Source organism: Zootoca vivipara, chromosome 6 (assembly GCF_963506605.1).
Source record: "Zootoca vivipara chromosome 6, rZooViv1.1, whole genome shotgun sequence".
In the NCBI taxonomy this organism is placed as follows: domain Eukaryota; kingdom Metazoa; phylum Chordata; class Lepidosauria; order Squamata; family Lacertidae; genus Zootoca; species Zootoca vivipara.
This window is the reverse complement of record NC_083281.1, coordinates 91,940,302-92,514,706: the sequence shown is the minus strand read 5'-3', so window position 1 is coordinate 92,514,706 and position 574,405 is coordinate 91,940,302. Positions and strand designations below refer to the sequence as shown.

The 574,405-nt window shown below is 46.3% G+C and overlaps 11 protein-coding genes across 31 annotated transcripts; 5 read left to right on the top strand and 6 right to left on the bottom strand.

The window, feature by feature from the left end:
• Positions 1-59,801: 59,801 nt before the first annotated feature.
• TGFA (transforming growth factor alpha) lies at positions 59,802-108,411 on the bottom strand. Its single transcript, XM_035119954.2, has 6 exons — positions 108,056-108,411; positions 90,338-90,391; positions 72,438-72,555; positions 71,298-71,447; positions 66,571-66,680; positions 59,802-63,702 (listed from the first exon to the last, which is right to left on the bottom strand). The coding sequence occupies exons 1-6, from the start codon at positions 108,096-108,098 to the stop codon at positions 63,695-63,697; spliced, it is 483 nt and encodes a 160-aa protein (XP_034975845.2). The 5' UTR covers positions 108,099-108,411; the 3' UTR covers positions 59,802-63,694.
• Positions 108,412-139,447: 31,036 nt separating this feature from the next.
• GMCL1 (germ cell-less 1, spermatogenesis associated) lies at positions 139,448-156,083 on the bottom strand. The gene is made up of 14 exons (XM_035119937.2): positions 155,734-156,083; positions 154,155-154,278; positions 152,530-152,626; positions 151,756-151,853; positions 150,235-150,347; positions 149,470-149,535; positions 149,261-149,345; positions 147,765-147,855; positions 147,049-147,189; positions 146,014-146,083; positions 141,734-141,809; positions 141,235-141,380; positions 140,270-140,357; positions 139,448-140,054 (listed from the first exon to the last, which is right to left on the bottom strand). The coding sequence occupies exons 1-14, from the start codon at positions 155,961-155,963 to the stop codon at positions 139,926-139,928; spliced, it is 1,554 nt and encodes a 517-aa protein (XP_034975828.2). The 5' UTR covers positions 155,964-156,083; the 3' UTR covers positions 139,448-139,925.
• Positions 156,084-156,336: 253 nt separating this feature from the next.
• Positions 156,337-171,391, top strand: TSR1 (TSR1 ribosome maturation factor). Its single transcript, XM_035118214.2, has 15 exons — positions 156,337-156,468; positions 157,370-157,473; positions 157,775-157,991; positions 158,078-158,212; positions 159,482-159,903; positions 160,045-160,204; positions 160,748-160,902; positions 161,833-162,041; positions 162,313-162,475; positions 164,360-164,470; positions 164,960-165,092; positions 166,247-166,363; positions 167,293-167,433; positions 168,059-168,133; positions 169,625-171,391. The coding sequence occupies exons 1-15, from the start codon at positions 156,357-156,359 to the stop codon at positions 169,801-169,803; spliced, it is 2,433 nt and encodes an 810-aa protein (XP_034974105.1). The 5' UTR covers positions 156,337-156,356; the 3' UTR covers positions 169,804-171,391.
• A 26-nt stretch (positions 171,392-171,417) lies between these two features.
• ANXA4 (annexin A4) lies at positions 171,418-197,183 on the bottom strand. 5 transcript variants are annotated; one of them, XM_035118217.2, is made up of 14 exons: positions 197,074-197,183; positions 188,586-188,735; positions 187,055-187,097; positions 185,235-185,322; positions 183,727-183,821; positions 182,175-182,288; positions 181,127-181,217; positions 180,815-180,894; positions 179,615-179,671; positions 179,178-179,271; positions 176,597-176,692; positions 175,216-175,274; positions 174,970-175,092; positions 171,418-174,248 (listed from the first exon to the last, which is right to left on the bottom strand). In XM_035118217.2, the coding sequence occupies exons 3-14, from the start codon at positions 187,055-187,057 to the stop codon at positions 174,189-174,191; spliced, it is 960 nt and encodes a 319-aa protein (XP_034974108.1). In that variant the 5' UTR covers positions 187,058-187,097; positions 188,586-188,735; positions 197,074-197,183; the 3' UTR covers positions 171,418-174,188. The 5 variants fall into 5 exon arrangements, with proteins under 5 accessions (XP_034974108.1, XP_034974110.1, XP_034974107.1 ...); XM_035118219.2 differs by having other exon boundaries at positions 188,604-188,735; XM_035118216.2 differs by having other exon boundaries at positions 188,613-188,735.
• A 131-nt stretch (positions 197,184-197,314) lies between these two features.
• On the top strand, positions 197,315-299,106 carry AAK1 (AP2 associated kinase 1). 14 transcript variants are annotated; one of them, XM_035118200.2, is made up of 22 exons: positions 197,315-197,497; positions 204,989-205,412; positions 237,770-237,888; positions 238,352-238,460; positions 240,191-240,333; positions 241,819-241,940; positions 242,721-242,802; positions 247,781-247,913; positions 248,815-248,918; positions 250,080-250,159; positions 253,917-254,053; positions 255,083-255,390; positions 256,830-257,072; positions 262,143-262,366; positions 263,286-263,443; positions 264,978-265,094; positions 267,585-267,674; positions 273,061-273,162; positions 276,252-276,353; positions 277,014-277,124; positions 281,053-281,157; positions 295,035-299,106. In XM_035118200.2, exons 2-22 carry the CDS (start codon positions 205,250-205,252, stop codon positions 296,144-296,146), a joined length of 3,864 nt encoding a protein of 1,287 aa, XP_034974091.1. In that variant the 5' UTR covers positions 197,315-197,497; positions 204,989-205,249; the 3' UTR covers positions 296,147-299,106. The 14 variants fall into 14 exon arrangements, with proteins under 14 accessions (XP_034974091.1, XP_034974090.1, XP_060132372.1 ...); XM_035118199.2 differs by lacking the exon at positions 197,315-197,497 and adding an exon at positions 204,309-204,546; XM_035118211.2 differs by lacking the exons at positions 197,315-197,497; positions 295,035-299,106 and adding exons at positions 204,310-204,546; positions 283,286-295,028.
• A 7,719-nt stretch (positions 299,107-306,825) lies between these two features.
• NFU1 (NFU1 iron-sulfur cluster scaffold) lies at positions 306,826-317,699 on the top strand. Its single transcript, XM_035118222.2, has 8 exons — positions 306,826-306,918; positions 309,030-309,136; positions 310,198-310,333; positions 312,186-312,252; positions 313,278-313,392; positions 314,786-314,849; positions 316,019-316,193; positions 317,308-317,699. The coding sequence occupies exons 1-8, from the start codon at positions 306,872-306,874 to the stop codon at positions 317,377-317,379; spliced, it is 783 nt and encodes a 260-aa protein (XP_034974113.1). The 5' UTR covers positions 306,826-306,871; the 3' UTR covers positions 317,380-317,699.
• Positions 317,700-320,799: 3,100 nt separating this feature from the next.
• On the top strand, positions 320,800-363,635 carry GFPT1 (glutamine--fructose-6-phosphate transaminase 1). 4 transcript variants are annotated; one of them, XM_035118080.2, is made up of 21 exons: positions 320,800-320,963; positions 329,959-330,066; positions 330,679-330,786; positions 335,793-335,918; positions 337,281-337,339; positions 338,634-338,768; positions 339,441-339,502; positions 340,594-340,673; positions 342,292-342,345; positions 344,260-344,365; positions 346,161-346,324; positions 347,230-347,325; positions 348,160-348,257; positions 349,464-349,584; positions 349,841-349,897; positions 352,461-352,618; positions 355,611-355,725; positions 357,133-357,260; positions 358,162-358,329; positions 360,541-360,702; positions 361,000-363,635. In XM_035118080.2, the coding sequence occupies exons 1-21, from the start codon at positions 320,957-320,959 to the stop codon at positions 361,042-361,044; spliced, it is 2,157 nt and encodes a 718-aa protein (XP_034973971.1). In that variant the 5' UTR covers positions 320,800-320,956; the 3' UTR covers positions 361,045-363,635. The 4 variants fall into 4 exon arrangements, with proteins under 4 accessions (XP_034973971.1, XP_034973973.1, XP_034973974.1 ...); XM_035118082.2 differs by lacking the exon at positions 342,292-342,345 and having other exon boundaries at positions 320,801-320,963; XM_035118083.2 differs by lacking the exon at positions 349,841-349,897 and having other exon boundaries at positions 320,801-320,963.
• A 771-nt stretch (positions 363,636-364,406) lies between these two features.
• On the bottom strand, positions 364,407-496,121 carry ANTXR1 (ANTXR cell adhesion molecule 1). Its single transcript, XM_035118587.2, has 18 exons — positions 495,650-496,121; positions 481,739-481,810; positions 478,895-478,966; positions 476,076-476,157; positions 475,882-475,915; positions 471,231-471,310; positions 465,844-465,912; positions 464,250-464,330; positions 453,722-453,782; positions 449,922-450,020; positions 432,896-432,965; positions 431,950-432,028; positions 416,428-416,523; positions 407,023-407,064; positions 394,058-394,153; positions 393,098-393,265; positions 390,699-390,779; positions 364,407-370,003 (listed from the first exon to the last, which is right to left on the bottom strand). Exons 1-18 carry the CDS (start codon positions 495,799-495,801, stop codon positions 369,764-369,766), a joined length of 1,674 nt encoding a protein of 557 aa, XP_034974478.2. The 5' UTR covers positions 495,802-496,121; the 3' UTR covers positions 364,407-369,763.
• Positions 496,122-538,274: 42,153 nt separating this feature from the next.
• GKN1 (gastrokine 1) lies at positions 538,275-543,475 on the bottom strand. Its single transcript, XM_035119661.2, has 6 exons — positions 543,358-543,475; positions 542,360-542,410; positions 541,680-541,817; positions 540,734-540,844; positions 540,354-540,495; positions 538,275-538,522 (listed from the first exon to the last, which is right to left on the bottom strand). Exons 1-6 carry the CDS (start codon positions 543,367-543,369, stop codon positions 538,440-538,442), a joined length of 537 nt encoding a protein of 178 aa, XP_034975552.1. The 5' UTR covers positions 543,370-543,475; the 3' UTR covers positions 538,275-538,439.
• A 3,995-nt stretch (positions 543,476-547,470) lies between these two features.
• Positions 547,471-556,663, top strand: GKN2 (gastrokine 2). Its single transcript, XM_035119634.2, has 6 exons — positions 547,471-547,619; positions 550,087-550,143; positions 551,440-551,571; positions 552,602-552,712; positions 554,950-555,103; positions 556,416-556,663. The coding sequence occupies exons 1-6, from the start codon at positions 547,608-547,610 to the stop codon at positions 556,496-556,498; spliced, it is 549 nt and encodes a 182-aa protein (XP_034975525.1). The 5' UTR covers positions 547,471-547,607; the 3' UTR covers positions 556,499-556,663.
• Positions 556,664-560,224: 3,561 nt separating this feature from the next.
• Positions 560,225-565,741, bottom strand: LOC118086023 (gastrokine-3-like). Its single transcript, XM_035117229.2, has 4 exons — positions 565,276-565,741; positions 565,056-565,163; positions 561,576-561,714; positions 560,225-560,441 (listed from the first exon to the last, which is right to left on the bottom strand). The coding sequence occupies exons 2-4, from the start codon at positions 565,110-565,112 to the stop codon at positions 560,344-560,346; spliced, it is 294 nt and encodes a 97-aa protein (XP_034973120.1). The 5' UTR covers positions 565,113-565,163; positions 565,276-565,741; the 3' UTR covers positions 560,225-560,343.
• Positions 565,742-574,405: the final 8,664 nt, after the last annotated feature.

The following is a 574,405-nucleotide window of genomic DNA, read 5'->3' as shown; positions in this document are numbered from 1 at the left end:
CCCCTGGAAAAGACCCTGATGTTGGGAAAGATTGAGGGCACTAGGAGAAGGGGACGACAGAGGACGAGATGGTTGGACAGTGTTCTCGAAGCTGCGAACATGAGTTTGACCAAACTGCGGGAGGCAGTGGAAGACAGGAGTGCCTGGCGTGCTATGGTCCATGGGGTCACGAAGAGTCAGACATGACTAAACAACAACAACAACAAAAGATCACAGACCTCATGCTCTTAACCTCCCTGCGGCACCAGCTCTGTTGCTCAATGAAGTAAATAATCCCCACTGAGAAAAGTACCAAGACAGGGTCCTCGCAGAAGGAAAGGGGAAGGAAGAGCCATCGTGCTGCAATGACTGAAGCAACAGCAAATGTCTCAGTGACACTGGCCCACACAAGAGAAATCCCATCACAAGATCGTAAGAGGATCCCCGCAAGCTCAGACCAAAGGCTGACCTCAGGTGTCTTCTTCTTCTTTGGCGATCACTCATAGCCGAGTAAGATTGCATTCCATAAACACGGTTTTAACAGTGAGTCGGTAAGTGACTGTGGAGGCCAATTTTGGATCCGCACGTCCTTCCACAGTGGGGACATTGGTTTCCAGGCAGGAGTTGATCACAGTGTGGATTTGCCAAGCGTGCCTTCCTCTTAGCACGTTTCTCCCTTGCGTCCTGAGTTCGACTGTCTTCAAAGTGTACAGCTATTAACCAAATGAAAAACAACAAAGCCAGTGGACATGATGGATACCTGCCGAAATCTTCAAAGTGGGCGGAATTAAACACAACAACTTCACAAGCTCATCGAAAAAATCTGGGAAAGAGAAGAGATCCCAGCAGACCTTAGGGGTGCCAAAATTATCAATTTCTTTTTTTTTTTTAGAAAGGGTGACAGAACTGATTGTGGAAACTATCAAGGCATCTTTCTATTCGCTGCGGCTGGCAAAATTCTTGCAAAGATCTTAGCAAAACGTCTCTTAACAATATCCGAGGTGACCCTGAATCCCAGAATGGTTTTGGGGACAGTGGACATGATTTTCACTGCTTGACAGCTTCAAGAAAAATGCAGAGAGCAAAACCAACTCCTGTATATGGCGTTTATTGACCTGACTAAGGCTTTCTACACTGTAAATAATAATGCCCTGTGGACTGTCCTTCTGAAAATTGGCTGCCCAGATAAATTTGTAAACATCATTCGGCTCCTCCATGACAATATGACAGCCACAATCACAGATAACAATGGCTCTCAAAGTGAACCATTCACAGTGGGATCAGGTGTTAAACAGGGTTGTGTCATTGCCCCAACTCTATTCATTATTTTCATTGCCATGACCTCAGGTGTAGGGAACTGCTGGTCCTCCAGCAGTTGTTGGACTACAACTCCCATCAGCTTCAGCAAGCTGAGGCCAAGAGATGTAGTTGCATCCTAGCAATTTCTGTAGGGGCAAAGATGGCCCACCTAGCCCAGCATCCTGTTCTCATCCCAGTCAGCCAGATGCTACTGTGGGGTAACGCTCAGAGGGCCTGAGCACAACAGCAGCCCCTTCCCCAGTTGGGATCCCGAGCAACTGGGATTCAGAAGCACCTTGATCCTGATGGAAGCCCCCAGCAGGCAGCCATCACAACTAGTAGCCACTGATAGATTTATCATCCATGAATTTGCCCACCCCCACAGCCCCCACTTTGAAGGAATCTAAGCCATCAGCACATCCTGCAGCTGCAAATTTTGTGGATTAATGGTGGGATGTGTGAGAGGAAGAGCTTTGGCGTCCAAAAGGAGCCGACAGACTCTGAGTGGCTTCCAGCACCTCTCCATTTCCAGCAGGGGGAACCACATCATAAAGCTATTCTGTGGAAATAACGGTTAAGAAAAGATTATATATATATATATATAGCAGCAGAACTCTTACTTGATTTGTCCTGATGTTTTATTTCCGTCATGCTTTACACTGAAGAATTTAGGGCTGCAAGTTCTTTTTGTGGCTGGGCAAATCTTGCCTCCAAATTGCTCGACGGGAGCTATATTGGATTCAGTGTTTTAATTTCCTAGAAATGAAGTCAATTATTCTGCTGAAAGAGCCCGGAACCTCAGAAGACTCATTCATCACCCAGCACACTGTTTCTCACAGTGGCCGATCAGATCCCTCCGAGAAGCTGCATTGAAATTATTTATTTGCTGCTTCTCTCTGCCACCCTTTTCTCTAAGGAGCTCAAGTTGGCACACATAGTTCTCTCTCCCTCCTCATTTAATCCCCACAACAACAACCCTGCAAGGTGGGTTTGAGTGACTGGCCCATGGCTGAGCGGGGATTTGAACCCTGGTCTCCCAACCACTGGCATATATGCAGAAAGGAAAGGGCTCTGCTCCCCTGATAAACCGCCATTTTGCATCAGCATCTACCTCCTAAGTCACCATTTCCCACCTAATCTCAGTTGCTGGGCCTCAGGATTCTAACAAAAATAGAAGCCCAAAGTAGATCCCACAGCCTTGAAGTCTGTCCTCCTTTGGCAGAGGTGAGAAGCAGACAGTCCGCGATCCAAGGCTCACCATTGCTGTCGATTCAGTAGGTGGTCTTGTGTAGGTCTCCTCTTTAAAGATCACCTCTCTTGTCCAGCAGCAGATGCCTGGTGGAAAACAGTATGTGTGGTGCTGCTGAGAAGCAGCCAGTGGGAGGAAGAACAGAGCCCAGCAGGACAGACGCCAAAACCACACATTTGTTTGTTTGTTTGTTTGTTTGTTGCATTTATATCTTTGCTGGCTTGGCCATGTCCACAGAATGGGAGAAGGCAGGATCCCCAAGGATGTGCTCTACATGGAGCTGGCTTCAGGCACCAGGCCTGTTGCCAGACCAAGTCTATGTTACAAAGATGTCTGCAAAGGCTGTATGTAGGCTGGCAACATCAACCCTTCCGCCATGTGGGAATCCCTTGCAGTGCCTGGAGTCAGGCTGTCAGGTTGTGCATCCACGGTGGAATGACCGCTGGGAGGAGCGCAGAGAGAAGACACAGCACAGTGCAGCAGACACCTTCATCTGCCCCAGCTGCAACAAAACATGTCTCGTCCTTGTCGGTCTCTACAGCCACAGAAGGGGCTGCAACCTTCCAATGGTTTGTTTTTGTTTTTGTTTTTTTAAAAAACATTTCTTTATTATTTTAATGTTTTAAAATACAAAAACAAGGTTAGGAAAAAGAAAAAGTACCAACAAAAGGTATACGAAATATAAAAATTAACACAAAAATTACAAAATGAAAGAAACATAACAAAAAGGATGGGGGGGGGAGAGAATGACCATAAAAGCAACGCTTCCAATTATTCTCTCTGTAGTTTGTATTTTTCTTATTTTATCGCACATTTATGAATGTGCTTATCGTTTCATTTCTACTTTCATTTATGAATCTACTTATCGTTTCATCTCTTCCTATTTGTACCAGGTTCAGCCTATATCTGCTATTAGGGTCTCAGGTATACCATTGTTCAATAAATATTCTTTGCACATCCTCCATTCCTTCTGTGTTTTTTGTCTCGTTTGCTCTCTTATCCTTCCTGTTGTTTTTGCCAGCTGTATGTGCTGTAGCATTAAAGTTTGCCAATCTGTTATGCTGTGTAAGCTTTTGCATTTCCAGTTCCTGGCCACTAGGACTCTTGCTGAAACTATCCCATACATTAGCAATGTCCTTTTAGTTGTTTTGATATCCTCTGGTATTATATTTAATAGAAATATTTCTGGGTTTTTTTCTAAATGTATGCTTTAGTAGTTTTTTTTTAAGTTCTTCATAGATTATATTCCAATATTTGCAAATGATGGGACAGCTCCGCCGCATATGTATGAAAGATCCTTTTTCTCCATTATACCTCCAGGACACAGAAAATTTGTTTTTATACATTTTGGCAAGTAACCTTCCAATGGTTTGACTTCACCTCCTTCGTTGTCTCCCAGGACAGATGGATGCCAACCGACAAGCATTTATAGCCCACCTTTCCTCCAAGGAGCTCAATACAGCATGCAAGGTTTTCTTCCTCTCCATTTTATCTTTGCAACAACCCTGTGAGGGAGTTTCAGCTGAGAAGCAGTGGCTGGCCCCCAAGGCCACCCAGTAAGCTTCCTGGCCAAGGGGAGGATTCAAACCCTGGTCTCTACCAGGTCCTGGTTTGACACCATAACCCCTACACCATACTGTCACCACCTCCCCCCCCTCAAGTCAAGACTCAAGAAACGAGAGCCGCTGAATCTCTCTTGCGGGATTGCTCGTGATATTTGGATTTTGCAAACTATTATTTGAACCAGAATTATTCCTTTGGCGGCCAGAAAACCAAAACCAAAACCTTTTGGGTGCCAATTTAGCAAACATGCAATTAAATCTGGGCATGCGGTGCTGTTCCCTGTTCTTGAGCATCCCTTTAATGCTCCGTCTCTGGGCCACATCTGACTTGAAGCAGACTGCAGCCTTCTATTTCTGAGCCGTATTTTCAGGCCTGGAAAAAAAACACCCCTTGCCTCAAAGGTCCAGGGAAGATTCCAGGAACGGGGCTTATAAAACTGCAGAAAGAGAAAGCACACACACACCCTCCCCGTTGGTTCAAGTGCTGCGGTTTGCTTTAATTCAGTGCAGGGCATTTGAGAGAGATGAAGTTCCACCACCTGCTTGTGGGATTATCACCCAGCTCTTCTGGGGACCCAAACAATGCCAGATCTACACATTTTGCCACAGGGGCAGAACTCCGTAACACCCCCCACCCCTCTCTGATGGTGAGCAAACTCCCACATAAACTTTTTACAACTGCAGGCAATCACAAAGGATTTCTGACTCAGAATGGTTCCCAAACTTTTTCAGGACACCCCCCCCCCCGGGTTCCATGAACTCATCCCAAGTGCCTCTAGCCTATTAAAAACATTATTCAGAATAGTGGTTTGCATGACCCACTAAGGAAGATGATAAAATTCAAAACGGTCACAATTTATTCAAACGGTTGCACATTTATTCCACACCCAGTTAAAACTACCGTATGTTAATTCAACAAAACTCGTTAACGTGGTCCAGTGAGACCATCTTTTCAAAGTCTGATAGTCTTTTGCAGTGCTTTTCCCCCCTTAAAAAAACACGTTTAGGGGTACTCTCATTTTGACTCAAGAAAATCTCCATTTTATAGTTCAAATTGGGGAAAATAAATACAGTAAATGGACAAAAGTACAAAGGTTCACAAAATGTTTAGGGGTATGTGTACCCCTGCGTACCCCCAGAACAAAAGCACTGGTCTTTTGCATCTCCAGCACCCCCTACCATTCACTTGCCTCTTACCAACTTCTCCTAGGTAATCCCACTGTCCACTTTGGAAACCACTGATTTACCAAATTAATACGTTCAGTTCAATGAGGCCATCACCCACCAAGGGCTTCTGAAAAGGGCCATCAGATTTGGACAGGCTTAGGGTGGGGAGGAGGCAGTTGCCAAGCTCTTCAAGGCTTCCAAGAGCCACTTGGAATTGCGGCTGGAAATGGTCTTCGACTCCAAGGCTGGCCCAAGACATTTGGCTGCCTGAGGTCACATAGTAAATGGTCTCCCCTGTCCTCCGGCCAAGATTGCATTTTATTGCATTTATTATCTACATGGTCCTCCTCCTCCTTCTTAATGTTCTCTTCACAACAACCCTGTGAGGTGGGTTAGGCTGAGAAGCTGTGACTGGTCCAAGGTCACTCAGGGAGTGACAGAACTGAATGGGGATTCGAACCTTGGTTTCCCAGGTCTTAGTCCAGCAGCCTAACCACTACACCATCGTGGCTGTCCTGGATTTGGTGCAATATGCCTTCTTGCACCCAAGACTGGCTCAGTTAGTCTGGCATCTGAAGCAGAAAATCCCATGAGTCGTTCTCCCTGGGAGGAGTAAGAATAAGAATAAGAAACTAAAAGCACTCAAAACCAGCTGTCTGAGGCGGCTGCCTCACCCCATCTAATGGCAGAGCCGACCCTGAAACTTCTCCCTGCTGAGAGGGTCCCAGCCTTTTAAACGTGGCAGGTTCTTCTGTTCGGTTTCTGTTAATTGGTTCTCATGGGAAACTTACAGATTCTTGCTTCACACAATTAACTCAAGGCAGTGTCAATTTACTCTTGGCAGAAAGCCAAGGTCTGCCTGACCTGGAAACTACTCTCTGATTGGTTAATGACCAGCACTGAACTCTGTTATCTAGGAATGCTAGCACAGTTGTTTCTTGTTAGGTGTTAGGAGTAGGAGTGCTGCGTATGGTTGGAGAGAGAGAGAGAGTAAGAATTAATTTTGCTTTGCTTTGTATGCAGAAACTCTGCTGGTTTTCTTTTCTTTTAATAAATCCTGTAAATAGTTATTCTGCGTCTAGCCGACTAGTCATTTCCACCTCAACTAGCTTCTGCGTTGTGCAGGAAAACTCTGCTACGTTTGGGCTAAAGCCACTAGAGCTAGGCCTGACACTTCAAAATTCTGAGATCTTCTCTGTGCTTCTGGCGGTTGGGTTGATTCTGTACTGCAGCCATTTTCTATTTTGCACAATTTCGGGTGCTTCCAGACAGGTCTTCATTGTGACAACTGTTCTTCTCATGCAGGCACGTTGTGATTTTAAAATGCTGCATTCCACCCTGCCCCCACATTTAATCCAGATTTACCCTTTCCAAGGGAAATCTGATGAGTAAAAACAAACAAACCCTGTTGCCCCATATCCATTTGTAACCTCTCAACAACCTGTTTGCAAATTAATCCCTTGCTTGGAAGCCCCCCTTATTCTGCTGCTCCCTTTCATTGTGGAGATGGAAAAGGGCCTCACACAGAGCGGCGATGGAGGCCTGGTCCTGTGAAATTTTATTCAGCACCTCTTATATCCTCCGAGACCTTGCCAGGCATTATAGCAGTACAAATCCAGTGTGGTGTAGTGGTGGAAGTGGTGGACTAGGACCTGGGAGACCAGGGTTCAAATCCCCACTCAGCCATTAAGTACACTCGGGAACCCTGGGCCAGCCACTAAATCTCTCAGTCTATTCTATTTCAAAGGGTTGTTGTTAGATGAGGGGAGAAACCATGCATACCACCTTGAGTTCTTTGCAGAAAAAGGTGGGATAAAAATGCAAGAAATAATAAATATTTTATTCAAAACAAAACATAAGGGCTAGAAACTTGTTTTCAAAGCAAACATGAATGTGAAAATGCTCAGGAAACTGAATTCTGCATCCCTGCCCCAGAAAAACACCCTGTGCCCTTTCTGCTTTTTGCTGTCTCGTGGTGTGCACTGAATTCTGTTCCTCGCTGTCCACAGGAATACATGGCAGTCAGCCATAACTGGAGGAAGAACAGCTGTGAAACCACAATGGGAGAAGGGAAAAGGCCAGATCTGTCCATAGACAGCCTAGCATAACTGCAAGAGACTGGCGGTGGCGAAGCGGGGCTGGATCCTTATCCGAAGGAAAGAGGGGCAACCCTCTGGTTACTCGCCACCACCTTCTCCTGACAGCTACTGGTCATTAGCCAGGGTGAGGAGTGGTCTAAATTAAGGACCGTGAAGTCATTGCACCAGCATCCTGGGCATTTACTCTGTCTGGGGAGACGCAGGCTTCCAGGGCTCCCTCTGGCATCGATTCACTAACTGCCTGGCCTTATATGGCAAGAAGCTGGAACGAGTCCATCCCAAGTGTGTACAACATCCCATCCTTTAGGGCTGCAGAAAGCAACGCTGAGCTGAACCTGGAGGCCTGCTGTTTGGTTCCCCCCCCCCCCAAGGCAGGATGCTTGTGCAACTGGAGCCGGGCTCTCACATATAGTGTCTGGTGTTGAGACCCCAAGGCAAGGTGTGTGACAGGTGCCAGGGGCCAGCTTCTGAAGGCCATTATAAGCAGCTATTCAGACCTAAGGTTAGGCAGCATTGCTGCAGCTTCTGGTTTCCTGCAACATCTCATGAGAGCTCCACAAGATCTTGCCCGAACCTGGAAGCTGCAGTCGCTTCTCCTCTTTGGCGGCAGCAGCACCCCTTGCCACAGAAGAAGGGAGAAGTTGCAGCAGCTGTGGCAGCAGGGGGGGGGGTTGTGCCACCCGAGGGGGCTGCCTCCATCCTCCCTCCTCCTGGGTGCTCCAGCCCAGAGTATTATTTGCCAGGTCAAATGCATGCACAGATGTTAAATCTTGTATGCAGTCATCCGCATGGCATCACAACAGGCTAGGAAAATCCTTCAGATTGAAGATTAATCTCACAGCCTAGAGAGTTGAGCTAATTTCTCTATAGTGGCTGCTGCAACTGAGGTGGAAGGGAGATTACTAGGCAACCCAATCAGATAGGTGGGCTACAAATAATAAAATAGTCATTATTGTTACCGTGCTGTACTCTGCTAAATGTTACTCTGCTAAATCATATAACTTGTTAATGTTACTCTGCTAAATCATAGAACTTGTTAATACAAGTTGGGAAGGATATCATTAAACAATATATCCTCTCCTGCCTTCCTGAACATTCCCACGAGAAGAACCTGCAGGACCAGGCCAATGGCCCCATTAGCCCAGCATCCTGTTCTCACAATGGCTGGCCAGGTGTCTTTGAGGAGCCCGCAAGCAGCGCTCAAGAGCACCTCTCCCCTCCTGTGGTTTCCAGCCACTGGTATCTAGAAGCAGTGTTTTTTTTTCCTATTAAAAAAAATGTTTAGGGGTATGCGTACCCCTGCATCCCCCCAGGGGAAAAAAGCACTGTCTAGAAGCATTGCTGGCTCCAACTGTGAAGGCAGAGCATAGCTTTCATGGCTGGTAGCCATCAATAGCCAGGGCTTCCCAAGGAATTTCAGCCATGAATTCTCCATTCCAGGGCCCAAATTCAAAGCACCCCCCACCCCCAGTGCATGTTACGTTTGGGCTGACGCTGATTCAGGGGTGAATAGAGGCTCATACCTTTGAGATGAGCTATTTGCTTCGTGTCACCCAGAAGCATTCTGGTGTGGATGGGGGTGTGTGTGTCCAACCATGTGCCTTTCTCATGAGTTCAGTCTCCACAATTAGCAGGGTCACATTCCTGACCCCCGCGAACAAGATGACGACAGGCCACTTGCATTTACCCCGGGACACGCGACTGAGGCAGCCCAGATGTCAATACAGCCAGCCGAAAGCTGACTCCTTGGATGGCAGTCATAACTTTGGCACGGCTGCAAAGGCTCATCAGCTGCCTGCAGGGAATTATTTTCCGCCGTTTATTATTCCCCCCCCCCCTGTACCTCTGCAAACAGGTTCCTAGAGCCAAGCAAGTCAGAAAAACACGGCTTGCCCCACTTAAAAGGCCAGTTCATGCCCTGCCTAACTGGGTCGCGCATGAACCATGTGGGGAAATGCTGGAGAATGGATTGTGCAGCAGGCAGCGATGCTGGAGGAGAGAAATGGCATTTTGTTTGTATTTTAGGTGGCACCCACACCATACATTTAAAACACACTTATACCACTTTAACTGCCATGGCTTGCCCCAAGGTTTCCTGGGAACTGTAGTTTGACTAAGGATGCTGAGAGGGGTTAGGAGACCACTGACGCAACAACAATTCCCAGCAAGTACAGTTCCTAGGAATCTTCAGGGGAAGCCATGACAGTGAAAGTGATATAAGAGTGATTCAAATGCATAGCACAATGAGAAACAGCCTATTTGTATTAAATAGTGGGTAGACAACACAGCGGTTCTTCAAGAAGCTCTTTATTCGGAAGCCAGAACAGAACTGAAATGCATTGCCGAGCCGGCCTACTTTTATAGAGGCTGACTCAAACAATGTATCAAACATAATTCAAAGTTCCCTCCTAAAGTTCCCTCCTAAAACAACTGTCAAGGACCTGAGGGAAAAATATATACACTAATACATAACAAATTGTCCCTTTTTGAACCAATGTCCTGGGAAATTTGCGCTTCTCTGAATTTCGCGATGACGTTTTCCAGCCGAACAATGTGCACAGTAAGGTATACTTTAGGGGAAAGCGGGCATAAAAACAAATTAGTGCAAATAACATTCCAAAGTGACTTTTATTAGGTAAAGCTGCTTGCAAAGATGTGTACATTTTATATTACCAAAAAACCATACACAAAAGGTATACAGAAGAAAAACAAATTTACTTAAAATGCAGACGAATGAGGATTTGAATGTTTGTTTGTTTGTTTGTTGCAAATTGCTGTTGATATTTGAAGAGCTTAATTTCTGATGGGGTGAAAATGAGAAGTGGAGAGAATGGAAATTGACAGATTCATACTGGAAGCTGCCACCACAGCCACATAATCCCAGAAAGCAAGGAGTTGGCAGGAGCTGCTGAGAGGAGATATTATTATTATTATTATTATTATTATTATTATTATTAGCTGTACCCGGCCATACGTTGCTGTGGCTCAGTCTGTTAAATGGAAAAGAAAGAAAACAGAAAGCATACGTTTCTAATATGTTTACGTAATTTCACAATGGTTGTGGGTATACAATATTTTTTGTTGTTCCATTGTCTGTGGAGATACAGTGGTACCTCTACTTACGAATTTAATGCGTCCTGAACGCACATTCGTAAGTCAAATAAAATTGTAAGTCGAATCCCATAGGAATGCATTGGGAGAAAAAATTCGTAAGTAGAAGCAACCCTATCTAAAATTCATAAGTAGAAAAAAACCGCATCCAAGATGGCGGACGGAGCTCCATTCGTAAGTAGAAACATTCGTAAGTAAAGTTATTCGTAAGTAGAGGTACCACTGTATAGAGATTGTCTGGTTTGCCAACTCTAGAACACGCAACATAGAATTGTCCATGTGAGAAGTAATCCGTGTCTAGATGTAAACTGTACAATTTCAAAGATTGGGCCTGAGCTTTGTTGATAGATAAGACACACACACCAGGCTTCAATTGAAAGCAGAGAGCGCCCCCCTCCCCCCGGCGTCAGATTCCCCCTTCATTTTGCAGACTCATCCACCCACGCGTGTTCTGGAAAATCCCCCCACCCCCCAAAATAAACTGTGGGCAAACCCCGCCCCGCCCCATTCATCCTCCCCAAAGCCAAGCCCCTCCTCCACTCAGCGCCCCCATCCCCCACCCCAGCTGCATTACTTCACGACACCCCTCTCTCTGGTTCCCCCGCCACGTGGCGTCATCTTCCTCGTGCGTGACGTCACCCGCCACCCCGACCCCCCGACCCCCCTCACATACCCCATGCACATCTTGGGGAGGGCCTGGCGGGCAAGGGGGCAGGCGGCCCAGCTGCAGCTGCTTCTCCAAGGCGGACATGGCGAGGGCGGCGGGGAGAGGCAAGGTGGCGGCGGTGGGGCAGGATCTGGCCCCTGCCCTCCCAGAAGGAGCCGCCGGCCAGCCGCTCCCAGCAGCCACTGCGCACTCGTGCCGGAAGGATGCCGCCCTGCACCCCAAGGCGTCCTGGGAGTAAAATACCGGTATTTTGTATAGCGTGTGTTGCTTTGACGTCCAACAGATGGCGCTGTTTTTCAAAAAAGCATGTTTTTACCTGTCACAGGTGTGACATCTATATAATATAGGTACTGTATATTCCTGCATATAAGACTACTTTTTAACCCAGGAAAATGTTCTCAAAAGTCGGGGGTTGTCTTATACGCCGGGTCGTATTTCTTATACAGCGAGTATGTCCCAAACTCTATATTTTAACTGGAAAAGTTGGGGGTCGTCTTATGCGCCCAGTCGTCTTATACGCTGGAATATATGGTATATAAAAACACACGCGTATTCGAATGCAACATTGTGTCAAAATTTCGAAACAATCGGTGAAGAACTTTCAGAGATTTAAGATTTTGAAGAAACGAACATTTAAATTTTTATTTATATAGATTATTTTGTTTGGCCCCAGGAGCCAAACAATTTGTGCCTCACAATTTGTGCTCACTTTCATCTGAGCCTCTCTGTGCACCTGCATTTCCCCTTTCCAGATAATCCCATGGCCTGTTGGACACTGCAATTCAACCACTGATAAGACAAATCTTGATTCTGCAGAGAAGGGAATGTTCAGGGCCTTCGAACAGCAGAATGCTGAACAAGAGAGATCGTTCCATAATGCAGCCAGCGACTAGCATTCTGTTACACAGAACAGAAGCCAGAGACAGACAGCTGCCACTGAGCCTTACGGGTCAAAGTAAACAGATATTGCTGTCTGCGACATAGTTGGGGTTGACGGATAGGGAGTGCTCTATATTTCAGGCTTGGGGATCACCAGCAGGAGGGGTGCAGGACTGGACATTTTCCATGCTCTGTCTAACTCTGAGGACGCTTGCCCATTCAACAAACAGCAAGGAAATCTTCAGGCATTTTACCCACCACATTCTTGGCTGTAAATAAATAGGGGTCCTAAATAGGATACAAAGCAAATGCATAGTCTAAAAACAAGCAAAAACAACATAGAGTCTTGTGGCACCTTAAAGACCGAGCATAAACTTTGGTGGGTTACAGTCCACTTCTGTAGATGCATGAAGGGTTAAAGCTTATGCCACAGTCGAGTTTATTTATTTATGTACTGCATTTCTAGGCCTTCCACTTCCTCAATGAATTCCCACAACCACCCCGTGAGGTAGGTTAGGCTGAGAGAGTGACTGACTCGAGGTCACCCAGAGGCCTTTGGGGCTGAGTGGAGATTTGAACCCGGGTCTCCCATGTCCTACTCTGACATTCTATGTACCACACCACCCTGGTTCAGTTGTGTCTTGTTTTGGCTGCACAGAGAGGTAACACACTCGGGCACCAAGCGGTTTGCTATATATTGTTTATAAATCCAGATTTTATTTCTGTGAATGTGTTGTTGGAGCTGGTTTACAACCGTAATAAACAATTTCAATTTTCACTCTGGAAATAAAAACAAGCAGTAAACCAACAGGCAACATGTCATGAACCAATGCAGGTTGCTTCTATACCCGCCAACATTTCTCCGCTGAAAAGAGGAATGTCCTATTCAAGAATAATAGCTATTATTATTATTATTATTATTATTATTATTATTATTCTCTCCACTCATCTGAGCTCCCAGAATGTATGGCGCATAAGGAAAAGGGACGGTTGTATATTATTGAAATTATGGTTCTTTGGTCCAGAAGAGGGCAACCAAAATGGTCAAAGGCCTGGAAACGATGCCTTATGAGGAACGGCTTAGGGAGCTGGGTACGTTTAGCCTGGAGAAGAGAAGGTTAAGGGGTGATATGATAGCCATGTTCAAATATATGAAAGGATGTCATATGGAGGAGGGAGAAAGATTGTTTTCTGCTGCTCCAGAGAAGCAGACACGGAGCAATGGATTCAAACTTCAAGAAAGAAGATTCCACCTAAACGTTAGGAAGAACTTCCTGACAGTAAGAGCTGTTTGGCAGTGGAATTTGCTACCAAGGAGTGTGGTGGAGTCTCCTTCTTTGGAGGTCTTTAAGCAGAGGCTTGACAGGCATATGTCAAGAATGCTTTGATGGTGTTTCCTGCTTGGCAGGGGGTGGGACTGGATGGCCCTTGTGGTCTCTTCCAACTCTATGATTCTATGATTCTATGGTTCATATTTTTGCAAGATGCCATGGGACGAGGCTTCTTCCTGACGGGTGACCCAAACAGATATGAAATGGAAAAATAAATGAAACAAGTCAACCAAAGAATGGTGATCAGCTGCACTGCCAATTGGGGGCTAATTCAGAGTTTGTTTAAGAGATGAAACACCCCTTAATCTGTGACCTCTGAAACCATCTCCCAGCATCATCCATCAAGAAGAATTGCTACACTCTCACGATCTTATCCAGTTTGGTCTCCATTCAAAGCAGGTCACTTTTCTTCTTCCTTTCCTACGTTGCAAGCAAAAGGGGGAGCTGCGGCCCTTGTGAGGAATCACTGCCTGTCTGTGGCCACCTCCCACCATCACATGGTGCAGTGTGACACAACACACACTCCTGCATCTTGCATCATTGTGCCCTGTGTCTCCACATGCATGGTGTTGATGGCTCATGAGCCTGTTGCAAAAGAAAAGGCTGCCTATGGAAAAGACCCCAAAATGACTCACACCCCAATGCAAGAGCAGGAAATCGAGCTTTCAGTGTTGTAAGTGAAGAAAGTGGCAACAGGCAGGTGGCAAACTCCCTCGCTTCCTCCCAAAAGATTTCCTTTTGTGTTGCAGTACAGGGGTAACAATCTCATTCACCGTTATGCAAGATGCTAAGTTAGTGAGACCTGCAGCGGCTGCATCCAGGCCTGTTCTGCGGGGCTCTTTTGATTTTTGGCAACATAGAACAATACAGTATATTGTACAAGCATTTGAGAGATACAAAAATGGGCAATGGCTTGCCTGTTTTGACTTCATTTGGTCTACAACTTAAGAGAGCGAGAAAAGGATGAAATCCAAATGTCAGTTCTTTGCCAAGTGACAAATGAAATAGTGAACAATCAATTTGCTGCCATTTGTGGCCACTGGAATTGGGCCCTAATGGGCGGGTGGGCCCTGGAAAACCCCAAAAGGCCATCCTGCTTACCGGTAGTCCATTCTGCTTCCAGCACATCACAGAGCTAGCTTTCCAGTCACAAAATGGGAAGTGGGACCTACCTCACAGGACTGTTGTGACACCAAGCAAGGCTGGAAAACATTTTACAGGCCAAAGTACCTAAATAATAGCAGCAGCAGCAGCAGCAGCAGCAGCAGCAGCAGCAACAACAACAACAACAGTAACTGTTTTGGATAACTTAGGCTTCCTAAGATAGGAGGTGGCAATAAATAGCCATGAGGTTCCAATGCCCACAGAAATGCAGAAGCAGTTGAAGCATCCAGGGAATGTGTGACATGGCAAAAAATATCTGCCCCCATCAGCTCAGTGGGATCGCTGTGTCCACGCAGACGGTCGAGGGCCTTTTCTGAGCACAGAAGCTCATTAAGTGTCGGGATAAGGTTTCTGCAGCACAGCTGCCCCTGTTTTCAGGCCCAGCCCCTTCTTCCCACCACCTCACAGCACAGCTTTTCTTGGCATCGCCTCCCTCATCAGCATCAACATGATGACTACGGTATTATAGTTTTCTTGCTGAAGCCATAGGGGCTAGAAACTTGCTTTTAATAGCTGCTGAGATTTAGGTGTGCTGAATTCTGCACCTACAAAGAATTCCCAGGCGCCTGTCATGCAGGGAGAACAAGTGGCAGCTGGGCTTGGACTGGAAGGCGTTATTGTGTAGGGAGAGCCTTTCAATGCAGCATTGTGAAACTGTTGGCTACAGGCAGCAAGATCCACAGGGACAGATCGCCTGCTATGCTGCCACCTCCAGAGAGGAAGCTTCTGGGTTCCAGGCTTCCAGCTAGAGGGCGAGAGGGGCTGTTGCAGGAGCAAGGATGCCCCAAAGGTCATGTGCATTGAGTGAAAATATCCCCACCCACTCTCTAAGGTGAACAACTCCATGCAAATGTGGCTTGAAACTCAGTTGCCTTTTAAGCCACAAATTGGAACGTACCCAAAGTTGAAGAAGGAAATTGAAGTGGTGCAGAGAGAGGGAGCTGCAAGTGTGGTGGGGGCTATTTGGAAATGCCATTGTCTGGCCCAGAAGCGCCCCTCCCCCACCAGGATCCCATCAGTCAGGCAGGAAAAGTTTCTATTTAAATTCTCAAAATAAATGTTATACTTTCCTGAAATTATACTTGTCTAAAGGTAAAGGGACCCCTGACCATTAGGTCCAGTCGTGACCGACTCTGGGGTTGCATGCTCATCTCGCATTATTGGCCGAGGGAGCCGGCGTATAGCTTCCAGGTCATGTGGCCAGCATGACAAAGCCGCTTCTGGCAAACCAGAGCAGCACATGGAAATGCCGTTTACCTTCCCGCTGTAGCGGTTCCTATTTATCTACTTGCATTTTGACGTGCTTTCGAACTGCTAGGTTGGCAGGAGCTGGGACCAAGCAACAGGAGCTCACCCCGTCACAGGGATTCGAACCGCCGACCTTCTGATCAGCAAGCCCTAGGCTCAGTGGTTTAACCCACAGCACCACCTGGGTCTACCATGCCCCCAAACCCTACCATGTCCCAAAACCCTAACTCCCGTTTTTCATTTTTGCTACGTTTGTTTAACATATCCTCCAACTTAAAGACAGGTTCCACAAAATCGCCAACTATTTTGTAATTTTCTTTTCTTGCTCTTAATAAAGGTATTATCCTGTTGATGCTTTGATTTTTTTGCGTTCTTATGTGCCGATGCAGCTGCAAGCATTTTAGAAATAAATTGATTCACTTTAAAGCTCTGTTTCCCCACTCCCAGACTTTTTTGCATTACAAAATCCTGATTTATTCTCCCAAAGTCAGTTTTCTCTTGTCAAGCTGCACTTGACAGACAAAACAGCCCGGTGGCTGCAACCATTCTTGCCCCCAGGAATTTTTGATGAGGGCTAGTTGACTGAAGCTTCTTTCAGCTTTTGGCAGAATTACTGACAGCACATTTCACTGAAAATTCATTAAAAATTAGTAGCAGTTTGTGGGGGTTTGTTGCTGCTGTTAAATTTTACTTAATAAGATAAGTTGGGGTAGATCATACTCTTCCCCCAAAATAAACTTCAAGTTCCCCACCACCACCACATAAGAGCATAAGATAGATGTGGACTTTGGGCTTTAAAATTTCAGCGGTGCCCTGTGTGATGCCAAAATTTGGTCTTCAAAAGCACTGTTGCCTCCCGTTGTGGAGGCTGTCATGGCTAGTAGACAAGGACAGTCCTCTCCTCCTCCGTGAATATGTCCAATCTTCTTGTCCAGTTTGTCCATCGCTTCCTCCTGCAGGGGGGAGTTCCGCATGAAGATGGGCTTTCTTTCTGCTGATGGACTCTCTTCACAAAGAAAATGTCTGTAGTTTTTTTTGTGAAGTAAAAGCTTCTTCTGGTTTTTCAGGCTCTAGAATCACATGTATTGGGGCTGAGCAGAATATTATTATTATTATTAAATATAGGACTATTTAATTGCTCATCTTCTAACATTGTGTATGCCATCAAATGCCAACAGTGCCCTTCAGCTCTCTATATTGGACAAACAGGCCAAACCCTACGCCAAAGGATAAATGGACATAAATCTGACATCAGGAACCACAAGAGAGAGAAACCAGTAGGAGAACACTTCAATCTCCCAGGACATTCTATACAAGATCTCAAAGCAGCTGTTTTATTACAGAAAAATTTCAGAAACAGACTGGAAAGAGAAATTGCTGAATTGGAAATCATTTGTTGTTGTTGTTTAGTCGTTTAGTCGTGTCCAACTCTTCGTGACCCCATGGACCATAGCACGCCAGGCACTCCTGTCTTGCACTGCCTCCCGCAGTTTGGTCAAACTCATGTCCGTAGCTTCGAGAACACTGTCCAACCATCTTGTCCTCTGTCGTCCCCTTCTCCTAGTGCCCTCCATCTTTCCCAACATCAGGGTCTTTTCTAAGGATTCTTCTCTTCTCATGAGGTGGCCAAAGTATTGGAGCCTCAGCTTCACGAACTGTCCTTCCAGGGAGCACTCAGGGCTGATTTCCTTAAGAATGGATAGGTTTGATCTTCTTGCAGTCCATGGGACTCTCAAGAGTCTCCTCCAGCACCATAATTCAAAAGCATCAATTCTTCGGCGATCAGCCTTCTTTATGGTCCAGCTCTCACTTCCATACATCACTACTGGGAAAACCATAGTTTTAACTATACGGACCTTTGTCGGCAAGGTGATGTCTCTGCTTTTTAAGATGCTGTCTAGGTTTGTCATTGCTTTTCTCCCAAGAAGCAGGCGTCTTTTAATTTCGTGACTGCTGTCACCATCTGCAGTGATCAACGAGCCCAAGAAAGTAAAATCTCTCACTACCTCCATTTCTTCCCCTTCTATTTGCCAGGAGGTGATGGGACCAGTGGCCATGATCTTGGTTTTTTTGATGTTGAGCTTCAGACCATATTTTGCGCTCTCCTCTTTCACCCTCATTAAAAGGTTCTTGGTAATGGAAATCATTACCAAGCTTAAAACCACGGAGCCACCTGGGATGAATAAAGACATAGGATTCTTATCTCATTATGCATGATCAAGCTTTCTTTAGCCTCAGCCCTTGTTTTTCCCCCGCAGGACCTATTGCAGTCGTTAACAACCATCTACAGGTTTACCACTCTTACAGCCCATCACCCATTCCCATCACCCCCCACCCTCTGAATATATATAAGGGTCTGGTTGCTTCTGTTTCAAGTGTATTTGAAGAAGTGTGCATGCACACGAAAGCTCATACCAAAATAAAAACTTAGTTGGTCTTTAAGGTGCTACTGAAGGAATTTTTTTTTATTTTGCTTCGACTCAGACCAACACGGCTACCTACCTGTAACTATTATTATTATTATTATTTATTTATACTCCGCCCATCTGGCTGGGTTTCCCTAGCCACTCTGGGCAGCTTCCAACAAATACCAAAATACATTAAAATATCACAGATTAAAAACTTCCCTAAACAGGGCTGCCTTTAGGTGTTTTCTAAATGTCAGGTAGTTGTTTATCTCCTTGACCTCCGATGGGAGGGCATTCCACAGGGCAGGCGCCACTACCGAGAAAGCCCTCTGCCTTGTTCCCTGTAGCTTTGCTTCTCGCAGTGAGGGAACCGCCAGAAGGCCCTCGGCGCTGGACCTCAGTGTCCAGGCTGAACAATGGGGGTGGAGACGCTCCTTCAGGTATATAGGACCGAGGCCGTTTAGGGCTTTAAAGGTCAGCACCAACACTTTGAATTGTGCTTGGAAACGTACTGGGAGCCAATGTAGGTCTCTTAGGACCGGTGTTAATGTGGTCTCGGCGGCTGCTCCCAGTCACCAGTCTAGCTGCCGCACACTGGATTAATTGCAGTTTCCGGGTCACCTTCAAAGGTAGCCCCACGTAGAGCACATTGCAGTAGTCCAAGCGGGAGATAACTCGAGCATGCACCACTCAGGTGAGACAGTCTGCAGGCAGGTAGGGTCTCAGCCTGCGTACCAGATGGAGCTGGTAGACAGCCGCCCTGGACACAGAATTGACCTGCGCCTCCATGGACAGCTGTGAGTCCAAAATGACTCCCAGGCTGCGCACCTGGTCCTTCAAGGGCACAGTTATCCCATTGAGGACCAGGGAGTCCCCCACACCCACCCACCCCCTGTCCCCCCAAAAGAGTACTTCTGTCTTGTCAGGATTCAACCTCAATCTGTTAGCCGCCATCTATCCTCCAACCAACAAATGTTATGAGTTGCTTTGATCTCCAGGTTAGATTTGCTTGCTTTCCCAACCTCTTACTGCCCCCTTGCCCAGGATCTGGGGCCCCACACCTGCACCCCTTGCCTCCAGCAGGCTTATTCCCCCAGCATCTGGCAGAGACAACGTTTCGGGACAAGACAGGTTTACGGGAGCCTCCTTTGTTCAGTCCCTTAGCTGAGCTGTTGGGAGAGATACCAGTGCCTGTGGCCCACATTTCTTCCTCCCATCCCAGGGACACTCATGCATGCATCACTGGGGAAGCGAGAGAAGGACTCAAGCCAGAACAAAACACAGCAGCACCGAGTCTTTATCAGCTGGTCTCCCATGGGAAAAGCATTTTTGTCTCCTTGCCAAGATTCCTGGCGAATAAATGTGCTGTCTTGTGAGGCTGGTGAGCAATCCATGAAAGAGCAGGAGGCAGACGGAGGGGGCAAGGAAATGAGGGCTGGAAAGCATTGGCTCCCAAGAAGAAATGTCTTCTTCAGACTTTGACTTGCCAAATGTTGCTGTTTTTGTTGGCACCCCTGTGTCTCGAGAGACAATGGAGTGTGCCTCCAGGCGTGAAGTCAAACTGCCTTGTTAACAGCACCAAAGTGACCTCCCTGGGCAGTGGGTCTGGAGGTCCTCCTGGGCTGCCTAGGCGACAAGACTCCCCTCTCGGCTTTACTACCGGTAGTGTGGTCCAAAGCAAAGCAGAGCAAGACATTTGGCACCAGCTTGGCTGCAGGAGTTGACGGAAGGAGGCGTACAAGACGCCATCCAACCGTCTTAGGCACTCCACTCCAGACTTGGGCAGGGTTCACTCCTTAGCCCTTTCCTGTCCCAAAAATACCCCACAAGACAGTGGAGGTTTGGGACCAGAGTTTTCTTTCTAGAAGGGCTACCTTCCCAGGTTGGTGAGCCCCACCTGCCCCTTGCTTCCCTCTACAGCAGAGGTCAGCAACCTTTTCAAGCTGTGGGCTGGTCCACCATCCCTCAGACCATGTGGTGGGCCGGACTATATTTTTTTGGGGGGGTGGGAATGACCCACAAATAGCCCAGAGATGCATTTTAAATAAAAGGACACATTCTACTCATGTGAAAACATGCTTATTCCTGGACTGTCCGTGGGCCGGATTGAGAAGGCGATTGGGCCGCATCCGGCCCACGGGCCTGAGGTTGCCTACCCCTGCTCTACAGCAACACAGTGACATCTAATGGCCTCTGATCCTTGATTTTGGAGTTTGTTAGTTGTTGCTACAGTTGTTAATACATGCAATTTATTTGTGTCTGTCTGTCTGTCTGTCTGTCTGTCTGTCTGTCTCTATTTAATAAGCTGTATATCTGCTTTGGCGGGACCCAGGTGGCGCTGTGGGTTAAACCACTGAGCTTAGGGCTTGCTGATCAGAAGGTCAGCGGTTCGAATCCCTGTGACGGGGTGAGCTCCCGTTGCTTGGTCCCAGCTCCTGCCAACCTAGCAGTCTGAAAGCACATCAAAGTGCAAGTAGATAAATAGGAACCGCTACAGCGGGAAGGTAAACGGCATTTCCATGTGCTGCTCTGGTTTGCCAGAAATGGCTTTGTCATGCTGGCCACATGACCTGGAAGCTATACGCCGGCTCCCTCGGCCAATAATGCGAGATGAGCATGCAGCCCCAGAGTCGGTCACGACTGGACCTAATGGTCAGGGGTCCCTTTTCCTTTACCTTATATGCTGCTTTATTGGGGGGGCACCTCAAAGCATTTTACAAAAGAAGGATAAATATCAATAAGAAAAAATGAGCAACAATAATTTAAGACTACTGAAAATTTAAAATAACAAAAGACTGAAAACAGATGAAAACTAGCATCAGCTTTCTCAACATTTGTTTAGGCTTGTTGAAACCAAAAATGTTCTTAGCCAACACCCAAAAGAGTACAGTGAAGTTACCTGCTTGGTATCAATAGGCAGCGAGTTCTAAAGTCCAGGTACCGCCATGCTGAAAGATTGATTTCTTACCATTGCTGAACGGCTATTATGTGGCACTTGTAACAGTTCTGCAGACTGAAGCCATCAAGGGGGCAGCTATGGGGTTGCGTAGGTGAACTGCTCCCAAGCTGTTAAGGGCTTTGTATAATAATAATACAAATAATTTTTGTATAATAATACAAATAATAATACAACCTTGATGGCAGAAAGTGAGGAGGAATTAAAGAACCTTTTAATGAGGGTGAAAGAGGAGAGCGCAAAATATGGTCTGAAGCTCAACATCAAAAAAACCAAGATCATGGCCACTGGTCCCATCACCTCCTGGCAAATAGAAGGGGAAGAAATGGAGGCAGTGGGAGATTTTACTTTCTTGGGCTCCTTGATTACTACAGATGGTGACAGCAGTCACGAAATTAAAAGACGCTTGCTTCTCGGGAGAAAAGCAATGACAAACCTAGACAGCATCTTAAAAAGCAGAGACATCACCTTTCCGACAAAGGTCCGTATAGTTAAAGCTATGGTTTTCCCAGTAGTGATGTATGAAAGTGAGAGCTGGACCATAAAGAAGGCTGATCGCCGAAGAATTGATGCTTTTGAATTATGGTGCTGGAGGAGACTCTTGAGAGTCCCATGGACTGCAAGAAGATCAAACCTATCCATTCTGAAGGAAATCAGCCCTGAGTGCTCACTGGAAGGACAGATCGTGAAGCTGAGGCTCCAATACTTTGGCCACCTCATGAGAAGAGAAGACTCCCTGGAAAAGACCCTGATGTTGGGAAAGATTGAGGGCACTAGGAGAAGGGGACGACAGAGGACGAGATGGTTGGACAGTGTTCTCGAAGCTACGAACATGAGTTTGACCAAACTGCGGGAGACAGTGGAAGACAGGAGTGCCTGGCGTGCTCTGGTCCATGGGGTCATGAAGAGTCGGACACGACTAAACGACTAATCAACAAATAATAATAATAACACCTAGAACCTGACCAGAGGAGATCTCTGCACAAGCTGCAGCTTTGGGATCAAGTGCAAGAGAAGCCCTATATAGAGTACAATGCAATAAACCTTTACTGAAACTGGTACATAAACTACAGGCATTTAAGGCTGCCATATCTCAAGAAGTGAAAATCTGGACACAGAAAGAATGGTCATAGCTTTCAAACCAATTGCAGTATTAGCACTTGTTCAGCTCCGTGCCATGGGATTTGAGAGCAGGCAGCTGATGAGATCTCATAGCTGGCGCTTGCTTAAACAACTATTTCAAACGCTCGCATTTAAAAAGGGGGAATCTGAATTCCGAATTCCAGCACCCACAGTTTGTGTGATGAAATTGGGATTATTATTTTTTGCAGGTGGCAAATACCGTAGTTTGATTCTCCACATAAAGTAATGGTGGAGTTCTGCTGTTTCTCTTCCCACCACAGATCAAGTCACGTCCTGAGCCCCCCGGAGACCTCTTGGCAGGGCTGGTGAGGGGAGGAATGAGGAATGAGAGGAGAGAGCAGAACTGGATCCTAGGAAGGGACCCAGCAGTTTGGGAGGCATTGATCTAGTTTCTGGGAAGGGCAGAAGCAGGTTGTCAGGGGAGAGTTCTGCTCCAAGTGGAGATGATTGACTTGATTCCAGCAGCACCTCCTATCTCCACCCCTAAGATCAGACAAGACAGTGAGTTCCTATCTGCTTCTTCTCATCAGTCATTTTTGCCATTTCAGCTCATTGTCAGGTTTTTACCAGGCTGGTTTGGGTACAACGTTAAACCTTAGCTTAATGTGAAGACAAGCCTAGGCAAGCCTTGGGCTTGCATGCTCTCCCTCCCGCTCTGGTGGGCTGCGAGGAGATATTGGGAAGCTTCTGCTTCGATTTTAGATTAACCACATCTTGCTGTGTCATCCGAACCCAATAAACTGTGCTTATTCGCCACTGCAGTCTGTTGAGAGAAGCCGATTTCAAACCATAGTTTATGAAGCTAGCAAAGTAAGGTGACCACATACCAAAATAAAAACTTAGTTGGTCTTTAAGGTGCTACTGAAGGAATTTTTTTATTTTGTTTCGACTCAGACCAACACGGCTACCTACCTGTAAGTTGACCACAGTTTAAGGTATAGATGCAACACTAAACCGTGGTTGATCTAAGTGGAAACTTCCAATCCCCTTCAGGCACTACACTGGAGGAGGGAGGATTGCTTGAGTCCTACAATTCCTGATGGGTGGAAAATTAGATCAGAGTTTGCTATATAGCAGCCCTTTCCCAAGAAGGCCTTGTGACAAGTCCCTCCTCAGCCATGAACTCCCTAGCCAAGCCTCTGTACTTACAGGCCCATTGCAAATATTCATAAGAACTCACGTGGAAGTGCTCTGAGCCCTCAAAAAACAAAAACAAAACCCAAGCAGATATATCAGCATCATCCATTTCGTTTTGCTAGCTGGACTCAGAGAATTAAAAGAACTGGTGGTGCAGCTGAAAAGGAGGAGGCAGGACCGAACTCAGCGCCCTCCCTCCTCCCTACCATTTGCTTGTGACTCCTTCAACAGATGCCAAAATTATAACATCTCCTGCTCTAGAGGCCTTTGGAACAAACCTTCAACGGAAACAACTGCGGCAGCCTGTTTTTCCTTTACTGCTTGGGATCCCCGCCAGAGTTCACCCCATTTATCTTCCTTGCCAAATTAGCCTGGCACCTTAGATGTGAACGTACCTTTTAAGTCGCTCCCTGATCTCTATGAATGATGGCTTTCTGCCAAAAAGGATTAGCAGGACACACTTTGAAGATCCTAAGAGGCAGGAGGAGGAGGCATTGGGTCAAACACACCACCCTAGGCATCCTGCCTTCAAAATTCAGCCTGTAGCTTGCCAGCCTGCGTTTTTAGCAATTCAGAATTAGGAGCAAGTTAGCTGTGTGTCCTTGTTTTGCACAGGGCAGGGCCCGATTTTAAGGACTGCCCAGTCCAAGCAAAGTTTAATGATCAAGAACCCTGCAAAAGGAGATCGGGGTGTGTGCTTATTGGGTTGTAGTCCAGCACCAGAGCATGCTCCTTGCATGCCAGGTTCAATCCCTGGAATCACCAGGTAGGACAGTGAGATCCCCTGCCCCAAATCCGGGAGAGATGCTGCCAGTCAGTGTAGAGACTACTAGGCTAGATAGGAATAATAGCTCTGGGAGGTGGTCCTCAGGATTCTTTGGGGAAAGGGGAAATATGCTTTCAGTGTGTGGCGCACACACAGCCTTCCTCTTGGCTTCCTCCATCCCCCATTCTGCAATATAGGGCTCATTAGGCAGGGCTACCTGACAGGTGGGGACCCAGGTGGCGCTGTGGGGTAAACCACTGAGCCTAGGGCTTGCTGATCAGAAAGTCGGCGGTTCAAATCCCTGTGACGGGGTGAGCTCCCGTTGCTTGGTCCCAGCTCCTGCCAACCTAGCAGTTCGAAAGCACGTCAAAGTGCAAGTAGATAAATAGGGAAGGTAAACGGCGTTTCCGTGTGCTGCTCTGGTTCGCCAGAAGCAGCTTTGTCATGCTGGCCACATGACCTGGAAGCTGTACGCTGGCTCCCTCGGCCAATAATGCGAGATGAGCGCGCAACCCCAGTGTCGGTCACGACTGGACCTAATGGTCAGGGGTCCCTTTACCTTTACCTTTACCTGACAGGTGGTGAAGTGGAGGGGAGGAGCACAGCTCCAGGAGTGATGACATCATAACCTGGAGCATCAAGGCGACAGTCAGGATCCTTGCAGCTAGTGCATGATGTTTAAATAAAGCTTTCATATTTTCCCATTTTTTTGTGGCACACTTCAGTGCAGAGGAAGTCAGAGAATCCAAGAATCATAGAGTTGCAAGGCACCCCAGGGTCTTCTAGTCTAACCCCCTGCATTGCAGGAATCACAGTAATGATGCCGGCTCATGATTCTGTGATGGTCAGATGATCCTGATGAACTGGATCTTATAGTATAGACTCCTCCTGTTACACACACACACACACGGAAGCCATGTGACATACAGTGGACACTCGGGTTGCGAACGTGATCCGTGCGGGAGGTACGTTCGTAACCCGCAGCGTTCGCAACCCGCAGCGGCACATCTGCGCACGTGTGGGGTCGCGATTTGGCACTTCTGCGCATGCGCGAAGCACGATTTAGTGTTTCTGTGCATGGGCGAGCGCCAAAACCCATAAGTAACCCGTTCTGGGACTTCCGGGTTTGGTGCAGTGCACAACCCGAAAACACGCAACCTGAAGCGGCCGTAACCCGAGGTATGATTGTATTTTACAGAGGTCAGCCCTCTGTCTGAAGGTGTCATCTATTTGAAGATTTTTCTGGTTTAAAGGTAGAATGGGAGATCAAGAGCCTACAAGTTGCTCATCCACAAGTCACAGCACCTGGTCAAAAGCTCTATGAAAAGAGTGGAGGTGAGCCAGGATCTGGCCCAACTGGTTTCAACCTATCCAAGCCCCAGTGATGAAAATATCCTTGTGTTTTGACTCTGCAAGATCACCTAAACATTGCTTCCAGCCCACCCACAACCTCTTATTAATGGATGGATGGATGAATTGCATTTATATCCCACCTTTTCCTCCAAGGACCTCAAAGAGGTATGCATTACTCTCCTGGCTCCATTTAATCCTCACAGCAACCTGGCGAGGTAGGTTAGGCCAAGTGTCAGTGACTGGCCTAGGGCCTAGTCATGTCCTGAGCCCCCTGGAGCCTCCAGGGAGCTCAGAACATGACTGGCCTAGGTGACTGGCCAGTGACAGCATCATGGCTGAGCAGGGATTCGAACCCTGATCTCTCCCAGGTCTTAGTCCAACACTCTAACCCAGGCATAGGCAAACTCTGGCACTCCAGATGTTTTGGGACTACAATTCCCATCATCCTTGACCACTGGTCCTGTTAGCTAGGGATGATGGGAATTGTAGTCCCAAACATCTACCGGTAGAGGGCCACAGTTTGCTTATGCCTGCTCTAACCGCTACACCACGCTGGCTCTATTGACAATCCTGAGGCTGCAATTTCCTTATCTGGGTCTGTTTCCTCTTGTGTGGCCGGGGGGGGGGGTGGAGGAGGAGGAGGAGAGGCCTTTGAGCAGGTCTTGCACATGACTCTTGCGCCCATGGAGCCTCCTCAAACCAGTTTGACCAGACGGGCTTTGCTGAATGGTGGCAGGAATGTTTGCACAGGGATCGCTAGGCAACACACCTGTTTGCTTGTGCAGGGGCACCCCGCCTTGGGGCTTGGCACCCATTGGCAGGTGCTGCGTGTGTGATGCAGAGCGGTTATCTGACAAACCCGCCGCCGTGCGCTTGGCACTGCCAGGTGTTTTTGTGCCAGGGTGGGAGGGGAAGATTCCAGCGGCTTCCTTCATGTCGGCTGCAATTGTACTTATTGCAGGAGCCGCTCGCTCTGTTTGTTTTCCTTGCATTATCCCTCTAGTGTAACAAGACTTACCAGTTCCAGAATCAACCGAGAGCGCTGAAACAATGTCAAAGGTAGTTGGGGCAGAAGATCCTGCTCAAGAGAGAGAAATTTGCCTCCCCTGACGTAGAGACTAGCGTGAAACTTTTGATTGTCAAATTGCCTGGCTGGGTCAGCTCACAAACACGTTATTTGTTCTCAGTCCCTGGAGATATACTGCCACTGGAAATGGAGGTTCACTCACACATTCATCTATCATGACATAGCACCATCAACAGACCTTTCATCTGTGAATTTGCCAAATGTTTTGTTTCATTTGTCCACAAATAAGATAAAACACTAAGGGACCCAGGTGGCACTGTGGTTAAACCACTGAGCCTAGGGCTTGCTGATCAGAAGGTCGGCGGTTCGAATCCCTGTGACGGGGTGAGCTCCCGTTGCTTGGTCCCAGCTCCTGCCAACCTAGCAGTTCGAAAGCACGTCAAAATGCAAGTAGATAAATAGGAACCGCTACAGCGGGAAGGTAAACGGCGTTTCCATGTGCTGCTCTGGTTTGCCAGAAGCGGCTTTGTCATACTGGCCACATGACCTGGAAGCTATACGCCGGCTCCCTCGGCCAAAATGCGAGATGAGCGCGCAACCCCGGAGTCGGTCACGACTGGACCTAATGGTCAGGGGTCCCTTTACCTTTACCTTTATATATATATATATATATATATATATATATATATATATATATATATATATAATTCATAAAACATGTACATGAATGTACAGAAACATGTCTGAAGCAGCACAGGAAGACAGGCCTGACTGACACCATTTTGACTCTCTCTCTCTCTCTGACCAGGTGTTCCTCTGCAAGGAAGAAGGGGGGTGGGGGGAACCTTCTCATTGTCTCAGGAATTAAAGTGATAATCCCTGGCATCCTGATACCTGGGTGCCAGACAAAAGGGTGTGATTAACTTGGCTGGGAAACAGGGAAATGTAAATATCTCTCTCTTTTGTTGATTAGGTTTGGGGGGCAGGGGGCAGGGTCCAGGATGCTCAGATTACTGCCACCAGACCTCCCCGTTCATGATGTACCTATGATGAATCTAGGGAGGGCGGTCTTGGGCTACACCCCTTCTGTGACATATGGATGATGCTTCTGGGGGGTGGGCTGAAACCAATTTCAAATTTCTTTTTAAGGGCAGGACACCTTTGTTTGGGGTTCCTTCCTTGTTCTCCTGCGTGAGAGGAAGGACCCTGTTGCAACAGTTTTTTATTCTTTAATAAACTGTACTTTGCTTTTGACAGCCTTAGTTTGGTCTCTGTCATTCTACGGCCAGCGGCAACATCGTGCCTGCTTGCCTGGATCCCTGGGCTCTCCCTAGGTCAGGATCCATTTCTCTGGGTTCATAGGAACCAGCTTAAATTTTACTTCACCGCTGTAGCGGTTCCTATTTATCTACTTGCATTTTGACGTGCTTTCGAACTGCTAGGTTGGCAGGAGCTGGGACCAAGCAACGGGAGCTCACGCCGTCACAGGGATTCGAACCGCCGACCTTCTGATCAGCAAGCCCTAGGCTCAGTGGTTTAACCCACAGCGACACCTGGGTCCCTTTGTGAAAACAGCATACAAACAAAAGAAGATGCTTGCGGAAAGTAGGTAGAGGAACGTTTCCCCCCAACTCTCATAACGCTAGAACTCATGGAAAGTCTGCTATATAAGAGAAGTTAACATTAGAAGAGAAGCTGAATGCCGGAAGATTTGGGACAGCACATACGGTAGTTAAACTATGGCACTCACTCCCACAGGAGGCAGTGGGAGCCGCCAATTTGAATGGTTTTAAAAGAGGATTGGACAAATTCATGGAGGAGAAGGCTGTTGATGGCTACTAGCCAGGATGGCTCTGCTCTGCCTCCACAGGGACAGGCCGCAATGCTTCTGAATACCCGTTTCTGGAGACCATAGGAGGGGAGGGGGCTCTTGTGCTTGGATCCTGCTTGCTGGTTTCCCATGGGCATCTGGTTGGCCTCTGTGAGAACAGGATGCTGGACTAGCTGGGCCATTGGCCCGATCCAGCAGGCACTTAATATGTTATTAAATGTGTATACTGATCAAACTGCAGGCAAAGATGTATCTTTAGGAGAAATCCATGCAGAAATGCTGAATAATTTTTATGGATTTTTAAAATTAAAAAATACTGTAGCAACTTGCTTCAGAAATGTGGAGAGCTGAATTTAATATTGGAAAAATGAGAAGCTTAGAAGAATGACATAGACAGTTCCTTTCATCCTCAGCCACGACCTTCCCTGCTACAGTGAGAGGTATTGCAGTTCTATTTAAATTAAAGCAACAACTTCTAAATTAACATATCCACATAGGAATTAGCATATGCTATTTTTGTGTGAGGCTCTTCTCTGGACCATCCTGTCGCATGAGGCTGGCAGGAATTGTGCTCCAAAACATCTGGAGGACACAGGTTTGGGGGAGGCTGCTTGCTGACGCGCCCCTAATACCAGAAGGCCCCTTTGCAGCGATTCTGGTCTCGAAGCACAGCTGCACCAGATGTGTTTTCCATATGGCTTCTGCTAAAATGTCCTTTCTGGAGCAAAATGCGGACGTTTCCACAAACTGGAATACTTTCCTTCTGCTTCATCTTGCAGCTCTCAGAGCTCAGTGCGACCACATTTGACATCTCCCCAGGATCGCAGGAGGACTCTGGTGCACAACCCTCTTGATGAGCAGATGTTTACTCATTCTCATGACTATTTATTATTTATTAAATAATAATAATAATAATAATAATAATAATAATAATAATAATATTTATTATTTATACCCCGCCCATCTGGCCGGGTTCCCCCAGCCACTCTGGGCGGCTTCCAACAAAACATTAAAATACATTAAAATTTGTATAGCGCCCTTTGCCAGAAGACCACAGGTTAGTTCACAGCATATTAATACAGGATGAGACCACAAAATACACAATGAAATGAAAACCAATAACTGCCCTCCAAAAACACATACAATTTGATTGATTGATTAATTAGTTTAACTAAGTAATTAAATATATTAATCAGATAGAAAAGGGGGTTCCTTTCACCCCCTAAGGAAGTCATTCCTGCATAATGTGCCCTGGCCAGCAAGGGTTGGATGAGATCTACTCTGCCCACCAAATGCCCTGGGAGCACTTGAGAGAGCAAGCTGAACAAAGAAGATCATTAGCAGGTTTTTTGCAGAGGACCTCTGAACCAAGTGAAAGGATTTTCTTCAGAGGACCTCTGAACCAAGTGAAAGGATTTTCTTCAAACTTCCCCCAGGATCAGTGGGAGTTGGTGCTCAGTGGCCCTGGTGGGGTTGCTAGCAGGTCAGGGTGTGTGTGTGTGTGTGTGTGTGTGTGTGTGTGTGTGACCTCAAAATGGATTGCAACACAGTAAGCCTGCACCATATGCAGGAATTACGTTCTGGAGATCCTGCATAAGACAAAATTGCATACAGTAAAAACACATTGGGTGCAATGGTGGGTGGGATCACCAAAGTCTCTCCCCCCCCCCAGACGCCTCTGCCCCCTTTTAAACAAATTCACCCCTCCAAGTGCATGAAGTTGAATGTGTACAAATTAAATTTGTGTGAATTGCAGGTTTACTGTATATAAACACTCTCATATATAAAGAGAGCCAGTGGTGGTTCAGAGGTTATAGTGTCAGATCAGGAATTGGGAGAGACCAGGGTTAAAATCCCCACTTGTCATGAAGTTCACTGGGTGATTTTGGGCCACCGGTTGGTGCCTCTCAGCCTAACCTACCTCGCAGGGTTCTTGTAGATTTTACATGAAGAGGAAGAGAACCATGTACACCACTTTGAGCTCTTTAAAGGAAATGGTGGGGGATAAATGCAAATAAATAAATGAAATAAGTGCACAAAATTACATTCATAGCAGAAATGTGCTATATATATATATATATATATATATATATATATATATATATATATATATATATTGCAAATACATTTTTCTGCTGTGTTGCAAAAAAGGTTGTGAACTGAATTTAAGTCCAGAAAACGGAAAACCTGAGAGAATCTGAGATTAGGTGCAGATTAGTGCATTTTGTTGGACATCAGCCTGTTTGCAACACCCCTGCCAATAGTGGCCACTTTGTGGAGCCTAGCAGGCCTCTTCCCTTCCCTGCAGAGAAAATTAGCATCCCAGGGAACTAAGGTCTTTTGTTCCAATGGGCTGGAGCTGTAATTTGCTTTTAAGCTTCAAGGCTTTCCTCGACCTCTTTCCTGTCCCAGAGGGGTAGTGGGGAATAAGCAGGCCCATTCTTGATAAAGGGTTTGTCTTGGCAGGTCCCCATTTCCAAGGTGCAAGATCCTGTCCGATTACTAAGCACACGTCAAATGGAGAAGAACGAGCTCGATTGTCGGAAGAGCCCACAGCACTTTCCACTGGGAAGTGAAGAGGCAGGGAGAACGAACCACTCCAACCATATCCAAGGTGGCGCTCTCTGGATGCTGTTAGGTTTTTAAACCAAAAAAATTAGGTTTAAAATTGGGGCTTGTCTTATACACGGGTAGTGCTGAGGGGTGTTTTCTTAATCTGGAGTCCCCCAAAATAGGGGGCGTCTTATACATAGGGGCATCTTATACACGGAAAAATACGGTAACAAGTTCCTATGCCCCACAAATAACCCAGAGATGTATTTTAAATACAGTGGTACCTCTGGATACGTACCTGATCCGTTCCAGGGTGCTGTTCTCACCCCAAAAAGTACGTATCCGGAGTGGCGCTTTTGAGCATGCGCGAAACGCCGATATGTTTCTGCGCATGCACACGCGGCGGAACCCGGAAGTAAAACACGTCCGGGTCCGCCACATACTTAACCTGAAAATACGCAAGCTGAGGTTCCGGTTTCCGCCTGCAGGAATGGCGGACCTGTTTTCCATCCCTCTGACCTTCGTAAGGAATTTGGTGGTTGCTAGGGGAGTAAATGGCAACCCCCTACCCTCTCCGGGGGTTACGGAGAGGGGCCGCTGGCCCACGATGCCCCCAGACCCACTCCGACTGTTTATGGAGTGGGGGGAGCTTGGGCTGAAGCACTTACGAGGGCCAGGACTCCCGGACGCTAATCTGCATGGCGGGGATTTCCATGATTAAAGAAGATAATTAGGCTTAAATCTATGGACATACTTCAGAAGGAGGGGCAGAAGCGCTGTTTACTGCCGAGAAATCTATGCTGCTGAGGGTGAGGAGTTAAAGGCTGTATTTCATCTGGAAGAAGGATTGATGGGGACGGAGCGATAAGGGAAGCGAGTCTTTCTTTTTTATTTTTTTTCATATGAGTTACTTCGTACCTTCCCAGACGTGATGTCCTGGCTTGTTTGGAGTGAAAGAGAAGCAAAAGACTGTGTGAGTTGAACTTTATAAACTGTTGTTATTGAGTATATTTTTTGAAGATGAGGAGTTGCTGACGAGAAAAGCCCCCCTCTAGTTGGATGGGAGGAGTGCCTGGACGCGTTCGGAGGATTTATGAGTTGTGACGCACTTTGAATTGGAGCAGCGACCTGAAGCTAAGTTCAGCTATAGGGCAAGGAGATCCATTAATTTACCAAGAGTCTATGCATGGTGTGAGGTCTGGTTCTTCTGCCTGGAAAAGCTGTAAATTTTATAAAGATCGTTAATCTATGAGAGAAAACGAAAGTGATTTGAGTTTTTTTAAGATGGCGCTGCTTCGTGTTGAGAGTCGACGCAATAGGGACGCTCCAGACCAAGAAGATTTATGGGGAGGCTGGACTGATTAACTCACACAGGAGAAAGAACATTTGTGAAACTTTGTTTGACATTTATCTCAGCAGCTGGGAAATAATCGGTTGAAAGAGGAAAACATCTATGTGACTGTAAGGGAAAGATCTGGATTATTATGAACTCGGAGAGACGATTTGAACTTTAGAAAAAAGACGGCAGTGGACGGTTGCGAGGAATCCCCAATTTCTTGAAGCATGAGAACCCAAAAAACTTTTCTAGATGATTTGGCATAACATTCGGTTTGATTGATATATATGTGTATAATTTGAAATAATGAATGTGATATAATTGGTTTTAATTGGAAAATTAATAAAAATATATTTTTTTTAAAAAAAAGAAAATACGCAAGCTGAAGCAGACGCAACCAGAGGTATGACTGTAAAAGGACACATTCTACTCATGTAAAAACACCAGGTAGCCCCACAACTAACCCAGAGATGCATTTTAAATAAAAGGACACATTCTACTCATGTAAAAACACGAGGGCCAGATTTAGAAGGCAATTGGGCCGCATCTGGCCCCCGGGCCTTAGTTTGCCTACCCATGTTTTAGAGCATGCATAGACTGCTTGGTTTTTTTTTAAAAATCCACCTGGTGTGCAAATAAAATTAAAGATAGAATGCAGCTGAAATTCAAATTCCACTAGAAACAAATATAGTGTTGCACGACACCCCAATCTCCAAGCAGTGCAAGATTCCAGGGCTTCCAGGCTCTTGAACTCAGGGTTCAAGTTTCCTTTGGAATGAGGGAGAGCAGAGATTGTGGTTTCTCTATGATGTATGGTTTATTTACACATATATACAACCTGAGTCTACTGTGGAGGGGAACAGAGTATTAGCACCTCAAGAGGGTCTTGCTTCTCTCGTATTCACAGCCTTGGATACCAACAGAAATCAGGCATAGTTCTGCAGCCTGCCAGCTTCTAGTTTCCAGCTCCTATAACTCAACTCTTAACTCTGGCCATTGTCTTTCTAACTACCAGCCAATTGAGGGAGGGCCCCCCACTCATTTGTTTTCTAGCACAAAGCCACTTCCTTTGTTACCTTAATGGCCTATAGTTAGAGGGCCATTAGCTCACCAGGAAACTAGTCTGGCTATTCCAGAAATTTAATCTGTGCTGGATCCAGGATTTAGAAGTGAGCTCAGGAATACAGTCTATGTCCTGTAAACGCATCCCACTACCTCCCCCCTCTGCAAGAACAAGATGTACAAACATCTGCCCCCAGTTGTACAAACGAATAATGTATTCTTTTTAATGCTTTGTGTGTCCATGTGTGCGGTTTTCTTTTTTTGTAAATCTGCCCCCTATTTTCTTCTGAGGAATGTTGGAGGGTACCGGTATGTTTCCATGTATATGCAGAGCCCCTGGACACGTAAGGCAGTGTTTCCCAACCAGTGTGCCTCCAGATGTTTTGGGACTACAACTCCCATCATTCCTGACCACTGGTCTTGCTAGCTAGGGATGATGGGAGTTGTAGTCCCAAAACATCTGGAGGCACACTGGTTGGGAAACACCGACGTAAGGTGTGATCGTACTTATACATACAACCATCATGGTTAAAAACTAACGGGATAAAAGATAAGATCTATCTTAGAGAGAAGACTTAAAAACAAACATTAATCATGTAGATCAGGCATCCCCAAACTGCGGCCCTCCAGATGTTTTGGCCTACAACTCCCATGATCCCTAGCTAAGAGGACCAGTGGTCAGGGATGATGGGAATTGTAGTTCAAAACATCTGGAGGGCCAAAGTTTGGGGATGCCTGGTCTAGGTTCTGAGTTTTATGGATATCAGTTCACTTTGATATTTACCTCCCCTATTGAACTCCAACTATCTCCTCTCCCCGCAAGCAGCCATCCTGGGACACAGAGAGAGGTCCCCTGGCCTGGGCTGCGCCACCAGATTATCTGGTTTGCACCTCACACAAGGAGAGCCCTGAACCTAAGTGTGGGGAAATGTCAGGGTTTCCCCATCCCCATCCCTGCCAGTCCTTGGGGGGGGAGGGGCACATTTCTTTTATTTGGTCAGCATCTTGTTCACCATGGCAGAAGGACCACTCTCGAGTCTAGCCGTTTGTCCTGCTTCTGCACTGAGGGTCTTTTGGGCCCTGTGGATTGAGCCATGACTCCATGGACACCAGCCCCTTGGATTTAGCAAAGAAAGAAAAATGTCCTGAATTATTTCAAATTGCAGAATTTTTATAATTCAAAATTCTGAGCATGTGGCAGACTATTGTATGCATTCAGAATTCAATTTCAGGGTGCCTAAAAATGTGCAGAATCCTTTCTTGGGCACCCCAGAAATAATAATAATAATAATAATAATAATAATAATAATAATAATAATATATTTATACCCCACCCATCTGGCAGGCTTTCCCCAGTCACTCTGGGTGGCCCCCAACAGAAATAATAATAATAATAATAATAATAATAATAATAATAATAATCATGTGATTAAAACATCAGACATTACAAGCTTTCTTAAACAGAGCTGCCTTTAGATGTCTTCTAAACGTCAGAAGCGCTGGGGAGACTCAGCCAGATGGGCGGGGTACAAATAATATATTATTATTATTATTATTATTATTTTATTTTATTATATTTCTTTGACATCTGACAGGAGGGCATTCTACAGGGTGGGCACCACAACTGAGAAGGCCCTGTAACCTCACTTCTCTCAGCGAGGGAACTGCCAGAAGGCCCTCAGAGCTGAACCTCAGTGCCCAGGCTGAACGATGGGGGTGGAGACTGTCTTTAAAAACAATGACGACTTGATCTCAGTTGGGTGTGTGAGGATGCTAGAGGTTACTTCTGCTTGGTGTTTGCTCTTGACATTCTGAAGATTAGCTGTGATTCCTGCATTGTGGAGGTCGGATTATCTCACCCTTTGGGTCCCTTCCATCTCTACAATTCCATGAGACGCACAGAACGTCTCCAGGTCTAGGAAGGAGAGAGCTGCCGCTGGCACAACTAAGAAGTCAAGGCATTGTGTCGGATGATTCTCCCGTGTCTGGCATTTAAAAGTGAATGGGCTTCCTTCCTTCCTGAGGGATGTGACCCATCTGCCACCCAAAGGGGGGGTCTGAGAGCCCTCAATTGGTTTAGGGGGGGGAAGATGCCTTGTAAGCAGATGAAAAGAATCTGTAGCCACTGGGTAAGCTGCCAGCATTGCATTCGGCCCATTAATTTGGCACATTGTCTCCAAGATCCTGGCTAAGATGGCCAGGCAAAGACTCCTTATATCCGCTTAGTCACCCACATGCCATCTGTCACAAGTGGCTGTGGGCTGAAAGAGCAAAGGCGGCGGGGGGGGGGGGGAATATGCACTCGCCCCATCCTCCAACATGGTCTCCAAGTGGCTCTTGGAACACTTTCTCCGTTCTGTTATTTGAATGAAGCGCCTACCCCAGTTAGAACAGTGGGTCCCTAACTTTTTTGAGCCACTGCCCACTGGGTTCCATGAACTCATCCCCAGTGCCCCCTCCCCTCCCCTATTCAGAATAGAGCGGGTCCCGCCCGCAAAGTCCCCCCCTCCCTGAAGAGGAGGGAACTTGCACAACCCACGAAGGAAGATAATAGCATAATACCTTTCAAAACAGCATCAATTGATTGCACGTTTATTCAGCATCTGATTTAAACTACTTAGCTTAATTGGAGATGGTTGGACAGTGTTCTCGAAGCTACGAACATGAGTTTGACCAAACTGCGGGAGGCAGTGGAAGACAGGAGTGCCTGGCGTGCTCTGGTCCATGGGGTCACGAAGAGTCGGACACGACTAAACAACAACAACAACAACAGCTTAATTCAACAAAATTGAGGAACATGATATTCCAGTGACGCTAGCTTTATTATTGTTATTGGTGTTCTGTTGCAAGCCACCTGAGTGGCTGGGGATACCCAGCCAGATAGGCGGGATATAAATAATGTTATTATTATTATTATTATTATTATTATTATTATTATTATTATTATTGTCTGATATCCATTGAGACTTCCAGCACCCTCCTGCTGCCGCCTGGGGGGTGGGGGTGGGGTGCTCCTGCCTCCTTTGGGAAGCATTAGACTAGAACCATTAGACTATGGAACTCACTCCCACAGGAGGCAGGGGTGGCCACCAAGTTGGATGGTGTTATGAGAAATGTACCCCAAAATGCGTTGCCTTTTAAGAAGGACAGACGCGGGTCGGAAGCTCCAAAATTTGCACTAAGTTCAGCTCCGCCGGGAAAATGACAGAGACCACACGATGCTGTCAGGAAAAACAAACTGATCCCTTTATTGCAGAATGCAAAGCTACAGCTGTAGGGTCCCTGCCTCTGGAAAGAAGGAAGGAACCCCGGGAAATGGTGAAGTCCCCCTATATACCCTCCTGTTCATGCATGGAAATCTCTGGACTAGGAGGGAGGGGGAGACAAGGGCGACGGGGTGCGGAGATGACTCTTCCTTTCAGATGGAGAGATGTCAATCTCTCTTCTCCTGTCGTTGATGGTGCTCCCTGTTGTTTGGCAGGAAGGGCAATCAGTCGAGATGGGTGCAGAGGTGGGGCAGTTCCTGGCGATTTCCATGGGGTGGAAGTCCGCCCGGCAGTGTTTTCCTCCAGGCCATGGAAGGGTGGGCTACGTTGAGGATGGCAATTTATTTGAATAAAGTTGTTCCAGCTAATCCCTCTATTGTCCGTGTGTCCTTGAATGGGTATAGGGTGGTAGTAGGGCAAGGTTCAGGTGGGTTGGGATCATACAGGGTTCATACAGAAAATATACCTGGAAAACATACCTAATGCAGGGATTTCTAATTAAAAGGTAGCAGTCCTGACATATACAGTTCTAAGATATAAAACAGCAATTCTAATACAGAGGCAGCGGATAGAGATTTCATGGTAAGAGAACATATAATAGGCTGTATTATTAACTTGAGTAGAAAAGTTTAACTTTGGATTTGGGCGGTTCCCCCCCCCTTCTTCTGGAAACATTGTTTTGTTCTGGGCGGAGGGGAGGTGGAGAGGGGAAATGTGTGAGTTTATGCTAACTGTTGTGCATATGCAGATCCTTAAGCCTTCCTTCAGGCAGGGTCGCGTCCTAGCTGGAGGGGTGGGGAGACAGGGAAGATGGCATTGAACAGGATTCTGGGTATTGCAGCTGTCAAATTCTGTCACCCCTCTCTGTTCATTAATAATGGTGTCCTGCAAACCGCCCCCCCCCAATATGATTTTATAACAGCCCCCTCTCTGAGGCAATATTGTTGTGTAACAACCAATCATTGCCTCACATAATATTCTCCATTTCCCAGGTGGTACATTGGCACAACCTAGGGGTATGTGGTGGCGGCTCAAAGGGGGGCTTGGGAGAAGCATTTTATAAGAAATGGTATATGCCTTACATTACCGGGAAGGTCCACCAATGACTGAAAAATGCAGTTTCCTTGGAGTTTGCCTTTTGTGTGTTCTCAGGTGTCAAAGTTAGCTTTCTGGTCCCACACCTCCATCATGGCACAGCAGCAACAATCCCTGGTGAATCCCCTTAGGGCTTTCATATTGACCATGTCACCTGGTACTCACCATAGCTGCCACAGGTTTGGACATGTCATGAGAGAGATGCCCTTGCCTTGGGCTTTCTATGGGATTTTATTATTATAGGCTCTGGTCTTGCACTGTAGTAGGGCTCAGTTGCTCTTAAAGGGAGAAAGCTACTTGCACCTTGGATACACTTGCCCAATTAGAACTGACCCAATTAGAATTTATACAGCCCCATAAAAACCATTCTGAAAAGGGCACATGTCCAAATTGGTCAATTTAATTCTATAAGGAATCATTCCTGGTAAATCAAGGCATATACACCTTCTTGTATCTGCTGTTTTCATGGATCCTGAAACTGCTTCTTGGTAAAAAGAAGGCTGGCACACTACAAAGTGCCAGGTGAGATAAGGAAATGTGGTCATAAATTGATCTAAATCTCAATAATGGACTATGCAATAGCCTGATCTATTAGAAAACATGAGTCCTCCATTGGGCGTATAAGGAATAATACCACCATACAATAACTTACTATACATTAAACATGAAAACAATTACACACAAAAATGCCCCCCCCTTTGTGGAAATAACATATACTTGTCAGGCATAGGTATATATCAGTTGCATATCCTGAGGCCAACTCTTAACAGGGCACAGAGTCCTGAAGTCAAAAGAGAGCATATGTCCTTGCAATTCACTTTCCCCCCTTTATCAGCCCATATCCTTTTGGAATGAGATAGTTGTGGCCAGTTTGAAAACTCTGGTGTCTGTTGTTGCAGGTAAAAGTCTTGTGGTCCGGAGGATTTGGGTTCAAGGTTTTTTTTCCATCATTGCGTCTGTAGTAACATCTGTAGAAGGAGTATGCTGTAAGGGGCAGTGTTTGGGGTACTTAAGGGCACAGTTAGAAGAAGGAAAGGGCAAAGGCCAAAGGGAAGAAGAGGGGAAAAGGGGAAAAAACATCTCCTGGAGTTTTCTTGGGAAGCTGCAAACAATAAAATCTTGATGCATTAAGTATTTTTTCTATATAATTACTACTGTTGTTAGCTGCTAAGTCTGTTTTCCTTTACCTAGGGGTTTATTATTATCATTATTATTATTATTATTATTACTACTACTACTACGGAAAGAATGACTTAGATGTTACATTCACATGTACAGAAATAAAGAGTAGAAATACAAAAAAGTAGAAATGCAAAATAAATCAAAAATAAGAACAAAATAATATTTAGATTACCACTCAACAATTTTTTCAGATGGACTTGACACAAAAATCTCAGATTAAAAAAAGAATTATTATCAAATAATATGAAGACATTATAAAGACCATACAGGTTAATATTGGACTGTAACCTAAAGATTTGAAGGTGAATGGTAAAATAATGGAAAAAATCCTTAAAAGTCATCATGTGCTATCTGATAAAAGAGAACTCTATGGGGAAAAACACAGATGGTACCTGAATAAACATCAGTAATAAGTTTTGGAGACGCAGTGAATGAAAGACCTCATTCCACGTGATGGACTGATGGACATGCCCCAAAATATAACAAAACAAAACACTGACATATGAGGAACCAAAATAAATAAATAAATGCTAAAACACACAATTTCTAATAATGAGCATCTCAAATGAAAATAAAGAGCAGCAATCTAAAGTTGTGCAAGTATGGTTAGATTAATTTCATAGACATAATGGAAAAACTGATTTAATAAATGAAAGCAGATTATTTGTAACCTAAAGAGAAGCGTCAAAGTAAAGGAAATATATAAAACTATAGCGGGAAGTAAACTAATACAGCAGGGATTTAAGCTCGTTTTGCAGACTGTAAGGAAAGAAATTACTGTTTGTATCTCTTCACTACCCCCCCCCCCCTTTTTTTTTTTTGCTGTGGGAGAAAGGAAAAAATAAACACTTGTTACTGGGGTTTAGTCTTCTTAAAGGTTCACATATCCTTTAGAAATGTTCTTCCTGGGAAAGCTGTGAGAATAATTTTTGCATGTTAGGTTGGAACTTTGCAAGGGGGGAGGTTATGCAGGAGTTAATGCTTGGGGTGAAATGCAATGCGAGATAAGTATCTGAAGGTGCTTCCTGAATACCCATTGGAAAGGGGGAGCAGACCCTTGGTTTGCATAGTCTGGAGTTTTTTTCTAAGCCCTTGACTAAAATCACAATCAGTATCCTGTTGAAAGGGGAAACAAACAACAACAAAAAGTACTCAAGCGATGAACTCAAAGTGGGAGTGCTGAGATATTTACCTCTGGAAAGAATTTTGCATATTAGATTTGGAATGATGGTCCAACACTTGACCCTTTTGTTTTCTCAAGTGACCCCTGGAGTCAAAGACACATAAGGAAATTTAAACAAATTTCCCCCTGCAGGGCACAGGCCCTTCAGCATTTGGTTGCTGTTTTTGTTTTGTTTTTTTAACCTCCTTTTTCTCTCTCTATTTTTATCTTCAAGCTGGCATAGCCTCTGTGCATGTACAGAGTTTGTGATTCAGAAATCCATTGTACCATTTGAAAGTGTTGCTGGTGTTGGCTAAATTACCATTTGAATAGAGGAAGGGAAGGGTGAATAGGTTAGATTTTACACAGAAACCCAACAATTTACACTTCCACCAAACCAGCAACAAAAAGTGGTCAAATTAAATTATTTTTGGTCAGTTTAAATCCATTTCTATAGCTTTTGTGTCCTGAGATATTTCTGACACCTCTTACTTCCTCTTCCTTGCTGCTTAGGAAGCAGGCTTATAAATCTTAAACTTTAAATATATAAAACTTCAACATCCAGACAACCCAATATTTTCACAAGAAAGCTGCAATAAAAGTTTGGTCAAATTAAACTCCTTAATGAAGTCATGGCACTAATTAGCCATGTTTACTGTACTATATAAACATCTCATACCCCAGGCAAAAGAAATCTAGATTTGCCCCCTTTATCTACAGGGTTTTTGGGGTGCAGACTTTTATTCAAAATATTTCACAAATGTGGATTATTATTATTAGTGTGCTTTCCCTCTAGTCATTAGCGGAACAATGACCCGCCCCCTTATGTACGGGTAAATGACCAGTCAGAATTCATAAATTGCAAATGTTTGGTTTTTTTTTTAAAATAATTTCAGCCATGGCAGACTAAATTCCCTGCCCCCTTATCTATGGGTAATATGGCCAGAGCAGACTTAATGATATTCAACATTCTCACTCATCTCAGCCTCACCATCTTCCAGACTAATTCTTCTGGCCTTTATGTACAGGGATGGTCATGGCTCATTCTGCTTGATTATGAATTTGTATGTGCTTGAACTGTTGGCTGGAGTTTTGCAGTTAAAAAATAGCCGACAATATGGTGGGGGAAAAAACACCAGACATTTTCAATGCATGATATACCATCTCTACCTCTTTCTAAGTGGCACCTCAAACTCTTCATGCCAAACTTTAAAAATCTATCTTTCCATCCTTCTCCACCAAAGAGTAAAGCTTGACTGAATTCAGGCCATTTCACTAAGCCACCAGAGTTTAAAGTCACTTTTCAGTGCTTGAGTAATCTAGTCCACCCCTTCTGAAATATGGGGATCTCAACACTATCACCGCCCTTAGGATACACATACATTTGAGTACAGATGCCTGACTGGGAAGGAAACACGGGCTATGCCCTATCACGGAAGCACACGTGTGTACTAAGGGAAAAATAAGGAAGGGGAAGATTAAAAGTACCAACGTTATATAGAAGCCTTTAGCAAACCTTAAGATTGGATAAAGATTGGGAAATGTTCAAGACTTTCATATGTGCTTAAACTTTAAACCTTAATAGACAAAGTGATAAAAACTTATATAATCGCTCCATAAAAACAACAATGACACTCTTGTTCCAACTCTGAAAACCAATAATCTTTCCTTGCCAGAAAGCAGAGCTGGGCTGAATTTCAACCCATCACCACATCAGACACATTGCCTTTCACATAGCTCTAAAATGGAAGTTAGAAGGGACCCTGAGGTCATTTAGTCTAACCCTCTAAGATACAGGATTCACAAGATTTGAATGAAAATACCAACTTTATACAGAACCCTTTAGCAGATGAGTTTTTTCCTTAAGAGACTGATATGGGGAGCCCAACAATAACCCTTCTGTCCAACACAATTGAAGTTAAAACTAGACTCAGATAGACAATTCCTGGCTATGGAAGCTCTACTCTTGGCAAACAAATCACCTTTATTGGAATAGCTGTTCAATTTTCCTTTAGTCAATATTCATCTAGTCACTTGGAGAAAGACTCCCCTTTGGAGCCTCTCTCAATACCAAACATTTGCACACCTCATGAAGTGAACATTTTCAAGTTTCAAAATTTTTTCAAAGCATTGAGCAAGCATTTTCAAACTTACTACTCTTTATTTTCCTTCATCCTGCCCCCTCTTTTTACTTTTGGAGAGGAAAAAATGGCCTTCTACAGCCTCTTTAAAACAAACCTTTACACACTACCTCCACTCTTTTAAATATTTGCCATTGTTTTTGGGTTGATCAAGCCCTTACATAAGATTATTTAAGCAAGCTTGCATTTTGTTTTGGTTTTTTCTTTTGTTTTTTTAGACCCTGAAACATTTCTTAAATACAATTGGAGGCGTTTATCAGAGTTCAGACGGGAAGTAAGCTCTCCTTGGGCTTATTTCTCCCCTGAAGCCTGCAGAGTTGTCTCTTGGACAGGGGTGCACCCATTTTTGCCCTGGTCAGTCTCCGAAGGGGCACTTGCGCAAGTTCTAGCCCTGGGCAGTCTCCGACGGGGCTGTGGGGTCTCTCGGGGTTCTGGGGACTCCTTGGGAACCTGGGGCACGTCTAAGGAAAGTGGACAGACTCCGATAGGAAAGTGGACCGACTCCGATAGGAAAGTGGGCTTGGGAAGGTTTGCTAAAGGGCTCTCTAAGGGAAAAATGGGGTTTGGAAAGTCTCCTTAGGAAAACGTTCTAGGAAAGTGGGCACACTCCGAGGAGGACTCTTATTCCCACCCACAATTTAATAGTGCCACAGCAATCTCCCTGCCTCTTGCTCTCTAGACTCAGGTCCTACTGAACGCTTGCCTACGCAATGCCAGATCGGACCTGAGGAATGCAAAGTAGGAAAAGGGAACGGGCGCACTTGCAATCTCTGGTCATGGGTCATACCTAACAAAAGGTCGCCATGGCAGAGGGGCGTCTTCACCCGGGATAGCTAAGCGAGAGAAGGAAGAGTTGCCAAGGCTCGCTATCTGGGCAAAACTCCGACGGACAACAAGCCTTGGGGAGGAAAAGGGCAGCCGCAAAACCTTCCAGCCTGGGCTGACTCCGACGGGCTTTGGGTTTTTTGGCTATGAAAAATAGGAAAGAGTTTGATTGCTGTGACAATTCCCACCCCGAAAAGCCAATTTCCCTATTGATACTCACGTCGCAGCGCGCTGCCTTCTTTTCCTGAAGCTTGATCACCTCGCGACAACAGGAGAAGAAAATCTTGGAAAACAACCCCCACGGCCGTCTGGATCCTGTTTGTTTTCCCTGTGTGGTCCCGCTAAGGATCCCAGTTAGGCCAGAACTCCAGGGACAGTCGGGGAAGGGGATCCCCCCTGCAAATGGCTGGGTGCGCTTGGGCTCCCCAACCACGGCGCCCCAAGAGTACGGCTAAACGGAGTCTCCTGCCCTGGCTCGCCATATTGTTATGAGAAATGTACCCCAAAATGCGTTGCCTTTTAAGAAGGACAGACGCAGGTCGGAAGCTCCAAAATTTGCACTAAGTTCAGCTCCGCCGGGAAAATGACAGAGACCACACGATGCTGTCAGGAAAAACAAACTGATCCCTTTATTGCAGAATGCAAAGCTACAGCTGTAGGGTCCCTGCCTCTGGAAAGAAGGAAGGAACCCCGGGAAATGGTGAAGTCCCCCTATATACCCTCCTGTTCATGCATGGAAATCTCTGGACTAGGAGGGAGGGGGAGACAAGGGCGACGGGGTGCGGAGATGACTCTTCCTTTCAGATGGAGAGATGTCAATCTCTCTTCTCCTGTCGTTGATGGTGCTCCCTGTTGTTTGGCAGGAAGGGCAATCAGTCGAGATGGGTGCAGAGGTGGGGCAGTTCCTGGCGATTTCCATGGGGTGGAAGTCCGCCCGGCAGTGTTTTCCTCCAGGCCATGGAAGGGTGGGCTACGTTGAGGATGGCAATTTATTTGAATAAAGTTGTTCCAGCTAATCCCTCTATTGTCCGTGTGTCCTTGAATGGGTATAGGGTGGTAGTAGGGCAAGGTTCAGGTGGGTTGGGATCATACAGGGTTCATACAGAAAATATACCTGGAAAACATACCTAATGCAGGGATTTCTAATTAAAAGGTAGCAGTCCTGACATATACAGTTCTAAGATATAAAACAGCAATTCTAATACAGAGGCAGCGGATAGAGATTTCATGGTAAGAGAACATATAATAGGCTGTATTATTAACTTGAGTAGAAAAGTTTAACTTTGGATTTGGGCGGTTCCCCCCCCCCTTCTTCTGGAAACATTGTTTTGTTCTGGGCGGAGGGGAGGTGGAGAGGGGAAATGTGTGAGTTTATGCTAACTGTTGTGCATATGCAGATCCTTAAGCCTTCCTTCAGGCAGGGTCGCGTCCTAGCTGGAGGGGTGGGGAGACAGGGAAGATGGCATTGAACAGGATTCTGGGTATTGCAGCTGTCAAATTCTGTCACCCCTCTCTGTTCATTAATAATGGTGTCCTGCAAACCGCCCCCCCCCCAATATGATTTTATAACAGCGGCTTTAAAAGAGGATTGGACAAATTCATGGAGGAGGAGAGGGCTGTCAATGGCTACAAGCCAGAATGGCTAAGTTCTGCCTCCACAGTTAGAGGCAGCATAGGGGTATCAGTTGCTGGAAACAACAGGAGGGGAGAGGGTTCTTGTGCTTGGATCCTGCTTGTGGGTTTCCCATGGGTATCTGGTTGGCCACTGTGAGAACAGGATGACGCGCACCATAGCTGTCAAGTTTTCCCTTTTCTCGCGAGGAAGCCTATTCAGCATAAGGGCATTTCCCTTTAAAAAAAAAAAAGGAGAACTTGACAGCTATGATGTCGCACTAGCTGGGCCACTGGCCTGATCCAGCAAACTCTTCTCATATACTTAGTGTTGGGCAAAGACCTGGGAGTCCAGTGCTCGAATCTCCACTCAGTCATGAAGCTCAGAAGGTCCTCTTGGGCCAGTAACTCATTCTCAGCCTAACCGACCTCCCAGGGGTGTTGCGGGGATTAAATGAGGAAGGGGAGATCCTTGAGCTCCTTGGAGGAAAAGGTGGGGTTGAAATACATAAATAAAATTCCCTCCCCCCAACTCCCCTCCCGGCCCGTCTACTTGTAAAAATGGTGGTTGTTTAGAGCAAAGCATCGGCTGGCCCCTGACAACAAGGTCATTCGGGGCCTGGCGGTTGCAAAGACAAGGCTGTTATTCTGTCCGTCAAAGTGCGCCTGGATTAATTTCAGGAGATTAACGTCACACACACACACAGGGCTTGTTAACTTTCATCTGACACTGTTTGGACTGGGGTGGGGGGCAAGGACAGGAGGTCCTTTGAAGGGGATTCCAGGCACCAGTTTCGTTTAGTGCTTCTTGCTCCCTTTGCTACCCTTCCCTCTGGGTTGTTTTTGCAAAATACAGGTTTGCCAGTGTCAACACAGGGGGCAAGGTTCGTGTGCCAGGTCCTCCTCGTGGAGACACTTCCCAAGCCTGGAGCCCTGCAGATGTTTTGGACTACAACTCCCATCAGCTCCAGCCAGGACCATTTTCAAGGCTATGCTCACTGCCATAAGTACTGTAACCCTCTTTTCAAAACAATCTCTGTCCCAGTCAAAGCGGACACGGAGCAATGGATTCAAACTTCAAGAAAGAAGATTCCACCTAAACATTAGGAAGAACTTCCTGACAGTAAGAGCTGTTCGGCAGTGGAATTTGCTACCAAGGAGTGTGGTGGAGTCTCCTTCTTTGGAGGTCTTTAAGCAGAGGCTTGACAGGCATATGTCAAGAATGCTTTGATGGTGTTTCCTGCTTGGCAGGGGGTTGGACTGGATGGCCCTTGTGGTCTCTTCCAACTCTATGATTCTATGATTCTATGATTCAAATGCTCAGCCCACAAAAGCATTACAGTATTAAGTACTGACTGTCCATTACTATTATCTTCCATTTATAGCCCACTGCTCCGCAAAGGGGTGTGCATGTTTTTCCCCAATCCCAGCTTTATCCTCCTCACAACAACCCTTTGAGGTAGGCTAGGCTGAGAGAGAGAGTAATTGGCCCCAAGGCTTCACAGCGGAGTCCTTCAATCTGGAGCTGTGTTTCCCTGACAATTAAGAGACGAAGCAGAAATGTCCCTCGGTTCATTTGTCACCTTCCACATTTGTATCCCACCCTTCCTCTTAAAAGCTCAGGGCACCCAGGAAATGACTAATCCGAGGGCCAGGGGCAAGAGCGGGAAAGGAGGAATCAAGTAATTAATGGGCTGGTAGCTGGAAGAACCTTGATGGCAGAAAGCGAGGAGGAATTAAAGAACCTTTTAATGAGGGTGAAAGAGGAGAGCGCAAAATATGGTCTGAAGCTCAACATCAAAAAAACCAAGATCATGGCCACTGGTCCCATCACCTCCTGGCAGTAAGAGATTTTACTTTCTTGGGCTCCTTGATCACTGCAGATGGCGACAGCAGTCACAAAATTAAAAGACGCCTGCTTCTTGGGAGAAAAGCAATGACAAACCTAGACAGCATCTTAAAAAGCAGAGACATCACCTTGCCGACAAAGGTCCGTATAGTTAAAGCTATGGTTTTCCCAGTAGCGATGTATGGAAGTGAGAGCTGGACCATAAAGAAGGCTGATCGCCGAAGAATTGATGCTTTTGAATTATGGTGCTGGAGGAGACTCTTGAGAGTCCCATGGACTGCAAGAAGATCAAACCTATCCATTCTTAAGGAAATCAGCCCTGAGTGCTCCCTGGAAGGACAGATCGTGAAGCTGAGGCTCCAATACTTTGGTCACCTCATGAGAAGAGAAGAATCCTTGGAAAAGACCCTGATGTTGGGAAAGATTGAGGGCACTAGGAGAAGGGGACGACAGAGGACAAGATGGTTGGACAGTGTTCTCGAAGCTACGAACATGAGTTTGACCAAACTGCGGGAGGCAGTGCAAGACAGGAGTGCCTGGCGTGCTCTGGTCCATGGGGTCACAAAGAGTCGGACACGACTAAACGACTAAACAACAACAGCTGGAAGAAGCAGGCCTTTTCTGCCTCCAGCTTTTTGGAGAAAAGGCCTGTCACAAATCTCACAGCAAGATTTCTTGCATGATCTATATTACGAACGCAGAGCACGTGGCTCTGAGCCTCTAAGAACCAGACCAGGAGCGGGGAGGGACTCAGTCTGCTCCCACACATCTCTTTGGCATTAGCAACCCTCCTTTTGGCTTTCATGGACCACTTTGTCTAGGCAGGGCCAGTCCAAGGGGCTTTGCTGCCTGAAGCAAAAGGCAAGAAATTGCCTCGTCCCCTTCCATGTACATACAAAAACTCAGCTGAATGTTATTTCAACACCCTCCATTGCACCCCAAGGGCATAGCACCCGCACAGAGCTTTCTCCATACACTGCCGCTCAATATTTGCCGCCTGAGGGAGCTGCCTCACTCTGCCTCATGGCAGGGCCGGCTCAGAGTCTGTTCCTTCCACTAATCACCACCTAAATGGCCACTTTAAAGTAGAATCTAGTGATGGACTTCGGTGTGGGCCACTTTGATGCAGCCCCCATCCATTGAGGCCTCCCTGCATATCTTTTTTTGAGGGTTTAAGCCTGTGGCATTTGATTTATAATCAGCGTTCCCTAACAGTGGCCCATAGACCAGCATGGCCCCATGAGAATCATTGTGGTGGCCCACAGTATGCTCACTGTGATACTTATATTTATATTTATAGTACTTAGATTTATTGTTTCACTCTTTGAGTTTGATTAGAATGCAAATGGAAATACAATGAAATACAACATAAGAAATAAAAGAAGCAATATGAATGCAATTAAAAATCATCCAACATCCAACAAAGGGCATTTGGGAACCACAGATTTATAGCATCAAGTTGCTGAAGCACATTGATTTTATTATTGTTGTTGTTGTTATTAGGCTGAGAGGCCGTGACTGGCTCAAGTTCACTCAGTGAATTTTATGGCTGAGCGAGGATTTGAACCCTGGTCTCCCAGGTTCGAGTCCAAAATTCTTCCCACTACACCTATAAATCCTGGATGGTGTGGTGTCAGGTGTGGCCCTCCAGGCCTCTCTGCCTGGCCCTTGGGATTTACCCCCAGCCCAGCCATACTCCCTTCCCGGCCACGCCCCTTGCCTCCAGGCCACACCCCTCACTGGCCTGCATTGCTCCTCCCACTGGCAGAGGAACGGGAGTGCAGAGGGAGCAGACTGCCCCCCCCGACACCATTATTCAGGTAGGGTGCCATCACGGCACCCCCCGACACATGCCGAGCCACCCCCCGGCATGCCACGCCCCAGAATGTGCGCGACACCCCCGCCCCTGGTAGCGGAGCATGCAGCTTGGCCTCTGCCCCCTCCTTGGGTATTTTCGCTTGTCCTTGAACTCTGGCCACGCCTCTTGCTTGCCTGGATGGTGGATAGAGAGGGGTGAGTGAATTTGCGTAGAAACTAGAATACTGTCCAAAGGTAACATGAATCTCAGCTGCCCTGCCCACCTTTACTCCCAAAGGGAACGCAGCCTTTGGATTGGAAAAGGTAGCCTTGCCTCACTCTGGCTATAAATCTTTCACTTGTTCTAGCGCCTTCAGGAAGCCTTAGCCCTCTGTGCAAACAACGCTGCGTTGTTTGAGCTGAATGAATGCTCCTGGTGAGAGAAGGTGAATGAGTCCTGGGAACTGCCTCAGCCCTGCCATTGAGTAGCTTTCATTCCCAAGACTTCCCTTCCCACTAGGCAAACACAGATAACACCTGCAAACTGCAGAAGCGCCATCCATTGATAGGAATGGCCACGGCAAGCATCGTAAGCATGCCAGAGAGGTTGGCTTGGCTTATTTCCAGTGGTCAGAAAGCTATTCCTCTCCTTTCTTGTCATTTGAGTCCATTGGTTCGGATCTTTGCCTCTGGAGCAGCAGAAAACAAGCTCGCTCTGTCAGAAACTAACCCTTATGAGGGAGATGGGTATGTTTAGCCTGGAAAAAGAGGAGATATGATAGCTATCTTCAAATATGTTAAGGGCTGTCACATGGAAGAGGAGACATGCTTGTTTTCTCCTGCTTTGGAGGGTAGGACTCGAACCAATGGCTTCAAGTTACAATAAAGGAGATTCTGACTAAACATTCAAAATAACTTTCTGACAGTAAGAGCTGTTCGGCAGTGGAACAGACTCCCATGAGAGGTGGTGGACTCTCCTTCCTTGGAGGTTTTTAAGCAGAGGTTGGATGGCTACCTGTCATGGATGCTTTAGCTGAGATTCCTGCATTGCAGGGGGTTGGAATAGATGACCCTAGAGGTCCCTTCCAGCTCTAAGATTCTATGATTTGAAGGTGGCTCTCATATCACCCCATAGTCTTCTCTTCTCCAACCTAAACACCCCCAGCTCCCTCTTCAACCGATCCTCCTCTTAAGGCTTTTCCTGGGAGTGGAATATCCAAGCTCTTGATATGATGTGATATCATCCAGCAGCAGCCTTCCCCTTGGCCAGTAAATCTTATTCAGTAAAAATCCCGACTCCCCAGCAATATCAAGTGAAGCAGGCTTTGTGCTTTATTTCTTGCAGGTTGATTCCAGTTACTGTTGTTGTTTCCTTATGAGTGGAACTAGGCAATTAAGGAGGAACAGCCAAATTACCCCAAAATTGTTTCTTTAAATAGCCCGCCCCATTGTAGATTTCTGTTCCAGTGATGGGGAGGCACTGGGCTCCTTTGGAAGGAAGGGTGGAATATAAATTGGGGGGGGGGTGGAGAGAAAAATCCATGACTGAAGAATTCCCTCCTTAAAATATGAAAAACTCAAAAGCTCTCTACCTGCTAGGGTTCCAGTTGCATTTGTGGTTTCATCACCACAAATCCATACCCTCCAACATTTTGTGTGGGATGGGGGTGGGGGACCCCTCCCTGCCATTGCTCCCTCCCTCGCCCATCAGCTCTCTACAGCAACCAACTTGCCCCCTCCTCCCCGCCCCTCTCTTCCCTTTGCTGTCTTCTAGCTCCTGCAGCAGCCTATGGGGAGGTGGCCCCAGCACGTGCTGCTTCTGGAAAATTGGGGCATCCTGGATTGGGATCAGAAGCTGGGACAGCTTCTGTCAATTCAGGATGTCCCAATTAAATAGGGACACTTGAGGGGCATGCAAATAAGTGCAGAACTCAGACAGATAGTGTGGTGTAATGGTTAGAGCAGGGGGGGTAATCAACCTTTTTATACCTACCGCCCACTAATGCAGCTTTCTTGATGGTAAAATTTCCTTACCGTCCACCAGTGCTCAATAGAAGGAGGATTCAGCCTGTGCCGTAGAACCCCTTACCGCCCCCCTAGAATCCTGAAATGCCCACTAGTGGGCGGGAGGGACCATGTTGACAACCCCTGGGTTAGACTGTTGGACTGTGACCTTGGAGACCTGGGTTTGAATCTCCACACCGCCATGAAGCTCCCTGGGTGACCTTGGGCCAGTCCCTGTCTCTCAGCCTAACCTACCTCGCAGGATAGTCGCGAGGATGAAATGCGGAGAGGAGAACAAGGTGCATCGCCTTGAACTCCTTGGAGGAAAAGGTGGCATATACAGGAAATATAATAAGTAAAGCAGGCAGCTAGGTTCTAGGGAGGCAAGCTTCAAACCAAGGGCAAAAGGCGGATCGCTGCTCTTTTTCAGGGCCGAGACAAACATCTCTGTTATGCGTGCTATCAAGTGGGTAGGAAAGAGTCAACGATTAAAGGGAGAGCAGAATTTTAATGGCTTCAGCCGGCTGCAGCCCCACCCTGGCTGCTTCTGCTGATCACCTGGCATTCTGCTTGTAAAACCCAATCTGGGAGCCTCCCAGGGCTGCAGCTGGTCTTACCCGAAAGTCTGGAACCTGAAAGTGCTTCTCAGAAGGCTGGACCTGATCTCTTGCCTTCCGTCACCACCACCCAGCAGGGTGTTTGCAACGGGGCTGTCCCTCGCCTTTGCCTCCGGACCTCTATCCTCTCTTAGGGATTTCGGGGTTTCAATCAGCCGTTCCAAAAATTTGCCCCCAGTGCCCCCTGCCTTATAAAAAGCATTATTCAGAACAGCGGCTTGCACAGCCGCTAAGGAAGATAAGAATGTGATGACATTTAAAACATTAACAATCAACTGCACATTTCTTTGGAAACTCAATTCAAACCGCTTCGTTTAATTAGTTCAGCAGTATTGAGGAACTTGATCTAGACTAGGGCTGCCAGCGTTTCAAGGTCTGGTGGACATTTGTTCCTCCGGCACCAGGGCTGGCCCATCATTGAACAGCTGCCTCATGTGCCACAGTCCAAGGGGCATCCCTGGCCAGTGCCAGAGAAGCGAGGAGAAGGGGCTATAGGGGCTTCTGGGTTCCAGAGAGATCTCACAGGGTTCTGATGAGATCCCGGTGTGCTCACAGGGTGGCCCCTCAGGTGGTATAGAGCAGTGTTTCTCAACCTTTTTTGGGCCACGGCACACTTGTTCTGTGAAAAAAATCACGCGGCACACCACCATTAAAAAAGTTAAAAAATTTAACTCTGTGCCGCCCTATATTGACTATATAATTATGACTGTAAGAAACACTTGCCAATTGCTGTGTTGGTTGCAATCTCCTGTAATAAGGCTTCACAAGCCGCTGATTTCTCAGCCAGCACGTGCTCCTCGCCGAAGAGGCCGCTCACTCCCTGACAGAGTGACAGTTTGGATGCTGGCTGGACAAAAGAGGCAGATCTTCTCTTTGCACCTATGGAGTCCCTGTGCGATTTTTATGCGTTACAAAATGCATCGTTTCATTTCCACGTGGCTCCGCTCCTCCCGTCGAACCCGGCTGGGCCGTCCCGAGGTTGCGGTGCATGTTGGGATACTGGGGGTTCTGCTGCTTTTTCCTCTCTGGGGGGTCTGGGCTGAGGTTGCGGCTGCAGAGATGGTGAGTAGGGGAGGGGGAGCGCTCGGCGGCTTTCGATTGGGTGCGGAAGACCATAGACAACTAAGTCAAAGGGACGCTCGAGGAGGAACCATAGAGATAAAAGAGAGAGCGGAGAGTGGTGGTGGTGCGGGCGGGGCAGGCAGGCGGGTTATGACAGGAATCGCCGCCATCTTGTGAAGGGCGCGCTCAAACGCAGCCATGCTGAGAAGGTTCTCCGCACATAGGTACGGTAGTTCTGCAAATCGCCCTTCTCGTCGCCGCACGTCGCGGCACACCAGGCAGCGTCTCGCGACACAGTAGTGTGCCGCGGAACAGCGGTTGAGAAACGCTGGTATAGAGGGACGGGTTGGCCCTGTCCAGCGACCCCCTGCTACTGCCCCCTTGCCTCTTAGCACACCCACACAGGTAACCCCAACACCCGCTTTGGGAGGCACTGATTTAAATCAATACCTTCATTTGACACCTCTCAAAGGTTTGGAGTGAATCAACAAGGACATAAACTGAGCCCTGAAGCAGGATCAGGGCCAAAGACCTATTGAGCCTGGCATCCAGTGTCCCGTGAGGGTCTAACCTGATGCTCCACCAGGAAGCCCATAAAGGGGGAGAGAGAGCAAGAGCCCTCCCCAGCTGCTGTCACCACCACAACCACCACCACCACCACAGAAACTGGCACTCCTTTGCGGCCAAAGAATGGCCATAAAATGCCTCCTGGCCATTTCCAGAGAGCCGCAGCCATATAAAGCCTCTTTAAAAGGCATCCCTAACCCCACCCTCAACTCTTAAGCTCTCTTTCGGGTGTGTGTGTGTGTCTTTCTGCTGCCTTGGAGCAGTCAAGCCTATGCCTGCCTCCACTTAGAAGCATAGGATTGTAGAGCTGGAAGGGACCCCGAGGGTCATCTAGTCCAACCCCCTGAAATACAATAATTGCAGCTACCGGTAATTCTCCCCAGACACCTTCCCTTCCTGTGGCCGTCAGGCATCCATGGAGCAGGGACAGTTTGGGGGCAAAGGGAGACGGGGACTAGCCATTTGGAAATGGTCAGGGCTCCATCCCCTTTCTCGGAATTGCTCTGCTCTTTAATTTCTTTGCCAGGATTTTCCCAAATGGAACCCCAAATGGAACCAGCGTGGAGTATGTCCCACAAGCCTGGGCAAAGGAGAAAGGCTTGATTTTAGTTAGGGCTCCCCCAGGACGCCATTCCAGAAATTGTCATCACTGCTAAGCTGAGAAAATGTGATGCAATTATAGGGGGTGGGGAGATTGCGGGGAGAAGAAGAAGAGTTTGGATTTGATATCCCGCTTTATCACTACCCAAAGGAGTCTCAAAGCGGCTAACATTCTCCTTTCCCTTCCTCCCCCACAACAGACACCCTGTGAGGTGGGTGGGGCTGAGAGACTTCAAAGAAGTGTGATGAGCCCAAGGTCACCCAGCAGCTACATGTGGAGGAGCGGAGATGCGAACCCGGTTCCCCAGATTACGAGTCTACCGCTCTTAACCACTACACCACACGGGCTCCCTGGAGGGCGCTGGCTGACTCCAGAGCTGCTTTCAGATTAGGTTTGCCAACTGACCAGACAAAAACACAAATCCTGCTCTTCTTCTCCCGTGCCTTTTAGCAGTTCCTTGATGCGCAGAAAACAGTGCGTGGCGCTTTTCATGACAGATCGCCCGGAGGTCAACAGGCTCACCTGCCAATATCTGCGCATCCAGCAGCTGTGAAATGCACAGGCCAGTTGGAAATTTGCCAACCCTGATCCAGATTAATTTTCCAGACATCCAAGTTGTATGCCCCAGATTTTGTGTGTGTCTTGGGTAGGCTTAGAATCTACCAGCTGCACTATAATGGGCATTGCCTGCCTATAATATATTGTGGCTGCATTTATCTTTGAGAGGGATAAACTCAGTAACCCCTCTGATGAGATTATATATATATTGTATACACGCACATATATAATGCAGCCGTCTATCTCTTGTGCTTGTGCTTCTGCCCACCCACCCTAACGCTCTAGAAAGAGAAGATTTCGTTTTGTACAATTGGACTTTGAATTGACAACTGCAGCCTGTACTAGAACAGCAGTCTTCTGCAGGCACTGCTGTTCTAGTACATCTGTATCTCTTGGGATTAACAGAACGCCATGTGAAGACTGGGGAAGGCACAAAGGGCATCTGTGCCAGACAGAATGTCCGTCCCAAGAGCTTTGATGGTGCCGAGCTCTCCGGTCCTTGGCAGAGACCCCCTCACACAGAAGTTTATTTCCAGAAAAAAAGAACGCCTGCTGCGTCTCCCTCCTACTGTGCTGGAAACAAGACCACCAACCAGATAAGGAGGCTGCAATGCTAATCTCTTGGCTCTTTTGCATAATATGCAGAGTGAATTTGACTGTGTGAAAAGGAATCGAGCTCTGCACGTGCTCAGGGGCACTTTCAGATATCTCCTGCAGGGTTTACACAGAGTGGAGCCATGACTTGGTGCCACCTATCATGAAGAGAAGGTTAAGGGGTGATATGATAGCCATGTTCAAATATATGAAAGGATGTCATATGGAGGAGGGAGAAAGATTGTTTTCTGCTGCTCCAGAGAAGCAGACACGGAGCAATGGATTCAAACTTCAAGAAAGAAGATTCCACCTCAACATTAGGAAGAACTTCCTGACAGTAAGAGCTGTTTGGCAGTGGAATTTGCTACCAAGGAGTGTGGTGGAGTCTCCTTCTTTGGAGGTCTTTAAGCAGAGGCTTGACAGGCATATGTCAAGAATGCTTTGATGGTGTTTCCTGCTTGGCAGGGGGTTGGACTGGATGGCCCTTGTGGTCTCTTCCAACTCTATGATTCTATGATTCTATGAATTAAGCCCTGTGCTCACATCTTGCCCATTGGCTGGTGCTGCCTACCAGTTGCAAAGGATCTTTTGTCTGATCCAGCTGGGCTTTTCTGATGTTCTTTTCATCTTATGAAGACTTTGTAGGATTTCCCTTTTAGAAGGCCAGGGGCTCCCTCTCTTCTGCTCTGTTTCCTTGGACTCTGCAGAGTAGTGGGGTGTGTTTTATGCAACAAATGTCTCCGGGTGTCTTGGGCTGGGGCATGTTTTGGGGCTAGGACACAACCAGGTGGAATGAGGAGGCCAGCAGACCAAACAGCTGCTGTTGGTTTAAATTGTGTTATTCAATGTCTATTTTGGTGCATATTTTATTTTCTATTTTTAAAATGTTTAATCTGCTTTTAATATGGAGTTTTTGCATTCCAAGCCAGGCTTTAATTCTTGTTTTTCACAATACACAGATCTGGAATGAATGGCAACAATTTTTATTTCTCCTGACCTTTATAAAGAGCATTCTGCAGTGGCTTTGCGGAAAGGCTGGCTATAGCTAAATGAAAACAAGCCTAGTGAAGTTCCTCTTTATTGAACCAAGTGGAGAATATTATTATTATTTTGACACAAACAACGTAATCTGATTGGGATCCTTTAGCCAGGAGGACCCTGGTAATGCACCCATCTTGAGAGTAGCCAAGTCACCAGGGGGGGAAATGGCCCTGCATGCGGCTGTCCCTTGAAGAGCTGATTAATGGTCAGAACTCAACAGACCAATTTTTTCACAGCATGGTAGTCACCTGCTAATAATGTCTGCAGACCACACTGCTGCTGTAAAGAGTACAGGAGCAGTTGGCCTAAAAACATTGGCAATCTTAAATTTGGTGGGCCTGCTTTGCTTAACTTCAGTGACCCTTGTCAAATTAAATGGGGATCTGGAAAAGTTGAGGACTGAAGCTTTTTATCCTTGTCCCTTCTCCTTTTCCTGAGAAGAGAATAAATAATAATTCCTATTGCTTTTATTGACCTTTCATCCAAAACTGCCCGGAGGAGAATTTCTGCAATGCTTGCAGATTTGTTGCCACCCTCTCAATGCAGCTGGTACGCAGGATGAGACCCTACCTGCCCGCGGACTGTCTCGCCAGAGTGGTGCATGCTCTAGTTATCTCCCACCTGGACTACTGCAACGCGCTCTACGTGGGGCTACCTTTGAAGGTGACCTGGAAACTGCAACTAATCCAGAATGCAGCAGCTAGAGTGGTGACTGGGAGCGGCCGCCGAGACCATATAACACAGGTCTTGAAAGACCTACATTGGCTCCCAGTACGTTTCCGAGCACAATTCAAAGTGTTGGTGCTGACCTTCAAAGCCCTAAACAGCCTCGGCCCAGTATTCCTGAAGGAGCACCTCCACCCTCATTGTTCAGCCCGGACACTGAGGTCCAGCTCCGAGGGCCTTCTGGCAGTTCCCTCGCTCGCTGTGAGAAACCAAGTTACAGGGAACCAGGCAGAGGGCCTTCCTGGTAGTGGCGCCTGCCCTGTGGAATGCCCTCCCATCAGATGTCAAAGAGATAAATAATTACTGGTACCTGACATTTAGAAGACATCTGAAGGCAGCCCTGTTTAGGGAAGTTTTTAGTGACTGATGTTTTAATGTATTTTTAATCTTTGTTGGAAGCTGCCCAGAGTGGCTAGGGAAAACTAGCCATATGGGCAGCAAATAAATAAATAAAATCCCTTCACGGGCATTGGGCCTTACAAGAATGAACAAATGATCTGAGTCCCATGAACTTGGTGCAGAGGATGGATAGGGCCGGATGTTTCAGAAACAGCAGCAGGTAGGAAACAGGGCAATTACAATGTGGTCCATCCCTTGTTATTCATTCTCATCTTCCCACAATCCGCACTTTGGAGAACACCTTGAGGAATGAGGTTGCATGCCGGAACTATCTTGATGAATAATGACTGATGGGCTTCTGTTTCTCAAGGACATGTTTTGACAAGAATTGTACTGTACTTTGTTTCCTGTGATGGAGCCTAAGAGGGAGAATTCTTGGTGCATGTCATTAGTGACAGTTCCAAAAGCTGGTTGCGAGAAACCACAACAGTAAAACAGGCACATAGCACCGTTTCAGTGGTAGAGATCAACAATCTATGCTGACATTCTGTGTGTTCACGGACACCTGGAAGGACAGATAATCTCTGAGACTACAGGAATATAATTATTGTTTATATACTGCTGCAATGAAGCCAGGCCATTAGGAGTGAGGTGACCTCCCGACCTCATGTTGTGCTCGTCTACTTACAAGTAAGTCTGCCATCTCCAACAGTGGCAGCTTTTGTTTCCTTGCATCAACATGATATAGGGATGAAGTGAGGTTGCAGTGAACCAGGCAGAGGGCCTTATCGGTAGTGGCTCCCGCCATGTGGAACGCCCTTCCATCAGATGTCAAGGAAATAAAAAACTATCCGACTTTTAGAAGACATCTGAAGGCATCCCTGTTTAGGGAAGTTTTTAATGTTTGAAGTTTTTGTTCTGTTTTTAACGTTCTGTTGAAAGCTGCCCAGAGTGGCTGGGTTTAAATGTGGTGGGGTATGTATGTATGTATGTATGTATGTATGTATGTATGTATGTATGTATAAATAAAATTATTTATTGAAGTTTACTGCTTGCCCCATCTTGAGGACTCTGGCGAGACAGCAAGATCACAAAATTCCATAGAAACAAAATAAAATTTAGTCAGAATAAATGCTGTTGTTTTTTCCTAAGCTCTCTACATAATTTGTATTTACAACATTTTTATGCTACCCTGGATTGTGGTAGCTCAAGTGTCCTTTAAGACCAGATTCCTGAGTCAAATTCCACCAGTACCAAGACTTGTGGGCCAGGAGAGGGGAAGAGAGAGAGACTGAGAATTGAATTAGTAAATCTGATTTGACATTCTATTTTTCTCACTGAGAAATACTATATTTTGCGTAAAATATTTCTGGCTCAGATGCAGAACAGCCTTCTGTTGTAAACTTACCCAGCAAAAATGTCCAAGAAAAAGGTAGTAGGCAGGTTTGCCAGGCAGCCACAGCAGACACCGTTCATGTAGGATAATATCCTGCCTGCTGGAGTTCATGGTGGGATTCATATAAGATTATACAAGAAAAAGGAGCCACTTTGATAATATACACCAGAATAATTATTCCTTTGATTTTAGGAGGGTGCAGCTGTTTGTGGTCAGTGAATCACAACCCTCATGAACTCCTTACTACTTAATTACTAGCTTTTGTTCTTTAATTTAAACAAAGAAATTGACATATGTTAATGAGTTGGATGAACATCCCCCACCCCCTGTTCGTACAGATACTCTGTACATCCTGGGGGAAAGAATACACAATCCTAGAAACTGGGCTTTTAGTGTTGTAGCTCCAGACTTCTGGAATGAGTGAAATTAGACTAATGCCTAGCGTCTTGATATTTAGGTGGCCACTGAAGATGTTTTTGTTGGTTTCCCCTGATCCATCCATCTTATAGAATTTTAATTGTAGAAAACGTTTTATCGTTTAACAGTAGAAATAGTTTTGTTGTTTTTAGAGCTTAATCTTCACGTCATTTTATTTTATTCTGCGCCTTTGATAGCTTCAGGCAGTGTAGTGGTTTATAAATCTGCAAAATAAATGAATAAGCAGCAGCTAAAGGAACTACCTTATGTCATTGATCGCCGATAAGCAGTCGTTAACAGCCATCAACAGGTTTACCACTCCTATCAGCCCATCACCCATTCCCACCCTCCCCCACCCTCTGAATATACATAAGGGTCTGGTGGATTCTGTTTCAGTGTATCTGACGAAGTGTGCATGTACACGAAAGCTCATACCAAAATAAAAACTTAGTTGGTCTTTAAGGTGCTACTGAAGGAATTTTTTTATTTTATGTCATTGATGAAATAACTCGGCAGATGCCAGGCTGATCTCTTTTATGCTGGTGGCAGCTGTCATGATAGTGCGGCTGCTGACTTGCGACAGACACAGCACCTCTGCAAACAGGCAGCATCCTTGCATACCTCACTGCCACTCACCAGTCACAACACCCTGCATTGAGGTGCCCACATCACCCATGCACAGAGGCACAAAAATCAATGCAGAGGGGGCCAAGCAACACCATGACGTCCCCCAACCCAGCCCACACTGTCTCCATGCATGATGAAGCTGCCTGAGTCCTCTGGGACCCCACCCCCCAGCACCAGGCGATACACCCAGACAGTTCTGTGTTGGGCTGAAAAAAGTGCAAGAGCACAAACTTATTCATCACCTTCCCTGCTCTCAGTGCTACCTTTGGCCTTTACACAAGCAGCTGCTGGGAGCTTTTGTCTTAGTGGATTCTTAATCATGACCTAGATTCCCCTCCTAAGTCCAGGTTCTCCCCACCACCTTAGGCCAGAGCCAGCTGAACTGGGCTCATTAAGGCCAACCTTTTCCAGAGGTGTGTGTGTTTGTAGACCAGTGATGGGCAACCTTTTGAGCTTGGTGGGTCAAAATTCGCCAAAAAACCGAGCGTAACTCGGATGGTGTGTCACTTCGAGAAAAAACACCATTATTTTGCAATATTTATAGTTTAAATAACAAAAATGTATAATTGTAATATATAATTGTATTTAATAAACCAAAAACTAATTATTTAACCAAACCAAACCAAAAACCCCTTATTTATCACAAAGTGCGCAGAGTTGTTGAGCTTTTTGGGGGGGAGCTGCTGGCCAAAGTTTTGGAGGTTTTTTTGGGGGGTGCAAAAGTTGCTTTGCTTTTGGGGGGATGCCCCAAAGCTGCTGCGCTTTTTTTGGGGGGGGGGGGAAGAGAACAGAAATAAATGATGAATAATATACTCACTGGAACTAACACACAGCACTGACATAGTCTGCCAAAGCGCAAAAAAAACCCCCAGCACAGAACGGGTTAAAAACGAACGCTGTTACACCCAATCATAGTCTGCCAAAACAGCACAGAAAGGGTTTAAAAACCAATCTCTGGCTACCAGCAACAACAACAACAGCGGAGACAAGCTGTAGCGTGAGGAGGAGCGGGAGAACAAATGGGGGGGGGAGAAACAACAGCGTGAATGGACCAATGGGGCGCGTGCCAGCAGTGAGGGCTCTGCGTGTCACGTTTGACACACGTGTCAAAGGTTCACCATCACTGGTGTAGACCTTTGGCCACTAGGAGGTTGGGGTTGCCTGGCATTTCGTCACTGTAACCAAAGACCATTAGGACCTGGGGATGATGGAGGCCTTGCACTGTTTTCATGTTCACAGAACCCTTTCCTTCGGTAAATAATGAATGTGAGAATTTGTCCGTGCTGCAGGGGGCGAGGGTGGGCACTGCTCTCAATGACACCAAGATGGAGAGAATGGGCACAGGAAGACAACCCCCCTCCCGTCTCATAATACCGTACTACGAGCCAGGAACACTCAAGGAAGCAGACTGCAGTAGATGGCTTCAGGGTGGACTAGATGGACTTCTTAAGTGGAGCCTGCCGGGTCGAGGCAAGGAGTGCTCGTCTAGTCCAGCATCCTGTTCTCACAGATGCCTCAACAGGTAACCTGCAAGCAGGCCTCCAGCATCCAAGAGCGCTCTCTCCTCCTGCAGTTTCCAGAAACTGGGATTCAGAAGCACTGTGGAGGCAGAGCCGAGCCATGGCTAGCTGCCACCAGGAGCCCTCTTCTCCACACAGTGCTGCTTCACTTATTAACTTTGGATATTGTGAGAGAGGTGGCAGACCCCAGCTTTTGTAAAGGCGGTGTGTGCGTTTTAAGGGCTAGACAAGTCTATGCAGGAGGTGAGGAACGCAGGAATCTGCATTGTACCTCAGTATTGCCCCCACTGGCTGGCAGAGGCTTCCTGGCAGTGGCTCCACGTGAAAGGCAGGTCGGCCACATAACGTAGCACCAGACATTAAAATCTGTGCGCAGACGGCCCTTATTTAAAGTATCCCCTTCAACCCATTAAAAACAGACAACAGCGAAGTATTATGAAAAAAGTGTACTTCACTCATTTAAATAACTATAATTCAGCGTATTAAGGAAGAAATAACTGGCAATCAAATATAAACACTTTACGCAAATCAAATTAATTTAACCACACAATAAATTAATACATTAAATATTAACTTTCAGTGCAACATATACAGAAGGAACAAGTGTACCGCTGACTAAAAATAATCTTCAGGTTGGTTATAACAGTAAACGTATTTACAAAAACAGAGAGGGGGAGTGTTAACAATATAACCAGAAGTCAACACACAATCAGGAAGGGGGGTGTCTAGTTCATTTATCAAATGTGTGTCTAATGTGAAAAATTGGCACAGTTCGTCCATTTTTATTTTTTAAGAAACATACATACTGATCCTGCTTCCGGCCAAGTATCCAAATTGAAACAGAAACTCAGGTGGGATCAGGTCACAACAGCTCAGGTTAAAAGGCCATCTCTAATTTCAGAAAAGCATTGCAGGGTACAATTGCAGAGAAACGTACAAGCCAGCTCGTTTATTCAGACTGCAAGTCACTTTTCTGCCTATTCCTTCTTTCAGTGAAAAAAAAGGAGCACAGGGTCACATTCTGCAAAAGGTATTTAAAAACGCTGCTTTCACAGGGTTGACAAGCCACAAATTGCAGCACAAATAAGAGCAAAGTCCTGGGACTGGGACTCCGAGGGTTTTTTAGGCCCAAAGGGGGACTTGGGGTAAAGGTATCCCTTGAAGAAGGTCTAAGATACCGGGAGTCCTTACGGCAGCCATTTGCAAGCTGGTACCCTCCAGATGTTTGGGTCTGCACCTTCCCTAGCTGTACGGTGCTGGGAAGGAGGAGGGGAGATGTGGTCCAAACATCTGGAGGGCGCCAGCTTGGGAAAGACTGCCTTTCGATGGGGAAAAGCCCACCCAAGTGAATTGCTTTTCCTTAATTCTGTGGCAATCGAGTGACCCTGACTCAAACAGGCTGGAATAATGCCCAGTTTAATAAATCAGCACTGGGGAGGAAAGGAGTTTAGGGACAATATTTTAAAAAAACCTCATTTTTCCTTGAAGAGATCAGTTCTTCTCCTCAGGACAGTCAAAGAAATATTTGTGCTGAATGACAAATAAAAAGAGATCGGACCCTTTAAAAGTAGCACAGAATGTCGTAAACTTTGGAACTAAAACTAACCTGCCTATAACTATTTCTTGGAAGGTACCTATCAGATTGGCTCTGGCAGCGATCAGGGTCAACAGGGATTTTAGACAACATGCTCAAGGATAGGGAATGGAATGGAAATAATGGAAACCATTAGCATTTTCACAGAAGAGGTTTCAACTTGCATCTTAAATTTCAATTATTCTGCCTACGCAGAAAGAACAGAATGGCTTTTGAGTGATTTTTAAAAAAGAATTTCCATATACAGTATATTCCTGCCCCCTCATTAGGAGCTCTGCATTAGAAGCTGTCCTCTGAGGGTCCCAATTCTTGCTTTTATCAATTCAGCTTACAGAAGAGACGTTTCGGCAGAATGCGGACCTCCCAAATGGTGAACATCAACTTTGAGCCAAACCGCCCTCTTCCCAACACACCTTCGGCTGCACACTCGCTCAGCAACAAGCTACACCCCTCACACTCAAGAGGCCAGCCCTCTTCCTGCAGAACAAGTATTGGGACATGGAAGCCCTTCCACAAATCGCCTGTCTTGGGAAACATGCATTAGAATTGTCAGATAAAAGATGCACAACAAGCCCAGCTGATCCCATGGAATGTTTCCAGACACACAAGCATCTGTTGAAACACTCCAGTCTCTCCTTACACTGTCCTGTTAAGGCAGCCTAAAAATCCCTTCCCATTTAGAACCACAATGGGATGACTTTTAAGAATCCATCCAAAAGTGATTTAAGTAGGATTCTTATCTATTTCAGTGAGCTGGGCTTTTTTCAATTAGGTGCTAAAAACAATAACCGAAGAAGCATCCTCCCCAATATCTCTTGCCTTGGAATCCACACATTTTTTTAGGGTCTCTGCTTTTTATTCTTTGGGGATATGCGGCAGAGCAGTTGGCTGTTGTTGTTTTGATCCAGTTACACAGAACAGGGTGGGGGATGAAAAAGAACTTTCTAATTTGGAGGCACAATGATCATGAAAGCTGGAAATGTGAGCTATTTTGCTGTCCTTCGGCTCAAAGATGTTGCTGCTCAGTCCTTACTTTTCTAAATCCAGATATTCAAAATACAGAAAACGCTGAGGGCTGGTAGAGACAAGTGATCACTTTGGAAAATTCATCTGGATGTTTCTGGATACAAAAAGATATTTGTTTTCAAGGAGTGGGACTTGCAGTTGAACCCAGCGGACCTTCTTCTCAATTGGAGAATTTAGCTATCTCAAAATCACGAATGTAGCTCATCACTTCTTTGGAGTCAGATTCTGTATTGAGTGCAGGATCCTAAGACTGGAGTCCATGTTCCATGAAGTCTCAAGCAAGGAGGAAGATTTTTGGGAAACAAAGTTACCCCCACCTGAACTGTACACAATTCTTTCCTGGTATTAGACACCCATTCCATGTGCATTTCTCATAGCAACGTAAACATGAAGCCGTCCAATGTGCACTGTTTTAAAAAATGACTAGCCTGTAATTTTCCTACTCTTTATTTTACTATGCGAAGTCTTTTGAGATTCCTTGGTTATCCATAAGCTTCCATGTATGGATTGACCTGGTGTGTGGCGTCACGTGTCTCCACATAGCAAGTTCTGGAAGCACAATGCATGAATGGAGGATGCAGACAAGAAGCCAAATGTTGCAGGGAGTCTGCTTGCCAATACTGTTCTGTCCCCAGGAAGCACCTGTGTCCATCTTAAGTGTCCCTCTGGAATATTGTAGGCCTCCTGTAGGATGCTTAAGTGGTCCCTTCTACACACAGCAGTCAGAATCCCAGCAGACCCCCGTCTCCATCAGACAACTGTGAAAACAGGCATCAAAATAGTTTAAGGATAAAGGCTTCACTCTGACCAGGCTGCAGCAAAGCTACGGTATAATACAATTGCATCTTGCATGCAACTAGCTTGCATGAATGAGCCTCACACAATTGAAATTGGGCAAATTAACAGCATGCAAGGCAGACACCTTAAAAGCTCTTTCGTGCTAGATTTTCCAGGGGTGGAAAGAGCTTTTAAGCTCTCCACCCTGCTTAATGGGTTCTGGGATGCTCACACAAGATATCGCAGGAACTTGGACAGCCCTTGCGGGAGCGTCTCAAAACCCGCATGCTGAGTGGGACTTATCTGATAAGAAGGCAGAGAGCTTTTAAACTGTCTACCTTGCTTGGGGGGGGGTGTGGCAAGGCTCACTTGACACACCAGCTGCAGAAGGTAAGGGTGCTCATATGGGGCAGTTCTGAGTGTGTGTGTGTGTGTCCAGCATACAGTGGAACCTCGGTTCCCTAATGCCTCTGTTGTCATACGTTTCAGTTCTCGAACGCCGAAAGCCCCGAAGGAAATGCTTCTGTTTTCGAACATTTTTTGGAACCCAAATGTGCGATGCAACTTCTGCTGAGTGCAAGAAGCTCTTGCAACCAATGGGAAGCCACACCTGGGTTTTCGAGTGTTTTTTTTGAAGCTGAATGGGCTTCCAGAATGGATTTCATTCGAGAACCGAAGTACCAGTGTACGTGTTTTTGCATATACACATCATGCCCAGAACACAACCCCCATGTAAGGTGTGATTGTGCTGTACAATACAATGAGCTATGCAACACCGCATGGAATTAAAGGTTGCCTTATAGGATATGTGCTCATGCAACAGGATTTCACTGTCCTCTTTGCACCTCCAACCTCCCAATTCCGAGGGCGTGACGAGAAGGGGAGGGTGGTGATCCTGTTATGCAATCGGAGGTCTATTCCGCTCACGCACACAGCAATGGATACGACCCTAAGTCACAAGCTGTGGGGATGATCACTAAGATGGTAATAGGCAAACCCACAGAGGATGGACCACCAAAAATGATGGCAAAATGGTACCCCATGCCTAGCGGCAGTCTACCTCGGAATACCAATGTGGGGTTGGTGGGGGGGGGAGAAGACAGGGGAAGGCCACCCATTTCCCATATCCTTCCTTCAAGAAGGATACTGACAAGCTGGAACGTGTCCAGAGGAGGGCAACCAAAATGGTCAAAGGCCTGGAAACGATGCCTTATGAGGAACGGCTTAGGGAGCTGGGTATGTTTAGCCTGGAGAAGAGAAGGTTAAGGGGTAATATGATGGCCATGTTCAAATATATTAAAGGATGCCATATAGAGGAGGGAGAAAGGTTGTCTTCTGCTGCTCCAGAGAAGCGGACACAGAGCAATGGATTCAAACTACAAGAAAGAAGATTCCACCTAAACATTAGGAAGAACTTCCTGACAGTAAGAGCTGTTCGGCAGTGGAATTTGCTACCAAGGAGTGTGGTGGAGCCTCCTTCTTTGGAGGTCTTTAAGCAGAGGCTTGACAGGCATATGTCAAGAATGCTTTGATGGTGTTTCCTGCTTGGCAGGGGGTTGGACTGGATGGCCCTTGTGGTCTCTTCCAACTCTATGATTCTATGATTCTGCATAGGAGGTTTCAGGTGTACCTGACTTCCCAGTGCTTTGGCCTCATCGCACAAGACAGTGCCGGTATCATTAAAAGGCAAGAACCTCCAGGCTAAACTGAGCAGAGCTAGATGGGCACATGGTGCATTTGATGCAAACTCTGCACACCTTCCTGAAGTAGCAAAGCAGCTCATAGATTATTATATAGCTTGTAAGCAGCAGAAGCAGCATCGAAGCTCCTTTCAATGCAGGAAGGGGCTTAAGTTAGTTTGCACAGAGCTCCAAACGAGGACACTTAGGACTGTAAGTCTAAATCAGGAGAAATATAAGTCCTCCCATCTGACCAAGTTAGAGACTGGGCTGTAAAATCTATTTTGAATGAGCAGAATTTGGCCCATGCCTCAGAAGAATCTAATTTAAACAGTTGAGAATTCCTGCTGTCTTCTAAGTTGTAAGACTGAGAAAGTGTCCTCTCACAGAGGACAGCAGAGTCAAAGGATGGCTCCTTTTTGCTTGGTACGCAGCTGATGGAGGACAAGGCTGTCAATGGCTGCAAACCATCCCCAGGATCAGAGCTAGTCTCCCTCGGGATACGATCCAGTGGGGGGACAAATGGAGAGTGCAATAATAGCACTGCAAATCTCACTTCCAGGTTCTGCTTGTGGGTCTCCCAGGGGCCTCTAGCTGGCCACCATGGAAAACAGGATGATGGATTAGATCGACCTTTGGCCTGATCCAGCTGCCAACCACTACCTGGCAGCCCTGCTGACCTCAAGGCCTGCATTTCAGTACACTGTACTGGGAATACTTATTTACGGTGCAATTTTGCTTGTTTACCTTCTGTTAGAATTGGTTGTTTATTGGTCCCGTTTAGGTGATTTTGTCATTTTTGTGGATTGTTTTTTGTCTGTTTATTTGTGTTACTCTGGGACTGAAACATTCTGCAAAGAGCGGGTTGCAAATGCTGCAAATAAATAACAAATTCTCACGTTCTTAACTCTCCAAGGTCTCAGTCAGAGGCCTCTCCAATTCCTACTTCCGCAAATCCTTTGGGCTGGAAATTGAATCTGGGAACTTTTAACATGTGAAGAGAGTGCTCTGCCACTGAACTGGAAACTCACTGCAGATCAGGGCTGTATGAACTATTGCAGGAGGCCCCCCTGACCCTCAGCCCAGGGAAGTAACTACTGTAGTTTTCACCTTACTACCCATCAGGTTAAACGCACCCCTCTAAGCTGCTTCTGTAGCACCTTTATTTACCTGTCTCTGAATGGCAGCAAGACGTTCCTCCTTTCAGGAGCCCGTTGGGCTTCTCCTGTCTGCAGACAACAGTTCTGCACCACTCACAATGTTTTCGTATCCTACAGCAGCTGCAAAACATAAGCAAGAGGTTTAAGGCAGGGAAGGCCAGGAATGACATCAGAATGCAGAGTGTCAGTGGTGGCGTAGTGGTTAGAGTGTTAGATTAAGAGCTCAAATCCCTGCTCAGTCTTGAAGTTCACTGGGTGACCTTGGGCCAGCCATTGTTTCTCAGCCCAACCTGCTTCACAGGGTTGTTGTGAGGATAAAATGAGGAAGGGGAGAACCATGTACACCACCTCCAGCTATTTGGAGGGAAAGGTGGGGTGTAAGTGAGATAAATAAATGCGAAAGGGTGGGAGATCAGAATGTCGTCCACCCCTACAGTATAGAGGGCGGCTGGCACAGGTGGGGCCCCCTTTGTGATCACCTTCAGAATGTGCTGGCATGGATGGGCCCTTGAGTTTGTGAACCTGTAAACCCGGGTTCACACATGTGGTAGCCCCAAGCTAGCCCCTTGCATTCTCAAAGCTGATCAGCCTCAAGTCTTACATTTGCCAAGTTTATCACAATTCAGCACCGCTGGAATCCCGTTTTATAAGCACCTCAGGCCCTGTGATTAGGCACTATAAAGTTTGTTGCTGGGTTCCATGTTTCCTGCTGAAATTCAGAACTCCTAAATCAGAGTAGGAAACTTAACAGCTGGAAAAATAAATCAAAATGGGGTGTGTTGCCTATTAAAATAAAAGGACTGTTCGATTTGATTTTAATCAGTTTTAAAGGTACTTCACTAATTTAAGATGAAATCTTTTGCACCAGCCTTATAAGAGACCAACAGCCTAGGGAGCAAAGACCCAAAGACAAGAACAATCAGGTGGAACAATCCAGGTGGTAGCTCTAAAAAAATGGGTTTCAGTCTCTCCCTCTCCAAGGAGCACTCAAGCCCTTAGATCCCAGCACAACCACTGGAAACACAGAATCTGGGAGTTTGAAAAGACCCAAAGGGTCACCCAGTCTGCAATGCACTAAATCACCCAGAAGAATCCTACTACTGGTCCCCTGCGTCTCAGGACCAGCCTCAGCTAGAAGCGAGCCATTCACTGTTGCTGGCCCCATTATGTGGAATACTTTTCCAGCGGAGATTCAGCAGTCATCCTCCCTGTTCACCTTCAGACAAGCCTATTCAGCTGCTTAAACTCCATTTTAGATAAGCTAGTCATCCCTATGGTTGCCTTGTACTGATTTATGGCATTTTATGTTTCATTGTATGGGATGCAGGTGGTGCTGTGGTCTAAACCACAGAGCCTAGGGCTTGCCGATCGGAAGGTTGGCGGTTCGAATCCCTGCGACGGGGTGAGCTCCCATTGTTCGGTCCCAGCTCCTGACCACCTAGCAGTTCGAAAGCACGCCAAAAAGTGCAAGTAGATAAATAGGTACCACTCCGGCAGGAAGGTAAACGGCGTTTCTGTGCGCTGCTCTGGCTCGTCAGAAGCGGCTTAGTCATGGTGGCCACATGACCTGGAAGCTATCTGCGGACAAACGCTGGCTCCCTCGGCTTATGGAGTGAGATGAGCGCCGCAACCCCAGAGTCATCTGCAACTGGACCTAACGGTGAGGGGTACCTTTACCTTTACGTTTCATTGTATTTGTATATATTGTTATGCACCAGCTTGATATTTGTTGCAAGTGGGTGGTATAGAAATACTTTCAGAAGTAAACAAAAGGTGAGTCAGGCTCTCTGCTGACTATACTTTGGAACTCCCTGCCTAATGATATCAGGCAGACACCTTCACTGTACTCTTTTTGGCACCTGCTAGGAACATTTCTGTTCAGACAAGCCTACCCAGATGCTTACAAAGTTGATGTGAGTTTTTAGATTATTGTTGTTTTAACTTTTCAGAAGTCATAAGTTATTAATGTTCATTTTTCTTAAGAGATAATTTTATTGGCTTCCCTTTTTTTGTAAACCGCTTTGAGGTTTGTTTGTTTCTTTTACAATCAATCTTAGGAAAAAGAAAAAAAATGCAGACTAGACTACTGCAATGCACTTTACATGGGGCTGCCTTTAAGAACAAATAAAGAATGGTCTGAAATTTTCAGCTAGTGCAAAATGCAGCTGCCCTCATGACCCAATTTGTGAGCAAGGATGTTATTAAAACATTACAGAATTTACTACCAACACACTCCTGCATAAATACTTCTCAGCACCAAGAAAAGCGGCAGGGCCTGGAGAAACCCGCTGTTGTCGGTGACTGTCCTAACTGGTTTGTTCGTTTTGGTCTCGCTGCTGGCAGAGAATGTTCCCCGAGCAAAGGTGAGAGGAGGGCTGGGGACTTGCTTGAGAAAAGGGATTAGGCAAGGCGAGCCATGCAGATTGGGAAACCAACCGCAACGACACTGCAGCCCGTCCTCTAAATTACACAGCAAAGACTTTAATTTTAGCTTAATGGGTGGCGTTCCAGTTGCAACATGCAGGCCACCATCTCCTGTCCTCAGAACAAAAACACACCGGAACACATGACCTCATTGCATGAAAGAGCCATTCTAGGACATCCAGGACGCGGATGGAGAAATTGCCAGGCAGAAGGGGGGGGCAGAGGCAGCGCAGGGCATTTTTTTTGCAGCAGGCAACAGCTGAAAACAAAACGCATGTCCAGTTCTCTCCAAAGTGTCTTTCTAAATTAAGGGAATCCTTAATTAAATTGCATTTTTACAAAACGGAATTAAATGCTGAAATACATGAGGAATGGGAAGATGAGCGGGTTGGTGTGTGTGTGTGTGTGTGTGTGTGTGTGTGTGTGTGTGTGTGTGTAGAGGAAGAGACATAGTTTCATGCTCTTCTCATCCACAAAGTTAATAAAGTGGTTCAATTTACAACTAAAAATAAATTACATGATATATTTTAATGAAGAGACACTTTCAGAAAAAGTTCCCAATACTTCCAAAACAGCTGTTCCGGACACTGGGTAAAACTAAGACTTCTGTCTATATCTTAAGCCAGGGTTTGTGGCAAAAAGAGATGGTGCAGATAACAGAACTGTGGAGCTGGAAGAGACCCCAAACAGCCATCTAGTCCAGCCCCCTGCAATGCAGTGAAACATGGAGGATTACACGGGTAACTTGCACTGAGTACTCTTTACAGATTTGCAGGTCTACCTTGTTAAAGGAAAGTTTTCAACGTTCTGCAATTAACCACTATTGGTCAATGGCAGCTCATCTGTTTTTAAGCTAGAGGCAGAATTAGGCTGAGAGAAGGTCTTCCCTTTCCATGCAATCAATTGCCTTCAGCATCCAAGAGCCCAAGTCCATATTAAATTTCATCCAGGTGTTACACTTCCCTCTCACTGCTCTCCTTCCATGAGGTTCGGGATGGCATTCCAAGGTGGTTTCCCATCCAAGCAGTTACCAGACTTTGGCCTGCTCAGATTCAGGGAGGTGGCTCCACCACATGGACCACGCTGAGACGTGACAAGCTAAGTGACCAGCCATAGCTCAGTGGCAGAGCATCTCTGCCTTGCATTCAGTGGGTCCCAGGTTCAATCCCCATCAGCTGCCAGTCAGTGTAGGAAACATTGAGCTAGATGGACCAGGGCAGGACTCAGCACAAGGCAACTTTCCATGCTTCTAAGATCATGCACACTCTTTTAAATGAATTCCACCTGCCTTGCCCCACCCCCTGGCCCTGGGACTCCTCATAAGGAAGCTGTGCCTGGAGGAAGAACTGTGAAGGGAGAGACTTCATTAGGCAAGGCTTTCTTCCACCTGCCTTGCTCCACCCTCTAGTCTCTGCTTCTCAATTTCTATTGTATTATTTTATGTACTGTGGCTTGCTGTTGTTTTATGATTATAGTTTGGAAATTATTTATCATAACTGTTAAGGGTGAATTTCTGTTTAACTTTTATATGCTGATATTATTATTTTATACTATTCTAATGATTACTGAATGTTACTTTTTTGATGTAGGTTGCTTATTTTAAAGTTATGTTTCATTATCACATTTTTGTATTGCTTTAGATTGTTATAAAATGTACATTTTTTGTTTCTTCAGCTCGTAAACCGCCTTGAGTGTTGTAAGATAGAAAGACGGTATACAAATTAAAAATGATAATGATGATGAATTTCTACCCTACTTTTCGAGGGTGGGGAAGGCTTCCAGAGAGAGACTTGTACATCGCTACAACCAACAGGCTTGCAATCTAAAAAGGCAGGGCACAAAAGGAAAACTGGTTGGGAGGGAGGAGGAAATAAGCAAACTCAGCTGCATATTCTTCGTTGGAAGTTCTTCTAATGATCAGCTAGGGTGAAAAAGTCCAAGGTGACCTCGCACCCCTTCTCCAACCTCCTTTGCTGCAGCTTGATGCCGCGGCTACTGCCTTGTGACAGCTGTTGGAGGGAGGAGTCTGCTGCCTAGTATGCAAAGCAGCCTTTGCCACATGTCAGGGTGAGGTCTGGCTCCAGCCTTCCAAACTGGGAAGCAGGCTGGACCTGCAAAAGGAGACCCTTCTCTCCATGAACTGCTGCTGCCCACCCGGGCCTATTCAGTAGGCTGGCCACCTTTTAAGACACGCATTTTACATAAAACACATGCCTTGGTGCACACACACACACACACACACACACACACACACATTTCATGCTTGCAGAGATGTCAATGCAGAACATCGGTTCAAATGGAAGTTTCACTTACTGTATTAGGACGCAGATCATGATAAGGGCGACAGAGGCTACAACGGAAACCACCACCAGGGCAGTGATGGTTTGCTTTGTCTGGCTGGCGGCCACCACTGCAAGCAGGTCTGCGTGTTCGCATCGCGCCCCAACATACCCGGAATGGCAGCTGTGACGAGGCAAAAGAAAACCAAGAGCAGTGAGTGCACAGAGGAAAAGACACAAGCTTATATATATACATATATATGCAGAATTTGAGGCAGATGCCATTTTCTCACATCTAGAATTAAAATGGGATTTTATCTAAAGCAAAGGGCTGGAAGGTGCCTAGAGGCAGGGTGGGAAGCAGCTACTGAAGGCCTGGTTTGCATTTCCCCTTTCGAGTGAAGCGCAAAAGTCCTGCTCTCCCTGCCTCACTCCAGAATTTGCGGTGCTCCTTTTGAGCCGCATATTCCCCATGGGAAAGACTGCACAGTGTTCCCAATCAGGGCATTAGCCAGGCATGATCCAAACAAACCAATGAATCCTACGTATTTATACTTCTGCTGTGTAATGTGAAATTTGAGCTGCTTAGGAACCATTTCGGCATATAAGTGGCATATACGTTAGTTTTAAAATATTAATAAAATTATTAGTATTTTACTCTTCCCCATCTGAACACAGCATGTGCTCTGGATCACGTTGGCATGTTTATTATCTTCGCACCAACTCTCAGCATTCCAACAAGGCAAATCTTGCAGATGAAGGGAGATTCCCCGTATGTTCCACAAGGGCCCAAGAGCCACCCCCATCCCCTTAGGGCTTAGGCAGTCTTCTTCTATTGGACTTCAATTCCCACCATCCTCAGCCAACTTAGCCGATTGTCAGGGATGACAAGAGCTGTAGTCCAACAACATCTGGTGACCCAAGAGTCTAATGCAGGCATTAGGCAAACTCGGCCCTCCAGATGTTTTGGGACTACAACTCCCATGATCCCTAGCTAACAGGACCAGTGGTCAGGGATGATGGGAATTGTAGTCCCAAAACATCTGGAGGGCCGAGTTTGCCTATGCCTGGTCTAATGCATGGAGGCAGGGACACTCTTTCGTGACATGCCTACTGCACGGTTACTGCTGAATGCAACGAGGTGGGTATTGCAAGATGCAAGAGGGAGACTTACACGCAAGCTGGTTTTTCCTCTTGCACCAAGAACCTGCAAGTACCATGGAAGCAAAACTCACTATGAGCATCTGGACAGCTGTTAAAGTGAGATCTCACAGCAGCAGCCACTGGAGGACCTAAGCAAGGATGGACACGAGAGAGAGAGAGAGAGAGGGAGGGAGAGAGAGAGGGAGAGAGGAGGCTGGTTAATCTTTGGTCCCATGGCCAATATAACTCACACTACATACAACCCAGGTGGCGCTGTGGTTAAACCACTGAGCCTAGGGCTTGCTGATCAGAAGGTCTGCGGTTCGAATCCCTGTGACGGGGTGAGCTCCCGTTGCTTGGTCCCAGCTTCTGCCAACCTAGCAGTTCGAAAGCACGTCAAAATGCAAGTAGATAAATAGGAACCGCTACAGCGGGAAGGTAAACGGCGTTTCCATGTGCTGCTCTGGTTTGCCAGAAGTGGCTTTGTCATGCTGGCCACATGACCTGGAAGCTATACGCCGGCTCCCTCGGCCAATAATGCGAGATGAGCGCGCAACCCCAGAGTCGGTCACGACTGGACCTAATGGTCAGGGGTCCCTTTACCTTACATACATAGAAACATACTTCAATCAGGTGCTGTGCATCTTTATACAGTGGTACCTTGACTTACGAAGGTGATCCGTTCTGCAGCGCTCTTCGTAAGTCGAATCCTTTGTAAGTCGATGCATCCATTTTGCGCTTTGCACATGCGCAGACCACGAGCGCTGCTTCTGCGCATGCGCAGAATGCGCACGCGGCGAAAATACTTCTGGGTTTGCGGACTTCGTAAGTCGAAACCTTCAGAAGTCAAGGCATTCATAAGTCGAGGTATCACTGTATACATTTCTATATGAGATTGTACATGATATGAATATTTTGGCAAGCAATTTTCCTTAATATGGGGCTTTTTGTAAAAACAAAAAACTTCCACAAATATATGCATTTTTAGGCATGCTTCCCCCTAGTACAAGTGTTTATCTACATATTCCTTGGTTAGAGAGGTGCACTGTAAAATATGAAGTGGAGCAAAATTGGAAGGGTAACTTCGTTTCAGTTTCTTCAGTAGCACCTTAAAGACCAACTAAGTTTTTATTTTGGTATGAGCTTTCGTGTGCATGCACACTTCGTCAGATACACTTGAAACAGAAGAGCCAGACCCTTATGTATATTCAGAGGGTGGGTGGGTGGGTGGGAATGGGTGATGGGCTGATAGGAGTGGTAAACCTGTTGATGGCTGTTAACGACTGCTGATGACTGCAATTGGTCCTGCGGGGGGGGGGGGAGCAAGGGCTGAGGCGCTAAAGAAAGCTTGATCATGCATAATGAGATAAGAATCCAATGTTCATCCCAGGTGGTTCCATGGTTTTAAGCTTGGTAATGAGTTCCAATTCAGCAACTTCTCTTTCATTTCAGTTTGTGAATTGTTTCAGAAAGAAATTATTAGGTAGCCAAGCATTAAAATATAACCTACACCAAATTGCCTCCCCCCCCCCAAATATGGCCAAACGAAGGACACGAATAGAGCCTGCTGGATCAGGCCAATTGCCCATCTGCTCCGGCAACCTGGTTCTCACTGTGGCCAATCAGATGCCCCAATGGGAAACTGGCAAGCAGGACTGAAGCACCAGAGGTCAACACTCCCCCCTCCTGTGCAAGCGGAATTCAGAAGCATCGCTGCCTCCAACTGCAGAGGCAGAGGGATCCATCCTGGCTAGTAGCCATCAATAGCCCTCTCCTCCAAGGGTGTTCTCTAATCCTCTTTTAAAGCCATCCGTTGGTGGCCATCACTGCCTCCTGCAGGCACTTCCATAGGATTGCGAATATGTTTGGGGTGCACAGAAGAGGCTGCACAGAGAAGCAGAGGCCATGCTTAGTCAGTGTGTGTTTTTACCCAAGAGTTGTACCTCACCTACCACCGAGGCTCAACTAGAATGATATACCTAGAGTGCATGAACCAAGACAAGGTTTGGCGTTACTGTAAGGCAAGCAGAAGGGAGAAAGGCAGCAGTAACAGCTGTCAATATAAGGATACTTGTCACACATACTTTTGTGGGGTAGTGGGCTGAGAATGTGCACTGCTAAGAACACATCCATTTACAGGAAGAAGGTAACTGGCCATGACATCATTCAACCTTTTTAGAAGCCATGTGTCTTACAACTGAAATAGTCATAATAATAAAGGAAGATATATTTATGTATTTATGCAAGACATTCCTGGGCTGCCTTTCTGGACACCGTCCTCTCAAAGCGGCTCACGGAATATCACATGCCATAAAGCAATCTTCCCAAGGCTGCAATTTTTGCAACATATTTTTGTGAACCACTCAGAGACTATTGTAGTTGAGTCGCATATCAACTGCAGGAGAGCCAATGTGGTACAGTGGATTGAGCTCTAGGATCTGGGTTCGCATCTCCACTCTTGCCATGAAGCTCAGCGGGTGACACACTCGCTGCCTCGACTAACCTACTTCACAAGGCTGTTGTTGTGGGGGTTGAATTAAAAGAGGAAGAAGAACCATATATCCCACCTTGAGCTCCTTGGAGAAAATGTAATAAATAAGAAATAATGATTTAAATCATCTTAAAAAGCAGAGACATCACCTTGCCTACAAAGGTCCGTATAGTTAAAACTATGGTTTTCCCAGTAGTGATGTATGGAAGTGAGAGCTGGACCATAAAGAAGGCTGATCGCCAAAGAATTGATGCTTTTGAATTACAGTATGGTGCTGGAGGAGACTCTTGAGAGTCCCATGGACTGCAAGAAGATCAAACCTATCCATTCTAAAGGAAATCAGCCCTGAGTGCTCCCTGGAAGGACAGATCCTGAAGCTGAGGCTCCAATACTTTGGCCACCTCATGAGAAGAGAAGAATCCTTGGAAAAGACCCTGATGTTGGGAAAGATTGAGGGCACTAGGAGAAGGGGACGACAGAGGATGAGATGGTTGGACAGTGTTATTGTAGCTACCAACATGAGTTTGACCAAACTGCGGGAGGCAGTGCAAGACAGGAGTGCCTGGCGTGCTATGGTCCATGGGGTCACGAAGAGTCGGACACGACTAAACAACAACAACGATTTAAATAAAAAACGTAACATTTCAGAGTTTCATGAGAACTACCTTTAAAAACAGGACATAGGTTAAAAGCCTCTAAGGTTACTGAGATAAAGAAAGTATCCCTGGTTTGTGAAAAACTAGAGAGGCTAACAGATCCTTTGAAAGTCACACTTTGACTGGTCATGTGAGTACCGTACTTTTCCGTGTATAAGACGTCCCCATGTATAAGACACCCCCTATTTTGGGGGACTCAAATTTAAGAAAATGGGGGGAGATGGAACAGAGTTGTTGACCTTTCTTGGGGTGGGATTACCCAGCGCTGTTGAGACTTTTTAAAGGGGGGGGGTTGCTGAAAATCGCTCACCCCAACACGTCGTAAAACTCCGCCGACTCTTCTGTCCCCTCGCTGGCAGAAGCTGCCAATCACCCGCGTCAGCCAATCAACACCAGCCATTGATGCAGCAACCATTAATTTTTTTAAAAAAACCCCAAAACAGTCTTATACACAGAAAAATATGGTATTTTCTTAGAGTGCTTTAAGCTGGACATTGTTACCACTGGTTAAAGATGCTGGCCAACATCTGAAAAATCTCACCAGGGGAAGATGGAGGCTGCAAGATACTTTTCTGGAGCAAGCAACTTCCTTCAGACTAGTCTGCCTGCACTGGTGTGTGGATGGCTTGACTTTGCTCAAGTAAACCATATGTTGCAGCAGGCAGACAAAAGCCGATGCCACATTCCACAATAAACCTGCTTGTCTCAGTTGTTAGTGGAGTGCAGAGTGGTACCCTGGCTCCATTTCCCAAAGGCTTCCAGGTCCCCTCCCACAATGTCAATGACAGAGTGAAATCGACGCAGCCGGACTGCAGTCTGCACACAGTCTTACAACATGACCCTGCGTGTGTTTACTCACCAGATCCAATGTGCCCCCACCCAGACATCCACGCTTCCCCTCAACTCATAGCAGAAGAGGTAAACAGACTAAGAAGGCAGGCCTTGTGTGAGAAGGTTTGAAGAACACAGCGATCTTTCAGATTTCGTACGAAGCAGTATGCAGAACCTAAGAGGTGTGCGTGTCTAGTAGGGTTTGGAAGACTTAATTTCATTACATTAAGCTACATATGTCTGAGCAGAACGGGATCAGCAGTCTGCCCCTCAGGACTGGACTGCCTCCTGTCGTCACTTGGCCCAAACACTGCCACGTAAGACCTGCCCCACATTTGTAAGAGCTCAATATTTTAGTGTGGCAGCACGTACCCTCTGGAACTCCCTGCCTCTTGACATCAAGCAGGAGCCTTCACTGTGCATGTTTCGGTCCCCGCTAAAAACATTTTTGTTTAGACAGTCCTGTCCAGGTGTTTAGAAAATTGATGCAAGTTTTAATCCATTTTTAGCTTTTGGAAAAACCTACATTGTTATCAATTCTTCTTATTGATCATTTTATCTTTTTTGTAAACTGCTTCGAAGGTTGGTTGGTTTTTTTACAATCAAGCAATGTATAAATTATATGAAATAAAGAAAGAAAGAAATGCGTCAGACTTCAACATCTCTCCTGCTTCACCTCCACGAAGGCTTGGCCTTAACCCCCTAAGCCCACACTTCCAAATGGATAGAAATTTACTTATAAAAATATTTATATATCACTGCATTATAAAAAAGTCAAAAGCTGTTTACATACGTGTGTGTGAGAAATAAAAAAAAAATTAAGACCAGAGACCATCAACTAACCAATTTGGAAAGATGTTCTCTTAATTGCCCGCACAAGCCTGGCGGCATTGAAAAAGTTTTCAGCAGGTGTCTAAATCTTTTTTGCATTTGCCCACTCACAGCTTCCTAACCTTGCTTCTCTGGCCACTGCCACCCCCGCACCTCAAAATTTACACCACAGGGACACCAATTCCTCTCCCTTCCAAAAATGTAATCAACCCAACACCACAAACAGCAAGACGCCAAAGAGAACACAAAAGCGGAAGAGCCCTAACAGCTCAGTCCATCTAGTCCAGCATCCTTTTCACACAGTGGCTGACCAAGTCCCTGGGGGGAAACCAACAAGCAGGACCTGAGCACAAGAGCATCTCTTCCCTCCTGTGGCTCCCAGAAACTGGCATCCAGAAACATTGCTCCCTGGGACTGGGACAACTAGAGGCAGCCTACAGGAAGTTCACAAGCAGTTAAGGGGCATCCTGTAACATGGGTCTGCCAGCCAACTTTTCACTTTGCAAAAAGGGATGGGGAAAACTGTGGTCCTCCGACATCTGGAAGTCCAACAGCATCTCCAGCCCTGCCTTAGAAAATCTGCTTGCTTTCCAAAGAGATGTTAAAAAAATAAAATAAATCTATAAGCACAAGGAACAATCATAGACCAAACATACATACAAGAGAACTTCTATCTCTCTCTCTCTCGGTGTGTGTGTGTGTGTGTGTGTGTGTGTGTGTGTGTGAGAGAGAGAGAGAGAGAGAGAGAGAGAGAGAGAGAGAGAGAGAAGCGGACATGGAGCAATGGATTCAAACTACAAGAAAGAAGATTCCACCTAAACATTAGGAAGAACTTCCTGACAGTAAGAGCTGTTCGGCAGTGGAATTTGCTGCCAAGGAGTGTGGTGGAGTCTCCTTCTTTGGAGGTCTTTAAGCAGAGGCTTGACAGCCATCTGTCAGGAATGCTTTGGTGGTGTTTCCTGCTTGGCAGGGGATTGGACTGGATGGCCCTTGTGGTCTCTTCCAACTTATGATTCTATTCTATTCTATGAGAAGTTCTCTTGTATGTAAGTTTGGTCTATAATTATGAAAGTTCTCTCTCTCTCTCTCTCTCTCTCTCTCTCTCTCTGTGTGTGTGTGTGTGTGTGTGTGTGTGTGTGTGTGTGTGTGAGAGAGAGAGAGAGAGAGAGAGAGAGAGAGAGAGAGAGAGAGAGAGAGAGAGAGAGAGAGAGAACTTTGCAAAATGCAGAAACTGTGGCAAAACCTTTGTGCTGGTTATTCCATATAATGAACCATTATTAAGAAGAGGAGTGTTTGGTATTAAAGAGATTACCAATAAGTATGGTTCAGGAAACGTTCAGGGAATCCTTATCCTCCCGCATTTTTACGCAATTATTCAACACATCCTGGGCTGTTTTAAATTGTTCGCCAACAGTTGACATGGAAAACAACATCCTGCTCAGCAGATCGCCCCTTATATAAAAAGCCCACCCATTCACCATTTCAAAGCCCCATCAAGTTCCTGTTGCAGAAAGTTAATGGCAAACCAGGCAGCAGAGCTAATTAAAACCACAACTTCGAAATGCTTCAAATGAGACCCTGGAAGAAATTAAACATCGTCAAAAACTTTTCCTGCATTAAGTTAATATTTTCTCTGAGGAAAAAGGTAACTTTGTTCCAGTTCTTTAGAAAAACAACTGGAAAATGGAAATGAAATACAGTCGTTCTTAATTGTAGTCAAAGCACAACAAGAAAAAGCATGTCACAAGGAAGGCCCAAAGTTGACAAAGAAAGGGAATCCCACTCACAAGTCACTTATCTTTAGCGAGACCCCCGCTTTTTGTGTGCTCTTGAGTGTTTTGCTAGCTTAGAAAAGAAAAAAGGTTGCCAACTTTGACACACACACACACACACACACACACACACACACACACACACACACACACACAGTTCATTCCATTAACTCTTTTGTGGCCACATGCCCTTCACCACCCAAATGTTGCATTTGGACCGAGGACGAGGAGACCCAGTTTAACTCTCTGCTCAGCCATGAAATTCACTGTGGGGGGGCCAGCTTAGCCTAGTGGTTACTTCAAATCCATCTTTGCAGAATCACCAGTTGCTTAACAGCAGTTCGATACTCTACAGGCGCTGTCTGGCTTTTAAAAATAAAATAAAATTCACTGTGGCGTCTGCCTTGAACAAATCAGTCCCAGTCCCAGGAGTCCTGGTAGACCACAAACTTGACATGAGTCACTGTTGTGTGATGCAGCAGCTAAAAAAGCCAACGCAATTCTGGGCTGCATCAATAGGAGTATAGCGTCTAGATCAAGGGAAGCAATAGTACCACTGTATTCTGCTCTGGTCAGACCTCACCTGGAGTACTGTGTCCAGTTCTGGGCACCACAGTTCAAGAAGGATACTGACAAGCTGGAATGTGTCCAGAAGAGGGCAACCAAAATGGTCAAAGGCCTGGAAACGATGCCTTATGAGGAACGGCTTAGGGAGCTGGCTATGTTTAGCCTGGAGAAGAGAAGGTTAAGGGGTGATATGATAGCCATGTTCAAATATATAAAAGGCTGTCATATAGAGGAGGGAGAAAGGTTGTTTTCTGCTGCTCCAGAGAAGCGGACACTGAGCAATGGATTCAAACTACAAGAAAGAAGATTCCACCTAAACATTAGGAAGAACTTCCTGACAGTAAGAGCTGTTCGACAGTGGAATTTGCTGCCAAGAAGTGTGGTGGAGTCTCCTTCTTTGGAGGTCTTTAAGCAGAGGCTTGACCGCCAAATGTCAAGAATGCTTTGATTTGTGTTTCCTGCTTGCCAGGGGGTTGGACTGGATGGTCCTTGTGGTCTCTTCCAACTCTATGATTCACACAGGGTTGTTGTGAGGAATAAATGGGGGAGAGGGGATGAGCAGGTGCTCACCAAGTACTTCTATGAAAGAGTTGGATATAAATAAATAAAATACCCCAAACCACCACCACCTGACATTTTAAAATTCATTGTTTATTGTACTTGTGATTTCAAACCGAACAAAACACAGCTGTAAACAGTGGGAGAAGATAAGCTCACTAATGTTATTTTTAAAGGAACATGAGCTTAAGGCAAGGGAAAGAGGGATGTATTGCTGTCTAAGTGTTCCTGCTCTTAACTGTAGTGCTCGCTTTGCACAGATCAGTGACATAATATCATCTGCCAACAAGCGACTCCAGTTGTGGGGAAGAAGTATCACTGGATTGGAGGCTTCTAAAGCAGAGATTTCCATAGACAAGGCTCCAGTTTCTAGGAAAATCCAGGATTCTCTGCCACACATTCTGTAAGGACCAGCAGGATAATCTATTGACTCCAATTCCAATATTGGTATATGTGCTGCTTCTTTGTATATATTTTAAATTTTTACATCTGGATGTTTTATGATGACCTATACTTGTAACGAGGGACGCGGGTGGCGCTGTGGGTTAAACCACAGAGCCTAGGGCTTGCCGATCAGAAGGTCAGCGGTTGCTCGGTCCCAGCTCCTGCCCACCTAGCAGTTCCAAAGCACGAAGTGCAAGTAGATAAATAGGTACCAATCTGGCGGGAAGGTAAATGGCGTTTCCGGGTTCTGCTCTGGTTCGCCAGAAGCGGCTTAGTCGTGCTGGACACATGACCTGGAAACTGTACGCTGGCTCCCTTGGCCTATACAGCAAGATGAGCACTGCAACCCCAGAGTCGTCCGTGACTGGACCTAACGGTCAGGGGTCCCTTTACCTTTACCTATACTTGTAATGCCTAATAAAGGTTTGGTGAAGTACAGTAAGTAAGTAAGTCTGTTGACTCACTAGCATAGGTGGGCATTGTTTAAGTTCATGCAATCCTGGGAACTGGATCAGGGCTCATTGTGTACCTGGAAAGCAATTAATGAGCCATAACTAGACAGCTGTGATTTACAAGCTGATGAAACAGCCCCTTTGATTGTCCCAGGCTTCCACATAAAAAAGGACTCAGTTGCTCCTTTGGTTCTCCTCCTACACCTCTAGTCTGATTAATTAATTTAGTTAATTAGTTAGTTAGTTAGTATGCTGCCCTTCATCTAAAAATCACAGGGTAGTTCCCAACATAAAAATACAAAATGAAAACACAAAATACATAATGAATCAAAAGCCAGAGAATGTTAATAAGCCAAAGAAACATTTTTGCCTGCTGTCCCAAGGTATGTAATGAAGGCACTAGGCAATTCTCCTTGGGGAGAGCATGCCACAAACGGGGAGCCACAACAGAAAAGGCCCATTCTCGTATTGACACCCTACGGACATCTCACGGAGAAGGCATACAAAGAAGGGCCTTGGATGATGATCACAGGGTCCAGCAGATCGGTTCATATGGAAAGAGGTGGTCTTTGAGGTCTTGCTGTCCTAAGCCATTTAAGGCTTTATAGGTCAAAACCTATAAAAGACCCAGGTGGCGCTGTGGGTTAAACCACAGAGCCTAGGGCTTGCCGATCAGAAGGACCCCTGACCATTAGGTCCAGTCGTGACCGACTCTGGGGTTGCGCGCTCATCTCGCATTATTGGCCGAGGGGGCTGGCGTATAGCTTCCAGGTCATGCGGCCAGCATGACAAAGCTGCTTCTGGCAAACCAGAGCAGCACATGGAAACGCCGTCTACCTTCCCGCTGTAGCGGTTCCTATTTATCTACTTGCATTTTGACGTGCTTTCGAACTGCTAGGTTGGCAGGAGCTGGGACCAAGCAACGGGAGCTCACCCAGTCACAGGGATTCGAACCGCCGACCTTCTGATCAGCAAGCCCTAGGCTCAGTGGTTTAGCCCACAGCACCACCTGGGTCCCTTGTGCATTAGTTAAGAAGGTGCAAATTTTGGCAAGAGCCACCTGTACATCTGCAAGCATCAATAGCTTACAGCTGAGCTACTGGGCCCCAGCAGAGAGGGGCTGGATGAGGGTTCAGAAGCTTCATAATGTCTTAGAATTGCCTTTTTCTACAAGGCGGGGGGGATGGGGACGGGACAGCAACAGAGCAACACAGCTCAGTCTACTGGAGCGTCGCTTCGCTAATGTCTGTCCCGACATGAGGAACCGGCCTTGAGCCTCTTCCAAGAAGGCGGAAATCTTCCCCTCCAAGCTTGGAGATTTGCGGAGCCTCCTATAATTTTGCGCCTGCCATTCTGAAGTCAAATTGAACACCAGCCTAGAAAGGAGGCTTTATCCGGCTGCCAGGAGCGATATTTATAAGTTCACCTTCCAAGTGATTCACAAAATGCCTTTCAACAGGCTGCCGTGTAAATAACCAGGGGATGCATGAATTGGCCCCATACAAACCTCCAGAGCCGTTTTGCTTTGAACCTGGGCAAAAGCGTGAAGAAAAAACACACACAGAGAGAGACCCTAAGACATCCGGCTTTTTATGGTCCCACCATTCCAAGTAATGGATCATGTGAGACAGGTTCCCCCCGCCACACACTTCCACAAACACAGGTATTCTGCACAAGCCATATTTCTTAGATTTCAGTGCTTTCCAGAAAGGCAAGTGTTGACATGTAATCTCTTTCAATTCAATCCATTCATAAAATCTACTGACCATCCTATGAGGTGGGAGGGACAGACACAAGACAAGGAATAAAGAATAAAAATAATTCAGTGTCTTTAGATTTATTGGGCTATTGCACAAATTATGGAAGAAACAGCTGATCCAGCATATTCCACATAGCACTGTACCAGTGACGCCAGAATATTAGTGCAGGAATAGGGAGACCTGGGTTGGGGAAATCTCTGTATCTGCCTCGCCTAACCTGGTGCCCTTCAGAGGATTTGGCCCAGCCAGCACAGCCATATGATGCTGGGGTTGATGGGAGTCATACTCCAAATCCTCATTGGGCAACAACTTGGGGAAAGTCCCTAGGTGACCTTTTGGAGGCTCATCCTGGGATGTAGTTCAAGGTGGAAGCCCCAAGCCCTCTCAACCAGCAATGCTGAGGCCATCAGAGACATACCTGAAAGGGAGTTTCCATTCAAATTCCAAAAGCTTCCCAAAGGCTTCATAGCCTAAGACATAGATAGACCATGCAGTGTGAGAGGCGGAAGCCAGCGGGTGGCGGAAGAGAAGGGAAGAGAAGAGAGCCTGGAGCAACTATGCTGGAGATGTATGGCTGGGTGGGTCACTGGATCTTCACTGGATGCCTGAACTGGAAGCACTGCAAAGGCCAACCATTTGAAAGCTTGGGGTGCTACTCAGAGTTGACCCACTGAAATGAATGACTATGACTAAGGTCCATTTTACTAATGTTCCTGTAATATATATGAAGCTGGTTATCCTTGCATGCTGCCTTTCTGGGCAAAGCATTCAAATACATTAGCACATTGGATAAGTGAATGAATGAACGAACGAATGAAATAGTACACAAGGCTCGTCTAGGATTCTCAAGTCTGACAAGGAGGACAAGGGTTTGTCAAAGTAATTAGCTTCTGTCAAAGTAATTAGCAGCTGTTTTAAAGATGTAACATTCTGAATTGTTACAATTCCAGTCACAATTCAAGAATGGTAAAAAACAAAGCTATATCTATATATCCAAGTTACTTAACTGTTACGAAATCACAACACCCAAGTCTATTATTTATAGCCAAGCATGTTAGCAAGAGATTGAGTTGTTCTCTTGGCGAAAAGCCAAGAACCCAGACAGTTATAAATGCCATTGAAAAACCACACACCCCTCTATTAAAAGACAGGAGTCAGTTTAAGTGTGTTCATTTCAAAGGGCAGATTGAGCTGGATCCAAAACTGAGCATGTACACACCACTGCGAGACGAGGAAGCAAGCGCTTGCCGTTTGAACAGAGGAATGGCAGATGAATACCTGGAATATTTAACTAAGGCAAAATACAGCCAACTGATAATATTTAACCAGACACCTGACCAGCAGCTCCATCCCAAGAGACAGGGAGTACCCAGGTACTTTGTCAATAGCAGCTGAAACTATTCAGGATTTAGGCATCCTCTGTATGCACAGTTTTACTTCACCTTCTCAACTTGTAGGCACTTTGGAATTGTCCAAATCACTTTGTACATACAGTGGTGCCTCGCTAGACGAATGCCCTGTAAGACGAATTTTTCGCTTAACGAAGAGATTTTTCGAGTGGAGGTTGCCTCGCTAGACTAATTCGTTTTACGAAAAATTCGTCTAGCGAATCGCGGTTTCCCATAGGAATGCATTGGAATTCAATTAATGTGTTCCTATGGGCAAATTTTTCCCCCAATGCATTCCTATAGGATTCACTAGACGAATTTTTCGTTATACGAATTGACCCATGGAACGAATTAAATTCGTCTAGCGAGGCACCACTGTACTCAGAATTCAAGACCTGAATCACAGGACTCTGTTTGCTTATGAAAGGACTATGGAAAAACACCAGCAAGAGATCTTCAGATCACAACAGTTATTTGCCTTTGAATTCATTGAAAGTGATGCTAAGAACAGGCCAGAATCACACATTTGAATCGCAGAAAGTCTCTGTGGCACAGAGTGCCTTCCATCAGCTTCAGCTGGTGGACCAGCTGTGCTCCTATCTATAGTCTAAGATTTGTTGTCTATGCTCTGGTACCCTCTAGGTTAGATTACAACAACACACTATATGTAGGTCTGCCTCTGAAGATGGTTCAGAAACTTCAGGTGGTGCAGAATTTGGCAGCCAGGTTGCTTACTGGGGCAATACTTGGCGTTAACAAAGGATATTCAGTCACCGGATGTGCAACCATGTGCTTTTCATTAGAAACACAAACCACCTTCCAAAGCAGTGTGACTGTGCAAAACTGCTAGTGTAAAAGTAAAGAGAAGTTTGATTTTTTCCCCTCATCCTTGGATTTCCTCAGTGCTCCTCTGCCACAAACAACAGTTAAACCCGAAAGCCACATTCTCACTTGCCAGAGCAAGGGGAATCTGAATTTTGGAAGGTTCAGGGCAGACAAAAGAAGAAAGGACTCGTTCTCTCACAGTGTGTAGTTAGGAAAGTTGCTCCCACTTTATGTAGGGATGCCCACCAACTTGGGTGGCTTTAAAAGATAATTCGATTAAACCATGAAGGGGGATAAGGCCACCCATGGCTATGTTCTACCTCCAATGTAATGGGCAGCATGCCTCTGATTAATATACCTGTTGCTAGTAATTGCAGGTGAGAACCCTAACCCTAACCCTTCTAGGCTTCCCACTGAGACACCAGGATGCTCAACTAGATGGGCCATCTTGCTCCAGCTTCAGGGCTCTTCTGATGTGCCCAGTCTGCCAATTATCCTAAAGCTGAAAACTGGGTAAAGTCCAGAATAAAGGACCAACCCAAAGTGTAGCAAGCTAAAGAACTATCCGGCGATTCATCAGGTGAGCGCTCGAATGATGCAAGGAAAAGAAGCTCAATCGCTGTATAGGGTGAAGTTACTACTCCGTTGGCTTGCTATAGCAGACACAGCAGCACTCAACAGTCCAACACATAGAATGTGTGAATGTTAAGAGAACACAGGTGTAGTGACTATGTAATATTTTTTTTACTCTTTCTGGGAAGAGTCAGGTCCAAACTGATTTGAATTAGGCATGCTTAGGACAGTGAACTGTCAAAATGTCTTCCAGGTATGGTACCTCCGCAGGAAGTGTGGCAAATATCTAAATGGCCAAGAGTTTATGGGGAAACACGCACATGTTCAGAAGCACTTGCAGCTCAAAAGGGTCAAGAGGCATTGTTAGTGCCAAGGACAGACAGGTCTGCGATAAAGTATTTCACCCAGGGTAAAACAGAGTCACCCATTTTTACTACACAGCAAGACAGCTGCAGGCTGGGCTGTAAAGTCGCCTTTGGATTTTATAGCTTCACATAAAAAGAACAACTGGTCTGCATTCATCCAGCAGCAGATCTCTTGATCTTCTGCAAAGTGACACCTGGGGTGGTGTCTCTCCAAGGGCCACAAAGTTTGATACAGAGGGCAAGGCTAATGATCCTAAAGAAGCAGAACACGCCACACACCAGGACACTGCAACATAGTGGGAGTGCAAAAAAAAACACAGAATGTGGCACCACATTGAGAAGTCCACTTCCTTAGGGCCTAAGTTTTCATTTAAAAAGGAAAAACATGTTTCTAGTCCTTAGGGTTGCAAGGATGAAAGGGCGCTGAAAAAGATCACAGAGACGGGCACACAATCCTAAGCTATGGCTTGTTCTAACTATGGTTTGTTCAGTCCTAATTTGTGTCACAGATAAGGAAAACAAAACCACGGCTTGTTTCTCCCAAACTTGGTTCGTTTTCCAGCTGCTTTTGCTTCATGATTCTGCAGCTTGCTGAGCATTTGGTGTGTGGACAAACAAACTATGGTTAAGCAGGGCTGTTGGGTTCGGAAAACTCACAGCCCACTGGAACGGGTCCAGACAGACATAGAGACCATCCATGGCTTAGTGTTTGTTGCAACCAGAGCTCTGGGTGACATTATCTCCAAAAGGATATTGTAGAGCTGGACAATGTTCAGAAGAACCAAAATATTCAAGGGGGGTGGAGCAGCTCCCCCATGAGGAAAAGTTGCAGAATTTGGGACTATTCAGTTCAGAGAAAAGGTGAGCAAGAGGCAACATGATAGAAGTTTATAAAATTATGCATGGCATGGAGAAAGTGGATTGAGGAACATTTTCCTCCCTCTCTCATAACACTAGAATTCATGAACACCTAAAGAACCTGAATGTTGGAAGATTCAGGACAGACAAGAGAAAGGACTTCTTCACACAGCACATAATTTATGGAATTTGCTCCCACAGGAGGCAGTGATGGCCACCAACTTGGATGGCTGTAAAGGAGGGTTAGACAAATTCATGGAGGAGGAGAGGGTTAATGGTGGCTATGAGCCACAACGCCTATGGTCTGCCTCCATGGTCGGAGGCAGTAATGTTTCTGAACATTACCATCGGAGAGGAGAGAGGGCTCTTGGGCTCAGATCCTGCTTCTGGGCTTCCCAGAAGAGGCATCTGGTTGGCCACTGTGAGATCAGGATGCTTGGCTAGATGGGCCATTAGCCTGATCCAGCAAGTTCCTCTTATGCTCTTAGCTTTGGCCGAATTATACCGCATTACTGGCTCCAACGTATTTTTATTCTGCCAGCGCCCAGGAGAGGTTTGAGGAACTGTCTAGCCTACAGTGGCAAACTTCCCTCTCCAGCAGCATCACTTCAAAGACCCCAGGATTGCCCCCCCCCCGGTTGTGGTTTCAAGGGAGCAAGAAACCCATGTGCAGGATTCCCATACGTCTCATGCTTGTCTGCACGGAAGGAAAGAAGGGAGGAAGGAAGGAAAGATCCGCATAACGTGTGAAGCAGCCACATATGACACACCACACAGTGCTGGAAGCCCGTACATCCAGGACAGCAACGAGTAGACTTCCTCGTAAAGCACTGAAGTTATTATCACGCCAAACTCCTCTCTCTCTGCCTCCACAGCTGCAGAACATCCTCCTCTTCTCCCACAACTGCAAAGCATCATTAGCGAAGGCTGCCACCTGATTAGTAACAGACAGAAGCATTTCAGCAGAGATCCTGCCTCCTGTAAAGCTAAGCTGCCCTTTGATCTCAGGACCCGCTCACGCTCTGCATATCCCTCCATGGAAGCCACCCTAACAGCCCAGAGCCAATTTAATTCACTCCAGGAAGCATCTCATTGGAACAAGGCTGGCCATGTACACAGGTTTAATCTATAGAGGAAGGGCGATTTCTGTACACCACAAAAGCTCGGGGTTAATAGCCCAGTGGATTAGAGGATTGCAGAAGCAGATCCCGCTCTTAACCCCAGGGCACTGCAAGTTAAAAGGGAATCAGGCCAAGGGCTGAGGCTCCAGAGACAGAATAGCTGGTTCTGCGTCCAGCCTATAGCTGCTTAGTGATCTCTACATTCCTCCAGCACTAAGCAGCTTTCTCCAACCTGGTGCCCTCCAGATGATTTGGGCTTCCACTCTCATCAGCTCTAGCATCATACAGCTGTGCTGACGGGGGCTGATGGGGAAAGGCTGGCGCCGAGATCTCCCTTTGCAAAAAGCCTAGGAAGTTTTAAAAACCTACAGACAGAAACACCCAAAACCTACACCAAAGAAAAGAAAATGCAACTGCTTGAATATAGGCTAATAGAGAAAATACGTATCTAGGCAGAAGAGCAAAAGGAAGGCGATTTTTCCAAAGACAGTTTTGACAACAGCACATTTGGCAAAACTGGGGAGCAGGAACAAGAGGCTGAGCACCCCAAAAAGGAGGCTGCTGCTTCCTTTCCATTCTCAGTCAGCCATACTTAAAAAAACGACAGCTATGGGATGAAATCCACCACTGCCATGGTCCTCAGAGGTATGCATCAACCCTTTTGGGTTGATGCAGCAAGGAAATTATTAAGTTCTTCGTATTCTAAACTGGCGAAAGGCCTGAGAGCTCAATCTATCTACTGGAGAGAGATTGATGGGAGTCAGGTGGGGGTGGGCGGGGCGGGGGAGAACAAAAATACCTCCCCTTGGCACACACCCCTTCTCTCTCCCCTTTTCCTGCTGAAAATGAGGAGGGAGGTCCCGTCCCTTTCGACCCAGTATTACGATTCCTGCTGCAAAAGGAACAAAATGTTGCAAGGCTGGACCAGCTCTGCGTCATTACCTGTCCTCGAGACCAGAAAAACGAAGCTTAAACAGAAGAGTATAATTTTATAACAAGGCAGCTGTGTGGTCCATTCTTATCATGCCTTCCTGGAATGAGGAAAGGTTTTTGTTTTTTAAAATGAGCTGCCACCAGATACCACCTCCTTCCATTTTTGCCAGCAGTAAACCAGGTTAGCAATGCTGGGAGATAAGAGAATCCTTCTCCTTGGTTACATCAGCTGAAAATGGGAGCAGCTGGACAAGAGGTGACCTAAAAGTGGTTTAAATGAGAAACCCCAATCACAGAGACCCCTGGCAGCCACACCTCCTGCAGCCTCAGAAATTAATCAAAAGAAAGTTCCAATGTTAACTGCTGGGGAGGGGGAGACCGCCAAACGGCTGTACAGTATTTGTATTTATTTGTTTGCAAGGATTAGGGGAATTAAGAGTGAGCCTGCAGACAAGCTGGAGGAATCTGTGCCAGCAGGCAGCCACCACAGGGCAGAGGCAATGCAGTGCAGTGGTTAGTGTTGAGCTGGGAGAGGACCCTGCAGGAGTGAACAGCTGGCCAAATCCAAGCTTTCACACACAAGGCAGATTGCAGCCTTGGACCAAGAGGGACTCGTAAAGGTAAAGGTAAAGGGACCCCTGACTGTTAGGTCCAGTTGCGGACAACTCTGGGGTTGCGGCGCTCATCTTGCTTTACTGGCCGAGAGAGCCAGTGTACAGCTTCCGGGTCATGTGGCCAGTATGACTAAGCCGCTTCTGGCGAACCAGAGCAGCACACAGAAAACGCCATTTACCTTCCCGCTGGAGCGGCACCTATTTATCTACTTGCACTTTTTGGCGTGCTTTCAAACTGCTAGGTTGGCAGGAGCTGGGACCGAGCAATGGGAGCTCACCCCGTCGTGGCGATTCGAACTGCCAACCTTCTGATCGGCAAGCCCAGGGGTCAGCAACCTTTTTCAGCCGTGGGCCGGTCCACCGTCCCTCAGACCATGTGGTGGGCCGGACTATATATTTTTGGGGGTGGGGTGGGGGTGGGAATGAACGAATTCCTATGCCCCACAGATAACCCAGAGATGCATTTTAAATAAAAGCACACATTTGACTCATGTAAAACACCAGGCAGGCCCCACAAATAACCCAGAGGTGCATTTTAAATAAAAGGACACATTCTACTCATGTAAAAACACGCTGATTCCCGGACCGTCCACGGGCCGGATTGAGAAGGCGATTGGGCCACATGCAGCCCACGGGCTTTAGGTTGCCTACCCCTTGGCAAGCCCTAGACTCAGTGGTTTAGACCACAGCGCCACCCGCGTCCCATAGAGGGACTCTTACTGGTTTGTTATTTATTGCATTTATTGCCCAAGAGGAGCTCAAGAAGCCAAAGAGCCAAGACCACAGAGAAGCGTTTGACACGTGCTTTTTGACTGACACCCAGCCACACGGGAAGGCAAAGAGTGGCAGGTGGCATCGAGCACATTTACATTTTACAACTTAATGAACTCACCATTCAAGGCGGACGTTGTGTTCTCCACGGCCTGGCACACAGCTAATACAATACCTAGAGAAGGAAAGATAGCCAGGTTTGAAAACAGGGATCATTTGAGAGAGTCAAGAGTTTACTTTAAAAGCTTTGGCTACTGAAAATCCCACCATGACAAGCATTTTCATATTGTGTCAAAAAACAACAACACAACCCCACCCTTATTATTCAGGTATATCTGCAACCCAAAGTCAACACCCAAAACACTCTGATGCAACCCAGCAATGGTGAAAATTTAGGGTTGTGATTCAAGGCCTGCATACCATGCTGAATTCCAATATATTTACCTCCAAGTAAACGTACAGAAGACTGGGCTGCATGGCTCAAATTATGTTCCCCCTTCAAATATTATGTGCAAGTCCTGCACATGATCAAAGGCCAAAGAGTGGATCCTGCAATCCGCTACTTCGTAATCAAATTAACAAAAATGAATGGATTTCTTGGCAAGAGCACATGGCGGGGTGACTAAAGTCAGAGCTACTCAAGGTCTTCAACCTTCTCAGATTCAGGAGTCACTTTTTAAAACACAACTAATAAAATGGGACCTGATTTTAATTGCCCTTTGCAGCAGTTGAAGATTATTACATACAGGAAATAAAAGGGTTTTTTTTAAAAAAAAGAGAGTAACTTGATGTGTTTCAGGAGCAAAGAAACCTCATCTGATAGCATCCCCGATTAGGACGACTGCATGGGATGGAAGTAGGACCGGGGGAGAAATTTGTTCTGTTTGCATTTTAATATGCACCAAATTTGCAAATGCAACTGAAATGCAGCTGTCTTTCAAAATTCATACATCCGATATTTGCAGTGCAATTAAAAATGCATTAAAAATATGTATAGTAAGGGAAAGGCATACAAAATTGGGCATCAGTGGAAATAACATGCTGGACCAACTACATTACATTACGGAAAAGTGCTTGCCTAAAAGCGTATGCCAGGCAACAAAATCCATCTGTTAGGTGGGCAGGGCCACAGGCAGAAGTGGACACAGGAACTTTCACTAGCAAGTGGGATGGGGAACAGCATTTGCTTCACATTGTTCCTTTGATTTTGCTGGAGGTGCCAGCTGGGAAGGAAGAGGAGTTGGGGGCTGACCCGATCCCTGGAATGGCTCAGAACGGCACCAGCGAAGATACTGGCCCAGATCCCGACCACGACAAGGCAGCGCTTGGGCGAGCCAAACAGCAATCCATAAATATGCCAACAGCATCACCGGGCGTGATGGGAAAAAGCTTTGGAAGTGCTTTCGCTGACCTCATCCTTGGGATCGGTGCCCACCATGATTCAAGCTGGGGCAGAGATCATGGCATCCCCCCGCCCCACAGAAGAGGCACCTCTCCAGCTCAGCCGGGGTTCAGCACCCGCAGAAAACACACAGAGAGAACTCATTGGCTCAGCTGGGAATTCTGAGTTATTAAAAGACCAATGGACCCACGCGGTTCAAAGGAAGAGTCCTTGGGGGCGTCAGAGGGCACAAGAATGCCTGGCAAGCGCTTCCAACACTGAACTTCCAATGGATTCTCAAAACACTGAACTACAAAAACTGGCTTTCACACACAGCTGGTCTTAGTGAACCCCTCCCGGGGGAGGGGGCAGGGAAGGGAATCTTTATTTTAATGCACGTATATCTAAGGAGCTGCCTTACCCCAAATCAGAGCGCTGGACCAGAATTCGGGAGTGACAGCTGCTTGCCGAGGTCTCAGAAACAGATCGCTCTTGGCCCAGCTGCCAACCATGAGTCCCCGCAGTCTTCCCCAGCTTGCTTGCCTTGCAGCTGGTTTAGACTACACTGCCCACCAGTCCCAGCCAATGCCCAGGGATGATGGGATTTGTAGTATGAATGTACATAGTATGTGTGCCTGGCGCCTTCATTACATATCTTTAGGCGCCAGGTGGCGCTGTGGGTTAACCCACAGAGCCTAGGGCTTGCTGATCAGAAGGTTGGCGGTTCGAATCCCTGTGACGGGGTGAGCTCCCGTTGCTTGGTCCCAGCTCCTGCCAACCTAGCAGTTCGAAAGCACGTCAAAGTGCAAGTAGATAAATAGGCACCACTACAGCGGGAAGGTAAATGGCATTTCCGTGTGCTGCTCTGGTTTGCCAGAAGCGACTTTGTCATGCTGGCCACATGACCTGGAAGCTATACGCCGGCTCCCTCGTCCAATAACGCAAGATGAGCGCTGCAACCCCAGAGTCGGTCACGACTGGACCTAATGGTCAGGGGTCCCTTTACCTTTTTTACTATTTGCCTAATTAAACAATCCATGGCCTTTTAAACTGTGGCGGGCAGGGGGTTGTTGTTTTTGTTTGTTATTATGGTATGCATTTTTATGTTTTTATATTATAAACTGCACTGGGATCTTTGGATGAAGGGCGGAATAGTAATTCAATAAATAAAATAATAAATCAATAAATTACACAAACATACATAAACGGTGAAGGACGCAAAGGTTGAATTACTGGTTTTGTTTTGTTTTAACTGGAGAGGCCATTGTGGTCCCAGTCCCCGGAGCGATCACTCCAAAGTGCCCTTCCTTTTTTTATGCAGGGTTGGGGATATTGGAAGCTACCACTGCAGTCACCTCAGTACTGTCAACTCTGACCAGCAGCGTCTCTCCTGAGTTTCAGGGTCTCTCTCCCAGCCATCCTTGGATGAACCCGAGATTTCCTGCAAAGCCAGCTCTGCTCCTGAGCTAAGGGCTCAAGGCCTTTCCCTACTGACAGAAAACCCTACGGCACCCCATATTTCCAAGGGGGCTCTTGTTCAAACACTAACCAGGCCTGCCCCTCTGCTTAACTTGCAGCTGCTTTCAAGCTGGTGTGCCTTTGCGGGCGGGGGGGGGGGGAGAGAGGGGTGCTGAGGCAGGGCTGGGAATTCCAGAGCAGGGGGAGGAAGAGAAAATGTTTCTCATGCCCCAAGACCGAATGATCAGGTCCACCCAGATGCATGGCAAAGCCCACATGAGTCACCCTGGTTCGGTTAATCCAGAATAAAGGCCCCTCCTTAATTCTGCTCTTGAAAGAGACACAAGGGTGGTTTTGAGGAAATTCTTCTGACAATCTTCTTGGGACATGGGAGTCCATGCAGGAAGCAAAGGCAAGCCGTCTCATTGCAGTCTGGATTCCCCTCCCTACCCCCCACCCCACCATGAGTTCACACTCCAACTTCTCTTAATCATCAAATAGTCTCAGTGCAGGAAGACTCCCCAAGCTGACAGGACACACTCTCAACCAGAGACAGGCTATGTCCGCTTCCACAAAACAAACACAAGTGCCTTATATTCATGGAGCAGAACTGCTTAGGTCGTGGTGCTAGGTGACCACTCCTTTGGCCTTCTGCTCTTCACCCGGGGTCTCAGACAGATGAGCCAATGGGCCGACTCTAGGTTGCTTTCTACATTCCCTTCAAAATCCTGGCCCCCTCAGAGTTCAGAAGCTGCCAGGTTCCACAAGAAGGCGTGTGTGTGACACCGGCTCTCTGACCAGCTTGCAGTCACTTTGTCAAGAATGCAGGATTGGGTCTTCGGAACTGAGCAGCAGTAGAGAAGGCAGCATTTTGGCCTGTTAGTCAAGCCTCTTGCAGAAGATTCCACAGTGAAGTACAGTAAGATCACAATCTATGCCCATTTAACTGTCGCGAATTCGACCACATAGAATTGTAAGGGGTCCCAAGGGCCATTTAGTCCAACCCCCTGCAATGGAGGGATTAAATCCAAGCAAGGGCAAGAGGTTAAAAGCTCTTGTTGTGTTGCGTCTGCTTGGGTACACCGGACATAGAAAGAGTTTCTAAGCACTTCTTCTTACTGGGAGGGTGGGGGCAAGGCTTGCTCTGGGATGCTCTCCTGAGATCTTGAGGGGGGCACCTGAGTTCTTATGAGATCTTGCAGGAGCATCCCTCCAGGGATGAGGGCCCAGCACACCTTGCCCACCAAGCAGACCTGGCGCGGAAAGAGCTTTCAAATTCTCTGCCTTGCTGGGCAAAGTCCGCTCAGCACTCAATCCCTGGGAGTCCTGGGGATTCTCTCTCCCTCCCCTTCACCCACTAAGCAGCTCCAAGGGTTTGGTATACCGTACATGGTTTTCGTGCCAACGTGGAACCCTTGGACCCAGACCCCCACGTAAGATGCAGTTGAACTGTACCCAGATGGGGGTGATGGAGGGAGTGGAAAGAAGAGACGGGTTGGCGATCCAAGGCAGTTATTCCTTTTTTTTGTTAAATAATTTTTATTAGTTTTCAGTTATAAAAATCCAATACTGTATATGCCACATTGTATCAATACCATATTACCCTGTACATTTCTTGTTAACATTAAAAAATAACCGAAATACCCCCCCCCTCAAAATAAATATCCCCAGACTTCCCTCCATCCCCTCTTCTGGTTCTTTAAATAAACGAAAACATCTTACATTCCAAATCCCTTTCCCCCAATTTTCCAACTACAGTACTAAACAAATTTCTAATATACTGCACAGCTATTTTAAATATTCAAACTGCTTTATGCACTACACATCTATGCTTACAGACTATATCCCCTTTTAAAATTATCCTTATTGTTGCTTTTTGCGAGTGTTTAATCCATGTCTGCTGATGTCCTGATTTATTTACAACCGCTGGCCCCTAAATAAAAAACCATTTCCCATTTCATTTTCCATGAGAAATCTGCATCATCTGCTCCAGCAAGTAACGTTCGCAGGGCATCAAACCCAACAAGAAGGGCATCTTGTGCTGCCTCTATTGGTTGCACAAAGTCACTTTGCACTCATTCTATTTTCTTACTTTGGCATATTTAAATCTCCTCCGGAAGAGGCTTCCCATTAGGAAAATTCCCAATTTCAGCCCCCCCCCCTTCCTTCCAAATTTCTCTCTGTCTCCACGACTGTGATTTCACCAAAATTTCTCTAACTCACGGCAGTTATTCCTACAGCGTATTGAGAACTGTGCAAACGCAAACACACACACACACACACACACACACACACAAACTGTTCTACTGAATTACATGGGGCTTCCGAGACAAAACAAGCAACTAGTGTGTCAGCACAGGCAACAGCAGCACAACAAAGCATTGAGCACCAGGGAAGATGTTTGCACACCAACTCCCCAGTCACAGCCACATACAAGGGGACATAATTGGAAGCAGGAGCAAGGGAAGTGAAACCACAACAGAAGGAGACACGGCAGGACCACAAAGGAGGAGGAGCGCTCCTGGAAGGAGAGAAAACTTCGTTTCCCAGCTTAATTCAGAGGAAGTTCGCGGCAGCTGTTCCAAAAATGTAAATGGTACGAAGCAAGCCAGCAAAGGTGATCCCACCAACGTTTCTGTCCCAGAGAACAGCAGCCCGAACAGAAAAACCATCCCTTACCATTCAGGATTCTTTAAGAGCAGGAAAAGAATCTTTTGCAAAAGCTGCACTGTGCTACACTGTTAGGCTACCTCTCACAAACCGGGCTGTGCGCACACCACGTTGATAAGATTTCAATTCTAAACCACGCCAAAGTCTCTGGCGAGAAAAGAGGTATCTCACAATCACAGCGAGCAAATTGCCCCCGGTGTAATGAAATGTGCAGCGTGGTACAGCATTTAGAGTGTCGGACTACCGTAGGACCTGGGAGAGGACAGGGTTCCTGACCCCGCTCAGTCATAAAGCTCACTTAGGATAGTTTCTGCCTCTCAGCCTAACCTGCCCTACAGGGTTGTTGTGCAGAATAAATGAGGAGGGTGGGAACCAACCTTGAGCTCCTTGGGGGGAAAAGATGGGAAATAAATGCAATAAATAAATAAACCAAATTTATTGTCATGCAACTCTACCATATGTATGTAGCATGATGGAGGCAGTGGGACCCTGGAAGGAACACCCCCTCCCACTCACATGGACCACTGCTCTGCCTCTAGCAGGCCACATTCAAGCCTATCGCTGCCACAAACACTTGAGGGCTGGAAGCATTTACTTTATCTGAAAGGGTTCTGATCTTCTAGCTGCAGATTTCAGGTCCATGAGAAAATTCTGCCCTCCCTTAGAATTTCACAAGATGAGCAGAACTATGCAACTATTACAGTAATGTACGTCAGTGTGCTAATACCATGTCCCAGTTGTCTTGTAATGCTGGCATAACAGCACAGATTGTGACTTCATGCCTTGGCAAAAGGAGCCTCTTGAAGACCGTCTGCGGAGAGGACCAAAGAGGGCTGGTGGGACGGGACAGGGGAATGAACATAAGAACATACAAAGAGCCTGCTGTATCAGGCCAGGGCCCCATCTAGTCCAGCATCCTTTTCTCACCGTGGCTGACCAGATGCTTGTGGGAAATCCACAAGCAGGATTCGAGCACAAGAGCCCTCTCCCCTCCTGGAGTTCCCACCAGCCAGTCTTCATGGCTGGAAACCATCACTATTCCTCTCCTACATGACTTTGTCCAATCCTCTTTTAAAGCCATCCAGGTTGGCGACCATGACTACCTCCCGTGGGAGAGAGCTCCACAGTTAAGTATAGGAATGGGACCAAACCCTGAGGATTCTGCCCAAAGGGGAAAGGGCACCAACACACCTTCCTCTCTCTCAAAAAATTCAAGGATCCATCTTTTTAGTCGAGGACCCAGGTGACTGTGCACAGTGCCATACGACCACGATTCTACAAAACAAACACAGCACTGAGCAATTGTTCAAGCAATTTGCAAAGTCAAATAAGGAAAAGCACAATGAGTAGGCACAGACCAAGTCAATGCAAAGCGATTCTGTGGGGTGTAAAGGCAAAACATTTGCAGCTGAAAGAAAAGAGGCCTTCCTAAGTTCTTCGGAAGAGGGTGTGTGTATGTGTATATGCCCCCTCCCAGAGCCCTTGCCCTGGGAAAAAAACCACTGGGCTTTGCTTAAGCAATTTTGGGAGGCAAAGAATGAGTGAGGAACAATACAGTGTGTTCCTCTTTTTCCTCAGTCAACTGGGGAATGGCAGCACAATTTTCTGCTTCAGGAGCAGTATACGGTCATTCTTGGTTTCATTGATGCAAGTGGCAGAGAGAAGCTGAACTATGAAGTCCAGAATGTTCTGAAGCCACTGTGTGACCTACAGTGTGAACCTTCTGCATGAATATACGAGAGCAGTCCTGGCCAACCAGGTGCCCTCCAGATGTTTTGGACTACAACTCCCAACAGCCTCAGTTGGGCTCCTACCAGTGTGAGCACTGCATGGTCATGGTGGAAGTTGAAGTCCAAAACATCTGGAAGACATCTAGTGGGAGAAGAGGGCTCTACAAGGCCATGGCCTGATCAGAGATGGTCTGCAACAGCAATGCGATCACCATACCAAGCTAAGAACAAAAAAAAGAGAGCCTTTTCAGGTAGTTCAGCCTCCTACTAAAATGAGGAGCAGACTAGCAAGCAAATTGGTGATAGAAGGGAGGTGTCAATTGGGGGAGAGGGGTCTTCTCCAGTTCATCCTCTTTCTACAAAACTATACCAGCTGCCTTTCTGAACATTACCTGGGGCTCCCATAGGGATGGAAAGATGGACAGTCTGATAGCATTTCCCAAAAGTATGCCACAGCCAAGGCGAGCTTCTCAAAGTCACCTCCATCCCCTCCCCCCAAAGACTCTGGCCTTCCAGAGGGAAACAAAAGCCTAACGTCGCTAGATGGTTTGTTTTTCCCACCGCGAGGTCTCCATGGGTGGCCATGGGACCCAAATCCTGGTTAGACTATTCAGAAGACCAAGATGCACCCAAATATCCCATGAGACCACCACCAAGAAGGCAGAGGGTTCAACAAGATGTATATTATATTCTCAAGTCAGATGGCTAGACAGACAGCAGAGGAATGATGAAGGGAAGCGCCAGAGGTTTAACCTTGGGAGGCAAAGTCACTGCAAAAGTTTAAGAATGGCTAAACCAGTGGTTCCCAAACTTATGGTTCCATAAACTCATCCCCTGTGCCGCCTAGCCTAGCCTAGCCTGGCCTGGATTGCATGATCCACTAAGGAATATAATAACACAATAAAATTCAAGATAGCAACAATTAATCACACATCTATTCAAAACACAATTAAACCTGTTTATTCTAATTAGTGCAACAAAGCTGATGAACTTGATCCAGCGATATCAACTTTTCAAAGTCTGATAGTCATTTACACCCTCAGTGCCCCCTCCATCCCCTTGCCTCTCAGTGCCCCCACTGGCTCCCAGTGGGAGGGATCACTCATTTTGGGAACCCCTGGGCTACATCCCAGTCACATGCAGATGGAGGGGCTCACAATCTCTCGCACCAACTGGGTGCTCGCAGGGTGTTTTGGACTGCAGCCCCCGTCAGCCGTTGTGGCTGAGGTTGATGGGAGGGCTTGCTGATCAGAAGGTCACCGGTTCAAATCCCTGTGACGGGGTGAGCTCCCGTTGCTTGGTCCCAGCTCCTGCCAACCTAGCAGTTCGAAAGCACATCAAAATGCAAGTAGATAAATAGGAACCGCTATAGCGGGAAGGGAAACGGCGTTTCCATGCGCTGCTCTGGTTTGCCAGAAGCGGCTTTGTCATGCTGGCCACATGACCTGGAAGCTATACGTCAGCTCCCTCGGCCAATAATGCGAGATGAGCACGCAACCCCAGCGTCGGTCACGACTGGACCTAATGGTCAGGGGTCCCTTTACCTTTACCTTTAGGTGTCTTCAGCTACATGTAAAGGGAAGTTGCCCTGTATATATACTAAACAGATATAACAGATGGTTTTATATTATAATAATGCTGCCTACCAAGGGAGAAATGCAGTTCAAGAGGAGCTGCAATCTGTAAGGAACTGGCTGTGCCTTCCCACTTCACACATGGCCAGTTGGCATCTTAAGCGCCCAAATGCACCTGAAAGTCTCTTTACTCAACTAGCAAAACTGACAAGTTTCGGTGGCCTGAGCGAGGAGCATTGTGTGCCAGGAGAAACCCAGCAGTGAAGGGTGGAGCTGCTCCTGGGAACAGAAAAGCGAGCAAGAGGAAAATGGAGCAACGCAACAGGATTTCAGCCTCCTTTTCCTTGGAAATTCGCACACAAACATGTCACAACCCTTCCATGCGGCAAAGCAGGCCACGGTTTGGAAACCCACAATAACCAGCCCTGATTTCAGCTAGCAAGCTGTTCTGTGTACTTGGGTAAATGGCAGCGGTGGGTATAAATTCAAGAAGGGAAATGTAAATTAAAAGAGACTCGCCACTTGTTCTTCAAAATACAGTCGTCCCTTGGTTATCAAACGCTGCAAAAGTGAGTGTTCCAAACGTTTTTTGGAACGTGAACGTCCGACGTGGCTTCCACAGCTTCCGACTGAGTGCAGAAAGCTCACACCGCCAATCGGAAACTGCACCTTGGTTTTTGAACCGTTCCGGGAGTCAAACAGACTCCTGGAACGGATTTAAGTTTGAAAACCAAGGTGCCGCTGTATACAAAATCTCAGTTGCAAGCAAACACTGCTATAGAAACCTTAAAAAAGGAATCTAACAACAATTTTCAATTGCTCCATTTCCCTCCTTGCCCATTTTGCTGTTCTCAGAACATTCACATGGACATTTCAAACAAACAATGAAATCTGGCGACTTTGGGGTAACTTGCTGCCCCAGGTATATGCTGTAAATACAGCAGGAAATTCTGGGACATGTCTCCTAGGGCTATGTGTTACTTCATGTGGGGAAGGGCTGTAGCTCAGTGCACTTGCTTGGCATGCAGACGGTTCAATCCTTGGCATCTCCAGGTGGGCTGACAGAGACTCCAGCCAGAAACCCTGCTGAGCCACTGCCAGTCAGTTTGGACAATAGTGAGGTGGATAAGGCAGCTTGCTATGATCAGTGGCACCCCCTAAAAATACCAGTGGGGTTCCTCGTGCAGTTAGGCTGGCCTAATTAAAAGCCAAAGTACGTTTCTGAGCACAATTCAAAGTGTTGGTGTTGACCTTTAAAGCCCTAAACAGCCTCGGTCCCATATACCTGAAGGAGCGTCTCCACCCCCATCATTCAGCCCGGACACTGAGATCCAGTGCCAAGGGCCTTCTGGCGTTCCCTCATTGTGAGAAGTGAGGTTACAGGGAACCAGACAGAGGGCTTTCTTGGTAGTGGCACCCGCCCTTCCAACAGATGTCAAGGAAATAAGCAGCTATTCTATTTTTAAAAGACATCTGAAGGCAGCCCTGTTTAGGGAAGTTTTTAATATTTAATGCTGTATTGTTTTAATATTCAATTGGGAGCCGCCCAGAGTGGCTGGGGAGACTTAGCCAGATGGGCGGGGTATAAATATATTATTATTATTATTATTATTATTATTATTATTATTAGCAGCACACACCGACAATTAGAGACACCGTCCGTAAAAAACAAACCCGACACTCTGTTAATGCTTACAGGAATTGTTCCATGTTCATCTAAGCATCTCTCAAGGCAACACTATAGGAGCTTTTGCAGAACAAGCTCTGCTTCAACCTCTCATTCTGCTCTGCTATAACAAAAGCTTGTCAGCTCCCCAAAGTGAATCAATATTGCCAGGGTAAAACACACAAGCCTGCAACAGACCAAGGTCAAGATTAACTGGTGGGCTCAATGTACTACAGGGGACAGCCTTTGCAGGCTTCAGGATTCCTAGCCAGGAGAGCAGCTTGAAAAGGAAGAGGTGTGCCAAAGTGCCACAGGGCACTCTCTTACCTCCAATGCCAGTCAATATCCACAAGAAGCTGCTGGGGGCGGCCATTGGGCGTTTTGTGTGTGTATGGGGGGGTAACATCTGAGCTGGGAAAGGCCGTGACAAGCAGAGTTTGAATCCTGGCAACACAGAGGCCACTGTGGGTGAGTGGTTCCCACGTCAGAAAAACTGGTCAAGTGCCTATCCTGGAAAGAGCAGGTGTGCATTCTGGAGATCCTTCTGGATGCAGCTCTGTCTCTGGAAACCAAGGAAGCCTCAGTGGTTAGAGCTTAGAAGCATCTTCTACCAGCAGAAACTGGTACAGCAGCTATGACTCTCCCTCGATTGGGAGTGTTTGGCCACAGTCGTTCATGCCATGGTTGCTTCAAGACTGGACTACTGCAATGCACTCTATGTGGGGCTTCCCTTGAGCCTGATCTGGAAGCTGCAGTTAGTGCAGGATGTTGCAGCACAATTGGCGACAGGAGTGAGACCCTGACAGTATATTAACAGGTGTATTGTTCGTACCTTACCCCATATATGCCCACTTGTCCAGTTTGATCCATGGAAGTGGCACTACTACAGGTGCCCCACAATACCTGTTCTGCAGTTGTAAGAACTCGATCTTTTAGTGTAGCAGCACCTACACCAGGCTTCCTCAAACTCAGCCCCCCAGATGTTTTGAGACTACAGTTCCCATCAGGGATCGCTTGCTAGCTAGCTAGCTAGGGATCATGGGAGTTGTAGGCCAAAAACATCTGGAGGGCCGAGTTTGAGGAAGCCTGACCTACACTCTGGAACTCCCTGGAATGAGGCAAATATATTCACTATACTCTTTTTCGCACCTGTCCCAAACATATATTTTTTTAGGTATCCGGACATATAGAAGGTTGATGTGTGTTTTAATCCATTTTTTAGCTTGTCATTGATTTTTTTAAAAATCAATAAACACCAGTGCTTTAAATAGTTGTTTTTAATTGTTTTTTACTGATAGTTTTATTGCTTTTGTAAACCGCTTTAAGGTTGTATTACAATAAAGCAGCATACAAAGCTTGTAAAATAAATAATCCAGTTTATAAGGCAGTAAAGGTAAAGGTAAAGGGACCCCTGACCATTAGGTCCAGTCGTAACCGAGTGCAGCCTTTTCCAGCATGGTGCTTACAGCTGTTTTGGAATGCAACCCCCATCAGGCCTAGGCAGTGGCTGGGAGTACGATACTGCAGCTCTCACTCCCCACCTCTCTTCTTCCCCAGCCTTAAATGATGTGTAACATTATACAGTCGTACCTCGGAAGTCAAACAGAATCCATTCCGAAAGTCCGTTTGACTTCCAAAAAGTTCAGAAACCAAGACGCGGCCTCCGATTGGCTGCAGGAAGTTGGAACCCGCTGTTGGAACCCGCTGACCCGCGGAACCCGCGTCAGATGTTCAGGTTCCAAAGAACGTTTTGGAAATGCTCACTTCCGGGTTTGCGACTTTCGGGAGCAAAAATGTTCGAGTCACAAGGCCTTTGACAACCAAGGTATGACTGTATTGTCTCACACCGAATATAACTGATGTGTAGAAAGGATTCTATGAACAGAAAACAGAGACTTTTGCAACCCAAGAAAATATTCAATAAAAACAATCTGAACAAGAAGAGAAAAGGGGGGAGCAGTTCAGCAGCAAAACAGGGTTTAGGACATATGAAATCCAGACTACGCCAGCTTCTGCTTCCCAAAAATTTAGTCAACAATGCCCAAGCCTTGCCTGCTACACTCAAGTTCGCTGAATAGCGCAGCTGATTCAGCCTCCTGGTCTCTCAAGATGTTCATTAAAATGTGGCGGTTCCGCTTCCCATGCAGGAACGCTCAGCAGAAACTTCTGGGCGCTTTGATCCATCGCTCGCTTTCAGCCAACATTTTATCCAGATGTTACTTGCCAACCATTGTGCCTCTTTAAGCTTTTAAAGAAAATAAACAATCCTCTTGTGAAACTTATACCAAATTGCTATTTCTGGTCTCATTAGTATGATGCTAATTTTGACTCCCTCCTCTCATTTTCGCCAGGAAAAAAAAAAGGAATAGGATGTCCTTGTGGCCTGGCCTCAGCTACTGTTTTCCTGGGGAACTTCCAGCCCCCCCCCCAAGTTAGGGAAGCCCTTTCCGTGCAAATCCTTTGATTTAAATTCACTCTGACCTCTTGGCCCTTGAACCTGCACAGGTACTGTATGTCTGGGAGCGATTCACAGCTTTCAACACAGAGCAGTGACAGGGCAGGGCAAATCAACTGAATAAGGCCATTGCAACAGTCTAATCTACAAATCAACTGATAATGCTTGCCTGGGGCTGGTGTACCCAGTGTTTTGCCTTGGGCTACAACTGCCTGCAGAGATTATGTGACGCTTCTCTGGATTCCCTGCTTTTGTTTTATTAAAGTTGAAAGAACACAACCCAAATGTGGCATCAAGCGACCTTAATCACACTCACTTCGGAAGACAGCTAAAGCCACAGGGGCCCCTGAAGGACACTACATACCGTTTCGTATCCTGGTCAGAGAGTTAGAAGCTGCAGCACAATTTCAGTTTTCTTCCCAGAAAACATTGACACCTAGAACTGTAAAGAGTAGGTACGGTACACCTCGAGGGTGCATCTCAGTTAGCTACTGTGCTAGTGTACCAAACAGCCTTTAAAGGTAAAGGTAAAGGTAAAGGACTCCTGGACGGTTAAGTCCAGCCAAAGGAAACTCTGGGACTGTGGTGCTCATCTTGCTTTTAGGCTGAGGGAGCCGGCGTTTGCCCACAGACAGCTTTCCGGGTCATGTGGCCAGCAGGACTAAACCGCTTCTGGTGCAACGGAACACCATGATGGAAACCAGAGCACATGGAAATGCCGTTTTCCTTCCCATCACAGTGGTACCTCTTTATCTACTACTTGCACTGGTGTGCTTTTGAACTGCTAGGTTGGCAGAAGCTGGGACAGAGCAACAGGAGTTCACCCCGTTGCGGGGATTTGAACCGCTGACCTTCTTATCGGCAAGCCCTAGGCTCAGTGGTTTAGACCACAGCGCCACCCGCGTCCTATCAAACAGCCTTTAGTTCCATCTGACTATTCCAGCACTGCAAGATAGATCCCTCTTAAGCAGGCAGGAAATGGCCGAAGGTGAGCAGGAATCCTCACTCCAGAACTGGCTTTCAGAAGCAGCCTTGCTCTCACCAAACCTAAATGTTAGGGTACATGTGGCAATTCCAGTTATCATAAAAAAACATGCACTTGAGACACATCATGCTGAAATTGGAACCAAGCAAAGAAGTGGCTGAAGATGAAGATTCTCCCTTCAGATTCTTGTGTTGAATATGCAAAAGTTGGAAGCGTGTTCCATGAGAACATGGGAATGAATTGCCAGCGTAGTTTACACCTTTGGCTTTCACCCAAGTTAAAGACATGCTATTTATCCTATAGACTTCTCCAACCTGACACCTTCCAGATGTTTTGGACTACAACCCCCATCAGCCCCAGCCAGCACAGCACAGCACAGAGGACTTGTAGTCCACAACATCTGGAGAGCACCAGGCAGGATATGTCCAACTGCTGAAACAAAAACAAAGCTGCAACAAAATGTACGCCTCTTGCATTCTTTGCGGCTGGAAGGGCAACCTCCACTGGTCCCCTCAGCTCCCTCATAAGGCAGGTTCATCGAGCAAGCCTGCAACATCAATTGACCAGGAGGAGCATTTGTGAATGGACCATTTCTGATACAATGCCCAGGGATGAGTTTCCGCATCACTTCAAATACATTTCGGTTGCATCTCTTTACACATTCTGCTTCCAGCCATCAAAACACAGAGAATAAACCAGCACGATTTGGGTAGGGGGTCATATGCAAAGATTCTTGATTCAAGATCTGGTCCTGTTCCAACCCGTGTCAATTTCGCTTTAATCAAGTACAGCTTTTCTTTTTTAGTTTTCCCTCAAACATATGGAACCAGGACACAGCCCCTCTGCCTTTTCCGAGACCACCCAAACAAATGAGGGAGGCAATATGCAAGTGGGGTATAGAAAGGATAGAAACATTTCCTAGTGGATAGGGCCCATATTTTTTACATGAGGAATCATGCAAGACTCAATGTTTGAACTGACTCTTTTGAAAATGGTGTGGTTGACAATACTATTGCAAGGCACTATTAAAGTTCCACATTCAGCATCTGTCCATGACTACACATTCACACCTGCAAGTAACCACCTGATGGTACAGGAATCAAACAGGGCATGCATGTATGAACTGCAAGAGAAACTGACCAGTTTCATGAACCATTTGGAACCCTGCCCCTGAATTTGCTCTGTCTATACCCACCAGGCCACAGATAAACAAGACAAACAACCCCCCCCCCCCGACACACACCCTGAAGCCTATTAATCACAGCTTAAATTTTGCAACCTGATCCTAAACATGTTTACTCTGCAGCAATTTCCACTTAATTCAACCGCACTTAGGAAATGAGCAATCTGGATAGTTTTGTATTGTGGAAGCATGCACTATGATTTTAAGGAAGCTCTTTGGGGCAAGGACCAGTCATTTTTGACATATTAATCTAGAGCACCATGTACAAGGATGACACCACCTCAAGCACTCAGCTCTTGGTGTATTTGTGTTGCAAGAGCCTTAAGGCAATTTTCAAGTTCTTCACTGGGGAAATCCTGCGATTCCTTGATGAGAAGATCTGCAACAGCAGGTCAAGGGTTCCTGAAAGGCAGAGCAATCCAACATGTAGCTGCAAGGGGAGCACTGGGTGCAATGTGGGGATACCCTCTCCATAGCTTGTTGGCAAGTGCCAAGACTTATTCCACATGGGCCAAGTATACACCCTAGAAAAGCCTTCCCCAACCTAGTACCCCCTTGATGTTTTGGACCACAACTCCTATCAGCTCCAAGCAGCACGAGGACTGATAGGAACTGCAGTCCAAAACATCTGGAGGGCACCAGGTTGGGGAAGGTTGACCTAGAACATGACCCAGGTTCTCCCATAGGGTTTAGGGATTCCCTGATAGTCAGGCTGCCATGGAAAGATTTGAGAGCCAGTGTTTTAAGAACGGTGGTCTCAAATCTTTCCATGGGTGAAAAACTGGCTGATGAAAAGGAGAGATTATTTAAGCATATGCCTGATTAAACAATCTTCATTCATAACACGGAGCTATTAAGATTTCAAAAAAACCAGGAACTGGGAGCAAGGGAGATGTCTTGAACCCGGGAAAGAATTACGATAAAGCCACAGAGTTAAGTGTCTTGCCTTTTGATCCAGAAGGTATCTCCTGCTTCTGGTGTCTCATAACTGAAAGCTATCCAAGCGCCTGGTAACTGGAAGCCAGAGAGGACGTCTAGATATACCAACCGAATACTAACGCTACTATGCCTCTAACCTGAGAAGATAATAGCTGAACTTTTAATCCTTTGCTAAAACCCACTTGCGCTTTTATAGGGCAAGTGGCTCCTTCTTTCCGGATACTTCACCCATGGCTCTCAGGGCCCCCTTCCAAACCCAACAGGTCAGTGTCACACATGAAGCCAGAACCCAAGGGGCCGTTCTCCTCCCCCACACAACTGCCTGGCTTTTATCAGTCTCATTTTAACCTATTATTTCCACAGCTGATCCGTAGCAGGATTCAGTCCAAAGAACAAACTTCTTAACTGCAACACTTGCTAGTTTTTCAGAGAGTGCGCAGAGAGGAAAAACTGCTGCTTGCTGATCTGAGCTGCTGGAGGGAGAAGCTGGAATATTGTTTATTCGGTTTAATTTATTACACGTTACATAACCTTAATGCCCATACAGGAGTTTGGACCCAAGTCAGCCTTCTTTACACCACAGCAAATCCCCCAACAGCACAAGCTCACACCTAGCAGCAAACACCCATCAGTGTTTTTTAAAAAAGTGCCATTTGTTAAATTCTCCTAAACAGCATCTCTGTAATTATCCGGCTATTTCACATTTCAAAAAGATTGCTAATCACTCGGAACAAAAACAGCCCCAGTCCATATCGTGTGTTCAGGCTGCTTTTGCTGTGTAATTAAAAGGAGGACATTCACAGGTAAGCAAAGTCACCCTAAAAGGCATTTATTTGCCACCCCCTTTTTAAAAAACTGTTTACAAAGAGACAGAAAATACCATGGAGGGTCTGGTAAATAAATGCCTTCCCATTTCTATTGTTCAGTCACCAAAGCAAATCTAGTAAAGAAACAGGAGGAGGAGGAACAACAGGCAGCAGAGAGAAGAAAATACCCCCAAAATGGGGGGGGGAGGTGGCAGGGAAGCAGAGAAGGAAGAGAGAGGGGACAGATAATCCGATTGCTTCGCTTTATCAGTTAGTGATGAAGTCTGAGCAGAGATGGATTACTTCGAAAGCCTTGTATGTATTCTAAAGCAGGTAGCTCTCAGCAGCCGCTATGTCCTTTCAAGCAGGTAGTCCTCTGTGAGGCAGATTGCTGCCTTCCCGTCCTTTCACTGTTTTCCTCTTGGTTAAATAAAATTTCATTTATTGCATTTCTATCCCACCCTTTTCCTCCAAGGAGCTCAAAGGGGTGTTCGTGGTCCTCCCCTACAGTACCTCATTTGATGACCACAACAGCCCTGTGAGGTAGGTTAGGCTGAGAGGCAGTCAGTGACTGGCCCAAGGTCACCCAGAGAGCTTCACGGCCAAGTGGGGGAGATTTGAACCCTGGTCTCTCCCAGCTTCTAGTCAGCCACTCTCTAACCACTACACTGCACAGCCTCCCATGTATTCTGGCCTCGTTAGCTTCTTCTCCTCCGCCTCCGGAGCTTGGAGGGGGGAAACGCGGGTCTGGTAAGGAGGGGAGCATTTTCGGAAGGGGCCAGAGACCAAGGCAAGAGGCGCTGCGACTCCGCGCACCAGCTCGACGGGAGGGTTGGGCTGCCGAGGAGACGCGCGACACTTGCAGCTTCTTCGGCCCCATCCCAGCGAAGTTTACTCGCTCCGGGTTCCAGGGTGGTTTTCCTCGCGAGTAAATAAAGGCTCAGTTGGAAAGGGGAGTCCGAGCCGCGCCCGGACGGGAGGGGGCCACTTACCGAAGGTGAGGAGGGCCACCTCGGCGCCCGCCACGCCGACCATGTTGCCCGGCCAGCCGTGGGGGGGGGGAGCGGCGGCAGCAGCAGCAGCGGCGTCGGTAGACTCAGCTGGCCAGCCCTCGGCCTCCAGCAACGGCGGCGGCGTCGAGCATTCCCGGTGGGTTCGGCGTGGAGCCCCTTCGGGGGTCGAGTAGGAGGATTGGAACGGGCGGCGCGTCCCGAGGCCAGTCGGCAGCGATGCACCTGCGACGGGCGGAGCAGCAGCGAGCGCGTTCTCCGGCAGGCAGGCGGGCGGGCAGGCGAGCGAGCAAGGGCGTCGGTGCGCTCCTCTCCGCGAGGCTCCTTCCAGGTGCGCTGCGCGGCCCCGAGTGGCCGAGGCGGAGAGCAGCGTCCGCCCCTCCTCCTGGCGCTGCGCCGGCCTCCCTCCCACGCCCCCCGGGCGGGGTAGTGGCTCCGGCCCCTAGGACGCCCTGCAGAAGCGCCCGACGGGCGCTAGGCGGCGCCGACCCGCACGTCGGAACAGCTGGAAGTCCGTCCCCGCGAGCCGGTCCTGGATCCTCGAGGAGGTGGTCGCGCTGCGGTAATAAGCATCACTTGAATGCCTCTGTTTCGTTTTGTTGATTTTGGGCAGGGCGCGGGGGACAGCTTATTTTCTCTCGTCCGAATGAAAACCAGGGGAAAGTTTCGAATTGCAACTTTTTAAAAGTAGGCTACAGTACTTCCACTCTTGTATGTACAGTATTAATGATAAAAAGTGCCTTTTATATTTGCAACACAATAAAAAAAGTTTGGTTTAGAATTATTGCTCCCGAAGAAAGAATGAGGCTCAAACTGTACATGTATTTTCCCCTAATGATTTAAAAAACAAAACAAAACAAAACTTTAAACTGCTTTTAGATGATTTTCATGGTAATTGTTTTCGGAATGTTTGAAACAGTTTCAGAATGTTCCTATACTTTCTCTCCCCCCCCTTTTTTTAAATTTTCCCACCCCTTGCCCAGGCTGCTTGGCTTGGATGGACAGGACTGGAAATTCAATAAATAAATCAAGAAGGAGCCTGTAGGGTTGCCTAAGATTTTGTTGCTCTGCTGTGTCTTCAGGTGTTGCCATTACTCAAACAAGAGGCCCTGATCCATCCCAGGTATCTGCAAAACCTCGCCATTCCCAAATTGCATCATGAGAAACAAGGCAGACCTTTTCTCTCCCCACTCACCAGCTGGGGCAACCCAACAGACAACTTTTTTCCTCTTAGTCATTCAGGTGACTTGCACATATTTTACTTGGGGATGGCCACATTATGTAGTTTTTGTAGCAGAAACCAAAAGCCAGAAAGTGTGTTATGATGAGCAACTGGCTAAGAATGATCTGAAATATCTGCACATTTGTATCCAAACTGGATGGCAGCCATGGGGACAAGTGGGAGAGTGGCAGATGAGAGACGCTGGACTAGATGACCCTTGTGGCATCCCTTCCAACTTTCCAATTCTATGACTCTGTGTTAAAGTGCAGGGCCACAAGCTTAAAACATCTTCTTTTGGCTTGAAAGACTAACAGATTTCTTATTTCTAGTTACACGTAAGTAGCCGTGTTGGTCTGACGTAGTCGAAACAAAATAAAAAAAAAATCCTTCCAGTAGCACCTTAGAGACCAACTAAATTTGTCATTGGTATGAGCTTTCATGTGCATGCACACTTCTTCAGATACCTATGACATTAATTTTCACAGCTTGCTGCAGACCAGAACAGCTTCTGCCACAATAAATTTGTTGGCCATCAAGGTGCCACAAGACTCTTTATTCTTTGTACTACGACACTTCTGAAAAGCCTCGATTAATTTTCTCTGTATGTTCACAAACTAAAATTTTAGCTGAGGCCAGTTTTAATGAGCAAGTGTCAAAAAATGTTCACCCGTGAGGCTGTAAATAGGGAACCACTATTGGAGAGGGGGGCGGGAAAAGGGTGGGTTTTTTTGTTTCTCGTGGGTGACTATAAGCCAGAAAGAAAAGATATTAACACAAAGGCCTTTCCTGCTTAAAAATATTTAGTGAGCTTCACCAGTTTTTTGGGGTGGGGTGGGGTAAGTCTTTTGTGGACCTCACCATGGTAAGGAAATAGTAGTGCTACAACAATGATACTAAAAGGCATGGTGCCCCCTGGTGGTGTGGCAGTGGAACAGAAAAGAGCCCTGCAGGGATGGGGGGGGGGAGTCAGGGATTGGGGGGGGAGTCAACCTGTAGTCTTAAAAACATCTGGAGGGCACCATGTTGGGAAAGACAGTGTGAGTGCTTCTGCTGGTGGCCTACTGGCCGAAGGCCAATTGAAGAAATTTTTGCAACACCCGGACAGGCGAATTTGACTCATTCCTTTCCAAACGAAGGTTGCTACGTTTTCAAACTGGCCCCTGTGTCTGCGCCTCTGATGTCTGGCGTCCAAACAGCAAGAAGTTTTGACCTCTGCAGATCAAGCTGCTCCATTAAGGGCACAAGGGGGACGGGGGGGGGGCATTTTATTCCCTGTCACCTGACAACCCCACTCAACTCCCCTCTGTGCTATTTCTCATCTCTTTGGGCAAGCTTGGTGACCACAATATTTATTTATGTAAATAGAAGGCCGCTCCATTGTAATCAGCTTCCCACTCCTTGCTTGAGTCATTCATAAGCACAGTTGCTACATCTCTGGAGGAAGAAAAAACAGCGATCTCCGTGATTATCAGAGCGGTTTGAACGGGGGGGGGGGGGAGAGCAGGAGAGATTTCTTCAACAGCTGGGTGGGTTTAGTGAAGAAAAAAAACTAGGCCCATCCTAATCCAGATTATTCAGCGTTAAACAGTTTTTGAGAGAATAAAACTGCTGTAGGCATGTTTGCAGGTCAGCCCCTTTGTGCCATTCAGATGAGCAGGTGGGAGGGAGGGAAGGCGGCAGGGGATGGGGGGGGAGGGAGAGAGAGACGCACAGCAGGTGCTGCTTTCACCCACTTTTGCATCACAAACTGCGTCTGACAGCATTTCCTTATTTATTCCCATTGGAGCCCCCGCTCCTGCATTGCATCGGGTCAACTTTACAGTATCTCCATTGCAGCAAATGTAACAGGAGTGTATATTTTCCCTGATGTGTAGGGGCTGGGGCTTTGCTTTGCTTTGTTTTTCTACAGTACTGGAGCAGAACCATACCAAGGAATCATGATGCCTGACGAGAGGACCCTGCTGGAGCAAGGGTCTTGCATCCTGTTGTTCTCCCAGTGACTGGCCATCAGGTGCCCCAATGGGAGGCCCACAAGCAGAGGCTTCCAGTTCCAGCAACTGCCATTCATAGGAATTGCTGTCTCTTACTGTGGAGATAGAGCTAAGCCATTCACGCCTAGTAGCCCATGAAAGCCCTCTCCTTCATTTGCGGTTCGAGGACCCGCCCCCCGCGATAAATGAAGACACAGTGACACATGGTATTAGAGTTAATGGGTAGAATAAGGCCACAGCTTTATTGGTTAAAGCAAGTGAGAGTATTGGCTTAGGCATTGGACTCGCTAGCAAGAGTGACTCTACCCCGCTCGGCGGGGGGGGGGGGGTCATATCAGGTTAACACCCCAAGGAAGGAGCCTGTTGATGCAAATACAACTGAAAGCTCCCCCTGGTGTCACCGGGGGTCGTGCCATGGCCCCAGCCACCAGCAGGGCGTAGGACGGGATCCACGACCGCCGGATCCCTTAAGGGGATACCCCTATAAGAGGAGGGTTGGATGATGGCCACAGCCAGTCCTCAAACACACCAGACAACTCCATATTCCAATGCCTACCACCACCCGAGCCAAAAGGGCTCGCCGCCAATACCCTCACCGCTGTAACCAAGCCCTAATGCTTCGTGTGATATCAGCTAGCCAGATGTCGTTTCCTTGGCTTGAAAGATGCACGCCATCATCACGGAAGAGAGCCGCCTCACTGAACTTGATTTCAGGGGGCTCCACAACATGGCCCTCCATGCTACGCAGTTTGCGTGCCAAAACACGATTCAGCAGTTTCCTGGATTTTTCCAAGGCCCGTGGGTTATGACTGTCGCGCCACACTCTCCTCTTGAGGGGCGATCTGGAGCCTGCCGCGCTTTTTTAAAGACCTGGTAGCCCCGCCCCCCAGCTGGCCCTATTGGCCAGCCCTGAGCGCGGCAGGTAAAGGTGGAGCAGGGGGCCGGACCCGCCCCCTGCTCGGAGCGTAGAGCGGGTCCTGCCCGCAAATTCCCCCCTCTCTGAAGAGGAGGGATCTAATTGGTCTAATCCTCTTTTGAAGCCATCTAGGTTGGAGGCCACCACTGCCTCCTGCTCCTGCAGGAGCGGGTTCCAGCGTTCAACTCTGTGTTGTGCGAAGAAGTCCTTTCTTCCGTCTGTCCTGAATCTTCCAACATTCAGCTTCATTAGAAGCCCACGACTTCAAATATTATGAGAGAAGAAGCAAAACTTTTCTCTATCCACTTTCTCTGTGCCAGGCATCACTTTATTAACTTATATCATGTCACCTCTTACTCGCCTTTTCTCTAAACTGAGCTCAAATGCTGCAACCTTCCTCCTCCCCCTGGATTATTGCTCCTTCCCCTTGATCATGAAGACCTCCTCCAGCCTCTAAAGCAGCCTTGCCCAAACTGGTGCCCTCCAGATGTTTGGGACCACAACTCCTCATCAGCCTCAGCAAGGGCCATAGCATCTGCTTCCCATGCAGAAGGTTCCCAGTTTGAATCCTGACATCTCCAAGTAGGCCTCGGAATGTCCCCCATTGAAACCCTGGACAGCTGCTGCCAGTCAGTGCTGACGATACTCAGAGAGATGGAACAGTGCTCTGACTTGGCACATAAGGCAGCTTCTTATGTGCCCAGGCATCACAGTGATACGGTGTTGGCTGGGGCTGATGGGAGTTGTAGTCCAAATAAGGGTGGGTGGAGGAGCATCAGCTTGGGCACCGGGCTGTGCTAGACTTTAATTTAATTTAATTTAATTTGCAGTCACACCTTTCTCCAAATGGCCCCAGGGCAGGTTCCAGAATAAAAACATTAATGTGAAGTATGAAACATTTGACAAAATCCAGGTAACCTCCTTCACACAAAAGCCAAGCATTAAAGACAAGGCAACAGTCAATAGCTAAAGCACAACCAAGTACAAATAAGCAGAACACGTGCCCTGCAGATATTTCGAGTCCTACCAAGGCCCTGGGCAAAGTTGCAGTCAGCCTTAAGCTGTAAGGGAAGTGCCCACCAGAGGTGTTTCCCCCCACCTATTTTATTAGGCCAAACTGGGGCAGCTGACCTTGGCTGAAGAGGGCTGATCCTGATCATTGGTGCCTTGTCTATCTCTTTCCACTTCTTTCATGGAGAGGAGACAGCGAAGAAAGCAAAAAATGTAACCAGCATAAACGTGACTCTATTTTATTCCCGTGGCTGTTTCCAAGAGATCGGAAGACAGAGTCCAGGGCAGGCCTACAACCTCTTGATAACCAAGAATATAAATGAGATGCACCCGGGAGGAAGTTCTCCTGCAAAAGCCTCATGAGAACATATAGGAATTGAGGTTGTAGTCAACTAAGTTCCACTCAGAGAAGATCCATTGAAAGGTAGCCATGCCCATTAACTACAGTAAGACTAGCATTGACTGCAGTGCAACCCATAGGCAGGAAGAAATCTAGGTGGATCAGCTCCCATCCATCACAACTTTTTGTATTGAACTACTTGCACTCCTGGGACCTCAGCCCTGCAACTATATGGACAATTAATGCCATTTTAAAAAATCCTAAATTTTTCAGAATTAATCTAGATTCTGTACCAGAACTAATTTCTTGTAGGGACACTTCCTTGGGAGAAACACTGGCAGGGTTGCCATATTTCAAACAGTGAAAATCTGGCCAGAAAAGTTGTTAAGGATTTTGGGGGCAAATTTGTTGAGTTTTTTGTTTTTGGCCAAAGTTGTTATTTGGCAAATTTGCGTGCGTGCGAGAGAGAGAGATTTTGAGCTGCTTTTAAAGAAAACCACCCAAAACAACACTGCCAACATGGGTTGCCATGCAGCCGGATTTTCCCGGACTTTTTAGCTTCCGACAGTGTCCAGGAAATTCCAGACATATGGGAACCCTAGACATTGGACTCCATGAGACTGACATCCGCATAAACATCCCTAAGATCAGGCTTCTAGTCATTGGCCCTAGAAGTTCTTACAGACCACATCAAGACAGAAACCCTAAAAAGTCCTTACTGGGAAAAGTTATTCCATACTTCTAAGGAAACTTGGTTAGGAACATTTTGGTATTTATTTATTGCAGTTGATGGAGATGGAACTTTAAAGAGTATTGTACGGAAGACCGCTGATAAAAATTTCTTGCAATTTTTGCCGGGCCACACATGGATATTGTAAGCAGACAAAATCCAGCATTCATTTGAACCAAAGGCACTTAGAGATTCCAAGTGCATCCTTTAGCTTCAAACGTGACTTCAAGACCTGACAAGCATTGGCCGAGCTCTTTGGTTCTCTTTGGAAGAGAGTCGGCAAGTCTCCACCACAAGACGCAGCCCACTTTAATCTCCAATAAGTATAAATTTCTAATGCGGCAGTAAAAGAGTCCACCTTATATCCTGAAGGAAAGTACTCCGACAAGGGAACTCTGTGTCTGTTTCCAGCATAAAAGGGTTCAGCCTCAGGTTTACTTTGGATGAGAAATTCAGGAGATGCAAAAATGCGGCTTTGACATCTCATACCTCCCTACTCCATTTCTCTTGCAAAAAATAAATAGGAACTTGCCAGGATCTTTTCGGTTGATTCCTCTTGCTAGCAGAAGTGCCCCTACCTTGAAGCAAGGGGTGGGTGTGTGACCACATTCATGCGTATATAGAGTTGCCAATTGCTCATTTGGTTAGCGGCACTCTTGATAGCAACTTATTAGGTGGATATTTGTCAGACGGGTGTATTAGGTAGATCGGGGGTAGGGAACTTGTATGGTCGGAGATTATAGGAATTGTGGTCCGGTGGATGTGCAAGATAACAAAAGCATTCTGGGAAATGATTCATAATGAGCTGAAAAAAATGTTTAAAATAACGTTTGTAAAAAAAAATCCAGAGGCTTTTCTACTAGGAATTTTAGGTGCGGAGAAACCAAAGGAGCAGAAACGACTGTTTATGTACCCGACCACAGCAGCGTGGATACAACTGGCTCAGAGATGGAAAGAAGACAAAGTCCTGACCGGAGACGAATGGCTGATGAAGATGACGGACTACGAAATGGCGAAACTGACTGGGAAAATCAGAAACCAGGAAGAGAAAAACTTCAAGTAGGAATGGGAAAAATTTATAATGTATTTAAGAGAACACTGCAAACAACTAAAAACTTTGGCAGGATTTGAGTAATGCTTGTAATGTACTAAAAAATATGGTTAAAATGGACTATTTAAAAGAAATAAGAGAGAAGCAGTTAAAAAAAATGTTAACGGTTACCATGGAAGGGAGTTGAAGGATTCAGGGAATGCTAAATGATGATGTTGATGTTTAATGTTTGAATTTTAATTTGCAATGTAAAACTTAATAAAAAAAGATTTTTTTTTGGGGGGGGGGAGATTGGAATTGTAGTCCACCAACACCTGGAGGGCCACAAGTTCTCCCCTCTCCTGGCCTACAGCAACCCAGGAAGATGCAGGTTCAGATCCCTGTTCAGTCCATTCATTCTATCTCACCCTGACCTACTTTGCCGGGTTGTTGTGGAGATACAGGGTGGATGACCACGGCACGCTGATTTCCTTGGAGAAAGATAACATCATCATCATCATCATCATCATCATCATTTCACATATTGCCCTTCCAAAATAAAGATTGAGCTTGTCATATGTATGAGAGTTCATAGTTGTGTGTGATTGCGTTTTGCAAACACGTTGAGGCTGGCTGTGGCTCTGTGGCGAAGGTTTGCCTGGATTTGCCACCACTTTCTGTGCAAAATGTCCCCGTGATTGGGAAAAGCAAAACACTGCCTCCCATCTCTGTCTCCCCTTCCCCTCCTTCAAAGGTTAAAGGCAGCGACCTAGCAATTTCCTGAAGGAATGAATCACCTTCTGCCAGCCTCCCGATAAAAAGTTTAAAACCGGGACTGCAGACTAGCAAGCCCTGGGAAATCCTGGAGGGCCACCCCTCAAGGATCAGGTGTGACTCAGCTCAGCAGGAATGCCAAGTATTTGGCCTGCCAACTGTACCTGTGTCCTACTTCCTGCATGGGAGGGAGTTCCCGTTCTTTGGTGTGCTGTGCCAGGTATCTGGGTTTGTTCTCAGAACTGGCTCAGCAACAAAGGACGCCACAGTCCCCAAGTGCTACAGAGAGTAAGAGAGCAGAGATCTGCTAGGAGGTTTCCTTCACCAGAAGGGCTCGCAAGGTGTGGTGCTGTCAACATGTTGAAGGGTCCCCACTTCACAGAACCATGGAACTGTAGAGCTGGAAGGGACCCAAAGGGCCATGGAATGCAATGCAATGAATCAATTGCAGCTTCAACCAGCTTTCACTGCCAGGTTGTGGCTGTCTTATTGTTTCTGTTGTTCTGTTGCTATAAATAATCATTCTCTGGTCTGTTGCACTTGGGCATTGCACACACACACACACACACACACACCCTCAGCATTCAATGTCAATTAGATAGACACACATAATAAAAAAACACACAAATAAATGTGCATTATCCAGAATGTGATTATCCAGAACTTCCCTCCCTACATACCGGTATGTACCTGATTGTGGCATTTGAATTGTGCTTGAGAATAAGAAAGCGAGATCTTGTTACAGTGCTGTCCTATGCATGTTTTTGGGAAGTACCATAAATTCTATGTTCAGTGGAGTTTGCTCACAGATAAGTGCAGATAGGGTTGCAGCCTAGAAGAACTGCCTGTATTATTATTATTATTTTTACTAGTGGGACCCGGCCACGCGTTGCTGTGGTCCAGTCAGAGCCCCCATACCCCAGTGGAGGATGGTAGGATACCTCTCCCTCTGTTGTCCCCGGGGAGTGTTGGCCCCTCCCCACTGTATCTCCATTCCTTGGCCCCCACCCTTGGAAAAGGAACTGTCTGAGTCATGTTTTATAGTCATTGGGCAGTAGATGGCGCTGTGTTGAGTTCCTTAAAATTGGCTTTTACCGTACCTGCCTCAGGTGTGACATCTGTCTAAGCAAACTTATAAGATCCTTCACGTATTCGCATGTGATGTTGTGTCAAAATTTCAACACAATCGGTCAAGCGGTTTCGGTGAAAAGTGGAGACACGCAAACATGGTCGGTTCACATTTATATATGTATTTATTATTATTATTATTAATTAAAGTTATTTATAACCCACCTTTCCCCCTGATGAGACTCAAGGCAGGTTACAGCTAAAAATAAGAACTGCTAAAAACATAGAAGAACAATAATCAGGAAACAATTAAACATGGATAGAATTAAAACTACATACATATATAAAATCTATTAAAGTCATACAAATAATTACAATAAAAACAGCACGGCACCAGCCCTTTCATTAAAAGCAGTCAATTCCCCAAAAGCCTGTTGGAACAAAAAAAAAATTCATCTGCCTATGGAAGGACAACAATGAGGCAGCCCGTCTAGCTTCTCTAGGGAGGGAGTTCCAAAGTCTGGGAGCAGACACCAAGAACTATGAAAACCAGTGCAGACTTTAGTCTCTTTGTTTTTCCAGAACTTGATGTGAGTTTAGATTTCATGCACCAAATAAAGTATCTGGATGCCCCCATAAAAGTCTGCAGGGAGAGCAATCAATACATGCAATTTGACCTGCTATAAAACTACTTAATTTGGTGCAACATAACTGAAATTAATGAAATCGGGAATTCCACCAGTGGCAGAGAAAGTATAATCTCCTGGAGTACTGTTGCTCTGTATCCCTCTTCCTTTAGCATTCACCGCATGCCCTGTTTAAAAATAAATCAATAGGAATAAACATGAGCATCTCTGAGCATGCACTGAGTGCCTTCCCTCCCTACTGGGCAACTGAATATCTCTCTCCCCCCGCAGAGCAGTGCTCACTGAATTTTCCATCACTGAATGTTCAGTGTCCCAAGACTGCTGTTCTGCTGCTCAGTTAAATAATAAGATATTTAGTCACTTATTAGCTCAGCTCGAAGCAAACAGGATAAGGAGTGTTGCGGCTTGCAAAGTAATGGGGCATGCACTGTAGAGACCTCAGGGGAGGACTTAGCTTGGAGATGGGAAAACTCCAGAACGAATTGTGGAGCCAGGGGTGCACCAAACAGTCAGATCCTCTCCTGATCAAGAAATGTGACCCGGGCAGGGGGAGCGGGGGACACCCATGGCCGGAAAAGCAATGTTGCTGCGTATTTGCAAGTTGACAGGTATATCCAACACCCTGCAGCAATTCAGCTCAAGGGCAGCCCAACAACATTTCTTTAGGGACTGCATTTGCCCATGGAAATCCCCACTCTCAGATCACTTCTGCCTCCGGGGTTAAAGCGGATGTTTCTTTCCACACCTCTGAGTTCAGGATCATAGCTTTGAAGTCAAATCCAGCCAGCAAAAGAAGTGGTCACGGTGGGAGATGACCAACACAAACAGCCCACAGGCGCTCTTGGAGAAGAGGCTCAAGGTCCAAGACGCCACCTTTGCCAACCTACATGGGCCCCACATTCTGCCTGCGGCATGAATTCCTAGTGGACTGGAGCACATTAGTGTGCCCTAATACAACTGCCAGTGTGGCTCTGGAAATAAAAGGCTGAGTCCAAGGCAGGGCTGGATTTATGTATAGGCTAAGTAGACGGGACTTAGGTGGCGGGTGTGGTCTAAACCACAGAGCCTAGGGCTTGCCGATCAGAAGGTTGGTGGTTCGAATCCTCACAACGGGGTGAGCTCCCGTTGCTCGGATCCAGCTCCTGCCAACCTAACAGTTCGAAAGCACGCCCAAAAGGGCAAGTAGATAAAATAGGTACCGCTCCAGCAGGAAGGTAAACGGCGTTTCTGTGTGCTGCTCTGGTTCGCCAGAAGTGGCTTAGTCATGCTGGCCACATGACCTGGAAGCTGTACGCTGGCTCCCTTGGCCAATAAAGCGAGATGAGCGGCGCAACCCCAGAGTCGTCCACGACTGGACCTGGTCAGGTGTAGGCTGAAGCCTAGGGCCTCTAGCTCTAGGGGGCTTTGCCAGCCTGCCCGCTCCCCAGTGCTGCAGACAGTCTTATCTCTTCCAAAACTGCAAACCCAAGACTTCATGCGAGGGCAGGGCAACTTGGGCCTCTAAATCTCGGGGGCCTTACCAGCCTGTCCGCTCCCCAGCACTGCAGTCTCTCCTCTCCCAAAATTGCAAACCCAAGACTTCATGCGAGGGCATTTCTCCCCCATTTCAATGACATTTTGCTTCAAAAGAAAGGCGGACTTGGACATCACCTTCCTCCATCATCCTCTAAGGGAGAGGTCACGTACTCAACTTGGATACCGGTACCACCCTCCCCCATAATCCTTGGGATATGCAGTCAAGTACACAGCACTCCTCCCTTGAGGGGAACAATGAACATCCATTGATGGGTTTCCTGAGGCCAGGTGTCCCCATAGCCCATCCTTGGGAAGGCCAGAAGCCAACACACCATGCACAGAGGAGATTGCCCATTGTGTCTCCTTTATTGCCCATTGTGAGCCACTGCTCTGAGAGGGATGCCTTGCAGTCTAAATGTGCTAGGATGTAGTAAACTTTGACATATGACCAGCAGACCAGGCCCTCTCGGAGGTCCAGAATGGCCTTGCCACCTCCAGCTGTTGAAGCTCCTAACTACACAGAAAAAGGGTGGCCATGCACCCTACTTTGCACAGGGCAACCCTCAGAGAAAAAATATCAAAGCAACTTAAAGCTCTTAAAAAACCAACCAACCACGAGAGCCAAATATGATTCTGCATTATATTAGGGGGAATTGCTTGCAAAAATGTGTATATTAGGCAAAAATGCATACATATATTAGGAGACCTGCACAAAGTAATGCATGGGGGGGTCCTGTGTGTGTGCTTTTTTAAAAAACAAATGCAAAGTGATGTGGAGATGGGATGAGCTGATTTTAAGATCAGGAGGAAGAAGAAGAAGAAGAAGAAGAAGAAGAAGAAGAAGAAGAAGAAGAAGAAGAAGAAGAAGAAGAAGAAGAAGAAGAGGAAGAAGAATTTGGATTTGATATCCTGCTTTATCACTACCCGAAGGAATCTCAAAGCAGCTAACAATCTCCTTTTCCCTCCTCCCCCACAACAGACACCCTATGAGGTGAGTGGGGCTGAGAGACTTCAGAGAAGTGTGACTAGCCCAAGGTCACCCAGCAGCTGCATGTGGAGGAGCGGAGACACGAACCCAGTCCCCCAGATTACAAGTCTACCGCTCTTAACCACTACACCACACTGGAGGAGAAACTGGGATTAATCAGCTTAGAGCAGGCATCCCCAAACTGCGGCCCTCCAGATGTTTTGGCCTACAACTCCCATGATCCCTAGCTAACAAGACCAGTGGTCGGGGAAGATGGGAATTGTAGTCCAAAACATCTGGAGGGCCGAAGTTTGGGGATGCCTGGATTAGAGAGACCCATTCATTCCTGCTGTGAGGGCCGGGCTGAGAACCTGAGCTTCCTTTCCCAGTGCTTGACAATCATGGGATGATGGCAGACAATGGCTGTGCTCGTTTGCCCTTCCGGAAACCCTGCCCAGCTGCTCTCCCAAGCAGTCACTGCAAGGCACCAAGCAGAGGGCACAGCGGAGGAGCTCCCTGCCTGCCCCAGCCTCAATCTGCAGGAGCTGAAAGCCCCTGCCCAAGAGAAGTGAGACTTGTGTTTGGAAAATGACAATTTTCTGTCTAGGAAAAGGCAGCTCCTGAAAGGAGGCCTTCTTTTGGGGGTTTCCAGGAGCCAGAGGGCAGAACAAGAAAAGCCTTTGAATGGCTATGTAAACGACCCAGCAGGCTGCCAGCGAGGAGGAGACAGTCAGCAGCGGCAGCAGCGGCCGGCAGCCCAGCGGAAAAACCATCAACATGCTCAATTGCCAAGCACAAACACATCCTAAAAGCGGCTGGATTTCTCAAGGGGGTGACCTCATGGAGCAGCACACATAGCTAACTTGGCTTCACCCTGCAGCTGTGGGTAGGCATATCACCAGAGCAGTTTATATTCTGTGCGTGTTTTTAAAAAAATATTCTGCACCAGATGCTCCAAATTCCACACTAAGAAAAGTAGAATTCTCCAACCTGCATTTCTTCTGCAACCTCAATAAATAATGTGCATTGTGCAAGTTCTTCTGGAACTTTTGTAGTCTTGTCATTTCACATTCTGGTTTTTAACTACTGGTTCTGGTTTTAGTGGTCACACACGGGTCAAGGATTACCCTTACCAAAACCAGCCACTTTTCAGAAAACGTTACCCACCAAATCTTTCTGCATCCGTAACAGATACAATCCGGCTCCTTTTCAAAGGGGCTGAGATTCTTAGGAAGTCGAAGTCGGTCTGTACGCATCCTGTGTATTTTGTGCACACCTGCAACGCGGGCACCACTCCCTGCATCCTTAGCAACATCAGCGTAGCTGTGCTGCTGAGCCTTCCACACACAGCCTTCCTGCCTTCCTCAGCCGCCCTGGCGTGGAATACAGTGAAGCAGCAACATAAAAAGTGCCTGTTGGATCTGTCCAATGACCCATCTAGTCCAACATCCTGTTCTCACAGTGGCTGAAAGAGTTGCCTGCGGGAAACCAGCAAGTCAGATTTGAGCACAAAAGCCGTCTCCTCGCCTCCTGCGGTTTCCAGCAACTGGTATTCAGAAGCAGTACTTTTGTGCCGCATGCTCATTACAGTGGTACCTTGGTACTCAAACGCCTTGGTACTCAAACGCCAAAGACTGTAAGTGTTCTGGTTTTCAAACGTTTTCGGAAGCCAAACGTCTGACACGGCTGTGGGCTATTGTTTCTGGAGCGCCTGCACCAATCAGAAACTGCACCTTGGTTTTCGAACATTTCAGAAGTCAAACGGACTTCCAGAACAGATTAAGTTTTGTGCATTTGTTTTTGCTATTTATTTCTGGTTTTGAGAACCCCAATCTCTGAACAGTGCAAGATTCTGGGGGTTCTAGGCGCCTAAGCTAGCATGGCTTTGGGAATGAGGCACAGTGAAGATGGTGGTGTCTTTAGGATATAAGATTCACACACACACACACACACACACACACACACACACACACACACACAACCTTAGCCTACAATGGAGGGGTACACAGCAGTAACAGCCCCAAAAGGTATTGTTTCTCCCATAGCCGCAGCCTAGGATTCAAGCAGAAATCAAACATTGCTCTCAAGCGTTGCTGACTCTCTCCAGCTTTCTGCTTTCCTTCCAGGTCACCTCACTGCAGCTGAACTCTAAACTCTGGTTTTGTCCTTCTAACTCAGGCGTCGACAATGTTTTCCGGCCGTGGGCCGGAGCATTCGCACGGACTCTCGTCTGTGGGCCGGACATGGGGCGCACATGTACAGAAGCGATTTCCAGTGCCACGCTGCCCATGTCCGGAACACCAGAAATGGCTTTTGCGCATGTCCGCAGCTTCTGCGGCTGCACAGACACGATTTCCAGCATTTGTGCAGCCGCAGCCACAATTTCCAGCGCCGCTCAGCGAGTCCCCGCGCCGCACTGGTTTAGCGCCGAGCGGGCAGCTTGGTTCACGGGCGGCCTGTGGGCCAGATAAATGGCCTTCATGGGCCGCATCCAGCCCATGGGCCAGACATTGCCGACCTATGTTCTAACTAACCCTGAGCTGGGGGAGAGGCCCCACCCATTTGTTTCCCCTCATGGCCCATCACCTCAGCACAGGAAATTGGCCTAGCTTATATTTTAAAACTTGCTGGGTTCAGAGGGTAGAAGGGTCTTGAATTAGGGATGCCATATTTCAAAAAGTGAAAATCCAGCCACAAGTGTTATTGCACTTTTTGAGCTTTTTTGGGGGGGGGAGGAGAAGAAGAAGAAGAAGAAGAAGAAGAAGAAGAAGAAGAAGAAGAAGAAGAAGAAGAAGAAGAAGAAGAAGAAGAAGAAGAAGAAGAAGAAGAAGAAGTTGTTGTTTTTGGGCTACAGTGGTACCTTGGTTCTGGGACATAATCCATTCCGAAAGACCATTTGACTTCTGAAACGTTAGACAACCGAGGCGCAATGGGCGGTTGGCAAATTCCACTGAGAAAATGGAGAAACGCACCTTGGAAGCTGTTCGACTTCCGAGGCGCGTTCGAAAACGAAAGCTTTCACCTCCGGGTTTTCGGCGTTTGAAAGCCGAAACGCTCAACTTCCAAAGCATTTGACAACCAAGGTTCCACTGTATTTTTAAGGAAATTCTACCCGGGAGCTGTTTCTGATGGGGGGTTCCCAGCAATGTCTGGGAAATTCCAGACGTATGGCAACCCTGTCTTGCATACAACCCAGTCCACCGCCACCTCATACCAATACTATGACTAATATAATGCTAATACTAATTACAACAAGACTGACAAATTAGTAGTACAATTAGTGGTGTTCAAGGGACCAGGTCATTCACTTACACACATCTTTCCTGTTTTACAGTGGGAACCAGCGTGGAAAATGTGGCTATATCTCCCCCCCTGCACTCTTTTGCTATTCCTAGAATCCTTGAATTGTAGCATTGAAAGGGACTGCGAGGGTCACGTAGTAGTCCAGCTCCCTGCAATGCAAGGATCTTTTTGCCCAAGGTGGGGCTTCAATCCATGACCCCAAGATTAAAAATCTCATGTTCCGCTGACAAGCAAGAATACAGCAAAATCTGAGATGCCACAGAGACTCTGCCTTGCTCCTTTTCCCTAAAAGTGAGACTGAGATAGATTAATCGGCTTGAGATTAAAACGTGGGCTGGTCACTGCAGAGAAAGAGACTTGGCCTGGACAGACCCAGGGGCAGATCTACTATGAAACTAATAAAGCTTAAGCTTCAGGACCCCTAATTGCAGGAGGGTCCCAAAAGTGACTTCAGTCCACATTGCTATTTTTTATTTTTTATTTCAGCATCTTAAAAAGCAGAGACATCACCTTGCCGACAAAGGTCCGTATAGTTAAAGCTATGGTTTTCCCAGTAGTGATGTATGGAAGTGAGAGCTGGACCATAAAGAAGGCTGATCGCCGAAGAATTGATGCTTTTGAATTATGGTGCTGGAGGAGACTCTTGAGAGTCCCATGGACTGCAAGAAGATCAAACCTATCCATTCTGAAGGAAATCAGCCCTGAGTGCTGACTGGAAGGACAGATCGTGAAGCTGAGGCTCCAATACTTTGGCCACCTCATGAGAAGAGAAGACTCCCTGGAAAAGACCCTGATGCTGGGAAAGATGGAGGGCACAAGGAGAAGGGGACAACAGAGGACAAGATGGTTGGACAGTGTTCTCAAAGCCACCAACATGAGTCTGACCAAACTGCGGGAGGCAGTGGAAGACAGGAGGGCCTGGCGTGCTATGGTCCATGGGGTCACGAAAAGTCGGACACGACTAAACGACTAAACAACAACAACAACAACAACATTTTTTTATTTAGGTCTAGTTGACTTCAATTTGAGCCGCACAACTCAAAAACTATAAGGTGTAGGAAATTTGTGACTTTGACATGTGAGATAATCCAGTACCGCTATTTTAATCAAAATCTGAGGTGTACTAGTTATTAAGAAAATAAATGAATTGTGGTGATCTGTCACAGAACAGTCCCACTTAAGAAGGTAACAGTGGTTCCCCAAGACCTCGTTGCTGGTTGTGAAGGGGCCACCATAACAGTTGAAGCTTCAGGGCCCCCAAAATTTAGGTCCCCCACTGGCCAGGCCAGCCCACTGACCTTTTGCTCTTGCCAACTCTCAGCTTCACTGCCAGCCATCCGAGAAATTGTCCTGTGCGCCCCCGCCTCCTGCCAGCACGTCTAGCCAAACCACGCATGTTTAGGCCTTTTGGAAGATCCTCGTCAAAGAGCCTCTTAATTTTCTTAAGCAGCTGTGTGTGCACTGTTGTGTATTGAGTCAAAGGATTTTATATCTGTATTATTATTGTCTGTATTTGCATTAGGATAAAGTAACTGCCTTTTGGTTCCAGAGGGTACAGCTACTATTGGTTCATTTAAGCTGCTGTATTTGGATCCTCTGTCTTATTGGTTTCCTCCAAAAGGCAGCACTGTGATTGCTTGATATTGTTCCCTCCAAAATGTATCCCTTCCTAGCTAGTCCCCTGTCCCTATAAATGTAGCTTTCCTCTCCTCAGTCTTCAGTCTTGTTCACTTTAATAAAGAGCTGTTACTAGAGAACTGTCTCCAGCATGTTTTGTCAAGAGAGCTGAAATCACAAACCCCACGTCACAACAACTGGCGACGAAGGTGGGATCCGGAATGCTGAGGAGCGGTTAAACACAACCCTGCCTCAGAGTCCGGATTGCAGCTGAGAACAAGACTCACTGGCCAGCTGAGAAGACGACCCTGCCCGCTAGGACAATGGAGAGTCCAAGGGTATTGGAGCCCTTCCAGCCATCAGAGCCCCACACCTGGGAAGACTACGTCGAACGCTTCGAGTTCTTTGCAGTGGCTCAAGGGATCACCGATGCCAGCAAAAGAAGGGCCACATTCCTGAGCTACTGTGGGCCCGAGACCTTCAAGCTGGCCAAGGCATTACTTGCTCCAGCGAAGCTGAGTGAGACATCTCTCAAAGATATTCTTGCCTGCCTAACAAGCCACTTGGCGCCTACTGAGACCAAGATGGCCCGGCGGATGGAGTTCCATAAGAGGCAGCAGCATGCTGGGGAGTCTGTATCCACATTTCTGGCTGAACTCCGGAAGCTCGCTCAGCACTGCGGCTTCCAAAATCTGGAAGAGACTCTCCTGGATCGGTTTATTGGTGGTCTGAGCAGCAAGAAAGCCAGAAGACGCATCGTGGCTAAAGAAGAGGTTACCCTTGCTTCAGCCTTGAAAGAGGCCACCGCCACGGAGAATTATGAAAGAGAGGAGCTTGATGCCAGTCGCAAGGCCACTAAGCCACAGATAGAAGTTGTGCATGCCATGGACGAGCTAGAGGCTACTCCGAGCCAGAGCCCAGTCCGTGGGGTTGAGTCGGTGCGTCAGGCCTGCACAGTGCACAGAGATCGCCGAGGCAGTTGCCCAGGTTGTGGCGGAAACCATGAAAGGAAGAGTTGTCGTTTCAGGGATGCTATCTGCCGGACGTGCGGAAAGACGGGTCACATCGCCAGGGTCTGTAGATCGGCGGCGTCGGGAGCGACAGGAGCACCTAGACTGGAGCATCGCAGACCGCCCACAGCAACTCGTTTTCTAAAGGACTGCCACTACGTAACGGAGATCAACGGGAGGGCCGTGCAGTTTCCAGCGCAAGGCAAGGCACACGTCAAGGTGAAGATTGAGGGTCAGCAGTGCGACATGGAGGTGGACTCCGGATCCGCATTCACCATCGTGTCGGACCAGACCGCGAAGACATTCTTCCCCAGGGGTAAGTTGCCCCCTCTGGAGCCCTTTCCGGCAACCTTGCAGTCGTACTCAGCAGGCCGCATCCATGTTATGGGAATGTGTGCCGTGAGAGTACAGTTCCGGGACAAACAGGCTGTACTCAAACTGGTGATTGCGAAGGGCAGTCGCCCCAGTCTCCTGGGCACTGACTGGTTCCCTGCCCTGGGACTGAGTATCTCAGGGCTTAATTCAATCCAAACCTGCCCTGAGATGAGTGAGGTCTTATGCAAGGAATTTGCTGGTCTCTTTAATGGAAAACTGGGTTGTTATAAAGGGCCCCCAGTTGACTTCGAGTTGGACCCCGGGGTGGCTCCAATCCGACTCAAACCAAGGCAAGTGCCATTTGCACTGCAACCCAAGATCGAGGCAGAGCTGGATAAATTGGTCAAGCAGGGAGTTCTCTCACCCGTGGACTCTGCTAAGTGGGAGACTCTAATCGTCACACCCCTTAAAGCAAATGGGGAAGTCAGGATATGTGCAGATTACAAATGTACTATCAATAAGGCACTCAGGGAAACTCATACCCCATTCCAGTCGTATCACATCTGTTGGCTAAACTGGCTGGGGGCAAGGTGTTCGCCAAAATTGACCTGGCACAAGCTTACCAACAGCTGCCAGTAACCCCACAATCAGCGGAAGCACAGACTATTGTCACACATAAAGGGGCGTTCAGAGTTAACAGATTACAGTTCGGAGTTTGTGTGGCCCCAGGGATTTTTCAAGGGCTCATGGAACGCCTGTTAAGAGGTCTGCCGGGGGTCTTGCCATTTTTTGATGACGTTTTGATTGCTGGAAAAGACCCACAGGAACTGGTTGCGCGTGTCCGTGCAGTGTTGCTCAAGTTCAAGGAGGTGGGGTTGCAACTGAAAAAAGAAAAATGCAGTTTTGGGGTGCCAACTGTGGATTTCTTGGGGTTTAAAATTGATGCATCAGGCATCCACCCCACAGATGCTAAGATTAAGGCCATCATCGAGGCACCACGACCACAGAACAAGACGGAGTTGCAGTCATTCCTGGGACTTATTAACTTTTATCATTCGTTCTTACCCCAGAAAGCTTCGGTAGCTGAACCATTACATAGACTATTGCAGAAAAAGAATGTGTGGCGATGGGGGCGGGAGCAGCAGAAGGCTTTTGACTCCTTGCGAGGAATGCTGAGTAGCAGGAGCGTCCTTGCTCATTATGATGAGTCAAAGCCGCTGGTCCTGGCATGTGATGCCTCTCAATACGGTCTGGGGGCTGTGCTGAGTCATAGGGAACCGGATGGGTCGGAAAAGCCCATCTCTTTCTATTCCCGTACGTTGTCGCCCACGGAGCGCAACTATGCTCAAATTGATAAAGAGGCACTGGCTATTGTGTCCGGAATCAAAAGGTTCTATGATTATTTGTACGGTCGCCATTTCTCCATTGAAACGGACCACAAACCACTGTTAGGGTTGTTCAACCCAAACAAACAAACGCCACAAATTCTCTCCCCCAGAATGTTGCGTTGGTCAATATTCCTGAATGGGTTCCAGTACACCTTGACCCATGTGCCGGGGAAACAGTTGTGCCATGCTGATGCGCTGAGTCGATTGCCCCTTCCTGGCGGGAGCAATGAGGATCCTGCTCCGGCGGAGCACATTATGATGCTAGAAACACTTCCGGGGGCTCCTGTAACAGCTACGGATATAGCTGAGAAAACTAGGAAAGATGCTGTTCTCTCCCGTGTGCTCACTTGGGTGGGGAGGGGGTGGCCAGGTGGTCCGCATGAAGAAAAATTCAGGCCTTATGCGACAAGGCAGCACGAATTGTCCATGCATAAGGGTTGTCTCCTATGGGGAGATAGGGTGATAATCCCAGCACCACTGAGAAACAGGGTTCTTGAGACGCTTCACATGGGACACCCGGGAATGGTCAGGATGAAGTCGCTAGCCCGATGTTATGTGTGGTGGCCTGGAATGGACCAGAACATAGAACAATGGGTACGAACATGCAAGGCATGCCAAGAGGTGCGGCCAGAAGTGGCCAGAGCACCAGTCCACTGGTGGGAGCAGTCCAGGACTCCCTGGAGCCGGCTGCACATAGATTTTGCTGGGCCATTCCAAGGGAAGGTCTTTTTGGTTATCGTTGATGCATATTCCAAATGGTTAGAAGTGGCGATGGTCCCTAGCATGGCATCAGCTGCCGTAATCAAGGTGTTGAGGCAGCTGTTTGCTACCCACGGGTTACCTGAGACCATTGTATCAGATAATGGGGCAGCTTTTGTATCCCAAGAATTCAGGGCATTCTTGGCTGATAACTTTATAAGAGGGGTCACATCCGCGCCTTTCACCCATCCTCCAATGGGCAGGCTGAGCGCATGGTACGAACAGCCAAAGAATCCATTGCGCGCTTAATGGAGGGTAACTGGTCGGCTCGCATTGCGCGAATGTTATTTTTGCAGCATGCGACGCCGTGTACTGCGACGGGCAAGTCGCCAGCCGAGCTGCTCTTAGGTAGAAGACTGGTAACGGTGCTGGATTATGTCCACCCAGATAAAATGCCAAACCGTAATTCAAGAGCAACCCCCCAGACTGAGACTGACACAACAAGGTATCTCGCCCCTGAAGATCTGGTCTGGGTGAGGAACTATTCACGAGGTCCGCGGTGGGTGGCCGGTGTGATCACCCGGGCTAGTGGACCTGTGTCCTATTATGTGACCTTGGAAAATGGGCAAGTTTGGAAGAGACATATAGATCAGCTGAGGCGCCGGGCGCTCAGCAGGGAGGAGTCAGATAATTCATCCCTGGCTAATGACGCACAGCTGCAAGACCAGAGTGAAAATGGTCCAGAGGTACAGTCACCAGGGGCTTCAGCAAATGAACCAGGGTCTGCTAGTCCTCATGATGACGAGGTACAGGTCGGGGACCCTGAGATGTCTGGGACTCCATCTGTTCCTGATGAAACCCCTATAGCAGCCCCTCCACCACAGGTAACACCCAATCCAGAACCTGCAACACCTGTTGTCAGGAGATCAGGTAGAAGTTGTAGGACCCCACAGTACCTGAGGGATTACGTCTGCTGTGCTCACTAGGGGGGGAGGGGTGTTGTGTATTGAGTCAAAGGATTTTATATCTGTATTATTATTGTCTGTATTTGCATTAGGATAAAGTAACTGCCTTTTGGTTCCAGAGGGTACAGCTACTATTGGTTCATTTAAGCTGCTGTATTTGGATCCTCTGTCTTATTGGTTTCCTCCAAAAGGCAGCACTGTGATTGCTTGATATTGTTCCCTCCAAAATGTATCCCTTCCTAGCTAGTCCCCTGTCCCTATAAATGTAGCTTTCCTCTCCTCAGTCTTCAGTCTTGTTCACTTTAATAAAGAGCTGTTACTAGAGAACTGTCTCCAGCATGTTTTGTCAAGAGAGCTGAAATCACAAACCCCACGTCACAACATGCACAAGGCAGAGGGGGCTCTGGGTGGGCTCAGTTGCCTTGAGACCGTTAAGTGTGGCCCCGAAGCAGCCACCAATTCATGCACTGCGGAAATTCAATACTTAGCCCACTTCAGATCTCACTGCATAAAGGCCTCTTCAGCAAAGAGTGTTTAATGGGCTTCTGTCTAGTGATGGGCTCAGCGCCATGGGACTGGAGGCAAAACACACTTAGCAGCTGCAAAACATAATCTGCCACCATGTTCTGAGCGTCTCGTTTGAGTTCATTTGCTCCAAAATGTGAAGGCTAAGCACAGAATAGACAAAGCTCTGCTGGAAACAAGTCACCTCCCTGTAATTTAGACTCTGTGAATATTTGGGGGTGGGGGTGGTTTGGTCCTGACTCCTGTTTGGTGCTGTGCCATCATTTCCTTCCTTCCTTCTTCTTCCTGGATTAGTCTCAAGAGGAATCTCTTCCAATCAGGGATCAATGAAACGATGTCACAGTGCTACAAAGCCGATCAGCTTAGGCCATAGCTGCCAAGTCTCCCGTATTCCCTGGGAAATCCCCATTTTTCCAGCTGTTCCTAGCTGAAAAAACGGATTTTTTTGTTTTTCCCCGGTTTATTCTGGTGCGCCGGCCATTTTGGAACTGGGCAAAGCAGCATCAAAAGTCACTTCTGAGCATGTTCCCCCCAGTTCCAAAATGGCGGCAGCGCTACTTCCGGTCTGCTACTTCCGGCCCAGTCCCTTATTTCTCCGACAGCAACTTGGCAGGTATGGCTTAGGCTGTGTGATGACACCGCTGAAGACAAGGGAAGGCAACTGGGTGAAGGACAATGGAGGGCAATGTAAACAAAAAAAGAAAAAGGAAAGCCTTTTTGAAAGGAATATCAAAAATTGCTGAAAGGAGTTTACCAAAATTCACCAAAAACTCCGAATAATTTGAGATTAGCCCAAATCCTTATTGCAGATACCTGGGCTGCTTCCAGACCAATGGCTCCTAGGAATACCCAGTCCATTGTAAGCTGCAAGCAGAATTGCACTTGATTTCCCACGCTGTACAGTTAGAAGGTTTGGGTCCCATTTTTGTCATGTTCCGTCCACACCAAGTAGATTTGACACAGGCAATCTGGGTGGGGAACAGGAAGGAAGCTAAACTAAGCAAACATTTATTGTAACCTTTGCAGTGAATTCCATGTTATTGCTTGATTCTTTTTCAAACAATATTTTAATTACCACTAAAATGCTTTTCTAGCTGTCTTTCTCCCCGGTTAAGAAGACTTTTAAAATGTTGTAGTGCTGTGACACTGTAATACTGTTGTTGTTTTTTAAATAAAGAAAACCTCACACAGCCTTTCTTTACATTGTAGAGGTGACCGTAAAGGGTTCTTCCCACATTTGTTTCAGAACACTGAAATGCTATAGCAGTATAATGCCATATTTCAACCAGGGTAAAAAGGTAAAGGGGCCCCTGACCATCAGGTCCAGTCGTGTGCGACTCTGGGGTTGCAGCGCTCATCTCGCTCTATAGGCCGAGGGAGCCGGCATTTGTCCGCAGACAGCTTCCGGGTCATGTGGCCAGCATGACAAAGCTGCTTCTGGCGAACCAGAGCAGCACACGGAAACGCCGTTTACCTTCCCGCTGGAGCGGTCCCTATTTATCTACTTGCACTTGACGTGCTTTCGAACTGCTAGGTGGGCAGGAGCTGGGACCGAGCAACGGGAGCTCACCCTGTCGCAGGGATTCGAACTGCTGACCTTCTGATCAGCAAGCCCTAGACTCTGTGGTTTAACCCACAGTGCCACCTGGGTCCCAGGGAACCACCCCTAATTATATTTTTTAGAAAAAATATTTAGAAGTGGTTTGGTCACGGAGGCTCCCAGCTTCTCTGTTTTCATGCCCACCTCTTCCTCCATCCATCCACCCCTGCAGATGTTCCTGATGGAAAATCCTTGGCGTGAAGGAGACTCCCCTCACATTTCCAGAGTTCACACAACCCCATACCGCCCCCAGACATTAATCACCATCTGCTACAACTCAAGACAGATGTTCTCTGCCGATAACAGCACATTCCCCAGACCGTGGGTTGCCCAATTAACCCACAAATACTGATTAGCAACTGTTAACGATAAGTTCTGAGATGGTGTTCAAAGTCACGGGGAGGAAAGAGCAGGAGACCTCAAATGGATGGGTGTCAAGCGATGACTAACACCCTGGAGGCTTTGCTGCACACTTTGCTTTGGCTGAGAGGACAAGCCTCTCATGCATGTTGGCAAAGAGGGATGGGTAGAGTAAGGAGCAAGGCTCCACTGGGTCCTTCTCAGTCAAAGGCAAGGTCCCTCAGATGCCACCAGCCTCCTTGCGCAGAGGGCCAACTCTGAAGAACAACTCCCATCATGCTGTGCTGTCTGCAGCCTGCACCCCACAGGATTGAACCCTTGGTCAGAAAAGGGAGAAGACACAGTAGAAGAAGAAGAAGAAGAGTTTGGATTTGATATCCCGCTTTATCACTACCCGAAGGAGTCTCAAAGCGGCTAACATTCTCCTTTTCCTTCCTCCCCCACAACAAACACTCTGTGAGGTGGGTGGGGCTGAGAGACTTCACAGAAGTGTGACTAGCCCAAGCTCAACCAGCAGCTGCTGCATGTGGAGGAGCAGAGACACGAACCTGGTTCCCCAGATTACGAGTCTACCGCTCTTAACCACTACACCACACTGGCTCCTTATAAGTACCTCCTTATTCCCCAACTCTCCAACTGATGGAATTTCTAATTAGAAATTACCCCCACCCATGGATTCGAGGTAGTGTGGGTGGTTCCCAGGTTAGCTTGGGTCTGAGGGACGTTGGGGCACAGCCCCATATGCCTTTTCTTCTTCTGTATATAGCAACCCCGTAGTTTGTTTCACAGATGTTTGCGTATAAAAAAGGCTTTTCTTTGAGCACACCTATTATGTGGCTCAGGGGTTATTCGATATGGTGCCTTCTGAATGTTGCTGGACTCCAACTCCCAGCAGCCCCAGAGGCCCAGGATGAAGGGAGTTGTAGTCCAATAACTCACTACCACGAAGGTAGATGTGGTATTAGTGGCACCAAAGATGTTTGTGGAATAATGTGTATATTTTGGCCTGCTCAATGTTGTTATGAATTTGTGGGACGCCAGGGGCGGAGACCTTCCTAAATTCTTAGATTCGGTAAATGTCAGAAATAAACCAATGCTTGGGGTATTAAGGGAAGCTGCCAGATGCTGAATCTAGTAGTGTCAAAAAAGACAGGCCAAACCAGTTTTGAAGCAATCAACAAAGAGAGCAGAGTTCTGGGCCATTAAGAATGATTGGCAAGGCAAATATGGCCAGTTGGCAGAGGTTGGAGCCCTCTCTCCCCAGTGAGTAGCAGAGGCAAAGGCCCAATGGTAGCAGACAAAGGGCAGGTTTAGGATTTCAACTTAGGCTTGGAGTCTGTTAGCAGCAAGAAGAAGCAGGGGCAGGACTCCATGTGAGCTGTGGTTGACAGGCTGGAAACAAAGAATGACAGAGGATGGCTATTTGCTGTCCTTGGAGTCCCCCTTAAAGGGGGAAGCCAGACCCTCTTGGAGTCCCCTTAAAGGGGGAAGCCAGACCCGCTTGGGTCTCCATCTAGACACAGTGTCTCTCCATCTAGACACAGTTGTAAATATGTGTAAATAAACCATACTTCATAAAGACACTGCAGTTTCCACCGTGCCTGATTTCTGAAGGAAACACAACCTGGATAAGTACCAGGAACCCCTGAAGTCTCACCCCGCTCGGAGATAGAGGTGGCTTGTAACAATATGATCGCTGTGAGGATTGAAAGCCAATCTCCTCTCACCTGCTCTGCAGATAGAAGGCCTCTGCCAGATCAGGAGCAAGAGAGGGGCTGGGGCACTCCTGTCCCACAGGTGGAGGAAGAGTGTGGGGGGAGCACCTCGCCCCCAGCAGTGCAATCCCAGTGGGGTGCTATCGTGGCTGCCCCCCCGGGCGCCTAGCCCCCACAAGCAGTGCACCTTGCCCCTGCCTGCTCTCCGCCCCCCAGTGCCGGAGCATGAAGCTCCGCCACTGTCCTGTCCTGCTTGCGAGCTCTTCAGAGATTTCTTGTGTATGAATGGAATCCTTCCTGGATGGGCCTGGAATCAAGCAAGGATCTTTTTAGGTTCTATTAAAAGTACTTAAGAGGGTGCAGAAATTCTGAGGCAAACATTCACATTCAAAATGTGGATTCAATCTTTTAAATGGAAATGTTACACTTGCTACCGGAATGGAGGAATTGGAGGCGCTGGTGAGCTTTGAAACTTGGGTGAATCTTTGCAAATATTCATTTTTGGTCTTTGCTTTAGGAAATGCCAGCGGGACGAATAATAAAAGAAAATAATTTTAAATGGCCTGCTGAGCTTTCAAAGGCCACAGTTTTGCACAACTTGAGAGCTTCCTGTGACAGCCGTCGGGGCCCCCTCAGCAGAAAGCACAGAAGGGCCCCCAAATACAGCAGAGCTGTCTTATTGCCACAAGTTGAAATGAAGACACCTTACCATTGAAATAAGCTTCCTTCCCCATCAAGTCTATTAAATCTGGAGTGTCCAGTTACCTACATGCAGCAATGCCTGTCTGTAGCTCATGAGTAAGATACTGTATAAAGTTCCCTCTCTATCTTAGAAAACTCGTGGCAGAGCAGATTATGGGATTAGGCTGCCGCCTTCTGGCTGCCATGTGTATTCCTGTTAATATAGCATATGAACATTGCCTGCTACAGTCAAAGCTGGAAGCAAAAGAAACAAGAGTGGTTTTCATTCATAAAAATGATCAAAAACAGAGTACAGTGGTACCTCGGGTTACAGACGCGTCAGCTTGCAAACTCCGCTAACCAGGAAGTGGTTGCTCCAGTTTAATAACTTTGTCCCAGGATAAGAACAGAAATCGTTTGTTCTTAACTGTTTCAGGTTAAGAACGGACCTCTGGAACGAGTTAAGTTCTTAACCCGAGGTACCACTGTAGTGTTGAAGTCCACAAAATAAAGCAGAGTTTTGCCATGATATGCACGTTTTCTTTTTGATGTTTGCTTCCAGGGACACTGCAATTATTTAAAGCATATTGAAATGGATTCTTTCTGTCACCAGTTCTGATCCCGATGCTGAAAATGCGACCCAGCGACTCACCAAGGCCACCTGTAATTGATAATGAGGAGCATGTAATTGATCGATGGGAGAAACATGTATTGAGTTGTGCACACAAACTTTAGGCTTCTCTCCCTTCAAGGAACTTGGCAGTGTCCACGCCCCCACCCCCCGGAAGGAAAGTGAAGGAGGAGACATTTGGTGGTAAAAGGGAAGCCTCCCTCCCTCCCCAGGGCTAAGCTCCTGACCACCTCTGGCTATTCCTCCGGCCCTCCTATGTCTCTGGTTCTTATGGAGCAGGCTTCCTCAACCTCAGCCCTCCAGATGCTTTGAGACTACAAAGCATCCTGCTAGCTATGGATCATGGGAGTTGTAGGCCAAAAACATCTGGAGGGCCGAGGTCGAAGAAGCCCGTTATGGAGGTTGAGAAAAGGGTGGAACAATCAATGCACTTCTTGGGTGGGTGGGTGTTATTTTTTTTTAATGTATCAGGCTGCTCAACCTTGCTGTGAACCTGGCCCCTGGGACATATACACTGATATATGATTGTTCTTCTCTGACTCTTAGCACTGAAAGCTGAACTGCCACCCCGTGGACTTAAAGTGCGTTGTGCTTCCACTCTGCCCTCTCTCCACAATCCCCAAACCTTCATCAGATGCACCGGACTGCCATCTGTGAAAGCCGGTGCCACAAACCTCTTTGTTGTTTCAGCATCTCTGAGGAGCTTCCCATAAGAATAGCTAACGGAATTGCTCCAGGCATTTCTAAAAAGCAGAAATCGCAGAAGTTAACCGCAGGCCTCACCACATCAAATAGGGGAGGCAAAATTAATCCCTGGGAGAATCCCATTAAGAGCCACCTCCAGCAAATGCTTTCCTTTGCATAGCTGCAACCAGAAAAAAAAACTGGCAACTTTTTGAAATGAATTTCATGTTCAGAATCAATTGATGGTTCACTGTGAGCCAGCTGATAAGCCTGTTGCTTAGCCTGCAGATAAAATCATTCTGGTTTCATGAATCTGCCCAGGACCCCCCTCACACACGCAAATAAATCTCACTGCAGCCAACTAAAGACAACCAACCCTACCCTGTCCCCCAGCCTCTCTCGCTAGCAAGGAAATATAATAAAGCAGTGGTTTTCAACCAGTGTGCTGTGGCACCTTGGGGTGCCATGAATGTCAGGGGTGCCATGGGCAACACTGGCCTCTGTCCCTCTTTCCTTCCCTCCCTCCTCTGTGTCTCTGCCTCCCAAAGATTTGCACAGCTGTTTTGTTACAGCAGCCCTGGCTACAAGCTCCCCAGGTGAATGTTGCCTCTGGGGGTGCTTCCCAGGGGGTGCTTCCCAGGCCCCTGTGGGGCAGTGTGAGGACGCACCTCTCTTTGGGGAAGGGGGCACAGCTCAGAGATGAAGGGTGGCAGCAACCTCTCATGGAAAGGGGAGAGGAGGCTGAGGGAACACTCCCCAAGGGAGGGTGTTCAAAAAAGGGTGAGGGGCTGCCAGCTCCGCAGGCAAGGGGCGGGTCCCATAGGGATGCTGCAGAAAGAAGGCAGTTGGTTAAGGGAGCCATGGATCCAAAAAGGTTGAAAACCTCTAATAAAGGAATAGAAAGAGAATCTACCCAAAGGACACTGACATAAAAACCCCCACATATACACAAAGTATTACTACCACCCCTCTCCCGCTGCTTCTTCTTCCCGAACCTCATTCTGTACACGCTCCACAACCTGAAAAAGAGACAATGCCCATACTTTTGTAAACCAAGAAAATCTTTAATAAAATTAAACAAACAAAACCAAATCTGCTCAAGACTCATTCCCATTAAAAGCCTTTCCTCTCTGGCTTTGCAAATGCTGGGAGAGATCAACTCATTTCAATCTCACATTCTAACACTTTGTTTTCTGACTCTTCCTGCATGTTTACATCTCTGGGTCACCAAATGGCATCCAGCAGCCGTTACCTCACTAGCAGCAAGCACAAGGCTGTGGTGAGACCAAGACTAGGGTCACATCCAGACCATACATTTAAAGCACATTAAAAACACTTGGTTTCCCCCCCAAAGCCTATTGGGAAGTGCAGTTTCCACCTCTCAGCATCACTGAGGAGCAAATGGCAGGAGAGGGGTGGAAGATGATGTTGGAAGGGACACAGGAAGTGTCTTCACCTCAACTAGCTCAGTATTGTATTTCTTGGTGGCAAGGAAAAAGACTACTTGTGTAGCAAATTGTGAACAGCAAATGTGAATTTTTGCTATAATCCCCCAGGTTCTTAATAAGTAGACCCTAGGTCAGATTTGAAGATCCATGAAGATTAAGCTGGGGGAATATCTATTCCCAAACAAGATCTACAGGCAATGTTCTCTCCATAATCATGTTTTCTTAAATTAACACATGGAATGGAGAATTATCTATGAGATTTAACATTTAGTTCAAATAGAAAAACTTCTCTGACTTTGCATTTCCAGACTACGCCTTCTCAATATTTAGAGGGACGTTACAGCAAAATACCTGCAGAACAGTGCCTTTGTATATGCAGTGCTCAAGCAGGAGGTCTTTATCATTATTCACTATACAGTACGGCTCTTTGTATTCTGGACTGAGGGCAAAGTTTATTCTGAATTTGTTAAGATACCTGCTGGTGATGACCAAATGAAAACCACGTATTTCTTGTGTGATTCTGACCACAAACTGATTCTGATTAAGGCAGGCTGGACTGAGGAGTCTCCAGTATGAAAGGAACTTCTGCTCCGTGGTGGTAACTGAGTCGAACTCTGAAGCAGAGAGCATTGGATTGGGCAGCCTTAAAACTTCAGCACCGTGGCAATGCATTCTTGAGGCGTGTGGACTCCTGAACAAACCACACCACATGCAGTCATTCAGCACCACTGAGAGCTCCATAATCATGGCAACCCTTTGAATGCAGAACCCAGACCACCTTATCTCATTGACTGTCTCTGGATTCACCATCCTGGACATGGGAATTTGTTCCTCAGACCACCTTCCTAATGCTGGAAGGGAGGAAGTTCAACACAAAGCCTCTCTGGGTAATATTCCACAGCTCTGGGGCAGTCATCAAGGTTTTGTTCTCCCAAAGCAGCAACTGTCCAAAAAACTAGAGGCTGACAGCCAGCCAGGGAAGGGCCAGAGGGAAGCAATAGCTGGGGCTTTTTAATTAAGCATGGTGTGGTGAAAGCAGATAGGAAGACCTTTTTCCTCCTTCTCTCATCGTACCAGGACTCGGTGGGGTTGAAGCTGAATCTTGGAAGACTGAGGACAACCCAAAGGAAATGCTTCTTCATGCAGCACATAGTTAAAAATCATGTTTACAAGGCATTCTGATCCTTATTTTTCGGACCCAGACCTAGACCCCTAACGCAGACCCCTAGAGAGAAACCAGTACCAGGCAATCTAAACTGTGAATGGTTTATTCACAATTTGCTAATATATTATAGCATACAAAGGGCATATGACAAAAATTTGGCTACAGACAAAAACTGAAAGGCATAAATTCCACAGCAACCCCTACCCTCCAATATGTACAGACTAAATCCACTTACATCTCACCTTTAATAGATCACTTAAAAAAAAGGTAAACACTAACTCAAAACATGAATGCTTTGACCTCAGTTCCTAATTTGGATTCTGCAATGTAGCTATAAAAAAAGGTTCCAACACACTCAAGTTCCTGAGCATAAATAGGATGTAAACTCCCAATATTTGAGTAAAGAAACTGAAATCACTTTAAAAAAAATCTGTACATGGTACCCCATTAGCTCTAACAGAATGCTAGTGTAAACCTGTGGTAAGGTATGCCATGCAGAATTCTCCATAAGCCAAGCACTTTGAATACATATGCATTTTAACTATGGCACACCAGTTTCTGCTCCAACCCCTACAGCCTTCCCAAGTGAGCTGGAAGGCAATCTATCCCAAGAAGCCTCCTGCACCCTTTAAGAGCTGCATAAGGTTCAGAGTTTCATAAAAATGGCTCTTCAAAGAACAAAGAAACCCCGGCCTGCCCAATGCAGCTATTCAATACTATTTACAGTTCTTAAAGGCAGGAGCCTTTGGGTCTGGAGTTTGCTACCCCACAAGCGGAGACGTGTCCAGTCCTCAGCATTGGGAGATAGTCTTGTGTTTAACCATGCAAGAAAGCATCTCCCCAATACTGGCATGACAGTCTGCAGAGAGACCTGTGCCTGGACTTTAGTACAATGAGACCCATGTACCAGACCCACCTCTACTTCTATGTAATCCAAAAAATGAATTTAAAAAATACATCCAATGTTTAAAAAATATAATCTTGAAAACAAAATAGGATATACATGTAAATATATATTATACTCCTCATTAGGAAATATTTACAAGTCCCAAATGCTAAAAAACACAAATAAAGTGGTAAAGGTGAGCCCTGGTGCACAACCACTGAAGGCAGTGGAGTTTTATCAGGGCTATAACTGACCCTTAACATTTGCAGGTTCAGCCTGAAGAACAAAACCTAGAGGCGTTACCCTACATGTTATCCTACATGTAACCATCTTGGATTTTACAGATGTGCTATTCACATTTAAGGAACATGTCCAGTTTAGTTAGCTGCATTTCCATCTTGTCTGTAACTGGCAAGAAACTGGTAATGATTCTCAAGCGTAGCTTTCCCTTTGGCTCTTTTAAAAGCCACCGGAAAAATGCCAACATTATGTTGGAAACCTTTCAGATATGCATAGGAATGTACACATAAGGGGTGGAAGCTGCATTTCTTCTGCTACAGTGTGTAAGGCCATTTTATTACTTTTCTCTCTGTGCATCAAGGGCACTTGAAATAAAAAAAGTCATGAGAACAAGATCCAAAGGTATCTCTCAGCTTTCTAGGTTATCCAGCTGTCCATCAGTCTCTGTCTTTTTCTCTGGGGACGTATAGAGGAAATTGCAGCAAATATACAGAGGGAAAACCAGCAGTCGGCTGTCCAAATTCATCACTACCTGTTCCTGAAAAAAAAGAAAAACCGTATTTTTGGCAACAAAGGAAACAAGATTTCCCCCTTATAATTCAGACTGCATGCAGGAAAACCTAGAACTCATTCTGTCCCATTCTCTGCTCTTATTCCTGCTGCTGCTCCCTGGAAACACTTTTCAAGGGAAGACGAGCCGGTGCTTCCTTGCAGGAGCATCTGAAATGAGCTCAAGGTGATGAAAACACATACCTGATCTTTTTCAAGGGTTAATATCTGATATCCTGCTGTTCTGCTACAAATGAGCTTCCCACTGCTATCAAAAGAAGCCAGGCGCAACCTAAGGGCAGATAAAAAGTTACACTAAGCAAGCTGAAACCGATTTGGGAGAGAGGGGGAATCAAAAGAACTGTTTGTATGGGTTTTTTTGTGTGGGGGTGGGGCCTTAGGAATGGCAGGTAGAGAAAAAAATGCCAACCGGAATCTTTTACTCAGCATTACAGTTGACAGAAGCTATATAGCCTCTTCCAGTATATAGGGTGGTATGAGGGAGGGAGGGAGGAGAACAGAATCTATAAAGCTGCCAGCAGACACTGGCAACCCTTACAATGGTAAACATTGTGCCAGTGTTATTACGTTGGTATAAATTTTGCCCCTAAACACAGGCTTCCATGGACAGGAACGGTCTGTATGACTTGGCAAGTGCCGTAATATTGTATCTACAAACCACCTAGCAAATTCCCCAATAGCTATATACAAACCGGAACCCAGGAGGAATTTGGGCAGAGGGGAGAAAAGGTGCCTTAATCCATTGCTCTTCCTCCATCTTTCTTTGCACGCTTGATCCCTCCTGCCTTTTCTCTGAAAAAACTGTGGGGTGGGGACAGCTTGGATACATACTACCAAAGGAAGCTAAATGGATATATTCCCCCCTCACTTCCCTAGCACCCATATTTTGGGATGGAGAGAGGCTAACCCTATAGTCAAGGAGCAGCAGCAAAGGGACTCCAATAAATCACACTAAAGAGCAATTTCTCAAAAGTTGATTCCCTAAACTCCTGCCAACAGCTAGGACATGCAACACTGTCCTCTACAGCCAGACTATTTCTCAGTGGCGTCATTGAAAAAGTACCCCCTCACTGCAGCAACACAGTATAGTGTGACCCTGAAACAGAGCCCAGGGTGGAGATAAGCAGGCAGAACCACAGTGCACTCACCTGAAAGCAATGTTCCTCCGGGGCTGCAAGCTGACTGAGCCACTACACGGCTGATTCAAAGTGTTGCGCTTGAAGATGATGTAGCGGTTGGTGTAAGTCACCAGCAGATCAAAGCCAAAGTTGAAACCTGTCCATCGCCAACAATACTTGAAGAAATAAAGGAGGTCATTGCCCCACATATAGTTACATACTAAACATATGCTTTAGTTTTACACCTGAATAGTTTGCCACAGATCTATTTTGATCTCAGTACAGGAAAACTGTAATATTCTATCAATAGGTTTATTGCTAAAAAACCTCTAAGGTGGTTGTTATCAATAGCGATGGCATGTATATCTACCACCTGTATATCTAGATGTCAATTAAGGTACTTAAGACCCATAAGAATTAGTTTATAAAAACACGATTTGCATTATAACCCAATTTTCAGCAAACCACTCACAAAAATTGTTAATGAATTACCCACTTTGAAAGGGCATGGAAAAACACTTGTGCTTACGTCGCCATCCTTTGCAAGCTTCCTGCCACACCGCATGCTATTTGCTTCCAGCTCGTCCTTATTAATTTCTTGAGGCCTTTGGACATACAAAAGAGTCTTTTATAAAATGTCATTTTTTTCAGATGAAAGAGCAAGAAATGTAGCCTGTTAAATCGGGTACATAAACAAACATCCAAGACAAACTGCAAAGGTGTTGAAAACATTTCAGGAGGTTCTCCCTTCTGATAGCATCAAAATTCCTTGCTAATCCTTCAAAGCAGTTGTGGGGAATGAGTGTTCGGACCCCTGGGCAGTCACCTGTGGGGTACCTCAAGGCTTTGTCCTTCCCCCCTGTGCTTTTTAACATCTATATGAAGCTGCTGGGAGAGATGATCAGGGGGTTTGGGCCTAGTGTTCACCAGTATGCGGATTGTACCCAGCTCTACCTCTCATTTAAAGTGGAATCAATGAAAGTGGTGAACATTTGGTGTGACTGGAGGTGATGATGGATGGTGGTAAATGGATTGAGGCTGAACCCTGACAAGACAGAAGTACTATTTCTGGGGTACCGGGGGCAAGCAGGTGGGGGGCTCCCTGGTCCTGAATGGGGTAACTGTTCCCCTGAAGGACAGGTGTGGAGCCTGGGGTCATTTTGAACTCAGCTGTCCATGAAAGTGCATGTTAATTCTGCATCCAGGTGGCTGTCTTGTTCCATCTGGTATACCGGTTGAGACCCCACCTGCCTGCGCGCTGTCTTACTTTTTAATGGTTGATGTTTTATTATGTTTTTAATATTTTGTTGGGAGCCACCCAAAGTGGCTGAGGCAACTGAGTCAGATGGGTGGCATATAAATAATAAAATGATTATTAAATTATTATCAGTCTGATCCATTCTTTGGGTTATATACAATAGACCATGATAAGACTGCTACTGAGCTTTCTTGTGCTGGCAGAGGCCAAAGATTATGCAGGTAGATCAGCTTCTTGCAGGATACTGCCAGCACAAGGGAGAAAACTAATTGGGTGGCAGTGATGTTGTGGTAGGAAGGTTTTCAGCCTAGCCTGATCTTGCTCAGTACTCACTTTCGACCCTTTCATTTGTATAACATTACACAAGTGTAAGACTAAGTAAAAACACTCTTGCTAACCAATGCAGAATGATTATGACCCTCCAGGCTGGCCTAGTTCCAGTGGAGGGGAGTCTAACAAAGCAAGTAGATGAGTACAGCACACACACCAGGAGCAGAAACACCCCAAGAAACAAACACACTTCTCACATTTACATATTTTACAATATTATATCCTACCTATTTGGACTCAACAATGAGCCTTACCATTAAAATTGCGAGTTATGCAACCATTACAACAAAACTAAAAATTGGAGTGTGTCAAGATCAGTTAAGAACAGGAGTGAGAACCATCACAACAAGGGGAGACATGGAGCTACATCACTAACCCCGAATCTGCAGAACCACAATTTCACAAGCAGGAACTTGGCAATGGGGAACATTGGTGAAATGGTGCTTGATACAAACAGAAGAACTGCCAGTCAAGGCCAATAAAGTAGGAAGGACAGATGACCAACACCTGTGTTATCAGAACCCGTACAGCTACTCTGCCTATCATGCACTTTGAGGAGTCACAATTCCATCCTTACCACTGGAGGTTGAACGACAAAGAACTCCAGAGTTAAGCAGATGGGGTGGGGGCTAATAGCTCAAAATACCTTCCCTTCTTTGAGGGATCCCATAGTGTACTTCCCTCCCTTTACTCCTAACCTCTGGTTCCTGCTCTGTAACAAGTCATTGATCCATAAAAGGTCCCCCTCCCTTTTATCCCATGCCTACTAAATTTATTCAGTCTTTGGAGAAGGACTCTTCAAAAGCTTTTCGGAAGTCTTAGCATAGAGGCTTGTTCTTCTTTGACGATCCCTCGTAGCTGAGTAAGATTGTCTTCCATGAACACGGTCTTAACAGTGAGTCTAAGTGACTGTGGAGGGTTGTATCCAATTAACCACTACTCGGAGCAGACCCAATGAAATTAAATGGACCCAAGTTAGGCACACCTATTCATTTCAATGGGCCTACTATAAGCATGACTAGCACTGAATACAACACATTCCAGGTGATGGTTGGGTTCCCTTCTGGGCACTGCATGCCAGTGAGTGAAGTGAAAGCAACACACACACACACACACAATTATTCGCACAAACCACACATATACACGTCCTACTTGTGCATTCCCTCCATCCTTGTCTGATAAGTTTCATAATAAACCAACTTCAAACAATAGGTTACAGAACTGGCTGATTAAATTAAACTTTGCTTTACACCAGGAACCTGGTTTGTACATACTGCTAAGCTGAGACTCTTTAAAAAGTTAAATTACACTTGGCAGAAGTCCTTTTGGCTGTGTGAGGAGGAACAGGAGGAACACACAAGCCCAACAGCAACCACAGTCTAAAATCTATAAAACAAATGTACAGTCATACCTCGGGTTACGACCACCTCAGTTTGCGAACAGTTCGGGTTACGAACTGCGCAAACCCGGAAGTGTTTTCGCCACGTGCGCGTGCGCAGAAGTGGCGCGCGCACGATCGCGCGATCTGCGCATGCGCAAAATGGCGGCGCCCATCGCGTTCGGGTTACGAACTATTCGGGTTACGAACTGCGATCCGGAACGGATCGCGTTCGTAACCCGAGGTATTACTGTATACATACACACACACACACACACACACACACACACACATCTTGGGCAGCATAAAAGCTTAGTCAGGAAACCTTTCATAGGTAGAAAGCAAATAACTTAAAACTGTAAATGACATATTGCAGAAGTTACTACTGAAAAGTTGGAATTCTGGATATTATCTTCTCTGACCATGTATTTAGAAAACTTTATCCTGCTGCTCTCAAACTGAAATAATTCAGTTTAATGATTAATGTTTTTAATACACTGTGCATCAGTACTGAGTATCTTTGTAATAGACTGAAGCTGCCTTCTACATGTTCAGGCCATTGGTTAACCCAGAGCAGTTAGAGTGTAAACACCATTAGGACTCAGACTAACTTCTGGGTGAATGTGCACAGAGGACTGGACTGCAAAGGGCATTTGATTTTGGAATCTGTATACTGTACAGTCATACCTCATGTTGCGTCCGCTGCGGATTGCATTTTTTCATGATATGCACACGGCAGCCCCGGAAGTGTTTACTTCTGGGTTTCGCCACACGCGCATGGGCAGAAGCGCGCTTTCGCGCATGCGCGAAAGTGCTGCTTGGGTTGCAGACTTTTCAGGGTGCGAATGGCACCCCAGAACGGATCAGGTCCGCAACCCGAGGTACCACTGTACTGCCTCATTCACAAATAATGTGAATCAGTGCAATTCTTTATGGGGAAGGTTTGGGAATTGTTTTTTAAATAAAAGAAAAACAAAGCTATATATGTGAAGGGCAAGTTTCAAATTCATAAGCATCAAGATTTAAGGACAGAGAGAAATTAAAGTTATTTCCCAAAGAAAACTTTGATTACAGGATCAACTTGAGTGGCCAAACATTTGATGCTCATGAAGTTTACCATACATTTGTACTATGAAAGCTGCTCTCTACAACGTAAAAGCACAACCAACTCCTAACATCACAACCAGTTATGTAACATCTTCAGCAAAGTGTGTGAAAAGGCATTTATACATATCATAATGTAAAAGCCAACTTAATGTATTAATTTCATTAGATAAAGCTCAACTGCACTAAAAATAAGAGTCACAGAATCAGGCCTCCAGAAATCCACTCATTAAGGTGCAAATAGCAACAAAATTTCTCCCAGGTACGCTGCAAATTGCAGAAGCATTGCATTTTCGCTGTTCTGGCTTTGCAGAGGGAAGACACAGTGCAAGCAATGCTGAAAAGGCCCTGGGCTACTGGAAACCAATACCAAGCTTGTTCCCTAAATCTCTAGGATATACAGACGCCTTAGGGAGAGGGGCAGGGTCCTTTCATCCTTTGCACCAGGCTTTGGAGAATGAAAAAAGCAGACACTTCTCTCTTTTCCAACACTGCCATAGGCATGATCAGATGACTCTGGGAATGATGGAAACGCCAAGCATCTGTTGAACACTGAAAGCCAAAATTTCTGGGCTGCTGCAGATAGCCACCCCGAAAAGACTGGAACTCTTAAATTTAAAATGTTAAATTAGCCACACTTTGTTTTTCCCCTTTCATTATGAGAGCCACATTCTGAGATGCCTGTACCAGAGAAGAGTGCACTAACAAACTTATAGGGAAAGGGGTGTGCTATACATACCCAATGTCATTGTCTTGTTCTGCTCTGAGCATGGCAAACCACTGCTGTTTATAAACAGAGGACAGCCATTCTAAAAAAAAAAAAATCAAAGTGGGTCTTTTACAGATGGGGAATATAAGTTAAGCAGCACTTTAAATGGTCTTATAACTTAGACAAATCTATGCACGTTGCTAACTATAGGACCCCACCACCCTGCACCAAACCATTCAGCTAGTGTGATGGAAGTAAAGAAAAAAAGGGGGGTGCATTCTCATGTTTGAAAGGACATGCACACACACCTATGGTTAAAATGAAAAATGGTCAGTCATTAATTTGCACCTAGGTAATTCAGTTTCAGCTAAGATCTTACCTGGAATGGTTTCTATAAAATTTGGTGCTCAGTGTATTTAATTCATCCATCCTTTTTGCCAATTCAGTCCAACTTAAACAGGCCTCAGTTCCGAATCACTAATTTCCTCTCATCTCAACATTTGCCAGTTCACCTCATTCTCATGCCCATTCAGCTTTCCTTTCTACCATTAAATCTCACTCAGTTTAGTTCAGCATTTTTCTGGAAAACCTTCCACTTTGTCATGCTGACACAAAACCCCAGTTCCTCCCAACAACTTCCAGAGAGTGCCAAAACATTCTTGTTTACTAAACTAGAATAAACTCTATGATGACAATCGTATGGCGGCATTCCCAAGACATGCAGAAAACACAAGCCTAGAACATACTGCAACCAAATAAGCCTTTCACTTATGACATACACCACATATGGAACCTGATCCCAGGACAGCACTATAGCTATGGAAGCGTTTTCACCAGTCCCTGCATTTTGAGGGGGCAGGGGAATGGTATTCCTAATCCTCCCATTAGAGATCCTGCAATCCTGCATTAAGCTGTAGGAATCATTTGCACCCAAACCCCACTTGATCCACAACCACTTTCACATTAGTAAATTGGATCTGAACCCCCTCAGCATGCCCATATATTCAGTCCTGAACCCACCTTGTCTGCGGCCAAGGGGGAAAGAGAGAGCTGCTCCAATCTTACCTGCAGGTATCAGACCATCTCGCTCAACAATTCTTGCTGATGCCAGATCACTGACTATGTACTGCAGCCGTAAGTGTCTGAACACTGCCAAAAATGCACTTCCTGGTTCTGATTCCAAGAATGAGATGCCATCCCCAAAATCTGCAATGTGATAATAAGCAAGCCATTATGAGTTCAAATACTTTTTTGTTATGCTTGCACAGTTGAACTGGCCCTGCCCCTCCTCCCAAATCTGCTCTTGGGGGGGGGGAATCACTCAACCCTCTGTAGCCAATTTCGGGGGCTGTGGGAACACACATCAAGAGAAGTGCTGTTGCACTCACAGAAGTCATTCTGTTAACAATGACTTCTGTGGATTCCACCCAAACTATTTATGGTCAATTCTACAGCAACAAAAAGTAGGAAATGCATTCTGCAGGCAAAGCTGAAAAATATCAGATTTTCCTTTAAATTGGAACAATTTTATTTTCATTCACTTACTTTAATTTTGTCTGTTTTAATACAACTAGATCCTGCTTTTTGTAAGTGCTCAGGATCACACATAGAACTATGGATTATGAAGCTAAGTAAAGGATAAATGCTTTCCAGCCCACATTAAATAGGCCAATTGCATATTATCAGCGTCAAGGTACAAAGGTACAAAATCTTGCACAAAGAGAAGATTTGATATTTTCAAACCGCACAGTCACTCACAAACTCTAGAGCTGCACAAATACCTTTTTTACGCTTGGAAAACCAAACATCCGCTTCATTTAAAAGGTGCTTTAGAGATCCATTCCAAGAAGGCACCAGTTGAAGGAACATCCACTGGATAAAAATAAACTGGTGTAAGTTTAAAATTTTCCATTGGAACATTTTTCATTCAGTGTGAAAACACACACACACACCCCTTTTACAAGCAGCCCCATTTACGCGCATTCAATACAAGTGTGACGATGTTTACGCGCATTGTGCCAAACCTTGAAGTAACCCAGAAACATCATAATGACATCTCTGAAACGTCATTAAAAGAGTGGAAGAGGGGCAGGGCAGAGGCAGAATGGGGGGTTTGCAGGCTTTTTCAATGGGTTTAAATTGGTACCTTGGTTCTCAAACACCTTGGTTCCCAAATGCTGAAAACCCGGAAGTAAGTAATCCAGTTTTCGAATGTTTTTCAGAAGCTGAATGTCCGATGCAGCTGTTGGCTATTATTTCCAGGGTGCACCAATCAGAAGCTGTGCCTTGGTTTTCGAACATTTCGGCAGTCAAATGGACTTCCGGAATGGATTAAGTTTGATGCTTTTGTTTTTGCTATTTGCGTTTTTGTGGCTTTTTTTGTTAATTTGTTTTTGTGACTGTGTGGAACCTAGTTCAGCTACTGATTGATTGTGTGACTGCGGAAATGGATAAAAGTCCCCCATCCAAACAGTGACTATCATCAGTGCAGGCAAGAAAAAATAATTTAAATTTTTATTTTATAGTAAAGCTTATGGTAAAGGGAACCCTGACCGTTAAGTCCAGTCATGGACGACTCTGGGGTTGCGGCGTTCATCTTGCTTTACTGGCCGAGAGACTGGCGTTTGTCCGCAGACAGCTTCCAGGTCATGTGGCCAGCATGACTAAGCCGCTTCTGGCGAGCCAGAGCAGGACACGGAAACGTTATTTACCTTCTACTTGCACTTCAATGTGCTTTCGAACTGCTAAGTTGGCAGGAGCTGGGACCGAACAACGGGTGCTCACCCTGTAGCGGGGATTCGAACCGCTGACCTTCTGATCAGCAAGCCCAAGGCTCAGTGGTTTAGACCACAGTGCCACCCGCGTTTATAGTACAGTACATTGATTACTGCTTTCATTTTATGGATCAATTCATGTTAAATTGCTGTTTTAGTGGTTGTTTTTAAAAGTCTGGAACAGATTAATCTGTTTTGCATTACTGTCTATGGGAAAGTGTGCGTTGGTTTTGGAACGTTTTGGTTTTGGAATGGAATTCCGGAACGGATTAAGTTTGAGAACCAAGGTACCACTGTATACATGATTTCACTGATGCACACGGTGCCTTTGAAACTAACCGCCTCCTAAACAGGGGCAGCCTGTACTGGAAATAAGCATGTTTTATGACACAGCAGCACCTGGACCAGAGTACGGTAATTGTGGATTAAGCCTGGTTTGGTGCGAATCCACCATCAGGGCACCTGTTTCACACACACAGGACTATCGGGGACTTGGTTACTACCTTTTTAAGAGCAGTGTACACATCCATCTCCACTTGCATGACAAACAGGTTAGAGGAACTGATCAGCTGTTTCATGAGGTTTATACTGGAACAGAAGACATGGCACATGAAATGTCAAGGTAATGAACAGATTCATTTAAATTTGTGTAATTTTAGGCTAAACATCTCTCAATATCTCAGTTAATCCAAGATAGCTGAAATCTCAATACCTGAGTTCTTTGATGAGTTCTACACACTGGTGTGTCATCAGGTTGTTTAAGAGCCATTCAAGGCACCTAGATTTAACATATATCAGTCTTATCCGAGTGCACAGAAAGATGATTTCCCCAAACAATTAAACATCTAGGAAGAACATTTTAAACAGCTTGCAGAGTAGATATTTGCTCTGTATTACCAAATATCACCATATCCCATGAAGTCCCCACATGCAATGCCCGTCCACCCTGCTATAATTCCCTTCACTCTCACCATGGATTTTACATTCCCATTGCATCCAACAATATAAAGCAGGCTTCCTCAAACTTGGCCCTCTAGATGTTTTTGGCCTACAACTCCCATGATCCCTAGGCTAGCAGGACCAGTGGTCAGGGATGATGGGAATTGTAGTCTCAAAACATCTGGAGGGCCGAGTTTGAGGAAGCCTGATATAAAGTATCACTCTGAGCCTGTGTCATCCTTCCAATTTTCTGATGCCCGGATACCACAGCCCACAATACGCAGAAGTCCCAACTGCACTGTATAGGGCAGAAATGTCTTCAGAATGTCAAGCCTACTTTTACTTACCTAAAACGAATCCCTTATTTTCTATAGGAACATGCATATCCCAAAGAACATGTACAAACAGGAAGATGAAAGAATGCCCATGGAGGAGCCACATTAGCTGCTTCCCACAGCGATTCCAAGGGGAATCACACTACTTTTAGAAATGCCATCTCATTAGATAAAGCTCATTTCAATGCAAAGAAGATACTTGCTTTTTTTTCAGGGAATCTAATCCATATGTTCCTGCAGAATTATAATAGCTGCACACAGTTTTTGCATTAATTGTTTCCTTCATTGTCTCACCACATTGCTGTATTAAGCCATCCTGAAAATACACAATGACAGAAAAAAATCTCCAATGCCTAAATAGTATGTGTAATCTATTCCCCAGAATAGCCTAGGAAGAAGGTGAACTCAATAGATAAAGTATTGATAATACCTAAAAGCCTGGAGGAAACCTATATATACCTCCAGTTTAATCATCGTTCAGTTGCCCCCATTTTGGAACATAAGTATTTATGCCAAGTCAAACTAGTTATTGTGTGCGTGAACTGCTAACAGCAGTCCAAAAAGACACTTTTCTAGCTTTCCTACGTGAGAGCCCTTGGAGCAGGAGCAGGAAACTTGCAGCCCTCCAGGTGCTGTTGGACCACTATTCTCAAATCCCTAGACCTTGGCCATGCTGGCTGGGGCTGAAGGAAAGCTGGGAGTCCAACACCAACTGAAGGGCCCCAGGTTCCCCACTGCTGCCTTAGAGCAGGCGTCGGTAACGTTTTCCGGCCGTGGGCCGGATCATTGCCACTGACGCTGGTCCGTGGGCCGGACCCGTTCTGCAATTGCGCAAAAGCATTTTCTAGCTTCTGGGCATGGGCAGCGCGGCACCAGAAATTGCTTGTGCGCATGCCTGGACATGCGCAGAAACGATTTCCGGCACCACTCAGCGAGTCCCTGCTCCGCCGGTTTAGCACAGTGCGGGGAGTTGCCGAGCAGGGGGCTCAGTGACCGGGTGACTCATGGGCCGGATAAACGGCCTCCATGGGCCGCATCCGGCCCATGGGCCGGAAGTTGCCAATGCCTGCCTTAGAAGGATTGAACATACAACCTTAGAGCACATGTATTGCATATATAATACAGAGAAGCAGCAGAAGGTGGAGATTGTTAAAATGAAAAGTTACAGGGCATTCATAAAATGTTCAGCTTTGCATTAAGAAATGAGTTTTCTTACATATTATCATCATTTATATTTGGATCCCTTTTGTCAGGAAAATGACTAATGAAGCAACTTACAAAAATAGTGTGAACACAAATCTGTTATAACATACACAATCAACAAAGGCCTAAAAACACATCTATACAAATTAAAGACAGGCCTTACAGATCCTGCCCCACTAAAAGGGCCACAGATCTCAGAAAACCCTCAAAATTAAAGGCCACCAGCCCAGGTAAAAAGAAAAGGTTTTACCCAGGTGTCTAAAAACATATACAGAAGGTGCTAGCATGCCTTCCTGGGGAGAGAATTCCACAAGCATAGAACCACCACTGAAAAGGTCCCTTCTCATGTTGCCAGCCTCTAGACCACCTGTGGAGGGGGCTCACAGAAAAGGGCATCAGATGATGACTCTGGGGCCCAGGTGAATTCATGTCTTTTGCCAAGTAAAATATTTTACAAATGCCCCATAGCTTATAAACTGAAGGGGGAAGGGTGCCAAATAAAGGTAGCCATTTCTACTTACCAACTGCAGCATGCTGGCTGCTGCTAGGAGTGCAATGACTCTGCTGGGATTTATTAACACTTCATCTCGATAAAGTGACCCAAATGCTACCTGTAAGGCTGGGAAACAAGCATCCCATTAAAGCAGTCAAATGTAGAGGATGGGTATATTACACCCAGTTAAATTATTAGTGGTTTTAGTTAATTAATTCCTTTCCATTCAACATAAGTGTTCAAAGTGATGTTTAAAATGTTAATGTCCAGAAACCCCCTAAGAACTTCAAACACATCAACAACACTTAAGAAAGGAAAACAAACTACAAAACTAGCAACTGAGAAACCTGGAGGAGCAAGTCCTGTGTAGGAAAAGCAGTCAAACACATCAAGAAGTATTAAGCAGCAGGGAGAAGCTGTTGAGAAGCCAAACCACTCAACAGAAACAGAAACAGAAACAAATAAAATCTGTTATTTTCAAATGCTCTACCCCTTTGTAACTAAAATTCTGGTGGGAATGCGACTGTTCATCTTGTGTTTTTTACATTGACAACATAAAAAGTTTTAAAGAAGTCCCAAGGTGCCTGCCTACTTTCTTTAACACTGCTCCCAAATGGAGAAACCCATTTTCTAATGAGTTCTCTACAATGTTCTCCCAACACATTCCCCAGATTTCCAACTCTAAATGTGATCCAAATAATGTTTTAATATACAACTTCTTTTGATAATTAAAAAAACATCTTAGCTGACTTGAGAAGTACTCATGTCTTCTGTAAAAAAAGGAACATCATCCTTTGCTTACCTTCTACATCAATATTCTGATCAGGAATTTCCAATTCTATTGTATCCATTTCCGATTCCCTCCAAGAACCGCTGAACATACTCGAAAAATAGCCAGACTACAAAAAAGACCCTGAATTTAATTCAAATGCTTAAAATTTAAGAATATATGCAATTAAAATATACAATAAGCAAATTAATATGGTACAAAGAAAGTGTGCTGTACGTCCATATCATGAGGCATTATGACAGATCTCTTCCATTCCTAATAAATTTCAAGCAAACTCTTTATTAGCCTTTATACCAAGCATGGTTGATCTCTAAAGTATCAGTTTGAACACCCTCAACTTTATTTGCCCTCGTTTATGACACTAGAAACGAGTGTTCAGACCATGTAGTAGTGCCTACTCTAGTGTTTGATTCTAGTTAAAGAAAGCTATGGTTTCCCATTATCTCTGAAACGGATTCAGGAACAGAAATCAGGATCAAACAAGGTTTTCATTCCTGGTTAGTACATCACCATTAAGTCACAATTTCCTGTTTCAGGAGTAATGGGACACTGGTTTTAACCAGGTTTAGACAACACACAAGGGGAGGTATATGTAGGCCCAACACTTGCTTGCCTTCTTAACCAAGATTATGAATCTTTTTATCCAAACAGAGGAGGCAGAAGAAATTACAAGAATATTGAATACTGCCTGAAATTTGAACAAAACCTCCCATGGGCAGCAATTTAGAAGGGTACTGGAAAAGGAACCACATGCAAGACGTACAAATAGATGTACAAGGGTGGTCTCATGCTACAGACATACATTCATTGCTATATGCATACTAAGTTAGGTGTAGGTAAATTAACACACACATACTGTACACACACCATGTAAGTATACCTTTTCATTAAAATGCAATTCATATAAAACTAGAAATAGCTAGTTTTCCATCCAAGGAAGTGAAAATTACTGCTCTACTAGAACTTTCCATCACAGCAGGAGGTGACCCCATTATGAGATGCTATCACTCACAGAAGTTTACCTGAGAGATCAAAAGAATAAAGTCTATTTGTACAGTAGTATATTCCCTTTGACAATCTTATTTTTTCCAAGGGAAACAATCAATATGTTATGGTTAATTTATTCAAGTAACCTAAAGTATGCTTTGTTCGCCATTAATGTACACCTCACTGCTGCTCTTAAGAATTCTGGACATAGTGGCAGGCAAGGGATAAAGAGAGAGTGTCTAACAGCACTATCCTCTGCATGTTTACTCAGAAACAAGTCCCACAGAGTTCAGTGGGACTTGCTCCCTAGTAAAGGTAAAGGGATGATCAAATTACTACAGCCGTAGCTGAATTTTTGAGTGCTGTCCATGCAGAAAGGGTGGGCCATTACAAAGAGAGTTAGTGCTCCTTAATTGGTAGGTGATGTGGCAGTGTTCGGTTGTAGTATTTATATATATCTATACTCTTCCTGGAGTTAAGGAACTGACTGGGATAAGCCTTGCTCAACTGAGTTTGTATTTTATATAATCTGTATATAAATTTTATGTGATAATGTGTGGTTTGATATGCCTAATAAAGGATATTTGTTTGTTTGTTTGTATTTAGAATTGGAGCCCAAGATCTGCCTGGGAAAATTGTTTTATTCTTACCTGACATAAGTATATCTTGTGCAAGTTCCATTCTTCTCCCAGAGCACAAATCTTAATATCACTGTTTTCACCTTTTAGAAATAAAGTCTGATATATATACTTGGAAGTGCTTTTCAATTTTTTCCTGGATTAAGGGAAAAAAAACAAGTATTGAATTCCAGCACATAACACTAAACATAACCTTTTGAAAGCTTGTTGGACAGATGAACCTTCCTTGCAAGCATCCCATTGAACCAATTTGATCCATTTCCCAAGGTTTTTACCGAAGTCAATGGTTACAAGGTTGGTTTCAAGTTACATTTTGTTTAAGGAAGCCCACAGTTATCCCAACATCATGCTTCTTAATGAGCTGAAGCAATCATGAGTAATTCTAAAAGCAATCATGAGCCTTCTAAAAAAGCCTTTAAAAAGTGGATACTGCAGAGCATATCCTGGCTCTGGCAATGCCATTCACTGATCCTTTACCTGCCTGGAGGCTCTCATAAGGGACATACCGTAAATTTTTTGCATTATCAGCTCCATCCTGCTGCTGATGATCATATCTAGTTTAGCTTTAAAACACAGACTAACCTAAGGCTTCAGGAATGTATGTCATTTACCTACTTTTAAGATATTGCCAGGCATGTGCACGTTCTGCTGGAACTTCTGCTTCTGCTATAATAGTGCTTGAATTTGCAAAATGGGAAGGCCAGTAGCTCAATAGGAAAGCATCTGCTTTGCCTGAAGAAGGGCCTGGGTCCAATCCCTGCTGGGATCTCCAGGTACAGCTTGTGAGAGACTCCCTGTCTGAAACCTTGGAAAGCTCCTCCCAGTCACTGTAGGCCAGTGGTTCCCAGAGGGGGCAGAGAAATTGCTAGTGGCAGGCACTAAGCGGCATGGCGGGTAAATGACTAACAGATTTTGACAAGTTGATGCCACTGGGTCACATTTGGTTGAATTAATTCATCCTCTCTCAATCTTGGCTCCCCAGATGTTGTTGGAATACAAATCCCATCATCCCTCATCACCAGTCCTGGTAGTGAGGTGTGATGGGAGTTGTATTTCAACCTTGGGACCCAACTTTGAGAAAGGCCTAATTAATTAAACTAAACAGTTTTAAATTAATCTGCAATCAGTTGTTAGTGTTTTAAATTTTGTGGCGTTATCATCTTTCTCAGTGAGGCGTGCAAACCGCTACTCTGAATAATGGGGGACGGGGACGAGTTTATGGTGGTGGCGGCCCCCAAATGTTTGAGAACCACTGGCCCTGTGGAAAGCACTGAGCAAGATGGGCCGATCATAGAATGGTAGGAGTTGACAAAGTCCCGAGGATCATTCTAGTCCAACCTCCTGCAGCTGCCTCGGTTTCCCGGAGGGGGCTGCAGGAGGCTGATGACCCACCTGCAGCCCAGCGCGGTTCCCCGCAGCGGCGAGCCAGAGGCCCCCGCTTGCTCCGCAGCACCTGCCCCATGGAGGCTGGCTGCCTCGGACGCTGGAGGCCTCAGGCGGGTCCTCCAGGAACCTGCTCAGTCCCCGCAGGGCGGCATCCTGAGGCAGCGAGTTCCGCAGGTTAACGCGCCGCTGCCCTGAGATGAAGTACCTCCTCGGGGTGTTGAGCAGCCGCTCCTCGCGCTCGCTCTCGTCGTCGCTGTCCGTGTCGCTCGGGTACGCGCCCAGGTCACCCCGCTTCCTCTTGGCGGCGACGGCAGCCCCCCCTCGGCCCCCGCCGCCCGCCCCCGCCGCCACAGCCCCCGCCGGACCTTCGCCGCACGGGGTAGCGGGGGCCTCCGCCGGCCGGCCCCGCCACGCCCTGCTGCTCAGCAAGCCCATGGCCGCTCGCTTGCCTCCTCCTCATGGGGTCCACGCGAATGCCGCGGGCGCCGGCGACTTAGCGACCCGCGGCAGCAACGGCCGCCGCCATTATCGCCACGGCGCCCGGCCGACGCACAGCGCATGCGCTGCAACGGCACACGCCATAGTCCCGGCTGGCCCCCACAACAACACAATGCGCCTGCGCGGAGCGGCGCCTTTCGCAGCCGTAGGACTGGCAAGGCGGAGAGGGAGGGAACCTTCGAGAGGAAGGCTAGAGCGGCCCACAGCCCTGGAGGAGGTCAGAAGCAGAGAGCGGCCATTCTAGGCTCGGAGGCGGGTCTTGGTTTGTGTTATCGGAAGAGTACGTACGTCACTTCCTGCCTGGCACCCAGGCAAGGGGAGCGCGTGGCCATGGCTAGGAAGAGCGGAGGCGGCGGGGCCCACCGGGCCGGGTCCCTGAAGCAGCAGAACAAGCCGCACAAGAGCGGGAGGCACAGCGGGAGCAACGCGAAGAAGCAGGGAGGTGAGGAGGCCCGTCTGTACATATATGTGCAGTCCTGTCCTGCGTGAGAGTCGATGGCATCCTTCAGCTCAGGTACAGTATAGGCAAACTCTGCCCTCCAGATGGTTTGAGACTACAACTCCCATCATCCCTGATCACTGGTCCTGTTAGCTAGGGATGATGGGAGTTGTAGTCCCAAAAATCTGGAGGGCAGAGTTTGCCTATGTCTGCTTCAACTGGTCCGGGGGCGGGGGGGGGGGCGGGCCCGAGACAGGCCGAGCCTGGATGCTGCCGATGGCTGTGCCAGAAAACTTGGGACCAGTTTAGCCAGCCCTTTTTACCACAGCTGCGAGACCCCCCTTTACCCCATGTACGCCCTCTTGAAACCGCTTCGATCAGCGGAACTGGCAGGATTACAGGTGCCGCCTAATGCTCCTTTCTGCAGCTGTAAGAAATTGATCTTCCCCTGTGGCAGCGCCTGCACTTGGGAACTCCCCGCCTATTGATACCGGGCAGGCACCTTCACTGCACTCTTTTCAGCACCTGCTAAAAACATTTTTTGCTTAGATACCCAGGTATCTAGAATGCTGGTGGGTTTTTAGTTTATTGCTGTTTTTAATTTTTGGAACGTTTTGATTGTTTTTACAGGGGAAAAAATCTCATTTTATTCATATTGTAAACTGCTTTGAGGTTTAATTCAATCAAGTGATATATGAGTTTGATTAAATAAACAAATAAATAAAATGATTGGTGGGCAATGAGTAATAATGATAAGCTTGGCTCAGCAGTGTGGGTGCATATGCTCAAGAGCAGTATTTAAACAGTTTCCCTATCTCCATGTCTTCCTCTGAATTGTGTTATGTATAGCATAGCACTGTGTGCATTGAGAGCTTTTTCTCTTCTCTCTCCACCCTTTCCTTAGGCCGGGTCCCTGCTAAGACACTCAGCCAGCAGCGTCACCGCAATTTGGCCAAATTGGACCGCAAGCATCGGGCCTGGCAGCTCCGCCAGCACTGCAGGGAGATGGTGAGTCAGTGAGAAGCTGGTGGGGTGGAGGGAAAGCCTCTTCCTGCTTCTACAGGGGAGGGAGAAAAACATAAGAAGGGCATCTGCCGGATCAGGCCAAAGAGGGCCATCTATTCCAGATGCCTGTGGGAAACCTGCAAGCGGGATTCAAATAAAAGTGTCATTTCCCCTCCTGCAGTTTCCACAGCTGGCATTCAGCAGCATTGCTGCCTCTGACGGCAGAGCATAGTCATTGTGCTTAGTGGCCATCAATAGTCCTCTCCTCTGTGCAAGGATTGTATTTGCTTTTTCTTGTTCACAGGTGTTGGAAGAAAAGCGGAACTTGGGTCACAAGGCTGGGCCACCCCACTTGGTGGTGGTAGTCCCGCTGCATGCTGGCGTCGCTGTCCCCAGAGCCTTGAGCCTGTTTCAGAGCAGTGCAGCTTCTACTGTGTGCCAAACCAAGATGGGCCCACCAGGTTTTGGCCTGCTGTGCCACCGATCCAGACGCCGGTGGCGCTTTGTGGTGGCTGACACAGGTAAGGGCACCTTAGCGTACTGAGACCACTGTTGTTGCAACATGCCAGCCTCCACCTTCTTCACCTGTGCCTTTCTTGTCACCCAGGGAACCTCCATGCTGTGCTGGACCTTGCCAAGGTCGCGGACACCCTCCTTTTTGTGCTGGATCCTCACGAGGGCTGGGATGCCGCTGGAGACTACTGCCTTTCCTGCATCTTTGCACAGGGCCTCCCCAGCTATGGTGAGAACAGTGTCAAAAGCTGCTGTGCTAGCAGGAGGGGACTCTTCCTTTACCAAGTTCCTCCTAGCAAAACAGAACAGTGTTTGGATACCAGGGTTTGAAGTGGGGAAGCCAAGCTGGATAACCAGGAAGAACATCTGAATTATAGACTGTGAGGGAGCTAGGTAACCTCCAGTTAAGACACAGTTAAGATTTACTGTTCTTTTTATCCTGATTTTCATACAAATTCGTTCAAGTTAGAGGCAGGCAGGCTTTGCCAACAGGCATATACGGGTAAACTAAAAAGGCAACATGTAAAAGTGGGGAGTGGCAGGAAAAGGGAGAGGAAAGAGTCCTTCAAGGTCAGAATGAAGTGCTGAGTTACAAGCATTTACATTCAGTTCAGGCAATGCTGATTATCCCTTGCTGATGTTCTTGTTTGAACAGTGGATTGTGGCTTTCTTCTCTTTGGCCAAAGGGTGGGGCCAGAAGGTTCTTTCCTCTCCTTTGGGGCAAATGACAGCTGGATACAAGTGTTATTTCTGGCCAGGAAGGCGGGTGTAAGCTTGCAGCTCATGTTCCTTTGGCTGATGGATGGGGCTGCGTTGATCTCCTTGTCATGATGTTCTTCCTGGGAGGCAGGGGAGGGGGCCCTTGATCCTCTGGCTGGTGGCAGAGGCCAGAGAGAGCTGCCCTTCAGGTCTGCAGCCCCAGGGAAAGTTCATATTAAAAGGGATTAGACCAATTCACAAAGAGGGACGGATCTTTTGCAACTGCTGCCCATGAGTGCTAAATTGAGCAACTGTGTTCATTGACAGTCTATCCCCAAGCCACAGATATAACAGGGCAGGGCTGTTGTGTCTGCTTCTCAAGAGACATTTGGCTGGTCTGAATTTGAAATGGGATGGCGGATGAGAATTTTTTTTGGATCTGATCCACTGCTTCACCCTGTGTTGTTGAACTTATACCAACTTATGGAAGGGATGGGCAGTGGGCTTCCGGTCAGTGCTGCAAAGCTGCTTACATTTGTAGAATTGTAGAGTTGGAAAGGAGCCCAACGGTCATCAAGTCTAACCCCCTGCAATGCAGGAATCTTTTTGCTGAATGTGGGGCTTGAACCCACAACCCTGAGATGAAGAGTCTCATGCTCTACCGACTGAGCTATCCCAGGGATAGCTTGCTGGCACCTAGAGGATATGGTCCACCCTGCCTTGTGAGGTCCCCTGAGCTTTGCAGCTGCCTGCAAGCCTACCCAGCCGCTGATGCTTCTCTCCTGTTTGTCACCTGCAGGCCTTGCTGTTCAAGGTCTTTCTGACCAACCGCTAAAGAAGCAGGCTGACTGTCGCAAGAAGCTGAACAAAGCCATTGAGAAGAGGTTCCCTGAAGCCAGGCTCTTTCCCCTTGACACAGAGCAGGAGTCCGCCCTGCTGCTGCAGCACCTGGCCAGCCAGAAGCAGAGGCATCTGGCCTTCCGAGACCGGCGGGCTCACCTGCTGGCCATTGCCGCCACTTTCGTGCCCAGCACAGACAGTGTCTTGGTGGGGACCCTGAAGGTGTCTGGCTACGTCAGGGGACGGAGCCTGAACGTGAACAGCTTGGTGCATATTGTGGGACACGGGGACTTCCAGATGAGTCAGGTGGATGCCTCCCCAGAGCCCTTTGCTCTGAACCCCAGAACTGCAAAAATACACCCAAGGAGCATGGGGGACCAGGTAGGTTCTGTTGCCTGGCTGGTAGGGTGGGGGGCAGGAACTGGAAGCTAGGAGAAGGCAGCAAATGCTTGTGTGTGGGGGGGGGAGCAGTTCCTTTGCCCCCAGGTGGCCGTGCTTGAACTTCTCTCTCCTGATTCCTAGGATGACCTTGTCAGGAGAGAAGAGGAGATGGAGGAAGACGTGAAGGTGCTCAGCAAGGCTGATGCCAGCAAGCAAGAGTCTCTGCAGTCAGAAGTGGCCCCTGACCCCATGGATGGAGAGCAGACCTGGCCCACCGAGGAGGAGCTGAAGGAGGCTGAGGGTCAGTCTGAGCCTTGTCCATCCTGCCTGCCTCCTCCTTTAGACCAGCCATCTTGAAGGATGCCACTTTGCATGTGGGCCAGGCTGAGGCTGATTTTGGTCTGGGTTGGGCTTCAAACGCTGCTTCCCTGTTTATTTCATTAACTTTATACCCTGCTTGATTGTAAAAAGAAAAACCCTCAAAGTGATTTTTTTTGTAAACCCAATAGAATTATCACTAAGAAAAATAATCAAGAATTATTTGAGATGTTCAGAAATTCTAAATAACAATATACAAAAAACAGATTGCCGCTTGAGCCAGCTTTTTAAATGTCTGGGTAGGTTTATAGTTTTTGGTATTGAAAATCATTTTATCGCTTCTTAACGGTAGTGTGTAAAAGCACCAGCAGTGTGTGCTTTTAAGTAGTTCAGCTTCACTTTCCTGGTGCTGTAAAACAGCCTTTGCTGTAACTGCTTCAGTTTGGCCAGATGAAGAGCAGTCAGTTCTCTCTCTCTTTCTCTCTTTCTCTCTCTTGACGCTGCCTAACTGCACTTGCATTTCCAGAGTCCCTGGCACAGAGGAAGAAGATGGCCAAGAGGGTCCCCAAAGGCACATCTGCCTACCAGGCTGCCTGGATCCTGGACAACAATGATGAATTGGAGAGTGGCAGTGAGGAGGAGGATGAAGAAGAGAATATGGTGGAAGAGCCCATCTCCCAGGTAATGGGATTGGGGTTAGTGCACAGCAGGAAGGTGTAGCCGGACATCTGATGGGCAAGTGGGGAAGGAGGCGAGCTGGCTGGGGAGAATGGATTCATTGTAGGTATTCTGGACTGTTCAGGAACAGCTGGGTGCAAGAAGGGGGGCCTTGGATGTGCAGGAACCCTAAAATGTTGGCTTGGCTTACTAGCTGGACTCTGTGCATGCTGCCAGTACTGTCAAAGTCTTTTGACATATGTTCAAAGGGTAGGGTAGAGAGGCAAAGGGTACCTCTTACTTGATTTGTGTTGGGAAGAAAGTAAGAAACTGCTGGAGAGAGGCTTGAACCTTGGAGCTAGCGGTACCCAGCAGAAGGAGTCATCTTCTGCTTGGCATCCTCTCTTGAGAGCCAGGAACATGTTTTGGTGAGATACCGGTAGATTAGTGGACCCCTGTTGATGGTGGAATGAAGAGCAGCATTGTGGGTGCATAGCACTGAAAGGTCAGAATTCGGGCAGAGGGATAGGAAGCCGCCATATGCAGAATCAGAGTCTGTCTAGCTTGATACTGACTGTACTGACTGGCAGAGGCTCTCCTAGCCCTACCTGGAGATGCCAGCAGGGATTGAATCTGGGACCTTTTGCTTGCAAGGCAGATCCTCTTCCACTCAGCTGTGGATCTTCTCTGATCCATAAAGAAGAACATGGTTGTAAGAGCATAGCAAAGGGAAATGGCAAGCCATGTGTGTCTGTCTTGACTGCCAGCCTAGTATTTTATTTTAGTTTTAATTTCATTCTCCAAGGAGTAGTATACCAATTAGACATTGTGTCTTACATTTTCCTTTAAAAGGTTTCTTTCTTCAAACACCCGTGGCTCTTGAAGATCCACTGCAGCTGCTCACTTTCTCTCTGTCCCTCACAACCCCACGTGGGTTGCTTTTTTGTATGCTAGGATGGGAGTGGCAGTGAAGAGGAGGAGGAGGAGGAGGAGGAGGAGGATGAAGTGGCCACAGAGGAAGAGGAGGGTGCAGCCATGACCCTCCTGGACGATGAGAAGATGGAGGACAACGAGGCAATTCTGGAGAAGTACAGGGAGGAGCGGCAGGAGGAGATGTTTCCAGATGAGGTGGACACACCACGAGATGTGGCGGCCCGGATCCGGTAAGAGCCTCATACGTGCAGGGTGAAAAGGTAGGAGTGCCTGCAATGGGATGGCAAGGTCTGCTCCAGTTTGCTACATTTATCACGGCCAATTGCCAAAGCGAGGCCGGGTCTTGATGCCCAGGTCCATGTTAGGCTGGGCTTTGGGAACAGAGGAGCCTTGTACCTCCCCCTGCAGCTGGTTCACAGGCAGTTCCTCCGCTGGGTGTGGGATAGGCAAAGGCAGGAGGCCGGGACTCTTGGACCGCTGACTCCCTCTGGTTGTCTCCAGGTTCCAAAAGTACCGAGGCCTGAAAAGTTTCCGGACCTCTCCATGGGACCCCAAAGAGAACCTGCCCAGGGACTATGCCCGGATCTTCCAGTTCCAGGATTTCTCCCGGACGAGGAAACACGTCTTCCGGCAGCTGGAGAAGGAGGAGAGCAGTGGAGCTGAGGTAGGCCTTTCCTCCAGGCCCCAGATCAGTTGCTGAAGGCTCCTTGGTCCCATCAGTCCTGTTAAAAAATTGCAAAGCTGGAGGGCAGAGGAGTGGGACTCAGCCTGACTGTGGGCATGGGATCATTTGCACCCAGCCTCCCCTGAAGCAAGCTAAGGGCGCAAAACAGGAGTGAGCCAAAAGTGCCTGCAGGGGCAAAAGCTCCATGTGGCTTGAGCTAGTCCATGGCAAGTTGGAGGGCAAAAGCCATGTCAGCTGGGGTTGCCCGTGGCCTGCGATTCCTTGGTTGTGCAGAACTTGCAACAACTCAGCACGGAGCTGAGAGGCTTGAGCACCTTGTGAGTTTTCCTTCAAACCTGAGAGCAAGTTTCTACCTCTTGTGGTTGCAAAGAGAAGCTGGAAAGTGCAAGGTGCCTGGTCTTCTGAAATCTTGGAAGCCAGAGACGGGCCTGAATAAAGTTTCCTCTGACTGGGGGCAGAGCCTCAGTCCCCCTTCCTTGCTCCTGGCTTCCCTCCAGAGCAGCCTCCCCCATCTGATGCCTGCCAGGTGTTTCGGACTGCAATTCCCTTTAGCCCTAGCCTCCTGCATAAGCTGACGGGGTCTGATAGCCGTAGTGCAAAACCTCTGGGGGGCATTAGGGTGAGGAAGTTTAATCCACAATAATGGGCTAGGTTTTTTTTACTATTGGTTTTATTGAAATGATTTCATGGATAACAAAGGTACATATAAGGTCTATTTCTTTTTTTTAGTTCATAAACTCCTATCTGCAGGTCTGAGATATTTGGTGTGAGATATTTCTATCATAGACATTGTGAGTGGGGGAGAGAGGTATGGGGAGAGAGAGAGAGAGGTGGGAGAAGGAAGGGGGTAATGATTTGTCCTTTTGCATAGTGCATACATTGGGTTTTGTGTCAGCATCACATGAGTAGGTTTTTCATCAGTTGTTAGTTTTTGGTTGGCGGTGAGAGAAATTGGGGAGCCCAGAATGCAATGCTGGTTGCATTCAGCTGCTTGTAGTGAGTTTTGTTTGTGTGTGAGAGGGGGGGTGGGGTTGCTGGATCAAATTAGCCATATCAATTTGTATGCTGTCCGGGGTGTGTGTGCGTTATGTTGTTGTCTTGTAATAAAGGGGAGCCACACTGGGGTGAAGGCATCTTGTTTGTCCCCCTACTAATTTCAGTTTGCTTAGTATAGGGCTAGTTGAACCAATGGTTTGATTCTGTATAAGGCAGTAGGGCTGTTCATAACCTCAGCTGGATAATCAGTTGGAACTTGGAGCTTCATTTGGCAGCCCTTGACATGTGACCTCAGCTTATTATTGAGATTTCTCAGTTTGGGTGAAATTGCACCAGAGCTTGCAAACCAGGCCCGGGGTGGGGAGCCCGTGCCCCCCCCCCCGATGCTGCTGGGCTGTAGCTTCTGTCAGCCGCAGCTAGAATGGCCAGTAGGCAGGGCGAATGGGAGCTATTGGCCAGCCACGGTTCGAGGACCTTAGGCTACCCACCCCTGCTTTAGAGAAAGTGGGGCCTTGCCCATCCTGATCCATCGCTTGGGGTTTCACACGCAATGAGTCTGTGCACATATCAACCAGCTCTTGGCATTTGGTTTCCTGGGGCAACCTTTGCCAACCTGGTGCTCTTCAAGTCTTTTGAAGGACAACTCGCATCAGCATTGTATGGCCATGTTGGTTGACCAGCTTGGTAAAGGCTGGTCTGGTAAGTGACCGTTTCCAAATTGCTTACAGTCCTTTTTCTGGCCTCCAGTACATGTTTGCTGATGGGCAGAGTTTCTGCTCCTTCCTGCTTTCTGTACCCAACATTTCCTGCTTTGCTCCATGCGCTGCCAGGTTCGCTCTTTCACCCCTCTGTCTTCCCTTTCTGCAGGTCGGCTGTTATGTCACGCTGCACATCTGCAGTGTCCCCGTCTCGGTCATGGAGAGTTTCCAGCAGCAGGTGCCTCTGTTGCTCTTCACGCTGCTTCCTTACGAACAGAAGGTGAATGGGGAGGGGAGCAATTTAGGCGTTCTGGCCACACCCTGCTGTGCCTCCTTCACTTAAGCTGCTAGCTTTTCATCACAACGTCTGAACCTGTCTAACTTTGGAAGGGCAACCAAAGTGATCAAGGGGAAATGAAGCAGAGGGTTATCGATAGCTACCAGCCACAATGGTTCTGCTCTGCCTCCACGGTTGTAGGCAGCAGTGCTTCTGAATACCACTTTCTGAAAACCACAGGAGGGGAAAGTGCTCTTGTGCTCAGGTCTTGCATGCAGGTTTCCTAGGGCCATGTGACCACTGTGAGAACAGAATGCTGGACTAGATGGGCCCCCTTTGGCCTGATCCTGCAGCCAGGATCTTGTTCTGTTCTTATGACACCTGACAATCATTAGGTGATCAGAGGCTTCTCTTGCCTGTCGTGGGTGTGAGTTTGGGCTATTCCTAAGGCTCCCTCTTTTCCTCCCCTTTTCTTCTCCGCACTCTCTGCAGATGTCTGTGCTCAACCTCCTGGTGAGACGCCAGCCGGGTGACAGTGAGCCCATCCGTTCTAAGGAGGAGGTGATTGTCCATTGTGGCTTCCGCCGCTTCCGAGCCTCCCCGCTCTACTCCCAGCACAGTTCAGGTGAATGAGCATTTCCCCCCCCCTCCTGTGCCCCGGGCTTCTAGTTTGGGCCCCTGCAGTTGGTTCTGTGAATGTGTGTGTCCAGAGAAGTCTTGGTGAATGTCCTATGCTGAACACGCTGAACAGGGTAGCGGGTCTTCAGATGCAGCCCTTGGGCCCCTGTCCATGCCCCACAGCCCCGTATTGTGCCGTCGTTGAATACTTTGGGTGGTCTGGAATGTATAGTGCAAATGCATCTCACATGAGGCTTCTGTTCCAGGAGCAGCACATGTATGCAAAATTGCACATAGCCAAAAGCTGCTGGCTGGCAGTGAGGGGAACCCCATGTGGAGGGCCTCCCTGTGTCTCCACTTGTCAGGTGAATAAATCCTGCTCCCTTGTCTGCAGAAGGGAACAAAGAGGCAGGCAGGCAGGGAGAGAGGCAGTAAAGAGGCAGGCAGATCCATTCCAGCCTTTTATCTTCTGCTTGCTGCACCTCCATCTATCTGCCAAGAATAGAAAAATATTTCTTCTTCCTCTGCCTGCCTCCCTCCTCTGTTCTGTATTAGTCTCCTTCCTCCACTGCAGCGGTTGCCACCAGAGCAGAGTGCATGTAATTCAATTTTTACAAGTAAGGGGTGGGTGTGAGATGCAATTGCACTACATTGTTTGCCTGGACAAAGAAGTGTGTTTGTGTGTGCCTGATGTTTGCATGGTTGGAATACTATATAGCCTGCTAGCCAGTGATAAGCCAAAGGTAAGACTCACATCTGTTGCGCCACCTACCATTGGAAGGTAGATCAGGTGTACCTTCAGGCTGGGGGGGGGGAATCCCCATTTGGGGTGCAGAAGGCCCCTGCTGCCTTTCTGGCTGCTTCATCCTGGGCTTCAGTGCTGCCTGGGACATTACACAGCTACTTGCCCTGAGCCAGACAGACACACTTGCTTGACCGGTCTAAGTACCAGGCAGCTCCTTCCTGATGCTCCCAGGAAAAGGGGGGCAAGGTGAGGTTGGCCCTTCAGTGGCAGAGGCTGCAGCCACAGCTTTCCATTCTCCTGTCCCTGGGAGTTTTCCTGGACAGAGCTCTGTAGCCTTGTAATTCCACAAAGGGGCTGTGGATTGGTGAAAGATTGGCTCCAGGGCAGGGGCTGATGGTGTGCTTTCCTTCCCTCAGCTGACAAGCACAAGCTGGAGCAGTTTCTGCGGGCAGACACCACCATGGTTGCCACCATCTATGGCCCCATCACTTTCCCACCTGCTTCTGTGCTGCTGTTCAGACAGAGGAGCAATGGTGAGTTTGGCATTAGGGGGAGGGCCTTTGGGGCAGGTGGGTTGTCAGCCCTGGGCCTTTTCTTGCTGCTGCCTCAGTTCCTGCTCAGTTCCAGCCTGCCGCCCTCCCAGTGCTTTGGACTACAGTTGTCCTGACTGGGGCCGATGGGAGGCGTAGTCAGAAGCAGCAAGCGGGTGATGGGTTGAGGAAGGTCGTCTACAGCAGTGGTGTCCAAAGTGGACAGTATTGCCCCCTGGGGGTGGGGGGTGGGATTACCTGGGGGCACAAAGAGGCAGAGAGGGGGCAGCAGAGGTGTCAGACTTTGAAAAGCTGGTATCACTGCATCAGTTCCCTTGGTTTTGTTGAGTTCATTGAACCAAATATTTTGAATTGGGTTTTTGAATAAATGTGTTTTGAATTTTATTGTGTTACTATCTTCCTTACTGGGTCATGCAATGATGATTTCTGTAGAGTTGGGGACACTGGGGGTGAGTTTATGGAACAGATGGGCAGTGGCCCTGAAAAAGTTTAGGAATTGCTGTTTTTACAGCAGCTTGGAATCTACTTGGCTCATTGGCTGTCTGTTTGAATCACCCTGCCTTATTTATTGGTGGCACTGCAGCAGTTTTAAAATATTTGTGTTGGTGCTGTTTAATGGTCACTGTGATGTGTGTGTGTGGGTGTTTCTTTCCTTTCCTTTTTTTAGCATGGGTAGCAGAAAAGGATTGACGACCTTGGCTTTGAGCCAAGAGCATTTCCAGCCCCTCGCCATAGATGCCAGTTGGTTACTATTGATCTCTTTTCCCACTTGAAAAGTGGTGCAAGGCTACTACTGTTTTGTTGGCTGGGTGAAGCCTGCATTTATTGCACAGACTGTGGTGAGCTGGCTCCCTAGAACTGAGCGCTGTTGCCCATCCAGCAGCACGCTTGATAATTGCGTTTCTCTGCAGGAGCTCACAGCCTCCTGGCCACAGGCTCCCTGCTCAGTGTCAACCCTGACCGGCTGGTGATCAAGCGGGTGGTGCTGAGTGGCCACCCTTTCAAGATCCTCAGCAAGATGGCAGTTGTGCGCTACATGTTCTTCAACAGAGGTACGTACGTTGGGATCCAGAGGGAAGACTATCTGACAAAGCTGCTGCTTGTTAGGGAGGAGTTGGGGAAATGCCCCAAGGCAGCACAGGCCTTGCCTGTTCATATGCTGCCAGTCTGGTGGGTTTGTCTATGGGATGGCAAATTAGCTACTGTGGAATAACCCAGATTCAGATCTTCGGGGAAGGCCCTTTTCTAAGGCTGCTCCGAGACTCTGGGGGGCCCTAGAGAAGCTAGACTGGCTCCCTCTTTCTTGTCCTTCTGCTGGCAAGTGAAGACTGTTTTATTCCAACAGGTCTTAGGGAACTGACTGCTTTTTAAGGAAGTTTTAATTCTAATAAAGCTTAATTGCTTTTTAGCTTTTTGTGTTTTACCTGTGTTGTTTTAATTTGTGTCAGCTGCCTAGAGTCCCAATCCAGGGAAAAGGTGGGATGTAAATAAATAGAATAATCTACACTAATTTCTCCCTGGAAATGCAGCGCCTGAATATTGAGCCAGAGGGAGGTTCTGCTAGTTTAGTGCTATCCTATGGACACCCTCCACCCCACTGTGAATGAAAGCAAGACCTGGAGAATTCCATTTTAGAATGTGCATCACTTACTCTTTGTTTTCTCTCATATCCTACAGAGGATGTATTGTGGTTCAAGCCAGTGGAGCTCCGGACCAAGTGGGGGCGCCGGGGGCACATCAAGGAGCCTCTCGGTAAGTATGCAGGCCCCCATTTTAAATCGATCCCTAGCCCAGGCTACTGTCCCATCTTGCCTGAAGTCTTCTATTATTGTTCCAGTACCAAAAAAAATCCAATCCGGAGAATCTGAATGACTTTTGTCCAGTAGCACTCACACCCATAATTATGAAGTGCTTTGAAAAGCTGGTACGAAATTATGTTATTACCTGCCTACCTGAGGGATTGGACACATTCCAATTTGCCTACAAAACAAAAAGATCAACAGAGGATGCTGTGGCAATTGCCCTCCAAGCTGTTCTGGCACATTTGGAGCAGCGGGGGAGCTATTGCCTGACTGTTTTTTGTAGATTTCAGCTTGGCATTTAATACCATTCTACCGCGACATCTGATGACTAAATTGGGAAACTGGGGTTCCCGCTATCACTCTGTGGGTGGATACTGGACTTTCTTTTAGATCGCTCCCAGAGGGTCCGGTTGGGCCCTTATACCTCTAATATGCTTAGAACTAACACAGGAACACCACGGGGATGTGTGCTTAGTCGGCTCCTTTATACTCTTTATACGTATGATTGCATCGCTGCCCACCCTAGTAATAGGGTTGTCAAATTTGCAGATGGCACAACCGTGATCAGGCTCATCTCTGATAAGGAGGGTGAAACTGAGTATAGAGATGAGGTGGAGCGACTGACAGAGTGGTGCAGAGTTAATAACTTGCTCATAAATACAAAGAAAACAAAGGAGCTTGTGGTGGACTTTAGGAGACGAAGGAACGAGGTCCAGCCACCTTTGATTGACAGAATCTGTGTGGAGAGGGTAACGACGTTTAGATTTCTAGGCATTGAGTTACAGGAGGATCTGTCCTGGAGTGTTAATACAAGGGGGCTTGTGAAGAAGGCGCAGCAGAGACTACTTTTTGAGAATTTTAAGGAAGAACCATCTTCCACAAAAGCTGCTGCTTGCCTTCTATCACTGCGCCATACAGAGCGTGCTCACGTACGGTTTATGTGTGTGGTACAGAAGCTGTACTTCTCAGGATAGAGCAGGGCTGTGCAGAATTATTAAAACAGCAGAGAGCATTACTGGCTGCTCAATCTCCACCTTAGAACAAATCTACACCACCAGGTGCCATAGAAAAGTGCTAGACATATCAAGATATCCAATGCACCCTGGTCACCATTTATTTGTGCTCCTGTCATCGGGACGGAGAGATAGAACAATGCAGGCAAGAACGAGCTGTCTCAGGAACAGTTTCTTCTCTAGAGCAATTTTGGCCCGAAATGGAAAGTCTGGACTTTTGTATCGTATTTACTGTTTTTAATTAGGTTTTGTAGCAATTTTGGATTCTGCGGAATGCTTTATCTGAGTGGATGTAGCAACCGAGTAGTTTCGTTGTTCCCGCAAGGGGACAATGACAATAAAGAGATCTTATCTTATGAACATCCCAGCAGATATCTCTCTGAACTGTGTTTTAAACTGCTGCCTCCCCATCTCTTCTCTGCTGGCAGGTACCCATGGCCACATGAAATGTCAGTTCGATGGGCAGCTGAAGTCCCAGGACACGGTGCTGATGACCCTCTACAAGCGGGTCTTTCCCAGATGGACATATGATCCCCACGTGCCGGAGCCACCGCGGGAGAGTTTGAGCAGCCTCCTGCCTGGCCAGGAGGAAGAGGAAATGGACTAGCAACTGCAGGGGACCCAGTTTTGTCTAAATTTGCACTTGGCCTCTGTTCATTTGTATCCTATTTATTTTTGGAGGAAAATACTATTTCCAAGACAAGCCTTGGCCTCTTTGTTTATTTACGTGTGTCTTTAGTGGCCTGACAGTCTTGGGCATCATTGCCCCAGAGAGAAAGTGAACTGTCAGTGGCTAATTCCTCCACAGAAGGGGTAGTTTGGGTTTATTTATTAAATGTATTTGCAGCTTGACCTTCATCCTAGGGCATGACACAAACAGTTAAGACTTGGAAGAGTTTTCATGTCTTAAAAATTCAAAACATTGTTAAAATTGCCACCCAAGGGAAGAAACACCAGTTGCAACAGCACACTAAAGACCTAGTAGCCAACAGAAACCCAGGCGAGGAGGGGTGACTTTTCCTATTCTGCATCTGTACTTCTCGTACTCTCGAGGGGGAGGGCATTCTATAAGCAACAGAGAGGACCCTATCCTTTGCCATGATGCAAAGGCACTCCTTTGGATGTTGGAGAATGAGAATTGCTTATCTGTGGCCTTGCAAGGAGAGGGATAGGGAGTCTTTGTTCCTTCAGAACAATCTTAAACTCAACTCTCAACCTTGGCAGAGCGGGGAATTCTTAGCGCCATGTCCTCTTGGGGGCCTGAGTCGCTGCTTCTCTAAAATGAGTACCTTTATCAAGGGCTCTGAACAAACAATATGGTTGCAGATGATAAAATTCCCATAAGCTCCTCCCCAGAACCTTACAGACCTGCATCTTTCTCTGCCGTTTTAATGCTCCCAACTTTATTGTTGACTTTTATAGTTTCTTGGACGTTGTGACTGCTACTCTCCAGCTGACTCTAGAGCAGAGGTGTCCAAACTTTTTTCAAAGGGTCAGACTTGATGAAGTGTTGACCTTTTTTTAGGATTGAAGTTGTTGAGCTGGGTGTTGGTTTTTTAAAAAGATTTTACCCCATGAAATAAACTGCCACAGGGGCCAGATTAAACTGACCGGTGGGCTGGATTAGGCCCCAAAACGGACTTTGGACATGCCTGCTCTAGAGTCCGTTCTCTCTTTTGGGATCAAAGAAAGATGCTGCTATCCCCAGGCACTCGTAAGACTTCCAGGAAACAGACGTTCCTTGATTCTAAAACTGCCAATTTGTCAATCACCAGCCGTGGCACAGGCGGCTGTAGGGATGTTTTTGGGAAACTTAAATTTGCTACCCTCATTTACTACAATACCTATGGCTTTAAAAGATTAGACACATTCATGGAGGAGAGGGCTATTGATTGCTACTAGCCATGATGGCTATGCTCGGCCAGAGGCAGCAATGTTTCTGAATGCTAGTTGCAGGAAATCACAGGTGGAGAGATTGCTCTTGTGTTGCAGTCTTGCTTTAGGCTTCCCGTTGGGGCATCTGGTTGGCTACTCTGAGAACAGGATGCTGGACAAGATGGGCTGATACTCTTATGTTCTTAGCAGGATTCCTTGGGTGGGTAAAGGGACACTAACAGAGTATTTCTTTCCTAGGGTGCTTGTCGAGAGCCTCTTGTTAGTCTTCTCTTGTCCCATCTTATCAGGAGACTCCCCCCCCCTTTTTTTTTTAAAAAAAGCAAAGTTTACAGCAAACACATCTTTGGTTTATTAGAGTGGAAAGCAAGCAGCATGATGGCATTTCAACCTCCTGTTGCACTGCCACATTTGTTGCACACATAGTTGTTTCTCATTTAGCCAGAAGCCTGGGTTGTCTTCTAAAGGAGAACTAGTTTTAGAAGACTCAAACCTGACTCAAACCTCAGGTTCAATTCCCACTCTGTTAGAAGCAAAATAGAATTCACACAAACATGAAACAAAAGTAAATCACAACCTGACAGGTTTTTGGTTTTTTTCAAAGCACAGATGAGAGGGCTTTCTGAGCAGTGACACTAGGACCAGCTGCTGTACATAAATTGTTTCCTAGATCAGAATCTCTCTCTAGTGGAGGAAAGAGTGAAGGAGACGATTTCTCTTCATGCTTCTGCTCCAATCAAAGGCAGAGCTTCCTGCACTCATATCTGTATGACATTCAGAAGAGTCAGCCTTTATCACTTATGCTCCTGGTGCTGAGACTTGGTATCAGACTGTTGCTTAACTTTTTGCTTTTCACAGGAAAGGCACAAACAGGTATTACATTTTTGGCCGCAGAATATATAGAGATACAGCAATTTACAACTTGTGATTCTAAAGGCACTACAGAAGACGGCAGGGGAGGATTGTCTTGTTTTAAATAAGTGCTCTAGCATTCTGAGTAGGACCCAAATTGCATTCATTTGCTGTTTACATGTTTTGTTCTGGACACCGATTTTCTATTCAGAGCATGTGTGAAATTCTTTGCTTTACATTTCCCCCCCCCCCCCAAAAAAAATGCACAATGGCTAAAGGGCAAGTACTTGTGAGGAAGGCAGAAGCATTGTAGGGAGGTGACCTCCCTACAACCTCAGTCTAGCTGAAACTGCCCCTCTCATTTTTCCTCCAGACAGAAGCACTTGATTTTCTTAAAAAGGGTAAAATCCCTGAAATCAACTACACGTAAATGGGAATGAGGCCCAACCCACTTTGGGAACTAAACAGGAGCCTGGACTTGGCAATATCCAGATTTACTAAAAAGAGCAATTTTTAAAATGATTCATGCAAACAGCAGTTCCCATATACATTGATCGAGAAGCAAGTCTCCCTTGCCATGCGTACGACGGGTACTGTGTAAAGGTGGTATGACAGCCCCAGTGGCGAAACCATGGCTGGGTCACTACAGGGAGCCCTGAACCAATAAGGCGCGCAGCTGCTGCCGTTGCCATTTGCCCAGAATGCCTTGGGGCCTTATTTGTTGAGGCCCCAAAAGAATTCTGGGGGAATCAAGACAACAGGAGTACAAGTCACCCGGCTCTGGGGCTCCTCTTCAAAACACCAGACCCTAAGAATGTTAAGAAATTAATAAAACAAAATGTGTGGTTGGCCTCTAGGGGATTAGGGTAATAAATACAATGTACAGGGCATTCTGCTAGCAGTTATAGTGAGGGCCAAGGGTTGAAATCCAGCACTGCCCCTTCATTATGCAATATTTGTTCCTGATTTTGGTGGGCATGGGAATTTAAGTAACAATGCTTACGTAGCCTACTGTATATGAGGGTGTAGTTATGTGGGTGGATGTACTTTGGAGAAGGGCCACAGAGCACCTGCTTTGTCCCAGATCCTGGTATTGCCAGGAGACTCTTCTCTGGAATCTTTGGGAATTGCTGCCAGTCAGTGTAGACACTGCTGAGCTAGATGGACCAGTGGTCTAACTCAATATAAGGCAGTTTCCTCTGTTTCTCTTCAGACTGCAAAGAAGGTGTATACAGTGGTACCTCGGGTTACAAACGCTTCAGGTTACAAACTCTGCTAACACAGAAATAGTACCTCAGGTTAAGAACTTTGCTTCAGGATGAGAACAGAAATCGTGCTCTGGCGGCGTGGCGGCAGCAGGAGGCCCCATTAGCTAAAGTGGTGCTTCAGGTTAAGAACAGTTTCAGGTTAAGAATGGACCTCCGGAACAAATTAAGTTCTTAACCAGAGGTACCACTGTATTTCATTTATAAATCTACAGCAGGCATGTCCAACAGGTCAATCGTAATCTACCAGTCGATCGCGGGGGCATTCCCAGTCGATTGCAGGATCAAAGTAAGAGATCTTCGTGGTCCTCCTGATCGATCCCTGAACAAAGCTCAACAACTCTGAGCAACCCTCCCCCCAAAAAAGCTCAACAACTCTTGGCAATGGGTAGATCACTGCCAGTATTTTTATAGTGGGAGTAGATTGCAGTCTCTTGGGAGTTGGATGTGCCTGATCTACAGAATGCTAAAGCTAGCCTTCCCTAGCCGGATACTCTCCAGATGTTTTGGGCTGTTAACTCCAACCAGTCTGTAGTCAATGTCCAAGGATGGAGGGGGTTGTGGTTTGGCAACAGCTGGAGGTCACCAGGTGAGAAAGGCTGACTTAGGTGGTCAGCAGTCCCTTCTGTGCAACCCCTTCAAGAGTGAGGAGTATAGACAAATGAAACCTAGTCAAGAGGACCTGCAGGAAATTTGAGAGTTGCCAGGGTTTTTGTTTTTGTTTTGGTTTAAATCACAAACACGTTTGCAGGTCCAATTTTAGAAGCCAGGGCACAAAAAAGATTCAGAGCTCCCCACACGTATATTATCTGCCAATGATTCCAAGGAGAAATGATTTTCAAACCTATTATAGGACACAAAATCTAGGTTAGCATGATGCAAAACTGGCATAAAAGGATTACTGCAAGAGATTGAGACTGCAGGCAGCATGGGCAAGACGTGCTGCCTGGTTGTAGGAAAAGGCAAAAGGCCATTTGGGCTGTTAGTCTTCCCCACCACAAAGGAGGAGCAGGACTTTCCTGTAGTCTCCTGAGGTGTCGCCCTGAAAGAGAAATTTGAAGCCACTGTCAAGTCATGCTTTTGATTAATGGTTTAAAGCAGTTTAAAGCACTCTTCCCCAACCGGGTGCTCACCAGAGGTTTTGGACGACAGTTCTCATCAGCCCCAGCACCATAAGGCCATACTGACAGACTGATGGGAGATTTATCTTATTTATTTCATAAAACTGATACACTACTTGACGGTAAAAAAAAAAGCAAACCTCAAAGCAGTTTATAAGGAGACTAAAACAAAGTTATGAGTAAAAGCAACACTTATATCTTAAACTAAAAGCAGATTAAAACATACACCCACATTCTACTTGTCTAAACAAAAACCATTTTAGCAGGCACCGAAAAGAGTGCAGTCAGGGTGCCTGCCTGATTTCAAGAGGCTGGGAGTTCTAGAGTACAGGTGCTGCCACACTAGATGTAGTTCAACATATCTGGAGAGCAACATTGTGGGTGGCGGTGGTTTGTATCTGGCTTTGCTATGGCCATTAAACACTGCTCCAGGCTGCCCACGAGTGTGAGCCTCTTTGGGGAAATTGTTCCTGCAGGGAATTCTCCTGCCCAAGCCTCACAGCAATGAGTGAGAGCAGCTCAAGGCTGCGGTGGAGACCACAAGGCAAAGCATCTTTAGCCACTTAGGCCTGAGGCCTACATGGGAATTTAAAGGCTCTGGAATTGGGTGGGGAAACAAATGAACAAAAAATGCAAGCTCACCTTAATGAAGGAGTAGAGGGATTTTCCATACATCCGCTTGAACTCTGCCTTGATATCTATCATGTCTATCTCACAGCGGGAGACCATCACTCGAATGAGGGTGTTGTCATTTGTCCCTAAACCCTTAATTGGGGGGGAAGGAGAGTAAACAAGCAACTGGTCACTCGGTTTTTGCATAAAACAAAACAAAAACAAACAAACAAACAAGTCACATTCAAATCTTTCTCTCTCCCCTGCCCCATTTACCTTCATGGATTTGTACAGCCTTTCAGCAAAGTAGGCATTCCTATTTCTTATACAGTTTACTGCAAGGAGAAAAACAAAGGAAGAAAGATTAGCAGACGAAGAAGAGAGCTGGAACCAGACAAGCTCATGATCAAGGAATATAGTTTTTCAAGCAAACAGAGGGCCTACATTTTTTAATAAAGAAAGTGTGGAGTCAATTATACTTGGCCAAGAAGCAGCTGCCCAACATGGGAATCCCTTCATCAGCAGCCATTATCCAGTGAGAAAGCCTGAAGGACTCTCTGAATAAGGGTGGGGGAAACCTGTTGCCCTCCAGAGGTTGCTGGACTGCAACTCCCAAAATGGCACAAAAGACAATCATGGGAATATGTAATCAGCGCAAAAACAAAACTATACCGTGATAAATCCCTGAAACGAGATATTGATAAAGTGAATGATATTAAAACTAAACTAATAATTGTTCCAAAAAACAAAATTAGCTTAAATCTCCCAAAAGAAACCTTGATATAGAAAAAAACATAAATTTCTCAAAGAAACCTCTAAATAAAGTAAACCTTGACGAGGTGCTGGCTGAGTGACTCGTTTCACTGGAAAATCTCTATTTCCTCAGAAGGAAAATATTTAGGGGCTGAGGTTTTCTTATCAAAAACTAGACAGGAACTGTAGATTCTGAAAAGAACTGAAAGCTACACCGCAGCCGGGGGTAAAATTCCCCAAAATAACTCTAATTTTGTTTAAACCAAAGGTTAGCTAATCTTATGAGACAGTTCAAATAATGAATATCATAGCTGTTTGAAAAAGATTAGGTAGAGGGCTGTAAAAGCTCTCCTGGTTGTGATGTTATAACGCCATTGCTAAGACTGCTGAAGGGTGTTTCTGATTGCTGGCTTATATACTGAGTGGTGCTCCATTTCTTAAAGGGCCAGAAGCGACTTAAGGCGTGTCAAAAGACACTTTCAGTAGTAAAGTACAACAAACTTGCATGGTACTTGTTCTAAAATACTCAACATAGAAAGCTTCTAAAGGAAATATTAATAATGAATATGGTTATGTTACCATATGAATATGTTACCAGAATGTGGGGGAAAGTCTCCCCTGCAGATATTAAAGAGCTTTGAAGGCTCACATGGAAGGAGGCAGTGCATTAGCTATCCTGGACATAAACCATGAAATTCACCAGGTGACCTGAGCCAACCTATTTCAATCAAGCTTACCTCACAGGGCTGCTAGATAATCTTCATGCAGAGTTTATTGGACTTCTTGAGAGAAGGGTGCAGAAACCAAGATCATCATTGCAAGGCACCTCCAAAGCTCTTTCAAGTTGCCCCACAAGACCATCCCATCCCCCTGTTTCATTTCAGCAGCTCAGTAGATGACTCACCTATCGCTAACAAGGCATCCTCAAGATCTCCTGACATTTCAGATTTAATGCTCTCTGTAATGTCTTTGTTAGCAATCTTCCTGTAGTCATCGAACACTGGAAAGCAAAAGGAGGGTTTTACTAGCAAATTAAAAGTAAAAAGGTGCCAAATCTAGAAGCCCACATATTTAGGAATTTATTCAACTAACTTCTACTAAGAGTAGACTCACTGAAATTAATTGACAGAAGTTAGCCATGTCAAATTTCAATGGCTTTACTCTGAGTAGGAAGAACACTGGTTACAACACTTTAAATTGCCCTCAGTTTTGCTGCTTAGATGAGACAGAACATTGGGGAGTTCCCAGGTTTCTGATATTTGACTTATGATTATTTTAAAGTAAGAAAATGGCAGTTTATTAGAAATATTTTTCTGTACTCCTCCACAGTGCAGGTTTAAACAAACTCTGTGACGTTATTTACGCAACCGCAGTCACTCCCAAGGAATTTGTAGAAATTTCAACGCAATGAATATAGAATGCCTTGGTTGCTGTGGTATCAAATTGGAAATTTTATACACCAAACCGCAATACATCAATTCCGCCTTTGGATTATAGTTGAACTCTGCTAAAGAGATAGAATAGACTCTATTGTCTAGACTGTATAACATGTCGATCCAAATAAACATGGGTACAACAGATGGTTTAAAGAAGATATGGGAAGCTGATTGGCAGATTAGCATCAGTAAAAAGGTGTGGATTTCAATATGGAGAAAAATTCATTTTAAATTGGTCTTGGCCTCAATAACAGAGGTGGCATTTAATTTGTGCAAAAATGACATGTCACTCAGTGGCTCAGTTCTGGGATGAAGTATTTGTTCAAATAAAGCCACTTACTGGATAAAATGTCTCAAAACGCCCAGAACTGGCTCTTCTCAATCCATTTATGGGAGACAGTATGCAGTTTTAACTTTTAGTAAATTCTCTTCTTCTAGCACCCAGGTGCATAACAACAAGATTCTGGAGGAACTTAGAGGGTGTTTCTCTGACAAATTGGTAGAACAAAGTGGCAAGTAGCACTTGCAGAAAAATAAAATAATAAAATTGGCACAAAGCTCGAAACATAGTCTCTTTTGTAAATGAATAGCAGAGTTTCATTATGTACATAGCTAAAAACAAAAACAGACGACTCCCCTCACATTATAAAACTTTTGGGTTAACAAACTATTTACAGTGGTACCTCAGGTTAAGAACTTTGCTTCAGGATGAGAACAGAAATCGTGCTCCGGCGACGCAGCAGCAGGAGGCCCCATTAGCTAAAGTGGCGCTTCAGGTTAAGAACAGTTTCAGTTTAAGAACGGACCTCCAGAACAAATTAAGTTCTTAACCAGAGGTACCACTGTATTGCCTTCTATTCAAAAAGTAGTCTGGGATAAATACTTTTATTCTGCATGTATTGCCTAAACACCAGCTTCTGATGATATATTACTTTATTTATCTGTGTGCTGTTGTATATGTTGAAAGAATTAAAGAAAAAGGAATAAAGAAAGTTTGTGCAGATTTCTGCACAATGGTGGCAAGTTGGATTGAACAGACATGGGGGTTTCTAAAACCGTGTGTGTGAGGACCTAAGGGTGTTTAAAAAAAAGATTTCTATATATATTTCTATATATCCGAGCTACAGTGCTCTATATACATCTTGCTGGCCCACAAATTTTCATTTATCTGGAAGGAGGAGGAGGAATAAAAACCCACAGAGTGAATGAAAGACAAGCACCAACAGGTGGTAGCAAAGCAAATGCAGCAGACTTGTCTTGAAGCCAACTCTTACTGTAAGAACTGGTGGAGCAAAAAACAGGAAGATACAGGATCTCCTTGCCAGGAAATCTGTGGGGTTCATGTCCATGCAAGTTTCCATGGGCATGAAAGAAAGACACTATGGCAGCATATAAATGCTGAATGAATTTTGCAATCCGGCAGAGCATCTCATGTTTCTCCACAGGAGAAAGAAATTAAGTTGGAAAGAGTCCCAAAAGGAAACTGTAGTAAGAGTATCTATCAGGGCTGGTTGCACATCCTTAGAAGTCACGCCAGGGCTGGCTCCACCCATAAGAGTCATGTTATTGCCTTTTCTTGAACCACAAACGTCCAACTGTCATATGGAAAATCACATGCTTGCTTTTAAGCTTCCCTTTTCCCATTGCTAAGAAATGGCCTCTGCCGATAAGATGTCCTGTTGCTGCTGCTATGTGAATGTTCTGTATTTCATTGTTAGCCATTGTTTCGGTGTTTATTAACATGAGATGTTTGTTTGCCTGATTGATATTAATGTGATTTTTTTTAATGCTGTTATGTTTTGTCATTGTTGATGCATTACCTTGCGCTTGGTTTTACCATGGAAAAGCAGCATACAAATAAACTCAGCTTGATCATGATGTAATTTCCTACACTTCAGTGTGGTAAAGAGACACTTTGAATTCCTACCTCTTGGCATATGTACGAAGCTGGAGAAAGGGCTTCCTCCCCTTTGCACATATTCCGAAAGCATCACAGATGCCCAAGGGGAGTCTCTGTACAACAACCATCCAAAATGTTCAGCCTCTTACCCCTCAACAGGTGGTTTCTGCTTCTTGAGCACAGGATACTCATGAACTGGGCCTCATCAGTGCCCCACCTTTTCTCCCCAGCTTCGTACAGACACTGAAAATGAGAAGTGCAGATAAAAAGGCATCGATTTTTAAAAGGTCAGTGCAGAAGGACAAGGAAACCCAGGAGGGAAGCAGAGCCTGTGAGGGGAGAAGGGAGGTCTGGACCCAGCAGCCAAACAAGAGCTTGGCTGTGGCATCCAACAGCCCAGACAAGTTCCAAGTAGGTAAAAAGGTAGAGCTTATGTCACGCATTGTTTAAAATCACAGCAGAGAGAAATAGCTCTGGGTCAGAAGAACTGGCTCCCCTGAAGGGGGCAACTGTGATATAAGCTGCTGCCCCAATGTGGTATTTTTCCGCAGTAAGATCTGTTCCCCGAGTGCAAAGAGCTACAGACCTGGGCATCTTGCACAGCCAGGCCCTCATCAACGTAGCTGCTCTCATCTCTGTTGCCCTGGAAACAAGAGGCATAGGTTAAATTCAGTCTAATGCAGGGGGTGGGAATTTCCAATGGGGCACTGTAGGTGTCAGTGACTATCAGACTTTGAAAAACTGGTACCATTGGATCAAGTTCATCAATTGTGCTGAATTAATTAAACTAAACAGTTTTAATTGGATTTTGAATAAGTGTGCAATTAATTGTTACTGTTTTGAATTTCATTTTGTTATTATCATCCTTTGGTCATGTAAAACACTATTCTGAATAATGCTTTTTTATAGGGTAGGATGGGGGCACTGAAGATGAGTTTATGGAACTCATCCCCAAAAAGTGTGTCCCCAAGAAAGTTCAGCAGATTTTACCTCTGAGAAGTCACAGCTTTAATGAGGGGAGATTCCAAGGCAGCAGAAATGCCCTTGGATGTAAAGAGGCCATACCAAAGGGTTCCGAACCAATGGACAAGCATCATGCAAGTGGTTCATAGCACGCCTGCCTTAAATATTCACACTTACATAGCACTGTGTTTCTATTGCTTCTTTTATTTCTCACATTGTATTTTGCTGTACAGTCGTACCTCGGGTTACGACCACCTCGGTTTGCGAACAGTTCGGGTTACGAACTGCGCAAACCCGGAAGTGTTTTCGCCGCGCGCACGCGATTTGCGCATGCGCAAAATGGCGGCGCCCATAGCGCTCGGTTTGCGAACTATTCGGGTTACGAACTGCGATCCGGAACGGATCGCGTTCGTAACCCGAGGTATTACTGTATTGGAATTTGGATTCTGTTGCATTCCAAGTCCAATACAATGAAATACAGTATAACAAAAAAGCAATAAAAACACAATTAAAAATCATATAGCATCTGACACAGCGAATAGAATTGCTAAAGCAAGCTGGGGGGTGGGGGGGTGGAATCAAGGGTCTGCCAAAACTCTCAGCAATTTTCAAGAGGTCTGTGTGGGGCAATGTTTGGGGTCCACTGGTCCAGACAAGTATCAAGGTGGCAAACCCATCAACAGGATGCAGGGAGAGAAATAGTGGAATACCAGCCTGGCGCTGTGGGGTGTCAGTTGAAAGAAATATTTACAAAGAAAGAAATGGGGGTGAGGTGTTTGTGAAAGGTTGCCATAAGGCAGCCTTTGCCAACCTGATTACTTACAGTGGAAAGAGACACCAGCACTCTCCGGAGGATGGAGGAGGTGTCCGAGACGATGTCGTCCTCAAGGCTAACCCCATACTCTGCCAAGAAAGCCAAGACACAATGGCTATAACGGGCTAGGGTTACTTAAATACTCCAGAGAGTACTGAGAAATTAGAGTCACATTCATTTCCACCACGCCAAGGTAACTACCTCAGGCAGCCGATTCAGGAAGGAAGATTTCTAGACAGATCTGGGCGCAACCTAACACCACGTTCTCCCACACAAGCAAACACCATAGAAAGAAACTCAGAAACATCTCTTTATACTCACGATGTTTGTAGGTTTCATTAATCAGTCTGATTTCTGGGTTGGTACGAGAAGCCAATATTTCTATGAGGCAGCCCTCATCTGTCCCAGCCCCCTGAGAGAGAGACAAACAGACAGACAGACAGAAAGAAAGAAAGACAGAGAACATGAAAAGAATGACCACCAGGGAGAAGGGGAGAGTTCTCATCCCAATGTAGGCAGGATTTAAATGCTGAACTTCCCCGAGTTCTTTCTTGGGGGGGGAGGGCTTAGAGAAACACCAAGATGGGGGTGGGGGTGGGAAAGTGCCCACTGGCCTCAAATCAGATGAGAATGCAGCAGTGCTCATTCTACAGTGGTTTTCATTCTGCTCAGAGGGTTCTGCCCTTTTTATTGCACATTAATGATGGCGTGTGCCTGCAAATGTTTTGGGGTGGTCACTCTGCTTCACTTCCAGTCAGTGCATATCCTGCAACAACCTGCTGAAATCAGGTTACTTTTTATACCACAAACATTCTGGTTTATTCTCCTCCTATTTCTGTTGTGCCATAGTCCAGATGCACGGGGAAGCATCCCAGCACAGACGAAAGAGGAATAAATCCTGCACCAGGGCACTATTATTGTGTCAAGAGCACATTGCAGAATGCACCCACTATCAAACACAGGTGGGGCCCTGTAGCCAGAATTCATCACACCCAAAGCAGATCCACTCAGGTTGCTCCCGGGCAACTTTTCTTTGGCTGCAACATGGTTTTATCTGAACCCTCTGGAAGTTCTGTTTCCCTTCCCCATCGCTCCTTCCTGGCTGTGATACCTGCATCACACAGAACTGGACTATTTGACCAGTTGGGTCTCTTTTCCAAGGCTACCATTCTATGATTCCGTGATCCTAGTACCACATACTCTGGAAACCAGGCCCTGTCCAGCAAAATGTGCATACGATTCCAGTTACATGATCTGTGTGCAGACCCCAGTTATGTCCCACCCAATTTTACATGACAATATGGTAGGAATTATGCTTATTGGGCAGAGTCCACTCATACTTGGGCTTCTGTTACAAGCCTTTGCAAACCTTGACAGCTTTTTTCAGCTCCTGCACGTCATACAGAGTGATGGGTGTCATCAGTCCAATGATAACCCTTTCAAAATTCCCACTCAACTCAGACTTCAAGTCGTCAATCAAATCCTGTTGGGGGAAAGACATGTTTTGGATGAATATCACAGAGAAGCAACTGTAAAAATATGTTTTTAAGCACATCAGAGGTAAGAAAAGTCAGTGAGAGTGGAGCTCCTCCACTTGGCTTAACAGGAATGCAATAAGGTGACCCCCCCCCGGGAGGGGGGGGGAGGAAGAATCCAACCTTTTCTTTCTTTAAACAAAAAAACAATAGCTTGTTTCATACTGCTTTGAGGTCATTAGCCAAACAAGGAAAAAAGTTTTACTTCAAATAATTTTATAGTCTGGATTCACAGAGGTTTACTTAAGACAAACATTTGTACTACAGGCTGAGAACATCTACCAATTATTAACATCACTACCAACTGAGGGAACCTGTAAATTCATTTTTATTGATGGTAACCGATATATGCATATTAATCATTTGTAAGCATCACTGGAATATTCCTTTATTACCCCCAAAGCCCTCAGAACTACGAGCACTCACTGCTACCTTTGCTACTTACGTTTATTAAACATAGTTCACCATACTCATAATCTGATAAGTGCTTTACAGGCCTCTGAAGTTAACGTCCCCTTGAGGTTTCTAATAGTCCCATTTTCCAAATGGGCAAACAAAACTGCACTTGTGTGACTTGCCAAAGGCCAAAGGCCCCAGAGCAAATGCACGGCTGATGAGGCACTTAACCCCTGCTCTGCTGCTCAACATTCAGCCCAGCCTTGCAAACAAATTCCCCCAAATTAGAAACGTTTTTAACTAGCCTGCCTACTGACTTACAACTGCACTAGGCTTATGTGGCCGTATAAGCCTGCTGTTTCCCCTGCACCCCAAGCAGAGGAGAAGGCCTTTTAAGTGTTCACGCTCAGACTGTGGAACTCCCTACCAAGGGGAGGTCTGTTTGACCACCCCCCCACTTGATTTGTAGTCAGCTAAAGAACAAAAATGGCCTTTCCGCTCCTTCACATTTTTGGACTGCCAGCCTGAAGACCCATTAGCAGGCTGCTCTTCTGTATATGCTTTCAACTGCAGAACCTGTTTCTCTTCAGTACTGGAGCAGTTTATTGTGTCTTTGATTTTAATGACTTTTTTTCGTAATATTGGGATTTAAGATTATCTTAAATACAATAAGAAGTGTGCAGAGAATTGAGGAAGAGAAAGAAATCATGCTTTTTCTGGTTGCCTGAAAAGTATTCCTACTCATCACAGATGACAAAGTGGGTGGCTATTTAAAAGCTGGGGAAACCGCAGGTGAGGGGGAAACACACTCAAGGGAGGACACAGATGTGTCATTTGGGCAGGTGAAGTATCGTAGGCTGATCAGTACAAAAAAAATACTTGCCATGATAGATTTTAAACTATAAACTTCTAAAATATCAAAAACTAGAGGTGGGGAGCAGGGAGAAGAGAGAATCAAGGAACTACACAGTTCCTATTCAATGCACCTACCCGCCCAATAGTGGATTTGTAGGCTATCTTAATCTCCTGCCGTTGGGCCAAATTCCTGTTAACCAAAACCTCAATAATGGCATCTTCATCTGTACCTGAGGCAAGAAAAGCAACCAACTTATTTGAAATTCAAGCAAGAAAACCCACGTGGGGGTGGGGAGACAATGACAACAATTTACCATAGCAACTACTGACAAGCTGGGAAGCAGCAATTATCTCTAGAACTGTAAATATGCTCACAGACACACATCTACTAGATTACACCTTGATGCATATGCAGCCTAAGAAGGTGGATGTGAATGAAGGGGACTGAGCATGGGTCAATATAGACTAGTGAGGTGAGGTTGTGGGAGACCACCAGGGGAGCTATTGGGAACCCCAGCTCTGCACTCTTCCAATGGGAAAACACTAGGGAAGATATACTGTTGCCAGGTTATTATGGTATTTGACAATTAAAAGTTCCTCTCTTCTTTTTTTCTATACCAAGTCGCATCTGCCATGTCCTATACCCATTAGGAAACAGATTTCTATGAAAGCACACTTATCTTTTGTGGAGCTATGAATAAGCTACTCTCTAGTCCTCCTTGAACCCATGTGGTTCAGTTTATTTTTTAAAAAAGGGACACTTTCGGTTTTGAGAGCCTCAATGATATGTAAGACTCTTCTTTAATAGTGTGGCTAGGCTACCTTCTTGGAAGTCACCTGCAAGTCCACTATGTCTTTGGTGTGATGCACCTTGACTACTTCTAGACTCTGCTTATGGCACAATGGGGTCCAAAATTCTGCTGAGCAGATTGGTGGAGGGAACACAGCTTGGCAGGCAATTCCTGCCTTTCTACCACCACAACTCTAATATGTAGAACTGTTGTTGAAAGGACTGAACATCAAAGAAAGGACCTCTGCCCAACACCATGGAGAGCCAATGGCAAGCAGAGTAGACAGCAGCCATGCTAGATGGACCATTCTCTATGGATAATATCTTTTTATGTATATATAGATGCGAGATAACCAAGGCTGTTTTGACAGCCCTTGATGCAGAACTAATGGCTTGCTCTGTTAAAACTGTTTAAATCCCATGGCTATTAGCCCAAAGCCTGCAGAACCACTGACCTGAGACAGAAGAAAAATAATGAGTGTTACATGAGAGGCACAGAACACTTTCCAGCTCAAGGGCTGCATTCCCTTGTGGAGGCTGTTTCTCTGAGAAAAAGCGGGCAAAGCAACTCTTAACTTTTGTACAGCAAGTACATTCAAGACACAAGGTAAAAGTGAGAGACTTACCTCCATCCACATAAGCAAGAGGCAATTGTCACAAGCCAAGGACACACTCCAGGCAGGCAAAAGCATCAGGAAGAGTACAGAGCAAAGCTGGCAAGAGTTGTGGCCTGCGGAGAGCCCCAAGGGCCAGACAGAGAGATCTGGAGGGCCACTGGTTTTTAGTGCCTAGCCTTGAAGTTCCCCACCCCATCAGAGAAAGAGAGGCAGAGGCAGAGGGGGCAGAGACTCACCTAGTCCCTTCATGGCCTTACGAAGCTTCTGGGCATCCTCTTCCGCCCTGAAGTTGGAAGCTCCTTTGATAGTTCCCCGGTTTCCTGCCTAAACCAAAGAATATCAGCTGTTAAATGCCATCACAAACAGGGATATACCAGTGGTTGTGGCTCCAAATAACTCATCTGGGCTCCAAATAGCTCCTTGAAAGCCATACAGTCGTACCTCGGGTTACGAACCGCTCGGGTTGCGAACAGTTCGGGTTACGAACTCCGCAAACCCGGAAGTGTTTTCGTCACATGCGCGTTCCGCGCATGCGCAGAAGCGGCGTGCGCGCTTTGCGCATGTGCAGAAATGGCGCTCGGTTTGCGACCTTTTCGGGTTACGAACTGCGACCCGGAACGGATCGTGTTCGTAACCCGAGGTACTTTCTGAGGTACTACTGTAGTAGCAAAAGCACAGAGATTGTGAGGTGTGCTATATTTCTTCAGAATGGTGGCTGTTGCTTACCTGTTGGCAACACCAAATTCCAGTAGAGATTAGGAAAGCTGCAGCTCAATGCTAGAGCACACACAGGGGATGTGGAAGATCGACCTAAGGATCTCAGGTGGTGGGAAAGATCCCTGCCTGAAAGCTTAAGTACACTATCACAATTCAAAGTAAGGCATGCTGGACTCTATGAACCAATAATCTTAACTTGGTATAACAGAGCCAGTGTGCTGAAGTGGTTAGTGTGTTGGCTTAGGACCTAGTCAGGACCTCCTCAGCCATGAAGCTCTATGGGTGATTTTGAGCCATTCACAATCTCTCAGCTATCCTACCTCACAGGGTTGAAGTGAGGATAAAATGAGGAAGAAGAGAACTATGTATACCACCTTGAGCTCCTTGGAGGATAGGTGGGATGAAAATGCAATAAATACTCTTTTTTTTCCAAATAATTTTTATTCAATTTTCCAAATAAACAGACCACACATAAACAAAAAACACAATTACAAATCCTCTTATCCCCTCCTCTCAATTCAATTCGCTCTGCCGAGCTGTGACTTCCCTCCCTCCTGCCATTCAGCTTTATTGCTCACTCTCGTCTCGCAGTTTCTTTTTACCCACATTGTAAACCAGTTCTTAGGATTTATTTCAGTCCTGCAAGTGTCTTTAAACTTCTACAGTTCTTCTCCATATAATCAATGAATTTACTCCATTCCCTTTGGTACTTTGTCTCTCCCTGATCACGGATCCTGCAGGTCAACTTTGCTAACTCTGCATAGTCTATCATTTTCGTCTGCCACTCCTCAATCGTCGGTATGTCTTGTAATTTCCATTTTTGGGCTAATAAAGTCCTAGCCGCGGTTGTGGCATACATAAATAGTCTCTGATCTCTCTTTACTATTTCCTCTCCTATTAATCCCAAAAATGCAATAAATATTCTCTTGTTTTGTTTAGCTAACAAAAAGGGTGTGAGGTCTGACTCCTCGCCCTACAAAAGTATATATAGGTTAAGTTCCCACAGGACAGAAGTGGGAAATTATCATACGTAGAAAAACAGCCTTTGCCAACCTGGTGCCCTCCCAGCACACTGGCTGGGACTGATGGGAGGGCACTAGGTTGGCAAAGGTTGCAGAAGAGGATGTATGAGGACCCAGAAGCCCTGACCTTTGTGTTGCCAACTTTCAGCTCTGTTGAAACCTTCCCATGGCATTATCATATAAATCTTGCTCCGATAGGAGTCTTCCGTCTGTTTTATTTGCCCAACTCAATATCACAGAACAATGGCCCTGTTTATTGGGCTCTTGAGCGTACCGGGCACAGCTTGGTACATGCTGGGGAAACAGGAATCACTCACCATGACAGCCACCTGGTCTGGAATTTCCCAAGCCAATGATTAACTGCAATAAAACAAGGAGATGATTTAGATAATATTTGACTTCAAACACAGTGCTTTCCTGGCATGGGAGAGAGGGGCTTCTAAGCCACCTGGTACCACCCAGTACTGGAGAGGAACAGCCCTGCCTACTTTGGGGGCAAACATCTAGACACATCCTTTCCCCAAGGAGTTGCAACACCCCCACCACATACACCTCAAAACTAAACTACAAAAAAATCCTAAGATTTTCAAGCATGCACAGCCTGTTCTCAGTTAAAACTACTCAAATGACATCTAGTTTATAGAAAAGGCATGAGAGGTGACATGACAGAAATTTATAAAATTATGCATGAGATGCGGAAAGCAGATAGAGACATGTCCGTCCCCTCTTCTTTCATAACACTAGAACTCATGGACGTCCAATGAAGCTGAATGTTGGAAGGTTCAGGTTACATAAAAGTAAGTACTTCTTCATCCAACGTATGGTTATTCTATGGAACTCACTCCCGCAGGAGGCAGTGGTGGTCACCAATGTGGATGGCTTTAAAAGTTCATGAAGGAGAGGGCTATTGAAGGCTACGGTACTAGCCACTATGCTCTGCCTCCATAGTCAGAGGCAACACTGCTTCTGAGTAACAGTTGCTGAAAAACACAGGAGGGGAGAGTTGCTCTTGTGCTTGGGTCTTGCTTGTAGGCTTCCCATTGAGGCATCTGGTTGGCCACTGTGACAACAGGATGCTGGACTAGATCAAGCAGGCTCTTCTCAACTGCTATGAACCAGAGATTCTGCAATCAGTGGAAATCCTCTTTTACTGTGCTAGCATCTTTATCATCAGCCCCCCCCCCCCCGGAATGGTCTTGAACCTGGGCTGTGTCCGAAGAGATGGCCACCACACACAGCCCCACATGCCCCTATTACAGTTGAAAGTTTGTGGGCATTTTAATTGTAAGCTGTGTTGGGAGACAAACTTGGTTGAAGCAGCAAACAATGACAAAACTAGATTCAGGTATGTAGCTGTGTTTGTTTGACCCAGTCGAAATAATTTAAAATTAATTTTTTTTTAAAAAATAGTCTTAGCTCATACCTAGAACAAACTTAGTTGCTCTCTAAGGTGCTACTAGACTATTTTTTAATTTTTTAAAAGAATTGAATGACAAAACTCATCTTGATGTGAAGCAGAGATCTGGCATCACAGAGCAACCTCTGGACTTGGACTTTTTCTACCAGCCTTGCCTGTCCCAGAACAGCACACACAACAGCAGAAAGCACAAAATAAGAAGAGTCTGGCTGCTGGGGCTCCATCTAGTCTAGCTAGCATCTTGTTCTCACAGTGGCCACCAAGATTCCAGTGAGAAACCCGCAAGCAGGGTTCCAGAAACAAGTGGTTTGTGCCAGGTCAAATGAAGGAACAAATCACTCCAGTGGTGGCCAGCCATGTGTGATGTCAGATATAGGGCCACTCTAATGATTGAGGGAGTGGGCAGAAGCCAAATTCTGGATAATAAGTACAAATTTCTGGTGGAGCACCAAACTGACTGCAGGGATTCTACTGATTCAAGAGTTCCCCAGAAGACACAGCCCCAGCCAGCCAGCAGCATCCACAGCAACAGCATCACTCATGTTGTCTGAAGAGGCTTGGTCTGAGCAGGCTTCACAAATCTAGGAAAATACAAAATGCAAATATACACATGTGTGGTATTGCACCTTCTACAAACATGAGGCAAATCTAATACTGTATTTAAATTTGTTATACGCAAAAGATGAACCTTTTAAGCAGATACTTTTTAGCCTAATTCCCAGGTTTGTGTCTTAGTCATGTCAAGCTGCCAAGGAAACATGGTTTTTTAGTCTGGAAGAACTAGGCAAAGCCTGCTCCAAAACTCAGCTCTTCAAACAAAGCTTTGAGTCAGACTGTTTTAAGTCTTCCTCCCCAGTAAAAGCAAAACCAGAGTAATGTGGAACTGACATGGTTTCCAAGCACATCATTTTCCAGTCTCCCTTCTCCAAACCCAAGCTATGTAGGGTTTTTTTGTTACAGCTCATGTTTAAGGAGAGTGTTTAACCACAAGCCCAGGTTCAAGTAACACAGACATAAGAACAGACTCTGGATCAGGCCAATGGCCCAGCTAGTCCAGCATCCTCTTCACACAGGGGCCAATCAGGAAAACCGCAAACAGGATCCAAGCATAAGAGCACTCGTCGCTCTTGTGGTTTCCAGGACCTGGTATTTAGGAGCATTGCTGCCTCCAAATGTGGAGGCAGAAGGAGCTGCTAGGTACCAAGTTCTTGGGTACTGTCAATTGGCCTATTGCCAAACTTCAAGCTCACTTAAATTTTGTTGCTGTTGTTTAGTCGTTTAGTCGTGTCCGACTCTTCGTGACCCCATGGACTATAGCACGCCAGGCACTCTTTTAATGTACGTTAAATGAGTTGTCACTCGTTGCTTCTCTTAAGTGTTATGTTACAGTGAGATTATTATTTAATTAAGTATAGTTCTTATGCAACTTTACTTGCACTCTTTCATGTATTTTGGTGTAATGCTGTATACAAATAAGTCGACTACTATGTCTAACCAACAGCAGAGCTCTTCTTATGAACATGCAAGAAATGTTTGCACTGAACTGCCAGGCACATCTCCTGATGTAAATAAGGACTCACATCGGAGAAGCAGCTTCCTGGGAAACCAAACTCTCTTTCACAATACTGTACATGGATTTAATTTTTAGTAAAGATGTGGTGGATTCTAAGAGGGAACTAACCAGATGACACATTTTGCAACTGTGGCAAAGCCACGATTCTAAGGGCTTGTTTCTGAGTAGACGTGGGTTGTATTGCGCTGTACATCTTGCAACATAACATTCAGATTCCAGTTTCTGTACCCAAACCCACAGCTAAAAGAAAAAAGAAAAAAGTTCCAGAGACAAACCACAGGCCGGTGATTAAGCCTTGTAAACTGCCTGGTTTTCAGACAACTTCAGAACCCAGCTCTCCTCAAGAGTTCTTCAGTAAAAGGGTGTGGTAATAAATTAGTAGCTGGGGCCCAAACTATCTACCACTTTTATGGTGTAATTAGAAATCACTAGGTAATACTAGGCCAAAGAGGTAGAAATTAGGAGAGGAGCCTTATTCCCTCCCTTCTCCAGCTATGATCCTTATGAAAATCTCTCCACTTCCAAAGCTGCAAACAGCATTGGCGGAAAAAAGCTTTCACTTGTTTCAGCAGGAGCTTCCACCCACCCACCTCCTGCTAACATTAACTGCAATGCATTGTAGGAGAGGTAATTTGACCTCATGGAATCATAGAAAATGCAACAAGCTTGTTTTCTGCTGCTCTAGAGGGGAGGAGCCAAACCAATGGATTCAAATTACAAGGAAGGAGATTCCAATTAAACATTAGGAAGAACTCTCTGACAGCAAGAGATGCTTGACAGTGCAACGGACTTCGATGGAAGGTGATGGACTCTTCTTCATTAGAGGTTTGTTAACTGAGGTTGGGTGGCCATCTGTCAGGGATTCTTTAGTTGTGATCCCTGCATTGCAGGGGGTTGGACTAGATGACCCTTGCATCCCTTCCAACTCTATAGTTCTGATACTATATCATTGCTGGCAGAACTCAAGTACAGGATTTCCCCCTTCAATTTCTCTTAGTAGTCTTAGTAATTAGTTGCACCGCCCACCCCACCCCCCAGCTCATTTATTTCCCTCAAGGAAATAAAAAAGCTAGAAAACCAAGTATCCCAAAGAGCTCTACAGATGTGTAAATGTAATGATTTACTCTTGGCTTATTTGCCATGAGGCATAGTCAAATAAGCAGCATGGGATATCATATTCATTTAGAATCATTTTCATCCGTTTTGCATGCCCCATGCACAGCAGTGGGAAATACAACATCAAAGTCGCATTGACTGCTCTGCCGCTCTGCTACATTTCATTAGGAAAAACAAGGTCAGCAACTTTCCTTAAGCGGATGGTTTTCATTTGCCAGCTACAAGCATAACAAGGTTTATGCATTCAAATCTCCACTTCCTGCTTTTACCGTAGTTCTGTAGGAGACACTGATGTTGAGATTCACTTTGCAAAGCTACCGTAATTGGCACTGACAGGGTTGCCTAATCTTTTTTTTTTTTAAAAAAAAGTTTGAATCTAAGTCAGTGGCGTCACAACATCAAATAATGGCAAAGGTTACCAACTGACCAGAAAAGGCCCGTCCTGGTTTCCTAATACCATTTCACACCCTAGCAGTGCTTTCAACATCAGCTGGACCTTGAAAATGAGATCACCCCCTGCAAAAGTCAGTGCACATCAAATTGTTGTTAAAGGCACAGCTACAGAGGCTGGCTTAGAAGTTGGCACTCCCATGTGGCAGTGATTTCCATAAATCCATTATATGTTGAGTGAAGAACTTGCTGTCTTTGCCAATGATTCTGAATCCTGAACTTGTGGACATCCATAAGCCGAATGATGGAAGGTTCAGGACTGACAAAAGAAAGTACTTATTCATGCAGGGTAGAATCGATGGAACTCATTCCCACAAGAAGCAGTGATGGCCACAAACCTCCATGGCTTTAAAAGAGGATTAACAAGTTCATGGAGGAGAGGGCTATCAACGGCTACTAGCCATGATGGCTATGCTCTCGGGAGAGAGCTCTTGAGGAAAGGAAGGCCTTTCAGATCTGGCAAAGAGATAGAAACTATGCCAACGCTAAGGCTGAGGTTCAAAGAAGAACCAGAGAACTAAAAAACACCTGGTGGATAAAAAAAAGCTCAAGAGATCCAGCACTTAGCCGGCACTCATGATGGAGGAAGGAGCCTGTTGATGCAAATACAACTGAAAGCTCCCCCTGGTGTCACCGGGGGTCATGCCATGGCCCTAGCCACCAGCAGGGCGTAGGACAGGACCCACAACCGCAGGATCCCTTAAGGGGATACCCCTATAAGAGGAGGGTTGGATGATGGCCACAACCAGTCCTCGAACACACCAGACAACTCCATATTCCAATGCCTACCGCCACCCGAGCCAAGAGGCTCTCGACTTTATACTGTGGTAGCACCTACACTTTGAAACTCTTAAGCACCTACCGTGTTTCCCACATTTTAAGACACCGTCTTATATTAATTTTACTCAAGAAAATAAGCCTATGGCTTATTTTCAGGGGGTGTCTTTTTAAAAAAATATTATTACTGTAAGTACCCCTCCTTACCGCGGCCAGCACTGCTGCTGTTGGGTCCCGCTGGCTCAGGCCGCACAGCAAGGAGGACGCCTCTGGCCAAAGGTTTAAGGGTGTGTGTGTGTCGGGAAGTTTCATTTGGCGGGGGGGGGGGGAGTTGGAGGCACAATTTTCCTCCATTGCAGGGCCTTCGTGGTCCCTTCCAATTCCACAATTCTGTGAAACCGGAGGACATCATAGTCAATGTTGGCATATGACAAAGGTGACCCTAAGCAAACCAAGCCGAGAACGGATGGCACAGGCAGAAAAGTCCCTCCTCCCCTCCTCCCCTGACGCTGCGGTAGACCTGCTGGTGGTGCTGAGCGGGGGCCCGAGGCCGTAGAGCATGGCTCGCACAGGTGGCTGTAGCGGGAGCGCAGGGGCTGCCGTGGGGCTGAGCTGCAGCATGTGGGCGTCGCTGCTGTTGTTGCTGCTGCTACTGCTGAGGCTGGCGCCGGCGGGGGACATGCCCCCGTGCCTGTGCCCATGGCGAGGGCGCTGGCCGGCTCGGCGCGCTGCGCTCGGCTGCTGCGCCGCACAGAGCACCGGATCAAGGAGCCGGTCCGCAGAGTTAGCGTCCAGCAGCGCTGCACGGAGCATCGCCTCCTCAATCCAGCATGGCGCTGCTGGGCGCTGACTCTGCAGACCGGCTCCTCGATCTGGTCCTCCGCGCAGCGCTGATCAGCGCCGACCCGACAGGCCGCCAGATCAAGGAAGCAGCCTGCTGGGTCGGTGCCCAGCACCAGATCGAGGAAGCTTCCCAGGGTTGGGGGGGGGGGAGAAAGAGGGAAAAGGTGTCGGCGGGGAGAGAAAATGTGCGAGTCCTCTCCCCTTTCTTTCCTGCTTAGCCGGCTTGCAGGCAAGCTGAAGCAATCAAGCCGACGTCTCTAATGACAGAACAGCCGCTTTCTCTCCCTGCCGACACCTTTTCCCTCTTTCTTTCCCCCCTCCCACCACCCTGGAAAGCGAAGGAGGCGAGGATCAATTGCTTTGGCCCGGGGGTTGCCATTTTACAGGAACAAACGTGAAAAGAAAAAAGAGGCAACAAGCCCGGTCAGCGGCGTCTCCCTCCCTCACCCAAATGGAACTTCCCGACACCCCCCCTTAAACTTTGGCCAGAGGCGTCCTCGGGCCCCGTTCACACCTTCACTGCTGGGCACCGACCCTGCAGGTAGACCTATGTCTTATTTTCGGGGTATGTCTTATATTTTAAAAATCTTAAAAATCCTGCCATGGCTTACTTCATGACTACGGCTTAAAAAGGGGGAAACACGGTATTTACATCAGGCAGGCACCTTCATTGTATTATTTTGGGTGCCTGCTGAAAACATTTTTGTTTAGACAGATGCTTAGAAAGCTGGTGTGAGTTTTAAATTTTTTTTAGTCTATCGTTATTTTAGCTTTTTGAAGGTCTTACATCATTGTTAAATCTTGATTTTTTTTCCAAACCACTTTGAGAGTAGTTCTGTTTACAGTACAGCTCTGTTTACAGTACAAATTTTATGAAATAAATACAATGTTTTAACTGTTCACATTCTTCGTTTGCTATACCAAGTAAAGTGCCTATTTTAGAGGGTATTTTTATACGGCTGTTTTATTTGATTGCCAATGCCTGCATTTCTGCCCTGGGCAAGTGCAGGATGCAAGGGGGAGAGAAGCACAATAAATGAATAAGTAATAAGACAAGACGCTCAAAATTCAAGCAGAACAATCCCAAGTTAATCAGAGCTTTGTTCTCAATTCTTTTCTTTAAGTCTTCTCAAACAGACTCCCCTTGGCAAAGGCCTCCCTACAAGTTCTGGACATCCTTCCTAATCCACCCAACCATGAAAAACTAACTATAACATAATCTTAGAGTGGAACAAAACCTGATTTGTATTGTGACTCTTTCATCTATTTAGCCCCATGCAAAGAAAACTGGATACCAATTCTGGGGTAGGGATGGAAAAAAGTTTCCAAATCCTAAGAGCAAGCATCACCTTTTAAAGACTAGGAACTTAAAAGTTTTCCCAACTCCTGTCCCAGTAGGACACTGCTTGACGGAAGTCATCCCATACTTAAATGCACCAAACAGACCAAAACAGCACTAGCTGAAGCAAAGACCTTTGGCAACGATCAGACAAGCACCCATACTATTGAATGTACAGTACAATTAAAAAAAATCCTCTGGAAAGGCTTTTAGAAACCAGAGCAGCAAAGAATGCTGCAAATCTGCCAAAATGCCTAAATCTGCCCCTCCTTTTCAAAGGGCAGTTTATGGTTGTAAGGTGTCTGTGCACCACACCTGGTGAAATCTCAGAAGCCACAGAAACTGTGGAATACAGTACATGTACAGTATGTTTTTCATTAGTAAGGATGAAGAAGGGAGCTTTCAATGCCTAGTATCAACCTTCCTCAACCTGGTATCCACCAGCTGCTTTGGACTAAAACTTCTATAGCTCTCAACAGCAGCACTCACTTGAAAGAGCTGATGGGAGTTGTAGTTCAGGTTGGGACAGGCTACTCAGTATGGCTCTTTTCTACAAATCCCAGAAGCAGAATAAATTATGCAAATAAGAAAAGTCACAGCATAGGGAATTGTGCACATCTGCTTAATTTTCATAGTTCACTCAAATGAGAGAAATCAGCTTCTCTTGTGACAGAGTTTTTAGCATGGAATCTGCACAGGTGATAAGCAGGTCGAAAATGCTACTTTAGCCCAAGCAATTCCCAAAGTACAAGCTAGAACTGCTTAGTAGGAAACGCCAACTTCAACTCCTGGCTCTTAATACAGAAATTGATAGACTTGTTTAACTGGTTCTTGTTGCAGCACCAATTTGAATATTCAGCTTTATTATCCTGCAATTATAAAACTAGCATGTTAAATGAGGCACCTTTAACCTTCAAACAAGAACACTTAATCAAGCTGGTGTGGCCTGTTCATACGAAGAACAAGAAGAGGCACAAACCACCTGTGGCTGGAGGAGCGGATCTCTGCTCTCAGGACCAAACCAGTGTGTCTCATAGTAACCAAACACAGACATGTGTACCTGTGATTTTTAAAAACTGAACGGAGCAGGAAGATATGAGTGAAACTCACCTCGCCATCATGCATGCACCCACCCCCAATCCAGACATAAAAACTTCTCTCCTACCGGTACCTGCACACCACTGTTGGAAGCAATTCCCAGTCCAAACCTGCTGCCCTACAGATGTTTTGAATTACAATTCTGATCAGCCTGCTTCAGGAGCAAATGTCAGGAGAGTGGTGCTGGATCTTGGCCCTGAGGCTGCTTTTCCTTTAGAGTAGGACTGCCCTCCACCCACTCTTAGGTGAGGGATGCTAGTCAGCAGATCCTGAGGTGAGGCACAGCACACTGGCATCATATGTCCACATGCACCAGAGTAAAAACATATCTGCTTCCTACGGTAGTCAGGTTTTGTTTCATGAGACTGGGGGAGGAGGCTGAGAGCTAACTGCTTTTTAAAAAAGAAATCCCTTAAATTCCCCGTAAAGGCAAAACAGGGAGTGGATACCAGCACATGTAGATTGTCTAGGGTAAATGGGGCTTCTATATCTTTCTATTATCCAAAAACTGCTTCCCCCCCCCCTGGAAACCATATTAGGTCAGGGTGTGGGGAGCAAGCTACCTCCTCACTCTATTATTACAGGTTGGTTTATATCTCAGCTTTCCACAAGTTACTCTGTTTGCTTATTTCATAAAAATGGTATGTCACTTATCTGCACAACAGGTCAAACTGCAGCTCAGTCAGAAAACAAAACATCCCTGAACCCCAAAAATAAGTCTTGGTCTACACCATATCCTATCTCCGTGACCTTCAAGACCTACAATATTTTTCTCCCATCAAAACTGTCATGTTCATGGAAATGCAATTTGGCCCTAAATGACAACTGCAAACAAGGCTATGGGGGGGGGTAGCCTTGCACCCCACAGTACGCTTTAGAGCAGGGTTTCCCAAACCTGGTTCTCCAGCTGTTTTTGGACTGCAAGTCCCATCATCCCTATCTAGCAGGAACAGTGGTCCGGGATGATGCACATTTTAATCCAACAACAGCTGATATGGGAGCATGGAACAGATCGTTCTTTTTCAAGTTTTCAAAATGAGCTGTGGTGGGGAGGAGGGGGGCATGGGCCTAGCCAGGTTTTTTGTTACCAGGGGTAGGCCTTTTGTTGGGGCGGCGGCAGAACCTAATTTTGCAGGGTATTTTTTTTAATTAAATTTCATTGATTGGGGTGGCAACTGCCCCTCCCTGCCCCCCTTAGCTATGTCCATGGTATTGGTATGCTTTTCTCTTGTCCTTAATATGTATTAGTTTTTATCCTGTATTTTTATTCTGTGAACCGGCCTCAGATCTACGGATGAAGGGCGATAAGCAGGTTTCAGTAGTAGTAGTAGTAGTAGTAGTAGTAGTAGTAGTAGTAGTAGTAGTAACAACTTGCGAGGCCTAGTAGGCAGCAGCCCATTTCAGCACCGCAGCGGAAAAGTTCTCCAAGACTGTGCCCGGACGCGACCCAAGTGGAAGGCAAGCGGCGCTTTGCCCGCGCTCAGAGGCACTCTGCCCCCGCCAGGCGGGGGAAACGGAGGCGAGCCCTCGCTCGGGTCCCCAGGGTGGCAGCGCCCGCTCCCCGCTGGCCCAGCAACCGGCCCGCGGGCGAAGGGAAGGAGGCCGACGCCCAGGCACCGCCAGACTGGCTGGTGAGGGCCCGCTCTCTTCGGAACACGCCGCGCCCTCGCGGCCTCTGCAGCCCCAGAAGTGGCACAGACCCGCCCGCCTCACCTCACCTCACCTGCCCGCCTGCTGAGTCCGCGCCGCTGCCGAAGCCGAGCGCCGCCTCGCCTTTTCATAGGCGCGGAAAACCCGCCCTTGGAAGGGGCGGACGCCGCCCTGGAGGCGGCTGAGGCGAGCGGCTCGGGTTTCACCTCGACGGGGAAGCCGGAGCCCTCCGTGAGGCGAACGAGCGAGCGAGCTTCTCCTCAGGGAAGTTCTTTCCGCCCTCCCGAGACGGCCGCGTGAGAGCGGCGGCGGCGCCGAGCTTCTTCCCCGATGCCCGCCGAGATGAGCCCGGTCTGATGCGGCGGGAGCCTCGGACGGCGGAAACGGCCTGAGGAGGACGCCGTGGCTGAGCCTGAGGCGGGATTTGAACCCGGGGCCTCCTCCTCTCTGCACTACTAACCACGGCTGCATCACCGCTGGCGGGACATCGGGCATGAGTAAGGAAAGCTGGCAGCTGTTTTATTATATTAAATTTGGGTATGTTCGCAAAATAAAAGCACAAGATGAAAACACAAAATACGTAACGAAAACCAAAGGAAAACAAATGTATACCATCCAAAATGTATGCCATCCCAAAAGCAGGCAACCCTCCCAAATTGCAAAGCAGATAAATGCGCCATATGGTGTGCCATCCGCACTATGCATTTAAAGCACTATGGTGCCACTTTAAACAGGCACAGCTTCCCTCAAAGTCTCCCCGGAACTGTAGTTTCTCAAGGGGCGATAAGAGCTGTTAGGAGACCTCCTAGTCCTCTCACAGAGGATTCCCCTGGATGTTTTAGCCACCAGTCCCTCTTCTTGAGGAACTTCTTTGTGGGTCGACCTTTGCTGAATTTGAGATAGCATGCTGTCTAGGGTCAGAGTCTCTGGCCCTCTTCACATCATACGTTGAAAAACTCTAGTAGCTGCAGTTTCTTAAGGGCGCTGCAAGTTGTTATCCCCACCCCCAAGCTGCTCTTCCTAGAGTTCCTTGGGAAAGAGGGGGTGGGTTGTTAAATCGCTCTGCAAATTGGGGAATCTGTGACTGTGAAGGTAATTGTAGTTCAACAAACTACAATTCCCAGGATGCTTTTGGGAAAGCATTGCAGGGGGTTGACCTAGATCAGTGGTTCCCAACAGGTGGTCCGGGGACCCCCAGGGGTCCGCGAGCTATGCCAGAGGGGTCCGCAAGATGCTATTAGAATAAAAAATATATTAAATAAATTTCGTATGATAACAGATTTTTTGTTTTGGCCGCTTCCTGCATGAGCAGAGTCTAGCGCAAAACTAGAATTAGATAGAGGCAGTAGTTCTGCTGTATGCTGTTAGGTGGCGCTTTACAAACACTACTGTTTTGCAAAGAGGCAGCGCCCGCATTCTACTATCGCTCACCTCCCCAAGATGCTTTGCGCGCGTCAGCTTCATTTGTGCGCTACTGCGCAGGTACCCTGTCTTCTCCATTCCCCTCCCTCCTCCCTGGCGCGCGCTGCCTCTTTGCAAAACAGTAGTGTTTGTAAACAAAGCGTTGTTTTTCGCGGAAGCTACAGTTCGCGTAGTTAAAAATGGACCGTTGGTTAAAAAGTGGTTCGTTAAAACGACAAAGGCCTACAGATGAAGAGGAAGAACTGTAAAAAACGTATAAATATAAAATATAAAAAGACTCTTAATTTGGCTCTCACTTTTTAATTTTAGGATTAGGAATTAATGGGGGTCCTTGTCACAATAGCGGCTCGATGAGGGGTCCTCGAGAAAATTTTGTTGGGAACCCCTGACCTAGATGACCTGCAGGGTCCCTTCCAGCTCTGTAATTCTGTGATTCTAAGCCATGATCATTTAAAGTGGTATGCTGCTGCTTTCAACAATATAGAGGGCAGAGCAGATGGGGCCTTGGGCACAGCAAAACCACGGTAATGGGAGCACCATATGAATTTAAAGCCTGACTCCTGCCTGAGCCAACCTCAGTATAGAGCAGTATATAAATTCAATCAATCAATCAATCAATCAATCAATCACCTGCTCCTCTGGCAACCCACGTGACCAATACATCCACTTTGCACTATCCATCCCACTGCTTCAGCCAATGTTGCTTAGTAGAACGGGTACAGTGAAAAGGGTGGAACATTGGGAAAACCCCAGAAGATAGGGGTTCAAATCAGTAGCGGCTTTTTTTTTTTTAAGGCATTCTCTTTTGTAATTTTCATATGACCTTCCAAATTATGATAAATTTAAACTTATAAGTAAAGCAAAGTGTAGGAGACAACGACGGGCTGGTGATGGTGGAATGAAGCAGAACATGAGTTGCTCTGCTATTTTTTCTTTACTAGGGTGTGACTCACAACCATTCCTTCCACTTTAAGAAGCCAAAGCAGGTTAAGAACTGGGGGTGGGGGAGAGAGCAGTATTGCAAGGATAAGATTTAAGGAGGAAATGCAGGAGACTAGTTTTCATTCTGCTGCTCACAAGAGGTCACTATTGCTCCACAGGTGGGGCTGACCAGCAGTTCTGGATAATCTCGGCATTTACGAAATTTCTCCAAGTCTGGCAGATTTCCAGTTACAAAACGCTGAACTGTCTGGAAAGTTTGGTCAATAAGGGAGTAAAAGCGGGTATTGTATGAAGCTGCTGGCGCCCTGATTCTCAAAATAGGGGCCTCCCAAACAAAATGCAGGCTGCCACTAGGATAGGCTCAGAAGCTTTATTCCTTAGGCTTCCTCAGGCTCATGGAGTTTTATGAGCTAGGAAGTGAGCTAGATGTTTTTCTCCACCCAAGTTTGCTTCCCCAAAATTGTACAGTATTTCCAATTTACATGTCAAGCATCCTCTGAGTACTGTACTCAAGCACTGTACAGTATTTACTTTCACTTGGCATCTATGAAAGACACTCTACCAACAGGGGGTGCCAGAGCACCCCCACCCAGGTAGGCAAGGGATGTGGGGAACAGGTGCTATTTAGTCCAGCATCCTGTTCTCACAGTGGCCAGCCAGGTGCCTTTGGGAACCCACAAGCAGAATCCGAGCACAAGAGCCTCGTATGGTCTCCAGCAATTGGTATTCAGAAATTGCTGCCTAAAGATGTGGAGGCAGAGAATACAGATACTCTTCCCCGCTCATTAATTTGTATAATCCTGTTTTAAAGTCTTATAGGGAAAGAACGTGTTTTCCCCACATGCCCTGCAATAAAGACTTCACTCTTGCAATGTGTGTGTTAGATATTTTTTATTAGGAAGGGACCTCACTGCTCTGTATCCATCTGCCTTCAGGGTGAGATTCTGACAGGTGGGTGGGGAGTTTGATGGGTTCAGAAACATGATGGGCCCTCATCTGTTGCTCATGCAGGTTATCTGGATTGTGGGGAGGCAAACCTCTCCAGCTGCACAGGTAGGATGGATGCCAATGCCAAAGTGTATAAGATACCCAGGTGGGAGGATGACAGCCAGGAGAAGCAATAAGGCCTCCTGGTTCAATGTGCCACATAAGACACCAAGTGGCCTATTGGACAATATATATAGTTTGCCAGAGCATGTCATATAAAAACACCCTACACATTGATTGATTTTTTATTTATAACATTTAAATGCCACTTTTTCCAATGAACTCAATGTGGTGTACATGGTTCTCCCATCCCAATTTTGTCCTCACAACAACCCTGTGAGGTAGATTAGACTGACAGGCAGTGACTGGCCCAATGTCCGTGAGCTCCATGTAACTGAGTAGGGATTTGAACCCTGGTCTTCCAACGCTCTAACCATTACACCACACTGGCTCTCCTGCCTCAATTCGTTTTTTAATCAATTAATAATTCATCATAAGAACCACTCCCCAATCCTTTTTCAAAAGACATATGGGGGTAGAAAAGGCTTCCTTATAGAGAGCCAGACCAATGGCCCACCCTCTGACAAGCAACAGTTGTCCATGATTACCTCTTACCTGGAGATGCATCTACTGGTCAATACAGCACTCATTCCAATTGGTTCAGCTATGGCTGGATGGGCTTTGCCTCTCCTAGCATGGGATTTGACCCTGCATTTGACCCTCTGAAGCTTGCATGTTAAATGCAAAGTATCTTGCCTCCCAAGCTTCCTCTTGCACACCCTTTGCTGCTGCTGTCTTGTGACAGGGCAGGTAAGAAAAATGCCTTGTGATGTGGTTGACTCCTGACTGCTGCTGTGGCTGAATAGCTGAGGAACCGCTCTTCAACATTCGTTAAATGGGAAATATTAATGTATGTTGTTGTATTTTTTCTTGTTTACCTTATGATAGGATTGTTTAATTGCTTATTAGCCCTGTTTATATGATTCTGTAATTTTTGTGTATTATTTTTCTCTATTTATTTTTATTACTTTGTTCTCTGCTCTGGAATTTAAACATTTTGCTATATGCACTGTAAATAAATAAATGTTTGCAGTTTAGATATGAGTCAAAGGATATGACACTCAGTGTTTAATGTTAATTACAGGTGAGTCTTAATTGTTTGAGGTTTTTTCTTCTTCTTAATTGCCATATGAAATGATGCCTCTAGAGTCCTTCAACCCATATCATTCTGTTCAATATGAAACCAGGAACAAGTTGATGGTATACCTACAGCCCATACTAATAAGGTGTTAACCAATCAGCTATATAATAAAAGTTCTTGATGTGGAATAGTTGGTCCTTTCTCAAGTATCATACTTTATTTTATATGCAAGCATTGGAAAAGACATTGGAAACAATGTTTGTGCAATGTTTTTGTTTCAATATGGAAAATGTTTTGTTTGACCAGAAAAATCCATCTTTTCACTGCAGAAAATCTCCATATTATAGTAGCCTGTATTTCTGGAATATCAGTTGGCTGGTGTTTTTCTTTTAAAAACAGGAAAATGAAAGGTTGTAGTAAATGCTAGTGCTACTCAGAGTAGACCCTTTGAAGTTAATGGACATACCTGATTTAAAATTCATTAATTTCAATAGGTCTGCTCTGAGTTTGGACTTAGCTGGATACAAGCCCAATGTCTCCATTTAAGGCACAATCCTGTGCCACAGTTACACCAGCAGAGTAATAGTAATAAAAATAATAATTTGTACCCCGCCCATCTGGCTGAGTCTCCCCAGCCACTCTGGGTGACTCCCAATTGAGTGTTAAAACAATATAGCATTAAATATTAAAAACTTCCCTAAACAGGGTTGCCTTCAGATGTCTTTTAAAAATAGGATAGCTGCTTATTTCCTTTACATCTGATGGAAGGGTGTTCCACAGTGCGGGTGCCACTACCGAGAAGGCCCTCTGTCTGGTTCCCTGTAACCTCACTTCTCACAATGAGTAGCATTTGGAGGTGGCACCAATGTAAACCAGTTGGTGGAAACAAGTATTCCAGAGTAATGACAATTGCACACTAGCAAATTCTCTCCTCTCTGCCTGTCAGGTTCCAAAAATGGAGTATAGCTCTTCCCGTCCTCTATTGTTCTCTAGAACAATAGACTGTAGAGTTGGAAGGGGCCCAAAGGGTTATCTAGTCCAACCCCTGGCAATGCTTTCTCCCATTTCATCTCTCTCTCCTTCCTTCCACCTTCCAGACTCTCACACCTTCTATCTAGAGTGCTTTTGTAAAATAAATAAAAATATTTTTTTAAAAAAGAGTGCTTTTGTGTGGATGTCTCTTGCTTGCCTCCTGCCACAGCAATGGCAGCTTGCTGCAAGCAGTGAGGTTTCAAGGGGTGTGGCACTTAGCCTGGGATGTGGTTTATTTGGAATGAGGTCAAAGGTGGATTTAGGGGAGTTTGACCGGTTCTCCCGCACTGAGTTGAGAGGATGCCGCAACATTGACTTAGAATGGAAGGTGAGAGGTGAGGTGGGGTGGGGGTGGCAGTGCATTGCACAGGTTGCCACTGAAATTTGATAGCCCAAAGTCCACTACAGAATAAGGTTGCACGTGCAACTTAACTCCAGCAGATAGGAACATGGGAAGCTGCCATATACAGTGTTAGACCATTGGTTCCCCTAGCTCAGTACAGTATACAATACTGGAGATGTTCTCAAATGTAGACAACAATGTTGTTAAAATCCCACAAACCGACTCATCAGTCTCTGGCTAATCCACACTGATGGTCCTATTTATAGAAATGTTAAGAGTTGAGGATCCCAGCATTGGAAGTGATCCCTAGGGTGGGTGGTGTTCAAATAGGAAATGATTTTAGAGGCATACAACAGTCTTGCTCAGATGGGCATCTAAGATAATGGTTAAATTTCTCCTAGAATTGGTTTAATATCAATATAACTTCGTCAACACCAACAATGTTCTTCCTCGGGCATGGATATCATACCTTTAACCATCTTTAATTTTACTACTACTACCGGTATTATTATTAATCAAATCTATTCACAGTCCTGATCGACAATGAATTTTGGGCAATTTGCTAATACCAATCAATCATGAGTTTGGGGTAAACTGATCCCTGCCTGAACGAATTTCTATCTAAAAACTGTTGATATACCAGGTGCTGTACAAGGATGTACAGTGTGTGTGTGTGTGTGTGTGTGATAACAGTGTGTGTTTTGTAACATGCAACAATTATATAAAATAAAAAAATAAAACAACAATAAACAGATAAACGGTTCTGAATATATTAACAAAGCTGTGTCAAAGTGTATATAATAAATATATTACACTTATTACAGCATATGATTTCATATGCATATGTATTGCTTAGATTGGTGGCCATAAGTAAAAAGTATTTTGTATCAATAACAATTAGAATTTATAGGAAAGGAACAGGAAGGAAGGATTTTTTTTTTAAAAAAACTGTACTTCATGCACTCCTCTGAGTGTGACAGAGCGCGATAAATTAATAAATCCATTACTCACAGCTCCCACCCAACAACCCTCCTCCAGGCGTCATCTGGGACTTGTAGTCCTGCGAATCGACGAGGTTCCAGAGATCCCGCAGGCAGGGAGGAGAAACTACCCTTCCCAGAATGCAACGCGGCCAGAACGTCTACTGTTGCAATTTAAAAGGGGGGAAAGAGGAGGAGGAAGGGAGGAAGTAAATGTGAAGTCCCCTTAAAAAAACACCCACACACCCACAGTAGTTTTGTTTGTGGAATTATTTCACGGATCCGTCGCTTCTGTTTGAGGAGAGGGGGGGAGGCTGCGTGCTTGCCTGGCTTCACTGGCTGGGAAGGGGTTAATAGGGAGGGGCGGCGCGTTGAGGATTCCTCCTCCCTCTTCCGCCCTCCTTCCTCTCGCCCGCCGACTCCCTCCCTTTTTCCTCCCCCCCCCTCCCTGCCCAGCTTTGCTGGAACTGGGACTTCCTGTGGCAGTTCATTTCCTGGTCGGCGGGGGCCGCGAGCGGAGGAAGGCTCGGCATGGTCTCCCCCCGGCCAGCCCCAGCCTTCCTTGACGCTCTTCCACCTCCTCCTCCTTCTCCGCAGCGGCTCCCCCTCCTGCTCTGCCCGGCCGGCGGCGCTCCTCCGGCTGCCACTTTGTAGCGATGCTGCAGGGCCGGAGCGGCGCCCGCAGCGGAAGCGGACATGGTAACAGTGTGGCCAGGCCGGGTCTCTCTCTCTCTCTCTCTCTCTCTCTCTCTCTCTCTCTCTCTCTCTCTCTCTCATGCAGCCATAGCAGCAGGGACAGCAGCTGGGCACCCCCTCTCCTGCCTTGCTGTGGGGGGGGGGGTCCCAAAAGTAGGCTTTCCCCTCCCCACCACTCTTGGCGGGCGGGAAGAGGGGGCCGTCATAATAACGACGCGTACCCTTTCCCCGGGCAAAAGGACCCCCCTATTTTCGTTACTGGCACCTCAAGAGTAGAAAGAAGGGATGCTCTTTTTGGGAGGGTGCGAGTAAGGGATTCCTCCTCCCTCCGCCCCGCCTGAGGGATATATTTCTCTCCAGAGAGGGTGATGGTGCTGTTTTTAATATTATTAGATAGTTGGAGCAAATGGCAAAAGCCTCTAATTCTGTCTCTTACTCCCAACAGGTCTGAATAATACCCAAGCTCTGCCTTCCTGGACTAGGCGAGAGGAAACAAAGCATATGACCTCTAAGGAAAAAGAAGATATTTTGCCGCAAAGGGATTAATTTTTGTCTGTCTTCAAGACATCAAGAGCTGTGTACATAGACACACACACAAAAAAAAAATTACACACAAACACACAGTTAAATATATATATTTGGGGTGTTTGTGTGTCATACTGGACTTGCTAAGCTAAAAGTGTTTAGGCTGCGCACTCTTGGAGCCATGAAGAAGTTTTTTGACTCTCGGCGAGAGCAGGGTGGCTCTGGGGCCGGTTCTGGGACCCTCGGAGGGAGTGGCAGTAGCACTGGGCCTGGGAGTGGATACATAGGCCGGGTGTTCAACATTGGGAGGTGTCAGGTGACTGTGGATGAAGTTCTGGCGGAAGGTAAGATGCAGCTGATGGGAGTTTTGCCTCTCCTTCCCCTACCCCCTCCTCCTCTCTTAACATCTCCACAAATGAATGGAAGCAGATTCTTAACCCTTCTTTGAATGTTCACACACACAATTTCCATTCTTTCAGGAAAACGTGCCACTTTACATGGGTGCCACCTTTGCTTATTAAAAGGACTAGAATGTTGTGTCAAGGCAAATTAATAAATGGTAGCATTGGTGGCTACTGTCTATTCTGCGTTTTAATTAATAAAAAAATGGTTTGGAACTCCAGTTTCTACAAATGCAAATAAATAGAAGCAGCTAACAGGGTTAACAGTACTGTATATAAGTTGGAAAACTCCCCTCTCCTCCCCTCCCATTGGCAACAATATTATGTAATATGGCAGGCTGCATTGGTGCTTATATTAAGGGGTGAATTGTTTCCTTTCATACTCCCCCCTTCCCCCCCTCGTTTGAGTGCTATTAAGTAAAGGGATAATTGGACGCATAGGGGTAAATTTGTCATTTATTCATCGTGCCTTTGTGTAGCAAGTGCAAAGCACACATGTAAGATGCATGCTTACCTTGGGGGTTGTGGACCACAGAAATCTGGGTGACATTTTAATGACTAAAGGAGATTCCTACAGGGGTCCATAAAGCCCACCCATAAAGTTTTCAGTGCAGAAAGCCCTTGGCTTTTTACTTCAACTTGATTTGGTGCAGTCTAGCTAGAATGTTGAGATACTTCAGGGAATCTCAACCCACCACTCCCCAGCGTAGAAAAAAACCAAATTATATATGGAACTTTAGCTATGACCTTCACAATTGTAGTATTATGTAGGCCTTGCATGGAGCCAGTATTTGGACAGCATCTCTTTAAAAAGAGGGGGAAATGTACAGTTTAGAATTTATAATACATTGCATAAGGCCTGAGTTACTAAGAAAGAAAGACCCCTGTTAGCAGAACTGGATAAGGTATTTGAGAGGGTGGGGGTTGTTTTTACTCTGTATCCCTGTGCCAAGGTAAATTTTATTGAGCTGGCTTTCCCAAAGGGACAGTGTGGCTGCATTTAGAACAGTGTTTTTCATGAAGCGTTTGGGTTTTTTTTAAAAAAAGATGTTTGAGTGTGTTGAATCCAAGGCTGATGCTCACCTAGAGCAAGCCAAAGGCTGCTGGTCATGGTGAATTGCCGCAGGCATTTTTCTGAGTAGAGATAGGGAGTGGGCAAAAAGCCAGCCCTCGACATCTCTGTGTCTCTCTCTCCAAAAATAACAAAGCCAATAAAAAATGGCGAGGCACTATTTTGACTGAATTGTGTATTGTGTACCTGCCTCTACTGGCTTCTGACAAGGCCCCGGCTATGAGGTGCTCTCAGGACTAAGCTACAGATACATTCTGCCTTCCTCTTGCTTACTACGTAAGTGTTCCGCAGGAAACGGAGGACCTCATTTGAAGATGATTAAATAACTTGCCGGCAGATCCTCCATGTGATGTTGACACGAGCAGGAAATGATCTGAACCTCTGTCCTCGAGAATTTGTTGAACTGCTCCTCTTCCTCTCCTTGGTGTTGTTTGTGCCTTCCTCCCTGGAGCTCTCCTGTTCTCAGGGTGGTGCTTTAAGAGGAAGATAAACGTTGTGACTGAGATTTCTGGTGCATGTTTGATTTGGAAAGAGGAATGTCTGGTGCATGCGCATGGATAGATATAGATAGTAGTTTGTGTATTTTCAAGGCATGCTCAGGGGCTCCTAAAATGGTCCCAAAATAATGGAGATTAGGGGTGAAGAACATAAATGAATAGCACAAAGGCCCAGGACAGCTTCAGGTGGCTTGGTAGCCATGGTTTTTGGGGATGTGTCTTAAACTGTGGCCTGAGCCTGCAGGATTAACTAAGCTCCAGTGGAGAGAGCAAAATCACCTGAAAGTTTTTGTTCACTCACCCCAGGTTTGGACAACCAAAGCATTTCTCAGGAAATGTGCACACTCTTCTAAGAGGCCACCCATAAAGTAGATGCTGTGTGAAAGGTAGGAGGGGTGACTGTAAAAAGTATGTGTTTAAATGTAACTTTTAATGCATGGTGTCTAACCATATCATTAGGAAAATATATGTATATATTCTACAGTGTCCTCTGGTGACCTCTTTTGATGGAGAAACTCAACACACAAACTGGTCCGTGTGGGATCAATTGGTGTATTGGTTAGAATGTTGAATTTGGGGCCAGGAATGCCCAGGGGCTCCCATTTGGCCATGAGATTCTCCATGCGAACTCTTGGTCTAACCTACATTGAAAGGGTTGCCGTGATAAATGAAGGTGGGGAAGATATCTGTGTGTATCATCTTGAGCTCTTTGGATGAAAAGTAGGATTAAAAAACGAACCCTTCCATGATCAGCTCTGAATGTTCTGTGTGAGCCTGGAGGAGGAAACACTGTCCTGCATTTGCCTCTTACCTGTAATGGGCTTCTTGGATCAGTGCATGTTATAAAATGGGGGGAAATAATTAAAATTTTAAGTTCACATATTTTATTACAGATAATGACAATTAGCATTGTATGGTGTACAGTGGTGCCTCGCTAGACGAAATTAATTCGTTCCACGGGTCTTTTCTTATAGCGAAAAATTCGTCTAGCGAATCCCATAGGAATGCATTGAATTTTTTTGAATTTTTTTTTGCCCATAGGAACGCATTAATTGAATTTCAATGCATTCCTATGGGAAACCACGATTCGTTAGACGAATTTTTCGTAAAACGCATTCGTCTAGCGAGGCAAGCTCCGCTCGAAAAATCCTTTCATTACGCGGAAATTTTGTTAAGCAGGGCATTCGTTAAGCGAGGCACCACTGTATTTCAAATGTTGATCAGAGCCCATGCCCGTCATTTTACGTAATCCTCAGAGCAGCCTCTTAAGGCAAGCCAGTTCTATTTGTTAAATTTCTATTTACAAGTAGGTAGCCGTGTTGGTCTGACGTAGTTGAAACAAAATTTTAAAAAAATCCTTCCAGTAGCACCTTAGAGACCAACTAAGTTTGTCATTGGTATGAGCTTTCGTGTGCATGGTATCTGAAGAAGGCAGTGGGAGGCAGTGGAAGACAGGAGTGCCTGGCGTGCTCTGGTCCATGGGGTCACGAAGAGTCGGACACGACTAAACGACTAAACAACAACCACAAGGTGCTACTGGAAGGAATTTTTTAAAATTAAATTTCTATGTCCATCTTCAATTGTAGATAGAGGGCTGAGACCAGGAAAGTAATGCCTTACTGAGGCCACCACCTGAGGATAGGGTGGGAGATGAGATTTGAAACTGGGACGTTACAACTTGACCTCTAATCTATTGCATTACAACCAGCTTGACCCAGTTAAAAGCTTAACCTGACTTCCAATATCCGGGCTGGGGAACTTGTGGCCCTCCAGATGTTGGTGGACTCCATCAGCTACAGCCAGCAGGGCCCAATGATCAGGAATGGTGGGAATTGTGATTCAGCAGTATCTGGAGGGCCAGAGGCTCCCCAAACCTGACCTATATAAACTATCTCATGTGAAAGACTCTTGCACAAAGGATTGCTCTAGAGCAGCCTTCCTGATAGGCTGGGACAACAACTCCCATCAGCCCTAGCCAGCATTAGCTATGTTGGCTGGGATGAAAGTTGTAGTCCAACACATCTGGAAGGCACCAGATCAGGGAAGGCTGCATCTGATTTTAGCACGCCTTCAAGGTTAAGGTTTTCTGATAAGTGTCTCCCAATGTTGAATGATGTTTATGTTCTGAAGAAACCTGATTCAGCAATAGGAAGTTCTCATGGACAGAGGTGAGGGCCTTTTATGGTCCAATGGCTGCATTGGCTCATGAGCAACCTCTGGGCGGGGACACATGCCAGTGGTGAGTGGGACCTCCAGAGGCAAAAGTTGGTGGACCTACAGAGCTAACTCTTAGGATTGTGTGGTAGACTACATTCCAGCCATGCAAAAACCCAGCTCCATGTATGCAAGCAAGAGACATTATTGCAGTTCAAGGACACACTTCAAGGCAAGCAAAAGCCCTGGAGGAGAGCAATGGAACAGGGATGCATGCATGCATGCATGTATGTATGTATGTATGTATGTATGCATTTAACATGCCACCGATATATGCCCCAGCCATTCTGGGTGGCTCCCAACAAAATATTAAAAACACAATAAAACATCAACCATTAAAACTTCCCTGAACTGCCTTCAGATGTCTTCTGAAAGTCAAATAGTTGTTTATCTGTTTGACATCTGATGGGAGGGCATTCTATAGGGAAAGTGCCACTACAGAGAACGCCCTTTGCCTGTAAGGTGTGGGAGCAGGAAGGGGTATGTGCCTTGGAGGTGGGCAAGGCCAGATTAAGAACTTTAGAGGCCCCTAAGCACTGAAAAGATTATGGTACTCCCCTTCTGTAATTTGAAACAAAAACAATGCTAAACTTTAAAATAAATAAATGACTGGATCTGATTGCGTCACATTATTTTGATCTACGTTTGTAGGACGTCCCCTGGTTTAGGCGGGGATTAAGTACCGGTAGTAACCCAAGAACATAAAATGAACATAAGGGACATAAAAAGGAACATAAAAATGGAGGAAGAGTGTGGAGTGGAGGGTAAGGAAGTCTAACAAGCTCTGATTTCTCCTACTGTGACTACTTGGATGTTTTTCTTGAAATACCAAATGTCAAAACCTGATCGTGTGCATGCCCTTGCTTTGCTGGTGCCTTAAGCAGGTGCTTAGTTTTCCTATTGGATAATCCAGCATTGGAGAAGGAGCTGTGTACAGAGGTCTGGAGGTGAGGGTTCCCCACCCCATCTACCTTATGGGAAAGGCAGACAAAATGGTCAGTCACACATGCTCCTGTGAGAGTTTTGCTCTCTTGCTGTGCTCTCCTTTGTGTGTGTGTGTGTGTGTGTGAACTGTGTTGGCTAAACAGGATAAAGTGCCTGCTTGGGAACAAACTACTGCTGAGAACTCATTATGTGTTCATTATTGCCTTGTTTTTCTCTTCAAACAGTAGTGAAATTAAGGCCATACTTGAGTTGGGTGGCAGAGAGGCAGGCCCTGGGCCTCATTCTAGCCAACCGTTGGGGAGCTGGACCGTTTGTCTCTTTGCCTCCAGGCTGAAGGTGTTGGTGTCATCACCATGCAGAGGGCTGCTTCTTGGGAATCAAGGTGATGGGGAGGGAGGTTTCAGGTTAGCCTTTTTACTGACATGCAGGCTTCCTATCGGTAATAATTTTATTGCCATTATACAAATTATGCCGCAAGTGCATTTGGAATACCATGTACAGCTCTCACCTCAAAAAGGATATTGCAGTGTTGGAAAAGGTTCAGAAAAGGGCAGCCTTAATGACCAAGGGGGTGGAGCGACTACCCTATGAAGAAAGGTTGCAGCATTCAAGACTTTTTAGCCTACGGAAAAGGCGAGGAAGAGGCAACATAATAAAAGTTTATAAAAATTATTCATGTAATGGAGAGAGTAGATGAACATTTTCCTTCCTCAAAACACAAGAATTTGTGGACATCCAATGAAGCTGAATGTTGGAAGATTCAGGACACACAAAAGGAAGTCCTCCTTCATACACTCTGTAGTTTAACTATGGAACTAGCTTCCACAGAAGTCAGTGATGACCACCAACCTAGATGAATTTAAAAGAGAACTCGACAAATTCATGCAGGAGGCGAGGGCTATCAAAGGCTATGGAAGCTATGCTCTACCTCCACAGTACAGGCAACAATGCTTCTAAATACCAGTTGCTGGAAGCCACAGGAAGAGAGAGTGCTGGGTCCTGCTTGCTGGGTTCCCACAGGTTGGCCATTATGAGAACAGAATGCTGGAGTAGATGGGCCACTGGCCTGATCCATCAGGCTTTTCTGAGGTTCTTATTTAATGAAGGAACATTTCATTATCATGCAAGTACCAGCACACTGTCTGAAGTGTTGAGGTGCTGGGTTACCTGATCTTCAGTTTGTGAGAACTAGGTCTGACATAACGGGAGTATGACTGCTGGATCAATCCAAAGGCCCATCTAGTCCATGTTCTCACAGAACCCTGAGTGCAATAGTGCTCTCTCCACATGAGGTTTCCAGGAACCGGTATTTGGAGACATGCTTCCTCTGACATGGAAGTAGAAGATAGTAATTGCAGCTAGTACCCTTCAGTAGCTCTCTCCTCCATGAATTTGTCTTCTTTTGCAGCCATCAAAGTTGGTGTCCATCACTGTCTCCTGTGGCAGTGAGTTCCATAGTGTAACTGTGTGCTGCACAAAGAGGGACTTTCTTTTCTCTGTCCTGAATCTTCCAACAAAGGGTGCTCATCAATGGCTCCTCTTCATCATGGAGAGAAGTGACTAGTGGGGTGCCACAGGGTTCTGTCTTGGGCCCAGTCTTATTCAACATCTTTATAAATGACTTGGATGATGGGCTTGAGGGCATCCTGATCAAGTTTGCAGATGACACCAAATTGGGAGGGGTGGCTAATACCCCAGAGGACAGGGTCACACTTCAAAATGACCTTAACAGATTAGACAACTGGACCAAAGCAAACAAGATGAATTTTAACAGGGGAAATGTAAAGTACTACACTTTGGCAAAAAAAAAAATTAAAGGCACAAATACAGGATGGGTGACACCTGGCTTGAGAGCAGTACTTGTGAAATGGATCTAGGAGTCTTGGAAGACCACAAATGTGACATGAGTCAACAGTGTGATATAGCAGCTACAAAAGCCAATGCAATTCTGGGCTGCATCAATAGGAGTATAGCATCTAGATCAGGCATCCCCAAACTTCAGCCCTCCAGATGTTTTGGACTACAATTCCCATCATCCCTAACCACTGGTCCTGTTAGCTAGGGATCATGGGAGTTGTAGGCCAAAACATCTGGAGAGCCGCAGTTTGGGGATGCCTGATCTAGATCAAGGGAAGTAATAGTACCACTGTATTCTGCTCTGGTCAGACCTCACCTGGAGTACTGTGTCCAGTTCTGGGCACCACAGTTCAAGAAGGATACTGACAAGCTGGAACATGTCCAGAGGAGGGCAACCAAAATGGTCAAAGGCCTGGAAACAATGCCTTATGAGGAACGGCTTAGGGAGCTGAGCATGTTTAGCCTGGAGAAGAGAAGGTTAAGGGGTGATATGATAGCCATGTTCAAATATATAAAAGGATGTCATATAGAGGAGGGAGAAAGGTTGTTTCCTGCTGCTCCAGAGAAGCGGACACGGAGCAATGGATTCAAACTACAAGAAAGAAGATTCTACCTAAACATTAGGAAGAACTTCTTGACAGTAAGAGCTGTTCGACAGCTGAATTTGCTGCCAGGTAGTGTGGTGGAGTCTCTTTCTTTGGAGGTCTTTAAGCAGAGGCTTGACAGCCATCTGTCAGGAATGCTTTGATGGTGTTTCCTGCTTGGCAGGGGGGTTGGACTGGATGGCCCTTGTGGTCTCTTCCAGCTCTATGGTTCTATGATTCATTCAACTTAATTGGATGGCCCTGAGTATTATGAGAAAGGGAGAAAAACCTTTCTCTATCCACTTTCTCCTGACCACAAATAATATTACACATCTCTATCATTTCTAAACTAAAAAAACCCAAGTGCTGTAACCTTTCGTCACAGGGGAGTCGCCCCAACCCCTTGATCATTTTGGTTGCCATTTGCTGTACCTTTTCCAGTGCTATAATATTTTTTTGAGGTGAGGTGACTAGAACTGTACACTGTATTTACCCTTCCCATGCCTTCTGCTTCTGGTGAAACTTAAGCCTGGATTGCCTGTGTAGGGTTCCCACATGCATGTCCCATCAGTTGTACCTGGTTCTCACATGCATGCCTGTGGCTTGAATTCTTAACATAACACAACCTCGTAGAGCGTTTGTGGTTGCAAAATTCAGTGTTCTATCAATGGTGTTAATCTAGGACAGGGAGATTTTTGAGAATTCCATTTCAGTATTGATTGTGCCCATGTAAAGTATGGAGTCCCTAAGACTTTATATGTATTGTGTGGCTTGCATTCTGATTTGGGACTTTGCCATGTTAAGCTGTGATGTTTAGTTTGTTTAGCAGTACTATATTTTTCATGAGATCCTTGCTGGTGCCTGCAGCCCAAGCTCCTGGATAAGATTGGTTATGCATTGTTTTATCTGGCAAGGTCCCATATCTTACTGAGCACATGACTAACTTTTAAAAACTGCTGTGCACCTAAGAGTTCAGCTGACTGGCTACATTAGTTAAACTGGACAAACTGGATGTCTCTTATTCCTTGTTAATTTAGCTCTGCATTTTAACCTGTACAGGTCATATGACTGTAAACAAAACTGGCTCACTGGCACTTGATTTCTGTAGGAGTGAGTGTTGTGACTGCAGAGTTCTCTTTGCATTGATTTACCTGTAACCTCTTACACATGTGCAAGTTGCTGAATGCAACATTCAAATGTGTGTGTGAACCTCTCCCTCATCATGACTATTTGTTGTTGTTTAGTCGTTTAGTCGTGTCCGACTCTTCGTGACCCCATGGACCAGAGCACGCCAGGCACTCCTGTCTTCCACTGCCTCCTGCAGTTTGGTCAGACTCATGTTGGTCACTTCGAGAACACTGTCCAACCATCTCGTCCTCTGTCGTCCCCTTCTCCTTGTGCCCTCCATCTTTCCCAACATCAGGGTCTTTTCCAAGGAGTCTTCTCTTCTCATGAGGTGGCCAAAGTATTGGAGCCTCAGCTTCAGGATCTGTCCTTCCAGTGAGCACTCAGGGCTGATTTCCTTCAGAATGGATAGGTTTGATCTTCTTGCAGTCCATGGGACCCTCAAGAGTCTCCTCCAGCACCATAATTCAAAAGCATCAATTCTTCGGCGACCAGCCTTCTTTGTGGTCCAGCTCTCACTTCCATACATCACTACTGGGAAAACCATAGCTTTAACTATATGGACCTTTGTTGGCAAGGTGATGTCTCTGCTTTTTAAGATGACTATCATGACTATAGCATTGGGTAATAGCTTAGTTTGTATGTGAATGAGCCATTGCAGATGAAACACCACAGAAAGAGCCTTTCTTTCTCCCAATGTCCTTTCATATAAGGCAGTGGTGTCCAAACTTTTTTCAAAGAGGGCCAGATTTGATGAAGTAAAGGGCTGTGAGGGCCAACCAAAGTTGTTGAGCATTTTTTTGGATTGAAGCTGAGGGTTTTTTAGGATTTTACCCCAGGAAATAAACTGCCAAAGGGGCCAGATTAAACCGACCAGCAGGCCGGATTAGGCCCCCGAAACAGACTTTGGACATGCCTGATATAAGGTAAAGGACCCCTGGACGCTTAAGTCCAGTCAAACTTGACTATGGGGTGCTCATCTCGCTTCAGGCCAAGGGAGCCAGCATTTGTCCACAGACAGATTTCCATGTCATACGGCCAGCATAACTAAACTGCTTCTGGCGCAACGGGACACCGTGATGAGTTCTAGAGCTCACAGAAATGCCATTTACCTTCCCACCACAGCGGTAACTATCTGCTCATGCTGGTATGCTTTCAAACTGCTAGGTTGGCAGGAGCTGGGACAGAGCAACTGTAGCTCACCCCGTCCCACGGACTCAAACCGCTGACCTTCTGATTGGCAAGCCCAAGGGGCTCAGTGGTTTAGATCACAGCACCACCCGCTCCCTTCCCTTCATATACGTTGCAATGAAGCCCATTTGCACACTGACCTGTCAGTCATCACATGAAGAGAAAACAAGCAGTGCATATTCATGGGTCAACAAATCTTGGCTTTCTTGCTGATATTTGCAGCTGGATAGGGTTGCATATTAAAGCAACTCTTCTAGGCCCCCTCCCTACGAGGAACTAGGCTCCATAAATCAGAGGTGGAATACCTGCTTTGCATATAGATTCCAGGTTTGCTCCATGGAAAATTCAGCTTCAAGATCTTGTGTAACAGGGCTGTGAACGAACTTCCATCTGAGACCTTGAGGAGCCACTGACAGCCAAAGTTGTCAGGGGGTGTGGTCTGGGAAGAGCACCGACAGCCTGGCAGTTGCTAGAGGGTCACATTCAACCCACAGAGCAGAGGCTCTCCACCTCTAGTTTGGAGGGTGAAGCAAAGAATGCATGATAGCATGGGCACATCTTATGCAGGGGTAGAGATGTAAAATTTCTGGAAATTTTGAAGCTCTGGAAAAAAACGGACAGGAGGTTTTTCCAGAAAAAAATGGAAAAAAATTTAAAAGTTGAAAAAAATGCTACATTAGCACTTCTTTTTTCTTGATTCAAAGTCCTTCTGTTAGTTTAGAAACATAAAATATAACTATGGACAATTTTAATGGGCATAAAATTATCACAACTTGCATATTAAAAATATAGTGTATCCAAACAATTATTACAAACAGAATTTACTTTTAAAATAATATTTATTTGTATTTGTAACAAATGGAGCAACAATCTCCTGAACTGTTTACCGGTACTAGTTTATGTGGAACAAAAAAAAAAACTCCACAAAACAATTTTAAAAAATCCAGAAGTAACAATTATTCATATTTCCTTTCCACAGAATTTTTTTTTTCAATTTTTTCAATTTTTTGGAAAAACAAAAAAGGCTTCAGGAATTTTTCAGGGTTTTTTTCCGGGCCTTCACATCTCTATGCAGGGGTTCTGTTCTTAGGGTTCTGGGTTATACATGAAAATCACATATACCCAAACCCTTGGAGCTGTTGTAGGCTAGTGGGTGGGTGGGGGTACAGAGAGAATCCATAGTATTCCCAGAGCTCTTGTGCCAAATGGACCTTTTCCAGCAAGCAGGCAGAGAAGTTAAAGCTCTTTTTGCACTGGGTAACCTCTCTCAGTGCGCCGCCTTCAGAAAGCTAGGGTTGCTCATATGAGATCACACAGGAACCTGGATCTCCCCATGTGATCTTGCAAAAGCATCCCAGAGCTGGAAAGCTGAATGGGCCTTGCCCCCACAAGCAAGTCAGAGAGCATAACAACTCTTTTTGCAGTAGATAACCCCAAATGGACTCAGTGCAAAAAGAACTTGCAAGTTCTCTGACTTGCTTTAATTTATGTTGCACAATTTCAGCAAGCCTGCCTCCAACCACATATGGTTGAAATCAGGCAAGTTAAATGCACATACGATGCAATTATTCTCTCTCTCTCTCTCTCTCTCTCTCTCTCTCTCTCTCTCTCTCTCTCTCTCTGTGTGTGTGTGTGTGTGTGTGTGTTTGTAATCAAAGGAGATAAAGCTCACTGTCAAGGGACTCTTTCTGGGAATGGGAGAACAAGCAGTCAACCAGACTCCTATATGTCTGACAAGATATTTCAGGCTTGTCAACAACCATTTAACTAATTCTTACCGTGCTTTGCTGCAGGTAACCAGGAAGGAGTTTTTACAGGGCCGTCTCAACCATGCCGGGCGCCCTGGCGCGGAGATCGCTCCTGCGCCCCCGCTTCGCCCCATTTCTTGTTGTGGCTGGTGGGCGGGCGCAGGGTGCAGCATGGCTTCCACGCGGCTCTGCTGCGCGATGCCCCCCTGCCGGGCCAGTGCCCTGGCACCCCGCGCCACCCAGCCTACCCCTAGAGCCGGCCCTGAGTTTTTCCACAAGTTATGTTTCTGTTCAGTGTATCTGAAGTTATGTTTCTGTTTCAGTGTATCTGAAGAAGTGTGCATGCACACGAAAGCTCATACTAATGACAAACTTAATTGTTCTCTAAGGTGCTACTGGAAGGAATTTTTTTATTTTGTTTCGACTACGTCAGACCAACACGGCTACCTACTTGTAACAAACATGACCTGCATATTGGGGTTGTTCAGACAGACAGTCTAGAAAAAGATTTGTGGGCCAGCAGTCTGTTGACTGGTTTATTCTTAATAAGTAAATAACCCAGGGTAGTTGAGTCTCAGTCCTCTTAAGTAACTACAGTGGTTTAAGAACAGCCCTGTTTATGAACTATTCGGTTTAAGAACTCTGCAAAACCGGGAGTAGTGTCCCGGTTTACAAACTTTACCTCGGTCTAAGAACGGAAGCCGAATGGTGGAAGGGCACCGGCGGCAGGAGGCCTAATTAGGGAAAGTGTGCCTCGGTTTAAGAACGGATTCGGTTTAAGAACGGACTTTTAGAACAGATTAAGTTCATAAACCGAGGCACCACTGTGCTGAGTTAGGAGAGGTAAGGACTTTTTCAATTGCTCTTAATGCAGACAGAAAGCTTTGGTGGGGTCCTTAAAAACAAAAACTCTGGGTTTCATAGGTAGTGATTGTTATGATCCCCCCCATTTTTTTATTTTTTACTGTTGCTATATTTTCCCCATGGAAATGCACCCTTTTAGAAATGCACCCTTTCATAAAATTAATTACATAATGACTGAATCCATTGCAAGTGAAATTAGGCAAGTGGAGCAGCCACAATACCAGCCCGATCTAAATTTGTAACGTTTTCCCCGCCCAGGGTGACTTTCCCTAGGAAGCACATAACGTATATACCCAGATTTTTAGACATCGCTAAAATTTGTAGGTTAACAGCTTTCAGTGTTCCCATTTCTTAATATCTAATGTAGTGGAAGTATGTACTACTGAGTATTCCAGTAAAAATAATTTTAAAGTAACCTTTGATTTTGAATATAACATTTAAAGTACACTTAAGTGCACTCTACTGATCCTCCCCGCATTCTTAAGACATGCTTTAGCTCAACTATTTCCAGATATAGGAAAAAAATTACCATATTTTAAAGTGTAGAAAATGAACATGACCGACTCATTAAAAAGTTTTGGTTACTAGTTTTGCTTACTAAATAGAAATTGTACACACTAAAATAATATATTGATTTCCTGCAGTGGAAAATGCTTAAATCAAAATATTCCAGAACCTACCCACCCCCATCACTGGTCATAGTCTCAGGTTTCCCCTGACTGCCTGTTCTAGAATAGTGCCTCTCTCTGTTCTCACCCCTCCCCAAATTCACATAGATATACATCATACTTTTGCGCCTGGGCTATATGTAGAATTTTCAAGATCTGTGTAAAACTGCAGAATTTTCTCTAACTTTATATTCCTCTCTGAAAATGCCATTTCTCAGAGAAGACCCTAAACTGTAAAATGGATTAATCCTTATTAGTCTTAACCACAGAGGATAAAGTAGCCCTCTCACCAGGAAGAGGGGAGTATGTGATCTCATGGTCTTCTCATGTTTGCTAATCAAGGAGGTTTAGGGGTGTCTAGAAAGGAAATGGTTCAGATAATGAGGAGCAGCAAAACTTTTCAGGCACGTCTGTGAAGCTAGGCTTTCTCTTGACTTGATGCTCTAGGCTAGGCATGTCCAACAGGTAGATCGTGATTTACTGGTAGATCGCGGGGGTTTCCCATCATCCCTGACCACTGGTCCTGTTAGCTAGGGATGATGGGAGTTGTCGTCCCAAAACAGCTGGAGGGCCGAGTTTGCCTATGCCCGGCCAGGCTGGCCTAACATCTGTTCTTGGAAAACTGGTGGAAAGCATTCTTAAAGGTATAATTACCAAGCGTGTAGAAAAACAAGGTTTTGCTGAAGATCCAATAGACTTCTGCAAAGGTAAGTCCTCTCTCACTAGCATTTTAGTTATTTTAGCAAGCAGGTGGAGAGATGTGACTTGGATGTTCAAAAACTTTTGATAAGGTACTCCTTACCAAGACAACTGAGCAAACATAGCTACTGGGGAGAGAAGAGAAGGTCTGGGCTAAAGAGAGGTGAAGGTAACTGGCCAAAAACTGAAAGCAGAGAGTTAGAATAAACAATGGAGAGAAGGTGGAGGGGGGATATGTATTGGGACTGGGGTGTGTGTGCTTTAACTTGTTCATAAGTGGTCCAGAGTTATGGGTGAGCAGTGACATGGCCAAACTTTCTGATGATGCCAAATTAAATCATCCAGAATGGTGAAAACCCGTACTATTTGAGACTGTGAAGAGCTCCAAAAGGACTTTTCCAAGGTAGGAGGTGAATGGACAGCAAAAGGTGGAATTCAATGCAGCACTAAGGAGATTGTTTTGTCAGCATGAACATTTCTGCTTGTTAGAGTGTTGTGTATTGAGTCAAAGGATTTTATATCTGTATTATTATTGTCTGTATTTGCATTAGGATAAAGTAACTGCCTTTTGGTTCCAGAGGGTACAGCTACTATTGGTTCATTTAAGCTGCTGTATTTGGATCCTCTGTCTTATTGGTTTCCTCCAAAAGGCAGCACTGTGATTGCTTGATATTGTTCCCTCCAAAATGTATCCCTTCCTAGCTAGTCCCCTGTCCCTATAAATGTAGCTTTCCTCTCCTCAGTCTTCAGTCTTGTTCACTTTAATAAAGAGCTGTTACTAGAGAACTGTCTCCAGCATGTTTTGTCAAGACAGCTGAAATCACAAACCCCACGTCACAACAACTGGCGACGAAGGTGGGATCCGGAATGCTGAGGAGCGGTTAAACACAACCCTGCCTCAGAGTCCGGATTGCAGCTGAGAACAAGACTCACTGGCCAGCTGAGAAGACGACCCTGCCCGCTAGGACAATGGAGAGTCCAAGGGTATTGGAGCCCTTCCAGCCATCAGAGCCCCACACCTGGGAAGACTACGTCGAACGCTTCGAGTTCTTTGCAGTGGCTCAAGGGATCACCGATGCCAGCAAAAGAAGGGCCACATTCCTGAGCTACTGTGGGCCCGAGACCTTCAAGCTGGCCAAGGCATTACTTGCTCCAGCGAAGCTGAGTGAGACATCTCTCAAAGATATTCTTGCCTGCCTAACAAGCCACTTGGCGCCTACTGAGACCAAGATGGCCCGGCGGATGGAGTTCCATAAGAGGCAGCAGCATGCTGGGGAGTCTGTATCCACATTTCTGGCTGAACTCCGGAAGCTCGCTCAGCACTGCGGCTTCCAAAATCTGGAAGAGACTCTCCTGGATCGGTTTATTGGTGGTCTGAGCAGCAAGAAAGCCAGAAGACGCATTGTGGCTAAAGAAGAGGTTACCCTTGCTTCAGCCTTGAAAGAGGCCACCGCCACGGAGAATTATGAAAGAGAGGAGCTTGATGCCAGTCGCAAGGCCACTAAGCCACAGATAGAAGTTGCGCATGCCATGGACGAGCTAGAGGCTACTCCGAGCCAGAGCCCAGTCCGTGGGGTCGAGTCGGTGCGTCAGGCCTGCACAGTGCACAGAGATCGCCGAGGCAGTTGCCCAGGTTGTGGCGGAAACCATGAAAGGAAGAGTTGTCATTTCAGGGATGCTATCTGCCGGACGTGCGGAAAGACGGGTCACATCGCCAGGGTCTGTAGATCGGCGGCGTCGGGAGCGACAGGAGCACCTAGACTGGAGCATCGCAGACCGCCCACAGCAACTCGTTTTCTAAAGGACTGCCACTACGTAACGGAGATCAACGGGAGGGCCGTGCAGTTTCCAGCGCAAGGCAAGGCACACGTCAAGGTGAAGATTGAGGGTCAGCAGTGCGACATGGAGGTGGACTCCGGATCCGCATTCACCATCGTGTCGGACCAGACCGCGAAGACATTCTTCCCCAGGGGTAAGTTGCCCCCTCTGGAGCCCTTTCCGGCAACCTTGCAGTCGTACTCAGCAGGCCGCATCCATGTTATGGGAATGTGTGCCGTGAGAGTACAGTTCCGGGACAAACAGGCTGTACTCAAACTGGTGATTGCGAAGGGCAGTCGCCCCAGTCTCCTGGGCACTGACTGGTTCCCTGCCCTGGGACTGAGTATCTCAGGGCTTAATTCAATCCAAACCTGCCCTGAGATGAGTGAGGTATTATGCAAGGAATTTGCTGGTCTCTTTAATGGAAAACTGGGTTGTTATAAAGGGCCCCCAGTTGACTTCGAGTTGGACCCCGGGGTGGCTCCAATCCGACTCAAACCAAGGCGAGTGCCATTTGCACTGCAACCCAAGATCGAGGCAGAGCTGGATAAATTGGTCAAGCAGGGAGTTCTCTCACCCGTGGACTCTGCTAAGTGGGAGACTCCAATCGTCACACCCCTTAAAGCAAATGGGGAAGTCAGGATATGTGCAGATTACAAATGTACTATCAATAAGGCACTCAGGGGAAACTCATACCCCATTCCAGTCGTATCACATCTGTTGGCTAAACTGGCTGGGGGCAAGGTGTTCGCCAAAATTGACCTGGCACAAGCTTACCAACAGCTGCCAGTAACCCCACAATCAGCGGAAGCACAGACTATTGTCACACATAAAGGGGCGTTCAGAGTTAACAGATTACAGTTCGGAGTTTGTGTGGCCCCAGGGATTTTTCAAGGGCTCATGGAACGCCTGTTAAGAGGTCTGCCGGGGGTCTTGCCATTTTTTGATGATGTTTTGATTGCTGGAAAAGACCCACAGGAACTGGTTGCGCGTGTCCGTGCAGTGTTGCTCAAGTTCAAGGAGGTGGGGTTGCAACTGAAAAAAGAAAAATGCAGTTTTGGGGTGCCAACTGTGGATTTCTTGGGGTTTAAAATTGATGCATCAGGCATCCACCCCACAGATGCTAAGATTAAGGCCATCATCGAGGCACCACGACCACAGAACAAGACGGAGTTGCAGTCATTCCTGGGACTTATTAACTTTTATCATTCGTTCTTACCCCAGAAAGCTTCGGTAGCTGAACCATTACATAGACTATTGCAGAAAAAGAATGTGTGGCGATGGGGGCGGGAGCAGCAGAAGGCTTTTGACTCCTTGCGAGGAATGCTGAGTAGCAGGAGCGTCCTTGCTCATTATGATGAGTCAAAGCCGCTGGTCCTGGCATGTGATGCCTCTCAATACGGTCTGGGGGCTGTGCTGAGTCATAGGGAACCGGATGGGTCGGAAAAGCCCATCTCTTTCTATTCCCGTACGTTGTCGCCCACAGAGCGCAACTATGCTCAAATTGATAAAGAGGCACTGGCTATTGTGTCCGGAATCAAAAGGTTCTATGATTATTTGTACAGTCGCCATTTCTCCATTGAAACGGACCACAAACCACTGTTAGGGTTGTTCAACCCAAACAAACAAACGCCACAAATTCTCTCCCCCAGAATGTTGCGTTGGTCAATATTCCTGAATGGGTTCCAGTACACCTTGACCCATGTGCCGGGGAAACAGTTGTGCCATGCTGATGCGCTGAGTCGATTGCCCCTTCCTGGCGGGAGCAATGAGGATCCTGCTCCGGCGGAGCACATTATGATGCTAGAAACACTTCCGGGGGCTCCTGTAACAGCTACGGATATAGCTGAGAAAACTAGGAAAGATGCTGTTCTCTCCCGTGTGCTCACTTGGGTGGGGAGGGGGTGGCCAGGTGGTCCGCATGAAGAAAAATTCAGGCCTTATGCGACAAGGCAGCACGAATTGTCCATGCATAAGGGTTGTCTCCTATGGGGAGATAGGGTGATCATCCCAGCACCACTGAGAAACAGGGTTCTTGAGACGCTTCACATGGGACACCCGGGAATGGTCAGGATGAAGTCGCTAGCCCGATGTTATGTGTGGTGGCCTGGAATGGACCAGAACATAGAACAATGGGTACGAACATGCAAGGCATGCCAAGAGGTGCGGCCAGAAGTGGCCAGAGCACCAGTCCACTGGTGGGAGCAGTCCAGGACTCCCTGGAGCCGGCTGCACATAGATTTTGCTGGGCCATTCCAAGGGAAGGTCTTTTTGGTTATCGTTGATGCATATTCCAAATGGTTAGAAGTGGCGATGGTCCCTAGCATGGCATCAGCTGCCGTAATCAAGGTGTTGAGGCAGCTGTTTGCTACCCACGGGTTACCTGAGACCATTGTATCAGATAATGGGGCAGCTTTTGTATCCCAAGAATTCAGGGCATTCTTGGCTGATAACTTTATAAGAGGGGTCACATCCGCGCCCTTTCACCCATCCTCCAATGGGCAGGCTGAGCGCATGGTAAGAACAGCCAAAGAATCCATTGCGCGCTTAATGGAGGGTAACTGGTCGGCTCGCATTGCGCGAATGTTATTTTTGCAGCATGCGACGCCGTGTACTGCGACGGGCAAGTCGCCAGCCGAGCTGCTCTTAGGTAGAAGACTGGTAACGGTGCTGGATTATGTCCACCCAGATAAAATGCCAAACCGTAATTCAAGAGCAACCCCCCAGACTGAGACTGACACAACAAGGTATCTCGCCCCTGAAGATCTGGTCTGGGTGAGGAACTATTCACGAGGTCCGCGGTGGGTGGCCGGTGTGATCACCCGGGCTAGTGGACCTGTGTCCTATTATGTGACCTTGGAAAATGGGCAAGTTTGGAAGAGACATATAGATCAGCTGAGGCGCCGGGCGCTCAGCAGGGAGGAGTCAGATAATTCATCCCTGGCTAATGACGCACAGCTGCGAGACCAGAGTGAAGATGGCCCAGAGGTGCAGTCACCAGGGGCTTCAGCAAATGAACCAGGGTCTGCTAGTCCTCATGATGACGAGGTACAGGTCGGGGACCCTGAGATGTCTGGGACTCCATCTGTTCCTGATGAAACCCCTATAGCAGCCCCTCCACCACAGGTAACACCCAATCCAGAACCTGCAACACCTGTTGTCAGGAGATCGGGTAGAAGTTGTAGGACCCCACAGTACCTGAGGGATTACGTCTGCTGTGCTCACTAGGGGGGGAGGGGTGTTGTGTATTGAGTCAAAGGATTTTATATCTGTATTATTATTGTCTGTATTTGCATTAGGATAAAGTAACTGCCTTTTGGTTCCAGAGGGTACAGCTACTATTGGTTCATTTAAGCTGCTGTATTTGGATCCTCTGTCTTATTGGTTTCCTCCAAAAGGCAGCACTGTGATTGCTTGATATTGTTCCCTCCAAAATGTATCCCTTCCTAGCTAGTCCCCTGTCCCTATAAATGTAGCTTTCCTCTCCTCAGTCTTCAGTCTTGTTCACTTTAATAAAGAGCTGTTACTAGAGAACTGTCTCCAGCATGTTTTGTCAAGACAGCTGAAATCACAAACCCCACGTCACAACATAGAGAGAAGAATCTCTCCTCCTGTTCTGGGAGCTCTTGTAACAATCCAAGGTGGATTGGGATGGTGTCAAGGGCAGGAAGCCCCATTGCAGCCACAGGAGTTCTTGTGTTGGCTTCTGCTAGGGCACCAGGGTTGCCTTATGAGGCCTTTGACCATTTTGGTTGTAATGAACAATGATATATATATATATTTGTCTAAAACAGGGATCAGCAAACCTTTTCAGCAGGGGGCCGGTCCACTGTCCCTCAGACCTTGTGGGGGGCCGGACTATATTTTGAAAAAAAATATGAACGAATTCCTATGCCCCACAAATAACCCAGAGGTGCATTTTAAATAAAAGGACACATTCTACTCATGTAAAAACATGCTGATTCTCGGACCATCCACGGGCCGGATTGAAAAGGCTATTGGGCTGTATCCGGCCCCCGGGCCTTAGTTTGGAGACCCCTGGTCTAAAACAAGGGTCGAGCATCTTTCCAATAGATCAAGTGTTCACATGAAAAATGCATAGCACAATAGGCTTGGGATGCTTGTGTAGAAGGCGATTAACAAATTGAGAACAAATCATTAAATGACAGTCCTCATGGCCAAGTACTCGCTCAACAGGAAGCCCCAGCATATGTTCTTAAAGAGGCAGCTTTCCCCAAATGGGTGCCCTCCAAATCTTTAGGATTACATCTCCCATCTGTCCTAGCCAGCATGACTTTCTGGAGGACAGCAGATTAACAAAGGCTGGATTAGAGTATTGGGCTAGTCTCTAGAACTGGGGAGATGTGGGTTCAAATCCCTTCTCATCCCCTGAGGGTGCCAGTCACTCTCTCAGCCCAGCCTGCCTCTGTAGGGTGGTTGTGACTTGTGACAGTAAAACAGGAGAACATGTACCTTTGGAAAGGTGGGATAAACTGTAATAAATAATATGAAAATAAGTAGAATATTATTATAGATTCATGTCTTTGCTAGGTTCACAATTTACAGAACTTGAGATGTATGCTCGAGGAAAGATATTGGTGGAAAAACATTTAAGAAAGCAAAGAGTGTGCTGCACTAATTGATATTATGGAGATAATCAAAACTACACTTCTAATTGAAGCTGGTTGCGCAATGGTCTAATGCTGCACCCAGCAGGTTTTCAGGTGTGGTGCAAAAGTGGTGGTAGACTGGAAGCGGCCCCTCCCCTTAGCCAGGCTCTGATTTAGCACTTAGTTTTCACTTGAGCGGAACAGGCCAGCTTTGGTTACAGGTAGGTAGCCGTGTTGGTCTGAGTCGAAGCAAAATAAAAAAATTCCTTCAGTAGCACCTTAAAGACCAACTAAGTTTATATTTTGGTATGAGCTTTCGTGTGCATGCACACTTCTTCAGATACACTAGAAACAGAAGTGTCAGACCCTATATATATACAGAGGGTGGTGGGGGTGGGTGGGAATGGGAGATGGGCTGATGGGAGTGGTCAGTTTTTATTTTATTTTGCTTCGACTCAGACCAACACGGCTACCTACCTGTAACTAGAACTATGGAAGGCACCACATTGAGCCGCATGAAATGGAAGTCCATCAACCTCACGAAGAAACTGGCACAGGTACAAACTGACCACTCCCATCAGCCCATCTCCCATTCCCACCCACCCCCACCACCCTCTGTATATATATAGGGTCTGACACTTCTGTTTCTAGTGTATCTGAAGAAGTGTGCATGCACACGAAAGCTCATACCAAAATATAAACTTAGTTGGTCTTTAAGGTGCTACTGAAGGAATTTTTTTATTTTGCTTCAGGCCAGCTTTGAGAGCTGCTCTTTGAGCATGCAGAGATAAAATCTATTCATGATTCAAGACTCTACTTCAGACCTCTCAGGCAGCTGGCAAAGGCCTCTCTGTTCTGAAGACTAGTTGGGGCTGAATTTTTGTGTCTTCCTATGCGGTAGTCAACAATCCCAGTGATAAGTGGCCCTATTAATTCAGTGTTGCAGACTGCTGAGGGATGTCCTTTGATTGCATAAGGCACCTCTGGCTTGGGGGTTGATTATGGCCCTCCAGGCTTTACCAACTGGCCCTCCATGGGGGGCTCTCCCCAAGCCACACCCCTCACTGACCCAGGACTGCATCCTTTGCTGTGCTTGGAATGCCTTTGAACTGTGATAAAAAGCTTCTTGCTTGTCTTGGTGTGTTTATGTAAACACACTAGCATATGACTCTTGCATGGCTGGAGTAACCTATACAGTAGTCACATCATCCATTGCATTGCTCACTTTTCTTCTGCAATAATAATAATAATAATAATAATAATAATAATAATATATTATTTATACCCCACCTATCTGGCTGGGTTTCCCCAGCCACTCTGGGCAGCTTCCAACAAAATATTAAAATACAGTAGTCTGTCAAACATTAAAAGCTCCCCTAAACAGGGCTGCCTTCAGATGTCTTCGAAAAGTCTGGTAGTTGTTCTCTTTGACATCTGGTGGGAGGGCGTTCTACAGGGCAGGTGCCACTACCGAGAAGGCCCTCTGCCTGGTTCCCTGTAACTTGGCTTCTTGCAGCGAGGGAACCACCAGAAGGCCCTCGGTGCTGGACCTCAGTGTCCGGGCAGAATGATGGGGTGGAGACGCTCCTTCAAGTATACTGGACCAAAGCCGTTTAGGGCTTTAAAGGTCAGCACCAACACTTTGAATTGTGCTCGGAAATGTACTGGGAGCCAATGAAGGTCTTTCAAGACCGGTGTTATGTGGTCTCGGCGGCCGCTCCCAGTCACCAGTCTAGCTGCCGCATTCTGTTCCTTATGCAGCTCTTAGTTTGAAAAAGCTTCCCTCACTCAGACCTCAAGGGTAGAATCTTCCAAGTTTTGCTACTGGAGACTGTTTTAACTGATGGCACTACCGATTCATATTGGGTCCCTTGCATGTCAGGTGTATGTGCATGCAGGGGACCCAACTAGGACCCCTTCCCATTCTGTAGGCCTGCCTTGCCTCCGGCACTAACTTGGCCTCGTCGGACAGCCAACAGAAATGAGTGGCTTCCAGCTGCACTCGAAATCGTGGTGGTCAGCTTTGGCTTATTCAGTTAAATTTGTTGTTGGTGTAGGTAATTCCAGGATCGCCTGTGAATTCTTCCTCAGGTGCTTTGCTGGATGTGAGAGAGAGAGTCTGGAGAATCATGTGATTGCTGAGAATGGCAAACTGCTTTCAGTGTTCCCTGGGTGAGGTGACTTGTTTTCTCCAAAAGAAGTGGCAATGTGGGTCAAGGCCCATATTTCCTTGATTCTTACGTTGTGCCAGCGTTTATTTTTTATCTTTGACTCTTTCTCGAAACGAATGAGCCTGAAGGAATTGTCATCTCGGCATTGCTGAGCATGTAAACAAGCCCTCTGCATTCTGCTTGAGTAGCAGTCTGAACGGATTGGGGCTTATTCATGGGCTTTATATTTGCTGCTTCCAAACTATTGTGACAGCAGAGGCCTCTCTCTGTGTTGCACTGGATTTTGAAAGCTGAAAAGGTTATTGCTGGCTTAAGGGGGTATTTACATAGATCTACGCTAGCATTTTAATACAGGCCTTGGAGTTTTGTGCCTTCATTCAGTTCTGCCTTTTCATCGTGGCCATGGCAGATGCAGGCATTGTTGTAGTGCTTGTTTACCTGCCACTCACCCCAATCAAAGAGAACTGAGTAGTTCAAATATCTCCTCTGATAAGAATTTACCAGGTGGATGAAGGTGCTCTCTCTACTAGATTGGTTTTCCTTTCTGGTGGTGTGTAGATGAGCTGATAGTAAAGATCACTGAGGAAATGTATGTAAAATGCTTGAAACACTAAAAAAGAAAAGAAAAGGAAGGAAGGAAGAACTACATTTTTGCTCAGTTCACACGTCACAGTAAACCGTGGTCTTTGATAAGCTACAGTTTACTGTGAAGGAACATCATGATGGTGCATGCTGCTCAGTTATGCCCTTTTCCAACCTGAGTAGCTTAGAGTTGCATGTAAATCAGTACTTGTGGTCAGTGGCGTCGCAACGGGGGGGGTAGTGGAGGCGGTGTGCTCCCAGTGCCACGTCTCCGGGGGTGACAAGGTGGCACCCCACCATGGCAGTGCGAGCAGCCGCTGCAGCCGCATGTAGAGGATCCTCCGTTCACGGCTGCAGCTGTGAGCAGAGGATCCCACCCCTCCCAGCCTCCCTCCCTCCCCAACTCGCCATAAGTGGCACCTGCTTTGCCGCTTTACAGCGAGCCAGGGAGGGGTGGACGGAAGCCATGGCTCCCCCTCCCTCCCTCCCCGGTTTTCTGTAAAGCGGCAAAGCAGGAGCCGCTTATGGCAAGCTGCCCCCCTCCCAGCCTCCCTCCCACCCTGGCTCGCTGGGCTCCCGCTTTGCCGCTTTACAGTGAGCCGGGGAGGGAGGGGAGGGAGGGAGGGGAGCTGTGGCTCCCAAGAGGACGCAGCTTTGCCAGTGCCACGGCATAGCGGCATATCTCCCCCCTTCTCCCGACTCCCAAACCTGACCCGAGCTGTTGATGTGGGGGGGGGGGGGTTGTGTGAAAAAAATTCTGCACCTGGTACCACCTGGGCTTGCTACGCCTCTGCTTGTGGTCACCAGGGTTTGTTCTTTGCATATGGTTTGTTTGGGAGAATTTCACATAATGGAAAGCCAGCTGCTCTTTGGTTTATTTCTGAGCTTGGGACTTGGGAGAAGCAAAGAGGGTGTGACTGCATGCTGCCTGTTCCATGTAAGCCATAGTTTATTTCAGACCATGGCTTACTGTGATGTGTGAATGAGACCAAATTACTACTGTTTAGTTACCGCCTCCCTGACAACAGTGAGCATGTGGAATGCAGTTTTCTCATTCTGATGATGCAATTCCTTTCTGAGATTTCCATCTTCTCTGCTTTGCCTTGTAGCAAAGGTTGCCTTCCTTACATTGGCCTCTGCTGTTTCTTGCTGGCTTGACATCCATGCTCAGGACCACTCTGCAGCCCTGTGGTCTCTGGTGCTTATGCAATTGCCTCGCTTCTCCTCCTATGGGCTTCTGATGCTGTTAAGCTGCCATTAAGAACGGCAGCAGCTGAAAAGGGCTTCTAACAAGCTGGCTGTGTGTTTGGGTCGTAGGGAGTTTTATTTACTACGCATTAGAATTTTCTTCTTCTCACACTGAGACTTAAAGAGCTGAAGTTGTCGTAGGGTGGACAATGTTTGGAATTGCCTTTTTCACCCTGAAGTAATTGAGGAGGCAGCATAGAGAGCAGTAAAAATGGTTCTGTGACATTCTCTAGTTGTGTAACCTTCTGAAACAAGGGGCGGTTCAGATGCCTCTTGCTCAAAACTGTAAGATAGGGGCCCATGTTGGTGTACTGTATCTGATTTCTGCTGTGATCTTGCTATGCAGCAATACAGGGGCGGGGCGGGGGGTTTCTGAAGAACTTCTGCTTTTCAGAGACCCCAGTTAGCATGACCCCAGGGGTCATGTTTTCAACAAGGACAACCACTGACTCTGCTTGCCGACCTATATGCATTTAAATACACCCTCCTCTCTGGTATAAGCAGTGGTGGGGCCATCCCCTTATACTGCTTGGATTTCTTCCCAAAACGACTGCCAGCTTCAGACAGATTTTTCACAGGACCCCATCAGAGGTAGAAATATTTAAATTCCTTCTCCACACATTCCCACTGGTTTTTATTAACATTTTAAAAGATAAAGGACCCCTGACAGTTAAGTCCAGTCGCAAACGACTCTGTGGTTGCGGCGCTCATCTCACTTGACTAGCCGAGGGAGCCGGCATTTGTCTGCAGACGGTTTTTTCTGGGTCATGTGGCCAGCATGACTAAGCCGCTTCTGGCGAAACCAGAGCAGAGCACAGAAACACCGTTTACCTTTCCGCCGGAGCAGTACCTATTTATCTACTTGCACTTTGACGTGCTTTCGAATTGCTAGGTTGGCAGGAGCTGGGACCAAGCAACAGGAGCTCACCCCGTCGCGGGGATTTGAACTGCCGACCTTTCAATCGGCAAGTCCTAGGCTCAGTGGTTTAGACCACAGCGCCACCCGCGTCCCTATGAAGATTACACAATATTAATATTAATATTACACAATAGTAAACACACACACAGAGGGGGCGGGGTTAAATGGAACTTTGCATCTAACATGTAGTTGCATTAAACATCACTGTAGTTTGGCCCTGACTTCTAATTCTCCAGAAATGTGTTAACTTTATACATGATGTTTCTAGTGGTGGTGTTAATTATCCTACTTTTCCTCTAAGGAGCTCAAGGTAGCATACACGGTTCTCTTCCCATTTTATCCCCACAACAATCCTGTGATATAGGTTGGGCTGAGAGTAAGTGACTCGCTCAAGGTCACTCAGTGAGCTTCATGACATAAGTGGGGATTTGAACCCTGATCTCCCAGCCCTAGTACTTAGAACTGCACCATTTTGACTCTCTTAAATTATTCTGTCTTCTGTTGTCACCCAAAGATTTATTTCTTCTTAAAGCTTTATCCTACAAATTTATTGGTGAATCAAATACAGGTTATAGGTCTGTATGACTACGTACTTAAAAACAAAACACAACACCTCCAAGTCTCCAAAACCAGTGCTCTCCACAATATCACAAGCTATTTTACCTCCTGATAATAAAACCAAAGTGAGTTTTTTAGCAGCTGCTGTCTCTTGAAACAGTTAGTATGTGTTAAAGCACTCTGGGTATGTGATGTTGTGATCTTGGTACTGGAGTGAGAAGACGGGATGTCATTCTGAACTCCTTGTACCTGAAGGGACATTACGTCTCTCTAACACAAGGATGGATTCTCTGTAATTGGTTTTGAAGTGGTCTGCCTGTCCCCCCCCCCCCCCGAGCTGCTTGCCACAGTCATCATGGTGACCCTTCCCTACTCCTGCTGAGTGTGAAGGGGAGAAAGCTTCTGCTCCAAGTTGGAGCTGGGAAGGTGGAGTTACCTTCAACAAAGTCCCCCATGATATTCTTGCAGAGAAGCTGGTAAAATGTGGACTGGATGAGGTATCTGTTAGGTGAATTTGTAGGTGGTTGACTGACAGAACCCAAAGAGTGCTTGTTATCCTGGGAAAAAGTGACAAGTGGGGTGCCACAGGGGCCTGTTGTTGTTCAACATCTTATAGACTAATTGGACAAAGGAATTGAGGGGATGTTGTATTCTGCCTTGGTACTGCAGTACTGTGTCCAGTTCTGGGTGCTACAATTTAAGAAGGATTTTGACAAGCTGCATTGTGTGCAGAGGAGGGCAACCAAGGTGATCAAGGGTCTGGAAAGTAAGCCTCATGAGCTACAGTTGAGGGAACTGGGTTTGTTTAGCCTTCATAAAGGACTGTCACATGGAAGATGGAACAGACTTGTTTTCTCTCCTGCTCCAGCGGCTAGGACTTGAATCAATGGCTTCAAGTTACAGGAAAGGAGATTCTGACTAAACATCAGGAAGAACTTTCTGAAAGTTAGAGCTGTTCAACAGTGGAAAAGATTCCCACAAGAGGGGGTGAACTTCTTTGGAGTTTTAAAGGCAGAGGTTGGGTGGTCATCCGTTACTTATGATCTAGTTGAGATTTCTGCATTGTGGGAAGGTTGAACTAGATAAGCCTCAGGGTCCCAATGCTACAGTTCTATGATTCTATTATTGTGGTCAGATGTGTCACAAGAACTGATGGTTGTTGTCTGGGTTTGCTTAAAGGCTGGGCACGGAAGGACAAATGGCAAGTGGCTTGGAGTAAATGCCACTTGGAGTCTGCAATGCCTAGTGCCTGCTTCTCACTCTACCTTGGTTGCCTAGTTCTATTTTCAGGTGATATACAGGAAGACTTGTGTGAATCTTTATGGTTTAGAAACGTATGCTGGGATGGTGCAATAGAATTTTCCATGCCAGATCAGTTGACCCTAGTGGGGAGGGCACAAGTGCCACATTGTGTTGGCTGTGAAGTATTGATGAGGCAGGGGCAATGCATAGAGAAACAATAAAAGGGAGGAGCTTTTCTCTCCCATGACGACAGCTGAGCCTTCTTAGAGTTCTTCCTCCGCCAATGTTTTGGGCTACAACTCCCATTAGACCATGACAGTATGTCTGAATGAGAGAGTAGTTCAAAATTTCCAGGGGAAGACTGATCTACTGTAGTTTAAGTCTCTTGCCTTGGTACCTAAGAAGTAGTCATCGTTTCGTCTGCTAAGGAAGATTAATTTGGAGGTGCTATTTATTTCCTCCTTTCGGTTGACTTGTTTGGCTGCCTGGATGCCTCTGAACAGTTTATGCTTGTAAGCTGTTATTTTCATGTGGAAAAAACTGTCTGTTCAGCATACATCCAGCCAAGGAAGGACTGTTATTGTGTGGGTGTCTTTAAAATCGACCCAGAGGAAAATGGAAGCTGGGTGTCATGTTTTGAAGTGCTGACAACTGATGTATATTTTAGAAAGCGATGTTTTGTATGGGCTTTTTCTGCTTCTGGAAAATGTAATAATAAAATGAAGTATTAATAAAATAAAATGAACATGTTGACAATAGATTTGTGGAGTCATTTTCCAGCTGCAGAAACACCAGTTTTGGGAGAGGCATAAAGATAGACTTGGAATGGAAGAAAGTTTAATTGGCTTCCCACACAGTGTTTATCTGGAGCCCCATGAAAATGGGTGAGTGCATTCTCTTTGTAGCCAGGCTGACAGGGCTGAGGAACCGACTTGCCTCTTACATGTGGCTCCCAGAATGTTGCCCACCAGGAAATGTGGCCCTCTGGCCCAAAAAGTCCCCCCCACCCCGCCCTGATTTAAACTGATGTATTCTGAAGGTGCCCCCAAAGAAGGTGACTGTATGAATCATAACAAATTCTTAAGCATATGAGCCAATAAAATTACAGTTAAACCCACCACATTGCAACATTTGGCAGCAGACAGAGGGGCAGATCCCCCTGTCCAACCAACCTTCGGGCATAAAGATCCAAATACACCTCCCAAAAATAGATGCATTCTTAAACCGTGGCAACCTCAAAAATCCTCACTGCCACTAAGAGAGCACCAAATTGATCACGCAGCTGGAGGCATGGCCACAGTGAAGGTGCTCTTCTATGTTCTCACCAAAGGTGTCTCTGGCATTGTTGAAACATGCGGGAGAGCCTCCCTGGCTGATCTCGAAGGATGAGCTGACTCAAGGAGGAGATGGTGGGCCTGCATGTATCCTGGCTCTAAGCCAGGCATGTCCAAAGTCCGTATCGGGGGCCCGCCAGTTGGTTTAATCCGGCCCCTGTGGCAGTTTATTTCCTGGGGTAAAACCCTAAAAACCCCTCATCAACAACTTCAATCCTAAAATAAATCTCAACAACTTTGGGGTAAAATAATGAAAAAAGCTCAACAACCTTGGTTGGCCCTTTGGTTGGCCCTCACAGCCCTTCACTTCATCAAATCTTGCCCTCTTTGAAAAAAGTTTGGACACCACTAAGCCCTATAGCATCATGGGGGGGGGCAGTTACAGCTACCCCACCTACTACCTCTGGAAGCCTTCCTGGCAATGCCAAAGGAGGCAGTGATCTTTGGGGATGGTGAACACTAGAAATTTATTCAGACTAACTTGATCCTTGGCTAATTTGTCATGGATTTGATATCAGTAGCTGGAGCAGCTGGAGCAGCATCTGAAGAAGTGTGCAAGCCCACGAAACAAACTTAGTTGGTCTCTTAAGGTGCTATTGGTCTATTTTTTTTATATATTTCACCTGAATCTGGAGCATCTGGGACAAGGATTAAACTCTTCAAACCTCCTTGTGCTTTTTGCTACTGCCAGGAGCTGACGTGTTGCTACGCTTGATTCTACTGAAATGCTGTTCTTTTGTGTGCTGTTACCTTTGCTATTAAGTCGCTTGTTTTGTTGTTGCCATTATTTTTATTTATTTAATTTCTATACCGCCCTTCATCTGAGGATCACAGGGCAGTTTACAATATAAAAACACAAAAATGCACGACATAGTAACAAACAACCCTTCCCCTGCCACGGTATTAAGAAATGGTTCTTGCAGTTGCTGATTTTGTGATGCAGTGCTATTCTCCTTGTCGTAAGCAGCTTAGAGCGCAGGTGCTTTTCTGTGTGCGGAAAGGCAGCATACAAAAATAAAGTGATGAGTAATGATGACAAAGGCAACAATTGGGGGCTGCAACGCATCATATGGAGCGCTGCTCCCTGCTTTATGCCAGTGGGGCAGGAGCTGCCTGAGACAGGGGTTGGGGGAAGAGAGATTATTTCTTGTTTTAATTTGTTTATCAAGATGTATATACCACTTGATTGTAATAAACCTTGTTGTTGTTTCTTAAGGCTCCGCCTCATTGTATATTTGTACAGGTTGCCACATCCCTTCCTGGCAACTTTTGCCAAATCTGCCTTCCTTTCCTCCATGCTACGGCAGTTGCTCCCTCCTTCCCTGAACTGTGTATATTGTTGAGCCTGTAGATAGGCCTGACCTGAAGTTGGGGATTGGGGTAATGGTGGCTGACGTCAGAGAGGCGTTGCAGTTCTTAGCAGAGTTTGGGGGGTCCTCCTTTCTCATGAATTGTTGCAGGTTTCCCAAATGCCTGTCCCCTTCCTCCTTTCAGCTTTCCAATGGTTCCTGGGAGGTTGTGCTTGATGCCAAAAAATCTTAATTGAAATGTAGGCTGGGGTTATGCCGTGAGCTAGATTTCGTTAGCGTATCGTGCCTCTTTCCCCTCAAAATATGTATGTCTTGACCACTCAGTTTCTGCGTTTGATCTGAATAATGTCTAACTAACGCTCCGAGGTGGCCTTGACACTGAATGTAGATGACATTAGCATCTGGGTGTTTTTTCTTTGTAGTTGAGTGTAGTAAGCCCTGCTGCTTACTTGGCAGGATTGAGAGTGGGCAAGGATTATGAGCAGTGAGATTATGTAGGCTGCTGGGGCCCTCTTCTGAAGTGTTGTGTTCACCTCTGGTACAGCCACCTCTGAAACAGCTGCGGTGCAATGGTGCATCTCTTGTGGTGAGTCTGTGGCTGGCTGTGGTGATTTGGTTTCTATTAGTCTACACATGACAACAGCTTTTCAGTAAGTAGTTTTTATTTCAGTTAGAGGAGATGTGTAGGGGGTGCTGTAAGGCAAGTGTGGGCGTTCCTGCCTGTTGGCGCTTTGAGAAGTTAGCTTCCATCCAGGATAGGCTGTAGGTCCCTTAAGAGTACCGTACATAGGAAGCAACCTCCTTACAGAGCCTAACCATTTATCTGTCTAGCTCAATAATATCTAGCAGCCCCTCCGCCAGGTTTTAGCGCTACCTGGAGATATCAGGGATTGAACCTGGGATTTTCTGTGTGCAAGGTAGATGCTCTGCCACTGAACTATGGTCCTTCCCTTAGCTGTAGAACCTCCATGTTGTGAGCTATAGATGACAGTGGAAGTGGTACCATTGTGTTGCCCTTGGGAGGTTGATACACATGGAAATTCTCCATAGATTTGGAAAACTGTAGAGTTGGAAGGGGCCTCAAACAACAACAACAACAACAACAACAACAACAACAACAACAACAACAACAACAACAACATAATAAATTTTATTTATACCCCGCCCTCCCCAGTCAAAAACCGGGCTCAGGGCGGCTGACACCAACAGAATTACAATAAAACATCTAGCCCAACCACCTGCAATGCAGGAATTACAGCTAAAGAATCCCTAGCAGACGACCACCCAACCAGTGTTTATAAACCTCCAAGGAAGGAGAGTCCACCACCTTCCAAGGGAGCCAATTTCATTGTCAAGCAGCTCTTAACACCAGAAATTTCTTCCTAATGTTTTGTTGAAATCTTCTTTCTTGTAATTTGAATCCATTGGTTCAGACCTATAATCTGGAGCACCATGGATTGAGTCATCTGCTAACCTGGATAAAAGGCTGGTGTTGGCAGAATTGAGGGTGTCCAGTTTTGGTTTTCATTATTGCTGGTCAAAGCAATGGAAAAAGCAATGGGAAGATACTCAATAAAATCTCCCGGGTGGCTCATCAGGGGGAAAGAGAACCCTGGCAGAGGTTGCGAGTTACCAACTTAACGGCATATGGACCTCATTTGGTGCCCTTCAGATATAGTCCCACCACCTCTCACCATTGGTCTCCCCTTTCCTGGGGCTGATGGGAGGTGCAATTCAAACATTTGGAGGGCACCAGGTTGGGGAAGGCTGGTATAAACAAGACCACTGTACTGCATTCCTGGTTCTTGCTGAGAGATGATGCTTCCATCACACCTCTTTTTGTGCAGCAGATTGTTATAAACATGGTGCACTGTAGGAATGTTGATTGATTGTGGTTTGGCTGTAAAAGTTGTGGCTTGTGGAGTGAAATTAATCAGCGTCCTTTCACTGTGTTGTTGTCTGAGTTTTGTTCCGAGGTAATATCAACCAGAGAAGTGCTAGAGGTTATTCTGCTGTGGAAGACCAAGCTTCTCCTCTATGTGTAGAAATCAGTTGCTGTCTGCTCCTTTCATAGATTATCAGCAATGAAGCTGAGAAAGGAGGGATGCTTGTTCAAGACCACCCAGTGAGTCCCTGGCAGAACCTTCCAAGTCCATGATGCCTGAGGTCCTGTCCATCTGTCCTTTACCATACGCCAGCCTCCCCTAACCTGGTGCCCTCCAGATGTTTTGTTTTTTTTAATATATCTTTATTAATTTTCCAATTAAACCCAATTATATCACATTCAAATTATACACATATATATCAATCAAACCGAATATTATGCCAAATCATCTAAAAAAATTTTTTGGGTTCCCATGCTTCAAGAAATTGGGGATTCCTCGCAACCGTCCACTGCCGTCTTTTTTCTAAAGTTCAAATCGTCGCCCTCCAGATGTTTTGATTAAAAACTTTGCCCTTCAGATCCTTCCTTCCTTCCTTCCTTCCTTCCTTCCTTCCTTCCTTCCTTCCTTCCTTCCTTCCTTCCTTCCTTCCTTCCTTCCTTCCTCTCTCTCTCCCTCCCTCCCTCCCTCCCTCCCTCCCTCCCTCCCTCCCTCCCTCTTTCCTGGCATGGCTTTGTATTGGGCTTGTGGTTCAATTGCAAGGGCTCAGCAGAATTGCCCACCTTCAGAGGATGCTACCCATTGGATCACTGCATGAGTCATTGTTTTAGATTGCTGGGACTTCCAGGAGGCACACCCAGAACAGTGACTCATGCAGAAACAATATAGGGAAAACTACACTGAGCAGAGGTGATTCTTTTGCTCACATGCTCTAAAAACAATTCCTTTCCAGCGTGAGAGTTCCTCCAGTTTTAATTCAAGGATGTGAAAGTACCTTGGGTGCCTAGTTAGCCATATCTCCTTCCAGAGAGCTTGGATTGATTTTCTGCATGGCTCTCCAAGGTCAGGCCTGCTTAGTTTCAACAGCAAAATTGCTTGCCTCAAATTTCAGACAATCTTCTAAAATTGCTAGCTGAACTTTTGCACATCTTCTGTCCGCAGGTGGGTTTGCTATTGTTTTTCTGGTGAGAACCAGCAATGGGATGAAATGCGCCCTGAAACGAATGTATGTCAACAATGAACACGACCTACAAGTCTGCAAACGGGAAATTCAGATCATGGTAAGCCAATGCAGGACTCAAAACTCTGGAAGTTCTTGCAGAATGTTTTGGATAGATACTATTGCATGGATTGGAAAGTTGGGCCTTCCTGTTTGACAGATCTAGGAGGGAAAGAAAACCACTCCTGTTAGCACTGCTACAAAGCCAGCTGTTGTTTTAAAAACATAACTGCTTCTTTAAACTGAATAACTTGAGTGATGGTGGGAAGTTCAGGTGTCAGAGCTGGGCCAGGATATTCTAGAAATACAGAACAACCAAAAATCATGTAGCAGAAGTGAATTTGAATTTGAAAAGTTATTGGATACTCAGAGAATGAGGAGAAGCAAAGTAAAAGGAAGAGAATGATGTCACTGGCATAATATGTGCAGGTAGCTTAATTCTGTTTTGAAGTTTGTTTACTTAGATGTAGATTTTTCTGGTTGTGACTTCCAGTGAACAGTACCTCTTCTTTTACTTTTTCCAGAGGGACCTTGTGGGACACAAGAACATTGTTGGATTTATTGACTCCAGTATAAACTCTGTGAGCAGTGGGGATGTCTGGGAAGTCTTGATCCTCATGGATTTTTGCCGAGGTGTGTACTAGTTCAATGGAGCCATGTTTACAAACCTGTATGGTATGACTCCTGTTCTCAGAAGGCCTACACGATGTCCAGATATTCAAAGGTTTGTCTAAGTTGGAGTGCTGTTCAAATGCAAGAAGGTACAATGGAAAAAGATCCAGGCCTTAAAAATAAGTTCATAAACAATACTAGTCCACAAGATTTACCCCACCTCTGGCAACTAGGCAAGCAGTCATTACCAAGCCATGTTTAGAAGAGAACTTTGAAGGCTCATCACAACTCACCTCAAAGGAATAAGCAAGCTCTGTAAAGTCACTGGATTTTTTTCCAGCCCAGATTGAAATAGGGATTTGGAAAATAATTTTTAGCCTTTCCCTATGTGTTAGAGCAGCCATGTCCAACACATCGCTCGCTCCCTGGGCGATTGTTGTCTATCATGGGATCCTTATTGATCACAGGATTAAATGAAGTGAGCAAAAAGCTGGACAATTCTGTGCAAATCCTCCCCCCAGAAAGCTCAACAACTCTGGGCAATCCTCCCCTTCCACCCATCCACCCTATGCACGCTCTTCCTCCCTCCAGAGACAATGGGTAGGGAAATTCAAAACAGCACATTTATTCAAAATCCAGTTGAAACCATTTCATTTAGTTAATTCAAAGTAGATGAATCTGATCCGGTGATACTGGGTATTGCCTGAAAAATATTTTTATGCATAAAACATTTATATATAACTACTTACCAAGCATGCACAAACCTTCACCTACCACAGATGTGTGGCAACTAATTTATAAGGCAATTGATAGCTGCTAGCTAGTTGTTAGGGATGTGGGTGGCGCTCTGGTGTAAACTACTGAGCCTTGGGCTTGCCGATCAGAAGGTTGGCGGTTCGAATCCCTGCAACGGGGTGAACTCCCGTTGTTCGGTCCCAGCTCCTGCCAACCTGGCAGTTCAAAAGCACGTCAAAGTGCAAGTAGATAAATAGGTACCGCTCTGGCGGGAAGGTAAACGGCGTTTCTGTGCGCTGCTCTGGTTCACCAAAAGTGGCTTAGTCATGCTGGCCACATGACCCGGAAAAACTGTCTGCAGACAAACGCCGGCTCCCTCGGCCAGTAAAGCGAGATGAGCCTCGCAACCCCAGAGTTGTTTGCGACTGGACTTAACTGTCAGGGGTCCTTTACCTTTTTTTAGCCAGGTATTGGTATATTGTAGGCATCCCCAGACTTCGGCCCTCCAGATTTTTGGACTACAATTCCCATCATCCCTGACCACTGGTCCTGTTAGCTAGGGATCATGAGAGTTGTAGGCCAAAACATCTGGAGGGCCGCAGTTTGGGGATGCCTGGTATATTGTGACAACTCACAATTGTAAATACAAGCAAGCGTGACCAAAGGAAATAGCTTTGAAAAATAGAAGAGTAGTATAACTTTAAATACGAAATGAATGTGTTTTGCTCTAGGCTCCGGCATTGTCAGTTGTACATAAGTGAGCAACATGTTTGGAGGAGCTCATCTCCAGTGCCCCTTGCTTCTTAGGCCACCCCCCAGTAGTCCCACTGCTCCTCAAGGGGGTGGTACCACCCAGTTTGGGAACGACTGGCACAGAGCACCTTCTGATACCCTGTGCCAACATGCTGCCATGTTTCCTTGAGTGCCTTGTGGTTAGTAAAGCCTCTTAGAAAGCTCAGTGTCTCACCACTGGTCTTGGCTCTCCCTCTCTCTTACTCTGCCTTTCCTCTTTCCAGGAGGCCAGGTGGTGAACCTCATGAATCAGCGCTTGCAGACAGGCTTCACGGAAAGCGAAGTTCTGCAGATCTTCTGTGACACCTGCGAAGCCGTGGCCAGGCTGCACCAGTGCAAATCGCCCATCATCCACAGGGATTTGAAGGTAACTTACGGTGTCCTTGTAGAGATGCTTGCCATGTGGATAGTATTCTGGTGCCCAGAGACTCTCCTCGATATTAAAGCAGTGATAGGTCCTCATGACTGGGTGTGTTACAGGCATTTCTTTTTTACTACCTTGGCTGGTATTGACAAACAGCAGTCTTGTGCACATGCATCACTCACATTTGGGCTGTTGGGTTTTTTGCGCCACCAGTTTCTGACTAACCTTGAACTGTCGTCAGTGGGCAGTTGGTGGAACCCCACTTGGTAGGTATTGTCTTGCCTCTTCCTGACTGCTTATAGCAGCCTTCCCCAACCTGGTGCCCTCCAGATGTTTTGGGGGCGGGTGTTTGACTTTATCACATTTATTAGACAGTGTTTGAGGCTCTCTTCCAAGTTGTGTGAGCACTCAAAGTAATGTAATCAACACTACGATTACAGAAAAGTGGTGTGCATGGATTTGTGCCCTTAGAAATCTTTATAGTGGGGGCTGACCCTGTGTCCCCAGCCTCCCAAATCAGGAGATCATAATCTCAGGGCATTTAAGTGATGCCAAAGGTTCTGCTTATCTGAGTTTCTCAGTGAAATATATTTGTTCTTCTTTAGGCAAGGCCAGGGGATCTGGTGCTATTCCAGATGTTGCTGGACTATAATTCCCATCATCCTGATCATTCACCTTGTTGGCTGGGTCTGATGTGATTGTTAATCCAAAACATATGGAAGGACACATGTTTCCTGCCTTTGCTCTGGGGAAATGATTTCTCGCAGAATTTCTCAAAATCAGAAAAAGAATTTCTCAAAATTCCCTCCAAGCAAATGAGGAGTACCCAAGATGAATGTAGACACAATCATTTATTACTATGAATGTGTTGAATAGTTGCTGTTGTGTGCCTTGGCATCAGTGCCATTCATTGTTTTTAGGAAGAGGGGATTTGTATCTTTGTGAGAACATAAAAGTAAATGCTGAAACATCTGTAGAACATTACAGTGGTAATCCTTTGTGTGCAGTGGGATATGTAGGGGGTGACAGTTGCAATGCTCTGCCAGAATCTTACACCCACTGTAAAATTCCTAAATAGTCCACAGCAGTCTTTCCCAACCTGGGGCCATCCAGATGTTTTGGATTACCGCTCCCACCAGACCCAGCCAGCAGCACTGTATGATGGAAGCATGGGGGAGAGGGCTGATGGAAGCTGTATTTCAAAACCTTTGAAGGGCCCCAGGTTGGGGAAGGCTGGTCCATGAAGTATCAGCTGACCTTCTCCATGGGTGATATCTCAGTCACCACATGAAAAGTCTTCCGGGAGGAAAACCAAGTAGGACTTGGTGGCTAGGGGATTGTGGCTTTCAGAAGCCAGGGGCACTTTCCACAACTGCCGCCACTGTTCCCAAGTTCACGTTTCCTGTTCCTGCTGGTGGGAAGAGAAATGCTTATGCAAAGGAATTATGTTTCTCCTTTATCCTGGATATGTACACCTTTTCTTTCCAGGTGGAAAATATCCTCCTGCACGATCGTGGCCATTATGTGCTGTGTGACTTTGGAAGTGCCACCAACAAATTCCAGAACCCTCAGCTCGAAGGAGTGAATGCAGTGGAGGAAGAAATCAAGAAGTGAGTGTGAGGGATGGTTTAGTGGGCCTCTCCTGTGTCTGGCTTGGGGCTGCTTCTGCATGAAAAGCATCATAGCAGAGAGGAAAAAGAGCAGCCTGTTTCTGGGCTTTTAGAACATTTGTTTAAATCTTAATTGTTGTGGTTTCAAAACTAGAAGAGGGTTGTTAATTAGCTGGGCTGCTTCTAACCTTTACCCTGACACTTGAGGTGGTATGTTTTTAGGACCCACCTTATTTTTATGATTGTAAGTTGTTTTCAATTATTTTAACTATCGTTTTTAATGCTATAACCCACCCTAGGACCTTAGGGTAAAGGGCAGAAAACAAACAAACAAATAATAAATACAGTGGTACCTCTACTTACGAATTTAATGCGTTCCAAACACACATTTGTAAGTCGAATCCCATAGGAATGCATTGGGAGAAAAAATTCGTAAGTCGAAGCAACCCTATCTAAAAATTCGTAAGTAGAAAAAATCCTATCTTAACCGCATCCAAGATGGCGGACGGAGCTCCATTCGTGAGTAGAAACATTCGTAAGTAGAGTTATTCGTAAGTAGAGGTACCACTGTATATTGGCTTTCAACAGCAGCCTCTTTTTGTGGCGGTCTTGGGATGTGATCTTGAAATCTCTTATCTCTGAGTGCCCTGAGCTGCTGTCAGTTCTAGAAATCATTCAAGGCAGAGTAAATGTTTATGTGAGTTGTAGAGGAAACACCACATAGTTTACAAAACCATTTTGACTATTCCGGCTACCCTGTGAGTTTTTGTTTCGTTGTAGGTACACCACACTATCCTACAGAGCACCAGAAATGGTCAACCTCTATAGCGGCAAGCTGATTACTACAAGAGCAGACATCTGGGTATGTAGAAGGTTCTGCGAAGTTACTTGCCTGCATGTGGCTTGCTAGAAATTGTACTGGCAAATCTCCTGCCCTGGTTGCCTGTCCTTCCCTGTGGTCTTCTGTCTGCCGTGATTCCCAGTCCCTTAGACCTGCCCCTTCACTCGGTGGTGATCCTGCACGTTTTGCCACTGAGGCAAAGCAAGAAAGTGCCACCCCTTCCCCTCCAATGCTGCCTTCTTCTCCCTCACCCACAACAATGACAGTCAGAAAAAGGGGAGTAAAAGGAGGCCATTGGAGGGGGGGGGGAGAGAGGTGGAGGCGTTGGCAGGAAGAGATGGCAGTGGCGGTGGGCCAGCGGCATTAGTGGTGTCAGCAAAGGCAGCCGGTGGCATGCTCTTTATGGGTTGAGATTGGCCACCACTCCCAACTGTCCTGTGCCTGCCGTGCTGAGGCAATTGCTTCACCTTTCCTCATGGCCAGGCCGGCCTTGCTTCCACTACTGCATGGCCTGCTGGGAGCTTGCAGGTCAGTCACTCTTTTGCCTTCCTCAAGGATAGAAATGAAATCAAAGTGTGATGGGTGGCATGTAACTAAAATTGGATCTCTGACTAAGGTCTTGCAACCTAAATGGTTTGAATGGCGCACCTGTGCCCATGTGCCTGATGGCAGCTTTATGCAGCACCTCAGTAATGATTCCTGGGACGGAGAACTGAATTTCTCCAGCAGCTGGTGATGTCACCCTTTTATCACCCAAATTCCCTCCCTCTTTTGATCTGCACAAGCCTTTGACATCTCAGGGCAGCAAATTTTCCATTTTGGGCAACCCTTTGGTTATGTGCAGGGCCGGCCCCATGACCAGGCTGGGTGGCGCAGGGCGCCAGGGCGGCCGCCCGCCGCAGAGTTGCGCCCGCCCACCCGCCGCGGAGCTGTGCCCCTGGCAGCCACACTGTGCCCTGCGCCCGCCGGCCCGGCTGCGCAGCTCCGGCTGCGCAGCTCTGCCCGCCCCCCACGCTGTGGGGCGGGGCGGGGGCGCCGGAGGGATCTGTCGCACCACGGCGCCAGGGCGCGGAATATACTTAAGAAGGCCCTGGTTACATGGGGTATATTTAGCAGTGCAATGAGGCATACTTAGCAGTATGTTTTATTAATGTGGTTTTATATATACATTTGTTTTTAAATATTTAATTAGCAGTGAAATTACATTAGAATTTGGATTTGTTCTTGTGCCTCGGTTTCCCCCCTTTTCATCTATAGAAGTGGTAACCTGCCCCAGAGCCCTTGTGAATAGTGTGGGGCTTAATAAATAAAAATGAACAATTGGAGATTATTCCAAGAGGCTGCTTCCTGAGGTGCATTTCAGAAGAAAGGACTAGATGCACTAAGGGCCTGATCAGCCACTGTGCTCAGAGGCGTCTTTCCCATAGGGCCTAGTGGCTCGTTGCGCCAGGGTGCCAGCCTCTCAGGGGCGCTGGCGGGGCGCAACCAGCTACTAAGCCCTACGGCTCCTCTGCCACAACCTCCTCTTCTCCCTCGGCTGCAGGAATCCCTTCAGCCGCTGCCTGTCGAGCCGTTGCCCTCCGAGCCGCTGCCCTGCTCCTCGGGCCGCTAGGCAGCAGCGAGAGCACCGGCAGAGGAGGAGGCGGCTCCCCAGAGCCTCGCAAGCTCCGTAGCCCTGGGACTCCTGCTGCTCATGGCCGCTCAGCCCACCAGCAACCAGCGTTAAAACAAGCGCACTAACAGCGGGAATGAGGTGCCAGGCATCAGAGAGGGCATTGCGATACTGGAGGGGGCAAGAGTGATGGGGATCAGGTTGGCTCGCCACCGGAGGGAGCCCACACCACTGGGGGGGACAGGTGGGTGGGGGCAAGAGTTACTGTCAGGGGTGTAACAGGCTTGCAGCCGAATCGCAACCGTGTTTACTCGGTAGTAAGTACTACTGGCCCATCTAGCTGCACGCACGCAGGACTTCTAAGTCTGCTCTTTAATTCGGAGTAGTTAAAAGAGATGGTATGTCTCTTCCTTGTTGTTGTTGTTGTTTAGTTGTTTAGTCGTGTCCGACTCTTCGTGACCCCATGGACCATAGCACGCCAGGCACTCCTGTCTTCCACTGCCTCCCGCAGTTTGGTCAAACTCATGTTGGTAGCTTCGAGAACACTGTCCAACCATCTCGTCCTCTGTCGTCCCCCTTCTCCTTGTGCCCTCCATCTTTCCCAACATCAGGGTCTTTTCCAGGGAGTCTTCTCTTCTCATGAGGTGGCCAAAGTATTGGAGCCTCAGCTTCACGATCTGTCCTTCCAGTGAGCACTCAGGGCTGATTTCCTGAAGAATGGATAGGTTTGATCTTCTTGCAGTCCATGGGACTCTCAAGAGTCTCCTCCAGCACCATAATTCAAAAGCATCAATTCTTTGGCGATCAGCCTTCTTTATGGTCCAGCTCTCACTTCCATACATCACTACTGGGAAAACCATAGCTTTAACTATACTGACCTTTGTCTCTTCCTTAACTGCGCTTTTCCTCCTGAATGCTTCATGTCTGCTGATATGAAACGCCCTCCAGCTGCTGCCTGCCTGGAGAGAAGGGTGGGGGTGGGGGGGTGCCCGAGGGATCCCTGCACCATGGCGCCAGATAGGCTTAAGACAGAACTCTCAGCCCCAGTACAGAGCTCAGGCCCACCACCCTGGTCTCCTCCCCACACCCCATCCAATCTATTCTTGCAGAGAAAACTAATGAGTGAACTGGACCATATTGCATTTATTTGAGTGACTTGTTTGCCTGGAAAGACTAGAGTAGGCGGAGGGCTGCCTCAGTGAGAATTGCATACTTTATCCTGTGAAACAGCTGGATTTCCCTTTTTATTTTATTTTTTGGTTTCATTCATGAGGATTGCTTCATCATCTGCTCCGGTAGTTAATATTTCCAAAACATGTATATTCCCTGCAATAGCATGCTTATCTGATTTAACTGCTTCCCACACCACAATAATATTTGCATTTTATATTGGTGGGTGGGACAGACCCTGCCTTTTCTAAATCTCTGGGTTTCATAAACGATGACTGGGGCTGATGGGAGTTGTAGTCCAAAACATCTGAAGAGCACTTGGTTGGAGATGGCTGCACTATATTTTTTTTCTTTCTGTATTCACTTCCCCGTAACTAGGATGTGATCAGCATAAATTCTACTTCTGAGCTCTTTTTACATCACTAGTGACTTTGGAAACAAAAAAATTAATCAATTCTCATAACGTAAAAACTACAGCCTTTTTGCATGGGCGTAGGTAGGTGGAAGTGGCATAAAATGTTATTCCTTTGTTTTCTAATTGTGCTAGAACATCCTTTTGTCAGGGTGCAAAAATAGCACTTAATTTTTTTAAAATAATTGATTGTTCTTTGCTCTGTTGCTGTCTCTTGCCAAAAATATTTTCTTCTGTTACTAATTTCTCCAGTTATTTGATAACTCATAGATAACTAATTATTGATTTTTTTCTTTTTATCAATAAAAAACAAATAACATATAAATCTACACAAGTTAGAGAAACTGCATTCAGAAAGCAGACTTTTGAGCATAAACAAGCCACAGCCTTCAAATAAGCAGATGGAAGGAGGGGGGCATTTGGATGCATGGATGTAATACTCGTGTCTTGTAGCCATGCATTTAAAATTCCAAGACGTACTGTGCTGAGAGTTTCACCCCCGTTCTTTAATCTCAAACCAAATATGTAGAGGAGGCGTGGCCATACTTGGCCCTCCAGATGTTTTGGGACTACAATTCCCGTCATCCCTGACCACCGGTCCTTTTAGCTAGGGATCATGGGAGTTACAGTCCCAAAACATCTGGAGGGCCAAGTTTGGTCATGTCTGATGTAGACGTTCCTTGAAGCCAATCACTTGACTGAGAACCCCCCCCCGGTGAAAGGACTTTGATATTATTCTTTACCCGCCATCATGTTTTTCTTTCAGAGACAACTTGTGTCCTACTTCTATGTTCTATTTTTGCACAACTTGAATACGCTTTTCACTTCTTTAAAAATTGACACAGAATTTAAGACCCATATCTTATGTGCAAATGCTGCTTTTGAAGAACTAGACTAAATGCCTTACTCCAAAGTAGGTAACAGTGATCATTACCTGCAGATAGTAGAAAATGATGGTTCTTGGTATTAGACCTGCTCTCCTCATCTAGGGTTCGTGGGCTGCTAGCTTCCCATATATTTCTTCTTGCAAAACAACACACACACACACACACACACACACACACACACACACAGGCAGGCAGGCAGGGACTGTTTGAAACACACCAAGCAACAGTCTCTGTGTGCGGAGGAATTGGTTGCCCTTCCTTCCCACCATCTGCTTAAGCCAGTATTCCCCAACCTGGTGCCCTCCAGATGTTTTGGATTATAACTCCATCCACCCCAGCAAGCATGGTCATTCATAGTTGTAGTCTAAAACATCTGCAGGGCGCCAGGTTAGTAAACACTGGCCTAGAGAAATGCATTGTGTAGACACTTCACACTGAGGCCTTTTTTGTGATGCTTTCTTATTTGAAAAGGAATCATACCAATGAGATGTATGTGTTTGGCCTCCATGTGGATGGTGTGAGCTGCATAAGGGTCAGAACTTGGCCTGCAGTGTCTGGTGATTAGTTTAATTCAGAGTGCTCTGTTTTGGAGAATTGAGGCAGCTGGGTCTTAAAAAATTCTGCCAGTTTTTTTTAAATAAGCTTTGAATTGCAAATTTCTCTTCCAGTTCAGAAACAGCAATCTTGGTTCACCAGAGGCAAACTTGGAGCAATTGCTAGCAGAGCCAGCAATCCCTACATTCCTAGCTTCAAATCAGGCTGGTTTTTGCTGACCTGAAATCTGATGCAGGTCATGTCAGCAAGAGAGGTTTGTTTTCTGTTGTTGCAACTAGAATCCAGCAAGGCCTTACATGACAACGGAGGTAATCAGGTCTCCGTTCCCTACAGCACACTAAAGAATTCTTTGTCTTCTTTCAGGCCATGGGCTGTTTGCTGTACAAACTCTGTTATTTTACTTTGCCATTTGGTGAGAGCCAAGTAGCAATTTGCGACGGAAACTTCACCATTCCTGACAACTCGCGCTACTCTCAAGACATGCACTGCCTCATACGTGAGTATCTATTTCGGAATACAGCTCAACTCTGGTTTTGAAAAGCAAACTAACATGAAACTGATCCTACCTCCTGCCAGGTGTTTGGGTATGGAACCCAGAATACCTCTGTTTAAAAGGACAAAGGTTTTGGGCACAAGTCTAGGAGATTTATTTTGGTGCCCACTTCTGTGAAGTTCATCAGATGCTCTTATATTGATGCAGCTCTCCCCACACTGTTGCCTCTACCACAACTGCCATCAGTTGTACCGGTAGTTGTAGATGGAAGTTGTAGCCCAAATCATTTGGAGGACACCAGTTTGGGAAATGCTAAAGGGGCAGGGGTTAACTGAATAAACAGTTTTGAGGGTCTTTGGGGGGAGTAAGTTCTGCTCCATATGCGTCAAACTCAAGTCTTTTGCACCCCTGCTCTGTGATGGGAAGGTAAAGGAGGGCCACTAGCAAAGTAATTATCCAATTAGAAGCCGGAGCTATCAAGATGTGAAACTGTACCTGCTCCTGCCACCTTCCCCCTCTTCTCTGCCAGGTGTTTTCCCTTTATGGAGAGCTTGGAGGAGATTATAGCAATGTACCAAACAGTTCCCACCTTAGAAGCTCTTCCAAGACTCCAAAGCCATTAAGTAAGACCACTTTGAATCTCTTAGAGAGGAAAAGCAGGCAAGCCCACAGGTCACTAAGGCTCCTTATAGTAGCAGTAGACTACGGTTTACTGTGGTGTCTGAACCAGGCTAATAAGCAATGTGGGATGTCCTTGGGTTTTGGAAGCCATGCAAGTCCTTGTGGGCTGAGTTTTCCAGCATCCATATCCTGAAAGTGATATTGAGTAAGACTTGTCCCTGTCCCTCCTATGCCATACCTAAATGCCACACCACCGAAGCCTAATAGGTCTTCTGTTTCTTAGGGTATATGCTGGAACCAGACCCTGACAAGAGACCTGAAATTTACCAGGTCTCCTATTTTGCATTCAAGCTCGCTAAGAGGGAATGTCCGGTCCAGAATGTACAGGTAAGTGATGACTGATCCCTCTTTGCTGAAGGGGCAAAATACCATACAAGAGTCTGTAAAATAATCCCGCCAGTTCTTTAGTCCTCCTCTTCCTCCAGGACTATTTTTGGGCCTGCAGAAGTCATGGAGTAATTTATTGAGAGGTTGCAAGGAAGCAACAAAAGACAACACAAAAGGGAGGGAAACCACCGGAATTTAGCTTAGTGTATGGGGAGGTGTGCTTTCTCTGTACAGTATGATTGCATCTTACGTAGGGAGTTCAGTTCCAAAGGTTCTGTGTATACACAAAAGTCACATATACCCAAAGCCTTGGTATTTCCGCATGGCTAGTGGGTGAGGGGGAGAGAGTGAGTATGCCTCACACTCCCAAAACCCACACGCCGAGCAGGCCTTGCCCAGCAAACAAGGTGGGAATTTAAAAGCTTTTTTGTGCCAGGTCCACTTGGGTTACCTAGCACAAAAGAGCTTTTAAGCTCTCTGCCCTGTTTGCTGGGTAGGACCCTGTCAGCGCACTGGCTCTGGAAGGCTAGGAATGCTCAGGTGAGATCTTGCAAGGACTCTGACAGCCCTGCAAGATCTTGCAAGGGCATCCCAGAACTAGTGTGCTGAGTGGGCCATGCCTGGTAAGCGAGGCAGAGAGCTTTTAAAGCTCTTTCTGTACTGGGGAACCCCAAGTGGGCCTGGTGCAAAAATGGCTTTTATGCTCTCTGCCGTGCTTGGATTTAAGCTGCAGAGTTTTAGCCAGCCCTTCTTCAACCATGTATGGTTGAAATCATACAGATTAAATGCCTTCTGTACAGCCAAAACACACTTTTCTCATGAACTGTAGTGAATTTAAATTAAAAAATTCCTTCCAGCAGCACCTTAAAGACCAACTAAGTTTTTTATTTTGGTATGAGCTTTCGTGTGCATGCACACTTCTTCATTCAGGGTTTTGTATCTTAATTCTGTCTGGCTTGGGATTGTTAAGTGGAAAAGTCCCCGGTGCTGTTTCTCCTCTTTCATCCCAAGCATTTCTTAAGTATCGTAATAAATTTTACCTACCCATGAAGTGAAGCCTAGGAGAGCTCTAGGTTTCCCCATTCAGTTTTCCTCTTGCTCCCTGTTGCCTCTGACAACCGTCCATCATTTTCTGCTCTGTGTGTGGGTTTCCATTTGCAGAACTCTCCGATCCCTGCCAAACTCCCAGAACCAGTGAAAGCTAGTGAAGCTGCTGCTAAGAAGAGCCAGCCAAAAGCCAGGTGAGGGTTCCTGACTCTTCCATGGACCATGTCAAAAGACGGGGAAATGCTAGCGGTGCTGCTAAAGAGAGTTAAGCATTCTGGAGAGCTGGGGCCATTTCATTTTGCAGCGCTGGAACTTAAGGTCAAAAATCAGTCAGTCATAATCACTGATAGGTATATAGCACTTAATAGGCAAAATCCCTGCACAGTTTACATGAACTTGGTAAGATAATTTTATAAAGGAAAAAGGATAATGTATATACAACCTTTAGAACCAAAACTTCAAAGAAACACGTCACTGAAAACAGAAGCCACCCGTAAAACTTTGGGTTGAAATAAATGATAGACCAAAATGAAGGAGACCATTATGTCATATGTGTTTAAACATGTTTTTAAATCATGAAATGCATAGTTAAATAGGCATTTTATCTCAACGAACATATTTTGAAACAATAACTTAATCAGAAGGTTAGTTATGTTCCAGTTTGTATGTTCATCCAGGATGTGTGAATTAAGCCAGTTAAAAATGTGAATGAAATCTTTCTCCATTCCTAATTAGTAGTAATGACATTTTGTCTACGGGGAAGCTTCCAGAATCTTGGAATGAAACAAATAAAAGACCACACCTGAGTTCATATACACCTGCTTCAATGTTAAAAATATTTATTCTTTTCCAAGTTTAGTAAAATACAAATATGAGAAAAGAGTAAAGTGTAGAAATAGAAATGCAAGAACATCCACATGTTCCATTTATCCTGTATAAAAAAGAGGAATGGGGCATACATTAACATGCATTTAAATAACAATTTATTGTTTTGTGTCTGTTTTTTCTCAGCGTGGTGTAGTTAATAAATTTTACCTACCCATGAAGTGGTTAGAATGTCTGACTAGGACCTGGGAGACCAGGGTTCAAATCCCCACTTGGCCACAAAGCTCTTTGGGTGGGTGACCTTAGGCCAGCCACTGCCTCTTGGCCTAACCTACCTCACAGGGTTGTTGTGGGGATTAAACAAAGAGGGGGAGAACAATATAAACCACCTTGAGAGTTTTCTTTAACTATTTTAAAAATTGATAACTTAAAAAAACAAGCAATTTTTTCTATATGTGAAGTGGAATTGGGGCCATTTCATCATAGCCTCCCTTCCCCCCAAGTTTTTCAGTCCAGCTTCCTGTGGACAATCTTGTAATTGTTTTGAGATCTCATGAAAACTCCCCCCCCTTCCGATCTAATCTCCTTCTAATTAATCTAATTAATCTCCTTCTTCCTTCTCCCACTTGGCGTGCGCTCTAGACCCTCCTGTCCCTGCCACCCTTTCTCATGTTTTTATAGGGACACAGAAAGCTGTCTTCTATTGAGTCTTTGGCCCACCTAGCTCAGTAGTGTCTAAACCAGGCATCCCCAAACTTCGGCCCTCCAGATGTTTTGGACTACAATTCCCATCCTCCTTGACCACTGGTCCTGTTAGCTAGGGATCATGGGAGTTGTAGGCCAAAACATCTGGAGGGCCGCAGTTTGGGGGTGCCTGGTCTAAACTGACTGGCAGTAGTTCTCATGGGCTTTAAGAGGGGAAATTCCCAGCCCTACCTAGAGATGCTGCTAGGGATCTTCTGGATGCAGATCAGATGCTATACCACTGAGCTACAGTCCTTGCCTATCAAAACCATCCTTGAACTCTAGTGCTTATCACAGAATACAGCCCTCTGTTTCATTCCTTTCCTTGAGAAGCTGCTTCCTTCTGCCTGCTACAGGGTTTGTCTCATTTTTTTTAAAGTACCTGGGCCAGTGGCTTGTTGTTTTGGTTTCCCCCCCTGTGGTGCACCTGCTCCTTATTTTAGTTTTGTATTGTCTTTGCTGGGGATGAAGGTACCGGAAGGGGCGGACTGCTTAAGTGTTGCCTGAAAGATGCTCCCCACAGCTATAGTTGTAGAATCGTGGTAATGGAAGTGAACCAAAGTGATTTAGAACCAGACCACAGTTCTTTTTATTGACTCTGGCATAAACAGTTGCACTTGAGGCTGCCAGCTACTGCCAGGCAATCTCAGGGCCCTTTGGTCTGCTTGTCTGCAAACCTATTAAAAGTGCAGATTTAAATGGTGTGTTGTTTCCAACATTTCTGCGCACAAATTGATTTTAGCATGTGCCAGCCGGCCTTTATTTCATGCCGAGTGGGGCGGTCGTGACGGCAGATGGGAGTGATGCAACAGGCAAGACTTTATAAAATGTGCCAGGTGGATTTTGCAAGCCCGGCTTGCTTTTGGAGTTCTGCCTGAAGGGTATCCGATGGTGGGACCGTCTGATATGTTGCTCCTGAACCTTCTGCCTTGATGATGTAGTTCTTATTGTGGGCTTTGGATGTCTGCTGAGTAGACAAAACAGTATAGCAGTTTTCTGAAATACTCCTAGTTTCACCTTCCCTGCTCCCAGGCTCTGCTCCTCTTCCTCCTCTGGCCTCACTCTCCCCTCTACACGCATCAAGCTACTACCTCTTCCTTTCTGCCCTCCCCACCACCTGCTTCTTTTGCAAAGTATTTATTGAGCCACCCTACCTCTGTGTTTAGTGTGTGTGTGTGTGTGTGTGTGTGTGTGTGTGTGTTTCATTTCTCTATAGTATATAAAAATATTTACTGCATTTCTGTCCCAAGGAGCTCAAAGGTGTTATACATGGTTCTCCCCCACCGGATTTAACCTCCCCAAGGTAAGGTAGCTTAGGCTGAGAGGCAGTCACTGGCCTCCAGGTCACCCCCAGTGAACTTAATGGCCAAGTGGGGATTGAAATCCTGGTCTCCCAAACCCTAGTCCAGCCATCCCCAAACTTCGGCCCTCCAGATGTTTTGGACTACAATTCCCATCATCCCTGACCACTGGTCCTGTTAGCTAGGGGTCATGGGAGTTGTAGGCCAAAACATCTGGAGGGCCGCAGTTTGGGGATGCCTGCCCTAGTCTGACACTCTAACCCAGGGGTCAGTAACCTAAGGCCCATGGGGGTTGTTTAACCAGCCCACGAGCCGCCCCCTCGACGAGTCCCTGCGCACTGCACTAAACCGGTGCTGCGCGGGGACTTGCTTCCGCAGCACCAGTAATCGCGTCTGAACAGACGCAGGTGCCGGAAATCGCAAGCGTGATCTGGCTGGAGTGAACCGGCACAGGCAAGGTAAACCTTGCCAACCCCTGCTCTAACCACTACACCACACTGGCTTTCAGTGTCTGCTCTTCAACTGCTACCCGTATCTCCTCTGCACTAGTGCCAACTCACATGACTTAGCTCAGGCATGTCAAACCTGCAGCCCTCCAGATGTTTTGGACTACAATTCCCATCTTCCCCAACCACTGGTCCTGCTAGCTAGGGATCATGGGAGTTGTAGGCCAAAACATCTGGAGGGCCGCAGGTTTGACATGCCTGACTTAGCTGCTCTAAGAGCCTAAATTGTATACCTGGGGATTCTGCAGTTAAACTTCTAGGGCTGCAAAACCCCAGTTCCACAGCTGGAACGAATTATGCAGTTTAGGAGAAAATATGCATAGAGTTGCTTAAAATTACATGCTTTGTGTAATTTGTGCCATTGTCATGTATAACATGGATCTTGTGGTCGCCTCTTTCTGTGTGTGATTTTTTCCGGGGGTGGGGAGGTTGGCTGTTTCAGGGGCCATTTGCCAACTGGAAGGTTGCGGGGTGGGGGTGCTCCAATGAAAGGGTGGGTCATGGAAAGAGGCTGGTCACTATGCTGTCTTCCTCTAAAACGTTAGTTTTGTGTCAATGTTTCCTTCTCCTTGCAGGCTGACAGATCCTATCCCCACAACTGAAACATCCATCACCCCACGCCAAAGACCCAAAGCTGGGCAGACACAACCAAACCCCGGGATGCTGCCCATCCAGCCTGCTCTGACTCCCAGAAAGAGGCCCACAGCACAAGGTGAGAGGCCGCCCCACTACAGGCTACTTCCTAACCTACTTTTCGTTCTCTGCATGGGTAAACTTGCACTCCTAAATGCACAGGCAGGCTTCCTTCTGAGTGCTCTGCTGCTCATGTGGACCAGAGGTTCCCAAACCGTTTTGGGACCCCACCCCTTGATTCCGTAGACTCATCCCCAGTACCCCTTACTCTACCCTATAAAAAGATTTATTTCAGAATAGTGGCTTGTACAACCCACTAAAGAAGACAGTAGCACAATAGAATTCAAAACAGTAATGATTTATTCAGCACATTTTTTAAAACCCCAGTTAAAGCTATTTAGTTTAATTAGTTCAACAAAATGGATGAGCTTGATCCACTGATGCCAGCTTTTCAAAGTCTCATAGTCATTTATGCGGTGGTTCAGTTACAAGGGTTCCACGTATACACAAAAACCACACATACCCAAACCCTTGGAGCCACTCTGCAGCCAGCGGGTGGAGGGAGAAAGAGTCCTCTGTGCTCCCAGAGCCCATGCAGCAAAGCGGGCCTTACCCAGTAAGCAAGATGGAGAGCTTAAAAGCTGCTTTTGCGCCCGGTAACCTCAAGCATACCCGGCGTGAAAGTACCTTTTAACCTCTCCCACTTGCTTGGGTTTAACCTTTGCAATTTCAACCAACCCTCCTTCAACCGCATATGGATGAAATTCTGCAAGTTAAATGCATGCACCATAATCTTCTTGAAGATTAGGTTGCAAACTATTGAAAAACAAGGCACCCGCTTTTCTTCCCCTTTCTTCCATTTGCTGGCTATTGTGCCTTCCTTGCACCTTCTTTTGTATTCCAGCCCCTTGATCTATCCTCATTTCATAGAATCACAGAATTGTAGAGTTGGAAGAGAACCCCAAGGGCCGTCTAACCCAACTCCTGCAGTGCAAGAATCACAGCTAAATATTTATGCATTTAAGTGTTTAAATAAAAAGTACACAATGGGGGGGGGGACAGGAGTAAAGGAAACGGATGCATTCTGACCTCTCCTCTTGCTCTGCAGTTGCTGCTCCAGCGCCTTTGGCCGGGGGTCAGGCCCCCCTCCCCACCAGCGTCCCACAGCCGAAAGCCCTGCCTCAGCCGACTCCGCCTCTCCCGCAAGCTCAGCCTAAGCAGCCGCCCCCTGTACAACCGCCTGTTGCCTCCCAACCACAAGCCCCTCCAGCTCAGCCCCAGGCCGCCACCCCACAGCACCAGCTGTTCCTAAAGCAGCAGCAGCAACAGCCACCACCGCAGCCGCCAGCCACATTTTATCAGCCCCAAGGACCTCAGCCGCAGCCGCAGCCACAGCCTCCCCTGCAAGTTCAACAGGTGAGGCTGTTTTGGGGGGTGGCTGTTTTTCTTTTCTCTTCCCAGGAATTTTAAGGCAGTTGGGACTTGGCAGCAGAGAGGAGTTTGAGTCCAAGGACCCGAGGGCGGATCTCTGAGTCTCCACTTTAGGAGTCAAAGGCAGCTTTCAGGAATCTTTCAAACGAGTTTGTGTGGTCATAGAGAAAATATATGAGACAAGGAGTGGGCGCAGAAGGTCTTAACAAAATGAAAGCCCCACCACCCCATATCTTGCAAATTTGAGCCTCTGTTTGAGCACATAGAATCAAATATAATGCACTAAGAATAATTAAATATACAGATGAAACTCAGAAAATTAGAATATCTTCAAAAAGTGCATTTATTTCAGTAATGCAACTTATTATTATTATTATTTTACAAATGCTTTCTTTTGGAAATAACACAGTAATAAAAAATAGTTACAATAACACAAAAATAAACATTGCTATTCCATTTCATTCATTCCATTCCATTTATAATTGATCCGCCTAATGACAAATAATTACAATTAAAACAAATAAAGGCTTGACATATATTGCTTTGCATGTCATGCATCTATCTCATATATTGGTTTCACCTTTTAAGCTGCGTTGCTGAAATAAATGCACTTTTCGACGATATTCGAATTTTCCGAGTTTCACCTGTATAGTACTTTGTGAGCCCTGCATTTGGGCCGCTTTGAGATGGCTTGTTTGTTTGTTTGTTTGTTTGCTTGATTTATTATTTCCAACTCTCCACCCTAAGATTCCAGGGCAGGTTAAAGCATTAAAACACAATATTAAAAACAGTTTGAAACAACTTAGAACTATGAAAATAAGCTGAGTCCTAAAAACATACACCTCAAATGTCTAAAGCCAGGGTAAAGAGGTGTGTCCTCGGCATTCTCCGGAAGCTGTGGAATGGAGGTGCCAGGCGCACCTTTGCAAGGAGGGAGTTCCACAGTTTTGGGGCTGCCACAGAGGAGGTCTTCTCCCCCTGGGCCACTACCACATCAAGCCTCTGAAGTCAGAAGAGCTACCCAGGGGTCCCCCTCTGCCGATCTCAGCACCCAGGAGGTTCTGTAAGAAAGGAGATGGTCTTTCAGGTGTTTGGGCTCTGAGTCGTTCAGGGCTTTAATCACCAATGTGAGCACCTTGAATTAGGTCCGGAAATAAACTGGCAACCAGTGCAGCTGTTTCAAAATGAGTTATACGAGACCCAGATGGAACTCCAGCCAGAAATCTGGCTGCTGCATTTTTGGACCAACTGAAGTTTCCAAGTCATCTTCAAAGGCAGCCCAACACATAGCACGTTGCAACAATCCAGAAACAAGGGGAGGTCAATTTGGGGAGACGCTCTCACTCCATTGCATGTGTTGGAATGAAAAAGATGGCAGCTGATTGTAAGGAAGGGTTCCTTAATGTTTGCTTGCTATGTTGTAGATCCAAGTGGCGCCCCAGGCACCGCAGCCGCCAGTGAAGCCACAGTTTCCAGTGGCGCCACAAGGAGTGCAACCGCAGCCTGTGCAGAATTACATGCAGCAGCAGCAGCAGCAACTGCTGGCACAACAGGGATCCATCCCACAGAAAGCAGCTGCAGGGCAACAGAAGCCGTCGGCTCAGATCCTGCCCCAAGCCCAGGTGCAGCAGGTGGCAGCACAGCCAGTCCCTGTGCAGGATCATCCGGTAAGGATTGGGAGGAGCCTTTGGGTAATAACTCTGTCCTTGCTTTGCAGTGTTGCTTGCGTACTTCTTCCAGATCCTCTGCCACTGGGCTCACGGCCCCTCCCCACTTCTCTTGTTGGTGGGCAGCAGGGAAGGAGCAAATGTGGCCATGTCCAGAAGACCCTGATTTGATTTCTATTCCACTTTTCATTCAAATGAATCTCAAAGCAGCTGACAAACAATAAATAACAGTAACTTGATAGGACATAATGGAACATTGCAAGCAGAGCATAAATCAAATACAGTGGTACTTCGCTTAACGAATGCCCTGCTTAACGAAATTTTCGCTTAACGAAAGGATTTTTCGAGTGGAGGTTGCCTCGCTAGACAAATTCATTTTATGAAAAATTCGTCTAGCGAATCGCGGTTTCCCATAGGAATACATTGAAATTCAATTAATGCATTCCTATGGGCAAAAAAAAAAATTCAATGCATTCCTATGGGATTCGCTAGACGAATTTTTCGTTATAAGAAAAGACCCGTGGAACGAATTAAATTCGTCTAGCGAGGCACCACTGTAGAGTAATTAACAAATAATCAGTGAAATAATTACAGTCTATAAAACATTGTTAACAAGCAGCAACTAAAAATGATGAATGGTATCAGATGAACAATGATATTCAAGTCTCAGAGGTAATTTGTGAAAACAGATAAAGAACCCCAGCATTGTCCTCAGTTTCTCCTCCTTTGCAGATGCTCATATTTACCCCCCCCCCCTTTTCTCTCTCTGTGAGCACAAACAGAAGCACGCATTTTTATTCAACTCCTCCAATGCCTGCTTAAGACTGGAGGGAAATTTGCATTAGTGCTGATCCAACTAAGGTTATTGTCCCCTTTTCTGGCCGTGCTTTTGTGTTTCATACAACAGTGTTCCAGAGATGGGGAATCTGTGGTCTTCCACATGTTGTTGAACTACAGTTCCCATCATCCCCTGACTACTGGCTGGGCCCGCTGGGAGCTATAATCCATCAAGAATTGCAGGACCATAATTCTGCAGTTTAAAACTCAACGTGAACAAAGGTGCTGGAACTGAGTTCAAGCAAGTTCCGACTGAAAAAAACCCTGATTAATCATTAGATAAAGGATGGAAATTCAACACTTTGCTGCAGAGAAGGGGGGCACGACAAATGTGATGGGGCAGTGCAGATGCAGGAGAGGCTGTGAGCAGACGAGAGAGAGTGAGAGTTAGGGTGCCAGAATGAAATCCTTGCTCAGACACTGGTAACCGGGGGCCAGGTCTGACCCAGTGGTTCCTTTTTTTCTTTTCTTTTTGCCTGCACATCACTTTACAAATTTCTGGAGATTCTTAATGAATTCTGAACAGAAAACTGTGATTCATCCTGTCGAAAGTGAACATGGAAAAACTGTCTGGTTTGGCACCAAAAGGCTGCATGTGGGTGCAATAGCATTTCTTTTTCCTTTAAAAAACCCAAAAAACATTTATTCAAAAGTTACAATACATTTACAGTACAATACATTTTTAATCAATATATCCCTTCCACAGACACCTCTATGATGATGGTGGCATTAAAATATCCTGTTCTTCAGTAAAAGAGAAAAAGGGAGACCAGATTGTGTTAAAGGTATCTTTTTCAGGGCCATCTTAAGCACCTCTGGCACCTTGGTGCGACGGATCCCTCCGCCGCGCCCCCCCCCGCCGCCCCGTTTTCCAGCGCGGCGGGCGGGTGGCCGGGCTCAGCGCAGCTGCTGAGGGCGCTGGTGCGCGATGGGCTGGCGGGCGGGCTTAGCGCGCAGCGCTGCTGCCAAGGGAGCGGCGGGCGGGCGCATCTGCGTGGCGCCCCCCCGGCGGGCCAGCGCCATGGCGCCCTGCGCCACCCAGCCTGGCCGTAGGGCCGGCCCTGATCTTTTTTGAAGATGCCTTTCATTAGCTGCTGATGGTATGTGAGGCGTTCTGATAGAGCAATGCTTCAGATGTTATTAACCCAAGCCTCTACGTATTGGTATTTTAGAAGTTTCCTTCCATCATTGGGCAATAACTAGTCTAGCTCCTGTGAACAGGAAGGAAAATAATTCTTGCGTTTAAGGGTAGAATTTGGGGTCAAATCTAATGATAATAAGGCAAGTGCTGAATTAAAAGGGATCCAATAAATTGTTTAATGATTTTGGAGGTCAGGTTAAAAACTTTTTCTCAAATGCATGAACTATGGTACACTCCCACCAAACATGAAAATAGGAACCTCATTCTCTACAGCCTTTCCAACATAATGGTGAGCTTAAAGGATTTATCTTTGCATGTGTGTGTGTGTGGGGGGGGGTCCAATGCCACTGAAAGATAATTTTAAAGGAAATTTCCTGGAGGCGAGCCAAAATTGTTTTTAAAGATGGATTTTGCCGTATTGATTCCCATGCTTTTTCACTTATTGAAATTCATATGTCAGTCTCCCATCTCATCTTCCGCAAAGCTTTCTAATATAATAACATAAATCATTGAGAATGCCCCTTTTGTGGCAGGTCCGTTACACAGTGATTCAAAAGGTGTCAAGGGTCTCAAGCCCTCGCCCCTGCAAAAGGACTGTATCTGTTGATACAAATGTAGCCAGAACCGTTTTATGCCTTTCGCCTTTGCTTTATTTTTTACAAACACATCTCTAATTCTTTAGAAATCATTTGTTTCAAGATCTAGGAGTTGGTTATATTTGTCTGCATGTTTAAATGAGGGGTGATCTAGCAGAGGCATCTGTAGTGAAGTCCTAGGAGCCAATACTAAGTTCCAATTCCGCCACGCCATTAATTATACTTTTAAAAAATGGGTTTGCGCACCTTTTCTTGTTCCTTCATGAAGGGCAGAGCGTGTACTGATAGTCTTGTGTGGCCACTTTCTATCTTTATCCATGGAATATCTACTTCGCTGTTAATGAGAGGTATCAATGATTTAATTTGGAAAGCTGCGTAGTATAGTTCAAGATTGGGTATTCCTAACCCCCTTTATTTCTATCCTATATAATAATGTGCAAGTGTCTCTGCGTCCAGTCCCTGTGTCCGCGCTACTGCGCATGTGCCCCATGGACACAGGGATTGGACGAAGAGGCACTTCGGAGAGGGGAGTTTGGTGCCCGCTCGGCCCGGCAGGGAGACGAGCCAGGCTGAGGCGGCGAGGCGGGAAGAGGACCGCCCCCCCCCCCCGGCCGGCCGCTCCCCTTCAATCCCCTCACAGCCGGGGATGCCGCCTCGAGCTCCGGGCTCCTTCCTCCTCCTCCTCCTCCTCCTCCTCCTCCTCCTCCTCCTCCTCCTCCAGCAGGAGCGCAACACCTCTGGCCGGGAGGAGGAGGAGGAAGGAGCCCGGAGCTCGAGGCGGCCTCCCCGGCGACCCACCCGGCTCGATGCCCGTCGCCTCGGCCCGGGCCGCCTTCCTCAGCTTGCCGCCTCCCCTACAGGGAGTAGGCTCGCCGGCCCCGGGATCCACCCACCGCCGCCTCCTTTCCGCCCCTTGGCTGCCTGAGCCCCGACACCTCTTCTTCTTCCAGCGGCGCCCATGGTGGCAGGCAACCAAGGGGCGGAAGGAGGCGACTGTGGGTGGATCCCAGGGACGGTAAGCCTACTCTACTCCCTGTAGGCCGGGCCAGGCCTGGCCGAGGAGGCGGCGCCGCGGCCCCAGCTTCTCTTATAGCCAAGCGCCGGGGTTGCGATCCGGCCTTGCCGCTGCCATGACACGTGCTCTAGCACCCGTTATTTTAATGGGCTTCAAGATACTAGTGTCTAAATAAGATTTTTTGATTGAGTCTGGCTCTTTTTCCTAATGAAGTAAAAGAAAGTAATTTGTTTTGCCATTTTTAAGCATAGCAGGAGAGATGTATGTTGGTAAAACCTGAAACAGTAAAGATAATTTTAGTAGAATTGGCATTTTTTATAGCTGTGATACGACCTAGCCAGCTAAAGCTTGTGCACTTCCATTTGTAGAGTTTTTTATATCTCGTTTTGAGCAGGGGCTTATAATTTCTTTGATTTAATTGTTTGAGATCAGCTGTTAAGGTTATCCTCAGGTATTTAAACCCCCCATGGGTGACCCAGCGGTTCCTTTCTCCTGCTCTGGATTTTTGTCGGGCAAACAAGTTGGAGAAGAGTTTGCAGCTTAATCGCAATCCTTGTTTCCAATGTACTCATGACCAAACATTACAGATCCTCCATTTGATGACTATAATGTATGCATTCATCCCAAATAAGTGCTTTTTTACTTAATGAGAACCAGGGTTTTCCCTGTGGTGAGTGGAGCAGCTGCCTGAAGTATAAAGGAGTGGAAATTTGCCAGGGATCTCCCATCACTGCAGATACTTGAGAATTAAATTTCACATCCGCCTTCTCCTGCTACATGCGTACACACACACACACACACACACACAACACACACACACAACACACTTCATTACTATTCAAGTGTAATCATTCTTCATTGTTTCTTTTTTTACTGAAATGCAGCTGCTTTGACTGTTGGAGGGGGGGTTGTTTAAATGAAAAGGATGCTCAGCATATGAATAAATTACGGTAAATGCCTTCCAGCTGAAACTGTATTTATACTAGGTTAATCTTGCCACATTTCCCCCCCTGTAATTCCCAAATTTATTGGTAACCAACTGGTTTCGGGAGCAGATTTGGAGAGAACACCCCAGGATGAAGAATTTAAGGGGAGGGGACTCCCCCCTCCATTATTCATGTTAACAAAATGGGTGTGGGTAAACATAAAAGGGGTGGTTATTTCTGTCACAAATATATTCACAACAACATTTCAAACTAATATTTGTTGTGGTATTTGAGGGGGAAAGCTGAAATGTGATGGAAAAAATAATCCAAGCCTCCAAAAGATGTAAACATCCCATTCTGTTTGCTCCTCTTTGTATTATAGATGATGTTGATGTTGATGATGTTAATAATAATAATAATAATAATAATAATAATAATACCTTTATTGTCATCCAGAATGCAGAGTTTGTGTTGTCCCTTCTGCTTCTAAGAAACAGCTTTGCAACTCCTGTGGTTAAGGAAATAAACTTGGTAACTTTCTCCCCCCCCCCAAAGCAAGCGCCTCCACGACATCAAAGGATCCCCACCACCCCGTCGTCAGCTGTCCAGGCGCAGAAGGTGGGCTCCCTCACTCCCCCGTCCTCCCCCAAGACTCAGCGAGCGGGACACCGGAGGATCCTGAGTGACGTGACACACAGCACTGTCTTCGGGGTCCCAGCCAGCAAATCAACACAGCTTCTGCAGGCAGCGGCTGCTGAGGCCAGCCTCAACAAGTCCAAGTGTGTGCTTTTTTTTGGGGGGGGGGTGTCTCTTCTTCCTGCTAAATGACCCTTTGTGCATTTTGATTCTCTTTGTTTTGTTCTGATGTGGGGGCAGCCTGCCTCTGCCTGCTTTTCTCGCGCCATGTCCTAATAGCCTTCCTGCTGTTGCTCTTGGAATGAATAGAGGAGTATGCTTCAGTTGCAAGAGGAGAATTTATAACCCTGGGCTAGCAACTAAGCTTAACCTAAGAACACCAGAAGAGCCTGCTGAATCAGGCCAATCGCCCATCTAGTCCTGTTCTCACAGTGGCAAACCAGAGGCCTGTGGGAAACCTGCAAGGAGGATTCGAGCACAAGCCCTTTCTGTGGTTTCCAGAAACTGGCATTCAGAAGCATGGCTGCCTCTGACTGTGGAGGCAGAGCATAGCCATCATTGCTATGCTCCTCTCCACCATGAATTTGTAAAATCCTCTTTTAAAGCATATGTTATTATGACCGAAGAGGCTTTTGTCTGGGCCTCTGTTTGGGGAAGAGACACTAAAGGGTGGGTGGGTGGGTGTGCGCACGTACACACACACACACACACGGGTTGTCTTTGAGATACGGACCTATCCTGTGGACTAACTTCACTGCTGTGGTGTGTATTGTGACGTTCTAAGGCACCACACGTTTAAGTGAAATTGTGTATATTTGAAACACAATTGGAAAAGCTTGCAAACACCTTGTTCTGTCCCCTTTTGTTTTGCCCGTGTGCGCGTAAATGGGGGGGGGGAGAGTTACCTGTATGGATCTGTGTGGACAATTTTCAGGCTCGCAGAGCTGAACAGAACTTCAAAGTCTACCCAGTTGCATATTCTGCACACATTAGGAAGTTAGGAAGCAAAGATGGCAACTGAATTTCTTGTTTTTGTTCCCCTTTTGGCGTGGCTTCCTCCAGGTCTGCCTCGACGACGCCTTCTGGATCCCCCAGGACATCACAGCAAAATGTCTACAATCCACCAGATGTCTCTACCTGGAACCCTTTTGATGATGACAACTTCTCCAAGCTCACAGCAGAGGAGCTGCTGAACAAGGATTTTGCAAAACTGAGTGATGGTTAGTGCAATCCAGTAGTGGCTAAAGTGCCCTCAGAGTGGAAGCTGTGGCAGCCTAGGCTGTTGAAGATGAAGGGCCTCCCAAAACTTTCTAGGCTGTTCCTTGGGAACAGACAAGCTGACTTTTTTTTAAGGCTCTCTTGGTCCAGTGGCCTAAATCAAGACCACTGGAGTTCTCATAATCGGTCCCCTGCACTTCATATTTCAAGGTTATAGACTTCATATTTCAAGGTTAATTTGGCACAACATTTGCTGATTTTAATATTAGGTTCCAGTTTCACCTTCCAGGGTTCTGAGGCTACAGAGGGAAACAGCCGTGGTGGCAGTATATGACCATTGCTGGCTGACTTCCCCTGAAATAGTCTTGAAATAGACTTACCCTGAAATCATTCACAGGGTGATCAGCAGATGTGGGAGTCCACAGCCAGAGTTCACTATCCTCAATGCTTTGTCAGAGCCATCAGGGGCATAAGATTTTTTAAATGCAATTGTTCCATTTCTTGGTATCCTAGTTGCAACTAAAAGGCATACCACATGTTGTTTCTCTCACAGTACAAACTGGTGCATGTTTGCTTGGAAGTATTCTCACTCTATTCAGTGTGGACTATTCCTTAGCACATCTTTATGATTGTAGCCTAAACCAAAGTGACTGGTTCTGGTTTCCTCCCCCCAAAAGCATCAGGAACAACCCTAGTAAGAGTGAAGGAGCAACATGTGGAGTTTCTGTTTGGCTTAGTTGCTTATCCTTAAAACTGAGAAACCAGGTCTAGCTCTGGCTTGCAATATGTATTGCAAACCCAGGGGGTTTGGAATATTTCCAAGATATGCTTAGCAACTCATGATGCATAAGAGCACTTAATAACCAGGTCCTTGATTAATTTGTAATATAAAGATAAATCCAATTCCTTTGTTGGCTTCCTAGGAATAATAGATGAATCAAACCAATTTTTATCTCATCGGGAGATGTTGACATTTTTGCTGGTAGCTGCTTGTTTAGAAATAGCTAAATGTTGGCGCTGCGCAATAGGTCTGTCAAGAGACTCCTGGTGTGCTCAGGTATGGTCTGTTACTCTGGCCAACAAATTGACCTGCCAGGTCAGGGTGGCCAGAAACAAAATGAATCCTTTCACCACAGGTGGCATCCAGGGCAGTCTCGAGCAGGTCGGCTGCCCTGGCGCTGAGGGGCAGAGATCGCTCCGGCGCCCCCACCCTTGCAGGGTGCAGCATGGTTTCTGCGCAGCTTTGCCACGTGGCGCCCCACGCCCTGGCACCCTGCACCACCGGGGGTCTACCTAGAGCAGGCCCTGGTGGCATCCATTCATCTCCTATATGAGACATGGCAATCAAGAGACCTCCCCAGACACATGGAAACATCTGGAGAGACCTATTGGATGGAGACTTTAATATGCATTATAATCCGGTTCAAGCTGCTGTTAATGCCTTTCCCCAAGAAATGGCAGAATGTTGTTGTTGTTGTTTATTGTATTTTAAATTATATAAAATATATAAAAGTAACCAGGTCCTTGGAATTTCAGGTAAACTTCCAGAGAAGCTGGGTAGCTCAGCAGAGAATCTGATTCCAGGCTTCCAGCCAGCTCCTTCCACAACACAGGCAGATGCTTTTGGCCCATCTTCTCTTGCACCTGTGTCAGGTATGGCCGGATGGGATGCTATTTGCAGCTCTGACCAATTCAATGCAGAAGGTCTTTCCAATGGAAGCAGGCAGCGCTTGTCAGGCTGATTCTGGACTCTGGTTGTGTGTCTTTCAGTTGTCATCAGGGGAGATGGAAGGCAGGCTACAAGTGGGCATTGTGAGGCCGGCCAAGCTGAGGATAGGGGAGCACAGGGCCTCAGCTGCAAGTCGGTCAGCTATGTTTTGGCTAGGTGACCCCCATATCCAGATCTCCAGCCCAGGTTCCCTGAGGGGGCAGGACCTGTAGTGTGAAGTGTTTCAGGCAGAAGCTGCTGCCCTGTTGGCTAAGCAGGAGGACCAGGTTCTTGGCATTTATACCAAGCCTGGTCCATTGGGAGGCTTATTACTGCCTGCCATTCACGGGTTGGCACTGCACACTCCAGTCTATCCTGTGCCTAGAGAGGACCCGTGAGGCCAGAGCTCTTGCGGTCCTGGGTACTTGTTAGGCCAGGATCCAGCCTCAGACTGTGAGGCTCTTCATTCCCTTAGCCGAGTGCGGGCAGCACCTGCTTCAGAGATGTGAGCAGGGTTACCCAACAAGTGGAAAAAGTGGGGACCTGGGAAGGGCTGTACTTGATTCCATCTGGAGTGGACAGTTCATTAGTTTCCTTCTAAAACCTGGGTGCCTTCTGCAGGCTTAGATCTGCTGACCAGCCTAGATCCAGTCCAGCCTCTAATCTCATGGAGTATGATCAGGTTTTTATTGAGTCTGGCTGGTTTCTGGAGCTGCTGGAAGCCCCGATGTGTGCTTGAGACCACCTTGGAGAAGAGCATAGGGCTTTAAGAATAGTTGGCAAGTAGCCTGAATGTGTGCTTCACCTGCTATATTTTCGTGTTAAATGCTAAATGCGATGAGGCAGCAACTGTGGCCCAGAATGATGGTTGTTTTTTTTTAGAGCTTTAGTGGATACTCCATAAAACACATAAAACCTGGTAGTTGTCATAAATTCTGGAGTGACTTCAAGATTATGCTACTTAAGCCTTTCCCAATCTACTGCCCTCTAGACATTTTTGGACTCCAGCTCCCATCATCCCTGAACATGGCAATTAGGGCTGATGGGATTTCCAGGAGCCACCAGTTTGGGGAAGGCTGTCCATGTGGCTGACCTGGAAGATAGTTTGGGAACTTCCTTTATTTATTTATTAAAAACATATCCTGCTTTTTGCTATGTAGGTCTCACAGCAAATATATATATATATATATATACTGTACAGTGCACACATTTTAAAACATGAATTGAAGCTCCAAAGTCTAAAACTTCAGGAATTTAAAATCTTGAGAAAAGAAAAAAGGGAAACATCTGAGCATCATTCAGGGTGCAAAAGTCTACTTGAATAAAACAGTTTTGACCAGGCACCTGAAACTCAGTTGCGAGTGGTGCCAGTCTAACTTCTTGTGGGTAGGCCTTCCATAGAGTTGGGCCCACAACATTGAAATATGAGTCGTGCTTCCAGCTTTCAGGTAGTGCAGAACTCAGAGGTCTGCCTGTGGACAGTTGTGGGCTGATCTTCTCATCTCACATCTCCTGAAGCTGGCTGCCATTTGATCATGGGACAATTCAAAGTGCTGGTTTTGACACTTAGAACCATAAACTGCTTGAGTTCTGATTATCTCAGGGGATGTCTCCTTGCATTTAAGATCATCTGTAGAAATCCTGCTGCAAGTTCCAGATAAACCATTGCAAGGAGCAGGGAATATGAGGTTGTTTTATATCGGTTTATTTGTTTTAATGTTTTGTATTTTTTTTTAAGGAGCAGGGTCTTCTGTGCAGCAGCCCCATTGCTCTGGAACTTATTCCAAAGGGAGGTTCATTCAGCCTCAGCCTTCTTGGAGAAGTTCAGTGTTTTTCAGAGGGCCTTTGATTTCTGGCGCTGCTTGCCTCTGCTCTGCTTTTTGAGGGTTCTTATTTTATTTTTATTGGATGGTTTTATAAACCATTATGAAATTTAATGAATAGTGGTATAAAGCTGTTGGTCAGAGTAATATAGTACTGTATAGCCATGCATCTTGACTTCGAGACTTCACTCAGTTGCAACACTCTCAAAGAAACACAGCAACCCTCCCCCAAGGCTAGCAGAACATATGAATAATGAATTAATCCTCGTCATGTTGAGTTTGGAAAAGGTGGGATGACCTGATGCCCTTGGAAGAAGAGTTGTTACTTTGGTTCTGTGGGTGGTCTACTGTGACCTTGGATCAACTCACCAATAATTCACTGATAAACTTTTTGGTTCAGTGGTTCATGGGGGTGGGTGGGTAATACTGCCGTACCCCCAGATGCATGTGGCAATTAAATGACTTTTCAATGCATTTTGGTCTGTTTGGCATCTCCCTGTGCTCTGCTTGACATCTCTCTCCCTCTCTCCCTCCCTCCCTCTCTCCCTCCCTCTCTCTCTCTCCCTCTCCCCATTCCTTCCTTTCCTAACTTCCCCCTTGCTGCTCACCCAGCTGAAAAAACAAAAGATATCTTGGACTCTAGCCCTCCACTTCTGGCTGTTCCTGACCCTTTCATTCCTCTTCCACTATCAGATACGCCAGGTAACTGTGACTTGCATAAACAAGATGTGATTTAGCAGGAGGGATCCCACCCAAAGGCGCTGGGTGACTTTTTGGGTGGCCTTGTATGCAAATGTCAGTAAGTGAATTCAGGTGGTGTGTTATGTTGAACCATTCACAGTACGACTTGAGAGTCACCTGTTTGCTTCAGTGTGCTTCCTGGAGGTACCTGGATGCCAGCAGCTACCAAGGGGGGCTCCTCTGAGCACCCTTCTGGTTCTAACTTGGTTCTCAGGTGGGTTGGGTTCAAGGTATTTACATTTGGCCTTGATCTTTTAAGATCATGGTAAAAAACGTATTAGTGGATGTTGTCTCTTAGGTCACTGATAAATTATTGGCCTGGCAGGCTGTCAGGGACTCGTGAGCTTCTATCTCATTTTTCAGAAGTTACTGGGGTGGGGAGTGTTGCAATAAGGGAATGTTGGATAAATCCATATGTACCAGCTGAACATTTTAAAATCTATTAATTCCATGAAAGGTCCCTGTTCTGCTTCTCCTTTCATATCAGTGGGTTTTCATGGCATATGTTCCCAGTAAATTATGTGCTTTGGTGTTACCTGGCTTTTATTTTCATTTTTTAAATAGTGCTTTATTTGCTGCTCATGGGCTGCAACTGCTAATGGAAATGTAACTGCTGCAAGAAGGACAGAGGTGACAGAAAAGCATCTGTTCAAATACTGAGAAATGAGAAGTTCAGGCTCAAGGCTTTCATCTTCTCCTGCCTTGGAATGGAAGGGAGCCAAGTCTCCTTAAAATAAGCTCATGGCAGGCTGTCTTGCTTGATTAGTCATTACAGAGTGTGGTAATGCTTTTAATTCTGTGCACTAGGCACTAGTCCCCCCCTTTTTTTCTCATGAAGATGAGCCCTCCCAGCCACAAGGCAATGTAAGGGTGGTAACTGGCTGGCATGTCCTGTCCAGCATAGTTTCACTATCAATGGTTAAATTCACAGCCATCGAGAGGATTCTCTCTCTCTCTGGCTGCTGTTTTAACAACATATGCTGCAGTCAAATGAAAGCATAGCAGAACCGCAAGCCCTTCTCGCTGATGCCTGTTATTTCATAAATAAAAGGAGGTACTGGTGGTGAGAATGATGATCAGGCCAATAGCTGCTACATGCAAAATTGGTTTCTAGAAAATCTCTTTTCATCTCCCCACCTACACCGAGCCCTGCAAAGCAATTTTTTTTAAATGGTCCTTATAGCTGTATAGATACGCTTGAAAGGGTAGTGGGAGGACCTGCTTGCTGAAATCTTAGTAGCCACATGGGTAGATTTCCAAAGTCCCACAACATAACTACTTCTCTGCTCTTCCTCCAAGACTAGCAAAACCCAAAATAATTTCTGCAGTGCAAAAGAAGCATTGTGTGTTTTCTGGATACCAGATTCAGTTTTTCCTTGAGCTGTGTTTGGATTTCGCAGACAAAAGGCATGAAATATGGGCTTTCTTTTCTCCTCCTTCAGTTTTAGCCACCCTTTGTAATGAGCTCCTAAAATGGGATTGACTTGTTTTGGAGAACAACACGTGCCCTTTGGTTTGTTGACACCTCAAAGGTTAAAAACATGGCAGCCGCCTAGAGCAGCTGCTTGGAAAGGTCCCATGGTCTTTAGCCAGCCTTTGCCAAATTGGTGCCCTCCAGATGTTTTGGACTGCAACTCCCATTAGCCCCAGCCAGCATGGTCATTCTCCTATCAGCTGCAGTGCTATACAGCTGTGCTAGCTAGGGCTGATGGGCGTCATAGTCCCAAAACATTTGGAGGGCACTAGGCTGGCAAAAGCTGCTCTTAATCCTGGTATTCTGAATGTGCTGTTTGACGGGATTCTTACTAGATAGTTTTTCTTCCCCAGCTGATGTCCAAGGAAAAGGACTCTGCTGCTGTGTGCTTTATTGAAATAGCTGTCCTTTTCTTTCCTTCCATGGTTGAAGAGTGAGTAATATGCTCAAAAAGACTATGGGGTGGTTTTTGGTTTTGTGCATCTTGATTATTCAAAGTGATAATTAATAATGGTTGAATTGCATTTTGAGAGAGTTTCTTTTTTTCCACCCTAATTAAGGATGCCTGCTATAATGTGTGCACTGTTTGTTTATTTTTGGATGTTTAGCCAGGACATGCAGACAGCATGGGGTGGTTTTAAAAGAGAAGTCCAGGTGGCAAAAGCAAATATTTTTATCCCCAAGGTCATTTGCTGAAACAGCTCCACCTGACTCAACCGTGCCCACTGCAACATTGCATAAGGGTAAAGTAATACTCACATCCACCTTCCACCTGCTTTGCAAAGCTGACAAAGAGCAGCGGCCCCTGCAAGCCAATGGGAATGGGGGTGGGGTTTGGAGCTTGCAACAACTTTCTTCTGTTGCCTTTCCTTCTCCTCTCCGTGTGGAAGAGGAAGCCCCTGTTCTCAGCAGGAGCCTTGTGTTGTTGTTGTTTTAAATCTTGGAGCTGTTGGTATTCATCTACCTTGAGAGACAATGGAGTGCACCTCCAGGGGTGACGTCAAACAACACTGTTAACAGCACTGATGGCCTCCTTGGGGCTCAAGCCTGGGCAGTGTTTATGGAGGTCCTGGATTGCCCAGATGGCCTTGGTCTTACTAGTGTGGTCCAAAGAAAAGCAGAGCAATCAGTTTGGCACCAGGATGACTATAGGAGTTGCTGGAAGGAGGCATGCAAGGCACCATCCTTAGGAACTCCACCCTGGATTTGTGTAGGGCTTTCTCCTTAGTCTTTTCTTCTCCTGAATCCCAGAAGGCAGCAGAGGTTTAGGATAAGAGTTTTCATTCTCATAATGGGCCACCTTCCCATGTTGATGAGCCCCATCTGCCCCTCACTTCCCTCTACTGCACATTGAGTGGGTCCACATTCTTGACCATTGGACCCACTCAATTTGCCAGACTCTGTCTTCACATGTAGGTGAAGTCCCTAACTCACTGAGGGTTTGAGGCCCCTTGGCTACCCTCACCTGGTTTAGCCATTTCCCCCATCACTTATTTTATTATTATTTATTTATTGCATTTATATTTCACCTTGTTCTCCATGGAGCCCAAGGTGGAGTACATGGTCCTTCCCCTTTACTCTCATTTTATCTCCATAAACAACCCTGTGAGATAGGTTAGACTGACAGCCAAGCCCACTGCCCCAAATAAATGAGCTTCATGGCCCAGGTCCTACTCTTGACCACAGCACCACACTGACACTGATAGGATATCACTGTGTGAATTTGTTCAGAAGCATAGCACATTAAGGTCAGTGTGACACACTCCCAGATAAGTTGTACATTAAGGCTGCTGTCGTATTCACCCGGGGGTGGGGAACTGAATCTGGTCAGCAGGCTGGATCCAAAAGAAGTCTCCCACCCCACAGGCCGCTTTGGCAAGTGAGTGGGACATCCGTGCGCATGAGGTCAGGTGCTTCAACTTCAAAGGGAGAATTAGCACATTCTAAAATGTGCTCCCAATTCTTCCTTTCCAGATGGAATTCTGCACGTTTTTGAATCTGTTGCTGCAGGTCTAGTGCTGAATTACACCAGTGGCTGGAAAAGAAGAATCAGTATGGTTTTTTATTCCCATGTCCATTTTAAGATCCACCCCCCCTTTCGTGCAGATCCTGGTTACTTAAATGTGGGTGCGCACAGCAAATCAGCCAGAGAAAAATTTGCACACAGCTGTTGAGAGATTCAAAGCCCTCTTCATGCAAATCTACTAATTGCAGTCCTCCAGGAATGTAATTTGCATAATGCATAATTCATTTTGTCTTTGGGGGACAAAAGGCCAAAAGAGAGAGAAAGAAATCATGTTGGCTTCTGGGATGTGAGAGTCCCAAATAGAGATGTCAAGCCACTTTTCACTGTGTGACAATGGCAGATATTCAAGAGATCTTGGAGACAATAATTGCACCTGCTTCTGCTTGAGTGTAAATGAAGGGAGGTTCTGGCTTTACTTTACTGAATCAACTTTGGGAGCTTCTGTGCACATTATGGGGATGGTGCAAAACACTGAAATTAAACAAGAAGCTCTGAAATGCTGCACCCAAACCCTGTGGTTGCCATGCTGGCATGAGGTCCCAGGTCACAACCAAACATCTGCCATAAAACTGCTGCAGCAGAACATGCAGGTTGCTGAAAACATCCCTGCTAGATTTGGAGGGAGAAGGGACATCTATAGGACTTTCCCCAATACGTTCCAGGGAGTGGGGTCACAGAAAGTGCACAGTCCAGAATCCCACTGGACAATTTACTCCTGGCCTTAGGTATTAACTAGGATCATTTCTTTTCTTTTGGCAACATGCAATAAAAAGGGGGGTGGGCAACGATTTGTAGGATTTGTGACTCATCTTTCTATGATGTAGCCAACACCATGCATGGTTGTTTTGCAAAGTTTTTGTGAACTAACCACAGCACTTGCACAGAAACAAGAGCATGCAGTTTACAGGTCTCTGTGTTTCATGAATGCCTTTGGGATTCTGCAGCTCTCCTTGCACATAGAAGTACATTTGAGCCGTGGCCTGACTAATGCCAGTGATGTACTTTTACTGGGACTGTTTTGTCTCTCCATGTTGATAAGCTGTGTGTGATTTTGTGTGTGTGTGTGTGTGTGTGTGTGTGTGTGTGTGTACGCCTGACGGTGGGGCAGCTTCAGATGAAATGTGGCCATTTGAGATTTTTGCAGTCCTAACACCTCCTTTTATTCCTTTACTGATTTTCTCCTTCTATCAGTTATGTTAAATGCCCACTTCCAGACATATTCCAAACATCATCAAGTATGACTAAGCCTAGAAAACTGAGCACTCTTAAGAGGTTAATTGAAATCCTCCGGTTTTAAAAATCCAATGTGTCTCCAAAAAACAACAACACTCAAACTAAAAGGAACAGGCAATGCAGATTGATTAATTTGTATAGTTTAGCTTGGCACTTTGGGTTTTGTGAGAGTGTGTGTGTTTGAAAAGGAGTCAGCAGCAATTCTGGGCCAATTCTCTACTGGCTAACAAGATGTTTTAGTGCAAGGATGCTAGAATATTCACTGTGATGAGCCAATTAAATGGGACACCTTGGGGAGGCTACAACAAGTAAAAAAAGGTGTCTGCGGTCTTGTTTCTGTTTATGTGATTCAGTTATTAAAGGACCAGCTGAAAAAATCCAGGGCCCTGGCTTTTCAGGTTGTTGCATGCTTAACCAAAGGATCCATATCTGCAATTAAATGCATATATTGGTGAAAATAACCCTGACAGAAATCCTTTAAATGTTAGGTGAGTTGTTGACCTTGTTGAACAACTGCTGTTCTGCTTTAACCAATTTATTTTGTGTGATTTTTGCTTTATTTCTTTCTGCTTCTCTCCTTCCTCATTTCCTGCTCTCTCCCCCTCCCCTGCTAGAAAAACTGATTGAGGGCCTCAAATCTCCTGAGCCTGCACTTCTCCTCCCTGATCTCCTGCCTCTCGCTGATCCCTTCGGTAGCACCCCTGATGCTGTGAATGGTAAAATCCTGAAAAGCCTCTCTGGCGTGTTCTGTCCTGCATGTTGACCCACCAACATTGCATGTTTTGAACCGTAGCAAGCAGGTGCCCAGAGGTCAAGCCAGCCAGAGCCCACAAAAAGTGACTTTGGGAGACAGAGGGTCATAGGATGTTCAGTGTTTGGAATTCACTAGCCTATCGCCGAGTCTGCGAATCAGACGTGTGAAGTTCCTGCACCCTGGGCATCACCGCCAAACCATCCCCTTCCCTTGTTCCACTAATTCTCCACTTTCTGTAATCTATCACCTCTTCCTCTCATTTTTATCCTCCCCAAGTGGGAAACTCAGGCCAGATCTACATGTGCAGCAAAAATGGGGTGGTAGAGTCCTGACGTGAATGGACTGAACCACTTCAGATTATACAGAAGGGCAGAAAAGGCTCATTCACTGGGCAAATGTGGGGAATCTTTGGCCCTTCAGATGTTACTGAACTTGCAACTCCAGTCAGCCCTAGCAAACCTGGTTGATGGCCAGGGATGATGGGAGTTGTAGTTCAGCAGCATCTGGAGAGCCAAAGGTCCCCCACCTTAGGGGAGGGGGAAACCTAATTACTGGCTGAGCTCAGATAAACAGAAGTAGTATAACTATGAGATCACTTTACTCCATATACAGTGGTACCTCTGGTTACGAACTTAATTCGTTCCAGAGGTTTGTTCTTAACCTGAAACTGTTCTTAACCTGAGATACCACTTTAGCTAGTGGGGCCTCCCACTGCTGCCGCTGCACGATTTCTGTTCTCATCCTGGGTCAAAGTTTTTAACCCAAGTTACTTCTTCCGGGTTAGCGGAGTCTGTAACCTGAAGTTTTTGTAACCCGAGGTACCACTGTATGCCCACTTGACCTCTTTGGTCGGCAAAACTGGCATTGTTACAGGTGCCACATAATACCTGTTCAGTGTTCGTAAGAATTTGAAATTTTAGTGTGGCAACACTTACACTCTGGATCTCCCTGCCTGTGGATATTAGACAGGTGCCTTCGCTGTATTCTTATCAGCACTTGCTAAAAACATATTAGTTTAGACAAGTCTGTCCAAGTATCTAGAATGCCAATGCAAATTGTATTCTGTTTCTCTATACCATGCATAATTTTATATGCTTCTAGCATCTTGTCTCTTACTCACCTTTTCCCTAAGTGGAATAGTCCCAAATGTCGTAAGGGAGTCTCTCCACCCCCTTGATCATTTTGGTTGCCCTTTTCTGAACCTTTTCCAACTCTGCAATATCCTTTTCAAGGTGAGGCAACCAGAACTGTACTGGGTGTTCCAAATGCAGTTGCACCATAGATTTATTTAATTGCATTATGATACCTGGCAGTTTTATCTTCCGCTCCTTTCCTGGTGATCCCTAGTATGGAGTTTGCCTTTTTCACAGCTGCCGTACACGGGGTTGACATCTTCATTGAGCTGTCTACTCATGACCCCAAGGTCTCGTTCCCGGTCAGTCACCTACCGTTCAGTCCCTATGAGCGTATATGTGAAATTAATATTCTTTTCGCCCTGACATGCATCACTTTGCACTTGTTTACGTTGAATTGCATTTGCCATTTTGCTGCCTATTTCTTCAGTTTGGAGAGGTTCCTTTCGCAGCTCTTCGCAATCTCTTATTGTTTTAAAGACCCTGAGCAATTTAGCACTGTCAGCAAACTTGGCTACCTCACAGTTCACCCCTAACTCTAGATGGTTATGAGCAAGTTAAAAAGCTCAGGTCCCAATACTGATCCTTGGGGGGACTCCACTTTCTACTTCTTTCCATCTGGAGAGCTGTCCATTTTACCCCTCCTCTCTGCGATCTACTAACTTAACCTGATCCACCACTTCACCTCCCCCCTTTTCCTGCTCTTCAGTCTGAAATTACGTGCCCACCTATTTCTGCTGTGTTTCTTCTTGCATCCTTAGAAATGGTTTGGCATGCCCTGGGTCCCTCTTGCTCTTGATGAGCCTCAGTGCTTTTCTCCTCAGATTTTTGTTTCTCTCTGCTGCATTCTTTCCCTTGCTCAAAGGCTTAAAAGTCTGGGATACAAGACACCCACTGGCCCTTGCAAGCTTAAGCTCCCCGAGCATCCTGAATGGGCCCAGACAGGACTGGCTGGTTGGCCTAGTCCATCCTCTGGTCTCCCTTGTGTCACATCTTCCCTTCACAAAGCTGAGAATTAAATTGGGGTTTTTTAAAGCCGTTGCATGTATGGAATGGCCATAAATATATACCTGATGTTCCTTTTCCAAAAATGTATCTTGAAAGGTACACTTAAGTGTTGCAAGCACATCTTTTTTCAGTTCAGTGCATGCCATAATCCTGGACACTTTTTGAAAGCTAAAGAGACCCTTCCTAAGCATTTTAAGTAGCAAGTTATTTCCAGCTGCCTATTTCCCGGAAGAAGAAATGGAACCAGCTACCAAAGTTTCATGGCATGTTAAAGCCAAGCCTTATAATGAAACGGATTCACAGGAGTCTGGGCTGCATGCTTCCATTTTTGAGACTTGCCTACATGTGTTAGAAAGCGCATGGGGGCAATAAGGACCGTGAGCCTGACCAGGCTCCATCTGCTCATCCCTGCTGTGCAGAATACATCCGAATACCACAGCTCAGTGGGCAGGGCCAGTTGCCCAGGGCGTTTCCAGGGACCTGCTGCTTGTGCCATCTTTGCCTGGCCAAAGGGTCAGGTTGAGAGAACTCCTGCAATTGTCCCTGCCCACATGATTGTGCATCCTGGAGGGGCATGGCTGTGGCATTGATGCTGTCAGAGGTACGTCTGGAAAGGAACCTGACTGACACTCAGAAGTTTTGGGCTTGCACAGGCCTGCCAGTGTGCTGGGTCTTTCTTGATTTGTGCTTTCCTGGGTGCCCAGGAATGCACAGTTGTGCCAATGGGAATATCCCTTTGAAAATCACCCTCAGACTAAACTGACATTTAGTAGTGCAATCCGGGTGTTGGAATGTCTCTGTAGGATGTCCAGGGATTAGTGTTTCAGGCTACGGCCTTCTCTTCCTTTCATCCTCTGCTGAACCTCACCTAACTTTGGCTTCTGCTCTGTTCCTTTGTGCCTTCGGAAAGGAAAAGCTGAACTAACAGTTGAGAGTCTCATCCCAGGCCTTGAGGCTCCTGTGTCGCAGCATATATCATCGCAGACAGACTCTGTGGCTTCAAACAGAGCAGGTTGGTGGGGGTGGGGGGGGTGGGGTCTTGAGCTCAGGTGGGCCATGATGTCAAGCTGGTGAAGAAATGGGTGGGCTTCTGTGTCTTCCATTCTCAGCATTGGGGCATTGTCTGCAAGCTGAACTTTTATTTAGAGTGCTAATTTGAAATTTTTTTAAAAAATCCATACACCTTTCCTGGGGTGCATATATATATGCACAACCTCTCTCCAAATGCTACAGATTTAAATAAGGCAAAGTATTAAACAGCATAACATTCTGCAGCCTGCAGCCTTGGCATTATCAACACCACACTAACAGATTAGAATCAGGCTCATCTACAGTACAACCCAGAGTGCTGTATCTGTAATCCTCCTATCACATTGAATTTCAACTCCTTAAAATCCAGTGCTGTTAAATAAGCAGCAAGGCATTCCCCAAAGCCCTTTAAGCTGCTATTTTAAAGAACACCACCACCACCTGAAATCAATTTATTGGTTCAGAGGCAGCTTGTATCTGCCGAGTCCTTTCAAAGCGACTAATTTTGGCCCCACTTCAGCCCAGGATTTTAAAAACTGATTTCAAGCTCAGGATGAGTTGGAAGCAGAGAGCTTGCCACGTGTGACTGCTAACCTCCTCTTCTCTGTGCTGTTTTCTTGCTTGCTAACCGGGGGATGATCAGATTCTGTCACTGGGGAGGACTCCCTGCTTGACTGCTCTCTGCTTTCTAATCCTGCTGCTGACCTTCTGGATGAGTTTGCTCCTTTATCCGTTTCAACCCAAGCTCACAAAGGTAAAGTACCTTTAAGTGTTCTGTACAAATGGGAGAGAAGGTTGGGGAATGGGAGGAATGTGCAACATGAAAGGGGTGGAAGCATCTGTGTTAAAAGCTGTGGTGGCCCCTGTGTGCCAAGGCAGGATGGTGGTCCTCCTTCCATGAACATTTTTGTCATAGCTCTTTCACAGTTGATGTAGCTTGGTGGCCAAGTGCTTGAGCTGCAAGTTGGGCTCATAGGAAGTGAGCAACGCACTATTTCAACCACTCCCAACTTGGTGCCCTCCAGATGTTTTGGACTGCAACTTCCATCAGCCCGGGACAGCCTGGCCATATGATTCTCAAGCTGACAGGAGCTCAGCTGTGCTGCCTGGAACTGGTGGGAATTGCAGCTCAGACAGGTTGAGGCGCCAAGTTGGGAATGGCCACGTAATTTGCACAGCCTTGTCTGAAATATGGGGATCAAAATTGCTGACCTTCCTTCAGTGCTTGCTTGTGGAGTTCTTGCTCTTCCTCTGGTCTCTCCATCCTCACTCTCTAAATGTAAGCTGCTTGTGGGGCAGACTCACCAACAGAGGCGAGCAGCTGTAAACCTCTGGCAACTGAATCCTTTGGGTGGAATCTGATATCGGGGGCTGTGTGCCTGTGCTCCACTTGGTTGTGTCAGATGTTGCTTCTCAGCATCTTTTGCGTGTGTTACCCTGTAAAGAGCAGGGCCTTTTCATTGGTGGCTCCCTGCTTGCGGAATGCTCTCCCTGGGGAGGCTCGCCTGGCACCATTGTTTCATATATTCAGGCGCCAGGGGAAAAGATTCCTTTTTAACCAGGCCTTTTGCTTTTAACTACTTATGACCTTTTAGAGAGGGTGAGATATTTTAATGTATCTCCTCCCTCCCTAGTCTTAATGTGTGTGGGTTTGCTCTGGGTCGCCAGGACATAAAAGCAACTAATACATTTAATAAATAATAATGATGGACGCACATGGCTAGCACTAGATAACTTAATTGTCCTTTTGGCACACATGCAGTGCTTTAGGAATGGCTGACCACTGCCTTTTGTGTTTCTCAGTGTAGCTTCAGGCCTTTGGGGAAGAGCTTTCCCAATCTGGCCTGTCCCCACCTCCCCAGCCCAGGCTGACCATTGGCTCTGTGTTGGGCAGGAAGGGATATAAGGACTTCTCTCCAGGCTGAGCCTTGCTTGAACATAAGAGGAAGTGAACATAGTAAGCTGCCTTATACAGAGTCAGACCATTAGCCTGTCCAGAATTGCCTATGCTGACTCGCAGCAGCTCCCAGCCCTATATGGCGGATGCTGAGGCTCAGAGGCACCAAGTTCCGCGCAACAATGGGGGGGCCTTATCGCATGCTCGTGACATCACACGTGCAATCCCCCCTGTGATGTCACAAGTGTTGGGAGGAGGCCACGAGGCCCAGTGAGGCCCCCCATCACTGCAGGGAGGCCTGGCAAAGCCCAGTCCCTTAATATTTTTTGGGAGGGTCCAGCCCCATTGCTGCATACTTTGGGGAGGGGGGGATGCCCTGCGACTGAGCTACGCCCCTCCTCTTGAGCAACCAGATCTACTGGAGCTCCAGCTTGTGTTTCTGGCTTGGCTTTTTTTTACTCCTGGCTTGTTCTCTGCTCTTGCCTCCTGGTGGGGCTCTTTGCCCTCGCAGCTCTCAGTTCCTGGCTCACTCCACACTGCCCGCATGTGGCCCAGGTGAGCTTTACCCACCAAGCGGCAATAAAATACTCCTCTTGGTATGGGCTACATCTGCCTGGAGTTCGGTTATATCAGCATCTTTTCCTGGGCATAATAAAGCATGAGCGACAAAGAAAATTGTTAACGAGCAAGAGCACCCATTTTATGTTTTATCAGTTAGCTGGATTTGCAGTGAGCAAGTGCAATGGGAACGGATCCATTTTGCTTCCACTGGAGTAAGAAACGAAGAGGGATTTCCAGTTCTAGCTTGTTCTAAACATTAGGATGAGGTTTCTGAGGATAGGAGCTGTTTGCTAGTATAACAGCTAACCTCAGAAGGTGGTGGGCTCTCTTTCATTGGAGGTTTTTAAACAAGGGTTAGATGGCCATCTGTCAGGGATTCTTGCATTGCAGGGGGTTGGACAATGGTCTATATATGGTATATAACAAAAATTGGAGACCATCAACTAGCCATTATGGAAAGACGTGTTGTTCATTACCAGCATTATCCTGGCAGAATAGAAGAGTTTTTAGCATGTGTTTAAAGACTGAATCAGAAGGCACCTGCTCAATCTCTAGTGGCAGGGTGTCTCACAGGACAAGGCATAGCTGCCAAGTTATCCCTTTTTTAAGGGAAATTCCCTTATGCTGAATAGGCTTCCTCACGAGAAAAGGGAAAACTTGGCAGCTATGGGACAAGGTTCTGCTTTAAATTGCTGTCAGATGAGCCTTGTCAACTTGCAGGGTGACCAACAGTGCTACTGCAGATGATCTCGATGATCAAGATGGGATATAAGGGTTTAAGTGCCCCTCAGGGCACCCTGGACCTAAGTTGTTCAGGGCTTTGTAAACTAATACAGGGACCTCAGACCTAGCTTGGCAGCAGATGAGCTTAGTTAGGGTCAGTTAGGATTCTGTTGTTGGAATCTGGGTGTGGGAAGAACCGAAAGTGTAAGACATGAGTGGGAAAGGTGATCTGCTTAATTTCATTACCTAAAAAGCAAAATAAGGCAGGGAAGGGGTCTATCTGTGGTCCTCCAGATGTTGTTGGATTCCAACTCACTCACCCCAGCTAGCATGGTCCATAGATGGGGGTGCTGAGAGCTGTAGAATATCTGGAGCTTCCCTATCTGTAAAAGAACTTCTTGGCATGCTCTTGGTGGAGGTAGAAATTAACAATCTTTGTTTAAAAGGTTTTTCTTTTGGAGGGGGGATGTTACAGACATTGCATTTCTTGCAGTCAGTAGCACTTTGATTCCTTAGAGAAGTTGCCTTTCTCTTGGGGTGTGTGCAAACTGTCTGAAGCCGGTATGCCGAGTTTCTTCTAGCATCACTGGGGCACCTTATGCCACCAGGAAGATCTCCCGTTGCAGGACCACTAAGTGGCAGCTGCTTTTGCTGGGGGTTTGCCACTTTTCAAAAGTGACTCGAAGGGATCTCTTGTCAAAATCTGTGCCAGAACTGAAACCACACCTGACAGCTCTGGGCCAGCCTGAAAAAAACAAACCCTTGCCCTCCACTCTGAGTGTCTTGGGAGCATGTGGGAATGTCACTGAGCTCGTGGCTTGGAGGAGGAGCCCTGTTTTCCACAACTGTGGCATCTCAAAGGGGGTGGTAGACGATGTCTGCCTTCACAAACGGTGTTCCCACCATGAGTCTGCGTTCTGTGAACCGCCCTGAGACCTCTGGGTATAGGGCGGTATATAAATTCTATTATTATTATTATTATTATTATTATTATTATTATTATTATTATTATTACCGTATTAAGTTTGCCAGAGGCCCACATCCTCCTGGTGGAGCAGAGCATCGCCTCATCTGAATCAGGGCTCGGGCTTGTCTCTCTCTTCACTGCCTTTTCTCACCCCTTTTGAGATCAGGTCCCTGGGAACGTTACTAACTCTCTAACGCAGCCTGGCTACTTTCTTTCTCACTATACAGCCTCTGCTGCTGCTGCTTCTGTTTATTTTTCACATTTATACCTTGCTCTCCCTTATAACTTGTAACAATTTAAAGCTCCAGCTTCTGACCTTGCCTTTGCTCGCCTGGTGTGTCCTCCAGCTGTTTGGGACTGTGACCCACACAACTGGAAGACATGGCAGGTTGGGGAAGACTCTCCGTCCGCTAATCCTTCTTTGCAACAAAACACATGCAGCTAATGTTGTTTTGGTGGTTTCTAACCAGCTTTCTCTGCTCTATCTTTTTGCTCCTTTTTAAAACTTCCACCCCTCTCCCCCTCGTGCTGCAGAAGATACTAACCTGATCTCGGGCTTCGGTGTCCCTGAGGGCTCTGAAAAGGTGGCAGGAGACGAGTTTGACCCCATCCCTGTGTTGATATCCAAAAATTCACAAGGTAAGCAGGCAGGCTGGGGGTGACTTGAGATTTTAAGGCAGTGTCTTTCTTTGTGGTAGCATGTATGGCCTGAAACTAAATCTGAGGCTGAAGGGTTGCAGGGTCGCCATGCCTGAGCCCAGTCTTCTTCAGCTTCCATAGTCTTGGCAGCGCTGAGCTCCTTTCAGTTCCCACTTGTTGTGACAAGGACACATTGAGGAGAGGTGAGCATCCCAACATCTTTAGCAATAAGAAAATTCTTAATAATGTTACTGCCTCAAATCTCCTGATCGTAAGCGGGTGGGCGGAACTACCTCTAATCATCTCCAAAGGACCCTTGTGATTTAGAACCAAATTCCAGTATTCACGATTTGGTTAGGCTCCCACCAGGGGCCTATACTAACCCAATGAGATTAACAGTTGATTTCCACCACTACTCCATGGCTCCTTCCAATGCCATGCCCTCTTGGTTTAAAAAGCAGCTTGCAATGTAGCATGATTAGGAGACAACCACCCACCTTGTGCCCATGGAACTAATCCTGAGGGTCTTTGAATCCTGACCCAGAGTTCACTGCTGGGAATAGCTATAGTACAAGCTGGGTGGTTTATGGTGGAAGGAATCAAGAGTAGGGCCTCTTGGCCAGGTGACCCATTGGATTCACAGCCCCTCTCTCCCATGCACTGTCATCCTGATTTTTGACTGGGCATTTCATATAGACCCAACAGCGCAGAGTTATGTTCTAAAACACAACACACCTTAAAGCTAGAGATTGTATCGGGGTGCTGGGCTGCAGTTGAACATTCTGTCATAAAGTACCAAAGCGGCTGTGCAGAGAAAACACAGGATGTAGACCATGAGCAGCTGAAAAGGGGCAAGGCCATCTTTTGATAAGACATGCGTAACATTGAGGCCTCTATTGGAAGACATAGAAGCGCCCTGTTGAATAACAATTTGGTGCTCTGCAACTATGGAAATTACCTTTCCCCCTTTGTCCCATGGTCAATGCGCACAGGACTCCCCCTTTCTATTTTTGTCACGGAGCTCTGCCCGGTAACAGATTCCTGCTCTAATATTTCATTAACACTGTTGTAAAATCATCCTAGGGAAGAGGAGACCGCATGAGGTTGCTTAGAGAGGGAGGAGCTCTAGATCTAAGCCCCTGACCCTCCAGTTATTCTGTTTACTTATTTCATGTAATCTATACACAGGTGGCGCTGTGGTTAAACCACTGAGCCTAGGGCTTGCTGATCAGAAGGTTGGCGGTTCGAATCCCTGTGACGGGGTGAGCTCCCGTTGCTTGGTCCCAGCTCCTGCCAACCTACCGTAGCAGTTCGAAAGCACGTCAAAATACAAGTAGATAAATAGGAACCGCTACAGTGGGAAGGTAAACGGCGTTTCCATGTGCTGCTCTGGTTTGCCAGAAGCGGCTTTGTCATGCTGGCCACATGACCTGGAAGCTGTACGCCGGCTCCCTCGGCCAATAATGCGAGATGAGCGCGCAACCCCAGAGTCGGTCACTTCTGGACCTAATGGTCAGGGGTCCCTTTACCCTTTACCTTTATACACTGCTTGACTGTAAAAGCAAACAAACCTCAATAAAATTATCAATAAGAAAAACCAACAATAATTTAAAACTTTGAAAAAGTTAAAACAAAAGTAGACTAAATACAGATTAAAACTCGCATCGACTTTCTGGACAGGCGTGTCTAAACAAAAACGTTTTTAGCAGACACTTGCCTGACTTCCATAGGCAGAGAGTTCTGAAGTGTAGGTGCTGCCACACTTAAAGATAAAGTTAGTTCTCCTGTTGACCTCTGTATCAGGAGTGCAATGCCACAGGCAGAGCCGCTGTTGGCCGACTTAACTTTTCAGAAGCTGAGACCTTTGGTTGTTGGAATCTCTCTTCAAAAACCACATTGAAGACTGTGTCTGCAAAACTTTCTGCATTGATCTACTGTTAACTCCAAGAGCCACGCTTGTGTAGATTCCAGACTGCTGCTGCTGCTTTCTCTAGCTTGTAGCTTGCTCTTCCTTTTTGTTTGCTTGTGAACGCCTTTTTCATTTTATTTATCGAAATAAAAAAAGCTAACTTTTAATTCCCTTTAATTCTCTTGCTCGATACTGAATTGCTATCTCTCACACTTTCAGGTGGGCATTCTAGAAACAGCAGTGGAAGCTCTGAATCCAGTCTTCCCAACCTAGCCAGGTCTCTTCTGCTAGTGGATCAGCTCATAGACCTGTAGCAGCCACTCAGTAACCAAGGCGGTTTCTGTAACGTACCTTAAATCCAATGTGGTTTTTTTTTGTTTTTTGTTTGTTTTGTTTTCCCAACGGAGCTGAATCTTTAGTTGTCAGGTGATTTTGTGTTCCTGTTGTTGTTTTGTTTAAAAAATAACCCTGCAGATGGAAGGAGCCCACACCCTGAACCCCAAATCATGGCCCCTCTCTTGGGACTCCCCTGCCCTCCGTCTCAGCACGTCCTTGATGCAACTTGCTGCCTTGTGCACTTCTTTCTACTAGCCTATCTCTGATGGGAGCAACGCTGTTTATTAACCTCTTTGCTATGATTTCACCTCCTCCCCCCCCCCCGCCAGCTCCACTGGAACCATAACTGTACATGAAATTACGTGTAACCTGTGTATGATCCTTACTAGAAATGCATACAACTAATATGTCTGGGCCCCCATCCCACCTTAGTCTAGAGAATGCTAACCAAATGGTATGTTAACTTCTTTTCGTAATCTAAAAGCCAGAAGGGGAAGGACCATGAAAATAAGTCGCCATTGCCCCTCTCTGATGTGCAAGGGGCCAGGGGCTCTCTTAGGAAGGCTTTGGGGCCGGACTCTGGGCAATGCCTCCTCCTCCACAGCTAAAACTGTGCTTGAGATCTGCTGAGTAGATACATTTCCAGCTTGGAAAGTGGACACTTTGCTCCCTAACCAGCATTCTGCAGTGTGCTTAGGAATGGGCTGTGCTTAATAAGATAAGATTTTTAAAAACAACAAGACCCAAGCTATGGAAATTATCCATCGCAAAATAGTTAAATGTAAAAACATCATAATGTCTAAAAAGCATGGCTAAGATTATTATTTTCCTGTTGGATGAATCCTCAGTTGAAGAGGGCATTTGTAGCAACAGATGTGTACTCTGGTGGAGGGCTTGGCCTGTAGAGGAATTCTGTAAAATTAATGAACATGTCAGACATTCCTGCGGGTGAGGTTGTTTTTGGTTTTTTTCTTTTGGCTGTCTCCCTATGTTGCAAATAGGTATAGTGTTAACACAGTACTATGGAGCCATCCCCCCCCCTTTCCCAGTAGGCAAAGGACTGTAATCTTTATTTAGATCCTTCAGTCTTTGTAGAGCTCGCATGCACACCTTGTCAGCCAGTTGAGAGTAAGTGCTTTCCAGCTTAGGTGTACCTGAATGGGTTTTACCTTTTCTTTCCACCTTGATATGCTCAGTTTTGTCAAACTACTGGATAGAGTAAACTTGTTTTCATCGGCTTCTGATCTTCAAGTCCAAAGTTAACTTGCCACTCTGAAGATGTTCTTCTGTACGGAAGGACCTACCCTGACTCCATAGTGGAATAATTATTAGCTTAATGCTAACTCTGTGTATGTGTATGTAGTTGTATTGGTAAAAAGTGCAGTTTTTCCATGCGTGAAAGTATGAATGACTAAATTTATAGATGTATCAGCCTCTCCTACATGAAGAAAAGACACCTTGATGACGTCCCTGAGTATTCCCCCTTCCAGCTCCCCCCCCATCTAAATCTCCCCCTCAGAAATTAGCTTAACAAATTCTGTAAATAGGATTTAACCGTCATGTCCGTTCTCTCTGAATCTTTCTAAGATCTACATGCACACTTCATGATAAAAAGTATTGCTTATGTGTGATGTGTCCATTTCCGTGTTTCTGCTGCACTTTCCTGATGATTTACATGACAGAACTATGGAAATTATCTTAGTAAAATTGTTGATAGATCTTTATATTTTTTTGGGGAGGGGGGGTGGGGTTGTTTTGACTTCTGAATCCCGAAGCACAGGCGACCGGGTCTGGATTATGTGGACAAAGCTTTAGATAGAACGTTATTGTATAGTCAGATACTGAAAAATATATGGGGGGAAAAAGAATGGATTTTTTTAAAACAAAGTAACCATCTGCTGTGTATAAGAAACCAAAAAAAAAAGAACATTTCTGTGAATTAAAGTACTTTTAAAAAAGAATGTTTAACATTTTAAGTCTACTTGAACTTGTTGAAGAGTTCTGGACACAGAATAATGGGAGTACCTGGTTGTTTGAGGACAGTGCTGTGAGCAAAACAACTGTGAGTGTTGGGGCTTTTTACATTTTTGCTTTGTTTTTCCAAAACTGAATCATGCATCTGGATTGGCAAATCTAACATGGTGGAAATAATTTATCCTGTACTAAGGTTTATGAATTGACCAAAAGTCATGGAAATGACGTGTAGCAGATTCTTTAATAAACAGCGCAAGACTGAAATTCTGGGAATGATTATTAGCCTGTTGCAATATATTGCTGGAGGTTGCAGTTCCTTCTTTCAAAGGGGTGATCAAGTATAGGGGGTGTGCGTTTGGGGGTGTTGCAAGGCTGCCGTTAGGCAGAATCAGACAGTCTGCAGCCCATTTTGGAATACCAGTAAAAAAGGGCAGGGAGCAAATATTTTGATTATGATCATGGGAGGCATCACCTGGATTTTCTGCCTCCAGGACCAAAATGTCTTTGACTGCCTGAGGCAGTGGGTGGAGGTGCTGAAATTTCATGTCCGGGGGAATGACTTGATTTCTCATATCCTTAAAGACGGGGATGAAGGTGTGTCTTCTGCTCATGCCATGAGCCCCAATCTCTGTCCCTGTGTCTTCACTGGGGGAACTATTTTTTCCCCAATGAGTTGCTTAAGCAGCTGCAATTGATGCAGACCAGCAGCTGGGAAATGCAATGGTCCAGGTTGACAACCTTAGTTGTGATAGACCTAGGCTGGCCAACACCCGGTGCCCTCCAGATGTTGTTGGCCTCAAGCTCCCATCAGCCCCAGATGGCATGGTGAATGAACAGGGTTGATGGAATCTGTAGTTCAACAACGTCTGTAGAGCACCCCATAGACTTCCCCAGCAGTCTGCTGGAAATTCACTGGGGAGAAATTCAGCACCAGAAGTGGCACTTCTGTTGTTGAATTTCTTGCTGTCTGAGCTAGTTATTTAATATTTCTGGTGTGTGTGTACTTTTGTTTTGTAAATTGTGTGGGCTGACTTCTGTCTTGCACACCACCACCAACAACAACAACAACAAAATGGGAGACACCCCACTGGGTGTATATTAAATTTGCAAAGTAGGAGTGCATACAATTCCTGTATTGTGGGGTGTGGACTCGATGACCCTTTGGGTCCCTTCCAACTCTACAATTCTATGATTCTATGCTCGGCACCTCTTCACAATTAAGGCATTATTTTGAAGCTGTGCCAATGAACTGCTTATTCGGAACCACTTCAAGCAGGATCAGGCCAACCCAGCATTCTCAGAAAGAATCTCAGCAAGTAGTTAGCTTCCCTGATATTGCTTGGATCACCCCTGACCTTTGGCCTTGCTCCCTGGGGTTGGTAGGCATGGTGGTGCATCAAGATCTAGTTAGCCACACCTGTTCTAGGTAGCCCAGTGAACCGCAGTCTACCTTCAGGTTGCCCCTGTAGAAATGTTTCACTGCAAGTAGTGCCAAGCTCAGCCTGTCACGCACTGTGCTTGGATAGTGTTTGTCATGCTCTCTTAGATGATAATTGGCAGTAGACAATGTAGTTAAAAAGTTCACAGTAAATTCTGTAGCCCATTGATCGTAACACAGCCCTGTGATGCTGATCCATGTCCTGCGACAGCCTTCATCAAGCTGATGCACTCCAGCAGAGCTAGTATGATGCTGCAAAGCTTTTATGGAATGTGGAGCTGCTCTTATCTTGTCAAAGGGTTGCCGTGGCCTGTTGCTTTTCTGACATGAGTGGAGAGCTGTGCTGAGCGAGCAGAAACTGCTGCCTGACCTCTGCAACAAACTGCCATGTAAGGACATTGAAGAAAAAGCACTCATCCTGATGGAGAACCCACAAGCCATACAGCACCCCTTTCCTATGGCTCTGCCTTCCTCTTTACTCTGGGAGTGATGCTGATGATCCTTTCATCTGCAACCAGATTAGAATCTCACTCTTTAGGGCTGGGGTTTTGAAAACACAAGTGGAAACTGGTGTCAAGTAGCCATTAACTTGGTGATGGAGACGGAGGTTCAAGCAGACCTTTGTATGGAAGATGCCCAAAGTAATTTGGTGGCTTGTTGGCTTTTAATTGTGCTCCAAATATGCACCAGCATATTTGGTGCTGTATGGAAAGCAAATGGAAGCATTCCCTGCTCAGAGGAGCATTCAGGATTAGTCAGAAAGGTGGGATTCATCCTGATATCACAGTTGCCATCTTAATGGCAGGCAGTTCTGTGGAAGTGAGAGTACAATGATCCAGGAAAGCTTTGTTTATGGAAGAAAATTTTTGAGGGAAGGGACCTCAAGGCAGGTTTCCTGATGCGTAAAGAAGGTAAAAATTTGATACCAAGCACCAAAACCCAGTTTACAAGATTTCAGATAGCTGCGCAAAACACAGCCAGATGAGAACCACCACCCCAACCTGATTCCCCTCCAGATGTTTTGAACTACAGCTCCCATAACCCCCAGCATCATACAGCCATGCTGGCTGGGACTGTGAGTTGTTGCTGCTGTTTATTGGTATCGCGCTTCCAAAAAATGAAACACTAAGCAACTTACAAAAATGTACAAGAATAAAACAGCTTAAAATACACAAATTATATATATAGATCCAGCTCCACATCACCCTGCTAAAATTAAAGAATCAAAGGCCTGGGTGAATAAAGATGTCTTTGCCTGTTGCCTATAAGAGAGCTAGTGATGGCAGCAAGCATGCCTCCCTGGGGAGAGCATTCCCTAAACGGGGCCACCACTGAAAAGGCCCCTTCTTGTGTTGCCACCCTTCACACCTCCTTCAAAGGGGGCACCTCAGATGAAGAATGTAGTGTCTGGGTTAGCTTACTTGGTGGTGAGAAGCAGTTCTTGAGGATACTGAGGTTTGTAGTCAGAAACATCTGGAGAGCACCAGGTTGAAGAAGATGGTGCAGGGAAAGGACAGGCCAATGATCTAACCCAGTAGAAGGCAGCTTTATATTCATCCCCGAGCCCTTCCAACAGTGAAGCTTGTTGGTGACTTTATGTATCCAAACAAGAAGATATTCACTTGGACCTTTTCAGGTCTCCCAGGCCCAGTTCCTGAACTCTTACAGAATCTACCATTTTCATTTATTTAAATAAGTGGTTTGCAAAATTGAAATGAAATTATCAATAATAAAAACTAATGGCAATAATTTAAACTTTTGAAAAGTTTGAATAACAACAGACTGAAAACAGGTTGAAACTCACACCAGCTTTCTAAATATCTGAGTAGCCTTGCACTAAACAAGGAAGGATGCTTTTTTGAAGGTGCCCAAAAAATGCAATGATGGTGCCTGATATCGAGGCAGAGGGTTCCAGAGTGTAGGTGTGGCCACACCATCACGTGAAGACCTAATTCTGTCTGTGCTCCTGTAATTGTGGAGTGCCACAGTTTCCCTACTCTCACTGCTTTGTTGTCTCAAAAAGAGGAGGTGGGAAGCATGTTTATGAAAAGAGAAGGTGCCACTTGGTCCAAGATGAGAGCGCATAAGTGCTTTCTTTGATGTCTTCGCGACACAGTCCCCACACCATCCTCATCCGATTAGTCCCCTGCAATAGAGCCCTCCTGTGTGTCCCTCCAGGTCTTGTCGACCTCCGAAAAGGTTCAGTTTGCTGTAGGTACCCTGCAGAGACAACATTGCCCTGCTGCAGCTGCCTTAGGAGGAGAATGTTTCAGTGGAGCTGTCCATTGTGCTGTTCTTGCCTGGCCTGTTTTGCCTTTGCCAGTCACTGCCTGCTTCCCTTGGGAGTCTCAAGCTCCTACAGTGTAGGTGGAAGGAGGGCTGTAGCTCAGCAGCAGATCATCTGTTTTTCTTTCAGAGGGTTCCAGAGTCACTCCCTGGCATCGGCATGTAGTGCTTGGAAATACTGAGTGGATGGACTGATTGTCTGATTTGGTGTAAGGCAGTTCCCTGGGTTACAAAATATGCAGGCTCAGAGCAGGGGGAAGCAACGCCAGCTTAAGCTCTGGCATCCCGAGAGAGTGCGTACAAAAAATACCCCGATACTTTTAGCATTCCAGAGCCCATTCTCAAATGGGAGGGTTTTTTGTCTCTCTGTCCTCAAATCTGCTTTTATTCTATTAGCACACACAGATCTTGTTTATATCTTGTTATAGCAAACCACCTTCACCCACAGCCGGATTAGTTTCTCCTGTTCAGAACAGTCAAGGAAAATCCAGCTGTTTCTTGACTGGTGAGCGAATATCCACTGACCATTCTGAGTCATTAGTCAATAATTTGCTAGGTCATAGTTATGGCTAGGCCAGCCTCCCTAACCAATGTATTTGGGTTATGTAATTGAGTGTTTGGAATTAAAAACAAGTGTAAGGGTCTCTACACTGCTGTCCCCCTTTATTGTAGTGAAGGCAAACCCACTATCCTTTTTGTGTTATTTAATGCCTGTATGGGAAGGAATTACAGTTTTTTGTTAATATTAAATTTAGTATATTCTAATAATAGGATCTTCCTGCCAACCTAGCAGTTTGAAAGCACGTCAAAGTGCAAGTAGATAAATAGGAACTGCTACAGCGGGAAGGTAAACGGCGTTTCCGTGTTCTGCTCTGGTTTGCCAGAAGCGGCTTTGTCATGCTGGTCACATGACCTGGAAGCTATACGCCGGCTCCCTCGGCCAATAATGCGAGATGAGCGCGCGACCCCAGAGTCGGTCACGACTGGACCTAATGGTCAGGGGTCCCTTTACCTTTTAATAATAGGATTTAGTAATTGCAGCAGGGGTGGGGCCCTCATAGCCCTTCTACCTGGCCCTTGGGACTAGACCAGGCCCCCCTCTTCTTCAGCCATGCATTGTGCTGTTGCCTGGCTCAAACACACCCTTGAGCTAGGGTAATGCCTCTTGCTTGCCTGGATGGAGGGTTGTGAGTGTGCAGAAACTTCTGTGCATGTGTTGCACAAAGTCAAAAGCCACTTCTGTTTCCCTGCCCTTTCTTGTTTATGTATCTCCACACCCACCCACCCCAGAAAACTGCCCACAAGGCAACTTGGTCCTTGGGCTGAAAATGGTTCTGTGCCTCTGAATTACAGGGCGGACTCAGACATATTCTCAGATTGCTCACCAGTACTGTAAGTGTCTGCAGCAGCTTTCTCCAACCTAGTGCCTTCCAGATGTTTTGAGCTACAACTCCCACCATTCCCATCCCACACAGCTGTATGTTGCAGCTGTACTCCAAAACATCTGGTGAGTGCTATGTTAGGGGAAGCTGCTGTATAGGATTGCAGCCTGAGTCCCATAACTTTTTCTTATCAATCATACCTGCTGTCTAGGAATGCTGTGCTGGAACCATCACAAAAATTTGAGTTGGAAATCACAGAAATGGGTCAGAATTCTAGACAGACCTTTAAACCATCTCTTAGCTTTCTGGCGTTTCTCTTCTTGTCTCTCTTGGTTTCTGGATCCTCCTTTCAGCACACTGGGCCTCATTGCTGATTCCGGTGTCTTGGTCCTGCCCTTCCAGAGGGTCTCATCTATGCAAGAGGCGGGTGGCAAACATCTCAGTGGCCCATCCATCAGTCTTGTGCATCCTGCAGTACCAAATGTATTCAGGACACGTTATTGTTTTGATTATCTTACAATTAACTGGACAGTGCTCTTTATTCTCCCATGGACTATAGGCAGATGTGTAGGATGTTTTTATGTTGTTACTGAGCTATGCAAACTGGATTGGATGAAGACCATGGGGAATCCGTTCCTCAGAATGCATTGTGTTCCTGCACAATTCCCATTAATTCCCATGAACTTGTGTGGGAGGCATTTGCAGGGAATTTAGAAAGCCTTGGCCCGTCACATATTTACCCAGCCTTTCTGCCAAGGAACACAAAGCAGCGTGAACTTGGGTTCCCAGGCAATGAGGTTCATAATATGCAATTTTGCAAGATGTTCCGCATCCTCATTGGGATTCTCCTTCTGGTTTCAAAGTCTCAAGATGCAACTGACTAGTTGCATGGCTGCCACTGTCAGTTTGAAACCTACCCAGGTCTCTGAAGTGCAGTAAAGCAAAATCCTTTCTGCAATTGCTGAAGAAGAAGAAAATTTATTGCCAAGTTCTTCAAACACCTGATCCCAGCACTGAGCAGGTTGCCATTCCAATTTGTATGGTGAAGATTTCTCTCCCTGGTCCTCATAATATGGTTGCTGTATGTGCAAGAGGGCCTAGGTATGCTGTAGACTGATTTGTGCCCTCTTTCCTTTTTGAACTGCATTTTGTGTTTGTTTAATCCTTCTGCCATTGCATAGTTGAAAAACAATAGATTATGGATATATATGCAAGTACATATCTCATTGTAGAGTCTAATTGTATAGAACAGATGAAATGCAATTGTGTAAGTACCGAACTGAACCAAAATGGGGCCTGTTGAACTAGGCAGTGGGTGGGCAATGGGGATTTTCTGAGGGGGAATTGTGCAGATCAGATCTTCGTACGGGGCTTGTTTCAACTGCTGCTTTAGATGGTTGTCTGCCAAGCATGCGGGAGAGCTGTATGGCACAGTGGTGGGAGGTGAGGGGAAGTAGCCTTGGCCCAAGGTGTTTTCCCTTCTGCAATATAGGGTAATAAAGGGTAAGAAGGACTGAGCTGACATATGCCAAGCAATTGATAATGCTCTTAAAGCACTATATAAATGCCAATGTTAATTTTTTTTATGAGGCTGGTGAAAATGTAGTTTGATTTCTGTTTTAGAGCTCCTTGCTCCGGAATATGAGAGAGAGAGAGAGAACCCAGACATATTTCTCTTCCCACCCCACTCACTCACTTATACCCCTTTCATAGCTTTAGAGCAGGCATGTCAAACTTGCGGCCCTCCAGATGTTTTGGCCTACAACTCCCATGATCCCTAGCTAGCAGGACCAGTGGTTGGGGAAGATGGGAATTGTAGTCCAAAACATCTGGAGGGCCGCAGGTTTGACATGCCTGCTTTAGAGTGACTTTCCTAGTTAGCACATCCACTAGGCTTGGAAGCAATGCCTGCTGCTCACCTGGAGCACCTGTGCATGTCTTTCCAGTGGAATTAGTGAGCCTGAAAGTCAAAGGAAGCCTGCCGCTTGCTGCCTTGAATCCAAGCACAGCAAGACAGGCTGGCTTCATTTGTATCATGGCAAATATGACAAGCTAGTGTTTAAGGCAGATACACACACACAGCCCCTCCAAAAGAGAGAATTTTAAAGGACCCGTTTTTGCTAAGGGAGCCCTTAGTTCGTAGCTGAGCCTGCAAGGGTGATAAGGGATGCATCTCAATTGGTTATAGCCAGGGTAACTGCTGATGATACTGCAGCCAGCTGAAGCCATGACCCAATCCACTAGTTTTCATATGCTCTCTTCTTCCTTACCCCTTTAGCCTTTTTTTGTAGTGCAGGGGACAGTTGCAAAGCTCATAGCTCTCTTTGGGGGAGGGGGATACCTGAACCTCTTGGGGGAAAAATGCATATTACACACCCGGCGTTCAGAGTGGTTGTTTTTTTGAGATTGGGGTTTTTCCCCTAGGTTGCTTTTTTGTTACTGCCGTGGGAATGATTAAAAATATAAAAGAGGAAGTCCTGTTAACGGAACGCTGCATATTGGCTTCAATAGGCTTTCTGTACAGTATGTTACATTGCCTCCCATTTCTTGCCTACAGTGGCCATGCACTTACAGTGTAATGTATCAAAGCCGATGGTCTCTCAATAAACAATCATTTTGATGCTTATCTTTGAAGTACTGTCTTTGATTATTGGGGGGGGGGAGAGGGGGAGAGTAGTTCCAGTGCCCTGAAAAGCAGGTGACCTCTATTGGAATTCCCCCCTCCAAAGAATGAACTACTTTCTCCCTCTTTTTATTTATTTATTTTAAAAAAAACAGCAGCACAAGAAGGACAGCCCTAGTCAATCTAAGTTAGGTTTGCAAAGCAAGAATTGATGCTCCAGGATCTCTTCAAACTGGAAGCATCATCCACCTATGCTCAGTGGTCTTGAGGACACAGCCTTGCTTAAGGATGTGTGACGGGCCTGGCTAAATAAGAACAGGGTCTGCTAGTCCAGAACCCCCAAAACTGGCAGAGTGTAGCCAAAGATAAGCCTGTGTCCCCAGGTGGGCTGTGATCTGTGCTTTGCCCTACAGACCACATGAGATTTGGTCCGTCCCCCATGTCCCCCCCTTCTAAAAGAGTGTGATGCCCAAAATCCTGTTCCGTTATTTTTAAATGGATGATAGCAAATGCGAAGGCTTTGGGATCTGGTTTTCAACCGTTTAGTTTTCATGTGCCTTTTTCCTGTCCTCTTGCTAACATGAGTCCTATGCCATGATAACCTGCTACTATTTCTTGGAAGGTAAGCTACCTTGTGTTCTGATAACTGTCTGTGTGATCCATCTGGCCTAGAAAAATAAATATGGATTCCTCCAGTGAGGTAATAAGAGAAAGTCCTTCCATTTTCCCCTTCATTCTTCTGCTAATCAGGCATTAAACTTCTAGTAGTTAATATGGCTTTGGACTGGATTGACCCAACATTGCAGTGGTTCATGCCCCATTCCAGCCTTCCCCAGCCAGATGTTTTGGACCACAACCCCCATCAGCCATCATGCAGCCATGTTGGCTGTGGAGTTGATAGGAAATGAATATCTGGAGGGTAGCAGGTTCAGGAAGGCTGCCATAATCTTTGCATCTACCGGGCTAAGATATAAATAGAATGACTACCACCTGCGATTAGCTGCCATTGCTCTTTGAGCAAGTGGGCAAGCAGAAATCCCCAGCCTGGTTTATCCTCCTTCGCCAGCAAAAGATTAGCAGAGCATTTGAGTAGCTGGAGAACTGGCCTCTCAGGAGTGTCGTCATGTCCTGGAATCCACTAGGATTGGTGGCCATTCTTTAGGGTGGCTTGCAAAGTTAAAAATCTAAAACTCTTGTCCTGAGACCTCCCTGCTAAAAACTAAAACTCAGAGGAAAAAACACCTCAGATTGGATTCACTCCAAAGGCAGCACATAGAAATGTTTTCTTTTGTTCGTATGGTTTGGATTCCCACCTCCCCACCACCACTCTCAGCAACAAGAAGTTGTTGCTGCATGATGTGGGAGAGAACCACTGGGGATTGTTTGCCATGGGGGGGGGCAACAGGCAGGTAGACAGGGTGCTGAAAACTCTCTCTCCAGCTAATTGTGCACCCTGTTTAACCCCACACTTAGTTTTTCAACACTTAGCAGAATCTGACCACACTATCCTAGTTCCTTCACTGCCACCTTGTCTCAAATTAAAAAACACAAAACCAAAAGCAATGGTTGTGTTCTAGTGACCCTCAGCTGTGCAGATTTCTGTGGCTGCCATCCCACTCGCCACCCACTCCAGTCATATCCCGAGGTTTGAATGTCTGTGTATTTATAACATCTTCCATCTTTTTCCAACACACATTTTTGTGGAGTCCTGAAATGTGAGAGGACATAGAGTCTATGTGCTGTAATTTACCCGGCTTCATCTTTGCATATTTTTTTTTATTATTTTAAATGTATTCCTCCCTCCCTCCATTCCCCACCCCCACATTTGTGCTGCTGATTTTGGATCAACATCATAACACATCTGTGCTTTAGTTCTGTCAAGAGAATCCTAAGATCGGCAGGTTAACACTCTTGTCTTGTGCATTGTAGGTCTACCGGGGGAGCCAACCATATATTTTGTGGTCAGCGCTGAGCACGGTCCTGGAGTGTCTGCCGCTGGCTGCTTCCCAGTGAAGAAACGGCAGCCTGAGATGCTGGATGGAAGAACCCGGAGCGCTGAACATGGAGAAGAGTCGGAGTACTTATCGAGGGACGGTCCTTCCAGCAACAGCTCTTTCCACAGCAGTGAAGGGGAAGGGACGGACCATGAGGGGGACATCTTGGACTGCAGTGGATCCAGGCCTCTGCTGATGGATTCCGAAGAGGAAGAGGAAGCTTATAAACCGAACCCTCAGCATCTGGAAAGGGGTAGCATTTCCCAAGAAGACAATCTTCAAGTTCCCCAGAGCATGGGGGTGCAGCTTGATGCTTTCCAACAACTCCCCGGAGGAACTTCAGACGAGAGAGATGTCTTTGCCACAGCTCCATTCCGAAGCTCCACGGCTCTTCACGACGACCTGGACATCTTCGCCAAAGCGCCATTTGTCTCCAAGAGCCATGGGGTGGTGAAGCAGCAGGATGAGGGCGACGTGTTCCTCCAGGCTCCGTTCACGAAAAGGAAGAGCCAGGAAGAGTTTATGCCGCACAGTGGGGCAAAGGAATCTCCTGTCCTGGCGGGGATCTTGGGCTCTGCTGGAGCTCCCCAGTACACCTTTAACGCTTCCTTCCAGAACCTAGATACAGGGCTGCATGGCTCTCCTCTCTCGCAAGGTCAGTATTCTGTGGCCTCGCTGCCCCAGCCATCCAGTGCTCTCGAAGGCCCAGATCCTCCCAAAGGCGCATCTCAAGAGCTGGGCAGCATCCCCAACGACACGCTCCAAGCGCATACACTCCCCCAAGACGTCCTCTTGGGTTTGAAGGCCAACCAGCCTTTCCGTCCACAGTCATTGGCAAAGTATTCCCGTCACTACAGCCCAGAAGGGAACCAGGGCGTCGGCGCCCAGCCCATCGCAGCTTACAAAGTGGTGTCTCAGACCAACAAGCAAGCCATAGCAGGGTCCATTTCTATCGCCTCTCTTTCTTCCAGGACTAAAGAGCTGCCCAGCTCTGACCCATTCTCATCAGCCCCTTTTCCTTCCAAACTGGGAAAGCAGAAACCCTAAATGGTTTCCATTGTGACAGAAGGAGGAGGCAAGGCTTTGAATACGTTACCAAGAGCCTACAAGCCCTTTGGGCAAAATGCACTCCGTACGTACCTAGAATGTCAAAACTACAGTTGCTGTGATACTCACCTGAATCATATGAAGTTGGTTTCAGGCTGTGAACAACTTCCAGGCTGTAAGGTTTATCACTTGCTTTTTAGATGCTCTTTCTCTCCCCACACTCCAAGTTTCCTCCCCGTGGGTCTTTTGTTTGGTTTGGGTGATTATTTAAGCCAGGGAATATATGGGACAGAACTGATTACCTCTTGATAGTAGCACTCACTAAGGATTACGTAACATATCAACAGCACACCAAGAATGTTTCAGAAATGCTAGCCAGATGGGACATTATTTAATTTTTCTAAGCTAGAGAGAAGGATAAGCACACTTTGATTTTAGTTGCTACTAATGAATCTTCCCTTGAAACCCGTAACTGACAGTTTGCAACAGAAGTCTTGTCCTGCAGTGTGTGTTTAAGCACCCCCCCAAAAGGCAATTAATGTCTGGGGGTCTTAAACCCTATTTGTTCTAAGTGACAGCTGAGGGTTTTGAATAACTCCGTTCTGACTGTTGCAGACCTAGTTACACCCTCTGTGGAAATGGTAAGTGAAATGCAGAAAGCGTGGGAAACCGAGTGGCTTTTGCATGTTCCCAAAGGGAGGGCTTGACTTTCCCACCTGCGATGGATGCCTAATTTGCAAAGCCAGTTTTCTGCCAGTGAAACAGATCTAAACCCAGATGCCACCCCTGAGGAGCATCCCCAGAGCCCTCCCCCCCAAGCTCCTCTTCTGCGCATAGAGAGGAAAGCAGCTCCCTAGTCTGGCCCTCAGCACTTCCACATACAGCATATAGCAAGCGCTCCCTCTTCAGAGGTTGCGCCAATTGTGCACCCATGTTGCAGATGGCCCCCGTGGGTTTGCTGACAATGAGGAAGGGGGGCAGCCACCAGGAATGACAATAGAGTGAGCAGGACTCCAGATCATTGATGGGTTGGGTTCTAAACACACACGAGCTAATCAACAAGAACTTCTAGTGCAGTTACTTTTCTGGCACATCTGGAGCTTGACAGTGCTCAAACATCCTTTACTTTTGTTTCCTGTATCTTGGGGAGGGGCAGTGCGCAATGCTCTGAATCTCCACAGGTTTAAAAAAAATAAAGAAAGGATGTTGCATACTGTGACAAAGATGGTCGTAGAGTGGTGTGGAAAGTGTTAGTGTTAATTCTGCTGACCTCAGTGATGCTGTGACAGTTCTTGATGGCTTAAAATTCTGATTCCAGTCAAGGCCCAACGACTGAATGGCAACTTTTGCAAGTCTTCCCTACCTGCTGTTTTATGAAGGACAATCTTGTGGTTTTTAACAGACAATCCAAGAAGCTGATGCATCGCTTGTGAGAGAAATCCTTGTGAACTGTTGAAATGTAATGGCAAGTTGACTTAACGCTAGTCAATTTTGTTGAATTGTGCCTTTTACGGAAAGGTGTCCTCACACCCTATGGCCAGACCCCAGCGTTCAGAAATGTCCTGCCAGCTCTTTTACCTCACGTTCGTACAAAGGAATCTTGTGAGTGCCCCCTGGGTGAAAGGGCCTTGTCTGCCAGTTGTCAGAGGCAGCCCTGCCCTAAAGTCAAGTGATGACAATTTGGGGGGTGTTTTTAAGGGTCCAGCGCAGGGGGCACAATTCACTGGGCAACCTTTCCATTGAAATGCATGGGGACCTTCTTGTACAGCTTCCATCGCTTTGAATGGGGCTGGCACAGGAGAGCTTTCTGGCAGATGGTGCTTTGTGTCCGTTGGAGAAGAGGGTGGCTTTTGAATTTCCTGTCTCAGGCACCTAAATATATTGGACAAATCCCAGCTATGAATCATGAGCATGGCTAGCTGGCTGGTCTCCCCCACTCCAAAGATTTTATCCTCTGCTTATGTGTTAACTGTTTGGTGAGGATGGGTGGGGGTGGGGAAACCTTAGCTGCTCTTGATGGGACTGTATTTTATGGTTGAAAGTCCTCGGACTCCGAAAGGGTCCTTAATGACTCAATATCTTTCCTATTCTTTTGGTACTTTCAAATGAATTCTGTAGCACTTTGTTACTCCAAATGGGGGCATTTGGTAGGGTGGTGGCTTGAAGCAGGCTTTGCTGAAGCATTTTTAAAAGTTTAGGAGACAGATGTGAAGGCCTTAACTGTTTTTTGACATGCAACTTGTGAATCTGTTTCCTTGCTCCTTACTGCCAGCTGGGAGTCCTTGCACTTTTGAGGACGGTCCAGTCTGATAATGATCACGAAAAGCTTCTTTCAGTCAAGAGTCCAACTACCTGGCAGAGGAAGTGATGGAGACTGTTAAAGCAGAAGATCTGCCCCAAGGGAACCTCATGTTTGCTCAGCACTTCACAAGAGCAGCATGCTCCTGTTTTGCCTGTGTGGCCCTGCATCTTGAATACATTCACTTGGACTATCCCAGCATCTTTAGGCTAGTTTGGATGCACCTCTGTCGATGTGCAAAAAGCCCTTCCTGCAAGTTTTCATGGCCCATCCGTCTTGCTGTAGAGCCAGGACTCAGTTTACCAAAAAGCTTGGACTCTGGATACGCTTCTTGTGAACTCAAGCACTGTATTTGCTATGAGTCCTTGCTAATACATCAATCTTCATCCTGTACCTACCTCTACTCTTTAAGCAGATGCTGGTGTGCCTGTGTTTCTTTTTGTCTGGTTGGTTTTTGACATCTTTTGCTGTAGAACTTGTGCAATTGATAATGGCTTGTAGGGAGAAGCAAAGAGGAATTTGATGCCGCTTAATACCCTGCAGTGGGGTGGGGGAAATACCGGTAATTCTTGGAAAATGTGCTCACACAGACTTTTGTGCCTCCATTGTTCAAAACACAGGCAACTGAGCAAACATCATTTTGAGCTTGCCTTTTTTTTAACACAACAACCACCCCGATGACTGCTTACCTGTTGTGTCTTCGCAGATATATATATAAATTAAATCAAGAAGACATCTTTAGGAAGCCATGTTCTGTTTCTCTGTGAAGTGTTTGCTAATCCATACATTGGAAGTTTAACTTATTTTTTTTGTGTGTGTGTGTGTGTATTGGAGAAGAGAACTTACCGGTAGGCGCTAGAATGAGAAAATTAAGAAATGCAGAAGATTTCATCCTTGCAGTGTTATAGATTCCAGTGTAAAATTCAAAGATAGAGTGTAGCCTGTACTCTGTTGATGGCATCCGGCAGCTCAGCTTTGAACTCTCCTTGACTCAGGAGGTTGCATATTCAGTAGGAATAAACAGAGGCTGGAGCTAATTAGATTGCTGTTGAAGTCAGTGGGATTTCCCGCCTCCCTTTTGACCAATGACAAATAGTATTTTCAGTTCTAATTCTGCTCCTCCTACAGTCAGTCATGAAACTGCCGCCAGTATTAGTTGAGTGCTTTTAAACTGTTACAAAAATCCTCCGTCACTCCACAAATAGTTTTTGAATGAATGCATTTTGCTTAGTTGTTTCCCTATCCTTGTTGAACAAGATGGTACTTCAGCAGAGTTGTTTGGCCAAAGACCAAAGCACAGTTAGGCTCCAGTCCTCATAAGAAGCTCCATGGATGGAATAGTTCCTCTCTTCTCCTCTCTTATGTGAGAATGCACCTCATTCTCTGGAAAGTAAGGTGCACTTAGCCATTTTAAAACTGGCTTCCCCCTCATGTGCTCACATTCCTAGATGAGTCAACTTGAAATGTTGGGGTCATGTTCCTGCTGACCATGTGGGTTTCCTTCCCAGCCTCATTTCTCCACCCCAACCCCAGTGATTTGGATTGCAAACCTACCCCGCCCCATGAACCCCGGCATCATATGGTCGTGCTAGCTGGGACTGATGGGAGTTGTGGTGCAAAACATCTGGAGGGCACCAGGATTAGAGAAAGCAGAGCTACGAGTCTGTGACTTGCATGAAGGGGCTGGGTGGTGATTCCTGCCCCCACGTTTACTCGTGAGGTAGGGCACATCTTCCTGGCTCACCAAGTGTTGCGCAACACACAAGGAGAGACCTTCAACGGAAAGTTTGCCCTACAGCCCTGGCATAGCAAAAGCCTGGATGGTTTTCCCTCTCTGTTTTAGAAGGTTGCTTAGTAGATTTAGACAATCTTAATAAACTGTTCACTAGTAATCTTGAGTGAAGCTTGATGACACTGCCATGAAGCCGGTGTTCTTCTGTAACACTGCGGAACTGCACAGCGGCAATTGCGTCTGGGCGATCATCTGCTTAGATGTGATGCCACATCACTTGATTCCAGCAGGGCGTACGTAGGAGTTGCATGTCCCGCCTTGAGGGGTTGCACCTTCCAGTCAAATCAGTGCAGCTAGGAATGCATTTCATGGGCCTCGGTCGGCGGATGTGGAGCCATATTGAGCTCCACTTTTCCCTCATGCAAATCATCGGAGCACTTTTCAAGTGGTTCAGAGAGCCACCTCATTAAAAACCTCCCTAGTGTTGCCCTTCCAGTTCTGCACAATGTGTGGGTCTTGCTTCTCTGATTAAGCTTTGAGTTGGGATCTGCTTCCTGGTGTGCTGGCAGCTTTGCCTGTGGGGTCGGTGGTGGGTTGAAGGTTGAAGAGCAGACAATTTAATTTTCCTGTTCCATTCTGGGGTTGGGCAGCATCCCCTTGGTATTTTATGTCTCAGGTTCCAGAAGGATTTTTTAGCCCAGTAGAGTTTATTGCTAGAAGATTATGGCTTTGAATCAGAGAGAGAGAGAGAGAGAGAGAGAGAGAGAGAGAGAGAGAGAGAGAGAGAGAGAGAGAGAGAGAGAGGCATCTGGTTGTCTGTCTTCTCTCCTTTGTGGAACTGCTCCCAGTTTAAACCGGGTTGATGTTGGCTGGCTGAGGCAGAAAAGGGAGAGGCTGGCTCCCAAGAACACTCTGGTTTTCCTTCTGAGGTTCCCTTCTCCCTTTCCCACCTGCGCTCCACCACCATCCCTGCCCACACCCCCATCACAGTTGGGCTTGTGGGTCGTTGCCTAATGTTTGGGATCAGTGTTAAAGCTACAGGGCTATAAGATCAACCACACTGATTTCCATGGATTCAGCTCCCACCAAAGAACTCTCATGCTGGAAAGTTTTCCCCGCCTTCCTCCTTTCTGATGTTTGGTGGTTTTTAGACGTGTCTTGGGTGTAGTGACATTTCCCTCCCTAAGTGTTTTTGACACAAGGGCACCTTGTGTGTCTCTGCTGTTGGAGCCATTCTTGCATCGGGACTTGGCCTGTCATGACTCTACAACGACTGCAGCCGATTTGAATGGCGGCTGTTTTGTTCTTTCGTGTGTGTACACTGCGAACATTTTTACCATTGTAAGACTAGTCAGCTGTGATATCAGAGTGCCAGTCTCCCAGTGGCTATTTTTCTTTCTTTCTTTCTTTCTTTCTTTCTTTCTTTCTTTCTTTCTTTCTTTCTTTCTTTCTTTCAAAAAAGGGATTATTTCTTGTAAAGGAAGGCCCAATGGTAATTGGATCGAAACACCTGGCCCCAGAGGTGGAATTGCAAATGGGAAGAGGGAAATCCGTATGCAGGCAATAAAAGAGAATTGTGACTCATTCTGAAATTGTCTTTACTGTCCTGGCAGCTTGAGGGGGTCCTTTGAGAGGGTCGCATCCAGCCCTCTCCCCTTCTGCTGCTGCAAATGTGGAATTGTCTCTGTGCAGTTACGAGTCATGAGACCAAGGCTTTTACTCCAAGCTCCTCTTGATACAGTCAGAACTCAACAGTGTTGGATATACCTCTCTGCTATGATAAACTGTTTGAAGTCTGGAGTATATATATATTTCCCACTCTGGTTGCATTAAGTCTTTTATGAAGAAATGTTAGTGCTGGAAACTTGTATGCTTTATTAAAAACTATCTGATTCAAAGATCCTTGCCTCGCTGTGTGCTCCTTCTTTGCTCATAAGAGTCTTTCCAAAAGCTTAAATGCAAAGGATGTGTCTGTATAAACTTGTTGATTTTCTGCAAGGGGGACAAAACCAAGAGCTAACTCGAAAACTATCCACCATGCATCGATCGCAGCAATGCCAACTATTCAGGGGTTATTGTCAGATAATAATGATGGAGTAACTTTACTGGTGGCTGGGTTTTTGTGCTCGGTTTATGCAGAGAGATTTGGCCACTGTGGAAAGGACCAAGGGATGCTAATTGAAAATTGATATATTGTTCTAAAATATTAATTTAATTAATATGTATTTTATTTCATGAAGTTTATAATGCGAATGTTTTATTCATAATTTTGTTCTGAAGATTCTGAACTTGTCATGCCTAATAAAGGTTATTGATTGATTGATTGAACTATCCACCATTTCCCCACAAATGTTTTCAGCCAGGCTGAAATTTCATCTCTCCCCAACTAAGTTTCAGCGCACCTTAAAAAAAATATTTGCCAGCAAGTTTACATTCCCCCTCACTTTCACTCACTGTCCGTTGCCTTCACTTGCTCTTAGTGATGGTACCATGTAGTCAAAGCTAATTGGGTGTAAGAACACCAGAAGAGCCTGCCGGATCAGGCCGGTCGCCCATCTAGTCCAGCATCCATTAAGCAGGACCCAAGCACAAGAGCCCTCTCCCCTCTTGCGGTTTCCAGCAACTGGTACTGTATTGATAAGCTATCTCCAGACATTTTGGCACATGAAGCAGACTCCAAAAACGGTGCCTTCCTCCCCACAAGGGAAGATCTACACCAGGAACAGAGTTGGGGTGGGGTAGGAAAAAAAGATTGGGATCTGCTGCCTGGTGGATCCTGCCACCTCGGGCAGTCACCTCACATTTCCTCATGGGTGAGCTGGCCTTGGCTACCTTCAACTGGCTACCTTCAACTGGGGAGGCAAAGCATAGCCATCATGTCTAAAGTTAAAGGTAAAGGGACCCCTGACCATTAGGTCCAGTCGTTTCCAGTCGTTTCCGACTCGGGTTGCGCGCTCATCTCGCATTATTGGCCGAGGGAGCCGGCGTATAGCTTCCAGGTCATGTGGCCAGCATGACAAAGCCGCTTCTGGCAAACCAGAGCAGCACATGGAAACGCCGTTTACCTTCCCGCTGTAGCGGTTCCTATTTATCTACTTGCATTTTGACGTGCTTTCAAACTGCTAGGTTGGCAGGAGCTGGGACCGAGCAACGGGAGCTCACCCCGTCACAGGGATTCGAACCGCCGACCTTCTGATCAGCAAGCCCTAGGCTCAGTGGTTTAACCACAGTGCCACCTGGGTCCCTTATAGCCATCATGTCTAGTAGCCACCAAAAGCCTCTCCATGAATTTGTCTAATCCTCTTAAAGCCATCCAGGTTTGAGGCCATCACTGCCTCATGTGGGAGTGAGTGCCATAGTTTTAACTATGTGTTGCGTGAAGAAGAACTTTTTAATCGATCCTGAATCTTCCAACATTCATCTTCATTGGATGTGCACAGGTCCAATGTGCAAGGGTCAGCTTTCAGCAGGGGGCTGGCCCACTCTCCCTCCGACCATGTGGTGGGCCGGACTATATTTTGAAGGGAAAAAAAAAGGGGGGGGGAGAAATGAACGAATTCCTATGCCCCACAAATAACCCAGAGATGCATTTTAAATAAAAGCACACATTCTACTCATGTAAAAACACCAGGCAGGCCCCACAAATAGCCCAGAGATGCATTTTAAATAAAAGGACACTTTCTGCTCATGTAAAAACATGCAGATTCCTGGACTGTCCGCAGGCCGGATTGAGAAGGCGATTGGGCTGGATCCGGCCCCTGGGCCTTAGTTTGCCTACCCATGTTGTAGTGTGCAATTTCACCAAACCATCTTGTGCCTCACACGATTTAGGAGAGTCTCACAGGTAGCAGCAGTGAAGCCGCGTCAGCCAGAAACTGTGGGGCGGCCGGGATTATACCCTCCAACATTTCTCCGATGAAAATACCACCCAGTAGTTAGGCCAGTGATGGGCAACCTTTTGAGCTTGGTGTGTCAAAATTTGCCAAAAAACCGGGCATAACTCGGGTGGTGTGTCACTTCGAGGAAAAAAACCATAATTTCACGATACTGTATTTATAGTTTAAATAACAAAAAGGTATAATTGTAATATATAACTGTATTTAATAAACCAGAAACTAATTATTTAACCAAACCAAAAACCCCTTAATTTATCACAAAGTGCCCAGAGTTGTTGAGCTTTTTTTGGGGGGGGAGTTTTGGAGGTTTTTTGGGGGGGTGCAAAAGTTGCTTTGCTTCTTTGGAGGGGATGCCCCAAAGCTGCTGCACGTTTTTTTTTGGGGGGGGGGGAAGAGAACAGAAATAAATGACGAATAATACCTTCGCTGGAACTAACACGCAGCACCGACATAGTCTGCCAAAGCGCCAAAAAACCCAGCACAGAACGGGTTAAAAAATGTACGCTGTTACACCCAATCGTAGTCTGCCAAAGTGCCAGAAAAAAAGAACAGAACAGAAAGGGTAAAAAAAACCCAATCTCTGGCTACCAGCAGCAGCAGCCACAACAATAACAAAAAGGACCCGGGTTTTAACAGCGGAGACAAGCTGTAGGAGGAGCGGGAGAACAAATGGGGGGGGGGGACAACAACAACAACAGTGTGAATGGGCCGATGGGGCGCGTGCCAGCAGTGAGGGCTCTGCGTGTCACGTCTGACACGCGTGTCATAGGTTCGCCATCACTGAGTTAGGCCTTCAGCTCCATCAAGAATGTCACAGCTCAGCTGTGTTTTCACCCAATGCTGCTGCAGAGGAAATTGCACATGGGCGGATTGGGGTATGTGTAAAATATTGGCCGCGGTATGTGTCAAATATTGGCCGCTCCATGCTCCTCCCCACACATAACAAGGCAGTGTGCGGCCCATGGGTTCCATTTCAAAGTACTCTTGCCGCCCGCTTGGTCTGAAAAGTTGGGCCAGCCTGTTATCTATAGCAGGCATAGGCAAACTCAGCCCTCCAGTTGTTTTGGGACTACAACTCCCATCATCCCTAGCTAACCGGACCAGTGGTCGGGGATGATGGGAATTGTAGTCTCAAAACACCTGGAGGGCCGAGTTTGCCTATGCCTGATCTATAGCCTGCATGTGAAAAGGTATAAATTAAAACTTTGAGTGTGAAAGTCTTCAGACTGCCTTAATGTTTGTGCAGGAAAAACCCAGCCTTGAGCTAGTCTGATAGGAGGCGGCAGGCACCCTGTTCTTCTCACTGAGCCAGGTATATAGCTCTGATAATGCAAGCCTGCTTCCCCTCTGAGAACGTGACAGTTTCTATGCACGTATAAAGCTAAGGCAAGGTGTAATGGAAAAGCCTTCATATAAGTATGTGAAATGTATGGGCTCCACTTTTGTGGGTTCCGGCTGTTCTGACCAAGTAAAGGCATCTCAGCCAGGCACCACCAGAGTTACAAATTGCAAATTTGACAAACAGTCAGAACAACATCAAATATATAAAGCAAACCCTTCTAGCATCTCCGTCCTTCTGCTGATGCTGCCCACAGTCCATGAAAGCAAGGCCGTGGACTTTAATCCCACAGCAGAAGCTCGTGCAGCAACTTCTGCTAGTTCTCTTGTCGCCCTCGAGCTCCTCAATGTGCATCAAGTGATGTGTCCCATAGACATTCGCACATTAATTTATGAGAGCAGTCATAGCAGCATTCTAGTTACAGAGAGACTGGGCAGTGGCACAAGGTCTCACCTCCCAGGCTTAGGCCATAGTCCTCTGCACATCAAGCCACGTGCTACATTGGTGTGCTGGCTTCTGAGTAAGTACACCAAGAGAAACACAGAATTGTAGAGTTGGAAGGGACCCTGGGGAGCCCAGAACCCCTGCCATGCAGGAATCACAGCTAAAGCATCCCTGGCAGGTGAGGTGGCCATCCCTTCCAGCCTGTTTTAAAAACCTCCCAAGGAAGGAGAGTCCACCACCTTCCGAGGGGGTCCGTTCCACTGCCAAACAGCTTTTGCCATCAGAAATTTAATCCCAATGTTTAATCGGAATCTTGTCATTTGAATCCATTGATCCTTTCCCTGGGACATAATCCAATTCCCTCAATCAGTGCCGGATTTACGTATAAGCTAAACAAGCTATAGCTTAGGGCCCCACTCTCTCGGGGCCCCAGAAAAATTTAAAGGAAAAAACAACGATGCACATTTCCAAAATATAAGATAAAAAACAAATTAAATAAAACCTACATACAGCAACAGTCTTTTTTGGTGTGTGTAGGTTCCTATTTGTTATGTGCAAATGGCTTTAGATACCTATTAGGTCCATAAATTACCATATAGCATATATTCAACCCAAAAAACAGCAACAATTTATTGTTGACAAAAGACAGCTGGACATATAACGGGCCCCATTACCTTGAGTAGCTTAAGGCCTCATCAAACCTAAATCCAGCCCTGCCCTCAATCATAACAAAATTATAATAATGTAGCAACAACAGTACTTGAATTAATTTGTATAATAAATCACTGCTCCGCAGAGAGTAAAAAGAGAAGTGGGCGGGGCCTCGGGACATCTGACGCGGAGACCCCCCTCCTCCGTCCCTCCCGCCTTCGCGAGTCCTTCGCTCCAGCCTGCACTTACTCACTCCGGCCAGCAGAGGCCGCTCGACCCTAGCTGGCGGTTCAGGCGCCTGCGAAGGCAGCCCCTCGCGAGGGGTCCTTCGGTTGCCGCCCCTCCGAGAGGGAGAGGGAGCAAGATGGCGGCCGCGAGGAGGTTGGCGGCAGCGGCGGGACTGGGCAGCCGGTAGGTGACGGCGTCCGTGCCGCCCCCCGTCGTGGCTTATTTCCCCCTGCCTGGGGAGGGAACGGCATACAGTTCTCAGGATTTTTTTTAAAAAAGGGGGAGGTGTTTGACTTTTAAACGGGACAGCCTGTCCTACCTCATGGGGTTGTTGTGAGAGGTGAAGGGCCGCTTGTGTTGGGCCCCCTTCCGAGGGAAGGTGGGCTCCGGAGGCAAGAAAAGGGCGTTTACAGCGGTGGGATTCTGTGTGGCGTGATCCCCTCGGTGTCTCTGCGGGGTTGCCTGGACTCAGTGCCGGATTTACGCATAAGCTAAACAAGCTATAGCTTAGGGCCCCCACTCTTGGGGGCCCCAAAAAAATTTAAAGGAAAAAAATGGATGTACATTTCCAAAATATAAGTTCAACAATTACTTCGATAAAATACCTATTTTGTTACGTGCAAATGGCTTTAAGGTACCTATTAGGTCCATAAATGACCATATAGCATATATTCAGGGAGGCATTTAATGTTTAATTGTTTTATTTCAGTTTTCTGTTGTAAGCCGCTCAGAGTGGCTGGGGAAACCCAGCCAGATGGGCGGGGTATAAATAATAAATTATTATTATTGTTATTATTCAACACAAAAAACAGCGACAATTTGTTGTTGACAAAGGACAGCTGGACATAAAAAGGGCCCCATTACCTTCAGTAGCTTAGGGCCTCATCAGACCTAAATCCGGCCCTGGCCGGGACTCATACCAGCCACCTTCCCCGGCCACAGCGGGCAGGGCCAAGAAGGCCTGGGGTGGGGTGACCTTGGGCCGCTTTCAACAGCTACACCGACCTTGCAGGGTTGTTGTGAGGATTAATGCCCAAGGTGGGGGGGAGAAGACAGTGACTGTCCCGAGGCCACACAATGAGCTTCCTAGCCGAGTGGTGGGATTCGAACCCTGGTCTCTCCCAGGCTCTGGTCCGACACTCTTATCTCCTAGACCACCCCTGGCTGTCAGGGCTGCTGTGAGAGTGGCATATGGTCTCTCCTCTGAGGAAGAAGGAATAACAGAGTCTTAAAGCCTAACCAGGTTTTTTTTATGGCTTCATGGCTTATTTGACATGTTTTGGACTACAATTCCCATCAGCCCCAGCACCATACAGCCCTGCCGGCAGGGAGTTGGGAGTCTGAAAGGAAGCAGCTTGGGCAGAGTATCATAAGCAAGAAAGCGTGGACTACTGTTGGTCGATGGCCATAGTAAACTGATTGATTGATTGATTGATAAGCAACAAAGCAGGTCCCTGCCCTGAGGAGCGAAAGTGTCCTCAATGGAAGTAATAATAATAATAATAATAATAATAATAATAATAATAATATATTTATACCCTGCCCATCTCGCTGGGTTTCCCCAGCCACTCTGGGCGGCTTCCAACAGAAAAATACAATACAATATCTTAAATATTTGGTTCCATTTGTTGATGAAAGAATAAGTAAGCTTTTCAGTCCTTAGCTATTCACATTTTAAAAAAACCAAACCTGTTTTTTCATGAAAGCAAACTGGTTTAACAAAAAGCACCCTCTTTTAATTTTGGGCCATCACAGCTGTCCTGATCCTTTGGCTTCCCAAAACAGTCATGTAAATGACAATACTGCCTGTTTTGCTAACCTGCACTTTTTAAGGTCTGGAGGCGTCCTGCATGCTTCCTGTTTTGTCTTTATAGTTAAAAAAAGATGGAGACATCTTTATGAAGCCCTGGATTGAAAGCAGGAACTGTAATCTAGAGGAGCAGTTACCTTTCCTGCATGGTGCTGACCTGTATAACATCTCACTTTCTTCTGCCCTTGTCAAACCACAAAGGAGAAAATCTTCAGAGCTAGGGTCTGGAGGATTGGTTGTTGGAGTTGTGTTTTCAGTCTTCACTCAGCCATTGACTGTTTTCAGTGTTCTTGTTCAGGTTTGGTCAACCAGAGTAGCTGAGATCATGAAAGGCACAAGGGAATATTTTTTACTCAACATAAAATAAAATAGGGAAGGGTCTAACTTTGTAGGATGGACTAGTTAAGCCTTTATTGAGCCTCAGGACTATAAGGAGTCTGAAATTGTGACATTTTTGGTAAGGTTGGTTTTTGTCTTCTTTAAGATTCTGCCACTTGGGATTCAAAGGGGTGAACATCACAGCTAAACAACCCCTACACATTGCCTCCCAACAGATCCTGCTCCTTCCTCCCACAGTACTACAGATGAAAGGTGAGTGCTAGGTTTGTTGTGCAGTTTGCGATCACAGTTCTGTGGGGGAATGCAGTGATAAAAACTTGCAATTCTCCTCTGAAATTGCTACATTATGACAAAAAGTATATTGAGTAAGCATACTGTTCAGTCCAACAGCTCTTTTAAGAGTGTGTGTGTGTGTGAGAGAGAGTATTTCCATAAAGCAGGGGTAGGCAACCTAAGGCCCAAGGGCTGGATGCGGCCCAATCGCCTTCTCAATCTTGCCTATGGATGGTTTGGGAATCAGCTTGTTTTTCATGAGTAGAATGTGTCCTTTTATTTAAAATGCATCTCTGGGTTATTTATGGGGCCTGCCTGGTGTTTTTACATGTGTAGAATGTGTGCTTTTATTTAAAATGCATCTCTGGGTTATTTGTGGGGCATAGGAATTTGTTCATTCCCCCCCGCCCCCAAAAAAGTCCGGCCACATGGTCTGGGGGACGGTGGACCCCACGGCTGAAAAAGGTTGCTGACCCCTGCTATAAAGTCATCTGAATTAGTTCCATGTATAAAGTGTGTATTTGCTTCTAACTTTTGATTTTTCGATCTGGGCTTCCCAAGTTTTGTTGATTTTCTGTAGGCCAAGAAAATAAAAAATGAGCCCTTCTTAAGAGAGAGAGAGAGAGAGTTGTGAATGCCTAGTAGGCAGAAGATGGACCGAGAAAGGCAAGGCCCCCCCACCTCATTGAGCAAGGCCATTCTCAGCTCTCTCTTTTTTTACAACACTCATTTTCGTTACTTGTTTGAACTCCTGCAGCAGAAGGGAGGGGTGGGGAGAGACAAGATTGCATGATGGAGAAACTTAATCCATCTAAATTATATTGCCTTGTTCAGTGACAATATGCCTCTGAGAATCTGTGTTTGTGCCATGCTCATGGGCACCAAGAAGCTTCTGGCTGGCCCCTCTGGGGGCCAGGATATTGCACTAGATGGGCCTTGTATAAAATCCAGCCCAGTTCTTCTTGTTTATAGTTTATGAAGGTTGGATGCAAATAAGGTTACTACAAACCTCACAGTTTTTTTTATTCTTTTTATTTCAGCGAGATCTATGTTTGTTCAGACACAGGACACTCCAAATCCAAACAGCTTGAAATTTATCCCAGGAAAGCCAGTGCTGGAATCTAGAACTATGGAATTCACCTCTCCAGCTTCCACATATTGTTCACCCTTAGCAAGGTTTGTTGTTTCCTTGTTGTCAGTTGTATGACAATAACTTAGTTATGTGTTCAGATCAAAGTACTTTTAAGTGGTATTTACTTAGGAGCAAACAACATATTGTACCATAGCTGCTATAACGAAGCCCTGGGAGCATATTATCCCGTGCAAAGCGTTATTGGGAAGTGGATGCTTTGCATCAGAGAAGGGAGTGTTTAACCATTTCAGTGTAACCATTCCTCTAAAATGCCCCCTCGCCCAACTGTTGTTGCCCCTATCCCTGTTTTGGACTTACCTGTGCCTTGCAAGTACTAATCAGGACCCTGTGAGGTTGAAAGCAGATTGAAATCTGTTCTGTTGTTGTAATGGGTATTAATCAATTCCAATAGCATAAGAAATGTTATTGGAACCTAACCCCTCCCCAAATAAAGACGGCCAACAAGACAGAAGAGAAACAAAGTGGGGGGAATGATTAGTGCAAATCAAACCTCGTCAAATCAAGTCAAGAAATGTCTAGTCAGTCCAGAGTGCACTTCCACAGGTGTCCATGTGAGGCAGGCAGGCAGAACCTATGTTCCTTTACAGCAGCATCTATATATATATATACAGTGGTACCTCGGTTTATGAACACAATTGGTTCCGGAAGTCTGTTCATAAACTGAAGCATTCATAAACTGAAGCGAACTTTCCCATTGAAAGTAATGGAAAGTGGATTAATCTGTTCCAGATAGTCCGCGGAGTACTTAAACTGAAGCGTTCATAAACTGAAGCGAACTTCCCCATTGAAAGTAATGGAAAGTGGATTAATCCGTTCCAGACGGGTCCACGGAGTACTCAACCTGAAGCATACTTAACCCGAAGCATGGGTGTAATTGGTTCCGGAAGTCTGTTCATAAACTGAAGCGTTCATAAACTGAAGCAAACTTTCCCATTGAAAGTAATGGAAAGTGAATTAATCTGTTCCAGATGGGTCCGCAGCGTTCATAAACCGAAAATTCGTAAACTGAGGTGTTCATAAACCGAGGTTCCACTGTACAGTATAAAAAATGTAAAATGTGCATGCGTGTGGGTCTCCAACACCAAATACCTGACATACAGGCCAGGATACGCCAACACCGACACCTGGGGAGTCACAGGGATGAGCCGGGGGGTGCAGGGAGTGGGGTGGGGGGAGTCACAGGGATAAACCGAAGGGGGGGAGGAAGGGGGGACAGGGGTGGGGCCAATCACAGGGATGTGCCGGGGGTTGGGGGAGGAGGGGGCAGAATAGGTCATGGGTCGGGACAGACTGTGGGGAATCACAGGGATGAGCCACAGCAACGCATGGCCGGGTATAGCTAGTAATCAATAAATCTTGTTCAAGTAGTGTAACATTTATATGGTGTGGTTCCTTTGAGATGAGCATGGATTTCACTTGTTAAATGTTCCTTTAAAGTCAAACTCCATGTCATCGTAGTCCATTCTCACATGAGGGTCCCCGATAATGTCCTTCAATGTTTTGCTATTGTAGGCAGCTGCCAGAAGAATAGAGTCAAATCTTTGCACGTTAATTCTCTAGAGTCATTATCTGGAATTGAAGGAAGGGCAAGTCTGGGATCGGAAGTCAGTAATTGGTTGGTTATTGATTCAGTCTCTAAATATTTCACATGAGTAGTTTCCCCTTATTATATATATACAAAGAACTCAGTCTCATGCATGTTTACGTGCAAGTATTCTGGATTCATGGAAGTGTTCTAGGATTGAAGCCTTAGTGGCCAGGCAGTCAACAGCCTACAAACATTCATGGGTATACTGCTACAAAGGAACCTGGAAGCTCACGGTGAGCAGGAGTTTTGAATGAAGATCTTTATTTTTCTTGTTTTTGTTTTGGTAGGCAGCTCTTCAGGATTGAAGGAGTTAAAAGCATTTTCTTTGGAACAGACTTCATCACAGTCACAAAGGTAACCCTAAAAGAATATTTTAATGCTTTGATGTCTGCACAGGGAATGATAATAGAATCAAAGAATTGTAGAGTTGGAAATTACCTATGGGTAATGTTGCCCAACCCCATGCAATGGAATCTCAACTAAAGCATTGATGGTAGATGGCCATCCCACCTCTGCTTTAAAAAGGGGAAGGAGAGTCCACCACCTTCCAAGGGAGACTGTTCCACTGTCAAACAGCTCTTGCCGTCAGAAAGTTCTTCCTGATGTTTAGTAAGAATCTCCTTTCTTGTAACTTGAATCTGTTGGCTCAGGTCTTACCCTCTAGAGCAGGGGAAAACAAGCTTGCTCAATTTTTCATGTGGCGGCCCGTCAGATATTTGAAGATGGCTATCACATTTCCTCTCTGTCTTTTCCAGGGTAAACATACCCAGCTCCTTCAACAGTTCCTCATAAGGCTTGGCTTCAAGACCCTCAACCATCTTGGTCAGCCTCATCTGCACACAGTCTATATAAATATTCTAAACCACCAGTGATTCCCAATTGTTTGTCTGCAGATCCCAGGGGGTCTGTGTAACCCACCCAGGGAGTCCATAGCACATCCCTGTTAACTGTATGGCCTGGAAGACATGCATCCTGGTTTTGCACTAGGACATGTTGGAGGGTATGGTGGCAGCATTCACATAACAAAAACTAGCACAGAGATACCAACATTTTCAAAAGTAGGGGGTCCATGGCTTGGCTCTTGAAAAACAGGGGGTCCACAGTTCTTAGCTAAATGGGAACCACTGTTCTAAGCATTCCAGAAGAGGCGTGCACTTCTGTTATCACTTACTGTGCAGACCATGCTCTCCTTAAAACTTTCCAAAAAATAGAAGATATAAAAGACATGCCAGTTTTTAAGTTGCTGAAGTGTCAGAAACTATGCGCTATTCATAGATTCAAAGGACCTACATTTTCCCACAAGGCTTTAAAAAAGTGTTTTTTGTCTGATTCAGCAAAGCTATTCATGTATAGCTAACCTATTCTTGAAATCTTTGTAGGAAAATGAAGAAGTGGATTGGAACTTAATAAAACCAGATATTTATGCAACTATTATGGATTTCTATGCTTCTGGCTTACCTGTTGTTACTGAAGAGGCACCTCGTACAGACACAGGTAAATGGCTAATATTGAATGCGTTGATGGAGGAGAGTATTGGGTGTTAGTGGCAAGTTACATCCTCTACTTGTGAGCTTGTCTGGCCACTGTTGAAGATGCAGTGTTGGGCTAAGTGGCTCACTGGTTAGATAGAAAAGGATGGTTCATTATTATTATTAACTGTATATCCTGCCCTTCCTCCCAAAGGAGCACATGGGGCAAACAACAAGGAACAAAACAATGCAAACATGAGAAACAGTTCCTGGACAGATGGAAATGGGTGTTCCCGAGGGCTGCTTGCAATGTCTTTGCTGCTCTGATAGGCCAGGGCTTACGGGGACACCCTCTTGGGTTTTTTTTAACCTCTCTGTTCAGCTTGCTCTAGGCACAGCTTTCCTTCTTATTACAATACAGTATCTGAGGAGCTTTTGATATGGGAGGACTTACAGGACTTTATTATTGGATTGGGGTATAAAATCAAACAGAAGGTCTTAAATTTTAGGATTTGCTACAGAGCAACAATTAACAATAGTGATTACCAACGATTCATACAACATGGAAATTCAGTGGAATTTGATATTTGGGAATTTTGATATTGTAAACTCATGCAGAAATAATTTATGGTAATTACATTCAGAGCTCCCCAGAAAAGATCTAAATATGGTGGCTTGGCAGCACCCGATATTAGCAAGCAGCCTTGTTCTGCCACGACTCAGTGGTAGAAATATTAAAACTCATTGGGTATTAGAGCAAATAGGGATCCCAGTATTAACAGTGTGGATGTGAAGATCAGATAGCCAGTAGATCAGTCATTGCAATATGTGACTTTTTGAAAGCAAATAAGATAGTTGAATTTTTGAAAACATGAGACTGTGCTCACAAGATGATGGGGGAAGTTTTTTGTATTAACATACCTGGTAAGCAATGGAATGATTTATGTTGTAATAGCACAATATCTTTTAGAGATGTTGCTGCCAGGGAGATTTCTTTTCTTTTTTTACAAGATTCTGTATTTATGGTATTATATTCCATACAAGTTACAGAAAATGCATAAATGAGACCATTTTGTTGGAGATGTGGCCAAGGGTGTGTGAAGTTTGAACATATTTATGCTTGTAAAGATATAACACAAGTGGGCTATGAAGCAAGCAGGATGACAGCTAGCACACAAGGGCTGGAAGTCTCAGAGCGGCTATTACCAAACACAAGTAAGAGCGCACTGTTGTGCTTCTTTTGTGGCAGGGACAGTGGTGATGCAGGCTCACTTTTCTGCAGCCGTTTCATCCCCAAGAAGCTATTCAGCAGAGCTTTTCTGGGTGGTAAATGGATTATATTCAAGGAATGTTGTGGAAACATTTATCAAATAAGATAAGCATGATTCATTCCTTTTGTCTTGCATAAACCACACAAGCTCCATCTGAAGAAGATGATGAAGTTGTATCAATGATAAAAGAGCTCCTGGATACTAGAATAAGGTACAGCTATAACTTTGTTTCCTATACACTGTTGGTGTTTCATGAAGGTGGCAGAGTAATGAATGTGCAATTCTGTTGATAGCCAGTTTGGTGGATTGGCAGAGATGCCGGTGCTTCTTGCTAGGTTGCCTCTGAAGAGAGTATTTTGTTCACTTTGCGGGATGCTGCTAGTCTTTCAACCAGCTGTGCTCCCAACCCACTTTCCCCCAAGAGCTTTTACAATGCTTTGTGACTTAGAAATTCACTTCAGAAAGAGATTGCAGTAAACATCTCCAAAATATGTAAGGTATGAATAATTTAAAATAGACGTGCCCTTTGGATATTTAGCTTTTATCACTCTGATCCCTGAATATATATTTCTGTTAGAATCACTTGCCCTCTGCTGTTAGCCAGGAGGACAGCAGGGAAATTTGTTACAGTTGCACATTTATATATTGGTGCTTGTGTCAATATCTGCATTGAAGCACTTCCAGCATTTTAGTGAGTGTCAGTCTGACAAGACAGAGCCTTCGTTGTTCCTTTGGAAAATAACAGCATGTCTGTTGGGAAGTGAAAGGGGTATAAGTGGAGAATGAAGACGCTGGTTTCATTGGAATGTAGGTGCAGCTTGTTCTTGAATGAATACTCAAGCCCTGAATTGGATGCATTAATTTGCCAGCTACAATCTATTTCGTCTGTTGTGAGGACATTTCAGAAGTGGGATTGAGAGGAGCAAGGACTTCAGCATTTTACATAGCTTCTCATTACCACTACCCAGATTGCAAAGAGAAGATAAAAGTTGCAAACTGGGCAAATGCATGCAAAATGACTGGATTTGTACAATTTATTCCAGTTTCAGTAATCAGCTCTTATTGTCAGTAAAATAGGGCTTGCCCTGGCAGAGAGCATGCACATAAAATAAACAGAAGATACTCAGTTTGGGATCAGCTGTTGTAGGAAAAATTTGCTGATGGTGGATTTGAAGAAGGGAGGTGTTTTGAAGAACTGCAAGAGATGGGCTGTTCTGAGAATAAGCATTAGTGCCACAGAGAAGGTATAGAGGTGGGATACAAAGAAGAGGTGGCCGAAGAAGTGGGGGTGAGAACTACTTCTAAATGTATAGAAATGTTTGGAGTTTAAAGTGGTTTACTCCACTAATACTTCGAAATCTTATCGACAATGTTCCTCAGGCCAACAGTCCAGGAAGATGGTGGGGATGTCATCTTTAAGGGCTTTGAAGATGGGATTGTGCAGTTAAAACTGCAAGGCTCCTGCACAAGCTGCCCCAGTTCTATCATCACCCTGAAGAATGGGATACAAAACATGCTGCAGTTCTATATTCCGGAAGTAGAAGGTGTGGAACAGGTAGGCACAAATTGAAGGGTGTTAAAAATTGGGGTGTTTTGTTCATAGAATTTCTTCTCCACATCTCAAAGTGTCTCTGTACAAGCAAGTTTGTACAAATGAAAGTTGACACTTCAAATCTGCTAACTGGGTTCAGTGCAAAAAATTAGGTATAGAAGGGTCATTATAGAAGTAACAACAGAGTATGAAACAGGATTTCTCTGGGCACAAGTGAGACCAGCATCAACATGTTGCAGTTTCCTTTTGCACCCCTACCCCACCTGGAGTGTTTCTCTTCAGGGTTCCAGTCAATCATGCTTTCCACCAGGATGCTTTATTCCATATCCCCACCCTCTGGCTCTCTTTCCCCCTTTTTCCCACCTGGTATGCCATATTTCAGCAAAAACAACAGAGCTGTGCTCACCAGCATCACAGAAAGTGATCCAAGGCATGGGGCCCAGTGAACAACCAACAAATCACAGAATGTATCTGTGGATACAGAGGGGCTGAGTGGGGTGGTGTCTAAATCAGCAGTGGGGAACCTTTGGCCAGCCAGATGCTAGACTACAACTCCCTTCATCCCTGACCATGGGCCAAGCTGGCTGGGGCTGAAGGCTTACAGCAACATCTGGAGGGCTGCACTGATTGTGTTGTGTTGAGAGAGAGATGGCTTTCTTTGCTTTCTCCAGTCTGTGGCAACAACAGTTATGTGGGAACAGTGATCTTCAGTCAAGAAGATGGCTTTCCTCATGTTACTGACAATCTCATCCACACTCTTAGCAAGTCATAGTTCTTTGGAAGTGCTGCTTCATTTTGAGCTGGAAATGCTGGGTTGGGTGTAGAAAGGAGGAAGTTATGCCATGGATTTCTTGAGATACTTCTACTGGTGTAAATTTAAAGTTACAGTAGGTGCAATTATAAATTTATACTAAGTGGCCATTTGTGATTTTAAAAAGCATAAATCTGCTTTTCAAAATGACATTCAATATCTGTTTTTCATTTCATCTGTATTGTGGCGGCTGAACTACAAGGATCTTGAGGACCTTTTGATTTCTGACACCCGTGTGTGCATGTGTTTTTATTTTTTGAATTAACAGCTGCCTATCCCTTATTATTGCAATCTGTTATCTTTCAGGTTGTCGATACCGAAGAAGAAGAAGAAAAAGCAAAGTCTCAACCTAAATCAGGGAAAGCTTTGGACTCTTAAGGAAAAATTATTCTCCAAGCTGATTTGTCTAAATTATCCGCTGTTGTCAACACTTTTCCCAGACACAGGACTGTTTCCTTCACTGCTTCATGGTTCTAAGAAAAATAGTGAAAAGTATTCTTGAAAGTGTGGTTGTCTGTTTGCTGCTATTCTTGTAAACAAAAAGAAGAAAATGTATAGATTTTGTTTGGACAGAATATGACATTTATAAAATATTTCCCCTCTCTGTTGTTTTTAGGTAGCTTCTGTGGTGACCTACAGCCCATACTGTTGGAAGAATTATGTAGTGATAAATACTGATATAAATTATTGCTTTATTATTTTGAGGACTTCCTGTTATATAAGCCATGTTTTTATTACTCTTCGTAGGTCTGTTGTCTTATCAACACTGCATATATATCTTTGCTACTAAATGCACAATACTGGGTGAATACTGATAACCGTTTCCTTATTATTGGTCACAAATGGGGATTAGAAACTGAATTTAACCCTTGAAAATAAGAAAACTAACTCTTTTGCTACTGTATTTTCTTGAATACATCAAAGTAGTTGCAACAAGGAAAGAGTGTGTTATGTTCCAGCAAACCCCATTACCGTATTGGCCCGAATATAAGCCACATCCAAATATAAGCTGCACCTTTAAAATTCAAGGATGGAAAAGAAAAGAAGACAATACCCGAATATAAGCCGATCCCTTAAAATTTTTCAGGCACTCACACCCGTTCTGTTTTACCATATGTCTGTTTCAGCAGTGGTATCATAAAAGCCAATTTTTGTATGGTTGCAAATTTAAGCTGCACTTTAACTTTTTACGGTAGGAATTTGGGGAAAAAGTGAGGCTTCTATTCAGGCCAATATGGTAAATGAATTTTAAAATGTGCTGGGAAGAATGTGTGAATTATACAGAAGCTGGGACTCCCCAAGGAAACTAGATGCCTTTTCAATAAAGGCAAATGGGAAATTGCTTTGCCTAATAATTAAGTAAGCATATGCTGTGTGAGGGCAACCAGAAGCAACCCGTGCCCTGCTTGTCTTGTGCAGGATGCCACCACTTCAGTTCCTGTGGCACTGTCTTTTCCTTGCCCTGGGCTAAGAATGAGTTACTAGTATATGACCACTATCTGTTCTGGCCATCTTGAACTTTTTCGTGGGTGACGCACTTAATAAGTTCTGACTCATTCAAAGTTCCTGGAAGAGAGAACCCTTCTGTATTTACTGTTTTACTTTTCCCTGCCTCTGAAAACATCACATTACCTAACATGATGCAACCAGCACACCTAATCTTCACAACAGCGTTCCTTTTATTTGAAAGGGCAAGTACTGTACAGTCGTATGAAAAGGATAGCTTGTTACTTGAGAATTAGTAATCCAGCACCCCCACCCCCAAACCTGGAAGAGACTATTCAGCATTTCCTGGTGGGTCAGCAAAAGGGGTGTCTGAAACAAGTCAATTCTAAATTAAACCGGGTGTCAAGTTTGTCAAGGCTACTTCCATTCTCAGAAACTGCCAGCAAGTGATCAGTTGAGGTAGTAGCGCATGGATCTTGCCTGCAGCAGCTCCTTTTGGTTTTAGGTACCTTTTAAGAGCAAGAGATGACATACAGACATTTATAAAATTATGCATGGCACAGAGAAACTGGGTATTTTTTCCTCCCTCAATGCTAGAACTAGAACAAAAATATCAAAGGATGCCTTGTTGAAATCAAAATACGCTGCTTCCAAAGAGGGGGACTCTTAACATGCATGGATGGCAAACATAAGAATACCACCAAGTGTGGTGAGGCTCATTCCATGGGAAGGAAGGTGAAGCAATGTTGGGGAAGATTCTGTTTCTAGTGTAGACCAGCTTCACAAACCTGGCATGCAAAAGGTTGCCCTCTCCTACTGTGTGCCCCCAGCACCTAGTGCACTGTCGCCATGCATGTTATTTATTTAAATCGTATCCCACCTTTTCTCCATGGAGAATCAAGGCAGCATACATGGCTGTCCCCTTTCTCTGAGAGGTGGGTTAGGCTGAGACGTGGCGTCTGTCACCCAAAGTCACCCACTGATGGCAGAGTGGGGATCCGAACCATGGTCACACCCATGTCCAAGTTTGAGACTCTAACCACATTGGCACACAGTCGCTACAGGAAGTTGCCTTACACAACCTCTGGCCATTAGCCTGCCTGGCCTAGAATTATCTCTTGGAATTAATGGCTATTCTTCAGTATGGCCAGGGGGCCTTTTCTGCCACCCGCCTCTTTTAAGCGGGTGAACGGGTGGGGCTGCCAGGGCAGGCCAAGCAAGAACCCCTTTGCAATCAGCTGGGGGCATGAAGGTGGCTACTGGACCACCTCCACTCCCTGCTGCTCGTCCCCTGCACCAGGTACAGGGCAATGGACACTTGCTGAACATGGAGGCTCCATGAAGCTCCAACGGGCAACAAGTTTTTCTGGAAGCATTGTTTTAAAAAGCCCCACAATGCTCTGGTGCTATGGAAAAGAAAGAAAGGCCAAACTGATTTCATATTGTGGGATCTTAGGGCAAAGGGCAGGAAATAAAAAGTCAAAAAGTGAGGGGTACTAGCCCCCAAAGGGAGCCCCATTTTGCCCAAGCCTAGAGCCACCAACCAGCGGACTGATGATAATGGCAACCACACACAAAGGGGTGCCTTGTTTTGCTGCAGAGTCACAATCAAAAAGAATGAGGATGGTGATGATAACACCTAAAGGGGTGCCTCATTTTGCTGCAGCCTAGTCACAAAAAAGCAGATGGGTAAGAACAGCAATCCCCAAAGGGTGTCGAAATATATAAAAATAATTTAAATTTTTGTCCAGTAGTAGCACCTTAGAGACCGACTAAGTTTGTTAGAACAGACTTAGTTGTTCTAAGGTGCTACTGGACAATTTTAAAAGAAATTTTTAACTGTGTCAGACCAACACGGCTACCTACCTGAATCTAACCCCAAAGGGTTTGTGCGCCTTATTAGCCCCGCAACGGGCGCATTGCTTCGCCCCAGCCATGAGCCACCAACCAAGGGACCGATAATGGCATAGCTGCCAAGTTTTCCCTTTTCTCGCGAGGAAGCCTATTCAGCATAAGGGAAAATCCCTTTAAAAAAGGGATAACTTGGCAGCTATGTAATGGTAATATTAACCTTATTAATCACAATAACGCCAAGAGCGCGCCTCGTTGGGCCCCCTCGCCTAGAGGTGCCTGCTTCCCCCTCCGCCTCCGACCGAGAGCGCGGCCCTTCCGGCCTGCGGGGCTCCCGCTCCTCCACCTGAAGCGGATGCTGATCCGGCTGCCACGTCGCCCCGAGTGACACGGCAGCCCGGAGGCGAAGGAGGCGGAGACGGAGAAGGAGCCCGCCCCGCTAGGCCGAGCCGGGCCCAATCGCGAGCCAGGCAGGGAGCCTGCGCCCCTCTGTCCGCGGGAGGAAGAGGAGAAGAAGGAGGAGACGCTGTTGCCGCTGCCGCCGCCTCCTCACCCGCCAGTCCCCGCCGGCCCATCAGCGAGGAAGTGCCTGTCCAGCCTCCGCCGCCTCGTCCTCCGCGCCTCACAGCTGCCCTGCTCGGTCTCCGCAGGCGCCACCATGTGCGGTGAGGAAGGAGGGAGAGAAGGAGGGAAAGGCGGCCGGTGGGGAGGGATGGAGGCTGCGCCGCTGGGAAGGCGGGCGAGGTGGACGATGCTGAGGGGCCAAAGGCAGGGCGAGGCGGCTTCTCTCGAAAGGTTTGCCCGCTTCCCTCAGGGCAAACGGCAGCGGGTTGGGCTAGATGACACTGGGGACCCTTCGTGCTCTACGGTCGCATGCAGTAGCATTTCCTCAGCCCATGTGCAGAGTGCCCCTGAAGAGGGGAGGCCCTCAGGGCAGCACCTGCCTCTCTCTTCTTGGCGCCCCCCCCCGCCCCCAGCTGCTTCCTCCTCCACCTCATTTGCTTTCCTGCTCCGACTCTTTCACCATCATGATATAGAGAGCCTCGGGAAAGACCCGGGGGCTTGGCCCAGCCTCCCCCTCCCCTGTCAAAAGTCCGACGCTGGCTCTCTTGAGCATGTGCAGGGTGCCTTCGCCTTCAGGGTGGTTCGGAAGGGAGATAGGAGGTGACTGTGCAGATGGAAATCAGGTGGGTGAGAGATTTGGTTCGGTTTGTTTATAGGCAACCCCATGTTTGAACATTCAGCAGGGAGATATTTCCAACTTTGTTTTCCGTTAAGCTTAAGGTGGCTAAATACAACAATATGGCAATATGTTCACCTCCTAGAAATATAAAGGGGAACAAGGGGTGGGAAGGGGTGGCAGCCATCCGTGCAGTAGAGGAAGAGCATAGGTGTGTGAGAGAGAAGGAGACAGGTAGAAAAGTAGACTTCCCTATTCAGGAGCTTCTCCACACCAACTTCTGGGCTGTCTGCCTTTCTAGCAACTTGTACTGAAGCTAGGATTTGCCAGCGGTGTTGGCAGGTGGAAGGGCTGCTTCTATATCTCTGGTTTGCATGTAGGTTCTTACTCTTTAGGTGGTGTTTGTTTTGCGCACCAAGCTGTTTACGGTGGTTCTGAATACTCTCTGGGATGTTCCAGAAAGATTTCATATTTCATTTAATCCCCATTTGACGTTGTGTTTGCACATTGCCTACAAGCACATCCTTTTGATGTGTCGAAAGGTGCTGTTTAACCTTATTGAGTTTCAAAAGCGGCTTCTAATGTGACACAGAAGAAGAGGGGATGTGGAAGAAGAAAAGAGAGTCCTCTTACACACATAGGCAAAAGGCAAGGGGTGTTTGGATCAATTCCAGAGGCATCATTATTAAAAAGATCATTGCTAATAAGAGATTAAATGGGAAAAAAATTTTTTGCAGCTTTTTTCTTTTTAAAAAAGTTGTGAGATGACTACCATGAAATGTTGTTGTTGTTGTTTAGTCGTTTAGTCGTGTCCGACTCTTCGTGACCCCATGGACCATAGCACGCCAGGCACTCCTGTCTTCCACTGCCTCCCGCAGTTTGGTCAAACTCATGTTCGTAGCTTCGAGGACACTGTCCAACCATGAAATACATATTTAAAATACCAGAAAGAAAGAAAGAAAGAAAGAAAGAAAGAAAGAAAGATACTACAGAGCACAGCAAAAATGACATAATAAAAGTAGAAAGAGGAGATGATAGGCACATATTTCTGGTGATGATGTTCCACTATGTGGTGCATAGTTAAACTATGAAACTCACTCTTCCAGGAGGCAGTGATTGCAACCAACTTGGATGGCTTTAAAAGAGGTTCAGACAAAGTCATGATGGAAAGGGCTATCAATGGCTGCTAGCCAGGATGGCTAGCCTTTGCTTTCATGTTCAGAGGCAGCAATGCTTCTGAAAGACTAGTTGTTGGAAACCACAGGAAAGGAGAGGCTTCTTGTGCTCCATTCCTGCTTGCCAGTTTCCTGCCGGCATCTGGTTGGCCACTGTGAGAACAGGATGTTGGATTGGATGGGTCATTGGCTTGATCCATCAGGCCCTTCTTCTATTCTTAAATTCATAAAGGGTGCAACTACAGGTGAGGCTCCCTGATCTTCACCCGCCTAACTTATTCAGAGATCTTAATGATAAGACTGTCTCATTATTATTTTAATAATATTGGAAGTGTGTATGTATATAGTTCTTTTTGTGTTCGGGGTGCTTCATGTGCATACATTTATCAAATTGCTTCGAACAGTATATAGTTTTTATGAAATAAATAAAACAAAACAAAACACAGGACCCCACTCATCCTTACAAATTCCTTCTAAGTTAAATTGGTCAATATGATTCTCCCCATATTCCAAAGGACTAGGCACTGAAGAAAAGCAAAATTGGCTTGCTTGAGGCCACCTAGTGAACCAGGACCTTCCGGTTGAGCCCTGAATTATCATTTGCATTCTCTTGGTGTGCAGATGTAGCATAGGTCTATATGTGCTTATTGAATCCCAGGCCATTGGGCCCATCTAGCCAATTGTCCGCACTGGCTGTGGTTCGCCTGGGTTTATAGCAGGAGTCTTTTCCAGCTGCACATGGAAGGTGTCGGAGATGGAACATGCTCTGCCACTGAGCCCTTCCCCATATATCAACTATTCTTTCGGCTTTCTTAACGTTAAGGATTTCTATTGTACTCTGTCACCTTCAGGTATTTATGTGGGGTTTTTTTTGATGTGGGACACAGGTTCACGAGAAATTTCTCCTGAAGAGCAAAAAGAAGAAGAGCTGCAATCACAGTTTGCTCATGTGCATTTAATGCTATGCAAATTTGCCTCAGAAAATGGAAAATGGGGCAGTGCTAAGAATAGAATAGGCAATTTATGCTATAAATAGTTTGCTGTGAGCACAGTGCAAGTCTTTCTGTGAATTCAATCTTGGGAATGTGTGGGATTCTCAGATTGCATAGCATAATCTGTTCTTTGTCTACAAACACATCCTTTAAAATATTTCTGAATACAGTTATAGACTCTTGAGTGTCTTGTTCCAAAATGAGAAAGCAGAATTTTGTGCCCTTAGAGTGATGGAGACTGACAATGCCATTGCCTTTTCTTCAGGTCATATTTCTGAGGGAATTATTTCTCTTGCATGGTTAAAATTGTAGGGTTTATTGCCCTTGCAGTTTTATGTTTACCCTGACATTTCTGTATCTCACTTGCTTATTCTTTGATGGAAAAAGTATAATTCATCTATTGTTAACGGCCCAGGTAGAATGTAGATGTCCAGACAAACCAGTGTAGCAAATATATCCCTTGTTCATAGTTGAATGTGAAACTCATAACCAGTTTAAACTTGCTGCAGAGGTAAGGATGGGAGCAAATCTTACAAGATCACTTTCTTTTAATAATTAAACTGGTGCAGCATCAAACTGGAATAATTTCAAAATTTGATAGTTATTCAGTGGGTTACATTGCCAGGGGCTGGAGAGGGGGGTTGACTACAGGACTAAGAGCAGATTCCAAGCATTGACTTATAGGTAAAGAAGGAATACCCGAACTGACAGAACAGTTTTTTTTCCTGTTCAGCAAAATAGAGTGAGATTGTTGGCTCTTCGTAAATGGGTAGTTTGTTCTGGTTTTCATTGTACAACTAAAATTTGGGACCTGACTTGCTGTGAAATTGTCCACCCTAGTAGAGCACACACTGTTCATTTCCGACCATTTGGTTTGACTAAGTGTAGTGGCGGGTGCTCTGTTTAACATCTGCAGTGAAATAAATATTTCTACTGTTGACATTAATTTGTTTAAGCAATTTTTATCCTGCCCTTCAGTGCAAGTGCTCTCATAGCAACTATCATATCCAAAGGATCTCTCTCCACCGTGCCTTTTAACCCCAGTATGAGCTATGGGGCCCACTTAAACATTTTTGTTGCATGTGGTCATTCTTTACCTTCTCTCTGTTCCTGTCTCCCCCCCAGCCCCCCCTTTAAATTTCCCCTGCATTCTATCATTCTGCTTTATTCTTTATTCTTTATTCTCTTCCAGAAACATTAACCAAGTACAAAAGGAAGTGTGGCACCTGAACCAATCTGGTTCAGGCTGGGTTGCAATGAGTTTCTGGTCTCACCAGCTGAACCCTCATGTTTCACTGCCAGGTGTTGCCACCAGGAGTGAAACAAGCACCTGCTCTTCCTTCTGCTAGGTAGCCCCCAATATCTTGCTGATATCAAGCTAAGGAGGCCTATAGAATTCTTTTGACTTCAAGGTTACAAAACCCCCCTATTTTTATCTGAATTCTGAAGTATTGACTTGTGAATTCTAACTGGGCTCTCTCAGAAGAGGGACAGCAGGAAATAAACTACAGTGGGACCTTGACTTACGAATTTAATCCATTCCGAATGCACACTCGTAGGTCAAAAACTTCGTAAGTCAAGTTTCCCATAGGAAAAGCGGTTTCCCATAGGAAAGCATTGGAAACGGAAAAATTCGTAAGTCGGGGAAACCACATCTAAAAACTCGTAAGTTGAGGAAACCGCATCTAGCTGCGAACGGGTTTTCCCGTTTTCGATGTCGGAAAAATCGTAAGCGCACGATCACTTTTTTCGCTCGTAAGTCGAAAACGTTGGATGTCGAGTACTTCGTAAGTCGAGGTCCCACTGTACTTTAAAAGGGCTAGAAAGATGGTAGCACCTGCTTTCTGTGCCAAAGGTCCCTGGTTTGATCCCCACCATTTCTCCAGGTAGGTTAGGGAAGACTCCTCACAGCAATGCTGCAGAGACCATGGCCAGTTAGTGTTGACGGGACTATGGTCTGAAGTTTAGCTATACAATTTTCTGTTTTATCTGTGGTGAATCACAGTTGCCCCCAGGCACGTTTTGGAGTTGCAAACTTCCCCTTAGGCAGCTCTGAGTGGGGTCATGTCTGGAGACCCCCAAGGGCAGTCTTGTGCTAGCCTTGCATTCCGCTGACTGCATGTTTCTATGCTTTCCTAGTGTTTGAAATTAGGGAGCAGCTGCACCACCAGTAGTAATTATTAGCGCAGATATTTAGCGTTACAGAAGTGACCTATTGGAGAACTTACAAAGGAAAACATATTTGAAATATAGGATGTGACAGCCATGTGAAATAGCTGCTAGGAGGTTGGGCACTGATCCTTGTAAATTTGGAATATATTACTGTGCTTTAGGTGACTAATTATATTTGTCAATAAGGTAGAGAGCTTTGACCTACCAAAAGTTGGTGATTCTTCTTCCCTTCTGCCCCTTTCAGGTGCCTCTCTAGATGAGCTAATAACCCTGTCATAACAGAATTTTCATATAGAACATTTCCTCCTATGGGCTATGATCTTCTTTATGAGCTGAATGAGTGAATTTATTTCACTGTAACGTTTTACTTCCTTTCTTCTTTTCAACTCATGCAAATGAGGAAGTTATCTTGGGAGTGTGCTGTGTAAAAATATGTGATTAGCAGCACACCTTAAAATCAGTGTAGTGCTTGTACACTTGGAAGGGAGCAAGGGCTAAGGTAGGGTTGCCAAACATTCAAAGTTTCACGGACATAACTGGGATTTGGCCATTGGAAACAGTGTCTTAGTACAAAGCGCTGAAATGTCAGGGAAACTCTGGATGTATGACAACCCATGTTGGAAGTGTAGATGTTGGCAAATTTTCTTTAAAATAGCTTATAAGCGTCTTTTTTTTTTTTGAGATTGGGCAAAATGAAAAAAAGCCATGCATCAGAATGATTTGCAATATCTGGCCAAAAATTATGAAACCTATAGCACGATAGGGGCTTAAAACCGGTTTTGAACAATATATCAAAATATCGCCTAGCCCCGAACAGTACATCTGTGGAATGTGCTTCTTTTCCCCTGGGGTCAGCTAGTGTTGACTTGCCTTAGAAACTAAGAAATCCCACAGCTTTTTGGGTGTCTCCAAGGTTTGTGGTATAAGGCTAGCATGGTGCGAATGTGGTGTGTGTGTCTCTCTCTCAGAGCCAAATATGTCCTTGCTGGTAGATCATAGGTCAACATTTGTCCCTAGATGAGGGACCATAAGCTGCTAGGAAGAGGAAAGGGATGAGGGTGTTGGGTGAACTGAAAGCACACCATGGTAACAGGCTGCTAATGCTATGTGGAGCAGAGCTTTGGCTACAGCTAAATGAGCAGCGTTTGCCAACATGGTCTTGCTGACCCACTGTAAGCTCCTTGTTCATATGCTTCTGACTTACGCAAGTAATATGAATACTGAAGCAGCCTTGAATGATGGCTGGACTGAGCCAGGGAGCCAGTGAAGTGTTAAGCAAGAAAGTGGGCCCTTTTCCTGAGGCGATATTGGCTCCTGGTAAAAGCAGACAGTCTTGTCCAGGGGTCAGCAAACTTTTTCAGCAGGGGGCCAGCCCACATTTCCTCAGACCTTGTGGGGGGAGGGCGGACTATTTTTTTTTAATGAACAAATTCCTATGCCCCACAAATAACCCAGAGATACATTTTAAATAAAATGACACATTTTACTCATGTAAAAACACGCTGATTCCCGGACGGCGATTGGGCCAGATCCGGCCACCAGGCCTTATTTTGCCTACCCATGATCTTGTCAGTGGTGGCCCCCTGTCTTTGCAATGCCTTCCCAAAAGAGATTTGCTCCCTTGGTCATTCTAGGAAGGTTTTTTTTGGCCAGCTATGCACCTTTCTGAGATGTAAGGGTTAGAATCGGAAAAAAATGTCAACGGTTGCTGCTGGGGGTGGTCACTGTAAGGATTAGCCTAGGCAAGAATGAGAATTTTGAGACTCAGTGTCTAGTTGTGAGGACAGCAGAGCTCTCTGTTTAAACCCAGATGTTCTCCAGTCCAGTTATGTAGAAAGAGGTGGGGGAGCAGCAGGGTCTCTCTCCATTGCTTACATCCTTCCAGTTCATGCATTTTTCTTGCCTCTGACTTTCAATATTGGAGCATGTCAAAGGAAAAGAGCACCTGGTGGGAAAGACAGACTTTCAGCAAGATCAACTGTGTCAATTGTGTGTTGTTGGGCGGGCGGGTCGTTGGAGAGAAGTGGGGTTAGCACTCCATTGTTCATGTGGTCCTTCCAAGAGTTGATCAGTCTCTTCTTTGTTTTTCCTTAGTTATATATATATATATATATATATATACTGTATATTGGGGGGTGAGTTTCCCAAAGCTCTTCTCTTGAGTTGGAATGCTTTACTGCAGTAAAGTTTTCATAATTACTAACATTGTTGGCTATAATGAAATAGAACACTTCCTTGTAGTCACTGGGAGCTGGCAACCTGTCTGAAATCTTGATAAACTGGAATATCATGGCTTAAACTCCCCACCCGGCTTTCCCCCGTGTTTCTTGTGCCTTGCCCACTTTATAAGAAGGTGTGAGTATGGCAATGCCCTTTCACACAGGGAGTTCATGCATGGAGATTTCCTTGTAATTATCAAACGCAGTACTGAGCATGCAGGTCATTATTGTGACAAGGCAACTCATTTGTTGTGCTTGAGAAGTACCGGTAGGAGCACATTATTGACTTTCCAGGTGCTATTTTCTGAGACTTCCCAGGAATTGTGGGATCCATGGATTTGTTATTGCTTGGGGTTGACCCATTGGGTTTACTCTGATTTGAACTAGCACTGAATATATCCCACAGTGTCTAAAAAGTAAAAGTCCCAGAATGTAGGGTGTATTTTTTCTCATGCAGATGGTAGCAGAGATGAGGCCTAAATCAGGTGATCTGGAGCTATTGAGATAATTCAAAAAATCCATAATAGTTTGCTAGATTTTCTAGGACCAAATCTAAGAAGGTTTTTTTTTTTTTTGGAACGAAGGTTGTAATGGAGGGTTCCATTCTGCAAACTCAAAATTCTTTACCCTACATCCTTGTACTCCATTCTAGAGCTTGCAGAGTGGAGCCACTTCATTGCACTCATCTACAATATGTTTTATACTTTTTAATGGTTTTTTATTTTATTTTTTATTTTATTTATATCCCATCCTTCCTTCAAAAAAGCCCATCATAATGGATCCTTCTCTCCTCCCTGCCATTGCTTTTACACTCTCTTTGTTTTACTTACGATTTTAATTGTGCATATGTACATAAAGGTAAAGGGTCACCTGACCATTAGGTCCAGTCGTGACCGACTCTGGGGTTGCGCGCTCATCTTGCATTATTGGCCAAGGGAGCCGGCGTATAGCTTCCAGGTCATGTGGCCAGCATGACAAAGCCGCTTCTGGCAAACCAGAGCAGCACATGGAAACGCCGTTTACCTTCCCGCTGTAGTGGTTCCTATTTATCTACTTGCATTTTGACGTGCTTTCGAACTGCTAGGTTGGCAGGAGCTGGGACCAAGCAACGGGAGCTCACCCTGTCATGGGGATTCGAACCGCCGACCTTCTGATCAGCAAGCCCTAGGCTCAGTGGTTTAACCACAGCGCCACCTGGGTCCCTGCATATGTACATAATATATATATATATATATATATATATATTGCTTGGGAGAAATGTAGCAAAAAAGTGTGGTGCTTTTTCTTCCTGTGGCTTGCAATCTATATACAGTATATAAAAATGTAAAAGGTGCATGTAGGTGACACAGCACCTTTCTCAGAAACCGCTTGACCGATTCTGCTCAAATTTGGACACAATGTTCCATTCCACTGTGCGGAGGTTCCTATAAACTTACATTACAGAAATATGATACCTATCACAGGTAAAAACGGCATTTTATGAAAAAATAGCACCCTCCAGTGGACGTCAAAAGAACAGATACCACCACACCTCTCTCCCCCTCCTCCCCTAAACCTTCGGTCGGGAGAGGGTGGGCCCAATCACAGGGTTGAACCGGGGGATAGGGGGGGAGGGACAGGGATAGGTAATGGTGGGGGGAGACACAGGGTGGGGGGAGACACAGGGATGTAAACACAACACACAGAAAAACGGGGACTCTGAAGGTGAGGGGAGTCTGAACTCCATTTAACAAACTGAGCCACCCTAACGCGTGGTAGGGCCAGCTAGTGTTTTATAAAAATGAGTTTATTTACAACACTTTGGGGGCTGTGCTAATGAAAATCCTACACAAGCGCTGTTTCAGTTCATAGTTGTGGTTACAAAGTGAAATGCACTATTGCATGTATATAGTCTTTGTTTTAATTTCTAATCAACCTTGCAGGCATCTTTGCTTACCTGAACTACCACGTTCCCCGGACAAGACGGGAGATCCTGGAGACCCTCATCAAAGGGCTTCAGCGACTGGAGTACAGAGGATATGACTCTGCTGGTAAGCCGCTCACCCTGTCCTTGGATTCCTTATCTTTCAAACTTATTTTCTGTGGATATGGTTTTAAAAGTATGTGGTTGCCAGTAAAGTCATGGTCTGCAGTGTGTAAGAAGCAAGGCTTGGTGTGACTTACTCCACCTTTCAGTTCACATGCAACAAGTTTACAGGTTTAGTTGTATATCTTGGACATAAACCGTTATGTGCACAGGTATTTGGATCAAGTTTAAATCTCACTAGGCTTTTTGAGATGTCTTTTCCCAATGAAAGAAATCTCCTTTTCCTCACAGAAGCTGTATTGTTTGACAAGAGTCTAACGGCGAACATAACTGACCCTGTGCAGTTGGAATGCTTGGATATTCTTCGATGTCCCAGCAATGTGGCCAGTGGCTAAAAGGGAAACCCTAGGCAATGTTATGTTTCTAAATCTTGCACTGGCTTTTTTGTAATTATGTACAGCCATAATGTTCTGTGTGTTCTGAAACCCTGCATTTTTATTCTAGCCTTTAGAAAAATGATTGTGAAAGTTAGGTTACTGATCTTGGAAAGCAGAACAAGTAATATTTCAAGCCAAATGAGGTGCGTGTGATTCACCTTAAGCTTTCTGTGTATTAGGAGTTGGAATTGATGGAGGCAATGATAAAGACTGGGAGGCCAATGCTGGCAAAATTGCACTGATCAAAAAGAAGGGGAAAGTGAAGGCTTTGGATGAAGAAGTGAACAGTAAGTCCAGTTCTACACAATCCATCTTTTCTCTTTGGTGTTCTTTGTTCCTGACCTCAATACCATTCAGCAACCGTCTTTCAATGTATTGTTAGGTACAAACTGAAAACACTTCCCAACACACGCTGTGCTCATTGGTATACTAAATGGTAAACTATATATTCATTTTTATAATGCAGTCCTCAGATAAATCGAATTTTCTAATCCTCCCTGTAAGTCTGCCTCACCTGTTGAGAGCAAATATAGAGATATAGCATGATTCCTTGTTGTTGGGTCATTCTTTGGCCAGTTAGACTTGACACCTCAGTCACCTTTGGATCACAGACCCTTTCTCTCTCTCTCTCTCTGGTTATAGTAGAGGCAGCATGAATAGGGAGAATGGTAGTGGAGAGTACGCATGAAGAAAAAGTGTTCACAAGATAGTGGAATTCAGATACTCTGCATTGTCTTGTCCACCTCCTTCCAGAGTGGACAGCTGAGACCTTTTGTCTTGTCTGTTACTGATAAACTAGTGTCCTATAAACTGATAACAGCAGATAGCCAGACCACCTTTGCCAAGTGAGAAACTACTGAAGTTCCCAACAGTGGATTTATTCACATGCATCGCCAAACCATGGTTTGATGCTGCTTGAGTGGCCTCATGCGTGTTCCCCTCCCTCCCTCACATTATGCCAGGCATAGGCAAACTCCGGCCCTCCAGATGTTTAGGACTACAATTTCCATCATCCCTGAGCATTGGGCCTGTTAGATAGGGATGATGGGAGTTGTAGTCACAAAATCTCGAGAGCCGGAGTTTGCCTATGCCTGCATTATGTGCTCCAATGCAAGTTACTTCCTCTTTAGCACAAACCAGAATTTGCTGTTAAACTAGCCAACTATGGTTTGGGCTTGCCCTCCAAACTGGGACCACAAACCAAACCATGGATGGAAGCTGGTTTGCAGTCCTGCCTTGGAGGGCATATGCAAATCATAGTTCAGCTGTTAGGGAATTTGCAGTAAAGGCAAAAGTAAAGAATTAAAATGGAATGTGTGAATAGAATGCTTGTTCATATTGTAGCCAACTATTTAATTTATACAGCAGTTATGTATTTCTGTAGCTGCTGCTCTTAGGAATTGTTTAAATCAAATGTTGATGCTCTAAGCAATGTAAATTGATACAACCACAAAATAAGGTGGTCTTTTCTTAACTTTCTATGTACTGGAAAAATGCAAGTATTAAATTGGTATGATCGCTGGGTGGGAAAACTCTAAACAATGGAGAAGCAAACATCTCATGTTTTGCGTTCCGTTCAATACCCTCTATTCAGGAAACAACAACGTGTGTTAATATTGTGGATAATACTTTGTTTTAAACTACAGTCATACCTCGGGTTAAGTATGCTTCAGTTTGAGTACTTTCAGTTTAAGTACTCCGCGGACCCGGAAGTGTTTACTTCCGGGTTCCGTCGTGCACACATGTGCAGAAGCGCTCTATCGGTGCTTTGCACATGCTATCGCTGCTCAAATTAAGTACTTTTCGGGGTGCGAATGACACACCGGAACCAATTAAGTACTTAACCTGAGGTACCACTGTACTGTAAATGTTATTTTTTTTCATTTAAAATACTGTCTTGTTTATTTTATAGTACAGTACGTTGATTATTGCCTTCATTTTATGGATCAATGGTCTCGTTAGACAGTAAAATTCATGTTAAATTGCTGTTTTAGGGGGTGGTTTTCATCGTCTGGAATGGATTAATCCACTTTCCATTACTTTCAATGGGAAAGTTCACTTCAGGTTAAGTACGCTTCAGGTTAAGTACGGACTTCCGGAACCAATTAAGTACTTAACCTGAAGTAGCACTGTATGGCTGTTTTCAGGGAGGCATGGTGGAGGACCTCTGTCTTGTGGACTTACTTTTATCTTAACTGTTGCTGACTGAGAAGGCTGGCTTTAGTCAGAACTTCGGTTGGGATGGTTGACTTTTTTGTCCCAAGGGCCACATTCCCTTCTGGACATCCTTCCAGGGGACCACATCTCAATGGTGGGCAGGGCCAGAAGAAAAAGTTGGTAGAGTAATGAATCTAAACATTGCCTTTGTTCATGAGGCTGGTTTCTACAAACACTCATGCCCCTCTCTATCTGCCATCCAGATCAGCAAGTGGCATGATTAGAGCTCAGATACACATTTCAGCCAGGCAAAAACACTCTAGCAGGGTGCAGGGTATGGCTGGTATGGGTGTGTGTGGCCTGGGGAGAGTCCTGAGGGCCAGATGGAGAGGTCTGAAGGGCCACATTTGACCTTTAGCCCAGAGTTTCCCAACCTATAATTTATGTGTTGGTGGAAGTGGACCACTTAACACATGCAAAAGACCTGTAAATAATAATAATAATAATAATAATAATAAATTTTTATTTATACCCCGCCCTCCCCAGTCAAAAACCGGGCTCAGGGCGGCTGACACCAACAGAACCACAATAAAACATAAAAACAATTAATTAAAATACAGATTAAAATACAGTATTAAAATTTAAAGTGCAGCCTCATTTCAAGTAGGCCATAAGTGGCTGACATCAACAGAACCACAATAAAACATAAAAACAATTAGTTAAAATACAGATTAAAATACAGTATTAAAATTTAAAGTGCAGCCTCATTTCAAGTAGGCCATAAATCCAAGCCATGAGGGAGAAAAACACAGGGGTCAGGCTGAGTCTAACCCAAAGGCCAGGCGGAACAGCTCTGTCTTGCAGGCCCTGCGGAAAGATGACAAATCCCGCAGGGCCCTGGTCTCCTGGGAAAGAGCGTTCCACCAGGTTGGGGCCAGTACTGAAAAGGCCCTGGCTCTAGTAGAGGCCAATCTAGCCATCTTATGACTCGGGATCTCCAGAATATTATTGTTTGTGGACCTTAAGGTCCTCCGCGGGGCATACCAGGAGAGGCGGTCCCGTAGGTACGAGGGTCCCAAGTCGCATAGGGCTTTAAAGGTCAAAACCAGCACCTTAAACCTGATCCTGTACTCCACCGGGAGCCAGTGCAGCTGGTAAAGCACTGGATGAATGTGATCCCGCGGCCGGGACCCTGTAAGGAGCCTCGCCGCGGCATTCTGCACCCGCTGGAGTTTCTGGGTCAGCTTTAAGGGCAACCCTGCGTAGAGCGAGTTACAATAGTCAAGCCTGGAGGTGATCGTCGCATGGATCACTGTGGCCAGATCGGGGCGAGAGAGGTAAGGGACCAACTGCTTGATGCGGCGGAGATGGAAAAATGCCACCTTTGCTGTGGATGCAACCTGCGCCTCCATGGAAAGGGAGGCGTCAAAGGTTACACCCAAACTCTTGACAGAAGGCGCTGGTACCAATTGAGCCCCTGCAAAAGATGGGAGTTGGCCCCCCAACCCCATGTCGCCCCGACCTAGCCAGAGGACCTCTGTCTTCGAAGGATTTAACTTCAGTCGGCTCCCACGTAGCCATCCAGCCACAGCTTCCAAGCACCTGGTGAGTGTGTCCGGGGCCGAGGCAGGGCAGCCGTCCATCAACAGATAGATCTGGGTGTCATCAGCATATTGATGACAACCCAGCCCAAAACTCCGGACAATCTGGGCAAGGGGGCGCATAAAGATATTAAAAAGCATTGGGGAAAGGATTGTGCCTTGCGGGACTCCACACACCAAGGGGTGCCGCGGCGACAACTCCCTCCCTAGCGCCACTCTCTGTCCCCGACCTGAGATGAAGGAACGCAGCCATTGTTGGACTGTGCCCTGAATCCCCACGTCGGCAAGGCGGTGGTCTAAAAGGTCATGATCGACCATATCGAAGGCTGCTGACAGGTCTAAAAGAATCAGCAGTCCCGACCCACCTCGATCCAGCTGTCTACGGAGATCATCTGTTAAGGCTACCAGAGCTGTCTCGGTACCATGACCAGGGCGAAAGCCGGACTGAAATGGATCTAGAGCCGATGTTTCATCCAGAAACCTACCAAGCTGTTCGGCAACCACTCTCTCAATTATCTTACCCAGGTACGGAAGATTCGAAACCGGGCGATAATTGGATAGATCTAAAGGATCTAGAGATGTTTTCTTTAAGAGTGGACGCACCACTGCCTCCTTCAACTCCTCTGGGAAAGTCCCTGTGCCCAGGGACAAGTTGATGATCTCACCCAGGGGGGCCCGTACCTCATCTGGACACGCTCTAATCAGCCAAGACGGGCACGGGTCCAGGGAGCAAGTGGTGGGCCTTCCAGCCCGGAGGAATCGGTCTACATCGGCAGGGAGTATCTGATCGAATTGGTCCAATACTGAACTCGAAGACAGTCGAGGGGCCTCCAGTTCCGTTATTGTATCCAAATTGGCAGGGAGGTCACGGCGGAGTGTCAAGACTTTCTCCGCAAAAAAGCTCGCAAATGCCTCACAGCTATGGGTCAAATTCGTATTTAAATTTGGCTGTTCCTCTAGGGTTGTTAAAGACCTGATTATTCTAAAAAGTTGTGCTGGGCGAGAGCTAGCGGATGCAATGGAAGCTGAGAAGTAGGACTTTTTTGCAGCTTTCACCGCCATCTCATAGGCTTTCATAAGTTTCCTGTAAGATGTTCTTGAGGCTCCGTCGTGAGCACGCCGCCATACTCGCTCTAGCCGTCTAAGGTCCCGCTTCATTTTCCGAAGCTCCTCGGTAAACCAAGGGGCCCGGTTTCGGCGGGGTCGCAGAGGGCGCTTAGGTGCGATCTCATCGATGGCCGCCAAGAGCCGGTTGTTCCAGTTCTCGACCAGCTCTTCTAATGAGCCGCCAGGGGGAGCAGGGTCCCGCAAGGCCTGACGGAATCCGTCAGGATCCATCAGCCTATGCGGGCGAGCCCAAATGTTAGAAAAGAGCTCACATTCATGAGTGAGTAAGTAGCCTGAAAGCCTTGGCCTACTTTAAAGCCTCACGCTGCATTTCTGAAGCCAGTGGGTGATGTCAGCTGAAACCTTTCCCTCCATTCAATAAGAGTAGGGGATCCTCTTAGGAATCAACTTTTCCCCACTTTACATAGAACAACAGGATATGGACCTGGACATTGAGTTTGATGTGCATCTTGGAATTGCCCATACCAGATGGGCCACCCACGGCGAGCCCAGTCCTGTCAACAGCCACCCACAGCGATCAGATAAAAACAATGGTAAGACATTGCCGTTACCTTTTGGTGGGTGTGAGGGATGAAGTGACGCTTTGACTAGGCTTCTGATGGCTGTTCAGAGTTGATAAGGTGTTGGGCAGGCAATCTTCTTGGATAGCTGTGTTCATCTTCTTGAACAAAGTACCAAGTAGCATGACATGTAAGAAGTAAATCTTAGTGGTCTTAGCCTTTATTTCCAGGTGGGAGGAGGCAGATAGACTGGAGAGCCCCAAGAAACCAAAAATCAGCTGCATTGAGAAACAGAATTTAGTTCTTTTATGGATTAAATAGTGTTTTAAGTTTAAAATAAACCTGGTCTCAACTCCTTTTAAATATGCAGAATGTTCACAGATGATAATGATTTTAAAATAGCTTTTTTGAAAAAGTGAGTTGTGGATTACGGAATAAATCATATATTACCTTATAGAGATTTTCAGAAAAGGTTAAATTTGAGTACTCACTGACTATATTGTTTCTAGATAAAAATCTGTGGTCTGAGGCACTGCTGTTAGTATTGCACTAAGGTTAAAATACTACCAAAGTTACAAGCATGGGTTATAATTCCCATTAATCTGTTGTAAGGGTTCGTTTTAATCTGTTAAATGTCTTAATTCTAAAGGCTCCCCGGGGCTGAAATTGAGCTGCCAGCTACCTTGTACTTTGTTGATACATCCTGTTTAGCATAGGCAATTATCGTTCCTGGTGTAGTTAGTACAGAAAACAGTTTTGAGTAATGGCCCACATGGAAGATGGCCTACGTTCTCTCTTACATTAGGAAATTGAACTGTAAATGGGTCTGGAATAAAGTAAAGTAGGTAATACTGCAGTTGGATGCAGCTGGTGGCATTAAATTACAGTGGTGCCTCGCTTAACGAATGCCCTGCTTAACGAAATTTCCGCTTAACGAAAGGATTTTTCGAGTGGAGGTTGCCTCGCTAGACGAATTCGTTTTATGAAAAATTTGTCTAGCGAATCGCGGTTTCCCATAGGAATGCATTGAAATTCAATTAATGCGTTCCTATGGGCAAAAAAAAAATTCAATGCATTCCTATGGGATTTGCTAGACGAATTTTTCGTTATAAGAAAAGACCTGTGGAACGAATTAAATTCGTCTAGCGAGGCACCACTGTACTCTAACTTAAGCCGCCAAGCAGGGATTGTACTTTCTTTATTAAATTCAATCATCCATCTATTATGTACTTGTGGTTGGCTTGGCTTTGGGAACCCTAGTTTCTGTTTCAGGCTTTTGCCTTTCAACAAGGTGCTTGGCACCTCTTTTTTCTTCTCCTCTTGTAATGCTTGCCTATTTTTGCGGGCTGTTTTATGCTCATAGCCACTAAAGTGTTTTCTCCCCCTTTGTTTCAGAATTTATTGTTATCCACAATGGCATTATTACAAACTACAAAGACCTGAAGAAATTTTTGGTAAGTGAAGCTCCTTGTGCTGTGCTGTGAGTTTAAATAAAGTCTGAATTTGCTTGTGTTCGTATCGTAGGAAAGAATCACTTGGGCCGAGTAGTTTTGTTCCCAAATTATGCCAGCATTCTTTGGATGCTGAGAAGGGAGACACTTTAGAAGCCTTTAAAGTATATTACATGAGATGGTGCTATAACTTTAAGGAGTGGTTAGATTATATGTTCCACTGGGCTGATAGGTATCTTCTGTGTCATTTTGTGAAGTGCCTTAGGGATGCAGGAAGGCACCTTATCTCAATTCAGGTTGTTGCTTCATCTCATGCTGTACTGTCTGCACCAGGCTTCCTCAAACTGATGCCCTCCAGGTGTTTTGGACTATAACCATAACTATCACTCTCAACAGCCCCAGCCAGCATTGGTAGCAGCTCTCCAGGTTCTTCCCTTTCCTGCACCTGGGGCCTTCTGCAGTCAAAGCATGCACTCTTGTCACTGAGTTTATGGGCTTTCTCCCTGGAACATTAGTGGCATAATATAATAATGAATATTACAATCTTACCACAGCTGGATAATTTTATCTTCTAATTTCTTTCAGGCTTAAGTGTGTAATGTGATCGTGTGGTCTATTAGGTTAATGGTACTGTATTGACTTCAAATGAAGTAGTAGAATTAAGAAATCTAAGGAGCAGATGGATATACTTTAATAAACTCCCAGGAATAGTCTTCAGGTGCCACAAGACTTTTTGTGGTGTTTGCAGCCGCAGACAACAGAGTGACCCCCTCTGGAATTTTTCTTTGCAAAAAGAGGTCGTGGGGTTATTAAGTTAATTGTTTACAATCATATGTGGCACTAGATATATTATCAGCTGCCCTAGAATGCTATTGTCGCTCTTCCCCTCCCTAACCAACAAAAATTGAATCCCGACCCATTCTGGCCTTTGAGAACTTTGCCATTGGGTTCCGTACTAGCTTGGCTGCATTGTGTGGTTAGCATCTGCTCTGCTTTCTGTAGGAGTGCAGCAGTGAGCTGGAACCGTGCCCATCAAGACATGGTTCTTTTGCTTCTGCATTCCTTTATCTATTCTATTTGATTCTTTCTCTGAGCAGGAGGACTTGAAATTAATGAATGAAAGTAGAGCAGTTGTAAGAAACAAGAGCAGCCTGTGCAATATTTTTAGAAAATATTATGGTTGCTATGATACAAAAATAGTGTAATAGATATTATTTTATCCAGCCCACATGTGCCATATTCCATATTTCCATTGTTTCGACTAACACAAGTCATACTTTTAAAATGTTTTTTTCAGGAAAGCAAAGGTTATGAATTTGAGTCTGAGACTGATACCGAGACAATTGCTAAACTTGTCAAGTACATGTATGACAACCGTGAAAGTGATGATATCAACTACAGCACATTGGTAGAAAGGGTCATCCAGCAGCTGGTAATTCTACATTTTTTCATAAAGTATTTATCACCCATAGGAGATAATATATAATTCTTATGTTTTGCCAGACCTTTTAATATGTTTCATGGTGAGGTTTCAGGAATTGCTTAGTCAATTGCTGATATAGAGCAGTCTGCTTTCTCTTACAGCCGCTTTAGTCAGCAGTGTAAGACATTCCTGCATTGCAGGGGGTTGGACTAGATGACCCTCTGGGTCCCTTCCAACTCTATGATTCTATGAAAAGCAAAGAGCAAATGAAAGAGCCAGGATCCTGTTTGCAACAGGAATGTTAGTTCATAGCTTTTACCAAACTAGATGTAAGTTAATTGACTAATTTAGAGAATATCCTGTGATTCTCAGACTAGGGATGATGATGTGGATGATGATGATGATGATGATGATGATGATAATGATAATAATAACCACTTGCTCATGGCTTCCTTAAAAGGTTGGCCTGCTTCTGCTGTTGGCTTTGATGATACTTTAGTAATTTTAGGTGGTTTCCCTGGTCAATCAGTATACTGTTTCTGAGACTTTTAAGCTGCAATGTATTGTAAGCTGCCTTGAAAGAGTTTTCTCCCAAAGGCTCCATATTAATATTTTAATTAAAAAATGTAAATGATGTTAACTGAAAAAGTAAAGTGTGTGTTTGTTTGTTTTTTCCACAAGGAAGGTGCATTTGCCCTTGTATTCAAAAGTGTTCACTATCCTGGTCAAGCAGTTGGAACCAGGTAAATACCGTCCCAGTACTGTAGTATGCTCTGTGTTTCTCTAGGCCAGTTTCATTATTTGTGCACCCACACCTCTTTTTGATAAGCTATCATAGATTTTAGTCAATTTTGAATTGGAGGAAATTCTGTTTGCCATATCTCTTATGCAACCCTGTGGTATAATATTCCCTGTTTTTCATGTTACCTGCTGATGCAAAAATATTATCTTAGAGAAATGACCCAGTTCTTTAATGCTATTTTCCTGCTATCCATGAAGTACCACAAACTGTTCAAAATTAGCAAAACAATCAACATCTTGACTGCGGTGACTGTTTGGATTTTCCAAGCTGAATCTGGGTAGTTAAAGTCATGTTTGCACGCATATCAGCTTTATAGCTTACTCCAAAGAATTGTGAGAATTGTAGTTTGTGAAGGGTCTGGAAGCCTCTTTTGAAAATTCCTTGCTTGCCTCACCCAGACCTGTAGTTCCTCTGGTTCCATTAGGTGAAAGAGGGACTTTAAAGGCAGTGATCTTGTTTGCACTTAACTGATCTCAGTGGTGCTGACTTTTGAGTAAGCATGTCAGGGATCAACATTTCAGGGATCAGGGATATTTTAAGATTTTGCACATTTCTGTCACATCTTTACAGTCTCAAAATTCAGGGTTCTGGAGAGGTTGACCCACAGATTGTGAACTATACATTCAGCTGGTATGGGATGCCTTTAACTACATTCTGTCTTGGCTTAAAAGCTGCCCAATTCTGAACTATATAGATCTTGAGTTAGTGCTGTTTGCCATTTTGAAGGCTGTAATTGAGATCACATTAGTGGGGTCCCCCCAATCTTTTTTGTTCTGTGAAATTGTTCTGTGTCCTGGTCTGACACAAACACACCACCCCAGGCCCATAACCCTATCCCTGCCCCCTCCTCACATGGTGCTTTGCTTGAACTTGCTATCTCCAAGGCCAAACTTTCTTCCCCTTGGTTATATCCTTCAGCTTGGCTGTGCTGACACTTAGCTAAGCTGCAAATGTGATCAGGCCCTTCAAAGGGAAGAATCGATGCAGAAACCAGTGTTTATTGGCCATGACAGCTGGATGTCTTGTTTTCAGGAGAGGAAGCCCGCTGATCATTGGAGTGCGGAGTGAGCACAAGCTTTCTACAGACCACATTCCAATACTGTACAGAACAGGTAAATATCACAGCTTGAAGAATTTCTCAACTCCCCTCCCCCTCCTTTTAATGCAAGTGTAGCAGAAATGAGAAGTTTGGTAAAGGGACCCCTGACCATTAGGTCCAGTCATGACCGACTCTGGGGTTGCGGCGCTCATCTCGCTCTATTGGCCAAGGGAGCCGGCGTACAGCTTCCAGGTCAAGTGGCCAGCATGACAAAGCCGCTTCTGGCGAACCAGAGCAGCACACGGAAACGCCATTTACCTTCCCGCCGGAGCGGTACCTATTTATCTACTTGCACTTTGATGTGCTTTCGAAATGCTAGGTTGGCAGGAGCTGGGACCGAGCAATAGGAGCTCACCCCGTCACGGGGATCCGAACCTCCAACCTTCTGATCGGCAAGCCCTAGGCTCTGTGGTTTAACCCACAGCGCCACCCGTACTATCTGCTAAATCAAAACCTTATGAATATGGAGATGAGATGCTATGGGAGACTTCTAAAAAGCAAACCCTATTGTGTACTGCATTCCTTAGCTGGATTTGGATTGTGGAAAGTACAGAAAAATCTAGTTCTGTTCTTATAATGTTTGATGTCATGGCTCTGGGTAGGTGGTGGGCTCTCCTTCATTGGAGGTTTTTAAGCAGAGTTTGGATGGCCATCTGTCAGGGATTCTTTAGGTGTGATTCCTGTGTTGCAGGGGGTTGGGCTAGATGGCTGGGGCCCTTCCAGCTCTACAGTTCTATGACCTGCTCTACAAACCTGTATTGGCTTTGTAACAGCTGAAGCATCCCTGTGGTGCTGTGAATCCTTGCTTAGAGATCCCACAAGGCCTCTTCTTCCCTGTAATGTTCCTAGGGATTTCTGGGCAGAGGGAAGGAATGATTGTTAAATCAATCCACCCTTAGATACACAGTGAGCGGCTTGGTAGTAAATGACTCCCCTCATTTTGCATAATATCACTATATACCTTGTGCACGTGGCACCTTAGCATTCTGGTATGAAGACTGGCCAGTATCTTCAGCTCTTCTTGTCCCCCAGCAGAACATCCCCTGTGGCTTTAGGAATCTATGCATTCCTTTTAACTGGATGGCAACTAATGCTACAGTCCTATAAGCTTGCCTGAGAATTCCGGTATCACCACAGGTTTATTGGCCCCTTCTTTATTTATTTTATTTGAATCTCACTTTTCAGCAAGCAGCCCAGGATAGTGCCTCTTGGAGGGCAGGTGACTGGATGAACACCATCTAGTTTGTGGCTCGGCAGGGGTTTGTAGCTGAGTATCCTCCCACTGTTCTGCTCCAAGTATCTCTATGCTGATGCTTCACCCCCCCATTTAGTCATGTTATGAAGGTTTATTGGAAGTATCTGTCCCGGGTGCAAATGCTAATGCAGGTATTCAAGTGGGACAATGGCTACAGGAGCCCTCTGCTGCTGCTGGAAAACAGCTTCATCTCAGCCCCATGGGACTGAAATTCGCAGGACTTAACACAGCTCAAAAAGCACCGTGTGAAACTGCACTTCCAAGCCAAAAGTCTGTCTTCTGCTTGTACCTAATTTTTATTTTAAGTTGACATTGCTGAAGTTTTTGTTGTTGTCAATGACACACTGAAGTGATTTTTTTCATATTACACTTTCAGCCACACAACCTATGGATCATTCTATTGATGGAATATCCATAAAAATGGAGGAAGGTGCCTGAGACATAATTATTCATTCTATGAGGAGTCCTGAGAATGAATTAAGACAATTACTTTCTCTTTAATGTGTAGCTGATTGCTTTCCATTTGAGAGGAGGGACCAGCTTCACAGGGTATAGTCTGCTACTCTGTTCATTTGAGCAGAACTTTTCATTTCTTAGCCTGCTTTTCTGGGTGCAGAAGTGCATACAGAAACGACGATCTTGGCTTTTGATTGTCAATATGTGTAACCTTGTTTGTTCAATGGAAAGTGATGGCAACATATTAAAGAGATGGCATTGGGGGCGGGAAATTCTGCATGCAAGAATCCTAATGGGGCTTTCCCACTTAACCAAAAGGGCTTCTGATCCCTCTCTCGCCTTCTCTGGTTTCTCTGCCTTCTGCTGATTTTGTTAATTTGAAACCAACATCCAGATTTGAGGTTGTCTGACTTAACTCGAACTGGCTTTTTTCTTTTTTAAGTCAGTATCAACATGAGAGCCATGTTTTAATTCTAAAAATTAGAATACATTTAACATTGGTGCTATCAAGTACTGATCTGAATACTAACAGTTTGCCAGTGGGTAGATAATCATGGTAAAAATGGGGGCAATGCTAGGAAAAATATGGTAGCAAATCCAGATGTACCTTTGCCTTTAAAGAGCTGCTTGTTCTGTGATTCACTGCTACTTTAAATCATTTGTGTGCAAATGTTCTTCACAGAACATGCCTATATTTTCAATAGCTCTGACTGTCAGGTGTCTTAAGGCTGCAATCCATCTTGTGTCCTATGAGAGCCAGTTCCATAGTTTTAACTAGACAGTACAGTACATACCGTACTAAAACTATGGAGCTCATTCCCACAGGATGCAGGGATGGCCAACAGTTTTGATGGCTTTAAAAGAACATTAGACAAATTCATGGAGGAGAGGCATATCAATAGCTACCAAGCCACAGTTGGTCCTTGGTATTTCTGACAATTGTGAGAGTCCTCCTGAATCAATACTTTTTCAGGTACAACATGCTTGACTCTAGAGCAGCCTGTTCAAAATACATTTTTCACTGCCCCAGTCCAAGTTCTCCTAATGCAAACTACTTCAGCTAGCTCAGTTGTCTTCAGAAAAGCTATTCTGGCTATGAGGTTTTGAGGATAGCAGCCCAACACCTGTATTAGCTGCCTGTCCAGGGCCCACGTTGAATTCAAGTTTAAGAACACCTGATTGTCTTAACACAAATGTCATCATTTCTTGTTTTTTCAATTGACAAACACAGAACTAATTCAAAAAGGCTTGGATGTTGTGCATGTGGAATTGCTTAGAAATTGGCTAGTTTATATCATGTTCTTAAGAAAAGCTAGACTGTCATTTTTACATGACAATCCCCACTCCACACCAAAAGGCTTTCAACTGTCTCACATCCTTCATCGAAGCTGAGAGCCAGTATGGTGTAGTGGTGAGTGTGTCTGACTAGGACCTGGGAGGTCAGGGTTTGAATCCTCACTCAGCCGAGAAGCTCACTGGATGACCTTGGACCAGTCTGCTTTCCAAGACCATTGTTGGGATAAAATGGTGATGCAGAGGAGAAGTCCGCCGGCCTCCCTGAGCTCTGTGGAGGAAAAGTAGGATATAAATGGAAGAAGTAAATAAATAAAATAAAATTGCACAAGGCTGACTCCCTGGGAAAACCTCCCGCACAGCTCCTGTTGAAATGAAAAGGCAGTGGCATTGGTCTTGACCACTTCCTTTCAATGGTGCTTCTGCAGGAAATATTCCCGTGGACTATGCCAGCAACCTTTAAGAAAGTGAAGCTTCATGTTGGTACTGTGACTTGGTGACTTGGGGTGAATTTTATCCTTTGAGGTGCCTTCGTTTGCTGTCAGTTGCTTTGTGCGCTCTTACGGCAGCTAACTGAACTCTCTTGCCTCCGCAGGCAAAGACAAGAAGGGGAGTTGCAGCCTTTCCCGGGTGGACAGCACTACCTGCCTCTTTCCTGTCGAGGAGAAAGCGGTGGAGTACTACTTTGCATCGGATGCGAGGTTTGTGGCCCCCGTGGAGTCAGCCGAAGTTGCCTTGTCCTTGGCTTCCCACAGCATGCACCAAGGAGGTGGTTGACTGCTAGGCTAATGCAGTCAGTGACAGGCCACCTCTCTTGGATGAAGCACCAGAGGGGAGAAGAGATAGTGACTGGCATTTGTGTGTCACTTTCAAGTAGCATGTGTGTTATATGTGGCATAAAATGTTTCCTGACTTGACCTGTTTTGTGGACACCTTCAGCACCTAGCGTATTTCCAGTAGAATGGAAAATGGGTGTGAATCTAGCAGCCCAGGTACTCTTGGTGTTGGAGCCTCTAAGGCAGGCTTCCTCAGCCTCGACCCTCCAGATGTTTTTGGCCTACAACACCCATGATCCCTAGCTAGCAGGACCAGTGGTCAGGGATGATGGGAATTGTAGGAAGCCTGCTGTAAGGCTTCTGATTATCCTAGAGCCAACAGGGTGTAGCTGATAGTCTGGGACCAGCTTGTTGATATTTTAAATGGCTATCCTGCCCTTCCTCCCAAAGGTGTCCAGGAGGGCTCATGACTTCACGGTTATGTGGGTGTTTGAAGCTTTTCAAGTGGCCTCAGGTCAATTGCTGTATCTTTGCCTAACGTGGTGAGGAACCATATACAGTGGTACCTCTACTTACGAATTTAATGCGGCCAGTAAAGCGAGGTGAGTGCCGCAACCCCAGAGTCATCCGTGACTGGACCTAACGGTCAGGGGTCCCTTTACCTTTTACCTCTTCAAAAGCAATGGGATATTTGGGTGTGTAGTTCTAGTCAGTCCAACTAAGTTCTACTCAGAGCAAAACCATTGAAACTAATGAACCTCAGTCACGTGCATTAACTTCAGTAGGTGAAACTATGCACAAAACTAGCATTGGATAAAAACCATGTTTTATGCAGGTTGTTCTGTTTTGGGGTACAAAACAACCCACAAAATGATTGCAGGGGTCTGTTGGAGCCCAGGTGAACATTTTGCTTTGATTTGACTTTCTTGACACAGGAGTTAACACTCTCAGGGTACAGACCTGCTACACTGATTTCTTATTTGTAATGTTCATTGGAGAGGGGGCACCTTTCATGCTATTTAGGTACATTAGACCCACTTCTTCTCTGAGCCCAATATTTAGCCTAGGCATCTTTTCTGTTTTCTTTTCAAGAGCTTACTGATAAATATCCAATGAGGAGTTCAAATTAACATTGTGGGGGGTCCAATTAGACCATGTTTTTGGAATGCACAGCCAATTAATCTATTTTCTTATGTTAAACAGGAATGATTTTGTGATCAATCATGATCTTTGTTTCTAGCTGGTCTTAAAAGGGCCTGTAAAAATGGAAAAGGGTTAAATAAATACAATAAAATTTGCATAAGAGCTGAAAAGTAGGTTACAGTGAAATGATAAAGTAAGGATGTTAAAAATGATCCAGTTAATATGTTAAGTTGTAGACCATTCATAGTTTTTTGGAGGGGAGGCTGTAGTTGTATTCCAATTCAGCATCGTATTTGTTATCAGCATCATCAGCATCATTATTAGTGGTATTTCAAAGTTTATATAAAAATACAGTAGGACCAGTCAGCTTAGCTCTTATCTCAAGACTGGTATATCTACTCTTGCAAACACTCTGGTTCTAATATGGTTTCATTACTGGATAACTGGAGTCCAATTGTTTTATAATGTGTCTATTCAGTGAATCTTACAAGTTATTTGCCCGTAAGCATAATAATCCAGATTCTTCTCCTTCTAGTTTCTATAGTTGGAAGTTGAACCATTCTCTACTCTTTTACAGTGCAGTTATTGAGCACACCAACAGAGTGATTTTTCTGGAGGATGATGATGTGGCAGCTGTTGTGGACGGCCGTCTCTCCATCCATCGAGTCAAGCGCACAGCGGCCGATCATCCTAGTCGCGCTGTCCAGACCCTACAAATGGAGCTCCAGCAGATTATGAAGGGTATGTCTGTGTTGGTAGTCAGAGCTTCCCAGTTTCAGAGCTGTGTTTGTGGGAGAGTGAGAAGATCCTTCCTGGAGGTTCACGGGGACACAGGCTACCTACCTGGAGGCTTACAATTTTTTTTTAAATGGCACAAAATGGGAAATAGGGAGGGAAGAAGAAAATCAAAACGAATGCCCTGCTTAACGAAATTTCTGCTTAACAAAAGGAATTTTCTAGTGGAGGTTGCCTCGCTAGACGAATTCGTTTTACGAAAAATTCGTCTAGCGAATCGCGGTTTCCCATAGGAATGCATTGAAATTCAATTAATGCGTTCCTATGGGCAAAAAAATTTTTTCAAAAAAAATTCAATGCGTTCCTATGGGATTCGCTAGACGATTTTTTTGTTATAAGAAAAGACCCGTGGAATGAATTAAATTCATCTAGCGAGGCACCACTGTAGTAATTTCTAAACAATTGTTCCTATCATGACCAGGTGGCACAGCTCCATCGGCTCTGCTGCTTCACAGTTGTAGTTTATACATAACTGAATTGGCTGTGTTTTATTCTTTTCTTTACATTTCCCAGGCAATGTTGTTTAGCCCATGTTCACTGTACTAAAATATTTATGTATAAGAAGTTGCAATAATAATAAAACACCACGTTCTGAAATAACGAAGAAGAAGAAAATATAAAGAATTTCTGCATCAGCAAAAAGTACAAAATTATATTAGGATGGCTGCTATCCTATACATACTAGTAAGCAGGACTTTTTTCAGCCAGAGCTCACCAGAACTCAGTTCCGACACCTCTCAGGTGGGCGCTATTGCCATCAGCCCCACTCTGTTGAGGTAGCTTTGTCAACAGAATAAAGATTGCAGTGTTGTTTCCATCCAGTCTACCTTTTGCTGCTGTTTTTTTTTAAGGTAACTTCAGTTCATTCATGCAGAAGGAAATTTTTGAACAACCAGAATCCGTTGTCAACACCATGAGAGGAAGAGTCAACTTTGATGACTACACAGGTAACTAAGTCAAAAGCATGTCAATTGTCTTTTGGTTTTTGAGGCGCTTTTGCTTAATAAAGTACTGCTGATCAAGGGGGGAGGGGGCACAACAGGATGGTCTGTATACAGAGAAGTTCTCTGCCCCTTTTGCCTTACGTAATGTAAGGATGATTAATACAATTGTAGAGTTGGAAGGGACCCCAAGGGTCATCTAGTCCAACCTCCTGCAATGCAGGGATCACAACTGAAGAATCCCTGACAGATGGCCACCCAACCTCTTTTCAAATACCTCTCATGAAGGAGAGTCCGCTACCTTCGGAGATAGTTCGTTCCACCATCAAACAGCTGAGGTAGAAGTTCTTCCACACTATTCCACATTTGCTTTCTGTTGGTTGCATTGTGACCGCTTTGCTGATGAGCAAGTTTCCCTTCTCCGCTGGGATGCTTAGTGGGACTGAGGGGGCTATGCTGCCACACTTGGTAATTGCCTTCTTCCTGCTTAGGAATGTGTCAAAGGAGATGACATTTGCTTGACCCTACTGGGTACTGTAGATCAGGCACCCCCAAACTGCGGCGCTCCAGATGTTTTGGCCTACAACTCCCATGACCCCTAGCTAACAGGACCAGTGGTCGGGGAAGATGGGAATTGTAGTCCAAAACATCTGGAGGGCCGAAGTTTGGGGATGCCTGCTGTAGATGATGAGAGAGAAAGCTCTGAAATTCCTCTAAATGGACAATATAATTCCTGAAGTCTTAGTTGAAATGTCTCTTATGTTTTTTCTTGAGGAGTAGTAGTAGTTGTTGTATTGGTCATGTTAAATACCTAAACCTTTGTGTCTACATTTATAATAGTGAATCTTGGGGGTTTGAAAGATCACATCAAGGAGATCCAAAGGTGTCGGCGTCTCATCCTAATTGGTTGCGGAACTAGCTACCATGCTGGAGTTGCAGTAAGTGGCTGACTTTGGGTTTTCCTTTTGAGTAGCATCTCAAACACATGGAACAAATTAGTAGTGCTGTGATCCTACGATGATGTCTGTCAAGCTATGGAGAGTGGGCGCTGATAGGAGGTGAATGTAGTTCTTTTATGGCTCCGTGTAACCGTGACCCATCCTTGTAGCATCATTACATTGGTCTGTTTGGTTCTGCAGATGGGAGCCATATCTTACTGAAATTACCTACTGGGTCATTAATTCTCAACTGGAGCATGGAAAGGCATACTCAGTAGAACACGTAGGAGACAACTCCTAGGGACTGACGTCCCTTCCTCCCTCCCCCAATAAAATTTTGGAGGGGGCTGGGCCCCTGCAAAGTTGATGGGCATTGGCATTCAAATGGTGCGCATGGGCTGTGTCATTGTGCGAGGCGGGGCTTACCTCCCCCCCCCAATATTTTATTCAAGTTGGTGCCTCTGGTAGAACATTTGGCATGTGGGAGTCTTACCAGAATTGGAAACTCACTCCAGTTCTGATGTAATAAATCACATTTTCTTTGAGGCCTGTATAGTCTATTTTGCCTATGAGAATGATGCCGACCTTGGACCCTCTTTTTGTTTCTTGCACTGAAATTGAAAAGCTAAAATGGCATCCCTTGTCCCTGCACGCTTTCTTTCTCTTTAAATGACACAAAGATGGAGACGAAATATATAAAAAAAATATAAAAATTGCCCAGTAGCACCTTAGAGACCAGCTAAGTTTGATCTTGGTAAAAGCTTTCGTGTGCACACACACTTCTTCAGATACAAAGGTGCACGCACACAAAATCTTATACATTGGAACCTCGAGTTGCAGACGTAATCCGTCCCGGACGGACGCCCACAACTTGAAGCGTTTGCATCCAGAAGCGCCGCATCTGTGCACACGACCCGTTCCGGTTCCTGCAGGTTGCTGCAGGACGCAACTTGAAAAGACGTAACCTGAAGCAGACACAACATGAGGTATGACTGTACCAAGAACAAACTTAGTTGGTCTCTAAGGTACTACTGGACCATTTTATTTTTATATTTATTTCAACTGCGTCAGACCAACACGGCTACCTACCTGAACAAAGATGGAGAGTGGGAGCAGAAAAAGTGTTCCCTCCGGAATCTGCTGCACTGCTTCATGGGCTGAGGAGTACGTGACTTCCCTCCTTTTTCTTTTTCTTTTCTTTACCAGACACGTCAAGTTCTGGAAGAATTGACTGAATTGCCTGTCATGGTAGAACTTGCCAGTGACTTTTTGGACAGGAACACTCCAGTCTTCAGAGACGATGTCTGCTTCTTCATCAGCCAGTCAGGTACGGATGGGTCTTTGGCCTGGGAGCAGTGCTGGGCAGGTGGCAGGCCAAACTGAGACCAGTAGGCTAGGGTCATGACCTTTGACCTGGCGTGCTACCGAGGAGGGAGGTTTAGAATCCTGTAGAGCCAGGAGCCACCAAGTCCAGTCAGGATTCTCCCTGTTGTAGCTCTTAGCACACGGTACTTCTTGGCCATTGCTCATACAAACAATGTGTGTTTCTGTTTGTTTGTTTGTTTGTTTGTTTGTTTTTTTAGAAGTAATGAGTTCGGCATGCTTAGAACCAGACATGTGCAAGTTATCCGGGGCAAAATGTAAGAGTTTCAAAACAAAGGACAAACTCTGTGTGAATGTAGTGAAATGCAGCCTGAATTTCATGCCTAAAGCTGAGCTTCAGATATAAGCTACAAATTAAATCACGTGGATACATGTTTATTCATTATGTGTTTGTGATATTCATCTCTATCCCGCCTTTTCCTCGGTCTGGGACTCAAGGTGTGTCTTACACAAATTAAAATGACACAGATAAAATGCAAAAAATGAAAATGGTTAAAAAGTAATTAAACTCTTAATAGAACTAAAACAATATTTTTATTTTTAAAAAATCAGGTGTATTACTGAAGGACCCTTACTACTTTACCAGAAAAGTAGTTTTGACTATTTATACCAGGGGTCAGCAAACTTTCTCAGCAGGGAGCCAGTCCACTGTCACTCAGACCTTGTGGGGGCCCGGACCATATTTTGAAAAAAAAGAAAAAAGGAACAAATTCGTATGCCCCACAAATAATCCAGAGATGCATTTTAAATAAAAGGACACGTTCTACTCATGTAAAAACACGCTGATTCCTGGTCCGTCCGCGGGCCGGATTTAGAAGGCGATTGAGCTGGATCTGGCCCCTGAGCTTTAGTTTGCCTACCCATGATTTATACTATAATATAGTATAAGTAAAAAGGGGCTAAATAGCCAAAACTTGTTAATAATCACTTCCAACACCACTGCTGCGTTGAAAATGAAATGTTACCGTTCAGATGAAATGGTTGAAGCCTGGGCACTTTAGTTTGCCAAATAAACTTGTTCTGTGGAATAAAAGCTAAAAACCAATTGTAGAATCTTCTGCCCTCCTGGACACAAGAGTCGTATTGGGTAGTCACAAACAGCAGATTCCTTGCAGGGTTTCCCATCCCTCTGGGGCAGCCTTCACCGACCGCTGCCCTCCAGATGATGTTGGACTGCAACTCCCAGCAGTCCCAGCCAACACAGCTGATGGGAGTTGTAGTCCAACAACATCTGGAGGCTCTTTTAGTTCACAGTGATTTCTTCCTTGGCCAGGGGAACTGCTAGAATATATTCTGAGTGTAGAAGGCGCCTCTTAGAATGCTCCCTGTTGACCATAGTGATAGTAGCCGGCCAAAGGAATGGTAGGCATTGGCAGTTGGCAGGCTGGGGATTTGACACCCTCTGCTGGTGATTTGCAGGCATGCCTATAATCTTCTTTGCCATGCACTTGGTATTCCTGTTGTTACAACGTTTTCAGTGTAATAATAAATAATGAATTCTCTAAATTCATAAGAAGTAGTTAGTAGTTTGAATTGCTTTATGAAAAGCAGCTGTAATTATGTCTTGTAGTTCAACTCCATACACATAACACACAGAGCCATCGAGACAGATCAGTCTAGATTTGCTTTAGTGCCAGTGGAATATATGAATGGTTCATTGGTAGGGAGATTTCTTTCCGGAATGTATTGCTAAAAGGATTTGGAATCCTGTAGATATTGTTGCCATTTCTCAAAGAAGCAGAGGTTGGCCACTGACTTAGCATTTGTCCAGTTTACCTACTTTACTCTTGCCTTTTGCATCATTCAAAAAAAAGTGTGCCATTTGGGTATTGTTTAAAATGAACAACACCCCCTCAGTTTGCCATCTTAACATCTGGCTGCTATTCTCATTGCAATATATTGTCCGGTTTATTTAGATATTTTATATCTTGCCTTTCTGCATCTGCGTATACTCCAGGCAGCTCACATAAAGGAACAACAACAAATTATAAAATCCAAACAAAATTTTAAAAAATTCCTTCCAGCAGCACCTTAGAGACCAACTAAGTTTGTCATTGGTATGAGCTTCCCTAGCTAGTACGTTGTTGTAATGCAGCTGCCTTCTGTCCATGTTGCTGAGCAATGAAGGGGAAGAGCTAGAGTTCTTCAGAGAGCATTGCTGCTTTGCTTAGGTCTGTGGTTTCTCGTCTATGGTGCCTATCTCCAGCAACAACAACAAAGTTAATGCAATTCTAGGCTACATCAACAGAAGTTGAGTGTCCAAATCAAGGGAAGTAATAATAAAGCACTATTCTGCCTTGATCATACCCAACCTGGAGTCCTGTGTCTAGTTCTGGACACCACAGTTTAAGAAGGATAATGAAAGCTGGAAGGGAGTGCAGAGGATGAGCAAAATGATAAGGGTCTGGAAACCAAGCCTAATGAGGGACAATTGAGGGAATTAGGTATGTTTAGCGTAGAGAAGGTTGAGAGGTGATAGGATAGCCACCTTCAAATATCTGAAGGACATAAAAGGTGGAGGAAGCTTGGTTTCTGTTGCTCCAGAGGGTCGGATCTGAAGCAGTAAATTCAAATGACAAGAAAGGAGATTCTGATTAAACATCAGGAATGACTTTTTGATGGCAAGAACTATTGGACAGTGGAACAGTCTCCCCTGGAGGGTGGTGGACCTTCATTAGGGGTTTTTAAGCACAGGTCAGATGGCCATTAATCAGGGATTCTTTAGCTGTGATTGCTGCATTGCAGGGGGTTGGGCTAGAATGATTCTATGGCCTCCAGGTCAAGCATTTTCTGACTCTGATGGTGTCTGTCTCTCTGCAGGTGAGACAGCAGACACTCTGATGGCCCTACGGTACTGCAAGGAGAGAGGAGCCCTGACTGTAGGAATCACAAATACTGTGGGGAGCTCCATATCTCGCGAGACAGACTGCGGGGTTCACATCAATGCTGGACCAGAGATTGGGGTTGCCAGCACAAAGGTAAGGGTTCCTCACTCACACTTGGCACCAATAAAGCTCAGTTGAGTCACGTAGATTTGCCTATCTTGTAATACATGCATCTGTTCTGAATCCTATGCTGCAATGCAGGGGGGTGGACTAGATGACCCTCAGGATCCCTTCCAACTCTACAGTTCTGTGATTTCTCAAGGAAGGGCTGAGGGAGCAGGGGCAGGCATAGGGGTTCTTTCCCAGTTCTACTACACTGTGCAGAGGGTGTTTAAAAATACCCACATTTTGAATAGTTTCCTCCAGGTTGCGTTACGTTGAAAGAGGCATAACTTCTTAAAGAAATCCTCATTTGAAGTGCAGGCACACACTGCACTTTGGACTGGTTTTTAAATTGCACTGGATAATTTTTAAGAAATCAAGACAAATGATAAAGGCTTAGATGGAGAAGGTGGTTTTTTTAAAAAAATAATAATCCCCAACTGATGCAAATATTAGTCTGATCTGTTTGTTATGGTGCATTCTTAAAGCCTTGGAAGATAACCAAGCTTTCGCTTTGTGGTATGGGTTTGAGATTAGGGGTTTGTTGCAAGCTACAGGAAAGGGAAATGTAGACGGCATAAATGTTAGGTAATCTCTCGGTGTATATCAATTTCATGTGCATGTATAACTCAACTACTTTTTGTATTAAATTATTCTTTAAAGCTTACTAAAAACATACCATTAACACCCAAATGTTGGAAGAGTCTTTGAGCAGTGAATAAGGCAAGATCCCATGTGATGGGGAGCTCCTCTTCCTATCTCAGTAGATTCCCACCAGGGCATAACTACATCTCCTCCCTGCTGCCTTGAGTTGCTTTTCATGGTTTGTTGTGTGAGCTGCTGCTGCTGCAGCTGGCCATTCTGCACTCTCCCCCCTCCCTTCCGCAGACCTCCAGGCTGTAGATCCCCTTAAGAACACCCTTAAGAGCCTTCTGAATCAGGCCAATGGCCCTCCTAGTCCAGCATCCTATTCTCACAGTGGCCAGCCAGATGCCTGTGGGAAACTCGCATGCAGGATCTGAGCACAAGAACAACTCTCCCCTCCTGTGGTTTCCAGCAACTGGTATTCCAAAGCATTGCTGCCTCCAACTGTGGAGGCAGAGCAGTGCCATCCTGGCTTGTAGCCATCAATAGCCGTCCCCTCCCTTTGTCTGGCTCTCTTTTAAAGCCATCTGGGTTGGGGGCCATCACTGCCTCCCATGGGAGCAAGTTCTGTAGTTTAGCTCTACGTGCTGCATAAAGTAGTACTTTCTTTTATCTGTCCTGAATCCTCCAACACCCTTCCCCAGGGGGTGGGGTGGGGGGTGTCAAAGAGGGTCCCTAGCAAATATTTCAAGGTGATCAAGCTGCTTCTTTTTCCCCTTAAGATTTTTAAAAATGTGTTTAACAAAGAACAAGCCTTGGCCAAGATTTGTATGCTAAGGTGCCTGCTGCTTTTTCGTGGGGAACGTGCTGCAATATTACATGAGCTGAGAGGGTATTGTTTGCAGCTGACAGTCCAGCTCATTTTTAGGCTGCATTGGCAGTTTTGAAAATATTGGTGCTCCTTTCCACGGAGCCAGTGAAGAACTTCAGAATCTGTTTTCTTAGGCTGTTCTTGGCTGCTCCAGAGACCCAGGTAAGGAGCCCCTGTTCTGGCCCAGGGGCACTGGAGCCTGGGGTAACCCATGGCAATGAGAGGGGAGAGTGCCACTGGACCAGATAGCTGGCGAGGATCAATGGTTCCTAGCCACCATGGCTATGTTCTGCCTCCACTGCTGGAAACTGCAGGAGGGGAATGTACTTGCTTTCCACTATTTTGCTACCGTGAGAACAAAATTCTGGACAAGTTGGGAAGTTTTTAATTGGGTGGGGTGATGGTCACCCAGACCTTCCTGGTCCAAGCACAGCACTCTGTCCTCAGCATCTGGCTGCCCAGGTCTAGGAGGGGTATAAACCTGTATTTTTGTGTCACGGGCGCTATTTTGTCCTGCTTATGCTCTTGAGCTTGTTGGCGGCATCCCAAGTAGAGCAGATGTTACACATTACATTCTCCCCCCGTCCCCATTTAAGGCTGCATTTCTGGAATATGCAATCACCGTTTAGGGTAAAGAATCGAAGTTAACTCTGACAATGCTTTCTGGGGGAAACTACTGATACACTGAGAAGGTGGAAGTTGTCAGACAATGGCAATCCTTTTTCAAGTTGCAGTGGTGGAACCTCCAAATTAGAGTCAATACTTAGGAGTCAATAGAAAGTAGCTCCTCTAGATTAATAACAGTTTGAAATCAGTGCTTTCCCCTACATCTTGCCATCTAGTGCCCCCCACTGGTCTCTAGAAATAAGGTTCTCCCAAACAGGGATTTGGATTTCAGGCTGGGCTCCCTCCAACACAGACACACACATTTCCTCCTCAGAGTTAGCCTTTCTCTGCATTGAGCATACCCAAGTTCTCATCCTGCTCTGAGTCGCTGGGTTGGGCCTGTTGTTTTCTCTCTAATCAGGCTAGAAGGAAAAAAAACAGAAGATTGCAGGGCCTGCCCCCTTTCTGTCAGCCTTTAGACAGAATTCAGGGGTATTGACTGGCTCCCCCTGCCCCCCCCCAACACTTTCCTGCCTAAGGATGTGAAGATATACGAGTGCGAGTTGTGCCTTGGGTGCAGGATCTTTGCCTCTGCCCAGGCATGAACAGCAAAATTACAGAGCCTCCAGCTGTAAGGACTGGCCACACACTCAGCTGCTCCCTTCTTCTTACTCTCCAGGTTAGCTAGGATAATTGTTGTCGTCAGGTCAGGTACGTTTGGAATTGGTCTCCTTTTTCTCATTGGAAGAACCAATTCTTTCTGGTGCTTAGGGGCTGGGCTGGGTTTGTGCCAGGATCAAGTGGGCACTTTTATCCCAGCAGTACCCTCCTGAGCTGCTTTCAGGTGTGATTTTTGGACAGCTTGCAGCATCTTTGCAAACCTGGCAAGCATATGCACAGTGATGTCCTCTCTTTCCGCAGGCCTACACAAGCCAATTTGTGTCGCTAGTGATGTTTGCGCTCATGATGTGCGATGACCGGATCTCCATGCAAGAAAGACGGAAAGAAATCATGCGAGGCCTCAAGTTATTGCCAGGTGTGTACAGGCGCTCTGTGGCGTCATGACAAAATGTAATACTTTGAAGGATTCTACAGCAAGGCGAGGATCGATTTGATGAGGGAAGAGGGACCTCTCATTTGCTTCCTGGTTTTGTGAGAAGCTGGGAGATTTGAAGCAGCAAGGATCTCATCCAGATTAGGTCCCTCACTGCCACATAGCCTGCATGGAGCTGCCTCTGAAGCTCTGATGCTCCATTCTTGGTTAATCCACACTAGCTACCAATCCATTTTTAGACATAGTTCAAAGTCCTGGTTATTAAACAGTTTTGGAGTAGGACCTTTGACGGGCTGCCGCCTGCTGCATGAGCCTGTTTGTCTGCTGCACTCTTGCCTAGAGGCCTTCCTCTGCAACCTGCTGTCATCAGAAGTCTGGGCTGGCTTGAGTGGCAGGGCCTTTTTGGTTCTGGCACCCAGATTCTGGACCTCAGGAAAGCCTAGTTAGAATCATAGAATTGCAGAGGTGGAAGGGACCCTGAGGGTCATCTAGTCAAACTCCCTGCAATACAGGAATAGGCAGCTGCAACCTTGACATTGTCAGCCCCACACTCTAACCAGCTGAGCCCCTTTCTTCGTGGTGACTGGTGCTCTCTCTCTCTTTTGCCAAGCTTTTGGTTGTGGTTTTTTGCTCATTTTTCATCTTACTGTTTTGATTATATTTTAATTAATGACATTTGCCACTTTGGGGGGGGGGCTAAAGATGGTTTTATAAATAAAATAAACAGATGAGGTCTGTGGGTGAACTCTTCAGCTGTAGAAGATGGGCTTGTGCAGGAACAATAAGTTGCATATAAAAGTGAAAACAGTCATATCTTCAAGAGAACAAAACATATTTATTTAAAAGCCACGTCAAGCATTGCATCAGTGTATCTTGGTTCTTTATTGTCACATCCTCAAATGTGGATCACTTTATAAGTTACAGAACAGGTTCTCGAGTTCTGTTGGAGGATTTAGGAATACCACCTCCCACCTCTATTCTTCGGTGCTAATGAAACCCCAATAAAAATTGGTGGGTCCAGGTGACAGTTACTTTTACTCTTTGAAGATCCACTGAATTGTGAAGTTTTCAGTACAGCTTTTAAATGCCACATTGAACATTAGTTACAGGTAGGTAGCCGTGTTGGTCTGAGTCGAAGCAAAATAAAAAAATTTATTCAGTAGCACCTTAAAGACCAACTAAGTTTATATTGTGGTATGAGCTTTCGTGTGCATGCACACGAAAGCTCATACCAAAATATAAACTTAGTTGGTCTTTAAGGTGCTACTGAAGGAATTTTTTTATTTTACATTGAACATTGTTTCCAAAGTGCATGTACAGCCATTTCTAGTGTCACTGCAGCGGTATCTGCGTGTTAACATCTTGCCTCCCACTTGCTACTTGCAATAGACTTGATCAAAGAAGTCCTGAGCATGGATGATGAAATCCAGAAACTGGCCACAGAGCTTTACCACCAGAAGTCAGTCCTCATTATGGGCCGTGGTTATCACTATGCGGCATGCCTGGAGGGCGCTCTGGTAAGAATCCCCATTTCCTTCAACAACAACAACAACAATAATAATAAGGCGGCTTATGCATCGCTATTTATGTTCCAGTTTGAAGGGTCAGACCTGACAATGAGCAAGAAAATGAGGGAGTTTTTAAAAACATGTCTCTAGTAATTATAACTGCAAATGGAGGGTTTAAAGCTGCTGTCCCCAACCTGTTGCCCTCCAGATGTTTTGACTGCAACTCACATCAGCCCCAGTCCAAGTGATCTGGAGAGCACTGGATTGGGGAAGGCTGGTTTAAAGTGTAAGGGACAACAGAAAGACTCCCAAATGGACTGAGTAGGTTTTCTAAAGGTCAGAAATGAAGATGGGTTTTAAATCAGGCCTGCAAATATTGTTGTCTCTAAACTGAATGCAGCTCAACTGCCATCTCCTCTGACCTACCAAGAGTTTTTGCAGTTCTCATGGTAGTTTTTTGTGTTTCTGCAGTCTGGGGCAGGCAGAAACCAGCTGGAGGGTTCTGGAGCCACTATCCACAGCTGCTGGTTTGCTTTTGGCTTGGTGCAGGCATAGGCAAACTCGGCCCTCCATATGTTTTTGAGACTACAATTCCCATCATCCCTGACCACTGGTCCTGTTAGCTAGGGATGATGGGAGTTGTAGTCCCAAAACATCTGGAGGGCTGTGTTTGCCTATGCCTGGCTTGGTGGAGCACATTTCCCCCAAAGAGTTCATGGGGGAATGCATGGTCGACCCCTCTCATTTAATCTTCCACAAGAACCCTGTGAGGCAAGTCAGGCTGAGAGGCACTGACTGGCCCCCAAGGTCACCCAGCGAGCTTAATGGCTGAGCGGGGATTTAAACCCTGGCCTGAGGGAGAGAGAGAGAGAGAGACTTCATGGACTAATGTGTTGCACCTTCTCTGCAGAAAATAAAAGAAATCACCTACATGCACTCGGAAGGCATTCTGGCCGGTGAGCTGAAGCATGGGCCCCTTGCCTTAGTTGATAAACTGATGCCTGTCATCATGATCATCATGAGGGACAGCACATACACCAAGTGCCAGAACGCCCTGCAGCAAGTCATTGCCCGGCAGGTGAGTGCAGACAGGAGGAGACAGAGCCCAGCTCTGCTCCACAAAGTCCCATCCTCCTTTGCTCCTCCTCAGGGATAAAGGATGAGGCGCTGGAATTGGCAGTGCCCAAAGGTATCGGAGGTGAGTGGTGGGAAAGAGGGGTCCGTTTCCTCTACGCCTCAATTCTTGGTCTAAGGGTTTCGTTCACCTCTTGCTTGTGTGTTAATTCCAGGTTTGAATGTGGGATCCTCAGGCCCCTTTTAAGGGGTCAGGGTTGCAGCCAAGGCTGCTGCCATTCCTCAGGCAAGATTTCCTCCTTGCACATCCAGACAGTTTTACTTTTATCATTTATTGCATTTATCTCCTGCCTTTCCCCAAGGAGCTCAAGGTGGCATACATTCTTCTCACAACAACCCTGCGAGGTAGGTTAGGCTGAGAGGCCTGAGATCGCCCAGTGGGGATTTGAACCCTGGTCTCCCTGGTCCAACACACTAATCACCACCGCTGGCTCTCCTTGCCCTCTCCTGCATCTGCTCAGTTGCCTAGAAGTCTTGCCTGCTCAAGGCACGGATGGGCAAGCTGAATATCCAAGATGCTTGGGAGAGGGGGGTTCCTCTTTGAAGCTGAATAGCTCTTTCCCTTTTCCTGATGTTTCTAGGGGACAAACATAACCTCATCTGTTCCCATGCTCCTCCCGCATTTATGTATAAATGTGCCCCAAATGGGAAGCCTGAGCAAAGGGAGCTGTGCAGCTTTTTATCTCCTGCCATTCAGCAGCTCAGGAGGCACTTTGACCTCCACCAGCTCTAATGCCAGAACTGAGTAGCAGTGCCTGGAGCAGTGGAGAAAAGGGGTGAGGGAAGAAGCGGGAGGGCAGCGCCTCTTCCAGCCGGAAAAACGAGGTTCTGAACCTGAACAGGAGCTGAAGGAAATAGCTATTTCCAATAGTGTTTGCTTCTCAGTGTCAGCCACCCCCCTTGAAGACTTGCCTCCTGGCTTTCTCCTCTTAGGATCTTATCCAGAGTGAAACGAAACTAACCACATCTGCTCTCCCCTGTGTTTTCACTCAGGAGTAACATAAACCAATAACTAGGGAGATGGCAAATAACTGAAAAGTGTGTTTCTTGACTACGCACATTGTTTTCATTTGGGCCGACAAAAGTGGCATTAGCAAATTAAATGACAAACCCCCGGTGTTCCAGGCTGAGACCCTCTTCAACTCCTTACAGGCAGGGCTTGTGGCTGGAAAAAAGAGGAGCCTCTTCCATCCTCTGTAGCCCCACCTGAGCCAGCACAACACTTTGTGAGGCACCTTCAAGGCTCACAGGCTTCCATTTCTCCCTTTTTTGGTGGGAACCAGTCAGAATGATGCCAAGGAGAGTGGCTTCCAGACCAGCCCCATCTGGCCAGAAAGCAGAAACCACCTTCCAGGCTGGCTGTTGTGACACCTTTTGAATTCTGCTGGCGCAGCCTTATTTCATTCGTGGGAAAAAAGCACTTTTTCAAGGTCTTAGTTCCCTGAGGCAAAAGAGTTCATGGGGTGGGATTGGTGGAGGTAAAGAGACAGCCATCCCTCCTAGCTTGGTTTCCCGCCCTCCCACACAGGACAGGGGCGCAGCCAGAGCAAAGGAGCCTGGCTTGCGCTGCTCTCTGGGGTACCCATGTTCCCTCCAGCCTGCCTGCCTTCTTCCTGGCCCAGGAGCAGGGTCAAGCAATGGCCCAGCCAAAGTGATTTGCCCCGAGTTTTGCTCAGCCACGCTCTGTGGCATGGTGCCATCTGCAAAGCAGGTGCAGGAATGCTGCCAGCAGACGCCAGTGTGACGCTTGCAGGGGAAAGGAATTGAGGTTGCTCTCCTGTCACAGTTTGGGGTCTAGCACTCCAAGACCTGCTTGCAGCAGCTGCAAAATGGCACCCTGCAGCAACTGGAACCCACGGGTGTCAAAGAGAGCTGTGAAGGTGCAGTAAATCATACCCTGAAGGTTGTGGTGGTGGAGGAGGAGCTCCTCCCCTGCTCTCCTTCCCACAGGCATGTTGCCAGGAACAGTCTGATTCTTCTGGCCTGCCATTTCCCCATGGTGCCTCAGGGACAGGCAAGACCTCTCAGCCTTTGCCTCATCTTTCTCTCAAGGGTGTGGAGAGACGGAACCTAAGAGGTGGGTGGAGGCCTCCTAAGTTTGGGAGTGGAGAAGAGGCTGCCCCGCCTCTTTCCTTTACACATGTGCTCCTTGCAGGGTCGGCCTGTTGTGATTTGCGATAAGGAAGATGTTGAGACCATCAAAAACAACAAACGGACCATCAAAGTCCCCCACTCCGTGGACTGTCTGCAGGGGATCCTCAGCGTCATCCCTTTACAGCTCCTGGCTTTTCATCTTGCGGTACTCAGAGGCTATGATGTAAGTACCACACTTCAAAGTTCCTCTTTAGTCCTTCAGTGAACATAAGGAGAGCCTGCTGGACCAGGCCAGTGGCCTATCTGGTCCAGCATCCTGTTGGTGGCGTTCCACAAACCACTTAAGGTGGTGTGAATCCACCAGCTTCAGCTGGGTTAAGTGGGCAACTTGAGCGCCTTGCCAAATAAACCAGCAAACAGAGACAGCACTTGTGTCTGTAACAAAACAATAAGTCTTATATTGCCTGTTCAATTTAAAATGTCCTTTTCAAGTTTTTTTTATTGTCTTTGTCTTTTTCAGGTTGACTTTCCAAGAAATCTGGCCAAATCTGTTACAGTTGAGTAGCATACTCTGTCATTAATGCTTTGGCAGATGTCAGCAAGAGACACTCTCTTTTGGTACTGGGACACATTGATTTTAAAAGTTCTTCCTTGATCAAATCTTAATCCCCTGTTCAAGAGTCTTTATAATTGTTACATTTGTGACTGTTAAATGTTGAATCCACAGGCTATGCCAGCAACATTGTTAAATGATGATCATTTCAAGGTACAGTTTTTTTTTCCTCTTTAAAAAGTCATAACCCTCCTTTGTTGTCTAGCTGGATTGTTTCAGGCCTCCATAGTGCTGAATTGCATAATTGTCTAAGTATCTATAAGGCATGCAGGCTTGTAAGATCTTTCAAGAATGGAAATGGGAAACAAGAAGGTAGTTCTGGAAATTTTAAGAACAGAGTGAGACGCTAGGGCTGTGCTCTGCCACAGGAAACCAACTTTCCCCATCCTGCAAGGATGTTCACTGTCAATGCCTAAAGAGGAAAGAGCCCTGGTTGGTTGCTCCTGTAGAGTGTAGACTGAGGTGGAGGCCACTTTGTGCGTTCATTTTTCTTAATGGCATAAAGTCACCAGAAGGTGGGTCACTTCCCCTTGCCTCTTTCACAACATAGTAAAGACATTCCTCACCATATAAGGAATGCAGTCAGAAGAGAGAACTGCACCCCATTTTTACCTACTGGAGGATGAAAAATTGGGTGACCCTTGGGTGAGAGAAGACACAACTGAGGTCTGTACCGGTTGCCACTAATGTTATTCCCAGCATCTTCTCTGAAGAATCAGTCCATTTTATTTGGAGGGTAGCTCTTCAATGAATGACCCCAATTCTATTAATGTGAACAGGTCCCACATAAACATGTGGAGGTCAAGCTGCTATTTTCTAGAGGTTAGGGGCAGATGGTGAAACTAGGGCTGAGCTGAAGTGGGAGAGGGCAGGTGGTGTGAACATGCTCTGTGCGAAAGCCTTTGCCTGCTGCAAAAAGCAGCCACCCCTTGGCATTTTGGGAGGGGCCTATGAATAGGGGCAAAAAGTGTTTGTCATTTTGTAAAAGCAAATGCATCCTTTGTTGTCGTCCACCTAGGCCAATTTGACCTATTTTTCAGCACCGAGTTATTAATAATAATTGTTGGCAATGAATCCAGCAGACTGCAGAACGGGAAGATGGAGGCGGAATTTTACTCCACTTGAGTAAACAACACAGAGATGTCTTCCTTCTCTCTTCTCTAGCTCTGCATGAAAAAACCTTTGAGAAATGAAGCAGCCATGTGTTCTGCATAGTATTAAGTTTGTAATGAAGGTAGTGAGAAGGGGCGTAAGAGAACATGCAATACAATATGAAGACCAAAGATGAGCTTCAACGCCAGACTGGTGTACTAGGGCTGAACAGGTTTGGAAACCATTGATGGAGCAAACATAGATGGCAAAAATCCAAGTTATCTGAATGAGCAGCCTCCCAATTCCCTTGTCCTTAGGTGATGAGACAGAGATGACACCAGAGGGCTGTGAATAAGCTTCCTTTCTGAGGACGCTTTCACAGTTTTATTTCAAGGGCAGAAGAACTGGAATGTACAAAAGCTAAGAAATATGGCAAATAAGCCAATTTGCAGAGCTCAGTACAAAACCAGCTTCTCTGCATCGCCTTTCATCAGTTGAGAAAAAAATGTCCTAATAGAGAGGATTTAGGGATACTATGATGGGGGGGGGGACAGCAGTTGTGTGACCCTCTTGGCCTGCCTAAGAACAATGGGATGATGGTGTGTCTTGAGTATTCAGAAAGCCTTGCACCCTGATGCTCAGCTTCTCTTGTGCTCATCATAAAGGTTTAAAGTGGCCCATAATTGCCATTGAACATTGTAGAGTTGCGAAGTATTGCATTAAACAAAAGTCCTTACCTTGCCAGCGGTTACGCAATGTCAGGAGGGGCAGCGGTTTTCTTTCAGTGGATATGTGTCTGAACTGCCTGCCGTGCAGTGTAAAGGGAAAGGAAGGGCTGCTGGAAGAGGTTTCACTCCACTTGTGACTTGGGCTACTTTACATAGATGTAGAGCACCAGCGTGCAGGGCAGAAGGGCTTAGCGTTACTTCCAGCCCCTACGGTACAAGTTCTAACTGATGTGGAAAGGTCTGCGCTCTCTTCCTGTGCAAGTTTCCATGTGGGATTCCCCCTCATTTTGAACACCATGGTTCCAGAAGTCTGCAAGCCTTTTAACAACCAAGTGAACTCATGTAACTCAACAATCCATCAGCGTGGTCTTCAACACTTCCATTGTGGCCAACCTTGTTAAGTACAAGTTCCTCGTGTGTCATGAAGAAGGCTGACGTGGTTTACTACTGAAGACGACTAATGTGGACTCTGGCTGATGAAATCACAGCTCTGTGTGTGTGTGTGTGTGTTTAAAACTGGAACATTTTTGAAAATGTTAGCCCTCTGTTTCTCTGCTCATTTCCCTTTGGAATGTATATATACAGCTCGTCATGGTTTATGGGGACCACTTTACTAATTTTGCGCTGTGTGCTCTACACAGCTCAGAATTTTATCATTTAGATTGTTTCTTAGCTTACTTTTTTGTATTTTGCTCTTTAAATAATAAAAAGTGCCCAACCTTACCATGACTTTGGCTTAGAAATCCTTGTTCTCTTGTGCTTCCCATAAAAAGAACCACCCAAGGCAACTTGTGAATTGAAATCGCAAACTGCAGTAGCTCTTGCCCGCAGAATGCACAGGTTTCATTGTAAAAACGGGGTGCGGAATTATACAGCCGTATAATTTGATAGTCCTGTGTGGACCACCAAACACTTCCCTTAGAACTGCAGCTCAGCCTTTTCAAAATGAATTAAATGCCTATCAGTGTCCCCAAAACATGTTTTCTTTTGCAGGGTTTTTGCTCCATAGGCCTGCCTCGCCCTTTGAATGGCCGGTGTTTAGCCTTTGCCTTGAGAGAGGTAACAACCTAAAAAAAGGTTCACCAGAGCTCAGCAATAGGATTCATTCTCCAAATCCAACCAATTATTGCAGCAGACTTTGGGAACAGTGTGTGAGAGGAACTCCCGGCTTTAACAGTCAAGGTTTCAAGGGCCTCATTCCCCCCTTTGGGTTCTGGGGTCAAAATGCTTCAGTGACACAATGGGCAAAATTGTTCTCTTAGGCGCCAGACTAAGGATGGGGGAGCCCGTGGCTCTCCAGATGTTGCTGGTCTCCCCTCACCCTTGATAACGTAACATTCTTTCCTGGGAATCAGCGTAACCAGGATTTATGGGGGGGGGGGCAAGCATTATGTTAGGGGGGCAGAACCAAGCCACCTGCAATGCAATTGGTCAGCTTCTGATCCACAGCTGCCCTTTCCCCACTTTTATGAACAGAATACATGAAGGCAGAGCTCAAATTAGTTCTTTAATAACATCAAAATTTAAGAGAGTAATGGCTGTATCTAAAAAACAACAACAACCCCACACAATTCATGCAAATAAGCCAAGGGCACAGAACAAGAGTCTTCTGCTTGCTGAACAGACATTTCTCTCATCCACCAAAGGTCGCCACATCTACAGAGAAAAGCTTCTCTTCTGACTTACATCATCTCCATTATTTGCTAACCTCTCCATCCTTCCAGGGACTTCCAAGAATTGCAGATTGGCCACCGTTAATGATATGACATATACACTTGGCTTTTGAATCTAGGAATAAATAGATTCAACCAAAGTAGTTTCTCAAGATTTGGTCCAGTATGATTTATCAGTATTTATTCAACTACGGTATTTGAACATGTGAAGTGGTTAGTCATTTTGCGATTTAATTCTTCCTGAAGCTGCAGAAAAGATGGTGTCTCATCCAACTGCTTCCACTCTTCTTTTTGTTATACAAAGAACTCTCTTTAGAAATGGCTAGTTCTGGAATACTTGCTGTTATGAGCTCAGGATTTTCTATTAACAAAAAAATGTATACACAGTACTATATGTCTCTATATAGTACACTGGCCAGTTCAACCTCTCTGTTACATAACATTAATTGTCCCTGGAAAATTAATCAGAGTTTGAGGTCCATGGACACAATCCAACCAAAGTTAAGCACTGATATCTCACAGATTTCACCACCTTTAACATGAAAATAGTTTTGAGCTGATTCCGATTGCTCTCATGGCAACTAAACAATGTCAGGCAAATGGAAAATGGTTGAAACCTGAGTTCTGCACAGCCCCATGCTCTTTCTGCTCTTTCTCCAAAGAGTTAAGAGTGGATTGAGTCCATTGTCCTCTTTCTCCACCACAGATAGACCCCTCAACTGCTGTTTACAACTGTCGATAATGGTTTAAGTGGAAGATCTTCTGCTCAAGAGTCTTCATGATTACAGTTAATGCTGTGTAAAGGAGGCATTCGTCATTACAGGGACTATCCATACATTAATAATAGCAATACAACCATAAAAGGGGGGAATTAAACAAAAAAACAAGCACAGCTTGATACAATAACATGCCATGAAATATCATTGGCTTTATAATAATTTACTACAACATGAAAAAAGATCTTTTATCCACACAGGATAGGAAATGCTTCCACTTAAAATATGGCAAGCATACAATAATAAAATATACACCACAGATTTGGAATTTTGCTTTTAAATCATGCACAGAGGATTTGTGTATTTAAAAATAAAACATCCCTGGCCTAACTTACACTTTTAAATTCATTTGTTCCCTTAGTTTTAAAATCTTTTAAACTGGGAAAACAAAATTCATCTTTAACAAAACTGGGAGCTATCAAAATGCACTTATTTTCCCTCTGAGATTATTCCAGCGTTGCCACCAAATAAACGCTAAAGAAGTGTTGCATTTTTCTAAAAAGCTTTTTTTATTCCAAACTTTGGGGGCACCTTCAAGGCTCTGTAACAAGTCAAACCTACTCCCTGTATTACTCACCCCATTTGTTCTATACTTTCCGAGCAGTCTGCCAGGAAGTTCTCTTGGCAAACCCTTGTTACAAGTTGCGCTGTTCTGCACCTCCACTAGGTTTGCACAAGAGAGCTTCCAACTGGACTGAGTGCTCCCATCTTCCAGCAAGATGAACTTCTGCTCAGCTAGATTGTGGCAACCAGCTGGACCTTGTGCCGGAGCTTCTTGGGCAATGACAAGGCCGCCTTGTGACCGAACTGCAACTACACCCTGAAAACCCAAACAGTGGCTATTTCTGGAGAGGTTTGTGACCAGGCAGAGTCCCGAGTGGTGGCTTTGCTATTACAGAAGGCTGCTTTGTTCTGCCTGCAGATGGAGCAGCTGTTGCTGTGCAGCTGGGGAAAGAAAAGAGTGGGGAGATGAAGCAGCAAAAGGCAGGGGAGTATCCACTGGCCACTCTCAGCTCATGGTAACTGCTGAAAACCACAGCCCTGGAGACAGATTGGGCACTTCCAATCTGGATTAAGTTGCTTGAGTTGCAGCCATATACAGTTGTCCTTAGGATGCTTTTGAATTTGATCATAGGCAGCAGGAAACCAGAAAAGAGCATCGACCAAACCAAGGGGCTGTCTAGCCCAGCATCCTGTTTTCAAGAGTGCACATCCTGAGGGCCCTGGGAAGCTCAAAAGTGGGACCACGGAGATGATCGGGGACCTGTTGTTTCCTAGCATATGGGACAGCTCAGCACTATCCTGCCTCGGACCATATTCCATTTAGCTACCATGGCAGATAGCTTTGGGTTGACTTACCATCCATGAATTTGACTAAATCTTTTCCGACTCGCATATCTGAATGTTGGAAGATTCGGGACAGGTGAAATAAAGTCCTTCACGCAGCACCCAGTTAAACTATGGAACTCGTCCCTACAGGGGCCAGTGATGGCCACCAACTTGGATGGCTTTAAAAGAGGATTAGGCAAATTCGTGGAGGGGAAGGCTATTGATGACTACTAGCCACAAGGCTGTGCTCTGCCTCCAGTTGAAGGCAGTGATGCCTCTGAATCTCAGTTGCTGGAAACCACAGGAGGAGGAGGGAGTGGTTTTGTGCTCCAATCCTGCTTGTGGGTTTCCTGCAGACTAGGTGGGCTATTGGCCTGACCCAGCAGGCTCTTCTTATGTGCCATGCACATCTGAAGATTATGCATCTCTCCCCCAGGGCAGATGCACAGGTTCCTTTCCTGGACAAGTCAACGACATGCTTGGTTTTCTACCACATGCTGCGATGTGCAAAGTGTTCCAGCCCAGAGATTCTCAGAGCACCCAAATAGCCAAGTCTACCCATGCAAGGCCACCTTCTGGCTGCAATGACCCCGCAAATAATTTCTTTGCAACCTACCTTAACAATGAAGGTGGACATGCCCTATGGCAGATGCATGCGCAAGCATTCCCCCTGGACTGTGGCCTTGATCTCTTGCAGTGATTGTCTACGGGAGCACAAGGGAGCCAAAGGCCACATTGATTTTCATGTCCGCAAGGGAGAGTGGAGTCGGCATATCGAAGTCACTGAAAGCAATGCAAGCTCAACGTGCTAAACACTGACCGGATCCCGTCCGTCACCATTTTGAACAACTTTAGGATGCATCATTCTGCAGAAAGGTGTTGAAATCCTCCAGAAACACCAGGAGGGGTGTTTTCCTTGGGGGAAACTGATCCTAATGATCGCACGGTGCTGCATGAGTTTGCCATTATTGATGCAATTATTTTATCTACTTCTAACATCTGTGTTACTAAGGCAGGTTGTCAGACATTTTACTACAGGTAAAATACATACATTTGCAGGACTGGAAAACTGAGTCAGCTCCCACTTATAAAAAGCAACGATGCAGCCTGTGCATCTCCTGGGAGTCTCAGTGTTATTGCACATTTTGGTATTGCCCCAGCAAGGTGCTGCACCCCCCGCTAACTAAGGCTAGTTTCCTGCGGGTGCCGCAACGTAACTTGTCTTACAGCAAGTCAGGCTATTGGCTTACCTAGCCTAGCACCATCTATCTGGGCTCACAGCTGCTCTCTGGGCCCTTGCTCTGTCCTGTAATCCAAACGCCTCGAGATGGAAACAGCCTTGGACCTCCTGCGTGCAGATCCCATTGAAATGGGGCTCCTTCCCAGTCAAAGGCAGGCATGGAGGGCTCCTTGCATCAGTGATGAAGGTGAGCTGTACAGAAATGCCAAGAGCAGGCAGGCAGGCACGAGGTGGCTGTGTGAATTGCCCCTTCAAAACGGAATGAAATCAACATAGGTTTTGTAAAATAAGTACTGGAGGAAAAGAGTCTCACACTGTGTTGAAGTCAATACATGATGAACTTTTTCAGGTGATATCCATGGAACCAATTCCCAGGCCACTTCCAATTTGTAAGGGTCTGCAATTGCATCTGAGGCCAAGAGTGGCGTCCCATGGCCAAATACAGAGTCAGCAGAGGACATGAAACTCAAGTCACACCTCTCAGATCAGCATCCATCTCACTCTTTTCCAAAGTTCTCTCTGAACACACATCAAGAGGGCAAGTTAACGTGGCTAAGCCAGAATGTATCAAGCTCTCGCTCAGTCTAGGCACCACTTGAGACCAGTTCAGCATGATCAAATCCACTAAAAGAGCCGCCTTGAACTGGCATCAACATACGGTTCTCCGAGTCCATTTGAAAGTAGCTACTAAAGGGGGAAAGTTGTCTAGTCTTTTTAAAACCATGGCAATTCAAGTCGTTTCACCTCCTCTCTGCACGCTGGGGAAACATTTGCGTGAAACTCCCTTTCCTTCTGTTCCTCCTTCCCATGATTGAGGTGTGTTGTTTTTCCAAAGCCGGCCAACAGGAAGTGGATTCACTTAAACTGCCAGCACACTTCCTAAAAGGGTCCTTGCAGGGCCAGTCAGGTGTATTGTTGGTGGTTTTCAGATCTCCCATGGAATCAACCACTTTGGGCTGCCCTTGGGCTGCCTTTTGGAAATCTCACGGCCATGTGCCACAGAACTTCTGCCCCTTGCCTGGGCAAGGCCGCCTTTCCACCCAGCGGCTGCATTTGCTCTGCTTCATCACAGCATCCCAACTCCTCTGGACTCCTCCTGTCAGCTGAGAACATGACAAAGCCATACATTCCATTTCAGGCCACTTCCTCCACTTCCATTGCAGGGTGCGGACCGTATGACCCTTGGGGTCCCTTCCAACTCTACAATTCTATGATTCTTCAAAGGGCAAAGTGCTGACGTTTCCTTTGCTTCCAGTCATCTGTTCTTCCTCTGAAACCATCAGACTTGAGTTAATTGCACCTACTGCCTTCTTTCTAGCAACATATCAAATCCAGGCATGCTCAGGAATACCTTCCACGTGGCAATACTGGCGTGGGCTCCAAGGATTTCTGTGGCCACAGCCATGCTGTCCTCCTGAGATCCCCACCACTCACCTCTGACGGATGATCTACTCAACCTGACAGGAAGAGGATGGCTTTCAGATCAGTGGCTGGTGGTATCCTGAACACACAGGGCTGTGGGCAGCGTCCAGCGACTGTTTTGCTTTCGTTGTCAGAGTCATACTCTTTTTAAAGTGATGAATGGCAGAGATTTCTTCCAAACTGAATGCCAGGGATTTGAGCATTCCAGTCAACTGGGGCATTAGAGGACTTTTTGAGAAGAAGAAGAGGAGGAGGAGGAGGAGGAGGAGGAGGAGGAGGAGGAGGAGGAGGAGGAAGAAGAAGAAGTATTGAAAGGGGTTTGCTTGTCTCTTCACCCAGAATGTTAAGAATGGTTTTACAGTACTGTTGAAAATGGCTTAAGAAAGGCTTCTGGGAGAGAGGGCAGGGTGTTTAGACAGAGGGCCGTGGAGGGGGACGAGAAGGGGGAGGGGCCCGATTTGGGGGAGGAGCATGAGGAGGGGGAGGGAGAGGGGGGAGCGTGGAGGGCGGAGACGGGGTAGGAGGCACTGGGGAGCTGGGTGGTGGAGGGGTGTAGATGGGGGCAGGGGGAGGGGGGTGGTAGGCGTTGTTGAGAGGGTACTTGGGGGGAGGCTGTGATGTCTTCACTCGGGTGAAATTAATGCAGCGACCCTGAAAGAGAAAGCAAACATGGAGTCACTCAGGATGGAGCTGATAGAATTCATGCTGAGATGATGGGCCAGCGCAGAATCTGAATAAAGCGCAGAATCTAGCTAGCTAGCTTGCTTTTTTAAAAGGGTTTCTAGACCTCATGCTGGTGAAGGTATGCTTGGGAGCGTGTGAGCAAAGAACAGCTGGAGAAACCCAAGTGCTGTAGGGAGTGCTGAAGAAGACTTCCAGTGGTCCAGTGAGGTGGGGAATTAAGTGGCATGGATAACTGAAAGCCAGTGTTTGTAGTGGTTTAAGTGCGAGGCCGGGGTTGGAATCCCACTCGGCCATGAAGCTTACTGAGGGACCTTGGGGGCAGATGCCGCCTCTTAGCCTAGCCTACCTTGCAGGGTTGTTGTGCGGGCTAAAGGAGGACGGGAAGAACCAAGTACGAGACCTTGAGATCCTTAGAGAAAAAGGTGGGGCAGTGCAGTAAATAAATAAATGACAGCATTGTTCCCCTTCCTCAGAGGTAGAACCATGCTTGCTAAATAAACAAATTCAGCTGATTGCTGTTCTTTCTTTTTTTACACAATGGATGCTGGAGATATTTATTTATTTATTGGGTTCTATAGATCCTGCCAAGGCTGACAGATACTAACAGCAAACGCAGGTGGTTGAGCACCTATCTGTTTGGAAGGAAATGGGGCCACCCAAAAATAAAGGAGGGGTTTCTCCATATTTGTGGGACTCCCTGCATATGAAGGAGCTTATACATTTGCAAATTAAAAGAACAGGTTTTTGGTTTTTTTTACTAAATTCAAAATGAGCTGACAAGACCCTCAAGGTCCCAAGACTTAAGGAATGCTGGTGGCACGGGGGCATTTAGCGGGGCGAAGGGGCAAAAGGAGGAAACTTCTATGCCTCCCCACCTGGCACCCCCCAAAAACACAGAGGCTGGCTGAAGCTGAGGGCAGACAGAGTCCAGAACAGCAGGAGGGCAAGTATCCCATTTGATACCTATTAAAAGGATCAACTCTTTTCCAGGCTAAACCACATAATCAAATCTCAATTTTTTTTTGCTTCTCCACACCTGGTGTCAGGGTTGTTGTGGCTACTCCTGAGTAACGACCTTCCACATGCTTGTCTTTCAGAAGCTTTTATTACTGCACATTATTTACAGTGTACGAGCTGCTAGTTTCATGTCTTCTCACTCCGAATCAGATTCCTGCACTGGCGCTCTTCGCGTTTTAGCCCAACATAAAAGCCTCGGAACTGTGAAGCGTTTCCCCTTTCTCCGCCTCCTCAATTCCGGTGTCGGGGGGGGGGGGGGAACGGCCTACGGACTGACTGACTCCTGTCCCCTCTTTCTCCCTCCCTCTCTCCCTGCCTATGGAGCAGGGGCTTTTGGATGTTGCCAGAGGGCTGGCACTCCCTTTCTGTTTCCTGGCTCTGCTCATCAGACCCTTCGCTCTCGTGGCTGCTCCAAGACGGGCTGCTCCTGAGGAGGGGAGGCTGTTCCCTGTAAGCCTTACCCCTTACACCTGGCCCCAGAGATAAAGCGCAGGGTTGGAACATGAATAAAAAGCCCCAAAGATACGCAAATTCTCCTCCCCCCCCCCAAAAAAAAATCTGGAGCAAACACAAAGTTTGCTGCTTGCCTCTTGGCTTGGATGGGTGGACAGCTGTATGTTACGCTGGGTTACGTTTATAGGCGCTTGTGGACCAGAAAGAACAGGGGGCAGGCCTGTAAGAGCCTCTGCAATGGCATCTCCGGTGGAAAAAGGTGCAGAATGTGGTTGAATGTTAATGACCTGATGCTCGCCCACAGCCACAAAATGCATCTTTAGCTGCCTATAAAAATGGTGCTGAATTAGTCTCCTCTAATAATTTCCACCTCTGCAATCAAGCAAACCCTGTAATGTATCGTTTCTCAAGCCAGGGGCACAAAGATGTGAACAAACTCATCTGCAGACATTTTGGACTTCGCCTGCTATCAGCTGCAGCAAGCAAGCAAGCAAGCAAGCAAGCAAGCAAGCAAGCAAGCCAGGGCTGAGAGGAGTTGATAATCCAAAACATCTGAATGGCACCAGGTTAGGGAAGGCTGACAAAGAGAAAGAAAAGGAGCGAGAGTGAGAGATTAAGCAAATTCATGAAGGAGAGGACGATTGGTGGCCAGGGCTATGCTCAGCCTGCACAACTGGAAGCAGCAAGTGCTTCTGTATACCAGTTTCTGGAAACCACAAGAGGGGAGAGTTGCCCTTGTGCTCAGGTCCTGCTTGCAGGTTTGCCATGGGTACCTGGTTGGCTGCCATGACAACAGGATGCAGGACTAGATGGGCCACTGGCCAGAGCCGGCAGGCTCTTTTCATGTTAGAGATGGTGGGACTGAAACATTCCTCCAAGTTTATATCTCAGGGTGTCATGGAATCATAGAGTTGGAAGGGACTCAGGTAAAAAGATAAAGGTAAAGGACCCCTGGATAGTTAAGTCCAGTCAAAGGCAACTCTGGGGCTGTGGTGCTCATCTCGCTTTCAGGCCGAGGGAGCCGGTGTTTGTCCACAGACAGCTTTCCGGGTCATGTGGCCAGTATGAATAAACCGCTCCTGGCGCAATGGAACACCGTGACGGAAACCCAAAGCGCATGGAAATGCCGTTTACCTACCCGCTGGAGCGGTACCTATTTATCTACTCACACTGGCATGCTTTTGAATTGCTAGTTTGGCAGGAGCTGGGACAGAGCAACAGGAGCTCACCCCGTGGCGGGGATTCGAACCGCCAACCTTCCAATCGGCAAGCCCAAGAGGCTCAGTGGTTTAGACATAACAATCCATGTAGACATGAACTGAAAAATGTAATACGCCTCAGCAGCTGCAGTGTGAGAAATGGCAGGCGGGGCCCAGCATGGCACCTCAGAGCTTTTGCGCAGACATTTGCCTGTGTGCAAGCCAAGCCATTCCCTTCCCTCTTTCCCTCTCCTCCAGGAGGATCAGCCTATGGGGAGTCAACATATGGCAGCTGTGTGGGGCTCAGCCTTGGCTCAGCTGGCCAGGTGTGGCTCAGGACAGGAGGCCACAGAGCACCCAACCCTGCTTTAAAAGGCTGTTTCCATTCCACTGCCTTCCTCCCGAATCAAAGCATCAGCCTATGCTGGGGTTGTCGTAAATCAAAGCACATATTTGGACTCGGCTGCAATGGTTTGATTCATTGTCCCTGGGCCTTAGTTGGGTGTGTGTGTGAGTTGCCTGTAGCTTTCATGTCTCTCCTTTCCAGCCGACAGCAGGACATACTTTTATACGTAGTAAATCAGGAGGTGGAAAAGACATTACAAGCTCAGATTTGATAGAGGTCAGTTTGTGGGGGTGGCGAGGGATACACACCTTCTCTCCAACTAGCTAGCCGGTGAAGAAATGATTCCTTACAGCTTTCAAGAAACATCTGCCTGAGACTCAAAGCATTCCGTGAAGGAAAGGAGAATAAAATAGAGAATAGAAACAAGGCCAACCTTCTCCAACCTGGTGCCCTCCAGATGTTTTAGACTACTACTGCCACCAGCCCCAGGAAAGGAGAGGAGGGAGCCCTTAATTTTCAGATAGGAGCCTGTTTTGGGAATGCTTCCTTTTGGGGGGGGGGGGAAACAGCAGACCACCCCACCTAGATTAAACACATTTTTAGGTTGGGATGCCAACCTCAGGTAGCTACGGATATTTCCCCAAGGCTATTCTTAAGTAGCTAAGTCTACTGCTCAGGTTGCCAGAAGATGCCTACAAGAAGATGTCCATCAAGGCAGTGACAGAAACTGGACAACTTTAAATCCAACCAAATACCTCTCTTGACAAGGGAAGGTTCCCTTTGAACGTTGGGCTGAGAGATGGGGTGAAACCATCTGCTTCACTCTCACTTCAGCCAAGCCCACCAGCCTCAGATAATCTCAGGTATGGAGTGAGGTAACAATACACTAACTATTCCACATCATGCAATACAAGGGTGGATAAAAAGCAACATTTTTTTAAAAAAGGGTTTTTTTAAAAAAAAAAACTTAGAACATTTTTTATATATATCAGATTTTTAAAATAAAATGCTTTTGGAGGAAAAAAAAAATCTTTCTAAAGATAGTTTTCTATTTAAGTTACATTATAGTCCAAAGGCTATTCATCAGGAAATAAGGATTTGTTTTAAGTTTTTCATGTGTGCTGAAACTCAGTCTAAGTTGGTTTTTAAGGAAATTGTTATTAAGGAAATGATTATTTTTCTCCTTCCAATAAAGTACAGCAGAAAAGTTGCCCAAATATAAACAGTTAAGTTATTAAACCTCACAATAATTTCATAATTATCTATGTATTTCTAATAGTATAACCAAATCAGTAATTTTTGATATAACTGTAAAAACTACTCAGAAGATTTATTATTCCAAAAATGAAACCTTCATCTGGTTTTAAATATTAAGATGATACCAGCAGGAATGTCTGTCTGTAAGCAATAAAAATAAAAATGATTTAAATCAAGTATTACTGACTAGTGATTTAAATCGTGTTTTAAATTGTGATTTAAATCGATTTGATCTAAATCAAATCCACCCTGTGCAATATTGTGCTGAGCATTTGAGATGCGCTAGCCGGCCTTTCCCAAGCCCTCCTGGACTACATCTCCCATCCTGGTCAACAAAGCTCATGCTTTCTAGCCACTCAGGAGTTGGAAACAGATGTCAGGGCTGAGCCCTGGCAAACCTCTCCACTACAAATGACAAATTCACCGTTGCAAATTAAGCTCCAGCCACGTATATCTTGACTCAAGTCAATATCTGGACTTCGAAGTCAGTGTTCCAGCATTTGGCTCTCAGAAGGTTTTGTAGCCAATGTGGTAACAAAATTCAGACATTAATTTTCCTACAAAATACCACTGATTGTGCAAAACGATCCCAGTTCTAAAGCTCTTTCAGCTTCAGAGCCTGGGTTTTATGGTCGCTCTGCAGGCTCAGATTGCAGGTCTTAATATTGTTTCAACACAGATATTTCTGCGACTCGTATAAGTCAATCCGAAAACAGAGTTAAGTGCACTTTAGGGCCACTGAAATCACTGAGCCTGGATGAGCAAGGACTGTGCTGGGAGCCTGGTCTGTGGGCTCAGAGATGCTTGAGGACTGAAAGTCAACCGCAACAAATTTTATGCAGAAGAAAAAACAACCCAGAGATGTAAAGGCCTGTTGGAATGAATTGCTGCAGACTGAGTTGTGTTTAGAGAGTGCAGATATCCCTTGGCAGATTTACAAGAGAGGAAGAAAGAAGCAGCAGCTGGGAAGTGTGTGAGCTTTTTGGTCAGGGGGAAGATTTGTACCAAGCACACCCAGCAGGCCCTGGAAGAGGGAGACTCCACCATGTGTAGCTCTACGTGTGAACTGGGCAGCCGATGGCAATGCATGGGGCTGGCAGGCTGGACTGCAAAGGAAGCCCCCTTGGGGCAGGGGGTGGGACTAGACCCTTGGGTACCTTTCAACTCCACGGTTCTATGATTCTAAGACTGTGTAGGAAAGAGCAGACAGATTAGCCACTCCTCGGTCCGGTATACCTGAAGGAGCGTCTCCACCCCCATCGTTCTGCCCGGACACTGAGGTCCAGCTCCGAGGGCCTTCTGGCGGTTCCCTCATTACGAGAAGCCAAGTTACAGGGAACCAGGCAGAGGGCCTTCTCGGTAGTGGCACCCACCCTGTGGAATGCCCTCCCACTAGAGGTCAAAGAGAACAATTACCAGACCTTTAGAAGGCATCTCAAGGCAGCCCTGTTTAGGGAAGCTTTTAATGTTTGATGGATTTCTGTATTTTAGAATTTCTGTTCTTTTGGAAGCCGCCCAGAGTGGCTGGGGGAACCCGGCCAGATGGGCGGGGTATAAATAATAAATTATTATTATTATTATTATTATTATTATTATTATTATTATTATTATTATATCAACATTGATTGGACATATGCTGCCTGTTCTGATTTTGCTTAGAAAGAGATTGCGAAGTCCCGGGCATTCTAGTCTTGTAAAAAGATCTCATTTGTGCAGTGTTAACTCTGCCTCTTGCTAGAGGAGGAAAAGAAGCAGCAGCTGCATTAGTCACCTGGATCAACACACACACACACACACACACACACACACACACACACACACACACAATTTTCCTGGCAGGGCTCCCACAGTGGAACTCAAGCGGCCTTGGACTATCACTCCTATAATATTTATTTTCTTTATTTATGTCCAAGTTTTTAATAATAAAAAAAGACAGCAGCCAAGGGAAACAGAGCCAGAGATAAATAATGCTTCGGACTGTTTTGCCTGAAAAAGTATTCAGCTGGGGCAGTAAGAACGATGAAGGGATCGTCTTCATTGATCCAACTGGAACCCAAGCAGAGCTGCAATCAAAATCTAATAAAATGTTTATGGGGCATGGTTTTTCTTGGCAATCTTGCATCAAGGAAGCATATGAATTCCACACACACACACCCGGTTCGTTTTCCTGCCAATCCAGTGCCTTAAATGGCAACATGTGGGACGCAGCGGACCTCAAAGTGCATCCTGAAACTGAGCAGGTGCAAATGGGAGACCAAGGTGAGTGTTCTGTGAAAGAGCAGATTTTATTCATGCTCTTTATGTGAGTGCAGAGCAGAGTCTGGAAATCTTTGCTCCAGGGGCACATGCTTGGCTGAAGGGGAGTCTACAGCCTGGATGGACTTCCTTTCAGTGCTTGGAGGAGGAAGGGGAAAGGATGTGGGTTAAACTAGATGCAGCAGCTGGAAAGAAGTGGGAAGGTTTTTAGGTCGACTTGGAAAAGAAATGGGATGCCTGCTTTGGTCTGCTACTCTTCTTCCTCGGTTGAAGAAAATAACCCTTCTTACCAGGGGAGGAACTCTTGGCTCATGTGACAAGAGGGACATTCTTCTGCTATTTTGACCTTGAAAAGCTGACCCAAGAAGAAACGGGCCGCCTTTACGTTCACCAGCAGGATGTTAAAACAAACATGGGTCTGAACAATCTGATAACAGGAGGCAGAAACGGAGGCGAGTTTGTGCTTCCTGGGCCATGACTACAAACAAGCCAATACTGGAAGAGCTCAGCTCCCTTTGGCTAAACAAAACCAGGTCACGTATAATCCTGAAACAAGGAAGTGTCAGGATGTGCCCCAAATTAATCCCGGTCCTTTTACAGTATTACTCAAGCAAGTGAATAGAATCACAGAATTGTAGAGATGGGGGGGGGGAACCCTAAGGGCCACCCAGTCTGAACCCCTGCAATGCAGGAATCTCAACTAAAGCATCCATGACAGGTGGACATCCAACATCTGATGAAAAACGATCAATGAAGCAGAGTCCAACAGGTTCTGAGGGAGGAGTCGGAATCTCCTTTCTTGTCATTGGAATCTTTTGGTTTGGGTCCTCCCCTCTGGTGCAGGAGAGACACGTGACAGCCCTTCAAATATTTGAAGATGGCTATCTATTCACCTCTCAGTCTCCTCCAGGCTAAACATACCCAACTCCCTCAAATGTTCCTCATAAGGCTTGGTTTCCAGAAGCTTGGTCCTCTTAGTCACCCTCCTCTGCACATGTCAATATTTTTCTTAAATTGTGGAGGTGGACCACCTAGACCAGGCATAGGCAAACTCGGCCCTCCAGATGTTTTGAGACTACAACTCCCATCATCCCTACCGTGTTTCTCATATTATAAGACACGTCTTATATTTATTTTTTCCTCAAAAAAACACACTATGGCTTATTTTCAAGGGATGTCTTATTTTTTTCCTCCTCCTCCTGCCGTGGCCGGCATTGCTGCTGCGCCTATCACTATGTCTTATTTTCGGGGTATGGCTTATATTCCTTGAATGCTTAAAAATCCTGCTATGTCTTATTTTATGGGTATGTCTTAAAATATGAGAAACAGGGTAGCTAACAGGACCAGTGGTCAGGGATGATGGGAGTTGTAGTCCCAAAACATCTGGAGGGCCGAGCTTGCCAATGCTGACCTAGACCTCTCACTGACTACCAACACTTCAAGGACTTAATAGTTACCCCTTTCCTTCAAGAACCTGCATGAGGGAGAAAAGGGCCCTGAAAGGCAGCCTTCTCAAACCCGGAAGATATTTTGTACTACAACTCCCATCAGCCCCTGGACAGAGAATGGTCAGCTTGCTCTCCAACTGTCAATTCTTTGGGAGAAGGTATACCAGCTGTGTAGGGACGCAGGTGGCGCTGTGGTCTAAACCACTGAGCATCTTGGGATTGCCGATTGGAAGGTTGGCGGTTCGAATCCCCGCAATGGGGTGAGCTCCCGCTGCTCAGTCCCAGCTCTTGCCCACCTAGCAGTTCGAAAGCACACCAAAAATAGTGCAAGTACAGTGGTACCTCGGTTTAAGTACTCAATTGGTTCCGGGGAGCCATTGCTCCCCCAAAAGTACTTAAACCGAGTGTCATTTCCGTGCGTGCGCAAAGCGCCGATAGAGCACTTCTGCGTATGCGCGAACCGCACAGATCGTTTCTGCGCAAGCGCGTGCTGCACAGCTCACTTCTGCACATGTGTGCGCCGCAGAACCCGTAAGTAAACACTTCCGGGTCTGCGGAGTACTTAAACCGAAAGTACTCAAACAGCAGTAGACTCAAACGGAGGTATGACTGTAGATAAATAGGTACCTTCTCTGGCGGGAAGGTAAACAGCGTTTCCGTGCGCTGCTCTGGTTTCAGTGTTCTGTTGCGCCAGAAGCGGCTTAGTCATGCTGGCCACATAACCCGCAAAAACTGTGCGGAGCGGACAAACTCACTCAGCCTGTAAAGCAAGATTAGCGCCGCAACCCCAGAGTCGTCTGCGACTGGACTTAACTGTCAGGGGTCCTTTACCTTTTTTTCTACATCAGCTGAAGCAGCATGAAGCTGATACACACTTGTAATGCAGAGGTGCCCACATGTCTTGGCAGTCATCACTGCAACTGAGTCGCTCAAGAAGAGAATAAGAGTGTGATCCTTTAAAGAATGCCTAGACTTCTGGTCACCTCACCTCAGAAAGGCTATTGTAGAGTTGGAAAAGGTTCAGAAGAGGGCAACTGAAATGGTCAAGGGAATCTACAAAGAAAGTTTGCAGCCTTTGGGACTTTTTAGATAAAAGTAAAGGCAATTAAGAGGCAATTAAGAGGCGGAATGATAGACGTTTATAAAATTATGCCTGGCATGGAGAAAGCCGATAGAGAAAAGTTTCTTCCCCTCTCTCGTAACACTAGAACTTGTGGAAATCCTATGGAACTGAAAGTTGGGAGAGTCAGGACAGAGAAAATAAAGCTAAACTGTGGAATTCACTCCCACAGGAAGCAGTGGTGGCCACTAACTTGGATGGCTTTAAAAGAGGATTAGATGCATTCACCTACTATGGCAATACTTCTAAATACCAGTGCTTTTTGTTTCCTATTAATAATGTTGCTTTGAATGTATACTTGGCTTTCTTTGTTTTATTTGATGTTTTAATCTAAGTTGTAAACCGCTTTGAGATTTCCTTCTTCTTCTTAAAAAATATAAATGAATATTTTTATATATAAATGAATACATAAATGAAAGGTATAGAAATGAAATGAATAGGAAGAAGAATATCCCAGCCTCCATCTTTGATTGCCTCCCCCAGATGTTCAGGATGACAACTGCAGCACAACCGGGCTATCAGGAAGCTACCAGGTTGGGAAAGGGCTGAAGGTGATGCCTTCTTCATGCATCTGTCACGGATGTTTTAGCGGAGATTCTTGCATTGCAGGGGTTGGACTAGATGACCCTTGGGTCCCTTCCATGATTCAATGATTCTATGTGCCACATCTGGCCACAGTTCCACTGCCACTGAGCTAGATCTCTCCCCATTGTTCAAAACATTTCCATGCTAAACTTGACAAGGGACCCAGGACCATGCACAAGATAATTGAAAGGGGAAACAAGAGAGGCTCCAGGGTTTAAAACCTTAGACAAAAATTAATCCAAGACCTCTGTGCTAATCCCACACAGTTGGCCTCTGACCCTTTATACTATTCCAAGCAAGCTGTTTTAGGATCTGCTCCAACACTCACTTTATGTAGAGAGAAGATACAGTTCTAAGCACAGGGAAGAAAAGTTCTGGCTTGCAAGAGAAACCTAGAGGAGAAATCCAAATCTGTTTCTCCCTTAATCTAAGGCAAAATATTCACTCCAAGCTCAATCGACATCCCAGAGTCATACATTGCTTCCCTCCCCACTGGGGGATTTTGGTTTCTGTTTGAAGGGTTTTCCAGTGCACTAACAGAGAATTCTCGGCACCTTGAATGGACTACAGTTCTTAAAATTTATTGGCAAGAAGTCATGGCAATCAAACTGGTATACAATTCATTCATTTAAGACATGGATATCTAGGGTTGCTTTCAGATGGGCAGTGGCGAGCACTACCCCAGTTCCTCCACTGAAAGGTACAGCTTCAAAGCTGCAACCAAATTTCCACACTCAGGATTGGGTGCTTTTCCTGATTTCTTCTCCTCTGTTCTGTCCACAGTAGCGGAAAGGGCTTGGCTATGTGGGTGGGGAAGGGACAATTTGCCCCCCCCTTCTCTTTTCCTGCTGCAAGAAGCCACATAGTGCCTGGGAAATCTGCCCACATAGAGTTGGAAGGGGACCCAAAGGTTCATCTAGTCTAGTCCAACTCCCTGCAATGAAGGAATCATAGCTGTAGAATCCCTGACAGATCCAACCTGTTAAAAAAATTCTTATGAAGGCGAGTCCACCACCTTCCAGGGGAGTCTCCTCCACTCTCAAACAGCTCTTAATGTCAGAAAGTTCTTCCTAATATTTAGTCAATGCTTTCTTGCCATTGGAATCCATTGGTTCAGAATCCACCCTCAGAAAACATGCTTGCTCCATCTTCCACGTGGCAGCCCTTTGGGTATTTGGAGATGGCTCTCACGTCATCTCTCAGTCGCCTCTTCTGCAGGCTAAATATACCCAACTTCCACTCGCTTTCCCCCTCTCTCTCACAAAAGAGAGGCAGAGAGTCTTATGAGAAGGAAATTCCTGCCTCCTTCCACTTCTCCCTGCCAGGAGAAGGCGTTTGGCTGCTGGCTAATTCTGGAAAGGGGGAGAGATCCTTCCACCCTCTTTCCCCCCCAGTTCTGCTACTGCTGGCCGCCAGCCAGGGCATGAGCACCCTCATTCCCTTCCTCGCCTGAATCCTGCAGAGGACCAGAACCAGCGAGCAACTGCTGAGCTCTTGATGAGAGAGAGGGAGGGAGAGAGAGAGAGAGGGAGAGGGAGAGAAGGAGAGAGAGAAGCTTCTGCCCACGGGGTGAGGAAGTTCCAGGAAAAGAGCTAACATTTGGATTAATTTTTCATTAATGGGAAATGGACCACAACAACAAAAGAAGAGAGACGCCATTTTGAAACTCTGCAAAACTCTTGCCTTCAGAGAGCTCTTCCTAATGTTTATTTGGAATCTCCTTTCTGGTAACTTGAAGGCATTGGCTTGAGTCCTACCCTCCAGAGGCACAGAAAGCAAGCTGGCTCCCTCTTCCATGTCACAGCCCTTGAGATATTTGAAGATGGCTGTCACCTCTCCTCTCAATCTTATCATTTCCAGGCCAAGCACCCCCAACTCTAACTCAACATACCCAAGAGCAAAGAGCTTCTGCCTGTGAAAGAACATAGCAGGGGCCGATGCAGAAGAAGATCGGGCAATTCTGTGGCCCTGTCTCTTTTCCTGCTCCTTTAGGTGTGGCAGCCATGATACCACACCCTGGTGGCAGCTATTTTGTGACCGGTGCCCACTGCAGTGCCGTAACATTCCTAATGTGATGCCCATTGGGCCAAAAACATTGGCCACTTCTTCCTTCTGGAAAGGGATGCTTCCTGAGGGTTCCCTTGGGGTGCCTGTCACCTCCACCTCATGAACCCCTGGGCTCCACCTCCGAGTCCCACACCAATGGCGGAATTGTTTATTGGAAGAACTGGTGGCCCCCAAGCAGATGACCTCTACACCCACCAGCCGTCTAAGGATAATGCCTGTGAGCAAAGTGGGATGAAGCCCTGCAGGAAGCAGGGGACATCTAAACAGAAGGGGCAAGTGATAAATCCTTGGAGCCACAATACCCCCTCCTCCCAGTATTGGCCCAGACACCAGTACAAGAAGCTTGCATTTTTTAAATTAACACATATATCAATCAATAAATAAATAAATCAATCAATCGTTACGGAAAATTCCGTAACACTATCTATCTATCTATCCTGACTCATATAATTTAGTGGAGCTTACTCTCAGGTAAGTATGGACAGGATTGCATCCTAAATGCATTTATTTATACACTGTGATTATCCATAGTGAGCTCAGTATATTTTGGCAGAGCTGCGGCCTTTTAAGTTATACGTTCTGCCTTATATTCTCCAAGGGTCTATATACCAACATACATATTATTTTAGTTGGAATAGTAAAAAAAAAGCCACATAATAGCTTTATTTAAGTGCACAAAAAAAGAATTCAAAAGTCAAAGTCTCTGACTCACACAGGTGGTTCTTTGGGCCTCAAGTAGCAATGAGGAATCGAAAGGGTTACTCTATACAAATGCAGCAGAATCAGGTTCCCAGGGAGGGGGTCTATGGGCTGCTCCCCCTGTTCTGCTTTAACCCTAACAAATGTTTCAATCTCCAGATTTCAAAAGGAGGTTATAGAAGAAGAAGTGAAATTATTGAAGAAAGCATACAGTATTCTGCTAGAATGGGAAACAGAAGACGAAGAGGTCAAATCAGTCATGATTAAATGGGCGCAAGATATAGGACACAACATACAATTTGAGGATCGGGGAAAATTGTGGAAGGTAGATTTGAAATTTACAGATTGTTCTCTTTTGAAAGAAAACTACATGAAAGTACATGTACAGTTGGTATATTACACCAGTAAAAATGGCAACAATGTATAAAACCGGGTCAAACATATGTTGGAAATGTAAAGAAAAAGAAGGTACTTTATATCATATGTGGTGGGAATGTAGAGAAGTAAAAAAATTCTGGGAGATGATATATAATGAATTGAAAAAGATGTTAAAAAATGACATTTGTAAAAAAAAACCAGAAGTATTTTTGTTAGGGATTCTAGGACAAGACCTGCCAAGGAAAATAAAGAACTTATTTATGTATGCTACAACAGCGGCAAGAGTCTTGTTAGCACAAAGATGGAAGAATGAGGAAATCCCAATGAAAGAACAATGGCAAGAAAAGCTGGTGAGCTATGCGGAGTTGGCAAAGATGACATACAAACTACGTGAGAAGGACAACTGTGACTTCAAAGAAGAATGGGAACTTTTTACAAACCATTTAAAAAGACAACATAAGGATTTGGACTCCTTGGCAGGTTTTGAATAAACACCCACAATTTATTAGTAGAACCTATGATAGATAAGGTAATGATATGTACAATTTTACACCATGCAGAAAACAATATGTACCAACAAATCAGAGAGGGGAGCTGAGGGAAGTCCTTAGAGGGTGGGAGGGGAGGGGGAAAGGGGGGGAATTGTAATTCGCTGTGTTATTGGTAATTTGTATTGTTTAAAAATTCTTTTTCTTCAATAAAAATATATATTAAAAAAACCCCAAACATATCAATATATTTTCACAGCAACAGTAATGACCCTTACTAACAACTCGGTGCGTTTGTCATTTTATTAGCTAGTCAGATTTATGAGGCCTGAAATAAAAAATGTCATCCAGGTGTGACATAAGTGGGTTTTAATATCTCCTTTAACTAGAAGAAAAATTGGGGATTTTGCAGGTGCTGAAACAGAGGGGCTTAATCCCCGCCAGCTAATAAATTCTTTCCTAATATTCCGTTCTCATTTTATAAAGCCAATCCCACACCCAGTGACCGCTGGGCCCTCCTATGCACTCTCTGATTTTCTCCCTTCACACAGGCATCCACTTTGAATAACAGAACTGTACAGTTGGAAGGGTATCCCAAGGGTCATCTAGTCCAACCCCCTCCCTGCAATGCAGGAACTGAGCAAAGGCAGAGTGATACAAGGCCTGGGAATAGGCAGAGTGTGTGCCACAAGTCTTCAGCAGTGCAGGAAGGCTGCAGAATGCAACTCTAGGTGTAGCATTCAACTTCCAAAGAATCTCAGTTTTAAAAAGGAAAAAAGCATGTTGTTAGTCCTCATGAGGAGATGATGATGCCTGCTGAAACCTTAAGACTTGCTGAGTAAGGCTACCAGTGGCTCAAGAGGCAGGATGAATTCCATAGCTGTATTCAGCAACAAAGCCAGTGCCATGACCTCATAGGAGGTGGCTAAGAAGGAGGTGGCTAAGCCAGGAACCTCTCAGGCTTGTTTGTAGAGGCTAAAATTGCTTCCACCGCCACATTTAGCTAAGAGTTTCAGGATCATGAAAAAGGAACGATAGCTGGCTTTGAAGGGGGCTAACACTGGATTTGGGGACCCAGGTGGCGCTGTGGGTTAAACCACAGTCTAGGTCTTGCTGATCAGAAGGTCGGTGGTTCGAATCCCTGCAACGGGGTGAGCTCCCGTTGCTTGGTCCCAGCTCCTGCCCATCTAGCAGTTCGAAAGCACGTCAAAGTGCAAGTAGATAAATAGGTACCGCTCCGGCGGGAAGGTAAACGCCGTTTCTGTGCACTGCTCTGGTTCGCCAGAAGCAGCTTTGTCATGCTGGCCACATGACCCGGAAGCTGTCTGCAGACAAACGCCGGCTCCCTCGGCCTATAGAGCGAGATGAGCGCAGCAACCCCAGAGTCGGACACAACTGGACCTGATGGTCAGGGGCCCCTTTACCTTTAACACTAGATTTGACCCATATAGTGGATAATTATTGATGACTATGAGTTAATGGGAGCTATTAATATTAATAACACAACCTCCTTGATTAATAATCATTTTTTATCAGCTTATGTGCCATCTGCATTAAATTGTTGCTGTTGTTGTTGTTTAAAGAAAGGAGGGAAGGATGAACACAATCTTCTGACAGCTTTAAGATTCCCTTAAGGCAAGTTTTATGGTTGGCTAGTAAATTCCTTTAAAAACCATGTTTATGATGGAAATGCAAGACAAAACTATAAAATGCCACAAGCGGGCGCCACCATAATTAAAAGCAACCCCCCCCCCAAAAGTTCCCATTCCTGATAATGAGCTTTTTATATTAGGGGCAGGTTTTACCTTTTGGGTGAAAACAGGACTCAATTAGGGGGGGGCAGGGAACACCCGCCATTTGGTCTATTATCTTGAACACAAAAATAACCTCATTAATGCAGGCAAAATTGCAAAACCTAGTCCCTTTAGAATGTGAGGAGACCACAGGAATCCCATGTGACCCGGCCTCCTTCAGAATGATTGGAAGCAGCTGGGCGTTCTGGCAACCTCAGCCCGTTTCCAGATTTGACGCTGCGAAAAGAAAATTTCACAACCCCTTTTGTCTGCCCAAAATGAAGCTAGAAAACTTGGTTTTAGCCTTTGCCTTGCAAATCAGTTAAAGCAACTAGAGAATCATAGAGTTGGAAGGGAGCACAAGGGTCATCTACCTGCAATGCAACGCAAGGAAGGCAAGTAACAACCACCATTAAGTTGGATGAGGAGGAGAGCTGGGAGCCGCCAGCCCAAGAGCCCCCAGGGAGGGCTCCGGAGGTGACACCTTAGGGCCTGGAGCCGGGTGGTGGGACACGGAGCAGTTAGCAGAAGGGACAAGCTGGGATCTGGTAGAATCAGGAGACTTGGGCGATCAAGGAGGGTCAGGATAAGGAGGGCCTTCCAGGACACGATTAGAAGCTGAGAACTGCAGACTTCCTTGTGACTTCGGCTGTGCCCACATTGGGGGATTCATGCCCCTGTGGGTCACTGTTTCTGAGTGTGTGCTTGCAGGGGGGTTGGACTAGATGATCATTTGGGTCCCTTCCAACTCCAAGATTCTTTGATTCTATTCCTCGTCTTCATCCACCCACATACCTCAAAAATCTATCCTGGTGTTTTACCGCTCACTGTCTCGTGGGTATTACATGATGAGATATATTTGCACTTTGCACTTTTGTCTCCTCTCCTCAGTTATTACTTCCCTACCCACCATAAAGTCCGTTGTGGCCATGCAGGCAAGTATTTGTTTATTTGTGTGCAAGCCACGGTTTGTTGGTTCATCTGAGGGCAACTCCTGGCAAACAACCTATATCTTAGTGTTATGCATAAACCAGACTTGTGTTCTATGTATATAGCATTTTCGATATTTGTATTTGCAAATGTGATCTGCTGTTTAATGCATCTTTGAGATTGCTTGAATTTTTGCCTCTGGCGATGAGCAACAGAAGTTTGACCTGACCTTCAAGTAGTATGTGAGAGCCAATGACTGAGATTTCCAATGGGCATGTGAATGGATGCTCATCCGAGGTCTGTCTCGGTGAGCTGGACAGATACGCATCAGTCTAGCACTGATGTTCTGAGCTAGCTGCTTTACCGGAGCAAATGGAGAAAACATGGTAGAAGTTTATAAAATTATGCATGGCCCGAAGAAAGCAGATAGAGAAAAACTTTTCTCCTTCTCTCCATAAAAAATATAAAGGTAAAGGACCCCGGATAATTAAGCCCAGTCGCAGACGATTCTGGGGTTGCGGCACTCATCTTGCTTTACAGGCTGAGGGAGCTGCCGTTTGTCCGCAGACAGTTTTTCCGAGTCATGTGGCCAGCATGACTAAGCCGCTTCTGGAGCAACGGGAGGGACACCAAAACCAGAGCAGCGCATGGAAATGCCGTTTACCTTCCTGCCGGAGCGGTACCTGTTTATCTACTTGCACTTTTTGGCGTGCTTCCGAACTGCTAGGTTGGCAGGAGCTGGGACCGAGCAACGGGAGCTCACCCCGTTGTGGGGATTCGAACCGCCGACCTACTGATTGGCAAGCCCAAGAGGCTCAGTGGTTTAGACCACAGCGCCACCCGCGTCCCATAACACTAGAACTTATGGGCATCCAATGAAACTGAATGTTGGAAGGTCCAGGACAGATAAAAGGAAGTCCTCCTTCATGCAGTGCATTGTTAAACTATGGAACTCCCTCCTGCAGGAGGCAGAGATGTCCACCTAGATGGCTTTAAAAGGGTGATTCGATAAATTAATGGAGGAGAGGGCTATCAATGGCTACTAGCCATGAGAGGTGTGCTCTGCCCCCCACATTTGGCACAGTGATGCTTCTGAATCCTAGTTGCTGGAAACCTCAGGAGGGGAGAGGGCTCCTGGGCTCAGGTTCTGCTTGTGGGTTTCCCGTTGGGGCATTTGGTTGGCCACTGTGATGTCAAGCTCTTCTTATGTTCTTAATGAAGCCTTTGAGTTGTTGATTTCTGTATTTATATCAGACAGGAAAAGCCTGGGCCAGAATGTCCTGAAACACATCTTGTGAGTTTGTGTCAGCAGCTCATGGAATGAAAACAGGATCAGAAAACAAGTCAACGGTTTCGCAATCTGCACAGGATGAGACCTTCGTTGTCAGGCTCTCCCCACTCCCGCATTAGATATCCTACCCTGTCTGAATTGTATGGTGTACCTGAGAGTACGTGAAATGGAGAGATCTGCATTGGTTAAAAAGGAAAATGGGCACCTGCTCTGATGCACTTCTTTTCATGTAAATTCAAATTTAAGGTGCACAACTTAAGGTGCCCTTGCTACTAGGCAAAAGCAATCGGAGGCAGCATAAAACTGAACAGAGCAACAGAAGTCAGGGGCAAACCAAGGGGAAGGATGGTGGCCCTGCTTGCTCTAGACTAGACTAGCTAGCCACTGTTGGAAATAGAATCCTGGATTTGATAGTCCGTGGCTTAATCCAGGAGGATTACAAAACAGACAAAGACTCTGGCATGCCTTCCATGTCTCAACACCAGAATGTGTCTGCCCTTTTGCCGGGAGCCCCAAAGGCATTCAGCTCTCCCCGAGCCATTTTTACAATCCTTCTGAAGACACCAGGGGCCGTCTGTGTTCATGTCTAAATGCTGGAAAGCAGGCATTCTCGAAGCAAAGACACATCACTATCTCTGCCTCTTCCTAAAGGGGAATTTATTGGCAACTGCAAAATTCTTATTAATTTTTTTTTTCAAAGGAGAAATATGATCTGTGCCTTCCAAGCAACCGATCTCCAGACCGCCTAATGCCTCCTTCCTGCCAGAGGGACGCTTGCTTTATGTTATGTTTACATCTATGGAAATTTCATGTCACTGCTTGCAAGGCGAATGCGTCACTTGGTCAAAAGGGGGGAGAGCATTTTTGTGGCACTTTTGAAGCTCTCGCAGGTTTCCTTTTGAAGGTTTCTCAGCTGGGGTGGGTGGGGGTTGTTTCCTTTATAATTCTCCGAAGGGTCCTTCAGAAAATATGATGAATGCAGACTTGGGAATATTTGTGTCTAGGTCTCTGGGAGACAGCAAGAGAGCTGGGGGAGATGTGTGGATGTTTCCACCCTGCCGCAAGAGGCGGACTGGGTTTCCCTTCCATCCTGGATCCCGGCCACTGTCAGCGAGGAAGCCTTTTATGAACTGGGATGGGATTTCATGGTTTTTGAGAGATCTGAAAAGCAGACCCATATGTCCATAAGAAGTGGGGTGGAGGGAATGGAGGTGGGTGGGGACAACTGGGGTGGGCGGGGGGGAGGTGACTGGAGGAGACAGCTTTTTTTTCCAGAGAGCTGATGGAGACAGTTCCCCCCCCCCTTTTTTTAAAAAAGGCCATAAAACCCGTTTGGCTAGAGGCAAGAGCTGGACAACAGAAAAATGCGCATCATTATCAGGTGACTGTCAATGCTCTTAGACAACTATATCTGCAGCCACAGGGTCAGGAGAGAAGAACAACTTGTATTCTTCTACTTTTATAGAAGATGGGCTGGCTAAGAAATGCCACCTGCTTTTGGTTCTGCTTCTACTACGGTTACGGCGTTGTTTTAACCTTTGCTTGTGTCCATGACATCACCCTTCAAGTTACATCATTGCTGCACAGGGACTGTAACCAGCTCTATGTAACAGAATTTAAAGAAACAAGAAACTTCCCATAGGGAAGCTCAGACAAGCCAGCCGCCGCCCAAGAATGCAGCTGCTGTATGATGGGAGATTTCTGGTCTCACGAACCCCTGGCTGCAGCTGGAGCGGTCCTTTATCCCTCCATAAAGTTCTCCAGCCACTTAGCAAACATTCAAAGCTGCAAGTTTTGGGAAACCAGGATCTCAACAAAGAGAAAACTGTTTGAAACATTTTGAATCAAATTCACAGTTGCACATTTCCACTGTAGACTGAGAGTGCAGGCTTTCAGTTGCTAATCAGTCTTTGTTCTTCTGCTGATTTTCCACTCTTAGAATCATAGAATTGTAGAGCTGGAATGGAATGAAAGGGCAATCTATTCCAACCCCCCCCTCCAATGGAAGGTTTAGCGTGTTCCTGTGTTTTGTTTGCATCAACCTTCCACACTTGCAGGCATTGGTGTGGAGGGCATTAAAGTAGCATGCTCATTTGAAGAATAAGTTGTTTAGCTTGTGCTATGTATGAGTGCAAATAGAAGGGGAAGAAATGGAGGCAGTGAGAGATTTTGCTTTCTTGGGCTCCTTGATCACTGCAGATGGTAACAGCAGTCACGAAATTAAAAGACGCCTGCTTCTTGGGAGAAAAGCAATGACAAACCTAGACAGCATCTTAAAAAGCAGAGACATCACCTTGCCGACAAAGGTCCGTATAGTTAAAGCTATGGTTTTCCCAGTAGTGATGTATGGAAGTGAGAGCTGGACCATAAAGAAGGCTGATCGCCGAAGAATTGATGCTTTTGAATTATGGTGCTGGAGGAGACTCTTGAGAGTCCCATGGACTGCAAAAATGTCAAACCTAGAATGTCATTGTTAAGGAAATCAGCCCTGAGTGCTCACTGGAAGGACAGATCCTGAAGCTGATGCTCCAATACTTTGGCCATCTCATGAGAAGAGAAGAATCCTTGGAAAAGACCCTGATGTTGGGAAAGATTGAGGGCACTAGGAGAAGGGGACAACAGAGGACGAGATGGTTGGACAGTGTTCTCGAAGCTACAAACATGAGTTTGACCAAACTGCGGGAGGCAGTGGAAGACAGGAGTGCCTGGCGTGCTATGGTCCATGGGGTCACGAAGAGTCGGACACGACTAAATGACTAAACATGTGTGAGCGCAATGGCACTAATAGTTCAATATATTTTTGAAAATGCATAAGCCAAACAAAAACAAAAACACTTTAGTACAAAACTGATTACATTTCCTAAATGGCACCACCTGGAAGTGTGCTGAAGTCAAGAGGCAGAGCCCTGCATGGAAGGGAAAGGAAAGTGCAGGGGGTGGTATTATTTAAGGATAATGTTATGCAGATAGCCTATGATAAGTGAGTGAACAAAGGGTGGGGATTCTAGAATTTCCCTCGTGTGGAAGGGAGCCTCCGTAGTTCCTCCTGCCCCTTCCCTTTTCAATATGAACTCGGCGTGCTACATCTTCCCCCTCTTCGTTGCTCATCAATTTCCCCCTCCTTCTGCTGCCTATTTGGCATTAGCCACAGGATAGTGTGTCTCTGGCAAAAGCCAACGAGGATGCCGGCATGTCTTCCCAGCTCACCCTCCAGAGCAGACTTCAGCAGGTGTTCTGGATCGGCCGGTGGGGGGTGATGGGAGTTGGTCATACAAAACATCTGGAGGGCACCAGGCTTTTGCTCAGAGCAAGTTATTAGAAAAGGGCAACAATACCTTGTCTCCCGGTTGTGGTCGCATCACAGACACTCGGTCGTAACCTTTCCGCAGCAAAACCCAGAGGGCATCCAGCTTTCCCTGAAAATGAAACAAACATTGCTTAATGCAGCCGTTTAGCAGAGTGGTTGTCATCTTCTAAAAGCCTGCAAAGTAAGCAGAGCTACATTTCACTTTGACCTAGCTCCATCTTTTTTCTTTCTCTTTCTGTCTGTGTGCCTGTCTGTCTCAAAAGAAAAATGTGCAGCTGGGGAAAGGAGTCTCACGCTCATGAAAACCCCACTTTTCTTTTGAAAATGCAGGTTTCTAGCCAGTATACTCACAAAGTTGTGCTTGAGTCTTAGAGACCTGAATGGTGGGAGGATTTCCAGTGGTTGAGGGCGGGTCTTTCCCATGACTGGCAGGAGCAGAACAAATTATGCAAAGTAAGGAAATCATGCAGATATGCTCAGTTTGCATAATTCATACAGGCCACAGAATCCAGCTTCCCTTGGCACAGAATTTTGGAATCTTTCAGCACAACTCTGATTGCAACAGGGTCTAAGCAGCAATGTAGTTTCATGGACAGAAGAAACACTTCAACAAGCTTATAGATTTCAGGCCAGAATGATAAAATCCACCTCATCCAGACTTCCTTTTGCGTTGCAGGTCCAGGCTTTAAACTTGCATGTCAGACTTGTCAGAGGGCTTTTATTCTGTCCCAGCACTTTTTCTAGGAAAACCTGTGTTTTACTACTGTATTAGAGCAAACGCCAATTGGGCTTTAAGTGGATTGCCATTTGCTCCAATTTAGCAGTGAAACACGGGTTTCCCCAGGGAAAGTACCAGGAGAAAACAAACAAGCAAGTAAAAATTGCTTGGATACAGAGCTTTAAAGCGCAGATCTGTGCTTGGAAAATATGGTGCAAAAGAAAGAGTGGAAGAGCCCTTAGTTAACAATGGTGGCCTAACCTGGCAGCTGCCCTGTACCTATCCAATATTATCTATGAATCTTATAGATGGGCCTTTTCCAGAGCCCGATTTGATGCGATGCCTTCAGTTGTCTTACACGGCAAATTCTTCCGTATACCAATCGAAGAGCGCCTCTGTCCATGCATGTCCAACAAGGTGGAATCTATTATTCACATTCTTCTATTCTGTGAATTCTATAATGAAGACCGATCACGACTCATTTTACCCCTATTATCAAAATTCACACCCTTGCAATATTATCTGGAATTCCCCCCCAAAACGTTACGCAAATTCCTTCTGGAAGACGCTTTGAGCTCAGTATCCTACACTGTGGCCAAATTCTGCACCTTAGCTATTAAAAAACGTAAATCTCTTTTATTGAATAACCTATTATAACAATTTGTCCTGCCCTCCGCTGATGATATTGCGGCTACAGTTCTTAGTTACATTTCTTATTCCGCTGGACCTGTATTTTAAGTATTGTATATTGACTGTTAAAACCCCATATCAGTTGCTTTTATTGTTCATGTAGATAATTATGCAGAATTTCTGGTTTAATATGCTGGCTGTTTGCCGTAATAGACATTGACTTGATTCCTGTGACAATGGTGGAAGGAAAGGCTGGGGTTCTGGAGTGCTTTGTTGCTTCTGTAACCCTGGCACTTTTTAACTGGGTGGTGACACAACATACAAATCTGTTTTGCAAGAGGACAGAATCCGGAAGACAATACAGGCACATCTGTGGATCTTGCTTCCTCCTTCCAGAGACCCCACCATGAACTCCCCTCTCCCTCAAAAGAAGCAGCAGATCCACTCCAACAGAGAACATACCTTCTTCCACAGCAGGGCGTGCAAGTTCTCATTTCTGGAGTGAACAGACCAGGGCAGATGCAGAACAAGCTACGCTGGAATTTTACTCAGCAATCTCCTCGTATGCACACTAATGGATAGAGTCTGCTGAGCGTGCCAGAAATTTTTTGGCACTTCTACAGAGGAGGAATATTTGAAGGCGGCTTTGATCCATTTGTTCTAAGTGCGGGTTGTCCAGAAGAGTGTGAACGGACTTAACGTATGCCAGTCAAGGAGTGATTAGGTGCTTAATGCTCCTTAATTCTTGGGAATCACGTTCTAGATTTTTTTGAAGGTCCATCCTTCAGCTGGTCGTAGGGACTGGGAACGAGCAGTTGCAGCAGCTTGAATTTGGTCGCAAGAGGGAGAAGGGGGGAATTAGCTGGGGCCACCCAAGCAAAGGGGGCGGGGGGGGGGGGGAAGCGTGTTCTGCAGAGACGGTTTATGGCCTATATATCTGATTCATTCATTGGCTGTTTGTTCAGGATTTTATGGTGTTTTTATTACTTTATTGTACACCAACACTTTTTTTTAACCAGTTAGAAGGTGGGGAAGGATGTTTCAGGGGTTGCAATGAAAATATCACGTATGAGAGGTACCTTAATTGGAGAGTACCACTTGTGGGGGGAAGACGACCTCCGCATGTTGTTTCCAAGATTCCTGGGCTCTGGGAATTCGTACTCTTGCTCTGGCATCTTGACCCGAGCGTTCTTGGCCTTCTCCAGCTTTGCACCTTCCTCAGTGGATCCCCTTTCCCCCCAGCGAACCTAAAAACACCCACAAAAAACTATTGAGCATTCAGTCACAGGATCATAGAAGCATCGGACTGTAGAGCCCCTTGCGGCCCAGCAATCACAGGTAAAACATTAGTGTTACGAGACAAACATGGCTTTGGGGACCTTAAATTTGCTTCATAATGTTGATAGGGGGGGGGGAATTCTCAACGCACATAACAAATCTCAGCCTTCAGGTTATCTCACAATTGCCTGCTGTCTGTCTCTCACAAAAAGCAGCTTTGTGGGGCCCCAACCCAGACTGGGACCACAGCAGAGGGTGAAAACACACACACCCCATCTCTCGGTGCTGTGGTCCCAATCTGGATTTAACCTTTCAACACCCTGTGCTGTTTTCCTGCCAAAACAGCATTTTTGCAGCAAACAGCAGTTTGGGGGCAAATTTCAGCATCAGGGGGAAGGGAATGTGGGCGGGGAAACAGTATGGAGATGAAAGAGTTATACACCCCTCTCCTCCACCCTAAGCTACAGTTCCCATCCAGACGAGGGTGAGTCCATCATTTTTTGCATCAGCAGCAATCCCTCCAGAGTTGCTTAAGAAGAGCCTGCTGGATCAGGCCAATGGGCCCATCTAGCCCAGCACCCTGTTCTCAGAATAGCCAAACCCATCCTTCTCCTTGAATTGGCCCAGTCCTCTTTCAAAGCCATCCACTTTGGTCGACATCACTGCCTCCTGTGGCAGTGAGTTCCACAGTTTAACTATGTGCTGTGTGAAAGAGTTCTCCTCTTATCTGTCCGGAATCTTCCATCTTAGTGTTCACTTACCTCCATCCGCTTAATTCCGCCAACGCCACGCCCACCATAATAGGAGGCGTCTACTGTTGGCCACTTTTTCTTGGGAAGCCCATCGTCGTCTTCTTCCTGAAAAATAAATAAAACAAGCAAAGATGACGATGGTGACGTTGATGATCATTTAAAGTTACAAAACACAAAATACATAATAAACGTAATAAAAACATGATAAAAATCCAAATTAACATATAACGTTTAACAACAATTTTAAACAACCCCACCCTCCAAATAAAACAGCACCCACCCAGTATTCCCCACTAAAGCTTCAGTTAATGGGGTTAAAAAAGGCACCTTTGTAGCACAACCCTGAGATCGCTCCATCTCGTTCTGACAACAGGGGGAGTCAGACCAGCCCGCCTACTTGAGGTGGGAGGCGACTGTGGGGGTCTGCATCACTCCTGCTGATGACCCAGGTGCCCACCCACCCTCTCATTGCCTGCATATTGTGTGCAGAATCCCTCCACACAAAGAGGAGACAGTGTGGCCATGGAGCAATTGGGGGGGGGGGATAGCCTGCAAGGCTCCCCACATTCTTTCAACGGGTGTGGACCTCTTTTTGCTTTTTTTAAAAATAATTATTTTTATTAAGGATTTTCTTGAGTTACAAAGGTACTGCAATGTCTCATTTTTTTTTCCTTTTTCCATGTAACATTTTTACACATCAATTTTACTTATTGAGACATTAAGAGGAAGGGGGGAAAGAGGTGGGTGGGATGGGGAATTGGGTGTGGTGAATTGTCGATGTTTCTGTTTTTCTTGATATGTGTAGGGGGTTCGGCGTCAGCGTTGTTTGTGCAGGCTCTCTGTTGGTGAGAGAGGTCGGGATTCGTCTTAGGATGTGATTGCTCATTCGTGGTTGGCTGTGATGATCTTTAGTTTCTTGTGTGAGTGGGGAGGGAGGATGTTTTGATTAGGTTAACCATATTGATTTGTATGCTGACGGTAAGTTTTTGTTGTTGTCTTGTTGGGCTGTATAAGTGATGAAGGGGAACCAAACTGGGGTGAAGGTGTCTTCTTCTGTTTGTCCCCGTGTCAGTTTCAGCTTACTGGTTAGTTTTTCTAGTAGGGCCGTTTCCCATACAACCTGGTACCATTGGTCCATGCTTACTCCTGACAGGTCCCTCCAGCGTCTGGCTCTCTTTATGCTTTTAAACAGTGTGATGCGCAGCATCCACGTGCCACATAGGAGAATGGGATATAGTGAAAGTCCTGAAAGACCTCTCACTCTCTCCACCAGACGTTCCCTTTGTCCTCCCCTCGCAGGGTGCTGGCTACATTCCACAACTGCACCCTGGAAGCACAGAAAGTGACAGAGACCACGACACCCCACACCCCAAAACAGAAGACAGGGCTGTGAACTACGGAAGCACGCATGTAACCATCCCATGTTATGCAGCACATGTGTGTGTGTGTTAATAAGGGCAGGGCTTCCAACATGCAACCCTGCTGTTTCTCATTTGGATCAGGTGTCCCTACTGGCTTAAAGCTGTGCTCATTAATTCAGCCTTGCAGGAGGCAAAACTAACTTCTAATGCCTTAAACTGCATTAGAAGCTTCAGGAGCCGTTGGCAAGAGGTATTTCCTTCGCCTGGCGGGAGGTGTGGAATGTGATCTGTTATCTCCAAAATACATAAAATTGAGGCCGGAGAGCTGCTTTTAGGGGTGGAGAAGCATGAAAAAAAGGTGGCGCCAGTACTTGCTCATGTTTGGAAAAGTGGGGAACCTGTGTGTTGCATTCTCAGGAGTACATTTGCACCCTGAACTGAAAAATAACAAACCCAAACAGAGTTTTCTGCATATAAATATGAGGAAACTTTGCAGGCGGAAGGACTAAAAACCTGCTCTGATCCAAAGAAACAAATGGGAGAACCTGAATTCTGCTGATTGATGCCACACTCTGTGATGTAGCAGAATCAGAATGACAAATGTATCTGTGGTAGAGAACTGGCAGCCAATGGGCCAAATCAGGCCCCCAGATGGCAGCTGACTCAAGACTTCTGTCAGACAGAGGAGTCAGCACACCCTATTTATTGGTGATCATGGCCACTGGTCCCATCCCCATAGAAGGGGAAGAAATGGAGGCTTTCTTGGGCTCCTTGATCACTGCAGATGGTGACAGCAGTCACAAAATTAAAATACGCCTGCTTCTTGGGAGAAAAGCAATGACAAACCTAGACAGCATCTTAAAAAGCAGAGACATCACCTTGCCAACAAAGGTCCGTATAGTTAAAGCTATGGTTTCCCCAGTAGTGATGTATGGAAGTGAGAGCTGGACCATAAAGAAGGCTGATCGCCGAAGAATTGATGCTTTTGAATTATGGTGCTGGAGGAGACTCTTGAGAGTCCCATGGACTGCAAGAAGATCAAACCTATCCATTCTGAAGGAAATCAGCCCTGAGTGCTCACTGGAAGGACAGATCGTGAAGCTGATGCTCCAATACTTTGGCCACCTCATGAGAAGAGAAGACTCCCTGGAAAAGACCCTGATGTTGGGAAAGATGGAGGGCACTAGGAGAAGGGGACGACAGAGGACAAGATGGTTGGACAGTGTTCTCGAAGCTACCAACATGAGTTTGACCAAACTGCAGGAGGCAGTGCAAGACAGGAGTGCCTGGCGTGCTCTGGTCCATGGGGTCACGAAGAGTCGGACATGACTAAACGACTAAACAACATTTATTGGTGAGAGAGGGGAAACTTCAAGAAGGTTGCGAGCCCACGTCTTGCTTTTGTGCATCCTCTACTCTCCCTGTCCTGGGAGTCATAGAATCACAAAATTTTAGCTTGGAAGGGACCCAAAGAGCCATCTACTCCAGGGGTTGGAGAACTTTAAAAGGTGTTCCTAGTCTGGAGGTGTCCCTCACAGAAACCCAAAGGAAAAGGAGGCCGGCTCCAAGTGACAAGAGAGGCCTTCATTGCGTACAAACGTACGTAGGGTCAGCCTCCTAAAAAATAAGAGAGAAAGAGAAAAAGAGAAGGGCTGCATTTTGATGCTTTCTGGCATCTTCTTTTACACACATCCAACAGCACAGGTGATGACCACCTGTCAGACAGTTGCTGCAATCACAGCCACCTTTTCCATCACAGCTACAGTAACAACACACTTTTGGCATTCTTAAAGCACTCAGAGATCTTCCAGCCCTTCTGACTAGCTCACCCCAGCCTTTTCATTTTAATAACACATGAAAACACGTAACCCTCTTTCAGTGCCTTCCTTCGCTGCCTTCTTGCTCTGTGCCTGGCAATCTCGGCTTTCAGTTATTTATATTGATCTTTCTGTTCTCTTCTTGATCTAAGATTTAGTGTGATTACTACGTTAGGCTGATCTCCTTGTGTTTCGTTCCTCATGTTGCATCTTATCTGTGTTCATTTCATTCCTTCCAGTTGCACTAGGAGCTGTAGGAGAACACAGGCTTACGCAGCACATACTTCTGCTTAAAAACACACACAGCCTGTCGGTTCTATGAGGAAAGGTTCAGATTTCAGACTGCAAAGCTTTAAAGCTTTAGTTGGCCACCGTGAGAGCAGGATACTGGACTAGATGAGCCACTGGCCTGATCCAGCAGCCTCTTCTTACGTTCAAGGGCCATACAAATGTCAGAAGGCCCCTCTAGCCCTCTGTGGCTAGCAGATGCCCCGGCAATAACCAGGGCAAGAACTGGAGTACTGTGTCCAGTTCTGGGCACCACAGTTCAAGAAGGATACAGACAAGCTGGAACGTGTCCAGAGGAGGGCAACCAAAATGGTCAAAGGCCTGGAAACAATGCCTTATGAGGAACGGCTTAGGGAGCTGGGTATGTTTAGCCTGGAGAAGAGAAGGTTAAGGGGTGATATGATAGCCATGTTCAAATATATAAAAGGATGTCATATAGAAGAGGGTGAAAGGTTGCTTTCTGCTGCTCCAGAGAAGCAGACACGGAGCAATGGATTCAAACTACAAGAAAGAAGATTCCACCTAAACATTAGGAAGAACTTCCTGACAGTAAGAGCTGTTCGGCAGTGGAATTTGCTGCCAAGGAGTGTGGTGGAGTCTCCTTCTTTGGAGGTCTTTAAGCAGAGGCTTGACAGGCATATGTCGGGAATTCTTTTGATGGTGTTTCCTGCTTGGCAGGGGGTTGGACTGGATGGTCCTTGTGGTCTCTTCCAACTCTATGATTCTATGGACAAGAGCTTTCCTCCTGCTCAAGATCCCAGGCAACGGGTGTGCAGAGTCTTTCCCGAGGGAGCTAATATAGCCATCATAACTAGTCTCCGCAGGCAGCCTTATTCTATGTGACTTTATCTAACCCCCGTTTGAAGCTCAGTTTGTGGCCACTGACCACATCCTGTGGCAGCAAATTCCATAGTCCAAATATGCAATGATGTGCAAAGAAGGGCTTCCTTTTGTCTGCCCTGCATCTTCCAAAGGTCCAGCTTCCCTGGATGACCCCCTCTGGGCCTGCTTTCTCCACACTATGCATACTTTTATAATATATCTGTCATCTTCCCGCAATCCTCCCTACTCATCTTTTTTTTCTAAACTAATATGTTGTTGTTTAAAACCATGGGGCGGCTGAAACAGCCACTGCAAAAAAGCAGGCTGAAGCTGTCACTTCAAAGGGCACTCTTTGGGGGGGGGGGGAGACTAAGGGGCTATCAAGCGTGGCCCCCCTGCCCCAAGGGCTCTGAGGGGAGTGAGTGTGGGGTGATGGGGGCTGCTGTGCTCAGCCTCCAGGTGGGCAACCAGCAGGCTCCTGTCCCCTGCCGAGCCTGAAACTGGCTACCTCTGGCCTTGGGGTGAGGTGGGGTGGACTCTGCCTCCAGGGACCAGGCAGCCAGCAGCAGAGAGACCTGGAGCCAAGGGCAGTTGATGGAGAGAGGAAGCCCTCCTCTCCTCAGGGCCGCCTGGGGCTCCTCTTACAATGGGCCAGCCTGCAAGTCCAAAGTAAGGAGGAGGGCGCTGGAAAACTCTGGCCTCAGCCTTCTCAGTCCCCTAATGGGTCAGGCAGGTGGGCGGGCAAGTTCTTTGGCTCTCCTCCATTGCTGGAGGTTGTAGTAGATCAGGGACGTCCAACAGTGACCAACTGGTTGATTGTAGATCGCGGCCCTCCCCCCAAAAAACAACAACAACAGCTCAACAACTTTGGCTCCCTAAAAAAAGCTCAACAATTTAGGCTCCCTAAAAAAAGCTCAACAACTTTTGTCAAACCAATGGATAGATCACTGCCAGTTGTTTCACAGTGGGAGTAGATGGCAGCCTCTTGGAAGTTTGGACATGCCTGTACTAGATGACCCTCAAGGGTTCCTTCCAACTCAACAATTCTATGATTCTGTGATAAGGAGGGGTTGGCATATGTGCAGCCGGGGGCGGGAAAGGCTACATGGGCAGGGAGGTGCCATTTTCTGGTTCGCCTCAGGCAACAAAATGTCTTGGGCTGGTCCTGCAAGGAAGGAAGGAAAAGAGAGGAAACTGCAGCAGCTCTGGGTGCCCTGTCAGGGATAGTGACATGCCTTTTACAGATGCCCCTTTGGCCTGGTTTAGTGCTGTGGTTGCCTTGAGTGTAAATCAGTTTAGTGCATGGTTTGACTCTTTCGATAAAGGGTGTTAAGTCGGTCTTTGCAAGGGACTCTGCTCCATGCAGGCAGAGTTCCCACTTTACTAGATCCTCTGACATGCCAGGGAGTTTGCATGGAGCTTTTCGTGAGGGTTTTATTTTATCATATTTCTTTGCTGTTGCTTGAAAATGGGAAGGAAAACCATCCAAATCTTTTCTTTTCTTTTCTTGTCGTCTCTCTCTCTCTCTCTCTCTCTCTCTCTCTCTCTCTCTCTCTCTCTCTCCTCACTTTGTTACTGCAAAGGCCTTCGCACAACAGGAAATACCAGCGCTTAAGACACTCTCCGCAGGGCCTTAAAAACCTTGCAAGCCATTTAAGATTTTGGGGCAGGAGGAGTCGACAGGCCAGAAAACTCAAAACAGCAGCAGCAACAGCGATGCCGAATCAAAGAAGAAGCCACGCAAATCCCGTGACAGGATGAAGCTTCTCAAAATACGTTAAGAGGCTCCATTTTCTGTGCTGTGAACAAGAGAAACATTTGGAGGAAAAGATGCTGCAAGCAGAATTCCTCAGTCACTCCGCTGCCCCACTCGACCCCACACAAGCAGAAGTTGCACCCATGCATGTTTTGGGCCATGGGTCAGCCAGGGTGCTTTGCTGCCCCTCCTGGGGGTGAGTGGGTACCCCTCCCCATAATATGGCAAGCCCTCCTCTAGCACAGGCATGGGCAAACTTGGCCCTTCAGATGTTTTGGGACTACAACTCCCATCATCCCTAGCTAACAGGACCAGTGGTCAGGGATGATGGGAATTGCAGTCTCAAAACATCTGGAGGGCCGGGTTTGTCTCTAGCACTTCAGGTGCAGAGAAAAGGACCCGGTTCTCAGACCTAGGATTCCCACCTGAGCCACCACACCCAGAAGGCAGACAACAGCGGGTGGCCCGACTTGGTCTGCTTTAGTCTAGGAACGTGGAGTAAATGCAGAGTCAGACCAATGGTCCAAATAGCTCAGTATTGTCCACACTGACTGGCAGCAGCTTTCCATGGTTTCAGGCAGGGGACATTCCCACCGTATCTGGAGGTGCTGCTGAAGATTGAACATGAGACCTTCTGCATGCAAATCAGTCTTTCTCCCGCACCAGTATGTTCCGGTGGTTCCTGAAATAAAAAAAGCAAGCTCCCTACCCCTTGCATGCTGTATTTCTCCCTCTTTTTCTTAAGGAAACAGCCATTTCCTGGTCAACATACAGGAAGAATAGTTTGACATAATCTCCTCACTGGTGGTGGTGGGGGTGTGTGTGTTGCTGCTCGGGTAAAACACCCCCAACTGAACCAGCCAAACTTCCAGGAAAGTGCATTTAAGGGGACTAGATACTGATATATAAAAATCTGTTTTAGCTACAGTTTGGAAAAAAAAATTCTTTTGCAAGAAGAGATCCACCGTCACAAAAACAGCACCCTCTCCTCCAAAATACTTATTTGTCTCACATTACAAAATTTGGAACCATCTGCTCCTGAACGAGCATCATTTGTTGGCAACGTCAGAATGCTTTTGCTGCCAAGAGCCCTTCAAAACACATGGAAAAAGCATCCCATCAGCTAGGAATGAAACAAGATTAGGAAGAGCTTGGGTATCTGTCATACCCCTTGACCGCTTCAATTCTACCAAATAATTTTTGCTCGAGGTAGATCTCTTTTCTGAGCCTTCCCTCACACATTTCCCCGGTTTTTCTGTAGTGCCTAAAGGCTAGAGGTAGGTTATTTCTTTGATGTGAAAGTGAAGGTTCTCTGGTGCTAAAAACAGAGTTTGTGTAGTGATGAGCCTCTCATGACATGGACTGCACTGCAGCGATTTGGTAAGGAGGAGGAAAGCTTTGGCAGGTCCAAATGCCATTTGAGGCATTTCTGATTGGGCTCCACCTCCATCCGTTCCAGCCAGCATGGCCAATGGTCAGGTCTGCCCAACAACACCTGGAGGGCCACAGACTAGAACTCAGAGGCCAGAGACCAGTTGCCGGGAAATACTTAAAAATATGACATATGTTCTCAGGATTCAAATCTGGCATCAAGGGGCTGGAAACAAATTACTTCTTTCCAACACAAGTCGTTTCAATAAAATATAAATATTACAATATCTATTTTCGATCTTGGAGTTTTCGATCTGGGATTTTCTGAAGTGGGTGTTGGTGATTTTTCTATTTTTTGCTCTATTACTGCATAGAAAGAAAGAGAGGGAGGGAGGGAGGGAGAAGTCAGCCATATGGAGTCTATTTGACTTGATGGGTACTTCTCCTTAACTGTCACCTGACTGCCAGAAGATGAGTTGCAAAACAAACAATGAAAAGCAAAGCAAGAGCCCAACATTACTTGATTTATTTATGTTTCGATGCTGCTATAAGAAACAAAAACAGCTGACTGTTACTCACTCTGCCCTTGTAATCTAAACTGAATACTCCTGTTTATTATTACCAATAGTGAAAGTAAAAGCTACCAGGCCTCACCAGTACAGCCAATGGATGTATAGAAATATTACGCGTCCAGCCTTGCCTCTTCCTTGGGTCCCTCCAGAACTGCGCCTATCACTATGTCTTATTTTCAGGGTATGGCTTATATTGCGCAAATGCTTAGAAATTCTGCTATGGCTTATTTTATGGGTATGTCTTATTTTAGGAGAAACAGGGGTAGTTCTGGGAAATGTGTTTTATGTGATGGGCCAATGGCCATAATAAATATCATTCATTGAATGGCAATGCCCATCAACTTTGCGGGGGACCCTCAAATATTGTAAGGGGGTTGCGGAAGGGACCTCGGCCCCAAGAGTTGGCTGCTATGCTGTGCAGTCACATAAGATGTTTAAAATTTCAGTTGCCTCTGGCTTAATGAACTATTGCTTTGGCTACAAGAAGCAGCTGCTTCTTCCCAAAACGCACTCCCTACCTCGGCGGCCCACTGTTGCTCGCGAAAGCTCCACCTTCCAGGCACAGAACCTGCTTCTCATCTGTTCCCAATCACATCAGGGTTGCATTCAAGTCCCACACCCTTCCCTTGAGGTCCCTGGCTCTGCTACAAGGCACCATCCTCCCCGCTTTGCCCTTCCCACCGCCGAGGTGTGAGCCTGGGGTGACCGGGAGAGGAGGGGGAGATTGCCTGTACAACACACGGGTGGGTAATAATAATGCATTTCCTGCTGCACTGAGCGCCGCCGCTCGCCCTCAAGTTTATTTAACTATATCTGCCCATGAGATCTTTCAGGGAGAGGAAAAAAGGAAATAATCTGGAAAAGAATAATAAACACAGATAAAAGCTAGACCAGCAGCTCTGCAGTACAAATGGGTGACTGCCAAATCTTCACTGACTCCGAAAGCTACAGGGGGGTGGGGTTGCCAGGCCTTAATTCTCCTACACCTGCAAGAAGCACTTCACTAACCTAGTACTGATGTTGGACCCCTATTAAGTCATGCTTTCGGTGGAAAAGCAAGATGAATTTGGCAACAGATACAGCGTAACACATAAAACAATCGTGTTTGAGATTCCATTCTGTACAGCGCAGGAGTACAGCTCTCTGGGGATGGTATTTAAGGTCTGTAATGATTCTCTGTGTTGATTCCTATGAGTTTTCAAAATCCCTCATATTTATTGAGTCAAAAACTTTGGTGCTTTATCTTAAATTAAATGGGATAGCCATCTTCAAATATCTGAAGGTGGAGCCAGCTTGGTTTCATGTGGCCACTGTGGAGCAGTGCAAGCGTGCCTGCCACCAGCCAAGGCTGGTCCGACAGCTGTGGCCTCTTCTGGCCAAAGTGATTCTGCTCTGCTAGCATTTTTTGAGGGACCCAGGTGGCACTGTGGGTTAAACCACAGAGCCTAGGGCTTGCTGATCAGAAGGTCGGCGGTTCGAATCCCTGTGACGGGGTGAGCTCCCGTTGCTTGGTCCCAGCTCCTGCCAACCTAGCAGTTCGAAAGCACGTCAAAATGCAAGTAGATAAATAGGAACCGCTACAGCGGGAAGGTAAACGGCGTTTCCATGTGCTGGTCTGGTTTGCCAGAAGCGGCTTTGTCATGCTGGCCACATGACCTGGAAGCTATACGCCGGCTCCCTTGGCCAATAATGCGAGATGAGCGTGCAACCCCAGAGTCGGTCACGACTGGACCTAATGGTCAGGGGTCCCTTTACCTTTACCTAGCATTCAGTTTAGACTATTGGATGACCATCCTTCCCTTTTGTTTATCGAGGAATCCTCCTTCTGGTCATTATCCAGCCTGTCATTAGTTTGGTCTTTCTGACAGTATCAATGATCTGAGTGAAAACAATCTTAGTGAGACGCACTCAGCTTGGCTGACTCCTGAAATACCAGCCTTTGAATATCCATCGCTGCGCACACACAAACCCATCTAGCAATCATTGACCTATAATGCCATGCCATGGTTTCTCTTGGGGGGATTCACCCTGGAGCTGAGGACCCCTCCCCAATGACATGTTTTTGGACAGATCATATGGAAGGAAAGGTATAACTTGCTCCTTCCCTATTTCTTTCTGTCTCTCTTGCCAGTTTTCCAACTTCCATTGCTCCCCCTTCCCTTCCCCCCTGCTAAAGCATAACTGTGCCCTGGGTTCTCTGCCAACTCCTTTCCCACTCCCTCTATAACCCTTTCCTCTCCGAGACAGCCTTCAAGTATACTGCATATTATTTTAGTCTATTAACAAAACTTTCCTTTTCTGGAAAAGCTTGGGCTTCATCTGATATTCCCTCCTAGGTACCTCACAAGGGCACTCCACTACCTAGCCTAAGGTTCCCAAAGCAGCCTTCAACAACTTCCAGATGTTTGGGACTACAATTCCAATCGGTTGTGCTACTTGGAGCTCATGGGAGTTGTGGTTCAAAACATCTTTCGGGAACCAGGTGGCCAAAGGCTGTCCTGGAGTTAGAATAAACTTTGCTAGAACTTGTGGATCCAATGAAGCGGAATGTTGGAAGATTCAGGACAGATGAAAGGAAGCATTTCATTAAACTATGGAACTCCCTCCCACAGGAGGCAGGGATGGGCACTAACTTGAGGATTATGGAGGAGAAGGCATGGAGGAGAAGGCGGTCAATAGCTATGACCTGCCTCCAGAATTGGAGGGAGCAACTGTGATCAGGTCCAGCTTGATAGTTTTCCACAACTGTTCTCACACTTCAGCCACTATGGACTAAATGGGCCATGGCCTGATCCAACAGGCTTTTCTTAGGTTCTTAGAGTTATACGTTTTGTTAAACATGTTAGTTTCTGAACAAGCTCTGCTAGACCAACAGCACCATGTCCTCTGGCTAGATAGAACCAGAACTACAGAGAAAAAAAGATTCCTCTATCACTGGAGCTAAATCTCTGCCCCAGCCATCCATGCTTATTCACTAAATGCCCAGGTCACTAGCTTTTATGGTTGAGAACCCCATGGGGTGATGTCTGAGGAAGTTGCACCCACTTTGGTTGAAGCCCAAATACTGAATGCAAATGGTCTCTTATGAGGTTATGTGAACCTTCCCCGAAGTAAAGCAAGCTGGTTCTAATGTATTGGACACAGCTTTGGCCACTGCCCCACTTGTTTTCCCCTTCAACATGGCTAAGATGGGGAAATGCAGCCCTTCTCTATTGCCCCAAGGGACCCAGGTGGCACTGTGGGTTAAACCACAGAGTCTACTGGTAGGGCTTGCTGATCAGAAGGTCGGCGGTTCGAATCCCTGTGACGGGGTGAGCTCCCGTTGCTTGGTCCCAGCTCCTGCCAACCTAGCAGTTCGAAAGCACGTCAAAATGCAAGTAGATAAATAGGAACCGCTACAGCGGGAAGGTAAATGGCGTTTCCATGTGCTGCTCTGGTTTGCCAAAAGCGGCTTTGTCATGCTGGCCACATGACCTGGAAGCTATACGCCGGCTCCCTCGGCCAATAACACGAGATGAGCGCGCAACCCCAGAGTCGGTCACGACTGGACCTAATGGTCAGGGGTCCCTTTACCTTTACCTCTATTGGCCCAAGATCGAAGGAGGCCTTTTTGGGAGAGGAGCATGCTTTCCTCCCTCCCCTGTGCAAGCCAATGGAGGCCACCTCCATCAGATTATCCAAGGGTGGAAAAAGCACCCTAAAAATGACTAGTATTGGTGTGGAATTCCACTCCTCCAAACTATCACCCCTTGACAGTGAACAGGGAGACAGAGTTGAAGCAAGTCATGTCCAAAGTGGTCCAGGGCAAAGATACCTCTTATAGGAAACACATGAAGCTGCATCCATGTCAAATCTTGAGTCAAAGCTCATTGGTCCATCAAGGTCAGGATCATCTGCATTCACTGGCACCAGCTCTCCAAGATTTAGGACAAAAGCCTTTCCCAGTCCTACAGGGAAATGCCAGGGTTTTAACCTGGCTCCTTCTCCATGCAAAGCCTGTCTCTGACCCTGAGCTGCAGACCTTCCTCAGTCTAAGGCTCAAATGCTGCAACAGCAGCAGCTTCTAGGAGTTCAGTCTCTCCAGGAGAAGAACACAGATGATTGCTTTGGTTTTGCAAGAAGGCTCCTCTCAACAGAAGTCACAATCACCTCTTTTGCTAAATTGCAACCATGCTACTGAATGCAACAAACCTGCCAAGTGTGTCTATCGCTAGTTGTTAAGTGGGCAAGATGACATCAGTTGCAAGCATTATCCAATTACAGGCTGGCTAGTGGCTTGGCCCTCTTGCCATGTGGGTGAAGACATGTGGACCCGAGACAACAACTGAGGGCTTAAAGCAACACAGCAATTCAAGATGTGGGAACTGAATCGAACCGCCCATTTCCATGAACAAATGCTCAGGTTCACCCAGGAGAATAATCACCAGGACACTGGATTTTGATGGTGTTGGCTGGCTTGGGCCCCACTCAGTGAAAACAAACAAGCAGAACTCAAGCGGCAACATTATTCAAGAGGTTTCACGATTCAGAGCAACATCCAGAGGTTTCAGAGAAAAGGAGGAGATCAACAGCAAACAGATTGCATTTCACACCCAGCATCTTATCACTGCATGACACGGCAAACGAGGGAGATAGACACACAGGAGTGCGGAAGGTGATTGGCCTGGTGGGCCAGATCCGTATCTGTACTCACCAGCCGTACAGGCCAACTTTGACAGGCCAGCAGGAAAAGCCCACCTGTCAATCACCTGGTGCCATTACAACCTACCTGTCAAAGTCCCTTGCACAACACTCTCCAGCTGGTTGTCAGGTGACAGAAAAGCACTGCAAAAGGAGCTTTGCAAGTCCAAGGCTCAGTGCTTCCCAAGCCTCAAGCAGAGGGCTGACAAAGCTGCTTTCTGCAGGGATTGATGACGGCACGATTGAGTTTCCCACAGGGCAAAGGCAAGAGGAGCAATTCAGAAGCCATAATGAAGTTGGCACTTACCTCGCTGTCTTCCATGGGGGGTGGGGGAGGCTCCTTAATGATCTAAAAAGAATGAAGAAGAAACACGGGGGCTTAGTCCATAGCCAGGCTGCTCTACAGTCGGGTTTTAAACTCAGTCAAGACTCACTTCCCAGAACATGTGAAGAAATGGTTAGAGAGTAGCTCTAAGCATGGTCAGAGTGCATGGACACACTTTCTCCGGCTATCATGCAACTAAGTGAGGTGGATGGAAGAAAGGCCCACCCCCTTGGCCTGAAGGGCACCATCACTTAGGTGTAGCTCTCACAAACTGCCTCATTCTTTTGAGATGCTGAAGAGGACACTTGAGTAGCCAGCTAAGGTCCTTTCTTACAAAGAAACTGGCCAGACCAGTTCAGCAAACTCTTCTCTTACATTCTAACCCTCTCTGGGTGCAGGATCACAAGAACTGGAAGGGGCTCAGGGCATCATCCAGGCTGACCCACACCAAACCCACAATAACACGTACTCACAAAATCCACATTTTGCCTAATTGATTTGTTCCCTGGCACACAGCAATAAGGATCAACTGTAGCTTTGTCCCCCGCCCATCTCTCCTGGATAGGGATAAAATGTGGGATGAATGAACACAGATGCCAGCCAACACTCCTTGAAGGAAGGGTGGGATGAAAATTAAATAAATACATTTAACGAAAGTAAATTGAGTCCAGAATTTTACTCTGCATGTGAGGGGTTCTGTTTGGGTTTTCTATTAAGAAAAATAGGTCTGGGGTCTTCACCATAGAAACTGTCAAAGCTGATGTGAGTGAGGCTGCTATTTCTTGCACACACACACACACACACACACACACACACACACACACACATCTCTAACGCAGCAAGGAGCTGGCAAATGCCACAGCGATTCTCTCCAAGGGTAGCATGGAGTCCATCCAGCAAGAAAGCGAAAACAGAGGCATGACAAGCATCTCTCCTAAACCTCAGATGCAGCAGCCTTGGAGAGGAACAGAGAGCTCAATCTCTCCCTATGTAAGAAGGAGCAAAATAAATCAGGCCAATGGAGCTTCAGGAGGTTTAATTCACCAAACTTTTTCTGGAAAACCTGCGGCCATAAACTCACCCCAAGTGCCCCCTACCCTACAGAAAGCATTGTTCAGAATAGTGGTTTGCACAACCCACTAAGGAAGATAATAGTACAATCAATTTCAAAGCAGTAACAATTAGTTTCATATTTATTCAATTAAAACTATTTGGTTTAATTGATTCAGCAAAACTGATTAACCTCATCCAGTGATTCCCAGCTTTTCAAGTCTAATAGTCGTTTACACCTCCATTGCCCCCCTGGCTCTTAGCCTGCCCCCTCCCCAAGGTAATCCCCCTCAGGGCAGTCTCACCCACTTTGGGAACCATTGCACAGATCTACCGCTGGCTTGAGATTTTGTGCAGCCCACGCTCTGGGCCCCACCTCCTCCTCTCCAAGCCCTTGCCTGCCCACCTGTCTTCTTTGAAGATCACTCATAGCCAAGTAAGATTGTCTTCCATGGACACGGTTTTAACAGTGAGTCCTTAAGTGACTTTGGAGGCCAATTCTGGATCCACACATCCTTCCACAGTGGGGACCTAGGTTTCTGGGTGGGAGTTGATCATGGTGAGGGTTTGCCAAACGTGCCTTCCTCTTAGCACTTTTCATCCTGAGTTTGAGCATCTTCAAAGTTCACGACACCTTTGGTAAAGGCTGTTCTCCAAATGTTCTCCCATTTGTCGGTGTTTATACTACTTTTTATATTTTAAATTTGCCTTGAGAGAAACCTCTTTTGTTGACCACCAGCATTACGCTTTCCATTTTTAAGTTCGGAATAGGAAGACGATAATCAGGCAACTGAACAGCATTAACCAGTCCAACAAAATTGATGTTGAATAATTGTTGCTTCGACACTGGTGATCTTTGCTTCCAGTGCACTGGCATAAGTTCGCCTGTCTTCCCAAGTGATATGTAAAATTTTTCAGAGACACCGTTGATGGAATCTTGCAAGGAGTTGGAGATGGCGTTTGTAAGTGGTCCATGTTTCACAAGCATACAGTAAGGTTGGTAGTACAATAGCTTTGTAAACAAGCATTTTAGTTTACCTGCAACTGTCCTGGTCCTCAAACACTCTGCACTTCAATCAGGAGAAAGCTGCACTCACAGAGCTCAAGTGATGCTGGATTTTGGCATCAATGTTGGCCCTGTGCCCACTGCCCAGGCAGGAGAAGTGATCGACATTTTCCAACGTTATACCATTGAGTTGGATTTGTGGTGCTGCAGAGGGGCACTTGTTGGTGCAGTACTTTGGGTTTTTGGATGTTGAGCAATGGGCCAAGTTTTTTGTAAGGTTCTGCGAAGATATTTAGGATGGTTTGGAGGTCATCCTCCGAGTGTGCACACACTACGTTGTCATCACGATATTGAAGCTCTATGATGGAAGTTGTGGTGACCTTACTCTTTGCTTAGAGTACGCCCTCCCTCTCAGGGCCCAATCCACAAGTGCCCAGAGAGAGAGAGAGGCCGCTGAAGTGTCTTCAACATGCTCTTCATTCAAGGGAGTATCCGAAAGAGGATTTTCTCCACCTCCCCCCCCTCTTTTGTAAGAATGCAGCATCATTCGATGAAACCTACCGGCAGTTAGATGTCAAGAGGTGTATGCAGTGACAGACATAAGAAAGTGCATAGTTGTATTGGAAAATAATAATATATAATAAGAATAATATTGGAGAAAACTGGGTATTGAAACTTGCTTAATCTAAATCATATATCCCAGTTTACAGCGGCCCTTTAAAGTACGCTTCACGCAGAGTATACGCAGTCAGAAGTTGACCTGGCTAAGAAAACACCACCAAGAGCGTAGGGAATTATCTCCCTTATATGAAACCCCTTACTAGCTGCACACTTGTAAAAGTATACAGATGAAAATACAAACGGTTGGGTTTCTTTAACTGAAAAACAAACTGACTCTAAAGAGACTTTAAACTAAAGATAAATGCTTTCTCTCTTAGCAATGTTATCTACCCACATTCAAAACCTCCCACAAACCTCCCATTAAACTACCCAAGAATTAACAGCAAACTAGCATTATAAAGAAGCAATCATACTAAGATTCAACTAAGGAATCTCTTAAACTAAGAACAACTGAGAGAGTGATCTACTACGAGATGAATCAAACTGAAAGATCTAACTAAGAGATACAGAAGGCTTTCTAGCAGAGCCTTATATACAAAAAGCAGAGCCCACGCCTGTGAGCAATTAACAGAAACACCGGCACCTGTTTCTCTTAAACAGACAGTATTTACATTAGACCGGCTCTAAAGTAACTTGACTATTCAAAAAATCCAACAAGTTAATGGATGGAACTCACTGCTACAATATGTCATGTTGGCTTCCAGTTTGCATAGCTGTAGAAGGGTTTAGATAAAATTGATGGTGGAGGAGAGGGTCTAGGAGCATTGACTAGCTGTTGTACTGGATAGGATATGCTTTGACAGATGGCCTACATGTCAAGAGATGCAAAAACTGTAAAAAGAGAGTGTGAAAGGATATTGTTAAGAGAATCTGCTTCTTCGTACTGTCTTGTGAATGTGTCCGTACTGTTTGTGCCTTGCTCAACCGGGGTCTGCTTTTAGGCTCTTGTGGAGAGGGGCCAGGGGAAGGCTCTGCGATGTCCCAGCCCTCCTCTTCCAAGGCAGCAGCACTGGAGTCCAAGTCCTAGGACCATATGTCTACACTCTAAATGTTTGCATTTCATTTTCAGCTCCAAGAGTGAAAAATGTATACATGGACAGCTTTGTTTAACATGAAACATATACCGCCCTGTGTCCACCCCTGCCACAGAGGGGGACTGAGATTAAAACCAGACATTTTCCTTTCCTTTTTTCTGTTTCTTTGTTTCTACTGCTCGATAGAATGAACGGCAAGCACCATGCTATGAGCTGATGGCTTAAAGAATGGGAGCAGCAGCAGCAGCAGCAGCAGCAGCAAAGCACATTGGGTCACTGAGCGAAGCCAAATGCAGTAGGTGTTGCCCTGTAACGTCTCGCCCATTTAGCTTCAACAGGGAGAGACAAATTCCATTCACAGAAACAACCAAAAAAGCTAGGCTAAAAACAACAAATCTCATGGTGGATACTTCTTCATGCAGCGCATAGTTAACCAATGGAACTCACTGCCACAGGGCGCAGTGATAGCTACTATCTTGGATGGCTTTAAAAAAGGATTAGACAAATTCATGGAGGAGGAGGATATCAGGAACTCCCAGGCGTGATGGCTATGCTCTACCTGCACAGTCAGAGGCAGCAATGCTTCTGAATATCAGTTGCAGAAAGCCATGGGATGGGAGAGGGTTCTTGTGCTCATGTTCTGCTCCCTGGATTCCCACAGGCATCTGGTTGGCCGCTGTGAGAACAGGATGCTGGACTAGATGGGTCCTTGGCTTGATCCAGCAGGTTCGTCTTCTGCTCTTAACCTAGGAATCTAGCCGTTGCTAAGCTCTTCTGCAACTCATTCCAATGAAAGTTTGCAAAAGAAAACTTTCCACTGGGTTGCCTGGTGCTGTTTCCACTGTGCGCATGTTGCTAAGATTATTTCTCACAACTTTCCTCTTATGTTCCTTCGCTTAACATTATAATAATCAAGCAATGTTATTTTTTGGAAAGCATTCTAATAGGCCAAAGAAACAATGCTTGTCATTAACTCCATGGTTGGAAAGGGTGGCTGTCAAACCATTCTGAACCTCATTATTTCCTCCACACTGATGGGAAAATGTGTAAGTTCCACTGTAATTGTTCCTTGGGGGTTACAGCTGAGCATCTGTGTTTCATCTCCAGCTTCATCCTCAATAATAATCAAACATCCTTCAGTTATTCTTACATTCCTCTTTCCTCCAACATTTCAGATCCTTTGGGTTAATTAAAGTCCAGGGTGAGAACCAAATTTTCCCAAACGGATCCAACATTACTTCTCTCATCACCAGACGTTTCCATGAGAAGTACGGCATTTGGAGTGTTGCTTTCATAGAATCATAGAATTGGAAGGGGCTTCAAAGGGACATCTAGTCCAACCCCCTGCACGGCAGGAATCACGGGTAAAGAACCCCTGGGAGATGGCCATCCAAGCTCCGTTTAAAGACTTCCAATAAAGCAGAATCTACCACCTTCTGAGACAGTCCATTCCACAGTCAAACAGCTCTTACCATCAGAAAGTTCTTCCTAAGGTTTAGTCAGAATCACTTTTCTTGTCATTTGAATCCATTGGTTCTGGTCCCCTTCTCTTGAGCAGCAGAAAACAAGTTGGCTCCATCTTCCCTGGGACAGCCCTTCGCATATTTGAAGACAGCTATCCTTTCACATCTCAGTCTTCTCTTCTCCAGGCTAAACATCCCCAAGTCCCTCAACCGTTCCTCATAAGGCTTGGTTCCCAGACCCTTGATCCTCTTGGTTGCCTTCCTCTGCACACCTTCCAACTTGTCAATATCCTTCTCAAACTCAACACAGGACTCCAAATGAGGCCCTTGATCTTGACACTCTTTTTTTTTGATGCAGCCTAGAATTGCATTGCCCTTTTCTGCTGCTGCATCACACTACTGACCCATGTTAAGCTTGTGATCTACTAAGACCCCTAGATCCTTTGCACATCCCCAACCTGTAATTGTGGAGCAGGTTAGTCCTGCGTCAGTGCAGAGCCTTACATTTGTCCCTATTGAAATTTCGTCACATTAGTTTCTTTCCACCATGTCCTTTAGACAAGAGTGTGCAAATGATGTCCCTTTGGTTGGCCATTGTGAGGACAGGACGCTGGAGTAGATGGGCCACTGGCCTGATCCAGGAAGCTCTTATGTTTGTTGGACTCCCCAGCACAAGTTGTGTCCTTGGCAGGGTTGCAGGTTGCTCACTCCTGCTCTGTTGCAATTCCGCTCCCAGCTAACAACAGAAAAGCAGAACCTCAGGAGTTCAGCTAAAGGGAACTCTGGTCTGCACATGCTAGAGAAGGGTGAGGTTGAAATGGGGAGGCCTTGGAATGTGCCACTAGGACAGTCCGTGCTGCAGATCAACATCCCAAAAGAAGGAGCCAAGTTGCAGGAGCTACAACTAAGTGATGGTGCCCTCCAGGCTAATGGGAGGCGGCTTTCTTCCACAACCACCTTAAACTAGCTGCTAGGTATGAGAACAATATCCAGAGAGTGTGTGCTGAGCTGGCAGCACCCTGGAAACAGGAGGCACTTAATCTGTGCAGGATCCAAAGCTGTGACTCATAGCGAGGCAATATCTGATGGGGTGCTAATGCTGTGAGCCCCTTCTTCCTATGCTCATCTTCTATACTGTAGATGTGTAAATAAAACCATATAGCCTAAAGACACTGCAGTCTCCGTTGACCTTCATTCCAAGGAAACCAAACCCTGAATGAGCACCTGGAACCACTGGAGTCTCTCACTGCTCGGAGATCGGGATGCCGCACAACAATATTTTAATTCTCCCCCACATTTAAAAAGAAGAGAAACTGCTGCCAAGTGGAAAAGGAGCATTGCCAGGAGTGCAATGAACTAGGCTAGAAGCTCCCTTCCTGATGTGCTAAAAACAGCATCCCCCCCCCTCCCCACCCTCTTGAAGTCTTAAGTGGCACAGGCCAAACTGCCAGTTCAGGAGTCTAACATCTCATTCTGTTGCATGTCTGGATGGGGCCCCTGTCTCTCATTGCTCCACCTGCTTATGACACCTGCCGAAATGAAAGATGGGGGAGATTTCTGCCTGAGCCAGAACACACACACTAAATGTCTAACTGACCTCGGTTTGACATCACCACATTTACTGTAAATTGGAGTGATGAGCGCAATCTTTCATCCTTTCTTCGACAGAACACACTGGAGAATCCTAAACAATGATGCATTTGGAAACTATGTTTATCGATGGGCGTTTGCCAGGAAGACCATTTGGTCCAGAAAAAAAATCCATGGCACTCCTCCACTGAAGTCGGTGAATTTAATTATCCCCAGCCCCCAAATGACGCTGGCCATTTATCTCGCCTGGAGCACAGCTGGGTGGGAACATTTTCCGTTTAATTTAAAACACATGCTCAGTTAGGCTGAGAGGGACTGACTGGCCACGAGGTCACCTGCTGAGTGGCCAAGTAGGGATTTGAACCTGGGTCCTAACCTGAGCATCTAAGGACTGTACCACCCTGGCTCATCATCATCATTCCAATCTGCATCCAGATAGGTCCACAGGCACTGCCCAGCACTTTCATGCCTCCTGTTCTAATCATGAGGTCTAGAAACATGCTTAAAAATCTGCACCCCAAACCCAGTGCCACATTTTGTGCCTTTTTCTGTGCTCCTAAGGAACTGCACAGCAAACAGATTTCTGGAGAAGTGCAACAATTTAGTAAACAGTAACTCACCATGGTGTCTGCCCAGATACTACTCCAAGTCCAACTTGGTGCCCTCTAGAAGTTTTAGACAACCACCAGCTGTGCTTGCTGTGGCTGATGGCACATATTTTTTAAAAAAAATCCAGAGGGCCCCAGGATGGGGAGACCTGCCCTAGGCTTTCTGCAGATACCCCAGCCTTGGGTGCTGCGTGCCTGTGCATCCTGGCCCATGCTCCCTAGGGTATTAATCTGATAGGCATGCCAGGATGGAGGCACACCACAGCTCCTTTAACTTGAAAGTGGGGTCACTTTTGACGCAGTAATAATAATAATAATAATAATAATAATAATAATAATAATAATTTATACCCCGCCCATCTGGCTGGGTTCCCCCAGCCACTCTGGGCGGCTTACAACAGAAAAATGAAATAAAACAATGAAACATTAAAAGCCTCCCTAAACAGGGCTGCCTTCAGATGTCTTCTAAAAATCTGGTAGCTGTTTTTTTCTTTGACATCTGATGGGAGGGCGTTCCACAGGGCGGGCGCCACCACCGAGAAGGCCCTCTGCCTGGTTCCCTGCAACTTGGCTTCTCGCAACGAGGGAACCGCCAGAAGGCCCTCGGTACTGGACCTCAGCGTCCGGGCAGAACGATGGGGGTGGAGACGCTCCTTCAGGTATACTGGACCGAGGCCATTTAGGGCTTTAAAGGTCAGCACCAACCCTTTGAATTGTGCTCGGAAACGTGCTGGGAGCCAATGTAGATATTTCAAGACCGGTGTTATGTGGTCTCGGCGGCCGCTCCCAGTCACCAGTCTAGCTGCCGCATTCTGGATTAGTTGTAGTTTCCGGGTCACCTTCAAAGGTAGCCCCATGTAGAGCGCATTGCAGTAGTCCAAGCGGGAGATAACCAGAGCATGCACCACTCTGGTGAAACAGTCTGCAGGCAGGTAGGATCTCAGCCTGCGTACCAGATGGAGCTGATAGACAGCTGCCCTGGACACAGAATTGACCTGTGCCTCCATGGACACAAACACAATTTTGTTGCTGTTGTTCCATTGCTGCTTCTGGAGCTTTGGGATACACACACAAACACATAAAAAACACCCTTTCAAATTTCCACCCCCTGCCACACACACACCATGATACCTTCAACTTCAAAATACCTTCAACTCTCCAAGGGAGGCTGAAACTCCCTTGCTACAACAGCCCCCCCTGGCTGCCTGGCTGTTTCTGGGCACAATTCAAAATGCTGGTTATGACCTATAAAGCCCAACATGGCTTAGATTCATGTATTTTATCTGTGTTGTTTTAATTCATGTAAGCCGCCTTGATTCCCAGTCTGGGGAAAAGGCAGGATATAAATTTTATTAAAATTTCTATAAATTTATTTTTAAAACCCCAATAAAACCAAGGAAAAATTACAACATGGAATCTAAAACATACAATTTGTTTTTTCCAAAACAGGTTAAAATTCTCATCAGCTTTCTGCGCATCTGGGTAGGCTTCTCTAAACAAAAATGTTTTTAGCAGGAGCCAGAAATAATAACGTGCTTGATCTCAATAGGCAGGGAGTTCCGAAGTTTAGGTACTGCCAAACGAATCGATTTGAGTTTTTACAAATGCAGAATGGGTATTACCGTATGCGGCACCTATAATCTTGCCAATTCCACCGATCGAAGAGCTCAAGAAGGTACAGCTCAGATGCAGGCCGGCCACCCCACCTGCTGAGAGCCAAGGAATGTGCCCAGGCCCAAGTAGCAGTGGGGCTGGAAAATAGTTTCTGGGGCTGAGCCCTGCTTCATATTGTGCCCCAGATGTAGAGAGAGTTCCAGCTTTGACATCCCAGGGACACAAACTGGGGCACCTGAGATGGGAGGAAAGCGAGATCCCTGCTCCGTACAAAACACTTGGCCAAGCAGGTGCAGGTTTCTGGTGTGAGCTATTTCCTTGCTGCTCGAATCATTGGCCCATCCACACAGAGGAGCTGCTAAAGAGAGAACGGATCCCAGGTTGGGCAGGAAGAAACTTACCACGGTGCAGCAGAGAGGCCAGAACCACCACAGCAGAGCCAGCGCCAGCAAAAGGAAAAGGATCAGCAGAGCAATGGCCAGGATCGTCCCATCAGACTGCAGAGGAGAAGGCAGAAGAGAGCAAGATCAGTGTGGGAACAGAGGACTGGGAGATTATGGATAGCGGCCCGGGACTTGGGAGACCTGAGTTCAAATCCCCGCTGGGTGACTTTGGGTGAGTCAGTGCCTCTCAGGCTAACCTACACCACAGGGTTGTTGTGGGGATTAAATGAGCTGGGGGAGAGCCACCTGTGCCACCTTGAGCTCCTTGGAGAAAAAAGTTGGGTTAGAAATGCAATAAATAAATAAATCCCAAATAAATCACCCACCCCCAAACCTACACCACAAGGTTGTTGTGAAGGTAAAGGTGCAGAAGAAACCACCTGTAGTGCTTTAAGTTTTTTGGAGGGAGGCTGGATAAAATAATAAAAGCAACAAAGGCTACAGCAAGTAGAAAGTAGAAGCCCCTCTCTCCATTCTCATGGACACTCCTGCTTCACAGATCTGCAGGTGTTTAGCCTAGAAAAAAGGCCGAAAGGAGATATGAAAGCCATCTTCAAGCAGCTGAAGAGCTACTGCATGAAAGATGGAGCAAGCTTGTTCTCTGCTGCTTCAGAGGGGAGGACCCGAACCAATGGATTCAAATTACAAGAAAGGAGATTCCATCTACCTGAGAAAACGGTGCAATCTGCTTCCTTGCAGGTTTTTAAACAGAGGTTGGATGGCCATCTGTCAGGGATTATTTTGCTGTGATTCCTGTATTGTGGGGGTTGGACTAGATGACTCTTGGGGTCCCTTCCAATTCTACAATTCTATGATTATATGAAAAATTGAGTGTTTTGCAACTCCAGGATGCAGCACTGATCTGGTCAGAGCATCAGAAGACAGTGAAATGCGTGGAACTCTGAGCTAGAGAGAGGTTGAGGCTCAGCCATAACAAATTGAACTTTCCCTTCATTTATCAGCCTAAGAAATCAGGGCCACAGACACTTTATTTGCTAAATATCAGTTGCATTCCAACAATGCATGATTTGGACTTGAGGATCATGAACCAGAGCTGTGCTCATGCGCTCTCTCCTCCTGTTACACAACGGGGTCAACCCATAGTTTGTTGTTACACCTTTTGCAGCAAACCAGGGCTTGATCAAACCAGACTTCACGCCTTCAAATCAGAACTGCAAAACAGGATCACAAACCCTGGCTTGAGAACTTGGTTTGCAATTGGAAACAGCACTTTGCTCAAACTAGGACGTAAACTGTTCAGGTGTGCCGATGGAGAGGGAGGAGCATGCCAAAACAGAGTTTGTCCCATCTCCCAATCATACATAGTGTGTAGGTTCATCGGAAGGCAGCCCCTATCTCTTTCTGGAGTGCCTCGCCCCTGCTGTTTCTCCAAGTTAGGAAAATGCTCTTCGAAGGAATTATATCACGTTGCTTCCAAATTTCATCTCAAGTATAGACTATTCGCTTCCAGAGACCAGCTAATATTTCTGAGCCATTCCTCACTGGTGTCATCAGGCTTTTGGGATAAGCAGACAAAATTAGGTTTGGCCAGAGTTCAGTTCAGCGGCTTTGGTTTTAAAGAGCCAGACAGCTAAAATAACAAAAGTGGGGGGTGGGGTGGCAGAATGGCCACATAGGGAGGCTGCTTCTGACCTAAGGTAGCAATCAAGAGCTTTGCTGATCCTGGCGTGTTGAGGAGGTGGGGGTTTCGGTGTAGGTTCAGACATGCATACATGTCGATGGCTCAGCACTTGAGGACTAGCCAGCAAACACACCAGGCTCTTGAGTCGGAGCACCGATCTCTCTAGCTCGGCAGCAGAGACCGGCTACGGTTCTCCAGAGCCTTGGGCAGAAAGGCCTCTGCTAAAGCTGGGAACTGGGAACTTTTGTGTGCCGAGTGTGTGTTCTGCCACCACCCATGTAGTCACACATTGACAAGCATTGTGTTGGAGGCAATGTAGGGAACCCTGAGCTGCTCCTCTTCTTTTTCTAAGGAGTTGATAACTTTAAGGATACTACATCACCAGGAAGTCCTCCGAGTCAAGGCCAGATGCCTGGCGATTCTGCACCTGAAACATTTCATGTTACTTTGGGCTATCCCAGAGATATTGACGTTCTATCTGTGGTGCTCGATCTGTGGAGGCACATTCACACATGCAAGGAATCACTCTTCACTTGAGACTGCAGTCAATGGACAGTGGACATGCATGAATGAATGAATGAATGAATGAATGAATGGAGAAAGCTGTGTCAGGCCATTCCTCCCTCCCAGTACATCTTCAGTTAGCACTTAGGAAGATAACACCACCACCTGAATCCCTGGAAAGTATGGAAAATACTAATCTAGCAATCTGACTGGGGATAAGGCAGCTTCCGATGTTCATCCAGGCAATGAGACATTCTGCCATGCAAAGAATGTTCTCTTCCCTGACCTAGAGGCCTTCTCCAAGATTTCTGATATGCTGTTTATCTTGCAAGATTCTCCACCCCCAGAATCAGAGATCAAGACCCTAGCTTCCCTGTCTGTGCAGTCCTTGACTAGAAAAAGCAGGATGTGCTGCGTTGTAGCTTAATAAAATAACAACGTAGGAGACCTTCTAATCTGTTACCTAGTCCGAACCCTAAAGCTCTATCCCACTGGAACTGACAGGTCTTGCTAAAGTAATTCCCATCAGACCCAGCATCACAGGGGGACATGGGATGGGGCTGGTGAGAATCCACTAAAACCTGATTTATTTCTCCACACCGTGCCTAATTTAACCAACTTCTATCATGTCACCTCTTCCTTGCCTTTTCTCTCTCAACAAAAAAGTCCCAAACGCCGCGTCCTTTCCTCATGGGGGAGGCGCTCTACCCCCTTGATCAGGTTTTTAAAAAATACTTTTGCTTTAAATTTCAATAAATCCCTGCAAAGATGACTCAGCAAAAGAGTCTTCTTAACTAAACAGATGAAGCAAAGACTTTTGTCAGCTAAATGTGCCTGATTCTGGGGTTGTCTTCTTTAAACAGTTTTGGGAGGAAAGAAGCTTACTGGGTTTTAATCAGTGCTGGATAAGGACCACTCTGGCCCTTCCTCAGCTCATTTGGCCAGCAAACACTTGCCAAGATCTCTCTCCTATCTTGCTCAATCTACTTTCCTCTAGGCTAAACACATGCAATTCCTTAAGCTTTTTCTTCTAGGTTGTTTATCATCCTTGTAGATCTCCTGGGCATTCCCCCACAGCTTATCAACACTCCCCTTGAACCTTGTTGCTCAGAAGTGAATATTCAGGAGAGACTCCAGGGGAGGATGGCTGGTCCAATCTCTGCCCAGGTCTTTTCAAGAGCATCTACACCCTTAAGCAGAGGAGATGCAGAGTGTGAGCAGCTCTCGGTTCTCAAATGAGAAAGTAGCCCAGGGAAGGAGGCCAGAGGCTCCATAATTGTTTTCAATTAAATGCAGAATGGGCTCAAATGCAGCAAACTGCAGTAGGAAACCTTTACTCCAGCTTTGAAAATATCTTGCTCATGAATAAATGTCTAAAGTCTTGTTGCTGTAAAATAAATATTAAAGAACATTTTCTATTGATTTTTTAAAAAAACCACGGCTGCTATTTTTAGACTTTTGGAACCATCAGAAACAACCCTACTGTACCACATCTGCTCATGTTTGCAAGGCATACCATGTTGCCAGATGTTCTAAAGCAGCCCTCCCCAACCTGGTGCTCTCCAGATGTTTTGGCTGAGGCTGATGAAAGCTGCAGCAGAAAACAACTGGAAGGCATCAGGTTGGGGGAGGCTAAGTTAACATTATGCAGCTTGATGGTTTTGGAATTACTCTAAACCAGTGATGGCCAAACTTGGCCCTCCAGCTGTCTTGGGACTACAACTCCCATCATCCCTAGCTAACAGGACCACTGGTCAAGGATGATGGGAACTGTAGTCCCAAAACAGCTGGAGAACCAAGTTTGGCCATCACTGCTCTAAATCATGAACTCTTCACTCAGGGAAAACTTGTCAACTAAGGTAGTTTCACCCTTACGAAGGTTAACAGGACTATAGAGAGCAACATTCGCAACTTTCCAAATGTTGCCTGCACAAACATGGCAGACAACCTGATCGTGTTCTTTTCTTTTTAAAAAAAAGAAAGTACGTTTGCATGTGTTTAGATGGCAGGTTTTCAGCCCATTTCAAGAAGGCTGGATTAATTAATCGCCTGCTGTAGTGCACTAATCAATTACATTTTGGGGTCAGAATACAGACTAGAGGCAACCTTGCTGAAACTAAGGAGGCTCTGGTTACTGCCTAGGAAGAACGTGTAACAGATTTCTTTTTTTAAAGTACATTTGTTAGATAATTTAGAATTTAACAAACAAAAAGCTATCATTAACCATTAAGGAAAGGACACCTGAAGACTTCAGAGGCTGGCACGATACCCTGAGGATCCAGCACATGCAGCTGGCCTAGAAGTTATTCTTCAGATGAAAGTTTGCTGAAGCAGAGCCCTTTGGACTTTGGCCAAAGAATTTAAAGCAACATTTCCCAAGATGGTGCCCTTCAGAAGCTGCTGCCCTTCAGCTATGCTTGCTGGGGCTGATGTGAGTTGTAGTCCCAAACAAGTGGAAGGAACCATACTGCAGGATTCGGGAAGAAATTTGTTTGCAATTGAATGTGAAGCCACCTCATTTGCCCTTCCCCAAGCCAACAGGGGAACTAAGACATAGCTATCATTCAAAATCCCCACTTCTCCAAATTTCTGAAGCACATACATACATACATAATTGCACACATTTTTGTGAAAGCAATGTATGAAGCCACTTTATATTTAGGGGAAATGACTTGCATGAAATGCATATCTCAGAAGTAATGTGAAAGAAATTGCATGGTTTTTTTTTGTCTGGACCTTTAAAATTTTTTTAAGAAAAAGATCAAAAACTGATGTCAAAGGCGGGTGAATGGAAGGTTGGAAGGTTGGAAAAACGAGAAGCTGAGGTTGGAAAAACGAGCAGCTGAGAGAAACAAATATTGATGGTTCATCCATTCCCAACAAGCTGGGAAAGGTGGCTTTAAACACATGTATTTTGCTCATTGCTTTTCTCCTAAGAAGCAGATGTCTTTTAATTTTGTGACTGCTGTCACCATCTGCAGTGATCATGGAGCCCAAGAAAGTAAAATATCTCACTGCCTCCATTTCTTCCCCTTCTATTTGCCAGGAGGTGATAGGACCAGTGGCCATGATCTTAGTTTTTTTTTATGTTGAGCTTCAGACCATATTTTGCGCTCTCCTCTTTCACCCTCATTAAAAGGTTCTTTAATTCCTCCTCACTTTCTGCCATCAAGGTTGTGCCATCAGCATATCTGAGGTTGTTGATATTTCTTCCGGCAATCTTAATTCCGGCTTGGGATTCATCCAGTCCAGCCTTTTGCATGATGAATTCTGCATATGTTAAATAAGCAAGGAGACAATATACAACCTTGTTGTACTCCTTTCCCAATGTTGAACCAATCAGTTGTTCCATGTCCAGTTCTAACTGTAGCTTCTTGTCCCACATAGAGATTTCTCAGGAGACAGATGAGATGATCAGGCACTCCCATTTCTTTAAGAACTTGCCATACCTAGACAGCATCTTAAAAAGCAGAGACATCACCTTGCCTACAAAGGTCCGTATAGTTAAAGCTATGGTTTCCCCAGTAGTGATGTATGGAAGTGAGAGTTGGACCATAAAGAAGGCTGATTGCCAAAGAATTGATGCTTTTGAATTATGGTGCTGGAGGAGACTCTTGAGAGTCCCATGGACTGCAAGAAGATCAAACCTATCCATTCTGAAGGAAATCAGCCCTGAGTGCTCACTGGAAGGACAGATCCTGAAGCTGAGGCTCCAATACTTTGGCCACCTCATGAGAAGAAAAGACTCCCTGGAAAAGACCCTGATGGAGGGCACAAGGAGAAAGATGGAGGGCACAAAAATGGAGGGCACAAGGAGAAGGGGACGACAGAGGACGAGATGGTTGGACAGTGTTCTTGAAGCCACCAACATGAGTTTGACCAAACTGCGGGAGGCAGTGGAAGACAGGAGTGCCTGGTGTGCTCTGGTCCATGGGGTCATGAAGAGTCAGACACGACTGAATGACTAAACAACAACAATTTTGCTCATTGACATCTTGCAACACTCAAACTGTATGCTCAAACACTTTTGTCCTCCTCCTGGGCTTTTATAAAGGCCTTATAATTGTTGTTTATTTCAACCAAAACCTAGGTAAATCTGTAGAAATTTCAAATCGAGTGTGGCCTAAAATATGCCAGAGAAACCATAAAGGCCAAAAGTTTTGCTTATAGCATTGTTGCCAGCTGGAGAAACAGAGAAAACAACAGTTGGCAGGACACCACTGAACACAAATTAGCTTTCAAAGTTGGAAATCTTATAGGATACACACTGGAGGCATTTTCCAGTTGCTTCCTCAATGTCTGTGAAAACAGTCTGAAGACCAAGAATGGTTGCTGTATTAAATTGTTGCTCGAAATAATGCAGATTGTATTAACACATGAAGCAGAAACATGCATGCAGGTGGGCGATGGGGTAAAGTTCTGCCCCATCTGGAATCCAGGACAGAACATAGATGACTTCTGTAGATAAGAAAGGACATCACAAGGGGGACTTATTACTGCTGAGTGTCTTCCAAATGTTTTTGACTACAACTCTCAGTATCTCCTAACATGATCATGCTAGCTGGGGCTGATGGGAGTTGGAGTCCAAAACATCTGGAGGGCACCAGGTTGGGGAAGTAACTAGTTAAATTCTTTGTCTGGAAATGGAATTTCCAGGTTCCCACTCAACGACAAGACAACACCTTTATTTGCTGCTCCCTTTTGCTGGAGTGGTGGCAATGAGCTGTTGTTGCCCGATTTTAGCACAGCTGTGCTAAAATCCTGGATTTCTTCATTGTTTTCTGTAGGCAGACAGAACCTCAATAAATAGAGGTCTCTTATTTTGAAGCCTACAGAAGAGCCAGTTGGCATAGCTTCCACAGGGCAAATTTTTCTCTGCGGCATGGAAGTTGCTGTCTATCATTCATTTTATCACGTATAGGTACAGGGTTTTAAAAATACATATAACTGAAACAATCTGGTCTAATACAAAGGAAATTAAAACTCCCAGACTCTCTGCTGGTTTTAAACTCCAGCTTGCTTTGATCATCCAATGTTTTCTGGTTTCTGGAACAGCAGCCAAAGCAGACACGAGTGGAATCTCATAAAATAACTGCCATGCTTGAGACAGGGGATATAGCCTGACCTGCCTTTATCTACCTTGCTTGTGCTGCTCAAGACTTCATGGAAAACGATACAGTGTGGAATGGAAAAATTTATTAAGGGCAGCAAAGTTTGGTATGCTGGTGATTTGTAGTGGAAGATACTGTATCCGTTCTCAGTTCGTCTATGGTCATGGTTCAAAGACTCCAAGTGCATGGTGGAATATTTTCAGGTACTGTATTAAAAAACCATCAACTGCAGTGCACATTGAAAGCTAGAAGGGTTTACTAGTCTAAACCTCTCCCAGAGAAGCTCAGTATGGCAAAAGATCCTAAGAACTGCCTGGTATCTCCAACTGGACCAGAGTACTGCATGGTCACATCTTACATGCATTTAACTTGCAGTTTCAACCATAAGCAGTTGAAGGCAAGGTGGTTGGAACTGTCAAAGTTAAATCCAAGCAAGGCACCATAATAATATCTTTATTACGATTATAGACCAGCAAAAAAGAAAAAGAAAACCAATAATACATAAAATAGATAGTTCTTGAATATCATCTTTGAACAATACTGTTTCACAATCCTATTTTAAATTAAAATTGGGTTAAAATTTAATGAGGGATAGTTCCCTTTAACTATTATCCGCTGAGAATTAATAGGCGGCTTTATCATTGTTACTGATTGATGTCACGGCGTGTCTTAGTCTTGACGCGTAGTAACAGAATTTAGCTACATTCTTAGTGCACTCTGGATTAAAATCCTCTAGTAGGTATCTAGTAAGCGTTTCTGTTGAGCGGCCTGGTAAGTTTTTTAACAAGGGATCGATTAATTCCTTCCTCATGTCTCGATACAATGTGCAATGGAGGAGGACATGACTTATAGATTGAATCTCCTTGTTATCACAAGGACATAGTCTCTGTTCTACCGGAATCTGGAGATATCTACCAGTTAACAACGCCGAGGGTAGAGCATTGAAACAAGCCCTAGATCCAAGCAAGGCAGAGCTTAAAAGCTTGTATTGTGCAGGCACCCAGCTCATAAGTAGCTTTTAAGCTCTCCGCCTTGCTTGGGAGGCAAGACCTCCCTCAGTGTGCTGGCTCTGGGAGTGGAGTGGATTGTCTCTCCACACCCCACACCCCCTCACCCACTAAGCCGCAGAGGTATACATGGTTTTAAGTATACCTGATTTTGGTGTATACACAGAATTCTTGGAACCAAACCCCCATGCAATATATGGCCGTACTCTAGGGCGGAAGCAGAGGACAGGAGTGTTACCAGAATCCAGATAGTATCAAAAATGTCTTCCAAGTTCCCAGGACAAGATGGCTTCGGTGAGAATGTGGAAGGCGCAGCAATGCTAAGCGATTCTGTTTAGGATGTGAAACCTTAAGAAAAACAAGTATTTCTCCATCTCTGACTCATGAGAATCTAGCTAGCTCAGCTCCCATGGATCCCGTTTGCATGGTTTAGTGGCAGCAGGTGGCCAAATGGGGCCTTGGCTGAGCCCCAGGACATTAGGAAAGTCCACGGCACCTAAGGGTAGACCCCGCTTATGGTGGAGGACTGTGAGTTTTCAAAGAAGAAGAGGAGGAGGAGGAGGAGGAGGAGGAGGAGGAGGAGGAGGAGGAGGAGGAGGAGGAGGAGGAGGAGGAGGAGGAGGAGAAGAAGAAGAAGAAGAAGAAGAAGAAGGAGGAGGAGGAGGAGGAGGAGGAGGAGGAGGAGGAGGAGGAGGAGGAGGAGGAGGAGGAGGAGGAGGAGGAGGAGGAGGAGGAGGAGGAGGAAGAAGAAGAAGAAGAAGAAGAAGAAGAAGAAGAAGAAGAAGAAGAAGAAGAAGAAGAAGAAGAAGAAGAAGAAGAAGAAGAAGAAGAAGAAGAAGAAGAAGAAGAGGAGGAGGAGGAGGAGGAGGAGGAGGAAGAAAGAAAGAAAGAAAGAAAGAAAGAAAGAAAGAAAGAAAGAAAGAAAGAAAGAAAGAAAGAAAGAAAGAAAGAAAGAAAGAAAGAAAGAAAGAAAGAAAGAAAGCCATTCTAATTCCTGAGAGAAAAGCAGCAAAGCAAAACAAGCTGGCAAAACTTTAAAGCAATTTCTGGCCACTCCTGCCTTTCAAGTGTTTTTAGCCACTGAGCGAAATCGTGTCTGGGACTGATGAGTAGGTTGTTTTGCACCCCAGGCAATAGGAATCTTTGGGATCCTAAAGGGCTGCTGCTTTCTCTGTTCTTCTCTTCTTCATTTTGTAGTCCTTAGAATCACCATAGTTCTAAAGACCTCATTCCCACCCACACTCAATTGTTCCCTGAGGGCTCATCCACACTCCTGTTTGTCCCCTGTTTTATTCGGTTTCTCCTTTGATTTCTAGACACAGGTCTTTTTTTCCGCAAACGTCCCCAACTTTCCCTGGGAAAACCCACTGTTTACTGCTGAATCGGAACAAAAGCCAATCTACAGAAAACCTGTTCATCCTCTTGGGTGCCACCAACCCATGTGAAGTTCCTAAACTTCCATAGCCAGCTGGAAGAGATGATTAAATATTCAGTTTATATTTAATTTAAATTTGTTATTTAAACTCTGCTAACAAGATGACTCTCCTTTTGAAAGCCAGCCTCATTCTGCACCTATAACTATAGTCACAAGCAAAGCTTGCTCACATTTGCTCACTAGGCCTGGGACCCCAAGTATTTTAAGGTCCTAGCAGCACCTCTCTGCCACACCCTGAGCCCATTCTTAAATATTTGGCAGGCTGCAGATTTCTTATGGATATTCTTCTCCTGCAGATTCATTTTGGATATTCTTCTCCTATGCCCATCATTTTTTGTCTCCAGGTTGGAAGGAAAGTCAAGTGTATCTGTTCTGTAGCTCAATAAATAGAATTCTTCAGCCAATGGCAGAAGGTTTTCCACCTTCTGCTAGCCGCCCTTGGCCACCGAGTCCTTTTGGCGCATGGAATGGAATGGAAAAAGAATGTGGCGCTCCGTGAAGGGGATCCATTTGTCCTGCGTGGGCTCAGTCTGCCCTCCACCTCCCTTCTGTATCAATCAAATCCAGTGATCTCAGAGCAGGCTTTGGGACTGATCTCAAAACCCACACGGCGAGGAGAAAGGCTCCTCATATTGTGCACCAACAAGCGGTTAATTGGGGCCAGGCTTGTGCGCCACTTGGGCAGGTGGGCTGGGCCCAAGAGCCAAATTCCTGGCACACTTTCAGCCTCCACACCTCTCAGCACCAGCTTTCCACCCCGGCCGACGGATTTTCGGCTCTTAAAGCACCTCGTGTTGTGGGAGTGCCCCGTAGCAGGATCCAGACCCCACCAGCGTGTATTTGAAATGCAATTTGTCTTCAACATGCTCGTCGCCTCACCCCAGCCAAATACCTTGCAGGATCCAGCAACAAACCCCCGACTTACTTTATTTCAGTCGAGAACCTGAAAATGGCTGGATTTTTATTTCAATCAAAAATGTAATCAGGTTTCACAAGCAAACCAAAATTCAGTCAGGAAAAAAAGGAGTGCTACTTCTAGGATATAAAAGTTTCCAAAACATTCTAAGCAGTTGAAACACGTACAAGACTCTTGGCTATAAAATCAATCTCAGCCCTGCCCACTTTGATTGAAATACACATTTCATTCATTCTTTTCTTTGTTTTGCCAGACTGGACGTGCCTGTCTTTCATCCAGAGAGGGACACTGTCCACGGGGGAGTGTTTGCGAAGCAACAGGCACCAGGAATTTATGGGCTGCCTGCGCCAGCCCTAGCCCCAGATTTGTACTCCAGCAATAATGTCAAATATTTCCGCAATTCGGGTCACAGGCAGGCCACTTGCTACTAAAACATCCTCAATCTGATGGGGTTGAGGCAGGGGAAACTGACCTCCCACAGGGGGCAGCATCAGGAATCATCAGCTATGGGCAGGTCCAGCCCAAGGGATTTTGGCACCTGAGGCAAACCACAAAATGGCGCCCCTCTCCCTGCCAGGGAAGAAAGGGCGAGTGAAGATCTACATCAGGAACAAGGAAGTTTTTTTTGGGGGGGGGGAATCAAATCAACCTTACCTGATGGTTGAAGAGGGAATCAAAGGCCGTCATGGGGGTGGCTGTGAATCACACCAGGCGGGTGCAGAGCCCTGGCCATTTCTTCCCTCCGACTGGAAAGAGACCAGCAGTGCCTCCAATTCGCTGGGAGGCCTCTGTAGAGGTGGCATGGTGGGGGGTGAGGGGTGGCACTGCTGAGGAGATGGCAGATCCGGCCTCCAAGGAGCAGTGGCGAGCGGTGAATTGTTTTGTAGGGGAAGAGTTAGGGCCAGAGGTGCCAGCTTGTGAGGGTGACAGTGGGGGGGCCCGACACTGGATACATGAGCCGGGCAGAAGCTTCCTGGGCTTTGAGGAGGCGGCACCAGGCCAGGCATCCCCAAACTTCGGCCCTCCAGATGTTTCGGACTACAATTCCCATCTTCCCCGACCACTGGTCCCGTTAGCTAGGGATCATGGGAGTTGTAGGCCAAAACATCTGGAGGGCCGCAGTTTGGGGGTGCCTGCACCAGCCTCTAATACTTTAATACTCTAATTTACCAGGAACATTTAGGGGACTGGTCTAGTCCCCGTAGTCTGCTGACTGCATGCCACTGCCAGGGAGCATGCTGCAGCCGTCACCATCATTGAAGCAGTGGCAGCAGGCGACGCAATCCTTGCAGACTGGATCTGCCGCCCTATGGATTCTGCTGCCTGAGGCACTTGCCCCACCTTCCCTCATGGGTGGGCTGGCCCTGGCCTTGGGTACCTAGCAGGGAACAAATAATAGTCAACCAAGCCTCACCACACTGGTTTTTACTTGCTGCTTACTGTGTACTCTCTCTCCCCACCCCCAATTGCTGGATGATCATTGTTTAATTGTTTGATAATTGTGATTCTGGGTTGCACCAATGGAAAGGCAGGGGAAGTGTTTTGCAACTCAGAAATCAGCAGCCACACCGGACATGTTGAAAAAGGGCCCAAGTCAACCAAAGACCAAGAAAGAAGGGCCCTTTCGCCCAGCCAAAGGAGGGGAAAGAGGCTCAGTTCAGGCTCCCTGGCCCTGAGAGTGATCCTGGCAGCCTAGAGACCGATTGATGAAGCCTCTCCAAACCGCTGCATGTCCTGACTCATCACTTGGTAATCACTGCAATAAAACCTGCTGTTCCCTATGAAGGCTGAAAAGGAAGGAAACACAGCTGGAGTATCACAATGCAGGCAGAATATTGTTTAAGGCAAAACCGCATAATATCATAGCACCCAAGGAGACTTCTTACATAAGAGCTCTGGTGCATAATTCAGGCCTTCAGTGCTGCTCCTGCTGCTGCAAGGATCTATAGCTCCTAACAGTTCAGGGGGGGAACCCTGAAGAAAACAGAAATTACACTAAGCTGCCAGGGAAAAAGAATCCACGACTTTTTTATTTATTATGAATATGGCTCAAGAACATAAGAAAAGCTTGCCGGATAAGGCCAATGGCCCATCAAGTCAAGCAGCCTGTTCTCACAAAGGCTGACCACAAGCAGGACCTGAGCACAAGATCCCTCCCCCCTCCTGTAGTTTCCAGCAACTGGTATTCAGAAGCATTGCTGCCTGTAACTGTGGAGCCAAAACACAACTGTCATAGCCACTGATCGCCCCCTCCTCCATGAATTTGCCTAATCCCCTTTTAAAGCCCTCTAGTTTAGTGGCATCGCTGCCTCCTGTGGCAGCAAGTTCTGTAGTTCAACTATGTGCTGCATGAATAAGGACTTTCTTTTATCTGCCCTGAATCACCGAGCATTCAGGATAGGCTCCTGTCTGAAACTCTGAAAAGCAGCTGCTAGGTGGACCAACGGTGTTATTTTGAACCACCCTGAGACCTGCAGGGATAGGGTGGTATATAAATTCAATCAATCAATCAATCACTTTAACTCTAGTCTCTTTATTGATCAGTCACTGCCAGTTCAGACCCCATCAGCAAATTAAGTGGTTAGGACTTTTTGCCCATTGAACTGCACTTGCCATTTTACTGCCCCTTCACCTGGTTTGGAGAGATCCTTTTGTCATCAACAGAACTGGCCACCTCTCTGCTCTCTCCTTCCATTCACAATCAGAGACCCAAGAACAGGAGGGCTTCTAGCCCCCAAGTCCTTTAGCCAAAGGGAAACCAGTTCACACAAATGCACGACAGCCAGCTCACTCCTTGTTGGGGAGGTGCAAGAAAGCCTGAGTTTCATGCTGCTAGAAGATCTCTCCCAAGGAAAGAATGCGCAGAGGGACCTTTTGTCATCGAGTTACCAGCGAGGGCTTAAATTGAAATATTAAATACTTCTGGGGAAGTGAAAAACGAGAGGAAATTGTACCACCTTGTTTTTGCAAGCACTGCAAAAAGTGACATGCATGGCAGCTTTGGAAACCAACATACATTAATCATGTCAAGGATCCTGGTGACTCCAGGCTATTTTGCTGCTTGTGTTCTTAAGAGGAGGATGACGACACACCCACACAGACACCAATTTTCTTTAATCCCCACACATCGGCGTATGGGGACTGCAGCTCCCTAGGCTGCCCACAAATGTATTATATAACTTAGCTTCTTGTTTTGAGAATCCACATGACAAAACTCACCAGTTTTGTCTGAGAGATTCAGAAAGGGACAAGGAATGAGCTTTGCCTGTACAAAAACCTCTGGGAGCAATCACTTGGGCGAAACACCCAATAATTTCAAGGGAAGTTCTGCTTGGTAACTGCTCGACCACATCGGCTTGCCAACCATCCAGAGTTGGCTCGGATTGTGCAGGATACTTGATTTCTTGGCCAGCATCTAAGACGATTTCCAGCCAAAATGTGTAATGTATAGGATGATGATTGTACAGATGGGACCAAAGGAGGATGGGAAGATGGCTGGCCAGTGGGGAGGAAGGGCAGGGAGGGAGACAAGCATGATTCTTTTCTTACCAGCAATGTCTGATGCCAAGGAAGGTCAACAGGAGGTGGAGCCAAAGCCAATGGCAATCAGAGGCAACTAATTCCAGGTTTGTCCCCATCGACCCCTTCTCTGCTGAGAACTATGAGAGCAACTGAGAGTATCATAGAATACTGGAATTGTAGAGCTGGAAGCCCCCCCCCAAGGTCATCTAGGCCAATCCCCCTGCAGTGCAGGAACCACAGTTAAATAATCTCTGACAGGTGGCCATCCAACCTCTGCTTAGAAACCTCCAATGAAGGAGTGCCCACCACCTTCTGAGGGAGTCCGTTTCACTATTGAACAGCTCTTATGCTCAAAAAGTTATTCCTAATGTTTAGATGGAATCTCATTTCTTGTAATTTGAAGACAGAGGCTAACAGGCAAGGCTGCCCCCTAGGCGGGCTGTAAGAAGGCATACAGATGGGGCTGGCTGAGAGCAGGCAGAACTTGGTGAGGTAGTGCCCTAATAATAGTGATGATGATGATGATGATGATGATGACAGTATCATCTTCTTGTTATTGTTGTTACGTTCCTCCTAGGAGCTCAAGGTGGCATACATGGTTCTCCCTCCTCCCGTTTTACCCTCACAACAACCCTGAGAGGTAGGCTCTGCTGAGAGATGGCGACTGTCACCCAGGAAGATTCACGCCTTAGTCTGGTCTCCAAGGCGATTGCCCAGTACTCTAACCACTACACCACGCTGCCTCTCGGACCAGTCTTGATTCTCCTCAACACTCCTCGCCTCCCCAGATAAGCCTTGCTGCAGATATCCTCTAGCGCATCTAGTCCAGTGACCGAGAGCTCACTGAAGCTGGGGCTTACAGAATCATAGGATGGTAGAGTTGGAAGGGACCCTAAGGGTCATCTAGTCCAACCCCCTGCAGTGCAAGAATGACAGCTAAAGTGGCTGTTTCGAGGGAGGGGGTTCCCAAAAGGAACCAGCTGAAGCTGCCAGACCAACCCTTCCCTAAACTGCTCTGCAAATTAGCAGCACACTCCTATGCACAGAAGACCCATCAAATTCAACTGGTCTTACTCCCAAGAAAGTGTGTCTAGGACTTCAGCCTAGAAGAATTATATTACATAAGCAGGACCAAATGTCACTGAACAATGAAAACATCAAAAGGCAATCTTGCCAGATTTCAGCCATTATAATCTCTCCCCTTGCATTTCATACCTGTGTCTAAGACATGCAGTCCAGGCAGCCCACATTCCCACTCAAGTCAACAGTAGCCAAAGCAGAGCCATTGCTCTCGATGCTCCCTTAGCGATACCCAAGGATGGATTTCTAAGCTGGTCACTTACACAGTGTGTGCTGGATATGATGACAGAGCTCGAGATGAAGCTGAGCCCATCGTTCATGCTGACCTGGAGAGCAGCTTCCCTAGAAAGAGGGAGGGAGGGCAAGAGTCATTACCCAAACCGGGCACAGACTTACAATCCCCCTAGCCTAGCTCATGAAAAATATGATGTTGTGGGTTTGGAGGGGAGTCAGTCTGGATGATGCCATGAGTCCCTTCCAACTCTTGAAATCCTGTCTCTGTGGGAGCGGGCGGCGTGAGAGCAACTTTTGGCTGTCTAGTTAAGCACCATGACTTAAAGAAGTGGCTCTGTGCCCTAGAGCACATGGGTGGGTCTTGCCCCCACCCCCCAGCTGTGCAAACTCAAGCACCATTGCCAAGAACGTGCCACTGGATACAATGTCGCTTGCTTGCCCATCACTTGGGAACTGAGGAAAGACTCGCCCCATCTGCCTGGATTCTTCCCAAGAATGAGCACATTTATTTGCAGATAGACATTACAAAAAACCAACAACAGTGAGAGTTTCCAGTTCAGTCTCATCACAAGGAAGCAGATTCAGTTAAAGTTTTCGACCCAGAAACTTCCTATCACTTGAGGAGTACAAAGCAGGGGGTCTTGGCTCTACTCTTGCCAAAGACAACTGCGAAGAAGTAAAGGGGGTGGGGGCAGCTGTGCCGAGAGAGATGCCCTGCCGACGTGGAGCTGCAGGTCTGCTTTGGGTAGCCCAGTTAGCCTAATTTCAGCATGAATGGCACCAACTTCAGCCGAAGGTGCAGAAGGAATCCTAACAAGCCCACAAAATAAAAGGTTTTATTAAAAAGGGAAGGAGGCAGTCATAGAAAAAAGAAAACCTTACCCCTAAATCAATCTCAAGGTTTCTAATGAAAACATGCATAACGGAAGAAAGACAGAAAGAGGTAGAAGCCGTCCCACATTCTAACAAACCTACATGCCAACTTCTCGCAGCACAGGTGCAGGGCAGAGCAGGTAGGTGTCCTCCACCTTGAATGGTTTCTCATCTGAAAAGAGAAGCAGAGAAGGCAGTCTGAGTGCATGGGAGTTGCGCAGAACAAAGTTCGCAGGCGGCAATTTAAAGTGGTGGCGACTGGATTTGTTTTACCAAAGAACATGCTTACAGTGCTCTTCACCAGTGGGGGTTGGTTTTTTTTGGGGGGGGGGGCAGTTCACAGCAAACTGAAATAGCCATAATCTCACCCCACCCCACCCCACGTTTGTATCCCCAGTTATATACCCATTTCCACCCAAACCTGGGTCCTCCTGTGCTATACAGCACAGCAAGCAAAATCCTCAATAAGATATGGAAAACAAGGGTAGACAGCTCTGCTTAGGCTCACATGCAAACCTCACATACAAGGCAGTAGACAAATATACCTGTATACATAATAAAACCACAGCTGATGTTTCCAAATAAATGCAATTTTCAAAAAATCCTATACAATTAAGAACAGCAGCACTGGGGGGGACACTGGGGGGACCTATTGGGAGTGAACATGGACCACTGGTACCAAACTGTATGGGAAACAGCCCTACTAGAAAAACTAACCGACGAACTGAAACTAGCACAGGGACAAAAGATGATGCCTTCAGCCCGGTGTGGCTCCCCTTCATTACATACGCAGCTCAACAAGACAACAAGCTAACACACACACACACACACACACACCGACAGAATACAAATTGATATGGCTAATTTGACCCAACATCCCCCTTCCCCTCCACACACAAACAAAACCCACTGCAGCCAACTGAATGCAAGCTGCCATGCTCTGGGCTCTCCAGCCTCTCACGCCACCAACAAAAGCAAGCATACAAGCAAGCAAAGAACCTACCCACCATACACTGGAGACAAAACTCTGCACATACAGTATGCAAAAGAATGAAAGATCATTATCCCATCTTCTGTCTCTCTCCCCCGCCCCGTCTCCCCCCAACCTCACAATGTCTATGGCAGCAGCATCTCACACTGAATGTAACTGACTTGCAAATAGGACTCTGTGAACTGAAAACAGAGACGGTACAGGTACCTTTGTTATCCATGAAAATCTTTCAATAATTTTTAAAGTCCTATTTCTATGGAAGGATATCTCATCATGGATGGCAACGGTATTGAAAAAAGTTTGTTTCCCAATGGTTTCAATTCATAGAGAAATGGGCAATAAATCAAGTCTCAAAAGATAAGCAAGACCAAAAAAGGAAATGAATTACTACGAGACACTGTAATTTAGAGGAAATACCGCTTAACAGAACGTGGAGCAGATAGTTGTTCGCATTGACCAATGGTTTTAAATAATCATTTAAATAATAACTTATATTTCTATATATTTTATAAATAAATAAGTAATTCCACCAGCAGATGGAGATTCAGAAGTCCCTCATTTGTAATTTTTGCTAATCTTTCTCCGTTTCTGCTTTCTTTGTTTTTTCCCCTTTCTCTTTTTCTCTCTTTTTCTCGATTTCCCCTTTCTCTTGCTTTGCATCTTACATGGCTGCAATCTTATTGTATGATAGGAAAACCTCAATAAAAATCTTATTGGGGGGGGGGGAGGAAGAGAAAGATCAGAAAAGCGCAGAAATAAACTGCCAAGCCCTGAAGTTTGCATTACATGTGTCCTGTCCTCCACTCCAGATGAGGGTTGGGCTGCCTCATCCTGAGGAACAGAAACATAAGAACATAAGAAAAACTTACTGGATCAGGCCAATGCATCCTGTTCTCACAGTAGCTAACCACAGACCTTCCAAGTGTCCCAATTTCTCAGGGACAGTGCTTTACAGAAGTGGTCCAAGTTTCTGATTTGATCCTGGAATGTCCCGCTTTTCCTTAGGATGTCCCTATTTTCACTGGAGAAATGTGGGAGGGTATGGAGTTATCTGCCCCCACCCCCCGTGCCAACAGAAGGCATCCCTGTATAGTGATATTTTTTAAAAAAAATATGTTTAAATGTTTTATTATGTTTTTATATACGGTATGTTGGAAGCTGCCCAGAGTGGCTGGGGCAACCCAGTCATATGTATAAATAGCAAAATTATTATTATGGACTAGGACGTCCCTATTTCATCGGAGAAACGTTGGAGGGTATATGTCCATAGGAAGTCTGAAAGCAGAACCTGTGGGTTCCAGCAACTAGTAGCCATTGATAGCCCTCTCCTCCATTAATTCATCTGATCTTCTTTTTAAGCCATCAGTGTTGGTGTAAGGTTACCAGATTTTTTTCAATGAATCCAGGGACACTTTGATTAATTAATACACGTTCGGGACGTTGATGCTGCAGCGATGGCGGTGGCAGAGGGCTGGCAGCTGCCTTGACCTCAACCGCCATGTTTCCCCTTCCTCCGAGGCTTCTATCTCCTTTCTCCATGAGCCTGGGCAGCCCACGAGTTGTTGGCTGTTCAGTGGTGGTGGTGGGGAAGCGGTGCGCGGTGAGTCAGGCATGGAAGGTGGAGAAGGAGGGCCGAGAGCAGCGGCGGCGGCGAGGCTCGGGCAGCGCGATGCCTCCCTTCCCGTCGGAGCAGCCCCAATCCCATTCCTACGTGCGTGCAAGCAGGAGGGGACGGCGATCCCTCAGCTGGGAAAGGGGGCTTCCCGTTGCCCAACTGAGAGATCCCTGCCCCTTCCTGCTTGCATGCAAGCTCTGATCGGCAGCGTGAAGCCTCCCTTCACAGCTGAGTTGCTGGGGTCAGGGAAGGTGGAGGCAGCCCGGAAGCTGCATCTTAGAGCCCCTGCACCACCATCAGATGGGGACTTCCGAGCAGCTCCTGAAGCCAGCCAGAGTCAACTTTTCCGGGCTACTGAGACTCCTGCTGCTGCATTTCCTGGGGACATTAGATGAAATCCAGGGACTTTCCGGGGATGGAATTTGTCCGGGGACTTATTCGCAAATCCGGGGAGTGTCCCCAGGAAACAGAGACGTCCGGTAACCCTATGTTGGTGGACATCTCTGCCTCCTGCAGGAGAGAGTTCCATAGTTTAACTATACCCTGCATGAAGGAGGACTTCCTTTTATCTGCCAGGAATCTTCCAACATTCAGCTTCATTGGATGTCCACGAATTCCAGTGTTATGAGGAATTCACTTTCTTCATGCTATGCATAAGTTTAGAAACATCTATCATTTCACCTCTTACTCGCCTTTTCTCTAAACATGGCTTCCATTTTGAAAAGGTCCCTCGGAGAGAACCAGCATTGCACAGTGGTTAGAGTGTCGGACTAAGACCTGGGAGACCAGGACTCAAACCCTGACCTGGCCAGTTTGGTTGAGTCGGCATTGGTCAGTTTTGACCATTTTACAGCAAAATCCAACTGCTGCAGAAAAACATCAGCTAGGTTGTGGAACCATCTTCAGCTGAGCTGAAAGGATCATAGCATCTTTTTAACCTTTTGGCCTTGACAATCTTATGTGATTATTTTAGACAATTCCAAAGAACAGCCTTAATCCCACTTTAGCCCCAAAGCCTGCTTTTCATTTCCTCTTGAGTTGGGCCGACACACGGTCTTTTCTTTGAGTTACTCAACATGATTATGCAGGAACCCAAAGCATCTTGTAGTAAACAGTGTTGGCGACTAACTGCAAGGAGACCAGCTGGGCTGGAGTCTGGATGAGCCTGGCATTTCTGCTCCCAGGCATAACAAGGTTGACCCATTATTCCCAGTTTGTTCCCAGTCACCTCAGGAAAATCCCTCAGAGAGATATAACGTCTCACAACACTCATTTTGGTTTTCTTTGCTCCGAATATTTCCCCCATTACTTTTATCAATGTCAACAGTACTCAACACAACCTTGCAAGTTGTTGTTGTTTAGTCGTTTAGTCGTGTCCAACTCTTCGTGACCCCATGGACCATAGCACGCCAGGCACTCCTGTCTTCCACTGCCTCCCGCAGTTTGGTCAAACTCATGTTGGTAGCTTCGAGAACACTGTCCAACCATCTCATCCTCTGTCGTCCCCTTCTCCTTGTGCCCTCCATCTTTCCCAACATCAAGGTCTTTTCCAAGGATTCTTCTCTTCTCATGAGGTGGCCAAAGTATTGGAGCCTCAGCTTCACGATCTGTCCTTCCAGTGAGCACTCAGGGCTGATTTCCTTCAGAATGGATAGGTTTGATCTTCTTGCAGTCCATGGGACTCTCAAGAGTCTCCTCCAGCACCATAATTCAAAAGCATCAATTCTTCGGCGATCAGTCTTCTTTATGGTCCAGCTCTCACTTCCATACATCACTACTGGGAAAACCATAGCTTTAACTATACGGACCTTTGTAGGCAAGGTGATGTCTCTGCTTTTTAAGATGCTGTCTAGGTTTGTCATTGCTTTTCTCCCAAGAAGCAAGTTACTAGTCCACAACGTGGGGGTTTTGTTTTGTTTTTTATACCTAGTCCACCAGCCCAGCCCAGTTATGTTAGAAACTTCTGGCATAAAAGGGACTACTGTAAGACATCTCTTCTTGTTCACCTGGAGAAACTTTTCACTCACTTTATTCTTAAGAGTCACTCGGCCACAGTAGTATCGTGACTACAGGGTCGGACTAGAACCTGGGAGGGTAGTTTTCAAATCCTCACTCAGCCACGAAGCTCATGAGGTGACCTTGGGACCCAGTCAGTGCCTCTCAGCCTAGCCTACCTCACAGGATTGTTGTGGGGATTAAATGCACAACCATTACCCCCTTCTCATTCAGTCCCCACAACCACCCCTTGAAGTAGTTTAGGCTGAGAGAAGCAATGACTTGCCCAAGTGAGCTTCATGTCCGAGGGGGGATTCGAACTCTGGTCTTGCAGGGCCTTGCTGACACTCTAACCACTACCAGATCCTCTAAGTCAGTGGTCCTCAACCTTGGGCCTCCAGATGTTTTTGGCCTACAACTCCCATGATCCCTAGCTAGCAGGACCAGTGGTCAGGGATCATGGGAATTGTAGTCTCAAAACATCTGGAGGCCCAAGGTTGAGGACCACTGCTCTAAGTGTCCCTATCAAGGGACATCCCTGATTTAGAGAAACCATCCTGGTTTCTGATTTGATCCTGGAATATCCCATTTTTCCTTAGGATGTCCCTTATTTTCATTGGAGAAATGTTGGGGGGTATGGAGTTATACCCCCCGCCCCCCGGTTCCAACGGAAGGCATCCCTGTATAGCGAATTTGGGGGAAACAAAAAGATGGCGCCGAGGTAAGACGCTCTTATCGGAGCTCAAAGAAATCTTTTAACTAAATGCCTTTGTTGCTGGCTCTCCTCCTTCTTTTGGATTTTATTTCCTTTCACTACTTCGTTGTGCTTTTGAACATCTTATCTTATCCACCTCGGTGCCGGGACTTAATGAAGTTAATGAAGTTTTAACGAAGGCTCTCAGACATTCCCTCCCGGGCATTAAGGCACTCCCTCCCAGTTTCTCGTTGACTCCTCGTGACAAACTTATTCCGAGGATCTTTAAGGACTTCTAATGGGCTTTTAACCCCAAAAACTACAAATTCATAAAACCACAAATTTCTCCCACCACCTCTAACTTCGTGGACCCCCAAACATCTCAGTTGTTTTAGCAAACTGAGAAGGGGGGGGGGATACTTCAAAGGAGTGCTCTAATTGGACCCGGTTTTAAACTCCTCGCAGCAGGCCAGCCAGGACTGAATGAGAACTGAATGAGATTGCTACCTAAGAACTTTATCACTTTATCACTCTATTTAGAAGTCTGATCTCATTGATTTAAGAAGAATCTAGCAATGAGAAGAGCCAAAAGACTCAGGTGTCCTGATACGGAAACTGACGCAGAGCCCTCTGGTTTCAAACAGAGTAATCTAGATAATTACCTGCTACCTCAAAAACAGCACATATCTCCTCCCAAAACCTTCCTCAACCCTTTACATGGAAAGACAGTTGAAGAGATATCCCTAGGAATAAATGAGGACAAGGCTACTACTCCCATAATCGAGGCACAAGTACTAATTGATAGAAAGGTGGAGCTGCTGGAGGAATGCTGCCTATTGACTGCTCAAACAGTTCAAAAAATCTTTGAACAATTACAAAACATCTCCAAGAAGCTGGATAACCCAGATGAAAGGAGGCAACTCACTCCCTTTTTGCCATCCTTAACAAGCCCTGGAGATAAACAGAACAAATACAAATTTATACCTCTAAACCAGCCAAAAACCAGAGGAAGCCCCCCTCACTCAGTCAACCTGATACTGAGGCCATGTGAGATTGTTCTCCACATTTTTCCATATAGAGGGCCCCTACCTTACTGGGAGTCATCCTTCTGGGCCAGACATCATCTAAATCTGCTCCTAGGCCTTGAGGGTGGAAGCATTGACTTAAAAGCAGTCAAGAGGCTCACTAACGATGGATATTCCAAAAAAGTACTACTAAGATTTGGTAGTCATAGAATTCCAACCAAAATCTTAAGGGAAAAGGCTCATTTAGCCCAGAAAGGAATTATTCCGCATCGACACTTTGAAGATATATCACTCAGACCATTGATTGCATCTAAAAGACAGAACAAGATGAACAAGGCCATTCCACCAGAAGCCGACATCTGCCCTACTCCTGTGGAAGAACCCAGTAGATGGGAGAAACCACAGCCAGCTACCCGGGAAATCACGCAAGAAAAATCCAAGCTCCCAAACCATGTGACTGTAGCATCAAATAACAGCCTCGCCCTCGACACAATAGACTGGACAGTCCCAGAAGAAGAAGATCTGCTGAGTAACTTTATCAAGCTACCAGATAAAGAACAAATAAACATACTCAGTAAATTGATGAAACTACAGGCCAGATTGACCGAAATACACCAACAAGGTCAACAAAATGCAGGAGAAACAATACACAATCAAACTTTACATTTACCAGCCTTCTCCCCAAAATGCATAGTCAAAAAGAGAGCTACTAATGGAACTTTTAAATGTATAGATGCAGAGCTTCAAATCCAGCCTCCTTTAGAATATGAAATGGCAAGGAAAAACTCCAGTAACGAGACCACAAATTCCTGGCTGAGATATCAAATACTAGCTCCAAACGAAATAGGTACCCCTTATTTAAGTACCACAAAGGACTCTAACATTGTCGAACAAAAGACGACCTCCAACAGACCTGACACACTGAGCTCAACATCAAATGAGGCCAAAGAAATGGAAGTAGAGACTGAAAACAGTCCTACTGTCCATAACAGTCCGCCAACCACAGAAATTTCTCAGGAACAAGGAACAGTTAAGGAAGAAAATCAAGAAAGGGAGGAAATTTTAATTTCCCGCACTTTAAAAAAGAATCTAGAAGATCCACCAATATGTTCCCCACCGAAAGCAGCGACAAATGGCTGTATCTGCACAAGACAAAATCTCTCGCTGGACTCAATAACAGAACTAGAATGACTAAATGCCGTCAACCAGCCACCAACTCAAAAACGGATCCTACGCTTGCTGTCCTGGAATATTGCAGGGTGGGGAAACAAAGACGGAGACCCAGACCTAATGAACTTCTTTAAAGATTTTGAATTAATACTTCTACAAGAAACATGGTCAACTAGAGATATTAAAATCAATGGATTCACCTCCTATACGAAACCCGCATTGAAAACAAACACGAAGGGCCGGCCGAAAGCAGGGTTCTGCTGTATGATCAAAGACAACTTAGGGTTTGAAATCAAGCAGCTAGAAAAATGCTTACCACTTGCACAAGCTCTACTTTTAACCCAAAAAGACGATACTTTGCTACTTGTAAATGTCTATATCCCCCCAACCAAAAACAATAGCAGCAGTGAAAATTGGTCACAACTAACCTTTTATATAGAAAATTTGACCGATAAATACCCAAATGCCTCACTGATAATAGCAGGTGATTTTAATGCCAGAGTGGGAACCAACAATGAACAACTATGTAGCAAACTAAATTGGAATACTGATAATGATATCGCACATGCCCTGAAAATACGACGATTCTCCAGAGATAGGGTTGTAAACAATGAAGGCTTACACCTACTTGAATTATGTAACAACTTTAATTTGCAGATTGTGAACGGTTCAACAAAAGGCGATAGAAGCGGGGAGTTTACATACTTCTCCCCCCGAGGATGCAGTGTCATCGATTATATTCTTGTCCCTTATAATATTATAAATACGATCATGGACCTCAAAATTGGAACGCGTACTGAAAGTGACCATCAGCCATTATCGTTGTCTATTAACTTAAAGGATGAAACCAAAATAACCAAGTACAATATCATAGAACCTTCTCAATACAAACAAATGACCCAATTAAAATGGTCCCAGGAAATGAGTGCAGCAGTGGGGCAAAAACTTACAGCCAACCTGAGAAAACAAGTATTATCCAACTTAAAGACCACTAATTCCCACAGTGATATTCCGAAAATTTATAATGAAATCTTCCAAATGTTCGTAGAGCTTAGTACTCCACCTAAGGTTTGGGTACTTAAACATAGCACTAGCCCTTGGTTTGATGATGAATGTTTCCAGCTAAAAAGAAAACTGCGCCAAACATTTAAAAATAATCGCAGTAAACTAGAGCCCTCTTATCTTGATGAAAAAAGAAAATATCATTACATTCTGGCCGAAAAGAAACAGAAATATGCAACCCAAAAATGGCTACAATTATTCGACTCAATTCAGAGTAAAAACAACAAAGCGTTCTGGAACCTAGTGTACGGAGGACTGAAAGCCGAAAATCAACTAACTCTTCCACCAATTGCAGAATCCAAATGGTCCCAATACTTTACATCTGTATTTAACAATCTACACAGTGAACTTAAAGGAAATGAGACCACTAAAAATAAAATCAATAAACTCCAGGAGTGGCCAAGGGTAGAAGAAGAGGAAATTAGAGAGATAGTTAAAAATTTCAAATCGGGGAAATCTCCTGGGCCAGACGGTCTACCGATAGAATTATTCAAGACCTATATAGATTGGTGGGCAGAACCCTTAGCTCAATTGTTTACTCTCATAGATAAATATGGGATCATACCTGAGATATGGTTAAGATCAATAATTATCCCAATCTTTAAAAATGGCGACTCAAAAGAACCAAGGAATTATAGACCGATAAGCCTATTATCAGTGATAGGGAAAATCTACGCTAAGCACCTTTTATCTAAACTCCTTACCTGGATGAAAAATCTAAATTTACCAGGGAAAGAACAAATAGGTTTCTCTAAAGGTTGCTCTACTTTAGACCACTGCCTTATACTTATGCATTTGGTTGAGAAATACAGATCCCAAAGGCAATCTAAGATATATGCTGCTTTTGTAGACTTTCGTGGTGCCTTCGACTCAATTGACCGCCCAAAGCTGTGGAGGAAACTCGCAGAATTAAAAATTGACCAGCGCTTATTGATTCTAATACAAAATCTATACTCTTCCAATACCAGTCAGGTCAAACTTAACACCAAAGGTCACCTTTCATCAGACATCCCAAACTCGAAAGGGGTAAAACAAGGGTGTATTCTTGCCCCCTTTCTATTTAATTTATTTTTATCAGACTTGCCAGATCACCTCCAAAAAATAGAATCACATGCCCCTAAACTTAATCAGAACCCAGTTCCTCTCTTATTATACGCAGACGATGCTGTCCTACTATCATTAACGAGCTTGGGTCTGAAACGTCTTATATCTTCTCTGATCCTTTACTGCGAATGTAACAAACTCTCTATAAATTATGAGAAGACAAAAATTTTGGTCTTCTCGAATGGTTGGAAATTAGAGAAATGGAAAATAAGAGGGCAAGAAATCCAACAAGTGAAAATCTATAGGTATCTGGGAATCTTATTCCAGAGCAATTTAGGGTGGGCAAATCATCGCACAAATGCCATAAAACAGGCAAAGTGCACCTCATCAGCAGTTGCCCGTTTTTATTATCAGAAAGGTAATCAATTTATTCCTGCGGCCAATCAGATATTTCAAACAAAAGTGCAATCCCAGATATTCTATGGAATCCCGCTATGGGTCCAAGCATATAACAGTGATTTAAAAAAGATTCACTCCAGCTTTCTGAGACGTATTCTTGGACTCCCAACTGTGATCAAATATGAAACAATGTGTGCAGAAATAGGCATACACACAATGGAATATTGGGCCTGGACCACCTCAATAAAATACTGGTTACGCTGCCATTTTCGCTGCCCCCCATCAAGTCTGCTCGCTGATTTGCTCAAAGACTCCTATAAATCAAGATGGTATCAGTACCTTGAAAAAAAGATTGAATCTTTAGGCATCGAGCTGGAGCCCCTGTACAATTCTAACGAGCAATACATTTTCCATAATATCCTAACTAGACTAAAGGATGTCGAGAGACAAAATATTATGGCAGCTGTAAACAAAATTTGCTCCCCCATATTCTATGATTTAAGTATCTTAGATAGCAGAGCCAATTACGTCACTAAGTTAATAATCCCAGCCCAACGTAGGGCTTTTATGCTGGCCCGTTTGAATGTTTTTCCCTCGGCATTTGTCAGGGGAAGATACCAAAACATTCCTAGAAACAAAAGATTCTGCAGATGTTCTATGAATGTCCCGGACACTGTAGAGCATATTCTCTTTCATTGCCCATTGTACAGTACGCTCCGTCAACGTGTGCTGTCCCCTCTTTTGGGTGGTCTGGAACCCCAGCAAGGTGAAAGTGTGGGATTCTGCCTATCTGACATTGACCAAAGGGTAACGGCGGGGGTAGCCGAGTTTTTGGTAGCAGTCCTCCAAGGAGCAGGTTAACTAGGAAAACCACTGATTCTGTATGTATATATATATATATATATATATATATATATATGTATGTAGCCAACTGCTGCCTTTTTATATATATTTCAAGGCTTTTATATGTTATTTTCTCTTTTATGGTTTTATTTGCATAATGCCTAATAAAGGTTTGATAAGTAAGTAAGTAAGTATAGCGAATTTTGTTTTTTATTATTTAATGTTTTATGTTTTTATATATGTTGGGATCTGACCAGAGTGGCTGGGGCAACCCAATAAGATGGGTAGGGTACAAATAGTAAAATTATCATTATGGAATGGGACGTCCCTATTTTCATTGGAGAAATGTCGGAGGGTATGCACTACACCACGCTGTCTTTGTAAGATGTAGCTGAATATCACCCCAAGGTGATATTAGCTTAGTTCAGCCTCCCCCAGCCTAAAAGTCCAGATGTTTTGGACCACTGCATCCCATCAGCCCCAGTATCCTACGGCACCACAGCCTGGAGCTGGTGGAAGTTGTAGTCCAAAACATCTGGAGGGGACCAGGTTGGGGTCCCTTAGCCAGCCTCTTTCATCCATGCCATGATTCAAGGTCTTGTGCTTCCACTTCCTGAGAAGGTTTCGTAAGGTTCCCTTTGCCTTCCCCACAATAAATCTGCTCATCCTTTGTAGTCTGACATCCCCAAGGGAATGCAAGTTTAGCTGGCAAGTGGGGAGGGCTCATTTTTTGCTTGATCATCCGTTGCTGCTTCATCACCAATACAGACAGCTTTCTCCTTCGGCTGTTCCCCTCCTCCCCTCTGCAGCACAAACAAAAACTGGTGTCCATCATTCCATCTGGCTGCTCCCTGGAAAGCCTTCTTGCGAAACAAAAATCACGATGCATTCGAAACTGGGATACCAAATTTGAAAAAGTAATTAGATGAGCCTCGCCAAAGAGTAATTGCCCCAAATCTGGATCTTGACACCGAGGGAATTCTCCTTTTCTACCTGTATTTTGTCCTTGCCACTAACACCAAACAGATGCCCGTGGGAAACTTGCAAGGAGGATTTGAGAACAAGAGCACTCTCTCCTCCTGTGGCTTCCAGCAACGAGTATTTGGGACCATTACTGCTTCCTGCGATGGAGGCAGATCATGCCTAGTAGCTGTGGACAGACTCCATGAATGCTCATGGGAAGCCTGCAAGCTGGATATGAGTTCAACACCACTCTGCCCACCTGCAGTTCCCAACAACTGGTATTTAATGACATAAAGCCTCTGACAATGGAGGCAGAACATACCGTTGTCATCATAGCTAGCTGCCCTCGATAGCCCTCTCCTCCAGGAAATTGTCTAATCCTCTTTTAAAGGGATGGCCAATTTGGTGGCCATCACTGCCCCCAGTGAGTTCTGGTGTTATGAGGGGGAATTATGCCATGCATTAATTTTATAAACTTCTATAGTGTCACCTCTAACTCGCCTTTTTCACTCAGCTAAAAAGTCCCAAACTCTGCAACCTTTCTTCATAGGGGAGTTTCCCCAGCCCCTTGATCATCTCGGTTGCCCTTTTCTGAATCTTTTCCAACTGCACAATATCCTTCTGGAGGTGAGCGACCCCAACTGTACACAGTATTCCAAATGTGGTCGTACCATAGATTTGTAAAATGGCATTGTGATATCAGCAGTTTTCAATCCCTTTCCTAGGGATTCCTATCATGGCATTCATCTTTTCGAAGCTGTTGCATACTGGGCCAAACTCCTCATGATATGCACTACGATCCTAAGATCTCATCTCCGGGCAGTTACCACCAATTCAGACCCCATTAACATATATGTGACATTCTGATGATTATTATTTTTGCCCCAACATGCCCCACTTTGCATTTGCTTACAGTGAATCACATTTGCCATTTTACTTCCCATTCCCTCAGTTTGGAGAGATCCTTTTGGAGCTCTTCGAAATCCCTTTTTGTTTTAAGCACCCTGAATAATTCGGTAACAGCGAACCTGGCTACCCGTCAGGGACTGCACCGAGGAGGAGGAGGAAGACGACGGCGACAGTATAGATTTACAACAGGGGTTTGAGGGAGGTCACAGCTCAGAGGCAAATGAGGGGGAAAGCTGGGAAATAATGGGAAAGCCAGAATAACACCCAGCATTAGAAAGCTTTCCAGACCCTCCATCTCCCAGAACCCAGTGAGCCTTAAAAGTAGGAGAGCAAAGAGCTCAAAGGCAGAGGGCACGTAGCAGCACCCGTAGAAGAGACGGTGAAAATGACAACGTGGGCGACACAGGGTGGGGGTGAGGTTTCACTCGGGACAACACTATTATCCAAGAGACTGGGTTCTATAGCCTCGCTCTGTAAAGACTGAAATAAAAAAGGACAGTAAGAAACTTTTCCTTGGCTTTATACTTCCTGGGCAATCAGCCGGGAGCCACTGAAAGTATCCTGACACTACCTAACTGTTCACCCCTAATTCTTGATCATTTTTATTTACTATTGGAGAGAACCCGAAGTGTGGCTGGTTTTATGTGTCACACTGTAGTCAATTTAGGGATCATGCACTTTGAATTTTTACATATCATCTGCTTCCTTGCCAGTGGATCTTCAGTCATGCAACCCTTGGAAATCTTCACACCATCCAGAAATGTTGCTTATTCTGGCACAGATGTTTTTCCAACTCTCGCTATGGTGGCAGCACAGAATATTTCCTCCAACAAAAGAGCCCCTTTAAAAAAAACTTTAAAAAAAACAGCCCGAAGTTTATTTTGTGGGGAAGTCAGAATGCAGTCGGAGAGACAACGCTGGATTCTCCAAGCCAGAAAAATCGCCTGCTCAGGAGCCCAGCAAATGGGAAAGAAGTGTTTTGCTCATGCTGTAATGAAAACCAGGCCGGAATCGTGCTATTATTTCCCCTGCTTTGCATCGAAGCATTCGGAGAGCCAAAGCAACTTACGACAGCCTTGGGTTGTGAGTGGGTGGAGGGACAAGGAGCTGGAGGCAAATGAATAATATAGGTGGTTATGTCACAGGGTCAGCTGTTGTATAGACAGTGAAAAAGGCTGGGGCAAAAAAAATATATCATTCTCTCTAATGGACCGTTCTGTCGTGCTTAAGCTTTTTAAATTGACACCAGATGCTTAATCTTCAACTTGATATAAAATTCCACGTGGAAGAAAGAAGGTGGATCTACTTTTATCCAGCCACCCCCACCCCTTTCTCTCTCTTTCACTCTCTCTCTCTCACACACACACCTGGATTTGTAAATGTTACAAAGCAGGCTCTCTCCCTTACCAAGAACTTCATAGAATCACATAGTTGGTTGGGAGTCAGAAGGGACACCAGGCACCTTCTAGTCCAATGCCTGCAGTGAAGAAATCACAGCTCAAAAATCCCTGACAGGCGGCCACTCAATCCGTCTTTAAAAACCTCCCGTGAAGGTGAGCCCACCACCTTCCGACATAGTCTGCTCTGCTGCTGAACAGCTCATACCACCAGAAAGTTCTCCCTCATGTTGCGTCGGAATCTGCTTTCTTGTCTTTTGACTCCACTGGTTGGGGTCCTCCCCTCTGGAGCGACAGAAAACAAGCTTTGCTCCATCTTCCATGGGACAGCCCTTCAGGTATTTGAAGAACGCTATCATGTGACCCCCGGTCTTCTCTTCTGCACCCAACTCCCTCAACCTTTCCTCATAACGACCCTGTTTCATCTTGGTCACCCCTCCTCTGAGCATCTCGGTCCAGTATACCTGAAGGAGCGTCTCCACCTCCATCATTCTGCCCGGACACTGAGGTCCAGCACCGAGGGCCTTCTGGCGGTTCCCTCGTTGCGAGAAGCCAAGTTGCAGGGAACTAGGCAGAGGGCCTTCTCGGTGGTGGCGCCTACTCTGTGGAACGCCCTCCCAACAGATGTCAAAAGGGAAAACAAATACCAGACTTTTAGAAGACATCTGAAGGCAGCCCTGTTCAGGGAGGCTTTTAATGTTTAACAGATTATTGTGTTTTATTCTTCTGTTGGAAACCGCCCAGAGTGGCTGGGGAGACCCGGCCAGATGGGCGGGGTATAAATAATAAATTATTATTATTATTATCTTCCAGGTGGTCAATTTCCTTCTTGAACTGGGCTGAAGACTCCAGGCAGGGTCTGACCAAGGCAGAATTGAGTGGTAACGATGACTTCCTTTGCTCTGGATTCCCTATGTGGACGAACGCTGTGGCTTTTAGAAAACCTCCCCATCGCTCTCCCACTGGTCTAACTGAAGCAGGAATGGCTTGCTGGCTTTGCCTGATCTGCCTCTGGCTCCACGAGAAGCTTCACCAAACGAAGCACCAAGAGCAGCATGGTGTGACCTACATACGGCTCCCATCAGGTCCTAATTGATTCAGCTCAGCTTTTAAAGCAGCCAAGAGTTTCATCACTGCTTCAAGAATGCAGGAATGGAGAGGGAGTTCCAAGTTTAAGACTTGAAGGCAGCTCTGTGTCGAACTGTACTAATTTACACTAGGGAAAGGACTCCATCCAACATCTTCACAAAGCAGACACGGACATTTTTCTGGAAGGAATCTAAGGAGTTTACGCTGCCTTTCCCTACTGTAAAAATATGTGGCTCTAGATTTAGCTCAGTGGTTCCCAAACTATTTTCACCCTACCCCCCAGTTCCATAAATTCATCCCCACTGCCCCCTACCCTATAAAAAGCATCACTGTATTCAGAATAGCAGTCTGCATGACTCACTAAGGAAGATAATAACCCCCCCACCAAGAATTCAAAACACCAACAATTAATTGCATATCTATTCAAAATGCACTGAAAACGATTAAGTTCAACAGAACTGGTGAACTTGATCCAGTTCAAAGTCTCTAATAGTCCTTTACACCTCCAGTTCCCCCTCCTGCCCCCACTCGCTTCTTAGCGCCATCCAGGGAACTCCCACCCCTTCCCAGGGGACAAGACTGCCCAATTTGGGAACCACGGATTTAGACCTAGATTCCTTTTGTTGTAAATTCACAATATTATATTTTATATTCAAGGCATGTGATCTCCTGACCTGGCTGTTCTGAGTCCGACCCCAAAACCAGAACTTTCTCATTTACTTGCCAGAAAAAGCTTCTACATAACATGGGGAATCTGAAGTTTCTTCGAAATGCATAAGATCAGTCTCTGGTTACCCCGAGAGCTTAAAGGTAAAGGGACCCCTGACCATTAGGTCCAGTCGTGACCGACTCTCAGGTTGCAGCGCTCATCTCGCGTTATTGGCCGAGGGAGCCGGCGTATAGCTTCCAGGTCATGTGGCCAGCATGACAAAGCTGCTTCTGGCGAACCAGAGCAGCACGCGGAAACGCCATTTACCTTCCCGCTGTAGCGGTACCTATTTATCTACTTGCACTTTGATGTGCTTTCGAACTGCTAGGTGGGCAGGAGCTGGGACCAAGCAACAGGAGCTCACCCCGTTGCAGGGATTCGAACTGCCGACCTTCTGATCAGCAAGCCCTAGACTCTGTGGTTTAACCCACAGCGCCACTTGGGTCCCTCATTTGCTTATTAATTGCATTCATATCCCGCCTTTTCCTGTAAAGAGCTTAAAGGTGGCATTCATGGTTCTACTCTTCCTCCTCCTTTAATCCCCGCAACAACCCTGTGAGGTAGGTTAGGTCCAAACCAACACGGCGAGGTGAATGACTGGCCCAAGGTCACCCAGTGAGCTTCACGGCCGACGACCTTCTGATCAGCAAGCCCTAGGCTCTGTGGTTTAACCCACAGCAACTCAAAGCAACTCGCGTGATAAAACATGACACGAATGAATCCAGTATAAAACCCCAGCCTAACAGCTCAGAGCCTTTTCCCTAGAAGGCAGCAAGTGAGGCAGGCCAACCCAGGAGGCTGATTTTGAGTGCTGTGGAGGGGCTCCAGACTGTTAGCTATTTAATTTATTGTTGCCATGGAAAAGGAGAGGTGCTTGTGGGGTTTCCTGCCTCGGATGCCAAAATTACTTGGGAGATGGAAAGCAGGGTAGCATCTACATCTCTGCCTCAGGGGGCCAGATACCTGAGACTCATTTACACCTCAAATGCCCCCCTGCTGCCCCCTAGGGAATCCCACAGCTCTCCAGGGGTGTCACCGCTAACACCATCCCTGCCTCTCCCGGAGATGGACAACATCTGCTATGCTCTTGACCAGGAGCTCTCCTGCTTTCTGCAAGGGTTTCCCAAAGCGAAGGGGCAAACATCACGGAGGTGGGCAGCGAGCCAAGCCCAGAAACATTAGCCAACTGAGCACGCCGACAGAGAGGAGAGCGAGCTACTCACTGAGCGTGACCGTCTCGTTGATCCTGAAGCTGCAGAGGACGCGGTCGACATTGCGAGCGTGGCGAAAGCCGTTTCCCGTCACGACCACTTGGAACGACTCTGGAAAGACAGGGAATTGCTGGTTCTTCTCCCCACATCTAATAAAGGCACCACATTTTTTCTCTTTTTTTGAAAAACTTTTTTTAGAATTTTTTTTTTAATATAAAATGCAGCAATACAAAATATACTTTCCATCACAACTCAAGTGAAAGAAGATTCAAATCAACCTTATAGAACTAAAAATACTTGGAACCCCCCCCCAAACCAACATCTAATATACAGTATATTCCGGCATATAAGACGACTGGGCGTATAAGACGACCCCTAACTTTTCCAGTTAAATTATAGAGTTTGGGATATACTCGCTGTATAAGAAATATGACCCGGCGTATAAGACGACCCCCGACTTTTGAGAAGATTTTCCTGGGTTAAAAAGTAGTCTTATACGCAGGAATATACAGTATTACTAAGGAGAAAAAGAAAAAGCATCCACCATACATCTCCAGGCCTCCGTCTTCCAAAAGAAACTGACCCTGTAAAAGGGTTCTTGGGGAGAGTTTGCAAAGGACAGGCAGACTCAAAAGTTGGGCAAATCCCACACAGGACAGGATCAGTGGCAACTCCAACAGGAACACTACACAGCCTTCTAGGACCAGGTGCCAAACTTTCATAGAATTGCAGAGTTGGAAGGGACCCCAAGGGCCATCTAGTCCAACCCCCTGCAATGCAGGAATCTTGCCCACGGCTGTCCCTGGCTGGGCTCAAACCACCGGCCTTCTGGTTAACAGCCAGACGCACTGATACCATTGTGCCACTGCTATCAGGTGTTGCTAAGCTACAACTGCCATCGCCCCATATCACTGCCCAGGCAAGCTGATGGGAGCTGGGGTCCAACCACATCTGGAAGGTGCCGGTTTATATTAAAAGGAAAAAGCCTAAGACACATTCAAGGAACAGTCATGGCCGTTAGTATGTGCAAGGGTGCTTGTAAACTAAAACAAACAGGCGGCGGGGAGAGCGAACTGTTATCGCTTCAAGCTCCTCTGCAGGAAAAGCGACCCTGGTTTCTGCTGAATCAACTGTTTCGCTGGCTCTTAGCGTGGATGCCGCCCACTCACTGCCTCTCCCAGCGCACGCCTCCAGGGGGGCTTGCAAAGCACACAAGTCAACTCAGGAATCTGGGCTGTGCTCCAAGCCACAATTTCTTTCATCCCAAAAGGATCAGCTGCACACCAGGCCAGGCCAATCCACCCCTGCAGGCTGGTGAGCTCATCGGGGGAAGAGGCAACACAGCAGAAAGGTGGAAGGTAAGCACCAGCCTTGGGAGAGGAAAAAAAAAATCCTTGCCATTGGCTATGTCTGTCTGTACAAGTTTCTCAGAAGGTGGTGGGTGCTGCTTGGGGTAGAGCCGCAGGGCCATCTTCAGCATATCCGGCACTGTGGTGTAAAGATCCCTCGGTCCAGTATACCTGAAGGAGCATCTCCACCCCCATTGTTTTGCCCGGACACTGAGGTCCAGCACTGAGGGCCTTCTGGCGGTTCTCTCGTTGCGAGAAGCCAAGTTGCAGGGAACTAGGCAGAGGGCCTTCTCGGTGGTGGCGCCTGCCCTGTGGAATGCCCTCCCATCAGATGTCAAAGAGAAAGACAACTACCAGACTTTTAGAAGACATCTGAAGGCAGCCCTGTTTAGGGAGGCTTTTAATGTTTAATCCATTATTGTATTTTATTTTTCTGTTCGAAGCCGCCCAGAGTGGCTTGGGAAACCCAGCCAGATGGGCGGGGTATAAATAATAAATTATTATTATTATTATCCCTCTGGTGGCGCCCCCGGAAACTCCAAAACAAGGGAGGGGACAGTGGAAAATGTCCTCTGCCTCCCCCACCGCCCCGATCCCCAGCGTGGCGGCAGCGATCAAGCAGGAAAACGTGCTGGTGGCCATGCTTTCCGACGTCGAGGCGCCCGGGGAGGCTGCACGCTGCCTTTCGCCAGGAAGCACGAGGAGGACAACGACTGGGAGCTGGGCCGTCTGTAGCAGATGCAGAGGCTTGGGAGGGAAGCTGCGCACAGCTTCCTTCCTAAGCCTCTGCGGGGATCGCTCTCCTCCTGCAGAGGCTTGGGAAGGAAGCTGCATGTTTGCCAGCCATATAGTTGGCGGGGCGCAGCTGGCGGGCGTGCAGGGAAAGGGAGGCTGCAGGCAAAGCTGTGCAGCTCCCCCACTCGCTAGGGTGCCCCTGAGAGGCCAGCACCTTGGCACAACGAGCCACTTACAGCAATGGGAAAGACGGCTCTGGGTAGAGGAGGAGGAAAGCTGCAAGGCCTTAAAGCAGGACCCTTTTAGTCAGGGTCCGTGCATCAGGTGATCAGTGCCAGCCAATCACCTCAAAGCAATCACTGGCGGAAGCACCTTGAATCCAAGCAACTACCTCCAGAATCCTTGGCTGAACGAGGAGGTTCCAAATGCTCCCAGAAGCGATCAGCCAACTGACACTAACAGTGGCTCTGGGCTCTGGGTGTAGCTCACTGTGTAGAGACCTGGAGCAGGGCCTTCTCTGCAGTGGCACACCCCAGCTGTGGAGGAACTCCCTTGCTGGGGAGCAACCCCTTGGGCAGATGCATGATTTGCTTATTTATTTGAAGTATTTACAGTACAATCACATATTATGCACAATGAACTTGAACAATTTCAACTACCGCAGATGAAAGCCAGCTGGTTGAAACTGCACAAAAAGTTTAAAAGTACTTAAGGTTAAAGGTACTTTTTATCCTTCAATAAATAATTTTATTTTATTTTTTTAAAAAGTGGAGAACAGCAAAGCTCCTTTTGTGCTGGGTTTTCCCAGCACGGAAACAGCTTTGAAGCTCTCCCAGGCTCTGGGATGCTCTCACATGAGCTCTGGGAACTTGGACTGTGCCACAAGTTCTCACGAGAGCATACCAGTGCCAGTTCAAGAGCAAGGCAAGGCCCATTCGGCATGCCAGCTCCAGAAGGCAAGAATAATTGTGCTGGGCCAGTTCCAATGAGGTTTGTTTGGCTATATTTATTTTTGCACCATCGCCAGAACGTAACCTTCGTGTAAGTTGCAATTGTACTGCATAGCACCTTTCAGGCAGATCTCACAAAGGAGATCACATAAAAGGTAATCACACAAACAAACACCCAAACTGACAAAGATTTTAAAGGAGTAACATCCTTGGGCCTCTTCGCTTGCCTACGTTCTCAAAGGGAAAAGTCACAACAAGGCGATTTGCCCTGCCAATACTCACACAGAAAATCTCCTGCTAAAAATCAGTTTTCTGTGGCAAGATCGCATCCCTGATGAAACGCTTCATCTCCTAGGCTTTGCCAAGTTGCGCATCTAAACTATCCTTTCCTCATGTGCCTGTCCAGGAGATTCTCTGCAAAACACCACAAAGCCCTTTATCTTGCCAAACGTGGGCTAAGACTCTTGCATGAGAAAGACAGCTGACAAACAGCTATTCTTAAACCTTACAGACAATAGCTGAGATTTCACAGCCCTTCTGGCCTAAACGAAAAGATTGAAATACATTCCTAATACAAATCCCATCAAGATCACTCCATAGCAGCAGACATAAAACAAATGGAATTTTCTAGCATTCCCAGCCAAGCTCTGTCTGGAAAATTTCCCAAGGAGAGCCAAAAGATGGGCGACTCCGGCATCTGCCTTCCCTCAGGGAACGACGAGAAAGAAACACAGTTATGTGTAGCAACGAATGCTGGAAGAATCAGCTTTAAACTCACCTCCTGCACATATACTAGAAGGTTCCGCAGCCAAGATTTCAATGCATGATTTCTTCAAAATCTAGAAGGCATAGGAGAAAAAAAGAAATAAATAAAATTGCAGCAACATCTCAGTAACCTTCAGATACAGGTCATTTTGTGTTGCCCTTTTATAGCTTTCCCCGACCTGGTGCCCTTCAGATGCTTGGACTACAAATCCCATTTATTCCAGAACATCTGGAGAGCACCCGGTTTAGGAACGCTGCTCTGGTAACACAATAAAATGATACTGGGGCTAAGGAAACAGCACCCCTAGAAATGTTTTATTACATATAGTCAACAGTGGCCCATCTAGTCCAGCCTCCTGTTCTCACAGTGGCCAAAATGATGCCTCTGGGAAACCCACAGGTAGGATTCAAGCACAAGAGCCCTCTCCCCTCGTGTGGTTCCTAGCAACTGCTATTCAGAAGCACTGCTGTCTCCAACTGGGGAGGCAGAGCAGAGCCATCCTAGCTAGGAGCCATCGATAGCCCTCTCTTCTATGAACTTGTCCAATCCTCTTTTAAAGCCATTCAGGTTGTGCCCATCACTGCCTCCTGTTGGAACAAGTGTCCTAGTTTAACAATACCAAACTAAAACACAGCTATTTTTTAAAAAACTTCTCCGACGCCCGCACAGCAACTCTCAAACCCCCGAATGTGTACGTATATTAGGGAAAATTTTTGCCTACGGATGCATATAGGTAAAGGTAAAGGGGCCCCTGACCATCAGGTCCAGTCGTGTCCGACTCTGGGGTTGCGGCGCTCATCTCGCTCTATAGGCCGAGGGAGCCAGCGTTTGTCCGCAGACAGCTTCCGGGTCATGTGGCCAGCATGACAAAGCCGCTTCTGGCGAACCAGAGCAGCGCACGGAAACGCCGTTTACCTTCCCGCCGGAGCGGTCCCGATTTATCTACTTGCACTTTGACGTGCTTTCGAACTGCTAGTTGGGCAGGAGCTGGGACCGAGCAACAGGAGCTCACCCCGTTGCAGGGATTCGAACTGCCGACCTTCTGATCAGCAAGCCCTAGACTCTGTGGTTTAACCCACAGCGCCACCTGGGTCCCTTACGGATGCATATATGTGGCCATAACTCACACAAATGTAGTATAAGAAGGAAAATCACGTGCAAAAATGTGCATATTGGAAGCAATCTGCATCAAAATGCTAACCATTTCCCATGAGGCTTTTTTTATATATATATATATAAAAATGCAAACTTTCACTGATATGTGGTAAACTTAATGGAAGACTGGAAAAATTAGAAACTGGAGAAGCCCAAATTGACGGAGTGTGCCTGGGGAAAGCTGGCAGGGGTGGGATGGCAAGGACCAGAGTGGGGTCCCTGTTTTGGCTGGGGAAAGTTATCTAGGCCCCCTTGATTTTTGGCAGGGTGGGGGAGAAGCTCAAATAAATTCTGCGTTAAAAAACCAGAGATATTTCAGCATGGGGAAATTGTCCATTTCTAGCATGCTCATTTCACACCGGCCTTCAAAAGAGATGCAGAAGGAACCATGGGCTCTTTAGAAGTCTGCATAGACTGTTGAAAAGAGGTTTCGGGGCTCATACAAATACCAGGGATTCAGGAACCGAAGAGAAGCAGATTCTTCTAACCAACTGACACCTCAAGAATAAAGGTGAAGCTTGGAAGAGGAGAGCAGAGGAAGTGTCTAGAGGTAAGCAGGAACTGCCAGAGATAAGAGAGAGAGAGAGAAAGAGGGAGGGAGGGAGGGAGAGAATAAGGAAGCATTTACAGAAATTAGACTAGTGATAAAAGAGTGTAAAACTGAAAGGGGGGGGGAAGAGACCATTTATCTGGAACACAATATCCAAAATTCATACTTTTGTATGTAAGCATAAAAGCTTATCATATTTATTTATATGCTGACTTTCCCCCAGTCTGGGACTCAAGGTGGCTTACACAGATAAAATAGATAAAGCTAAAAACATAGAAAGGGCAATCATTAAAATGTAATTAAACACTGATAGAAATTAAAATAATATTAACATGATCCATTAAAAACACAGGTAACAACAGTCTTTCCTCAAAAACAGTCAGTTTCCCAATGCCTGTTGGAACAGGAAGGGCTTCCCCTGCTGGCAGAAGGAGAGCCAGCAGGGAGCCAGTCTGGCTTCTCCAGGGAGGGAGTTCCAGAGTCCGGGAGCAGCCACCCAGAAGGCCCTGTCCCTACCAAGTGTGCCTGAGAGGGTGGGTGGCAGGACCGAAAGAAGGGGCCTCCCCTGCAGATCTGAAAACCCAGGCCGGTCTGAATGAGGGAATACAATCTTTCAGATAGCCTGGACACTGCATATGGTTTTATAGGTGTTTCCATTTTAGATTTCAAAATTCAGAGCATGCTTTCAGTTTGGAGGCAAATTGTCCAGATCTCCCATTTTATAACCCCAAATTCAAGCTCTACTAAGAAGAAAAGCCAGTTTTTTAAACATCGAAATTCTACATTTTCAGAATTGACGGAAGTTGTTGGTTTGCTCAGCCGTTAAGACATCGCTTAAGATGTCATAACCAGACTTGGCATGAAAGCACCTAGGATTGAGCATCCGCTCCCAAGGCAAACAAGCCTTGGGAAACAAAGGCAGCTGGCATGAATGCCAATCTTTTTAATAAATGAAAAAAATGATATACCACATTCACTCCTCTCTTGGTTATTTTAAGATGGTAAAGAATAAGAGGGAAAACCCTGCTTCCACCCATCTAAAAATGAAACTGGTGGAGATTTTGGAGCTTTGCTTGGTCTGTAATGAGAATATTGTCATAATAGGGATTAGGAGGGGAATGGAAACCCTCTCCCACAAAAGCCCCCGGACCTGCAATTTGTCAGGCTTAATCCACTCCGAGGAGGATCAAGTGCCTGCCAATTTCATTCACCTCTGCCAAAATGGGTGTTTGGGGGGGGGTATAGCCAATTTAAAATTCCCCATTAGAGTGAAAGTGAGCTTCATTTTGCTCAGAACCCAAATCACAGACTGAGGCAGAGGGAGCAAAGAGCAACTCAGAAACAGATTGGATTTTTTTTTAAAGCACAGACACGAAGCGGATATTGGGGGCCATGATAGTGGTTAGAGGGTTGGACTACCAGGACCTGAGAGAAACCAGGGTTCAAATCTGCTGGAGGCCAGACACTGCCTTGCCTACCTTGCCGGGTTGTTATGTGGATTACAGAAGGTGGGGGCAAACCAATGCTATTTTTTCTAGAAAAAGGGGTGCTGGAACTCACCAGAAACACCTCCATCCCTCAATCTCTTAGAATGGCAATGGTACCCACCTGAGAGGGGCCAGAACTGAGTTCTGGCTGAAAAAAAGCCCTGGGGAGAACCATGTATGTCATGTGACATATAGATGCAATAAATGAATACCCCTAGTGCATATCAATGATTCTGATATACTGATCTGATTTAATGTTTTGCTGTTTTAATGACATTAAGCCATTTCCCCCAAGTCTCTGAAGCAGAACCAGACAGTTGAATAAAGATGAAAATGGATGCAGAGCTTTTGTTTAGAATGGATGCGGAAGTTTAGAAAATGGCAGCTTCCTTCGCAATCTTCACTTTGTCTCTGTGTACTCACTGTATATCCTTGGGGTGAGTCACGGCCCCGTGAAATCTGTTGATGATTACACGCAGCGAGCATTTAATTTTATTTACATAGCCTGAGCATCACTAAGCTTTATCCAAGCTGAAAACCTCGGGGGGGGGGGGAAGGGGGTAGGAAAAAAAACTTATTTCCAAACATTGTTTTGCAGCAGGAGGAACTGTAAACAGAGCTGTGGAAATAACAGCGGCCCGCCAACCAAACTGCAACCCACCGGCCATGTTGGAGGCTTGATGAAACTCTTATGCTCTTTTGACTGTCTGAGGTTGGCCAATATCTGGTAGGCCAAACGGTTGGTATCCTGCATTTGGTCTGGTGGGCCTCATGCCATGCCAGCAGTTACTCTCCGTGGCATGGAGTCCTACTATTTATTTATTCATTTTTAAAATTATTTATTTGTTATTTATTACCACTATTTATTTCTTTATTTAATGCATTTCTAACCCACCTTTCTCTCCAAGGAGCTCAATGCGGTGTACATGGTTCTCTCCCTCCGCATTTAATCCCCACAACAACCTTGCGTGGTAGGTTAGGCTGAGAGGCAGCCACTGGCCCCCGAAGGTCCCCCAGTGAGCACAGCTGAGTGGAGATGTGGACCCTGGTCTCTCCAAAGCGATGGCTTTGTGGGGCAGGTGGGTGGGTGACTGGAAACCCAAAATAAGTTGGGGTGTGAGCGTGGGAACCCCTTCCATCTTCAGCTCAGTCTGTATATATGTATAAATAAACCCATATATCTAAAAAAAAGACACCACAATCTCCAGTCACCTTCAACTCTGAGGAAACGAAACCTGAGCTGCTCACAGAGACCCCTCAGATCTCTCCCGGGGCTTGGAGATCAGGCTGTGCACAGCAAAATATTTTTTTAAAACCACTGGGTAGAAAGCTTACCAATTAGCAATATACAAAAGTGGCTCTAAAGCTGATGGCATTAACAGCAAGCGACCAGCAGCAGCTCGCACCCTCCCTCTCGATTGCTTAGTGTGGCAGCACCGACACTTTGGAACTCCCTGCCTATTGAGATTAAGCAGGGGCCTTCTCTTTACTCTTGTTGGTGCCTGCTAAAATCATTCTACAGTGGTGCCTCGCTAGGCGAATTTAATTCGTTCTGTGAGTCAATTCATTTTGCGAAAAATTCATCTAGCGAATCCCATCGGAATGCATTGAATTTTTATTTATTTATTTATTTTGGCCATAGGAACGCATTAATTGAATTTCAATGCATTCCTATGGGAAGCCGCGATTCGCTAGACGAATTTTTCGCAAAGCGAATTCGTCTAGCGAGGCAACCTCCGCTCGAAAAATCTCTTTGTTAAGTGAAAAATTTGTCTTACAGGGCATTCGTCTAGCGAGGCACCACTGTACAAGCATTCTTGCTTAGACAGATGCTTAGAAAGTTGAGGTGATTTTAATCTGTTTCAACGTTAGGATTCCAATATTTTTCTTGATTTTACTGTTTTATCTTTTCGTAAACCACTTTGACGTTTTTCTTTTTCTTACAATCAACTTCGACCCTCCAGCTGTTTTGAGACTACAATTCCCATCATCCCTGACCACTGGGTCCTGCTAGCTAGGGATCATGGGAGTTGTAGGCCAAAAACATCTGGAGGGTCAAGGTTGAGGAAGCCTGAATTAAGGAATACAAACATCCCTTTTGGTGCTTCACTGTTTAAAGAACGAATCAAGAATTTCCAAGTGGTCTGACAAGCCCATGACTGAGGCCTTTTCCTGAACTCATGTCCTGATCTGCAAAAATTCCCTCTTGAAAGCCGCAAAGAAAATTGCCTCAGAGCGAAGCAAGACAAAAGCCTCATAAAACCCGTCTCCCTGCGCTCCCCTCTGCCGTGGGGAGTGGGAGGGTGTTTCAGGAGGGCAGCCCTTGGCAGGCCTGATTCCTTTTGTGAGGGGTCCACGGGACACTTATGTCCCGTGCATGAAATTATTTTGTAAGAATGTGCAGATCAGCCATGAGAGAAGCAAGAGCAGGGTGCCAGTTCACAACAAAGCAACCCTCCTCCAAGCTCCTCCTTGCCATTCAGTCTCCAAAACAAAGGCAGAGTTCCATTTATTCGTTCTTACAGTTAATTTATCCATCACCTTCCAAACCACCATGGATGTTTTCCATTCTGTTTTGTATCAGTACCCAAAACCCACAAAACGTCTTTGGTGAGAGGCAAGAGTGAAGCAAAAGGAATAAGAAACATGCAGTACGGGAAGCAATGCTTAAAACATCCTTAAAAGTTATTCTTCAACAGGGCAGTCTCGAGCAGGTCGGGCGCCCTGGCGCTGAGGGGCGGAGATCGCTCCAGCGCCCCTGACCTCGCAGGGCGCAGCATGGTTTCCGCGCAGCGCCCGGCCTACCGGCCCGGCGCCCTGGCACACCGCGCCACTGGGGCTCTACCTAGAGCCGGCCCTGTTCATCAAGCTGACATGAGAAACAAAGATGGCCGCAGTGGTCTATAAGGAAGAGGAAGAAAACCCTCTACAAAATCCACGGTTGGGCACAGCTGGTCTATGGCTCAGCTGCAGATTTTGGCATTAAAAATGATGGTTTGTCCCCAGTGGTCTTGAGTTTCCATGGTGATGGTGATGATTATTACAGTTAATTTATTAGTTATCACTCCATTAAGGTGATTTACACATCAGATAATTTAAAACAGAAACACGGAAAACAACAAAAAACATTTAAAACAGGACTAAAACCCAGAAAAGTAGGCAGACATGGGAAAGACCCATTTATCCAGCTGGGAAAGCTTATGGAAGCAAAAAAAAGTCTTCAGCCATTTCTGGAAAGTGTGGGTGGTGGGCGCCTGTCGAATCTGGACAGGGACAGAATAGGGGCAGCCATACTAAAGGCCCTGCTCCTCTGAGTTACTACGGAGCAGGCTTCTGAGATCTTTCCAACTTGCAGGAGAAACTCTCTCACAGACTGCAGGGATCTGCTGGGTGTTTGCTTATTAATTGCATTCCTATCCCGCCTTTTCCTGCAAAGAGCTTAAAGGTGGCATTCATGGTTCTACTCTTCCTCTCCTCCTTTAATCCCCGCAACAACCCTGTGAGGTAGGTTAGGTCCAAACCAACACAGCGAGGTGAGTGACTGGCCCAAGGTCACCCAGTGAGCTTCACGGCAGAGTGGGGATTTTGAACCCTGGTCTTCCAGGCCCTAGCTCAGGATTCTAACCACTGCCCCACGCCGGCTCTCTTGGGGTTGCGCTCGGTGCCAGCTTGGCCCTCAATGCAAGGTATAGTGATCAGCCAGTGTGGTGAAGCGGTCAGAGTGTTGGACTAGGATGTGGGAGATCAGGGTTCAAATCCCCACTCAGCCATGAAGCTCACTGGGTTCCCTTAGGCCAGTCAATGCAGCTCTCAGCCTAAGCGATCTTGCAGGATTGTTGTGGGGATTAAATGAGATTGGAGGGGGGGGACACAATGAACCCCACCTTGAGCTCACTGGAGAAAACGGTGGAATAGAAATGCAATATAACAATAAAATAAATAAATATAATCTAGCAAGGGTGCCAGAGGGATTTATTTCACTTTATTTTATTCATTATGTTTATTTATTAGGCGGCGTACAGTGGTACCTCTACTTACGAATTTAATGCGTTCCGAACGCACATCCGTAAGCCGAAAAAATTTGTAAGTCGAATCACATAGGGATTGCATTGGGAGAAAAAATTCATAAGTCGAAGCAACCCTATCTAAAAATTCGTAAGTAGAAAAAAATCCTATCTAAACCGCATCCAAGATGGCGGACGGAGCTCCATTTGTAAGTAGAAAAATTCGTAAGTCGAGTCATTCATAAGTAGAGGTACCATTGTACATACTTCTCCTCCCCATTTTATCTTCACAACAACCCTAGGAGGTGGGTTAGGCCGAGAGGCAGTGACTGGCTCAAGGTCATACCCAGTGTGCGTCATGTCACAGGTCACAGTCCAACACCCTAACAATTTCACTCCACTACGCTCCATATGAATGTCTCCCTCCTTCTACTTTCTGCATTGAAAGCAGCTCTTTCCGGGGAGCAGCTCCTATGAAGCCCCTACTAGACCCTCCCCTCTCTTTCATTGGGCTGTTTTTGGCCCCCATCCCCCACTCCCAGGACCACAATTTTCTGCTTCTGCTGCTGCTCTGCCTGTTATTTCCTGTGCTTCTCCACCCACGGGTCCCTTGTGCTGAGATTCTGACCAGCAAGAAAGATACAATCAACCAATTTATGGGGAAACGTACAGCTTTTCCTCAACGCACAGAATGCTATTCCTTGCCATGCCTTCACCACGCATACATGATCCCTCCATTATGAGATTTTATCATTTCAGAGCGACCCTTGGGTAACCTGACTGCTGCTAGTAAGGTTGGGAGGAGCCCAGCAAGCACTTGGATAATCAGCTCTGCCCAGATTTTTCACATGCGCGTGCGTGCACACACACACACACACACACACAGGAAACTGCTTCTGGAACCCATTAAGAACAGCTGCAAAAGGAATGAAACGAAAAGGAACGAAATCTCTCTTACAATCTCACAATACCTGATGATCCAACATCATTTGGTGCATCCCGTCCAATTTGGAAACAAATGTTAGGAAAGAGAGGAGGAGGGCCAAGATCCAATTTGCCTTGCATGTACCAGATAAACATATTGATGTAGAGAAATGTAGAATTGTAGAGTTCGAAGGGAGACCAAGGGTCATCAAGTCCAACCCCCTGTGATGCAGAAATCACAGCTCAAGAATCCCTGACATGTGGTCATCCATCTGTATAGACTGACGGATAGGCAGTTTTTTTGTTTTTGTTTTAAGTGTTAAAACCATGTTGGGAAGGGATGTTGTAAAAACGAGCCAAAAGGTCTTTGAGGAAGTTTGAAGAAATTTGCTAAAGGGTTTGATTTCCTTGCTTTTCCTTGCTGTAGCCTGGGATGTTCGTTACCTTATCTGCTTAGAAACAGAATTTGCAATGCTTGCCTTGCAAGAAGGCAGGCTCTTCCGATGGAGTGCATTTGTGGCTCAAACATGCCACCGTAGTTGTTTGCAATCCCTTGATACGTCCCGTTTAGCCCTGGCTCATGTCTATCTGCACCTTCTGTGCAACTGAACTGGGAAATCCACTCGGAGGAGCAAGCCGGAGAGGGCAGCTGTGCTTGCTTCAAATTTAGGTTTTTGTACAGCCCAGCTCTGGGAGTGGCTCCAGGAAAGTGCAGGTCCCTTCTCCAGCATGTGCTGCAAGAAACACTCATTCTGAAGCCATTCTCAGCAGCATTCTGCACTAACCCCAACTCAGGATTCCTGCATGAGAGGAATTAGGATGTGCAATGGAGTTGGCCATCTACGCCATTGTTGAGTGGACATCTCAAGAGATGCACCAGATCTAGCATAGCAGGTTTGGGGTGCTAGGGCACATCCGTATGAGTATGACGTTTGCCATGTGAAATAACAATAAATAAATAAATAAATAATTATTTATACCCCGCCCATCTGGCTGGGTTTCCCCAGCCACTCTGGGTGGCTTCCAACAGAATATTAAAATACAATAATCTATTAAACATTAAAAGCCTCCCTAAACAGGGCTGCCTTCAGATGTCTTCTAAAAGTCTGGTAGTTGTTTTTCTCTTTGACATCTGGTGGGAGGGCGTTCCACAGGGCGGGTGCCACTACCGAGAAGGCCCTCTGCCTGTTTCCCTGTAACTTGGCTTCTCGCAGCGAGGGAACCGCCAGAAGGCCCTTGCCGCTGGATCTCAGTGTCTGGGCAGAACGATGGGGGTGGAGAGGCTCCTTCGGGTATACTGGACCGAGGCTGTTTAGGACTTTAAAGGTCAGCACCAACACTTTGAATTGTGCTTGGAAATGTACTGGGAGCCAATGTAGGTCTTTCAGGACCAATGTTATGTGGTCTCGGCGGCTGCTCCCAGACACCAGTCTAGCTGCCGCATTCTGGCTTAGTTGTAGTTTGTGGGTCACCTTCAAAGGTAGCCCCACATAGAGTGTGCAGTAGTCCAAGCAAGAGATAACTAGAGCATGCACCACTCTGGCAGGACAGTCCGCGGGCAGGTAGGGTCTCAGCCTGCGTACCAGATGGAGCTGGTAAACAGCTGCCCTAGACACAGAATTGACCTGTGCCTCCATGGACAGCTGTGAGCCAGATCTTGGTGGTGCTTCAGGTAGACGTCATTATATGCATGCTGTTGCTGGTTGTTGCATGTTGTTCTCCAATTGAGCTGCTATTGTGCATTGCTGGTGATCAGTTCCAGCCATGTTCCACACATTTTTCATAGGCTAGCAGTGTTGTAAGAATTTCAACCAGCCAGAAACAAGAAGAAATAAACCACATTCCCTTATTCAAACAAATCGACCTGATGTTCTCTTTTGCATTTAATTTCCTGACTGGCTCCGTCGTTCATGCATGCTTCACCTTCGCAAGCACAGACTAAGAACAGATCTAAATCATGGTTGAAACTGCCTCAATTGCGCCACTTGCACAGTTAAGGCTGCAATCCTAGGAGGCACTCAGCGGGCCGGCTTCCTTAGGATTGTGCTGCCTGCCACTAGCCCCACCCCAAATGGAAGCATTTGTAACCCTGCAGCCTGATTGGAGCACTTCATCTGCAACAGCAAATCTGCCACTTCCCCTTGGGGAGGCACAGACCATTTGACCTCTTGGCAAAAGCCTCTCCACGCTTTGTACTTGCTAACCGTAAACAAGCCTCTGGCATCTCCTGTCCATCATCCAAGCCCATTCCCACCCTCACCCAGGTCCAGCCCTTCAGTTCCATTCCTGCTACTACCCCCCCCCCCCCAAGAAGAGGAGGCCCTCAGATGTCAGGATAGTGATAAATGCCTGGTTTCTGGCAACAACGTTGGTGATTTTACAAGAGTCGTAAAATGAACACAATGGTAAGTGATACTTACTGAGTCAATGATCCCCTGGAGAGCTTCGAAGCCATCATTCACGGGGAAGACGTGATCCTTGCTGTCAGCGATCCGTGCCAGCTGGAACAGCAACAAAAAGGGTCAAACTTGTCAGCAGCCAGCAAACAATGTCATAAGGAGGAGTTGAACACAAAGCCTTGGCCAAGCAACCAGTGGGCTGTGGCTACAGAGGACAGGCAACGGTGGCTTTCGTGTGTTTGCTTTTAAAGTACCAGTAGCCAATGCTACTGAGACTCTTGAGAGTCCCATGGACTGCAAGAAGATCAAACCTATCCATTCTTAAGGAAAACAGACCTGAGTGCTCCCTGGAAGGACAGATCGTGAAGCTGAGGCTCCAATACTTTGGCCACCTCATGAGAAGAGAAGAATCCTTGGAAAAGACCCTGATGTTGGGAAAGATTGAGGGCACTAGGAGAAGGGGACGACAGAGGACGAGATGGTTGGACAGTGTTCTCGAAGCTACGAACATGAGTTTGACCAAACTGCGGGAGGCAGTGCAAGACAGGAGTGCCTGGCGTGCTATGGTCCATGGGGTCACAAAGAGTCGGACACGACTAAACGACTAAACAACAACAACAGCCAATGCACTGTGATTTCTTTTGGTCCCGCAATCAGGTTTAGCAGGATTTGCAGCCCCTTCAAAAACATAAAAAGCTTTGTTTTTGTTTTATAGTCTTTTAGAATTGGAAGGTACCCCCCAAAAGGTCATCTAGTCCAACCCCCTGCTAAAGGATCCACAGCTAAAAGGCTTCCTGGCCATCCAATGTTTCAAAACCTCCAACAAAGGAGAGCCCACCACCTTCAGGGGGACTCTGTTCCACTGTCTAATGGCTCTTACTGTCAGAAAATTCTTCCTAATATTTACTTGGAATCTCCTTTCTTGTGATTTGAGGATCAGTTAGTTTGGGTCCTCCCCTCTGGAGCAGCAGAAAACAAGCTTGTTCCATCTTAAATGTTGCAGCCCTTCAGGTATTTGAGGGTGGTTAGCATATGTGGGGAAACCCAACCACAGTTTACAAAAAAGATGAAACAATAAACTTATCACCAAGAAAAATGAACAATAATTTTAAAGCTGCAAAAAGTTGAAATAGCAATAGGCTCACAAAAGATTAAACTCACGTTAACTTTCTAAACATCTTGTAAGCTCGTCTAAACAATAATGTTTTTAGCAGGCACCAAAAACATTACAGCGAGGGCGCCTGCTTGATCTCAATAGGCAGGGAGTTCCAAAGTGCAAGTGCTGCTGGCATTCTTACAAAATGTTCCTATAAAAGATGGAGTCCACACACACTTTTTTTTAAAAAAAACTGCTGTTTTGTGCAAATCTGGTATACAGTGGTACCTCGGGTTACAAACGCTTCAGGTTACAAACTCCGCTAACCCAGAAATAGTACCTCAGGTTAAGAACTTTGCTTCAGGATGAGAACAGAAATCGTGCTCTGACGGCGCGGTGGCAGCAGGAGGCCCCGTTAGCTAAAGTGGTGCTTCAGGTTAAGAACAGTTTCAGGTTAAGAACGGACCTCCGGAACGAATTAAGTTCTTAACCAGAGGTACTACTGTATTGGGAACTTACCTGTGTTTCATTGAAATCTTTCACGCCAACACAGTACACAGTTGCCCCCAGGTCACGGGATCGGTTTGCCTTGAGCAAGAAAATAAAGAATAGATACTGCAATGACCCACACAGATTAAAAACCGTAATCATGTGAATGTGGTTTTCATGGCTTGACTCTGTGGCTGCCTTCAGATTTGAGCTAAAGAAGTGATGACGAACTCTCTGCTACCCACCCAGCCAGCCTACCATCCAGCCATTTTACCTGCCGACGCCTAACAAGTCTGTCTACAAGTTCACCAGTAAGGAAAAGAGAGCATCTTAAAGTTATAGGAAATGGAGACATTGAAAAGAGATATTTCCTTCAAATTTCATCCACTTCTGTCAAAGGGGGAAAAGAAGTTTTCCCATGATAGTCAACAGGGAGGTATTGAGCTTTAGTTTTCCCAAATGAAAATGGCAGGCCCAGAGGAGTCCAGCCTTCTGATTGGTGCTTTTGCCATCGCCATATCATTTTATTTATTTTTTTATTTATATTCTACCTTCATATTTATATTCCAAGGAGCTTAGGGTGGCATACATACTGCTGCTCCACCCCAGAGGGGGGGCTAAGCTGAGAGTGAGTGACTAGCTCAAGATCACCCAGTGAATTTCATGGCTGGGCGGGATTTGAACCCTGGTCTCTCCCAGATCCTAGCCCAGCACTCTAACCACTACATCACACTGGGCTTCCCACTGCCAATCAGAAGAAAATTTATATGCCCCCTTTCAGTCCCAGAAGAGGATCCCAAGGTGCCTTGTCATAAAACAAATTAAAACGTAACAAAAAACCAGGGCCAGAATAATAACAAAAACAATGTGATTGAAATAAGAGGAGGAGGAAGAGGGAGGGAGGGAGGGAGGGAGGGAGGGAGGGAGGAGGAGGAGGAGGAGGAGGAGGAGGAGGAGGAGGAGGAGGAGGAGGAGGAGGAGGAGGAGGATCTAGCTAGTGGACCTGTTTCTTGCAAATGCAAATTTATTTCCGCCCAAGTTTCATTAACATCACTTACTGTTTTATTATTTTTTGCTGGACTACCTTAATTTTCATTCCACAAAAGCAATCTTTCCATTTGGGTGTTCAAGGCTCAAAATTCTACTTTTACTGGGGGGGGGGGGCGACACACACCTCACCCCCACCTCCACATTTCCATTCCAGTTAATGATTCTCTCCAGCTTCTGGTCAGAACAAATCGAACATTTCACACCATCACAGCGTTGGATTTCATCAGGCTGCCTGATACAGCATCTCTCTCGCCCTTGAGCAGATACACAATCAGCCCGATTGAAGTACAGTGGAACCTCGGTTTATGAACACCTCGGTTTACGAATTTTCGGTTTACGAACGCCGCGGACCCATCTGGAACGGATTAATTCACTTTCCATTACTTTCAATGGGAAAGTTCGCTTCAGTTTATGACCGCTTCAGTTTATGAACAGACTTCCGGAACCAATTACACCTATGCTTCGGGTTAAGTACGCTTCAGGTTGAGTACTCCGCGGACCCGTCCGGAATGGATTGATCCACTTTCCATTACTTTCAATGGGAAAGTTCGCTTCAGTTTATGACCGCTTCAGTTTATGAACAGACTTCCGGAACCAATTACACCTATGCTTCGGGTTAAGTACGCTTCAGGTTGAGTACTCCGCGGACCCGTCTGGAATGGATTGATCCACTTTCCATTACTTTCAATGGGAAAGTTCGCTTCAGTTTATGACCGCTTCAGTTTATGAACAGACTTCCGGAACCAATTGTGTTCATAAACCGAGGTACCGAGGTACCACTGTATTGAAATCCTTGAGAAATTAAGAGTCAATAAAACTACGCACAGGAGACTACCCAACTAATGACATGTCACTCTGACCTGGGATGTATTGGAGAAAGAACGCCCCTGTATCACCGACTTTTTTTGCCTGCTAACCTCCCTCGTGAAGCTCCGAAAAACCTGGCTCAGCCACCCTAAAGCTTTTGCTTCCTTTTGTGCATTTAAATGGCAGGGGGGTGGTTTATCGCAACATTAATTCAGGGAGGAGTGTGATCTCCCAGTTATGACAACCGCTGGGCCTGAACTCCCAACTCCACCCACTGCAAAAAAAAAAAAAATTAAATCCAGGGAGGGGGACGTTGTGCATGGAGCACAACTAGCTGCCTTATCCTGTTACTGAGGAATTGGGATTGGTTTGGCCAGGATGCTTTCTCTGACTAGGAAAAGATTCCACAGTCTGTGGCCTGCTTGCAAAAGATACATTTGCCCTTCATGGCCATTCAGCACAGCCTGAGGGATCAGAGGTCCTGTGTTTTACCACTGAATTGGAGCAAATGGCAATTGGATTTTCCACTGGTTTTCCCAGTACGTTTCCGGGCACAATTCAAAGTGTTGGTGCTGGCCTTTAAAGCCCTAAACGGTCTCGGCCCTTTGGCCTGAAGGAGCATCTCCACCCCCATCGTTCTGCCCAGATGAGGTCCAGTGCTGAGGTCCTTCTGGCAGTCCCCTCACTGCAAGAAGCGAGGTTACAGGGAACCAGGCAGAGGGCCTTCTCGGTAGTGGCACCCGCCCTGTGGAATACCCTCCCATCAGATGTCAAAACTATCTGACTTTTAGAAGACATCTGAAGGCAGCCATGTTTAGGGAAGCATTTAATATTTGATGAATTATTGTATTTTAATATTTTGCTGGAAGCCGCCCAGAGTGGCTGGGAAAACCCAGCCAGATTGGTGGGGTATAAATATTATTATTATTATCTCTGATTCAGCAGGTTTTCCCAGGGAAAGCACCAGGACAAAAACAACACAACCCAAACACCTCTATGCTTGGACAAGAAGTGCAGACATGTGCCTAGAAATCTAGCACAAAAGGAAGTCTGGATGAGCCCTAATATATGGGACCACCCATCAACTGAATGAGGATAACCTGGGTTCACCAATCCATGCTCAGGTGACCTCTAGGTTATATTACTGCAACCTGAGATACGCGGAGCTGCTTTTGAAGAGAGTTTGAAACTCTAGCTGGTACAAAATTCAGGGGACAGATTCTTTAACTCCTGGCATAAACAGGAAAGACTCCTCATATGCAAATTCATGTGGGGGTGGACTACATCAGTCTAACCTGAATGGAGGGGAAAGTGGATCAGGAGCTAGTGGATCAAGAGCTAGCCTGGTGTAGTGGTTTGAGTGCTGGGATAGGACCTGAGAGAGACCAGGGCGTCAATCCCCACTCAGCCATGAAGCTCCCTGGGTGACCTTGGGCCAGCCACTGCCTCTCAGCCTAACCTACCTTGCAAGTTTGTTGTGAGGGTGGGGCACTGTATGTAGGCCACCTTTGGGCTCCCTGGAGGATAACTGGGATATAAATGTAATAAATGGCTGAATGTATGAAGCTTGAATATGGTCTTTCCCGCAGCCCCTCCCGCACTCTGATCTGCTACCTGCACTCTCTTTCAGGACACCTGGGCTTGATTCCAAACAGGTGGCACAGGATGGGTGCCAAGTCAGCTCTCTTAGTTTTTAAGAAAACTTATATCCCGCTTTTCAATTAAAATTTAAAAATTGCACCAGGGAGACACATGGCATGGTGGTCTCACAATGCTCCACACATCAAGGGACCTCTCATTTGGGGGCCAGATCCAGTTCCTACTCCTTGATGGTTGCCAAGGGCTCTGCACATAGAAAAGCTAACAGATCTGTTTCCATTTTCTTATTCTTTCCCCAAGTGAGGTGCAATTTTAGGTGAACTCTGCAGTCATTTTGTCACATGCATCTGTCTATGAGACAGACATCTGAACTGTCAGTCTGTGGCTTCCAGCTTTGTCTGGACAAAGTTCCCCTTGTCTGCCTGCTGTCAGGCTTGCTTAAAACACATGCCAGTTTTGATCACCAGGCAGACAGAGTCAGACAGGCAAAATATGATCTTTATGGGTGCAAAGATATGCTACCAGCCTCACAGAACCCGATACCTCACTCTCTCCTGAGGCAAAACAAGATTAATGAACGAGTTGTCTCAAAGAAAGGAGTCCTTTGCTTTTCTGAAAAACCTGGAGAGATTTTCAAAATGTTGGTTTTTCATCTGCATGGAGAAGGGAGATAAAGGCTGTGCCTTTCCTTGGGTTGTAAAGGAGCATGGCTAAGCACAGGGTTTTGGATGAAACTGGGTGTTGGTAAGCCAGGCTGATTCTCGGAGGCGGTCAGCGGGAGCCAGTGTGGTCTAGACTGATGGGTCAAATGCTACATGTGGTTTGGATGGGATGCATTTGAAATTTCAAATCCCAGCTGAGATGTGGCTACGGACTGGGTAGGAGAAACCCCTCTGGGCTGCCTCTGCTGTTTACATGGTGGCCCCACAATTTCCTTGTGGGCACTTGGTTTTGCTGACACCCAAACATACAGGTTCACTTATGCTATCTCTTGTAAGTAGAGGGAGATGTGTTTGAGAAGGTGTCTGCAGCAACCCTGCGTCGTGGTGGGAGGAGTATTTTGGTATGAGGGTTTCTAAAAGATGGGTGTACTGGGATTGGTTGCTCAGTCCCAACCCCTCCTCTGTGAAATGGCAAGTGCCATGACCACAGAAGTGAACAGCCAGCATATGCCACTCCCTGCTTCTCCACACCAAGGCTGGTCAGGAAAAGAGCTTGACGTCTATAGAAGAGGCCAGGAATCGCATCTGTCCAGACTGCCTTGCCTCTGATGCAGAAGCTCTGCTCCCTAAAATTTGGTTTGTGCAGGTAAAAGGTAAAAGACCCCTGGACAGTTAAGTCCAGTCAAAGGTGACTATATGGGGTTGCGGCGCTCATCTCGCTTTCAGGCCGAGGGAGCCGACGTTTGTCCACAGACAGCTTTCCAGGTCGTGTGGCCAGCAGGACTAAACCGCTTCTGGTGCAACGAAACACCATGACGGAAACCAGAGCGTATGGAAATGGTGTTTACCTTCCTGCTGCAGCGGTACCTATTTATCTACTTGCACTGGCGTGCTTTCGAACTGCTAGGTTGGCAGGAGCTGGGACAGAGCAAGAGGAGCTCACCCTGTTGTGCGGATTTGAACCGCCAACCTTCTGATCGGCAAGGCCAAGGGGCTCAGTGGTTTAGACCACAGTGCCACCCACATTGGTGTGTGAAGGCAGGTCGGCATTAGTAGGGAGAAAGGGCAAGGTCTTCTATTTGTGCTCAGAAGAAATATAGACTCCACATATTCAAGAACCATACATGACCCACATAAACAGATTATTTGGCTCACACAGTTTCATTGAAGGCAAGACAAAGATTTTCCCTGCTGACAAAACCCACCTTTGACTGAACAGGCATGTTGGGAGCAGGAGGTATGGGGAGCCAGATGCCCACCCCATCACCTTCCCATTGATTTTAAACCCATCCCATTTACCTCTCTTTCTGCATAGAAGAAAAGGTCCTCATGAAGTTCTCCGTCTGTCAGTGCAATGATGACACTCGCCGTCCTAAAACCTGAAGAGAGGAAAGCCGTTCCATTAATATGGTGAGTGAGGAGATGAAGTGGAGCATTATGAAATGGCATGTGGATGCATGGAATCATAGAATCAAAGAAGGTACCTCCGATGGTCATCTAGTCCAACCCGCTGAAATGCAGAAGAGAAAACTCTGGTGCAAAAAAAGGCACTTGGACATGGAGCTTTAAAGCACGGATCTCTGCCCAGAAAGCGTGATGCAAAAGGTAAGTTTGGCTAAGCAATGGCTGGTTCTTTCACCAGTGTTAGGAGGTGTTCTAAGAGTGCCATTGTAGCCCATGGAGCATGTACATTAAACTTTTGTCCTGCTTCTTCTCTAGCCAGACTTGCTCTACAGCATTATTGTGCTGTTCAGGCCACAACAGAAGAGTTACGGCTGGTATCTGTGCCTTTCCAACCATTACTGAACAGTATATAGCAACAGAATTGGATTTACAACCAAACAAACACACAGGAAGGGGGCACAGTCTGTTGTGAGTCTCTGATGAGTCCCTGCACATGACAGATTCTTCCAAATGCCTCTTCGGCACAGCTACCATTTACACCTTAAGTCAGGCATAGGCAAACTCGGCCCTCCAGATGTTTTGGGACTACAACTCCCATCATCCCTAGCTAACAGGACCAGAGGTCAGGGATGATGGGAATTGTAGTCTCAAAACATCTGGAGGGCCGAGTTTGCCTATGCCTGCCTTAGGTGTTGACTTAAACATAGCATCACATGCTTCTGCCCAAGGACCAAACCAGGCATGGAAGCAAATGCAGCTGCCTCCAGAATAAGCCTCCAGAATAAGCAGCTGCCTCCAGAATAAGCCACAGAATCTGGCTCCTCCATCCCAGGATGTGCCTCATGCCAGGCGATGACAGTAGCACAGGGAGCTGCCTTCTCCCAGGTCAGGTCACTGGTCCTTCCAGCTCAGTGCTGTCTACACGGAGTGGCATCAGCTGCTCTTCAGGATTTCAGACAGAGAGGCTTTTCCAGCTCTGCCTGGAGATGCCAGGGACAAAAGCTGGGATGTTTGTCATACAAAGTGATCCAGCTGGCTGAGTATTGTCCACACTAGTTGGCAGTGCCTCTCCGGGGCTTCAATCAGGAATATTAGCCGACCCTACTTGAAGGTTGCAGGGACTGAGCCTCATGCTCTGCCAGGGGTCTACATCCTACATTTCCCCACTCTCTTGTCACTGTCAGTCAATTAGGTAAAGGTAAAGGGACCCCTGACCATTAGGTCCAGTCGTGACCGACTCTGGGGTTGCGTGCTCATCTCACATTATTGGCCGAGGGAGCTGGCGTACAGCTTCCAGGTCATGTGGCCAGCATGACAAAGCCGCTTCTGGCAAACCAGAGCAGCACATGGAAACGCCGTTTACCTTCCCGCTGTAGCGGTTCCTATTTATCTACTTGCATTTTGACGTGCTTTCGAACTGCTAGGTTGGCAGGAGCTGGGACCAAGCAATGGGAGCTCACCCCGTCACAGGGATTCGAACCGCCAACCTTCTGATCAGCAAGCCCTAGGCTCAGTGGTTTAACCACAGCGCCACCTGGGTCCCTTGTGTCTGTCAATTACGAAGAGGGTAATGCATAAGAGTGTGATCTGCCATGGGTGGCCAGAAGGAAGGTCAGAGTCTACTGGGCTACCTGGTAGCTCACTGCTAGCATTGATGGTAAGTTACAGGTAGGTAGCCGTGTTGGTCTGATGCAGTCAAAAAATAATAATCCTTCCAGTAGCACCTTAGAGACCAATTAGGTTTGTCATAGGTATGAGCTTTCGTGTGCATGCACACTGGTATCTGCATGCACACGAAAGCTCATACCTATGACAAACTTAGTTGGTCTCTAAGGTGCTACTGGAAGGATTTTTTAAAAGAACACTGGACAAGGCTGACCTTGGGCTTAACCCAGAAAAGATACTTCTGATGCCCATAAGCAAGAGGGCATACTCAGAAGCACAGATCAGTGGAAGAACTGTGAGCATGCACTCATGCTTTCTAAAACTTATCAGCGACTCATGCTCTGTGAGTCAGCCCACCCCTGTCCTACAGTGGGGGCGAGGAAGGGAGAGTTGGATCCAGGCCAGAGCCAGTGTGGCACAATGGTTAAGGTGTCGGACTAGGGCCTGGGAGACCAGGGTTCAAATCCCCACTCAGTTATCATGCAGCTCATTAGGTGGCCCTGGGGCCAGTCACTACATCGCTCAACCGCCTCACAGGGCTGCTGTGGGTTTAAATGAGGAAGGGGAGAACCATGTTCACCATCTGGAGCTCCTTGGAGAAAAAGGTGGGATCTAAATGCTATAAAATAATAAAGAAATGAATCAATGCTCCTTGGAGAAAAAGGTGGGATATAAATGCTATAAATAATAAAGAAATGAATCAATGGTTGCTGCTGATTCGGTGGGGCTGTGCCCTCCACCCTGTAGAGTTCGGCCCCGGGGAACAAAGGATGCTCTGAAAGGTTCATGAACCCTGGACCTATTTGGTAGCTGGCCCCACTATGACAGAACTGCTTGTAAAGTAAAAGAGCCAAGCATATTATCATCTAGATTGCAGCACCGCCTGCCAAAATGCATTCTTCTCCCAAGGAGATGGTTATCTTGCTCTTAAGCATGGCCCAGGCTTGTCATCGGTATCAACCGAAAAGCGCACAACCCTCATGAAGCAGAACCAATTAAAGGTAATTTGGATGGCTGCCGGCAGCTCCTTGCAGTAAATCTGAGAGGCCTCTGAAAACAAGGATTACATGCTAAAGATGACATTTTGCACTTGTTAAAGCTAAATATACGGTAATTGCAAGACTTCTACCTGCAAGGGAGAAAAAAAGCAAAAGCCCCAGTAATTAACAGCCTCTTTAAAATACCTTATGGTTAGAGTGCTCCCCCCCCCCCAAAAAAAACACAAGAGCAGGTTTTTTTTTAATTGCCACATTGCTGGAGAGAGCGAAAAATCAATTTCAGCTGCTTTCTGGGACAGTTGAGGAAAGCAGTTGAAAAAAGTAGCACCCAAGAGGATTGGGGCTATCTAAAACTTACTTTGACAGACTTCAGCTCTCAAATTGTGAAGGGCTTTAAAAACTAACTCCTTAACGTGATAGTATTCAAATCAAATCACTAATGTCTCAAGGCAGTTTATTAGTGCAGGTTCTCTGGCCAGGACTGCTGTGCTGCCTGCTTGGTTCATGGATCGAAAGTGGAAACCCCAAGTTTATGCTAGTAAGAAACCTAGGCATATCTCCTCACTCTTTCTCATTATCCAGGACCCCACTTAAGCGGAAATCCTTCCTACACTCTTGTTTGGCTGCTCCTCCATTTTAAACTCTAGGTCATCAAATGCCGTTTTGGGGGACTGAGTCTTGAGCTGTGAGCTTTGTCAGTCTCCTTCATTGGAAGTTTTCAACAAAGGTTGGATGACCATCTCTCATGGATTCTTTATCTGTAATTCTTACATTGCTGACAGTTGGACTAGATGAGGCTCAGGATCCCTTCTAACAGGAATCCTTTAATTCTATAAACTGTTTTAGAACAATTGGTAAACTCAGAACAAGCCCTTCCCAGTCCTTGGGCATAAAAGCTGATCTTAGGGACAAATCACAGATTCATATTCCAGTTGCTTAAGAACTCTCAGGCTCATCCCATAACTAGACCCAGCAATAGGTTGGCTTTTAATATGTCAATAAGACCTGCAGGGCCGTCTTAAGGTCATCGGGCGCCCTGGTGCAGGGATCCCTCGGGCGCCCCCCCACTCTTTTAAAAAAAGGAAAACTCTTACCTGGCGTGCCGGGCGGTGGGAGCCTCACGGCGGCCCCCGCACCTCACAGCAGGGCCGCGCTGTGCCGGAGGCTGCCTGCCTGTCCGATGCTGCCGGATTGAGTGGAGGAGGGGGCGCCGCTGCTCCGCACGGCCTTCCTCCCTTCTCCCAGCGGAGCGGGGTGCCTGGGCAGGCCGGGCCACGGCGGGTTCCTTCCCGCCAACAGGGCGCTGCGTTTCATTGGTAGAGGTGCTGCCATGTGGCGTCACCTCTACCAATGAAACGCAGCGCCGGGGTGAGGGATGACCCTGGCGCTGCAGAGCGGAACAGGGTCCTAGTGCCCCTGTTCCGCTCACTTCCTTCCCTGCTCTTGTGGCGCAGCTGGTGGAGGGAAAAGGGAGGCCGCCGCGAAGCTCCCCCACTTGCTGGGGCGCCCCTCAGCGCCCCCTGATTGCCCAGGCGCCGTGGTGCATTGTGCCACTAGAATCAATGGGTGAGCCAGGCCTGAAGACCTGGATACTTGCTACTGCTGTTGGTCTCAGTAATTTAGGTCAGGCATAGGCAAACTCGGCCCTTCAGATATTTTGAGACTACAATTCCCATCATCCCTGACCACTGGTCCTGTTAGCTAGGGATGATGGGAGTTGTAGTCCCAAAACATCTGGAGGGCCGAGTTTGCCTATGCCTGCTTTAGGTTCCCTTTTTGACATTTTCCACAGTCAGGGCAGCAGAAGAGGCAGGTACCATCTGTCCATCACTTACAGGACAATAAAGCAACTTCCATTCAGTGACCCCCAAACTCATTCTTACCTTGAACATTTTCATGGTAAATTTGCTCACTTGCCTGAAAGAGAAACAAAAACGACCGTCAGAACCATAAAGAAGAATGTGTGAGGAATAGGGGGCCATGTTTGGAAACAGCAATGTTTGGGGCCTGATCCACCCGCTGCCCACCCCCAGAGTGATTGGGAGCAAATGTCACGCTGGTGCGGTTTGCGATTTACCCTCTCGAAGCCTTCGTGCATGTACGTGTCTCCTCCTGGCAGGACTTTCTGGAGCTCCTCCAAGCCTTGACGGATCTGCTCCCTGAAACAGCAGAACACAACATCTCCGTTGAGGGAAAGCCAACACGCTATGGATAAAATTGGTGGACGAGGAATAACATTCAGATATAAAGATTTCAGCTCTGCCTGTTCCAAACTATATTCAAAATGAAATGCAACGCAGTTGAAACAGGGGACACATTTTTAGATGCCAAACTGAGCCAATTCAACCTTTTGTGCCGTCTTTAAGCACCTGCGGAAAACCTTTCTATTTCGCCAGGCCACTCCAGGCAATTAAGTAGACATCCATCCACAATCGTAAACTGATATCTGCTTTTAATTTGTATGGTTTTACTTTATTTTGTTTGTTTGTTTTTATTGCTGCAAACTGCTTATACAGTATGCCTATTTTATGACACAGCAGCATGCAAATATTTTTATAAATAAATAAACTTATGTCAAGCATGTTCTTTTCATTTTTGTAAGACATCAATATCCTGCCTTTCTACCATCAATGGAACACAAGAGAATGTAGATATATTCACTGAACAGTCTCCCTTCTAGGTACTGACCAGACCTGATTAGTTTCCACAAGGTGGTAGTCTCCTACAGGTAGGTGCACTTCAGACTGTATCCTGGGGCCCAAGCTGTGCTCAGGACCAGTTTCTTGAACACCTCGTAAGTACTCCTGCATTGCAGGGGGTTGGGCAAGGTGGCCTTCCAATTCTACAATTCTATGGTTCTATAGTTCTTTATTCTGTCAGTCCTCGCCTTCACGTTACACAGAATTTAAGCAGCTGGACCTTCTTGCTCACAATATTTTGATAAATCAATGAAGTTTACATAGCTAGATTTTATAAATCGCATTGTGTGTAACATGTCTATAGCTTAGCAGACAATTTTACCTGGCTTCAGAAAAGAGGAAGAAGAGCATGGCAGGGCATTGTTTGGGGGTGGAACAGGGGTATGGATTCCCCCACCCCGCCTTTGCTAAATTGCTGAGTGAAAATCAGTCTAACTCGAGGCAAATGGAGAAAGCAATTGTTATAAGCTGTGGAAGTTAAACGGATCCATCACCGATTCCTGCAGGAGGGAATTCCATAGCTGAACTATGCACTGTGTGAAGAAGGACTTCATTCTACCTGTCCCGAATCTTCATTGGACGTCCACGATCCTCTAGTATTACGAGAGTCTAATCTTCAGGCTCCAGATTTATGTGAAAGCAGCCACCCTCTTCCCTCTCTTCCTCCATCCAAACCAACTTCAAGATTAATGAGTTCATGGGAAAGACTTTTAAAAGTCCTGGACATCCAATTTAATCTTTTCAAAACGCAGGCACACAGAAAGATTAAAAACAGGCGGAGCAGGGTGGGCTCTGTGGTGTTTCACTCAGCTGTGAAAACTGACTCGAGGGAGCCAAGTGGAGTTCGGAAAGGCTTCCAAGCCAAGATAACGCCTCTGTGGTCCTCAGACTATCTCCGAATGAACTCATGCTGCTGGTATCTCCATGGGAAGGAGATTGCCAGTTCAGCCAACACATTGGGGGGGGGGGCTCCACAAAATCCAACAGGCAGTGCACATTTGTTGATAAATTCCCATTTATTAAGTTCACAATTAGCCCAAAGGGTTTGGTTTTCCAGGGAGATTCCAGTTGGACGGTTAACATTTCGCAGTAACATTATCTGTTGAATTCCTTACTTGATGAGAAGCATCACCATATTAATGAGGCCGGAAGGCTCGACAATTTCAAGTGTGTTTGGGGGACTTTTGGGAGTGTCCCCAGGAGAAAGAATATCATCAATATAAAATAAAATTACACGTGGCACAGAGAAAGTGGATAGGGGAAAGCGTTTCTCCCCCAAGTTCCCTTGTTATGATTTATTCTATGGAAACTTTAATTGAGCTGACTGTAGCAACTGGGGCATGCTCCACATCATTTTAAGTTGGCTTTTAAAGGAATCCTTCAAGGATGCAAGTGTGGAGCTTTGAAAAACCAGTTGTCTCATTATTACAAGAACCAGCCTCCTCATTCCACCTGGCATTTTCTCAAGGCTAGCTTCTAGTTTGTTTCAAAAATGCAGCAAATCCCACCAGCACTAGCCCAGTACCAAATATATTCCATGGCAAGGTGCTGGAGGGCTTTTCAACCACGGCAGTCTTTAAAAAGAAATGCTTTGCAGGTTTTCAAACTCCAGAGGCACACGGGTTCAAAAATCAGAACAGGGATATGAAGTCAAACCCATGGCTGTAACTGAACACACTCTTGTCATAAGAACTAAAGAAGAATCTGCTGGATCAGCTCAATGGCCCACCTAGTCTTCTCAAAGTGGCTAACCAGCAAGCAGGGTTCGAACACAAGAGCAGCACTCTCCCCTGCTTCAGTTTCCAGCAACTGTTACTCAAAAGACTGTGAAGGCTAGTAGCCCTTGATAGCCTTCTCTTCCACGAATTCGTCTTATCTTCTTTTAAAGCCATCTAGATTGGTGGCCAGGACAGCCTCCTGTGGGAGGCGAGTTCCATAGTTTAACTCTGCACTGTGTGAAGAAGTCTCTTCTTTTATCTGCTCGGAGTCTTCCAACATTCAGCTTCTTTAGACGTCCACAAGAGTTACGACACGGTCGTGTTTGCTCCTGGCCTTGCAAAGCCAACTTTCCATTTGGTTCCGTTGCACAGTCTGAATCTCAAGGGGCACAGGTGTGCAGGAGGAAAATGCACGATGCACAAGCCTCAGACCTTTGTAGCCCACCAGCACCACCCTTGCCTTCCCTGCTTCCACTTACCTGTCTTCAGTGAGCCTCATCAGAGTTGAGCCTCTGGTTGAGAAAACAATGAAGGACATCCTCAACTGGGGGCTGGAAAAAGGGAACACAAGGGTTACAATCGACGCTCTGGTTCACCATGGACAAACATGAACGTAAAGCGTTTGGGGCCCACCCAGGGATCATTTCTGAACCATCTAGGGCTGGAACTGAAAAAAAATAACAATCAATCTTTTGCACTCTGGAACTCCCTGTCTATTGATATTAGGCAGTGATCTTCACTGTATTCTTTTTGGCACCCGTCAGAAATTGTAAGGGGGAGGGAGTACAGAGTACCCCCCCCCATCATCAAGAGTAGCTCCTCACAGAGTAGCAAAGGAAACACAGACTCCGGGGAGGGAAGTCAGGACACAGAGAGAGAGTGCCCGGGCTCAGGCAGGATGAAAGAGCCCAGACTCCACAGACGGGAGGAGAGCAAAGGGGACCAGGGGGAGAGGGAAAACATGGAACGCAGACCCTTTCCACCGGTTCCGGAATTACGAAGGAGGAGAAAAGGAAAGAGATTCAGTGTCCCACGCCTTCTATGTTGGGGGCGTTCGCGCCGAGGCGCACTTCCGGATTCTGCATCGGACTGAGAAGACATGTTTCTGCACCTGCTTCACTGTACATATCAGCACTAATAAACACGTTATGGAAAAGTAACCTGAGGAGCGTCGTTACTCGAGAGTAGTCACCAGAAACCCCTGACAGAAATATTTCCATACATTTATTTATTTCATAAAATATATAGGCGACTCGATTGTTAAAAAAACAAAAACCCTCAAAGCTGCTTATGAAAAAGATAAGACAACGAACTCATCACTAAGAAAAATGAAAAATTTAATATGTTCAGGAAAGTTAAAATAACAATAGACAGAAAACAGATTAAGACCTGCATCAACTTTCTAAACATCTGGGTAGGTTGCCTAAACAATTATGTTTTTAGCAGGCACAGAAGAGAGTAAGGTGAAGGTGCCTGTCTGGTATCAATAGGCAGGGAGTTCCGAAGTGTTGGTGCTGCCACACTAAAATGTTCTTACTAATAGGGAACAGGTAATATGGGGCACCTGAAACACTGCCAGTTCCACTCATTGAAGCAGTCCAGTGGGTGGATATGAGGTAAGGTGATCTTGCAGGTTCCTTTGGAGAAGACCATGGCAACTTGTTGGTTTGTAGCATAGGTCAAAAGCCGGTGGGGAACCAACTGAGCTTGCAGGGCCTAACGAGCCATGCCCACCCGCCCCACAGCTGATGCAATCTATGACATCACGTGTGGGACAGGTGAAGAGGCATAGCTGGGCCAAAAGAAGTTTTGCAGGCGCTTGCCCAGCCCCTCACACAGTACCAAATAGGAGCTGGTTGTCAGGCTTCTGTGCACAGTTATGCAAGCCTTAAGTCAGGCATCCCCAAACTGCAGCCCTCCAGATGTTCTGGCCTACAACTCCCATGATCCCTAGCTAACAGGACCAGTGGTCGGGGAAGATGGGAATTGCAGTCCAAAACATCTGGAGGGCCGAAGTTTGGGGGTGCCTGTTCTAGACTCTGCAGCAGTGGTTCGCAAACTTTACCGGGTCACCATCCCCTTGGTTCCATAAACTCATCCCCAGTGCCCCCTGCCCTAACCCTTAAAAAAAGCATTATTCAGATGAGTGGCTTGCATGGCACACTAAGGAAGATAACAACACAACAAAATTCAGCCAAGAATATTGCATGAATTTCTCCCCATATTCTTATTAACGAAAACAGAAGGGGGAAGGAATTTAGAGCATAAAATATTTGTCTGTAGCGATTTATCAAACATGCACAAACCTTCACCCACCACTGATGTACAGTGACAAAGTAATAAGAAAATCAGCAGCTGTTCCAATAACTGCTATCTTGTGAACTGTGGCAACTCAGCATCATAAATACAAACGAATGTAATCTAAGGAATTAGCTTTGAAAGCAGGAAGAGCAGGAAGCAAGGAAAGTGCTTCACTCTAGGATCCAGCCCGGTCAATCGTAAATAACGTGCCTCTCAGTGCCACCCTCACCCCCAGTAACCCCCCCCCACTTTGGGAACCAGTGATCTAGAGAAACGTAACACAAGGGCTAGAAGTATACCATGACTGGTTTTTAAAAACAAAAATTGAAAACAAAGTATTTAATGAGACGGAGAGAGGAGCCCTTAGAATGAATGAATCGATTTATTTCGGTCACTGACCAGAGCGGAACCCTTAGGATACCTTGCTCATGAAAATACAGAAGGAAGGGATCCATTTTGGAATTCATTCTGTAATATAAATTATGCTCCCTTCTTTTAATTAAACGGGATCCAATGCAAGGCAAAAGGAAAGCTCAAGACAAAACAAACTAGAGCAGGCATCCCCAAAGTTCGGCCCTCCAGATGTTTTGGACTACAATTCCCATCATCCCTGACCACTGGGTCCTCTTAGCTAGGGATCATGGGAGTTGTAGGCCAAAACATCTGGAGGGCCGCAGTTTGGGGATGCCTGAACTAGAGGGTTCCCTCCCACAACCAAGTTAAATTGTGAATTTGCTCAGTGAATTTTTCTCAGCTGTGATGTTATGAGGAATCAAAGAAACAAGCCCAACTGAAGCCAAGAGAGATGAAAGAACTTGATTCTCTTCGGGTATAATCCACAATTAGACATGAAGGCCCGATTCCATGCATGGTTTACTCAGCAAAACAAAAGGACTTATTTACCTGGGACTGAGCCCCACTGAACATAGCGGAACTTACTTCCGAGTAAACATGCACTTCCGAAGCCTAATTACGCTTAAGCTCCTTGAAATCAACCTCCTTCTATCAGCCAAATTTCTTACCTTATAAATTTGTGGGCCAGATGTTCCACAAAATGGTAGATTTCATTCCAGTGGTGCAAGACACTTCCTGATCTGGAAAAGAAAACCATTCCAAGCAATATTGGTTTAATTACAGAAACATTTAGTTTGCTGCTGCTGCTTTATTAAGGTTTTGGTTCATCTGGACATCTGTGGAGCTCATCAGGTTCAAAGCTGATCTTCTGTTCAAAATGCCTTTCGCAGTTCCTTGGAGGGGGAGGGGGAAGGGAAATGCCCGTATTTCATGTGTTGCTTTTGAAAGGCCCATGCAGATGATGGATCTCCCAGGTGAGCCCTGGGGACTGTTCTTTGACAAGGATAAATAACTGCAGCACTGGACCTTTAACTCACCACTACACAAATCACACAAGGGCTGCCTCTCATCCGCACCCCTGCACAGCTTTGAGACGGGCTCTGCGCTGCACAGAGCTTTTCAGCCGATTTCATTTGGGAAAAGGGAGACCAGGGCCGGCTCAAGACATTTTGGCACCTGAGGCAGACCCCAGAATGGTGACTCCCTCCATGCCGGGTAAGAAGGGGTCAAGGAAGATCTCTATCAGGAACAGGGGGTGGGACTCAACATCAGGATCTCCTGCCCTGGTGGATCCTGCCACCTTATCTCACTTTGCCTCATGGGTGGGCCGGCCCTGAGGAAACAAAGTTGCTCTTAGTGAGAAACAGTTTGGTCTTGCTAGGGAGAAAGTTAGATAGGGCTGCATCCACTGAAGCGACAGGTTAATGTCCCTTAGTGGCTCACTGGTTCCACTGGCAAAACTTTTTGAAACGGTGGAACACTGTTGTGCAAGACGAATGTAACATGAAAGTAAACACGAATGTAAAACATGAAAGAGAACATCTTAAAATATTGCTTAGGTCAAAAGCATGCAAGAATACATCTAAGCCAACATCCTGCTCCCACAGTGGCCAGCCAGATGCCCAAAGGGAAGCCCCAAGCAGGATCAGGGCTGTCTTACCCCAAACTAAAGCCCGGGGGCCGGATGCGGCCCAATCGCCTTCTAAATCCGGCCCGTGGACGGCCCGGGAATCAGCATGTTTTTATATGAGTAGAATGTGTCCTTTCATTTAAAATGCATCTCTGGGTTATTTGTGGGACCTGCCTGGTGTTTTTACATGAGTAGAATGTGCCCTTTCATTTAAAATGCATCTCTGGGTTATTTGTGGGGCATAGGAATTCGTTCATATTATTTTTCAAAATATAGTCCGGCCCCCCACAAGGTCTGAGGGACAGTGGAACAGCCCCCTGCTGAAAAAGTTTGCTGACCCCTGGTCTTACCCATAGGCGCTAGGGGTGTGGGGCACCCGGGCTCTCAGGGGCGCCAGGCCGAGAGTCCAGGGCCCAAGAGTTGAGCCCGGGGAAGAGCCCGTCCGTCAGTCGGAGTGCCGTGACGGGTTCTTCTGCTGTGGGCAGCTTTGCGCCACGAGTTCGGGGGAGACCGAACCAGCGAGACACTGAGACGGACGGACGGACGGCTCCGCCCTCCTGCATGCCTGGGACTGGGCAACTGGGGGGGGCACCGGGCAGATCTTTGCACCCCAGCGCCACATATGCTTAAGACAACCCTGAGCAGGATTCTGCTTTGAAAGCCATCGAGGTTGGTGGCCATCGCTGCCTCCTGTGGGAGCAAGTTCCATAAGTTTATCGTTCATTGTAACTATTGATGTGTTTTACAGATTTTATATATGGATATAGTTTTAATTCTATCAGTGTTTAATGGTATTTTATTCATCGATTTGTCTTTTGTTTCTAGTGGTTCTTGTTTTTGTCTGTAAGCTGCCTTGAGTGCCATCAGGGGGAAAGGCAGAGTATAAATAAATAGAACAGCAACAACAGCAACAACAGCAACAACAACAACAACTTCACTGTACACAGGTTGTACATTGACAATAAAGGTCCTGAATCTTCTAACATCCAGCTTCATTGGATGCCCACGAGTTCAAGCATTATGAGGGAGGAAGACTCTTCTCTATCCAGGGCCGGCCCTACGGCCAGGCTGGGTGGCGCAGGGCACCACGGCGCCGGCCCGCCAGGAGAGCGCCGCGAGCTGCGCCCACCCGCTGGCCGGCCGGTCCGACGGTCCACCGCGCAGCTGCGCCCACGGCAACCACGCTGTGCCTGCCTGCCCGCCGCGCAGCAGCTCCTGTGGCAGCCGCGCTGCGCCCACCCACCGCACTGGGAAACGGGGCGGGGGGGGCCGCAGGAGGGATCCGTCGTTCCACGGCGCCAGGGGCGCTTAAGACGGCCCTGCCTCTATCCACTGTCTCCATGTAAGTCATAACCTTATACACTTCTACCATGCCCCCTCTTTCTCACCTTCTCTCTAAACTAAATGCTGTTTGGACCCTACCCTAAAAGCCACCCAGGAGTGGCCCTGGGTAAATCTCCCAGAATATGGAGTTCTCACAACCTGGGTGCCATCACTAAGGAAGCCCCGTCTCAGGAATCCTCGACGACAGTTCAGTAATATGCCCATATTGTAAATGAGACAGGACACCAGATGTCTTACTCTATTTGCCAGCTGCCATTTGTGAATTTGGGGCTATGGTAAGATTGGAAACGGGGGCAGAGGCTCCTGGACACCTTTCTTAGCCGCCTGCCCCTCAAAATTTAGTGTCAATCAATCAATATACTTTATTCGACCGATAGTCAGAAACAAAAAACATTTCTCAATACAAAGATAAACATATAAAACTGAAGGCATCAGAGGGATATATAAAAATATAAAACTGAAGGCATCAGTTTTTCCCTTTAAAGAGAGGCAGCTGAGGAACAGCCATTGCGTTTAGAAACACAGGTCTACTTTCCATGGTCTAGAGAAGGAATCCCTGCCCTGGTCCAGCTCTAGAGCTCCCCATGGCTCCGAACGAGCTCCCTTGTCGGCTCTGCTGCTGCAACTCAGGGACCCGCTAGACAAGAGGCTTCTGAGTTCTTGGTGGTTTGGAAGGAGCCTGTCTCAGTTACACACCACTTTTTAAATTCGCCACATAAGTACATCCTCCAGCTTTTCGTCTCCCCTCGGAACAAGAATCCAAACATCTAAAATTACAGCTCTTTTTTCCGCGAGACCTTCCCACACGCCTCCTCGCACAGGAAAAGTGCTGCCACCGCGATGTTGAAGGCCAGCAGAAAGAAATTTAAATAAATAAATCCCTTTTCTTTGCAAGGAGGACGGCTTCTTTCCCTTCTAGATGGAAGAGGCGAAAGTAGAAACATTAAAAAACCCCACCCCAAACCCCCTCAGTTCAGAAACACCAAGAAGGTTCACAAAAGGTCAACCAAAACGATCAAGCGAATAGAGTAACTCCCCTGTGAGGAAACTCCTAGAGAAAAAGTTTGTAAAATTAGGCATGCACCGGAGAAAGAAAATATTTTTGCCCTCTTTCATAAAGCTAGAACTCGTAGGCATCCAGTGAAACAGAATGTTGGAAGATTCAGGACAGATTTTTTTTAAAAGCCCTTCAATGCAACTCACTCCCACAGGAAGTAGTGATGACCACCAACCTAGATGGCTTTCAAAGAGGATTAGACAAATTCATGGCGGAAAATCCGATGGCTATGTTCTGCCTCCACAGTTGGAGGAAGTAACGTTTCTGAACATCAGTTGAAAGAAACCACAGGAGGGAAGCGTTGCTCTTGTGCTCGAATCCTGCTTGTGCAATTCCCAATAGAGGCATCTGGTTGGCCGTGTGAGAACAGGATGCTGGACTAGATGGGCCACTAGCCTGATCCAACAGGCTCTCCTTATGTTCTGCCTCTTAAAAGAGATGGTCTAACCATGAGACTCTAACCTGAAATGGCATCTCACTGTCTTACGAACTGCAGGTCTGCTCAGTATGCTGCACGAACACTAACGGCGGGTGAGCAGAGTCAAACCTGAAGCTCTTCCTTCAGGTGATCCTTTATCTTCAGTGCAAGCCTGGATCACACAGCCCTTCAAGAGGACAACAGTTCTCTGACCACCTTTCAAATAGAGGCAGGGCTGGCCCAAGACATTTTTCCACGTGAAGCAAACCCGATGGCTCCTCCGACCACGTCTCACTCCTACAGAGGGTCTTATGCCACGTGCACCCTCACCAAAGCTGCAGGGCTGGACAGGCATGAGAGGACCTTCTGATTGGCAAGCCCAAGAGGCTCAGTGGTTTAGACCACAGTGCCACCCCGCATTATAGAGCCGGCCATGAAAAGAGGATAATCGTCCTGTAAAGCAGGACACATGGTATATGCTACAGGTCTGGATGATGAAGATCCCAAGGAGGTTATTTTTAGCAGGGGGGTGGGGGGAAGAATGAAAGAACAAAAATGAGGTAGCATGACAACAAAGATGAATGGAGGGGCATGAATGAAAGGGGAACGCAATGCAGACATTCACAATCAACTTCACAGAGTAGAGGCAGCTCCATTCACTGAAGTCCCAGATCTCACAAAAGCAGCCTTCAAATAGCCTCAAAGAAGTGACACCAAAAAAAAATTGCTTCCATTTGAAAAAAGATCACTTGAAAATGTCATGGAAAATGGAAGGATCATAAAACTGGAGAGTTGGAAGGGGTCCAAAGGGCCATCGAGTCGCACCCCCTGCAATGCAGGAACAGACACATTTTGAACTCAGATCTGCTACATTCAGTGTCATTGGAGGGTTCACATTTGACTCAAAGATGTAGGTTTTTTTTTAAAAAAAATGCCCACCCCAAAATACTCATTTTAAAGAACTAAAACCCTGCTTTAGCCTCAGTTGTGAAAGCACCCCTCCACAACAGCTACACTACCAGATGGTCCAGAGTGAGGACAGAGAAACCTGGGGTCTTCCAGATGTTGCTGGCCTCTTTCTCCCATCAGCCTCCACCTATCATGCCAAATGTTCAGGTGTGATGGAGGCTGTATAACAGCTGGAGGTCCACTTGGTCTGCATCAGCCTTCCCCAACCTGGCACCCTCCAGATGTTTTGGACTTCAACTCCCCTGTGCCCCTGCATCCCATGGCTGTGACAGCTGGTACTGATGGGCGTCTTCCGAAACATCTGGAGGTCTTCAGGGTGGGGGAGGCCAGTCTATAGCAACCAGACTGGGTTTTTATTTTTTTGTTTAGACAACCCTACCCAAATTTATGAATCTTTGTTTTAAAAATGCTGGGTTTGTCCATACTTTGAAAAATTCTGCGTCTGCTTGATTTCAAAGTTTGCCTTTATTGGTATTTTCTTGTATATAATATTGTTTTATGTATACTGCTCAGAGGTGTTTTTGATTAAGAGGCATATAAATCTTGCTGGTAAATAAACAAGCAAAGCAAACTTCTTTGGGCAGCTCATATTAAAATATTGGAGAAACCACATTAGAGAGTCCTAGAGCACTTTCGTGACAAAGGAGCGTTATGGCAGCAGCAGCTGCATTTGTGGATGAAGAGTTATGCACAGTTGGCAGAGACATACAGATGCGGGAGGAAATGGTAAACAAGAGGGTCAAATAGCATTTGCCGTTTGACTCAACTGCTTGCCATTTCTCTCCCCTCCCCTCTCCATATTCCTGTCAACTGAGGACAGTCCTCCATGCCTCTGATAATGCAGATTCTAGTCCCACCGGAAGCTGCCCTATTTACAAGAGAGAGCGAAGGCCCTTCCAGACGTCCTGTTTAATGAACATTCGTTCTGATTCGTTTGAACACAAGAACGCCAGAAGAAGCTGCAGGATCTGGCCCAGAATCCTTTTCTCACAGTGGCCAACCAGAGGCCTTTGGGAAACCTGCAAAAGCATGCTTTGAGCAAAAGAGCTCTCTCCCCTCCTGTGGTTTCCAGAACTGGTATTCAGAAGCATTGCTGCCTCATAGAATTGGAGAGTTGCAAGGGACCCCCCAAGGCTCCTCTAGATGGCAAACCTTTTAAAGACTCCCTTTCTCAAGCTCTGGGAGGAAGACCTTTCATTGCCTACAGACAGCCACCCAATCCTAAACAACTCCTCACCCACAATAATACAACCACCAGACTTAACATGGACACTGGTACCAGAGCCTGCAATAAACCCAGATGCCAACTTTGCTGCCACATACACCCGGACAACATCATTACTGGCCCCAACAACATCCAACATACCATCTCAGGACTATTTAATTGCTCATCTTCTAACATTGTGTATGCCATCAAATGCCAACAGTGCCCTTCAGCTCTCTATATTGGACAAACAGGCCAAACCCTACGCCAAAGGATAAATGGACATAAATCTGACATCAGGAACCACAAGACAGAGAAACCAGTAGGAGAACACTTCAATCTCCCAGGACATTCTATACAAGATCTCAAAGCAGCTGTTTTATTACAGAAAAAATTTCAGGAACAGACTGGAAAGAGAAGTTGCTGAATTGGAACTCATTACCAAGCTTAAAAGCATGGAGCCACCTGGGATGAACAAAGACATTGGATTCTTATCTCATTATGCATGATCAAGCTTTCTTTAGCGCCTCAGCCCTTGCTTTTTCCCCGCAGGACCAATTGCAGTCATCAGCAGTCGTTAACAGCCATCTACAGGTTTACCACTCCCATCAGCCCATCACCCATTCCCACACACCCCACCCCCACCCTCTGTATATACATAAGGGTCTGGCTCTTCTGTTTCAAGTGTATCTGAAGAAGTGTGCATGCACACGAAAGCTCATACCAAAATAAAAACTTAGTTGGTCTTTAAGGTGCTACTGAAGGAATTTTATTATTTTGCTTCGACTCAGACCAACACGGCTACCTACCTGTAACTTTTAAAGACTGAGTGCCCAAACTGCAACCCCCAAACCCACTTATTTATCACAAAGCACCACCCACAGTGGAGGCTCCCCAAGGAAAAACACGCACCCTGGGGGTTATGGCTCAGTTTTGTACACACACACCCAAAGCCCCATCCGAGGTGTTTCTACTCAGACACAAGTCCCAGGATCCACGACCAGCTTCTGAAAACAACATGAGCGCCTGCTTGGGGATAGTGTCACGTATTCGAAAGGGACCAATGCCCCACCTGGCCTTTCCCTTTGCGCCTCCCTGGCCAGGAGGGCACCTTCTCGGACTGGGCATCCTGTGCGGAGCAGTTGAGCAAAAGGAGCCCTAAAGGCAGTTCAGCAGACGGGCAAGTTTGGGGATTTCAGCTCTTTGCTGTCCTGCTCGTGCAGCATCCAAAACCTCAGCGCAATTGGGCGCAATGAACTCGGGCCAAAGAATAGCTGCCACCCGTTTTGGAGAGAGTCCCACCGATGGGCATTGCATCTTGCTCCTTCTGTGCGGTTTCCTGCGCCAACCCGCCGCACACATGGCCCAAGTTGAGCTAAGGATTTGATGCACTGCCCTCGCCTTCTGCCAGCTCTGTGCTGAGGGGATAGCACATGTGCCCACAGACAGGGCTCTGAGTGCCCCTTCTGGCATAGGTTCGCCACCACCACCACTGCTCTAGACCAACCCCCTGCAATTCAGGAATCTCAGCTAAAGCATCCATGGCAGGCTGCCATTCAACCTCTGCTTAAAAACCCCCAAGGAAGGAGAGTCCACCACTTTCCACTTGCCCAGAAGCCCTTCTACCTGTTCTCCTTCCACCTCTGAGTGGCTGAGACCCACTGTTACAAACTGTAGAGGCAAAGCAAGGCCAGGGGCCCTTTTCCGCTTTGAAACCCATCGAGGTTGGTGACCATCCCTGCCCCCTCGGGAGAGAGTTCCATAGTTTGACTAAAGGTAAAGGGACCCCTGACGGTTAAGTCCAGTTGCAAATGACTCTGGGGGTGCAGAGCTCATCTCGCTTTGCTGGCCGAGGGAGCCAACGTTCGTCCGCAGACAGTTTTTCCATGTGGCCAGCATGACTAAGCTGCTTTTGACGAAACCAGAGCAGCGCACGGAACTATTTATCTACTTGCACTTTGATGTGCTTTCGAACTGCTAGGTTGGCAGGAGCTGGGACCGAGTGACGGGAGCTCACCCCGTCGTGGGGATTTGAACCGCTGACCTTCTGGTCGGCAAGCCCTAGGCTCGGTGGTTTAGACCACAGCGCCACCCATAGTTTGACTAAGTGCTACACAAATAAGCCCTTTCTTTTACCTGTCCTGAATCTTCCAGCTTCCAAGGATGTCTGTGGGCTGCCATGTTATGAGAGGGAGAGAGAAAAACTTCCTCCAAGCCATGTATAATTTCTTTTTAAAAAAACAACCACATATTTTTATTAAAGATTTCTTGGTTTACAAAAGTATGTGCAATGTCTCTTTTTTCAAGTTACATTTTCTACAGATCAATTTCATTTACTGAGACATTAGTGTTACGTTAGGAAGAAAAGGGGGAAAGAGGTGGAGAGGGCCATGGAGAGGGACACAACTGAAAATACCCACACCACAGCATACCCATTCCTCCCAAACAAACGAAGGGAAATCCCCACAACACTAAACAGGTTGACACAAACCATGCTCAAAGCATGGAAAGCAGAAGTAGGTAAACTCTGTATCCCCACTAATTCCCCTGGCACGCCACCCATTATTCCATCACACAGCGCAAAACCTCCAGATAAAAACCTGGCAAACCAAAGGCTTATACCGCCTAACAGACTTCTACAAAAATAACAAACCCTTATCAACACAAGAAATACAAGACAAACTAGGAGACACCTAAATGCCCTGGCTAACACACCACCAACTACATGCCCCCTTAAACAATCCAGTAGTAAAATCAGCAACAATTAGGCCCCTGAGAACCTTCGAAAGCCATGTATTATTTTATGAACTTCTCTCATGTGGCCTCTTCCCTCCCTCTTCCCTAAGCTTTTAAGTCCCAAATGCTGCCACTTTTCTCACAAAAGAGTTGCTCCATCCCCTGGATCATTTTGGTGTCCCCTTTCTGCACCTTTTCCAATTCTACGATATCTTTCTGGAGGTGAGGCGGCTAGAGCTGCCCGCATTATTTGCCATGCAGCCGTACCATACTTATCCTATACAATAATGTCCATGTTGTCCCTGCGTCCAGATGTCCCGTGTGTCCCTGGGGTACTGCGCATGTCCCCCAGAGACACAGGGATTGGACGGAGGGACAACCAGGGACACAGGGATTGGACCCGTGCTCTCGGGACACAGGGAACAGCCAACTGCCGCTCCGCCAACCGCCGCTCCGAAGCCCAGTCTCATGCTGGAGGTGCGCGGTGAGGCGGCGGGGGAGAGAAGCGCTCCCCCCCCCCGGCAGCCTTGCCGCACACCTCCGGCATGGGACGGCGCTTCCTCGGGGAACCCGAGGAAGCCGAAGCGGCAGCGGGCGCGGAGGGAGGCCCGCTTTGGCTTGGCAGCGGCGGGAAGAAGGGGAGGAATTCCTCCCCTTTTTCCCGCCGCCGCCAAGCCAGTCCCGGAGCCGAATTGCGGCGCGGCGGGGTTTTTCGCCGTTTGCCTCCCCCTCGAGGGAAGGCAAACGGCGAAAAGCCCCCGCTGCGGACTGGCTTGGCGGTGGCGGGAAGACCCGCCACCGCCAAGCCAGTCCCGGAGCCGAATTGCGGCGCGGCGGGGTTTTTCGCCGTTTGCCTCCCCCTCGAGGGAAGGCAAACGGCGAAAAGCCCCCGCTGCGGACTGGCTTGGCGGTGGCGGGAAGACCCGCCACCGCCAAGCCAGTCCCGGAGCCGATTTGCGGCGCGGCGGGGTTTTTCGCCGTTTGCCTCCCCCAGGGGAAGGCAAACGGCGAAAAACCCCCACTGCGGACTGGCTTGGCGGTGGCGGGAAGACCCGCCACCGCCAAGCCAGTCCCGGAGCCGAATTGCGGCGCGGCGAGGTTTTTCGCCGTTTGCCTCCCCCAGGGGAAGGCAAACGGCGAAAAGCCCCCGCTGCGGACTGGCTTGGCGGTGGCGGGTCTTCCCGCCACCGCCAAGCCAGTCCCGGAGCCGAATTGCGGCGCGGCGGGGTTTTTCGCCGTTTGCCTCCCCCTCAGGGGAAGGCAAACGGCGAAAAGCCCCCGCTGCGAACTGGCTTGGTGGTGGCGGGAAGACCCGCCACCGCCAAGCCAGTCCCGGCAGGCCGCTTCCTCTAGCGCCCGTTTTTAAACGGGCTAAAATCCACTAGTAGTCAATAAATGCCCTATTAATTGAGCAGAGTTATACAGAGCCCAGGAACTATTTTGGTTTCCCTGGCAGAGAGCACATTCGGACCCGACTGATCTCTCAGAAAGTGCGAGCAATCTGCAATCCTCATCACCCATGTGGCCTTCCCTTCCCCATCCCATGAAACTTGGCACTCCGGAAGAAATATTAGACCCAAATTAAAGTGGCCAGCACAAGAAGCTGGAGGCAGCCCTTGTGTTTTGCAGCAGGAAACTGGAGCGGCTTTCTCCTCGTTTTCTTAAGGGGCATGTGGATTTGTTTCCCTCGGGGGTCTCCCTCTGCTCCAGTTGCCATTCGGGGGGCTCTCAGCTTGGCATCCTGGACAGCAACTAAGCTTGTCCACTTTGAGAAGCAAGTGTGTGTTTTGGGGAGGGAACCCACAACCCTTGAACGCAGCCTGCAAGCAATTCCACTCCCACCCCAGTCCGAGCCATTGCTGAGACCCATTGCTCCAGTAACCAAATGACAACATTTAGCAGCAGAGGTGTTGGCCATTTTCCATTTCTTTTCTTTGGCTGTTCCAATGCCCTTTCTGGGCCAAAGGAGTCCGGGGGCTTGCCATATGGCTCTTCTGAAGCATTTTCGATGTGAAAATGGCCGGCTCAAGAAGAGCGCCAACGTGGAATGCAAGACTCACATCGGGAAGAATCCCAGCCTGCGGAGTCCCGTGGGCAATCGTGACCCATTTCCTCCCTTCTTTCCCACTACTCTGCCAGCCTGGCCCTACCAAGGAAGGTTGCTGGGAGGAGAACGCAAGAGCCCTCCCCTGTGCCACCCTAAGCTCTGACTTCAGAGAAAGGGCAAAATAAAAATTTGACCAATGAAATAGATTTTTAAAGACTGGGACAGCAGTATTATGGTCATAATATTGAATTAGATAAGTGGGAAACATTATGGACAAAAACAATTAAATTTACTGCATGTACGGCACTTAAGGGAAATTTAATGAAGATGATGTATAGATGGTATTTGACTTAACTGTCAGGGGTCCTTTACCTTTATCTTTTTTAACTTGCTAAAATGTATAGAACTCAATATAAGGCAAATTGGAAATGCAAGGAGAAGGAAGGGAATTTCCTCCATATGTGGTGGACATGTAGTAAAGTTAAAGCCTACTGGGATATGATATACAATGGATTGAAAAAGATTTTTAAATATACTTTTATTAAAAAAAAACAACTGGAGGCTTTTCTATTGGGTATTGTGGGAGAAGAAATTCCAAAAGTAGACTTAAATATGTTTATGTATGCTATCACGGCTGCAAGGCCACTTTTAGCCCAGAAATGGAAGCAGCAGGAACTTCCAGCTTTGGAAGAATGGCAGATAAAAATGATTGAATATGCAGAACTGGCAAAGCTGACGGGGAAGATCCGAAACCAGCATGACAAACTGTTTGAAAAGGACTAAATTTATACAATATATGAAAGAACATTGTAAACATCTGAGACCGTCTGCAGGTTTGATTTAAAATATTTTGTAATGATAATTTTTGAAACTGATTTACAAATACTAAAGTAATTTTGTTTAAGTAAGAAGGTAAACAGGGTGATATAGAAATGCTAAGAGCATTGTGATTGCTTAAGAAAGCCAGGGAGTGGGGCAGGGCGGAGTCGAGGCTTGGTATGAGCAAAGTTGTATGTGATTATATGATTTGATATGAATGTGACAAAGGAAAAATATGAAAACGTAATAAAAATTACGTTTTCAGAGTGCACCCACTCCAGACAATGGTGGAAAACCACAAGATGCCATGTTGCATAGTGGTTAGAGTGTTGGACTTGGACCTGGGAGGTAAAGGTAAAGGGACCCCTGACCATTAGGTCCAGTCGTGACCGACTCTGGGGTTGCGCGCTCATCTCGCATTATTGGCCGAGGGAGCCGGTGTATAGCTTCCAGGTCATGTGGCCAGCATGACAAAGCCACTTCTGGCGAACCAGAGCAGCGCACGGAAACGCCGTTTACCTTCCCGCTGGAGCGGTTCCTATTTATCTACTTGCATTTTGACGTGCTTTCGAACTGCTAGGTTGGCAGGAGCTGGGACCGAGCAACGGGAGCTCACCCCGTCACAGGGATTCGAACCGCTGACCTTCTGATCAGCAAGCCCTAGGCGCAGTGGTTTAACCCACAGCGCCACCTGGGTCCCTGGGACCTGGGAGACCAGAGTTCAAATCCCCACTCAGAAAGGAAGCTCACCGGGTGCGACAATGGGCCCAGTCACTGCCTCTCGGCCTAACCCTACCTTGCCGGGCTGTTGCGGGGATTAAATGAGGAGGGTGGGAGAGCCATGTGTGCTTCCTGGGGGAAAAGGTGGGAATTTATATTTATAAGCAATAAATAAATAACCCTATTTTGAAACTGAGGAGATGCTCCATGTGTGGAAGCACAGGGACCCGGGAGAGTGTCTGCTCTTTGAGGAAGGAAAATTAAAACTTCCACAAGGCCGATGCCCAGCCTCTTGGGGCCGTGAGAGCAGCTTTTTGGATCCAGGCCTAGATGAGGCCTTTTGTTTGGGTTTTGCCCTCCCCATCTTATGACATGCCTATTTCTATTAATGTTGCCAATAGTCCCGTCCCTCTATTCTCAGGCACCCGCACAGCTGGATAAATGTTGTAAACGCAACCATAAGCCTCTTATGTAAACACGATGGCACTGAGTCAGCTGTGGGGTAAATAACATGAGTAAGCATTTTATATCATCTCTGGACACTATTAAGCAAGAGAAAGCAGCAAGGAGAGAAATGTGCATTTCATTAGCTGGGAACAAAGAAAAAAGTGACTCAGAGTTAAAGGGAGAGAATCGTACATGGAGTGGGGGGGGGGGAGAGAAGCCACAACAATTGCACTTTCCAACACATTGGCCAAATCGCAAGTTTATTCCTTAGCATCCAGAACCTGAGGATCAATTCAGGAGAGGAAGGATCAGGTCCCTCTCCATCACTCTCGGAGAAAACAGAGGTGGTGTTCAGCAACACCGGAGGGCAAAAAAATAGCATCCCTTAGCTACCTACCTCCTTTGCAAAAGTTTCCCAAACTTTGCTTTGCTGGGTGAAACACGGGAATATCTCTCCCTTCAGAACATAAGAAGAGCCTGCTGGATCAGGCCAATGGCCCATCTAGCCCAGTGTTCTGTTCTCACAGAGGCCAACCAGATGCCCCAACGGGAAACCCACAAGCAGAACCTGAGCCCAAGAGCCCTCTCCCCTCCTGTGCTTTCCAGCAACAGGTATTCAGAAGCAGAGCAGAGCCATCCTGGCTACGTAGTAGCCCTCAAAAGCCCTCGCCTCCTCCATAAATTTGTCCACTCTTTTTTTAAAAAAGCCATCCCAGCCTCCTTCGGGAACCAATTCCATGGTTGGCCACATAGGGAATGGCGGGAGAGCCTTCCTAGGGGCAACCTCTGCACGAATCACCAACCCAAATTGCAATCGCTGCAAAAAAGGACTTGTTGCTGCTGCTGTATACATTTCCCAAACCGAGATAAACTAGAGCAAGAAATGCAACAGGAACCTGGAAGAGTTCCTTGGGGGGCTTCCAGACTGGGGGTGGGGGGTAAAAATAAAACCTCTTTCTGCTGGCCTTTGACACCTGAGATGTGAGCTTCCAGGACCCATCTTATTTTTATGATTGCAAATTGCTTTACATGGTTTTCAACCTGCCCTGGGTGGAATAATAAAAATAAAAATACTGATTAAACGGAGGTGGGGGTAATAAGACAGCTGCTGGCCTTTTGATGCATGCCCCTGGCCTCGTGGGGAGGCTGCCCAAAGCCCCCTCCGGATCGCCCACGAGAGCCACTCACTTGTCCAGGATGAAGTAGAGGTCGAAGCCCCCGTAGCAGGCGGCGCCGCCGTCCTCCCGGCTCCTGCCTTGCCCGCCGCAGGCGAGCAGCACCGTTGCAAAGAGCAGACCGTGCAAGCCCCAGCGCGGGAGGCTCGCCTTGCGGGCATCCATGGCGGGGCAGGATCCAGCGAGCCCCGGGCCACTTGCGCGCCTCCTCACGCCCTCTCCATGCAGGGCTTCGCGGCGCGGAGACCCGAGGGAACAATCGCCGCCAAGGCAAGAGGGCTCGCCTCCCCGTTTGCGGATGATGCCCAGCGGGCTCGCCGCCTCCTCGCCTTTCAAAGGGGCTTCTTCTCGCAGCGCCGACGAGGCAGCATCGCCGCAGTCTGCAAGGCGAGAGGCGGCTTCCGGAGACTTCTCCCCCGGGTCTTTCCCTCCCCGGCTTTGCCCCAGATTTCGGAGAATGTGGGAAGGCTCTCCCTCCCCCTCCCCAGGATGGCTGCTCTCGGGGTGGGGGTGGTCCTTGCCCTGCCGTCCAGCCGAAAAAGAGCCCCGACGGCGGCATCTAGTGGCCAAGGAGGCAAGAAACGCACAAAAAACGGGGCAGCGCGCAAGATCCTTGCGGGATCAGGCTCCTGCAAACTCTGCTCAATGTGGCCTGGGGAAAACCTGCGAGCAGGATCCGAGCCCTCTCCCCTTCCTCCCGTGCTTTGCAGCAGCTGATACGCCTCTTATAATGACAAGGGCGCCCACCTGATGCCGAAACTGAGTTCCAGCTGGGGGGAAAAAGCCCTGGCTAGTAGCCACGGACAGTCCTCTCCTCCATTTATTTGTCGTATCCCCTTTTAAAGCCATTCAGGTCGGTGGCCATGCCTGCCTCCCGTGGGAGGGAGTTCCAAAGTTTAACAATGCCGTTAAGGAGGACTTTCTTGCACAAAAGCCGAGGGTCAGCGCTGCTTTTCTCTTCCATGTGTGGAGGGGGGGCTGTCTTAAAAAAAAACCTGTGTTTCCTTACTTTGAAAAAATTGCCCGCTGCAAAATTCGTTCCCAGTCATTTTTCCAGCCTTCTCAGGAGGCGGGCTTTTGGTGCAATCTGCTCCCAGGCTTTTGGAAGGAGCGAAGGAGTGCGTGCCTAGGGGTCGCCTGGTTTCAAAATGAAAACAAAACCCAAGCCCACGCCATTTCCACCCTGACATTTCTCCTATGCTCCTTTCGGGCCACAGTGGAGTCTGCTGGAAATTGGGGAAGCGGGAAAGAGCTTCACAGGCACCGAATCTGGAAAGTTGAACAAGACGCAGCCCGAGGGAGCTCTAGGGCGACACCCAGTGGCTCAAGTGAAATTTGTACCCATCGCAGCTGACTGTGTGCACGTGTGTGTATCCGACATAAACATTGTCTATTGTATTATCCTGGGCGTAGCCAGGGGGTGCAGGGGGGACAGCTGCCCCCCCTCAAGTAAATGAATAAAAAATGCTTAACTGACCAATTGCCTCACGGATAACTCGCTTCTGCAGCCCCTAACATAAAGCCTAAGGTAAAGGGGCCCCTGACCATCAGGTCCAGTCGTGTCCGACTCTGGGGTTGCGGCGCTCATCTCGCTCTATAGGCCAAGAGAGCCGGCGTTTGTCCGCAGACAGCTTCCGGGTCATGTGGCCAGCATGACAAAGCTGCTTCTGGCGAACCAGAGCAGCGCACGGAAACGCTGTTTACCTTCCCGCTGGAGCGGTCCCTATTTATCTACTTGCACTTTGATGTGCTTTCGAACTGCTAGGTGGGCAGGAGCTGGGACCGAACAACGGGAGCTCACCCCGTTGCAGGGATTCGAACTGCCAACCTTCTGATCAGCAAGCCCTAGACTCTGTGATTTAACTCACAGCGCCCCCTGGGTCCCCAACATAAAGCCTACCCCCCCCAAAAAAATTAAGAAAATAATTATCAAGCAAAATGGGAAGCAAATCTGCTCACTCAAATACCATTAGAGAAATGAGTTTGGATCTGGAAAAATGTTCCTTAATGAACCCCTCGGTTGAATTTTTATGTACCGTACTTTTTAATAAGATTGTGGCTCTGTGCAGAGATGCAAAAGAAGAGGGCTGGGTCTGAAAACTTGTGGGTGGGTGTGGTTAGGCTCTGTGATACACTTGTTGCTTGTGTGGTGCAGAAATTAGGCCTGGGTGCCTTCACTGGAAATTTTCTGTGCATCTTGGTGCATGAATGGAGCTGTAAGTACTGTATCTTAACTCTTAATGAAATGTGGAGATTTAAAAATCCTAGATAGAAAACTAACATCTCAGGATTGAAGCCTGGGCTGGAACACTTCTTCTTCCAGACCCACTGACTTTCTGTGTGCAGGGGGGGGGGGATGAGTACAAATGATGAGGATGAAAGACCAGCAGGGCCGTCTTTAGCAGATGCGGCACCAGGGTGCAAATATCCACTTAGCGCCCCCAAATTACCACAGATTGTGTGTGTGTGGGGGGGGTGAAACTGTGCACTGTCAGCCATGGGGGGGGGGGTGCGCAACTCTCCCCCATGCCGCTGCGGGAGAGCAATCCCCTCAGAGGCTTGGGAGGGAAGCTGCGCGCCCGCCAGCCATATAGTTAGCGGGGCACAGCTTCCATCCTAAGCCTCTGCAGGGATCGCTCTCCTCATGTCCTGCCTGGACCTGTACAGCACCACTGGATGTTTTCAAGATCGATAGATGCTCCACCAATGACACTTTGCATCCTTGGCTGCAGCTCCCCTCAGACTGCCAGCTGGATACTTGCTATTTCCCTTCTCAGATGACACAGACCAGGATATGATTTAAAAACAACAAGTTTATTGGTACATATGCGTGCGGTTACTGGATTGATAATATTGTTGTTGTCGTCGTTTAGTCATGTCCGACTCTTCGCGACCCCATGGACCATAGCACGCCAGGCACTCCTGTCTTGCACTGCCTCCCGCAGTTTGGTCAAACTCATGTTCGTAGCTTCGAGAACACTGTCCAACCATCTCGTCCTCTGTCGTAATATTGTACATGAACTTAAAACTGTTGCCTATACCGGCCTATACCTTCTAAGTTATACAACACAACTAGTTTTATATCAAACTGCTATCCTGTCTGTCATCGACCCACCAATGATCCACCTGTCTCTCTGACTCTCACTAACCAACCAACTCTGACTTCACTAACTCACTCAACTGACTCAACTCCAACTCAACTAACTCCAACTCCAACTCCAACTCAACTAATTCCAATTGCAACTCCAACTCAACTGCCTAACTGCCACTCGGGAGGGGTTTTTATCCCTTGGCTGAGCCCGCCCCTGAGGGTTCTAACTGTCCCAAGCTTATCCCCTTACACGCTGGGTCCTGACTCAGGGCGAATCGCCACAGGTGCGCAACTCTCCCCCATGCCGCTGTGGGAGAGCAATCCCCTCAGAGGCTTGGGAGAGAAGCTGCATGCCCGCCAGCCATATAGTTAGCTGGGCACAGCTTCCATCCTAAGCCTCTGCAGGGATCGCTCTCCTCCCGCAGAGGCTTGGGAGGCAACCTGCACACCTGCCAGCCTTATGTTCGATGGGGAGCAGCTGGTGGGCATGCAGGGAAAGGGGAGACCGTCGGCAAAGCCGCGCAGCTCCCCCACTCCCTGGGGTGCCCCTGAGAGGCTGGCGCCCTGGCCCAACAAACCACTAAGCCGTATGGGAAAGACGGCTCTGAAGACCAGTGACTTGTTAAAGAAAATGTTTAAAAATACTTTTGTTAAAAAAACCAGAAGGCTTTTTATTGGGTATAGTGGGTGAAGAGATACCAAGGGAAGATTAAAGACTTGTCTAAGGTTCCATCATAATTCTGTACCTGAAGTTGGATTTGAAAATGGGACTTTCCGGTTTTTATTTCACAGTCTGCTCAGAAATATGGTCATAGCGCTTTGCATGCAGAAGGTTGCAGGATCAATCCCTGATGGCATCTCTAGGTAGTAGTGGTAGTAGCACTGAGAGCCAGGCTAGCATAAATTCATGGTACAAGAAAGGAGACTTTGACTAAACATCAGGAAGATCTTTCTGATGATAAGAGCTGTTCAACTGTGGAACAGACTCCTTTGGAAAGTGGTGGATTCTCCTTCCTTGGAGGTGTTTAAGCAGGGTTTGGATGGCCATCTGTCATGGATGCTTTAGTTGAGATTCGTACATTGCAGGGGGTTGAGCTAGATGCCCCACAGGGTCCCTTCCGACCCCACAATTCTATGATTCTATGGGGCTTTGGTGGGGGGGTCTTTACACTGCTGCATACACTGCCATGGATTTTTAATTTATTTTATTTAAATTATAAATTTTATTATATTTTTGACGGCCCCTGCAGGAACCAGTCCTCAAATGAAATTAAAGAGCAATTGTTGGAAGGTCATCAGGCCTTGATATCCTGTGTCCTGTCCACCCCACCTTGGGACTTGAAACAGGCCCTGACAGCTGGCAATGTGACGGGGTGGCCATTGTTTTGGTGGGCATGTCACAAGTTGGGTTGGCTTTGAGCAGATGTTGGTGCTGGCACAGCTGGGTGGATGGGGGGGGGAGGAGCACATGTCTGATCCTGGCTAGAAGAGGGAGATGCCGCCACATAAGTCGATGTCCAGGATGAGCAGATTGATGCCTGCGCAGCCCTTGCCTTCAACCAAGGGGCGGGGCCCTAAAAAGGAAAAGGAAGTTTTTCATTGTTACTTTTTATTAACTTTTTATGGAGAGCCAAGCAGGAGTCTTGAAACACACTCTCAGAAATGAAATAATCTGTACTTCCAAACATGCGTGAGAACACAGAGAGAGCCTGCTGGATCAGTCCGCATCCTGTTCTCACAGTGGCCAACCAGATACAGTACATCAGTGGGAATCTCGCAAACGTGACCTGTGTGACATAACTAACATGCTCAAGTCTAATCAATGCACGAACGGGTTAATGTCATAGAGTAAGCTGGCCTGCCAGGCTTAGCTAGGTCACTCCCCCTCACCTTGGGGTGGGGGAAGGCTTATCAAGCTCTTTGTTCTTTCACTTTTCCACCATTTCTTCCACCATTAGGGTTGCCAGACTCAATAGAGGACAGGACTTCTGGGCCTTTAATTGCCTTGCTCTCTTTTGAGTCTGGAAACCTTAAAGAGAAACCAGCAGACCCTTTGTTTAATTTCCAAGCAAAGATCACCAGTGTTGAAGCAATGATTCTTCAATGTCAACTCTGTTGAACTGGTCATGTTGTGTGGATGCCTGATGATTGTCTTCCAAAGCAACTACTCTATTCTGAACTTAAAAATGGAAAGCGTAATGCTGGTGGTCAACAAAAGAGGTTTAAAGACTGTCTCAAGGCAAATCTTGAAAAATGTAGTATTAACACTGACAACTGGGAAACACTGGCCTGCGAGCGCTCCAGTTGGAGAACAGCCTTTACCAAAGGTGTCATGGGCTTTGAAGACACTCGATCTCAGGACGCAAGGGAGAAACGTGCTAAGAGGAAGGCATGATTGACATATCCACACTGTGACCAACTCCCGCCTGGAAACCAATGTCCCCACTGTGGAAGACGTGCAGATCCAGAATTGGCCTCCAGAGTCACTTATGGACTCATTGTTAAAACCGTGTTTATGGAAGACAATCTTACTCAGCTACGAGTGATCGCCAAAGAAGAAGAAGAATGCTGTTCTGATGGGACAGAGTAACCCAGCACACCCTAGGTCAGGCTTCCTCAACCTCGGCCCTCCCGATGTTTTGAGACTACAATTCCCATCATCCCTGACCACTGGTCCTGCTAGCTAAGGATCATGGGAGTTGTAGGCCAAAAACATCTGGAGGGCCGAGGTTGAGGAAGCCTGCCCTAGGTTTTTATGAAAGGGGTTCCTTCACAACATGCTGCCTGGGATCAGTGCAATGTGATTGATGTTTCTTTGCCAATTTAGTCTCATTGCATGCCATGTTTTAATCTGATTTTAAGCTGTATTTCAGTCAATTGCTGGATTTTATGTTTTTAATGTATTATATACTTTGATGTTAGCCACCCTGAGCCCAGTTTGGCCGGGGAGGGTGGGGTATAAATAAAAATTATTACAGTATTATTAATTATTATTATTATTATTATTATTACTATGTGTAGAAAATGGCAGACTTGTCATCAGCTCATTTAGGGCTTCCGCCCTTCCTTCCTTCACACTCTGCCCCCCCCCCAGACTACGTGACTGTCGCTCATAGCTGCCAAGTCTCCCGTATTCCCTGGTAAATCCCTGTTTTTCCAGCTGTTCCTAGCTGAAAAAATGGATTTTTTTGTTTTTCCCTGGTTTATTCTGGCGCGGTGGCCATTTTGAAACTGGGCGGAGCATGCTCAGAAGTGACTTTTGATGCTGCTCTGCCCAGTTCCAAAATGGCTGCAGTGTGACTTCTGGCGCGACGGCCATTTTGGAACTGGGCAAAGCAGCATCAAAAGTCACTTCTGAGCATACTCCGCCCAGTTCCAAAATGGCGGCAGTGCTACTTCCGGTCTGCTACTTCCGGCCCGGTCCCTTATTTCTCGGACAGCAACTTGGCAGTTATGCTGTTGCTGCCCAAGGTGAATGACATAGTTAAACTGTGGAACTCCCTCCCACAGGAGGCAGCGCTGGCCACCAACCTAGGAGGCTTTAAAAGAGGATGAGACCAATCGAGTTACCAAGGAAACGTAAAGATCTCCTCAACACATCGCTACAGAAGCCGTTAAAACGTGTGATCATCCCTTAAAAATGTTGTGAAGTTCTGGCCCAACTCACTTTGGAACTCGGTAGCCCAGTAGGTAGTCAGGCCTCCGCAAATGGCTTGGGCGGGGACACCATAGTCAGCGATGTTTGTGACCACCTTGCGAGAAATCCCGTAGCTTCTGTGAAGGGTGTTCAAGGGATGCCCCTGGGAACAAAATCAAAACAACGGACAGGTCCATTCATGCCTAGGTCCAGGGGTACCAACTTGAATAAAATATCGGGGTGGGGGGCAGGTAAGCACCACCCTGCCTAATTATTGGAGGGACACCAGTCTCTAGGAGTTGGCTCCTATGCCTAGGCCAGGGCTTGTGTTTTTGACCCCCCCCCCACACGAATGAATGCGAGAGTCTGCTTGTGTGTGTTATTCCACAGCACTTAGCTGCGGTGCTTTGCTTTCAGATCAGTAGTTTTAATGCTAGAAAGCCTGAGAATTGTTAAGAGATGGTACAGTTTCTATCTTTCTGTTTGCCAGTAGCCACTTTGGGCACTCTCAGGGGAAAGCCGGGATTAAAAAATTGGCACCTCTCGAACATTCATATTGTTATATGCAATGAAATAAAAAAATTGAAATTGAGGGAAGACAATGTTACCTCCCCCAGCCCCCCCCCCAAGAATAATACTATTATGGGATTGTGAATGGAACCTCCCAAATCTGCCACAGTGTGTGTATGTTTATTTTAAACTAGCTGGCCCGGCCACGCTTTGCTGTGGCTCATCCCTGTGACTTCCCCCACTCTGTCCCGACCCATGACCTATTCTGCCCCCTCCTCCCCCCACCCCCGGCTCATCCCTGTGACTGCCCCCACCCCCTCCCTGCACCCCCACCTCCTCCTCCCACCCCCGGCTCATCCCTGTGATTGGCCCCACCCTGTCCCGACCCATGAACTATCCCGGCCCCTCGGCCCAGTCTGCGAAGCCGAGGTGAGATGTTGTGGAGAGGGAACCTTTCCTAGCTGCAGTACCAGTGTAGCCGTCGCTAGAGGGCGCTGTTTTGCAACCTCTCCTGTGCTCCCAGCATGCACTTGAGGGTGATTTGTGAGTTCTGGAACACTGGGTTTTGGGGTTTTTACGTGGCCCAGGTGTGACATCTATCTACGGAACCTGTATATGGTCACTGTCATATTTGCTTGGGACGTTGTGTCAAAATTTGAACGCAATCGGTCAAGCGGTTTCGGAGAAAAGTGGAGACCCACCCACATGTCCAGTTTACATTATATATATATATGTATATGTATATATATATATATATATATATATATATATATATATATTCAGTTGTATTTTCCTCCTCTCTCTCATTCTCTTTCTTCTTGTATGTTATTGAAGTATGTGCTCCTTTTTAAATCAATAAATTTGTAAATAAAAGTTTAGGTAAGTTTTTATAAATGTTTTCTCTTTCGCTGTAGGTTTTTTTTTAACAGAGATTGACTGGCCATCTTTCCTGCATTGCAAGGTGTATGGCTAGGTGATCCTTTGGGGATTACTTCCAACTTTACAAATCTGTGATTCTATTATTCCTCCCACCGATTTCTGCCCCGCACGTTCCTTCATTGGAAGGGGCGAAGCACCATTTGGATTGCCCCACATATTTGGGGCCAGCCCCAGTTTTGTATCTCCACCTTGACGTACCTCGTGCATCATGCTCTCGAGATTTGAGATACTTGGAAAGCTTTGCCGATTCATCCGGGACATGACACACAGCCTCCTGAATGGCATGTGGTAGATGACAATTCCCTGGGAGACACAATGGCAAATATATGTCACACGAGAGATGGCCCCAGGAAAGTTCAAAATCAAAGTACTAAAAACCCACAACCCCACAAGAGAGCCAGTGTCAGCCCCACAAGCAACAGTGTGGCATAAAGGTTAGAGTGTTGGCCCAGGACGTGCAAGAGTCCAGGGTTCGAATCCCCACTTGGCCATGAAGCTCCCTGGGTAACCTTGGGCCAGTGATTGCCTCTCAGTCTAACCTACCTCACAGGGTTGTTGGGGGGATTAAATGAGGAGGGGGAGAACCTTCAATTCCTTGGAGAAAAAGGTGGGATATGAACGCAATGAAATAAAATAAGATAATAATAAAATAAATGGCAGACCCTGGTTTTGGGTGAGTGTGTGCATAACATGGCTTCTGACTGCACCCCTCCCCAGTGGGAGAACCATCTTTTCCTTCATCTGAGGCAGCAAAATGCATCCCTTTCAGGAGAGTTTAACAGGTTTGCCTAGCTGCTGCTGGGAGATCCCACCCCAGGACAAAGGGATTATCCAACACAGACTGAACAGCTTTGCAGCTGAACAGCTTGCTTTGAAACTTACGCTGTTGTAGTCCACAATGGCGTTGGTGGAGTGCCTTCCAGAGTAAATGTTGAAGGCAGCGACGTTGGTGATGTGGTTGATGTTGACTGTTTGGTATACGGTTGCTCCATCGTTTCCCTTGTTTATGAGCTGGATAGCCTAGAGACAAAGATCCACCGTCACATCCTACAAGGCACTTCGGGGAGATCAGCAAACAAGATCACGTGGTCCAGCCAGGAGGGGCTGCGGCTGCCATGGAAAGCAAGCAGGTCTGATTCACAGGGCACAAATGAACGCTTATTAGTCAGGCCATTGGGCCATGTAGCCTGGTGTTGCCTGCTCTGGCTGGCAGCAGCTCTCCTAGGCTGAAGGAGGCCTGCTTCATGAGATCTGCTTAACTGGAGATGGCCAGGGACTGAACTTTGGACAGCCTTTTCCAGACTGGTGCCCAGGGCTGTCTTAAGCATATGTGGCGCAGGGGTGCAAAGATCCACCCAGTGCCCCCCCCCCCAGGTTGCCCAGTCCCAGGCGTGCAGAAGGGCAAAGCTGGCCGGTGGCTCAGTCACTCCCGAACTCGCGGTGCAGAGCCACCCACAGCAGAAGAGCCCGCTGCGGCACTCCAACCAACTTCCCCAGACTCGGCCTGGCACCCCTGAGAGCCCGGCACCTGGGTGCCCCGCACCCCTAGCACCTATGGGTAAGACGGCCCTGCTGGTGCCTCCCCTGCCACCCAGATATTTTGGACAATTCCCATCAGCTTGAGCCAGCATGACTGTAGGATGCTGCAGTGGATCAGAGATGGAGCCCGGAACATCCCAGAGGGAGATTATTCTTCAGTCACCTGATCTTTGACATCATTTCAGGCATCCTTACAGATTCCTGGGATTAAGTGGCGCGTTTATCGCCAGCTGGTAAATTCACCACTGATCTGAGATCCGACCTCATCCCAGGGACTTCTTAACATATGACCGGTTTTGACCAACTGATCTATCTCAGGCAAGTCTTGCAAATGGAGTCACATAGCTTCTGGACAAGACTGAGTCCCATTCCTCACTTTTTTACTTACGTTTGTCATGGGATTTGGCCTATCTATCTATTTATTTATTTAAATGTGTAATATTTTACTTATTTACTTACTTGCTTGCTTACTTACTGTACTTATTTATTTAATACAATTTGTAACACCGCTTGATCGTAAAATGCACAAACACACACAAAACCTCAACAGAGGTTTACCGAAAATGATAAAGCAATAAAATTATCCCTAAGATCAACTGGGAGCAATAATTTAAGACATTCAAGCATTTAAAATAACAATTGACTAAAAACAGATCAAAACAAGCCACTTGTGCATGCAGAGGTTAGCAGCAGGAGAGGTTTTGGAGCAGGAAGGCAAAAATGGGAGCAAAGTTGGCTACTTACGTTGCTCGCAAACGCTGAGTGAATAAGCAGCCCCAGGAGGCTGGCAAGCAGAATCTGCAGAGCGGAAGGAAAATAAGAAGGTAGCACTAAGGGGCAAATTTTAAATTGCCAAGTACACTTTTCCTTTGTCTGTGAAAGAGCAGCTTGAATAGAACACTGATGTTTATGTTATAAACCACCCTGTGATCTTCGGATGAAGGACGGTATATAAATTTAAATAATAATAAATGTGTTGAACATTGCAATTTCATTTTTAAAAAAGCATTTTGTTTAAAATTATGGTAATTCAAGGATTTTTGTGCAGGGTGATGGGATTTTATACAATATGCTAATGATAATAATTCCACTTGATTCCAAAAGTAAATACCGTAGGAATTGTTGGCTATCAAACCTCAAAAATAAATGAGGTTGTCGTCCTGTTTGTGGGTAGGACTGTCTTCCACTGTCTTTTTACTTGAACCTTGTACTCCTGATGATAATGGCATAATACCAGTTTATTAATATCACCAGAATGCCTACAGTGAAAAATAATAATCTTTATAATAAAAAAACAATAAAAATTCAAAATCACATCTATTTCTTGGTACTGCAAAAGGGGCATTCTTGCATTACCTATTGCTTATACAACTTATGCTGGTTGAATATGTATTTTGCTATTTTTAAAACTAATAAAAATATTTGAAAAACTAAAACACTACTACTACTACTAATGATGATGATGTTTGCAAATGAATCTATTTTGCAATGGCAAGGGGTGTTCTATATCTCCCTTGCTCCTCTCATTTCATGAAACAATGTAAAAGGCCAGCTGTTTCAGATCAAATCCAGAATGGCTTTGGGGTTTTTTTTTTAAAAAAAATCCAGAATGAAACCAGCAACCAAAATCTGGTTCCATAGCATAATGTTTTTCAAGCCTGCATATCCTCCAACAAAAATAGGGATGTCCTAAGGAAAAGTGGGACATTCCAGGGTCAAATCAGAAACCAGGAAGGCTTCTGTAAATCTAGGACAGTCCCCGGTGAATCGGGGCACTTGGAGGGTCTGAGTCTGCAGGGAATCCTAAAAATGAAGGCTGCCTTGGACCAGACATTCGGCATTTCCCGGACTAAATGCACATTTGCTGTTGCCTCGTAGTGGAAAGGATCAGGGATTCGGTTTATCTGAGGAGACCCAAGCAGTGATGACCTTCACAGGTACCAAAAGACATTTAAAAACCCAGCTGGTAAATAGGGGCAGTTGGAGCCCTCAAGCCTTAGGTTCCACCTCATTGAAAAAAAACCTATAACCTGTACTGGCTACACCTGCTTCCATCACACACCTGTGAGCAACCGAGTCTTCAGCTAATTTGGCCTGATCTCTGAGCACCTGGTGACAACTTTGTCCCTAGTGAGAGCAAAGCCCAAGAGCTGGACATCTGTACTTCACCCTTGAAATTGAGATTGAAATCGAGGAAGGTACTCACAAGCATCTTCATGGTTGTGGCTCCAAATTGGAATCCAGGCCAAGATGGGTAAGGAGCAAGGAATCACCAGTGCCTATATAGCTAGCTGTGAGAATTATGCAAATACACATCACTCTAATCAAACATTTATTTTTCTCATTTGGGTTTTATGGGAAGCTTGAGAGAAAGCTAAATATTTTTTGTTACATATTTACATACAAGGCTGAGTATCCTCTCTAAATAAAGAGCCCTCCGTGACTTATGGCCATTTCTTTGCAGTGGTTTCTTCACTCTTTTCTATTGATTCCAACCAGTGTAAATGTAAGATTGGAAAAATGAGGAGCTGAGGGTCCCGAAATTGACTGATCCTTCCATCCTTATGTCAGGAGTATGGGCAGGAGTCAGGCTCTGGGGCCTGTAGTGCTTTGCAGGACTGGGGCCTGCCTCAACTTGTGCTGGAGAAGCAAGGAGTGGCCACTCAGGTGAGGCCTCAGCTTGTGCTGGAGAGGCAAGGAGTGGTCACTCAGGTGAGGCCACTTGATACCTCACTGCACCTGGTGGCAGGAGCTGGGAGGGATAAAAGCTCAGCATTTCCCTTAAGCTCTTTGCCACAGCAACGCTATCCCTGCCTGGTTGCCTCTGGCCTCTTGCTCCTTGGACCCTTGCCTTGCCGACACCTTGATCCTCGACCCTTGGACCTTTGCCTTGCTGACGCCTTGCTCCTTGACTCCCAGCCCTTCACCTCCGCCTTGCTCCTTGACCCTGCAACTGCCTGATGCTGGACCCTCAGCCCTGCACCTGTTCCTGCTTCTACACCACCATCTTGCCTCTGGTCCTGACGTCCTCAGCCAGGGCTTCAACCGCCCGCTGACATCTTACGCTGGACGCAACCCAACAGCTGCCTCACTCTGCCGCCCTGCCTGTGGGGTCCTCATGGACCTTGCAGAGACATCCCAGGCCATGCCTGGGTTCATTGAGACACTTAGAAACAAGTTCCTAGCCCTCTTTGTTTGCAGAGATATAAGGAAAAATACACAAGCAGTAACAGTTCCTCTATAGTACGGTACTAGGAAACCACTATTACTAGCTAGCCCTTGCACTGCCAAATTTTAAAAAAACACTGAGTAGCCGAGGAGTTCTTTTCTATAGGACATTTCTGGGTTAGAATTCAAATACGCCTCAACCCAACCTTTAACCTGCAAAATTAAGGTTGGGTCACATCACATTGCTGTTGAATGCCAATCCTAGACATTTTCATGTATTGTAAACTGCCTGGATGCTGTAGGAATTAGGGCGCAATTTTTCAGCAATAACTCCTCAAACCCCTAAACCTGTCATACAGCAACCAGGGACCATTCTCACAAAAAATAACACCCAGTTTAGAAAGAGCATGAAGAACTCTTCCCTTGTGTTGCTGGTACGAGACCCTGATGCGCAGTCACAGAAACAATAAAACTCCAGCTTTCTCTTTAACAAAAAAAAGTCATTGCTAAGAATCCCAAAGTGTGGTATTACATCAGACCATTTGACTGGGAATTTGCCCTTAGTGAAGGTGCAAAGAGACACAGGCACCTCCACCCTCTTCTGATTTCCTGAGATTGAAAGCATTTGGTGTTTACTGGGTAATCCTCCATGGGATCCAATTCCAAACTTCAAACAATGAATGCTTGTTGTTTGCCAAACAGAGTTTACTCGGAGATGAGAGAAAAGTCCGAATGTGTTTGTCTTCAAGGTGTTGGCCTCAGATGATCTCTTAGGAGTGAGGCAAATATTTGACCCAAGTGTTAGAACCAGTCCTTCTCTTGGGTCACCAACACACCATCCGGTCAAAGCCTTCTTAGCCCACTTTAACCAGTGGTGGCTTCCCTCCCCCAAAGAACCATGGGAACTGCTGTCTGTTGAGGGGGCTGGAAATCGTAGCTCCATGAGGAGTGAACTATAGTTCCCAGGAGTCTCTGTGGGAAAGCTGTAACAGTTAAAATTGTGAGGGACAGGGGATATCGCGAAGTCCCTCCCCTCCTGAGTTCAAGCCCATCCCCGAGCACAGGGGAAAGCAGAGAGAGTTCCGATGCCAGTGGGGAAGCAGGAAGTCGTGTCCGAGGCTCAGGCAAGGTAGAGGAGCCAGGGTCCCAGGTGGGACAGGAAGGGGAGAATAAGGGGGGGAGACCCATCCCCCCAACTCCGGAATTACGCAGAAAGAGGAGGGGAAAGAGGATGGGTCTGCCAAAGCTTTTGTGTTGGAGAAAGACGCGCCAAAAGCCATTCGGAGGTTCTGAAACCGACTGACCACATCACTCCGTGTAAATAGCAATGACTTCAGCACTGTAAATACGCAGCACCAATAAAAGAATAAAATGCAGAGCTGCGTAGCGTCGTTACTCTGAAGTAGCCCACTCCGGCCACTGTGACAGCAACCTCCGAATCCTTTTTGGGCTACTTTGGAGTTGCCGGGATGAGCGTGTCAGAGGCGGAGAGATGGCGGCAGATCGCGGAGCAAGCCCAGCAAGAACTGCAGCAGCTGTCGCTGCAGGCGCAGGGGGAATTGAAGGCAGCTAAAGAAGAGACTAAGAAGGTCCAGGACGACCGGCTACAACTTGCGGAACAGGTGAGAGCGCTACAGGAAAGAGAGCAGGAATTAAGGGCGGTGGCGGTAGACCTCCAAAACAAGCTGGATGCAGAGAAAAACAAGACGGGAGGGGCACCCCAAGTCCAAGTGCTGCCAGGAAGGAGAGCCGGGACCCTAGTAAGCAAGTTCAATGGAGACCCGAGGGAATATCAGGGCTTTGAGACTGAGATTGTGTATGCTCTTGAGCTGCACCACGATGAGTTCCCTGATGATGAGCACAGGGTAGCGTTTATTGTGGAGCACCTTACCGGGGCAGCCAGGGAGTGGCTAAGACCGTTAATCGCAACAAAGAATCCTTGCATGAAGAATGTCAAACTATTTCTAGAAGGTTTGAAAACGATGTATTCATCCGATAGTCATATGGACCAGACTAAGGAGGAACTTCATAATTTACGCCAAGGAAATATGACAGTTCGCGCGTATTGGGCGAAATTCACCATGCTGGTGCACAGATTGGGGTGGGAACTAGAGTCACCCCCAATGCAAGCGGCGTTCTACTTGGGGTTGCATGAGGAGGTGAAGGATGAGCTCTCGAGAGGTCCAAAGCCCAGTAATATGGATCAGCTGAGCAAAGCGGCTCTGGCGGTGGGGGTGAGACAGGAATCCCGGTGGAGCGACAAGCAAGCAACGCGCGCAAAGCGGGCTTGGTTCCCACGGTCGCAGGAGAAGCCACTCCCCCAACAACCCTTTCAAGCCACGCCTGGGGCCAGCCAGGACCAGGAACCCATGCAGATTGATAGCGCGCGCGCGCGGGCTTTTCAAACCCCAGCGGCGCCAAGACGCAAGGAGGGAAGGGGTGGGAATTGCTTTCTCTGCAACTCCCCCCAGCATCTCGTCAGAGACTGCCCTCATCGCAGAGAGTGGCAAGGAAAGGCGGGAACGGTTGTGCCCTCCCCCACTGAAGCAGCACCACAGCAGGGAAACGGGAAAGCCTGGCTGCAGGAGACAAGGGGCAGCAGCCAGGCACAGTCAGCAGACAACAGCCCCAGCCCACCCACCCGCACAGAGAGGAGCAGAGCCAGCCCACCCCTCCCAGAGCAGGAGTGGTTCTAGAAGTGACGCTCACGCTCCCAAATGGCTATCCCCTGACGGTCCTCGCCCTAATTGACAGTGGGGCATCAGCGAACTTCTTCTCAAGGAACTTTGCAGAACAGCACCAGATCCAGCTTCTGCAGCTGGATTTTCCTCTGCACGTGGCAACCATTGACGGCAGAGAGTTGCTGGGAGGGGCCATCACCCATCAAACCCCCCCCCCATGAGAATGACGGTGGGAAGGCACTCAGAGACACTGGCATTCAACGTCACCACCATCTCAGACCCCCCCCATCGTCTTGGGCATGAGCTGGCTGGCGCGCCACGACCCCTCCATCAGTTGGCACCAGAGATGCATCACTTTTGGATCGGACTTTTGCCTGGAACACTGCATGCAGCACCAACCAGGGGAGGGGCCTCCAATAGCCACGGTGGCCACCATGCACATCAAAGGGGGTGAGGCGATACCCAAGCCGTACTGGGACCTGCAGGAGGTCTTCAGCGAAGCGGAGTCCGACCACCTACCCCCACACAGGCCTTTTGACTGCCAGATCAACCTGGTGCCAGGGGCAACTATACCCCCAGCCAAGCTGTACGCCATGTCAGACCAGGAACTGGAGGATCTGCGCGCTTTCATCGACAAGAACCTCAAGCGGGGGTTCATCAGAGAAAGCAAGGCAGCAGGGGGCAGCCCGGTCTTCTTGGTGGACAAGAAAGACACGCAACAGCGCCGTCTTGTGGTGGATTTTAGACGGCTGAATTCAGTGACAGAGCCAGTGGCTTTCCCCATGCCCAGAGTGGATGATCTCCTGACAGCGGCACGCAGGGGCAAGATTTTCACCAAGCTAGACCTGAGGGGGGCGTACAACTTGATCAGGATCCGGGAAGGCGATGAATGGAAAACCACGATGTTCACGCCTCTGGGCTCTTTTGAATATCTGGTGATGCCCTTCGGGTTGCAAGGGGGCTCAGCATGCTTCCAGGCCTTCATGCACCACGTCCTGGGGTCCCTCCTCTTCAGGAAATGCTTGGTCTTCCTGGATGACATCCTTATCTATTCCGATGACCCAGTGCAGCATGTGAAAGATGTCAGGGAGGTGTTACAGCGCCTGAAGGAGAACCACCTGTATGTGAAGCTGGAGAAGTGCAAGTTTCACACCAAGGAGGTGGACTTCCTGGGCTACAAGCTGTCAGACAAGGGGCTGGCGATGGACAAGGACAAGGTGCAGGCCATCCTGGACTGGCACAGCCCCAGGACGCGCAAAGATGCCCAACGCCTACTAGGCTTCGCCAACTTCTACAGGAAGTTCATCAAGAACTTCTCTCGCGTTACGGCTCCCATCACTGACTGCCTGAGAGGCAAGCAGAAGTTCAGGTGGACACCAGAGGCGCAAGCAGCGTTCGAAAGCCTCAAGAGGGTGTTCGCCTCAGACCAGAACCTGTTCCACGTGGTTCAGGACGCGCCCCTACGCGTGGAGACAGATGCTTCTGATAAAGCTGTGGGCGCCATTCTGTTGCAACTGGACGCCAACAGAGAGTGGAGACCCTGTGCCTTCTTCTCCAGGAAGTTGACCCAGCCAGAGCGAAACTACACGGTGTTTGATCGGGAACTTCTTGCGATCCACGCTGCGTTCCAGCACTGGAGACACTTCCTGGTGGGCGCCAGGCACCCCATCCAGGTGTGCACAGACCACAAGAACCTGGAGTTCTGGAGAACTGCCAGGGTGCTCAACCAGCGGCAGATACGGTGGGCAGAGTTCTTCTCGAACTTCAACTTCTCCATACACTACATCCCGGGAGAGCAGAATGTCAGGGCGGATGCCCTATCCCGCAAGCCAGAGTACATGGAGGAGGAGGCGCCACCGGCACCCAGGCACATTTTCCCCCCGTCAGCATGGTCCTGCGGAGCAGCAGTGGTGAGCGAGGCAGAACTCACAGCACTGACGGCAGCGGATGAATTTGCCAACCGCATCTTCAGAGAACTGAGAGGGGGGGGAGCACGCAAAAGACTTTGCAGAACGCAGGGGGCTGCTTTTCTACAAGGGTGCACTGTACCTGCCCACCACCCAGCTTCGACGTACGGTCCTCAAGCAGATGCACGACAACCCAACGGCGGGTCATTTTGGGAGGGACAAGACCACACACTTAGTCATGAGACACTTCTGGTGGCCGGGGGTGCGGGAAGATGTTCGAGACTATGTACGGGGCTGTGACACCTGCCAGCGGGCAAAGGTGGTCAGAGCAGCGCCACCGGGATTGCTGGAGCCCTTAGCCACGCCACACAGGCCGTGGGAAGTGGTGTCCATGGACTTCATCACAGATCTGCCTTCTTCCAGGGGCAAGACCGCAGTGTTGGTGGTGGTGGACCTCATGTCCAAAATGTGCCACTTTATACCGTGTGCCAGGGCGGTCTCTGCAGAAGAGACAGCCAAACTGTTTGTGGATCACGTATTCAGACTGCATGGATTACCTTTAAGGGTTATTTCGGATCGTGGCCACCAATTTGTTTCCAGGTTCTGGAGGCGGCTCATGAACCTCCTGCAGGTGGAGGTCAGCTTGTCGACGGCTCGGCACCCGCAGACCAATGGACAGGCAGAGAGGGTCAACGCCATTCTGCAGCAGTACCAGAGATGCTACGTCAGCCAGAGGCAAACGGACTGGGTGGATCGCCTGCCACTGGCAGAATTTGCCTACAATAATGCAGTGCACGTCTCCACAGGGGTGTCGCCCTTTAAGGCCAACTACGGGCGCGACCTCAGATATTTCCCGGAGAGGGAGGGGGAGGAGGAGGAGGAGGAGGGCCCGCAGGCAGAGGATTGGGCAGAGGAGCTGGAGACGGTGCACCAGCAGCTCAGAGAACACTTGGAGAGGGCCAAGGAAGCGTACAAAAAGGGGGCAGATCGCCACAGGCGATCAGGGGAGGTCATCAGGGTGGGGGACAAGGTTTGGTTGTCCTCGGAGGGCCTTCCCACCAGAGGGAGGTGCAAGAAGCTGGCACCCAGAAGGTTGGGCCCTTTCACGGTCACGCAGCAGGTAAACCCGGTGGCATACAGGCTGGCACTGCCAGAGGACATGAGGGTGCATCCAGTGTTTCATAGATCGCTGCTGTCGCCGTACAGGGAAAGCAGCAGGCTCCGAGACAGCGAACAAACCCCCGAGGGAGGGGGGCAGAGGGAAGGCAGGGAGCAACTCAATGAGGCCACGGCCATCCTTGATTCACGGAGAGGGGTGGGGGGCCTGGAGTACCTCATGGCATGGGAGGATGCTCCACCGTCCCAGAATGAATGGGTCCCAGCCACTCAGATACAGGAGGAATTCCTGGTAGAAGAATTTCACGCCCTCTTTCCCCACAGACCCAAGCCCTGGCACATGGAAAGGGAGGGGGAGGGGGAGGAAGCACGGGAGAGCAGTTCACCATGGCGCTGGGAAGCGGAGTTTGAGGAACCAGAGGATGAGGTATGGGTGTCACCGAGATCCACCCAGTCAGAGGAAGGAGCAGATTGGCAGAACATTTTTACCCCTACCAGCTCTGATGCCACGGACTTTTTGGGATTCCCGTCCTCCCAGGCGGAAGGGGGGGGCTCGCAGGACTGGGGGGAGGTGTTCACACCAACGGGCTCGGAAAGCACTGAGTTCTTAGGCTTCCAGTCGTCACCGACACCTGGGGGGGACCTGGGGAGGGGTGAAGGAGAGCTTGGGAGGGGGGTGGATGTGAGGGACAGGGGATATCGCGAAGTCCCTCCCCTCCTGAGTTCAAGCCCATCCCCGAGCACAGGGGAAAGCAGAGAGAGTTCCGATGCCAGTGGGGAAGCAGGAAGTCGTGTCCGAGGCTCAGGCAAGGTAGAGGAGCCAGGGTCCCAGGTGGGACAGGAAGGGGAGAATAAGGGGGGGAGACCCATCCCCCCAACTCCGGAATTACGCAGAAAGAGGAGGGGAAAGAGGATGGGTCTGCCAAAGCTTTTGTGTTGGAGAAAGACGCGCCAAAAGCCATTCAGAGGTTCTGAAACCGACTGACCACATCACTCCGTGTAAATAGCAATGACTTCAGCACTGTAAATACGCAGCACCAATAAAAGAATAAAATGCAGAGCTGCGTAGCGTCGTTACTCTGAAGTAGCCCACTCCGGCCACTGTGACAAAAATGATATAAATTGTTTAAATGTGCTTTAGGGATATGGCCTTGGCTTTGTTGGTGCTGGGGACGCGGGTGGCGCTGCGGTCTAAACCACTGAGCCTCTTGGACTTGCAAATCAGAAGGTGGGTGGTTCGAATCCCCACGACGGAATGAGCTCCCGTTGCTTTGTCCCAGCTCCTGTCAACCTAGCAGTTCGAAAGCACGCCACTGCAAGTAGATAAATAGGTACCACTGCAGCGGGAAGGTAAACGGCATTTCCATGTGCTCCGGCTTCCATCACGGTGTCCCATCACGCCAGAAACAGTTTAGTCCTGCTGGCTACATGTCCCAGAAATCTGTCTGTGGACAAACACCGGCTCCCTCGGCCTGAAAGCGAGATGAGCGCCACAACCCCATAGTCACCTTGGACTGGACTTAACTGTCCAGGGGTCCTTTACCTTTTACCTTTTACCTGCTGATGCTGGGATCTCTTCCATGCCGGCAGTAGCGTAGGAAGCCACTTGGGCACCTGGAGCGGCAAACATGACATGACGGGGCTTTGCTATGTAGTGCGCATGCACAGCATCGCTACGTACGACACATGCGTCATATGTAGCGACACATACGCTGTACGTAGCGATGCTGCGCATTTGTGCTACGTAGCGGGGTGCCAGGAGGGTGCCCTGGCCCACGCCTCGCTTCCGCGGCTCCCCCCCAGCAGGAAGGAAGAAGCAAAGCGCGCACCAGCCGAGCAGATGAGCAAGCCAGCCAGCCACCGCCGCACCGAGTGAGGCTTTTTACCGGGCGGCAGGGCTCGGCTTGGGAGTCGCGGGGGGGGGGGAGGGCTTGCTGAGTGTCACCCCCTCCAGGGTGGTACCTGGGGCAACCCGCCCCCAACGCACCCCCTTGCTACACCCCTGTATGCCGGGCCCTTTCAGAGGATTTGCTGTCTTTTGCTTCCTTCTTGGCTGACCCAAGACATTTCGGTTCCAGAGTCAAAGATGATTCCCACCTATTCCACATGCAGAGCACATTCCTGAGGGCAACAGGCTTGGTCAGACCCCTATCTGTGTCCATTTCTGGGCACCACAGTTTCAGAAGGATCCAGGGTCTGAGAACCGAGCCTTATGGGGGGCAGCTGAAGATGTTCAACCTGGAGAAGAGGAGACTGGGACCTTTCCTTATCCACGGGCCCCTTTGCCCCATGATTTCCAGGCAGAGACCTGCGCTCTGTGTCCGAGCATTTACCCCTTTTTTGCCCTGAGGTTGGACCAGGAAAACTTGCTCTTCAGCAATCAATCAGAGCAAGCGTCAGTTTGGGTTTTCTGCAGATTAAATTTGGCTCTGACTGAGTGTTAAAACAGTGGATCTTAGCAGGGAAAGCTCAGGGGTGGGGGCACAGATCTTATATCCCCTGAGTTTGTTTCGAAAGAGCAAGGGAAAGGGAAGTGTGGATAACCCCAGTGTTGGTGTCGCTCTGGTATAAAACCAGAGGAATTGGGGAGGGCAGAATTTGAACGGAATGTTTCTGGCCATGACGCTCACTGGGTAATCTTCCAACATATATAAAGACTTAATACAACATTAAACATTTGAAAAGAACTTCCCTATACAGGGTTGTCTTCAGATGGCTCAGGGGTCGGATAACTCCATACCCTCCAACATTTCTCCAATGAAAATAGGGGCAACCTAAGGAAAAAGCGGGACATTCCAGAATCAGAAACCGGGGCGACTTTTCTAAATCAGGGGTGTCCCTGGAAAACAGGCACACTTGGAGGGTCTGTAATTGTGTGTCGATTGGACATGCCTAACTTTTTTGCCCCCCACCCTGTTAATCTCCCTCTCACTGTGTTGTGGTGGCCTGATCCATAATGCCTTCCTGCAGCGCTCTCAGAAAAAGGAGGACAAGGAGGAGGAGAATATTTTGCATCTTCTAGGGGAGTGGGGAAATAACTCTGAAATTAAGGGAATGCTAGTAAAGCCTTCGGAAGTTGTTGATGTTGTTTTTTTAAAAAAATATTCCTCTTCTATTTCTTTTGCCTTCCTGAAAGAATAATCCAGGACATGAGGAGATATATATATATATATATATATATATATATATATATATATATATAAACATCGGACAACTCAAAAACATTCATCTTTGGTGCGGGGGGGGGGGATCTTCATTTGAATGTCTTCTCTCCCCCTCCCTCAACCAAATTGGCATAATCCCGGAATTTAGCTGAATATATCCCTTCCCTTGTTGTTCCAGGACAAATTTTGGATATAGACCATATAAAAACGAAGTCCAGAGGAATTGGGGAGGGCAGAATTTGAATGGAATGTTTCTGGCCGTGACACTCACTGGGTAATCTTGGGGTCCCCACCTAGCCTACCTCACAGGGTTGAGGAGAGGATAAAATGGAACAACTTCTGTATACACTGGCCAGACACACTGGTGAGATACAAAGGTGACAAATATACAATCAAGAGAGACTTTTTAAAATTCCAGGCACATTTTAATTAGCCATCACTCCAAATACAGTAGTTCCCCACCCTCTATCCTCCAAGCATAAAATCAAACTGAGATTAAGAAAATCAGGGTCAGAAGCGGTTTCTTTCATCAGTCGACAAACGCAGAGGTGGGAAGAGCTGGAGGTTTATACAAGCAAACAAAAGCGGAAGGAGAGGACATTGCTTCGGAAGCAGACACAGTTCACACCTTCCGGAAAGAAAGAAATTGGAACAGATAGCATCAGTCAGATGGAACGGAATCATTTGTTTATTGCATTTATTTCCCACCCTTTTCTTCAAGGATCTCCAGGTGCCATTCATGATTCTCCTCCCGCATTTAACAACCCTATGAGGTAGGCCAGGCTGGGAATGACCGGCTCAAGGTCACCCAATAAGCTTTGTGGCTGAGTGAGGATTCGAACCCTGATTTCCCAGGTCCAAGCCTGACACACTAACCATTCTGCCACATCAGCTCTCACACAGTTTATAGAACCCTGCAGCTCATGGTACATCAACAACAGATACAACTTATGCTGTTTTTAAACCAGTTCAACCACTGTGCCTTTCCAGTGGCTTCAGTGGGGCTGCAGTGATCAACCAGGGCTGAGAAAAGAAGTGGGGGGAGGCTATGTTTCATGCAATTCTTAGCAAAAGATATATTTCATGTTCAATGTGCAACCAATTCTGAGTAGCAGCTTGTGGACATGTGCTGTGAACCGAGTAGTTCTACGGACATTCGCTTCTGCACTTTGACAGTATGAAGGGGAAGCTTCTCCCAATTATGCACAATCACATTTGAATGTTTCCGTAAGGGAACCCCATGTGAATGCAACAAAGTTGTTGCGTGATACTCATTATGTTGTGTTACACATCCAAGTTTAACTAAGGTTGCTATATTTTGAAGAGCAAAAATTGGACTCGTTTGCCGACTTCTACCAGTTTACTTGCAAAATCACTTTACCCCAGATTTGCCCCCTCAGCTGTGGGAATGTTCAGGGAGGCAGGAGAGGATATATTGTTTAATTATATCCTTTCCAACTTGTGTTAACAAGTTCTACAATTTAGCAGAGTAACCTCCCCCTTTTTAAACTTGCACAGCGGATAGCATTTGCCAGGCTTCTATAAGCCTCTAAAATAAGTTACCTGGTAATTCCCCTTTTATTCCCTCATGAAAAGAATAGACACGACACAGTCTTCTATAAAAGTATATAAAATAGTTTATTCACTCACATTCTGTTCACAGATGGATCCCAGAAAGCAGACTTAAGTTACAAAATATACCTGGAATCTATCCCATAAAGAGATAGTCCTTTTGTCCTCTCTTGGCTGGAAGCTGGAAGCCAAGAGAGCATCTTAGGCTAAGCAGATGTTGCTTCTTTGACAAATGCACTCAGAGAGAGAGAGAGATGGCAGCCAGTCCTATGCTTTTGTTACCTGCACAGGTGAGGCCATGCCCACCTCTAGTCACATGTAGAGGAAGTCTGTCCCTGCCTAGGAGGAAAGTTCTAACTGGCTGGTCCAGACACCCCCTTTTTATATCTACTCTAGGGATGTTGTACTTGAATGCTCTGTGTTTCACATCCCACATCAACCCCTTAGATCTGCGGAACTGGCACTGTTACAAGTGCCACAAAACACTTGTTCCACATTTGTGAGAAAATTATATTTTAGTGTGATAGTGCTCACACTTTGAAACTCTTCCCCTATTGACATCAGGCAGTGCATTTGCTGTACTCTTTTAGGAGCCTGCTAAAAACTCTCTTGTTTAGCCAAACCTATCGAGACCGGGAGAATGTGGACATATGCTTTAATCTGCTTAGTTTATAGTTGATTTGTTTTTATGCTTTAAATAGATGCTGAACTGTTTTTTACTGATCATGTTACTGTTTCACTCTTTTGTAAACTGCTCTGAGGCTTTATTGCAATCAAATGGTATATAAATATTGGGAAAGAAATACTGTAGTACCTAAATGTACAGGGGAGAGATTATAGAGAACCCTCCCCTCTCATCAGGAGCAGTTCGTCCCCAAGCAGCCATGAAAGCGCGGGGTCTGAAGGGGCTAGTCAGGAAGCGGAGAGAGAGTGCCAGGTCTCTGGCAGCATGGGAGAGCCCCTGGCTGCTCCACAGGCGGGAAGAGAGAGAGACGGAAAGAGGGGAGAGGGAAAAGACAGAGCATAGACCCTTTCCCCTGGCATCGGAATTAAGGAGAAGGAGAAAGGGGAGGAGATTCACTGTCCCAAGGCTGTTATGTTGGTCAAAGTCGCGCAAAGGGGCAGTGCCGGATTCTGAAACAGAATGAGAGGACATGAAACAGACAGCTTACTACACTGTAAATAATGTGCACCAATAAAGACTTTTAAAAGACAAGTATGTGGAAGGTCGTTACTCAGGAGTAGCTGTAACAACCCCTGACACTAAATAACTAGGTTTGGGCAACTGGGTTAGTATGTTTGGGTACAGCCTGGAGTACAAGCTGTTCTTTTCTCTCAGCTTGCAGCGCAACACAGAAACACAATCCAGCTCCTAAGGCTCCTGTCTGGTGCCAATTTCTTTTCGGGAGGCGAACGTTGCCACATGTCCTCTTTTTCTAGGACATGTCATCTTGTTTAAAATGAGAGTTGTCGTAGCAATCCATAGAAGTAAAAGTCAGCAAATGTGTCCTCTTTTTTTGCTCTTCAAAATATGGCAACCCTGTCTAGGACCGTAAATAAATACTGTGAAAGAGAAAAGGGGGTGGGAGAGGAGAAGCCAGAGAAAACGTTGAACTGCCATAGCAGTTGCCTCCACAGCCGCTCCTTCCAGGTTTATATTCTTAGATTCCTACCTGTTTGACACACCCGAAGAGATGATGGACCATCACCGAAGGGGTGTGGACCGAAGTGGGAATCTCCAACATCTGTAGAAAGGACAAGTCATGAGTCTGGGTTCATAAACTTTGCAAAAAGGTAACTGCGCAAAGGACTCGATCCGGGTAGGCAATCGTGATTTAGAAAATGTGCTTATTTGGGTGTTGGATGCTATCTGCCGCGATTCTTCCTGTGGGGCGGTGGGAGAAGGAAAGTAACGTGACCCTGAGGCAGGAATACTTTCCTTTCAATCTGCAAACCCCTTGCAGTTGAAGACCAGCTGTGGGTAAGTTAGACTCACCTGTGACTTCATCAGCAGCAAAGGTTGGGTTCCCTCTGCAGGCGGCTTCAATGGTCTTCCCATATGGGGCCAGGTTAGTGATCTCCTTGTGATTATTCTTGTAAATGAGCTCCTTGGGTGCCGGCCCTTTAGTAGGATCCGTCTAAACAGTGGGGGGGGGGAGCGAGCAACAACACAGCATTGAAAGATGGGACTAAGTGGGTGGTCAGCAGGTCAAGTGATGGAGCTGGAAGCTGGACCAGGGAGGCCTCCCTTTTTGTCACTAATCAGTCATATACCTGAACAAATAATAATCCACTGTCCTGTGCTCCATCTGCAAAATGGGAGCATAGCTGCCAAGTTATCCCTTTTTTTAAGGGATTTTCCTTTATGCTGAATAGGCTTCCTCGCGAGAAAAGGGAAAACTTGGCAGCTATGAATGGGAGTGAGAGTGACCTATCTTCTGTGGATAAGTTAGTCCCAATGTGGGAAGCCCATTGTAGATTAAGCGTAATAACTTAAGAAGCGTATCTGCTGGATCAGGCCAAGGACCCATCTAGCCCAGCATCCTGTTCTCACAGACTGAGCAGGGGCCCCTCTTGGTAAACCCACAATCAGGATTCCCAACTGATATTCAGAAGCATGGCCGCTTTGGACTGTGCAGGCAGAGCCCAGAAATCCTGGCCAGGAGCCGTCGATGGCCTTTTCCTCCTCCATGAATTGGCCTCACCCTCTTTTCAAGCCATCACTGCCTCCTGTGGGAGCAAGTTCTTGAGATGAGTTCTGTGCTGCATTGTGTGGGGTTCTTTTGAGGAGGATCTCTCCTTAAAGCAGCCACATGGATAAATCCACAAAACTTAACAGCCCATGCAAATTTGAACCAAGGTCAAAAAGCCATTCCAAGTGGAAAGGCCCAAACTAGATGGGACACAATTGTTCATGCAATGGTTCTCTCTGTTTCATATGCATTATTACACACACACACACACACACACACACACACACACACACACACACACACTGTATATACAGTGGTGCCTCGCAAGACGAATTTAATTCGTTCCGCGAGTCAATTCATTTTGCGAAAAATTCATCTTGCGAATTGCAGTTTCCCATAGGAATGCATTGAAATTTCTGTTTTTGCCCATAGGAACGCATTAATTAAATTTCAATGCATTCCTATGGGAAACCGTGATTCGCAAGATGAATTTTTCGCAAAACAAATTTGTCTTGTGAGTCACCATCAGATTGCAAGATGCATTTGTCTTGCGAAAAATTCGTCTTGCGAGGTACCACTGTATACTGTCAGGGGGACTCCCTACAGAGAGCCTCCCCCCCCGTCATCCTGACTAGCACTTTGCCCAGCAACAGCGGTAGCAGCGGGTCAGGAGGGGGGGAATGAGGAATGGAGCGGAATGGAGGGAGGGCTCAGTGAGGCATCCGAGCCCTTGCACTGCCCCAGCCAACTAGTGGAGGAAGGAGGGCTCAGCGATGTATCAGAGCCCCTGCACTGCCCTAGCCAACAGGTGGAAGAGGGAGCGCAGCCGCTTCTGGCGCCCGAATTGAGGCACGCGCCCAAACACAGGTCTAGGGGGCGGCGTATCGGCGTCCCCAAGCTATTATGCTGGCCCCAAAGCAGAAGGGCGCCATTGCCGGATTCTGCGAGTGACTAGGAGGTCATGTTTTCTGCTCCCTCTGCACTGTAAATAGTATGCACAATGAAACCTTAAAAGACAGATCGGACTGGAGCGTCTTTACTCGAGAGTAGCTGCAACAAGTCCCTGACATATGCTGTATATATATATATACCTGGCTAGAAGTTAGATAAGCACCAGATAAGGCAGGAGGTGGGAGCAGGGATTTAACACTCTCCCCCTGCTGTGGTCCTGATCCAGGATAACTCCCTGCACCCACACTTTCCTAATCACACCTATGGAAGCTTTTATACCAATGTAAACAGGAGGGGAGGGAGAGAAAGTGAAAGGCTGAGGACTGGAGGCTTCCACCCTCTTGGCAGGAAGCTGAGCACACAGTGGCAAATTGCATGGAAATCATTTGAAAATTCTTTAGCATTTAGTTCAGCATTCATCAGCATTCCTCTAAGAAACACAGTTTTAAACATAGTTTCCACTCATGCACACATTTTTTTGCAAGCCATTTCACATAGCACATTATTGTATATTAGTTTCACAGATTTATTCATTTTTATGCACACTGTCACCTAACATAGTATGCATTTTTGTGACTATTGGTTGAAGGATTCCATCATCAAATTCAGATAAGCATGAATCTTGAAGGACAACTTTGGATGTACCGTACTCATATTATTTCAGGAAATGCAAATTTAGCAACTTATCCTCCAAGAACTTGTCTAATCTGCTTTGAAATCCACCCAACAAGGCTCCTCTTGGCTTCACCTGTTTTTCCTTGATGGCTTCTGAAAGAGCAGTCACATCTGGCATGACATCTCGATTCATTTTTGTAATAATGCAAGCTTTCTTGGAGAGGAACTGGGTTGCCATGTAGCCCTATCCAAGCAAAACAGGAATAGTCAGATCAGCATTACGCAGGAAGGGACAATTCTGTCAATGTTACTTTCTTTCAGTTTTCCAGTCTTAAACTCGGCTCACCCCATTACCACCTCAAATTCATAACCTTTAAAGAAATAAAAAGTCTTGCATGCAATATTCCCTAGGTAAAGGTAAAGGGACCCCTGACCATTAGGTCCAGTCGTGACCGACTCTGGGGTTGCGCGCTCATCTCGCATTATTGGCCGAGGGAGCCGGCGTATAGCTTCCAGGTCATGTGGCCAGCATGACAAAGCCGCTTCTGGCAAACCAGAGCAGCACATGGAAACGCCGTTTACCTTCCCGCTGTAGCAGTTCCTATTTATCTACTTGCATTTTGACGTGCTTTCGAACTGCTAGGTTGGCAGGAGCTGGGACCGAGCAACGGGAGCTCACCCCGTCACAGGGAATCGAACCGCTGACCTTCTGATCAGCAAGCCCTAGGCTCTGTTTTTTAACCACAGCGCCACCTGGGTCCCTAATATAGTGCAATTTTATATGTTCACTAATATACTGTATTCTGTTCACTAATATACAAATTTACAAATTATATTCCCTCAGTTTATTGTTGCAAACTACTTTCAAGAGAGTCGTCCCCCCCCCACATTTGACCACTATATACATTTTATGAAATAAATACATGCATTTTGTGTAGCTTCTGGATGAGAGTTGTGTCTCAGTTGGCATATTGCCTTGAGAAGTATTGATGAGGCAGGTCTACATAAAGTGGGACCTGAGCTGCATTTCACCCCCACCCCGATATTGCGTACTCTATTGTACTCATACCATTTCAGAAATCTTAAATTCAATCAATTCGTTTTTTATGTGAAGTAAACTGAATTTCTCCCTATCCTCCCCAGTCTCATCCCAAGTAGAAAAACAAAGGCATCTGAATGTGTGGATGCTCCTTACAGTGTTGTAATCCAAAATGCCACTCCAGCAGAGCCCGCCATTATTGGTGTCCACGATGACCACCTGCTCTTGCTTGTCAATCACCGCAGACTGACAACAAAAGCTGCCCTCATTCCCCGGGACCTTTTCGTCGATATTCTTGAGTGGGGAAAAATGAAGGAAGAACAGCAAGACAATCAGATTTTCAGTGTTCCAGATTTTGCAAGAAACATTTATTTGTAAATCGGGTCCTCCCTAACAAGAGGACACTTTTTGCAGTGGGACATGGCAACCAGACCCTGTGTTGTGGGTGGTGTTTCACCTCTAGGGGACCAGCAAGAGTTAAGTTGCAAGGAAGGTAAATAGCCACTAGGAGCTCTCCAGGCAAAAGCAGGGGTTTATAAGGAGAAGCAGTCAGTCAGAAGGGGGGGTTGAGTTGATGAGAGAGGTGGAGAGGATTTTGAGATAGAGAGAGGGTTAGAGAAGCTAGTGAGGTGAGCTGTGGTGCAGAATCTGAGAGAGTAATAAGAAGGCAACTTAAGTCAGGGAGGAAAAGGGGGGAACTAATACTAAAGGTTAAGTTTAAGGAAAAGTACTTGAGAAACTGTAAAGAATTTATATGCTTGTAAGATCATCACCTAAAGGTAAAGGTAAAGGGGCCCCTGACCATCAGGTCCAGTCGTGTCCGACTCTGGGGTTGCGGCGCTCATCTCGCTCTATAGGCCGAGGGAGCCGGCGTTTGTCTGCAGACAGCTTCCGGGTCATGTGGCCAGCATGACAAAGCTGCTTCTGGCAAACCAGAGCAGCACACGGAAACGCCGTTTACCTTCCCGCCGGAGCGATCCCTATTTATCTACTTGCACTTTGATGTGCTTTCGAACTGCTAGGTGGGCAGGAGCTGGGACCGAGCAACGGGAGCTCACCCCATTGCAGGGATTCGAACCGCCGACCTTCTGATCAGCAAGCGCTAGGCTCTGTGGTTTAACCCACAGCGCCACCTGGGTCCCCAAGATCATCACCTAAATAAACTTAATTGTTTTGGTTTACCTTTCACCTGACTGGAATCCCATATTTGTGTACAGTGGTACCTCTACTTACGAATAACTCTACTTACGAATGTTTCTACTTACGAACAGAGCTCCGTCCGCCATCTTGGATGCGGTTTAGATAGGGTTGCTTCGACTTACGAATTTTTTCTCCCAATGCTTTCCTAAGGGATTCGACTTACAATTTTTTTCGACTTACAAATGTGCATTCGGAATGCATTAAATTCGTAAGTGAACACTTACCTCCTCTTGCTTGTCAGTCACCACATTCTGATAAGAAAGGCTGCCCAAATCCCCCAGGACCTTTTTGCCGATATTCTTGAGTGGGAAAAAATGAAGGCAGAAGAGCAAGACAATCAGATTTTCAGTGTTCCAGATTTTGCAAGAAAACATTTATTTGTAAATCGGGTCCTTCCTAACAAGTGTTGCGGTGGGACCTGGCAACCAGACCCTGTGTTGTGGGTGGGAACATTTGGATAGCCACAACACCCTTTTGGAGGTCCCTTGATCTTAGGAGCAATTGGGCAAGAGGGACGCCAGTCAAAGCAATCGAGGGACCTCTATTTAAGCCCCTGCATGTGTCCCTGAGTTTCCTCTTTGGGGCTCTGTGCATCGGAACACCCGCCCACCTCTCTCTAGATTTAGGGCTTGCACTTGACCTTGCTATGCCATCGTTTGTCGCCTGTCGTTGGGACAGGGGCACGGCAGGAATTTCCCCCACTTGGCTGATTGGCTGGTGCCATTTGGGTTTCACCTGCCACATAGCAAACCGTCACAACTTGTAAGGTTGTGGATAGGCTCTGGTTCAGGTGGATAGGGGTGGCAGGATGCCTAGCTATCCCTATGCATTGGGTATTCCCAGGCCCGGCTCGCCCATTGACTCTAGTGGCACAATGCACCACGGCGCCTGGGTGATCAGGGGGTGATGAGGGGTGCCCCAGCAAGTGGGGGAGCTTCGCGGCGGCCTCCCTTTTCCCTCCACCAGCAGCGCCGCAAGAGCAGGGAAGGAAGCGAGCGGAACAGGGGCACTAGGACCCTGTTCCGCTCTGCAGCGTCATGGTCATCCCTCATCCCGGCGCTGCATTTCATTGGTAGAAGTGACGCCACATGGCAGCACCTCTACCAATGAAACACAGCACCCTGTTGGCGGGAAGGAACCCGGCGTGGCCCGGCCTGCCCAGGCACCCCGCTCCGCTGGGAGAAGTGAGGAAGGTCGCGCGGAGCAGCAGCGCCCCCTCCTCCACTCAATCCGGCGGCATTGGACAGGCAGGCGGCCTCCAGCACAGCGCAGCCCTGATGTGAGGTGTAGGGGCTGCTGTGAGGCTCCCGCCACCCGGCACGCCAGGTAAGAGTTTTCCTTTTTTTTAAGAGTGGGGGGGCACCCGAGGGATCCCTGCACCAGGGCGCCCGATGACCTTAAGACGGTCCTCTAAAGGAATCCATGGACTCATGTTTAGTCTTCCCTGTGAGGGGTTGTGCCCGGAGCCTGAGTCCAGGGGACATCTGGGTGGAGGCCTAGCAGACCCCCCTGCTTGCCGTCTGTCCCAGTTGTTCACCGGAGGCTGACCTATGGTTGGTGCCCAGGGTCAGCGCTGCCTGCAAGGGTGCAGGGAGCTAGTTGAATCAGAGCCTATGCAACCACTCACTTGATTGTACAGTAATCAATAAAGTTGTGGCCTAAATTCTGCCAAAAACCAAACCAAAAAATTGAGTCTTGTCTGAATTTATTTATTTAAAAGGTCTCCACACGCAAATGCAGAATAGAAAAAAGTGGATCTCCAGCCACTCCAGCACGACTGAAGCCAGCTCTCAAGCACAGTTCAGCCTGAAGCATATTTTTCCCCAAGCTGCATTTGGAGATATAGTGGTACCTTGGTTTATGAACTTAATCCGTTCCGGAAGTCTGTTCTTAAACCGAAACCGTTCTTAAACCAAGGCGCGCTTTCCCTAATGAGGCCTCCCGCCGCCTCCCACCATTTGGCTTCCGTTCGTAGTCGAAGGTAAAGTTCGCAAACCAGGACACTACTTCCGGTTTTGCGGAGTTCTTATACTGTAGTTCGTAAACAGGGCTGTTCTTAAACGGAGGTACCACTGTAATTTGTTGTTGTTTAGTCATTTAGTCGTGTCCGACTCTTCGTGACCCCATGGACCAGAGCACGCCAGGCACTCCTGTCTTGCACTGCCTCCCGCAGTTTGGTCAAACTCATGTTCGTAGCTTCGAGAACACTGTCCAACCATCTCGTCCTCTGTCGTCTCCTTCTCCTAGTGCCTTCAATCTTCCCCAACATCAGGGTCTTTTCCAGGGAGTCTTCTCTTCTCGTGAGGTGGCCAAAGTATTGGAGCCTCAGCTTCAACCACTGTAATAGAATCCTATAAATGTAGAACTGGAAAGGACCAAGGGTCATCTAGTCCAGCGCTCTGCAATGCAGGAATCTATGGAAGATCACCTGCTCCTACTCTTCAAATTCTGGCAAACTGGCCAGCCTACACAAGGCTCAAGAATGGGATCGGAGGAGATGTCCAAGAGCTGGACACAAAGTACCTTCAGGATGTTGCTCTTCCCCTCATCCCTGCCCACTGGCCATGCTGGCTTGGTGGAACTGAGCAAAAACTCCTGGAATGCATGTGTAAGGTTACTCTAAGGCCAGAGTGGGGAACTTTTGGCCCTGTAGATGTTGCCAAGCTACATCTTCCATCAACCCTGAGTATACTTAAAATGTACGAGCAACATCAGGAGATCTTTCTGGATCAGGTCAATGGCCCCTCTAGTCCAGGATCCTCTCCACAGAGGCCAACCTGTGGGAAACGGGCAAGAAGGACCTCACTCCACACACTACCCTCCTGTGGTTTCCAGCCACTCAGAAGCATTTCTGCCTCTGACTGTGGAGGGAGAGCACAGCCATCAAATTCTCCCCCATGAATTTGTTTAATCGTCTTTGAACGCCACCCAGGCTGGTGGCCATCACTGCTTCCTGTGCGAGCAAGTTCCCTAGCTTAGCTATGTGATGCTTTCTTTTCTCTGCCCTGAATCTTCCAACATTCAGTGTCATTGGCAGCCCATGAGTTCCAGCATTATGAGACAGAGGGTCCACTTGTCTCTGTCCACTTTCTCCATGCCAGGCATCATTTTATAAACGTCTATCGTGTTGCCTCTTGCTGGGGCTGATGGGAGGTGTAGTTCAGCAACATCAGGAGGAGAAGCAAAAGTCCCCTCCCCGCCTGTTTGAAGGGGAATGTAGAAAGGGAGCAACAGACCCATGTGTGTGTAGTAGGACCCGAAGCCACAATGGGTTTCAAAACTGGAGGTCTTCCAGGTGAGGACTCAGGTGTGTACCATCCAGCCAACCAACCAATTCTGACTTAAAGCAAGAGACTGCAGGGGAACCACGCAGGCCAGGAAGGAGCACACTTACCGACCACAGGGATGCTGCAGGCTGAATAAATAATAATAATAATAATAATAATAATAATAATAATAATAATAATAACTTTATTATTTATACCCTGCCCATCTGGCTGGGTTTCCCCAGCCACTCTGGGCGGCTTCCAACAGAAAAATAAAACACAGTAATCTATTAAACATTAAAAGCCTCCCTGAACAGGGCTGCCTTCAGATGTCTTCTAAAAGTCTGGTAGTTGTTTTCCTCTGTGACATCTGTTGGGAGGGCGTTCCACAGGGCAGGCGCCACCACCGAGAAGGCCCTCTGCCTAGTTCCCTGCAACTTGGCTTCTCACAACGAGGGAACCACCAGAAGGCCCTCGGTGCTGGACCTCAGTGTCCGGGCAGAATGATGGAGGTGGAGACGCTCCTTCAGGTATAGTGGACCGAGGCCATTTAGGGCTTTAAAGGTCAGCACTGAAAGGAGGGGGGCAGCCGTTAGCTCCCATCTTCCCCATGGACAGGCCTGAGCATCACTCGGTGGGGTGGGGTGGGGAGCACTAGCTATTCACTTGCCTTGCCTTGGCCCCCTGCCTGGGACCCTTAAAAGGAGGAGCTGCTGTTTAAGTACTTCTTGTTCTCTCTTAATGTTTCTGTGGGGAAGAATCCATTGCCTCTTTCCCCCCCCAGGAAAATGAATGGATTCCCGAGCCAAGTGCCTCTTACCCCACATGGTCTGCCCTAGGAGGAGGAACGCGGGAAGCTGCTTAATACAGAGTCAGACCCTTGGTCCATCTAGTTCAGCAACTATCCAGGGTTCAGGCAGGGAGTCTCTCCCTCCCAGCCCAAGCTGGAAACGTTGCATAGAACGATCTAGGGACCTTGTGCAAGCACTGAGCTACAACCCTCCTCCACAACTTTAAGAGGAACAACGGATATTTGAGGGTGGGAAAGAGTGTCTTACTGCGAAACAGTGGCTGCATGTGTTTGATTCGCCCATCGTTTTCCCCTGCAGACAACCTTCTAACCTCGGAGCCCAGGGGAAACGGAGGATGACAGGAAAAATAACATAAAATAAAATAGCCAGGGGAAGGTGAGTGAGGAAGGGAGGATGCTGCTTCCAAGCCCACATTCACAATGCAAGAGTGTCTCATCATACAGAATTCTACCCGAATGCTAACACTTTTTAAGCCTTCCATAAGATATAAAAGCAGCCCCAGAGCACATCTGATTTCGAGCTTCTAAGAGCAGCAACAAGACAGAAACTGAAATAATGTAATGAGAGCAATGTGTTTAATCTGTCTTAGTACTTACATAATTGGCCAAGGTGGGGGCTAGGAGAACGCCCAGGAGAGCAACACTCAGAGCCTAGAACGGATTTCAGAAGAAGAGTAGCATTACATGAAAGTCATCTTCAATTTATAATCAACTCAGGGTTGTTGTTATTTTTTTTTTTAAAGAAAACAGTATTTAGAATAAGACTATCTAGGCAGTCTTGAGAATCCAACCATTTCTTGCTCATTCCTTCATTGCATGGTGGTCCAGCCAGGAGGGACTGCGGCTGCCATGGAAAGCAAGCAAGTCTGATTCACAGGGTACAAATGAATGCTTATTGTTAGGCAATTGGGCCATGTAGCCTGGTGTTGCCTGCTCTGGCTGGCAGAAGCTCTCCTAGACTGAAGGAGGCCTGCTTCATGAGATCTGCTTAACTGGAGATGGCCAGGAACTGAGCTTAGGACAGCTTTTCCCAGGCTGCTGCCTCCTCCTGCCACCCGGATATTTTGGACGACAATTCCCATCAGCTGAGCCAGCGTGACTGTAGGATACTGCTGTGAATCAGAGATGCAGCCCAGAATATCCCTGGGGGAGACTCATAAAAATGAAGGCTGCCTTGGACCAGACATTCAGCTTTTCCCGGACTAAATGCACTTTTGCTGTTGCCTCGTAGTGGAAATGATCAGGGATTCAGTTTATTTGAGGAGACCCAAGCAGTGATGACCTTCACAGGTACCAAAAGACATTTAAAAACCCAGCTGGTGAATAGGGGCAGTTGGAGCCCACAAGTCTTAGGTTCCACCTCATTGGGGGAAAAAACCCAATAACCTGTACTGGCTACACCTGCTTCCATCACACACCTGTGAGCAACCGAGTCTTCAGCTAATTTGATCTCTGAGCACCTGGTGACAACTTTGTCCCTAGTGAGAGCAAAGCCCAAGAGCTGGACATCTGTACTTCACCCTTGAAATTGAGATTGAAATTGAAATTGAGGAAGGTACTCACAAGCATCTTCATGGTTGTGGCTCCAAACTGGAATCCAGGCCAAGATGGGTAAGGAGCAAGGAATCACCAGGGCCTATATAGCTAGCTGTGAGAATTATGCAAATACACATCACTCTAATCTAACGTTTATTTTTCTCATTTGGGATTTATGGGGTGCTTAAGAGAAAGCTAAATATTTTTTGTTACATATGGTATTTACATATGAGGCTAATTGCCCTTTCTTAATATTGAGCCCTCCGGCAGGGTGATTTATGGCCATTTCTTTACAGAGTTTCCTCCACTCCTTTCTCTTTATTCCACCCAGTGTAAATGTAAGATTGGAAAAAATGAGGAGCTGAGGGTCCCGAAATTGACTGATCTTGACGCAACCCAACAGCTGCCTCACTCTGCCACCCTGCCTGTGGGGTCCTCATGGACCTTGCAGAGACACCCCAGGCCCTGCCTCTGTGTGGTTCATTGAGACACTAAAGATGTAAGGCCGCTTCAAGTTTAGGACTGGATGGCCCTTGTGGTCTCTTCCAACTCTATGATTCTAAGCTTGACCCTCTAGTTTTGCAGCCCAAATAGGGCCAGTGAAAAAGGAGGCACTTCTTTACTTAGTGAAACGCCAAGGTTTGCAGAAGCACATTTTTTTGAAAAGTGAAACCCCATCCCCACCACACAAAATGTGGACAGATCTTCTTTCATGTGAAAATTGTGTGGGTTTTAAAAAAAGAATTTTAGAACATGGGGGAAACATGTTTAAACACAGATCTTCAACCCTATGACTCCAGGAGGGTGTTTGAATGTTTTGCCATACCCCAACACCACCAATTTTTGGGGGGTGGGGGTGGGGGATTATTCCAGCCCAGAAGCTGGTGCAATTCTTTCCCACCAATCTCCTTCCACTGAGAACAATCAACAATGGGAGGGAAACTGAATGTTTTTAAAATGCCTGGAAGTGGCAAACAAGTTTGGGTGGCAAGCAAGGGGAACCAGCAAGCATGGCCAAGGCTCAGGTGTGATGGGAGTCCAGATGTGGGAATGTTGAGGGTTGCAGGAGAGGATATATTGTTTATTAATATCCTTCCTAACTTGCGCTAGCAAGTTTGTTCACTTAGCAGAGTGCATCCCCCCCCCTCGGGCCGGTGCTAGGGTTTTTTGCACCCTAGGCAAGATCACCTTCTGGCATCCCCCAGGGGGTGAGAGGGAAATAGCGAGAGAGAGAGAGAGAGAGAGAGAGAGAGAGAGTGTGTGTAAGGGCGGGAGGGAGGGAGGGAAGGAGGAGGGGGTGAGAAGGGAAATAGCGAGAGATTACTCCAAATACAATAATTCCCCCCCCACACACACACACATGCTCCAAGCATAACATGAAAAGGAAATGAAGAAAACTCAGGGTCAGAAGCTGTTTCTTTAATCAGTGGACAAAGACTGAGGTGGGAAAAAGTTAGAGGTTTATTAAGACACCCTTGCTCCCCCACAAAGGCGAATTCTCAAGAGGAAGAGGATATTGGCTTGGAAGCAGGCTCCTGACATTTCAATGTCAGGAGAAATGTCAGGAACAGGGAACAGGGAACAGATAGTATCAGGCAAGGTATTGGGATGGAATTAAATAATCTAATGTCAACATTTTTATTGGTTTTTAAACAAATACATTAAGCATTAAACACTTATCCAGCAGTACTGTTAATGGTCTTTGTTCTCTGAAACATACACTGAAACACTCAACTGTCAAACATATTACTTAACGAAACCTCTCCACTGAGAATATGGAGTGGTTGGTATACAAAGGTCTTGATTTTGATCATTAACATACTTAAAGAAAGAGAGAGGTCCAGGTTTCTTGGAAGGTGTCTCTATTCGTCATGCCTCTAACCGCCCTCCTGCATCTGGTGACACCCTCGGACATTACTGTGTCCCAGATATAATTTTCCCATATGTTTCGGGGTATCGCTAATCGTGATGCTGTCAGTAAGAGAAGCCTACTAGTTCACTGTGGTGCAGGGTGGAGCCTAAGTCTATGTCCAAAGATTGTAGGGCTAAGGCAGGATTTGGAGAAAGGGGTGGCCTGTAATTGCAGCTATAATGGAGAATAGTCTATTTGAAGAGTTTTCAACGTAAGGGCATTCTCACCAAACATGAATAAAGGAACCAAGCTTTCCACAGCCCTTTCCGATAGAAAGGGGAAAGGGAGGGATTAATTTTTGGAAGCGTGACTGGTGTCCAGTGCCAGCGGAGGATGACCTTGAGCAAGGCCTCCTGCAAGCGAGCAGAGATGCTTTTGAACAGGGAGTGGTCCAGATACCCTTCCATTTGTGATCTTCATTTGGGTGGCCTAAATCTGATTCCCATACAATTTGAAGGCCTCTAGCATCCCTGTTTCATGATTGAATAGATTGCTGTGTATCTGGGAAGCAAGCATCCTTCAGGGCATATGCTGGCTTGCTGCATAAGGATTCAGACAGGCCCTTTCCCCTGCGCTACAAACAGAGTGCAAAAGAATGAGCCTGAGCTCTCTGAAACCAGGAAGTATGAGTGCCTTTTAATTTACCTTGCAGTTCCTCTTTGGAAATTGCTTTAGCTACATCCTCCCAATCCTTAATCTGTTGATATTTATCCATGCGTCTGAAAGCTGGATGATCCAAGAATGGGACTAGTGGTGTAGGGCCAGGGGCCAGGGTTTTGCTCCCTGTTCTCCACACCATCAGTACTGATTTAGTAAATGGGTTGTCTATTTTCCTTACCTCCTTCAAGGGCAAAGGTAAGAAAGGGAAAGAAAGGGTGACCTCTCATTGAAGATGAGAAAGGGGCCATCTCAAGTTGGACCCAAGGGTCCTCTGTTCTTCCCCTGAGCAATGGGATCTAGGATTTGATTTGGAAAGCAGCATTGTGTAACATTACGTAAGTTTGTGGGATGGAACACTGGGGCAGACAAGTCACAACAGTTCCTAGAGTGTCCACTAACAGGAACTCACCTGGGGGAACCTGACTAAGTTCCTGTTCCTACAGACATGCAAATTAGCTGGGACAAAAGCACCTAGCCAGCAGCCATTCTCTCTCTTAGCCTTCTATCCTTCGATGGGAACACATCTCCAGAGAATCTCCAGTTAGGATGGTTCTCACTCTTGGCCTGCAGCCAAGAGTGAGACCAAATGGAGCCTTACCTTACTAAGTAGTCTCCACATGTATATATTTGTAACTTTTCTACCTAAGCCTATTAACTCAGGATGAAACTGTAAGTAAACTCTATCTTATTTTATAAACACTGTGTTGTGTATTTCTTTTAAGAGGGACAAAGGGGACTTTGCCAGGAAGTATAATATTGAAGTATAAAGTATAATATTATTGTACAGGTTTTAGCAAACCTGAACGCACTCGCTTTGCTGTGCACAAAAGGGGAATGTCACTCTGCTGATATTGGAAGCTTGCTAACACAAGCTTGGATAGGATCTATCTAATAATATATCCTAATCCACATCCCCAACATTCCCACAAAGTTAGGCATTCCCATCCCTCCTTTGGGTCTACGTTTTTTAGAGTTTAGTTGCTTATCCTAGAATTGTTGCCTCCCAACACAAATGCATTGAGTTTGTTTTGCTATCTCTTTAGGGATGGGAATAGGCAAAACTTAAACAAAATATAAGAACGTAAGTAACACTGACATTTTGACCACAGCTATTCGCCCAAGCCAGCTAAGGCTGAGATGTTTTCATTTCCTAAGTTCTTGTTGAGTGCCTTTGTACAGTCCCCTATAGATTCTACGTCCCAGTTGTCTTGTATCTGCAGTGAGGTTAAGTATATAAATTCTTCATGCACTGAAGAATTGCTCTCTCATGCAAATGGAGAGTTAACTAGTAACCAATCTCTTGTAAAGATAAATATAAAAGTAAAGGTACCCCTGGCGGTTAGGTCCAGTCACGGACGACTCTGGGGTTGCATGCTCATCTCGCTCTATAGGCCAAGGGAGCTGGCGTTTGTCTGCAGACAGCTTCCGGGTCATGGGGCCAGCATGACTAAGCCGCTTGTGGCGAACCAGAGCAGCGCACAGAAACACTGTTTACCTTCCTGCCGGAGCGGTACCTATTTATCTACTTGCACTTGACGTGCTTTTGAACTGCTAGGTTGGCAGGAGCTGGGACTGAGCAACGGGAGCTCACCCCGTCGTGGGGATTTGAACTGCCGACTTCCGATCGGCAAGCCCTAGGCTCTGTGGTTTAAACCACAGCACCACCCGCGTCCTTGTAGTGCCATCTAAACTGATAGGAAGGAGCATGGATTTAGAATACTGGTAGTTGATTTGCAATCCTGCTACTCTGTTGTACCTTTCTAACTGCTTAAGTGGCTCGAGGGCTGTTATGGGATTTCGCAAAAATAAGAGGGTGTCATCCGCAAACATATTCACGTTGTGTATCACATTCCATACGGTGACCCGCTCTATAGAAGTGTCCTTGCGTAGTTGGATGGCTAATGCAAACGACAATGGCGACAGAGGGCAGCCCTGACATTTGCCCCTCAAAGCCATTGATTGAAATGATTGCCTTTGATTTGGACTATAGTTGGTTAATGAGGTGCAAGAATTTCAATTTGTTGAGCAAGCGTGTCAATAACAATGAATCCGTTCTTTCAAAAGCCTTATAGGCATTCAGAGAGAGCAATACACCAGTTCTTTTCTTTCTATTCAACTCATGTATAATGTTTAGTGCCCTTCTGAGAGGACTTGAGATGCTTCTTGCTGGCACGAACCCTTTTTGATTTGGATTTATATATGTTTAGCTGCTTGAACACTATTGCTATAAACAACTTTGCATCTACATTGATGAGAGCTATTGGCCTATATGACTCAACTCTCATAGGGTCTTTCTCTGGTTCCAAAAGCAGTAATAGTTTTGAAGAACTAGTAAAATTTTTGTGGTACATTCCCCCCTTTCTAGGATTGAATTGTACAGTTTAGTCAGCCATGGGGCAAGCAAGTTAATAATGATGATGATGATGATGATAATATTTATACCCTGCCCATCTGGCCGGGTTCCCCCAGCCACTCTGGGCGGCTTCCAACAAAATATTAAAATACAGAAATCCATCAAACATTAAAAGCTTCCCTAAACAGGGCTGCCTTGAGATGCCTTCTACAGGTCTGGTAATTGTTATTCTCTTTGACCTCTGGTGGGAGGGCATTCCACAGGGTGGGTGCCACTACCGAGAAGGCCCTCTGCCTGGTTCCCTGTAACTTGGCTTCTCGTAGCGAGGGAACTACCAGAAGGCCCTCGGCGCTGGACCTCAGTGTCTGGGCAGAATGATGGGGGTGGAGACGCTCCTTCAGGTATACTGGACCGAGGCCGTTTAGGGCTTTAAAGGTCAGCACCAACACTTTGAATTGCGCTCGGAAACGTACTGGGAGCCAATGTAGATCTTTCAAGACCGGTGTTATGTGGTCTTGGCGGCCGCTCCCAGTCACCAGTCTAGCTGCCGCATTCTGGATTAGTTGTAGTTTCCGAGTCACCTTCAAAGGTAGCCCCACGTAGAGCACATTGCAGTAGTCCAAGCGAGAGATAACTAGAGCATGCATCACTCTGGCGAGACAGTCCGCTTCATAAAACTCTCCTGTAAAGCCACCCAATCCCAGAGACTTTCCAGATTTTAAATTCCTAATTGCCTCTAGAACTTCTTCCTGAGAGATGGATTGGTTTAGGTACTGTCTGTGCTTATCTGACAGTGTGAAAATCTACCTCTGAAAGGTCTATTAATTTTTGAGGCAGCTTGTCAGGTGAGTACAGAGAAGCATAATATCCTTTAAATATATTGCTGATCTCTATTGTGTCATTGCATACTGTCCCTTCAGAGTTGCAAATCCCAGTAATTAGATTTCTATTTCTACATTTTGACAGCATTTGCTAGTAGTCGAGGCACTTTGTTGCTAAATTCATAATAAGCACCCCTAACTCTAGCTAATGCTTTACGCATTTGTTCAGATTCTAAGAGCTGCAATTTTGCACATGCAGCTTTTAAAGCTCTAAGAGATTTGGCTGTTTCTGACTTGTGGGGTATCTCCTCAAGCCTTTTAATTTCCGCAGTGAGGATTTTAACCTTGTGTTCATGCATACTTTTCCTCCATATCATTTCACCAATGCAGTGTCCCCTCTGAACAGCCTTCATTGCATCCCAGAATATAGGGGTGTCTATGCCTGGCAAGTCATTCTTTTAAAGTAAGGGTCCAAAGATTTAGCTAAGCAATCTAAAGATGTGGGTCCGGGGAGTGGGGGGGAAGTGCACCAAAGTTTAAGTTAATGGAGACTGGTGCATGATCAGAGACTGTCAAAGACCCAATTTCTGCACTCACCACCTAATGAAGATCACCTTTGGGTATTAATATTGGGTTCATTTGTGCCATTGATTCAGGAGAAAAACATGAGAATTCCCTGCCTTCCATATGCAGTGCTTGCCAAGTGTCCAATCAGGTCCCAATCAATCAACATTTCTGCCAAGCGTGGGCTGGAGACTTGGTTCACCGATCGGTGCCTGCTTCAGTCCTTAGAGTTATCGCTGCAGCAATCGAAGTCTCCTCTCTTATTATGGTCCGCTCTTTTTAAAAATGGTCTAATTCTGTTAGTGTCTTCTGGATAAAGTCTTGTTGTGCTACGTTGGGTGCAAATAAACAGGCGGTGGTGATTGGATGACTGCCTGTGACACCACAAACAAAGAGGTATATGCCGGCCGGCTCTGCCAAATTTTCCTCAACACTCAGGGGGCAGCACCTGCTTATCAGGACAGCCACAACTCTGGAGTTGCTTGCCTAGCCAACGTCCTTTCAGTAAAGCAGCCCTCTGGTTCCTGCTTTGATGTATCTCCTGCAGGAGAACAATATCTGGATGTTCTCTCTGCAGGGCTGCCTCTCCTCTGGCTCTCCCCTACCGTTGAAGGAGAGAAGCTCTATTGTTTGACTTGGAAGAATCATAGTAATGTTGGTGGAAGTGGGATAGGAGAGAGTTAATTCCTAGGTAAGCAACTCCTGCTCTATTAAAGATGGCATTTTTCAAGAAACTCAGTTTTTTGCTGGACTTTTAGCAACATAAACTTAAACTGGGTAATCTCGGGACACACACTCTATCTCGATCTAGCCTACCTCGCAAGGTTGGGGAGAGGATAAAATAGTCAATCAGGGTGGGATAGAAATGTGACAAATACATAATGAAGAGAGACTTTTAAAATTCTAGGCACATTTTAATTGGCAATCACTCCAAATGCAGCAGTTTTCCCCCTCATGCTCCAATCGTAAGATGAAAAGGAAATGAAGAAAAACCAGGGTGAGAAGCTGTTTCTTTCATCAATGGACAAACACTGCGGTGGGGAAAAGTTGGAAGTTTATTAAGACATCCTTTCTCCCCCACAAAGGCTGATTCTCAAGATGAAGAGGATATTGGCTTCGAAGCAGGCTCCTGACCTTTCTCCTGGAAAGAAAAAAATGGGAACAGATAGCATCAGGCAAGGCATTGGGATGGAATTAAATCATTTGATTTATTAATTTATTTAAAAAATGTGTTTGTTTTTAAACAAATACGTTAACCATTAAACACTTATCCAGCAGTACAGTTAACGATGTTTGTTTTATCTGTTGTCTCTAGACATACACTAATACATTCATCAGTCAAGCATATTACTGGATGAAACCTCTCCACTGAGAATATTGAGTGGTTGGTATACAAGGTCTTGTATACAGGGTCATTAACATACGGTACTTAATGAAAGGGGTCAATGTTTCTTGGAAGGTGAGACCCTCAAACATTGCTGTATCCCAGATATTATTTTCCCATATGTATTTGGAACATGGGAACATCAGACATTTGGATAGAGTTAAATCATTTATTTAATGCATTTATTTCCCACCTTTTTCTCCAAGGAGCTCCAAGTGCCATACATGATTCTCCTCCCCCATTTAATTGCCACAACAACCCTAAGAGGTAGGCCAGGCTGGGAATGACCGGCTCAAGGTCACCCAATGAGCTTTGTGGCTGAGTGAGGATTCAAACCCTGATTTCCCAAGTCCAAGCCTGACACTCTAACCACTATGCCACATCAGCTCTCACGCAGTTTATAAAACCCTGCAGTTCATGTACAATGACAACAGAGACAAGTGATGCTGTTTTTAAACCAGTTCAACCTCTGTCTTTTCCATGGCTTCAGTGGGGCTTCAGTGATCAACCAGGGCCGGTAAGAGAAGTGGGGGAAGGCTATGTTTCATGCAATTCTTAACAAAATATATATTTCATGTTCAATGCACAACCAATTCTGAGTAGCAGCTTGTGGACATGTGCTGTGAACCGAGTACAGTATTTCCATGGACATTCGCTTCTGCCCTTTGGCAGTATGAAGGGGCATCTTCACCCAATTATGTGCAATCACATTTGAAGGTTTCCGTAAGTGAATCCCATGTGAATGCAACAAAGTTATTTGATACTCACTATATTGTGCTATAGTGAGTATCAAATAACTTTGTTGCATTCACATGGGATTGATACTCACTATATTGTGCTATGCTGTGGGTTAAACCACAGAGTCTAGGGCTTGCTGATCAGAAGGTCAGTGGTTCAAATCCCTGCAATGGGGTGAGCTCCTGTTGCTCGGTCCCAGCTCCTGCCCACCTAGCAGTTCGAAAGCACGTCAAAGTGCGAGTAGATAAATAGGTACAGCTCCGGCGGGAAGGTAAACGGTGTTTCTGTGTGCTGCTCTGGTTCGCCAGAAGCAGATTTGTCATGCTGGCCACATGACCCGGAAGCTGTCTGCGGACAAACGCCGGCTCCCTTGGACTATAGAGCAAGATGAGCGCCGCAACCCCAGAGTCGGACATGACTGGACCTGATGGTCAGGGGTACCTTTACCTTTATATTGTGCTATACATCGAAGTTTAATGTTCCAAGTGTACAGTTTGTTCAGCAATGATCATGGGTGTGCTTGCATTCTTGACATACTGTAAGTCATTAGGATCTCAATATTTTCACCAGGTCTGCATATTATATTTATTCTTAACATAAAACTGAGGCTGCACGTTTATTTTATATCCAATCTGAAGATTCTTAGCCAGTTGCCCAATCAGTTTATCACTAGGGTCAAACCTGCACTCTGTGGCCCTGGGGAGGACCCAGTGGAGGCGGGGAAGACAACCCCAAAAGGGGTTCCCTGCTTCCATGTATAGTTGTGTGGAAGGGGAAACAAACCCAACTTGTCCCTGAGGCAGGAATGCACTCTTTTCACTTTGCAAACCCCTTTCAGTTGAAGACTCACCTGCAAATTCATAAGCAGCATAGGTAGGGATCCCTCTGCACAAGGCTTCGATGTTCTTCCCATATGGGGCCAGGTTAGTGATCTTCTTGGGAGTAACCATGTAAGTGAGGTTCTTGGGTGCCGGTCCTTTGCTACGATCCTTCTAAACAGAGGGGAGCAACAACACAGAATTGAAAGACAGGACTGAGTGGGTCATATGCATTTTTGTGACCATTTGTTGGAGAATTCAGTCACCGAATTCAAATAAGCACAAATCTTGCAGGACAACTTTGGATGTACTCATATTATTTCAGGAAATGCAAATTTAGTAGGTAGCTGTTGAAGGCCTTATGCTTCAAGAACTGATCTAATCCTCTTTGAAATCCACCTCTTGGCTTTACCTGTTTTTCCCTGATGGCTTCTGGAAGAGCGGTCACATCTGGCATGACATCTCGATTCATTTTGGTAAGAAAGCAAGATTTCTTGGAGAGGACCCGGGTTGCCATGTAGCCCTGTCCAAGCAAAACAGGAATAGTCAGATGAGCATTACGCGGGGAGGGACAATTCTGTCAATTTTACTTTCTCTCAGTTTTCAGTCCTAAACTCGGCTCACCCCATTACCACCTCAAATTCGCAACCTTTAAAGAAATAAAAAGTCTTTCATGCAATATTCCCTAATATAGTGCAATTTTATATATTCTGTTCACTAATATACAAATTTACAAATTATATTCCCTCAATTTATTTTTGCAAACTACTTTCAGTGGGGTTTTCCCCCCCTGCAATTGACCACTATATAAATTTTATGAAATAAATACATGCATTTTGTGCAGTTTTTGGATGGAGAACTGCATCATGAAATCTGAAGCATTTCAAAAGAGAGTTATGTCTCAGTTGGCATATTGCCTTGAGAAGTACTGATGAGGCAAGTCTGCATAAAGTGGGACCTGAGCTGCATTTCACCCCCGCCCCAATAGGTATTGCGTACTCTATTGTTCTCATACCATTTCAGAAATCTTAAATGGTAAAGGTCAGGACTGGGCCCCTGACCGTTAAGTCGAGTCGTGGATGACTCTGGGGTTTCGGCACTCATCTCGCTTTACTGGCCGAGGGAACCGCCGTTTCTCCACAGACAGTTTTTCCGGGTCATGTGGCCCGCATGACTAAGCCGCTTCAGGCGAAATCACAGCAGTGCATGGAAACTCCATTTACCTTCCTCCTGGAATGGTACCTATTTATCTACTTGCACTTTTTGGTGTAATTCATTTTTTCCCCTGTGAACTAAACTGAATTTCTCCCTTATCCCAAGTAAAAACAAAGGCATCTGAATGTGTGGATGTTCCTTACAGTGCCATAATCCCAAACGTTGTTCCAGGAGTGCCAGCCATTATTGTTGTCCACGTTGACCACCCGCTTTTGGTTGTCAATGCTCACAGACTGATGTGAGTGGTCCCCCACATTTTCCTGCTTCTTTTCACTGATATCCTTGAGTGGAAAAAAAATGAAGAACAGCAAGACAGTCAGATTTTCAGTGTTCCAGATTTCACAATAAACACTTCTTTGTAAATGCAGAATAGAACAAAAAGTGGAGCATGACTGAAGCCAGCACTCAAGCACAGTTCAGCCTGAAGCATTTTTCCCCCAAGATGCGTTTGGAGATGATAGAATTCTAGAATTGTAGTGTTGGAAAGGACCAAAGGGTCATCTAATCCAACCCTCTGCGATGTAGGAATCTTTGGAAGAGCACCCGCTCCTATCCCTCAAAATCTGGCAAATTGGCCAGCCTACGCAAGGCTCAAGAATGGAATCAGGGGCAGCCTCAGAGGACGATTCTTCCAAGCAATGTCCCCTGAGCTGCTGTGCCCACACATTCACAATGCAAGAGGGTCTCATTCTGCAGAATTCTACACCAAGATATAAAGGCATATCTCAGAGCACATCCGATTTCGAACTTCTAAGAGCAGCAACAAGACAGAAACCAAAATAATGGAACGAGAGCAATGTGCTTAATCTGTTTTAGTACTTACATCGGCCAAGGTGGGGGCTAGGAGAACGCCCAGGAGAGCAACACTCAGAACCTAGAATGGATTTCAGAAGAAGCGTAGCATTAATTGGCTGTCATCTTCTAGTTATAATCAACTTGCTTTTTAAAAAAAATATTAAAACAGAATCTCAGTACAGTATTTAGAATAAGATAATATAGGAAACTCAGGGCGTGAATCCAGCTTCTCACTTCTCGCTCATTCCTTTGCTGCATAAAGCACCTTTACTCTTTGCCTCCTGTTTTGGACTTCTGGCAACTAGAGATGGATTCAAGCATGCACTGGCTATCAAATTATTCCGAGTAGAGGCAGAGAAATTTCCCAAGTGCCTTGATTTCCAATGTCCATTTAGGCAGCCAGCTTTGACATTAGGATTCCGGCTGCAGCATCCTACGTACGTTCAATTTTCCAGTCGCAACAGGAACAGTTGTGTTTGTTAGTAAAACTTCACGTTTTACGATTAAGACCTCAATCCATCACAGAGTTAAGAGCTCTTAAGCACAGCGGCTCAGGAGCATTCATGGGCAGGGCTGTTTCACAATGAGTGTGTTTCTTGCATATTCCTCAAGGAGCTGAAGCCCACCAGGTCTACATATGATGTAGCAGAATTATTTTATCTTATTTGTTGCATTTATATCCTGCCTTTTCCTCCAAGGAGGATAAGGTTCTCCCCTCATTATTTAATCCCAAAAACAGCCCTGTGAAGTCCCGCTGGGTGACCTTGGGGCCAGTCACTCTATCTCAGCCTAACCTACCTCACAGGGTTCTTGTGAGGATGAAATGGGGGGTGGAGAATCATTTATACCACCTCAAACTCCTTCGGAGAAAAGGCAGTACAGTATATAAATGTCATAAAATAAATAAATACATAAACGAAATCTAGAAATTGCTTCCCACAAAAAAAAAAAAAGATGTTTTAGGGATGAAGTGGGTTTTCCGTCGCACAGGCTTTCAGTAGAAAATGAAAAGTTGTGTATACTCACAATCAGCTTCATTTTGTCGCTGGAAGAGGTGTGGGATCAGCTAAAGGGGAACCCTTCCACTTTATATACTCTGGTTTTCAAATATTAGGTGTGGAGAGTCCGGAGGGGTAGGGCCCCCTTATCACAGTGGGGCTGGTCCTCCTCAGACCTGGGCCGTGTATGCGAAAGACAAGGAAACTGGGTGACGCCTTACAGATAAGCCACACGAGGCCGATAAAAGATATAATCAATACACTTTTTGATAACATTTGATTGCACAGAAGGAATGGGTGGGAGGCGTCATTTTAAAACTGCTGAATTAAGACCGAGTTTAATCCCACAAAACAAACACGGCTCACCTAGTAAACCTGCTGTGTGAAATGTCAAGTAACATTCCAACATCTGCATTTATCAGGATGGGCAGAAATCTGGATTTTTTTACATTTTTAAGTTCCATTCTGTGACTTTGGCTTTTAGTGTGGCATTCAGCTATGTTTTACTCAATGGAAATTAGTGAACATGACTAAGTTAGGACTGTTAATTTCAGTGGGCCTACTCTGAGTCGGGGCGCGGGTGGCACTGTGGTCTAAATGACAGAGCCTAGGGCTTGCCAATCAGAAGGTCGGCGGTTCGAATCCCCGCAACAGGGTGAGCTCCTGTTGTTCTGTCCCAGCTCCTGTCCACCTAGCAGTTCGAAAACACACACTGCAAGTAGATAAATAGGCACCACTCCAGCGGGAAGGTAAACAGCGTTTCCGTGCACTGCTCTGGTTCGCTGGAAGCGGCTTAGTCATGCTGGCCTCATGACCCGGAAAAAAACTGTCTGTGGGCTCCTTTGGCCTATAGAGCAAGAAGCGCGTGCAACCCCAGAGTCATCTGCGACTGGACCTAACGGTCAGGGGTACCTTTACCTTTACCTTTACTCTGAGTAAACCTAGTTGGCTGCCACCCCTAGAGATTATCTAATTTTCAAGGAAACATGAATTTAACACGAGGAAACATTCTGAGGTCTGTTGCTCCAGTTCTTTGTCTTCCCTACTCACATCTTTAAATTGATATATAATTGATCCATGCATACACAAAAACTGTTTGCAAAGGGCAACTGCCTCTTCTGTTAACACCTGTTAGCAAGGAAAAGGTGGCCCTTTCAAAAGAACATGCTGATAGCTGTATGGAATCACTGAAAGAATAAATTTGGTGGAGTGCTTGCCACTTTCTGTAAAAAAAAAGATACAGACCATCTTTCCATGGATATAAAGCAGGCATCCCCAAACTTCGGCCCTCCAGATGTTTTGGACTACAATCCCCATCATCCCTGACCACTGGTCCTTTTAGCTAGGGATCATGGGAGTTGTAGGCCAAAACATCTGGAGGGCCGCAGTTTGGGGGGATGCCTGATATAAAGCTAAGTTCTTACATTGAGGATCTTTGCTGAAAACCGGCACAGTTCTTCACATTTGGCACAAATGTTTGCAAAAGTGACATTTATTCATCCCAGCTCTCCCCAACTTGGTACATTCCAAATGTCCTGGATTACAAATCCCATCATCAGTTCCCAACCAGCAGAGCTGGACTCCCTCCATCCTGAGCAGCACAGCACCAAGCTGGGGGCAGGGGTGCTGAAGGGAGGTTGTGAGGGCACCCTGGCCACGGAAGACAAAAACCAACAAGGAGATGGAGCTGGCGCAGCCATTAGGCAGGCTGAGTCCACTACCTCAGGCCCCCAGGAGGCACACCCATGGGTGCCCCACCTGCCTAGCTGCCTCTGACAGTGGCGGAGAAGCGTCACCGCCATTGGTACCAATTTTGGGCGAGATCACAACCATTTATGCTCATGAGATTAAACCTTTATGCTCATGAGATTAAATGCCTTCCCTTCTGCAGTGACCAAAGGCAGATTCTCACATACTCCATATCAAGCCTGTTTGTGCACCTGCAGCCAAGGAGTACCTGATTCAATGGACCATATTCTCTTAGATTTTGCTCTCTACACAGCAGACCTCGCCATCTGATGCTGAGCAAAATGTTGGACCCATAGCTGCCAAGTCTCCCGTTTTCCCTGGGAAAACCCCTTTTTTACTTACCTTTTCCCGGTGGTCCCCCGTATCACTTCGTCTCCCGTTTTTCTCCGTTATTTTCTCCTGCCGGCAGCCATTTTTTCTTTCCGATTTGCCCTTCTATGGGCACCAAAAATGGCCGCCGCCAGCTTAAAAAGCCGCATGTACGCATGTCCGGAAGTGCATAGACGTCACTTCCGGTGTTGGCGGCGGCCATTTTGGTGTCCATAGATGGGCGGAGTGTCACCGGAAGTTGCGTCAGAGCACTTCCTGACATGCACACAAGCGATTTTCGAAGCTGGCGGCAGCCATTTTGGGTGCCCATAGAAGGGCAAAGCGACACCGGAAGTTACATCGACGCAACTTCCGGTGTCAAATGGCTGCCAGTCCCGGATTCTGCAGTCCAGAACTTGGAAGGTAAGGTTGGACCTCCGGCCTACAAATCTGAGAAGAAGTCAAATGAGGTTTCTCCTGGCAGATCAGGACAAAGATATCATGGCCTTAGTAGCTTCCTTTTTAGCCACAATTTTACTAGAAAGGGTTCCTAATGAACCATCCTTTTGGAGAACAGACAGGGTGAAGCAGAATATCTAAGTGCACACACACGATCACAGCGTGACCTTACTACCCTCAACAGCTTCACCCTTGTCCTTTTAATTATCCCAGTAACTTGAAATGTTTTATATTGTGATGCCAATAAAGGTACTTGATTCGATTTGAATGAAATCTTGCAGAGTGAGCAAGATCTTGTGCGATTTTGGGGTAAAATCTCACCCTAAATTGATATGATCTTGCCTGAAATTGGTGCCAATGGCAGCACTGCTTCTCTGCCAATGATGGATGTGGCAGGGCACGCAGTGGCAGCAGGAGCAGGTAGTGGCGGCAGCAGTGGCAGCAGTGGTCCAGCAAGGCAGCACTTCCTGTTTCATCTGAAGCAGCGAAAAAGGACTCACCGCCCCTGCGAGGTGATCACAACATGTGTAAAGTTTAGAAGAAGAAAAAGGCAAGCAAGAGGAGAAAGTGGGGAGAGAAAGTTTTTCCCTCCCATTCTTTTGACGCTAGAACCCATCAACCTCCAACGAAGCCGAATATTGGAAGATCCAGGACAGTTAAAAGGAAGTCCTAGATTTCCCCAGTGAAAACTCCAGGTAGGACTGAGAGAGAAGGCTGTCTGAAATCCTGGAGAGCTGCTGCTGGCCAGTGTAGACAATTCAAAGCTAAGATGGACCCAATAGTCTGACTCGGTAGAAGGCAGCTTCCTCTGTTCCTATGTAATGCACTCTAGAGGTGCAGGGATAAGCACTAATTAAAACATAAAAGAGCCATCCTGGATCAGGCCAATGGCTATTTGATCCAACATCCTGTTCTCACAATGGCCAGTCTGAAGTTCCAATGGGAAACCAGCAAGCAAGTTATGGAGTCTGTGACAAACTAGCTGGTCTGAGCAAAATTCAGAACAGAGGGTTTTTCATGCATATTGGGTTCTGCTGCGGAAACAAAGCTCAAAACAGTGGTGCCTCACAAGATGAATTTAATTTGTTCCACGAGTCAATTCGTTTTGCAAAAAATTCGTCTTGTGAATCGTGGTTTCCCAAAGGAATGCATTGAAATTTCTTTTTTTGCCCATAAGAACGCATGAATTAAATTTCAATGCATTCCTATGGGAAACCGCGATTTGCAAGATGAATTTTTCGCAAAATGAATTCGTCTTGTGAGTCACCATCAGACGCATTCGTCTTGCGAAAAATTCGTTTTGCAGGGTATTCGTCTTGCAAGGTACCACTGTAATGTGGAACTCCAAAATCCTGGTAAAATTTAGATGAGGGGAATTTCAGAAGTATCCCCTCCTTCACAGAACCTCAGACACACACGCCTCTGTTTAAGAATCTGATATTGTAGAGCAGATGGGCAGACTAGAGGCAGGCAGGCGCAGACATTCTAGAAAGGGTTAACTGATATTTGCAAAATGACCAAATTGGAATTTTTTCGCAGCTGACTAATGTACTCTGGGCTATAGGGCATGGTTATCGGCTCAGCCCAAAATGCAGATAAAGCCGTTTACCATGGCGGGTCCAATAGATATGGAGCCCCGAAGTGTGCGGGGCCTATTTCTGTGTAATGTTCCCCACACCTACAGGCAAGATATAAAAGCTTGAAGTCTCGGGAATCTTATTCCATTTGCTTCTCAGCTTCTTCCCCTTATCTGAGAGAAAAATGAGCGGACTCGTGAGTATAGCTGGCAGAATCCTTTTTAGCAAAAATTAATATATTTTAGGTGAGGTTGTGAATTGTCTTTGTAAGGATGAAATTTCATAGCAGGTGGGGGTTTACCACAAGCTAGCATCTTTTGGAAGGATACAGGGACCTTTATTTCATCCAAAACTTTACATTTCGTGAATGTAGCATGTTGAATGAACTTGCTTTGGTTTTGAATGAACTCATTTCTGTAACCACAGGACAATTTTCTGACATCAGAGTAGGATGATATTGTTGCACACCACACCTGGGTTTGGATTCCTTGGAATGAAGGTCAGCAGAGACTGTGGTGGCTTTAGCGTATTTGGTTTTATTTTAACATCTATACAGCTTGAGCATAGGATGGAGGGGCTCACAGCATCAGCACCCCAACAGAATTTGCCTCTCCATGAGTCACAGCTTTGGGTCCAGCACAGAGCAAGCAGGTCTCTGTTTCTCCATCCTCCAGTCTGCTTCCAGCTCAGTTCTCTCTCACACTCTCTGGCTACTATTCTCCTACCTAGCAGCTAGGTGGGCAGGTGAAGGAAAGGCCCACCCTTTAGCCTAGGGGCCCACCATCACTTGTTGTAATTCTTGCAACCTGGCTCGTTCTTTTGGGATGCTGATGAGGACACTTAAGTGGCCAGCTGAGGTCACTGTCTTCCTCAAAAACTTCCTTGTTTAGCTCAGCAACAGAATCCCCTATTGGACTCTAACCCTCACTGTGTACAGGACCCCCATGTTTGGAAGGGACTCGGGGCACTGACCCCCTCAACCCCACAATACAATCAAAACGTCATGGATGTTTAAACTGAAAATCTGGCATGTCTCTTGCAGGATACAGGAGATCCGGGGGGGGGGGCAGCACAAAGATCCATCCAGGGAAGGATAAGAGAGGATCCCGAGATGGGGGGGGGAATGCTCTTCCACAGGCAACCTTCAATTTGGTGTGTTATTCCAAGGCCTGTGGAGGTTCATAGTGTGGCAAATTGGAGCAGGGCATTCTGCGTGGTGGCCCCCTGACTGGGGAATGGACTCCCACCCACTGAGGGGCAACAGGCACCTTCCTTTGCTGAGCTGCCACTGGCTGTTCAGAACAATCACTCAGGCTTACTCCAGCCTCTGATGCCAGTTGAATGATTCCTAGCTACTGAAATCATGATATGTTGCCTTTCCTAGACTGCTTTGATTGGACGTTGCATCCCTGCTTTGCATTGAATTGCTTGATTGTACACTGCCTGGGTAAGGGACCCAGGTGGCGCTGTGGGCTAAACCACTGAGCCTAGGGCTTGCTGATCAGAAGGTCGGCGGTTCGAATCCCTGTGACGGGGTGAGCTCCCGTTGCTTGGTCCCAGCTCCTGCCAACCTATCAGTTCGAAAGCACGTCAAAATGCAAGTAGATAAATAGGAACCGCTACAGCAGGAAGGTAAACGGCGTTTCCATGTGCTGCTCTGGTTTGCCAGAAGCAGCTTTGTCATGCTGGCCACATGACCTGGAAGCTATACGCCGGCTCCCTCGGCCAATAATGCGAGATGAGCATGCAACCCCAGAGTCGGTCACGACTGGACCTAATGGTCAGGGGTCCCTTTTCCTTACACTGCCTGGGTATTATTTTAATGAGAGGCAGCTCAAAAATATTTTAAAGAAAGAAGCCAAGAAGTGAGGCGTGTCTTGGGTAGATTCTCTGAAGGTCCTGCAGGGGGGCATTCAGTGGCACCCATTGGATTGGTGGGAACAAAATGCAACCTCTTTGTGGGAGTTGGGAAGAATAGAGCCTCTGGTTCTCCTCTGCATTCCTTGGGGAAGGGAAGTGCAGTTCCTCTTCTAATACCAGCAGGGGGCGCTGATAATATTGCTCTCCCAGGGCATTGGCGGTGCCTGAATTCAACAGGGAAGCTGCCCATGTATGGGATTGCTGTGCATTCACTTGTGGTGCTGGGGGCTTCTAGAAGGTAGCAGAAGGTTCAAAGGCACCCACCCACATTGAGTTCACTGCCATTAGCCCAAAATCAAACCAGTGCTTCCCAAAGTGGGTGGTAGTGCCCAGAGGTGGGGTGGGGGTTACCTAGGGGGGTGCAAAGAGGCAAGGGGCTGGCAGAGGAGTCCTGGAGGTGTTAGTGACTCTCAGACTTTGAAAAGTTGGTTATCGCTGGATCTAGTTCATCCATTTTGTGGAATTAACTACATAATTTTAATTGACTTTTGAAAAAAATGTGCCATTAATTGTGACTGCTTTGAATGCTATTGTGTTATCACCTTCCTCAGTGGTTTGTGCAAACTGCTGTTCCGAATGATGCTTTTTATATAGGGTAGGGGGCCTTGGGAATGAGGTTATGGAACCAAGGGGCGGTGACCCATCAAAGTTTGGGAACCACTGCTTTAAATGGAGCTGCTTTCAATTGTGTTCTATTTTATCTTGATGGAAAATATCTCCCCCCCCCACTTTTCTTCCCCCAGGCTGTATTAATCGCTGTTTTGGGGTTCTTCTGCAGCCCAGCTTTTGCCACTTTCCAGGTAAACAGAATAATCTCTTTTTCACCATGGCAACACTTCAAATGACGTAACCATTGTAGTGCTATTTACTATACTGAGGTTGTCGTTTTATTTATCCCGCTGCATGTATGCCCGACACAATACCAGCATGCGGAAGTGAGCGGAACCCCTAAAATGCTGTGAAAAGTGGGGCTGGCAGAAATGAAGCAAAATGTAAACTTTATACAGATGAGACAGAAGTACAGTACTGGTGGATTTGCAGATCTGAGAATTGCACCTTGTTTTGGACAGGGTTGTATCCTGCCCCTCTGAAAACACAGGCAGCTCACAGTTTGGGGGCTCTCAGTTGGTTAGCAGAGAATGGCAGTTAGAACATATTGCTCTGGTATTGTTCATTTTGCATGGATAACCTGTTCGCTTCAGAGCCCAGTTGAAGATGCTGCTTATTTATACCCCTAAACTGGAAAATCAGCTCCCTTGAGGTTCAGCATCGGAGCTCCTGTCACATGAAGTGCCCGCCTGCACAGTAATGGTAGTGCCAACACTGTGGCATGCCTCTGCGGGGAGGACCCTCTGACCCCCAATACTGGGTGTTCTTAGAAGCCAAATTAAAACCTGACTCTTTCAAGGATCTGTGGGTTCCTTCCTGATGCTGCAAAAGATATCGTTGCCCCCACTTTGCTGATTATTTGTGTTTTTCATTTTAGCTCCAGTTTTTCATGCATTTGATGGGGTTTTTCCTCCTCTGCTGCTGTGTACTTTGGCATACTGCCTAATAATGGGGTTCTTTTAAGTGATTATCTCATTAGTCACTTTGATTTTTTTAAAGAAAGTTTAAGTGAATTACACTTTTTAATATTATATATAGCACCCTTACTTATGCCATACGTCACAACAAGAAATATGTAAATAATAATAACAACAACAATTTGGGGGGCTATATTTTGAGGGACCCAGGTGGCGCTGTGGTTAAACCACTGAGCCTAGGGCTTGCTGATCAGAAGGTCGGCGGTTCGAATCCCTGTGACGGGGTGAGCTCCTGTTGCTTGGCCCCAGCTCCTGCCAACCTAGCAGTTCGAAAGCACGTCAAAATGCAAGTAGATAAATAGGAACCGCTACAGCGGGAAGGTAAACGGCGTTTCCATGTGCTGCTCTGGTTTGCCAGAAGCGGCTTTGTCATGCTGGTCACATGACCTGGAAGCTATACACCGGCTCCCTCGGCCAATAATGCGAGATGAGCGCGCAACCCCAGAGTCGGTCACGACTGGACCTAATGGTCAGGGGGTCCCTTTACCTTTACCTTTTATTTACTCTTAGGTCTACAGAATCCCAAACTACAATGGTGATTATATCCAGCAAACCGTGTCCATAGATAATGAGAATCAAGTAGCCAACATCCACGTCTATGGAGGACTCTGCTCTTCAGATACCATTTTTGACTACAAGCATGTAAGTCTACCTGTTTCTGTCTCACAACAATCCTCTGGGGTCCTCTGCAAAACAGACTCAGGTGACAAGGGTGGATCTAAAGGCAGGTGGAGCCACTATCCACCTTGTTGCAGCTAAGCAGCTCTGGGACTGGTCAGTGCCTGGTTGGGAGACGGCCTTGGAAGCACAGGAATTCTGCCTTGGGTTCATTTATGGAAGAAAGGTGGGCTTAACAACACAGGAAAGAAAGAAATGGCACCAGGAATAACCAACATGTTAGGCATAAACATTTTTTTTATTCAGCTGCATTCCATCCATTCATCCAAGTATCATCTATTTAAAATAAACTTATTTTGGGGTGATCACAGACATTGTAAAGGGGGGTTGCAATGGCGAGCACCCGTCAGTCACATTCTGAGGAATTTGTTTCCAGAACAGTCAAATTCATCCATGCTTTTGAATGAATGGCTTTCTTTGCTCTGTAAAATAAGTTAGCTTGACATTCAACATACAGATTGGTTTTCTGGCAAGAATGAAGAACTCGTTGAGTCTATCCAGTTTTGACACAATCGGAGGAATTAGGTTAGTGGCTCAAAATCCACTTTTGCAAGTGACAGAGTTAGGCCCCTTTGTTCACCAATGCAGGCATTTTTCTGAATCTGTTCACACACAGTTTGTAACAGAGAAGATGGTCATTTGTTTTCTTTTTAAAAATCGTGTCCATACAAAATGTGGCATCGGACAAATGCATCATTGGTCGACTGTCATTACCTCTGAAATTATTAATGCATTTCGGCAAGTCTTTCTTGCCACTAAAAGTAAAAATGCTACAAAATGAGGTTGAATAATAAGCTGCAGGACACACAAATGTACTCAAACACCTTTAATAAAATTGGCCAGTGGCCTCAGAAAAAGTCTTTCTTGTTTACCATGTGCCTTTAGTTCAGACTGAAAGCCAATGTTGATTCCTACCTTGGGGGTGGGAGCGAAAGGGAGCCCGGAAGGCCCAGTACCTTAATCTCAGTTCTTATTCTCCTTTTGTGAATGACAGGGATACATTGCCACCCGGCTCTTTTCTCGACGGGCCTGCTTCGTCATGAAGATGGAAAAAGGCTACATTCCAGAGCTGGAGGAAGTTGGGCGGTTGGCTTATGAGAAGCAGGTAACTGCAGAGTTCATTACAGACATCTCGGTGTATATCTCATACACTGTACAGGCCTATTCAGTTTAGGCACTTCGTTGTTGGTTTTAATATTTTTAAATTGGTTTTTCCATGTATACATCCTCTAACAATATTTCTCTAACAATTTTCCATACCCCCCCCTCCCCCCGGACTTCCCTCATATTCCCATTTTGTTTTATTTCCATATTACTCACCCTGCGTGTTGTTTCCCAAAAATTTCCCAAGACATATAATCTTACTATTTTACATATACAGTTGTGTTTGTTTGTTCAACCCCTGCCAGTGAGTCCAATTCTTTATGCTGCCTCTTCATATATGTTGTAAATGGTTCCCATTCTCTTTTAAAGTCTTCATTATCCTTTTCATGTATTTTATCTGTTAATTTTGCCAGTTCTGCATATTCCATAAGTTTCCCTTGCTCTTGTTCTTTTGTTGGTATTTCTTCTGTCTTCCAAGCTTGTGCTAATATAATTCTTGCTGCTTTTGTTGCATAAAGTGGTGCCTTGCTAGAGTCGAAATTAATTCGTTCCACGGGTCTTTTCTTATAACGAAAAATTCGTCTAGCGAATCCCATAGGAATGCATTGAATTTTTTTTGAATATTTTTTTTTTTGCCCACAGGAACGCAATAATTGAATTTCAATGCATTCCTATGGGAAAACCGCGATTCGCTAGACAAATTTTTCATAAAACAAATTCGTCTAGCGAGGCAAACTCCGCTCAAAAAATCCTTTCGTTAAGCGGAAATTTCGTTAAGCAGGGCATTCGTTAAGCGAGGCACCACTGTACATAAATTATTTCCAATTTTCTTTTTTAAAATCTTGATCTAAAATTCCTAGGAGGAATGCTTCTGGTTTCTTATCAAGTCTTTTTTTTTTTTTAAAAAAATTCCAATTCATTATATATAATTTCCTAATAATTTCTAACCCTTTTGCATTCCCAAAAGGCGGGATTTTGGCATCCTTCCTGTTGGGGGAGGGACGATGAGTCAGACTCAGCAACTAAGGTTAATGAGAGCAGGCATAATGCCATGCTCTGGATGTGTTTTTCTTTTAAATAAACTTATATAAAACTGATGGAGAATTGTTGCTGCTTATCAGGCTGCTTGCTTGCCAGAGATCGTTATAGCAGGAATCACAGCTAACGGATCCCTGACAACATCTGTTTAAAAATATCCAGTGAAGGAGTGTCTACCACCTTCCGAGGGAGTCCACTCCACTGCTGAATAGCTCTTACTAGTGGAAAATTGTTCCTAATATTTAGTCAGAATCACCATCTTTGTCATTTGAATTCTTTCGCTCAGGTCCTCCCCTCCAGAGCAGCAGAAAACAAGCTTGCTCCATCTTCCATGTGACAGCCCTTCAGATATTTAAAGGTGGCTCCCCTATCCCTCCTCAGTCTACAATTCCCAGGGTTCCTTGGGGGAGGGGAAGTAACATGCCTTATGGTGTCCCCACTCATCTTAAGTCAAGTGCCCAGCCCTCCCCAACCTGGTGTCCTTCAACTGTTTGGGACTACAACCTCCATGAGCTCCAGCCAGCACAATTGTGCTCCCAGCAGCCCCAGAATTATACAGCTGTTTTGACTGGCGCTGATGGGAGTTTAAGTCCAAAACCTGTGGAGGGCATCGGGTTAGGTAAAGCTGCCTTACGACACAATAAATGTAGGAGTCTTTTGTTGAGGTTTCTTCACTGTGTGAGTATGTGCATCTGGTCACATAGCAATTAAGAGCTGGCAACATGCCCAGAAGAGTGATTCAGCAATCTCCAGGGCTGGATAATTTGCCTAGTGATAGAGCCTTAGCAACAGCTTGGTGATTGGTTCAGTAACCCTATTAGACTAAGGGTGAATTTGTGGGGTTTTGTGGAGAGTTGGTGGTGTGTTTCTGATGTGGTTATTGTGTTGTAGAGAGATAGAGAGAAGTACTGATCTATGTACTGTTTGTTGTTTTGTTCTTGTAAATAAAGCTGTAAATAGTTACACAGTACTAGTTGCAGTGAGTTCCTTGTCCTGCAACTTGCCTTCATCTTGCAACCAAGAAGTTTCCGCTGTGCCTGCGCTACTCTGCTGAGTTCAACTGGTATAGTTGGCATTTACGCCAGGTTCAGCCTTGCCGGTCTTTAACATCTTTAACAACGCTTGGTGCAGCAGCAGCAGCAAATGAACGCAGCTGTCCCTCTGAAAACAAGTTACTTCATAAACACGTTCCCTTTTTAGATGATGAACCAGATGATGTCCCCCAGAAACGTGTGGGCGAAGTATGAACCCAGTGACTCTTTCTTTGGAGAAATCAAGGAGTGGCTTCTTTTCGGCAGCTCCATCGAGAAGCTCTGCAAGAACGTGCCCGTTTACAGAATTGAAAAAGTTGAGAGTGAGTATTCACAGTCCAGCCAAACACCTGCTTCAGTTTGGAAATGGAACTCCCAGAGTGGTTAAATGTTGGAAGTGCAATGGAAATGCAGATCAAAAAGTCTAAAAGAGCTCCGTCAACTGGAGTGGCAGGTTTTCTGGATTGATTACTGAAGAGGTGTGGAAATGTTCAGGGTGGCAGGAGAGGATATATTGTTTATGAATATCCTTCCTAACTGGTGTTAGCAAGTTTCTTTATTTAGCAGAGTTTACATTTCCCCTTCTCACGCACAGCAGATAGCTGGTTGCAGGCTTGTGTAAGCCTCTGACTATTGTACAATTCAGTCTGTCTCAGATTGAATGGTATATTCCTGGTAAATTCTCTTTAATCCCTCTTTAAAAAATAAAGACACAACAATCTTATTCAAAGTCAATAAAAGAAGTTTACTTACATCAGTTCACAGTTGGATTCCTGAAGGCAGACTTAGTTACAAATATGTACAGGTGGATCTACCCCATATGGGGGAATAATCCCAGTGCTTCTGCTAGCTGAGAAGCTAGCAGAGCATTCCTAGCTAAAAGCTGGTCCAACGAAGAAGGAAGTGAAAAAGAGAGAGAGTGCTGCGTGACTCGTCTTTTTGTTACCTGGACAGGTAAGGTCACGCCCACCTTCTATCACATGCAAAGGAAGGATGCTCCAGCCAGGAGGAACAGGAAGTTTCAACTGGCTGGACCAAACATTCCCCCGCATATCTTCTCTAGCATTACAAGGAATGTTGTACTTACATCCCACAAGATCTCACTAACTGCCTAATAAAGATAAAGGGCCCCCTGACCATCAGGTCCAGTCGTGTCCGACTCTGGGGTTGCGGCACTCATCTCACTCTATAGGCCGAGGGAGCCGGCGTTTGTCCGCAGACAGCTTCCGGGTCATGTGGCCAGCATGACAAAGCTGCTTCTGGCGAACCAGAGCAGCGCACAGAAATGCCGTTTACATTCCCACCAGAGTGGTCCCTATTTATCTACTTGCACTTGGATGTGCTTTCGAACTGCTAGGTGAGCAGGAGCTGGGACCGAACAACAGGAGCTCACCCCGTTGCAGGGATTCGAACCGCCGACCTTCTGATCAGCAAGCCCTAGACTCTGTGGTTTAACCCACAGCGCCACCTGGGTCCCATAACTGCCTAATAGTGCAATCTTATTCAAGTCTACGAAGCCCCACTGAGTTAGGGACTTGCTCCCCACCCAGTAAGTGGGTATAGGATCACAGTTTTCAGGTCTCAAATTTGTGTGTGTGTGTGTGTAATTTGTATTTCTTGTCTCCTCCCACCTAGGTGGATTCCATGCCGGCGGATGTGCCAAGGCTGGCATCCTCGGCATTCTGGGCATCAGCATCTGCGCAGACCTCAACGTCTAGACCTCCTGAGCTGCCTCCCAGTATTCCATGCTCTTCCAAGCTTTCTGCCTCCCTGTGAATTATCTCACTTTCCCCAGCTTCTTGGGCTTCCTTCTGCTTCCCTTGAAAGCTGCAGCCCAACCCAAGACCTGTTAATAAAGAAAAGCAACTTCCTAACCCTCCCCACTTTTGGCGTCTTATTTTCAAAGTCATTATAAAAAGATCCTTCCTTTTGGATGCACTGGGGGGAGATTTTTACAGGGTTTTTTTTTTTTTACCCTGCATGGGAGAAAAAGGCATGAGGGATATTTGGAGCTGTATTCATAGAATCATAGCATCAGAAGGGAGCCCAGTTCTAGTCCAACCCCAGTGCAGGAATCGCAGCTAAAGAATCCTTGACGGATGTCCACCCAACCTCTGCTTAAAAAACAACTCGTTCCATTACATTAGCTTCATTAATTTTAATGGGTCCACTCTGAGTAGTTAGTCATGTCTGTTAACTTCAATGGGTCTACTCCGAGTAGGACTAACATTAAATACCAACCCATGGTGTACTTGTGAAAGTGGTTCGTTACTAAATTACAAGCCAAATATCGGGGATCAGGCAGATAGTCTTTAAAGCAACATCAGTTCCCCCTAAAACCACATGGCTTCTTTTTGGAAGGTCTCCCCAGCAGCTACAAAATAAGGTCCTTTCGCTGTTTAGCTCCTGAGTGGCATATGCAGTGACAAAAGCCATCAACGATCATTGAAGAAAATGTATTTGAGCCCCCTGTGCTCATGGAAGAAGCATCTTTAATTATTTGCTGAACAAAAGACGTGTGACAGTTGTCTCTTCTCCTCAACACACTATAGCAATGGCTCCCAAACTTTTTTGGGTCACCACCCCTTGGTTCCACAAGCTCACCCCGATTGTCCCCTGCCCTATAAAAAACATTATTCAGAAAAGTGAGTCTGTGCAACACACTATGGAAGATAACTGTGCAATAGAATTCAAAGCAGTAACAAGTAATTGCACCTCTTTTCAAAATCCAGTTGAAACTATTTAATTAAGGGCTCATCCACACTTCTGCTTCTCCCATGCTTAGAAAGCAAGGGTCCAAGCATGCCCCCCCCCCCGGTTTGCCCCTCACTTCCCCCAGGAAAACCCAATTGATGTTTGCTCCGATTCAGCACTAAAGAGTGGGCTTTCTTTCCTGGTGGGGGTGGCAAGACAAGCAGAAGGGTGGGCGAGTTCTACTTCAAGAAAACTGATGAACTTGATTCAGTGATATCAGAAGTCTGATCGTCATTTTCACTTCCAGCATCCCCCTGCCACCCTCTGCCTCTTAGAGCACCCCCCCCCAACGGGAATCGCACCCCCAGGTGGTACTGAAGGATGTGCAGTGCCAGATTTACGTATAAGCTAAACAAGCTATAGCTTAGGGCTCCACACTCTTGAGGGCCCCCCAAAAATGTAAAGGAAAAGAAAATATGAGATAAAAAACATATTTTGTTGTGTGCAAATGGCTTTAGATACCTATTAGGTCCATAAATTACCATATAGCAGGCATGTCCAACAGGTAGATCGTGATCTACCAGTAGATCACTGGACGTCTGTGGTAGATCACTGGTAGATCAGTGGCTCCCCCCAAAGAAGCTAAAAAACTTTGGCTTCCCTAAAAAAAGCTCAACATCTTTGCCCTGCACCCCTAAAATGACCTGAACCAACCAAAACGGGGCTTTCCTTCATTAAAAAAGGCTCGTCGCTTTTCTCTTCCCTAAAGAAGTTCAACAACTTTTACATGAGCCCCCCAAAACAGGGCTTTCCTTCCTAAAAAAGCTCAACAGCTTTGACCTGAACCCACAAAAAGGGGGTAGATCCATAGCTGCCAAGTTTTCCCTTTTCTCGCGAGGAAGCCTATTCAGCATAATGGAAAATCCCTTAAAAAAGGGGATAACTTGGCAGCTATGGGTAGATCACTGCCACTTTTTATCTCTGTGAGTAGATCGCAGTCTCTTGGAAGTTGGCCACCCCTGCCATATAGCATATATTCAACACAAAAAACAGCGACAATTTGTTGTTGACAAAGGACAGCAGGACATATAAAGGGCCCCATTACCTTCAGTAGCTTAGGGCCTCATCAAAGCTAAATCCAGCCCTGGGGATGTGTGCATGGGGCCAAGGAGGCAGTGGCCCCAAAGGGTTTGGGAACCACTGCCCTAGATAGAACCCATCTTCAGAGTCTGTCTCAGCTAAGAAAGATGGGAAGAAATGATAAAGAAGTAAGCTTGTCTCTGATCATTTACAGCCAGGGTGTGTGTGCCAACATTTCTGGGCCTGAGGGGTGCCTTCCTAGTGGTAGATGCAACCGCTCCACTCTCTTGCATGCAGCTCAGCTGGTGGGGGATGTTATTTCTGCCTTCTCTCTCATCAAATAACCAATCTGATGACTGGGGTGGTGGCCTTTTTGATCCCCATCCTAGTGCTGAGCTAGGCAGAAGACCAGGTGCTGCTTTGAGCGTATTCATTTATTTAATACCCCTCCACTTGGTGGGGTCATCAATATTTTGCTCTGGTGGGGGCCCACAAGCCAGGTTTTAGCTAGTCCTGAAATACAGCCTACCTTTTTGCTCATTTACTTGGTAACGACAACTCTTTCCTACACGCCTGCTATCAAGTATATTTATTAATTTCATAAAATTTGTATACCTCTTGATGGTCGATGAAACACATCTACTGTTTTACCAAAAGAATAAAATGATTAAATAAGTAACTACAACATTCAAAAAAATTAAAACAAGCAATAAACTCAAAAGACATCGTTTTGTCTAAGCAAAAATGTTTTCAGCTGAAAAGAGCACAGTGAAGGCGCCTGCCAGATATCAATAGGCAGGGAGTTCCAAGGTGTAGCTGATTAGAGACACGATATGACTGCAGTAGTCCCAGTAGTGATGTATGGAAGTGAGAGCTGGACTATAAAGAAGGCTGATCGCCGAAGAATTGATGCTTTTGAATTATGGTGCTGGAGGAGACTCTTGAGAGTCTCATGGACTGCAAGAAGATCAAACCTATCCATTCTGAAGGAAACCAGCCCTGAGTGCTCACTGGAAGGACAGATCCTGAAGCTGAGGCTCCAATACTTTGGCCACCTCATGAGAAGAGAAGACTCCCTGGAAAAGACCTTGATGCTGGGAAAGATTGAGGGCACTAGGAGAAGGGGACGACAGAGGACGAGATGGTTGGACAGTGTTCTCGAAGCTACGAACATGAGTTTGACCAAACTGCGGGAGGCAGTGGAAGACAGGAGTGCCTGGCGTGCGCTGGTCCATGGGGTCACAAAGAGTCGGACATGACTAAACGACTAAACAACAACAACATGACTGCAGAAAGGCCTCTGCACCTCTTCCGTGGAGTGTACCCAGCTGAGTACCAATTTGGGAAGTGGGCAAACTGAAGAGAAATCCAGCTGTTGAAACTTGAGGTGCTACTTTTGTCTGTTTGCAACAAATTAAGTTGTGAGGAAGGGATGGAGGCCAATGCTTTATAGAAAGCTCCTCTTACCTGCCCCCCCAGACCAGTCTTCTCACCTGGATTGCAGCCTCTGCGGTTGCATGTTGGCATTTATTGGGCTGGGAGCACTGCCCACAACTGAGTGCAGCGCTTCATGTCGCGTTATTAAATCTTCCTTCAAATTCCAATAAATTAAAATCAAGACCCATTCATTTTGTAAACATTTATTATTATTATTATTCAAGTGCTGGTAATTGGATTGAACTTTGAACAAGGAAAACTGAGCTGGAGAGGAAAACCTGGACAGCGAAAAGGTTGTTGTGAGGAGAACAAGGAAGGCAAAGAATCACTCTGTGGACTCCTGGCCAGGATTTTAGCAACCAGGAATGTTGCCGCAGAGATAGATGTTGAATAAGCCATGTAGGATCCCAACATTCTCACACCCTCGACTCTGCAAGGGGAGGTTTGTGCCTGTGAAGGGGGAAAGCACAACACAATTATTAGTGAAGAAGCATCAAGCACAGTGTTGCCATCTCCAAGACATGGTTGGGCTTTCCAAATTGGGGGCCTGGAAAATAAATGCAGGTCCTGCACCCCTAAGCAGCTTCTACACCAGGGGTCAGGAAACTTTTTAAGGAGGGGGCCGGTTCACCGTCCCTCAGACATTGTGGCGGGCTGAACTGCACGCACACGGTGGGGGTGGTCTTCTCTCTCTCCCCCTCTCTCCCCAGCCCCTCCCCCTCTGCTTTCCTACCTCCTCTGTTGCTCTGCCTGCAGTTGGGAGCCGGTGGTGGTGGCAGCGCCTCTCCTTTGCGGGCCAGCTTTCCCGGCCAGCAGGTGCACCAAGTTCCAGCCAATGCCCCACGATGTGCCCGTCATGATGCCCACAGCGCGGCCATGGGTGGAGAGGCCGGCGGGTGGGTGGAGAGTCTGGGCTGCGCCTCAGAACATGGGTGCCGAGGCTTCGGATTGGCTGGCACCAATCAAAGCCCAGCTCCCTTCCTCCACAGGGTGGGGAGAAGCCAGGAGGGGGGAGGGAAGAGGTGCCGCCATGGTATATGTATGGGGGGGGGGATGGCGCCCGAAAAAATTGCAAAAAAATGGCACAGCCCGAATGATCACACCGATCCAAGCGGCAATTCCAGGACCATCCGCAGGCCGGATCCAGAGGGCAATTGGGCCTGATCTGGCCCGCAGCCCTTAGTTTGCCGACCCATGTTCTACACACTCTGCAAAGTCAGCTTGAATCACATCTACACAAGAAGCTTAAACTGGCTTGGAATGAGTTTGGCTATCATGCAACTGTTCCCTACAAAAGTCTTGGCCTGGGTGTGTGTGGGTTTTTTTTGCTCCTCTCCTCTGTTTGTCAACCTGCCTGTGGTCATGATCTCCTACTGCCTTTCTTAACCTGGTCCACATCCAGAGGTTTCGGACAACGTCTCATTCCAGTCCCAGCATCATACAGCCATGCTGGCTGGGTGTGTGTGATGGGAATTGTAGTCCAAAACATCTGGAGGGCACCAGGTTGGCCAAGATTATTTGGGATTCTTATTTAATCCCACACAGCCATTTCTGCAGCTAGAGAGGAAGAGAAACATGCCCCACCTTGCTCTTTGGAGGCGTAGTACACAGGAATTCCACTGCAGAGCTGCTCAATGGGACTTCGAAACTGAACAGTGTTCTGCACACGGGTCTTGCCAACCAAGAATGTTAAGTCACTCGCCGGAAGGGTGCTCTTTGACAGCTGTGCCAGGGTGGGATGAAAAAATTGGTCAGTGGAATTACTAGTGGAAATTTATCATGATCAGAGATCATGCTTGGAGATGCTCTAGTGCAGTGCTGAAAATCTCCCTCACTTTTTGAAAACCCTTCTTCATCAATTAAGTACAGTAGAAAAAAGACTGCATTCCAAAATCAGGGGTGCCTTACCCATAGAGGCTAGTGGCGCAGGGTGCCAGGGCGGCAAGTTCTGGAGGGCGCCAGGGAAGAGGTGGAGGCTGGATGTGGCGCCTCCCGGCATCAGCTCATGCTCACTGCCCTCGCCCACCTCCGCCATGCCGTGCCAAAGCAGCACCGTGCTTGGAGCCTCCGCCTGCCGTTGCCACCACAGCACGAAGCAGCCAGTTGAGCCAGGAGCTGCTACATCCAGCCTCCGCCTCTCCCCCTCCGGAGCAGCTGCCCTCCAGCCGCTGCCCGCCTCATCCAGCCCCGCAAAGCTGCCGGCAGCGCTGTAAAAAGGTTGGCAACTCTGGGAAACCGGGGGGACGGGCGCGCGCCGGAGGGATCTTTGCACCATGGCACCGGATATGCCTAAGACGGCCCTGTCCAAAATTATCATAGAATGTTTGAAGAAGGGTCTTCTAGCCCAACCCCCTGCAAGGCAGGAATCACATCTCAAGTATCCCTGACAGGTGGTCATGTTGAAAAACCTCCAGTGAAGGAGAGGCCACCACCTTCTGAGGAAATCCATTCCACTGTTGAACAGCTCCCTTCTTGATCCATCTTCCATGCTCAATTTCCTCCACAAATTCCTTTGTTAGCCCCCTCCCTGTGGCTCACCTGTATGCCTGCTCTGCTTATGGCAGTAGTAGGGGAGAATCACAAGAGGTGGCCGTGCCAGACAACGGAATCCGTGCCTGGTGTTGAGTTTCCCATTTCAGCAACAAATTTAAAATCTGCAGATTTTCCCATTGGCATCTGTCTGTGGTGGATTTCTTCATTCCACACACCATTGTGATGTTTAGGACAACTTCATTTGGTGAGAACAATAGCGGCCATTGGGGAACCCACAAAAGTGGAGTCCCCAGGCCTATAAATTTCATGTGCTTCTATGGAGGTATTCCCTCCATAGGTGGGCAGAAGTTAAATCACATTCTCTGAGGGAAATCAAGCCTGCATTATCAGAGCTGGATGCCTGGTTCAGCGAGAAGTACAGGGCAAGCTACTGTCTATCAGGCCAGCTCAAAGCTGAGATTTTCCTGCACATTCTTGGCACATTCATAAGTTCCATTCAGTTCAATTTATTGTGTTTAGTGAGCAGCCATTACACACATAAAAATAAGAAGACGAATGCTGCTAATAATAGTGGTTTACATTTCTACTTCCTGACCTCTACAGGATAAATCATTTCTCATTCACCCTTGAAGTTTCAATGTTTCGTTACACAAATCTGTAAAGCCTTGGTAAGAAATTTGGATCTTCTAAAGGAAATAAACCTCTCTACATCAGGTCTTTGCAAGAGATGTCCCACCCTTTTGCGATCTTAACAATGGGTGGAAGTAATTGTTTCTAACGTCATTATAAAAAGGGCATTCTAGGACTACATGAGTTGTGGCTTCTATTGACACAGAGTTGCAGCCGCAAACTGTATCCTCCTTAGGAAATCCTTTATGTCAGTCCCTCGAATCTGCTAACGGAAGGGCGTTTAGGCTTGCCTGTGTAAAGGCTATTCTCATTTTAACATTTGGCAAATCTATCTTGGCAGGGATGCAAACAATGGAATACAGAAACATACACTTAGTTAGATTGACAGGTGTTGAGCTCATTAGTTTTGTGATTGCGTCTTGGTGTCTCTAAGCCTTTGGAGTATTAATTCTTTTGTTGTTTAGTCAGGGGTCAGCAAACTTTTTCAGCAGGGGGCCGGTCCACTGTCCCTCAGACCTTGTGGGGGGCCGGACTATATTTTGAAGAAAAATATGAACAAATTCCTATGCCCCACGAATAACCCAGAGATGCATTTTAAATAAAAGGACACATTCTACTCATGTAAAAACACCAGGCAGGCCCACAAATAACCCAGAGATGCATTTTAAATAAAAGGACACATTCTACTCATGTAAAAACACGCTGATTCCCGGACCGTTCGCGGGCCAGATTGAGAAGGCAATTGGGCTGCATCCGGCCCCCGGGCCTTAGTTTGGGAACCCCTGGTTTAGTTGTTTAGTCGTGTTTGACTCTTCGTGACCCCATGGACCAGAGCACGCTAATTCTTTAGCTCTCTCAAAAAGATGAAATTGGGGTGTGTGGGGTGTGGAGTGTTAATTCTTTAGCTCTCTCAAAACCCTGCGTCACAAGAAAGGAAGCAGAGGGTCCCAACCTCATGGCAGCAGATTCCATTTCACATTTCCATGAGTTTGGGGCCATGTCTTCCAAAATTGTCATGAGGGATTCTGATACATGCTTGGGGGGGGGGAATTAAACCAAAAAAAGCAGAGCTAGTCTAAGGGCTTTGGCTTGAATGGGCATTACACCCAGTTCTGCAGGGAGCAGTGCTGTTTTGATAGAGGTAGGGACTGGCAGGAGTCTCCTCCAGTGAATCAAAATTGGTCGTGGCCCACAGTGGTGCTCTATATAACAACTCTGGCAATACCCTGGTCTTATAAAGTTCTAAAGTGGGCTGCACCAAGTTGCCCCCTTTCGTAAGCTGGAATCTTGGTAGTCCATTTAAAGTTCTACCACAGGGGTCAGCAAACTTTTTCGGCAGGGGGCCGGTCCACTGTCCCTCAGACCTTGTGGGGGGCCGGACTATATTTTGAAAAAATATATGAACAAATTCCTCTGCCCCACAAATAACCCAGAGATGCATTTTAAATAAAAGGACACATTTTACTCATGTAAAAACATGACCGTCCGCGGGCCTGATTTAGAAGGCGATTTGGCCACATCCAGCCCCCGGGCCTTAGTTTGGGGACCCCTGTTCTACCAGCTAATAAGGTGCTTGGTTGCAGCTGTGCAGACGATTTGCCTGCCCACTGAAAGACCACAATGAGAATACTTGCTCCAGTGTATTTCCTTCGAGCAACCAATTGTAAGATTTCTTAGATTTGCCAAACATAATAACTTTAGTTTTTTGGTAATTTATACTGTACGTGGTAAGATGTTCATTCTTGCAGTCCAAGGTGAACCGATTCAGCAGTCTGCGCAAGCCCAGTTGGGTGTAGGAAATCAAGATTGTATCACCTGGACACATTCATAAGGCAGTGTGAGGAAGCAGTTTCTCCTAATATCCTCTCAAACACTCTTGCAGTTTTTACATCTCTTCTCATGGGGGCTACCAATCAAAGCATATAATTTCCACTACAATACCTTCTGCCCTCTGAAACTGTGGAGTGTCTCCAGGCTTGGGAATAACTCAAAATCCATTGCTGCTACCACACAGACCCTCTTCCGAAACAGCCTTACAGCGAAAAGGCCCTATTAGATGCAAGAAAAGACAGCTTTTAATTATAAACCCAAAGATTCAAATCTCCACGGACCTGTCCCACAAATAGTGGGTCTGAATTACTAGCTGCTCCTAGGGGGTTACCTTTTGGTAATCCCAGACTGCATCCCATCCATTCCACCCATGATAGTTGTGGATCGTGGCCGTTTGATCTTGCTGGTTAACCTTCACCGCCTGGTGGGTGCTGGTGTCGGTATTTCCTTGGTGGTTCACAGCAATTACCTAGGGAGTTTTTAAAAAGGGCTGTAATGAATGAGGCAGTGGGTAGGCATGCAGGAAGAGGGCTATGAAACTCTGCCTTGGCTGGGGATGGAGGGGGATTCGGCAATTTTTCAAGTAGACTGTATCAAAGCTGGATATTATGTCCAGTTCTGGGCACCACAGTTCAAGAAGGATACTGACAAGCTGGAATGTGTCCAGAGGAGGGCAACCAAAATGGTCAAAGGCCTCGAAACGATGCCTTATGAGGAACGGCTTAGGGAGCTGGGTATGTTTAGCCTGGAGAAGAGAAGGTTAAGGGGTGATATGATAGCCATGTTCAAATATATGAAAGGATGTCATATGGAGGAGGGAGAAAGGTTGTTTTCTGCTGCTCCAGAGAAGCGGACACGGAGCAATGGATTCAAACTTCAAGAAAGAAGATTCCACCTAAACATTAGGAAGAACTTCCTGACAGTAAGAGCTGTTCGGCAGTGGAATTTGCTACCAAGGAGTGTGGTGGAGTCTCCTTCTTTGGAGGTCTTTAAGCAGAGGCTTGACAGGCACACGTCAAGAATGCTTTGATGGTGTTTCCTGCTTGGCAGGGGGTTGGACTGGATGGCCCTTGTGGTCTCTTCCAACTCTATGATTCTATGATTCTAAGTCATCATGAAGATTTATTTGATGTTTTAGTGTTATTTATTTATTGAATGTATCTCCTGCCTTTCCTCCAAAGGACAGAAAAAAGCGGGAGCACAGAAAGGGCAAAGTATATTTCCAGGTGGATGAACTGTGTCCTGACCTCTGAAAGAAAAATAACAGTATGTGTCAATGACAAGACTCCAGCAATGGGAAGGACAAGTGGGGGGGCAAGCTCCTTATTTGGTGGGACACCTTCCCCCACCCCTTCTGCCATCATCCATGCCAAAGAAGACCAGGGTGGCACATTTTTGCTTGTGACTTTGCCAGATGTGCATGTGTTTTTTTAAAACAATTCCCCTTAATATCATGCATTTCCACATGCTATTTTCACTAATACATTAATTTTTATGCACAGTTTTTCTTAACAGATGCATTTTTGTCTACAAAACAACAACAACCAACAACAACAGTTGGAGAACTGTGTCACAAAATTCAGAGAAATGTGAATTCTGAAGCCTAGCTGTGTTTCCGTTCACATTGTTTTGAGGAATTCAAATCAGGTGGGTTCATATTAAAATGTGAACCTGACTGAGTGAGTTTCTCCACCGTCCTGGGCTTCAGAACCTAATCTATCCTATCAGGCATCTGGGAAAGGCTGCCCATAAAACAATAAGAAACCTCCTTAACTGGGGTGAGCCCCTTTCCCCCATCCCAACATTGAGAAATGGTGACTTACATCACTGGCTGAAGAACAAGTCAGGGAGACAAGAAATACGAGGACAGCCTGAAGGAGAGATCAAATTTGCTCATTAGATAATTGAAGTTTGAATGGAAATCTTGAACAAAATGCAATGCAGTATGATAGGGGAAGGGCAGAATGGCAAAGTATCTGCCTTGCAAGCAGAAGCTCCCATGTTCAATCTCTGCCGGCATCTCCAGGTGGGGTTGGGACCTCTCAAAAGATATGTGTCCATCAGCATCTTCAAGACCAGCTTGTCTTCCATGGCTACCGTATGCGCAAAGATATCCATCTCTCTTGCCCAGCAACTTGTTTCAGATTACAGAACTTCATAAGGTGATTAACCACATCCATTCTTGCAATGCAATCACATTAGCCGATGGCACCAAAAGAAAACAATGGTTATCACTACCGTGGCGAAGTTAGAAGCGGTACTTACCAAAATCTTCATTTGATCCACCTGCCAGATGTTTCTGAAAAAGAGGATTGAAAGAATCTCAGACTTTATGCTTAAATAAAGTTCCCATATCAGCAATTCCAAGGTCCAGAAAGATTAGCAACATCTGCAGCGCTTAAGTAGCTCCATGCTGGCATTAATCCCAGCTAAAAGTGGTTGGCAAATAACCTAATCTTTTGTTTTAAGCAGACTTCCAGCCAAGTCCTAAACAGATTTTCTCACTAGTAAGTTAGAACCAAGCACAAGAAGATGTGCTCCTGATAGAAAGCTTTGAGGCTGCAGACTTCATTCAGTGGCTGTTGTGTAGTTGAGCGTGGCACTTGCAAGAACCTCAAGGGTGTGCTCACCCACCGTCACCCATAAGGATGGCACAGGCCTGCAAGTATATGGCAGAGTACAAATTTAATTAATTAATATTATTATCAGGAATCAGGAGGGCTGAAGCTGCTTCTGAGTCACAGAATTTAGAATGATAGAGTTGCCAAGCCCACCATCCAGTCCAAACCTCAGTAATGCAGAATCACAGCTCCAGAATCCCTGACAGATGGCTATCCCACCTCTGCTTAACCTTCAAAGGAAGTCCATTCTACTCTCTAGCAGCTCTTACCCTCTGAAAGCTGTTCCTGATGTTTAGCTGGAATGTCTTTTCTTGCCATTGGAATCCATCGGTTCAGGTCTTCCTCTCTGGAGCAGCAGAAAACAAGCTTTAAAAATGTATATACTAAATGTCAAAATAGGGACGTGCGTGGCACTGTGGTCTAAACCACTGAGCCTTGGGCTTGCAGATCAAAAGGTCAGTGGTTTAAATCCCCACGACGAGGTGAGCTCCTTTTGCTTGGTCCCTGCTCCTGCCAACCTAGCAGTTTGAAAGCACGTCAAAGAGCAAGTAGATAAATAGGTACCACTCTGGCGGGAAGGTAAACGGCATTTCCATGCGCTGCTCTGGTTCACCAGAAGCGGCTTAGTCATGCTGGCCACATGACCCAGAAGCTCCCTCGGCCAATAAAGCAAGATGAGTGCCGCACCCCGAGTCGTCCGCGATGGGACCTAACGGTCAGGGATCCCTTTACCTTTACCTTACTAAATGAAAAGGCATACATATGTGTGTATACAGTAGGAAAAATGTGCAATGAGATGCTAATAAATGTACAGAAAAACTTTTTAAAAAAAATAATGATGAAGAAATGTGTTGAACTGGAAAGATGGAACAGTTTTTCTCCATTAACGCCGAGTGAATCAATTATAGTATATTCCTGCGTATAAGACTACTTTTTAACCCAGGAAAATCTTTTCAAAAGTCGGGAGTCGTTTTATATGCCGGGTCGTTTTATTAATACGGCGAGTATATCCCAAACTCTATATTTTAACTGGAAAAGTTGGGGGTCGTCTTATACGCCCAGTCGTCTTATACGCCGGAATATACGGTATGTCAATTCCAAGGAAAGCAATTGGTCTAGAAGCCGACTGCAGCACCCAAGCTCTCCCTGCCTCTATGCTTCTTCCAACAGTATTAGCATAACCCAAGAAAAACACGCTGTCAGCTGGGGCTGGGAGAGGAATTAATTGGATTTATATTTTAATGCAAACCGATCTAATCCCATTGTCATGCCCATGATAGGCAGCTCCTCTTCCCAAGAGGATCTGGTTGGGGATGGTTTGCACCTCCCCCCAAAACTGGCAGCACTCAAATCTTGCACTATGCTATAAAAATATGTGGACGTTGGTGACTGCTGAGAAAATACAGTCACAGAATTGTAGAATTGGAAGTTAGCGCAGGATACTGCAGCACGATTGCTGGCAGGCACAAGGCCTTGCCACCATATAGCACCTTTGTTCAGAGATCTGCGCTGGTTGCTAACTTGCTACTGGGCCAAGTTCAAGGTGTAACTGTTTGTATATAAAGCCCTTAACAACTTGGAGCCAGCTTACCTATGAGATAGCCTTACCACACATGTGCCTACTTCAGCGTTTCTCAACCACTGTTCCGCGGCACACTAGTGTGCCGCGAGACGCTAGCTGGTGTGCGGCGACGTGCGGCGGCGAGAAGGGCGATTTGCATTGTCACGTGCCTGGCGGCCGCCAATACACAACACTAACCTGCCGGAAAGCAATATTTCTCCTCCTCTTTCCCAAAGCTCAGTGCAAACGAGCCTGGCGGCCGCCAATACACAACACTCACCCGCCGGAAAGCAATATTTGGCAAGTGTTTCTTACAGTCATAATTATAATATAGGGCGGCACAGAGTTAAATTTTTTAACTTTTTTAATGGTGGTGTGCCTCGTGATTTTTTTCACGGAACAAGTGTGCCGTGGCCCAAAAAAGGTTGAGAAACACTGGCCTACTTGACTGCTTAAATCCATGCAATGGGCAGGTGCCACGTTAATACTCATTCCACATTTGTAAGAATTCAATCTAATCTTTTAGCACCTATACTTTGAAACTCCTAGCCTTCTTTTTTAATAATAATAATAATAATAATAATAATTCTTATTGATTTTACAAGTGTAGAGTTATAACAGTACCAAATACATGACCATATGTAGAGTCTTCACTGAATCTCCAGACTTCCCACCCTCCCTCCCATGGGTCCTACTGTCAACATTTTCAACTGCATATTATTTCATAATCCATATTTTATATCTTTCCACATTGTCCATAGTGTTTCTTACATTACAAGTGTTGTTAAAATACTGCTAATGTTTTCATCTGCTTACAGTGGTCTCTTAAATAATTTTTCTCATTCTTTCTTGAAGTTTTTGTCTTCTTGGTGCCTGAGCTTTCTGGTCAGCTTTGCCATTTAAGCATAGTCCAACAGCTTGCTTTGCCATTCCTCTCTGGTAGGGACTTCTTTCCATCTCTGGGCCAGTAGCATCTGTGCAGCTGTTATCGCGTACATAAAAAGTATTTTCTGCTCCTTGGAACTCCTAGCCTATTGATATCAGGCAGAAGCTTTCACTGTAATAATAATAATAATAATAATAATAATAATAATAATAATAATAATAATTTATACCCCGCCCATCTGGCTGGTTTCCAGACATTTGGAAGTGTGCCAGTCAATTCCTCAGCCTCAGAACTCCAGCGCCACATAAGAACACCAGAAGAGCCTTCTGGATAATAATAATAATAATAATAATAATAATAATAATAATTTATACCCCGCCCATCTGGCTGGGTTTCCCCAGCCACTCTGGGCGGCTTCCAACAGAGAACTAAAACACAATAATCTATTAAACATTAAAAGCCTCCCTGAACAGGGCTGCCTTCAGATGTCTTCTAAAAGTCTGGTAGTTGTTTTCCTCTTTGACATCTGTTGGGAGGGCGTTCCACAGGGCAGGCGCCACCACCGAGAAGGCCCTCTGCCTAGTTCCCTGCAACTTGGCTTCTCGCAACAAGGGAACCGCCAGAAGGCCCTTGGTGCTGGATCTCAGTGTCCGGGCAGAACGATGGAGGTGGAGATGCTCCTTCAGGTATACTGGACCGAGGCCATTTAGGGCTTTAAAGGTCAGCACCAACACTTTGAATTGTGCTCGGAAACGTACTCATTTCAACTCCTGCAAAAGCATTTTTTTGCTTTTGTTTGTTTAGACAACCCTAACCAGATGTCACCCCAGGTGTCACTACTGAGCGGGGGGGTGACAAAATGCCGGGTGGCACTCATCGCAGGGCCTGCAGCATGTCCGAGCCACGTGTCTCTCCTGGGAATGACATGGTAGCTTGGGCGCCTGCAGGCTCCGTGCTGCCCCAAATGGTCCGCCCACTGCCTCCCCCTCAGCTGTAGGGCAGCTGAGTGGGAGGAGGCAGGCAGACTCCTCAGAGACCCTGCGGAGTGTCCTGCCCCGGCTCGCCCTGCCCCTGGGCACTGAGCATACACACCGCCCCAGGTGCCCGATTAACTTGCTCCACCGCTGGGAGGAAGTCAGAGAGAGGGGGCGGATAAATTATGGACAGCAAGATTAGCAAAGAAAAGGAATAAATCAAAAGGAATAACAGCACAAGGACACAGTGATCTTCATACCGACTCACTTGTAAATACCATCTCACTGGGTTAAGAAACATGCACTTTGCATGACATCACGTGCCCATGCGCTGTGCACCCACAATGTTGGGTGGAACCCAACACATCTGCACCCAGGGGGCTCGGGAAGAACAAACACGAGTGGGTTGGGGGGCTGCCACCCTCCCCCAGCATCTACTGCAGCCTCACCACACAGGCATTTCCACGATGGGAGTTGCAGCCAAAAACCTAGAGGGCACCATATTGGGGGAGGTTGTCGTAGGGCCCATGGCCCACCCATTCCTATAAGAGGCAGCCCCTTGTCAAGGGGTGTTGGGGGACTTGTTCCAACTCCAGAGATGTTGGGCAATGTGATCTCCAGAGATGTTGGGCAATGTGATCTCAGCCAGTTGCCTTCCTGTTCATGATAAGATATCCTCAATGCGATTAGTGCGGGAAATCTCTCCAGGCTTTATTTAAGAGAGCAAAACAGCAATTGTCTTGGAGTCAATGAAATCAGTGTATGAGTTGTTCTGACTTCAATGGCCATTGTTCCCTTATTTCCTCTTGTTCGCCACTGCATTTCATTTATCTCCCTAGCCCTGCCCTTTAGTCTAACAAGAGGATTTGGCAGGAGATGGGCATTCTAGAGGCAGGACTTGACAACAATCAGCAATTGTACTGGCACAGTCGATAAAAGGCATTTCGATGCCAGAGACAAAGAAATAAAATAAAATTACTTAGGAACTTAGAAAGCTACCCCTTGCTGAGTCAGACCATTTAGCTCAGTACTGTCCACACTGACAGGCAGCAGCTTTCCCAGGGTTTCAGACCAAATTCCCGGCCTTACCTGGAAATCCTAGGGATTGAGCCTCTGAAAGTCTGCATGCAAGGCAGATGTTCTACCACTGAACTATGGCCCTTCCCTTACATTGAGGTGGTGAAATCCACCATGCAGGGGCTTCAGTACCCTTGCCCACCTCCTCCTTGTTACAAATGTCCTTGCAGAGGCTTTGCAGCTGGATCATGTCCCCTGGGTCAGAATCAGTCCCCCCTTAAGGGCACCCAAAATTGACTGCTTGGTGAGACTGCTGTGATAACACCACACCAAAGATAACCAGATATTTTTGATGAATGCAATCCTTTTTTCACCAGGAACCCAGAACAACTAGCCATGACACTTAAGAACGTAAGAACATCAGAAATGTCTGCTGGATCAGAGCAATGGCCAAACAGATGCACAAACAGGATTCGAGCCCAGCAGTCCCCTCCCCTCCTGTAGTTTCTAGCAACTGATATTGAGAAGCATTGCTGCCTCTAACTGTGGAGGCAGAGCAGAGCCATTTTGGCTAGTAGCCACCAGCAGCTCTCTCCTCCATGAATTCATCCAATCCTCTTTAAAAGCCAACTAGGTTGGTGGCAATCATTGGCTCCTGTGGGAGGGGAGTTCCTAAGTTCATGTCCTTGATTCGGCGGTTTTGAGGGGAAGATTTGGAGGAGTCCCATACGGTCAGAGAATGTGCCATTGTGCCTTGGGTGAGGTAGAATCCACAGAACACATTCTACTGAGTTGTCCCTTTTATAATGATTTAAGGCAATATCTTATAGACCCGTATTTATCTCAGTTTAGTTTCCGACCAAGAGAACGGCAGGCAGCATATTTGCTAAACAAGCCCACTGGGAAAATAACCTTCTCAGTGGCTAAATTCCTCTTCCTGGCGCTCAAGTGTTGGAAACGTATAATCGAATGTCTTGATGTGGGTTATCTGTAGGAGGTTTAGTAGCGCGGTCATACCCCATTTATGTATCCCTCTGATGCCTTCAGTTTTATATTTTTATATTTGTATTGAGAAATGTTTTTGTTTCTGACTATCGGTCGAATAAAGTATATTGATTGATTGAGTTCCTAAGTTTAACTATGCACTTGAGATAATAGCCTTACTTGAAGACAAACCAAATAATAATAATAATATATTATTTATACCCCGCCCATCTGGCTGGGTTTCCCCAGCCACTCTGGGTGGCTTCCAACCAAATATTAAAAACAGTACAGCATCAAACATTAAAAACAGGGCTGCCTTCAAATGTCTTCTAAAAGTAAAATAATTGCTTATTGTCTTGACATCTGCTGGGAGGGCGTTCCACAGGGCGGGTGCCACAACCGAGAAGGCCCTGTGTCTGGTTCCCTGCAACCTCACCTCTCGCAATGAGGGAACCACCAGAAGGCCCTCGGTGCTGGATCTCAGTGTCTGGGCTGAATGATGGAGGTGGAGACGCTCCTTCAGGTATACAGGACCGAGGCCGTTTAGGGCTTTAAAGGTCAGTACCAACACTTTGAACTGTGCTCGGAAACGTACTGGGAGCCAGTGTAGATCTCTCAGGACCGGTGTTATGTGGTCCCGGTGGCCACCCCCAGTCACTAGTCTAGCTGCCGCATTCTGGATTAATTGCAGTTTCCGGGTCACCTTAAAAGGTAGCCCCATGTAGAGCGCATTGCAGTAGTCCAAGCGGGAGATAACCAGAGCATGGCGAGACGGTCCACGGGAAGGTAAGGTCTCAGCCTGCGTACCAGATGGAGCTGGTAGACAGCCACCCTGGACACAGAATTAACCTGTGCCTCCATGGACAGCTGTGAGTCCAAAATGACTCTCAAGTATACTTCTCTGGTCAGTGCAATGAGTAAACCGAGAAAGAATGCAAGGGAAGAGCCCTTGGTTCTGCCAGTCAGAGTACATAAGAACACTTTATTCACCTGTCTCCAGCCAAACCAAACTGGTGCGGAATGATAATGTCTCAGATAGATTTCCACCCAAGCTCTTCGTATGAAGAGTCTCAGACTGAATCAACTGCATGGCACTGCCTTGAAAGCTAACAGAAAATATTTGAAAGTTCAATATTTGAGGTGTGTTCATCGAAGGGGTGGGGACTGGGGAGTAAACACGCTGTGAAGCCAGAAACTCAGAAAAGAAAACCAGGAAAGATTGCCAGCAACCTTCCTGAATATGTTGTTACTGCTGCAGAGGCCTTTGCTGCTTTTTGATGAGGACAAGCTGCAGCATTTGGGAGCATTTAGAGAAGAGTAAGAGGTTGTAGCATGATGGAAGTGTACAAAATTATGCACATTGGGCAAAATTGCGCGCAGAAATGTGTATACCATGTTTCTCCAAAAATAAGACACCG

What these genes read in the sequence shown, in the direction of transcription:
- TGFA (XM_035119954.2), bottom strand. Translation starts at nt 108,098, where the DNA reads ATGGTCGGCGTGGCGGGCGCCGAGGTGGCCCTCCTCACCTTCG. An exon ending in GAGGAAAAACCAGCTTGCGT is followed by an intron (nt 71,448 to 72,437) that starts GTAAGTCTCCCT and finishes GCCTCGTCACAG; the next exon opens with CTGCCATTCCGGGTATGTTG. An exon ending in ATGATCTGCGTCCTAATACA is followed by an intron (nt 66,681 to 71,297) that starts GTAAGTGAAACT and finishes TATGTTTTGCAG; the next exon opens with CTGCTGTAGGATACGAAAAC.
- GMCL1 (XM_035119937.2), bottom strand. Translation starts at nt 155,963, where the DNA reads ATGGGCTTGCTGAGCAGCAGGGCGTGGCGGGGCCGGCCGGCGGAGGCC. An exon ending in GAACTCATCAAAGAACTCAG is followed by an intron (nt 149,346 to 149,469) that starts GTATTGAGATTT and finishes CTTCTGTTCCAG; the next exon opens with TATAAACCTCATGAAACAGC. An exon ending in AGATGGTCTGATACCTGCAG is followed by an intron (nt 146,084 to 147,048) that starts GTAAGATTGGAG and finishes TTTTTTTTTTAG; the next exon opens with AATGGCTGTCCTCTGTTTAT.
- TSR1 (XM_035118214.2), top strand. Translation starts at nt 156,357, where the DNA reads ATGGCTAGGAAGAGCGGAGGCGGCGGGGCCCACCGGGCCGGGTCCCTG. An exon ending in CTTTGTGGTGGCTGACACAG is followed by an intron (nt 157,992 to 158,077) that starts GTAAGGGCACCT and finishes CTTGTCACCCAG; the next exon opens with GGAACCTCCATGCTGTGCTG. An exon ending in CTACATGTTCTTCAACAGAG is followed by an intron (nt 167,434 to 168,058) that starts GTACGTACGTTG and finishes CATATCCTACAG; the next exon opens with AGGATGTATTGTGGTTCAAG.
- ANXA4 (XM_035118217.2), bottom strand. An exon ending in TAATGAAACCTACAAACATC is followed by an intron (nt 180,895 to 181,126) that starts GTGAGTATAAAG and finishes CTTTCTTGGCAG; the next exon opens with AGTATGGGGTTAGCCTTGAG. An exon ending in CAGAAACCACCTGTTGAGGG is followed by an intron (nt 176,693 to 179,177) that starts GTAAGAGGCTGA and finishes TTTGCTTTCCAG; the next exon opens with TGTTCGATGACTACAGGAAG.
- AAK1 (XM_035118200.2), top strand. Translation starts at nt 205,250, where the DNA reads ATGAAGAAGTTTTTTGACTCTCGGCGAGAGCAGGGTGGCTCTGGGGCC. An exon ending in TCCACTATCAGATACGCCAG is followed by an intron (nt 267,675 to 273,060) that starts GTAACTGTGACT and finishes CTCCCCTGCTAG; the next exon opens with AAAAACTGATTGAGGGCCTC. An exon ending in GATATCCAAAAATTCACAAG is followed by an intron (nt 281,158 to 295,034) that starts GTAAGCAGGCAG and finishes TGTGCATTGTAG; the next exon opens with GTCTACCGGGGGAGCCAACC.
- NFU1 (XM_035118222.2), top strand. Translation starts at nt 306,872, where the DNA reads ATGGCGGCCGCGAGGAGGTTGGCGGCAGCGGCGGGACTGGGCAGCCG. An exon ending in CACAGTACTACAGATGAAAG is followed by an intron (nt 309,137 to 310,197) that starts GTGAGTGCTAGG and finishes TTTTTATTTCAG; the next exon opens with CGAGATCTATGTTTGTTCAG. An exon ending in CTCCTGGATACTAGAATAAG is followed by an intron (nt 314,850 to 316,018) that starts GTACAGCTATAA and finishes AATGTTCCTCAG; the next exon opens with GCCAACAGTCCAGGAAGATG.
- GFPT1 (XM_035118080.2), top strand. An exon ending in AAGACCTGAAGAAATTTTTG is followed by an intron (nt 337,340 to 338,633) that starts GTAAGTGAAGCT and finishes TGTTTTTTTCAG; the next exon opens with GAAAGCAAAGGTTATGAATT. An exon ending in CGGTACTCAGAGGCTATGAT is followed by an intron (nt 360,703 to 360,999) that starts GTAAGTACCACA and finishes TGTCTTTTTCAG; the next exon opens with GTTGACTTTCCAAGAAATCT.
- ANTXR1 (XM_035118587.2), bottom strand. Translation starts at nt 495,801, where the DNA reads ATGGATGCCCGCAAGGCGAGCCTCCCGCGCTGGGGCTTGCACGGTCTG. An exon ending in TTACCATGAAAATGTTCAAG is followed by an intron (nt 471,311 to 475,881) that starts GTAAGAATGAGT and finishes TCCTCTCTTCAG; the next exon opens with GTTTTAGGACGGCGAGTGTC. An exon ending in GTGCTGCGAGAAGTTGGCAT is followed by an intron (nt 432,029 to 432,895) that starts GTAGGTTTGTTA and finishes CCCTCTTTCTAG; the next exon opens with GGAAGCTGCTCTCCAGGTCA.
- GKN1 (XM_035119661.2), bottom strand. An exon ending in TAGCCCCCACCTTGGCCGAT is followed by an intron (nt 541,818 to 542,359) that starts GTAAGTACTAAA and finishes TTTCCACTCAAG; the next exon opens with GATATCAGTGAAAAGAAGCA. An exon ending in AAGCCATCAGGGAAAAACAG is followed by an intron (nt 540,496 to 540,733) that starts GTAAAGCCAAGA and finishes CCCTCTGTTTAG; the next exon opens with AAGGATCGTAGCAAAGGACC.
- GKN2 (XM_035119634.2), top strand. An exon ending in CAGCTTTTGCCACTTTCCAG is followed by an intron (nt 550,144 to 551,439) that starts GTAAACAGAATA and finishes ATTTACTCTTAG; the next exon opens with GTCTACAGAATCCCAAACTA. An exon ending in GGTTGGCTTATGAGAAGCAG is followed by an intron (nt 552,713 to 554,949) that starts GTAACTGCAGAG and finishes TTCCCTTTTTAG; the next exon opens with ATGATGAACCAGATGATGTC.
- LOC118086023 (XM_035117229.2), bottom strand. Translation starts at nt 565,112, where the DNA reads ATGGATTTTGAGTTATTCCCAAGCCTGGAGACACTCCACAGTTTCAGA. An exon ending in ACAGTTTCAGAGGGCAGAAG is followed by an intron (nt 561,715 to 565,055) that starts GTATTGTAGTGG and finishes ACCCTGGCACAG; the next exon opens with CTGTCAAAGAGCACCCTTCC. An exon ending in CTACGCCTCCAAAGAGCAAG is followed by an intron (nt 560,442 to 561,575) that starts GTGGGGCATGTT and finishes CCCCCTTCACAG; the next exon opens with GCACAAACCTCCCCTTGCAG.